Source organism: Pseudoliparis swirei, chromosome 4 (genome assembly GCF_029220125.1).
Source record: "Pseudoliparis swirei isolate HS2019 ecotype Mariana Trench chromosome 4, NWPU_hadal_v1, whole genome shotgun sequence".
Classification (NCBI taxonomy): Eukaryota; Metazoa; Chordata; class Actinopteri; order Perciformes; family Liparidae; genus Pseudoliparis; species Pseudoliparis swirei.
The window spans coordinates 29,020,718-29,597,433 of NC_079391.1; the positions used below are offsets into that span (position 1 = coordinate 29,020,718).

A 576,716-nucleotide genomic window follows, 5' to 3' on the forward strand; every position below is an offset into this window, starting at 1 on the left:
AAGAGGCTGTGAGAAGTTTGAAGATTTTTAAAAATGTTTTGACTTTTTTTTAAAAACCATCTATATTTGTTATAGTATTTTCTATACTGGAATCTTTTCGTCGATGAGCATGCAAAAATGCTCACATGTGAGTCTTTGGTTATCGTTTAAAGTTTAATATATTTGCCTTTTGGACTGCTGATGAGACAAATTAAGCAATTTCTAGATCACATTAAGATCTGGAAAACTGCGGAGAGCATTTTCACAGATTAATGGCAATTTATAGACTAAATTGAATAAATAAAACGGTCGTTGGTTGCATCAACCCGAGCAGCTCTCTTCAGTACATCACTTGCTGTTGCATTAAAACATTCACTGTGACCAGTCAGTTTCGGGTATTTTTAACTGCTCCTAATGCTGAGTGCATTAGCATAATGCAACATCGGCGACAGGGAGCGATTACGCCGGGGATGATTTTGTTGAGTGTAAATGTGAAATCTGATTATGCTCTCAGCTCGACAGAGGGAGGAGGAGGGCCTGAGAGGGAGGGAGGAATAGAGAGAGAGAGAGGCTGGCTGGAGGAGAGATTCAGAGAGGAGGGGTTAAGATAGCAAAGTGCTGAGCCAATGGCTTTTTGCACAGAGCAGCTGGCTGGCATCAGGGCAGGACAGGCCGCTCGGAGGAAGGATACCTCGAGGACGGCTCTTCTCTCCGCTCGCTGTAGGACGCCGAGCGTGGCGTCCAGGAGGCGTTCATGGGATGCACTATCTACGCAGCCAGCCCTAAGGCCCTGCCTGCCGACGAGGCCCCAGGCCAGGACCGCTACTACCAGCTCCCCCACTACCGCCACCCTCATGGAAACTGCAGTCAGAGGAAAGCAGCCGGCAGAGCCAGGTCAGTCAACAGCCACACAGGAAGTGCACCGAGCGTTCGGCACGCTCGTCCTCGGTGACGCCGACGAGGACAATCCAGGTAAAGGCAATTTATTCAGTCGGTCGGCCCCTCGTTCCATCTCGACCAATCACGGAGGAGATGTGGAGAATGAGAGGGATGCTTGAACGGAGCTGATGGATGGAGACGGAACTTGAACAGCAGGAAGACGTCCCTCGTGGTTTGTCGTTTAGAAAAACACACGTTCAAAAGAATATACAAACCTGTAAATTGAAATGTATAAGATATTTAACTCTGAATTCAGTTTCTCTGTAGTGAAATCTACAATTTGTTTACATTAGGTTTGCAATTGGAGTTTCTTTGCTGCTGGTTTTCTATCTTGGCTACAAGCATCCAGGGGGATACAACGCGAAAAACAAATGAAGAGCCACTTCGCAGATTAAAAAATGTCAACGGTCGATTGCCAGACAGCTGCATCTGTGGGTGTTGGAGCTTCGTTGTCAACAATAACAAAAAGAGACCAATACTATTTACAGATTTCTCTGTAATAATAATGTGGATCTTTGGGTTTTTCTTTTCTTCTGCTGCATTAGAACGGTGTCTACATTAGTGTTGTGTGATACACTAATTATCCTTATTTTACAGTGGTACTTTCACCAATAACTCTTGTTTGTATATTCAGAAATCACTCGTGCATATTGACTCCACTCTCAATAATATTTTTAACAAACGAATAAACAAACAAAACACCACAAAGAATCAGAATGTTCTTTATTGGCCAGCTATGTGCTAAAAACAAAGACATCAAAGATGAAGGTAATAATCAATATTTTATATGTACAGATTTTCAATATATATATTAAAATATATATATATTTATACAACTTAAATTGTCAATCCATAATGATAAAAATATATATATTTAGTATTTTCTTAATATATATTGAAAATCTGTACACTAGTCAAATGTTGATAATGACCTAAAACACAATAGGAAAATATAAAGGTGCAGAATGCAAAGCGGGCTGTAATATTTAATGTAACAGGTTGCTTTATATATCAGGATGTAGGTGGATATGAACAAGATTTACAGTCTGTGCAGTAGAAGAATCGTAAGATTTATATTTGACAGTGATTTCAATCTAGAATTCGGAGCATATCTGGTGGCGACGGCGGTTAACCGTGCTAACGATGCTAACAACGACAACAGTGCACAGAAGCTGGTATTACAACACATACTTCGTCACATAGACTCCATTCTCTGATCAAACGTTACGCCACTATATCTTTACGTATCAGATAGTTCACTGCTCTATTAATGCTTTAAAAAATAGTTTTTTAATTGTCAATCCTTAAGATGTCAGTCATTGTTGATTTTAACACATTTTCCTCAGTTTAGCATTATGTAAATCCATACTAACATGTTTTTTTTAATGTGTGTGCATAGTTGTAGTTAATGTGTGTGTACATAATGGGGGGGGGGGGAAACTGATTCATGCCACATACTGCAAACATGTAAATATGCAATGCTTTCATCAGCGGGCCATTGTCTCCCACCCTAGTGTTTCCCCCTTGTGTCCCAACAACTTATCTAAATGGAAATCTTTAAGATTGCCTCATTAAATCTGCCGCATCTTTTATGTAGCAGGTGCTTGTGACTGTAACGTAGACATATTTCCTCCTGGGGATCGATAAAGTATTTACGATTTGAATCTGATTTAATTAAGCTACAGTGGATCTTAGTGGTAGAGTTTAAAGTGTGTCAAGTATAACACATATATGCTGATAATTGGCTTTGCAGCAGTGCTTTAACTGTAAATAAGACTCCCAACCATTGATTCTCATTAAAGGGGATTTAATCTTTTAACCCGAGAGACTGAACTCTCTTTAACGTGACTGGTTGGAAAGTGGCTCCACATATTTATGAAGGCTTGCAGGTTTGAACCTGCTTCCTGAGCAAAGTACCGGCTGTAAACTAAAGTCATGTAAACAAATCCCACCCTTATTCAAAAGCTATAATACAATTAAATGATTAAAATAAGTCTTAGATAGACTTTAAGTAGGAGTGGAATGTAAGTACATTTCCTTTTGACACGAGTACTATGAATATTTTTATTGTGTGCTTCTTTATACTTTTATTTAGAGTGGAATGTACTTTGTATTCCACTATTCATTACTCTCACTTATGTTCTTACTTTTACTAAATACTATGCTGATATGACATGATCAAGCCCTCTACTAAGATAATATACTAGAGTAGTGTCTAACACTAAAATACATGTATTCAGGACTGACTGAGTATTACATAATGATAACAATACACTTTAAAAGGAGCCATTCTGCATACAAATAAGTAGCTGTAGCTTCCACATGCAATGGGAGTGATTTTATGCTATAGTACTAAAACTATATATATATTTATTTATTTATGCGAGCGCAGACGTGAGCTGCGGTCAGTGTGCAGTCGCCAGCGTGTAATCCTGCAGTGAGTCAACAGCCCGCAGTGGGCTGAAGGTAAACTCAGCCCTCCTCTCGCAGGACTCACTTCTGAGGAGGTCACGACTCCGTCGACACGACGCGCGCGCTCCTCCAGCCTCTCGCGGGCTTTTCGTGCCCCAAAAACCGGAGGGTTTATATTTAATTTCTTTTTGGTGTCGTACTTTGTTGTTGTTGCTCGTGGATTAAACGACGTGAAAATGATTTGACCGAGAAATGAAAGCGCAGACCGGGACGAGTTCCGCGGAGAGACGAGGCGACGACGACGACTACACGGCGGAAAAAGTAGAGGTGGCTTGTGGAGCTACAGGTAAGGGAGCCGCGAGGTCGACGTGAAGCTAGCGAGCGGAAGGGCGACGGCTATTTTCAAAATAAAAGCACCAGCCACCGACTCGTGATAGGATAGCAGAATAGGCATGACAAACACAGTTTTACTCGATGTGTAGTGATTTATTGTGATATATTCAAACCAAGTGTCGATTTGAGTTCATACTGAAAGTCAGAATCGAAGCCGGTTGCTGGTGAATATGTGTCAGCAATTTGTTATGATTTTATTTTGAAGATTTTTTTCACGCATTTTAACGTGGCTTCTGATAAACTTGACAGGTTTTTTTGTGTGCTTGATGATTAAAAAAATAAACAAGTGGTCTAGATGCACATACACTTCAGGAATAAAATGTATCTATAGTAATATTTTTACAGAGTAGTCATTTAGTGGTAAATGTCATTTTTCGAGGCCTATATCTTACTTCAGTCTGCAATTCTACCAACAGTGTTCAGGGGATCTGCCACTTTCCAATAGAAGTGGTGTTATATATAAACATCCCATAGATTACTTTGTTTGCTCTCTTAATAAGACGACACAAACACTTAACAAATTGTGTTTTTGCAAAAAGCTATTCCTCTCTGAAATCCCTTTTGATTTCCACATCTTTGGAGCCTTGTCTTCTCAAAAACACAAGTCTGCCATCAAAGGCTGTTTTGAGGCGCTTGCACAATGGAGAGGTTATTTCAGGAGGTCTCAAGCAGAGCGGAGTCCAAAGGCTCAGCCTCTGTTGCAGCTTCATAGACTGTCTGTGAAATACCAGAAGACCAAATAAATTTAGTGTACTACAAAGAAAGAAGAATCATAATCGTGACAAATAATGTGACGAAGCACTGGCAAAAAAGTTTTTTAAAAGTCTAGTTATCGTGTTTTATTGATTAGAACACTCTTTTGTGTAAGTCTGAACTCACACACATGAGAGAAACCAAGACGGCAGACAACTCACATTTCTTCTAACAATAAGGCAAACTCCCTTTTCATAAAACCTGTGACGGCACACCCACAATGAACAAAGAATACCACATTGCTTAGCCGTGTGCCTGCTGGTAATTCTGAGGACTCTCCTTAACAATAATGATAATACACTTTATTTATAGCATCGTTTCAACACAATGTGTACAAATCATAAAATATATCGTATAATAATATTCAGTCCTCTTCCAAAGTGATTTAAAAAATAACTTTCTGGCTTAGTTTTCCCATTAATGCATTTCATGAATCGGGACTACACAGTGGTGTCGTGGTCCCTGGAGAAGTGGGTATACTCTGAATTTTGCAATTTTTTTAAGCAGCCCATACAGCAAAGGATAAACGCCCTGTTTTATAAATAGTGACATACTCTATTTAGTTTACCCAAAAATTATTAACCAAGTATTATTTACACATTGCCACATGATTCCTGCTGCTTGACCTCAGGGAATAAGGATTATGAAATTATTGATCCAATACTGACCCACAGACTGGTAAGAGACAACTACATAATTATGCAATTTGAGTGAACTATTCCTTATCCTTACTCCATCCACACAAAATTGGACAACTATTCTCTCGCCTTGCAAAGTTGTCCATAGACCTTTCTTTCTTTTGTAAACTGTCTCTTGGAACAGCTAATTTACAAAACATAGTGTATAGGTCAGAGTGTGGTACTATTATAAAAATAACATGACTTGGAGCAGATATTACTGGTCCTACACAGGTGGTGTTATGCATGAGTATAACATATATTCAACATGAGGCAAACAGTTTTACAGTCAGAGATTTGTTTATTTTTTAACATTTATTTAAATAAATTACTTCAAAACTGAATTAGACCATGCATCCTTGTTCATGTTTCACTTTAAATTAAAAACACAAATCATCCTCTTCCACACATCAAAACCAATTAGATAAACTCAAAAGTGCAAAGTCCTAAAACTGAAAAAAATAAATGGTTTTCAACACCTGGTTATTAAACCACTTGTTTCAGCCCATTTCTCCTCTGTTAACATTATTGTTGGTCAGTTAGTTCATGTATTAGGGTTCTGTGATCATATTAATTCATGTGTTAGGGTTCTGATCATATTGGGATTTTAGGTTTATTTTTCTGTGCCTTAATTTCGGATGTGATTCGGTCCGTGTGCTTTGTCTCGAAGTGGGGCTTCACATCGCTGATTTTAATATCGCTGAACATGAGTCGTACTGCTCTTGAACTGATTGTGGGAATAATGAACATATAACAGTCTCTCCATTCCTGGTTAACGGCTCTGGTTAAGCGGTCCACATCTCTCTTTTTGGAGCGCCAAGTTAAATAACTTCTCTGATTCACGTACTTTTTTCAACTATCTGATCTCTATGGAGGACTCAAAATGACTTAAGTATAAATAAATAAATGCATGAATAAATATTGGAATAAAGAAATAAATGTATAAATAAATGCTTAAATAAATGTATAAATAAATACAGGAATGAATAAATATAAGTTATAAATCAACAGGACATCATTAAATAAATATATTTCTACATTTCTGTATTTCTTCATTCATTTATTTCTCTTTATGTGTCCACACGTATTTCTTCATTTATTTATGTGTGACATTTTCGTGTCCGTATATTCAAATGAGCTGGGCGGTCCGAACCTCTGTCTAAAGCATGATTGGTCACCGGAGTGTGATGCACCTGGTGTGTTGTGCTCTACTATTTTTGCCTGGCACATGATGCTGAAGTTGACTAGCTCAGCTCACCGTGAGCAGAAGTTAGCCTAGACAGCTTTTTGACTTCAGCCGTTTATCAATTCCAAGTGCACTGAGTACAGACTTGTGTTCTTTTGGAGTCTGGTCTTGGGAGTCTGATCTTTGGAGTCTGGTCTTGGTAGTCCAGACTCTCGAGGACGCAGGACGGTCTTTCTGGTCGTGTGACGTCACCACATCAACTGTTCATGTTCATGAATTTACTCCAATTATTCACTGTAAAATACTTTACAGTGGAGTAGAATGTGTTGCGGTGTTCACTGTCGTTTGGCGTATACTCCGCCCACAGTAGCCTGGTACTTGTTCCCGAATAAACGGTAATAACTATAAAACGTCTCGTAGCTTTCCATCCTGACCCAGGGTCGCTACAATATGAAGTTATGAATCTCAGTCAAATTGACGTAACGTTATCTTTTCATAAATAATAAACTCGTTGTGCTCTTTAGATCCTCCAAAACCTAATTATATATCATGTTTAGCCGCTACGGAGGCGTCATAGCCAGCGGAGCATTTCAAAAAGTCCTGCCGAGATCAGGCTTCTCTCGGCGGCCGCACAGCGCGCTGAGCGCCCGGAGCTCAGAGGTCCCGCGAGCAGGAGCTCAAATCTCCGTCGCATATCCTTATTAGGCTGAATCTCGATAAACCGACCACAGATTTGATGCTTAAACTACTAACTTCTCAACTGAAAACATCCTTAAATTACATTCCGTGACTCAACAACAGTAGTATTTAGAATGTACAGACAAGAATGCATAATACACGCTGTTCGTCTACAGGTCCAAGTGCTAGGGATCGATTACTTCTGTCTTGCTCCCTGATTTGACCAATCCTGTTCAACAATGAGGTTCGGACCGCCCCAGCTCATTTGAATATACGGACACGTAAATGTTACACATAAATAAATGAAGAAATACGTGTGGACACATAAATAGAGAAATAAATAAATGAAGAAATACAGAAATGAGAAATATATTTATTTAATGATGACCTGTTGATTTATAACTTATATCTATTCATTCCTGTATTTATTTATTTGTACATTTATTTAAGCATTTATTTATTTATTTATACATTTATTTATTCATTTATACATTTATTTAAGCATTTATTTATTTATACTTAAGTCATTTTGAGTCCTCCATACATCTCTCTCCCCGTCGCTCCGTGTGTGTGAATATGGCACAAGAGTCGAGGGCGGGGCTTAACGGAATACACACATGTGATTGGTCGAGTGTGTGAGAGGATTTACAAGGCGTGTGTTTCCTGGACCGCGGGACGACAGCCGCAAAGGCAGGAAAAGCTGTGGACCCGGACCGCGGTCCGCCTGTGAGTGACCCATGCACTACTAAATAATGCGCAGCCGGCACCAGCGGTGATTGAGAAGTGGGTATACGCAATGCTGACTGAAATATACCGGCGTATACCCTGGACTACACCACTGGGACTACAGATGAACAATAGCCTCTTGGCTAACACTGACACATTTACAGAAATGTTTTATGAATGTGCACTGTCCCTTATAAACCAAAGTAAAAAATGAAAACAATCCATGAAATATGAAAATGCAAAAACATAAATGCGCTTGATTCTCCTGAAACAGCAACACGTGTTGTTTTTTGTTGCGCGATGATTTGAATTCTTGAGCAGTAGCTCCTCCCCCACACAACTCACACGCGTCAGCGTTTCCACGATAACGGTTACTTTGATGTCTGTGACGTCACAGAACCAGAGTTCGTAATAGGAGGTGAACGCCACTAGTCGGTTGTAGATTCCTGGAGAGGTCGAGCCCATGGAGGGCCGCCACAATGTACGATTCCCGTCGACATGCTGGTGCCTCGTGTTCGCGTAGAGCTGGCGGGACTCGGTGGAGTTGGTGCACTGCTTCATGTCGATACTGATACTGATGGCGCCGCGGACGGCCGCCTCGGTGCGTTGGTGCGCGATGTTTTTTGTTGTTTTCGTCTTAAATACTGTTTTCTGCTGTGATTCCCGGAGCTCTTTCACCAGAGAAGAGCTCATGAACATCAGGGGAACAACTCCAGCGGATTTATTTCCACCGTTTTTAACTTCTGTGGAGTTACTGGACATTTTTGTAAAAGGTGTGCTCACCTTCCCACGCGTGAGACGCCGCGGAGAGGGAACGCTCAGGGCGCTTACGGCTACGGAAACGGGATCTCGTACAGCGCTGCCGGGCATATTTCTCCAACGTCCGCTCACTGTGCAACAAACTGGACGAACTCCAGCTGCTGGTGGGAGAGACAGAGACTTCTCCTCATCCTCTGTCCTGTGCTTTACGGAATCATGGCTAAGTGGATCGATACCAGATTCTGCGCTCCAGCTCGCTGGCTTCCAGCTGTTCCGAGCGGACCGGGTCACGGAGCTCTCCGGAAAAACAAAGGGTGGAGGAATCTGCTTTTACCTCAACAACGGCTGGTGCAACGACGTAACGGTGATTCTACAGCACTGTTCGCCGGACCTGGAATCTTTTATCATTCACTGCAAACCCTTCTACTCCCCACGTGAGTTCGCTTCATTCATCCTGGCCGGAGTTTACATGCCGCCGCAGGGAAACGTGCACGAGGCACAGCAGACCCTCGCTGAACAGATACGGTGTGTGGAGCGGACCTTCCCGGACTCTTTAGTTATTGTACTCAGGGATTTTAACAAAGGAAACCTCAGCCACGAACTCCTAAATATGGACAGTTAATTAAATGCCCTTCCAGAGAGAAGAGCATTCTGGACCACTGCTACACAACAATCAGCAGGGCCTATCACGCCGTCCTCGAGCTGCACTGGGAAACTCTGACCACATCATGGTTCATCTGATTCCTCATACAGGCAGAGACTAAAGCTCTGCAAACCTGTGGTGAGGAAGTTCAAGAAGTGGACCAGTGAGGCTCTGGAGGATCTACGGGCGTGCTTGGACTGTACTGACTGGGATGTCTTCAGGACTGCTACCAACAGCCTGGATGAGTACACAGAGGCTGTAACTTCCTACATCAGCTTCTGTGAGGACAGCTGTATTCCATCCAGCTCCAGGGTGAGTTATAACAACGACAAACCCTGGTTCACAGCGGAGCTCAGGAAGCTAAGACTGCAGAAGGACCAGGCATTCAGGAGTGGGGACAAGGACCTGTACACAGAGTCAAAATACAGGTTTAGCAAGGCGGTGAGAGATGCTAAACAACTGTACTCTGAGAAACTGCAACAGCAGCTCTCAGCAAACGACTCTGCTTCTGTCTGGAGAGGGCTCAGGCAGATCACCAACTACAAGCCCAAATCACCCCACTCCATGAACAATGTGCTTCTGGCAGACGAGCTCAATGAGTTCTACTGCCGCTTTGAAAGACAATGGAGCAGTCCTGAGACAATCCCCACAGCCCCATCAACAAGCCACAGACCATCAGCCCACCCTCCCCCAGCCCATCAGGGGCTCACACCTCTGGAGCACCCTCCATCAACTCAGCGACGACCCTCGTCATCCTGGAGAGACGTCAACAGGCTGTTCAAAAGCAGAACCCCGCAAAGCAGCGGGCCCGGACTCCGTCTCCCCTCCACCCTGAAGCACTGTGCTGACCAGCTGTCTCCGGTGTTCACCGACATCTTCAACACCTCCCTGGAGACATGCCACGTTCCAGCCTGCTTCAAGGCCTCCACCATCATCCCGTCCCAAAAAACCCAAGATCACAGGACTCAATGTCTACAGGCCCGTCGCCCTGACCTCTGTGGTCATGAAGTCCTTTGAACGCTTGGTCCTGTCACACCTCAAGATCATCACCGACCCACTCCTGGACCCCCTGCAGTTCGCCTACAGAGCCAACAGGTCTGTAGACGATGCAGTCAACATGGCCCTTCACTACATCCTCCAGCATCTGGACTCCCCAGGAACCTACGCCAGGATCCTGTTTGTGGACTTCAGCTCTGCTTTCAATTCCATCATCCCGTCCCTGCTGCAGGACAAGCTCTCCCAGCTGCACGTGCCCGACTCCACCTGCAGGTGGATCACAGACTTCCTGACCGACAGGAAGCAGCACGTGAGGCTGGGGAAACACGTCTCAGGCTCCCGGACCACCAGCACAGGTTCCCCAAGGCTGTGTTCTTTCCCTCTGCTGTTCTCCTGTACACCAACAGCTGCACCTCCAGTCACCAGTCCGTCAAGCTCCTAAAGTTCGCGGATGACACCACCCTCATTGGGCTCATCTCTGGTGGGGACGAGACCGCCTACAGGTGGGAGACTGACCACCTGGTGACCTGGTGCAGCCAGAACAACCTGGAGCTCAACGCTCTAAAGACAGTGGAGATGGTTGTGGATTTCAGGAGGAATGCAGCCCCACCCGCCCTCTCATCCTGTGTGACTCCCCCGTCGACGCTGTGGAGTCCTTCCGCTTCCTGGGCTCCATCATCACCCAGGACCTCAAGTGGGAGCTGAACATCGGCTCCATCACCAAGAAGGCCCAGCAGAGGATGTTCTTCCTGAGGCAGCTGAGGAAATTCAACCTGCCAGGGAAGATGATGGTACAATTCTACACGGCCATCGTTGAGTCCATCATCTGCTCCTCCATCACCGTCTGGCACCCTGCAGCCACGGCCAAAGACAAGTGCAGGCTGCAGAGCATCATCCGCTCGGCCGAGAGGGTTATCGGCTGCAATCTGCCTTCCCTCCAGGTCCTGTTCACTTCCAGGTCACTGAAGCGGGCCAGAAGGATTGTCGCTGACCCCTCCCACCCTGGACACTCCTGTTCGAGTCCCTCCTCGGGAGGAGGCTGCGTCTATCATGACAAAGACCACCCGCCACACCAAAGTTTTTCCGTCGGCAGTCGGGCTCATCAATGGAACCCGGACTGACTGACTGTCACCCCAGGACTACCACCTCTTCTTCCACCTTCCTCTCTCCTCCTTCTTCCCGCTCCTTCCTCTTCCTCCTCCTCCTCTTCCTCCCCTCCTCCCTCCTCCTTCTTCTTCCCTCCTCCACACGTCACTTTAACATGCACTTTAACTTGAGGCCTCCTCCACACACATGCCACTTTATTTGCATGCACTTTAACTTAAACACACGCCACGTGTAACATACACTTTTAACTAAAACACACCACTTGAAGCACACACCCAAACACTTTCACATTACTTGTTGTCTTTCTGTCGTGTTGATTGTTGTTTGTTTGTCATGTCCAAATGTTGCACCTTCCACCAAAAAAAATTCCTCGTTTGTGTAAACATTCCTGGCAATAAAACTGTTTGATTCTGATTGATTCTGATTGATCCACATTTCCGGTGGACGACGAGCCTCGGCAAAAGTGTGCGGGTTATTAGTTTCTCCTCCCTCCCCCTTAAGGGGGTGGAGGAGTTGAGTCGCCTGCACCTGACCCAAACCTATACGGCGATTCTCTAGTGTTTCGATTAGCAATAGAAATAGGAATAGAAATAGATTAGATTAGAAATAGAAATAGAAATAGATTAGAAATAGATTAGATTAGAAATAGATTAGAATAGAAATAGATTAGAAATAGATTAGAAATAGATTAGAATAGAAATAGATTAGATTAGAAATAGGTTAGAAATAGATTAGAATAGAAATAGGTTAGAAATAGATTAGAATAGAAATAGATTAGATTAGAAATAGATTAGATTAGAAATAGATTAGAAATAGAAATAGATTAGAATAGAAATAGATTAGAAATAGAAATAGATTAGATTAGAAATAGGTTAGAAATAGATTAGAATAGAAATAGATTAGAATTAGATTAGAAATAGAAATAGATTAGATTAGAAATAGATTAGATTAGAAATAGGTTAGAAATAGATTAGAATAGAAATAGATTAGATTAGAAATAGGTTAGAAATAGATTAGAAATAGATTAGATTATAATAGAAATAGATTAGATTAGAATATATTAGATTAGATTAGGTATTCTTTTATAAATCCCACAGTGGGGAATTTTCAAAATCACAGCAGCGGTGCACAGTGCATTCTATTAATGCTCTGATGAGCATTAATAAAAAAATATATATAAAACACAAAACACAATAACAATACTTTAGACTAAATATAGAGAGGAAAAATAAAGTGCTGCGTTTACTCGGATCTCCAGCGATCTGCTGCTGTTTGTTGTGCAGCCTGACAGCAGCGGGAAGGAAGGACTTGTGGTTCCTCTCCCTCAGACACAGTTGACAAAAAGAGTACAGAAGTCCTTTTAATGCTCTTATTTGGATCTGATATATAAGTCTTTATTTATATATATATATATATATATATATATATATATATATATACACACACACAGCATACCAGTAACATCACCAGATCAATAATACAATATGATGAGCTGTAAAGTATACCCTTTACAGTGAAATAACCTAAACATGTCAGGATACTTAAAATGCCACAAATAGTGTTTTGCAAGAACTCTTAAAACCTGAGTCATAATTTGTTTCCTTTCTTTTTCCTCATTTCAATGAGTAATTAAAAAATGTGTGTTTTGGTGACATCAGTAAGTACCCCACTCGTGAGTTTTGAATCTTAAGTGTCCTAAAAATAGCGTTCACGGCCAACACTAATCTTGGTTTAAAGCTGGTTTCCTGAAGTCATGTGACTGCGGTGTAGTTTGTTCATAGCTTTAGCTTTTTACTTCAGTTACAAGGTACTTTAAAGGGTCAAACAACCACAATAGAATCATAAAGGTATTTAATCCAAAAAACCGAGTAAGGACATGACAATTACAATTTAAAGAATTATAACGAGTGGTTCTGGGAAGGTAAAACATGAATATCACATGCATGCGAGGCTATGAAAGTGTGTTTTAAGAAGACTCTAGATAGCTTTAGCCCTCCTAATGTCCTCCGTAAGGTTGTTTGGCCCTGATGTCTAACGCTCTGTCGCCTTCAGGGGCACAGGCGTTACAATGTTATGCATAATATTGATTTGTGTTTGTTTTTAATCTAATTTATCCGTCTTGGTACTTTACAAATCTTGGGGAAAACCACTTCGATTGCTCAGGGCGACGTAGACATAAGTGACTGGAGAGAGAGAGAGAGAGAGAGATCCGTAAGCAACAACAAAAACCTTAACAAGATTACACTTTATTGGATTGGAGGACGTCTTGTGACAGAACGAAATGTGTGTCTCCTGAGACAGAAACAAAGAAAGGGTGGAGAGGTGAAGGCCTTTTAGTGAAGTCATGTTTTGAAGAAGAGGAAGAAGAACAACCCAGGTCATTAGGACTGTTTAGATGATGGTCTGGTCCTGCTGCTGGAAAACAGATGAACTAACATACTTCCTACTTTAGATACACGAAGACTCTTAAGTGTTCCACATGACTGCAAGGAGTGCTCCTTTAATCCTCCCAGTGACGGTTTAACCAGCATAACCATCGGCCATCTCTCGAGGCAGTGTCACCAACGGGCTGAGTGGGTAACTCCAGGTTTATTATATGACTTTTGGTCATTTGATTTACTGTCTAGAAACATTAAACACAACTAAACATCAACTGACCTGATGAGGGCGATACGGTGGGTCATTACCTATAATGATGTGAACTTGTGGTAAAATCTAGTTTGAAGACCTTCATTTTTGTGTTATTAATGTGTAATTTCAAGCTTTTATGTTTGGGGGCCCTGCTGCTTAGATATTGGAGAAAGGAATCCTTTAAAAATGATTGTCACTGAATATAATCCAAAGGTTTCGAGGTCTGATGACGGGATTTGGATCTCTAAACTCGAATGTCCACGCCCACATTTGTAGCGTTGGGCCAGAAGCACAATCAAGTAATTGTTCTATCTTTCTCATCATTAGTTTAATGCCACTTCCTGGAAACCTGAACAGACTAACTCTGAGCGAAGCCTGAAACATCGTCATGGCTAAAAAGAAAAAAAGTGTTTCCCCTCTCAGAAAGTGTTTATCCCAAAGCTGTTTGTGTCAAGAGCTGCGTGACCACAGCCGTGATGTGTTTCATAAGGTTTTTAGACTGTAAGCAAACACTTTAGTGAATGAGGTCGCCAAAAGCCATCCAAAGTCTGCTTCCTGTGCCGTAGACACAGTGGACACAGTGTGGTGTCAAAGCCCAGCGGTCAGGTTAAGGCTCATAAAGTTGTCCAACTGTTTATATGCTTGTTTATTCTTGTTTATATATGTACCAGGAGCTGGTGGGCAGGACTTTAGGCTCAAAACAGTTCTCTACAAATATTTGATATGCAGTTATATATATATATGTATATTTATATATGCATATTTATATATATATATATATATTTATATATGCACATTTATATATATATATATATTTATATATGTAAATATATATATGTATATATTTATATAATATATATGTATATAAAAGTATATTTATATATATATATATGTGTGTATATATACAGGACTGTCTCAGAAAATTAGAATATTGTGATGAAGTTCTTTATTTTCTGTAATGCAATTAAAAAAACAAAAGTGTCATGCATTCTGGATTCATTACAAATCAACTGAAATATTGCAAGCCTTTTATTCTGATTTATTGCTGATTATGGCTTACAGCTTAAGAAAACTCAAATATCCTATCTCTAAATATTAGAATATCATGAAAAAGTATACTAGTAGGGTATTAAACAAATCACTTGAATTGTCTAATTAACTCGAAACACCTGCAAGGGTTTCCTGAGCCTTGACAAACACTCAGCTGTTATAAATCTTTTTTTACTTGGTCTGAGGAAATATTAAAATTTTATGAGATAGGATTTTAGAGTTTTCTTAAGCTGTAAGCCATAATCAGCAATATTAAAAGAATAAAAGGCTTGCAATATTTCAGTTGATTTGTAATGAATCCAGAATGCATGACATTTTTGTTTTTTAAATTGCATTACAGAAAATAAAGAACTTTATCACAATATTCTAATTTTCTGAGACAGTCCTGTATATATATTTATATAATATTTTTATATATATGTATATACATATATATATATATACTGCATAGTGTGTAATGTGATAGTATTGTGTTTCATCTATAAAAGTAATTATAGTTCAATATTACCTTGTTTGTACACAGTATATTTTTTAAACTCGCAACGCTCGTCTAGTCATTGAGAAGTTATTAAGTCTGTCTCGGCAGACCTCGATTATATTGCACAAAACATTTCTGATTTAAACTCTGAGGAAATAATTTCATTACATTTAGGAAATGACTCATTTAAAAGAGAACATTTGACGAGGTAAATCCAACCCAGCTGTTAATAACAGCAGTTTCTATGTTGTTAGGGATGTTTTCATTTGCAGTAAAAACAAACTGTTGACCACGTTTACAGAATTACAAAAAAATATGTAAGAATGCATCTCAATGATTTTGTGGGAATTGGTTTCTGAGAGAAATCTTTGCTCACATACTCTCCATGCCCTCAGCTCCTGATTCTGAACATCTGATTAAAATCAACTCCTTGCAGAGGAAAGCGGAGTACAACCACAAGCAGCCCCTTTGAACATTGTTTTCTAAATGACGTTAAAAAAACGGCACAAGACGGCTCTGTGTTGCCCGGAGGCTCATCTGGGATCAGATACCTCTCCTAAGCCCCATAACCTCAGGCTTAAGGTGAAAAGGACCCCACCAACCTTTCCCGTATCCAACAATAGGGCCCGTCTCCTGCGACCCCCTCCCCCCCGCTGACCAGTCGGATGTAAAAACCTCCAGGAAGCCCTTGTTGTTTGAACAGGTCAGTGGCTGACGTGAGGCTTCTGCCCAATTAGAGATAATACGCTGGAAACTGCAGGCAAGAACCTCTTTCCATCAACACCTGTAATTATACCAGGGCAGGTGGCAGCGACTTCCCCAGAGGAAAACATGGCACAGGGCAGGTGGCTGTTGATGTGCATGCGAGAGGAAGAAACGTAGATCGGTTAAAAGGCTGCCGGTGTTGTATGCCGGCCAGCTTTTATCTCCCCAAACGGGTGCGTTGGTACGTCTACTGCAGGGGGAGATGAGTCCAATCCAGATGAAGAGACAATTAGGATTCTATTGAAGAAACATACATCCATGTATGTGTGTTCAGGGAGGAAATAGGATTGGCTGAGTCTTGGTTTATGAGCAATAACTAGGCTGAGAGTGCACAATACAAGAAACACAGATTAGTAACAGTTTGCTAAATAATGGATACAATGTTAAAACTAGAACGGGCACTCGGTAGAGCGCATACCTTCGCATATCACAAGATTGGGCATTGAATTATGAACATTTTGGCATTAGTTGCATGCCAATTGGATAGAAATTGACCGCGCTATGGTAAAAAGAAGATGTTGACCTTTTCTTGACCTTGACCTTTGACCCGATTGATCCCAAAATCTAATCAAATGGCCCCCGGATAATAACCAATCATCCCACCAAATTTAATGCGATTCGGTTTAATACTTTTTGAGTTATGCGAGTAACACGCATACAAATAAAGAAATAAAGAAATACACAGCGATCAAAACATAACCTTCCGCATTTTCAATGCAAAGGTAAAAAGACAATTGAATGTACTGGTTATTAATTAAAAAAATACAACGTTGACATAGTTGGCTAATCAATGTCTGAACAGATGGGCAGTCGGCTGCAAATACTAACCAATGGTGTAAATAATTAGCTTCCAGTTTAAAGATTGGACAACTAATTTAAATATAGGGAGTTAAAAGTAATAGATGAACAAGATAAAACAGTTTGCTCATAGAAATTATTAATTTGATTAGATTAATCTCGATTAATAGAGCAAACATGCGTTTAAAACAACGTCGGCTCACGGTAATGGCAGTTTAGATTTTATTTTTATTAAAAAGACATTCACAAACAAGGGAACTAGTCAGATACAAGTAACAGCAATGGATAAGAGTTGACATAATTATAATTAAATAACAGTGAACAGCTTCTTAGACGTCGTCCACTCAGTTGCTCAGACTGCGTTGGCCTCCTTGGACACGCTGACTGGAAGCCTCGTTTTCCACATGTTAGCCGCCATCTTGCTTTTTTGAAGTATGCAAAACAACTTAAACGAGCTATGAAAATGACCCGAGCCACACAATCCATCCAAGCAAACAGGAAGCTGGGATTTGGTTGCCTTCCTTTTTAATGTTAGTGGCAGCACATTAATCCAATACGTGATCGTTTCTTTATCGGGAGACATCTGGTGCCGAGCAGGCTTGGAGAGCATTTGTATAAAATGTTTGAGTCAGCGGCGGCGGCCATCTGCACAACCTCCGAGGTGCTCTCAGACATCTGAGAGGAGACGCTGACCCCGCTGACCCCGGCGCAAGAACACGGCTTCATTCTGCCGAGTGGACGTTATTAATGCGGCGCTGGATCCGACATCACAGCTGCGTTGGTTTCCAGAAGACGGGGTCCACTCGGTGGCCCTATAAACTGTTCTCTTTGAAGCCAAACACGGACGCCAAAAACAAACGCCAGTTTTTTTGGGTTTTCGGGGGTGGGGGGGGGGGGGGGTGATGTCTTTTTTGTGTGGGCCCAGTACAGTACATGCCGGTCCAGCCGAGAGGTGCCTGCTGTTGACATGCAGCGCTGTGTTTGTGTGTTCAGGGCCAGGAGCATGACCGAGCAGCAGGAGCAAAGCGAGGAGACGGGCCTGCTCCCAACACAGGACCTGGACCACTGCAAGGACGACGACGCACACGGCCACTTCAGGCAAAGCTCACGCACGCGCACACACACACACACACACACACACACCATCTGTATCCTGTGCATGGTCATCATGGGTTACAGCCACGGGAGATTTATTTTCACAGCCCTTATTATGTTGTGCTTTTATTTCAGCTGTAATTGATGTCAAACAATGGTGAAAACGTGCACGTACACGCAAAGAGACGGCAAACAAAGTATTCATATGGTGTGTGTGTGTGGGTGTGTGTGTGTGTGTTTGTGTGTTGTATAAGAAGGATTCGAGGCCGCAGCAGTGAAGTGTAATCCCGGGCAATCTGTTCTGGGATGAGATTTAGCGCTGAAGCATCCTGGTGGATTCAGAGAATGGGCGGGGCTTACTGCACCTGTCAGTCTGGATCTGACAGGTGCAGTAAGCCACGTGTGTGTGTGTGTGTCGGTTTATCCCCTCCCATTGCGTGACTCACCTCTGGAACTGCCTGCAGTCGTTCCGGGTGTAGATATTGGTTTACGCAAAGTATTTACAGGCTGACAAATACACAACCACCGCATATCAACAGGTTTATCAAATGGTTATGGCTCATTAAAAACATCCAGGACACACGAAGCAGTATAAATATTAGTTTTGAAACTTTAATTTTTAGCTTTATTTGGGTCTCAAGCAACTTTAAAATCAAACCAATGAGCTAAAGAAAGTGATGATACTTATTCCCTGTACTGTGTGATTACACAGAATCTATTGATTCAATATTTATTATAATAATAATACTCAGTCGCCTTAAACTTATATAAAACTTGGAATAAACTTATATCAAGAACCTGAATGAATGCTATTTATAGACTCACAGGTCACACAGAAAAGTATTGTACCTGAAACAATGTTTTGTATTCATAAAGCATTAATTATCCTGTGTGATGTTTGCAGGATATTTTGTTAATATTGATTATTTAAATGTCTTTACAATCGTCAATGTGTGCATTTAAGCATCTTACATTGATTCAAGTCATTGATTTAAGTCCTAAACAATTACAATAAACAGAACTCTGCTTTTTAAAGCTCCAAGAAAAGCCCTAAAGTATCCGTCACGTTCCTCTGAACAGCTCTTGCAACATAACCAAAAGTGTGCACCACAATTTTCCATAATTTCCTCATTGACAATGTCTGTCTCACTCAATAAGGAAATCAGCAGACATGTGGAAGTCTGGACTGAACCTTCAGCTAAACCACATCGTAATATTAGACTGTAAAACACTCGACACGATAACGCTTTGATAAGATACAGAGATAAACATGTTATTCTTTCGTTACGTGTGCCGCTGATTACGAGCACATGATTTCCTCAGAGGTTTAGCTACAGGTGCTCGCTCGGTGCAGCAAACAAAATACCGTTGACGTTTTGAAAAGTTCCTCCGCTTCCTTTCTTTTTATCCCCCCCCCCAGAGTGAGACTCACTTCTCTCAGTCTATTGACTGTGCCTCCACTCCTCCACCGGCCACCAATGGGAGGTGTTCGCTTTCTAATTTAGAATTCAATTTAGGATTCTTTGAGCTTGTAATTAGTTTCACTGCTCAGCCCTCCCTGCCAAGGGCACTGAGATACACTGGCACAGGCGCATGCGTAGCCACACACACACACACACACACACGCACATATGCAAAAACTGGTAGGCCTACTCTGGTTTAGTTTCATTTCCCAACCACAGCTTTTGAAATGGTGGTCAGCTTTTGGTTTATTACAGCTCGTCTGTGCTTGGACTCTGAAAGCTTCACTACGTGCTCACTATCCTGAGCCTGCAGCAGCTGCACAATACACAGTTGTGTTGCTGCTGGTGTGTGGAAACCCGACACCGTTCTGATTTAGAGATTTTTGAAATGTTTTTACTCCAGCGGGGGAATTCATTTCCAACCCTCTGAATAATGTCCGAAACAAACCGTAAGTGGCATTCCGGCGAAGCTTTTATCTTTCGCTGTCCATCATTTTTCACACATGTCGTATCCCAGCAGCACGACCTTGTTTATACCCTTCGTGAAAAAAAGATACAAAATAAATCCCCAAAGCTCTACCTCGCCTCGTTCGCGGCTCGGCTCCACATCGACGAGATGGGATTTGCCCGTGGCGTTTTATATATGTTTTAACTTCTGACACTCAGCGAGCATCTTGATGTCGCAGTGGTATTGATTAAGACCTGCGTCTTGTGTCGGAGCGAGAGACGGATGGAGAGCGAGGGCTGGAGAGCCGGTTAGTCCCCACAGAGCCGCCTGTTTTTAATAATCACTCTCTTCTCTCCACCTGGGTGTGCAGAGCCACTGTGTGCAGAGCCTGCGGAGCACACATGCACTATTGTTCATAACATGGTCACAAGATAATGGGCTGCCGTTTCCAGCGAGGGGGGGGGGGAGGGGATCACAAATTTGTACATCTAGGATAAGCTGCACTAAATAATGAAATGTTGGAAAGAAGGAGGATGGATATCCTGTTTCTAAATTGATTTAGAGATTGTTTAGGGAGTCCGACCAGCGGGAGTCTTGTCGTATTTTCTTCGAGTCGTTTTGAAGTTAATAATGAAGTGATGTAAAGTGACGGATGTATCACATGGAGTGTCTGTCGAGGTCCAGCAGATCCAGCTGGAGAGCAGCGCAGGGCTGTCACAGCTGTACTGCTCTGCAGTAAACAACGGCTTCATCCTGCTCTTACACACACACACACACACACACACACACATACATGCACACTCACACGCACACGCAGCAGGCAGCTTAGCATCATCCCCTCAGCTCTCACACTTTAACCCTACTTGGGACTTTTTCCAGCCTGAGTTGTGGATCATTGGTTTCACTTCAATTTCATAAAAAAATTCTTTATTGGCATGAAAGTAAAAAATAATAATATTAAAACAATGTTGCATCCGCATCCATGTCTGATTATCGTAATGAAGGAGAATATGATGTCAGAGTAGGAATAGAGACATAAAGAGACATAAAGACCCAACACTTGAAGACCTATTGAGTCAAGTAGTCTCTATATTTTTTTCCGGACCTTTCTATCCTGTCTCTCAGTCTCCACTCGACAACAGATGTATCACCATGACAACAGCGCAAACTCCAACTGCTGAATGTAATATTATGCCTTCATTTTTTTATTTGATAAACTAAACCGTGTAAATATAAAGTCTTTAAATGGGATTATAAACCTTTTGTTGTGGAGGACGATCCACGCATTAATGATCTTGTCTCTCCGCTCCACACGGTGCTGGTGTTTATGTGTTGTTGTTACGCCCACAACATTTCTCCCAACTGCTGCTCTCACCCTCATCTTTCCACCTTAAAAAAAAATGTCTCACTCCCTCCCATCGACTCTATTTATAATAGAAACGGTTGCCAGCTTGAATACCTCTCATTGGGTCATAAGCATGGGCTATTTTAGGTTGTCTTTCAATAAAGCAATCCAATTGGATTTATATAATTCTAGAAAGTGTCATAGCACAAAGACACAAAAAAATTATCTGGTAATAGTATTTAATAATAATTAAAACAATTAATATAATATAATTATAAAAATACAAATAATTCTTCCAATGTGAGGAAATTTAATTCCTTCCTTACATTGTTTTTATTTATTTTTAATTGGCCCTCCCATGGCCAGAGCAGAAATTATATTATATATATATATATATATATATATATATAGGGTAGTGTATGTAATGAAGGATTTAACTAGAGAATAATCTAATTTCTGCTGTTGTGAAGTTGTTTTATTGTTTGCTAATATACTCAATGGGTTGACTGTGCACTCAGACATAGCAATCAGTATTTCTCTGACATAATTGTCATGGTGACAGACGGTGCAGAGTTTACCTCCCTCACCTCCGCCGTGCTCCACCGTGAGAGGAGGAGCAGAGTCAGGGAGGCGTGTTCTGGGATGGAGGTCACGCTCTCTCCTTACCCGGAGGAAAGTCAGTGATGGGCATTTTAACACAATGGCCGCTCGCTGCTCCAGGAGAATGCAAATGTGGAGCTGTTATCGAGTGCATGCTGAGTCACAGGGCAGCCGTGGAGAGGAACAGATTGTCATGAAACATTCATCTGGATGCCCAAGTGAGGATGTAATAATGGAAATTATAATGTGTTTCTCTTTTAGATTTACACTGCATTAACATCAGCATAAATCAGGCCACTTAGCATTTCAAGCAGCAATGGTGGAAGAAGTAGCTGACTGATACTTTTACAATAAAAGGAGCAACACCACAATGTAAGCAAGACACATCAGTAATGATGAATAATTTCTTCATTGTTATATAGCATTATCATATCCACTCGCATGTGCATAAGCAGGGTTTAATGTCAGGGTAGAGCTGACTTGAACAGCTATATACATATATCCATATATGTATATGTATATATATATGTATATGTGTATATGTCTGTGTATATATATTTATGTATATTATATATGTATATATATATGTATATACAGTATATATACTGTATATATGTATATATATATACTGCATAGTGTGTAATGTGATAGTATTGTGTTTCATGTATAAAGGTAATTATACTCCAATATTACCTCAGAATTGTGTTCAAGTGCAGTAGCTCAGTGAAAGTCGTATTTCATAGCTCCAGTCCTCCGGTGATGATGAACACAACAAGTCGATAGGCTGCGAGTCTGAGGACCAATCAAAGTGTTTGTCAAATGTAACCTTTGTTGGTCACAGTCAGTGCGTTTACATGCAATCGAATTATTGGCTTAGTCGGACTGAAATCGAATTATCCGTTTCATGTAAACACCTTAGTCGGACTATGTGCGGTCCGACTTCGGTCCGATTAACACCCCTGGATAGCTCGGTCCGATCCAGTTGATAATTCGACTCTCGCGGCATGTAACTCTGAATTCGATTCGGAACTGGACTTTGCGTCTTTGCGCATGCTCGAGATCCCGCTGCCCTCCTCCCTCCCTCCCATGTCGTGACCCAGAAGTCGAAAGAGACGATAAATTGTCACTGCCGGCAACCTGGCCGGCAGAAAACAAACAAATAACCAGTCCCGCTGCTAACCATGTTGGTGCCCTAAGCATAACTCCTCATGATGCCCCCTGAGATCGGGTCTGTGTGCGCGGATGTGTCGGCGCGCATCACGGCAGAGCGATGCGACCCGAGAAGTGTTAACGGGGGTGCTGAGCGATTAAATATATCTCTTGTTCTGCCTGTTTTGTGATATACATGCCTAAAAGGCGCCTAATATTTCTAGACTGAAATAATATCGGCATTATAATTATTATAACTATGAGGATTTTATTAGTTGCCTATTTTGTGGAGCCCCCTCAGGACTTGGTGCCCTACGCGCAGCGCGTCGTGCGCGTTATGGGAGCGGCGGCGCTGCAAACAACGCTATGGAGAACACAAGAGCCACCACACATTTCTGGACCGAAGAGCAGACAGAATTTATGCTTAATGTATTGAAGGAGTTGAACATACTAAAGTTCATGGTTCTTTCTCGAAATGTTGATGTTGTTGTTGGTGGTGGTGAAGAGGTCAAGCGGAAATGGCTGTATCACCACGAGTTGTAATGAAAACAGCGCCACCTATCGTATCGGATATGACATGCTTTCGGCCAATGATTCGAATTACTCACTGCCATGTATATTGGGATAACAGCAGATCCCCCAAAAGATAGCATAGTCCGACTAAAGCAAGATTCGAATTATACCATCATGTAACCGCACTGATTGTTCCGGTGGGACTCTGGAGGGTGGGACATATAAAAGCCCCTCTTTCCTTTCCTCCCTTCATTTGATGCCTTTCGCCGTCGCACCGGATGAAAAATTGCTTCCATCAAAGTGAGATAATCCATCACGGTCAACACGAAGCTGCATCTTGGTTCGGGCCCCCGAGCTTCTGCTTTATCAGTACGGCTGCTCGAGCTGGAGTGTTTCTTGTATCAGCACTGCGTTACGTCGCGCTCTGCCGGCTGTCAATCACCTCGCACTCGCGGGGAGATACGGGAAGAAAGGGAAGTCTGTGTCGGAAAATATAATCCCTCAAAGATATCTGCCCTTTCAGAATGCGTTGTTGCATAAACGTGTCTTCTTCTTCTTCAAAGCGCCGTAACTGGGACAGCAGATTCTTTTAACGACGTCTTCCTTACAGGGCTGATTATATTATATTTTATCTCCTGGGTGGTTCTGTCTGCATTAGTAACAGATATAAGTATCACGCTGTTCTGACTGCTCCTCCTAAGGCGAGCTTGATGTGTGTTTGTGTGTGTGTGTTTGTGTGTGTGTGTGCATTCGTGTTCATGCATTCTGGCTATAAAAAGAACAACACGGATAATCTCCTGGCGTGGTCACTATTTGTGTTTAAAGAACTCAATGTTTATCTTTGATTACGTGGTTTTGTGACAGCCTTCGTCTCCCTGCAGTTATGCACACACCGATGATTAACTCGTCACGTGGAAAGCTTTGACCCAGCTGGGATTTTCACGCAATGTACACAAATACACACACAAATGCACACATACTGTCACACACACGCAAGCTAACAACCATTTGTCACGCTGTCTCCAGGCCAGATGAAGCCATCCATCTGCCTTCTAATGTGCGATGTATATGTAACGTATATATTTGTATCCACAGTGGCAGATTTAGAGAGATGGGTTGTTGACGTGTGATATATTTTACATATAGGAGAGTTATTATTCTTGAAATGTAGAATGGAGCCATTTTAATTCAAAGTGTATTTTTCTTGCATTCCAGGTTTCAGTTGATTGAAGACCTTTCCTATGAAGATGTGAAGAAATGTTACCGCGGCTCGGTGAGTCTTGTGTCTTCACTGTGTGATTGGAGTCCAACTTGACGTATTCATGTTCACCGACATGTTTAATGAAAGCGGCACTTTGTAATCCCTGGACTCAAAGGCTTTTCTCTCAGTTTCATACTGCAGTGTTAGTGCTAATTACAATCTGATGCATATTCTATTCATTCATTTATCTGAATCATTTATGATGACAGAGAATAACATGCTGCCATTATACACTTGTGAGAAATGGCCACACATTTCCAGATACTCTCTAACTAATGTCAGATTTTTCAAACTCATTTATTCTTGAACTTTTTTCGACTCTACGTTTAAAATCTGAACGGCCAACAAAGAAAGGATCATATGTTTATTGACAGTCTGGGTGGGGCTGTATAATCCTAAATTACTGTCACGGAGACCTGCCGCAGTCCTGGCCAGTGTCCTCCAGACAAAACGTGGCCTTGATATGAGTCACACAAGTATAACGACATAATCATCTAGTGGAAATAATACAGCCACCCCCACGCACCAATCACCTACCAATGAATTTAGTCGGCATATGATATGCAGTCACAGTTTACATTACAGTAACATACTGTAAGCACCATTTCGGTAATATACTGTGAATATCATTACCATAACATACTGTAAGCGTCAGTACTGTAATATACTGTGACCGTCATTTCGGTAACATACTGTGAGCGTCATTACGGTAACATACTGAAAGAATCATTACGGTAACATACTGTAAGCATCATTTCTGGTAACATACTGTAAGCACCATTACCGTAATATACTGTAAATATCATTACCGTAACATACTGTAAGTGTCAGTACTGTAATATACTGTGAGCGTCATTTCGGTAACATACTGTAAGCACCATTACCGTAATATACTGTAAATATCATTACCGTAACATACTGTAAACATCATTACCGTAATATACTGTAAGCGTCAGGACTGTAATATACTGTGAGCGTCATTACGGTAACATACTGTAAGAATCATTACGGTAACATACTGTAAGAATCATTACGGTAACATACTGTAAGCACCATTTCTGGGAACATACTGTGAGCGTCATTCTGTTAACATACTGTAAGTGCCATATTCCTGAGGACAGGCGCTGCTCTCCCGCGAGCTATTAATAGAAAGACAAAAAACAGGAGCCGCGTGACGACTGAGATAAACTGAGCCGATACGAGGCGAGGGGGGGGAAAAAGACGAGATGCAGGACAGGGCAGGAACATATTTGCCAGATATCTGGAGCGGGAGGGCGAGGGATGAATGAGACCTCTTGTGTGTTCAGACGGGGAGGAACATGTATGATTTTGTCCATGAAGTGAGGACTCTGAGGTGTCACTGACTGACGCTGCAGACAAGCTGACACATAGAGGGAAGTAAGAAAGAGAAGGGAGGAGTACCTGCGTTTGCGTATCTGTGTTTCCTTCTTCGGCTCAGAATGATGAAGGGCAGAGTGTGTGCGTGTGAGGGAAGGAGGCAGGAGGAGAGGGAGGGTGTCAGCCGGGTGCTTTTCAGTGGAGAGTCACTGGAGGTGTATCTGAGACGGAGAAAGGGAGCCTTTCAGTTTCAGAGAAAGAGCTCGGTGGCTGGAAACCGAGGCGTTGCTGCTGTAACTCTGTCGTAGTGAGTGAGTGTGTGTGTGTGTGTAGGTGTACACATTAGAGCCTTGTGCGTGTTCATAGGCTCACGTAGATTAGAGGTAGACAGTCTGCCATTCTCGTGCCCCCCCCCCCCCCCCGCCCGTACTGACCGGCGATAGGGGCACAGTGTGTGTCTTGCAGCGGCTTGCTCCAGGCCCTGGACGTGTGTGTGCGTGTACGGCGCCAACGTGCTGAGCTTGGTGCAGAGCTCGCGTCCTTTGAGGGAGAGAGTGCTGTCTGCGGCGAGCGGAGCCAAAGTGGCCGGCGGCGGTGGTGGTGGTGGTGGTGGTGGTGGTGGTGCTGTGCAGGCAGGCCGGTCCACCAAGGAGCTGCTCATGACTCTGCCCTGTCCCTCTGCACAGACTGTCAGCAAGTACAACTCGCAGTACCACAAACTGTTCCAGTGTGTGCCCAAGGATGAGATCCTTATGAAAGGTAACGGCCCTCTTTTCTTTTCTTTTCAGGACTCTGTTTTGTGCCGCAGCGTCGGTTTTGTTCATGTTCTTGGACATTGCTTCAGCTGAACATGATTGTGCCTGTTATGCATTTTCACTTGTAGTCGTACTCTGTTTCGCTTTTCTTGCAGGCTGCCAATGCAAAAAAACAACAATATTAGCTTGTTTATCAAATACCAGATATTGGCTCGAGATCATTAGGATAATTTACTGGGCAATAACCATAACAAATGCTAAACTTCCCATCTTGCAGCTTTTCCATTGTCGGTGTCGTGTATTCATATGTATGTTTGGGTTTTGAGCTGTTATTGTATTTTTAGACGTCCTCTTTGGATCGATAGAAATAGTCCTATTATAACTTTTTAATCAGAAATATGATCAATAACGAGTCATTAGTTGACATGATGGAAAGGAATATAAAAGATGATGTTTTTAGTAACATGAAAGCGAATGAAGCTGTCGTGTCTTTGACAAGTTTTTAAAAGGTGTCTGAATTCAGTTTGTTTGAGCTTTTACACCCAAACTAGTTGTGGTATGATATATGATATGATATTCCTTTATTCGTCCCACAGTTGGGAAATTTCAAAAATCACAGCAGCAGTGCACATCAGAGCATCAATGAAAATAAATATAAAACAAAAAACTAAATACTAATACTAAATATACAGGGGGAAAACAAAGTAAAGTGCTGAGTAAAGTAAAGTGCAGAGTTTGCCAGGATGGTCAAGACATGCTAGCTTATGCATGACATTATTTTAAAATCCTGTACCAAATACTAGCATCTTCAGGAGCCGCCTTTGTCAGTGCAGACCGAAAGCCCAATAGAACAAACACTGGGAACAGTTGAACTATAAAATCACTATTTATTTGTATCCGCCCTAAGTAGCCGTCGTCTTTTCTCGGCACTGATTGGCTTCAGTGTTTCTGCTCTGTGTTGCATCTCAGAAACACTTTCAGCGTCACCGACTTCTCAAGCACAGGATGAACTGCGTTACCATTTTTTTGTGATCAAATCTTATATTGGTTTTTGAGATATGCACATGCAAAGGAAAATATGTATTTTATTAGTAGTACCTTTGTTTACGTACAATGTGTAGAATGTGAAAGGTACTACGAATAAAATTAAATAATAAAAAATGTAAATAATAAAAGAATATAAATATAAATACGGGTAGAAATGCAAAAACCTGTTCACATATTAACATATGCACATATGCACATACCTGCATACCCTATTACATACACACATAGATACTGTTAATTTACCCTCCTCCCACTGTTGGCGACGCCCACCCCCCACCCCCCTAATACATCTCCAGATATTATATAAGGGACTGTATTATATGATGTTACAATTCTATATATTGTTGAATCTTGCTTAAAGCCGTTGACCGTGTTAAGATAGTTTTTTCTTTCGCACCATGTATTCTGGCTATTGAAAGTTAATAAGGTGCGTCTTTGTGTTTGTGATAAGTCCAGTGTGGAGAAATCATATAAAAGCAGCACAGCAGGAGCGCATGGAATTCCACAATCCAGTTGCTTTACCATTAACGTCAACGTGGAATCATTGTTTTAATCAAAATGCCGACGAGACAGTAGTCGGGCTCCAAAATGTCATGTCTCGACACGCCTGTGTGTTGTCCTTTAGCCCCCCCGTAACAACATAACAACACAATAATCTGTCTCTTCTCTTCTCAGTGTACTCCTGTGCTCTTCTCCGAGATATTCTTCTGCAAGGCCGGCTCTACATTTCCAGAAACTGGCTGTGTTTCTATGCCAACCTGTTCGGCAAGGACATCAAGGTACGAAGGGCCGACAGACGGCTTCATAAACTCCAACTGACTGACAGACATAACCCCCGTATCTCCCAGTCACCATCTGACAAGCTGCATAGATACGACTTGACAAATGACTTGACTGAAAGTCATTCAGGATTACCGGCTGACTTTGAGTGTCACCGGCTCAGTTCTCTCTCTCTCTCTCTCTCTCTCTCTCTCTCTCTCTCTCTCTGTCTGCTATGTGGCATTATGTATCAGGACGGGTAGACTTACTGAACCTTTCACCTCCACCAGATATGCAATTTTCTCTCTGATGTTGTGCACTGTTCCCTTTTTCCTCGAAACCAAACCTCTCCTGACATCTGAGTGACAATAAGCTCCTTATTGAGACTGCATTCCTCCCATTCTGACTGAAATGAGACACGTGTCATGTCCACGACTGATTTTTCTCTCCAGGGCTTTTCCTGAAGTGTATTTCAGTGTCTGCTTTCCCAGATCGCTTCCCTATCATTTTCTCCTCATTTTGATTTAAAAAAAAAGAAGTTTAACCCCCTCAAATCTGTGTGTCTCCTTCTCAACGCCCTTCCCCCGTCTTCAGGTGGCGATCCCTGTTGTTTCCGTGAGGCTGGTGAAGAAGCACAAAACCGCGGGCCTCGTGCCCAATGGCTTGGCTATCACCACAGACACCGGCCAGAAGGTGAACATTTCCGCCCCGGTCGTGGTGAATTCAAATACTTGTGTTGGTTCAGCGCAGCGTGGCGGTGTGTGTGTGTGTGTGTGTTCCGGGCGAAGGTGCGATGGAGAGAAAACAACAGCGTGCTATAGATAGAAGCCTGAGCGGAGGCCCAGCATGCTAGTGCCGGAGAGTCCGGGGTTTGTTTTCCACCGATAATATTCAGAGGAGCTTCTTAACATTCACACGTCAGCGCTGTCACCGAGCGGGGCTTTCAGAGGCATCGTGCACTTTTCACGTCGGGTTCAGGCACCCCGACGCCTCATCGATAACGATAGCCAGCAGGCTAATTTTAGCAGTGACTGAAAGGATCTGTCAGTATAGTTAAAAAAACAACCGAGAAAAACAAAAAATACGATTATTTCTCGGTCAGCAAATTGGAAAATGTAAAAGCAAGATTGGGCATTTAAGATCACACATGACCAGACGGAGGAAACACAAGATGTTTATTGAGAGCACAAGTGAGTCATTTAAGCCAGTGATTTATCCAAAACCCGTTTCCCGCCATGTTCGAGGCACATTAGGCTGTTTTGAACTAAATGCTAACGTCAGGATGCTAACATGCAGCTTCGCCATTACATTACATTACATGTCATTTAGCTGACGCTTTTATCCAAAGTGAATTCAACCAAGAGTACAAACGCAGAACAACAATAATCCAGAAAGTAACATTTCTTCAAGTAATACCATAACTAATACCATAACTAATACCATAAGAAATAACATGAGTAATACCATAACTAATACCATAACTAATACCATAACTAATACCATGAGTAATACCATAACTAATACCATAACCAATACCATAACTAATACCATAACCAATACCATAACTAATACCATAACTAATACCATAACTAATACCATAACCAATACCATAACTAATACCATAACTAATACCATGAGTAATACCATAACTAATACCATAACCAATACCATTACTAATACCATAACTAATACCATGAGTAATACCATAACTAATACCATAACAATAATATACACTTTTATTAATCCCCAAGGGGAAATTAGTTCTCTGCATTTAACCCATCCTTAGTTATTAAGGAGCAGTGGGCTGCGGTGAAGCGCCCGGGAAGCAGCTGGGGGTTCAGTGCCTTGCTCAAGGACACTTCGACTTGCAACTAATGGAGAGAGCCGGGATCGAACCCACAACCTTGCGGTTGCAGGACGGCCCTCTTACCCCACTGAGCTACAGCCACCAATAACCAATACCATAACTAATACCATAACCAATACCATAACTAATACCATGAGTAATACCATAACTAATACCATAACCAATACCATAACTAATACCATGAGTAATACCATAACTAATACCATAACTAATAACATGAGTAATACCATAACTAATACCATAACTAATACCATGAGTAATACCATAACTAATACCATAACTAATAACATGAGTAATACCATAACTAATACCCTAACTAATACCCTAACTAATACCATAACCAATACCATAACTAATACCATGAGTAATACCATAACTAATACCATAACTAATACCATAACTAATACCATAACTAATACCATAACTAATACCATGAGTAATACCATAACTAATACCATAACTAATACCATGGGTAATACCATAACTAATACCATAAGAAATTACATGAGTAATACCATAACTAATACCATGAGTTAACTAATACCATGAGTAATACCATGAGTAATGACATAACTAATACCATGAGTTAACTAATACCATGAGTAATACCATAACTAATGACATAACTAATACCATGAGTAATACCATAACTAATACCATAACTAATAACATGAGTAATACCATAACTAATACCATGAGTAATACCATAACTAATAACATAACTAATACCATGAGTAATACAATAAGTAATACCATAAGTAAGAGCCATTTAAGTGCCATTGTAGTGATAATCTCTTTTTTAATCCAGATATAGTGGTAAAGATGTGTTTGTAGTTTCCGGAGGAAGATGCGTGGGGAGTTCGTTCCACCAATGAGGAGCCAGGACAGCAAACAGTCTTGATTTTGTCGAGTGATGAGCTGGAAGTGAAGGAGTCTCAGTCTGGTGTGTTCACATGCGAACATTAGCACTGAATAAACCCATAGCTGAGGTTGATGGAAGGTTTTGCAAGTATTCCATTTCCCATGAAAGAGCTTATTTAACTTTTCTTCACTCAAAGTGAGCGCTCCTCGCCGCTCTGCACTCCGCATGGCGGCTACAGCTGATAAACACTTGAGTTCAGCGCTGGCATGTGTCAGATTTACCGTCCCTTTGCTCCCACGGCCTCTTCTCTTTTTACATTTATGGCGTTATGCCCCCTGTTGCTGATTGGCTGGAGTAGTGCCACGGCCAGTTCTTGTGTTTCCCATTGACAGAGGCTGGGCTGTGTTCAAGCACCAGGTGTTTTTCTTTCAACGTGCACACAGACCGCTGGTAATATAGATATTCACTCAATTTGACAGAAACGTGTATTGGATTAGAATCGCTATGTGCAACCCTGTTTTAAACAAAGTAGGCCCTGGATAGATCTCCACAAAGGACACACAGTTCTTTGGATTCCTGTCAAATATCAAACTGAAACTTTTCTCTTTTTTTTGTTGTTGATGTAATGTCAGACAGGATTTTGGAGCCGCTACAATCCTATGCTCGTCGGGAACGTTGGTAAAGTCGTTTTCTGCTTCCCCCGTTGATCTTGAAATAGATCACAGAATATGCCGCATGTTTCTCGTATCATGCAGGCTGTTTCCAAAGTACACACACACACACACACACACACACACACACACACACACACACACACACACACACACAGGAGAGCCGGCTACTCGAGAGATATGCCAGTCGTCACAAAGTTCAGAAATAGCACACGTTTTTTTAAAGTGCTCCGCAGACATCCACTTACTCCACTATGCGCTCGTATATACACTACCGTTCAAAAGTTTGGGGTCACCCAGACAATTTCGTGTCTTCCATGAAAAATCACACTTTTATTTATCAAATGAATATAAAATGTAGTCAAGACATTGACAAGGTTAGAAATAATGATTAATATTTGAAGTATTAATTTTGTTCTACAAACTTCAAGCTCAAAGGAAGGCCAGTTGTATAGTTTTTATCACCAGCATAACTGTTTTCAGCTGTGCTAACATAATTGCACAAGGGTTTTCTAATCAGATATTAGTCTTCTAAGGCGATGAGCAAACACAATGTACCATTAGAACACTGGAGTGATAGTTGATGGAAATGGACCTCTATACACCTCTGGAGATATTTCATTAGAAACCAGACGTTTCCACCTAGAATAGTCATTTACCACATTAACAATGTATAGTGTGTATTTTTGATTAATTTAATGTTATCTCTATTGAAAAAACAATGCTTTTCTTTGAAAAATAAAGACATTTCTAAGTGACCCCAAACTTTTGAACGGTAGTGTACATACACCACTGTACATGTGTACTGTACCTGTTCCATCATTTATTCATAACACACATCGTTAATTATTAATAAAGACAGTGACTGGGCAGATTTCTTTTTACCAGATGAATGCAGAAGTGTGAACATGGGATCAGCCCTGAAGTCCATTAGGGGTCCATTAGCTAACCAGATTATCGCAAAGTGCCTCACGCGTTGTCTTCAGGTCTGTCTTCACCTTCAAATGGTGACTAGCTTCCCATCTTCTCCTCTATTTAAAGCAACAGTGAGCCCAAGCACAAGCCAGCAGTGTAAAATAACTGTTCCCATTTTCCATTTGTGCAAAACACTTATTATCAAATTGGGTATATGGCTGAAAATGACCCCTTCAGAAGTGAAATATTACACACACACTGTTTATTCCAACTATAATCACGGGGAGTCTGATTGAGCAGCTCAGATTAAAGCAACAGCCTTCACTCTGACCATGCTGGACGTGTAGCATATATTATAAATATGTCTGCGTGATTATGCGTTACATGACCGCGTGAACATACATGGCTCTGTACAGTACAGGACCGCAAAGGAGGGCCGAGGTTGGCTCGTGTGTTTATGAGGTAAAAAGTTCACGGCTCGCGTCTGTAGCAACAAAGTCCAGGCTTGTTTGTAATTTTTCACGTGGCTCACCAACACGGCCGTGGCAGGAGAGATCCAGCAGGACGCACAGCAACACTCAGTGCTTCAAATGCTCGCGTTCAGAAGCGCTTTCTACCCGGCAGCGAGGTTTATCCAGGTCAGAGGGATATTTGGGTAAGCCGTCGCTGACCTGTCATTCTTCTTTTTTTTCCTCATGAAAGAATAGACCGGAGCGGAAAAAAATGCGATGAGAGAAATATCCTTTTTGTGTCCCAGATTATGAATCCCCGAAGGGTTGTTTGCCCCAAATTAGATCCGGAAAACATGGACTCTTTCCCAGTGCTTTGTATGGGCTGCAAACACCTTCATACATGCACTCGTGCACTGGTTGTATACTTACAGGAGCAGACTGAGATGTTGTTGTGTATTTTATTCAGTCAATCATTGCAATAAAATACAATATTATTCTATATAATATACAAAATAGAAAGACTGAAAAGGTATAGGTAGAAGCAAAAATGCTTATATATTCCTATCCTAAATTATTATAATCAAATATATCAGAAAATGTATATAAAATAAAGAAAAATAATAATAATATATATTATTTTTTAAATTTTTTTATTTACATACATCTTCCATATACATACGTTTCAATAACACAAACATTGTTTTGTAAATAATCCTTTTGAAAACCAGAAATGAGTTAACCATTCTTATATGTTCAACTCATTTTTGGTTTTGGGTGTAACAGAAAATCTTCTTCATCTATTTCTTTATTCAGTTTCCCCCACAGGGCTCGTCAAAGTTTAATATCATGTCCTTATTTTAGGATTCATAGCTTATTCATGTTGTTCAGCAGACTTTTGTTCCCATCTGTATCAATATACACTTGAGCTAATCACTCTGTTTGAAAGAGCTCAAATTGTCCATTATAATGTATGTTTGTGTGTATGGTTTGATTCAGAACATCACTGTTTCCCTTTTGTTATTTCCTCAGTATGTATTTGTGTCTCTGCTATCAAGAGACAGTGTATACGACGTCCTGCGCAGGATCTGCACTCACCTTCAGGTTGGAGGACTTGGATACCGCGGCACACACACTATTCATTTGCTCCGTGTGTTATGTGGTGTGCGTATCTAATCGTTAATTAGGTTATTTCCTCTCTCCCTCTTCAGGTCAATGGGAAGAGCCTGAGCTTGAAGCAGTTCCTGGAGGAGCCGACCTTATCGCTGGTCAGTCTGGTCCTATCGGACATAACCGCCATAAAATTATAGATTATGATCCTAGAGGGTGAAACGTCAACACGTTGTAATCCACAGGCGTGGAAGTAACCGGAATGATTCCTGGTTTTGTTCCTTGTTGGTCTGAAAGGCCTCCGACAACGCTCTCTTACACCCCCCCCCCCCCCCCCCTCGTCCTGAAGGCCGACTTACATTCTTACACAGAGAGCATCAATAGATCATTCTGTTGCAGCTGCATTCTTGCAGCGTGTGTGTGTGTGTGTGCGCGCGCTCGCCACAGAACTGCTTTTGTATTAAGTTATAATTAAGTTCTGTTAACATGCTTGTCCTCGATCACGCTGTAATCTAAACGGAAAGTATTCAATGAAGAAGAAAAAAAAGGGGGGGGATGTGTGTGTGTGGGGGCTTGTTCATAGTGCCAGCTGAGTCCAGAGAAGCTTTCCTGGAGCTTTGTTTCTCCAACACAGAACATGTTAGGATGCCTGATTTCTAGCAGTTGGTCATCAGAAGTATTATATGATATAAACAGATAGAAATATTACAACCTAAAGTGTTTTTTGTTGTCCTTGCCGACTATCTGTGTAGAGTGTGATAGATTGACCTTCAGCCTTTTAAAATGAAGCACCATTTATTAACGGTTATTTAATAATTGACTATCACTTGTAAGCCATTACCGGACTAAAGCAACATTTTGGGCTAAAGAGTTGTGTAAAAGCCGGATGATGATGATGTGTTTATTAGCAACTTATTAACACTCATAACTGCAGTTATTCATGCATCACCATTTTCAACTTTTTGTACCAAATAGCAACGATAGACACCAATCCAAGAGCTCACTCGTTCTCACGAATGCCTTGAACTGATTTATGGCATTGCTTTCAGTGTCAGTCCGGGGTCACAATATATGACGATGATTTAAGTCTTAAAAGAAAAACATGTTTTCGCTTTCATGTCTTCTGGCTTCTAAATCATTCAAATACACGAGAAGGAACTAAGGCAGCTCACGTACTCTGAGGTCGCTGAGGGTTTGTAATCGGTTCATTCGCCTGGCTTCTCTCACAAAGCAAGACTTTTAAACGCATGTTAAGAAGAAATAGTGAATTATGACTTGTTTCTTATCTCAGGGTCCGGGGATGAGCCGCTGGCTTTTGGACGGACTCCTTCAGTTTCGATCTCCGTCCGTTGCAGTTCGCTGACCATCTACATTCTCCACTTTCCACAGGACGAGTTCCCAGTTCCAGACGAGTTCCCAGTGGTCGACGAGTTCCCGTCAGTGTTAAAGTGGAGAGGAAACCCTCCGTGGCGTCGGTGTCGTCCTCCCTTCCGGACCTCCTGGGAAACTCCACCAGCAGCCTGAGCGCCGCAGACACACCCTTCATATCAGAGCAGCCGCTGGAAGGTGATACGAGCCTCCATGTTGGCACCGCAGGGGAACACCAACTGCACTGGTCTCAGGCCAGTGAGGCCAGTCATACACTGCGTGATAAGAAAACCCGACCGCAAAATATTGCAGCATTAAATCACTTATTTGTTGATACTTTCAGTTTTCAACTCATCCAGCGGGACTTTAATTAAAAGACAATTGAGAGAGATCCTTTGCCTGTTTGCAATTTAGGAATTTTATTAAGTTTATTTTGAGTGTGAAATTATGTGAATTCAAAAATATATATATATACACAGTTACCAAAGATGATTACAATGTAGAATATATCCATTTCTATTTCTTAATGGCTGAATTTAATGAATAATTAATAAATAATCAATTAAAGAAAGGTCTTAATTTTGTTTTCCACCTTCCATCTTCAAAATGTCACTTCCTCTAGACTAGAGGGAAACAACGTTGAACCCCTGCATGCGGATGTCTTTGTCTGTGTGTGTGTGTGTGTGTGTGTCTCTGTCTACTTTTTTATTTTGTACATGTGTGTGTGTGAGGAAGTAATAGAAATAGTAATCGCTTTTAGATGGCAGCATCTCTCTTACGTAACGACACATCGAGCTCCAAGTGGAGATTAAATAGTGCAGGGGGGGGGGGTTGTACTAAAAGATCTGGGCGGTTCAGATTATGGTGAGATTATCACAAACAATGTCTGACGTCAACGTTGTTTCAGGACAGTTTACCGGCCGCATGCTGACATTATTATTATTATTATTATACCCGATATTAATGCTGTTTCACACACACACACACACACACACACACACACAGAAACACACACATATATAATCGGCTTTAAAGTGTATTATTGTCACATCATTACTGTAAAAGGTGGGCCCATGTGAAACATGTAATACAGTGTGTGTGTGTGTGTTTTACAGAGCGAGCTCTGCAAACAGACAGGGGTCTTTTATCAGAGCCACTGGCAGAACTGGGCCAGATGGAGTACCAGCTGCTCAAGTTCTTCACCCTGCTGTGAGTATACAGAGCGACACACAGACACCAGCAACACCACCTTCACCTCCAACAGCTGACTCACAGCTACACACACACACACACACACACACACACTCTGCAAGCGTTAACACGGAGATATAAATAGTGGGCGATTGATTCCGTCAAACTGAACTCAAGGGGATCAGACCTCCTGTGAGACGAAACTGTAATTATTGAGATGCATTGCATCAAATAATGTGTCTAAGTGAGCGTCATGCTTCACCCAGAGGTCACGAAGCCTCGGTGGCCTTGAGAGAGCAGCGATTCCCCTTCTGCTCCTGAAGGTTTGTCATATAGCTGACGTTGACCTCTGACCCCTCTTTGTGGAGGGCTGTTATATCACAGATTATAATCCACATCAATTACAATGAAAACTACATTTATATTTAGGCTTAACATTGAGCACTAAATGCATCCATATTAAGTCACTCTTGAGCGATTTAAAAGATAAATAACTGTCACTCTTGCGTTATTCATTTTCATTGTTATGTTATTATTGTGCGGTAATACGGTGCAGGTTCATTTGAGATCACCTACACTTATATCTGTGACAACATGCAACGGTAATATACAGTACATGTAGGCTTTATTGTCTCTGCAGAGATGGCTGGAAACCAGCGGCTGCTTGGAAAGTGGACACGTTTCAGATTTTGAACCATTACATCGCTCCTGAGTATAAATGTTCAGCGGGAAAATGAAGTGCAACGTGATTTGCAAAACGTGTCCATAAAAAAACACTTGAAGTTCTTTAGGATTTCAACTGTTTGTTCAAGGACAGTGAAGCGCTGACGGAAAGTCAAACATCGCCTCCCGGTGTTCATGAGAAGACATTACAGCGTACTCCTCCACGTCACCGGAGGGATCGTCGTCCTCAAACTAATCCGTGTGCGTGTCGTGTTCTTTCGCCAGTATTATTCTCCTCATCCTGTCGTCCTGCTACCTGGCCTTCCGCGTGTGCAGCCTGGAGCAACAGCTGTCCTTCCTGAGTAACCCCAATCTGCCCCTGAGAGAGAGGTGAAGCTGCTTCAGAGGAATTTTTAAACAAATTTTTTTTTATTAAAAGACAAAAACACATTCATTTATCAGACACAAAGTACATTCGATGTCCGTGAAAGTTGAGATTCAGTTAAAGGAGACACAAATAACCTAGATGTGTGTTGATCTGCACTTCACACATTTCATTTATTTACACTACACACATACACACACATTTCATTTACACTACACACATACACACACTTTGCATTTTGCACACTGTCTATATTTAATATTTAATTTGTCATTAGTATTGTGTATTGTGTATGCATATATGTTGTATATATACATACATATATATTTTATTTTATATTTTACTTTGTATACTTCTATATCTTTCATCCCTGTTTTTTATGTTATATTTTATTTTTTATTCTTGTGTGTTTAGTTTATTGGTGCTGCTACTGTGACAACAAATTTCCCCTTGGGGATTAATAAAGTATATATCTATCTATCTATTATGTGGCACTATTATGTTATATTGTCTTGTATGACCTTGTTGTTTAACAGGAACAATACTGGTAAATAGAAGGACATCAAAATAAATAAATGTATTTCGATAAGTTTAAGTGAAACAAAAGAGGATTTGGGTCGAGGTAGTTAGATGTTCTGTTGGTGTGTGTGTGTGTGTGTGTGTGTGTGAGGATGACATAATAACAAAAAGAGCAGATATAGGAGGTTAATTTACCCTGAAGTGAATCCAGAGTGCACTAACCCGGCTGCTTTCTTCTCTCCCAGGTAACCACTGCTCTTGGCTGTTTCTCTCCCCGTGCTTTGAGCTGACGATGCCCTCCTGCACAGATCCAGGACCAGCATCAGAGCCCAGAGAAGATCCACCATCACCGTAGCAACATGAAAGGAACACCCCGAGCCCAGGCCTCTTGACAGACCTTTCCCCCTCCGTGAGAAGACTTCCTATCTAGTGATCACTTCCAGACTATGCAAACAGACTGTCTATTTATTTCTGAATTCAGAGTAGGTTTTTACTGTAGATTATGATTTTTCTCACTTCCGCCTTTCCTCTCGCGGACATGTCATCTTTCACCCCGTGACTCCGCAGCGGTTTGTGACGGCGGTGAGGTTTAGGAGTGGTGGTTGAGGCTCGAGGAGAGGTAGGAGGCAGGAGATAAGTCAACGAGTGAATCACTTGAAAAGATATTCGTGCTGTTAATTTCAAACGTTTTCTGGCTGACGAGTTGACGAAACCAAATGTGTGTTTGTCTTTCTGGTGAGATCTTGCCATTAGCCCTCAGTAGACGGCTAAAACAAACAACAAAATGCACTTTTAAAAGAAATATATGTCTACGTTATTTCAAATGTATGTAAGTGTTTTCAGAGTTTAGATCTATTTTATTCTTGATAATAGGTACTCAGTTGTCATTATTTTAGGAAGTTATGTAATGACCACAGATACTTGACTGATTGAAGTTACCTGTCATTTGACTGTAATATGCTGAAGCGATAACGCCCCTTGTTGGTGTGATCTATAATGTGAAGGAGATGGTTCAGGCATCATTTCTGTTTTAGCTGTAACAACCTGCTGTATGAAAGGAGTTCCCAGGATGTTTGTTTTTATTTTATACATTTCAATTCAAGTCACCAAAGATTTATAGAAAAAAGACAGTGAGGTTCATGTGATTATATTTTTGTCTCATTGTATATTCTATGATCTTGCAGACATGGGTGGAATGTGGTCCTAGACTAGTTTGTGGTCCTAGATTAGTTTGTGAAATCCTTATGAATTAAATTGGCAAGAAAATGTAGACAAACAGAAAAGGGGTTTGTGACTTCAATTTGTTTCGGTCCTTTCGGTGTCAAGAAACACACCGACCAATTACAGCGTTGTAAATCCTCACGTGATCCTACTCGGCCAATCACATATGTGTATTCCGTTAAGCCCCGCCCTCAACTCTTGTGCCATATTCACACAGAGCGACAGGAGAGAGACCCGATAAAGGGAAAAAGTACAAATAATTATACATATATAAATACATATACACATAAATATATATAGTTATAGTTATATAAATATACATATATAGATAAATAAATATGAATATATATAGACATAAATATATATAGATATATAAATAGATCTATATTTATAATATAAATATATATATATATACATACATATATACATATATATATAGATATATATGTAAACATATGAAGACCCTCTGCCACTGACATGTGTCCCTGCAGGTGGGCGTGGCCAAGGGTCATCAGAAGAGTTGAAACACCTGAGGTAATCAGCAGCACTGACAACACCTGGGCCGTGTGTGCCATTGCTCCTTTTAAAAGGCCCTCTGGTCTGTGGCACTCTCTTTTGCCGTAACCTCTCAATTGCCACGAGCTTCTTCCCCTCAATCTTCTTCCAGTTCCGTCTGCCGTTTCTCCTGAGAAAACTAATAATGCACTTATTGTAAGTCGCTTTGGATAAAAGCGTCTGCTAAATGACATGTAATGTAATGTAATAAAAGCCATTATTTTTGCTGCTCAAATGTAAGGCCCAAAGGAACTAAATGTCCTAGTATTGACTGACCAAGTCCCTTATCCAGCCATAGCCTTTACATTCTCCTTAAGACATTTATCCCCACCACCACGAAGATCAAGATTCAAGATCATACTCCTCTGACATTTTCCAGAGTTTATCTTTAGTGCAACAATCCTCCATCCAAAACTCATGTGAAGGAGAGAAAAAGTCTCTAAATGTGCCATAACAAAGGTCAAAGACCAATACAAAAACAGCAAGCAGTTGGCCTAGCTCAACTTGTGAACTGAAATGACAATGAAACAACCAAATAAATGTGGAAGTCCCTCTACCTAGAATGCCTATCAAAATAATCTACTGAACCCTAGTCTTAGCAGGAGGCTTTTTAAACACTGAAACCAGTAGTTTGGTTAGGCCACCAGCAAGCTGGTTACCCACCTGACTGCTCTGGCCGCACACCCCACAAACTACAAACCCAAAAGCACCCCCCCCCCCCCCAAAGAAAACGAGATCCAATGGGCCCCGTATCTTTTACCTGTCCAGGACACTCCACAAAAGCCCAAAGTAACACTAGAGGACAATGTATCCCACAGACACATCGTGTGTCAGACACAACCATAACTTAGATGCAACAACTAATGGCCTCAATCAACTTAAATTTGGACGGACGAGCCCCCACTGGCCGTGACAACAAGAAGGGGATACGCACAAACAGAAAGGGTTTTATTTAACTTAGGTAGCGTGAATAGAGTTTAGTAGAATAAAGGGTGGCCTGTAGAGTCTGTAGTTTCAGTGGTGGAGGTGAGTGTGTGGGAAGTGTGTGTTCTGTGTTGTCTAAACCATACTTTCCTACAGACAGCCAAACGGGGTCTCAGCTCCTGCGACCAGAGGGCCTGTTAAATGCAGCACACGGCCCAGGTGTTGTCAGTGCTGCTGATTACCTCAGGTGTTTCCACTCTTCTGATGACCCTTGGCCACGCCCACCTGCAGGGACATGAGCCAGTGGCGGAGGGGGTCGTCACACACATACACAACTTGATCAGCTTATAAAATCTGATGCATTTTTCTATATCAAACCAACCAATTTTATATAATGAGTACTTTCACTTTACTATGAGTATATTATTCCAGTAAAGCTTTCAGACTTCTACTTGAATCACATTTTATATATCATTTCTTTTGGTGCTATTTCTACTTTTACTTCCACACTTGATGCATGCCGTGTTTTTAAAACCATGCAGCTATAAACGTGCTGTAGAAACCCGTCCATTCTCATTATTAGCCCACGCAGCACCGAGTTTGTCGGTCTCATCTGAACAGCAAGGCTTCGAGAGACCTGAAGGAGTCCGAAGGCCAGAGGCCAACCACGTCACTCTTTGTGTGTGCGAGTCACTTTTAGCTGGAGGGTGCCGACGGCAGGTCGAAGCAGATGGTCGGACAAGCTGCGGCCTCATCCATACCTCCAGGGAGCCGTATTGTCTGTTGTGGAATGCTCTCCCGGTGACCTTTGACCTCTGGCGTGAAGGAGAATGCTGACTGTAACTTCGCGGTAATGGGCTGAATCACACACACGAGGAACACATTACCGCACCTGTAATGTGTCCGCTGTGTCCGCTGAGAGCACAATCCAGGTGCATTACAGTTATTCATTGTATGAAGTGAGAGGTGGTGTGTGTGTGCAGTGGTACATTGTGCAAATATTTCTTCTTGCGGGTTTTAAACCAACAATCCAGCGAGAACACAACTGCAAATGCATTTTTTTATAGAAAATATTCTACACTAAAGTCAATGAAATGATAGCTTTTCTTTTAACTATGTTTAACCCTCCTGTTACCTTAGGGTCAATTTGATCCCATTCAATGTTTAACCCTCCTGTTACCTCAATGTTTAATGTCGGTGTTCTTTCGGGTCAATTTGACCCCAGGCTGTTTTTCACTGTCAAACATATAAGAAATATCAACTTTTTTATATATTTAAAGGGCTATTTAGGTAGTCAACAAACAAACATAAAGTACCTCACACTTAAACTTGGAAAACAATATTAATTCTAATAATTTTCTGGAGGTTTTAATTGCTGGGGTCAAATTGACCCCAAGGGTAAAATATGTCAGTAAATATAAAGGTAACAGGAGGGTTAAACATTGAATGGGGTCAAATTGACCCTAAGGTAACAGGAGGGTTAAGTTATGTCAGTGCATGTTTGTGAAATCCCATGAAGAAAGATTGGAGAAAAAAAGGCTGATTTAATGTATGCATACTGGTTAATACTATGGTTTCACCAGGCAACCATAATAAATTGTATTGGAGATACATTTCTCTTCAATAGAGAGCTGGAGGGATGACGGATCATCTCCATGTAAAACATATTACATATTATGACATATTAGGTGGCTGCAATTGAGTTTGATCAGAGGGAGAATTTATCCTTTAAATAATGACTATTCCTATTCTTTAGTTTATTTCTCCCTCATCTGCACTTCATCGGCTCTTTGGATTTCTTCACTTTTCCTTCCAGCAACAACTAGTTCAACCCACTAAGTGAAAGTCTATCGGCACAGAGTCAGTGGTGTTGGTCACATTGTGTCCACGACGTATCAGAGAAAATTTGCTATTATGCTTTATTGCTGTGAAGAAGATTGATACTCTCTTGCTTGAATGGTAAATGTAAGTTTAAAGTAGGCAGTCGGTTATCTTAACATAGACAAAATACTGGAAATAGGAGAAACAGCTGTCACATGGTCACAAAATCCACCGACCAGCACCTCTAACTTAACGCATTATATATTGTATTCTGTAAAATGTACAAGAGCTGCAGTGTCAAAAGGGAAAATCTTGGTTTTGAGGTACTGAAAGGCAGATTTATTTTTAGCATTGTATAGAGCTAGGCTAGTTTCCCCCCCTCCTTCCAATATTTATGCTAAGCTAAGCTAACCAGCCACACGCTGTAGCCTTACATTTACTATACAGAGTTGAAAACGGTATCAATCCCATCAGCTAAGAAAGCATATTTCTCAAAATCTCAAGTTTTTGTCATAAATATCTGTCAGTTTAATAGGTTAATTATTTACTGGTGACGCAACTATTTATTTCCCCGATGCTAATCCTATCCACATGGGACTTATGGAGTTATTTATAGCCAATTTACACAGTATTTTAGAAGAGATATCGCTCCAATTCCCTGGTTGCCACTAGAGGTTGATAACAGTCCAGCATTACTTACGTCTGACTACCTGCTCACAGATTGGTCTGCTGTGTCTCTGTTGGGTTTAGGATGAGCATTTTCCCAACACTTTTCTGCAGGGACAGAAGTTCTCCTACATTGTCTGGCCTCCATAATTCCAGTTTAACCACCTGATCCAATGACATGGACAAGCCTGGCTGGCACGTCTTCATTTCCCCGGTACTGTGTGTGTGTGTGTAAACGATGGCAACACCTTATCTCGCGGGAATCGTGCTGCACATGCCTGATGTGATGGTGCGATACGGACTTGACCTACTTCCTCCTGAACAAGACATGTATAACCGTGGAAGCAGGCGGCGTCCACGATGCGAGAGCGTCGGGTTTTACTCAAACTTTTTAATCAGATTCTCACGCATCCTGCTGTAAATGAAGCTGTAAATGGTTCCGAAGTTGTTGTAGCTGGACGCAGATGTGTTGTGACGGGACATGATGTCATGTAGAACCAACACTCACAGAACAGATTTATTTCGAAATTTGGAGACAGCTCTGGGCTCAATGTGTGCTTTCTGTGTCTGTGTGTGTACTTGTGCTGCTCCAGGCCCCGTGGGGTTCAATCTGATGAGTAAATATGAACCACCTGGAGGGGGAAGCTTGGCTGCTGCTCCTGAAATCAATTACACACAACACTGATGAAGAACAGCGTGAGTGAGTTCCCTCAATGTTTGTTTATGTCTAAACTGAAGGGATATGTCTAGTCATTCAAAACCAAAATACATATTTCAATAGTTTCATCTATGGTAAATCTATGTTTGTTTTTTTAATGCGGGTAGAGCTCAAAACATCCCTAGACTCTCTTGCAGTGTTTGTCTAAGTCAAGTCCTAACAAGCAAATATTACAACATTTAAACATATTCCTTTCCAAGATGTGTTTACTGGCATCAATTTTTCTATTATTTTCTCTATTTCTACTGTCTATTTTTCTGGGATTAACCAATTACTTTCTTATTTTTCCACTTTATTTTTGGTGGTCGAGAGAGCCCTCTTGCCAATTTAAAGTAGGAACAAAAACATATGGTTATCGCAGTGTACACATTGGTTGTCCAATGCAAGTAAACAAATGTTTTATATTCGAAAAACAGAAGAAATGTGTGAATATCATATCATCAAGTTTAGGTTATTTTATGTTTTGGTGTAACTAAAATGATTGGATTAAAGTTACCCAAAAAATGTGTCCATTAGTTGACCCAATGTTAACACAAACTTGTGTATGGTCTTGTTTGTGTTGAGCTCTTTGATGCTTTTAGATTTTCCTGAAACACCAGTTCTGATGCTCTGGAGAAATCACACGCTCTCTTTGTTTAGTCAACAGGACCTCGGATGAAGTTCTTCAGCACTTTTTGGTGATGTTTCTCAAATTCTTGGGCATAAGCCAGAGTACTAGCACACGGCACAACACCTTCCCTTATATGGTGTTTAAGGGGGCGTTACCTATGCGATTTGATACAAACAATAGGCAGCAGGTGGGATTCAGCACCTCCTGGGTCAGAGCAGATTTGGATGGTTAAGAACTTTTGGTACATTTGGAGTTAACTTCTTTTTGTCCAGAAATTAAAGAGAACTTTCAGAAAATGTTGCTCCACGCGACCCAGTGTGTGTGTTTAATTAATTGTACAGTTCCTTTGATCCCTCGGTTGTCCACGGGTCTGATCGCTATCATCACACTTGTATTTAATTGCTCGCAGCAAAGACTTTAAAGCCCAACTGCTGTCTTTAACCTTCACTGAGTGTGTGTGTAGCTCACTGCACGGCTGTGCACCTGCATGCATGGCGACCAGCATGAGACTCAAACCAGGGTCCTGAAGGGGATCTATGGCCTTCCATGTTTTTCAGATTGCTTGATTTTGCTTTATGAAGCAGCAATATTACAAATCTTTTGAAAGATGTGGGTCGTTTGCCAAAAGAGCAAAAAGCAGGGCAGTATTTAGTAGGATTTGAGTTTCTCCCTCTCAGTTTAGGTTATAACAAGGTTCCCCTTTGTATGCTTTTGTAGATTATGACGCCAAACCGTGGTGCACTGCTGCACATTTGACCTTCCACGACCTCCTGAGATGACAATAGACAGAAAGTCTACTCCGTGGACTCGGTAAATTGGCCATTTAGAAGCAAATCGGTCTAAATGGCCGAGCCTGTCCTTGGGCTCTTTGTCTCACCGAGGCAGCGTAATGCCAGGGTGGTGGACGCCCCCGTCGAGTGGCATCTTATTAGGACAGTAGTCTGACCGGTCCCTCCAGAGGGTGGAAACGGCGTGGATTTAAGAGCACAGCGGGGAAAGCCAGATCAGGAGGCGGTTTCCCTAATTTACTGCAATACAATCACGGATGATTATTCCTGATTATTCCTGATTATACTCTGTGATGAATTGACTTCATGTAAAAAGATTGACACCCATCTTTATAATTTCGTGTCCGGTCTTTTTTCCTTTTTTTTTATCCCTTCAGTTACAGGTTGCTTTCGGTGAATATGAGTAATCTAATTGTGATATATTTATTAACTTTTAATCACATAGCTTTGGCTTTCTAGAGAGGTGGTGAAATAATCCAAGGCAGGGCGGAGATTGTTTATCCATTTCCTTTTCCTGAAATCACATTTAACATTTCTGTGAGTCTTTCTCTGCGTGAGGTCAGTTACTGTAGTTATACTGACTTATAAATATGTCAAAGGCCACAGTCCGACTCTGAATAGTAACTAAATAAAGAATAGTTTGACCTTCCTGTGTACTTTCTTAATTTAAAGTACAATGCTGGATGACAGCTTGTACCATTCTACTCACGGAAACTATGCATATTTTTGGCACTTAAAAATAAAATTAAAGCGGCAGATGAACGTAAACCTATTTTTAAAGAGTCTCCGTTTCAGTTTTTTGGTATAATTGCCACAGACGTCTTGCAGTCGCAACACAATGAAGTTCATACTTTGTTTAAGCTTTATTTAGCTGCGACCCATCAAGTTGTTCCATTCTTGGAAGTATGACTTTTTTTTAAAGCCCAAAAATAACATTTTATAACGGTAAGCTATTGCAATTTCAGTCCCGGCTGAATTGTTCATAGGAAGATTGAAAATAAGTTTGCTTTTTAATGCGTCATCAGACTTAATTCTAAGTCTAAGTTTAAATAACGTAATACGTTAACTTTACTGATTGAAAATAATGTTAAAAATGTCAAGATATTTACATGAAAAGGACTTATAATAAAAACCACAAGGCACATTTACAATTGTCCACAAAAATGTGACAAAGTTTATTAGATCGACAGACTATGAGATTGATGCTTTTTGTGAGAACACATCATACGTTCCACCTCTCAACGTCACCTTTTGACCTTTTAAATCGTCTCGAGACTAAAAGCTTGTCGTTGTGTTCAGACAGACGGAATGAACATGCGACACGAAGCAGGAGCCAAAAGTTAAGCTTCACGTTCTTATCGTCAATTCTAGTTCATTTTAAATGACCCTGAGCAATAATCTGTGTAAACATTTCGACATTGGCCCCAAACCAAAACAACGGAGGAACCCTGTGCATCCTTTTCTCCACCCTCGCTAAGTATGCACACGGGACATTTATTCTTGGCATGCTGACATCCAGGTTTCCATATTGTATGTTGCTTCGTAGATACAAGCCAGAACCATGACATCACCTTCTTAAAAGAATCAAATCAGATGATTTATCTTTTTTTAATCCTTTTTCTCTATTTAGGATAGTAATATAAATACATGTCAACAGTATGAGATGTACTGTTTTCAAGTAGTGCAATCGGATGCTCCAGCAGCCGCTCTGCATATGGCGAGGGGCGGTCAGCGTGCTAAGGCAAGGACAGCGCGCTGCAGAGGTTATTCTGAGCGAGAGTCTGGATCAGTCCGCACCACTCGGCCCTCTTCTGGGTAATGTAGGCCGGGGTGATGATCTGCACAGGGAGGCGCGGCGAGCCCTCCACCCTGGCCTCCTCACACAGGGCCTCCGCGATACAGATCACGTACATGCCGCAGTCGTAGCTGTTCTTCTGCGACGGGCAGGGCTCTTCCACAAACTGCGCTTTTCTCCCCGCGCCCAAGAAGGGATCCAGGCTGCCGGCGATGCGCCGCGCGTGCCGCGAATTGCCGCCCTTTTGAGAGTCGTAGTGCGCAAAGTGGTTGGAGTCGTGATGGTAGACCAACAGGCTCCAGTGGGAACCCCCGGCGCTCTGGTTGGAGTTGTCGTTGACGGCGAGGAAGACCCATCGGCGAGACGCGAGATCCAGGGGCTCCAGGAACAGGGCCAACTCGTTGGGGCAGGAGGCACACTTGATGAACTGGGTGACCTGTGGGCTGACGAAGGTGACGGTCTCCCCCAGGACGCTGAAGCGCTCTGCAGCAAAGTACTCAAAGGCAAAGCCGATGACTTGGTCGTTGAGCCAGTAAGGTCCTTCCAGTAAGGACACATCGGCAGTCCGCAACAGGCTGTCCTGGTAGCTCAGCACTATCGGGTCCATCGTCCCAACACCGAGAGTCCGTCTGAAACAAACAGAACATTTCAGGACAGCCAAGTCAATCAAGAATCATTTTGGTTAAATTTATATTAGTATTCTTTTAGCAAGTAAAACTAATAAATGCATCCAATTATTCATCTTCACTTGATGAACTGTCCATGAAGCTGTGTTCAAGGTACATAAACTCGTTAACTTCGATGGACACTGAACACTTAACAATCATATACAAGTTAAATAACTATACACATTTTCAGGCAGGCGGTGTCCAGTGACGTCACTGCTGAGCATCACGTCACTGCAGCTCGTTAAATCCACCGTTTGTTTTCCGGCAGGCAGTTAGCTGGCGTTAACTGGTGAAATCGTCATATAACTGGTAAAACGGTCTTACGTTAGGACCACTTTCGCCGTCACACGAAGCCAAACAACTCGGCTGTAAAGCGATGTAAGCCGGTAGAACATGAACGATACAAAGTCAAACTAAAACACACGCACTTGATTGAATGTCCATACCTGTAAAAGACACACTCAGGTTAAAACTACTAAGAAAACCGGGGTATTGTTTCTCATTGCAATGACTAACGTAAACCGCTACCGGAAAACGTTTTTTTTGCGACAGGGTACCTGCGCAGTACGTTTACTGAAAGGCTACCCGTCTGTTTTGTTACCTCCAGTGACTGAACAGTTATCTGTGCTTACATTTTACAGTTGTATAATCCAAAAGTGAGTAAAATATGTAAAAGAAAGAGCATATTACCTGTCATGGTAATCTTATATAAAGTCAAAACACACGCTAAAATATGTTTTAAACTTAATTTAAAATGATGTGGTGTGTGGTGTGTTTAGCGCTGCCGTGTTATGTCGTTCCCGTGCCTACTTCCTGTGTCTCGCTACGGAAGCCGGACTGGATCATATGGACTTGATAACTCGCTAAAAAATGGCGCCCCATTCATTCCTATGAGTATTGCCCAACGGGTGCACATGATAGTTATATGTATATGTCTCCGGCGTATATCCTCACACTTTAGCATGTTGGAGTCGATAGATCATGCTCGCTTGAGTCCTGCTTCAGCCGTTGGGGGTTCATAAAAATGTATGAATCGTTTTACAGCCACTAACGAGTGTGTTTGTGAAACAGTACTTATTTGGGGGGGGGGGCGTTCGGATGAATGCGGAAGTTGCAATATCTCGTGCGGCCACTAGATTACAATCTCCCGACAGCTCTGCTCCGGGGAGGCTCGGCTCCGTCACGCTCCTCCTTTTTTTCTTTCTCCCCGCCCAGCAGCAGCGTGACCGCGCACGGACGCGCGCCCCGAGAGCGGCGGCACTGATTAGCAAGGCAAAGTGTGGAGTTTTCAGCGACCGTCAGCGAGCTGCGAAGGACTGCTCTTTTAAATGACGTCCAACAGCGGCGAACACGCACGGATGATACAAACGAAACGAGAGCAACGCAAGTAGTCCGCGCGGACTTGAATTTCGAGGAGTTGTTCGGAGCCGAGCGGCGGGAGAGGGAGCAGGAACACCCCAATTAATTCAATGGGAATGCAGGGAATTAAATAGAGACGTAGGTATTTAGTGCGCCTGCGGGTGTTTGTGGCTCTGCAAACCCATCCTGAGCCCGGACGGAAAACTTGAGCCCCACTTACAATTGACTTCAGCGGTCACGTCTGGAGGTAAGAGTGTGATGTTTAGGATTGGGACACTGTGGGTGTGTGTGTGCGCGCGCGCGTGCCTGTGCGTGCGTGTGTGTGGCTGTCCCGCAGTGGGAAGAGAGGCTGCAAAGTAACCAGTGAATCAAGAACATGTCATGCGCTCATTTGCAAGATGGTTGTTCGTGGCTTTTCAGGTGTGTGTGTGTGTGTGTGTGTGTGTGTGTGTATTTGTGTGTGGAGAGGCTTTCTCCTTGAATGGATAGTCGCAAGAACCAGAAGTGTGTTTGTGTGTGTTCAGCTGCGTGTGGTGTGAAAAGTTTGATTTGCAGCTCGCTGTCAATGTGTCAATATTTACCACCCTGTGATCATATCAAAGATGATGATGATGATGTTCCTTTTTTGTTGATTTATTTAAAGATGTCATCGTGATGCTAGTGTGTCTGGTAGTTTGCCTCCGTCGTGCCAGTGCAGGTTGATGTTGTTGTGCGTTGGATGAAGGAAACGCAGCATCATAAACTCACGTGCCCATGCAGGATGATTCGGCATAAATATCAAAAGGACCCCCTTCCGGTGTTTCGTCATCATCTTGCTCTTCGGGTTCTGTGCTGGTTTGAGGGTTCGTCCGCAGTGAGCTGGGGTCAATGTTGACGTGTATTATGTGTGGAGCCACTAAAGACACCGGGAGGTCCGAAGCTGCTGAATCATGGGCACGCGCCTCTAGTCTGCCCAGTCGACTTCACACACTCCCAACACCATGACGTCATTATGTGCACCGTTTTACCACTTTTGTGTATCTCGTGGAGGTTTTGGTCTACGTTGTGTTGCTGAGGATCTTTTTTTTTAATGACAGAGATGTCAGTGTGGTGATGACAAGAGAATGAGGGCAGTGACATGTGACGTTGGTCCACCAGGTGTCTTCTGTCACTCTCCGTGTGAGCATTATATTTAATACCCATATCAGATTTAGAAGAGGTGTCATGTGACGATCAGGGCTAAACGTCTCCGTGCCACGGGTGTTTTTTCTTCACCCCGAGTTGCGTTTCTTCTCTTTTCATTCGTAGAACCGTTTGTCGTTGCTGCTTTAGATCAGTGTCCCTGTATCATTTTTAAAAAAAATCAGCAAAACGTACTTTAATTCAAGCAGCCACGATGACTCCCCTCCCCCAGGGCACGCCCTGGACCCGGATCAGCACAGGTGATGAGGGCGATGCCGATGAGGGTGAAGTGGGTCTGTCCTGCAGGAATGTGAGGCCTGAGAAGACCCAGCTGCCGTTAGCACGAGAGGCGGACCAGGCCGAGACTCCGGCAACTGGTCCCCGTCGACATCTGACACCCCGCAGGCCCCCTTCTGTCTGCTATTTCTAAAAAGACTGGCCTCGGGTTTGTATCACATCCCCCCCCTCCCTCCCCGTCTGTGTCGGCCGATATCACCGGCACCACCTGAGAGACCCGAGCTGGGGCCTGGGCGCTCGGAGTTTTTTTTTTTAAAGGTTTGCAGGACACTCTGTGAGTTGTATTCAACATATTGCAGTATTTAACTCGCAGGACAACCTGCTCTCCTGTGCATTGGAACACTCGGAAGAAGTTTAATAAGAAAGCGTAACTTGTTAATACAAACAATGCATCGCTTTATGAGTTTCATCTCTGCAGCGGCATCATTTGGGATTCAGGCAAACGATGAAGTGGCTTCCGGTTCTGTTGCGTTGTCCGCCGGTTAGTCGTGAGGTGCGGCCTCGCGCCGGAGTCCTGCTCCATGACTTCACCTCTAAAACAGATTCGCACATTGGGAGGAGGCGAAATATGATTTGAGTTGTTCCAACCATGTCACGTTTTTAACCTTTTGCACATGCAGGTTGTCATGGACGGTTTGAGTTATGTGTCCTTGAGATCATTTTGTGCAGAAGAAGAATCCTCCTCTGTGTCTTAGTGTGTCAAAAATAATCTGCAGCACATTTTAGATGCAGACCAGCTGATGGCAGAAAGAGAAAACCGCCGCCCTGCAGTTTTAAATCCTCCTGTCATAAGATATTTATCAGCAGTCTTTATATACATCCATACCCTCACATTCTTTTGACAGTGAAATGTGTCCGTGGTTTGAGAAAATACTTCTGCAGATATTGTACAGAGATCAAAATTAGGGGTGACACCCGCGGTGCTTTTCTCTTCCGAATAATAAGATCGTACGGATTTGAATGTCGCCTTTTGTCCAAAACTCAATCTTCAGTTTCCTGTCACGGAGGAGTAAACAAACCTATTTCTGCTGTTTTTTTTACAAACGATCGCAAACACAATATTCTATCATACATTTCTAGCTGAACCGGAGGTAAAAGGAAAGTATACAGGACTGTCTCAGAAAATTAGAATATTGTGATAAAGTTCTTTATTTTCTGTAATGCAATTAAAAAAACAAATGTCATGCATTCTGGATTCATTACAAATCAACTGAAATATTGCAAGCCTTTTATTCTTTTAATATTGCTGATTATGGCTTACAGCTTAAGAAAACTCAAATATCCTATTTCTAAATATTAGAATATCATGAAAAAGTATACTAGTAGGGTATTAAACAAATCACTTGAATCGTCTAATTAACTCGAAACACCTGGAAACACATTTTCAAATGTTTGATTTTGTTTTGCTGTTATAAATCTTTTTTTTAACTTGGTCTGAGGAAATATTCAAATTTTATGAGATAGGATTTTAGAGTTTTCTTAAGCTGTAAGCCATAATCAGCAATATTAAAAGAATAAAAGGCTTGCAATATTTCAGTTGATTTGTAATGAATCCAGAATGCATGACATTTATGTTTTTTTAATTGCATTACAGAAAATAAAGAACTTTATCACAATATTCTAATTTTCTGAGACAGTCCTGTATATTTGGCTGTGTACGTGACGAGAGCAGATTTACATTTTTCATTTCCTGCTTAAAGTTCACCACACAGAGCGTTAATGCAGACTGACTGTAACTGCGTGAATAGGCCTGTGTATGATATATTTATCACCGACGTGTCGCAGTTGCAGTTCCTGCAGCTTTGGTAAGAAGGCTACGCCCGTAATGGGGGGCCGACATCCTCGCGTTTGTTTTCTTTGTTCTCTAAAAACCGAAATACGGTGTTTTCAAAAGGTGCTTCAGCTCCTCAAATACAATGTTTTGTCCACTGATGGAACAAGCGTCTCCGTGGCTTCTTTCTTTTTCGCACGCCGTTTTCCGACATAATCTGAAAATAGGAACGGCGCCCCACCCCCACCCCTCCGCCGGCCCTTGAGGTGTCACCTGCCGAGCCGCGGGGCCCGTGTCTCGGGGATGTCCTGAAAAGTGGCTGCATGATGGGATTGTGATTGGCGTGCACATGAAGTCATTAAAGAGGAACCTGCTTGTGTTGCACTGAACAAAGCGCCCCTTTCTTTAGTCGCCCATTCTACGAGGGAGGCTCTGGCCTCAAAGGCTCAGCTTGCTCCGCGTTTTGCATTTCCCCTCATTAACCGACCGGTGCCGCTAACAGGAGCTGGACTGAGATTGAGAGAAGAAAGTGCATTGTGTTGGTCTTTGCCGGTTTTTCTTGAAGTGATAAGGAGCTTAACTCGTCCGTTTAAAACATTTTTTTATTTTATGAATCCCTCAAATTGGGAAATGGAGTGAACAAACAGCGGTGATCTGTGTGGAAGCTCAGTTTTGTGTTTCCCCTCAATGAAAGGTTTGTTTTGGACGGAGCAGCAAGTGTTCAAAGCCGTCTTTTTCTTTTCTTTCTTCTTCTCGGAACATAATTAAGTCGGAGCTTAGAAAATGTCATAAGAGGTGAATGTCGTGGAAAGAAAGCAATTTGCTGAGCTTTAAGTGCTCAGGTTAATTTTTTTGGAAGGGACGGTGCTGGTGAGGCGACGACGTCGGATGTGGATCCTCTGTTGCATGGAATAACAGGTTCAATGGCTTTTGCCTCCAGGTGCCAACGGCAACATTACTGCAGGGTTTTGGCAGCGGAGCACAGACTGCAAACTAAAGTTGTGATTTGCTGTGTGTGTTTTGTGACACAGCTGTGACAATAGCTCATGGCTGCCTCGTGGTGCAGACGGGACCGGGCCCACGGTTAATCCTCAGGCATGTGCTGGTGTGTAGTGCCGGTTCACCGTCCTGTCCATGTGCAGAGTCTCTCAACCGAGCAGTGAGATCGTTTACGTCAAAGAATCGGGACGTTTTAATGAGGATGTTAAACCGGCATGTGTTGTGTTTATGTTCCTTAACAGCGACTCAGTGTGACATGGAACATTCAAATCTGAAGGAAATCACTTTATGTGTTTTGTGTTATGTCTGGTCGACCGGAAAGGCAAGGAGATGGAAATAAAGCTACGTTTTTATTAGATTAACTTTATTAAAAAAAGGCTTTATGTACACTACCGTTCAAAAGTTTGGGGTCACTTAGAAATGTCTTTATTTTTCAAAGAAAAGCCCTGTTTTTTCAATAAAGGTAACATTAATCAAAAATACTCACTATACATTGTTAATGTGGTAAATGACTATTCTAGGTGGAAACGTCTGGTTTCTAATGAAATATCTCCATAGGTGTATAGAGGCCCATTTCCATCCACGATCACTCCAGTGTTCTAATGGTACATTGTGTTTGCTAATCGCCTTAGAAGACTAATATCTGATTAGAAACCCTTGTGCCATTATGTTAGCACAGCTGAAAACAGTTATGCTGGTGATATAAGCTATACAACTGGCCTTCCTTTGAGCTTGAAGTTTGAAGAACAAAATTAATACTTCAAATATTAATCATTATTTCTAACCTTGTCAATGTCTTGACTATTTTCTATTCAATTTTCAATTCATTTGATAAATAAAAGTGAGTTTTCATGGAAGACACAACATTGTCTGGATGACCCCAAACTTTTGAACGGTAGTGTACATATAAGATGTTCTAGAATGCAGTATTGGAGTGCAATGCGTGGACTCGCGTTTAATTAAACAAACAAAGTTACAAAGTAGTTATTCTGACATTTTCCCAATCCTTTGCCAATGTTTAAGGTCTCGCTGCTTTTTTGCCTTCCATGAAGTTCGGAGTAGATTCCCATCTGTCTCTCTGGAAGAGGAGGATGTTCGGAGTTGTCCTGAGGAGTTCTTGTTTTATGAACGGAAAAGCTTTTAGTGACCAAAGGTTCAGCTGCGCCTTCATCATCCAGTCAGAAGCCAAGAATGATGTCAACATTTGAAAATGTTGCGAAACCAAATGAGATTTGTATCCCAAAATGTTGTTTCCCCCCGTGGTCTTTCATTTCCATATCGCTGTTCTAAAGTTCTCCATAATAATAATATGAAGACGTTTCTCTTCCTGGGGTAAAATGCCATGGATCAGTTTGAAAGAAGTCACTTTCGGAGGAACGGGGTGTCGGATACAATTGGTACGGAACTTTCTAATGTCGATGTGGTGAATTTTGAGAGAATATCATTTTATTTTAACAGGCTGTGAAATAAATCTGATTTAAACAAACAAAAAAAACAGCTTTGAATGACTTGAATCGTGACGGTCATTTGAAGTTCTTAAACCACAGTCGCAAAGAGAGGGTGGAGGTGTGGAGCTACACGTGAAGGCTCATCCGCATCAGGAGCACAGCTGGAACTGCTTAAAAAAAAAAAAAAAAAGTCACATTTCCAAACGAGGTTCTCAAAAGGCCGAGTGTTGCGGATCGTCCTCGGCAGAAGGAAAGGCGGCGTGGCGTTGTGTCTGTAACGCTGCGCCGCCGCTCTTATCTGCGGAGGAATTCTGTCAGTTTACACTTACAGTAGTCTGCGCTCCGTCAGAATGAGGCAAGAGGGGAGGAAGAGAGGAGATAGTTGTGGTTAACTGACAACAAACAGGCGGAGATAAGCTGCATTTGAAATGCGGCTCGCTAACAGCTGGAATGCTCTAATCTATTATGGTTATCAGTGTAGTAGAGGAGCGGATGATACAGGCCACTCTAAAGTTATTATAAGGCTAACCATTAACTGTGGAAGTGCGGCGCCATAAAATCTGGTGCTCTTATTTCAGAAAAGGACCTAAAATAAGATGAGGCGAGTCAGAGATGCAGCTGCTCGGTCGCCGTCGCCGTGTCCTTCCCGTCTGTCGTCGGCAGATTACTTTTCTATTTGTTTTCAAGGTTACGTGATTCAAATGTCTCGCGTGAAGGATGACTCTCCCACATGTCGTGTTAAAAGTCAGAGAGTACGTTTTAGTCTTTTTTTGTGCCGTGAAATGATTCACGTCTTGGGTTTTTGGGCCACATTTTGTTTTTAGTTTTCCGTTTTCACCCCAGATTTCCATGAAATTTAGTGAAAAGTGAACACATTTGGTAGGTTTTTATCCATTTGCATCCAGATCCCTGGTATTTAAAGAAACCCTGTTCTTTTTCTGTGTATTTGAAAGGACTCGACGAGACGATCGTTCGGCCTTGGCGGCGGCGTTTTGTTTTTTCGCGACGAGAGACGAGACGCAATAAGAGATACGTGGCCTGGGAGAAGGAAGAGGGCTTTGCTGTGAGTGCAGTTTGACCGTCGAGCAGACGTCAACAAGACACGCCGTCTCTCTCGTAGAGGAGCGCTTTTGAAGGCGCACCGGTCTCCCGATTCTCTCCGTCTGAGCAAACGACCCGTTTAAAGGAGCCGTCTGAATCGTCGGTGTCGACTCGTGAAATCACGGCACAGCGACTCAAGCGAACCTCCCGGACCCTGCGGAGCCGCAGATGGTGGCGTTTGATGCCGCGTCCCTCGTACGTCGGCACCTGCACTCATCCTGGTTACTATCCATATATAGAGGGTGGAGGTGTGTCTATACCCCTGTATATTTACCTTCGCATTGATAATGCGGAAGGTTATGTTTTGATCGCCGTGTATTTATTTATTTGTATGCGTTTTATTCGCATAACTCAAAAAGTATTAAACCGAATCGCATGAAATTCGGTGGGATGATTGGTTATTATCCGAGGACCATTTGATTAGATTTTGGGATCAATCGGGTCAAAGGTCAAGGTCATGAAAAGGTCAAAATCTTCTTTTTACCATAGCGCGGTCAATTTCTATCCAATTGACATGCAACTAATGCCAAAATGTTCATAATTCAATGCCCAATCTGGTGATATGCGAAGGTATGCGCTCTACAGAGTGCCCATTCTAGTTAGTGTTAGTATTTAGTATTTAGTTTTATATTTATTTTCATTGATGCTCTGATGTGCACCGCTGCTGTGATTTTTATTTATTTTTAATTTCCCCACTGTGGGACGAATAAAGGAATATCATATCATATCACTGCGGTGACTCGGCGGTCTGGTTGACTCATTACAGTCCGGCACCCTGGACACGATTACAGGGTCTCTCTATTGTCCCGAGTGCTCCACTCAGAATGGAAGGAGCCCACTTCACAGTGCTCTACATGGTGTGCTGGATGCTCTATGTGAGGAGACTCCAAGCAGACTGTCATGAGTCCTCTTTGAGTCTGCAAACTACAATAAAGATGGAGGGTTGGACTGTTGTGACCTTCTCAACGGAGAGCATGCAGTATTGTTTAAATATAGCTTTTTTGATTTGTTCTTGATGCTAATTCTCTCTCTTGGTTTTAAATGGTGGATGTGTCTCTCTTCATTTGTGTTGAGAGAAACCCCCGAGTCCTTTTTAAAGGGAGAAGTTCACCACCTTTTTTCATTTTATTTTATTTTGGTGGATGTTCCGTGTTGATGGTAAATGTAGTCAAAGCAATACATTCCTCGGCGCGTGCGACATTGACCGAGAAAGCAGCTGCAAAATCTGTTGTTCTTCGCGACACCGAGCGCCGGAGCTTCAGGCGGGGAAGGAAGGAAGGAAGGACGGAGACGGGCCGAGGCTACGCGGCCGCAGTCGCCGTGCCAGCTGCAGCGAGCCACATAAATGATGGCGGGCACTTTTTTCCACTTTTTAATCCTCAGTCACTGCATTGAAATGACTCAATAAATATGGAAATGTGCTGCTTTTCTTTTGCTTTTATGTCATGCTGTGGTTTAGGGGTTTAAAGTGGATGAAGCGAGAAATCTGTGAAGTTGTGATTGGAACTTTCTACAATTTTCTAGCAAATAATAATACGCCTAAAAATAATGAATCGTCTCTCACGAGAGCCATTAGTGTTGGCTCTGAATCGACTATGGAGTTTGACTACAGGACCATTTACTTTCGGCAACCCAAAAGTTGGGCGACCAGAAGAATCTAAGATTGCACAGTGTTTTGGGTACCACAGAAGAAGAAACCCAGGTTGGAGGAGATATGGCTCTGTGGCCTCGGTAGACCAGAATGCAATGCAAGCGCCACGCATATTGTGTTTTGACCCAAAGGCTCGGCGCTCGGCCTTTCTTGTCCACAAACTCTCGGTGCTCGTTGTCAATCGCTAAGAGTGCACGAAACCCGACTGAATAAAACAAGACCGTGCACGTTGTCGGAGGGCATTCTGGGAAATGAAGGACATCTGAGAACGCAGGGAGACTTACCGGTCGAGACGTTTGAAGTGCCTCGCGGAATAACGCATGAAGATCACTCATTACCTTTGCATTGAAAATGCGGAAGGTTATGTTTTGATCGCCGTGTATTTATTTATTTATTTATTTGTATGACTGTTCCTCGCATAACAAAAACAGTTTTAAACCGAATCGCATGAAATTTGGTGGGATGATTGGTTATTATCCGGGGACCATTTGATTAGATTTTGGGATCAATCGTGTTAAAGGTCAATGTCTTGGAAAGGTCAAAATCTTCTTTTTACCATAGCGCGGTAAATTTTTATCCAATTGGCATGCAACTAATGCCAACATGTTCATAATTCAATGCCCAATCTTGTGATATGAGAAGGTATGCGCTCTACCGAGTGCCCATTCTAGTTTATAATGCAAAGGGATCCGAGAATGGAAGTTTTCCACGAGTGTCGTTCATTTGACACTTTACCAAAAGCGGCGCCGCACCATCCTCTGGGTGTGCAGGGAACCGCGAGGTCATAACATTTTTCGGAAGCCTCTCCACAAGATTCTCGCCATCGTCTCCTCGAGGCCTGAAAAACCAAAAATGCGTTATCATGCTGCAGCTCTTTCTCTCTCTCTCTCTCTCTCTCTCTCTCTCTCTCTCTCTCTCGACCGCGGCTCTGACTGCACCACCAGGCTCGGATTTCAAAAAAAGCCTGCGGTGTGCCGAAGGCAGAGAGGCAGCAGTCGTGCCCCCGTCGGCGGCGAGAGCCACCGTCACGCTGCCCTGTAATTACAGGTCATGTTTTTTTCCTAATACGCTAAACAGATGTGCTTAAAATGATGCTTAACATTCAGACCCCGAGTTCGACGTGATGACATGTCATTACTCCGAGCCGGCGGAGACGCACACGGATGCCGTCGTATCGGCGATTTTGGATTCGATCGTTTGGTGTGCGTCGCGTTCGTTCTCTAATAGAAATTATGGGATGGACACAAACAAAGGCTGTTGTAATCCAGAAAAACCAACACATTTTTTTTTTTACTTTTAAAATGAACAAAAATCAAGTTTTACAAATATATTTATGAAAACAATGACATGTACCATAAGTGAATGATAGATTTAATTTCTAGGTATCATTGCATGGATTATCTGACATGGAAACTAAATATCACACGGAAAGAAACATCATTTAATTTGTTGTCGTGAACATTTAATTCCGGGGGACTGTTTCTTTAAGTGCTTTTTTTTCTGTGTGCGTCTGTTTAACATGTGAAATGAAGTTTACCTTTCCCTTTTTGAAATGAACCAGCCAGGATTAGACGTCTGTATCGTACGAGGAGGTCAGATCCTGTGCTGGCTTTGTTTAAGTTGCCGTCACACACACACACACACACACACACCGACTCTCTTATGAATCACCAAAATGCATCGTAACCTTTTTCCTTTGATCCCCGGTGCCCACTCATGTGTTCCCGTGATTCTCAGCGATCCCTTTTTAATACGGCTCTCGGGGTAGGTGTCGAAAAGGCCCTCGAGGAGGAAATCTTCCCTCCTTACGCAACGCTCTACAAAAGAAACCCCTGGCGGCTAATTGGGTCAAATTCACTGCAGCCTAATTGGCCGTGGAGATGACGCGCCCGTGTATTGTTACGCGTGTCGGTGGGTCTGCTTGACCTTGTCGCAGGTATTCAAAATAAGAAACCGTGTGTGTGCGAGATGATTCCTCCTGGCGCTCGCCACCTCTCTGCGTCCGAGCGCTCTCGGCCGACCCGCCGAGTGTGTCGTGTGCGTCCCCGTCGCTGTCGTTCACGCCGCCTCGCGGCCGGCCGGCAACGGGTGTTCTACACGTTGAAGGCTTCAGAGGCCGCTGGATGGGACCGGGTCAACGATACCTTCTCTTCCCTCGCCGTCTTCCTTTTCCTCCTCTTCTTTCCTCTCCCCTCGCCGTCTTCCTCTTCATCCTCTTCTTTCCTCTCCCCTCGCCGTCTTCCTCTTCATCCTCTTCTTTCCTCTCCCCTCGCCGTCTTCCTATTCATCCTCTTCTTTCCTCTCCTCTTCTTTCCTCTTCTTCCTCTCCTTCTCCTCTTCTTCCCTCTCCGTCCTCCTCTTCTTTCCTCTCCCCTCTCCGTCCTCTTCTTTTCTCTCCCCTCCTCTTCTTCCTCTCCCTCTTTCCTCTTCCTCCTCCTCCTCTTCTTTCCTCTCCCCTCGCTGTCTTCCTCCTCCTCCTCTTCTTTCCTCTCCCCTCTCCGTCCTACTCTTCTTTCCTCTCTCCTCGCCGTCTTCTTCTTCCTCCTTCTTTCCTCTCCCCTCGCCGTCCTCCTCTTCTTTTCTCTCCCCTCGCCGTCCTCCTCTTCTTCCTCTCTCTCCGTCCTCCTCTTCTTTCCTCACCCCTCTCCGTCCTCCTCTTCTTTCCTCTCCCCTCTCCTCTTCTTTCCTCTGCTCTCTCCGTCCTCCTCTTCTTTCCTCTCCCCTCTCCTCTTCTTTCCTCTCCCCTCTCCGTCCTCCTCTTCTTTCCTCTCCCCTCTCCGTCCTCCTCTTCTTTCCTCTCCCCTCGCTGTCTTCCTCCTCCTCTTCTTTCCTCTCCCCTCTCCTCTTCTTTCCTCTCCCCTCTCCGTCCTACTCTTCTTTCCTCTCCCCTCTCCGTCCTCCTCTTCTTTCCTCTCCCCTCTCCGTCCTCCTCTTCTTTCCTCTCCCCTCTCCTCTTCTTTCCTCTCCCCTCTCCGTCCTCCTCTTCTTTCCTCGCCCCTCTGCCGCCGCTCCCTGATAACACCTCAACCTGCTTGTTTAGTTGCTCAGAACCTTTTTAATCATAGACTGATACTGAATGTTTGACGCTGATAAAGTTCTCAGTTCTCCTAAAACAGCGACTAAGACGTGGATCGGTAAGGACTTTGCACAGTTAGAAAAACAAATACCGACGTCTGCAATTAGCAATTTACTGCAGCGAATATCGTCGTCACTTGGACTCTATTCCTCTTCCGTAATAAGAGACCAGGTAGAAGTCTTTCTTGTGTCAGTCAGCATGTGAAACCTTTCTTTTTACATATGACAAATTCCGATGCTCCGATCCAGATATCGGGCCCCTGGTGACTCCGACCGCTGCATCGGGTGTCGATGACGATGGGGCCGATCGATTCTATTCTGCTCCCTGTTTGCGTCTCATCAATGCCGAGCTGAGGGCGCCAACAACGTGCCACTTTGAACGACTTCCACGGCTGTCTTCCGTCCAAAGTTAAATGTCTCCGGACTTTTTGTTTTACATGGTTATAAAGCAATGTTTAAGTCAAGCCTGATGTCACCGTAAAAACAATGATACCCGTCACTTCCACTCAGTGAGACGTACGGTTTATAAAAAAAGAAACCCCGCTGGTGATCGGGGCTCTGTACTCTTCAAATTTTTTCAGCACTGAAAACATGCTGTAAGGAAACACCCATATGGATTAAATGAATGTTTTTTTTTCGTTGCTATATCAAAGATTTCTGGAAATAACCTTAATTCAAAACGCTTAATGCCTTCTCAAACAGCTGCTGATGATGTGACTTGCTGGCCTTTATCTTATTTATTCTGTTATTTTATTGCGGGGCGGTGTACTTTTCCTATTCCACCGACTGCGCAGCGTCCCATTGATAATTCCAGAGTCCGAAAGAAAAAAAACGTATTTTTTTTCCACTCTTCTGAAACAATAAAGTGTAAATGTGAGGTCGGTTCCAGAGCAAAGGTCTTGTCTCAGTCAGCAGTCATACAGAATGTGGTATAGCCCATTTACTACAGTAGCTCTACTTGGATTGTAATTGGTATCGACTGAAGGGGAGGCATGTTGAGAAGACGGCCCTATATGTGTGAGTAGGTAGGAAAATGACATGGTTTTCCTTTTAATGCTCCTCATATTTAACTGTAATTTTTGCATGTAAGATGACGTAGTTTTATTACGTACCGAGGACTTTCATTGCAATGTGAAGCTGTGTCCTTGAACACTCAGTGCTTTGACTTAAACGGACCTCTCACACTCCCAGGTTGTGATCGTCTGCATGTAGACGCTCTCATTTGTAAAGAAATAAGAATGCTCACACGGTCGGATGTAGGGATGGGTATCCTTTGAGTTTTTTCCGATACCGGTACTTTTAAAACGATACCGGTGCCTGAACTGATACTTAAAAAAAAAAGAAGAAGCACAAAACGACGATTGACAACGACGCCATTAAAAACCTCTTCGGTCATATTCCGTGTAAAAGCCGTTCTCATGGCTGCACTGACAAAAAAAACGATATCAGACTGTCACGCTCGTAGCTAGCGTGAGCTATGAGCTAGCTTCAACATGTTTATGACGGCAAATTTATTATTTGTTGGCCTACTTTTATTTTTTTATTTTTTATTTTTCGTTTTTGGACAGCATCTTAATTTACAAAGTATGCATCAGCACAGGTGTAGTATTCAATACATACCATCCAGTCTTTCAAATTACATAACATTGAACATTTTTGGGAGAGTGTACATACAAACAGAGAAATACATCAGACAAGGGAGAGGGATAGAGGTCGGAGAGGTTTCCTAAACTAGAGCAGCGTTGCAGGGTCATTCATTCATTATCTCCACATGATTTGTCCGTATTGGTTTTGAATATCTCACCCACTTGTCCCAGAGTTGAATAAACATACTTCTCTGAAGGCGGAGGGAGAAGGTGATCCTTTCCATAACATAGATGTCATTTACTATGTCTATCCTACTTTTATGAAAACAATGCCATCGTGGCACCGGTTTTCGGTACCCAACCCTAGTCAGATGTCTAAAATGCTCTGACCTCCAAGATAATGTTAGCCCAACAAGAGAATTCAGTTCACATGTGGATAAGCTAGAGTAGAAGTTGGGTTTGATGGGTGGGGAAAGACAAAGCGTTGCAATGAAACCATCAGTGGAGAAACAGAAAGAGAAACAAAAGTCGTCAAACAAATTGCAGCCAGATAACCGTAACTGTTGTTCTTGTACGTTTGTGAAATATGTACTAATTGGGTTGAATTGCATTTGTGATTTCTAACGATGTGAAAAACAAGGTGTTGTCCACGCTCCGGAGCCTGCGACCTCGTCACGCTGTGTGACCGCCTGGGATTGTTTAAAATGTCACATGTCTGGTTGTGTCGCATTGCTGAAAATCGCTCTCCATTGAATGCTTATTGTTTTCCTTCTCCGCACCACGTGGTGCAGAACTGGCTCCGTCACTCTTTCACCACAGCCCATCTTTATTTAGTTATTTGGGTTTTGTTTCCTTGATGTGTTCATGTTTTTTAAGTGAGCGCGCCCGCATTGCAATGCGTACACATTTGGATGTGGCGCCGTCGTCCGCTGTGTTTCCCTTGCGGTTTCAGTTTGGCTCCAGAGCCGGCTGCATGTGAAGTCTCGAATGAACGTCATGGTTTATTACATGACTATTACTGTTTCTTATCACAAAGTTACCAAACAAAACCGCTTTTACCTCCTTTTAAAAATGTACTTTAAAGATCGAAAAAAGAAAAAGAAAAAAGCATCTTTGAAGAGGGTGAGATGGAAAAGTATTACCGACTTCATGATGGTGTTATGTTGAAGCCCCCTGTGCTACATTTCCTGTCTCACCCAAAGCTGCTGTCATTGTCCTGGGAGTGGACACAGGAAGTGGAACTCTCCATGGCGACAACAGAGGAGTGGTGCCGTTTACTCCCACCGTTTCTCCTGCTGGTTTTCACAGAAGCCCCCCCCCCCCCCCCCCCCCCAGTTGCAGTACATAGTCATCATTAACTCGAATGGTTATCCCACATTGAGTCACGAGTACATTGTTACTCGCGGTTTTTCCATCGAGGTCATTTACGAGCGACTTGACCTCGCGCTGTTTTATTGTTTTGTTTTTGTGTCTGAACGTAAAGTTACATTGAAGCTTTGACTGAAACCGGTTTGCCACAATGTTCTTCCTCCGGGAACGCGTGTCGCGTCAAAATACCGACTCGGTGAAAGTAGCGCACGCGAGATACAAGTGGTTGGTACAGAAGTTGCAGAGATATCGGAGCACACGGGAGCATGCAATCTCTTTATTCGTTTCTTTTCTACAATGTTGTCCTTGGAACTGCTCCTGTATTCCTGCATTAATTTCCTTCCTCTGCTCTCTCCCTCTAGTCCACCTCGGGCAAGAACAATAATGGGTCCCGCACAGCACGCTTTTAATTTAGCACGCACACAGCACTTCCTCCAGTGTCATATTTTCATGCGGGTGGAATGCAGAGCGAGTTGGTGTCGGCCCGGCGTTTCATTCAGAGTGACCGGCCACAGTTCTCCTCTGCCGTGTGCACTAAGAGGCCTTTAGTACTTTTTTGATTACGGCGTGGACAGCGAGTCCAGCGTGGACTTGTTCCAGCGCCGCCCCGGCCTCACTTTACTCGGGTGTCTTGGCCACACACGTCCTGTGAGCTGTAATGGCAGCAGTGTAAAGGCCAACACGTGGTCGTTGAGGTCCACTTTTTTTTTCACCGTGATGTTTTCCTGTTTCAGGCTGGTGAGCAGTGGTTTGTTTGTGTAGTGGATAAATACTTTGTCCCATGTCTAAAATGCCATTTTAAACCTCGACAATGAATTTGAACTGCAGTTTAAAAATGAAATTATCTGAATTTAATGGACCATCTCTGTGTTTTGGAAAGTTTTAGCTCCTTAGCTACAAATCCTGGATGTCTTGCATCTTTAAATGACATTTCCAAATGAAATCTGAATGGCTTTCTCATACATTCAGAGGCAGCCATGGATTTCAAAGTATTTGTGTTTGACAATCGATCAATAGACTCTCGTTAGTTCATCCTTTTTAATCATTCTTTTTCTACACAATAAACCTGCCTCATCAATGCTTTGTTTGCAATTATATATGAGATGAAAAAGACAAAATCAGCAAACCCTTACACTTTGAGAAGCTGGAAGCAGCTTTTTTTTCTTCAAAGATAACAACCGAATATCAAAACGTTATATAAGTATGAGCTTTATCCTTTAGCCAATCTATCCTCTATTACGTGTCACTTAAATGGTGGAATAGACCGTGTGTTGAAGTGCAGTAATGATACACAGTGGTGTGTCTGCATGCTGGAGCCAGGTTGGTTCTCAGTATTTCTCACTCTCGCTTTCACACAGATCACATTTCGGGAAACCAACATCCTCTCCTGTCTGTCCGTCTCGCCTTTCGTTTGCTCGACTCGGCTCTCACACTTTGCCGGCTCTCTGAATATTCCGGTCGGAGCTCATGTTCCACGACCCGGCCACCGCTTCCTACTCAAGAGAGACTCGAGTGAGCGCACAACGCGGAGGTAGTAATGTTTGTTTCAGGCCCCAGACCCACGTCACCGTGAAACAAAGACGAGTCTACCTTCTGGGCTTCAACTGACGAGGGAATTCAGTCGTGACTCTGTCTACTCCCTTCAGTTCATCTCGACTCATTCCTCTCTAATGGAGACGGCGGTAAATCTAGCTCAACTAGATATTAAGGCTTATGATGCGTTTATTGTCAGGTAATTCTGCTCCAATTGTTTTAGGCTCGTCTTCCCAAGCTTTAAAACAATATTTAAACTAGAACGGGCACTCGGTAGAGCGCATACCTTCGCATATCACAAGATTGGGCATTGAATTATGAACATTTTGGCATTAGTTGCATGCCAATTGGATAAAAATTGACCGCGCTATGGTAAAAAGAAGATTTTGACCTTTTCATGACCTTGACTTTGACCCGATCGATCCCAAAATCTAATCAAATGGTCCCCGGATAATAACCAATCATCCCACCAAATTTCATGCGATTCGGTTTAATACTTTTTGAGTTATGTGAGTAACACGCATACAAATAAATAAATACACTGCGATCAAAACATAACCTTCCGCATTTTCAATGCAAAGGTAATGATTCATTATGTGGCAAAACTGAAAAAGTCCACAGGAACCAGATACGTGTGAGCCCGATCACACTTAGGTTGTGGACATGAGTTGTGTACATTTTGACCATAGTGGTTCCAGCTTTTCAGATTAAGTTAAATGTGACAAGCTTTTAAAGCCACGAAGAGGTCACAGTTCACAAGGAAAATACCTCCGTGACACCCTCACTTTTATCTTTTGTCCTGGTTGACCTTTGACGAGGTTTAAGTTTTGTTAATTGATGTTTGAAGTTTCATTTGCCCCAAATCAGAGTAGTTATTGTACCTTTTGTGTTTGGGAATGTTGCATCAATTATTGTTGAAAGTAGTAGTAAAAAATCATCTGAATAATTAGAGCGGCTTTCAGTCACTTTGAGCATTTGTAAGCTGCGATGAGAAAACTATTTTCTGTGTTGGCAAGTGTACCGGTGCTGAAAAAAGTTCTGGAGCAGTGAGCACAGTCTACACATTTGAGCTTTGAGGAAACATTTGCATGTATTAACTGCAATTTTAACGAAACCACAAAACCCGCAACGTTAAAGACGCTGACGGCAGCGTTGGCATCCTGCGCTCCTCGTTTTCCACTGACCGAAATGAGCGTCAAACATGGTCATCCAGCAGTGAGTTAAATACAGGGAGCCGTTGCAGTGGGCTGCGGGGCCACATCCTCCACGTTACAGTCAATTTACCACCATGTCGAGAAACAAAGTTAACCTCTGTCAACCATTTACTTTGTAGATGTCGTCATCCTATAACGTGTTTTTACGCTTGAAGTGGTGTAACAAACTGTAAGTTAGGTACACATGCAGTCAGAGCTATACAATGAAACCCGACAATCATCTATGGCCTTTAACTTGTGCTATTTGTTTTTTTGTTGAGGCTTTATCGGGACTACTTGGAGGGCTAGTTGTTTAACTCCTGCAGACGAGCTAACTGCTAACCTGCTAGCTAGCTGGAACATGCTAAGGCTACTCGGTAGCAAAAGCTACCCAACTTTTTTTGATTTTTGTAATGTACCATTTTGTTTTCAGGATCAAAGTTTTGATGGAAGAACGCTCTCGCTTCCTGACCGGAAGCTGGAACCTGTATTTACTTTACACATTACATTAGGCTACATTTCATTTAGCTAACACTTTCATCCAAAGCGTCGTGTTACATTCACGCAGTGTTGCCAGGTCTGCGGTTTTCCCGCGGAATTGGGCTACTTTTGAAGTGCTGCCGCGGGTTGAATTTTTTTGTCCGCTGGTTCGGGTAGACCTATTTTGCATGCAAATTACATGAATATCTTAAAATAAAAATCCATATTTTAAATGACATTTATTTATACCCAAATCCTACCAAACTGACTCCAGATCAGCACGTACACACATGGCCATGGACTTTAAAAGCAGTGTATATGGTTTTGCATATTTTGAGTTCTGATATTGGGCTGGTTTTATTGGCCATTGGGCTGGTTTTGTCACACAGACCTGGCAACTCTGCATTCACGATCGTAGACACCGCTACAGGGAGCAATTCAGGGTTAAGTGTCTCGCTCAAGGACACATCGACTAGGACGTGGATTCATTCACGAACAGTCGGACTGCAGATTTCCGCGTCCACCGCTATCTTCGCGTCGCTCGACACGTCGTCCGAACGAGCCGACGAGGTCGAGGCGCTTCTCTGTGAGCGACAGCGTTGCCTCCAGGCCGAAGGTGGGACGCACCAGAGGCAGCGTTGTGTTACACATTGATACGTTTGGGAATGGTGACCTGTAATTATGTGTCTGTGTGCGTTTGTTGGACATGTCGACGCTCGCATGGCACCTCCACCGCCACTCATCAATCAGCTGACCTCTCCGTTCCTTTCATACAGCCGGGGCTTGTCCTCTTGAACTCTGAAGAAATGACCTATGTGGTGGATAGATCTGGCGTGCTGGTAACATGCGGAAAACAACAAGAGTAATACCAGAAAAATAAATAAAAATACCATGACAATCTAGAGTATTTGCTACCTATTTTATTTTATGATCACTTTTAGTAGTTGATATTTAAACATTTGTTTTTGCTGTTGATTTCTTTTGTTGCTGCTCCACCAATATGAAGTTGGTGGAAAACACAAGCATGAAGCTGGATGACCAGATCCATATTGTGAGATTTTCTTTTAAATTGGTATTCAAAACTATTGATTTAAAAGTTCATCTTTTAACCTGGCACACAGTTTTTCAGTGGAAGTTGCATACACATTAAATCACATATTTATGAGAAAGGCGTAACGATCTGGAGAACGTTTAGTTCTTCAGATATTCTTTTTCGTTATGTTTGCGAGAGTACATGTTACTACTAATACATTTCCCCCAAGCCCCAATGGAGACTCTCGGTTTAAACTTTTTGTATTAGTCTTCAACGTTGACTTCACACTCGATGATTTAATCGGCCAGAACCGATACCTTTTATTAAAACTAGATGTTCGTGTCCTCAACAGTGATGCCGAAAACATATAACGGCAGATCTACTTTGTGCAATTCTACTATGATTGTAAAAGTGGCACCAAAAAAAAAGTATATATGGATTCTCCAGGAAGTTCAGTTTTATTTCTCGACAGTCTCAGTCAAGACTACAGTTTGAGCAACATATAAAAGTACAACTCCAATGATGTTGAAACCAGTTCTTAGACTGCCAGCTTCAAACGCCTGCTCTAAACATGTCTTTCTTTACAACCTGTTTTTTTTCAAAAGTTCTTTATAGAAAATGCTGCGGGAGCGTTGGTTAATTTTCTTTTTAACACTTTCGGGGCAATCTTCCTTCAAAGGTTAGTCCCATTTTCAGCAGTTAAATCTCATTCCTCCTCTTTTTTTTTTTTTTACAGTGTTTTTATGACTTCTTGTACTGTATACGTTTTATGTCTGAAGAGCAATTTCTTCAGCCTGTAACGAGGGAGGAGGGGGGGTGGTTAGACCTGGCAGCGTGGCCCTATTAAAAGCAGCAAAATGAGTTCCCGCGTGGTATTTATACTGCATGACACAGTTCTGGCTTTGTGTGTCTTATCTGTGCTGTAATATTCTGCCATAATTAGCACCTTCTTTCACACATGTGATGATTCCCGTGGACACCAATAAACTAAACACACCTATTTTTATATATCACAAAGTACTTTGCAAATGAATATAAAAACATATTCAGGAAACGACTGAAGTCGGCAATTTAAATTATTATAAAGAAAGCCACACATCTTGTTTTTCAAAACATTAAATGGAGTCATTTTTCCATAATATTCTCTGCTGATGAAAGAGTCTTATATTATCCTTATATCTTATAGTCTCATATTATCCTGAGATGGACTGGCGACCTGTCCAGGGTGTACCCTGCCTTCGCCCAATGTCAGCGGGGATCGGCTCCGCGACCCTAAAGAATAAGCGGTTTGGATAATGGAATGGACATGTAAACATAGCGGCTGAATATGGCTCTGCGGCGCTCTCGGACCGGCAGGTGAAACCCGAATAAAACGGGTCAACGAAGAAGTGAGAGTTCACGATCCAGTGCCAACTCGGACACCTCCGTGTAGCGCATTCAAACTCCCAGTCGCCAAAGGCTCAAGAAAGAGCCACCGTGACATTATGAGCCTTGAAGACACAAGCTGAGCCCTGATCCCACACACACACACATGCACATACACACACACACACATGCGGCGTTTCAGAAGGATGATTTCACTTCGTGGAAAGCCGACCAAACTTGATCCTTGACTCCTCGGCAACAATGGCAGCCATTGAAGAGACGGACTCGCGTGGTCGAAGCGCTCCTCGGTTTCCCATCGGAGGGAATCGCAGAAAGAATGCAAACCATTATATTCTGTCAATAAATGATGTGTGTTTCGGGGAAGTGAGTCTTCCATGAAATGCCGTTCACTGACGATTCACTGGTTGACGATTCGACCGCACGATAATTCTGGATGCATCTCAATGTGTCGCATCCACTCTCTTCTATATTACTGCAAATGATTCTAAGATGCGTCTTTGAGAAATGTACCCACCTCGCCAAAATGCTCGACATGCAAAACCAATAACTATGCCACTGCTGTCGGTTGAAGAAAAAAAAGGACTTGTTTCGATGTCATAGTTTGAAAATCATTCCATCTGTTGGATGCTTTGAGTTGTCATAAATCTACCGCACTTAAAGTGAGGAAACCAACCCGACGGCTGATCCCAGTACAGATACGTCTCCACGTTAAGCTCAACTCTGAACTCGGATAACATCTGACCTGAGTTTTAAAGGGGACATATTATGAAAATTCCACTTTTTTAGTGCTTCTATACGTTAATTTGGGTATCTGGCATGTCTCCCAACACAAAAACGCTGGAAAAAAACAACTCACGCGGCTTGTTGTGGTTCCTCTGTCAGAAACGATATGCTTGAGTGCGTCAAATGGGATCACCACCAACGTCTACGTAGATTTTGAAGCACGCCCATGTAGGGAGTCTGGCTCCATGGCCTTGGACCGCCCCCCACCACCACTCGACCCATCCAGTTTCAAGACGGTTCGGTGACCTTAGCCAATGTACAAACAAAAAAAATGTAGAAGTGACAAAGTTAACTTACCATTCAGAAACGTCCTGTTGAGCCCTAACTTCTCGAACTTGTTCGGGAGCCTCTTCTTGTTCAGGGTCTGACTCTGGTTCAAAATGATATGGTTGCACGACGCTATCTTCATCTGCATTAGCCATATTTCTACAAAGGTAATGGCTAGCTGGGCAGGCAGCAGCTAGGCGAGCGCATCTCGTGGAGGAGGGGGGAGGCGAGAGCTGGCTCATTAGCATTCAAAGGAACAGGCACTCAAAACAGGTAAATCTGTGGGGAGGTGTTTTTGACAGTGTAAAAAGGGTGCTGTTTGAAATGATTCTTGTGGTATTTTGACCAAAATATGTTCCAAACATTTCATTAAGACCCCAAGGAACCATATCAACTTGTGGAAAAATGGGCATACGATGGGTCCTTTAACTCGAAGCAACAACATTTGTGTTTGTTTTACACGTGTGACATATTTGACGATCCATATCTTTGTTGAGCTTGGGTCAGTCCTGGTCCGCTGTCTCTTTGGCGGGAGAAAGTACCATCAGGCAGATTCCAGGCTCAGATTACTTGACTGCGAGTCCTACACCCTCCATTCAGGTGAAGTAACCAGATCTGTTGCTGGTTCAGTTGTTAGAGGAGGACATCAATGAAGAAGAGGCCACTGCAGGTTCCTTCCAGCTGTGCCCCCCCCCCTCCCTGCGTTGTCACTTCCTCCAGGGCACAAACCTCGAGCTTATCTACATCGAGCATTTTTCTTTCAAAGTTACAGTGCTCAGGTGAAAATGACATCACGCCTCAAACATTCTCTCTTCCTCCTCTTCTTCTGCGCTCGCTTGCCGCGTGGCGGTGCGCTCTCTCAGGTCGTCGCAGCACAATGTGTGGGAACGCGACACTTTGTTTCACAGTTCGCAAAACGGGCAACAATTGTGATCATGTGTGAAGGTTTTCAGTATCAGTCATTTGTCCTTGTGGTGGTCCGTGTAGGTCTGAAGAGTGACTAGTTTATCCGTTATCTCAGAAGTGATTTTACTCTGACACAAGCATGAACAAAAGAATGTTTTTTTGTGTATCACTTGGACAACTGAATTTGCGGGGGTGGTTTCAGGGATTCAGGGACCAGTTGAGTGCAGGGACAACACAGTTTGGATATTTCTTTTCATTATCTTTCTGACATTTTAGAGGTATATATATTTTAAGCCTTTTCTCTCCAGTTTGCCTCCTCCCCTCCCCGTTTGACTTCTTAACTCGTAGTTGGTTTGGATCTTTTCTGATTCAACTGACGTAAACAGTAACACCGGTTATCTAACCGGCTCCCTGGGTTTGTTTATTATTCCCTCCTTTGTAATATCCGTTTCAAAACCCTGTCTCCCAAATATTCATCAACAAGGATTACATTTAAAAAACAGCGAGGTCGTTGTTTGTCGGTTGTCAGACGGCCAGAGCGGCCCATTACATCTTTCTACCAGGTGATCTTTGTTTGTAGGCCGCTGCCCTTTGTCCCGTCTAATTTATGTCTAAAGCCTGAAAATGTGTCTAATTAATCACTATTTGTATTCTGCATGATAACAGGCGGATTGAGCAAAAGCAAATAAATGACTTTTTGTTGTTGGTGATTAGTTAATAATTCCAGTCTGTGGTTGATGCAGTTGTATAGGGGCCCGGAGCAGTGGAGATGGTTGTTACTGGGGAGATCTTTGGTGGTGGGTTGAGTTTTGCCGCCGTTTTCCTGAAACAGTCCATTAGTTGCTTTTCCTTGTGCGATTGTAAACGGAAGCAGCCAGCATGGCTACAACCCTAAATACCTCCTCCTTCCCTATCCTTTAAGCAGAGAGCTGACCATCTGTTCCAGGCACCGAGCCCTACCTCACACACACAGTTAATACCTGTTATTGGCTGCTTAATGCAGTCAGATTGAACGCTTTGTTCGAGGTTAAAGGTGACATGTTTGTGCGTGTGTATTTGGAAAAGAGGAGAGGTCCCGTGTGTGTGTGTGCCTCATGGTCACGCCAACGTCGCTGAGGAGAGACGGATGGCGGGAGAGGTTGGACAGGAAATGACCAGTGGTGCAGGAGCCCTTTGTGCTCCCCTCTGCGCACCAACTAAACGTGTCCCTGTTCCATTTCCTGTTTTCACTTTTTCTGCTCATGCAGTTCATGCAAAAATAGAAGAAAAAAAACGGACACATTTGTGATATACTTTTTTTGTTTCGCGTGTCCTTTTCCTCATTTATACCTGACCAGATGTAAACATCTCAAGAACAATTGAGATTTTCGTTAGAGCCGCAACACTAAACATTTCTTTGTCTGCATCTTGTCAAACACGACCATTTGAGCCTCTTCTTTGTCACATGAAAATGAAACTGAAAATGAACTGAATCTTTGGGTTTTGGACTGTTGGTCAGACAAAACAAACACTCCTGGCTGTAGAATTGACGACACACACGGCAACTTTACTTACTTTCGCCATTCCTTTCTCTACCCACTGGGAAAAAACGCCCAAGTTGAAGCTCCTTCGCCTGCTTTGAGAATCGGTTTCTGAAGGAGAAGTCGAGAGACGGGTTGAAGGAAAGCGGGCACAATAAAGACAAAGTGCAGCGCGTCACATGGTAACTCGTGGAATGCGTTGAACGTTGACGACGAGACACAAGACTGCGACGCTCTCTGGTTTGGATGAAAGAAGCAAAACAGCTGCTGTTGCAACGAAGGCTTCATCTGCGGTCGACAGACATGTACACAATAAAGGGCCTCTTTGTTTTAGCACTTGAAAGAATAACATGCGACACAAATTATGGTTTTATAGAAGATCTGCTGACAAAAAGCAGCTCAAGTCAACTCATATGTCTGGACTTGCTTTTGTTTAAGTTTTATTCGTGTCTTTTATGTTTTTAACTTTATATCCTTTTTTTTATGTTGTAAAAAAGAAATTGTGTTGTGGAGCACTTTGTGACATCCGCTCTTGAATGGTTTTCTTATGATATCATGATTGAAAGCATCATGATAGCTAGATATCATGCATACAGTCAAACACCCGCAGTGCTCCGTTTTTTAAGAGCAATCACGTATATATTTGGCTTATTTACTGTATTTGGAGTCTTGCAGACGCACAACCATCCCCATGCAATGCTGATTATATTGGTTATCCTTGATGGGAACATTTAGCTCCATTAGCTGGATGCTTGTGCGTATTGTGTGACGATTCCGGTTCAATTAACCATTTAAAAATAACTTTAATTGATTCATTCCGATGTGATTTATCAAAGGTTTTTGCTTCAGAACTCTCCACAACTTGATGGTGAAGAACTCGCAGCTGCTCGGTCACTTCTCTCTCTCTCTCTTTCTCCCCCCCCCCCTTCCCCCCGTGGCCTCTTCTCACCCCATGATGTCTGCTGTGTATTAATGAAGGAGCTTGTGAGGGGCGTGATTGTGTCTTCTTCAGTAAAGAGGTCGTCAGCTGTTGGTCTCGGCGAGAGTTTATGTGTGTGTGCTCGTGTGTGTGTTGATGGTAATCCCGTAGATCCAGATGACTTATCCGTCATCCTTTTTATGAGTGTGCATGTCGGGGCTCCGGCAAAAATAATGTGGCCCTTTTTCAGTTTACGTAATAGCGCATGAAGTCCGTGTGTCATAATCCGACACATTTCGTAATCTGTCTGACTGCCGAGGGCTTTGGTCTGGATTTGGATCAATTCAACCGTCGGTAGAAGCTTTTGTGGCAGTTTCACATCGTAGATATGCAGTGTCATTGGAGCTGTTTCGCTTGATGTGTAATCTGTGGCTTTTAAAACGGCGATATTTAGATTTTAAACCGATCCTTAAGTCTTCCCAGAGTATTGATGGATATTTGTGTCTCCCTCTTCTGCCCCACAGAGGTGATGTCTTGACTCGGCGGTCTCTCCAGCCCAGTAAAGACGTGCCACTGCCGGGGGCTGCTGCTCATGGGAACTCCTGCTCCGCCATGAGTGCTCGTGATGGCGTTGGTGGAATGGGCACCTTGGGCCGGCGGCCGCGCTTCGAGAACTCCGAGTTCACCCTGCGCATCTACCCAGGCGCCCTGGCCGAGGGCACCATCTACTGCCCGATCAGCGCCCGCAAGACCACCACCGCCGCCGAGGCCATCGAGCGCGCCATCGAGCGCCTGCAGCTGGACCGCACCAAGTGCTACATCCTGGCCGAGGTGAAGGAGTTCGGCGGGGAGGAATGGGTGCTGAACCCCTGCGACTGCCCCGTGCAGAGGATGATGCTCTGGCCCCGCGTGGCGTTGGAGCAGCGCACGCTGTTCGGCGGCGAGGATTACCGCTTCCTGCTCCGGCTGAAGAACCTGGACGGCTCGATCCACTACGGCGGCAGCCTCCAGATGTGGCTGCAGGTCACGGAGGAGCGGCGGCGCATGGTGGAGCGCGGACTGCTGCCGCAGCCCCATCCTCAGGGGGACCACGCCGACCTGTGCCACCTGCCGGAGCTCAACGAGCGCTCGCTGCTGGACAACCTGCGCTCGCGCTTCCGCCAGGAGAAGATCTACACGTACGTCGGAAGCATCCTCATCGTCATCAACCCGTTCAAGTTCCTGCCCATCTACAACCCCAAGTATGTGAAGCTGTACGACAATCACGCGCTGGGCAATTTGGAGCCGCACATTTACGCCGTGGCGGACGTGGCGTACCACGCCATGCTGCAGAGGGAGAGGAACCAGTGCATCGTTATATCGGGGGAGAGCGGCTCTGGGAAGACGCAAAGCACCAACTTCCTCATTCACCACCTGACCGCCCTCAGCCAGAAGGGGTTTGCCAGCGGAGTGGAGCAGATCATCTTGGGGGCCGGGCCGGTGCTAGAGGTAAGCGGGAAAGACTTCTGGGATTCAATAAATACACATTTGTCGTCTGCTGATGACAACTGTGCATTAGAGACGAGAGACTTGACCTTGAGGCAGACCACAGTTACAACTAGAACGGGCACTCGGTAGAGCGCATACCTTCACATATCACAAGATTGGGCATTGAATTATGAACATTTTGGCATTAGTTGCATGCCAATTGGATATAAATTGACAGTGCTATGGTAAAAAGAAGATGTTGACCTTTTCATGACCTTGACCTTTGACCCGATCAATCCCAAAATCTAATCAAATGGCCCCCGGATAATAACCAATCATCCCACCAAATTTCATGCGATTCGGTTTAATACTTTTTGACTTATGCGAATAACACGCATACACGCACACATACAAATAAATAAATCCGCGGCGATCAAAACATTACCTCCCGCATTTTCAATGCGACGGTAAAAATGACCACTTTGGACTCGACTGCAATGAGACGAGACTCTTGAAAGACTTGAGACTCGATGTGGATTTGCCTCAAAAGGTAGACAGTTCTCGCTTATAAGCCTTGACATACCGAACGATACCCGTCTTCTGGAGCTCTCCAAGTCATCCCAGTATGTGTGGGCTGATGTTTGGCTGCATAAATCATTGTGTCTTTTAACATCAGTTACACAACCGTCTCTGTGGTCAGCCCCGTGTCTCGCGTCGGCCCCCATGCAGAGGTTTCATTGCACTTCCATCTGTGTTGGGGATTACGTCGCACACACAGGGGAGCTCTCTATCTGCAGAGCGCCAATGGCCTGTCAGTAGTTATAGTAGTATTCTCTCCATGGTGGTTACTGCCATTTGTTGTCTGCTCTGGGGAAAGATTGTCTGACCGCGGACCTCGCAGAGGCCTCGGCCCAAAGTTTGCGAAGCAAACCGGTCGTTATCATATCTCTCGAAGACATTCCACTCGTATTCTTTGTCGTCTTCACCTGTCACGGTAACGCACGCCCAATAAGTCTGTTGACAGGTTCACAACCACACACTGTTTTGTTGTTTGTCTTCAACTGCATTTGTGACATTACATGGCACCTTATTACTGTGTGCACAATGCTGCCAGTCAGGAAGTCAAATTGTGGTTGTTTATTGACGAGGGTGTTGTGCTTGTTACGGGGTTGTATCGCCCGCTGTGACGTCACAAGGGCACTGCTCACAGGAATGCATCCATTGCCTTCTGGTATTTCTTCATCGAGGTAGAGTCGGCCGCGACGGTGCAAATAATTGACGGTACCTCGACTTTAAAGCCACTCTGTCGGAGGCGACGTCATTTTCGTTTCTTGTTGACGTCGCAGTCCAAATCATTCATTTCAGTTCCTCCCCATGTCACGACGCGATGAAGAGGATCCTGCCAGTGTCGCCAGTATTGAAGTCGAGTTGAAACCGGCAGCTCAGACGCCAGGTTCAAAGGCAACCGGCAGGACAACAATCTTTGCAACAAGCCGCTCCGCGCTGCGTTTCAATGCCCTCGGTTTAGCAAACACAGTTCCCCCAGGAATGCCATTCACTGGTGTGTCTCCGGGGTTAATGAGTAAGCGTATTGGGTTAATCCTCGACGCTGCAACACGAGTGAGTAGTTTTGAGTGCAGAGGAGCAGCCTTTAATTGTTTGCACAGTGAGATTGCGTATCTGCCCGCTGGTGAATGATGCCAAGACTGGAGCTACTGGAGAGAGAGAGAGAGAGCTAGAGAGAAGGAATGACCTCATAGTAAAACTTCATCTTCATTTCCTTGACACTCTTTATTCGTGGAAGTAGACGAGCAGCCCAGGAGGAGTTATTCATTTCTTTATGTTGCTTCATGGCCACCTATAATTGCGTGAATGTATATTTCATCACAGTATTTTGTCTAGAAGTGTTGATGTCCTGGTCACAGTAAAACAAGTGTTGACCTCTCCTTGAGTTCTTGTGCTTGAGTTTGAATTTGACCTTGACCTCTGGCGCTGCGCCATTGGGTTTAAAGAGCTGTGCCTCAGTTTGCAGGTGTTGATGGTCGGAGTCGTTGGCTCGTCGTTTGAAGCCCTCTGTGACGCCGGAGGGAGCTGCACACAGTCTGATAAATCTCCTCAAGTGATGTCACTTGAGTCAGTGTCGGTTGGGTCTGAGAATTGAACCCCAAAATGGGGTGAAGTAAAAGAGAAGTGAGCGTACCAGACTTCTGTGGACTGCCCCTCATTAGTTATTATTACCAGCAAAACACACAGTTGCATTGTGGGTAACGTAGGTGCATAAAAAACGATGTCAATAACTAAGTAGGAAGAAAGAAATGTCCAAAGGCTGCCAGGATTTTTTGGGTGACTTTTTTGATGATGCATTATGAAGGCAGAGCATTTTACAAGTGGTAAATAAGCATACATTTCCATCAAAGGTTGGAGGTTTAAAACTCACAATCCTTCTTGCTTCATGGCAGTGATAGACGGTCGTCTTTTAATGTGTTGTACGGCGACCTTATAAATAAAATGTATTATTATATTGGGTTTAGTATAGCTTGTTCCTTTTCTTCCCACCTCCTGCTATCCAAGACCAGGGCGGCGTTGAACCGGCAGTTCTTGAGCAAAGCAGACTGGTTGTCGGTTGCAGGCCGAACTCGCCCACAGGCCCGAAAGCGTATATTTTTTTCTCCCTTTTTAACCCTTGATGGAAGATATCACTTCCAAGAGCTGTTGGCCTTTTTTTATACAGATCCTGACGAGCCCCGTCGCTCTCGCGCTTCAATTAATACGACTCCGCCTCAAGGAGATGAAAACCTAGACCGTGTTGTCCTGGTAAGATAAACCCAGCCGGCGACGGCGTTTCGGTCCAACGCGGTTGTTATTGTAAATTAAGAACGCGAGAGATGTGACGGACGGGCTCCTCTTATGATGTAGTTCACAGAGGAATTGACTTGTTACCGACACGACCTTCAACACCTTGTGCCTTCGTTCCACGTGAAATATGACAAATAGTTCACCTGTTGTTGGTTTAGTGCTTATCTGAGGTCTGTCATTCCTCACGCTGTTTTCCTTCTTGCGCCAGATAGGACCGAAATTGACATTAAGCTTTAAATTCCTGTGACTACAGCACACTGGAATTTATTGTGTGAAATAGTTTGCGTCGTCTCCATCTCCTTTTGTTTCCACGTCAACATTGAACATGGTGTGTACCAATGCAGTAAGGTGTACAATAGAAGGGTCACAGCCTCTTCCCAATCCACAGCTTCGTGTGAGCACATTTTAAAGCTACGTAAACATGTTTTTCTGTGGATACGGACTGACATGTGAAGCTCAGGGTACCTGTGGATCCTTAATATGTATCAAAAAACACTGAATGAATAGATCTAAAAATAAGGCCTTAGTGGGTTTAAATGGTCTAAAATCAATCTCTCAAATGCTAAAACATGACGAGCAGGATGCTGGGAATATTTTTTGATCTGTTTGGTAACAGTAACCAGGCAATGTCTACGAGGCACAGTGTTTTTTATGCAGGGCATGTTTCAAACCTGGTATGATGGGAATCGAGCCGGTGGAATCTCCCGTGCAGAGTGAGAAACACAGAAATGTAGTCGGCCCTCCACCAGCAGAGACGGGCCGTAGACCGCATAGAAGAGGCGGACGCAGTCGCCGGGATGTCGCCTCCTGGTTTGTAGAATGCGGTTTTGAAGTTCTGCATTTTCACCGTCGCCAGCTTGGGGGTTTTTTGCAACCAGAAGGGACACGACGGGTCAGAACTAAATGATACTCGTCGGTGATTAAGACTTTTCTTTGGCACGCCAAAAAGGTTCCAATTAACTTCCATGAACAGAAAACGCACTGAGGGGGTCAACGCCGTAAGGTGAAAAACACGGACAATGCACAACTCCCAGACCAGACAATGGCGTGCCAGCAACCTGTCAATCACAAGGTAGCCACGCCCATAAGCATTCCCTGTTTTATGGTCTGTTTGACTCGAAATGGGACCATCGTTTACTTATGAACGAGCCGCTGTATTGAAGAAGACTTGAAACTAGCGATTCAGACCATAAGCTCACGTTCACAATGTTTTACTGGGGTAACAAAAAAATCAAGCAAGAAGTAGAATCATTTTCTCATAGACGAAATAACTTATTTTTGCAACTAGAAGAGTCATCCCCCCTGATAGCCGTAGAATGCACGTTTTAAGTCACTACTTTTCAGGACCTGGAGGTTGCCACAGGGGGCATTTCGCCATAAATTGTCCCGAACCCAAAGTAATTGTGTTGTTTTTTTCTTCTTTCTGTTCCAGTAAAGTTGATCTTTGAATGGCTTTCAAAGTCTTCCCTCTAACTTGCTGTAGAAACCCCGAAGCAATGGATGACAGACGGCGATGAAGGAAAGCTGTCAGTGCAGCTTCCCGATGAAACCCCATTTGCTGTGTGATCTCCATTTGTTCAACAGGGCTAATCATCGGTAACGACGGGTTCGTGCAGATGTCTCGTCTTTACATCACAGTTGACCTTTTCTCTCCCGTTTTAGCTCACATGACCATAACTGTACCCGCGTATCTGCGTATCTGTGTAGTTTTGGAGATGGATCCTCGGTGGACTTTAGGTAGTAAAAGAAAACTATGAATAAATAAATAGTCATCATCATGTGTTTAACTACCACCCGGGCCTTGGATCCAGATGTCAGCCTGTCGAGTCTGTGTTTAATGCACACTCTGGGAATGAATGTCCTAAGTAGGTATGAGAATGCAAGATGTGGTTTAAAAACGCGACAGGACGGGGTGTCATGGTAGCCGGATGGTGAACATAACTACTTCACACCCTGTAGTCTCTTCAGTGTCTGGCATCAGAGACGAAGGACAACCTGTAAAAAAAGAGTTCCACTGTGACCTCATTTCATATCCGTGTCTTTATGGAATATAACAAATTAGGTTTTAGATCCACGTCATTTTCTGGTCCCAATACAGGGCGATGTAATGCTTTACAATCCCCCCCCCCCCCCCCCCCCAAAAAGAAAAAGGAGCTGGTTGTGGTTCAACATTGACACTGATGGAAAAAAAAGAAGACTGCTCACTGGAAGCGCGGCCATTTGTTTTTACTTGCGAGTCCAAGTGAAGGCTTCATATGAGCTCAGCTGTCTTCTGCCCTCCCTCTGGGTCAAGTGGGGGAGTATGGGGTTACCTCACGCCGCTCACTCTGACGGAGCAGCATCACGATCTGCTTCCCAAGACCAGAGAGGAGGCGTCACAGGGCATTAGTGCAGGGGCACAGCTAGGTGTGTGTGTGTGTGTTTCAGGGACACTGACCTGCTATCAAAGGCTCGACCCACTTTCATGTGCACACACACACGATTTCACATGAGAAACGAATGCCCTCGTTCATTATATTTTATAGCGACGTGAACGCGGCCACGAGCCAAACGTATAAACTACTTCAGCCCACCGTCTTTAACTGGCATTAATCCACGGCAATTATACTATTGTGTTTTTTTAGGAGGTGGTTGACACCTAAACTGAGCTTTAGGTAATGTTGGACTTGCCTTCATGATGTATACACACACACACACACACACACACACACACGACGGCTGTGACAGATTGTTATTTATGTAACCGTGTGGCTAAAGAGATTGACAGCTTGAGGTTTGTTTTCTTTGGAACACAAAGACAACTTGTGTAGTTCTTTGTCAATGTGTTTCCGGTCTCACCTGCTAGTCGCATTTTTTACATTTTTTGTGTATTTTTTTAACTTGCAAGTCACGTGTCGTTTGCCTGTGCAGGACCTGCAGGCCTCACGCTCGAGCTCCCGTTGTGCTCCTCCGTCGTTCCCGGCCAACAGAAACACTCCCAGTGAGAGTCAACCCGGGTCAGCGGTCTCACCTCCCAGCATCTCCCTCGCTTCTCCTTCCTCGATGCACTCGGAGACACACACACATACACACACACATATACACACACACACACACTCAGGTCAAGGTGGTAAAGACCATTATAAAAGAGACGTGGAATGCCGGAGCGGCGTTCACGCGTCCTCTCGCTTGAGAGTACAGTTCCAGCGCCGCGTGTTTTTAGTGTAAAGGTAAGGCGCGGCTTGACGGAAGGTTGGTGTTGAGTAACCGTCGAGTGTGTCTGATGTGATCGGTGATCACACACATGCAGCGGCGAGTTGCATAAGCAGTTCACCACAGGGTTGTTTGTGCAGCATCTGGAGGTGTTGTAGAAGAACAGGGTTGCAATCGTCTCTTGAGCCGCTGCCCACCTCCCCATGGCGTGAGGATTATGTAACATCACGCCATATGTTTGGAGCCGTTTGCCGAGGGTTGACGCAGATGATCCAGAGAAGGCTGATCCGTCACGGCCACTGGGGCTCGAATCACGACCTCAATCGGTTTAACTATCGTTAGTTTAGTTTAAGTGTTTAGCTTAACTGTTGTTTCGGCCGAGAGACACGGGGAGAAATGAAATGTTGTCATATTTTGAGGAAATGCGTCAATATTGTGTCAATTTGGTTGACAAAATATTTCAACAATAGATTTTTTTTTATCCGTAAATAGGAATATAATATAACAAAGTATTACGATTGTTGTATAGTAATATATTTATACAGTATAACAATTATATAGAACTGTCTGATTCAAACACCTACGTCATGTTATTGTAATGCAGCCTTTAAAACCACAGGAAGACGACACGTATGTCATCATATGGTATCCAAAATCCAAGACGATGTCTAGTCCCATATTGCAATATTGATGTATGATTTCAATACATTTCCCATTCCTCGTATTGTCCTCCCACTTGTTAACACGCATGAAGCCAATCCGGAGCAGAAGTCCCATCCAGGACCGTGTCGGCTCCTCTAGCTTCTGTCCAAGCTCGCATGAAAACACAGCTGCTTACGGTGTCGTCGCACAGAGCCACACAATCCCTCAATCCCCCCAACTTTTTAGCTGTAATATCGCTTCGCCTCATTTACCCTCGCTGAAAGAAGCCGAATGCCAACAGCAACTCCAGCTGTTCCTTTTCACCGTGTGTGTTTATCTCGCCAACCCCCCGGTGCCAAGCTCTGCTTTTCCTCCTGAAACCGTATACGCATCCAGACCGGTTCCACTGGCCGGGGAAGAGGAGCACACGCTGTTCCTGCTCCTCCAGCGGTTGACAGAGCTTCTCCTCGCTCTGACTCTTAACAGCTTGAGGTCAGAGGTCACGGGGAGATCTGCCGGAGCCACGCCGGTCGAGCGCGTGTGGTGGAGCAGGTCAAAACAATCTTGAGTTAAACTTTCCTCCACTTGGACCCGTCGCACTCCGCAGGCGGCCACGGGAGTTTGCGTTAACTTGCACGTTGCATCCGTTGCCACAGTCGTCACGGCTACAGTTAAAACCGTAAACTATTTTAATATTAAATCATCGTTTCTGTGATTATTCAAGCAAGAAAATTTAAGGGGGAAGAAAAGGCTAAATTTTGTTAGATATGCTGCTTTTCGGTCGTACGGTCCTTTTTAAAAAAACTGATCTTCAGCTGTTGGGACTTTTTTGAGAACGCAACACTTGAAGTTTCATCCGCTGAACAATGAATCAATTTATCAATAATTAGAATAACCCCTTCGTTGCAGCCCTACATCTGTGTGGAACCATCTCCAGATGTGTCTGGACCGCGACAGTAACGCCTCTCACAGGATGTGAAGCCTCGTCTGTCGTGTCTTTCGTCGCAGTTTTCCGAGCCAACTCGTCGGTCGCCGGCCACAGATGTCGGCGGCAGCGCGACAATGTGCCCGTTTGTGTCCTCTCACAGGCCCTTTATTTATGCTGGGGTACGCCAGAGTTTGCAGGTGCCTCGTCAGCCACACACACACGCACACACACACCGTGGTCAGCACTTGCTGCCGGGCCAGCTGCCCTACTGCCCTGACTACACCTGCAGCAGTGTGTCACGTAGAAATGAGACGGACAGGAACGGCTTTATTCCGTCGACCCGCTTCCTTCGCTGTTCGTCTTCAAACTAAATTAATCTGCAGCACACACGACTCTGTGTTGTGGTCATTTGTGGCAACTGTTTGTTCCGATTATGTGTTCTTCGAGGGAAAGGTCCGACCAGTTTATCTTCATACACGTGGCGCTGAGACAAGTAGCCGATTGATTCATCGTTTGAGTCTTTTTTTTCACAACGGAAAAGCCACATTTCACAGGTTACAGCTGCGCAAATGACATTATATCCTCTGGTTCCTAAACCTGAAAATGTTTTGGTACAGATCATTTTGTTATTTTGGACATCTGCTTGACTTTGTGGGGATCATTGTGAAGGAAAAAAAAGTCCCAATTTTTTGGTTTTCATTTTGATTTTAAATCACAGAATGAATAGTTGCAGCCTGAGTTCTGTAAATAAATTGTAAAAGCAAAAAAAGAAAAAGGGTGAGGGTAAGGTTCACTTGAAATCATCTGACACACCGATGCTGAGATTCATGCACTGCCGTCACTTTGTTCGTCTTCAGCTGGCCAGATGTCGCCCCCCTCCCATCCCGTCGTTCCTTTGAAACCCTCCTCTGATTTTGTAAAGCAGCGGATGTTCTGGGCTTGTTTTAAAATCACTCCCCTCTGCTCTCCTGGAGGAGTGGCAACAACAGAAAGTCTTCTTTTGATGCTCTTTTATAGAAACGGTTCCTCTTTGCTGTATGAAATTCAATTTTTCTCTCTCGCCTTTTGATTATTTATATAAGGTCTCTTTCTTCTGAAAACCCAAATGGTGATGGAATACACCTCGAGACAACATTTTTGGGTCATCTTCCCCTCTATCCAGATGTGCTGCAATAAAACAGTGTGAAAAGAGCACATGTCTGGATGGGAGCAGAACACATGAGGGATGTCGCCCGCGCTCATGGAAAGTTCATCGCAGTGCTGCGCTGTATATTTTCCGCTAGTTTGTCATAAAGCTTTTAACAGCGGCGACCTCCAGACATCTCCGCTCCAATCATTAAAGAACACGTGTGGCTTCATTCCCCTTTGATGTTGTATACTCGGCCCACATGACTCTATTTTTCCTTTAAAATAATGTTGTGCTCTCTGGGGAACGTCACTTTGCTCGAGAAGCCCGATTGTTCTTTGAGGTTTGAGTTGGTCAAGTCGGTTATATTGACCAAGCCCAATGTCACAAATTTCCTTTTTCAATCCGTCAAACCTTCACGTTTACCCTCATCCTTTAACCTGGACGTAGAATGAACCTCGGGAAGATCCCTCCACCACAACGCACTGATGTGCAAAATAGGAACATTAGACCAGATGGACAATCAGGAAAACAACATTAGTAAAAGTTGGAATTGACAGAAAAAAAACAATGGACAACACGGGTTAGACACCCACCAGAGAACATATTAAGGCAGCAAAAAACAAACATTTGGTAGTTGGTACACACACACACGGTTGGCTTGCCCTCAAATAAATGTGTATATATAGCTAGTTCTAGAATACTTTATCTTGTATTTTGATCTGGATCCACATCTGGATTGAAGGTTGGCTGATACGTGTATTCCACCTGACGGTGATCTCTTTCATCGTCGGGCTGATTTTTACATTTTCTTCTTGTTGCGATCCGTCAACACCACAGATTATGAAATGGAGAAACGTGTATATGGTTTTTTTTCCCCCTTCCGTTTTTGACCACCAGTGCGGCCGTAGATCAATGGATCAATGTAGCTTCTAGCTCTTGTTCCTCCGGCATGTAGGAACAAGGAAGTGGTTTTCTGCTGGTTGCAAGCCAAACTGTTTTATTAGGAAGGAAGACGATTCAACATGTGTGTTGAGGCTCACTCCCGCTGAATGTAAACACTGTGGGGTACCGTCGGAGAACAACTCTGTCGCGAGCGCAGTGAGCTCATTCGCTGGCAGCTCATTTTGCTTTACATCAAAGTCCAAGAAATGGGGCATGGCAGCTTTTCAGATTAGATAACTAACCACATCAGTCCAGACAATGTGTTACATAGTCTCCCTGATCGGGTTGTGTGATGCTTTCAAGACAACACGCACACCCCTGTGTGTGTGTGTGTGTGTGTGTGTGGCTCGGCCCCGTTTCACGGCGGAGTTCGTCCGAAGGTGACGGATATTCTGGGACGGTCACGGGATCGGACCGAGGACCAACGTTTGTGACTCTCAGATGCAGCTAATAGGATTGACCTCCTTCCTGCTCCGACCACGTGGCTTATCTTTAGCGTATTGATTGTGCGCGGGAGATGTAAACATGAATGGCGTGCTGTAGCGGGGAGCTAGCGGTATAGAGTATAAACGCACGTCTCCTTCGACGTGGTGATACGATTAGCGCGTGTGTGTCGCTCCGCGGAAAGAAAATAGTTCACGCATAAAGCTGCTTAACTGATTATCTTGAGGCATCAGCTCAGGATTTCTGGCAGGAGAGTTTTTAGATGTTTGTTTAAATTATTATATTTGACAAAGGTCTATCTCCAACACGCAAGAACGCACACTAAAACTATCTAGATTAATAAATAGCACTATAGGTATGATCGTACTGTCCCTTTTTTAAATGCCACTAATACACCTTTTATTATCTAAAAAACACATGCTAATGATTCTTCACTTGAGGTTGTGTAGTTTTAATCAAAATGTTTACGATAACAATGTATGACATCACAATGTCAAACTTGTTCACTTAGAAAATTACAGAGAATAAAACAAATGACAAAAGTCAATAAATAAAATGTTGGCGTTGTGTGTTTCTGCTAAACATGGGATGCTTTTCTTATTGACCTTTTATCAAGTTTTCAGAAACCCCCCATTGTTAACGATTTGTAAGGTTTTGACAACAAAACCACTTGGTTGTGGTTAAAAAATAACCATATCGGACGTAGCGTCGCAGGTTTAAAGTTGACTTTTGGTTTCACACGGACACGACAGTCAACTGGGTGAAAATCCTGTGTTTGCTTTACAAGTCAATGCTATGTTCACAACTTGTTTGCGCTGCCCCCCCCGGTGGCCAAAAAGGAAGAAAAACAATTATCGCAGATTTTGGACATTTGACGCAGCGCAGCCCCCAATGACCCGCACGCAGCTGTGTTCAAAGAATTCCAGTTTTCTTCCAGCATCTGTCTCCTTCTGCAGCCTCGCAGCTGTTGCTCGCTGGTATTCCTCGATGAACAGATACATAAATTGATGATCTCCATTACCGAGTGCACAGGCAGCTGAAACTCAAACAGTGCTGACAGTGTCGGGTACACGGATCGGATTTATTGATAGAAAGTTCCGAGATGTACCGATACACGACTCGAAGCCCTCACAGTCCAGGCAAATATTTACAGACTTATCTTGACACGTTTAATGGTCGCCGTTGACCTCCCAAATAAATCAATCTCGGAGCTGTGATTAATATATTGTAATATGCAGTGACGTCATCTGGAATGTAGCGGATTATTCCGCTCGTGATTTGTAACTCGATAACCTCTCAGCCGTGGGAGATGTACTTTGCGTGATCAACAGGATCACAAATACCCTTTTAAAAACATCCCAAATATGTTTTTAAGTAACACTTTTTGTTTCTTCCCATAAAACTTCAGCCGGAGAGGTTCGACAACACGCAATCGATCCGTCTCGTGTTTTCTCCCCGCGCTGTAAACGTGGCGTTCAGCTCGCCGTGACAACTTGCGAGGGGAGGAAAGCTGAAGCCCGGCAGCGACAGATGTGTCGTAGCAATTAGCGGCCGGCTTTGCGCTGTTAGTTTGAGGACACTGTTGAGATTATCAACATTTGAAGAGAGCGAGTTTCATTTATCTTTGGCTGCTAATCCTCTCCGTCCCCGCAGTGTGACGCCTGAACGCAGCTTTTTTTTATTTTTACGCTCGGCATTTTCTTCCAAGGTTCAATGGTAACTCTTCATGACTCAGAGGGACATCAGGGTGGTGTCGCAGCCTGTAATCCAGTGTGAGGAAGGAAAACAAGTCTGTATATTTACCCACTTCAAGGATTACATTCAGCTGCACATCTGTGAAGCACTCATCTGGGTTGGGCTGTAACTAACAGCTACTTTCCTCCTCGAGTCATGTAGTCTCTGGAGCCTGAGCCATTGAATCGCCTGCTTCGCTCCAATATGTCAAAACCTAAGAATATTAAGTCAGCTGGGGAAACCATTCGTTGACTCATCTATCAATAGAATATTTGAAATGTATCAATTCTTTAACATTTGTCGTCACTTTTGGCCTTTTTGTCACAATTTGACCATTTGATAAATTAACGATTAATAAATAATGAATTTATTTGATCATATTACTTGACATGATGGAAAGCTGCATTAGTCGCCAACTATTATATTAAATGCCAAATATTTTAATAATTGATTAATTTTGTATGAGTCATTTCTTTCTGACATTGCTTCGAACAAGCTGCTAATCAATTAATCAAGAAAATAATCCACAGACTAATCGATATGAAAATGACAATTAGTTGCAGCCTAAACGTGATCAAACTTCTCATTTAGTTTCATAAATAAATATTGGATAGTGGTCTCAAACTGTAAACCGTGTTTTAATAGTGACAGTTTGTAAACTGATATTTTGCTTTTATTACTAAATATATTATTTCTACTGCACAAGGTTAACTACGGTGAACTCTGACCTCTGAGTATATAGGAGTCGGATGGAGATCGCACAAAACAGGAAACGATGCTGGAAACCGGCTACGAGCGAATATCCAGGGACTTGAAATTAAATGTGACTGTACCTTTAAGACAAAAGAAAAGTTAAACGAGGAAAGGGGAAATACTTAGCATTTCTATTTGCCGACTAATCATTTCAGTTCTACATTTGCCTCATTCACAAAAAAATAGAAGCGAGTCACGTAACTTTAAACACTGTAATTTGCACTCTGAATACTTTGACAACGTTATCGATAACCCGGTTCCAGTTGGTCTCGACACTTTTCAGGTTCTTGTTTCTTTCCCGACTTGCCTTCTGGACGAACACTCCATGGGGACGTGACTCCATGTTTCCAGCCCTCCTCCTCGCTCCCCCTCACTGTTACATTCCACTTCGGTGTATGGTGGCCAGATTCTGGGGAGCTTCTTTCCGCTCCTCCAGAATTTCCTCTCTTTCGGCTGAAGTCTGGACTGTTTGGCTCTTCTCGCTTCATAGTAAGCAGCTCTATTATTCTTTTTTTTTTTAGGGGGATGAGAGGAACTTTTACTCCCTTTCTCTTCTGCAGCTAAAACAGCAATGTTTCACTTAGGAGCTGGTGAAATACATCACTAGGTTGAATGTCCTTTGTACAGTTTTTAGAGGCTGACGATACTCTCGCCTCTGCCTTCGCTCCGTCTGGAGCTGCTGTAACCGCTGATGTACGGACATTCACATGAGCACAGTGAGAATGCAAAGAGTTGGGTTCAGGTTTTTCTTCTTCTTGCCCAGAAAGCTGTCAACGCTTCATAAATCCATCCCGTGAGCCCTCACGGCCGCACCTCCAAAACTATGTGCTCAGCTGGGCCTTTTCTCTCTCTCTCACTCCTCCTGCATTATAATGAGGATTGTTTATATTTTGTCACACGTGGAACAAAGAACATCGGACAGTTTCCTGAAGAAAAGAGCAGAGACATAGTGTCTGTATTGGTTCAGGGGATTGATCGGTCCTCTTGGTTATGATGACGTGTCAATTCAGCCCTGTCTCATAAAGCCCCCCCCCCCCCAAAAAAAAATGAAGAAAGAAAGCCACTCACAAGTACAGGACTTTGGAACAGGTGTCCGTATCCCGATGTTACGCGAGTGATGTTTGTGACGTGCTTCGGTACCAGTTTAAGCCCAACTGTTTTCCTAAACCAAACAAAGGGGTTTTGTTGCCTTAACCGAATTTTTCTTTTTTGCCATTCTTAAACCAAAGTGGTTTTCTTGTCTTACTTATTTTAAAGCACGACCAAGATCATTACCCCGAACCTAACTCGGTGGCTTTGTTGCCCGAGCCTGAAATTTGAACTCAATGTTGACCACATGATCAGTGGTCATTGAGTAGTGTGTTTAGAAAGTGGCGTCAAAGGGTCTGACGAAGTGTCGGTATGTGACGAGTTGGAAAGAGATCCAATGAGGTCCATGTACCTCGATTGGTGGCCGGGGGGAGCCCATCCCCAGATATGTATGCTTGCATCGTGTGTGTATATGTCGTTTCCCTGTATGCTGTACATGTTATTTCTCTGGATTCTCTGAAACTGCAGCCGGTTTATCCCAGTAGCCGGCTGGCACTGAGCAACAGCATATTGACACAGGCTTCTGCAGTGAGTGGGATTAGTGTTTGCTCTTAAAGATAGGCCTGTTTTCATAATGGCTGAGCACATTTACTCAGCGATTGTCAAACACATCCTATACAGCGGAGCAAATTGACTCGGGTCACTCCGTCATCGTCGAAGCACAGCGCTGACCGGGAATGCCACAAAATATGTGCCGACTATTTCAATTTTTCTCTGGTTTGAACAAAAGGGACGGTTTGTTAAGTGTAATTCGGTGCATCTCTGAAGCATTAGTGCTGGAGTTTATGTTTTTGTGAGACTTAAAAGGTTCATTTAACTTTAATTTCAGGGAGAAATAATGAACTCCAACTGCAGGGGGTAAAGGGTTTCAGTACATGTACAGTAGTAATCTTACAACATCTATAATTCAATGATTTAATATATGTAAACTATCAAGAATAACATAACTGCTTCAGCGTTCAAATACTTTGCAACGGATCAAGGATTTCAAATTTTTTTAGTCAGCTTTCCAGAATGAGTGATTCTACTCTTGATGTTTGACTACTTTATATTAATTTTTTTAATGTTTAAATGTCAGTTGCTTTGCCTTTTGTTAGTATCCATTATTTTGATTGCACCGATGTGAGGGAAAGAAGATGTCTAATGTGTACAGATTGTAAAACCCTTGGAGGCTGATGTGTGATTTTGTGAGATAAAACATTTAATTAATTGAGTAAAGGTTTGGACTATTTCCAAAAGCCATGTGCAGGCTTGTGTGCCTTCATGTCTTCATTTAAGGGCCAATTTTATTACAAATTCTATATGACGGTTTAGTCCGGAAAATATATATATTTAAAATACCTTTCACAGTCGTGCTTTTCGCCGCCCCATTGTCCAATATCTAAAGATATTCAATGGCAGCAAATCCATAAGATGCTTAATAATTGATGTAAAAGATTATCAAAGTCAGATAGTTTGATTCAACACTGTGCTTTTTAATTATTAGTGCTGTCATCGTATTGCTAGTGATTATCTTGACCAATATTACTGCGACTCACAATGATATTAGAGTTTAAAAACTCTTAAAATGGCACCAAAGCATAATGTGAGAACTTTACATTTTTGTGAAGAAAAATGTTTTCATTGCGTCAGATAAGACACATTTAAAGCCCTTTTTTAGTGAAATACAAACAACAGTAAATTAGTTTATCACAAATCCTCCTGTTTAAATGAAGGATAAAAAATTTTTTTTAAAAGAGTTTCTTACTTATATGATCATTCCGGTATTTCATTACATCAGACTCACCTTGTACTCCTAACGATATTCATGATTCACAGAGATCAACTTATTCTGAGTGTTTTTATTTTTTTTGCTGTGAGCTCTATTGTCCCATCCCTAATTGTAGCTCAGTGTATGAACTGGAAACACGTTGTTTCTTGAAAGATCAACCAGTGCCCAACTGGTTTTGGACTGAAGATGAAAAGCCCGGTCCTTCTCCAGCTCACCCTCTTGTACCTCAGGGACAATGTGTCCATTCGGATTAAAATCCCATTTCCCAGTTTTACATTTGATCTAATAATCAAACCGGGTGACCACTAACGAGCACCTGTGTGTAACTCACTCACTCTAACTGTGACTCAACCCTCCGTCTCCCACTTGAACCCGACGCAATCCCCACCCAGCCGGTAAAACAGACGCGTCGAGCGAGGAGGGCTTTTAAAGGTATTTCTCTGTAGAAGCTATGACATCACCAGAAGGCGAAGGCTCATAAACGTTGGTGCTGGACAATAAAACATTTGTTTTTAAAATATCAGATAGTCGTCATGGGAGTCGACACTGACGAGAAAGCTCGTCCTTCGCTTTTTTCTGTATTAAACATCAGCACGAACATCCTTTTTAATCTGAAAGCACACCAAGTTCTTGGATTTTGATAATTGCGTGTTATCTTTTAGGCAACAAATGCAAAGTATTATCTGGGTCAAGCTTTTCTTATGTCCTCTGCAGAGCTGCGTGTATGTTACATACAGTATGAAGGTCATCCGTCTTCCTCTGCTTCTTCAGCTGCCTCGATGACATCATTAACGCTCGTGTTTCTAACTGGATTTCTGTGACATTTGGACCGTATTCACGATGAAGCCGGTGCATGTGATTGAATATGTGAATATTCTCTTGCTGTTGTCAGTCAGGCATCGTAGTTACCGCTTCATATACTCTTCAGTGTCTTTGCAACGAAAAGCCTTTTGGTGAGGCCACACCCACATCTGCATTGCTGCAGAGAGCTGGCAGGGATTCAAGCAGAGGGCTCAGACTGTGCGAGTGTGTGTGTGTGTGTGTGTGTGGATCAATAAGAGTGTTGCTGGCCTGGTAGCCCAGTCTGCCCAGTCACTCTGTCAGCTCAGGTTATCTACTGGTTTATAGTTTGTTGATGCTGAAGAAACTGCAGCTAACTCCTGACAGCTGATTGGTTGATGAACACGTTGGTCAGTGTTTTTATTTTCTTTAAATTCATACACTGTTAATGTGACTCAGGTTCACTTGTGATTCATTTGTTTTCTTATCATATTAAGATAAGATTCACATATGTAATAAAAAGTAAATTGAATTGGAATGATTAGAATTATGTATCATAAACGCAAGAATAAAACTCAAATACAAAGTGCAATTAAACGCACAATATAAGAATACGAAAAGTGTGTTTACAGAACCCACGACTGGAGTTATACTGAAACTTTTAAACCATAAACCAGCAAATATTTCTGGAAAAAAAGTATCAAACTATGTAATCTTAAAGAAAATGGTTTCGTCCACAACAACAGTCCAAAACCCAAATGATATTTAATTCACTATCGTAAAGGATGAACGGAATCAGCAGAAACATTTAATAAGCTATTTGTTTGAGCTCCATTATTGGTTTCTTTATGCATTTCATCCCCCCCGATGGGGCTCCTTATTGTTGTGGGTGCGCTGGTCCGTTTGATATTTGACTCAACAATCAGCTCTTGTGTCTATTGGTCGGAGTGACTCACCGCGCTGTGGGCCGAGTGGAAGGAATGACATGACTATCAAACACAAGCTCCTCCCACTGTTTTAGTAAAAAATACAAAATACCGCGACATTGGTCCGATGAAGACGGACAGGACAGTCTTCTGTGTACTTCTGTGTAGGATTACGTTTCTTCTGTTGATCGCCAGACAGGGAGTTATGAATAAATTCATATATAAACAAACATTAGGGGTGTAAGAAAATATTGAGTTTTGTGATCTAAAAAAACCTAAAAAAAACATTCATCACCTTGCTCTCAGTAGCGCAATATATTGATTTATTGAATCATAACTCCCGCATCATGATGCGTATCGTATACGTGTTATTGTGGAAATGCTGCCCTTATAAACGGTGGGATTTAGCTTTCATAATTTGGTTTTATTGAACCAGCATTCCCGTTTTCTTGAAGGTACCAAATCGTATCAGACACTTAAAATACTGTGAGTTATGGTAATATATAATGAGCGACAATAATAGCTTCAGATCCATACCCTGTTGTGTGTTATTACCTTCGCATTCTGCGGAAGGTTATGTTTTGATCGCTGTGTACTTTGTATGTGTGTGTGTATTTATGTGTTATTTGCATAACTCAAAAAGTATTAAACTGAATCGCATGAAATATGGTGGGATGATTGGTGATTATCCGGGGACCATTTGATTAGATTTTGGGATCGATCGGGTCAAAGGTCAAGGTCATGGAAAGGTCAACATCTTCTTTTTTCCATAGCGCGGTCAATTTTTATCCAATTGGCATGCAACTAATGCCAACATGTTCACATGACATCAAGCTCCCCACACTCTCATGCCAAGTATGCTTATCAAACCGCTCACAGGCAGCGCAGATAAAAGTGTAATTGTCCGTAAGCGTGACGGCATCAAGGGAGCGAGCTCTCCTGCCTCCAGAGGGGAATGGAGACGGCGTAGATGGTGTTTGATGGCTTTTTTTGATGTGTTGTTTGAATGAAAGTGAAATGGTTTTTTTGCATTCTGTAATCGGGACGGCTGGAAATATCTGTTTGGTTCATGCCTGTTTTAAGATTTAGGGAATTCAAAACAACAACAAACTGAAGTTTACTGATATCTAAAGGTTTATATCCTTTTTTTATACAAATCACAGTCCTGGTAAGCTGCTGTTAAAATGTGAGTGTGACTGTGTGTTTGAGGAGAACTCAAAAGGCTCTAATTCTGTACCAGCTCCAGATATTGATGCCAAGTATAAAAAAATTTAAAGTATCAATCGGAATTTCTTCCTTCTGGTTGTTAATATTTTACCTGTTTTTAAAGATAAAATGAATGATGTGAACTGAAAAGCAGTAGAAGCCTTTCTCTCTCTCTATCTCTCTCTCGCATCTCGCTCTCTCTCCCACTCTCTCTGTCTTTCTCTCTCTCTCTCTCTCTCTTTCTCTGTCTCTCTCTTCTTTCCCTCTCTCTCTGTCTCTCTTCCTATCTCTCTCTCTCCCTCCCCCTCCCTCCCTCTCTCATTTCTTCCCTCCCTTTCTGTGCCTCTCGTTCCCCTCATCTCGTTACAACTTGGAAACACTGCACTATTGTCTTGTCTGAAAGCTGCAACGAGAAGACCCACAGGTCCCTGTCTGTTTACCGCCACACTTCCTTTTTCGTTTTTATCTTCATGTTTTGAGAACTGTGTGTCGGAAGTCTTCTTTCGGACCGCCTGACCTTCTGTCTCACACTTCAGGCACCGAGCGCTCTTACGCAACACGTGGGTCAAAAGTTCAGCCGAGGAAAAGGTTTTCCTTTTTTGAAATTGTCACATGGCAGAAAGAGGTGTGTGTGTGTGTGGACATCGCGTCAAAGGCATCTCCACAATGTTTGAAACGCATCTCGCGAGGCAGCTGCAGAAGAGGACGAGGCCTCGGCTACAAATAGTCTCCCCACACAGCCGAGGACCGTCGGATTTTGCGATGTGATCGCGAAAAATAATGAAACATTTTTTTTTTTGATCTGCACTCGGGCTGGGAGTTACTTCCCAGACAGGTTGCAGGTGTAGTAACTGGTGTCTCACCTGGACCTTAACTGCATTAAACCTAAACTAGTTTAGTTGTATTATTGTTTAGCATCGGTTTTATCTAAAGAAAACGGTATATCCCCACATTTGAGAGGTCAGAAAACAAGTGAAAATCTTGCACTTTTGATCGTAAATCTGTTTTTCTGTTTTTTTTTTCTTTTTGAATACATTGAAGATTTTTTAGTTTTTTTAATTTTTTGTCTTTCTTTTTTCTCTCTTTGTGTCATGCACACACACGTGTCTCTACCTTTTTGGACTACCTTTTGTAAAAAAACTGTCTGTGTTAGTTCAAAGTTGATGTGAAATGTACGTCCAGCTGACCACAGTCACGAGCCCAGTCATCACCATCTCTAATTTTAGCCATGTTTTACAGAACACACACACACACACACACACACACACACACACACACACACACACACACACACACACACACACACACAAGTACATCTGTTGTTGTCTGTGTGTGTGATGTTGTGTAGGCATAAGAGCAGAGATGTAGAGGATGTGAATGTCTCTTTTTATAATCGCCTCATACTAATTAAATAATTCTCTTAAATTGGAATTATATACAATTATATATCTTTTATTTTTTCTTTTTTTTTTATTTTTTTACCTTTTTTGATGCTGTTGCTGCTTGCTTGTGTACTTCTTTGTTCGTACTTTCTTCTTCATACAATCTATCAATATATTCTCACACTTTCAGAATCCTAGAAACATTGAGTTTAAGCAAACACATTGAGTTCATAATTTAGTCACTTTATCATGTTCAGGAACCAACAATATTGTGTGTATTTAAAATTTATATTTATTTTTGTTGTGATGTGTGTGTGTGTGTGTGTGTGTGTGTGTGTGTGTGTGTGTGTGTGTGTGTGTGTGTGTGTGTGTGTGTGTGTGTGTGTGTGTGTGTGTGTGTGTGTGTGTGTGTGTGTGTGTGTGTGTGTGTGTGTGTGTGTGTGTGTGTGTGTGTGTGTGTGTGTGTGTGTGTGTGTGTGTGTGTGTGTGTGTGTTGTGTGTGTGTGTGTGTGTGTGTTGTGTGTGTGTGTGTGTGTGTGTGTGTTTTAGTTAAAAAAATGTTGTTTCAACAACTAGCACAAAACATGTCCATGATGTTTTGTTTTGTTTCCTGTTTAGTTTTTTTTGTTTTATCAAGTTTTGTTTTTTGTTTCATGTTTTTGTGTTCATGTGAGAATCCTTTCAAACTGTGATAACGCAGTCTTCTCACTTTCTCATAGTTTTCTGTTTCCAGTTTAAAAAGTTCAGTAATAGTGTTTTGTTTTTTCATTTTTTTTGCTTTTATGTTTTCTCATTCTGTCCAAACAAGTTTAATTTAACAGTTTTTTAGTGTTCATTGAGACAATTTTCTGTGCTGGGATCACACCCTTGTAATTTGTTTCTAGTGTTCCTGGAATTATCACAAATGCCAACTTCTTTGCATGGAAAACTTTGTATATTTAATTTGTGTGCCATACAAGCGCTATCCGTGATCACGGAAATTCACTCAAGGAATTCTCATCCAAATATGGTCCAAATATTTACATCTCTATTTATTCTCCTCACTCTTCAGGGAAAATGAAGTTCCTTCGTTAAGTTCTCCCCAAGGTTATCGCTTATTTGAGGCTCTTTGAGACATGACAGTGAGGATTCTGAAGGGGGCTTTTTCGAAGGGAACAAATCCTTCAATTTGGTTTAGGTTTTGTTTCTTTAGTTTTTTTCATAATTTTCTTTTTTTTTTTTTTTGTGCGATTTGCTTTTGTCTGTTCTTTCCTTTTTTTCATTTTTCTTTTCTTTTTTCTTTCTTCCTTTCTTAGTAGATAGGACTTCTGGCTGAGGAGGAGATCATTATTATTATTATTTCTTCTGATCTGGTAGGTCTCCATCCCTCCTGCTTTATTATTTCTCTTCTTCCTGGCTTTCATCTCTTTCTTGAACCTCAACCAGCCATGTCGGCCTTTCCAACTCAGGAGGACTTTCTGAACCTCTAATTTCTAATTAGGTTCTTCACCGACACACACACTGGCCAGTCTTTTCCAGATACTTTTTCACATACATACTTGTTTGGCACTTTAAGGAAATGCGCTTATTTTCCTAACTTTGAGAAGAAATTGGAAGCCATCTCACATCCGTCTGTTAAATGTGAGGATACAGCTGCTTAGCTTAGCAGAAACACTGTAAAGCCTGGCTCTGTTCTCGGAAAGCAAAATGTTTTGGAGAGATCCTTTTACTAACTGTAGTGGCCATTTGTCTTTCGAAATTAAATACAACAATAAATCAAATTGCCACTGACGCACCGTGGGTTGACACATCCAAAAAGAAAGTAATGTCCATTTCCGTATGTCATTATTCTAATAATTTATTTCCTAAACAAACAAAACGACGACACTTCCTCTCTGTGCTGATGCTGGTAAAACATCGGCCACCCTGGTGCATGCTGGTTCTGTGCCTACCCACATCTACATAAAACCACAGGTGCCCAGTGTTACCCAATCAGTGAACCTAAAACTAAATATATTTAAACAATCATAATGTATTAAACTAAACTACAACTATCATAAGAAACAACTCTAACATATCAAAATATAACCTAAATAAGCAATAAATAATCAATATTACTTTACAATAAAACTAAATACAATTGTCACAATAAATAGCTCCAACAATAACTATTATAACTGTTATAGCTAAATAGTATTAAGTATTATGAGATGTGTTCTTGTTACCATATAACTGTTTAATTTGATTAAAGTTCGAACTAAATATCACCTCGTAATGTCCTAAAACCTTCTCTTTTTTTCACAAAATAAACACATGTCTTTAAATCAAACAACATTATCATTATGACATTATTGTCTAGATTTGGAAAATAATCTTCCGTACTTGTTAAAAATGGGGAAAAGATCCGGTGGATGCAGCGTGGCATTGGCTAGAAAAGTGTCTGGTTTCCATGGATTGGTTTAAGTTCCCTCATGAGATGATGGAATGTGTTTCCCAGAAGAAGCCTGTTTATTTACTTTTCCTCGGGGCTGTAGTGTGAGAAATGTCATCTCTGATATACAAGCTGCATGTTCTTGCGTCAGTGTGCATGCAGAACAATGCAGCATAAACAGAAGTGACTGCGCTTTTATGAAATAGAAGTTGAAACTGAAATTCTCTTGGACACGACGGTCGTCACACATCCTGAAAGGCCCGAGGTTTACGGCACTTTCTTCAAGCGTGACGCGTCTTGCCCGAGTTGCTCAACCTGTCAAGCTCTGGACCATCAGATCTGCTCCCGGGGGTGTTGGAGGCAGAGTGATGATGATGATGATAAGCGTACTGAGTATTATGAAAAGGGGCTTTTCCAACGACAGGATTAAGTGCACTGCTCCAACAACGTAGGTCTTCGTAGTCGTTGTGACGTCACCCATCGGTATTCCAGTTTTGTAGCCTGAAGTTCGGCTTTTTGGCCGTCGCCATCTTGGATTTTTGTGAACGGAAATGCTGGATCGTAGAAGAGATGTCATGGTAAAAATCTGTCTATCATAAGCCCCGAATATATACCTTGCTGTCTATTTTAGTTTAAATTGGACCATCATTTACTTATTAAATATCGTGCTGTTTTGAAGAAGACTTTAAACTAATGACTGAGACCATAAACTCATGTTTACGATGTTTAATGAGGTAATAAATCAAGTGATAAGTCGTGTCATCTCAAAGTTCCATGTCTTTTATTTACAACCAGAAGAGTCGCCCCCTGCTGCCCACTTGAAGGCTCTTCCACATTGGCTTCACTTCATAGAACCGGAGGTTTTCCGCCTGCTTACAACCAAACATTAGTCAAAAAGTTGGTTACAAGAATCCCAAAACAAAAGCTCACATGTTCACTCCTATTGCACTGAAAGAGAAAAAAAGCCTCTTAAATGCTTCAAAACCGACAGTTTAAACATCCGACCTCAACACCTCAAATATGGTTTTGACAGAAGCAGCCAGAGCCCTCAGCCCGCCGCGCTTTTACACGCTCGCCACGACCGCAGTCCACTCTGGTCAGCTCTGCCTCGGGTGTGACATTACAAGTGTGTGTGTGTGTGGGGGGGGGGGGGGGGGGGCACGGTCATGAATTGGCATCTGGGGAGCGTCGTCTGCCCACACGCTCCGTGACATAACCGTGATACAGGCATCACTGGCCCTTTCTCTCTTGCTGCTGACACCCTCACCGCATACCGGGCTGGACGAGTCACTCTGCTGACGGGCTCGGGGAAGGATGTGAATCTCCGCGGGTCAAATGAGCAACGGCTCTCTGAGTCACCGTCGAATCGCGTAGCTACCGTCGGTAAGGGGAAGGAATGCAAACAATTTGGTGACAATTCCCTCAACCAATTTGCAGTCGGAAGAATGCTGTTTTCATCCCGTGGCTCATTTCACTGAAGTGACTTTTGAAATTCAGACAAAGCCTTTCTCTGTGTCGTTTGGGGCCGCGTCGTCACACGACCTCTAAACACAACCCAGCGTGGAAATTCATTTGTAACCCCCCCGAGCAGTTGATGACTTACTGAAAGATAATCCCCTTTGTGAGTTAAATCAAGCGGCTTTTTGTCCGAGCACCTAGCGTGACCCCCCCCCCCCCCCCCCACCTCGCCAACGGGACAACGGTCTGTTTATCACTCTCCTCTGTCCTCCTCAAGAAGCTGCTAATGAAGTCATCCTCCTGTGATTTAAAAGCCACGTGTTTCCCCGCCACGCCGCATGAGTCGGAGGATGCAAAGGAGGACGAAGATGTAATAGAATAAAAGTGATTGCCCCCTGTTAGGGAAAATAATCCTCCACTTTATTTCTGATATTAATGATAGATATACCATATTCATGTTTGCAAGTCCAATATAGCGAGACCGTTCCGAGGTTAAAATCGACCATGACCGACATGTCCCGGGTTCATCTTCGTGGACACAAGCCAGACACGATCGATTCTACAGGCCCTCGAGTTGATGGGATGCGGAACGGCTTCGGTAATCATCTACCTCAGCGTGCCGAAGATCAGAACAGCTATTATTTCACAGAGCTTCTGCGAACATATAAAATATGCTGATGAGAGCTGAATCGGTGGCGATAACTCTGACGGCCGACTTGAAGGCTTTGAGTTATCCGCTCCATTCAGCTGAATGATTACATGACTTGTTGAACATGGCCGCTTACTTGTGACATTTTTATATAAATAAAGTGTTACAAGACGACCGTGCTTAAAGTACTTTTGATTTCTCACAAGGTAAAGAAAACAATCATTCCCCCCCCCATGTGTGTGAGGCGGCACTGGAAGTCTAATTGATTTCCTCGAAAAGAAACTTGTATATTTAGATTTTACCCTTCGAGATCTATGATCTTGTGTCATATATTCCTTCTTTTGGACAAAACTAGTCATGTACTAGAGTACAATTTTAGCATTCTTCTTAAAAAATTGTTTGCCGACTTTATGCAGTCATTCAACCTGTTCAGAGACATGTAAATGATGACTTGGTAGAATAAATAACTAAACAACCTCTCTGAACTACCAGTGCAGTAATTTTAAAACTACTGCACTGGTAGTTTTAAAATTGTAAAGGAAGAGCTGGATCATGGGATTAGTCGCCGCCCGGAGCTAAAGCACCAGAATGAGTTCCCACAAAATGAAAGTTGATTGAGTTTGAAAGCTTCATCTGAAAGCCATCTAATTTAAAAAGCTTTTCTCACGGCGACCAGAGTACTCAACGCGGCCGAAGAGTTGCAGAGACGAGGACCGACGGGGCGCTTAGCTTATGAAAACATCCCCTCGGCCTTGTGGCATCCTCCGGGTGGCTCTGGCCGGTGCCGGTGGACGCATTACAACCAGCACACACACACACACACACACACACACACACACACACACACACACACACACACACACATGGCACTGGTCTCCGGCTCGGGCTGTGGTCAGATGCCAAGAATAATGTTGTCGACCTGCCGGAGTGACTGAAGTGGTGAGAATCACTGTCTGTGCAAACAGTTCTAGTTCTGGTGTCCCTTTCAGTCTTTGTCATGATGAAAAAATCATGGGAAAAAAAGAAAAAAATCATGTTATATGTTAGAAACCGTCGTCCCACTAAACCTCAACTACATAATACTGGTACATTTGTGTTGTGGGTTGTTTGTGAACGTCTGAGTGAGTTTCTTCACGGCCTATTTGTGTTTTTAGGCAACGTTCTTCACCGGACTCGTGACTGTCTGTTTGATGTTTGTCTCTTTCCATGTTGCTTTTGATTGGTCTGTCGCTTTGCACCATGGGACTTTCTGATGTTGTGAGGACGGCGTGAGAGATAAATGGACCTGTACTTGTAGAGCGCTTTTCTAGTCTTCCGGCCACTCGACGCGCTTTAACACGACATGACATCATTCAGCCATTCACACACTGCTATGGAGGGGCTAAAGGTTCCACCTGCACATCAGGAGTCACTAACATTCACACACACACACACACACACACACTGTAGACATGGCTACGGGAGCAATTTTGTGGTTAAGTGTCTTAACTCCAAAGTCTCGTTAATTCCTTTTCATATTCTCGGAATTTGAAATGCTGGATTTATTTTGTTGATCGGGACTGATTCACTGACCTAATAATAACTTTATTTACAAAGCACCTTTAAAAACAGCGTTTACAAAAGTGCTCTACAGAGAATCGAGGCAAAACAATCATGACAGCAGAATTTTTCTGGTGATTTTATCTCTATTTATTTTGCATTGGGCTTTCATGTTTTCTTGCACGTTGCTAAGACATTCCGTTGGGAAATATCTTTGCGTTGCGTTGAATTGCCGTCGATATGGAGCTTGCCAAAGTTGAAAAAAGTATACAAACTGTCGTCTGTAAATGTGTCTATCGTCTGTCTTCTTTACACAGACCAGGTGGATGAATACTCGGTGCCTCCACATAAATCAGCTCTCAGTATTTTAGTTTTTCCACATCCTGCTTCCTGCTGGCACCGGCACAAAATGTTAAATGTCAAGCAAACACTGAAAGGTCTTATATCTGACTCGTCTGACCCGAGCGGGTCGTTGTTTTACGAGTGCCTGCTTCTTATTGGCTGTCCAATCGGGGAGTTCGTAGGGACGCCTTGGCTGATGGCGGTCTGTCCTCGTCTGACCTGTAGTTCCTGAACCAGGCATGTCAGCCAGTTCACAGACGGAGGGAGTGGTGAGCAGACCACCAGCTCCTCTGGAAATATCGAATGCATCAGGCCTCGCATTTTCAACCCACATGTCTGGATGTGAAATGATATCGTCAGTGTTTTGCAGTTTGACCTTTTGCGCTCCCTCTTTGTCCAGACAGCGGAGTGGAATCGCTCTTTCCACGGCGTCGGCCCATTTCAATGATTTGTTCAGCTCAGTGAGTCATAAATAAAAAGACGAGGTCATTGCTGGGATCCAGTTGTTTGAGTCGGGCTCTGCGTGAAGTCGAGAGAGGCCAAAGAATCCGTCGTCTTGGAACCCAAAAGCATCTTAAAGTGCAGAGAAACGGATCTCGGAGCGTCTTTAGCTCCTGTGCTGTGACGTCTTTCTCAGTGGAACAGAATATTCAAGCCGTGTCCAGTTACACGAGGGATTTAAATCGACTGACAAGATGATGACTTAAAGTGACTTTCCCTTTTAGTGCTGGATTATGAATACGAGCGTCTGTGGCTAAGTGGTTAGCAGGTCCGACCTTCAATCAAAGGATCTGCTGTTCCATCCCTGGCTCTTCCAGCCCATGTCGATGTGTCCTTGAGCAAGACACTTAACCCTGAATTGCTCCCATTAGCTGTGTCTACGGTGTGTAAATGTAAGTCGCTTTGGATAAAAGCGTCCGCTAAAAGAAAACACAAGTTGTTTAAATATGGCTTTAGGATTGCCCGACATGCCTTGGGGGCTCCCCTGATATGTTGTGACTTAAAGGCCTTGCGGGGTTGCGGCGTTGCTTTTCTTGTCGGATGGTCGTCGAATGGATTTGTACGTGGTTCAATAAAAGATTGCACCTGTGATGCTGCGGCCGGTTGTTTTTGCAGCTGAATATGAGAACTGCGTCCTAATTGTTTCTCCCACGTTGCGGCAGCGCTACTTGCCAATCATCCCCCACCCGGAAACAAAACATGAAACTTTTTCTTTTTTAACTCGAGTAAAATTCGGCAATGGTTGAAACTCGATCTCAGCTGCAAATGTGTGCAATCGGATGAGCCCGAAGCCCGACGACGAAGCCTACTAGCTTGCCATTAGCCTTCTCCCAGCGTGCCTGTATGTATGTCAGTGATTGGTTACCGCTGGGATCGGAGAGGGGTGTTTTCTCATTCCTCAGACGCAGGGCTCGGGGCAGCTCTGAGTGATTCGCTGAGGAATTTGTTTACTTGTGGCGGAGCCGCAAATAACTGCAGGGTTTATATAGGGCGAGAAACGACTTCCCCTCCAGGCAGCCGTACAACATAAACAGAGCAACGATTGGAAATACTGGAGCGTCTTATTAAAAGCACAACCACTACACATGTTCCACACGGTCACATGGATCCCATTACTCACTGAGGAGTTTATTATTTCGCCCCATCAAGCCCCGGCTCCTTCATCCCCACTCTGGTAATTTGTCCGTCTCTGATGCAAATCGATCCTAAAAGCATGTTATTAATCATCCGTCTCGGACTGACGCCGTTTGAAACCGTACGAGAGGAAAAGCTCGCTCGGCGTCCTCCAGGCCTTTCTAGACAATGTTTGGCACGATGCCAATGTCTCTGAGCTCGACCCACAAACAAACCGTCCGGCCCGCTCAGAACCTGACGTCCAAAGCTCTGTCAGTAACGTGTGTGTGTGTGTGTGTGTGTGTGTATGATGTGTGATATGTATTTTTCTCACAACGTTTTCATCTCTTTCCCCTTCAGGCATTTGGGAACGCAAAGACGGCCCACAATAACAACTCGAGTCGCTTTGGGAAGTTCATTCAGGTGAACTACCAGGAGAGCGGAACCGTGAGAGGGTGAGGAACCAGAGACGAATGCGCTTCATTTGCCTAAAAAAAATAACGTTAAGTTAACAATTTCATCTTCGTGTGGTGTTGTCTTTCAGAGCATATGTGGAGAAATACCTGCTGGAGAAGTCGAGGCTGGTGTATCAGGAGCACAATGAGCGGTGAGCACGATCATAATCATAGAAATAGAGGACACTGAGCAATGCCATGTAGTATATGATTACTAAAGTAAATACGAGTTGTGTTTAAGGCTTCAAATGTCATCAAACTAGTTTTCAGTCGCACAAACTTTGAATTTTTAATCCCACGTGACATTTGAATTGCCCTTTGCTTCAATCTTTATTGCCCGACTGAGAAAAAGATGAAGCTAGCAGCAAGTATGACAAAAATGCAGTTTGAATTTATCACAACGAAATAAAAAATGGGAGAGCGTGTAACTCGCGGCCGCCTGTTTATGTTGACCAAAGTGTGATTCATGAAGTGAGCCGAGCTGAAAGTGGAAGTGACACTAATGTGTTGGACCGGCTCGGCGGCGCGGTGAGGGTTAAACCTCACCATGGGGGGCTCGCAGTGGGCCCCCTCTTATTGAGATGGATTGCTGACTCCAGTGTGTGTGTCCAAGGGGACCCTGGTCGCACAGCTGCTGCACACTTTTGACCTTTAACCGTTACGAGAAAAAGCATACACACACACACACACACACACACACACACAGTCCTCCATACAAACACACAGATTTCGGCGCTTTCATGATTCTGTTTTCAGGTTTTTGTTTGAGCCACGCTAGCTTCGTGGTCGAAGGCCATTCAATTTAAAGTGCAACACATTGACGTTTCACTTAGTGCGCTCAATAGGATCAGCGTTTTTGTTCGTCCAGCACATCAGGGCTAGCTCTAAAAGCAAAGACGGTGACTACGTTGCCAGCGCTCTCTTTCTAGTCGATACGAGCTATTGGATACTAGCTAACACGCTGACATGAATTCACATTTGAAATGTTCATTTCTGTCCGTGCGGCATCTCATCTCAGTAATCCAGTCGGCATTCAGACACTTTTGGCTGCCCATTTAGCAGGATGCTATTTAGCGGGATGCTAAATGGGCATCCATCTTTAAGGGACCTCAAGATGAACAATCATCAACCATACGTATATATATATATATCATTGAGCATGATTAGCGACTTGGCTTGTCATTTATAAATGCTTTAAAATGTGTCTGCTGAGCTTTTTAAACTGAATGCTTGAGGAGTGATGACTCCGCCCCCTGCGGTGGGTAACGTCACACAGAGCCCACTCATAAAATACCCCAACATCAACAATATCAAATCTCACTCCAAACTGAATGTAACACTTGGCCGACCTGATTATCATTAGCTAACGACATCATTCGTAGTAGCATTTAAGAATACCAACGTTTGGTTTTGTGTTGCGTGTATATTTTTACTTCTACTGTTAATGTCCTTCGACTTTTGGAAAACAAGAGCTACTTCTGAGTCCCATATTTACATGATGTTATTGGGCAAAAACAAAACATTTGACACGTAAATCAACGGAAGTGCAAATGTTTTTCTTTCTTTCTTTTTTTTAGAAACTACCACGTGTTTTACTACCTGCTGGCAGGAGCGAGTGAAGAAGAGAGGGAAGCCTTTCATCTCATGAAGCCTGAAGAATACCATTACCTCAGACAGGTGGGCCGACGACGCACAATACGCTTTATTAGAAAAAATGAGATTAACAACTAATCTGTCCTGGTTTTTGTCTTACACTCGCTGTCACTTAGCGGTTTGTTTATGTCTTTGAGTCTTGTGTTGTCTAATGCGTTTGTCATAGTGTTAATTAATTTTCAGAGTTGTGTGTGTGTGTTGGTGTCATCAACCAGTCGTTAGACCCCAGCGAGCGGAAAGGGAAAAAGGAAACGCATTCCTCTGTTGGTGGCTTTCAACGCCTCCTGTGAAGTCCCTCTTTCTCCGTCACACACACCAACAACACAGGGAGCCGTCTGATCTCTGGAGACACGTTCCCTTTGGTCCAGAGTGTGTGTTCATTTGTGTTTTTTGTGGGCGTAGCTGTAACTCGCACGTGGGTTTTCTTTTTGCGTACACGTCGGTCTCCATTTACATTTTGACACAAGCCCGTCACACATCCTCACCCGCACACCGCATCTGTCCCTCCTCTCTGTTGCTTGTGTTCCCCACAGCGACACACACACACACACACACACACACACAGAACTTGTTTACATGCCGCTTATTATGGTTCTTCTATCGTCATTTTTACACTTTGGCCCTTAATTCTAACTCATTCTGTATTTTTGTGAGACCACGCCAACGTGGTGTTACATCTGTTGATCAGCCATGTACCACTAATGTACATTGAACGAAATATCCAAAGCAAGCCGTCGTTTTTTAAGATTGAGTTCCTCATTTTGTAGCAAGAATTGGATCTGATTAATTACAATTTGTAAATTTCATTTTTTTTTCTCCAAAGAAACATTATAAGAAAAACTCTTGAAGACGGTGCATTTAGGGACACCCTGACTGAGTCTTGCTGGCTGCTAAAAGGCTTTGCATTGAATCGATGGGACGCTAAAAAGAAGTTCAGAAAGGCGTTCATGTTTATCTGGTAATTTAAAACATTGTTTTAAACACCAGATTTGGATTTAAAATGTTCCAAACAGACCTAGAAAACTATTTAAAAACAGTTCCTGCTCACAAACTGGAACATCATGCAACGAAATAGTTCATTTTAACACAAGACGGAGGTTTGTACGCTGTGGTAGATTTCATATCGCAAGTAGGTTTCATGTGCAAGATGGATGGATATCCTTGAAGGTAGAAACTCGATCCTAAAAACTCACGGTATGAAAAGCCGCCACGCTGTGATCTAAAGTAAAGCCAATCATTCATTCTGAATCCTTTATTACAAATCTGCCGCTTTTCATTCCTCCTCTCTCTGCTTCTGTGACTCGATGCGTTCGATCATGACATCGTGTGCTTGTGGTTTCGTCTGCGTGAACACGATGTCTGTGCGTACGTCTCTCTTCCTCAGGGCCCGTGTGCTGTCGACTTGCATCCGACTGTGTTGACTTGGTATCTGTCCGTCTGCGTTTTAATGAGTAGAGCTGTGAAGTTCAGCCGCTGCTGGCGTCCTAACGGCACGTCCCTCCGTTGCCGTTGGTTGCAGACCGATCTGTGTTCAACGGAGCAGTGCGTGTCTTCAGTTGATTGCTGCTGTCTAACCGTCACCTCGCCCTCCTGTAAACTCTGCCTTAACATTTCCAGATGACAAAGTCTACCCGCCAACTGCACTGGGACAGTTACTGTGAGAGTGAAGCGGTCAGTATCTGTCTCTGTGTGTGTGTGTAACGTCATTGTGTGTGTGTGTGCGTGTTGGACAAACCTCAACCATGAGAGTTGTTTTTGGTCACCTGAGCACTTGCACCTCGAGCCACACTTTCCCTGCACAAGTTGCACACACCCTCCTCCTCCTCCTCCTCTTCCCCCCCGCCCCGCTCCCGCCCACGCTCATTTTGTTGCTTTTTCTGTCGGATGTCTCCTGGTTTGGTTTGGGTCGTGTTTATTTGTTTTTGTGCTGTCTGAGTTATGTTGGTATGTCTAGTCATATCCTGGCCACTGTACACGCCTTTGTTGCTGTAACCTGTGTGTGACCTTTTTGATCATCGACTGTGCAGCGTTAGTGAAATCACAAACAAACACAAACAAACTGGGGAATAATCAGTGAAGAGGATTTCAAGCCATTGACATTTATAAAGTATAAAACTCAAATTGAAGAATGTACGCAGGCCCAAAAGAAAGACAAGTCTCAGATTAACCCTCAGACTCTCAGACTAAGTACTACTAAACCCCCCCACTTGAGTCTAGTCTGTGTCATCCTGAGACTTGACTTGGACTAACCCCTACAGACCTGAGACTTGACTTGGACTAACTCCTACAGGCCTGAGACTTGACTTGGACTAACTCCTACAGGCCTGAGACTTGACTTGGACTAACTCCTACAGGCCTGAGACTTGACTTGGACTAACTCCTACAGGCCTGAGACTTGACTTGGACTAACCCCTACATACCTGAGACTTGGACTAATCCCTACACACCTGAGACTTGACTTGGTCCAAAATAGCTTTAAAGTACATTACCTTTAGCTATAAGTTCCCTAAATAGAAGTTTTGAGTTTGAGTAATGGGCTGAGCACTGGTCCCAGACTGGTCCCATTGTTCCCCAGCTGGTGGCTGAGCTGCAGTCTGTGTACACGCTCATTCCTCCATGTCGCCACAGGTTATTTGCCCAGGGACACACCCTCACCGCTCAGTCAGCGGAGCAGATTCAAATCACACTGCAGGAGAAACGCTTTGATTCAATAATGATGTCAATGATCAGAAAAGTCTTTTGGGATTTGTGTTGGGCTTTTTGGGGGTTTGGTGTTGTGGTGGTCATTCATGTTTGTGTTTATTATCTTGTTTATGTAACCATGCTCTTTGATTCCTGAGTTGCATTTGATTAATCCATTAATTTTCCACTCGTTCTATCTAGGTAAGTTAATTGTGTTTTTGAATATACATGATATTGTGAGATGCTTTGTGTAGTATAAATTCAGCATTTATGCATAGAAATGACTGTAAATCTGCAGGTGATTGGTCCATATCGGGAACAATACAAGAAGGAATTCCTTTATAACCCAGTTACCTTTATGAAGTTCACCTTATTATATATTATGAGATGTTGACAAAGGGTATTTTACTATGGTGATTTTGTAATGTTTTGTTTAATTTACAAAACATTTACATAGTCTAAAATCCACATCCATTTATTTGACTAAATGGACAGATTGTTTTTGAAGTTAAAGCAACTGTTTTATTTTGACATCAATGTAAATGTTCCTGCTCTAGAATCAGAGTCACAAACAGGTGAGTGAGTTTATAGCATGAGAGCAGGCGAGGCGGAGGCACGTTGGTGTGAGCGTGCGTCCCGTGTTCGGGGTGTTTGTCTTTCTGAGGCCTCGGTATGTGATAATTATGGCAGCCATAGTGGAATGGGCCCATAAAGCAGAGAGCAGAGCTCCCATTACGCAGTGAAGGACCGTGTGGGTATGTAGTTACATCGAAAACATGAGCTCCCGGTCTTCCTCTTGTCATAAACAACTAATCCAGGTCCAGATTTAGCCTTGAGTTTATTCTCCTGGCTGCTAAATAATCCTCCAGCGACCGTATTTCACACAAAGTATTTCAGGGCTATTTTTGAAAAATTGATTCCAGTCATTACACGCACGCACCTTGTAAGAATTGTGCATAACGAGCGCTTGCTTGCACACGTCACTGCCGACTCCGCGCCTTCAGCTCGGCGACCATCACTCAAACAGAGGAGCACTCGTGAGCCACCGCTCCTCTGGGCTCCTCTCGCCTCCTCTCGCCTCCTCTCGGCTCCTCTGGGCTCCTCTGGGCTCCTCTGGGCTCCTCTGGGCTCCTCTCGCCTCCTCTGGGCTCCTCTCTGCTCCTCTCGCCCCCTCTGGGCTCCTCTCGGTTCCTCTAAACCCGCTCGCCAATGTTCCGTGGACCGTGTGCAAGCAGAACCTCTGCATACGCTCTGCACACCGGACTGGAGGGTTTGAACCCCCGAGTTTCTTAATGACATCACTTTTTTTTTTAGCATGAGTCATTTGTTTCGTCTGCTTCAGGCCACTCTACTTATTTATTTATTTTTTGGCTGCCAAGTAAAGTAAAACACTATCGTAGGCACCTGTTGTTGGCCACTCTGTAAACGGTCTTTAGTAAGTCCTTCATGAACTATTTTGGCTTCCATGCGGCCGTGTCGTAAACTGCTCCTGTAAACGTGATGACACCCGGTTGTTGTTGTTGTTGTTTTCCTGCAGGACTGCTTCACAGTCGAGGGAGAAGACCTGAAGCATGACTTCGAGAGGCTGCAGCTGGCCATGGAGATGGTGGGCTTTCTTCCCTCCACACGCAAAAAGTGAGTGACACCTGTGGGAACTTTTATGGCTTCATTTACTTCCAGAACAGCTGAAAGTTGTGAAACCCATTACTTGTTCCCTGAAAAAGGCCTTTTGTAAAACTCTGTAATGTACATTATTTTTCAGTTTTTGGTAACCTAAACTTTTTTGTTTAACCTCTGGCAGTTTGCCGCTGACCTTTTGTACCATTTCAGGTTATTCTAAAACTTATATATATATATATGTGTGTATATATATATATGTGTATATATATGTGTGTGTGTATATATATGTGTGTGTGTGTATATATATATATATATGTGTGTGTATATACATATATATATGTGTATATATATATGCACACATAGTTAGGATTTCTTCATAAGTAACAATATATATTACATTGTGCTGCATTTTCTTCTATTTTAAATGTAAGATCTGTATATATGTTTAATGTGCGTGTAGCGTGAATGGGCTACAACTACATTGTGCAACCCTGTGTTAAATATATATATCAACAATTTGTGCCCAAAAGATATGAATAACTTTACTAAAGAAGTGCCTTAAAACTGTTTTATCGTGCCTAGAAGAACACGTTGTTACAGTCCACACACCTCAGTCTTCACCACCACCACGATGCATTTCAAATGTCCATATTTCAATAATATCTGCACTGATAAAATTCCACCTTTTGAGTATATCTGCAGTTACAGACAGTACTTTAACCAGTCTCCTGAACGTTTCCTGACCCGTTGTTTAGGATCTTCTGCCTGCTGTCGGCCATCCTTCACCTGGGCAACATCCGCTACAAGAGGAAGACGTACAGGGACGACTCCATCGACATTTGTAACCCCGAGGTGCTGCCCGTCGTCTCCGAACTGCTGGAGGTACGGCACAAATAACGCTTCGCATCCTCTAAATGTGCGTTTGTGTCAGAAAACTGAAATAGGCGGCGTCAGAGTCTCTCATCATATTCCTGCTCTGACTGATTATTTGTTGTTTGTTGTGCCAAAATGTGACATAAATGAAGAGGAAGACTCTGGTTTAAGAAGCGGGTGCCTGCTTTTGCTTCATTTTACATTTTTCAATTATCCATTCTGAATTATAGTATTCTTCTATTTGTTAAATAACCAAGTTCGCAGTGCATTTACTCGTCCACTGGGAATCTGTCGTTCCTTTCAAAGTGACTGAGCTTCGTCTCACAGTCGGCCATTAACGTCCATAACATCACGTACCTCGTTCTCTTTGTGTCACCGCGCTGCTCTCGAGCTAAACGTTTGACTTCAATTATCTTTGGAGCCTCAAGTACTTCATAAATACACATGAGGCCCTAATATTAACATTACAGGTGACGGTTTGAATGTGGTTTAACTTAGTGGATCATTGTCCTGATTAGATTCTCGTGGTATTCACCTTCTGTATTAGAAGCCTGTGCAGATCTGTCATGTCTCACCTTTTAACTCGTGTTAATTTATGAGGAGACCCGTTTCTGGTTGCTGCTGTAGATTTGTTCAAAGCACTTCTTCAAGGTGTCGACCTATACATGCCGGGGCTTTGATATCGGACACTTTTCACTGTCGACAAAAACAAGTGCCTGATATCAAAGCTGCGTGATGATCCAGGATTCTGTGGTCACAGCGCACACTTGTACTAATCCTTTGGATAAGAGGCTACACACAAACACATTTAATTAAATGGCGGGTTTATCGTCTTGTCCCTGGAGATTAAAACTCGCTTCTCTCCCTCTCTCGCGATCATCAGGTCAAAGAAGAGATGCTGTTCGAAGCTCTGACAACCCGGAAGACGGTGACCGTCGGAGAGAAGCTGATTGTTCCGTACAAACTTTCCGAGGTGAGACTCTCCGTCCCGTAGACCAGGGGTCACCAACCTGTTTGACACTTCAAGGGTACAAAATAATCCGAAGGGCTACTTGTTTAATTGGCATAAATGACCTTTTATTAATGAGCCGCCACACGACATCCACGTGGTTTGATGAAACCTGAAGCTTTTATAACTATAAGGTCTTTTGATTGTTCTGACCAACATTCTGATTAAGAACATAGATTGGGCCGAAGACACGTTCAGTAATACTGAAGATATTAAGAAGAATAGGTCCCCTGCACCACTGTCAGTGTTCAGGCCCTAATATTAACCCTTCTGTTACCTTAACATTTACTAACATATTTTACCCTCGGGTTCAATTTGACCCCAGCAATTAAAACCTCCAGAAAATTATTAGAATTAATATTGTTTCCCAAGTTTAAGTGTGAGGTACTTTATGTTTGTTTGTTGACTACCTAAATAGCCCTTTACATATATAAAAAAGTTGATATTTCTTATATGTTTGACACAGTGAAAAACAGCCTGGGGTCAAATTGACCCCAAGGAACACCGACATTAAACATTGAATGGGGTCAAATTGACCCTAAAGGTAACAGGAGGGTTAAGAAGAAGAGTGTTTATGTGGCTTTTTTTTAAGCCCTGGATATCCATTGTTCGAGACAGAATTTCAGGGTCATAGTGATAGTTTATGCTCATTTGGACTCTTATCTCTGAGATAAAGATGAACTAGTTCAGTGTCTAATATACCATTCAATGGAGAAAAATATTACACTCATTAACAACTACTGACATTCTGTAACTACCTGGACTTACTGTTCACTCCGTGCATCATTAACTCTGAGCTCACCTCGTTGGCTGTAGTCCCGACTCTCTTTGAGAGAGATGTTACTTGCAGAGTGAGGAAGCCAGCACAGCAGCCTCCCCAAGGTCCTAGTGCCCGGGCATTAAGGTCCTAGTGCCCGGGCATTATGGCCCTTTTTTTTCCTTTCAATGCTCAATGTTGACTATTTTTGGAACATGCCTTGCGGGCGACTCGCGGGGTCCCTGCGGGCGGCCAAGTGCCCGCGGGCACCGTGTTGGCTACCTCTGCCGTAGATGAACACCGGAGCACATGTCGAGCCATGTGACACGTGGGACACAGAAAACGCGGCAACATTTAAATGTCCCAGACAAGGGGAGACTTCACAGGTGATCTCTTTGGTAGAAGTAGACCGGGTAGTAAGTATTGCATCACTTCCTGTTAGTATAAAAGGGTTCACGTATACTCTGCTGAGCGTGGTATATCTTGTCGACTGTAGCATTGAATTAGAGTACTGACTGAGTTTGAAAAAAAAGTTTAAATAAAGCGTCCCCCTCAGCGACGAAAGGCATTTCTCCAGCTCGATAACGGCGCTGCAGCATCGCCTCCTTCGGCCTGACCCGGCCGTGTTTACAGGACGCCGTGCACCGGGACCGGATCTCCTCCTGCTCCCTCCAGCTCTCCATCTGTGGTCACACATGAACACACACACACACACACTTTACACACTTACACACACACATGCACAGAGTCCTTCAGTGTGTTTAGAGAGACGGTGGGGAAGGCATTCAGTCCCTCCACGGCTTCCTTTGAAAACAAACGCGCGGCCACGCTCTGCATGATGAGGACCACCTGAGGAGAGGCCACAACATGGATGCACACAGGAACACGCCAGTCATGTTGAACGGAGATGTTTTTACACACACGCACACACCAACTGTGTTCCATTTTTAAGTTCTCATGATGCCTTTTTAATATTTCATATTCCACTGATGCCAAATGTTAAATATTTACCGCACACATAGTTAAATATTTGTCTTTTTTATTCAATTCAGTTTATTTTGTATAGCCCAATATCACAAATTACAAATTTGCCTCGGAGCGCTTTACAATCTGTACACATACGACATCCCTGACCTTTGACCTCACATCGGATCAGGAAAAACTCCCATAAAATAGAGAAAAAAAACTCACGGGAAAAAAAGGGGAAGAAACCACACGCATACAGTTAAATATTTGTCTTTTTTTATATGTATACTATATACAAATCACTTACACTAGCTACCCAAATTTCATCAGTGTTTGACAACACTCTCCCAAAAGATATCGCACAACTTCATCATCCTGTTGCATATTTTGGAGGAATTTCAAATGAACAAACTGTGATTGTTTTGGTGGCTCGCCGGGTGGCCTCAGTGTAAATATTGCTCCGACAGTCACAACAATCTCATCTGTTGACTGAAGTCACACAACCGAAGAACCTCAAAGAAATCTGAGCTCCGGACAATGTGAGAGTTACGAAGCCGTTTCCGTCTTTTAGTCCAACTCCCTCTAAATAATAAAGAGCTCAAGCGGTCATATGCGGTTTAAAAGAAAAAAATATATCTGTCCCGACTCATGGAAGGCATATTTAGTTTGAGGTTAGCTAAAAATATCCCTGTTAATTATTTAGAACGAAAGGGATTTCAACTTTGAGTCACCACTTCGCGGTTTGTTTGGTTTCCGAACACTGCGGCTCACCTCCGCCGCAGAGAGGTCAAACATTTCCAGCGGATACGGGAATTAGAGTTTTTTTTAATCTCCCTGCTTATTAAAAAGAAGAAGAAGAAAAAACGGCAATGATCCAAAGCTCCATTATTTCTATATCTTCACTTTCCGCATATTTAGCGTTCGTCGTCTGACTCTCATGCCGGTTGTCCCAGCAGCAGAGCCGTTGGTGTATACAGTCTATGTTTAGCTTATTGAAGCTAATATTTCTATCGGGGCAATTCACACACACACACACACACACACTCGATGGGTTTTGGTGGTTCGACCCGATGTTGACGTTCATGGCGGTGCAGCGACGTCCGGCTGTGATCCGGCCCGTCTGGGCCTCCTGGGCCAAAGTTTCAAGAGACAATGTGAACGCCAGAGAGTTGTCCGGTTTCTCCTGATCCTCTACCCATCCCACGTTCCACTCGAACTCTAAATGTTTGGTCATAATGGAGAAATACAACTGTCTGCACATCTTCAAAATGCTGTGAAACGAGGCCGAGCGCTGATCGATAATACAGGTGTGTGGAGCATTGAGAGTGAGCAGGTGACTCTATATTGGCGCTGCGCTAATAAACGTCATAAACTTGGTCATTTGGGGAAATGACCCTCAAACAGCTAACTGTACTAATTAACATGTTGTATATTCTTCTTTAATCCAAGCGGTAAACAACATAATGACAATTGGCCACTTATGTTAGTTATGAGACAAATATCTCAATAAAACTGCTTTTTACTCTTCGGTTTGTGTATGTTATGAATGATAACGTGATAATAAGTGAGCTTTCAAGGTCCTACTGTTTTCCCTTTTGGGCTAAGCCCGACCAGATGAGAAGTTTCCCCCTGTTTTTAGGGAATGGGGATAAAAGATCTACTGATCAGGTGGTTCTGAGTATATGAATACATGTGCTGTGCACTAGAATAAAGCTCATTTGGGTTTAAAAAAAGAAAACAGTCTATGGAGTAGCTCCAGAATTTAACTTGATGATGTCCAGAAGTTTGAGGCACAGCTGCTTCTCTCGTTCCTGGTTCCTCGATTGAGTCGCTCATGTTCACAAGTATTGATTTCAATATCTGAAACGACAGAAATGCCGCATTTTCGTTCTTGATTTTGCTGGTTTCCTCTTCTTTTTTTAGGCAAATGTTGTCGGCTGAGATATAACCATCGCATTAACGCTACGCCGTCTGTGTTTCGATGAGCAGGCGGGCACGGTGCGAGACTCCATGGCCAAGTCCCTGTACAGTGCTCTGTTTGACTGGATCGTCTTCAGGATCAACCACGCCCTGCTCAACATCAAGGACCTGGAGGAGACCACCAAGGTGGGAGGGCTCGAACACACCCGCCTCAGAACATCTCAGAACCATAACTGTCACTGAAATGTATTTGAAGTGTTGCATGTGAACCGTAACTCAAGTAGTTAAAACCTGTACTGATTTTGAAATGATTATTGAATACCATACTTTTTTTCTCCGCCTGCCTCAGATCTTGTCCATCGGCGTGCTCGACATTTTCGGGTTCGAGGATTTCGAGAACAACAGCTTCGAGCAGTTCTGCATCAACTTTGCCAACGAGCGTCTCCAGCACTACTTCAACCAGCACATCTTCAAGCTCGAACAGGTGAGACGTCTCTTAAATATCCTTCGATTAATCGCCGGATTCCTTTATTTTGGGGCTTTTGACTGCTGAGCCGCTGAGCTGCTGTTTTAAGATCTTGAAGATCAGCCCAAATTCTTTGGCTGTTACCATTTCCAAAGTTAACCCTCATGCTTATCACACCGTGCAGTGCACTTACACTTTATCCAATCATGAAACAGGGTTGCCGACAGTCGTATGACTCCACTCTCCCTCCTTGTAAACCCCCCCACCCCCCTTCCCCTAAATATGTATGTTCCCTTAAGTGAGCCGATTCACTTCAAAAGGCCTTTCAAAGTGATGATCTGTAAGATTTGCGTATAACTTGTACCTCGTGTTTGCCTTGAGATGATTGACGAAATCAGCGGACCTGCCTTGACACGTCTGACACGAAGGACCTCCAGTCTTTCCCTTTTGGTACAAAGGCAATCCTGTATTGCCCTCATGTCATAAATATGTAAAGATATGGACTGCAGATTTACGTCACGACAAGAGACTTCAAAGGCTAAAGTGGAATTATTGGGCTCTACATTACGCACCTGTCAGATTTGCCTCGTTAGACGGTTTGTTCTTTCGAAGATCTGAAGGTTTTTGCGAGTAATGACTCACAGCTTAAACACTGAAAGTTTGTAAGCTTCCCAAAGCAAACAAGTTGTCAAGCTCCCATGTTGTAATGGAAAAGATGTGCACATGACATTGATGCTCACTTAATCCACATATCTTGTTTATATCATAAAAATTAAAATATAATATATAAAAATAATATATATAATATAAAAATATAATATATTATATTATAAATATATATAATATATAATATTATATTATGAATATTTATTATATATATGTATATGTATATATATATAATGTATAAAAATAATATATAAATGTTACTCTGGCTACTACTTTGTTTTCCCCCAAACATTTATTATAAGCATTTCTCACACACTTCCTTGTAGAAGGCTCGCACAACATGTTTGAAATCAGACCGAATGTCACGGGGCCAGTAAAGTCTTAAACTTTCATCTTCAGTGTCTGTAAGTAGTTTGTGGATGAAGTTGTGTTTATGATCTCAATCTTGTGTTATCGTACCTCCTTTTCTCGGGTGGCCCACTCTTAATCGATTAGTCGACTCATCCGTTGTTTTAGTTGAAGTCACTTTCGTAAATTCTCAGTTTTTTATGCTTTTTCATGCAACTTATTTCTAAGAAACTGGTAAACGCAAGATTAAAAGTGGTGCTTTAAGAAAAAATATTCTTAGAAAACTACTTTTAAAAATCTGTTAATTAAATCTACAAATCAATTAGTACATATGAGTGTTAGCTGACTCGGCATTTCTTTGATCGGGGTCAGTCCTATTCCTTTCACTAACTCTGAGCTTTCATCTGACAGTAGTTGTTGATATTTATTAGATTCCAACAGCACTTCATGTGCTAATAGTCTAACTCAAGTCAACAGAGCTTCAGCTTTAAGCTAAACAGTTGGCCACAGTAAATAGAGAGGCAGTGTGAGAGATATGAACAGTTATTTCTGTGGTTTTTTGGGGGGATTTCCATGGTCTTTCCTCTCTTTGGTTTCCTTTTCCGTAAGCCATCAGTTCCCCATTACTTACATTTATTAAGGACATGTGAAAATGTGGCTTTCAAAAAGTTGTATTCAAACCCGAAGGTTGAAGTTGTAACCAAAAAGTGTCGGTCCTTTACTTCTACTGGATTAGCTCCAATGTTGCTGTACTTTGAGTGTGTCTGCTCGTGCGTATTGTATCCTGAGGCTCACACACAGCATCTGTGTGTGCACTTAGAGCCGATTCCAGTTCACGTCCGCCCACATCGCTCATCGTCAATACACCGACCTCCACAAAAACACCCAGCAACTCTGCACGTGAGCCGTAAATGCGTGCTATTGATTTCTGATGTTTTCCATGAATCAAACTGCCACGACGTTCTCATCTTCTATCAGACATCCTGGATTTCTATCATGCAAGTGAGAGAATAAAATCTAAATGTTTTGCTAAAATCTCTGGAATCTGTAAACAGAATTAACGCGACTTGGTGGATTGATATTAAAACATTTGAACTGGACTGAATACTTGACCGGAGGAAACTGGAGCGCTCGTGCATTCCTAACGACCTACAATCTGTACTTTTGAAAGCATTAGTTGTGTGTGCGGAAAAATCGATGTGCACCACTGAGGCGGCCCGAAAGCCTCTGAAAACGATTCAACCAGGATAAGTGAGCCGAGAGCTGCCGTGCTTCATATTTCCAGCTTCACACCCTCGTCTACAGTTACATGCGTATATTTCCATGCATCTGTCGACCAGTAAGCCGCTCTGTTGGAAGCAGCCAGGGGCGGATTGGTTCGCCTGTGGGCCCGGCGATGGTCACTCTAAAGGAGAATAGTACTTATTTTCTTATTCTGGTCTATTTTCCGACCTTTTCAAACGACCTCTCCGCCAGCAATCGCATTGTTGAAAGCCATTAAATGGGAGAAGAGAATGTAAGTATGATAATATTTAGACTATAATTCTACAGTATACTCGAGAGCCGACTTCAGTTTAATGGCTTATCAACAACGTGATTATAGGGATGAGTTGATGACACACCATTCGCACAAACTGTAAACAAAATAAGAAGACGACCTTCAGAGCCGTCGCGCAGATGCTGATTCGGCTCGTTGTGGATACTCGCTGTCGTGGAGTCAAAATAAGAGTGAATCACAGCGGTTGTTAGATGATTTAAAGGCATGTTGAGGGGGCGGATACAGTATCCTGTGTAATATATAGCGATCCATAACAACACCCCCACAAACCCGCAGCGTGGTGATTACCCCAAACTTGAGTCAGCACCCGTCTGACACACAAATTGAATGTTATAAGGCTCCAATGTTTATTCCAGAGCTGTTGTATTGGATTATATTGCACAGGTGGTGCTTTTAAAGGTGTGTGTGTGTGTGTGTGTGTGTGTGTACTGAAAAGACACAGGAGTGAAAACCGGTCATTACGAAGTTACTCGGGTTGATATTGTGACGGGGATGAAGAGGCGGACCTGTTCTTCAGCTTATACTTTCTTTTGTTATCCAGGAGGACGTTTGGTTTGCAGCCAGACATCAAACTAAAAAGTCAACCGAGATGACGCTGAACAACAGAAAGCAGTTTTACTTTTAGTTATACCTTATTTTATTCCCTAGTTTCTCTAAAACCTACTTTTCAGACAGCAGAATATCAACACAGCAGCTGCAGAAGTCATACAGACTGTGTATCTTCTCTTCTACTCTATCATTTAGTTGTGTTTAATCAAATACTGAAGCACAGGTCATCTCCCATTATTCTTTTATGATTGTGATTGTCTTTTAGATGTGGAGTAAGCAACAGTAATGACCAGCCTTCGGACTCCACGGTAGCAAGAAATGAGATGAGAGAGAAAAAGGGGATTACAGTGCTTCTTTTATTAAACCTCCCCTGGATCACGCTCCTTATTGGTTCAATCTCTTTCCCAGGAACACTGGAAAATAACATGTGTGTGGAAGATTGAATGATGAATGCTCTGAATGCTTCTCTCATTATTAAACCAGCGAGATGGCAGAAGAGATGTGAGGAATGTTTTATTGGCTGGCGACATGGCATGAAAGCAGGCAGACGAACAACGTTGTTGCTTTGATTGGAACATTTTGAATCAGCCGTACAGGACCGTTTTATTGATTTGCACATTGATGATAATTAGTTCAGCTCAGGGCTGGCAACAAAAAGGGAGGTCACACACACGGATCGTTGATCCAACAACAGTTTATTCAAAGCTCCACAACTTCCAGTAGTAAACCAAGAATGAGGCCGGTGCCTCGCCGAGAGGGCGACACTCCCAGAAGTGCCGCCTTTAATGCCTTCTCGGAGGCTCCAATCAGCAGGTGGATGTCCTAGCTCCTCCCACCAGGAAGTCATCGTAGAGCAGGGTCACGGCCAGCCGAGTGGGAGGGTCGTCACAACATCGCACTGCACACCTTAATTTAGCACAAAAGCAATGTATTTTTGAATATATTGATGTGATGAAATAGTCCCCCCCAGCAGGATGCATGCAACCAAAAGCAAAATAAAAATTAGATGACAATGCTCGCAAGCAACGTGTTATTACTGACGCTGAGTGTTTGTGTGTTGTGTCCCTGCAGGAGGAGTACAGGGCGGAGGACATCAGCTGGCACAACATCGACTACATCGACAACACGGGCTGCATCAACCTGATCAGCAAGAAGCCCACGGCTCTGTTCCACCTCCTGGACGAAGAGTGCAAGTGAGTGTTTCAGCCCGCCGGGCTTCCTGTTGGACTCGTTTGTTTTTTTCCGTGGAAACTCGATTTCGTTTTCCAGGAAACTAAACAAACCGCCGAGTGCTTCCAACGGGCTGAAGCGAAGCTGTTGGCGAAGACGCCGCATTGTAATTGTGCCCGGTTTGATTGTAGCGAGCGGGGGACTTTGACTAATACCCATACGACCATGCTATTAGGAATGAAGAAAAAGATTTTCATCCCAAATACCAGGATGTCCAAATGCATCCGCTACCATTGTGCAGTTTTTTACTCTCAGCTGTTCGATTCAATTCAATTCAGTTTATTTAATATCGCCCAATATCAGAAATTACAAATTTGCCTCAGAGGGCTTTACAATCTGTACACATAGGACATCCCTGACCTTTGACCTCACATCGGATCAGGAAGAACTCCCAAAAAAATAGAAAAAAAAATGTCACAGGGAAAAAAGGGAAGAACCCTTCAGGAGAGCAACAGAGGAGGATCTCTCTCCAGGATGGACAGGTGCTGCATGCGGTTGCATATATTTTGATATTAAAACATAATAAAATGACTATTTGTAAAGCACCAACCCAACGTGTTGTCCCCCTGACAGCTTTTTAAGTTTCTTTGAGCTCCTTTATCCTACATTTTTGTATTTAAATGTTTAAAATCATGTCTTACACTATTGCTCCCGTGTTTATTGTCACGCAACAAATTGCTCGTACGTGCAAAACATAACAGAAGATGCATCGTTTCTGAATGTTTTGTTATTATGGCAGACAAACGAAGTGACGGGCTGGTGAAGAAAGATGAATATTTATCATCTATAGACCAAGATGGAGATGAGCAGAGATAAAGGGAGAATGCATTTCTGACTTCTATGCGTCAGGAGGGCCGGAAACACCACTTCAAGTGCTTCTGGTTTGCCGGAAATATGAGTTGACAGTTGTTTTCTTATTAACCTCATAGTGGCATTATGCCAGGCATGTGTCTGTCAGCTTGTTCTTCTGCCCCCTAGTGGCTCAAATAACAAGTGCATGAGCTGTCTCCATCGGAAGCTTTTAACCAGATGCAACTGTGTGATTGTCGAAGGTTGTAGGAAGTGATGCTACCTCGAGGAGGAGGATGCAGAGCTTTACATGTGACTCAGGAGACTTTCTAAAAGCTTTATGCAAGCTGCAAATAAAACATTATTTGTTTTAGTTTTTATCGCCGCTTTGTCAACACACAAAGAAGGCAAGAGACAAATCAGCGTGACCTACTGCGCACCCTGGAGATGCGACCAATGAGAATATTAAGTGTGTAGAATAATGGTTATGCACATAATATGAATGTTTTCACAATTAAAACAAAATTTCAAGTGCATTTTCATTGTGTTGAGTGTTTGTGTATTTCTGCTGATCCCAGTGACCGCAGTGTAACACGAAGCAGCCGAGAACACCGTCCCTCTAAAGTGCAGAACGCATTTAATTGTTTCGGGTTCAGGACTGTAACGTGACTATTTTGTACAGACAGTATTTCCTCCTTTTATTTCTCCGTTTTGGACACCGAATCAAATTCCTCCCACTTTGAAAAGCTGGCGAGCGCCGAGTCCTTGGCCGCTGCAGTCTTCACGGTTCAGGTTTCACTCCGTTCCAACAGCCATCGGTGTCTCATTCTTCCCCGCTTTGCTTCCTGTAAGCTGCGGATTCTCTGCACAATCGCTAGCTCTCTCCATATTAAAAGGACCGGGAGGGGGAGTCTGAGCCCAGAAGTGATAATCCCCCCCCCCAACCTGTGGTGTAAGAGGCTGAATTGTCAAAACTGGTTACAGGTCAGATAACTTGCCACGTTTCCCGTGGTCCACATTCAGCACTGTGGTTGTGACTGAGGGGGGGGGGGCGTAATGTCTTCAAATCATGACATTGTTCTGCAGATTTCCGTTCTTGATGCGTTTTCATATTCAAAACTCAAACTCCTCTGTCCTATTTTTAATTATTATTTCAGTTTCCCTCAAGCCACCAACCAGACTCTGTTGGATAAATTCAAGCGGCAGCACGAGGGGAACAGCTACATCGAGTTCCCCGCTGTCATGGAGCCCGCCTTCATTATCTGCCACTATGCTGGCAAGGTCAAGTACGGGGTCAAGGTCAGTGTAACCCCCCCCCCACTTACACACAGTCACTGATTAGATGGAAAAGGGAGGTTCAGCCAATCTCAGCTGTGGTTCTGTTCTTTCTTTTCGCGGGATGGAACCCGTACCATCAGAACATCATCACAGCCTCAGTAAAGCTTCAGTAATGATTCTTTATAGTTCCATACTGTTCTATTATTATTGATAATGGAACAGGATTACATGCCAGTTTGATTGTTTTCAGTTACACTAAGGGCTTCTGTGGACAGGCATAAATTACACTTAAAGTGCTTTAAATAAAAAATAAAAAAGTATTTAAATCCGACCGTATGACGGAGGGTTGTGTACGTAAATGTAGCTGTATTGTTTGTGCAGGTTCACCACACTCTGTTAATTTATTTTGTTTGTATTACAGTCATTTGAACCATGCATTGATATTACTGACTGTTATTTATTTGATCTTGTTTGCATTAAGATCAGCTGCTTTCATCAGTATGATGTTTTATTTGGACATCTCTGAACCCCACAGGGTTTACCAACGGCTGTGGCAGAAACTAACGGGGGGGACCCAATAAAATCCACAATCAATACCACCGACGAACATGACTTTTTCACTCGCAGGATTTCAGGGAGAAGAACACGGACCACATGCGTTCGGACGTCGTCGCTCTGCTGAAGAGCAGCAAGAACGCCTTCATCTGCGGGCTGATGGGCATCGACCCGTCGGCCACTTTCCGCTGGGCGGTACTCCGAGCCTACTTCAGGGCCCTGGTGGCTTTCAGAGAGGCCGGCAAGAGGCACACGCAGAAGAAGACCGGTGAGCTCCCACACACACACCAACGGAAACTCCCACCAACATGCACATGATAGCAGTGAGACAGAGTGCACTGTGGGAGATAATACCTCAGCTTAGAAAAACGTGTACATAGTTTTTTTTATTCTATTAAGGCATCTTCTTAAGTTCAGTTTGTTTTGCCTACGTTATTAATTCAGTGTGTTGCAGCTGCCAAATTTGTAGGTGATAGAGTAGAATAGATTGTTTTGTTGATTGCATGTATTAAAAGCTCATTAAAGAGACGACAAAGTGGGAATAGACGTTGTTTGTTTTGCTGAATGGCATGTGAGCATCACAGGTACTTCCTGGTTAAAATGACCTTTTAGAATAATGGTAAACTAGCCAACCTGAGGCTTTCAGTTTGTCGGCTGTCAGCAGGCCGAAGGAGAAGAGGTCAGATGAAGATGGAATCATTAAAAACAAGTGCTATGAGCTGACATGCCACGCAGTGACGATCTAGTCCTCTTCGGTCATCGTAGTTCCTCCTTCCTCTGCCGTGTGTTTCCGTAGTAACCGTAGTCTGTGTGCATAGCGCCGCCATGTAGTCACCGTAGCTTGTCCTCTTCGTCCCTCTCAGCTTCGTCTTTCGACGAACGCCTTCTTCCCCCCCCCCCCCCCCCCCCCCGTAGAGAGACGTTGACATGCAGTAGATCTCACCACCGGATGTCTTTTCTCGGCCCTCTGCACCCTCTCGACCCTTCCGACACATTAGACACGTAGATGCCGATTCTGTGAAATTAGACGCCGTGTTCCTTTTGATATCTTTGAGAAATCCTTCCAACCGAGCTCGAAAGACATCGGAACCTGTCACTTGTCTCCTCAAACAATCCTGTGTTTTTGACTGAAGGTTTTTTTTAAGATTTGAAAATAATTCTCATTATCATGGGCTAAGTTAAAAGATACATTTAAACACCTTTACGTTGTCTCAGAGGACAAGGATTTTGCAATCAGTTAAAAACCTTTTCGAAGATATTGTATGGAAGTGCCTGAGGGCAGCGAACACAGAAGTACAACGACAAACATCCTGCCGCTGCCACCGACTGCAGTTTTGAATGTCAATCATCTTCTCTCCCGAAGTCTTGCACAGGTATCTCTCCAGTAGACGACTGCATCTCTTGATCTCTTCTTCTTCGCTGTCTAATCTGTCATTTCTCTCTCTCTCTCTCTCTCTCTCTCTCTCTCTCTCTCTCTCTTCTCTGTCCTTGTGTATTTATTATTTCTCTCTCTCTCTCTCGTTTCTCTTTTTGTTTTGCTTCTCCAAGGGCATGATGACGCTGCTCCCTGTGCAGTTTTGAAAAGTGTGGATAGTTTTAGTTTTCTGCAGCACCCTGTGCATCAGAGAAGCTTAGAGATCCTGCAGAGATGCAAAGAGGAGAAGTACAGTAAGGCTGCCAATACAACAATAACTCCTCCTTCCTGTTAGACCACCACTTGGGGAAACTGTAGGGACGAGGCTGACCAACATCGACTTTACTGCACTGCGCTGCAGCCAAAAGAGATCAAAAAGATGATTTACAAACCCTTTATTCTCTATCAATAGACTAGATGCTTGTTGGTCTCCGCTCCCTCTCGTCTCCCTCTTCCCCCCCCCCCCTCCCTCTCTTATGCACCGGCATGCATTTGTTCTTAGTCTCGTCTCGCATGTTGTTCTTGTGCTTCGGCCTTTCTGACAAATGCATGACGGTCATCAGCTAATTTGGGTTTGGGGGAAACGACGCAGTAACACCTCTAGGTGTCCCATCACTTCCTGTTTGGTCCCACAGCTACACTTTCTTGTCTAGTCCTGTCTGTTTTGGAGGGGGGTCAGGCATTGGGTGTAGTTACTTGTCCACCACAGCACACGTCTAAAAATCAAACAACTTCACCCTTCACTAATACCACAAAGGCTGGTGACGGTGATAGAAACGCTCATGGGGGGGGGGGGGGGGGGCGTAATCAGACGTCACTAACTCTCAGGCCGCTTTGGTGGAGGACACGCGGCCGACCGTCTCACACTCACGCGGTCACTTTCCCCCTCCGCGGACATCTCCTGACACTCGGATGTGTGTTTGTGTCTTTTTGTTGTGTGCCACCCTGCAGCTCCCGAAGAGAGCGACAATGTTGCACTAAGTGATTAATCTGAAAATGGTACACGGCTAAGTCACCTGATTTTAAATGCTCTGAGATTGCTACTTTAAAAAAAATATATTTAAAAAAGTGAAGTCGGCTTAACCCTCACCGTAGAGTTCTCATCACTGTGATTGGCTGGTTTCCGAGCGGCTGCTGTAGCCTCACATGGCGGCCTTAATTAATCCCATTCTGCTTTGAGTTTGACTTTTTTCAAACTCTCTTTAGTCCGACCTAAGCGGTTATGGAACAAACATGTTTAAAATATCTGTATTTTAAATGACTAATCAAGGTTTGAACCAAACATACAGTCCAATAACTCTTCAGTATCGTCTTTTCATGATTCGACACTAACAAGAGAAACTCACTATTAACTTCACAGATCTTTTTTCCGATAAATCATCTGCAGTGGATTTTATTTCCAATAAAAAAAGGCACAAAACGCTCACTGCAATAACATGGTGTTTTTGTTTTTTTGCTTGGGAAGGGTTTGATTGTTTGTCTTGTGAGAGTGTGTGAGTGTGTGTGGTTTTGTGTTCTCTCCCACGATGCCAACCTGTTTGTTTGTGATCAGGTGTGACCAGAAAGAGTCCTCGTACGCCACTGTCGGACCTCCATGGAAGCAACACCATCAACGAGAAATCCCCACGGTAAGAGTCTGTGCTTTGAGGGTTGCTGTGTTTTCAGCCTCTTTTAAAAAGATTACCGTCGGGAGAGATATTTAGGAAATAAACGGAAACACGATGACATACAGAATAGAAATAATTACTATACAAATACGAAAAAAATGTTATTTAAACTATTTGTACATTTGAATTAATATGAAAGCTGAAAAGAGGAAAATTAAATTGAAAATTGTGAAATATATACAATGTATTGAATTTTATATATTGTGAACTTTTATATTAAAATCAATCAATTCAAAACCACTGCATTCAATAAACAACACTACAGATATGGCAGGGCTGGACTCACAGGAGCATCTACACACGTGTTATTTGATGACAAATTACTGTGTTGACACGCCTGACACACACACACACAATACACACAATACACACGCACACATACACGCACACACACACACAGTCCAGACTCCACAGTTACCATGTAGTTAATCCAATACCACACTCAACAACAGCGGAGTATGTCAGAACATTTGAATTAGAAAGACAATTTATACATTATATTTATGTATTTATTCATTTATACTTGTATGATATATTCACCCAGATTCAGTTGAGCACTACCGGGTAGAATAAAAAAAAAATGATCTGGGTTGTTTTGTCTTTTTTATTAGTCTTCTGTCAAAAGAGGAACTGAGGGGAGAGGGAAATGGGAACGACCTACAGCAAAGGTCCACGGTTGGACTTAAATTGAGGAGTTTGTGGTTAAATGTCGGAGTCTTCCAACATATTAACCACAACCTCCCGGGCGTCTCTTCATACATGACGAAGAGTGCTTCCAGAGCTCTTCGTCAACAAAGCCTCTTAATACTGTCTGGCCGGTGCTCTGACACACAACAAATATTATATATGTATGTATATACTGTATATACATAAAAAAACTAAAGGGTGCGTGCTGTGACCCTGAGCTCTCATCCCCCCTCACTGAGACCCCGGTCCAACACCTCCTCTAATTAGCTGCAGACTGTGAGATTAGTGGCCCACGACAGCGACTGGTGGCACAGAGCTGCTCGTACAAGACGGCTTTTGTTACACAGGAGCTCAGCCCCCCCCCCCCCCCCCCTTAATGTGATTTAGCAACCTTCTGCCCTCCCTCTCTGTCTCTTTCTCCCCTACGTTACACACTCATCCTCGACATGCACTAAAGCCCGTGCAGCTGCTTCCTCCGTGATGTAAAGTCACAGCTATGCACGGGGGCAGCAGTGTGCTCGCAGAGTGATGAACGCTCGGTCTCCGCAGGGCGCTCGTCTGCTGCACGGAGCGGTGCTTTATGGGACTCTGGGAGAGACCGCGGAGATAAACAGTCGCATGAAGCATGTAGTAGCATCGGCGTTCGACTGAGATCGACGATCAACAGGGGAGAAAGTCCCTCTATAAGGGTGGCCAGATGCGAACTGAGGGCTTGTGCTTTGGTGCACATCGGGCCGTCGAACATTATTATCCGATGAGGTCATTCTCAATGAGCCGTAAAGACAGAGCATGAATCCAGAAATGAATATATATGTCCAACGATTTTGATTTGCAGGAAAACACTGGCGCTTCGTGGTATTTCTGGCTCTTTTTTTTGTTTATAATATTGTAACGTATTGCAGGCTCGTGGCACAAATCATGTGACTGTACGACTCCGATGGGAAGGCGGGACTGAATGTGGACGAGTGGCTCGTCTGGGTCTCTTCTGCGGCCCAGAGGAGCTCTAATGAACAAGCCAGCCACACCTCTGTTGTGTATTTTTACACCTGGATTCTATTTGCGGCTTCAGTCCACGATTGTATTTCAAATGCAACAAACGGTATTCTAAAGGCGTTGCCGAAAAAGAAAACCTTTTGAAATCAAAATCGGCCTCAACGTCCAAGTGTGTTTAGGCGTGCCGGGACTTTCACTTTGGTTTCCAGTGGCCCTCTTTGAACTCGAGTCCAACGTTGACATGATGAAGCTCACAATCGGTCTCATTCATAAACAGAGCACATGCATACGGATGAGTGTATATTTTCGTGCTTTGATTTGTTCGTACCCTGTAGACACACTGAGCCTCAGACCACTTGATGAAGGCCCGGCCGGCTGTCTTAGAACATGTAAACACACATCTTTTAACTAAATGCATCGCATATGAACCTCAGCTCACCTCAATCAGAGGTCGTCGTCCTATTAAACCAAAGAATTTGATAAAAGACCATTTTTTGCTTTTTGGTGGCGCTCAAAGCAATCACCAATGTCAGGAGGATTCATCCTCTGGTGACCATGGATGTACAAAATGTCTTGGCAATCCGTCTAATAGTTGTCAAGGTACTTTATTCTAGACAAACATTGGCATCCAAAGAGGGGTCAAATAAAATATAATGTCCTCTTGGCACTTTTAAACATGTACAATAAAATGTGTTTGGGCTTTTGATGCACACAAGAAGCTGAACCCAATGAGCACACAGAGGGTTGTAGTTTATTATAATGCCAACACTGAACAGGAAGTTACACTAAAAGCATATTTAGTGTATTTCAGCAGTGGAAAATCCCTTTCAGCCCAAACGGCTCCCCCGGTACACAAAGCTCCACCTCCTCATCCGCCGCTCCGTATTTTGTGTTGACTTTTTAAATTTCACATTTAAAAACCTCTCCACATGCTCGCGTCCCACCTTGTTTTCTCTCTAGGAATGACTCCGCCTCCTGCTTTTGTGTGTGTGTGTGTGTGTGTGGGTGTGTGTGTGTGTGTGTGGGTGTGTCTCGGCAGGAGAGATTCTTGTAAATAAATTATAACACTGGAAAACAAACTTAAGTGCTCCCATGGATCTGAAGAGCTGCATCACTGATGGACCGCTACCGCCACAGAGATAGTGTGTGTGTTTACAGGGATGTTGGAGATCGTTGGTTCCTCCGTTTTCTCGTCCGCTCCTCTCGGCTGAAGTAGCTCGGCCCGGTCTCGGTGGTTTGAACCGTGACCTGACCGCTCGGGTTTTTTGTTTGTCTTCTCGGCAGGTGGTGAGGTTTCACCTCGAGCTCTGAGGTTTAAGTAATGTGCGAGGTGAAATCCACTAGAGAACCACATGGAAATGTTCTGCCCCCCCCCCCCCCCCCCTCCCGCTGGTGGCACGATACTAAATACAAGCTACTGGTTGACTCTTTTAAATTATACAAGATTACAGCGTATGGGAGAAGTGTGTTGAGCGTCATCGTGCTGGGGTTTGGTTTTTTTATTTTTTATTGATGAAACCAGAAAGCTACTTTTAATTTATCTGAGTTAGTTCACAAACTCTTAAATCCAAAAAGCTCATGCTTAATTGCTTTCTCATTGTTGCGAGAAAATGACTTATAATTATGCCAAGAGACGGGTAGGTAGTTATACTGGTGGAAAGACTAGTGTGTAGACTTGTGTGAAATGATTTCCTATAATATACTCTCTGATTGTGATCAAAAAGTCACACAAATAACAGTTGAAATCTTTTCATAGCTTTTCTCTAAAAAAACTTCTATAGCTCTGTTATTATATTTATCAAGTATATGAAGTTCGGTTTGCCTCAAGAATGTCTTGTAATGTAAAAACTCCTAGATTAAACAAAGTTTGGACTTTCTTATTAGATTTTTTAAACAAACACTTTCCTTGTTGGTCCCAAGGAGTTCTCCGGGCCTCGGCTGGAACGGGCGTGTGGGTCGACTGAGCCGCCTGTCGTGCGGCAGCGCCACCACAGATGAAGGCGGCATCTTCGTCAACTCTGCAAGCAGCAAACTCCTGGAGCGAGCCCACGACATCCTCATGTCAGTAACAACGGCACCGCAAGGCCTTAAACAACTCCTTCCACGCGCTCCTCCTGGTTCTAAAACATGACACTATCTTTAGCGTCATGTAATCCTACTTCTAATCATTCCGTACATCAGCAGCGTGGCCTCTAGAGACATTCCCGACAACTGAAAGACCAGAGTTCAAACTCTGTGTCAGGAAACATCTGCGCTGCCTTGTCTCCTTCAGTGATCACTACATTCCTCCCAGCTCCAAGGGTGCTGTTGTGCAGCTGACCCTGACCTCTGACCTCCCTCTGGAGAGGAGCCGTTCCCCCGCGGGGACGAATAAAGACCCACTTTATTGACAGGAATACTAGCCACTCGGGAAGAATTTCTGAAATTAATTCAGCGCTCTTGTTGGCCTTTTAACTCGACTGTCAAAATACAAGCAACATTTTCACATCTCGATTTTAAGAGCAACAGGATGGAATTTGTTGCACAAGTGCGACCAAAAAATGGTTTCAACTGCTGTTCTGACATTTCTTTTTTTCTTCTTTTTTTCAAATATAAACAGGAGGAACAAAAATTACAAATCCAAGCCGGTTCTACCGAAGGTACGGTCCAGGTTATCTTTCATGAAATCCTCTTAGATTCCGTTGTGTTGCTACATGATCAGCTGACTCTGACTTCACACCTGCAGCATCTGCTGAACGTCAAGTCCCTGAAGTACCTCAGCAACCTGACGCTCCACGACCGCATCACCAAGTCGCTGCTTCACCTCCACAAGAAGAAGAAACCACCCAGTATCAGCGCACAGTTCCAGGTCAGACACACACACAGTAGCACTCTGCAGAGCTCACTGATTAGCCATTCATTGCTCTCACCGTAAAAACAACCGGATTAGCCTGAGCTGCTCCGAGGAATCTCCCCCCAGCTGTGAATACGATAACAAGGCGTGTCCTCTCACGGCCGTCCCTCCGTTTCTCTGCTTGTATCCCCGTCTTTGTCCGTAATGTGTGTGAAGTTGAATACTTCGTCCACACACGCATCCAAAGGTCTTAAATGTAGGACATCTGGTTCTGGGAATTTAAGATTTTCTTAAAAAAATTAAAAAGACTTTTGATTTGGTGACAAAGACCTCTGACATACTTTTCCTCCCGAATGTTCCCGTACGAGGAGATGAGACCCGAGAACTATGACCGAGCCCATTCCCACCTTTCAAACGGCTCAAAACAAAGAGGAAAATTAGTTTTTAGCATTTTACAGCAGAGGATTTTCTTTGAATAGACTTTTTGAGATAAATTAGACCGACGACTCCACTGAGCATTCAGGATAATCTTTAGTTCATAAACGTCTCTCATATGCAGCCAGCTTGGAAAAAGAAATAAATAAGAAAAAACTGTATATTTTCTGTGATTTCTTTGAACGTGAACTCTGCGCTCCGGCCGCTGAGTGCCGAGGCCCCTCTGACAGGCGGCCCTGGCCTCAGTGGATGACTTCACTTCCCACATCCTGTGCTGCGCTGATTGCTTTAATCTCCCATGGAGGAGGAAGAAGAGGAAGAGGAGGAGGAGAAATTACTCCTGCCTGCCACTGAATCATCACACACACATGCTGCTGACACACATGTGCATTTGTTTACATGATTACACATGGAAGTACTCCATGTCTTTTCAATTATTTCCCCCTGCATTACCACATGCATGACGTGCACATATTGATTGTATTTATGATCCCACGCAGCAGCATTAATCTCGCAGCAAAGTGATTCGCTGGACCGACCTGCAGTCGTTCACGTCTGACTTTGACTTTGTTGAGCTAACGTTGTGTGTGTGTGTGTGTGTGTGTGTGTGTGTGTGTGTGTGTGTGTGTGTGTGTGTGTGTGTGTGTGTGTGTGTGTGTGTGTGTGTGTGTGTGTGTGTGTGTGTGTGTGTGTGTGTGTGTGTGTGTGTGTGTGTGTGTGTGTGTGTGTGTGTGTCGTTCTTCAGGCCTCCCTCTATAAGCTGATGGAGACTCTGGGTCAGTCTGAGCCGTATTTTGTCAAGTGCATCCGTTCCAATGCTGACAAGGTACCGGGTGCTCACTGACTGTTTTGGTTTAGTTTTCTAAGCATTTTTTTCATTTCCTGGTCGAAGGTTGAACATTTCCTAAAGCATGTTTATCATTCCCCCCCTCTTCTGCTCTGTGACCTCCTGACTTCTGTCGCTTCTCCCTTCTTTTTCTGTCATTTTCCCCTCTCTCCTCCCCTCCCCGGTTCTCTGTTTCCTCTTCCTCAGCTGCCTCTACGGTTTAATGACAACCTGGTGCTGAGGCAGCTGCGCTACACGGGGATGCTGGAGACCGTGCGCATCCGACAGTCGGGCTACAACATCAAGTACAGCTTCAAGGTAACGTGCACACGTGAACACCCTGCAGGCGTCCAGATGGGTTTGGTCTTTATATTTGATTACAGTAAATAAGAAAGAAATAAGGGCGTGTTGCCGTTTACCACGGACCAGTCATCAGTGGTAGAATGAAATCAGATTAACTCAAGTTATTATGAACAAGTGCTTTGAGATACATTACTTGTATTTAACTTGAGTACTTCCTTTTTATGCTGCGCACAACTTGTATTCCATTGGGGTTTAAGAGGAAATATTACTCTTTTTTTCCCCTCCATAAAATGTATTTAAGAGCTGTAATCCCTAGATCCATAATGCTGATGACGATATTACACACAAAACAGGGGATCTGTTGATGAGAGAATGACTCGACGGTATCTAAAGGAGTTCAAATGAGTTTGCATTCCCTCTACTGACCAGCAGGGGGCAACTGCCCTTGTTTCAAAAAGAAAAGTCTTAATGTGTGAAAGCCTGTGACTCTACTCCTCACTGCATTTATTACCTCAGTAAAAGATCTAAACATGAGTTTCTGGTCTCAATCACTGGTTTCAAGTCGTGAGGGTTAGGGTTAGTTTAGGGAGGGGAGGTTTCAGTGCCAGCAATGAATTCATCGGTGTTCGAGCCACGCGTCAGTGTCCCGATGTATTTATGTGGGACGTGAGGCGGCAGCCATCTCGTTAGAATGATGTCACGCCCGTGAGAAACGCTGCGTGACTAATGGAGCCCGTCGTGTTTTTGAACGCCGGTTGGGAGGAGAGTCTCTGGGCGCGGAGGGTTTGGGAGTGGCTCCAGTTTCTTCTTCCATTAGTCTCCATTTCGTTGTCTCGAATGTTCATTCTTCCCGGTCGCGTCACGTCAGGGTTTTTAGCCCGGGGCTACATCATCGCGCCGGTTTATTAAGGAGTTACAACGGATTCTCACATGAAACTCCATCAGCCGAATCCACTGTAGCTGTGGATCAATGATGAACGATGCAATAAACAACAACAAGCACCAGCAAGATGACAGCAGAGGGTTCAAATCTGTAAGAAAACAAGTTGTTGAAGTAAAAGTGAATACCAGTTTAAAAAGCAAGTTTTAAATTCTGTAATGGAGTCCAGTATCATTTGATACTTTACTGTTTTTGTTTTTTTACACTTCCACCACTATTGAATTTTTTTTCCCCACAAACATGTATTCATCTATGTGTGTGGACTGACCTTAAAGTGTAAAACTCATAAAACTGTAACTATTTTGACGAGCTCGCTCAGATGATTTTAACAGCAGACATCTTCGTTTATCAGACATCCCCCCCGCAAACACACTTAGTGCTGCGGTCAGCACTGATGAGGAATATCTTGGGTATGGTATCAGTCTGGAGGAGTCTGCTGTGTCCAGGCCCTCCAGAACAGAGCCGCTCCATTGTGCACGGGTCTCTGAAGCACTCCCCCATGCTTGTAATTGTATAAACAACGCATCTGTTTCCCTACCCCCCCCCCCCCCCCCCAGCAGCACAGAGTGTATTGAAATCAGACAATGGGCCTCAGTTTGAAGAGTGGGAGTTCAGCATATTTATGCCATGATGTTTGAACCCCTGCAAATATGGACTTTTTTTACCTGAAACCACATGTGCCTTCGACAGTTTCCTCTTCTTCTTTTTGTGGTTGTCGCACAAGAGATGCTGCAGGAGGCGGCCGGAACTTTAATTCCACATTCAGTGCCCCAGAGTTGAACATCCCCAACCAATCAACCGGGGGGAAGGGGAAATATTGGTCTCTGTGCCAGAAAGTTAAGAATTAAGTTGAAACTCCAGTTTAGTGACGTGCTTTTAATAAGAGATTCTGATGCCATTTGTGTCATTGGGTGAGGTTGCCGTTTATAACACAACTGTTTCTGTTGTTTGCAATAAAAACCGTGCGATCTCCCCGTCACCCATGCATCATTACCCGTGTCAGTTGCACCTGTGCCCCATATATCCATTACCTGCCACACTGCTCCACACTGCCACCCGTGGTCAACCTGAGATATGCCCACACTCAAACATATAATACAGACTTGACTAATGGCTCCTACATCCAGTGTCTAAACTCGGATGTGAAATTTACATAGTGTACTTTATTAGAAATATTATAGTCTGGTTTATTTTTATAAAATACAGCGGAAGTTGGCATGCTGCTCGTTTTTAAATGGCCGGTGGTGTAAGCATATTTCTAATAAATACCATAATAAAACTCCATAAATATTTGTGTACATCCTAGTTTTTAACACTAGCTGTCACCTTTATTTAGTGATATCAATTTAATGATTTAAACATTATCTCTAAACTACAGAAAACAACTTCATACCAGTTCTGCTGGCTATGAAGTTGGTTTATATCTTTACATTCACATTTGCATCAGAAACCTTAAGTGGGCCCTTAGGCTGTGAAAATAAACCAATATTTGCTCATTTCAGCCCATTATTTATTTGACTTATTTACGTATTTGAACACATCACTTATGCCATGCACTGTATAAGAGTTTGAACTTTTTAAATTAATTTAAATGCTTTTTGAAAAATGGGGCACACCAGTAAACGACTAATGTCAAATCTTTAAACTGTTTAGTCGTGTTGTGTAGTTATTTTGATAGAAAATACTTTTTCTTGTCTAGAAACACAGACTTAATTCTTATATACCTGGCTTTAAGCTCTGCATTCACTACTGTTTAGCTTGTGACTCCTGATATTTGTATATATATGGCCCACAATAAATATAGTTTTGCCACCCCTGCTGTGCAGCCACGTTTTATTCAACACATTAATGGACAGAAATCTTGCACATAACAGATGTAGCATGCTGAAGGATGATACACATATTCCTCATTAACACCTTTCCTTGTTTTTGCGATAGGATTTTGTCCACCACTTCAGCGTGCTGCTCCCGGAGGGCACCAGGGCCACCAGAGACAGCATCCAGCAGTGTCTGGACCAGCTAGACCTCCAACCAGATGGGTCCCAAGTGGGGAAGACGACGGTATTCACCCTGCGGTCCTTCTCCCTCTTTTCTTCTCTGCAGTTCTTTTTAAATCCATAGATAAACAAATACAGTTCAAAACATGAAGTGGCATCTGCTTTTAATGCGCCTCATTATCCGTGTCTGTTAAGCAGCCTCTGTTGTACGACAACAAATGTGTTCCTCGTTACAAATTAATGTTGCACAGGTTTGTTCAGCTCTCAGAAATTACATTTGGGTTTTATTGGTGGTCCCAAAGTTTCCGTCGATACCAACTCTACCATGCGGGTGACTAATTTTGTATAAACTGATATTATATTATGGTAGATCAAATTTACAGTGATCAAGTGGTATAACAGAAAGAAAAGAAAAAAATATATATATGTTTAAATGTGTATATGTATATGTATATATATATATGTTTGTATATATGTATGTGTGTATATATATATATATATACACACATATATATATATATTTTTATGTATATATATATATATACGATTGAAGATGTAAGACATGTTTTGGCAAAAAAATGTGTTTTAATCCTACTTAAGCAGACGGTTAAGTGGAATATCAGGGTTCAATAAATTAAAGTCACAATATATAATCCAGATGTAAATTGAAAAGTTAAAGCTACACAGTGTTTTAGTACTTGTCTATTTGGTGACGGTGGTGAAAACAGCATGTTTCGGCTTATTACCCTGTCTGTTGTTATTAGTTTTATGTTGTGCTATATTGCATGTTGAGGCATAGGAATCTGGAAATTGCCGGTCCAAAACCCCAAATTGATTTTACTCAAGATAATGTGGGGGTTTGAAATCACTCAAAAACTATGAATAGAGTCCTAGACCAATGGGAAAGGTGAGTGTTGAGGATGAACTCTTATTTCCTGAAAGCATCCTCCCTCTGGGGTAAAAGGATGTAATGAAGACGGTGGCCCATATTTGGTCTTGGTTGGTATGAATGAGTCATGTTGGAGGGGTCCTCGCCTTCGGGGGGATGTGTATATAATTAGAGGATCATACCTGACATACTTGTGACCATGTATCTGGCCAGCGATTTGAAAGAGAGAGAGAGAGAGAGTGTGTGTGTGTGTGTGTTACCCTGCACTCACTCCATCGTGGCCCCTCCCCTCAGGTGTTCTTCCGGGAGGCTGAGCGCCAGCGGCTGCAGGCCGTTCTCCACACCGAAGTTCTCAGACGCATCGTCGCGCTGCAGCGGCGCTTCAGAGCTCTACGGGAGAGAAAGCAGTTTGTCAGAATGAGAGAGGCAGCGCTCTGCATCCAGGTACTCTTCACTGCTTTGCCTCTTTATTGATTTGGTTTTCTTTCTCCCTCTTTGTGTTATTTTCTTATTTCAGTTCAAATGAAAAGAAGTTAAAATTATACTTTTTCAAAATACATTTTTAGAACGTACGTTTCCACGATATTAGATGACAACAAATTATTTATTCACATTTTTGTTTAAAGAGGTGAAAAGGTCTCATGATGTCATGCATAACTATGAAACAGTTCATTGCATCAATCATCATATTATTGTATATTTGCAATATTGTGATACTTATCATTATTGATGTCATGTCCTCATGTTCCTAAATCAGTGCAGCACTAAATTTTAAATTAAAGGACCAAAAGATGTCTTTTTTATATATCAAGGATGTTTTATTTTAGGTCCTAAACTGGAAATTATTATTATTAATTTGAAATCTGCGTGATCGTCCAACTTGAACAGCGATCAAATCAATGTGTCACTCACAGACATGCTCGTTCCAGTTGGAATATAATTAGTTTTTACATCCAATAAAAGACTATTAAGATTACCGATGGAGCAAAGATGCTTATAATTCTAATGGACTGACTTTACTCGGTGAACATGAACATGACTTTTTTGTGGGGGTGGAATCGGTTTGAGAAAAATAATCCATCATTATCATCATCATCTCCTCACAGAAATGGTGGCGTTTGTACCGGCCCATAGACGAGGAGGAGGAGGAGGAGGAGGAGGAGGAGGAGGAGGAGGAGGAGGAGGAGGACTATGCCCCTCGCGTCCAGGAGGGGGCGGCATTGTGTTTGCAGACGCACTGGCGAGGTCACAGGGAGCGTCAGCGGCTCAGGCTGTGGAGGACGGCCGCCGTGGTGCTGCAGAGGGCGTGGAGGTCATGGCTGTCCCGGCGCGGCACGGCGGCTCTGGTCGTCCAGACGGCGTGGCGCTGTCACCGAGCCAGAGACGCCTACTTGCGTCGGTACGGCGCTGCGGTGCGACTCCAGGCCGTGAGCAGAGGCTTCCTGGCCAGGCAGAGGTACGGGCGCCTTCTTTCACTTCATCAGAAACAAACGCTTTCACTTTTTTATAAAGCTGCCACATGAATAGCTTCCAAGTGTCGGCGACTGCGTGGTTTCTGCTCAGGCTTAATCTTTGCACACAGCTCCTGCCTGCAGTGTATTTGGTCATTGTTCAGCGTGCTTATTGGTCAAAAGCTGCTCCACAATCAGCTGAGTCACTGAGAAGACTCTTCTTTCTTTTTTTTAGCTTCGCTCAATAATAGTTTGTTCTGAACAAACTGTTCAAAGTGTATCTTGATTAATAGCAGGAGGAAGTAGTCTGACACCAAGTTGTAACCATAACTTCTTGATTGACAGCTTTAAAGAACTGAGAGATCAGAGATCGAGGGAGGAGGAGAAGGAGCAGCAGGAGAAGCTACAGAATGGCCAGGTGATTCTCTCGCCAGAAGAAGAAGAAGAGCAGCAGCCGCCTGAGAGGATCTTGGGGTTGGACCTCGGCACGTGGGAGGATCGCTCCTACGAGCAGCGAGAGAGGAGCCTCCAAATCCTCAGCAGCCACGAGGGAGCCGCCAAAGAGGAAGGAGAAGGACGAGAACACGCCGGGACACGAGACGGCCCCTCTAAGGCGCAGACCGACGCCTCGGACTCCATCCTGACGTCCACCGTGGTGGTGCGAGAGAGGTCCAGAACTTTAGATGAGCCCAGCCAGAAAACCACCCGGGCCAAGAGAGAGAGCCGGCGGATGAGAGAGCTGGAGCAGGCCAAGTTCAGCCTGGACCTCCTCAAGGTCCGGGCTACCTCCACCGGCGGCGGCGGCGGGGCCTCGTCCCCGTCCGAGGATCGGCGCTGGTCCGTGGAGCTGGTCCACCCGGCGACGCCGCCCCCTCGTTCCCCTCAGGGCACGCCCGACAGCCACAGCTCCAAAGGCAGCTTTGAGATTCTCATCGCGGACGACGAGGCGCCGGCGGCTGCGGAAGAGGTGGCGGACGGTGAGGACCGCTGCTCCTCTCTTCCTTCGGTAGCGCCTGAGCCCGGCGCGGAGGCTGGTTCCTCGAGCCCGAAGCCACTGGAGCCACACGGGACCGATGCCGCCGCCCGCCAAGACGGACAGCGCCGGACCAAAATGGACCCGGCGGCCCCCTCCGCCCCCACGCATCCGCCCAACATCGAGAGCTACCTCCCGACCTTTTACGTCCCTGCCGGCAAGGCCGGCGCAGACGCCTCCCGTCGTCCTGCCGAAGAGCCCAAACAAAACAAAGAGGCGGCCGTCTCCACCGGCACCGCGGTCACCAAGCTCCTCGTGGAGAGGCGGGAGTCGCCACGGCGGCCCGTGGTGGTGGTCATCAGCATGCAGAAAGAAGCGCCGCTGAGCCCAGAGCTGAGCGACATCGTCCGTCCCGCCGCAGAGGCGCGAGACGCTGGGGCGCTCGACCCGGCCCTCGTCTCTGCGTCCGTCCCGCGGGTCGACCAGGCCGTCATCGAGAAGCTGGTGCGGCTGAACGAGGAGAAGGAGGTGAGGCAGCGTCATCAGCAGCAGCAGAACGAGAAGGAGATGATGGAGCAGATCAGACAGCAGAAGGAGGCGCTGGGGCAGCAGCGGTCCTTCTTCGCTCGGTACGAGAAAGACATGTTCGAGAAGCAAAGAGGAGACGTGCTGCACAGGATACAGCAGAGTCGACACGCCGCGCCGCCCCGTCGGCCCAGCTCCCTGCTCATCGAGGGAACGGCGGCGGACGCTCCTCACGCCAGAACGCAGTCGGACTCCACGGCCCCGTCGGCGCACTCTCCTCCGGCCGCCGCCCCTCACGCTCACCTGCCCCCTCCGCCCGCCTCCATCACCAGAGAAAGACGCAAGGAGAGACGGCGTGACGCCGAGGGCTGGGCGCCCAAGCTCACGCTGGAGTCCAAAGATGGAGGAGCGAGAGCGTCGACGAGGGCGTCGACCAAGAAGACGCCGAGCGATCCAGGCAGCGCCACGAGTTTGACGGACACGCCAAACATCTTCTTCTCCCCAAAGGACAAAGTCACTTTTACCAAGTGAGTTGTGACTTGATTCCTTTTTCACCTTAACTTCATTTGGTTGTATTTCTTTATCAGAACTGGTTTTTTTCCAAGTAATCTCTTTTTAGGTGCATAAAAAAAGCACGAGAGATTTAAAATTACAAATAAAATAAAAACAAGTACAGAAAAAAATTATAAGCGCAATAAAATACAAAATATGAAAAATATATCAAAGGATGTAAATTATATCTAAATCACTTTTTGGGGAGGAATAATGACAATGACTGTTAGTCAAAAATCCAAGGGTAAAAGAAAACGTTTACCTTAAATAAATCGAGAAGTTTACATTCAAGCGGTTAATATAACAATTATACATTTCAAAATGAAATAGATGACTATGAATCGTGGTAACATGAAATACTCATGTGAAATAGTGAAGAATTTAAACTGTTTTTACCCGTCCTGTGGGTTTGACGCAGGGACACTGAGATGTATGAACGGAGAGACAGCACCAACTTTAATTGGGGTTGGCACATTTTCCGAAAACCAGAAATGATCCCGCGATACTAATTTGAAAAGATGCTCTAAAGACCCACATACACATCTTCTCACAGTAGATTTAAGTGTGCATTAATAAAAATGTTACCCGTATGCTCTATTTGGATCCGTTATATTCCATTGATATCATGTGTTTCCGCTGTTCCTCTGTTTGTCCAGCAGGTTTGACCGCGAAGCCGCCAGAGAGACGCCAGCAGCCGTCCCCAGAGCCCCGTCCCCCGTCTCCAAGCCCTCTAAAGGGGCGAAAACACGGGATGTAAGCAAACTCTCCTAAGTTTCCTTTTTTTATTTGAGAAGAGTGCATGTGTCTGCAGGAGTTCCCTCTTTGTGTTTGTGAATGAATGAACACATCTCGACGGCCCCGGATCTCACGCTTAAAGCGCCGCAGCTGACCTGCGTGAAGAACACGATGCACTGAGGCTCTTTCGCAGGTTATTAAAGGCTCCCTTTTTTTAATTTTTAAACATGCCGTTCTCACTTCCGATGAAACTCTAGGTCGGAAGAGTGGGCCAAAAAAAGAAAGCCAGAATGGCACGAACCCGCTCCGACTTCCTCACCCGAGCCCTCTCAGTCGGGGGCGATTCAGAAGAGGACGACTATGAAGGCGGCGACGGCGGCCCCCGCCATTACAGTCTGCCCATCTCCAAGCAGGGCGCCACGGACGCGGGCCTAACAAAGTCCTGTTTCAGTGACTCCGACATGGTAACGGGCGCCATCCGAGCCATCAGTGGCCGTCTATACGCTCTCTTTGACGTTCCTAACGCCCTCCTCAGGGAGAGCGTAGCGCTCCACCACGGGCTCAAACTGAGCTTCAACTAACTTCTCACTCGCATTTCTAATGTTTTTAACGCTAATCCTTCAATTTAGATGCTTTCCTAACCAGATTGACCTCTCTTTCTCTTACAGCTGTCACACTGGCTTTCCCTCTTCCTGGTTGATTAACGATGTCTGCATGTCACTCGGTTCTATTTCCTCTCCTAGCACTAGTCACGAGTCACACCTGGGGAACCCTTGAAAACGGTCGTCATTCACTCTTGATGGTCTTCATCATCTAACACACTCCTACTACCTATTAACTGCTCTTTTCCTAGGGATTCGCGTCATATATTTCATATATTAATTGTTGTTATTGCTTTCGTCATATCAGGATTGCAATAAACGGCATTTACTCTTTTACTCATCCTCCTGGTTTGTAATGCTGCCCTCTGGTGGCTTGAACCTGTTCTCACTTCATCGTATACAATGGGGCTGAATGTATATTCATATTAGAAACAGCTCTCTGGCTGTTTGCGATGTTTTTAACTTCTTCTTTTTTTCCCAACCTGGTGTTATTTCAGCCCGCGAGCTCCGAGGAGCAAAAGAAGTTACACAAAGCCATGTCGTCAGGAGATTTGGTCAAACAGGACTCCATACGCAAGACCTCTCAAGATGGAAGGTTCGTTTCTCCACTCTGCTGCCACGCGCTACGTCTCGGCCATCAACACACCCTCGCCGTTACCATCCTCGTACTCCCACCTCCACTCTGACTTTGTCAGACCGTTTTTACTGACATTTAAACTTCTTTTTTTAAGACATATATTCTCTTTTTACGGAGTCCTGTTTTTCTCCCGTGGTGCCTTGCATTGACGATAGTCCCTAATATTTATATATATATATAGAGAGAGAGAGATTCTGTTAGTTCTTTTTTTGTCCTCCAGAAAAGTATCTGTACTTTTTGTTTCACTTGATAGCATTTGTGAACTCCAGAGAAAACCAGAGAATGTATACTGTTAAAGTTACTATGAGGAACTTTTAACTGGTTATGAAACGGTCTCAATTTCATAATGACGCCTCTATGTGACCGAGATAAGTCAACGAGACAACCAGCAAAAAGATTGGTTATTTCTATCTCGTTATTCTCAATTCTTTGGAGACACGACCGCTTTTGTCCACAGTGACATTCCTAAATCTTCCTGAAAACACACAAAATGTTAAGTTCCTCGTATCGTTTTGTCACTTTTCACCCTTTGAATCTCAATTATTTGGACAGCGATCAAAGAATGTTTCCATTTTGTTTTTTAAAAGTCTGATCAGGGGTCGTAGGATACGTTTCTGGAGCAAGACAAAGTATGGGGAGAAGAAGACGTCCAGAGAGAAGCTGATCTGTGGGTCCGATTCCCTGGACGGAGACGATGGGGACACCGGGCCGCTGCTGGGAGACGGTGCGTTGTCCACCGAGCGAAACGAACGGGACTTTCCACTTTCGGGGCGTTTCGTTCGACTCAAATCCTTCATTCCCTTCCGTACCCGGCAGGTCAGGAGAACATGTCGCCGCCATGCAGCCCGGACCTGATGTCGGACCGCGTGTTCAGAGAGTTGAAGGAGAACAAAGAGCCGTCTCCCAAGGTGAAGCGGCGGCGCAGCGTGAAGATCAGCAGCGCGGCTCTGGAGCCCGCCCAGTGGCAGAACGACGCGCTGCAGATCCTCACCTGCACCAACGACTACAGGAGCATGAACGACTTCCTCATGAAGAAGGTACGGACGCACACACATGTCGACTCCACAGGGAGAGGGAACTCCACACGATGCACGCGTCTCAACCCTCTCCCTAACCTGAGCTACAGGAAGCTCATATTCACACTGAGGCGACTGTGGCGTTGCTCTCTTAGATCAACGACTTGGACACCGAGGACGGGAAGAAGGACACCATGGTGGACGTCGTGTTTAAAAAGGCGTTGAAGGAATTCCGGCTGAACATCTTCAACTCGTACTCCACGGCTCTGGCTGTAAGTGCTAACAACACTGTTTTCTCGATTGGCCACGCCCACTTATGATGCAGCATAAACAAATTTATAAACTGTTTATAGCTTGTATGATGACACTGATCCGATAATACATAGGAGCATAGGAGTGTTTACAATCGCTGTAAGGATGTATTATAATGTGATTATAAGTTATTCTAAGTCGACATTAGGTGCGTAAAGTAAAGTACAACATTTTGTATTCTTGCTTGGATTTATTTATATTTTTCTCACTTTATTTCAAGCAAACAATGAACACTGATAGTAATTTACAATCACATGATGAGCCTTATAACAGTGAATATATTGCATAATGAAAAGAGCATGATGCATTACGAAATATGGGAGCATAGTACACTTTATTCCTTTTAGGTTTATTTGCACAATTCAAGCAATACAATAAAAATAAATAAATAAACATAGAGGCAAAAAGCCAACTGGGCTTATTTGAACCCTCCACCTATATAATATTAAAATATTTAACAAAATTACAAACATAAAATAGACAACAGAAAAAAAGAGAAATTGTGAAAGTGTCACCTTATACTCAATCAGTGTTTTATGCTGTGTTTTGGTTGTTTTTGTGAAGCATTATGAATATTTCTGATAACGGACGAGATCTTCTGTGTTGGAATGTGGATGAAAGCTGCGCTCTTCTTCCCGTGACCTCGCCATCTTCCTGTCCAGATGGATGATGGGAAGAGTATTCGCTACAAAGACCTGTACGCTCTGTTTGAGGACATCTTGGAGAAGACCATGCGGCAGGAGCAGAGGGACTGGAGGGAGACTCCGGTCACGGTGTGGGTCAACACCTTCAAGGTCTTCCTGGATGAGTTCATGACGGAGTACAAACCTCTCGACAGCACACTCGGCAAGGTAGAGACACGTGTTCTGTTCTGGTCAAAGGAACACACAATGTAAGAAAAGGTTTTAAATGTCATTTCTAGAGCTGTTATCCTTGTTATATATTGTTTATGTTTACTAATAATCCATTTACATGCAGTGACAAAACTAAATCATTGTTCTATTTTGTCTGCAGCAGTTGCCTAAACCTGAAAGCAAAAAACGGAGGAAAAAGGACACTGACATTGTGAGTCTCCCTTTACCCCCCCATATTGGCTGTTTGGAATAACAATATACAAATACACCAGCCACCAGAATAGAAAACGCTCTTTAAAAAAAACATAGGAAAGGAAACCTGGGATGTAAATGTGAACTCCAAATGAACCTGTGCTCTGCTGCCCCCTGCAGGTGGAGGAACACAACGGCCACATCTTCAAGTCCACCCAGTACAGCATCCCCACGTACTGTGAATACTGCTCGTCACTCATCTGGATGATGGACCGCGCCTGTGTGTGCAAATGTGAGTGGGCATGTAAAATACCCTGAATTTCATACGGTGGAAATGTTTCTGTTCTTGATGAGCAGTTTCCAAAGGATGGAATAATTCATCTCGTCTACAATTTTAAAGAAGTAATTGTTATTTATCAAGTAAAATTCCCAATATTCTTTTCTTATCTTATGTTAGAGTTTTCAATTCCCCCACATCTCATTAACTAAACTACCAACCAGTTAATTGATGATGCAAATAATTGAAAGCCTAATATATGTGCAGTTGAACATTTTAAATTGCCACATTTATTTTTGGGTTTCTGCAACCAAAAGCTTATGACAACCAATTTTAAAAGTCAGCATGGAGCCCTGTGTCATTAAAAAAATGTCAGTGGGTGCTGGAACCGTGCCCCTCTCTCACACACACACACTCACACACACACTCATTCGCTCATGCAGCCGACATTGTCCTGATGTAACCGATACAAGAATATTAAATACATGTACTATCGCGCCATGTGTTTGGAGGGAAACGACTCCTCGTGCCACATCTTTGTGACCACGATTGGACACACAAACACGCTCTCCTCCACGCAGACATGCACTGACATTGGACCCGCACACACCAAGTCTTTGTCCTAGTTCTGCTCAGTCTGGCCTCGCAGAGCGAGCTCCACCCTTTCTCCCTCCTCCGCCTTAATCAGATTGTTTTCAACTGGACTCATGGGGTCTGGGGCGCCGTCTCTCCAGAGACTACAGTTTGTCCTTTATTCCCACGGGATGTTGTCCTCATGCTAGCCAATACTGTCTCGGTCTCTCCAGCGATAATATCTATTTATATATTATTTATTTTACTCTCTTGTTCCAACTTTTGCTGAATGATGAGGAGGCGCTGCCTTTCTGTGGATAGTGGAAATGACCTGTTTGATTTCTCTGGTTGTGTTCATCCAGTGTGCCGCTACGCCTGCCACAGAAAGTGCTGCCTGAAGACGACCACCAAATGCAGCAAGAAGGTGAGTCGACCGCATTGGGCAACAATGTCCCGAGACACAAATTGTTTTTTCTGTGAGTGTATTTTTGATTTTTTTAAATCCGTGAGCAAATTCCTCACGCGTCTCTGTGTCTCGTGTCTCGTGACAGTTTGATCCGGAGCTTTCCTCCAGACAGTTCTGCGTGGAGGTTTCTCGTCTGACGAACGACGAGAGGATGGTGCCCCTGGTGGTGGAGAAGCTCATCAACTACATTGAGATGCACGGCCTCTACACTGAAGGGATGTACAGAAAACCGGGCTCCACCAACAAGATCAAGGAACTCAAGCTGGGACTCGACACAGGTGAGCGATGCAAGTCGCCCTTTAAAATCACCGAGTTGAATATAAAAACCAAACCGACTGACGACGAGCACCGCCTTCGGTCAAATGACCACATGAATGTATTTCTGCGGCCTTCCCTCAGATGTTGATAACGTGAGTCTGGACGACTACAACATCCACGTTATCGCGAGCGTGTTCAAGCAGTGGCTGAGAGACCTGCCCAATCCCCTGATGACGTTTGAGCTGTACGAGGAGTTTATACGTGGCATGGGTGAGTGGTCGGCGTGAGGTCTCCGACTCCGGCATCGGAGACTCTTCTCTATTTATTATCGTGAAGAAGCCGCGTGCGTTTTGCCGTGACGGTAACGGGTGATCTGTCTTGTTGAAACGCCTCCCCAGCTTTGCAGGATAAAAAGGAAACGATCAGAGGGGTGTACGCCGTTATTGACCAGCTCAGCAGAACTCACCTCAGCACTCTTGAACGCCTCATATTTCATCTCGTCAGGTATAAAATCTGTTCTCGCAGTAATGTTAGATCTCAGATTTAATTCCTCCCTGATGGACTATTCTAATATTAAATGTATGCTTTTTTAGCATCGCCTTACAAGAGGACACAAACCGCATGTCGGCTAACGCCCTCGCTATAGTGTTTGCTCCCTGTATCCTGCGCTGCCCCGACACCATCGATCCACTGCAGAGCGTCCAGGACATCGGGAAGACGACTGCGTAAGAGCTCACTTACTGTTCATCTCAGGAATACTCTGTATGTGCCCAAGGCAGCGGTTCACAAAGTTTGGGATGGGAGGAGATCCTGAATTAATCCTGAGCCTGAATTAATCTGATTCACATGGGAGCAATTAATAAAAGTTACCTAGATTAGTCAAAAGCAAAATCGCAGATTTGGTTTATATATATATATTTATATATATAAATGTATATGTATATATTTATATATATGTATTTATATATATATTTATATATATATATACACACACATAAAATAGATAGATATGTGTGTAGAAGAATGACCTCATTTGTTTTAAAAAGCTCAACTCGATGGACCAAAAGAATACAATACTAATAAAAAGTGTCCTGTACAATAGGGTGTTTAAGGATCAGATGATTTATGATGTTGAAAGGTGTATGAGTTCATAACTTACGCCACGATATTATTATTTCAATAATATTGTTCTTTGCTTCGCTTTTTTTCGGTGCAGATTCCTTCAATAATGGTTGAGGAAAAAATGTCTCGGGATTTGTTTTTTGTTTCCAAAATAATACCGGGTTTGCTTTTTTGACAAACTAAATATATGTTACGCATTTGCAGTCCTTCTGAAGCGGTTTTGTTTCCCTCCGCAGGTGTGTAGAACTCATCATTTGTGAACAGATGAATAAGTACACAGTTCGGCTAAAGGACATCAGCAGCCTGGAGTTTGCAGAGAATAAGGCCAAGTGCAGACTGACCGCCCTTCGACAGTCGATGGTGAGATCAAATGATGTGACAAATATGACGCTATCATAACAAGTATCCGTTTGACTCCTCCTGACTGAGCCACCCTGAACTCCTACCCTGACGTCCGCCTTTGTAAGCGGCTTTTTCCTCCCTATTCTCCTCCTTAACCTGTCCTTTCCTTTACCTTTAGCCAGAAACCCGTACTAATAGCCGTTAGATTTAAGAGCATAGCGCGCACTATGGTATGTATACACGCACCATGGTGCAACTCCCCGAATTATCATCCAGTGGTGATGTTGTTGTGGTGCCGACCTCTGCATCGTCTCGTCTCATCAAGTATTAACGTCTGCCTTCTCCATGCCTGAAGCATGACTCATCACTTCTCTCGGTATCTGCTTCTGTTTTTTTTGTGACCGTCTCTTTTGGATGAAAGTCGTGATATCGTGCAATCGCTCGTCATTAGCTTTACATGATGCGCCTTGGAATATAGAGCATGAAAAGGGAAGAGATTTTAGCATATTCGGTGACTTAAAATTCATATTTTTTGCAGTTCTTGACTCGAGTCGCTGATATCGGTGTCTCACTCACAAAATCTAAAATAAGACATTTAAAATGTAATTACATTTGTGTCATTACTTTCTCTGAATAGATTGTGAACAGATTAAAGTTCTCATTATACGCCAGCAGAGTATCGTTGTACATTTTCCTACAATCCCCTGACAACATCTATTGAGTTGAGGAATGTTTTTAATTTTAAATAAGTGCGTTAGAAACGGTGTCGAATTAATTAAGCAAGCAGAGACACTGCAGACGATAACGATGTGAAATAAATGTTCATTTAAGTTCTGCCGTTTTGTCAGATTGATCAATTGTTGTATTTTACCAGATGCAAAAAATGAAATTAAACGTTATATATTGGCATCCGCCATTGAAATCCCTGTAGTAACGACCACTCGTCTTCATGGCATAACCGTGACGTTATGGTTACTATTCGCTTCCCGTCGAAGAACTGAGAAACGGTTGAGGTTGAGCTGAGCTCGTCATCTGCCACTCGGCTAGAAAGCAGATGAGTTGCTCCAGCTGACGTCTTTGATGCTGCACGTTTACGACCGACCTTTGTGAACCCGGCCTTTCTGACCCCGCTTCTCTCTGCTTCTCACTTTTTGCTGGAAGCAGACAAATGCAGCGAAAAAGGTCAAGTTTGTTCCCTGGTTTGTTCACTGCGTGTGCGAGTGAGTCGCCGCTTGCTCGACGTGGATGAAATGTACTCCGTGTGACGTTTTCATGTCGTGCTGCTCCGCTGCTTTTCCTTTTTACGGATGCGTGAATGTCGCATCCACGCGGTGAGAAAAAAACCCCCGTCTGCCTCGTTTCTCAGGGGAAAAGCCACGTGCATCGACTGAGCTACCACGCGCCCTCGCCGCCGGTCAGTCCGCGGCTGCCGTCCGTGGCCGAACCCGCGACGGAAAGGAGCGGCAGCGAAGACGGAGACGACTCGTTTGCCAAAATCTCGGAGCATGAGCAGGCGGCCATGCTGCAGGAGGAGAGGGTGCTGACGGAGCAGATCGAAAGCCTGCAGAAAGAGAAGTAAGCGCTCTCACAATGTCCTGAAAGCGACATAACTCCAGATTTTAAGAACTGTGCTTTAGAGACGAAATCGGAAATTCACAAGAATGACATTTCCAATGTGCTTGTGTCGTTACTGTTAGCCGTGTTGGCTCATTTGTTCGTCTGGATAATGTTTGCCCCCTGCAGAGAGGAGTTGACTTTTGAGATGTTGACTCTGGAGCCACGAGCATCGGACGATGAGACCCTCGAGTCGGAGGCTTCCATCGGTACAGCCGACAGCTCTGAAAACCTGAACGTGGACTCCGAGGGAACCATTTCTGACTTCTCTGGTGCGTCGCGATGCAGGAAATGCACAACTCGCCTTTCAGTTTGCTGTTTAAAAAAAAGTGTAATTAGAGAGAACCTTGTCTTCGCCTTTCATTGCAGAGAGAGGTCCCGTGCTGACTTCCCCCTGGCCGCGGAGGTCTGACATGACAGGCCCCCGACGCCGCGCGCTCCGCCGGCAGCCGGACTCTGTGGACTCTTGCTCCAGTGTTTCCTCCTACTCTTCATTATCACACTTCCACCCATCGTCCTCTTCCTCCTCCGCCAGCACCCGCCGTTTAAATTTCCACTCAAAGTCTTCCACGTCGGGCTCAAGTCTGGCCCAGGCCCCGCCTCTGAATGCACCGCAAGCCTCCCGATCCGACAGCACAGACAGTGGCCCCGCAGGAGATCAGGAGGGAGGGTACGACGAAAGGCCCCAGTTTACAAGCAGAGGCACCTTCAATCCGGAAAAGGGCAAACAGAAACTTAAAGGGGCCAAGCTTCCCGCCCAGAGGCACTCCAGAGAAGGCCGCGGGCCCGGCAGGGACCCTCCAGACATACCACAGCACCTGGTATTGTATGGCAGCAATGAATTCATGGTATGAAGGACTCTGGGACACCAACGCACTCCCTATCCGACTCCCTGGCAGACGTATTGGTTCCCACAGGGAAGTGACTGACCTCCACTCCTCAAAGCACTCCTGCTTAGCCTTTGTCTGAAAAAAATAAAATGTCAGAAAATGTCCCCAAGTGCCGTGTACAGTGTTTCCACCTCCGGGGGGGGGGGGGGGGGGGGAGGGGAGGGGATCAGGGGAAAGCATCCTCTTATGTGGACTAAACTGCCACCCCATGCTCTCACAGTGCCTCCGCAGCAGAGGACGTCGGAAACAGGCGTGGAGACCACCAAGCATCAGGGAACGCCACGGAGCTGGAAAGCAGCAGACATTCAGGACACGAGGAGAAAGCCGGCAAAACATCAGGCGTCACTGTGAACGCAAAGCTCACAATTATTAGCTGCTTTCTGAGTTTACAGTTCATAACAATCAGTGTAAGCAGTTGTTGATCTGTTACTTTATTTTCCCCCTTATTTAAATAATTTTAATGGCAAAGAAATTCTTTATGGCATAATATACAGGTATACATGCTGTACAAAGCCGGAACACCAGCCTCTGCTGGGTAGGGTAGTTGAAGTCAAATATTTATCTTTTTTTTCTTTTCTTGAGTATCTTGGACGGAGATGTACGGATTTGGGAGGTGGTTGATTTATGTTTGTTTATGTGTGTGTGTGTGCCGAGCGCTTATGCAGCTTGACTGTACGTGTGTGCGAGAAAGAGAACAAACACTTTGTGTGTTGTGAGTTTGTGCTGCTTTTTCCCCCCAACAAGGGAAATAACGCCATCAAAGGGACCAAGTCAGCTGGTGTTTGTTATTCCAGCCAAAGGGGATCCCAGCTCTGTGAAAATGTCGGATGTGTATAAAATCCATGCATTCACTGCTTAACAGCCATGCTACAATTGTACAGTAAAGTTCATATGTACAGTAGAGTGGACAAATGCCATTCTATTCTTGAAACCTATTGTTACCCCCCACCTCCTGTCTCCTGTAAAGTGTTTGCTCAATAGCAACCAAGAAAGAACATAAAATCAGTATGTCTTTTGTTTTTATTATTGAGAATGTCTTTGATTTTGTCGTTCGAGTGTATTTTTTATTATTTACACCTGTGCCTTTCGATACTGTGACGCGTCGAAATGTCGTCTGTGAAATACCGATCCAGTATCAATGATGCCACAAACGGATATGATGCATTCGGTGAAGCTGCAGATGAATTATATACTCATATGTTCTAATTTCACTCAAATCAGGCAAGATACGAGATGAAGAAAAGTCCCCTTGTTCGTTCAGGATGGGAGAGCTGTACTTTGCTACTGTGCCCTTTTCGAGTTGCTTTAGGAATGCGTTGCCTCCTTCAGGGCAATTAAATAATAATAATAATCAGGCTACTTCCTCATGGAAGAACAGGTAATGTACGGTTTGCTGTCCTTTTTCTACATTCGTTGATCCTATAGGTGCTGCTTCGGTCCCATATAGTAATTTACATTCACACGTGTTTTTAATCCTCACAAAAATGACAATCTATGCTTTGCGGGCCATATTCCTCCCCTGGTATAAACCTATTGAACTGCTCCTGAGATACGGCTACTGAGACTCAGCTAACCTCTTATAGCCCGAAGAGAGCAGACCGCTCTTAATTTAGTTTTCATTCAAATTTCGTAAGGTTAATTAGTTTCATGCCTTTTGGATATGAGTCAAAGGGTTCGGTTATAACAATACATAACAATAGCTCTGAGGCATTTGCAGCAGCTGAAAGTGGTACAATCAGGAAATGTAATGTTAACACAATGCAATAACTTGCCCAGCCTGTTTAAAGGTTACACCTGTATTTTAAACGAAAGAGAATACAGCATTTGGTTATTTATTATATGTTGAAAGTTTTTTAATGAAGACTTTTTACAAACCCAACTTGCTTGAGTGCGCTCAAGTCTTAAATAGTCTTAAATGTGATACAGCCTTATGTGTTGTTGTTATGGCTCTTATGTGTCGTGTTTTTATGTCATGTTTGCTTTCTAATTATGTATCGGCAGGCATTTTGGTATGTAAAACTCATCGTGTATTTTCGGAGCACTTTTCTAGCAAGAGACACAAAGTACATACAGAGATTCACACCTGAAGGTGCATTTGCTCATGTACTTCATTTTTATTTTTTTATTCTGAGATACTTGTACTGTCAAATATGTATTATTTCGAAATGAGACATAACATGGTTACTTTGACTTTTGATACTTAAAGTAGGCTATTATGTCTATACAATGCTTTTACTTGTAACAGTTTACACTGTAATATTGCTCATTTTAATTAAGTCTAAAATCGAAGTAGCCTACTTCCACCACTGACTAGAAGTTAACCACATGACATGAATTTGACAAACGTAACATTAATAAATTTGATTCGCATAAATGAAACGGGCATATCTATGATATTCACTTCACATTTTCCTGTGTAAAGTTACCTCCAACCCAGGTTTGTTTAATCGTTTACGTTTCCCAGAATTCCGACGGCACCTAAAGGCAACTTTAAAGGCTAAACGAACAGACTCGAGTTTTAAATGGAGCTCCTTTTCCCACGTTTACCACAACAGACCGGGTCACATTTTTAGACTCACGAGAACCACCTATTTTTTATAAACCATTTGTTTTTTTGGAAACAATTGTATTCATAAATAAAGGTTACGACACGTTAATCGATCATAAATAACTTTGGGGGCAGCCTCCTGATGACGCGGGCCACCTTTTCGAGCGACGCATGCGCAGAGTCCCGGCGTGTCACAAGAACCAGGAGCAGCCGCTGCCGGGGAGAACGGGAGCTGTCGTGTTGTTTATGCCCCGCAAGATAAACTTTGGTCCACAATGTCCGAATTCGACAACAACCCCTTCGTGGACCCGGTGGACCCGGTGGACATGAACCCCTTCCAGGTGAGGCTGGGGTTTCTTATTTCTCTGTGCGCCAAGTTTCAAAGACGTTGTCTTCGCGCAGACTGAAGCCCGAAAGAGATCCAGGCTGTAACAAAAAACCTGTTTGGTCGGTTGCTGGGTTCGGCCTCTGCGTTTCCTGAGTAAGAAACGTCACTATTATAAAGTATGAGACTTAAACTACCGACTACTAATTGAACATGTCTGTGAAACGGTGTGTTTACTCTACGTGGACATTTCGGCTCTCTCACCTGCGCAGGCGAGCAGACCCTCCGCGAACAGGTGCCTGCTGATATTTCGTCATCAAATGTGACCCTGTGACGTCATTAATGGTTGATTTTGTAAAACCGGATCCTCGAGATAAACTATACAATTTAACGGCGCGCTGTGTTTTATAAGAAGGTAATTATCGCATCCGGGTGTTTTCAGATATAATAGCTCGAGGGAGTAATGGTAATAGGTGAGCGTGTGTCTTTATGACTTATTTACTTAAAGAAAAAAGCACCCTTTTGCTTGTTCAAGCCTAAGAAGGTGTGTTTTACCTGTGACAGATGTGGTCCAGGGCCAAGAGTCTATTAATAGCTGGTGTGTGGGAGTCTGCTTACTTCACAATAAGGGAAGGGTCATGGCTTCACCAAAAGACACAATAACACCAAGTTACACTCTTTTTTTTCTTCTCAGGATGCATCAATCACACAAGCCACGGGCAGAGCGGCTGAAGGTGCTGGCGAGTACAACCCCTTCTCTGCAACTGAAATGGTTCGTTCCTCTGTTTTCAATACTACTAATTGATGGGATCTATAGTTTTTCCTCGTCGGTATTTTTTTTAAAAAGCAATATTGTTTCACAGGAAACACACGTCGACTCGACCATCCCCATCTCTGCTGCCTCCTCTCAACCCGCCGTTCTGCAGACCTCTGTGGAGCAGAGCACACAAGTGAGACACACACACACACACACACATGTTATACTCCGGCTAAGATCTACTTACAAGAGTGCATCTATCTTTGGTGGTTGATCGTGGCTTTAATTGTCCAAAACAATAGATGAGTACAATAATAATACGCTCATGTTTTGAGTGAATCGTGGACCTTGCCCAATAAGGGTTATTTGAGGCTGTCATAGCAATATTTGAAAGAGTATAAACACATAACAATGCATAGGCTGATACAGGTTTCTTTTTCCCTTGAACACATCATGTAAATGCAGTGGTGGAAGACCTACTCAGAGTATTCTACACTATGGTATTTCTACTTTTACTTAAGAAAATTATCTAAATAAGAGTCCTATATTCTAAGTGCTACTCAACCAAAAGTACAGAAGTATTATCAGTAAAATGGACTTAAAGTATTAAAGGTCTTCTTTAAAGTGTACTGTTATTATGAAATATATTTATCGCTTCTGAATACATGTAAGAGCAAATCAATGTTGTAGTCCAGTTGAACCCAATGTTGCTTACTTAGTCATATTGTCTATATTAATAGTATAGTACTGCATCATATCATATAAACATATATATTTTATTTTATGTAACTTGTAACAAGTGAAATGTATAATATTTTCCGTAAAAGTGTAGTAGATTCATAAAGTAGCATAGAATACTAATTATACTTCAGTACAGTACTTGAGTAATTGTAAATATACATACTGCCACTGCATAAGTGATATTTTAATAAGGATCATTGTAACAAAAATATATTTTACCCATCATACAGTTTTTAAAAAGTATTTACAATTCTCTCTGGTGCAACATCTCAACACATATTTGCCAACACAACATATCTGCAAGAAGCAAATATTGGTCTATAGTTTGTCCTCGGGCTAAAGCAGTGAGGCGGTGCTTCAGGATTACGTTTGGTCTCATGAGCTGTTGAGTCTCGGATGAATCAGGTGGGCAGTGTTGTGCTTCTGGGAACTTCACAAGCGGGTCAAAAGGCAGCGGGGAGTGGTGGTGGTGCAGTGACGGCGTTCTTCAATCTCCCGTCTAGGCGAACGTAGCCATCGGCCAGGCGAACCTGATGAAGCAGCAGGAGGAGCTGGAGAGGAAAGCGGCCGAGCTGGAGCGGAAGGAGCAGGAGCTCCAGAACAGCAGCGCAGGCCGAGCGGCGCTCAACACCGGCGGTAACTAGACCTTTGTGTTGTGTGTGTGTGTGTACACAAACGATACGGATCTACACCGCCCTCACGATGTTAACCTACTTTGTGTGTGTGTGTGTGTGTGTGTGTGTCAGATAAACAGAACAACTGGCCACCTCTTCCCTCGTTCTCCCCTGTGAAGCCGTGCTTCTATCAGGACTTTGAGGGGGAAATCCCCGAGGAGTACCGCGGGATCTGCAAGAGGATGTACTACCTCTGGATGTGTACGTACCCCTGCATGCAGTATTTACCTTCATACCTGCTCTTTGTAAAAAAAAAATGAAAGGGTCATTGATCCATAACAGATTTGATAACATGTCAACCACACTATCTCTTCTCTCTTTTTTTTTTTTAAAGACCCATCTCTGTAGCACACTAGCGTCGGGCTGGCAAATGTCAGCATCTTCCCATCATGATTTATTCATATTGTTCCTAGTATTCTGTACGATATTGATTCATCGATAGGCCATCTGACAACCCTGACAGCATGTTTAATATCCCAATTAGATGAATCCTAAGCATACAGTGGAGGCTTTTTAATTCTATAAGTTAACGCGGGGAGAGTAATTGACAAAAGTGTTAATTTTGGGTGTGAAGTCTTCTTATTTTTCAGGGTTTACTGAAAACATCACTCGCACCGATTAATTCCTCTAAGAGGGCACCGAAGATGGTTCACTATGAAAATATACACCACCGTTCAAAAGTTTGGGGTCACCCAGACAGTTTCGTGTTTTCCATGAAAACTCACACTTTTATTTATCAATTGAATAGAAAATATAGTAAAGACATTAACAAGGTGAGAAATAATGATTTTTATTTCAAAAATGTATTTTGTTCTTCTAACTTTAAGCTCAAAGGAAGGCTTATAGCTTCTCTCAGCAGCATAACTGTTTTCAGCTGTGCTAACATAATTGCACTCGGGTTTTCTACCCCTCCGTTAGTCTTCTAAGGCGATGAGCAAACACAATGTACCATTAGAACACTGGAGATGAGCCTCTATACACATATGTAGATATTTCTTTAAAAACCAGACGTTTCAACCGAGAATAGTCATTTACCACATTATCAATGTATGGAGTGTATTTCTGATTAATTTAATGTTATCTTCATTGCAAAGAAAATGTGACCCCAAACTTTTGAACGGTTTCGACTCTATTCGTTAACCGTCCGAGAGCCGAATGTGTCCTTGGGCTGCTGATGGTCGGCCGTGCAGCTCACTGGTTTGATGGTCGGCCGTGCAGCTCACTGGTTTGATGGTCGGCCGTGCAGCTCACTGGTTTGATGGTCGGCCGTGCAGCTCACTGGTTTGATGGTTGGCCGTGCAGCTCACTGGTTTCCCGCCTGTCTCCCCAGTCCACAGCGCCACCCTCTTACTCAACGTGCTGGCCTGCCTGGCTTACTTCACCGCCGGCTCTCAGTACGGCGTGGACTTCGGTCTGTCCATCCTCTGGTTCTTCCTCTTCACGCCCGTGTCCTTCATCTGCTGGTACCGGCCCGTCTACAAGGCCTTCAGGTGGGCACCGCATTCTTTGATTGGCGTGACTCGCAGGATGAAACTGTTCTGTTGTACGAAGCAGTAGAAACATCGGGACATGTGGAGATGAACTAGTTGGCAGGGTTTTGTTTTATTTATCTTTACGCAAACCTTGTGTACACCCTCATCCTCCAAGTCAGCCAGAGGCGTTATAGGAAGTACAATCGAGCCGCTCTGTACTCTATTAAAAATATTAAAAGATGCTACTATCACTTTGTCTTGCTTATAGCTTTACAGTGCTTAGTTTCTCAGCTAGTCTTGTACTGCTGGCTGAAAAGAAGCACTTACACCTTTTCTGGATTTTGGAGTAATATCTGCAAGATTTTGTTTACTTATTAATATGTTCTTGTACAACATAACATCGGGCAATTTGTTAAACAAAATAATAAATATAGGCAAGTGATAGCGTTGTAAAGCCCCCCCCACCCACAAAAAAAAAATAGATATATATAGAGAGAGAGAAAAATTAATTCATTTAGTGTATTTAAAAACAAACTAAACAAAATTGACAAATAAAAAAAATTGGTTGTGTGCGTGAAGAATGATTACTAAAAGTAAATATATTATTATATATTGGTAAAAGGTTTATTTAACGTTTTGGTTATTATCGTAATTTTTGTTGTATCTTTATTGAAGGCTACACATAGTTGTAGATGCTCTCTTGATTATTCTTGTGACTTATGCACTTAAATGTTTTAATTCAACTGCAACCTCCATTTGAAAGTCTGGAAACAAACAACAATTATCTTAAATGATAAACACCATTAATAACACTTCCTCGTGTTTCTGTTTTCCCTCTCCAGGTCCGACAACTCCTTCAGCTTCTTTTTCTTCTTCTTTATCTTTTTCTTCCAAGTGGCGGTGTACATCATCCAGACGGTCGGGATCCCCAAGTGGGGGAACAGGTCAGTGTGAACCTCCGTTAACCCCGTAACCCTCTGCATGTTGGGGGAATGACAGTTTGTCATCGCTAACAAGAGGTTTCTGACTTCATGAGCAAGAATGAGTGTGCTTTGGGTAGATTCATAGTAACTGTGAGTATGCATGGGTCCATGTTTCTTCATTCACGTCTTTCTGTGTGTGTGTGTGTGTGTGTGTGTGTGTTCTTGCCCTGTATCTCCTCTCTCGCATCTCTTTGACAGATTCCAGCTGCCTTAACTTGTCTGGGTCGCTTCTTTGTAAGTGTGTGGCCCTTTTCTCTCTTTTGGGTTCTATTTATATACCGTCTCATATTTTCAGCTTTTTCTCCGTTTTTCATCATTCACTTCTATAACCCTCGTGCTTTCCCATTGGCCATCGGGGGACTGTTAGGTGCACGCCTCATTTTGCTTTCAATTCGGGCCATTTTCATCATAATTAGTTTTAATGCCGGGATGTCGTGTTAGTATAACATGTGCAATGACACATGGGTATTTGTTGTCTCTGCTTTTGACAGTGGATGGATCGCAGCCATCAGCATGATTGGCACCAACCTGGCGGTGGCTGTGGTGATGATGGTGGTGGCCGGATTCTTCACTGTGAACGCGGTCCTGGCTGTGTTTCTACTCAAAGCGGTACGTGAAAGGAAAGACTTGACCCTCCACCAAAGGGAGTGCTGAACCATAGTACAGTTTGTACATTGCAGATTATCTGGTTAGTATTTTAATATTAACCGGTCAAATAGAATTGACCATGGCGAGGTTACAGTTGTTTGCAGTCAAATTTAAAGATGCCAGCGCCTTTTTATAATTATTAGGCTAAAATAGAAAGTCGAACATATACATGTGGGTATTCCCACTGTGGCTTTATATTGTTTGTTTTTCCTACAACTCAGTGCAGATCAAAGAGAGAAGCATAGCGAGGGAAAAGAAAAGAAAAAATGGTGGTGACAAACACTGGCAATGAAAGGGCAACAGATAATATGGAGAATTAGAAACTTTTATGAAGGTTCAGAAACAACACGTTTCCCAAAACATGCCATAGAGCAGATGGAGATGAAGACATTTGTTCACTCTAAACACAAAGTCTGCCATGATATGAAGACTTTTTCTAAATACTAAATCCTGAACTTTCTTCCAAATTTCCCTGACACTACTTTATTTTTGAGATATCCCATTAACTAATTAATACATGTGAATTGGTTGAAAGGATAGCCTCTTGAATTGTATAATCACATTTTTTAGGATGATCTATTTTGTCTGAATTTGTTTGTTTATTTATTTATTTATATATATATATATATTTATATATATGTATATAAAAATAAATAAATTAAATTAGTCGGTGTGTGTGTATATATATATATATATAATTCATACAGAAAGCTTGGATAGTAAATCAATTAAATCTGCATACAGTGCCATTGAAGCAGTTTGTCTTCAGTTTGATGAGAGAATATTAGGATGTCCTGACGCATTGTGAAGAGGTAAAGAGAGCGATTTAAAGAAACCTCTCTAACCCCCCCTCCCACTTGTCTCGTGTCCCCAGGTCCACTCTAAGTACAGGAGGACCGGTGCCAGCTTCACCAAGGCCCAGCAGGAGTTCTCCAGCGGCGTCCTGACCAACCGAACGGTCCAGACGGCTGCATCCAGTGCAGCCGCCTCCGCGGCCCAGGGAGCCTTTGGCAGGAATTAGACTCAGGCTCGTCACTTCTCTGACCAACATAGCCATGTTTCAACATACTTCATTGTGGTTAGGGTTTAATCTATTTATGAAAAAAGCAAAAAAAATACTAATAACACAACTTTTGAGAGAAATTGAGAGTGAGAGTGACGTGTGCGCTTTGTTCCTCTTGCTGCTTAAACATACAGAAAACAAGCGAGAGGTCTTACGCAAGAGCGTGTCATGACTTGCATACGTCTCCGTTGCCACTGAGCTCTTTACCGCCTTCATCAGTATGCAGCGCGACTCCTGCTATCAAAAATGTGTTCTGGGGAAAGCATGACGGAGACAGAAAACTGAAGTTGAACCGAAGGCGGCAGCGTGGGGTACGCCGAAAAATGAATTGGCAACCCCTCATCACAATATGACTAACTGCATTCAACGTGGTCGACTAAAGATGTACGGCGCACCACTGAACAGGGCTGCAGTTTAGTGATAAAGTACATTTATTTAAATCCCTTCACCGTTAAATAGTCTGGCGGGGAAGTATCGGGATGTTTCACTCAAACATACCGGGGCCTCATGAATAAACACTGGGAGGAGTCGGGATTATCTAAAAAGCACACTTGACACAAGAATGTTTCACCGTCATTGAATTATGTACCCACTTAACGTACAAATACATATTTGTGTCGTTCCGGCAGCATGTAGAGCGTTGCAGGTTATGTCATTCTGCCTTCATAAACTGGTTCAATACATACGGTCCACTCCATATTCCACCATCTGTAAAATGAGATGCATCTATCTTCCACTACTAATGAACACAGCTGCTGTTTGAATTTTTTTCCGCTCTAAATCTCGTGTGTTTTTCATGTGTACAGGATGATGAATAATGAAGGGGACGGGGATGAAGGTTTTTTCTTTCTACTGTTTTAATCAGTTTACTGATTTTTAGATGACGTGTGAAAAAAAAAAAATGAAGATACTGTTACACATTTTTTTATTCATGTTGAGTTGTGAAGAATATGTTTTCTGTCAGTGTTGCTGCGATTTATTAATGTAAAGTGAGTGACATGCAGAATGACAGAGTGTAGGTGTATTTGCAGTACTTAGAGAAGTGTATTAATGAGCAGAAAGAACACATCTATCCAATATTTTCCTTTGTAATTGTAAAGCAAACAAAAATGTGACTGAATAGACACAGATAGTTTGTATTTTCTCGCTGCTTTCTACCCACTTGTTGGGTATTTACATGTTTTGTGCTTGTGAATATATATATAGATGGTATATACTGTACATAGAAGTTGTTCTGATCTTTCCTTACAGGAACACTGGATCACATTGTTTGGGTGTAAACTAAGTGCCTTGAAGCAGATGTCACTCATTAATTCCAGCGTGGGGATTTAAGCACGAGGCTTCGTGTGTTGTTCGATTTTGTTCGTCGTGATAGAGAAATTAGTTTTTCTGAGGTTTCCCTTTGATGATCAGAATGTGTATTAAGGTGTTTTGTACATATTGGTTTAAAATATATATTGGAATGGGATTTGCTGGAAACTGTTTGTAAGTCTTACCATTGATTAAACTCATTTGTATGTTTCATTAGGTGTGAAGTGCATTTTCAAAACTGAATCCGTCTGCCCTGAGGCAATATTTGGAGTGGGGAAATTGTCTGAACTACTAAACAGCTGTGTTTATCTAATTTGCATTAGAGACGTCTGATTTGATACAGTACCTTAAAAAAGAAGACTCTTTAAAATATATATATATATATATACATTTTAATTAACAAACTAAATATTCCCATTTCGAAGGTGGAGTAAAAAAAAGGTAATCATTCATAAATCCCACCAGCTACTCCTCTGTGACGTCTCCATGGCAACGGCTTCGAGTGTCGATCATCCCAAGATGGCGGACGAGGAGATAAACACGGCGGTGAGTGAGAAGCCCCGAAGCTAGTTACCGTTTTTTTGTCCTCTGCTAAACACAAACACGCGTTACACACCTTCAGTAAACGTGACGTGTTTTTTTTGTCGGGACTCGGGAGTATAACCTTCGTAATAACGCCGGTCGTTTGAATGCTGGCTGCTTTTGGCTAACCGACTCCATAAGTCGCAGCTAAGTTGATTAAGCAGCTAACGGTGGTCCTCTATTTTTGTCCGAAGGGAAAGCGACAAGCTGAAATGTAATTTAACTGTAGCTGCGGCGAGGGGACTTGAACGCTACACGGTGCCCACGCGTTGTGCTTGTGTAAACTAATGTTATATAACGTCACTAACTCTCCAGCGCTGCATTCACGTCACTGAGGCTAGCTTTACGTCTTAACCCAGCTTCAGTTGCGTTATGGTTACAAAGTCCGGCGTTTGTGGGGCGGTGGGAGTGATGACGTGAGGAGGATATTAGCTATTAAACTAAACGTCGGTAGAAGAAACGATTGGGAGCTAAACACTCGGACTGAGCATGCGCGTGTTTACCTGCTCGCGAGGAAGCTGGATCCCCGCCTACTCATGAAATGTGAACGAGCTAATGTTTCTGATGATGACGTCATGCTTTAAGTGTCACCATTTCCTGCAAGTACTACACTGAAATACAATTCGGCAACCTCAAGTACTTGAATACTGCTTCTCGTCGCAGTTGCAAAAAGTACTCAGATATTGTACTTAAGTAAAAGTAGAAATACCAGAATGTAGAACTAGTTATAAGTAAAAGTATTGCATTAAAGTGCCAGCGAACGTGGGCGATATGATGGATGTGGGAGAAGGCTGATTTAAAACCATGACATTGTTATGAAGTTGGTGGGAAAATGTCAACATTACCAGCTGCATTATGTTTTCATAGCAGCGTCACAGCAGAGTCACTTTGTCATTTAGTTTCCAGGTCAGAAACATGTGTTCAGTATCAATGTGAGTACCATTTTGAATGCAGGATTTTATTTTTTTTACTATATCCTTAACTACTTCTTTAAATTAATTATTACTCGTACTTCTCCCACCGCTAGTATTCGTCCATTGACGCAGTTCCATAACCAATAATTGCAAAATGCCCCCAGTTGAGTTGCACATCTTTAAATGTGTGACCCTCGACTCTTTAGCAATGGGAACAAGCAGCTTCATTAAAGAGACGATCGTTCGTCGTAGATGGAGCGCCTTTGTTGAAGAGGGTTTGCATTAAACACTCAGATTAGACACCAACGTAACTTCTGGTGATAATTGAATAATTAGAATATCCAATATGTCCTAGTTGGCGAGTAATTCTGATTAGAAAAGCATCGACACTTCTAATCAATCTTTTTCGTGTAGACAGTTGACAGACGGCTTATGATGGGACTCTTCAGAGTTAACTGACAAACTAGAACAAAATACACATAAATGATGATTTTAAGTGTGTGGGAGTGGCTCTTGCACCAGTTAGAAACCACGTAAGTCAGTCCATTTAGTTCATCTTTTTGTGTGTGTTTTTAACCAAGGACCATATAAATGTTAAAGATATATAATAACGCAACATCCAACAGCAGATCGTATGGATTGTTACTTATCCGTTTGTGGTGTTTTTTTATATATATTTCAGCTCCCACTTGCCACTGAAGCCAAGAAACGTCGAGCACCTAAAGGTACAGCAAGACAGTTGACACGTGCAAGTCATCAAGGCAACACAATTCTGTTTATGACACGCATTATATTGATTTCATTGAGTCTGTAGCTGGTAAAAGGAAATGCCACTAAAGTGAGTTTGGAACTAATCGTCCTGCAGAGGTCACCCTCACCCTTCTAGCATCCGTCCCGACAAGGAAGAAGCTGTTTGAACAGCATGCAGATGAGCCATGTTCCAGATAGTTCTGTGTGTGTTGATCAGATATGATATCTGGATATTTGTCATAATTGTGGCTTAATGTCCCATTATGCTCTTGTTCACGATTACAAATCACTGCTGAGCATGCACGTCCTTTGAGAGCAATTTGGGACAATATGTTATTGTATGTGCAGGGACATTAGTAGTGCATTAGTATATGACAGAAATCATAACAGCAGAAAATAAATATGAGCTCTGAACTGGTTATTGTATTGGAATTGTATCGTGTTGTATCAGTGAAGGAAAAACCTCTATAACCAAGTCAAACTACCATTTTGTATTCTGTTAATAACTCTAACATGTTAATATTACAACAAAAATCAACCATGAAGAGCTTGATGTTTGGAAACAACACAAATTCAAATGCAAGTAAGAACTTAAATATAAAAGTGTACAAACCACACTGCACCACGTGTACATCAGAGGACAAGAATATGTACGCTGCACACATTGAAAAGCCACCTAAATCAAAATTGTTATTTTGTGCCTAAATGATCAAATTGTCTTCACCTGGCACAGCCATCAGACAAGGAAACTGGAACATACAGTAATACATCATGTTATACACATGGTAGGTTGCTATAAATACATATAATTAGTTATACAATTATGAAATAATTGCTTGCCTGAAGTTCATAATAGAAAACTGTGATTGGTTGAGGACATTTGGTCCAAAGTCTGCTGAATATGAGCAAGAAGGGAAAAATAATCAAATAAAAATCCACAAATCTCAGTTAAATTGTCTCCATAACCTACAGATGTCATACTAATTCTCTATAACCATCCTGAAGGGTTATATTGTGCACAATGCAATATGATCATGCACGAGTACATGATGTGCTCTTATGACATATGAGGCAATGCAGTTACTTCATTCTTTGATTGTAACTACATATGAGTCATACCAGCAACAAAACAAATACCAGTGGTGGAAGGTCACCAGTTTCCATTTTCCAGAATCAAGTGCTTGTGCTGCAATAGCCTGGCATTTCTGTCAAATTCCATGGAAGAAAAAAGTGTAGGCAGATGAAAATGAGAATAAATTACTTGACAGGACTGAAGGGTTTGTAAAAAAGTTCCCGTGGTATAACTTCCCCAAATGTAGAATTCAACGTATTTCCATTTCATTCTCCCCATGTGTCTTTTGATCTCAGCATGCCTCTCCTCTGCTCTTATCCCTCTTTAACAGATGCTCGGAGCGTATGTTGGAAGCCAAATGTCTTAGCATTAGCCAGATCACATTTTGAACAATGAGAAAATGCCTTCCGTGTTTGGGCCGAAGGTTTTTTTTCTTCTTCTACAGATTTATATTTAGGAGTCCTCCTGCTGCGCGCTCTTCTTCGCGCCTCCTTTCTCCCATCCTTCTTACACATTGTTACAGGAAATGCATGTCGCGCATGTCTCTCATTTCCTTCGGGACGCCCCCCCCCTCTCCCATCTGAAACACATAGACAAGAATATTATTGCCGTCTCAGCGGGAAGAAAGGGGATTAGGGTTGCTACAAATAGGGCCACTCCGAAATCTTGACGGGGCCAACGTGTGAAAGCCACGCAGTTTCACACTCGGCGTCGCAGAGGGTTTCTCTGAAGTTGTTGGAAGAGGCTCCCAGCTCTTGCGGCACATCAACATACTTGGTGTAATTCACACTATATTTGATTAAAACACTTTTTTACCCAGGCAGTTCATTAACGACCACCCCCCCCCCTCCCGGTGTCAGTGGTAGACTCCGAGCCCAGCACTTCTTCCCACATTGCATTGCGTCCTATATTTAGACTCAGAGGAAGGTAGCAGGTGTAAAATAACAGGATTACCAGAATCACAATTTGCATGAATTTGGAATTACGTTTGCCTCCACGTGAAATGAAATATGTTACTCCGGCGGGAGGGAGAGTCGGAGCATTGTGGCGGTGTTCTTGGGGGCTAGCTAACCCTTTGTAATGCTGGCTTTGTGTCGGGCTGCTCATTCCTCCAGGCTTTCAGCCCGTCTCCGTACCTTTTCTCTCTGTTCCGTCGCAAGCACCTGGCTCGCGAGATACATTGTTGCCCTGGCAACCGGGGAATATCGCAACTCGTCGAGACAAAAAAGCAGTAAAGTCAAATAAAATAAAAACCCATGTGCTTACAAGGTGACATTTACAGCACGGCTGGTGAATAGATTACACTTTGGCTTTTTTGGAGGGTTGACGTGTTAACGTCTCTGTTGCTGTCGGATCAAAGGGCCCGCCGGCGACTCCAGAGCGAGAAGGTGCGTTCACGAGTATTTATTCAACTGCCAAACTAGAGAAAAGACTCGATAAATAATGAATAGTCGAAAGAGACATTCACTTTTGTATATAGTCTGAGCTGTCGAACACAGTGCTCGGCGAATTGAGTTGAATTTAGCCCGTGGATTTAGGTTGACGTGTAACATCTGCATTGACTGTCGGATCAGAGGCCCACTAACGACTGCAAAAGGAGGGAGCGTTCAGGATTAATGATTCAGCTATCAACTAAATAAGAAATTAACTGAACAGCAAAGTGTAATGAGCTTTAAAAGTGTTCCTCTTTCTGTTCTGGCTTCCAGCTCCAGAGCTTCCCATTGTGGAGAGGATAAACTGGCTGATCCACCATCACTACATCCGTAAGGACTATGACACCTGCAAGGTAAAGTCCCACCAGTCCCCCAGTGGTTTGGTCTGTCACTCACTGTTGGATGTTTGTTCGGAGTTGATCTGATTGACCTTTAAAGAAAGCTAATGAATGCCTGGCATGTGCAGGGTTCTGTCTAACACTCGACTTTATTACGGGCTAATTCTCTGCATTGACCTGTGTATTCACACATGAAGCGGGCAGGTTATTAATAAAAGCTCTGGATAGAGGCCCGTACATACTTGTGAGGTAACTTCCTCCTCCTCACATTCTCTTTACAAGAGATGCACTCATCCCTCTCAAGGCCCTTTTTTAAAATTTGCGTCATTCTTTTTACCCGAGCGACTTCTTGGACCGCGTGGGCGTCTCGACGCACGCCTGCTATTGAGCTCCGTGCACGTGCAGCAGAGCTGGATGAGGTGCACATTGCGCAGTCGAAGCCACAGAAGAGACGTGGCCTCTTCAGGAAATCATATTGTCGCGACATCCATAGTTGAAGACATTGTCACCTGTTCTGTCTCCATGCAGGCGATGATCAAAGAACAGCTGCAGGAGACTAACGGAATGTGTGAATATGCCATATATGTTCAAGGTGAGCCGTTTCCATCGTATCGTTTCCCTTCTCACACACGTATGAATGGAATCGGCATCAAATGAAGGCTCGGTGGTTGTCGGCGCCCGAGCTCCTCAATGCATCATTTATTGTCCCCCAAAATCTGCTCCGTGGACCCCACGCTGTGCCCCTTTTGATGTTTTAATTTCTCGCCTCAGCATTAATCATGCGCCTCGAGGGCAAGATCCAACCGTCCCTGGAGCTGTTTCAGAGCTGTGTCATCCTGAATCCCAGCAGCGCTGACAACCTCAAGCAGGTGGCCAGATCGCTGTGAGTCTACAGCCCTTCTCCGTTATCTAACAAGACGGACATAAAGACATATCGGTGATAACGGCACAACTGCAGGCCAGAGAAATACGATATGGAAAAGTTAATCCACCCCACAGTGTTGCAGGGTCGTCAAGGATTGCGATTCAGCGTGCGGTGAATAAGGTTGATTAGTTTTTCACGTGGATTGTTGTTGTTTATTCTTTCCCGTAGATTTCTCCTGGGAAAGCACAAAGCAGCTATTGAGTTCTACCACGAAGCTGCGGGGCTCAACGAGAAAGACTGGGTAAAAGAAACGACACACTGTTTTTAAAGTGTGTGTGTTAAGTGGGACCTGGCATCTTTCACTCTAAATACACAGCATGACGTCCTCTCAACAAAATCTCCATACACTTAGAATGACTTGACATATTTTCTTGCAACAATTAAAAGAAGACGAAAAAAAGCGTCATGGTTGCACCTGCTGACCACTGTGAAGCTGGACCATCTAATACTACTGTGGAGTTCATATTCCACAGAGCCGTTGTCTCAAATAGGTTTCATATTTGTAAATTAAATGTATCCAAGTCCTCTTCAAACCCTGTATAATCTGACATTTTCTCACCCTAGGAGATCAGTCATAATCTGGGGTTGTGCTATTTCTTCATCAAAGACTTCAAGCGTGTGAGTATTCTGATTTTACAGACACTAAACGGGACACGCCGTTCTCCTTCCTGTGGTGATGCGATCGTTTAGATCTTCTGTCTCTCGTCAGGCTGAGGAGCATCTAAACATAGCTCTCCGGATTAATAAACACGACAAGACGTTTATGATGCTCGGGAAGGTTCATCTGCAGGCTGGAGAAACCGACAAGGCCATCGAAGTGTACAGGACGGCCGTGGAGTAAGTCAAGTGGACTGTTGAAAAGCACTGAGAAGACCTAAGCAAATAAATATTTAAAATAACCACTTATTCTAGGTATATGGTTTTATGGACTGTAAATACTGGCCTCTCTCTATATCTATCTATATATATTTATATATGTTTATATTTATATGAATTAATATATATATTAATATATATATATATTGTATATTTATATATAAATATACGTATATATGTTTTTATTTATTTATATATATATATGTTTTTGCGTATATATATATGTTTATGTATATATATATACATGTTTGTTTGTGTATATATATATGTTTGTGTTTGTATATATATATACACACAAATAATGTTAGATAAACATATACAGCAGTCAATTATAATTGTTTTCCAGAACAAAGTTTTTCATCCAACCTTTATAATATGAGAAGCTTTTATTAATGACAGTTATATTAACACATCCTTTAGCATGCCAGTTCACTTCATGACATCATTGTACTATTATAGAGATAAGAGCTATAAAACATGCCGTCTATGGGGTACCCTCTTGATCTATCTCTTTTAATCTCACACAAAGTTTCAGTTTTGCCTCATTGTAAGCCAATGCCCCTTAGCCATCCCTATTAATTCTAATCATTTCCATATCTATTCACATGTTGAATATTCAAACATTAAGTCATGGCGTAAATATGAAGATTACCTCGGTGTCTATAATAGCAGAGCTCATTATGGCTACCTCCTGTTGGGGTTAAATGAATTAATCAAGTGCCCCAATACTGATGTTGCTTTGATGAGACGTACCACTGTGAACTCTATTTTAATGCAGATCTGCCTCCATATCTTTCTTAGAGCCACATCATCCCCCCCACAGGTCATAATTTATAAAACAAAAATTATGCTGAATCAAACCCTGATTGAATCAGCACATTCCCTGAATGCCAACTATGTTATCTTAAGAATAAGTGCAGACATTAAATGTAATTACAGGCGTAGATCAAGTGACTTTCCTCTTCCGACTTGTCTCTTCCTCCATTTTCAGATTCTCTCCAGAGAATACTGAACTCTTGTCTACTCTCGGGCTGCTGTTTTTACAGGTAGGGAGTTTAAAAATCAATAAATGTATAACCGTTTCCAGTGAAACTGTCTGTCCACAAGAGACGACGGGCGCTACAAGATAACAGTGACGTGCTGAAGGTGTCGTAAACATTTTAAAAATGAGTTTGTGTATAATCTGTGTTCATGTTTTTTCGACAGCTTGGGAAATACCAAAAAGCATTTGAGCACCTTGGAAATGCCCTCACGTTTGACCCCAACAATTATAAGGTATGTGGGTATTCGAACACACGTTGTTCTTTGGTATAAACGCAGTTGGGCATTACCCGAGGACAGTGCATCACACTTCTCTTAAACAAAAGGTCAGTCTCGGGCAGGTGGGCCCAGTCAGTCTATCGTCATAAGTGCCCTCATCCTCCTCTAATGTCTTTATAATCATTGTTTTTTAATTCCCAGGCCATCCTGGCTGCGGGCAGCATGATGCAGACCCACGGCGACTTTGATGTGGCCATGAACAAGTACAGAGTGGCGGCCTGCGCCGTGCCAGAGAGCCCGCCCCTCTGGAACAACATCGGCATGTGTTTCTTCGGGAAAAAGAAGTATGTGGCGGTGAGTAACACTGTTCCATTCTCCGTCGTTATTCAGTATTCCAAAAAAAGAAAAAGGTCACCGCGAGTTCATTCCACCGTTCAGTTTGGGCTGTTTTACGCTCCATTGAAGATGTTCTATGTAATACCGGAGTATTATAAAAAGCACCATTGCTCAGAAGCCACGGTTTCTTCTCGGCTCCTCTTGGGATCACATGTCATTGAATTCCCTCCTCTCTGTCTACCTCCTCCCCCCCCCCCCCCCCCCCCCGCAGGCCATCAGCTGCCTGAAGCGAGCCCACTACATGTCTCCCTTTGACTGGAAGGTGTTGTACAACCTGGGTCTGGTTCACCTGACCATGCAGCAGTACGCCTCTGCCTTCCACTTCCTCAACGCCGCCATCAGCCTCAACCCACGGATGGGGGAACTCTACATGTTACTGGCAGGTAGCGTGAAGCAAATAATGAGGAGACCGATGATTCCAGGCCGAGGAATAGTGCCGACGGTCTGTGGGCATCAAGCAGTTTACGGCTGTACATTAATTGTATATTCACAAAAGTGACATCCTACTCCTTTTGAAAAGTGCACACCACATACAAATAATTGATACAGGAGAACATTCCCGATAAAGGAGAACATTCCCGATACAGGAGAACACTCCAGATACAGGAGAACATTCCCGATACAGGAGAACATTCCCGATACAGGAGAACATTCCAGATACAGGCGAACATTCCAGATACAGGAGAACATTCCCGATACAGGAGAACATTCCCGATACAGGAGAACATTCCAGATACAGGAGAACATTCCCGATACAGGAGAACATTCCCGATACAGGAGAACATTCCCGATATAGGAGAACATTCCAGATACAGGAGAACATTCCCGATACAGGAGAATATTCCCGATACAGGAGAACATTCCCGATACAGGAGAACATTCCAGATACAGGAGAACATTCCCGATATAGGAGAACATTCCAGATACAGGAGAACATTCCCGATACAGGAGAACATTCCCAATACAGGAGAATATTCCCGATACAGGAGAACATTCCCGATACAGGAGTACATTCCAGATACAGGAGTACATTCCCGATACAGGAGAACATTCCTGCCCACTGCTATCAGACTTTATAATAAATCACCTCTGGTCAAATCCTCCTCAAACTAATCATCTATCACTTTATGCTTTAGAGACACTGTATTCACTTTCACAATTATTAAATGTAATATGTCCTGCTATTATATTTTATTGTATTGTATATTTCTAGAAAATGTTTTGCTGCTGCGTCAAATGTCTCCCCTGAGGATGAATAAAGTAATATCTAATCTACTGAACATGCTGAATGCACATTTCTGAGCAGCTGTCTGCTCCTTTTATTTGGCGCGTTTGAACTGAAACACCGTCTCACGCTCTGTCACCAGTGGCTCTGACCAACCTGGAGGACGTAGACAACGCCACCAGAGCGTATGAGCAGGCTGCCATCATTGACGAGTGAGTCTGTCTTACTAACTTAAATGTCTGAGTCCTTAAATTGAATCATTTAATATAATTTGTGCTTGGTGATGAATAACCTGCAGGTCCAACCCTCTGGTCAACCTGAACTTTGCCATCTTCCTCTACAACCATGGCGATAAGAAGGCCACTCTGGACCAGTATCAGGAGATGGAGAGGAAAGTCAACCTGCTTCGAGACAACAACAGCAACTTTGAATTTGATACTGAGGTACACAAAGGGGCAGAGGGGAGGTTCTGCAGTGTGTTTGTGCCCCCAGTTTGGAGGAATGGACTACAGAAGCTAATTGATTAAAAGTCATGATCCGTTAGCTCGTTCACGGTATTGTGTGCGTTTGGTGTTCATGCCCTCGAGGTCCTGTTGACGTCTCAAAGGTCAGTTGTTGAAGTCTCTCCTTCCAGTGTTTCTATGTCTACTTTCCCCTCGCAGCTCATGGACATGGCTCAGAAGATGGGAGCTGCTCTGCAGGTGACGGAGGGTCTGGTGTGGACTAAACCAGGCAAGGACTCCAAATCCAAAGCAAACTCTGCGGCGGCCGCCAAAGCCCTCGGTACCAACCAAGCTCTGGGCCAAGCCATGTCTTCTGCCGCCAGCTACAACAAGAACCTCCAGCTGCCAACGGGTACGACTGGCCAATACGAGGCCGTAGAAAGTGTCAGTTAGCACTCCGTCGCCTCGGCGTAGCGTCTCGGTTTTTGACGTCGTGACGGAGCCACTCTGTCGACTGTCAGAGCTGAGGCGAGGCTCGAAATGAGGTCCGGCTGTGAGTCCGGAGGTGATGAGGCCGCGCGCCGCTGAGCGCCTCTTAAGTTTGTTCTGAGCTCAAACTCTAAAATGAGGTGAGCGCACACAAAAAAGTATTTTTCCTCAGAAGAGTCCAGTGTTACGCCCTCAGCGCCGACGGCGACGCATTTCACAGCCTCCACCTCCCGTCATTAAACCAAAAGCCCAATTTATTTTTCTTCCTTTTTTAAAGGAAACTTAGAAGAAAAAAAATTTCTCTCTCTTCCCCGTGTGTTTTTTTTATTCACAGCTTCTTGCCTGCCGCACGACTGGAGCAGATTGAATTCACGAGCTGAGGCTAAATGGAATATGTTCAAAATAAATAAATAAAAGAAGCTAACCTCTAAGCCAGGAAATATATTCTTGGCACCAAAAAAAAAAAGAAAGAAGAAAGTCAGCAGTGAGAAAAAGAAAAAAAAGACACGCAGTTAAGATAATAAATTCAAGGCTACTCTGAAATGATCGTCACGGCTGGCGGCTCTCGGATGTCAGTGGACTGGAGAGAAAAGCCTGTTTGCTTTCTGCTTCTTTTTGTTCTGCTGTTAACAAATAACAGCGGAACAATGCGTCCGTGTTCGGTGTCGCACCTTTTACTTAATTACACAGCTCTGGCAATCGATCTGCTCTCTGACGCTGAACCGCCTGTTGTGAATGTACAGTTGGTTAATGTTGAGCAGTACACCATCATTACCAAGATGAAGATGATCAATTTACCTCTGAAAACTTAGTTTGAGGTTTGTTAAGAAATCTGTCACACAATGCAGCGTGGGGGGGTTGAAGTTATTTGTAATGCTGTTCATTCCCAGCGAGTCCATCCAACACTTACTTCCCCAGATTATTATTTTTTTATTAAGTTCCTTTTCAAATAAATAGAGTTTTGTAAATGTAATATATTTTTGGACTTTAGGATTTTACGCTTAGATGACTTAACAATGACTCTTGGCCTCACCTCTGGCTCCAAGGAACATTCTGTTTCACAGGCATTCAGGGGAGGGGGGGGTGATTGTGTAACTGTTGGGTCATGGGACAAACTTTGTTGTTCAAGTTATAAATAGCCTGTGAAAGCATCAGGCTGATACACCTTAATGATTCACCGCCTTCTAAATGTGCGGAAATTTCACCGTTTAAAAAAGAAAAAAAAGAAGCCAATCTGGAGTTGCCCGTCTGGAATGTGACAACTGGAACATCTAGTCACGCGCTTACCGTTGGAAAAGCCCGGTCACGATTGCCCTGCACTCGGCCTCGCGACGCGACGCGCTGTTCCCGTGCGAGTAATGAACAAATACTTCCCAGAACCCATCGCGAGGCTACAGTTTGTCGTGCGGTCACGTGACGTTGTGAGAAACGAGGTGTTTGCTCACGAGAGACGGAGCCGTGACCCTCGACCAACACGGTGCTCCGGGGTTTCCTTTGGCCTCCATTGGCGCACATTCGCTCTCTTAAAGCTCTGACCTGCGGAGCACCGATGAGAATCAGGTTCTGTTCTGCTGAATGTGGCAAAGACATGTGACAGTGGGGACAGGAAGCCAATCGCATGTCACGGTCCAGTGTGTAGGATTTAGTGGCGTCTAGTGGTGAGGTTGCAGATTGCAACCAGCTGAAACATGGTGGACCCTCCCACTTCCTGTGTAGATACAAACAGTGATTCTCAAGTGACGAAAACATTCTTCGTTGCACACTGAAGAAACCCTACTTATTAATATGATATACCTTTGCTGCCAATAGATCCCCTTAAATCCTACAAAATGTACAGATTTCATTGAGAACTTCAAGGCATTTTTTCTGTGCAATCTTGGCGTCACCTCTCATGTTTTTGTTGTTCTCAGGTGGTTCCATGCCCCTGGAGCCGGAACCGGATGTGGAGACGGCCCCCAGCCCGCCCACGGATCCTCCGGGCTCCCCAGAACCTGCAGAGTCCAAAAACCCCAGACCCAGAACCTCCAAGAGGAAATCTAAGGTGGAGGAATGAGTTTGCTTGGTTGCCACTATCTGAATGGGAATCTTTGTCAATATTATGTAGAGGAAGCAAATGACGGTAGTTTGACTTGAAAATATTTTGGTTTAGGCGCCTGCTGCACAGACGATTCACGTCCTGTACAATAATGTACTCGACACCAATAAGGTCAATCGCGATGTGCACTTTGGTTATACGGGAATATCGAATGTCCGAAGACCAACTCACATTTCTTCACCAAAATTCCAAGTTGATCGAGTGTTTCTCATAAATCCATGTCGACGTGGCAGATGTCGAAACCAATTCCAATTGGATGTTTCAGTTTGAGGTTGTTCTATTGGACAATACGCTAACGTGCAGTTCCAAGTAATATTTGGATGAGCTTAGCAATAAGGTCAAGTCATGAATTTCCAGAGAGGATGTCAGTCCTGAAACGTATGAAATGCTGCGACAATCACTGGTAAAATCATAAAGACGTGACGGGATGTTTATGAATAGTTACAGGACATTGCTGGTTTGTATGATAGGGCTCTTTTTTTAAGGGTCGAGTGTAAATAGTGATACATTCTTTTATATGTGGATAAATGTTATGTTTAGAGTCATGTATCTGATATTAATAAGAGACTTTAAAAGAAAATATCTGCGTCGCTTATTTTAATAAAAATCTAGTTTCAATTTTGTTTTACTGTGTTTTCTAATGTTACGGTCATTCAGTTATAAAGACACAGATAGAGTTTTTAAAGATCTTTCAAAGTCATTTAAATCAAATAGAATAACTTACAACTCACGCACACATTTATTCTCATACATAAGTACAGTTTGTACATATTAACCAAAAATATTCATGATAAATATCGCCTGACAAAGTCTACATACACAGGGATATGATTATTTATGTTCCGTTGGTGTTTTGTTTTAGTCGTTTAGAGACTGAGGGACAAAAGAAAGCATCCGTATGCACATTTAGTACAAATATTTATACCCAAGCACTGACGACTAGAGCGGACCCTTAAATACGACGTTTATTTATAAGAGAATAAATGCAGTCCTGTTTGTTAGTCCGTCCTCTCCGAGGCCTCGAGCAGCGAGCAGCCCGACTCAGCATTTCCATTTTGTTTCCCTTCCCAGTGCCGAGAGTAAATATGTATTTGTTATGCGGCCCCGGACCGGGTGTCGGGTCAACAAGCTGCTTGTCAGTCGCTGTGAGTGGACAGAAAGTGATAGTGCTGGGAGGCCATGCGATGATTTTAAACAGCTGTGTCTTTTTTAGTTTTTTCTATATTAGAGTCAATTGAGTAAAGCGGGAAACTCTGGGCCACACAAGAGGAGTTGCTTCAGTATTTTTCCACAGTAAAATAACCACTCTGCTTAGACTTCAAAATATTTGTCCCTTATTATTATGGATTTATTCATGAAAATAAATTCCCCCCCCCCCCCCCCCCCCAAGAATCCCACCTGCACCGATCTGGAGTTTTGCATCAATAATGTGTCGGCGTGTGTTTAAAAAAAAGAAAAAGATGGATTTATTTGTAGAAACTTGCTTAACTTTGACCTTTGTAATTATTGTTGATGACCTTTGACCTTACCAGCTGAACTGCACATTTTAAATTACATCTCTTCCCACAGCATTGATTTCCTCAAAATACTATGATATGACAAATGTTCCGTTTGGCTAACTTTGTTAAATTGCTCACAGGAAATGGGAAATATAACGGTGTGTGTGTGTGTGTGTATATATATATATATATATATACCCAACTTTATATTTAATATATTTTCATATTTATATATATATAAACACACCGTTATATTTCATATATTTTCATATTTATATATATATTTATATACATATATACACACACACCGTTATATTTCATATTTCATATTTATATGTATATATTATTTATTATTTGTCATCGTGTTTTACTTGCGATTGAGAGTTATGGATGAGTCTGTTTCGATGTGCCTGCAATGCTTCAACAAATACATTTCCCATGTGGGAGAGTGAAGACTAAACTGAACAATTTAAAAGTAGGTGTATTGGTACCATTTATCTCCTCACACTGAATCCCACAATTTCAGACTCAAAGATTTCCAGCGAGGAGAAATCATTCTTGGAGTCAAGTTATTAAGCCCAGCGGAATATAAAATGAATAAAACAAAATTTAAAACACACACACATCATAAATGAAAAATGATATGAAAATGATGTAAGTTTTAAGGCTGACATCTTGCAGAATTTCTATATTTTTCAAGTTCAGATTCCACTGAGCCTAAATTAATGCCGTACGCCTATCAAACAAACAGAAGAGTATATAAGTGCTAAAAAATGTTTTGCTAATGATTGAACCCCTCATAATACGGCCTTGTTCTCTTTCTCCTTCTCTTCTTCAAACCCAATTTGACCCTGAAGATGCGTCATGCGGTCATCGATCGGCCTCCGTATGACGGACAATAGAATCTACACGTGTTGCTATTTTTGCCAAAAGCAGTCGTTTTTTCACGAGTTTCTAGTTAAACTGTGCATGCGTGAATTGCCCGTGCTCGTAACTTTTACAGGCCGGCTGACGGCTGTAATTTACTGCTCCTGCTGCACTTATTTTCCAGTGCAGCTTTGGAAGATTGCTTTTCCATTTCTCGTCCTTCTTACAATTCAAATCGCCCTTGGAGGCGTCTCAGTCGGCGACCTCGTGGAGGTTTCTTTGAAAGCTCTCCGACTCCAGGGAACACGAGGTTGAAACCGACTCTTTACACAGTTGTAACTTCTATCAACCTAAATACATACAATAGTTCCTCCTGTTGAAGGTGTACTGTAAAGAACAATGTACGGACCCCTCTCCATCGCCACTTCTCACCCGCTAGAAGTGTGCAGAGTTGTCTGCCCTCTGCCTGTATTTTCTGATTGTCTTCTTATTTTTATGTTTTTTCGGGACGTCCCTGGGAGTCGACCTCTGGATACTCGCTGTGTGGCGTCCAAGAGGAAGCTCCTAAAATGCCAACAGGATAAAGTTTGTTCCACAGCGAGAGTGAGTCTGGGGTTGCGTATGCTGGGCTCTTCTTCTGGTAACAGCTGTGAGGGGGCGTGTGCTTCGGGTTTGGAGGAGGGGCCAACTTTGAATGTTGTGTTTACAAAAAAAATAAACAAGTTTATATCTCGTTCGGTTGCAACTCAGAACCGACGGAAGCTTGTGGAAACAGGAGGAGATATTTTGATCTCCTTTTTCGTCTTTTTTCGTCTTTCTTATTTGATTTATGGTGACATTGATATTTGAGGATCCTGGCAGTCTGGATCTTAGATAAGCCTTGCTGTTGACCTTTGACCTCCTTTTCCCCACAGCTTTTAGCTTGTACATCACATAAAGCAGGCTATAATTCTCTCCATGCACCTCCCCCAGATAATCACGAGGTCTCAAGTATCAAGCTCGGGACCGGCCACCCGGTGAGGCTGAAGGTATTCAACCACAAACACTTCTCTTCCTCCCGTTTTGTCCTTTTGCTCTTCAGTTACCTCGGTTACAGTACATGTCCAGTTTCCTCTGAACTTTCTCCCACAAGCTGTGTCCTATTTTCATAATAGATATTAGTTGAATATAATATACTTTATATGTTTTTCCGTTCGCTTATTATACAAGAAATACACAAGAGTTAAATACTACCAGATGATTAATATGCGCACCGTACAAATACAATCAAACTTCCACTTTAGATCCACTGAGCTTAACAAGAGAGACATTGAAATAAATGACAAAAGTGTTATTATATTTTTGTTTTTTCTGAGGTGTTATTTTAGCTCTTTCACCAAAATCCACATTTAGAATTTTTCCAGCTGTGAGCAATTCTTTCATTTCTTTTGTGCATTGCTTTTTGGGGAAATAGAGTATGTCAACAGTGCACTAAAAAATCTAATGTTTTTCTGTTATGACTACTGTCTGTTTAGCTCGCTGGCAGCGTGGGCTATTGATAAATCCACCACTTTGATCCAGATCAAGGTTTTTAATTTACAGAGACTTTTTAATGCAAGCTTGAACCTGGAACCTGGAAGATAGAACCTGGAACCTGGTAGCTGGAACCTGGAAGATGGAACCCGGAAGATGGAAGATGGAACCCGGAAGATGGAACCCGGAACCTGGAAGATGGAACCTGGAAGATGGATCCCGGAAGCTTGAACCTGGAAGATGGAATCCGGAAGATGGAACCCGGAAGATGGAACCCGGAAGATGGAAGATGGAACCTGGAAGATGGATCCCGGAAGCTTGAAGATGGAACCCTGGAACCTGGAAGATGGAAGATGGAACCTGGAAGATGGAAGATTCAACCTGGAACCTGGAAGATGGAACCCAGAAGATGGAACCCAGAAGCTGGAAGATGAAACCTGGAAGATGGAACCCGGAAGCTTGAAGATGGAACCCTGGAACCTGGAAGATGGAACCTGGAAGATGGAAGATTCAACCTGGAACCTGGAAGATGGAACCCAGAAGATGGAACCCAGAAGCTGGAAGATGAAACCTGGAAGATGGAACCCGGAACCTGGAAGATGGAACCCAGAAGCTGGAAGATGGAACCTGAAAGCTGGAAGATGGAACCCAGAAGCTGGAAGATGGAACCCGGAACCTTGAAGATGGAAGATGGAACCTGGAAGATGGAACCCAGAAGCTGGAAGATGGAACCTGAAAGCTGGAAGATGGAACCTGAAAGCTGGAAGCTGGAAGATAGAACCTGGAACCCGAAAGCTAGAAGCTGGTTGTAAGTTCATGCCTCTCTTCATTAAACCACTGAGCTCTCCCTGTCTGCCTAGACTCGCTGCACGTGGCTCCTTCCCCTGCTGCCTCTCCTGCCATCTAAACCACACACTGTGGCTTATTGTTTTTTATCACATGGCATCTAAAATTAAACGGCCTTCAAGTTCTGAAAAATGCTGCTTGTTATCAGACGGAGGCCCCAACACACGTGCAGTAACCTGATGTTGATGCTTCCCGATTATTTCAGCAACGTCAGATGATGGATGAGGCTGGGAAGAAAAAGAGGAGTTCTCAGTGCACAGTGAAGGTCACATGGTTCCTGCTCCTCCATCAACGTAAGCATCTCTGATATCTTTTCAGGTCACTCTCTAAGTGAGTCTATCCGCCTGTTGGACTGAACGCAAAATGTTTGATCAATATCTCACTCTGAGTTTTCTAATTGTACATCCTGAATTCGGCTGAAATTGTGTGCAAGAATTACTGGAACCCTTCATAATCTGATGACTTTTTAAACGGTATCTTAAGATCCGTTTAGAGTACAGACTTATGAAATTAGTCTACCTGTCTTCATATAAACCGTTGTAATCAAGCATTGCTCCCGTGTCAATTTTCCCATTTCCACGCGGCACCACTCTAACGTCGTAGAAATCGAGGGTTCAGTCACGAGCCCCTAGATCCTATTTAAAAGATTGCACTTGTTTTGTAGAGTAAAACTAGCCGAATTAACATGTGAGGGCAACATATTTATGCAGCCCGCATGCAGCTCACCACGGGGGTGGGGGTTCACATGCAACCCTCAGCACAGCAAGCGAGTAATGTGGACCTGGTCTAGAACTGATCGTCAAGTTGATGTTTTACAGAATCTTTATTTCCTGAACAACGTGGTCAAATAAAATCTACTGCGGCGGCTTTTCTTTCGAATGAAGCCGCTGAATTGAAACATTTCCGCTTTCGTAGGTTGACGAGCGTTAAGGCCGCGTCGCGTGACCTCGATGTGATGGAGGCCGAGTGAAAAACTGACCAACCAAGAGCGAGAAGGAAGACTCACACTTTCACACAGCCGAGAACTGGAAGAAAAGTGCACGTGAAGGTCGACTGTAGCCCCGATCCCACATCGGAAAGGTAGGAAGCCAGTTGAGAAGCTACAGGAAGGTCACACTAGTTATGCTGATAAGGTCGTCTTTAGTCCGGGGATGGTTCCAAAACCATCAATGACTTGACCCTATTGATATATAACAAGTGCTGTCTGTGCATTTAAAGGCAGATGTATCTAATCCGTATTAAACGGGGGGGTACATGATCTTTCATTACCAAGAACATTCAACAGTCAAATCCTGCTGTCACATAGAAATGAACGCCCACCAAATATGTATTATTTCACTGAACAAATGCACCGTCGACTCCTGTTTGAGTAACACATGCTCATAAACTACAACGCACGGCTGGTTTAGTCAATATTTATCATTTCATTAAAAAAAAATTATGTATATTTATGTTTTTAGGACATTTTATAAGCTTGGACACGGACAACTCGGCAAGATGGACGAACGCATTTTTTAGGGTTTTGGTCTTTGTCGGATTTATTGTCAGTACTATAAATATATATAACCGGTGTTATTCTGAAAGCTACCATGTGCAGGGCTTTCTGGGATGAAGGAAAAACATGTATGACAAACTCATGATATCGGTCCAGCCTGAAAAGAGTAAATCCTATTTGGGCTTTTCATCAGCATGTAAGATATCTGGCATTTCTGTCTTTGTGGTTATTACATATATAAAAATCCATTTGCTGGTTTTTATGGGGGAAAATCCGAGAAACATTCAGGCCCTCTGCAGAAAATGTAGGCAGTAACCAATAAATGTGACGTATATATCGTTAGATATTGTCTGAAACCCTATCTGAGGCGTCCTTGGGCAGAAATCTAACCTCCAATAGACACAGTGCGCAGTTATTAGAGATTAATAAGGCATGGCTTTAAACACAAGGCACCCCCGCTGTCATGACTTATGATGGATCGAAAGGCACTGAAGGAGGAAGCGCCGCTTCATGACGGTATTTATGAAACGGGAAGATGAAGCAAAACGAACCACTTGTTTTCCTGGCCTTTCTTTCCTTTCTGTTCCCAGGCTGCACTCGTAATCAATACGTGTATATGAACAGTGTGTAACACTTCAGCGTGAACGGGGGCGCTCGTACTGATGGATCACGCTGAGAAATGCCACTGTTGGCTCTGCGGAGTATTTAAGTGTCGTTTTGGTTTTAATAAACCAAACTGGACGGCTCTCGCACCTCTTGTCTCCTGGAGCAGGCAGCTGACGGGCAACGTTAGCTACCAACGTTCAGGGCTACTAGCAGAGCTAAGAGAGCGAACATGTGCACTGTACATTACCCTTAAACTCTATGAAACCAGAATACGTCACATATATGTGACTGTCCAGCTTGTTCTGAATGCAGCTTTTAAGTGTGGTTTACATCCAGAAATGTAGCATTAGCGGATTAGAGCATTGTGTGTGTGGACCCTTAACTTCCGATAGCAACATGTTTCGTCGCGTACGGTCTCTCTCTCTGCCGCCCTGCCCCATGGACCATGTCCGAGGTCCAGAAACTAAAGGCTGCTTTATGAATTCATGGCCGCTCGCCGTAACCTTCTTCTTCTTTCACGGTAACTCTGGGTTTGTGCCTTTTTTTTAGTGAAGACTTCAAAGCAGCAGGGGACACACGTCTGTTCGTATCTACGATTGTAATCGTAACCCGTTAGCAAATCAAGACTATTAGTTACAACCCACTTCAGCTCTGCAACTGTGTGATCAATAGATGATTGAACCCGCTGAGTGGGACTTCCTGACTGGCTTCCATCTTGAGGTGGTTGTTATTCCTTCCAACGAGACTCCTCTGGGTGTTTGCATCAAATCTGATCAGGGACAACAAACAGTTGCAGGAAGAAAACGAATTCCCGGGAGAGAGTTTGTTCTCGTCTCAGCGGTGCTGGAGGAGATCTGTCAGGCTGCAAAGAACCAGGAGGATTCTGAGCCAACGAGTGAAATAATACTTGAGTAACAATGCATTGTTTACAGTCCTGCTGTGTGGCAGGATGTTCCTATTTCTGTGCGATACCGTGTGGTGGGGTTGTACTTCGACTTGTGCGAGCGCAGCCTGGAGATCTGACCTCATTTCACTGTCAACGGCTTCAAAGGGAAAGGATCAGACCACACGGTAAGTCGGTCTGATCTGCATGTGTTTCATGCATTTCAGTTAAAAGCAGTGTCGGCGGCCTGAGAAGCCTCCACTTCAACTCCATTTAGCTGTATTCCTAGTTTGACATTTTGGGATATTTAATGTGGTTTCTGAGTGAGAGAGAGATGAGAAGATGATGCCACTCTCATATCTAGACTAACACTGCATTTGACTGGCTTACAGACTTCTCTTCCCCAATCTAAGTTTCACGAACAGAGACCACGCCAATAGTGATATGAGTTTACAGCTGGTTTATCGTGAATAAATGAATGAAGCGGCTGTTATGGGCCGGAACGAGAAAGGTAGAAGGGTCGTGAAGAGCGGGTTGGAGGGGTGCGATTGGAGACTGCAGGCGTCTTGTGGTTAGAGGGAACGGCGGAGGTGGAGACTCGTGGGTGGGGGCCGTCTCTTCTGAGTCCCCCATTGTTCCTGTAGTCCTGGAGGAGAGAAATGGAAAGTCAAGAGGGAGGGAGGGAGGGAGGGAGGGATGTCGGAGCTGAGACGAAGAGGGAGTGAACAGGTTCGACGTGTTTTAGGACTGAGGGGGATGATTGGCTAAGTACGGGGCGTGGCCTATGTTTATAAAACACCATTAATGGGGAAAGTCTTTTTGGGGCCCAATGGTGTCACGTGACTCACCCGAAAAATTGAAGTTCCGCGATTTGGCCACGCTGTAAAATGTTCTTCAAATAACAAAAAAAGTTGTTCACGTCGACATTGCTCCACTGTATCTTCACCAAGCAAATAGCCTCACGCTGATTACCTTCTTCGATGGTTGATCGTGGAATTATTATAGAGAGCGTTTTATCTTTTGAATTTGAATTTTGAAATGACTCAGAATAATTCCACTTGACATTGTCTAACTACTTTTCCTCCAATGGTTGCCCTTTTTATAATTCACTGGTTTGACACACACCGTTGTGTGTTTGGCATTTGGAGGAGGAGGAGGGAGAGAGAGGGAGAGAGAGAGAGAGAGAGAGAGAATAATTAATCTGCCGAGCTTTCGCTACACTGCCATATTTCCCGATGACACTAATAATGCCTAATTATATGATGTTGTAAAATCCTCGTTGGTGTTTAAACATATAATTCCGGTAAATGGTGCAGCTGATGTGTTTTTGCTTTTAATCACTGGGTTTGGTCGTGGAGGAGTTGAAGGAGTGAGGCTTTGCATTTCAATAAAGCCACTTGATCTAGCTTGTTTTTCTCCAGCAGATACTGTTTACTCTCAGCTCTGCTTCCCGAAACTACCCCCCCCCCCCCCCTTGCTGGAGACAACTCAAAGACCCCCTGCTGGCAGCTCAGTGGAGCAGCTTTATCTGGGTTCTCCGCTCTCCCGTCTCCACAAGCCTCGTCTCAACGTGTCACCCCGATGTGTCAACCGCAGGCTGCAAGCCGCAGACTGCATCTCGGAGGATGAGAGTCATTAGAGCATCCCCCCCCCCCCCCCCCCCAACAGAGGTTCACTGTTTCACCTCCCATCGCTCCATATGCATGTCAATTAATACAACTAAAGCGGAAAAGTAAAATATTATGTTTAGGTTTCGGGGATTTATTAAGTTATCTCTTCAAAGAGATATACTCTTACACGTACAACGTGTGTATTATATAGTACACTGTGTCCAGTTATAAACTTGTGGTTTCAATGTCACCTTCGCTTTAAATGTTCAGATAATGGAGGTTTATTTCTTTGTTTCCAACATGAATGCAGATTCCATGTCCCTGTTGGTTATTTTAGAGTGAATGTTTTTTCTTTGATAAGATTACGATGCCTTAACAAAGGCTGCTGAGTCCAGGGGACCCGATCACAGGCGGAGTGGGGGGGCAGCCATTTAAACAACGACTTTATTTACACGCTCGTGAACTATTAATTAGACTTAGCTGATGTCAGACCTAAAGACAGAATGTGTTTTGAACAAGCTAATCCTTCAGTCAGCTCTCTGGAAAAAACAACTTCTTCAAGAGTTTTACACAATAATTACAAATGCATGAATGTTACGTTATCTTATCGTTAGATCTCTACTTAATAAACCGGCACTGCATCGACTCGGAGAGAGATTTCACAGAATTTCTGATACTTTTGGAGCAAGCGAGTTTTTTTCCCAGTCGATTTTTCTTTTTGCTTGAGCACGTAGCCAAAAACAAACCAACAGTAAGGAAACATTCTTTATAAGGGGAATGGAATAGTGGGGGATTTATCTTCTTTTTTTGGTGTGTGTGTGTGTGTGTGTGTGTGTGTGCAACTTTAATTTTTTGGAATATATGAAATGTGAGCAAAGTCCCTGGTCAGTTTTTCCACATTATATTAGACTATAATGAGATTTTTCCACTCGAACAAACTGAACAAGACCCCATTTCAAAAGTAGACATGAAAGCTTTCTGTTGAATTATGAGCTCACTGGATGAACCCGACCATCTAAATTATATTTTAATGCCAATTTTTATATAAAAAGAGATGAAAATATATCACCAGCTTTCTTCTCCAACCTCCATCCCAATTCTGTCCGTGTGTTTCCCCAGAATTTTATGAGATGTGATATCGCCCTCCAAAAGCACACTCCCACTTTATTGTTTTAACATCTCTCTCTCGCTCTCTCTCGCTCTCTCTCGCTCGCAGCCTGGGAGAGTTAATTTTTACTCATAGAAGCAAAATACTGTCACTGCAGTAATCCGGTAAGAGAGACTATTTGTTTCCCTCCTCTCTGGCAGTATTGATCTGTGGAGCTGCCTGAGTCCTGTGGTGAGATTGTATTCCACGCAGAGTCCACGCAGGCAGGTAGGCAGGACGACTGCAGCGAGAAACAACATGTCAGCCATCCTGTCATCCAATAAAGCCCGCTCCTCTTCTGTAAGCACATTTAAAATAGATTTAAACAAAACACTTCACGGATGTCTCACTGCTGAATTGGATAACTGGGTTGAAGATTGAACATCGAACTCTGGTATTCTCACCTGGGGGGGGGGGGGGCAGATAGTCAGTGTTGGCTGATTGAGTGTGTTTACATGGGAGGAAGGAGGGATTCTATTGGTCAGGCAGGACAGTGACAGTGATGGCTACTTCTAAATCAGTGGACCAAACCAGTGCCGACAGGCTGACTGGGTGGACAAAAGGTTGCACTTGAACACACCGGCAAAGACCACGGCTAGCTAGCGCTACGTCAGAGGAATGTCATGTGCGTAGCACTAGGTGGCGCTCTGAGTCGGTCATTCAAAAAGGTCACCTTGAAGGCCTCGGACTAGGCTATGCTAACCAGAGCTAACGGAACAGAATTTGCCACCAATTTTCACACCAGATGATCAGATGGAAAAGAGCCTTCTGTGCGTGACCTCTTGACTTCACTTATTTGCTTACTTCCCTCAAAACAGGCCATGTCTCTCACCAACGGGCTTCGGGGCAGGATTGATTCAAAGGACTGGACCCAAATCCCGATTTGCCCGTGATGAACACATCTTCTTTTTCAAAAAACAATCAGGGACGGGGCAGACGATCACAGGGACAGGAAGCGCAGGGAAACGGGGACTAGAAAATAGGAAACTAGAACGGGCACTCGGTAGAGCGCATACCTTCGCATATCACAAGATTAGGCATTAAATTATGAACATTTTGGCATTAGTTTCATACCAATTGGATAAAAATTGGCCGCCCTATGGTAAAAATAAGATTTTGACCTTTTCATGACCTTGACTTCTTCTTTGACCCGATCGATCCCAAAATATAATCAAATGGTCCCCGGATAATAACCAATCATCCCACCAAATTTCATGAGATTCAAAGAAGATTTTGACCTTTTCATGACCTTGACCTTTGACCCGATCGATCCCGAAATCTAATCAAATGGTCCCCGGATAATAACCAATCATCCCATCAAATTTCATGCGATTTGGTTTAATACTTTTTTACTTATGCGAATAACACGCACGCACGCTTACAAATACACGGCGATCAAAACATAACCTTCCGCATTTTCAATGCGAAGGTAACTAGAAACAAAACCCCAAGACTGACACCAAGAGCCGCCGCCGAGGGCGGTCGAGTGCCAACGATGCGACCCCCCCGCTGCATAAACTCGGTCAACAGACACTCAGCGAAAGGCCCGGCAAGCGTGTCGTGGTCTTTGGGCACCGGGGTGCTTTAAGCTAACCGCCAACACGCTGCCGTTTACCAACGTTCACCACCAGATTAGTTTATTGTGGTAGCATGTTAACTTTTGCTGGAATGTCAAGAATTGTTTGAATTAATTGACACAAAAAATGTTTTAAAGTTCTATATATCTGCACGTTATATATTATATTAAGAGCAGCGTGCGGCCAATACAAACATTTTAGTTAACTCACTTTATATAACTTGCTTTGAGTGATGACTCAAAGTTGCAGCTCTATGATTGACCACTGGTCATCCCAGAAAAGTCTGTGATCAGAAACAAAATGACCTCAACTGCAAAAGCCGTGAGCCTTGAACTTGAAGTGAAGGTCAAATCAAAGTGGCTTCATACACAACAAAAATGAAGGCACACAAAACTCTGCAGTTCTGTTAAAATGACCTGCGATGACGGCTCCTCACAACAGGAGACGCCATCTCAAAGGGTAAAGCCACATTCGGTTTGGAGAGCGACAGATAGCGCATCAAAACAACATTCTGTGGCTTCTTTAGATGCTTCGATGATTTTTTTCACCTGAGCACATCAACGTAAGATAATTCACTCATGGACACAGGAGGAAGGCCTCCTCCACGGCCATCAGTCTTGGGAAAGCACATAAACAGAGCTTGTAATCAGGAGGCTCAGATGGAAGTGTTCACAGCCTCGTCCCAGTCGAAGTGAAGAGTCACACAGTCAGAAACCTTTGAAAACGGCAAGATATGAAGCATCAGGGGCGAACATGTTTTTCCTCGCTGATATCATGGGGGAAGCAGAGCGATGAGTCTGCACAGTGAAATTATTATCTAACCCTTTGAAAGCACGATTTAAAGAAGCGACAAACAAAGCAGACCGGTAGCCGGTCGGCGTGCAGCGAACATGTGCTGTGGGCCGGATGCATCGATAGCCTCAGTGATGATGATCTTAATGTGCTTGTATAACAAGCCTCAGCACATCTGGTTTCAGGCTTTTCCGCAGGATCCTGGAACCCGGCTGCGTTGAGCCAGACGGGCATTAGTGAGGTGGAGCGCCGATGTCGGATTGGGGTTTAGAGCAGAGCTCTGTGCAGGCCGGTCCAGTTGTTCCTGAAAACCATTATTTTAACTTTCTGGACCTGGCTTTGTGCACCGGGGAGGCTTCAACTAACCGTCGTCTCGAGCATCACTGCTCGCTGTGGCGTTAAAGATGCTTATGGCATCAAACAGCTATTCTTGCCCACCCCCCCGGTAATCATAAACAGCGTTTCCTCTGTCAGCGCCGCTTTGCACACCGTCGACATGTTGAGAGACAACCCGTGTTCTGAATTTTGAATTTGTGTTCACGGATACAGCGATTTGATTTATTTAGAGAGCGGCAGTAGAGCAGTCGAACGGCCTCCGGCCAAAGGCGAGGGTCGCTCTGTTGTTGCTCGAGTCCTGGGTGGCGTGACACGGGTCCCCTTTTTTGGGGATGAAGATCGTGGCAGCTGTGTATCGCCGTGTGACGGTGACATAACTGTTCTCAAATCTGTCAAACAATACTGGCATGCCTGCGGATACGTGTTGTGTTTGCTGTAATAACTCAAAACACACACTCTGCTGGGTCTGACACTGAGAAAAGACTAAATATCTAACTGCCGGTTGTCAACGACTTACTTACCCTTAACCTTAAAAGCTGAAGTTCGGTGAGTCGCTTAGCGCCCGTTAGTGTTCATAGTTGTCTTGCATATCTATTTAAATAATTATCACCATCAGTTTTGTATTTATTTATGCTACTGTTAAGTTGTAATAGTTTATTTTGACATAAGGCTCCTGTCTTATGCTTTAAATGAATACATATAGAAAGATATTATAATAGGGAATATTAGGGAGAATATTATTCTGACTGTGTTATGAATTTATTGTGAAGCATTAGGGAAAGACACCGTTTACTGTGTTGACTGTATGTGTTAAAATGTAAATGGCAAGAGGTAATGTTTATATGTATGTTGCATGGGAATAAATGTTAGTTAATATTTCAGAAATGTCGAAGCCGGTTGATCCTCGTGGCGTTACGCTAATCCGGAGAATAACGTACTGGACTTTTATTGTGAAAATACTTTTTTTTCGTAGTTTGCCCGGAAGTGACGTTGTGACCCGGGGTCGTGACATTTGACCCCTCCATTTTGAAGGTGTTGCAGGACTGAATAACAATGGACTACCTTTTGAGAGTAGGTGATTGGCTGGTTGACGACATACTTCTTTGCGCTGGGAGGAATCTCTTTCGTCTTGACCCGGGTTAGACAGCAACACTCGCTTCCTTTAGCTCGTACCTGTGGAGCCTGGATCACCACGAACCCACGATCGTGCGCTTTGATTGTTTGTTAAACTTTTGGTTAAACTTCTTGCCATTAAATATCGTTAAACTTAATTCACCGCTTCCGGAGCCTGATTTCCATCATCTGCGAAGTGCCCAGCTTCTGATCCTTTATACTACTTAAAATAAGCATACATTGAAAAAGACATACACTTGGCATCAACGTGAGTTAAAGCTATATGATTTCATAAGTTATCATCTTTATTTAAAGTAACATTATGCAACAATTGTACCTTAAAATAACAGCTTGAAAAAAATTGTGCCGCTACAATGACTTTTAATATGGCGATTTGCGCCTCCGCTATTGCCATCGGGGGTCTGTGGGGAAATAACTCCGCTATGTAGGATTCTGGAGCCGCCCGATCCGGGGCGGATGTACTTCGACCTGCTTTCTGGCAGTGATTACGCAATGTCATCGTGCCAGTCCACGCTCACAGCTCCAGTATAAGGGTAGCTTTTTGGTGTTGTCAACAATATTGTATTCGATCACACGTACTCCACATTCAAACATTTAGAAAACAACGTATATAGGCTGAAAACGCGATCGGTATTTCATCTAAACTAAATGTTGTCATTCTTTTGGTTATGTTAGCATTCATCTCCGATATCACAATGAATAAAACTATGCAGTCATATTTATGTAAAATCTTTGAATATTCTTACCTCATTTCTTGGTTTCTGACTTCGTCTGGTCATCAATACAAGTGGATGCGAGGCTGCATCTATCGTAACTGGGTATTTACGACACTGAAGTAAACGTTAAATACCTCCAAAACTGAAGGGGGCGCTAAAAGGGGAAAACTCCATTGTGGGGCTTTAACTCGCGGCTTAATACTTTGGATTTTCAAATTGGTTTTCTTGGTCTGAAAGTTGCGCCTGCATGACCTCGTACTTGAAATACACATAAAGGTTTGATACATCACATGTTTGAAGCCGCTCCCTCTAGTGCCAAAGTCTTTCTCTAATTTAGCTTTCACCGCAACAACAACAAAAGACTCTCCGCTCCCGTTGGGAACCACCAAGAGGGAGCTCGGTATGAATTAACATTGTGACTTTGCAAGATGCCCACTTCATTTGACTAATTTACTTTGCCGAAGCCTTTCATTAGCGTCAGCCGAGCTGCATAAACAAAGGACCGTGGAGCGCGTCCCCCATCTCTTACAATTACGCTCTTAATCGCGACCACGGAGAAGAAGAGGAACAACCACAGCGACCGTGAACTCTCTCCATGTCCGTCGAGGCTGCATGGGAGTGTTGCATTGAGATGGACGTGAACAAGAAAAGAACCCATCCTTCAACAATAAATGCCTCCAGCAAGTCGGTGTTTACGAGCAGATCCCCTTAAGGATTAAATGGCCTTGGTAAACATCAGTAATCTTCCCGTATTGTTGTGTGCGTGTGCTTGCAGACGTACAAATATGCACCGACAACTGAGTTTGTCATGTCATTGGAATGGGTTGTGAATCAGGCCTGACCCGGGTTTAATTGCCCCCTGAGCAGCCGTTTCATTGTTTTTAAATGCCTCTCCTCGATGCCTCCACGGCAGCTCAATAACTTCCTGCTGCTGCAAGTTTTTTAAGACAACCCGGTAACAAATGCCGCCGGCGGGGCTGGAATTGCTTTCCTGAGACACGCTGAACCACCAGGCATAGCATTATGCTCCTTCACGGAATCGATCCCCCCGGAAAGGATGTCGCTTGAATTAGGCCGATGGACTGTTTCTGAGCACGGAAATGGTCCGATGTTTATTCATTGGCCTCGGCTGTTTATCTGGGGGATGGGAATCAATGCGTGAGACAGAACGGGTTCATTTGAAAGAATACTCTTGATTTCTTTAATTTGCGTATCTACTCAAGCAAATTCGAAAGAAATCAACAAATCCTTTTAACCTATTATTTCATCCTCATACCTCATTTACTCCTCATTAGACCTCAGGAAATATTGACTCACAAACTCCTTCTTCTCTTTATACAAATAAAACCATTTTACATTTGAACATATTTATTTGTCTATAGCCTCCAGCTGCATCTACCACACTGTGACTTCTATTGTAAATACATTAACACGATTACATCAAGTGACACAGAATAAATACAAATAAATATATATGTCTGTTTTTCAGTTCGCAACTTCACTCTCAGTGTCCTTCTCATATCGTCATTTTCATCTAATATGTTTTGAAGGAAAAAGTCAAAGTTGCTCATCAAACTAAACATTTTTTAAATGTTGGTACTGAAGTGATCTATAAATGTTCACTTACTATCATTTATTTATTTTTCCACTCTTTGACTTGGACTTGAACCAACATGCTTGCAGTACATTCAAATTAAACCACAATCTTTCCCTTCTGTCTAAGTGCTTTCTTTGCTTACAACCAACACGCCTTACACATTCTCACTGAACATAACAAAAAAACAACGTAAGATGTCATCTGGTAAAACAAATAAGTAGTATTTTAAACATAATTCCGAGGCGGTATCATTGGTGCGTTCCCATTTGGTTTCTATCATCCCCCCTAAGTGCCGAAATAACGGCTCACGCGGGTTTAAAATGTTGCTTTTCTTCAAAGCGCTTCAACAGTGACATTCTAAACACCACCAGAGTTTGGTGATTAACTGGAAAGCGGGCACATATTTTCATTACCGATGTTTCAAGCAAGCGCGAGCAGCCCGAAATGAACCCAGATATTTCTGGTTGAAGTGCTGCAGCGAGTTTCCAAAGCCAGAGACCCCCCGGTGTGCGTTTTCTCTCTGCCAGCCTCCAGCAGCTCGCAGAGATGAGCTGTCTGGGAAGAGAGGCCAATGCGGCGCTGCTCGTCTCATCTCCTCCTAATCCACCACCACCTCCCCACCCCGCTCAGTGACACTTAGCACCGGACAGTCCTCCCAATATATTCCACATCCTATTTCACCTCCGTCTAATTGGAAACCTGCACTCTGTTTTTTCACGATTTCCCTTCTTCTTTTCGTCTTTTTTTCTTTTTTTTACATTTCCTTTGTTCTTCCTGTCGCCTCAGAGTCTACCATTTCTCTTTTTTCCCTCCCCTCTATCATCTCACTTTGACAGACAGACAGACAGTAAAGTAACCCCTCAGTCGTCGGCGTAGCAGGGAACTGAGAGCGTAACCCGTGAAACGGAGCGCGCCCTTTATATTGGTTCATCTGCATGCAGGAGGGGGGCCGAGAGACTGGAGGCTTCATTGGAACAGATGACCTCGGCTTTATGTTTCATACATCATTATCACAAAGGCAATCTCACTCTGCCTTTTTTAAATGCGCGGGCCTGCACGCGCGCGCACACACACACACACACACACTTTATCTCAATCTCCATTCCCCCCTCCCTGCCTCGTCTTTTTCACACACACACACACACACAGTGGAGGTTGGACAATGTGCCATAAGGGTTTCAGACTGCATGGGGACTGTTGGTGGTGCACTTAGACTAACAGCAATTACCTGATGTGTAGCAGAGACCATGCGGAGAGTCCTGGGGAAATCCATCGAGATGCAGTAAACCCAGTGGGCCTGTAATGAACTGCTCCTCTTCCAGCCGCTGTGCTGCACATCACATCAGTGTCGCGCACCGTGTATTAGTCATGACAAATGAAGGCCGATGCCCGGCCGGTGTGTATATTTTAAGAGTCGGTAGAGGTTTCTCTTTCTACGTCGCGGTCCGTTGCTCCTCTGAATGTACTTCAAAGAACCTTTCACGGTTTAAGATCTCTTTTTAACAGAGTCTTTCATGGAAAGATATTTGCGTTTCAATTATTTATTATAAAATGAGCCTGAGTTCAACCACTGCATAATGCAAACCCCCAAAAAATGAGCAAAAGGGGCCGAGAGATGACGCTAAGCTCGTATTACGAAAAGCCTCGACGCAGCGTAAACTGACGTTAGCTAGGCAAACGGCTACATTAGCACTGACATTTATGCATTTACTGCAGTGCAATGTTTACTGTGTCCAGTTCCACCTTTACTGTGTCCAGTTCCACCTTTACTGTGTCCAGTTTCACCTTTACTGTGTCTAGTTCCACCTTTACTGTGTCCAGTTCCACATTTACTGTGTCTAGTTCCACCTTTACTGTGTCCAGTTCCACCTTTACTGTGTCCAGTTCCACCTTTACTGTGTCTAGTTCCACCTTTACTGTGTCCAGTTTCACCTTTACTGTGTCTAGTTCCACCTTTACTGTGTCCAGTTCCACCTTTACTGTGTCCAGTTCCACCTTTACTGTGTCCAGTTCCACCTTTCCTGTGTCCAGTGCCACCTTTACTGTGTCTAGTTCCACCTTTACTGTGTCCAGTTTCACCTTTACTGTGTCTAGTTCCACCTTTACTGTGTCCAGTTTCACCTTTACTGTGTCTAGTTCCACCTTTACTGTGTCCAGTTTCACCTTTACTGTGTCTAGTTCCACCTTTACTGTGTCCAGTTTCACCTTTACTGTGTCTAGTTCCACCTTTACTGTGTCCAGTTCCACCTTTACTGTGTCTAGTTCCACCTTTACTGTGTCGAGTTCCACCTTTCCTGTGTCCAGTTCCACCTTTACTGTGTCTAGTTCCACCTTTACTGTGTCCAGTTTCACCTTTACTGTGTCTAGTTCCACCTTTACTGTATCCAGTTCCACCTTTACTGTGTCTAGTTCCACCTTTACTGTGTCCAGTTTCACCTTTACTGTGTCTAGTTCCACCTTTACTGTGTCCAGTTCCACCTTTACTGTGTCTAGTTCCACCTTTACTGTGTCCAGTTCCACCTTTACTGTGTCTAGTTCCACCTTTACTGTGTCCAGTTCCACCTTTCCTGTGTCCAGTTCCACCTTTACTGTGTCTAGTTCCACCTTTACTGTGTCCAGTTTCACCTTTACTGTGTCTAGTTCCACCTTTACTGTGTCCAGTTTCACCTTTACTGTGTCTAGTTCCACCTTTACTGTGTCCAGTTTCACCTTTACTGTGTCCAGTTCCACCTTTACTGTGTCTAGTTCCACCTTTACTGTGTCCAGTTCCACCTTTCCTGTGTCCAGTGCCATTACTGTGTCTAGTTCCACCTTTACTGTGTCCAGTTTCACCTTTCCTGTGTCCAGTGCCACCTTTACTGTGTCTAGTTCCACCTTTACTGTGTCTAGTTCCACCTTTACTGTGTATAGTTGCACCTTTACTGTGTCCAGTTCCACCTTTACTGTATCCAGTTCCACCTTTACTGTGTCTAGTTCCACCTTTACTGTGTCCAGTTTCACCTTTACTGTGTCTAGTTCCACCTTTACTGTGTCCAGTTCCACCTTTACTGTGTCTAGTTCCACCTTTACTGTGTCTAGTTCCACCTTTACTGTGTCCAGTTTCACCTTTACTGTGTCTAGTTCCACCTTTACTGTGTCCAGTTCCACCTTTACTGTGTCCAGTTCCACCTTTACTGTATCCAGTTCCACCTTTACTGTGTCTAGTTCCACCTTTACTGTGTCCAGTTCCACCTTTACTGTGTCTAGTTCCACCTTTACTGTGTCCAGTTCCACCTTTACTGTGTCCAGTGCCACCTTTACTGTGTATAGTTGCACCTTTACTGTGTATAGTTGCACCTTTACTGTATCCAGTTCCACCTTTACTGTCTAGTTCCACCTTTACTGTGTCCAGTTTCACCTTTACTGTGTCTAGTTCCACCTTTACTGTGTCCAGTTCCACCTTTCCTGTGTCCAGTGCCACCTTTACTGTGTCTAGTTCCACCTTTACTGTATCCAGTACCACCTTTACTGTGTATAGTTGCACCTTTACTGTGTCCAGTTCCACCTTTACTGTATCCAGTTCCACCTTTACTGTGTCTAGTTCCACCTTTACTGTGTCCAGTTTCACCTTTACTGTGTCTAGTTCCACCTTTACTGTGTCCAGTTCCACCTTTCCTGTGTCCAGTGCCACCTTTACTGTGTCTAGTTCCACCTTTACTGTATCCAGTACCACCTTTACTGTGTATAGTTGCACCTTTACTGTGTCCAGTTCCACCTTTACTGTATCCAGTTCCACCTTTACTGTGTCTAGTTCCACCTTTACTGTGTCCAGTTTCACCTTTACTGTGTCTAGTTCTACCTTTACTGTATCCAGTTCCACCTTTACTGTGTCCAGTGCCACCTTTACTGTGTCCAGTTGCACCTTTACTGTATCCAGTACCACCTTTACTGTATAGTTGCACCTTTACTGTGTCCAGTTCCACCTTTAGTGTGTCCAGTTCCACCTTTACTGTGTCTAGTTCCACCTTTCCTGTGTCCAGTTCCACCTTTACTGTGTCCAGTGCCACCTTTACTGTGTCCAGTTGCACCTTTACTGTATCCAGTACCACCTTTACTGTGTCTAGTTCCACCTTTACTGTGTCCAGTTTCACCTTTACTGTGTCTAGTTCCACCTTTACTGTGTCCAGTTTCACCTTTACTGTGTCTAGTTCCACCTTTACTGTGTCCAGTTCCACCTTTACTGTGTCCAGTTCCACCTTTACTGTGTATAGTTGCACCTTTACTGTGTCTAGTTCCACCTTTACTGTGTCCAGTTTCACCTTTACTGTGTCTAGTTCCACCTTTACTGTGTCCAGTTTCACCTTTACTGTGTCTAGTTCCACCTTTACTGTGTCCAGTTTCACCTTTACTGTGTCTAGTTCCACCTTTACTGTATCCAGTTCCACCTTTACTGTGTCTAGTTCCACCTTTACTGTGTCCAGTTTCACCTTTACTGTGTCTAGTTCCACCTTTACTGTGTCCAGTTCCACCTTTACTGTGTCTAGTTCCACCTTTACTGTGTCCAGTTCTGTGTCCAGTTCCACCTTTACTGTGTCTAGTTCCACCTTTACTGTGTCCAGTTTCACCTTTACTGTGTCTAGTTCCACCTTTACTGTATCCAGTTCCACCTTTACTGTGTCTAGTTCCACCTTTACTGTGTCCAGTTTCACCTTTACTGTGTCTAGTTCCACCTTTACTGTGTCCAGTTCCACCTTTACTGTGTCTAGTTCCACCTTTACTGTGTCCAGTTCCACCTTTCCTGTGTCCAGTTGCACCTTTACTGTGTCTAGTTCCACCTTTACTGTGTCCAGTTTCACCTTTACTGTGTCTAGTTCCACCTTTACTGTGTCCAGTTCCACCTTTACTGTGTCTAGTTCCACCTTTACTGTGTCCAGTTTCACCTTTACTGTGTCTAGTTCCACCTTTACTGTATCCAGTTCCACCTTTACTGTGTCTAGTTCCACCTTTACTGTGTCCAGTTTCACCTTTACTGTGTCTAGTTCCACCTTTACTGTGTCCAGTTCCACCTTTACTGTGTCTAGTTCCACCTTTACTGTGTCCAGTTCCACCTTTCCTGTGTCCAGTTCCACCTTTACTGTGTCTAGTTCCACCTTTACTGTGTCCAGTTTCACCTTTACTGTGTCTAGTTCCACCTTTACTGTGTCCAGTTTCACCTTTACTGTGTCTAGTTCCACCTTTACTGTGTCCAGTTTCACCTTTACTGTGTCCAGTTCCACCTTTACTGTGTCTAGTTCCACCTTTACTGTGTCCAGTTCCACCTTTCCTGTGTCCAGTGCCACCTTTACTGTGTATAGTTGCATAGTTGCACCTTTACTGTGTCTAGTTCCACCTTTACTGTGTCCAGTTTCACCTTTCCTGTGTCCAGTGCCACCTTTACTGTGTCTAGTTCCACCTTTACTGTGTCTAGTTCCACCTTTACTGTGTATAGTTGCACCTTTACTGTGTCCAGTTCCACCTTTACTGTATCCAGTTCCACCTTTACTGTGTCTAGTTCCACCTTTACTGTGTCCAGTTTCACCTTTACTGTGTCTAGTTCCACCTTTACTGTGTCCAGTTCCACCTTTACTGTGTCTAGTTCCACCTTTACTGTGTCTAGTTCCACCTTTACTGTGTCCAGTTTCACCTTTACTGTGTCTAGTTCCACCTTTACTGTGTCCAGTTCCACCTTTACTGTGTCCAGTTCCACCTTTACTGTATCCAGTTCCACCTTTACTGTGTCTAGTTCCACCTTTACTGTGTCCAGTTCCACCTTTACTGTGTCTAGTTCCACCTTTACTGTGTCCAGTTCCACCTTTACTGTGTCCAGTGCCACCTTTACTGTGTATAGTTGCACCTTTACTGTGTATAGTTGCACCTTTACTGTATCCAGTTCCACCTTTACTGTCTAGTTCCACCTTTACTGTGTCCAGTTTCACCTTTACTGTGTCTAGTTCCACCTTTACTGTGTCCAGTTCCACCTTTCCTGTGTCCAGTGCCACCTTTACTGTGTCTAGTTCCACCTTTACTGTATCCAGTACCACCTTTACTGTGTATAGTTGCACCTTTACTGTGTCCAGTTCCACCTTTACTGTATCCAGTTCCACCTTTACTGTGTCTAGTTCCACCTTTACTGTGTCCAGTTTCACCTTTACTGTGTCTAGTTCCACCTTTACTGTGTCCAGTTCCACCTTTCCTGTGTCCAGTGCCACCTTTACTGTGTCTAGTTCCACCTTTACTGTATCCAGTACCACCTTTACTGTGTATAGTTGCACCTTTACTGTGTCCAGTTCCACCTTTACTGTATCCAGTTCCACCTTTACTGTGTCTAGTTCCACCTTTACTGTGTCCAGTTTCACCTTTACTGTGTCTAGTTCTACCTTTACTGTATCCAGTTCCACCTTTACTGTGTCCAGTGCCACCTTTACTGTGTCCAGTTGCACCTTTACTGTATCCAGTACCACCTTTACTGTGTATAGTTGCACCTTTACTGTGTCCAGTTCCACCTTTAGTGTGTCCAGTTCCACCTTTACTGTGTCTAGTTCCACCTTTCCTGTGTCCAGTTCCACCTTTACTGTGTCCAGTGCCACCTTTACTGTGTCCAGTTGCACCTTTACTGTATCCAGTACCACCTTTACTGTGTCTAGTTCCACCTTTACTGTGTCCAGTTTCACCTTTACTGTGTCTAGTTCCACCTTTACTGTGTCCAGTTTCACCTTTACTGTGTCTAGTTCCACCTTTACTGTGTCCAGTTCCACCTTTACTGTGTCCAGTTCCACCTTTACTGTGTATAGTTGCACCTTTACTGTGTCTAGTTCCACCTTTACTGTGTCCAGTTTCACCTTTACTGTGTCTAGTTCCACCTTTACTGTGTCCAGTTTCACCTTTACTGTGTCCAGTTCCACCTTTACTGTGTCCAGTTTCACCTTTACTGTGTCTAGTTCCACCTTTACTGTGTCCAGTTTCACCTTTACTGTGTCCAGTTCCACCTTTACTGTGTCCAGTTTCACCTTTACTGTGTCTAGTTCCACCTTTACTGTGTCCAGTTCCACCTTTCCTGTGTCCAGTGCCACCTTTACTGTGTATAGTTGCACCTTTACTGTGTATAGTTGCACCTTTACTGTGTCTAGTTCCACCTTTACTGTGTCCAGTTTCACCTTTCCTGTGTCTAGTTCCACCTTTACTGTGTCTAGTTCCACCTTTACTGTGTATAGTTGCACCTTTCCTGTGTCCAGTTCCACCTTTACTGTGTCTAGTTCCACCTTTACTGTGTCCAGTTTCACCTTTACTGTGTCTAGTTCCACCTTTACTGTGTCCAGTTCCACCTTTACTGTGTCTAGTTCCACCTTTACTGTGTCTAGTTCCACCTTTACTGTGTCCAGTTTCACCTTTACTGTGTCTAGTTCCACCTTTACTGTGTCCAGTTCCACCTTTACTGTGTCTAGTTCCACCTTTACTGTGTCCAGTTCCACCTTTACTGTGTCTAGTTCCACCTTTACTGTGTCCAGTTCCACCTTTACTGTGTCCAGTGCCACCTTTACTGTGTATAGTTCCACCTTTACTGTGTATAGTTGCACCTTTACTGTATCCAGTTCCACCTTTACTGTCTAGTTCCACCTTTACTGTGTCCAGTTTCACCTTTACTGTGTCTAGTTCCACCTTTACTGTGTCCAGTTCCACCTTTCCTGTGTCCAGTGCCACCTTTACTGTGTCTAGTTCCACCTTTACTGTATCCAGTACCACCTTTACTGTGTATAGTTGCACCTTTACTGTGTCCAGTTCCACCTTTACTGTATCCAGTTCCACCTTTACTGTGTCTAGTTCCACCTTTACTGTGTCCAGTTTCACCTTTACTGTGTCTAGTTCCACCTTTACTGTATCCAGTTCCACCTTTACTGTGTCCAGTTGCACCTTTACTGTATCCAGTACCACCTTTACTGTGTATAGTTGCACCTTTACTGTGTCCAGTTCCACCTTTACTGTGTCCAGTTCCACCTTTACTGTGTCTAGTTCCACCTTTCCTGTGTCCAGTTCCACCTTTACTGTGTCCAGTGCCACCTTTACTGTGTCCAGTTGCACCTTTACTGTATCCAGTACCACCTTTACTGTGTATAGTTGCACCTTTACTGTGTCCAGTTCCACCTTTACTGTGTCCAGTGCCACCTTTACTGTGTCCAGTTCCACCTTTACTGTGTCCAGTGCCACCTTTACTGTGTCCAGTTGCACCTTTACTGTATCCAGTACCACCTTTACTGTGTATAGTTGCACCTTTACTGTGTCCAGTTCCACCTTTACTGTATCCAGTTCCACCTTTACTGTGTATAGTTGCACCTTTACTGTGTCCAGTTCCACCTTTACTGTGTCCGGTGCTAGCGAGAGAAAACTTGATAGCCTACTTCATCTGCACAATTGTTGTCCCAGTGTAGTAAAGCGCATAGCTCATCAACACTGATTCACCAGATTTGTGAGTACAGTTTTAAATGAAAACAGTCGTATTATTGAAAGATCGACTACCGATGTTTAATAAAGGCGATCCACACAGAGTTCAGAGCATATCTATGATTGAGAGATTGCCTTCTGCTGTGAGCGCAGTGCAGAGTGGCAGCCATTTATCTTACTGTCATGGTTTTCAATTATTATAAATTATTCAATATAAAGGTCAAACTCGACTCTAAAACCGTCAACTTGAGGGGAAAGCATTTGATTCATCCTCTCCCATAACCACAACATGGAGCGTGTCCATTTAGTGTTGTTATATGTCTTTTTTACCGTGATTTAGTTTTAACTGTATGAACAAATAATAAATAAGCAGACAGCATCTCCCTCGTGGCTCGACCTCTTTTTATTTTTACTGTCAGTTTGGGGTTAAACTGGTGAGAGAAGGAAGCGGGTTTAAAAAAATCAGATTTTGAATACAGCTGCGCTCCAGCCACATGTGTTTATTCATGTGTCTCTCAGTGTTGTGCATTGAGATGCAGGTCACCTCTGGATCACAGTCACCCTTTTGACATCGGCATTGGTTCAGCAGGAAGTTCTGCGGATTATTTCCTCTTGGTGACATCCCATTTTGGGATTTCCTGGGGTATTGTGTTGCCGTGGACAAGTAGCCTCCTTCACTAATCTGTCACCAGGCTTTAATAGATTTCTATTTGGGATATAATCATCTGTTTAAGCTGTCAGTCAAAATCCTGTCAGACATTCGGATGCCCTGAAGGGAAGAAAACTCAATATTCTCTCAACAAAACTGTGAAGAATCACAAATGAAATTGAGCTCGCTGGAAACGCATTTCAGCTGCTGTTGGAAAAATAACAAAAATGAGGGAGCGGACCTATTTCTGCACATTTTCAATTGGAGCCGGATGTTGAAACTCTGCATATGCAAAACCCCAAAAAGCCTCCGTTTTTTTAAGCCAAAAAGAAAAAAGAAATCCTAATGGAGAAGAAAAACTCTCACCTTTAAACATCATCGACATGCCGGATATTTTAAATAATCACTTGTGTGTGGCGATATGAGCTAATGATGATTAATTAGTCCAGTCAAAAGCATTATGTGTAAATGAAGGAAGGAAGCGACAACCCATTCTGCTAAAACTTTAATAAACCTTTATCTTTACGCAATCTTCACTTTGTGTTTCCATATGCTTCAAAATGTTTTAGAATCACCCAAGCTCATTAAAACATTATAACGTCTGCTTTGCATATCACTTAATTTTTTTCTTTTTATTTAATAATTTATACTTCTTCATTTAATATGGCCGCCTATGCTCCCAGATTAAACGGGAATAAATCATCCAACGCAGATTTTCAAAGTCTGACACTTTAAAACTACATTTGCTGTTAGCATTTCCTGACAAATCCCAGCTCCTTATAAGTCGGTTTATTGACAACGAATATAATGAGAACCTCAGTCACACTTAATGTAGAAATATTCATATCATGTATTCGTTGAGCATTCGTCAATGCAAACTTCTGCTCTAATATTAAACCACATATAATACACACAGACCTCCGAGCTCATCACTGCTTCTCCGCTCCCTCTCCAGTGTCACCGATCGGCCTAATTGGCATCTTCCGGTAGCACGGAGGTTGGGTAGGTGCAAAACCTATATGTACATGCGCCTTATTAGCATTCATACTTTTATTTTGTTAGACACTACAGCTGCGTTACTGCACACCTCAATAAAGAAACTCTCCTTGTTTGTAGCTAGTTTCTCTGTTTACCTGCTGTATGTTTGAGGTTGATGTCATGGACATGTGGCCTGCAAGCTAACGCAGAAGAGAAACATGCAAGCTAACGCAGAAGGGAAACATGTGTGCCATATTTTTACTCAACAAGACTCAGAGTCCACAGACATGTTTGCTTAGAGACGATGTTAACATGTTTCAGTGGGTGTAATCTTTACAATCTTTGAATTGGAGTGTCAGCATGCTAACATTTGATATTTATTGAGTGCTGTGCACAAAGTACACCTGAGGTGTGGTAATGTCAGCGTTTTTTTTAATCATGAACCAGCGCATTGGACAAATACTAATTTTGACCCACTGTGGATGTTGGAGGAAAAGTCAGGAGATCATCAAAATCCATTTGATTCATCCACTGGGGACCGTGAATGTAAATTTCATGGCAATCCATCCAGTGGTTGAGAGTTCAGTTGCGATCCTTGAAGTCACGGCTGCCTGTCAAAAAAAACATGTCCTCCATTTACTGAAAACGTATTACCAGTCTAACTATGTTCCAATTACATGTGAATCTGACGGGAATTTAGATAATAAGCGTAATCCCACGTTTCTGTGACAGGCGAAGCAAATGAATTCCTGAAAGTGAAGCACATCAAACTTATGAAGAGGAGTCAAATGTAACAGCCCTTCATTTTTTAATTCACACTCTGAAACTGGCATTCGATTTTAGACTCCTAATTTAAATTGCCGCTGGCCGAAGTGAGGCCACGAAGCGTGGCGATTCATTGTCGAATGGACACATGGCCAAAACCGCATGAGTCCAGGATCCTCGGGTACCTGCGGGGTGTTCGTGCTGGACAGGGGCGGGGGAGGGGCTGCGCATGCAGGATGCTAGATGGAAAGGTGATGACACTTGGCTGCAGTAAGCAGGGATCCAACGGCTGCTGCCACCACACACACACACACACACACACACACACATACATACACACACATACAGGGCTTGGTGGAGGGGGAAGGCAGATGGAGGGGGGGGGGGAGACTTGACCGCCGTCTACAGCTGCGTCCGTCTCCCCTCCTCACCGCCTCACACCTGTTACACATCATGTCCGCAACAACGCACACAGCATCTTGGGTGAACCCCGGCACGCCGCCGCACGCTCCGAGGATCAACAAACACAACCTCAAACACACACACACACACACATATTTATGCAAATAAAATAAATGTCCAATGTCCAGAAGTCCAATGATTCTTAATTATTCTCATTTGTTATTTTCTTTTTAATACAAAGGCTTTGTCGCAGCTTTAAATACATTTCTAGCGTGACGTTTATTTATCAGTGAGTGTGAATAAGGATTACTGGAACATTATCAGGACATTAATTAAAAGCACAGAATTACTTCAATGAACTGAAATGACACATTCAGTTCATTGAGTGCTTCATCCAGACAGCTTTTTTTATTTTTTATCTCTGTGTGAATTCCATTTTTTTATGAGTAATTTCTGGCTCTGTCCAATATTCTTTATCTCTTTGTGTCTTCAAATTAATTCATAAAAGAGAAAACGAAGTGACAGTTGTGTTTGTTCTCGCCATATATCCCCCACATTGGTATTATATTAGTATAGTGTGCAACAAAGTGTCAGTCAGTGGATTATTCTATTAAACTGAAGTTAAATTGACCCCTTCGCTAAGCCGCCCCCGCAAAAGCCGACCGGTCCAACATGGCGCAGCATCGGCCAGTCTCCACCCATCCGTCTGTGCTCCATATCATCACATTTCAATCCTTTCAAATTGTCTGTTTTCCAACTGGTTTGGTTGATTTGGAGCAAGTCACGGTGACACCTGTGTACCAGTGATACTGGTGTGAGAAGGAGATGTACGTTCGGGTTTAGGAAACCACATTCTGGTTCAGGATAGAAAAAACATCGTGGTGTGTGTTAAAATAATAAAGTTACGAACGGAAAATAAATAACTGCCTTGATGAAATTTCTCATAACGTTACATGACAAGTGTGGAACAGAGGTCTCCTGGGTGAACGTCCTGTTTGTTTTACTTAAATCCCCCACAGAATTTAACTAACTAATGACTAGCGGTCACTTTGTTTACTGTGTCACTTGCTTCATTACACGGCCTGCTCTTGACAAATGCAAAAACATTGACTTTCAACATTTCAAACAAACATTGCCAATGTTTTTTTCCTGGTATGTGGCCTTTTTACCACTCCTTATGCTAAACTAGGCTAACGTGCACGACATTTGGACTCTACGAATATGAGCGTGGGATGGACTTTCTCATACAACTCTTGACAGGAAAACAAATAATCATATTCCCTAAAACGTTGACTTATTCCTTTTAAAATGTAAAACGTCTTTATTGTTTCCGACATATTTCGTAAAGATATTTATGCTGTTTACCAAAAAGAGGGGGGGGGGATCTCTAATTGCTGTGCATTGATGGAAGGAAAGCAGTTCACCCCTGAAAATCTGCCCTTCATTAGTCTTTAGGAGACCGGTGTAAACACAAGTCAGGAAGCCAAGCACTAAAGGCTAGAGGTCAACGAGAGGTCGAGTCAGAGAGAGGAGAGAGGTCAAATGAGAGAAGGCGTCATGGCTTACTCCAAAGTGTTTTTCTTTTTCCATCTTACAGTTTAGTGCACACTATGAAAGCAATTACCTTCTTTTAAAGATTTAGAAGCCTGAAAAGATTAAAGACCTCAACGTCTCATCAACCAGAGCAAAAAAAAAGAAGAAAGGAGGGAAAAAAAGGTATGCCAAGAATCGATTATAACGTGGCCGACTCTGTACAGCTCCCATCTCTTTGCTTCTGTTTTCCCTTTTATCGCCTTTTAAAAGATTCATCTTCCACAGCCCATGACTTTGAGCTGCGGGCCCAAACAGACGAGCACGCGGGCCTTGTTGCCGTAATGGTGTCGGCAGTTTAACCGTGTTTCCATTACCGAACATAGTGCTGCAGAGGAAGTCCGATTCCTTTTCCCCCCTCTGCTGTCCAGAGATCGGGTAAGTCCAAAAGGAGGCCGCAGAGAGTTGTAAATTATAGAGGGGTTCGAAAAGTTATTTCCATAAAACATTACGTCGATGGCAATTCATTTGGAATTTGGTCCCGGGCGCTTGAAATATTTACAGCCTTTGTGAATAGAAGTGGTTTCTTCTGTCTTCTTTTTCATCAAGGAAAGACAGTTTCTGTATTTGTACAAGAGAAACGATGTTGTCTTCAGGAGCACACCGATGCAGAGGACGTGTTGCAGTGTAGGAAAGGTGTGGATCATGAAGGGAGTGATGATGGCTGAGGACCATTTTAATTCAGTTTATTTTGTATAGCCAATTCTCACAAATTACAAATTTGCCTCAGAGGGCTTTACAAACCGTACATATATACATCCCTGTCCCAGGACCTCACATCGGATCAGGAAAAACTCCCAAACAACCCTTCACGGGGAAAAAGGGAAGAACAGAGGAGGATCCCTCTCCAGGATGGACAGGTGCAATAGATGTCATGTGACCAGAAGGACAGATTAGAGTTACAGCACATTCAATGAGTATGACAGAGTGTATGAATAGTTGGTAGTAGGCATGGACCACGATCCAGACCTCCATGATCCATCAGGCAGATGGAGGTAGAGGAGGAGTGGGCGGAGTCTCAACAGGGCCTGGTTGCCTGGTTGTGTGGATGTAGTGGCACCGTTTGCTTTGAAAAGTCAAGATGTCTGCTGAAAAGGTCTGTGGAGGCGTATCACTCGATATTTCAGAAGAAAGATGAAGATGTTCCATTTTATGTTTTCTTGTCAACAAATCCAGTGAAAAGACCAAAATCAACAATGAATTGATCCGACTAAAATAATGTTGTCTCTGTTTCCAAAGTCTGATAGATGTGTTGTATTATCGAGCTATTTATAAGAGCACATACACTACCGTTCAAAAGTTTGGGGTCATCCAGACAATTTCGTGTCTTCCATGAAAACTCACTTTTATTTATCAAATGAATTGAAAATTGAAGAGAAAATATAGTCAAGACATTGACAAGGTTAGAAATAATGATTAATATTTGAAGTATTAATTTTGTTCTTCAAACTTCAAGCTCAAAGGAAGGCCAGTTGTATAGCTTATGTCACCAGCATAACTGTTTTCAGCTGTGCTAGCATAATTGCACAAGGGTTTTCTAATCAGATATTAGTCTTCTAAGGCGATTAGCAAACACAATGTACCATTAGAACACTGGAGTGATAGTTGATGGAAATGGGCCTCTATACACCTATGGAGATATTTCATTAGAAACCAGACGTTTCCACCTAGAATAGTCATTTACCACATTAACAATGTATAGTGTGTATTTTTGATTGTTATCTTTATTGAAAAAACAGTGCTTTTCTTTGAAAAATAAAGACATTTCTAAGTGACCCCAAACTTTTGAACGGTAGTGTATATACATAAAACATAAAAATATGCAATATCGCAATTTTTTTTCTCTGATTTAAATAAAATAGTGACCCGAGAGAAGCAGTTAGTCATGTTCATTTTCTTGACATTAACTTATTTCTTAATAATAATCATGGCTATAGTCAAAAATAGCATAGATGGACTAACGTGTAAAGTCCAGAGGGCTCCCTCCCAAGAAGATGTTTTTTTTTCTTCTTCTGTTTCTTTCATGTACTTGTTAGTTGTGCTTTCAACCAGTAAAAGAACATAGATACAGCTTCAACTGTTAAATGTGTGAAAATATGAAACTTCACACTCTCCCCTGTGTGTGGAGTGTTGTCCACTCTCTCTCTCTCTCTCTCTCTCTCTCTGGCCACTTGACCCCACAACAGAGGAACATTTACTTTGATTCACACCTTTTTTCTACTTTTCTCGCCGCTCACTGGAAAACACAAACACAACATTTGTGATCCGATGAGACAACGTTGTAAACTAGGTGTTGACTACCAACACACACAAGAGTAGTCCTTAAATATTAAAGCAATATTCAATGTTGAGATCAAGAAATAATGATTGTATTTTCCAGCCTTGTCCTCTCTGGGAGTGGGGAGCAGATGCACTTAAGCGAAAAATAGACAACAATCAAGATATATGTAATTATGCTGAATTCTGTACTGCAATGATGAGAAAGCTGTTGGTTCTGGGAACTCATTATAACCCTAAATCAGGAATAATTGTGCCTAGTGTGTCTCTCTCTATATATAAATGTGTATTTCTGCTGCTGCTGGACCCTTCACGAGTCGTACCTTTCCTTTAATCGCCGTGTCCAACTGATTCCCCGGCAGAGGGCAGGAAGATGAATCTCCAGTTAACGTTGCCAGCTGACCCGAGGCCAGTTCATCCTGAGAGGAGAGGGATGCACCTGTACAACATTAAGCTGGGATTGCTATGCTCAAGCTCACTAAGTCTCTGTCCACTCAACAGGTATTAAACCCCGAGCAGTGAAGCGTCGTACGGGGGGAGCGCGAGCATCTCCTCCTCCCCGCTGACGAGCCTTCGCTTCTACGCCTCGCGTCCCAGTGTTGTCAAAAGAAAACTGGCGGCGCAGCTCGTCGGCCTGCGAATGATTGCGAGGTCAGCCCGTATCCGAGTTGTCGACGCTTCGCGTCTCTCAACGTCTCGGGTTTTTCCGTCCCGCGTAAATCAACCGAGCATGTTTTTGTGTGTGTGTGAAACTCCTTCCCCCTCACTTGTAAACATCCCTTTGTTTATACGAGTGGAGCAGTTGTTTTTTTTCGGTGTGATTGCAAATGACCGAGCTAAGTCCATCCACGAGAGGATAATGTGTACCCTGCACACCGAATGGTTTCTATTATAAAACAATCTGGGACTCACATTGCATGGTTCATGGCGAAAGCCTGAAAACATCCTTCCATATATACAGGACTGTCTCAGAAAATTAGAATATTGTGATAAAGTTCTTTATTTTCTGTAATGCAATTAAAAAAACAAAAATGTCATGCATTCTGGATTCATTACAAATCAACTGAAATATTGCAAGCCTTTTATTCTTTTAATATTGCTGATTATGGCTTACAGCTTAAGAAAACTCTAAAATCCTATCTCATAAAATTTTAATATTTCCTCAGACCAAGTAAAAAAAAAGATTTATAACTGCTGAGTGTTTGTCAAGGCTCAGGAAACCCTTGCAGGTGTTTCGAGTTAATTAGACAATTCAAGTGATTTGTTTAATACCCTACTAGTATACTTTTTCATGATATTCTAATATTTAGAGATAGGATATTTGAGTTTTCTTAAGCTGTAAGCCATAATCAGCAATATTAAAAGAATAAAAGGCTTGCAATATTTCAGTTGATTTGTAATGAATCCAGAATGCATGACATTTTTGTTTTTTTAATTGCATTACAGAAAATAAAGAACTTCATCACAATATTCTAATTTTCTGAGACAGTCCTGTATATTAATTTATTTATATATATTTATATATATATATATATATCAAATAACCCTCCTAGTAAGCTCGGCCAGTCAATCGCTCTCTCATCCTGTTTATCTGGAAATGCACCTCTCCTTTACTCTGGTGGCTAAATTATAGGCATGCACATATGTTTATATCACCAGGCTGTGATTGATTATTTTTTTAAAGCGCTTTTTGTCCCCGAGGCAATTTTGGGAATATGGAAACGTTGTACGAAATGCAGCTATTTTTTGTCCTTATTATAAAACCTTTTTACGTTTTAAATATCTCACCACAAGCTTGATTTAAGAAGAAAATAGTGTCAAAACAATCCCACTGCAGATGTCCTCTCTCCGTCCTTTGTGTTGGCGCTGAACCTTTCATCAGGGGAGGAACCGTGTTTAGCTTGTTAGCGGATAGTGATTGATGGTGTGTTTTGGTCATGATGAAAGGAGGTCAAAGCAACAAGGGTCACGCTTTCTTCTCCTGTTATCTGTGTCTCTTTATCTCAATTCACCGTTCCTCCCACACACACGCACATACACACACACATTTATTTACTTGTCACTCTTATGGCCTTGACAGTTCTTCACGCCTCAACAAGACAGGAAATTGAAGTTGTGTCTGTTTTTTTTCCCGATGGAGTCATCTATTGACTGTAAATACAGTTTGCGCACCCAAAATAATGATGTGGATACTTCGCCCAGATTAGATAAGAGATTAGAAGATAAAAGAAAGAATGTAGAAAGTAATTGCTCGATGGAAACTGGCTCTTTTTTTTAAGAATCCAGAAATCTCTACAGACAAATCTGTTCCCATATTTCTGAGCACACGAAAAACCTCACAAAGGTTGAGATGGGAGCGGAGCAGTGTGGCCATTCTCATGCACGTCACATCTGGATGGACTGCTGCTGCCCTCGCTGCAGCTCATTACAGCAAATACAGGGAACGGGTTTGCAGAGGCAGCCGGCAGCACTACCTCCCATGTAGCGTCATGAGGGGCATTTCCCTTTCAACGGTAAAGGCTTTGTAATCTGAGCTCGGCAGGTACGTCGATGGAGCTGTGTGTGTGTGTGTGTGTGTCTGAGGGTGTATGCTGCTTAGCAACACTGGGGGGGGGGAAAGGAATGGGAGGTGAAATCTAAGAAAGCGGGAGGGCAGAGCAGGAGGCATACCTGGATTTGACGAATGTTTGCACGTGTGCATTAATTGACCTCGTCGGTATGAGATTCACAGGATATGATGTGAGCTGCTGAGAATATGCTCACACACTGCAGCATATGGCGCGTGGAAAATCAAGAGATTAAAGTTGGGACATATGAGAGAAAAGCGGGGACACATTTGCATGCAGCATACAAGCACACTCTAATGTGGTTACAAGCAGATAACAATATTTGTGTATGTTTATAAGTATAAACATGAAAAATACTACTTATAAATGTTCAACATGGCTTTAAAGTGTTATTGATCCCCAGGATGGACATTTAGCAGAAACAGGCCTGAGAGGTATGAAGAAACACCATAAAGATAAATAACAAAAATACAGTTATTTAATCAATAATGCAGTTACAATATTTTATGATACAGTAACATAGTAGAAAGTGTATATTTAGAATGTATTTTTTTCATCAATAGTTATTAAATCAAGCATAATGTACAAGAGATAATATGGAAAATGTGTAATTATATATGTTATACATGTTTGTTTCATGTATGTTAATACAAAAACAGATGTAGTAGCATAACACAAAAACAACTATATGACAATGGAGATCTTTTTGATGGTCGTTGTGCAAGCCTTATTGATCCAACAGACGTAAAAACAGGCATTTGACGATCAAGAGATCGCCTGCTGATGAAGGTGATAAATTGCTTATTTTTGAGATGGCAGCAGGAGTAAAGTCGGTGAAGATGAGGCGCTGTAATAATTACCTGATGAGCGATGACAGAGCAAATAGAGTCACAGAGGGGTGTTGATACAGCGGAGCGCTCACTGCTGTTAACAGGAGAGGGCCACATGCCTGATATCTTGCATTAGTGGTTAGAAGACATCCATCTATTCGAACCAGCCACCTGTTAACCGTCGAGCTCAAAGAGGGAGGCCAGCGTCTCGATACGGCGAAGGAATTTGGACCGTTTTTCTTTTGCAGACTTTCCCGTGCCACATTTAGACTTCTCATTAATCATTTTTTCCCGCCCTATCACACAGATGCTTCTGCCGGTGCATTCCACGGCTCGCACGGCTCCACAGGTCGCTGTCATTGTGTCGTCGGGGAAGCAGTAAAGTCCAGAGGAACGGCGGAAGATCGAGCGGATCCAAAAATAACCCGCCAGAAATTAGGAGGGAAGCCGTACCGCGTGAATGATGGATGGAGGTAGATAATGCGCGTCTAACGACCAGATTTTCATGAGCCGGTTGAGTTTTGTTCTCTCAAACTCAAATGGCCTCAGTTGGGTAAACAAAATGAAAAACAAGCCATTCAAGACGTTTTCATCCTCGACTACTTTCACATGAGAGAGCAACCGAAAGGCACTCTTTAATGCGCTTGACTGTGACTCTTTTATCAGTTTAAAGCAGACGGCCCGGCGCCGCTTACAGGAGCTGCATTTCATGATGTGGATGTGTCAATCGTATCATTGATTGGGAGCCGGGTAATCCATCGGACGTGGAGATTATTGGATCCGTGCAGCACCTGCTCCCGGCTGATTCCCACATATGAGATGTGTTAATCCGTATACAGGTGGAAGCAGTCCTTCAGGCGGAAGCAAAGGACAGGGAGCGCCGCGGCCGAGGAGAAAAGGCTGCCTGAGCTGGAGCCGCTTCCCCATTTTGCTCATATTGGAGTTTTGTTTGTTTGTTGAGGAACTGTTGGGTTTGGAAGCAAAGGGATAAAAAGAGCGGGGGGGGCTGTGTGGCTTTCAGTCAGTCATTCAGGGTAATTCAAGCCAGATTTAGGTGAGCTGTCGTCAAGGTCACGGCAAATGGAGTCAGTAACGTAAGCCTGGGAACGGAAGTCATTGTGGCAAAATTCACCGAAGGAGCCACACAACAGCTTCAGTATGTTGCTCTTGACGTTTTTTGAGCGGCATGGTGAAAAGTGCACGCTGTTATGACTAGTTTCAAGATATAAAGTAACCACGAGGGACAGCGGTTAAGTGTTTGCTTTACCACTTTACAGCTAGAATAAACACCGGCGTTCATTAGTGCGTGGCCATTACTTCCTGCTGTGTCGTTCAGGAGATCCGGAGTCAAATCTCTCAGGTTACTCTGCGACTGTCAAATGTCATGCTTTACAACCGCTGGGTTTTATTACGGTGCCCAGCGGCTCCTATACAAATGGGCCTCACGGAGGAATGCGCCATAACACCCTCCCTCCGCGCTTCATGTATGCGCGCACTCATATGCAGCCATGGTGACACGTTGTGTAATGGAGACACTTATCTCAGGGGCAATTCTCTTTGGCAGCACGGACATGCCACTCCCGAGTGTCTGTTGTTATGGGAAGAAGCGGGAGAGCCGAGCGGGGTCACGGCCGCCGCGTAGCACCTCATCAGTCAGCGCAACAGCCCAGAGGAGGGATTGTTTAAATGTGGCTCGGTGCCTCGTCTTGAGTCGCGTCCAGATGGCCGACGGAGAAGTCGAGCGACGGTTGCTCGGTCGAGCGTTTTAGGCCAATCGGGCCTTCGATTGCTTAACCCTCCTGTTGCCTTAGCGTCAATTTGACCCCATTCAATGTTTAACCATCCTGTTACCTTTATATTTACTGACATGTTTTACCCTTGGGGTCAATTTGACCCCAGCAATTAAAACCTCCAGAAAATTATTACAATTAATATTGTTTTCCAAGTTTAAGTGTGAGGTACTTTATGTTTGTTTGTTGACTACCTAAATAGCCCTTTAAATATATAAAAAAGTTGATATTTCTTATATGTCTGACACAGTGAAAAACAGCCTGGGGTCAAATTGACCCGAAAGAACACCGACATTAAACATTGAATGGGGTCAAATTGACCCTAAGGTAACAGGAGGGTTAAAAAAAACAGGGGAAGCCATTTCGAGTGACATCCCATGAAGCTTGTCCTTAAGAGAAAAGAAAACGGAAGAACAAACCCGCCTGCTGCCCACGCTCATCCATTCAATGTATAATCTGGAGTTCACTGCACCGAGGTCACGGAAAAATGTGCTCTGGCTTATTTCATCCAAAAAAGCGGCACCTTCCAGATGGCCTTCCACGCCACACGGGAAGTGGTTTCACCTGCTCGGCAATCAGACGTTGGCTCCATGTGTCATCGAAACCCATCTGACATGTTGCTGGACATGTGTTATTTCACCAAACATACGCTGAACGTTTCCATATGCTTCATGTTTAGAGTCCTGCATGTTTTTTCTATTTGGCGCTCACGAATGATGTGCTCATCTGTGGAGTTTGGTCAAAACAAAATATGTATGTGTATATATATATATATATACATATATATAGCCACATGTCACAATGTGCCTCATGGGGCGTTACAATATGTACAGCATACAACACCCTCTGGATTTAGATCCATCATTCATATAAGGCCCGCCTCCACATTTGGCCCGGCCCCCTGAACAATACCAGAGACGCATAATGATTTATTTTTCAGTCTGGCCACGCAAATCCAAGACTAGCCCCTGTCAAATAGAATGGAATTAGTTATTTGGTTATTATTTATTTCATATATAGTGTTATTTATTTCCCAACTTTTTTTTCTGTGAAGATCCCAGAAAGGGTTATTAGTATTTGGTCACACTGTTTCTATTACAAACTGACCCCGGCCCCCATCAGAGAAGGAAAAAGTTATGTGGCCCTCACAGGAAAAAGTTTGTGGACCCCTGGTCTAGTGGTTTCATCGACACGGACTGGCATGACACATTGAAACTGGGATGGACTGGGATGGACCTGCCAGGAGGATAATGGTGACGGTCCACGGCCTGAAGTGGTCGAAGAACAAGCAACGCACTGAGAAAGTTAAGATGAGTCTTAAGTTTGTATTTAAATCCTTTGATGAAGTCAGTCTGATGTCCGCAGGGAGGACACGTAAAGATACGTATCGTTAAGGTGTCACGCTTCAACATATTGTGATTTTACCTTTTGGTTTGCAATGTTTTCCCTCCTGTGTTTTATCCAGCGACTATTTTTACCAATTGATAGGCCGAGCAAGTTCCCAGTTGTTCACGAGAGTCCACACAGCACACAGGCATCGTGTTCAGCGATGGACGTCATTAACAGGACTTTTGGATGTGTTTTGTTTCTAAATATGTATTTATGGTCTTATAATTCAACAGTTTTACAAAAAAATGCAACTTTCCCAATGTGCGAGATTGTCAAACTGGATCTCGTCGTGGACAACCACACATATATTTTTTCTGAATCAAGGTGACATGGCGGTCCTCCTGGAAGGGGCGGGACCTCGGCTCTCTGTAGACCCCACATGGCAGGCCATTGGCTAATCTAAGTCTTCATCCGGTGAGTCAGATGAGTACATTGCTGCTAAAGAAAGTCATTTTCTCAGTTCTTGAAGAGGGATTGTGTTGAAAGGAGAGTTAACATTCGTACATGTACACTATAAATATTAGATTAGATTAGATTATTCCTTTAGTCGTCCCACAGTGGGGACATTTCAGAATCACAGCAGCGGGTGCACATTAGAGCATTAATAAGATATCAAAATAAAACACAATAACAATACTAAATACTAAAATACTAAATATACAGAGGAAACTAAATATATACACAAGGCAGTGAAAATGAGAGATAATAATAATAATAAAATATGCAGCCGTTTGCATGTGTTTTTAGTTGATAAAAGCCGTTAGCGGAGAGATGACATGAAAAGAGAGACGTGCAGAGAAATTGCAACCACGGTCCCTCTCCAGATTCCAACAGAGGATGTTGGCGGTTCACGACCCCTTGACCCCTAATGCGTGAGCGTGACCTGCTGAATAACTTAATAGGGTGATAATGTGTGTAATGTGTGTGTTTTTCAGCCCTCAAGGAGTCGAGACATAAAGCAGCTGTAAGAAAATACGCCAGTCGCTTCTATCGGCGAAAGTTGCATTCAGTTTAAGTATTTTCCGTTTGTTTTTCTGTTTTATACGTTGATGGACTCTCATTCTTCTTTTGGGAGGTGGGTTATTGCCCATGTTATATTTGTTCCTTCTCTTAATCTCTGTGGTAAGAGCAGAGGGCCTCACAGCCATCTGACACAGTGAGCAGTGCATGCTGGGATGGAGGTCAAGGAGCCTCCAGGGTGCAGCAGGTGGTCGGGGGAGTCCTGGGGGAAGCAGATAACAATGATGATGAGGGTGATAATGGTTTTGGATGATGATGAGAGGTAAGAGTGTGACCTGAAGAGAGGAAATGCTCGGGGAGAGACAGAATGGGGAAACAAGACAGGTGGCGGGTAAGATGATGAGGAGTGAGACGGATTGAAACCGATCCGAGGAGAAACGGAGGCGGTCGAGGAGAGACGCTCGACAGGCTTCTGGAAGCCGGTGTTCACATCGTATTTGATACCACATGAGTAATATGATGTGGGAGTTGCTGTAATCACAACACTGTTTCACAAACGAAGAGGAACATTTAAATTGTGGTTTTTTTCTCCTGCGTATAGGATTCTAAATGATTGTTCTATTGTTTCAGTGTCTGAGTTACAGAAGTTAAATATAAGAAGTCTTTGCGTGGGTAAACCGTGTTCCTCTTTTAAAATGGACTTTATTGAGGTCGGTTGGAAAAGAGAGGTCACTAGTTCTGATCCTAACTATGAAATAATGTTTCTTCTTCAAAGGCGAACAAACTGAAGTCAGAAGTCTCTTCCATCCATCCGAGTTGCATTTGGATTCATGTCCATCAGGGCACGTATACGGCATGAATACCTGTTGGTAGAGACTATATTTATACACTATCAATATTAAGTCTTTGGGCAGAAGTCGGATGTTGGAATTTCCCAATGTTGAAAAGAAGAAGAAAACACATCAGAAGTCTGGGTTGATGGAGTTCACTAGTCGGCATTGCATTGTATTTTTTCTACTCGGAGGTCGGAAATCTGGCACGACCATATTTAAAGCAAACATCTAACTGTACAAAAATACAAATATTAAACTTGCTATAAATAAATAGAAAACAAGTTTTGCTGCCTTGTCGTTTCTGAGACAGACATTGTCTTCCTATATTTAGAGGCTTTATTTAGTCTTTGTGCACATTGGATTACAGTTTATTTTCATAAAATCCAACCAACTTTATTGCAGAAATAGCAATCTGAAAACTCTTTTCAGCCAAACCGTTGAACCGATTTGAATATTACTTCAGATTTGTGCGGTGGCCAATACAATATTTGGAAGTTGTGCTGTGACATATTATTACAGCATTACAGTCCATTCAGTTTGTGGTATGAAACGGGGACACGGCATGCTTGAATGTCTCCACGAGTGTCTGAAACCAGAAAATGAGGCTGACTATCATACACCCAGGGGCCCATAATCATTAACTCTCCTGCAGACTAGTACATCATGAAAATAGCACGAGAGCTGCACCCCCTCCATTCAAACAGTGACGAGATATTTATCTGGTCCCACAGAGTCCCATTCATCATCATGTCCGTCTTCAGAGAACATGGAGAACGTCCCCTGAGAGGAACATCCTCCACCGGCTCGCTCTCGTTGCAGCTCCCTCCGCCGATGGCTCTGTTGGGTTTCAGCTGGTGCATTGGGATTAATGCCGATGGCCGGTGTGATGTGATCATACATAGATTAGAAAAGCGTCGCCGCTCCCACTTCTATTTTTCACAAGTAATCCACACAAAGTGATCCGCATTCTTTGAAATATGTAAATCGTGTCAAGGTTCAAGGTTCAAGGTTTTTTATTTGCCATCTGTGCCTAGACCAGCAGTTCAGACACATCGGAATTATTTTTGCAGGGTTCTCCGAGTCAACAGAGGTACAAAACAAACACACTATAATAATAATAATAGTAACCGTAATAATAATAGAAATATGAAACATATTTTAAAAAACACTGTACAAAAAACACACTGTACATAGTGTGGTAAAGTGTATGCAATATTTACAGTTTTAACAGTAATAAGTAGGTCAGTAGGCTAGTGCTGTACCTAGCTTGTCAACTTCCCTGCACTCGTGTGTGTTTACCACGACCACATATTTCATGTTAATGACGGCGGCACACAAACGTCTAAAGAGATTTTTTCTTTTCTTTTTTCTTCTTCTTCTTGAAGAGTGCATCTCAAAAAAAAAAAAAGTCTTTTGTTGTAATCCATGTGTTCGGGCTTCAGCAGCATGTAATCTGGCCACAGTGGAAGAAAATGGCGGGAAGCAGAGTAAATGCAGATCAGCCAGTGTTGTGTTGTTTGGTTGAATATTGCTCCTATTGTTGTGAGTCTGAATAATACCCTGCCAGAAAAGAAAATCCATTAATAGGTCCTATATGGTGTAACATGAGCTCTTAAATACACTTCATACAAAAAAGAAAAAGGATTATATACATGTTTGTACATGTCAATTTATAATTAGAACAAGGGCTGGGTGATATGGCCAAATTATGTCACTATATTTCTATATGTGTATTTGTGTGTGTGTGTGTGTGTGTGTGTGTGTATATATAAATATAATAACAATAAAAATAAATAACAATATTATATATATATTATTGCTATTTCTTTTTTAATTTGTGTATTATATATAAATACTATATATATTTAAACAAATTAAAAGGACAGTGGATAGTATATTGTCAATTAATTTGAAAATTTAGAACATGTGTATAGTATGTGCTTGTTAATATAAATTTAGATCTAATCGTGTTTCACAATATCTCAATATATGATTTAATCTCAATATTATTCCCTTTAAAGAGGATACATTAGCATATTTACTTATATCCCAGCTCTCTTCATGATCCTATAATATATATTTTATCTCATAATCTACCTTTCGTGTACATTTCATGCTTTTGAATGACGATTATTATGGCGATTATTATTATGGCAATTATTGTAAGTATCTTGATTCAACTGAGACATTTACCCGCGACTCGGATATCAGAGATCCAAACTGTACTCGGCTCTAAACTGGATTGGTAGAATTATCACAGCAGGTGAAAGAGCCGAAGACGACGGAAATCTGCTGCTGCTTTTCTACGTGTTGGGAGAGAAGCAACCATCACATCCAAACTGTTTCTATTTCTACAAGATTTTACAGATTGTTCAACCATCGTTTTCTCCCCAGGAGCCTGATTGCTGCTCAGCTCGTCACTAACGAGATGTGAAAGCATCCCACGATCCAGAACGACGGGCTGAAACGCTCGAGGCGTTGATCCACCAATGATATCTCACTTGTGGAGCCACCGAGTTTTTATTTATAATCGGTGGGAAAGCACGTTGTGAATGGGAAACCGGGGCTGAGCCCTCTCGTCAGGTTCGGTTTCCCAAATATTAGCAAAAGTAACGTCATACAAACTCAGTTAGTTCAGACAGAAGGACAAACGTGAAATATGGGATGGAGAGACTTCTGGAATCCATTGTTAATGTGGACAGACCTCGGGAAGCACACACCGTCACGTGACGCTCGTATTCTTCGTCTGTCTGACAATTAATTGTTTTTCTTGTCAATTAGATGAGCTAATCGGATTAGTGTCGGGATATATATTTTATTTGTGTTTTTTAATTTTTTAATTTTGTTGTTATTTATTTTGTATGTATTTTTTGTGTGCATGTATTTTATCTTTATTTTATTCGTATTGTGTATGTATAGTCATTTGATTGGTTGACGAAAATGTGACTTTATAAAAAAAAATTAATGTAAAAGCCACATACACATTTTTTATAATATTAATTATTGTCATTGTTGCTATGTATACAGGACAAAAGAGTATACATAAAGTGTGGTTGCCACAATAATCAAAGCAAACTAGGACAAATAGTTCCAATTCAATGGGTCACTATGGCAACAAAGCCATTGGTGCAGAGGTGATGTATCAACAGGGGGCACCATACCACTGTCATGCATTGGGCCTGTGACAGAAGCCTTAATTAGCATGTGATTGGATTAGTGGGCATGATCACTCTTAAACAAACCAATTTTCAGTCGCAGTTAAAAGAAATAATTGAGGTCAACAGAGGCGACTGATTTGTGATCACAGAGCGGCTCGGGCTGATTGATGGACGCCGGAGACGTCGGCTCCTCGGGACCCGGGCTTAGCTCTGAGCTTGACCTTTCCTCTTCCTCTCAATACTCGTAATGATCGGCCGTCCTCGCGCATGCCGATGAGCGAAAGTAACGCCGACCGGTCGATGAGCGAGAGTCTGTGACATCTTATATTTTGGAGCTCGGGGATGCGGCGTCTTTAAGTTCTGAGGTGATTAATTATGATGACTGAGCACTTATTTAACTTCGAGATTGACGAGCTGAAAACATAGTTTCATATTCTGCATGATGAGATCACTATGAATATTGTGTGTGTCTGTGTGTGAGTGTGAGTGTGTGTGTGAATGAGTGTGAGTGTGTGTCATCTGAACCAGCTGTCTGTACTGTGAGCACCATTTTCACAGGGGGCTTCGTTCCACTGATCACTGCTGGCCCGTTTGTGTTGCCTGTGCGTCTGCTGTGTGTGTGTGTGTTCGTTCGTCTCTGTGACGACTGTGTCCCGCAAGAGGACAGACGCACACCGATGCCACTCTGAGGGCCCAGGGCCTCTCCCTCCCCCTCCTTCCACCGCCCCCTTACCCATCCCCATCCCCATCCCACCTGGCATCGCCGTCAGAGCCATGGCTCGGTGCCTTGGCGGGCGGCGTGCCAGCTCCCTGGCACTTGGTGTGGTTGCGGGACTGAGGGATGGGACGGTGCCAACCGGGGGCTCCTCCGATCACGGTGGCTGTCCCCTCTCCGGCTGCCCAGAGAGAGAGGGGGGGCTTTTCCACCTGTTCAATGGGGACCTGAAGTGCAACCACCAGTGGCCTCCATGTGTCACCCAGATTCACGCCATCGCCGCCGCACTGTCTGCCGGTGAGTCTTTATTAGCAGCCGTGCTAGAATTCAAATAAAGAACGCCAGGGAAATACCGTGCTGATTTTTAATATTGAGCCATTTTGTCCACCAAAATTGTTTTCATGTACCATGAGTTGACTGCCAGGCCTTTTTCACAGCGGACACTTTGGCTCATGGTAGTAGGAATATTCTAGTAACATTCGTGACGCCATCATTGTGTTCAAATGACCCGGTAAGCCGTGAGGTTTGCTCAACACAAGAAACTGGAGCGATTCAGCCGGTGTTCATTGAATTATTTACACCTGAATTTTTGCCACTCTGAAAAATGGTTTTAAAAAAAGGCTTCTGCAAACATTCGCATTGTTATTGTGCTGTCATATATTCAGAAACTACAACAAATGTATGACGCATAATGTTTTTTTTATAGCATTGTTGCAGGTGTGCAGTAAAATGTCTTAAACTACATATATGAACACAAATATGTTTTTTTTTTCATTAATAACCGGTTCTATGTGACAAACCCTTAATCAATCCACCATATTTATTTAAACATGCCATACAAATGGAGATAGCAGCAATGTATTGATTTAAAAAAACATTTTTATATTTAAATGATTCACCTAATAATCCTGTTTACATCAAGAAATATTGGTGAAGATTTCCTTTTTTAAAAATTGATCTCTGAAAGCTTTGCCACTGTTAGCGCTATTTCAATCCTGTGAGGAAGTGTTTACTTACAGCCTCTGTCATTAAATAATCATTTTACAATACAAAAATGGTTGCAATATTAAAGAGGAATCATTTCCAAAAGTAAGGAATTCAAATTTAAACTATCGCTTTTGCTTTGCAAATTGGAGCAAGGCTCCCTATTTGGCGATTCAGTTTGATTTAGATTTCTCAGCCTCCCCTTGACATATTAAATAATGTGCAGCTTTCAAGCAGTGCACCAACAATTTTGGCTCCAGACGCTCCGGACCCTCTCTCATGTAGCTTTGAAAGCTCAAATAGCATAACTCGGATTGCCAGAACTTAAAAAACCTCTCTTTTTTTCATAGCTGACACATGCAGAACACATTTGATTATCACAGACGTGACATTCATCGCATTTATGTTCATGCTTTGACTGCACTATGAATTTCAAGAAATATGAATCATATAATATCTCATTTAGGTGATCTTGCACGTGCATGGTGTATCTTTACTATGATATCACTCCAGATACTGTCTATTAGAATTGAATAGCAAACCTCAAAATGCAGGAACTAAGTTGTCCTCCCCTCCATCAATCCACACTTTAATGACATCGTCGGGTCGTAGCTGTCAGAGCTTTGCCACCTTTTGACAGATTCAACACCATCATACATTTTTCAACGCGGCTCCACGACATTTAAAAAAAAAGCAGACTGGCACGCTGAAATATTCTCTTTGTGCTTCACATTAATGTCTGAACTGAACAACCATCAGCTCTCTCTCGTGATGTTTATGACTATCATTGAAAGTCACTTCAATAAGCCAACATTTCCACAGCATGAATTAGCAAACCCTGATCTTAAAAATACATGTGCTTTTGATAACGGCTCTCCTTTTAGCCGCTGGAGGGAATACCGATCGCATTAATATGGAACAGAAGGAATCGTAGTGGCTCCAAACAGACCTCGATACATCTGAGAAATGGGTTTTCCTGCGAGTGACTCCACCCCCCCCCCCCCCCCCCCCATCTTTATAAGCCAAGCACATTGTCTCGGGGTTATGAATGGCTTAATTGGCAGGAGCGCCGCAAGTGTCACATGAAATGTCAGCGCATGGGAGAGAGGCTACCGGAACAAACTCTCCAGTGCAGTCGCAGTGTCAAGAGTGAATCTCTGTGAGTTCAGAGAACAGTCCTGGTTGATTTCCTGTCATCGCGTGCACGTAATTACTTCCAGATCATCACGTCGTTGTGGAAAAAGAACCCAGAGTCGCTGCGTGCTGGAAGAAGGATTTAGATATTTGGTTTAGGGGAGATACGAGAGTAGAAATGGTTCATGGTATTCATCCGATGTTTTCAATAGAATATCATTTTCCTGAAACTGAGAATCGCTGTGTTTTCATGAGCGTAGAATGAGTTATGCAGTCAGTCTACAGTCAGCTTAGGGTCAGTCTACAGTCAGTCTACAGTCAGCCTACAGATAGTCAACAGTGAGTCTCCAGTCACCCTACAGTCAGCCTAGGGTCAGTCTACAATATGCTTAGGGTCAGACTACAGTCAGCCTCGGGTCAGTCTACGGTCAGCCTACAGTCAGCCTACAGTCAGTCTACAGTCAGCCTACAGTCAGTCTACAGTCAGCCTACAGTCAGTCTACAGTCAGTCTACAGTCAGTCTACGGTCAGCCTACAGTCAGCCTACAGTCAGCCTACAGTCAGCCTACAGTCAGCCTACAGTCAGTCTACAGTCAGCCTACAGTCAGCCTACAGTCAGCCTACAGTCAGTCTACAGTCAGTCTACAGTCAGCCTACAGTCAGCCTACAGATAGTCAACAGTGAGTCTCCAGTCACCCTACAGTCAGCCTAGGGTCAGTCTACAATATGCTTAGGGTCAAACTACAGTCAGCCTCGGGTCAGTCTACGGTCAGCCTACAGTCAGTCTACAGTCAGTCTACGGTCTGTCTACAGTCAGCCTACAGTCAGTCTACAGTCAGTCTACAGTCAGCCTACAGTCAGCCTACAGTCAGCCTACAGTCAGTCTACAGTCAGCCTACAGTCAGTCTACAGTCAGCCTACAGTCAGTCTACAGTCAGTCTACAGTCAGTCTAAAGTCAGTCTATGGTCAGCCTACAGTCAGCCTACAGTCAGCCTACAGTCAGTCTACAGTCAGTCTACAGTCAGCCTACAGTCAGTCTACAGTCAGCCTACAGTCAGTCTAAAGTCAGTCTACGGTCAGTCTACAGTCAGTCTACAGTCAGTCTACAGTAACCCAGAAGTGACAAACTGAACACTGGCTCTTAAGAGAGCCTTTTGGGTGTTTATATTTCCTGAAGGCCACCGTAGTTGTGAATCTACATCTGACTTCTTCTTGTGTTATGTGGTGGGGAGGGCCTTTGTGCTATGCAGACCCCGTTACCATGGTTTTGCACTCGGCGGCTCACGTTACCGCAGTCTTTGAAGGGAAAAGGAGTGAAAGGTGGGACCGCCGAATCCAACACACTGTTCCTTAACTAACGGCGGAAATAATACTTGTCATGCTCAGGGTGAATGAAACAACACCACTTCGGAAAAACATCCATGTTTGACCGAGTAAAACGTGAACAACGCATCATACTTCAAAATAACTCAACAACACTAATACCAGTAGCACACCAGTTCTGGGTTTATTGAACCCACTCCCATTGGTATACATTGTAGTCACATGAAAGCGTGCGTCTCATACAGACGCTGAAGGGAGTCCTGATGGGGAGACAAAGCGTTGGAATCGGACCCCCTGGTTCCCAGACTGATGCTGGAGGACTCATAGTTTGAAGCGCTGGGCCACTGACCCGGCTGCAGTACTCAACCCTGTAAGTGAGACCGGGTTTCTCCAGAACAGCAACTAAAACACTCTCAAATCCTTGAAATATTTGTTATCAACTGCTCGTTCCTATTTGAAGTGAACTACATTTATTGATTGATTTAATTATTCATGTTTCTTGTGGCTGGAGCCAACGCGTCGGGCGCTGAGCAGAATGCAACCCGGAAAAGGTTACCAGTCTATCACAAGGTCGACACATAGAGACGGACAGCCGTGCTCATGTTTATCCCATTACCAGTCTGTTTTTACCCAAATCTGCATGTCTTTAGACCGGTCTCCATGTAGAACCAAAATGTAACCTCGTACGTGGCAATTATATATAACACCGGGTAGCTAAATCATTAACAACGGACTTTATTCTCGATACGATGATATGAAACTCGGGAGTATCTTGTGTTGTAGAAGCTCACAGTGGAAATACTCAAGTTATGTACTAGTTTTCTTCTGTCAGTGTGTTTGGCTTTTCATTGTTGCAAAGTCTCTCTACGCTTGAGGCGCTAGTAATTTGATCTCCCATCCGGTCCTGTTTATCCCTCATATTCCTCACGTAATCTTCATCTATCCCGGTGAAGCCGACTAGGAGCTGCCCACGGCCTCGTGTGGTACTACTGCTACTTCATTTGAAGAAGTTGGCCGTTTCTACACGCGTACGTCGACTGGCCTTGTTTTCTTTTGGGGAGGGGGTGTTCGTGTTTTCCTCCTGAATTAAAGTCGCTGATTTCATTTCGTATTCCTGTGCCGTCCAATTGGGCCGGGGACTTAAAATTCTTTTAACACAGCTTCAAGTGTGAATATATTTCTGCTGTATTTTCGCCTTCAAAGCCCGCGAAACCAGCTCAATCTCCTGGGAGCGTTTGTCACACCGCGCCGCACAAAGTCCACGATTTATACAGCAGCTGGCGCAGTAAATGTGCTGTAATTGCATTGCACAGTCACACATGGATCGGGGTGTGTTCGTCGCATCACACCGAATCTATTCATCTGCAGTCCATGTGATAATGATGCTCGCCACCACCTCCCTGTCTCACGCATGATATTTGAGGGTATTGTTTTAATGCCCGCCTGTGAGCATCTGTCCCCCCCACACCCCCCTTCGATTGGAGGGAAATGCTTTTTTCGTGTTGTGATCCGATTGGGCATCGGCAGCATTCCACGCGGCGATGACCCGGGAGCAGATTTCGGAGGCGCTATCCCGTTAACAAGGAGCCTGCTGAGACAAGCGACAAGCTGGAGACGTGAGATATCAAGCGAGGCCTGCCTGTGCCAGACAGTTGGTGATCTGCATGACATTTTTCTTTTCTTTTTTATTGTTCTTGAATATGCCAGTGAAGGACAGTGACAGTTGATAGCTGAGGGGAAATGCAAGAAAAGGTTGTTTTTCTCGAGGACCTTTTTTTCCACAAACATTTTTCTTTCGAATGTCAAACATTAGACAACACGGACAAACAGAGTGAATTGTTTGCTTTTAAGACGACACACAGTGCGGTCAGTTTTGCTGTATTCTATCTCACTTTTTCTTTTGCATCTGGGAGCTTAACACACGCCGACTCCTCCATTATCCTCAGTGATTTCTCCGTCTACATATGATTTAACCCTCGTATCCTCGACATCTCCGATTATAATCTCCACAAGTGCAGTATGAATAGCAGCCGTGTCATTTAGCCCTGTGAAACACATCATTTTGTTTACAGACCAGCCACCCCTCTCCTGGCTTTTAGGATAACAATCATGCTCGGTGCAGAATGAATTTAAAAGGCGAGATCCTCAGTAATCCAGGACCGTGAATTGCTCACACCACTAATTCCTCTAATTCAAATAAGGTCAAAGTGTTTCTGTGGTGAAATGCCACAAGGTTGTGGAGCCATTTTAGCAACTGTTTAGTGGCTAAAGCGTCCAAGTCAGAGTTAATCCGATTCGGCCTCGAGCCGCCGGTCTTTATGGACGGCAATGCCGCGCGGCACGTCGGTCCACCACTTTTCCCTGACTTAAATATCTCATCAACTATTTGACATTTTGTGCAGTCATTCGTGGGGTGAATCCAACTGTTTTTTCTCCTGCGCTAACCTGCCTGTGCATTTACTTTCTTCAAGTAAAAGTCTTTTGGATGGATTGCCATAATATTTGTGGCACACGTTCATGCCTGTCAGGAGAATGATTTACGACAACTTTTGTGGAAAAGTAACTTTTCATCCAGCGCCGTCATTAGGTAAAAAATGACTGGTAGCTGGTGACAATGAAAATATTATCCACGTTAGACGTCAGCCTGTCAGCATTGTCATTGTTAGCCTGTTAGCCTGTCCGCATTGTCATTGTTAGCCTGTCAGCATTGTCATTGTTAGCCTGTTAGCCTGTCAGCATTGTCATAGTTAGCCTATTAGCATTGTCATTGTTAACCTGTTAGCCTGTCAGCATTGTCATTGTTAGCCTGTTAGCATTGTCATTGTTAGCCTGTTAGCATTGTCATTATTAGCCTGTTAGCATTGTCATTATTAGCCTGTTAGTCTGTCAGCATTGTCATTGTTAGCCTGTTAGCATGCTGAAGTGAGAATTTAGTTTAAAGCACAGCTTTGTATACAGCCTCACAGAGGAAGCACATATTGTGGCTGTAGACACACCATTTTGAAATTAAATGATGGCTTAAAAAACATTATTCCAAATCCATGTAGGCCTATAGTTGCACCCTTTAAAACTACTGTGCATGCCATACTTTCGCATATATTTCTGTAGCATGCATTTAATACACATACATTTGGAGTGCAACGCTGCAAAAACACATTTTTGATACGTCAGACGAGTCACGTGGGTGTCGGCAAACCATGCAGCTCCACACCGATCAACTCCGGGCAACAGTGGAACATTTTGTGACATAAACTACACCCGCTGTGTAAACCTAGCCACACGCAAACGACCTTGCCTAAGTTGCATGACTGATACGTGAATGGAGAAAAAAAAGCCAACATTATTTCCAAAGGAGAACAATGGAGGAACTATCCATCATTGCTGGAAGAAAGGGGGAAAAACCTGGCCACACCCCTGTGCTCCCTAGGCTACATGCAGAGTAATTCTCGAGGGGATGTATTCCAGACATAATGAGAAAGAAACATCGGGGTAAACAAATCAACTTTTTTTCCGTTCCTTTTTTTCTTTTTTTGCATGCTGGCCTAATTACAGGGTAGGAATAAATAACTATCGGAGAGGAGACAGGCACGCCAGTGTGAGGCATTGTAACGGGCCACGGGGAGCTTATGCGTCATTTTTCCTGCCTCACATGTTGACATGTTTGGTCCACAGTGAGGTTCTCTGATCATACAGATGTTTAGTTGCGGTGGCGATTGGGCAACTTTAAAAAAATATGTTTTTGTGCATATTTTTCAAATGTGCCAAAGATTTACTGCAATGGTCATTTTGGTCTAATATTGAATGTAAATGTGTGCTTTAGTTATGAGGGCAGAACACAGAGGGTAATCAGGTTTTACATTAGTTTGGCTTTTCTTCAAATGGAATATGTGACTGAATTATGGGCTGGATCAAGATGTCCTTGGACACCCTTAGGTGGGGATCACACAGAGATGCCTCCCTTTCGATGAATCTGCTTTATAAATACCATGGCTGTGTAAAATGTCTGGGTGAGCCCAAGGCTGTCTGGCGCATGTGCAACCGTTGAAAATATTTTTCACTTTTATGCATTTCTGGGGCGGGGGGGGGGGGGGGATGTGTGGAAAGCATGTCATGGGAGATGGGAGCATCCCAGGCGCGTTGTATCATCACGGGGGTTTTCAGGTCCAGTGTATTCTGTGAGTTTCTCTTTTTAGCCTCCCTGCAGAACCTCATACCGCCTCTTCTACTTCTGCTTTGACTATATCTTTCCCAGAAGGCCTTTCAACATCTAGTGCGGGGACCCAGACTTGCATGTCCGACCAATATGAGATCAAAGATCAGACATATGAAGAGAGAGCTGCAGGCTGAATGTCGGATCACATGGTATATGGTGTATTGATGTTCTGCCTATGTGTTTGTTTTTTGTATTTTTTACACCACAAATACTAAAACTAACCATCCCTTCTTCTTATAATAATTCATATAAGAATCTTTCAAAGTCATAATAACAGCAGATACAAAAAAAGTATTTAAACAGTAAACACATTGACAAAAAGTAGGAAAAGAAATATCAAATCTATTTTTTTTAAACGGCAAAATATAAATTGAATATACCAAACAGGATCAGGTTCATTGTTGTAACAAATAACAAAACACTGATATCCATAATTGGGCTAATTCTACTGTGGCTCCATTGAACAAGAACTTTCTCAACTAACTGTCATTGAAACAGAAACACACATTTATATTTGTTTTTTTAATGCCATTCGCTCTCAGTGGATGGAGCTGCTCTGTTGTCATGGAGATGGTTTGTTGTACAGGTGATCTCACCTTTTTCTTTCATCACTTTTCTGATGACCAAAACTCAATTGCTCAAGTAGCCTTTTACTTTTCTGTGTTGAGATGTTCTGAGCTGATATTTTCTAGATGGTAATCTTATAATCGGTCCCGGCCATCTTCACACATATAATTCATAAAACCAAGAATGATCCAAGATGCTATAAACATCAAGACTTGATTTGGCAGTGACTCTGTCTCTCTCTCTCTCTCTCTCTGTGTCTCTCTCTCTATCTCTCTCTGTCTCTCTCTCGCTCTCTCTCTGTCTCTCTCTCTCTGTGTCTCTCTGTCTCACTCTCTCTGTGTCTCTCGCTCAATCTCTCTCTGTGTCTCTCGCTCTATCTCTCTCTGTCTCTCTCTGTCTCTCTGTGTGTCTCTCTGTCTCTCTCTCTCTGTCCCCCTCTCCCGCTCTCCCTGGTGAGAGCATTCATGCACTTCATGACAGATGAGACGAAGTTTATAGATGATGAGGGGGGAGGGGGCAAAAAAAGAAAAATCCTAAAACTGAATATTCCCCTCACTGTAATAGTTCCAATATGTTCTGGCAAAACAGATTGCGGTATTTTGCTTCCCTGTCGGAGTGCTGAATATACCTCCTCCCTCCTCCCTCCTCCCTCTCTTGTTTCCCCTCTCCCCTTTTCCCATTATTGCACGATGGCACTCTCCATTTCATTGTCAGTCTGGGCAGCGCTGCTGTAGCATAGACTCGTTACATCGAGCCTACAGCCCACTGACCACCTCCCTTGTGCAGCCTTACGACCGTCCATCACGGATAAAATATTACACTGCACCTCCGTGGCCACTAGCTCCTGCTTAGGCTGGAAATGGGACGATAAGCACAGCAAATATGCCAGTAAAATGGGCCACCTTCTATCAAAATGAAACACTTAGAGGAAACCTCTACCCTATTTGTCAGGTTCCAATTGAATACGTTGGTTATTTTTTTCTGGAATGAGAGAGTGTGGAGCATGCGAGATGAGCTGCTGCTTCTTGTTTTGTATTTTTCCAGTGATCCCCGGGACCCATTTAGGGGAGTCGCAGTCCCTGTTGATTGAGAGAGCCCCTTTAAGTGGCCGTGGCAATTTCCAAACAACAATAACAGTCGACCTCCTCTGGCAGGAAGAAGGCCCTTAACCACGAGAGCCGGGGTCTGGAGGGAGGGGAGGGGGGCGGGGGAGGTGGGAGGTGAGCCAGGGGGGGTTGGGGAGGCAGCTTGCGGTCGTACATCTTGGGAAGGCTGCATGTGTTGCCCAGACAGCCCCTTAAGTGACTTCACCTCATCTCAATGGTGCTCATTACGAGCGATAGAAAGCCATCCATTCAGGGCACCGAACAAACCAGCTCCATCTGGAGAGGACGAGAGGGTGTCAACACGGGCTCGCAGCAATTGATTGGGTCCCGTACAGTACGGTGAGGTTGTGTGTGTGTGTGTGTGTGTTTCTCATTGTGTATTACACACTTCACTCCTCACAATTACCGGGGGCATATTTACAAATGTCAAACGTCTATCCACAGGGTTCCCACAAACTCTAAATATTTACTCGTAAATACCGAGGAGGAGGAAAAAAAGCAGAATAAATTCAAGTGTCTTCCACCAGTTGCCGTGTTTTAAACACATTTCAATGGCTATCACTCCAAGCGGAGCCCACGCGGCGTCCAGTGTTTACGCCGCTCTGGTGTTTTGGGTAGTCTGGCGTCTCCGGGCAGCCGGATCCTGCCGGGACGTGAAAGGGAGGCTCCGCCTTTTACATTGTCTGTCAGTTAGCTGACGCTTTTATCCAAAGCGACTGACAATCATGTTACATTCATACACCGTAGACACAGATACAGGGAGCAATTCAGGGTTAAGTGTCTTGCTCGAGGACACGTGGACTAGGGCAAATATTGAGCCGCCAACCCCCTGATTGAACATATCTATTGAATTCATTCTGTACACATTATATCTATTACACCTGTCCATCCTGGAGAGGGATCCTCCTCTGTTGCTCTCCTGAAGGTTTCTTCCCTTTTTTTCCCGGTGAAGGGTTGTTTGGGAGTTTTTCCTGATCCGATGTGAGGTTCTGGGACAGGGATATCTATGTGTACAGATTGTAAAGCACTCTGAGACAAATTTGTAATTTGTGAAAATGGGCTATACAAATAAACTGAATTGAATTGAATTGAAAGACGGACCTGCTAACTCTGTCATGTGAAGGCTATCAGTCGCCGTCACATGACAGTCTAAACGAGAAGGAGGGGGAAATGGACGGTGAAGCTCTCGAGACTGCGTTATCTTACCGCCGTGGAATTTAGTTTGAAAACTGCCATGTTTTTGGACAAATTACGCCTTCCATCAGCTTAATATCTATATTTTTTTCAAGTCTTAGGCTGGAAGTTACATTTGGACTGTCCACGTTTAGCAAATGAAACAGGAGGGGGGTGGGGGGGGGGGGTGAAATCACTCAAGTGATGGATCCCACCAAGAGCTGGTGGGCGTAATAATGAGTGTGATTTGAACTTTTATTCTTTTCATTAGAAAACCATTGACATTTCAAGCACACCTGTTCGCTATTGTCAACGATTAACCTTTAAAAAAAAAAGAAAAAAGAAGAGTGACGAAGAGACAAAAGCCCAGAAACAAATGCGGTCACGTGCGTTTTTCTCTCCTTCAGCCTGCTTTACAATCCGCTCTTGTTTTTAAAAGCAAATTCAACCGAACTAATGGGAGATAAGGGACATCACAAAAGAAAAGCAGGGGAGGGAGAGGAAAAAAAGAACATAATTGAACTTAATTGAAGGGTTTATTCAAGGGTTGGCGTGTGCTTGTGGACACGCACGCACTCGGGTATGTCGGACGCTTCAAAGCAGCGTCGTGCCTTTGCAACGCCGGAGAGTTTTTATACACGCTGCATAATAAATGTGGCTCTTATGGGTAAAATAGACCCTTATTGAAAGCCAACTGACTGTCCCTCTTGACACATGAAATCATTTGTGCCTTTTTTTTTCCACAGATGCACCTGCAGTTTGACGCCACAGGATTTTTATCCCCTTTGGAGCTTGTGCTGCTTTGAAAAGTTGAATATATAAAAGTGATGATTGCCAGATCTCGAAACAGAGCTGCACTTAACTTCGTATGACCTTCCTTTGGTTCGATTTGTGATTAAGTTACCCGAGTGTTTATGTACCTTATTTGTCCCTCTCCCACATGGGGAACACATTTCAAATTTTGACCTTATAAAAAGATATGTTTCAGTGAAGCAGATAAAGGAAGTACACACACACACACACACTCACTCGCTGCTTTCTTGGTTCCAATTCTGTTATTTTATGTAATTATATCGACAACATTTTGACATCTTGTTTGCATACTTGCTGGCCAGCGCCTGCAAACTATTTGTGGTTGTATTAAGGTATCCCTGGTTGGAATGATACAACTACATCAGTAGGGATTTAATCTCTACTCCTCATATTTCATCATTTACAAAAATCTGTATTCACATTCCGGCCCACATCTCCATGTTTCATTTTGATCAATATTTGATTTCCCATTTTCCATATTCCCTTTTTTATTACCGACTTAGATTCTGTTAACGCATCATGCACACTGTTGGTTTTTGGTCTTTGTTTGACTTTTATCCATCTAATTTAATCTTTTATTCCTCCTTTTGTCGTTATTTTGTTTGTTTTTATTTTCTTTTTTCCACAGTTTTCACTCATTGGGTATGTGATGACGAGATCTTTGGATCATTAAAGAATCTGGGTTAAGGTCAAGAGAGGATAAGAAAATCTGCTACGCAGACAGCAGAGCTGTGTTGATCAACATGATTCCATCTCCTGATTCACTCAATTCATAGAAGTCCAACACTTAAGATCATTTGGCATTATATATCTTGGATTTGGAATTTAAAAAAAGGAAAGAAAGTGCTGACATGTGTGAGCCGGGCTGTGCCATGCTTTTGAAAATGTGCCCAGGCAAGCACATGTATGCTGGGGGTGGGGGTGGGGTTTGGGTGGGGGGGGTTGGGGGCGGGGGTGTCTCAGTGCACGCCGGCTGCTTCCTGCTGAAGCAAGGTGTGTGCTGTGCAGTGACAGGCAAGAGCGCTCCGTGAGGCCCGGTGCTGCTGCCATCATCAGCCTAGGGTTTGGACCAGGTACACACAGCAGCTGGTTAACTAATCGCCACACAAATATACACACACACACACACACACACACACACAGAGAGAGATCCATGCGTATCGGTCAAATGTGACAGATAAGACGAAATATCACCGCTGTCTCAGGATTCAAATGTCATCCTTTTTTCTTGGGGCTAATATGATTTAAACTAGTGTTGCATTTGTATACACAGACATAGACACAGACACACACACACACACACACACACACACACACACACATACCCTCTATAGCCACCACCATGCGTTGACCATATGTGTGTAATTAATTACAATGATTGGTCCGTTAATTCGATTGCGTTGTGATGTAAGCATTGGACCTGTGTTGCGTGCATGAGGTGATAATTCATACAGAGTGTGAATAATCCCGAGGACACCAAATGCCACGCAAAGGACTGTTCATCCGGCTCTGCTGCCAGTTGAACCGTGTGCCTCTTAATCTGGATCTAAATAAGATCAGGATCATGATGGGATCACATCCAACTCAATGCCAGTATTGGTAATCCACTCCAATAATTTAAACTGAATAGCTAATTCTGTGACATTTTGGTATATTTTTAATGGTCGATATTTAAGCGGGGTGTGTTTAAAATGAAATAATATGGCATCTAATTCTGAATTACATGTAAAAGTGATCATAGATGTACTGTTGTGTGCCCCTCCACACACTAAACTAATAACAGCAGTGGCCCTTTGAAAAATACACACATCTATGCAGCTTAATGGTGCCTGAATGTGTTATAATATACATATGGTTGCTGCTTTTAACAAGAGTTCAACATATTTTTAGCGTTTGAAACATTACGCTAAACAGCTGCTTCAAGTGCAAGTTAATCCACCGTCCTCTCGGCGCACTAATCTAATGGCCTTTTCCTCCACTGCATGGTTGCCATTACTTGATTCACGATGTGAATATGGCTTTAATGTTGGAGATTTGAGATCTGATATGACCTTGTTCTTTAATCTGCCAGAAATGCGTTCTCGGAACGCAGAGCAACGGGCCGTGGGAAGCACACAAAAAAGGAAAGAAAAGCCCACAGTTAACGAATTAGAAGTGGGTTTGAGCCCAGCTGCGTGCATGCACATAATATAATTGGCCCGTGGATGTGAGTTGACTTTAACAGGCGGGTCTGCCGTGGAATATACTGCTTCATTATAAAGAGCAGAGCATATTGTAAAACGCTGTGGTTGGGTTTCATGTAGTGTTGGAATAAATGTTGTGCTTTTGTTTCTGCGGACTGGGGATGTGTCTTACAGGGGTACAAATGGTGGCCATTACGTTATAATGGAGGGTCACGTAAAGCGAGCCACAAGCAACAACCCAACAAAAAAAACATGACCATCTGTCAGCCAGTCTTTTACTGTGTGTTTTAAAATGCACCATGAGCGTGATGTCATACATTTATGCAACATGTCTGGCAGAGAGACTCTTCTCCGTGTGCACTCTTGCAGTGTAACGACATTTGCAGATTGAAGTGTGAACGACATTGCTGCTATTTGGTTAGGAATCAGTAGATATATGTTGCAAAAGGATTGGGTGAGACAACAACACATTATTGGTTAGTCTTTGCATTATGAATCACTCTGTAACCTTTGCCACACAAATACTACGATTTTTTTTGGCATGATGAATTTCAGGAGACCAAGACATATCCTTGATGTGTAAATCATATGTATGAAAAGCACATTTTATCTTAGCTTTGATTCTTAAAACATTGGCAACTAGAACGGGCACTCTGTAGAGCGCATACCTTCGCATATCACAAGATTGGGCATTGAATTATGAACATTTTGGCATTAGTTACATGACAATTGGATAACAATTTACCGTGCTATGGTAAAAAGAAGATTTTGACATTTTCATGACCTTGACCCGATCGATCCCAAAATCTAATCAAATGGTCCCCGGATAATAACCAATCATCCCACCAAATTTCATGCGATTCGGTTTACAACTTTTTTTGTTACGCGAATAACACGCATACAAATAAATAAATAAATAAATACACGGCGATCAAAACATAACCTTCCGCATTTTCAATGCGAAGGTAACAAGGGTAGAAAAACTAAAACAGATATCATATTGGTCACTGCCTTGTGTATATATTTTGTTTCCTCTGTATATTTAGTCTTTTAATATTAGTATTTAGTATTGTTATTGTGTTTTGTGTTTTAATTTTTATTAATGCTCTAATGTGCTGTGATCCTGAAATTTCCCCACTGTGGGACTAATAAAGGAATATCTTATCTTATCTTATATCATATTGCCTTGATTATTGAGTTATTGGTGCATTATAAGACATCTGCCACAATCTGACCAGCTCCTCAAAATTCATATTCCATTCTGCTGTTTTTGCAGTCCTATTATTAGTGTGACATCATGAATAAATGACCGCTACATATTTCCACAGATGCAGCCAGTAGTGTGGTGTGTTGCTCAGTGTTTAACCTGTGGATCCAAAAGGTTTCTCACTTACATTGATGATCATTTTCTTAAAAGCACCAGATTTATTGTACATTCTCTCCCACTCATTAATCTGCCCCCTACTGCCCACTTGGAAGCATGACAGTATTTACAGACACATTAAATCACTGTTGTTTATCCTCTGCAGTCCTACTGAACTGTGCAATGCTGTGTGTCCTAGTTTCCTTGAGATGTGTTCAGGGCCCATAACGAGGACACCATGATTGTATCAACTGGGTTATTAAAAGGATTTTTCTCAGTCATCCAGACGGTGACATCAACTTCAAACAAGGTCAAATAAATTCAAATAATCACAATTCACTGAAAAGAGGTAGTTTTCCGCAAAGGGAGGTGGCTATATGTGTAACATAAATGAAAAGACCTGATGAATAGCATGACAAAGGTATAAAGTAGAAGAAGGAAAATAAATGGCTGGCCCAAGAGGTGAGCCTTGAGGCACGCCATGCAATCAGTGAAGCCTGAAAGAACGTGTCATTAGTTTCACAGAGAAAATGTTTGACAGTTGAAATGAGAACCGGTCCAGGGCCGCGACAGAGACGCCCAAACAAAACGAGGCTCTGTGGTGCCCATGGGGGGGGAAGGTGGATGATTAATACGTCATGCATTACTCAAACCAGTGGGGGGAGCTGTTCCACGGGTCTGCGTGTTTTATTGGGTGATACAGCAGTGTTGGGATATCATCACTCGTTTCCTAACAGGCTTCCCTTCTCCCCTTCTCCCTAAAGCCTCGTCACACGCTGGAGGAGGAATACAAGCGCCTCTTGTCTTTGCCGTCATAATTCTGCTCCTTTTTTTTTTTTTTTAAAAGCTACAAACAAACTGTCACCGTTTTGTAGCCTAAACCAACAAATACAGAGCCTGCTTACAAATAATAATAAAAAATGGAGAGCGATGCAAATGTCTTTTTCACTTTGGTATCCATAACAAACGAGGATATTTAATTCATCCCGTCCTTCATCCCCTGTCCTAACACACACACACACACACACACACACACACACACACACACACACACGCAGGATTATTTTAAGCAACTTGATCTGAAATTTAAGGGATTTAATCCTATTTTTTGATTTCCAGCCACCGTGTCACATCTTTAAAAAAAGTCAAGATACAGATGTTGACCTCTGCGCGTGGCGCTCTGGTTTTCTGTGAGTTCAATTACAAACGGTAACAAATTCGGCCATTATTTTGGGCAGTGTATAAACTACTCCCGGGGGCAGCTGCAGTGGGCATGGTGGATCACTGCTTGCTCTGCTGTGAATCACAGGATTAGGCTTTAAGAGACTGTGGCTCACCAGATTCACTGCTACTGAACTCACGACTACTGGATATACAGGACTCTTGTGGCATGAATTAAAGATTATGTTTTACTGCTTTTCAGCTGAAGCTCAACTGATGTCCTCTTGAGGAACATGACTCGATTGCGGTGGAGGGTAAAGCTACCTAAATTCAGTTCATCCACATTTGTCTGTGATCAACTTTTATGGCTCCGTTTTACAACATAAACTGTATAAACAAAATCAAAATAAACATTTCAGGAGTGAAGTTCATAATTCACTGTTTTTCTGATAGTTTCGGCAGCTTATTCATCTCACATATATTGACAGAACATTTTGAGTCAGCACGCCATCTGATTCATTTAATGTACAAATAGGACAGACTTCAGTCTGGTGAGTTGTCTGAAATGAAAGCCCATGGTTTCCAGGCAACTGTGTCAAGAATATAAACCAAATTAAGCATCGTCCGACCATCTCCGGCGGTAATACTTTGGCATTAGCTCGTCAAATTGTCATCAATAATCTGAAGCAGACAATAATCCTCTTACAGATCCAGGAGAAATAGTGACATCGACAGACACACCTTGCAGTATTTCTTCACAGCTCAACTTGCTACTGTTTTGCTGGGCAGATAGCCAAAAGTTAAGTCACATGAGTTGAGTTTTTAACTGCATCAATTACTCCGTAAAGATAAATAGGCCCGCTATGAGCTAAATGCTTTATTATTATTTTTTATTATAAATAAATGTGTTTTATTTCAACCAGACAAAGAATGTATGCATGTCCTTGTCCTGGTGCTCTACAAAATGTTGATTTATTATGTCAATTTATTTATATTAGTACTGTTTTATATGTTGTGCATTACTAATGTATTGCATTATTCTCTAAGGAGATATGCCACTTATGACCGCCATCTTTGCTTGGGTTAAGAAAAGAAGAGCTGCATCAAGTTTGAGTGTAAATCTAATTTATTATGAAAAGTCAGAATATTTGTGTTTTGAGAATATGGATACAAACAAATTTAAAAGAAGGGGAAGTGTTGCCAAATTATGTTGAGGTTAATAACTTTAATCACCTTTAATTAAGTTGTATAAGTTTTAAATGGAAAAATGTTGAACATATTCAGTGAGTCACATATAAAACATATTAAGATGAGTCAGAAAAACGTCGACTAAACTCAACAATAGATTTTTTTTAACGACATAATGTCAGACTCGTTGTTCTCATTGGGTTTGGCGCTAATTGGCGACCTCATTAACTCTATTCATGTGAAACATCGAGAAGCTGAACCTTTAATTGCACAGACCACAACAGGTGTGTTGTCGAGCTCAAGTTAGCGTTAACTTGTTAATAATGCATTAATAATAATAATAACAATATATTCGTAATGTGCGCCATATCGGAGCACACCTGCGCTGTCGTGAAGAAGAGGAGGTCGCCTCTTCCTCGCTGATTTTTCGATCCCACGCCACATCTTCGCTGCCGCCGTCGGAGGATCCCAAACCTGCGCGAGACTCCGCGCCCTTGTTTTCCGGGGAGCCGGTGAAGAGCCAGCCCTTCACACGCGCTGCTGCTCCTCTTACGGCCCGTCCGTGGTGAGCAGAGAGCTGGCCGCGGCGGAGATTTCTCCTTCTGGTCGGGGTCTTTATCTTTTTTTTCTCCTCTCTCTCTCTCTCTCTCTCTCCACCGACTGAACTCCCCCTCCCTTTTTATTTTTTTTTAAAGATATTGTTTTCCGCGCTTTGACGCACACCGGAGGAGTTAAAGTCGAGCGCGCTGGTGCTCAGTCGCCCGCAACAATCTGTTCGTCCTTTGCGCGGCGCCTCCGTGGCAATGGATTGATTTCAGTGAGGGATTTTTTCTTCTTCTTCTTTTTTTCTTCTCTCTCTCTGCTTCGACCAAGTTGAGGACACCGTCTCACTAACCCGCGGCTCTCTCTTTCCCCACAGCTACATGTTCCACCCGGACGGTTTGAAAAGTACCTGGCTGCGGATGTTTCTGCACATTTTTTAGGACTTTGAACTTTTTTTTCTCTCTCTCGCTCTCTCGCTCTCTCTCTCTGTCTCTCTATACCTCTCTTTCTCTCCGCTTGTGTATTTTGCAGGAGGTGGCCGGGGGGGATTTTAAGGATTTCCCCGTTTTTTTCCTTCTTCTTTGGTGAAGCTACTCCGGGGTTCCTGAAGCCTGCAACGATTTATTTGTGAAAAGTGATGGCCGAGCGAGGAGCTCTGCCGCTCCTCTCTCTCCTCTGTCTCACCTTTCTCTCCACGGAGACCGCCGCGGCAAAGCATGTCGACAAAGGTAACGCAAAACCCAAATGACCCTCTTTACGCCTGTTTTGCCACATATTTCTGCTTCTCTGCGCATCGAATGGACACATTAACTGACATTGTATCACGACTTGTTATTATTATTCTTTTTTTTAAAGGAGAAGAGGGGGGGGGGGGGACAAATAGAAAGGGGCACACGGGGAATGCAAGCTGTTGGCTCTGGAAGTCAGACATGGAGCTATAGGGAGCTAATTGTGCTGCGTTTAGGGGGAGCTACTCCTCCACCATTTACGCAACTTTAAAAGTACAGACCCGCTATTTACTCCCGGACCAGTCCTGTTTAAAGCAGTAAAGCCCCCCCACACCCCCACCACACACCCCGGTCCTTTTGTCTGCATGGAGGCTCATTGAGGCAGAATGCTGAGAGGTGTCTCTTTCACATGATTCCTAGATATGCGCCGTGCAATTAGTTGTTTCACACATTTTCTTTTTTATGTTGGTCTTTTGGGGTTCTGCTCTTTTTTTGTATTTTGTTGTTGTTGTAGTTTCTTTGAAATAACATTTTTTGGAGACTTGATATCATCCATCTGCATGTATTGGAACCAGCTATGTGGTGGCCATGGGCATGCTTAAGGATCATGGCAGGTTCTTGCATTTAATAATTAATAAAAATAATAATAATACACAGTCATCAGTGCTCACTGTGGGGAAATAATAAGCCAGCATCATCAGTCCACCAGACATCTCATTACCCGGACGTCAATACATGCTTAGCTGATGGATAAACAGACCCTAATTCATTTGCTTCTGGTAATTGTTTTGAAGTGAGGGGGGGGGGGGGGCTCTTATTCCAACTGGTGGCATTGTGTGACGAGGAGGATCTTTCACTGATATTCAGTAGGATTTCTTCAAATTGGAGGTATTGATTCTAGTCCATGTTTTTTTTTTTTTAGCATAACACACAAATTGGGAAGCCATGCGGGGATACACATGTCCAGCAGTCACTGGGGAGCACAGCTCCGACCCAGATCACAAACTCCATCGTGACATTCACATCTTTATGATTTTAGGCTGCTAGATGCTATCAAACACAGCAGCATGTGGTGTGGAACACTGTAAATACAACTACTCTTGCGCAACATAGCCCAGTCCCCCCCCCCCCCCATCATTCTTGTGATATGCAAAGTGTGAGCTTTTTGTTTAAAAAATAAATACAAACAGGCAGTCCATGTGCCTTTTGAAACATTGTTTTTTATTTGAAAAAGAACGGATGTGCATAGAAGACGGGCCCTAGAGTGTCAGGCCTGTGCTAGCTGTTGGTCTCTCTTGTGTGTGTGTGTGTGTGTGTAGCCTGATGAAAGACCCTCTCCTGCATGAAAAGCGCTCTGCAGTGGTGGAAGGGAAGATAGAGAGGGAGAGAGAGAGAAAAAATAAAGCGCCCCTCCTTGGCTTTGCTGGAGATCAGTACAAAAGGGAAAGATGGGGGTAGGGTGAAACAGGCCCACTGTCTGGAAAGTAATAAAACCAGGAGATTAAGGGGACATGGGAGTTCCTTTGGGAGCTCTGATTGATTCCAGAGAATTGGACTGAGACCCACACGCAGAGAGATTCTCAAATTACTAATTGTGGGGTCCCCTTCTCTGAAAATATCTGTTTATTCAAAACACATTGGCTGTGGCCAGAGCCTATCTCTCTCTCTCTCTCTCAAAGTTTCCATTTAAAAGTTTCAGTCTCACTTGGTTTGGGGGCGGGGCATATAGAATAAATGGACAGTCTCACTTTTTTTGCGTCTTCTTATTTAAAATAAACTGGAAAACTTCAGCTGAACTTTTTCCATTTGTACCACTTCCTCCTCTGAGGCTTTTTAAAGGAGAAAAAAAAGTCTCAAAAGAAGTTTTGCTTTTGCAGATAAGTCCCTGATAGAGGAGCGTAAAATCCATTTGGGCTCTCTATCTTATCTCTGTAATCCTGCCGGGAGGGAATAGTGGGCTGATTGTCCTCCCGGCGGACAATGCAAATAACTCGCTGCCATGTGTAAACATTTCAAACCTCTCTGCTCTGACGGACCTCTCGCCAGGGTGTTATCCTCGCGGACCACCTCCGATGTGAGACTTGATAAACAACCGGCGTTTTCTTTGGCGCATTCAAGGTCTTCCCTGTGGACTCTGCTGCTAAGAACATCATTTACCACCTTTCTTTGTGCTGTTGTGTATGGAAAAAACCCCGGTGGTCCTAAATCCCAGATTGTGTGTGTGGGGTGGGGGGGGGGGGGGGATTAAAGTCGGATTGAATTCATCCTGAATTTCAAGAATCTTCCAATCACCGCCTTCATTTCAGAGTCATCTGAATGCAAAGTGAACTAAAAAGGGTTTCGCCTCTCGCCATTTGCACAAATATAGATATATATTTACAACTTCATCGCCGGCTCGAAATGGAAGCGTCTTTTCCACATCGTCTCGTGGCGAGTCGAGAGGGGGGGGGGGGGGGGTCGTGCAGAGTCACCTGTTGCCTCTGCCACATAAGCATATGCTGTTGTACTGATCAATTATTTATGAGTTCCAATCCCCCATAAAGTCCTAATGACCTCCATCCACGAGAGACGGATAATCACACACTTGGCCGAGTGTGTGATTCATCTGAATCCCTGCCCCTTCAAATCAGAAGCTGCTGGTCTGGCGTGCTGACGTCAGCAGTTTGGGAACACGGTTGGTCAAATAACAACTCGTCTGTGGAGGCGGCGATTATTGAAATAATTCGCCCTGGCTGTCGCAGCAGTTTGTCACGCGTAATTGGCAAGGCGGAAAGGTAGATCAATATCCTCTGAAATGGATTTCATCGCGTCTGTTGATGCATCTTTTTTGATGAGGGTCATCGTCCGCTTCTCGTTTGCCCGCGACCATTGTGTGAAACCAAAAGGACGGGTGGCTGTTGTTTCATCCAACGGGGCCCCGCTGCACTTTGTTGATCTGCTCGTATATTGCTGTTATATAAATCTGGTTGAAATGATAATTGGGTACCAAGTCGATGCCAAAATGTTGAAAGCATGACAGGACTAGCTTTTCTACATTACTGCAGGTATGGGGGGGGGGGGGGGAGGGGGGGGATCAGGGCTCATGACTCAAGTTTCTTCCTGTTAACTCGCGAGCTTCTGTGATATTCTATCTTTTGTCCTCAAGCCTTTCCGGATCAGTGCGTCTTACCAAATACTACTAATAATGAGCATCATACTGTATACTGAGATATTTTAAGAGATGGTAATGGTACTTTGAAAATCTCGTGCCATTGCCACCCTAATTGTTGTAATAATCGTCTCGTAAAGTAAGCAGATGCTCTTTTTTTTGCGAGGGTGAATTATCGTGATGTGTTAATGTCATCGTGAATTAGTTTTTGGCCGAGAAACTTCAGGAATTGGGGGATTATGTGTAAACGGGATTTCTGCGTCGACGTTGTGCAAAACGATCCACGAGGTCCGATCCCAGTCCTCAACGCATCCCACCGCCATGCAGCAGCTGCTTCTCTGAAGGTGCAACGCCTGCACACCAGATTGAATCAACATGAATTCTCTCTCTACACTCCATACATTTTACTCCGGTATTTCTCCGCGTGTTTATTGATTGCCGTTGTGCACGTGGGTTTTCAAACGGCTTCTCTTCCCAGCGTTGCCGGCCCTCTGTGTATTTCGAGACGCGGCCCAGCCGCTTGCTTGTGATGGTGTGCAGAGGAAGTGCTGTTTTTGAGTTTGACAGAAGCCGAGGGGGGTCACGGTCTAAAAACCCAGAGCGGATGACGGCCAAGTCCGCGGTTTCTGCTGCCTTCCACCAAAGAAGAAGAAAATGCCTCCAATCTGAGCCGTTTCTGGGCAAAGAAATAGGATTGAAGTCTGCTCCTCCTGTCTCTCCAACGAAGTCTTTCTGCCAGCTGCTGGCTCCGAGACCGTTCTGTGGCTTTGAAAGACTTTCTGAGGCCTCTGTGACGTTTCAACCACATTCAGTTATTTATATTTTCTTTTTTGTTCATTGTTCTTTGCACTGAAAATAAGTTTCTTATTTGATTTTGCAAAAAAATGTCCAATACATTCGGATATAGGAAAATATATCAGAATTTTAATTTCAACGGTATTGCACATGTATGTATGCATGTTCTATACACGCTCCTCTGTGTTTTACACTCTCTGGGGTTGGGGTACGACAGGTGGCGTGGGCTGAATGTGCTGACATCGGCGTAAAACACACAGAAAACTATTTGGGAATGCTGGAAGAAAATTCCTCAGTTCACTAGCAATGCTAGTTTACTATTTTTAAAGTTCCTCCTTCATAGCAGCAGCTCCTGGTCCACCAAAATCCATCAATTCTACCTGGACATTGTATAAAGGCTTTTATATATATATAAAACACTTGCAACTTCCACTAATCGATTTCCTGGGAGAACTCTGCTCCCCGGATGCAGGAGAAGAAAAAGAAAAACTTTGAGCGTGTTGCAAATGGGGTACGGGTGTTGTCCAGAGCCATCCAGTTTTCCTCTGTACTTTTGAAAGCCGGCCTATTAGGTGTTTTATGATTGGTCGGTTCCCCTTTTTTTAAAAAGCCAAACTTCTTTTGACCCTCGGTAGTGTCCCTGCTGTGACGGACGCAGCAGCACCTTTTCCAGTCCGGCTGCTCTGCGTCTCCTTTGTGTCTGACGGCCCTTTCATGTTCCAAAAAATATATATAAAAAAATTCCCGGGAATTTTAATATTACCGAGAATAAAGCTGAATCCTTGGAGGCTTTACGGGAACCTGAGGGACGCTACTTCAACAATAGTGTAATCTTTTTTTCTTCTTCTTTTTTTTACTCTGACATGGCTGTAGATCTGTTTGCCTCACGGATCCTTTCAAGTTCTCTTTTTTTTCCCCTCCTCCTGCTGTTCAGGCTGCCCTGTTCCGCTGTGATTGAATGATGCTCGGGCTTAATGACCACTGAGGGGAGCAGGCTCTTTGCCGTTTCCATGGAGCCGACGCACATTAGCAGCAGTGCGAGCAAAGCACACAAAGAAGACGCCGAAACTCTTGTCTACGTGTCAGCAGGAGTCTAGTTTGCTGCTTTTTAAAAATCTTTATTCAGCAATAAGGCGACCTCTGACGGGCTCCGCAGTTACACAAACGCACCGCCGTGTTGAGGATTTGTGGCAGAATGTCGATGAGACTTTGTCTTGGACATTTTTTTTCTATTTTATTTAGCATCTGATTGGGGTTAGATAAGAATCTTATCAAACGCTCACACTAAAACATCTCCGCACGCATTCCTTTCGGCCCGGCATCGTTTTCACACTGCAAGCGGGCTCGCCGTTGCACATGGAGGGTTATGTCGAACCCCAACAAACAAACAAACGACGTACCGTTATGACACGCAAATACTAGAGCGCCGCTGTTTACTGAAGCTTCAGTATGGCCCCGGAAAGACTCGTCCAGTGAAGGTTGTACGAGGAGCCAGTAGGAGTTCTTCGGGACAGTGCGGCGTTGTCCCGTCCTCTTTTCCCCCCCCCCCTTTTTGTTTTTTTTTACTGCATGCGGACAAACTGCAGCAGTCGAGCTCCCCGAGTTTCACTGCAAGTCCCGTTCCAACTGCAGTGTGATGGCAGCGAGGGGTATTGATGTTGGATTTGAAGTAGTGCACTGCAAGCGAGGAAGCATTTAACCCCCCCCCCTCCCACCCGGCCCGGCAATTTCAAGCAAAAGCCCCGAGGCGACGGGGGCTCCACGGCATCGTTTCCAAAAGGGATCGTTGCGTAAGGGGAGCGGGACGGGGTGCGACTTTTTTTTTCTTTTTTCCTCCAAACTTTTGCTATTTTGGTTCTGCCGAGCTCCTGTCGCGGTGTCTCCTGTCGGTAGCGGCAGCTGCACCGGATTATGACACATGCAAGCTGTGCTTGTCAGATGAGCCCGGACTAATGAGTGCAAGGCTCTGTGATACACTGAACTGCTTTTACAGCCCCGGGGGATGGGGGGGGGGGGCATATTACGAACTCTCGCCATTAGAATACAATTGAGCCTTTTCAAGAAAACAAAAGAACCTTCTTGTTTTTCAAATCACTGACTTTTGAGTGATTTCTAACCACTTCAAGGACGAGGCTGGGTTTGTTTTTGTGTTTTCTTTTCATTTCAAGTTCTCGTTGTTGGCCTGGTTGACGTCCTTTAAATCAAATCTCGATATTCCAGCACAGACGCATAAAGCATGTTTGTGCTGACTGCGTGAAATACGACGTGGGATGTTTACGTATCCACAAAGAGATTCTCTCCCCGCTGGCATTATCTGCCGATGGCATCTCGTAAACTTGTAAGAATGACAAACTACTGTCGCATAAAGACGAAAATCATTCAAACACTTTTAAGTGTAATGACTCAAACGGGAAGCCGGAGCACTTTAGAGGGACACGTGTGCAGCTCAGGCTTTCTATAATTAGCCCCAACAAAACATATGGATGGTTGACCTTACGTTATCCCACAACGCATTGATCTTTGCAACTCTTTACCCTCAAGAACTTCGAATATAATCAGTGCGGTGTATATTTTCTGTAATTATCAGACGGCTGATTTCATTCCTGGCAGCCGGCCCACGGCATAAATGAAGAGCGACGTGTATTCTTCTTCTTCGTGAGACTGATTTTCCTCCGTTTCGGTTGCGCCGCCTCTACCCGCTGCAGTTCAAACATCCTGCGTCTCTCCAGATGAGAATTCCTTCTCTGCCGTCTTATTGGACGACGTCCAGCTCGCGATGGATTAACACGAGTCTTCTCCGCGGTGCAGTGCAGTCGTTGAGTAGCTCGCGCTTCAAAGATGATGCATGCCGGCAAGAATCAATGCAACCTTCCAATATAAGGATTTGTGTACATTATACATAGTGCAGCTTGACTCTCGGTATTCCCTGGGCTTGTTTTTCATATTTGTATGGACCCCGTGGCCTTCAGATCGCTGACGGAACCATTTCATGCACATTAACTTTAGTTGTTTCTGACCTCCAAACGTTTTCCTCGTCACGTCACTGCCGCTGGGGTCCCCTCGGTGTGTGTGTGTGTGTGGGGGAGAGATCTTACACCCGCTCATAAAGTATCATTCCCCCACGAACACACAGAGCCTCTCAGCCTGCGTTGGCTCAAAGGGGCTCTTCATGTGCTGAGGGCGTGGGGGCACAGAGAGAGGATTGTGAGCGCGGCCCAGTGGAGCTGGCGGCCATCATCTTGTGCCGGGCCTGTGGCTCTTGGCCGCTTTGGACATGGTGGGATGTTTGTTTGTGTGTGTGTGTGTGTGTTTGGATGGGTGTTTGTATGGGCGTATGCCACCCATCTGGGGTTGAACAGCTGTTTTACCAACGAGGTTCAGAGAGTTCCCTGGCTTTAAATCACTTTCTGGAATAAAAAAAAAAGAAGGTGTTTACCTACTTTCACTGAGAAGAAATTAAATCATTTTGATTGAGCCGCGAGTTTATTCTGTATAGCGGCTACTTAGTAAACGGTCATTGATTCAGTATTATGCGGTTAGCACTTATTTTGAGGAACAAAAAAAACCAAAACAGGCGGGGTCGGAAAAGCATGCATTTAATTGCCTCGCCGCTTTTATTACTGCAGGCAAAACTGTCATTGTACAGATCTTTATTTAGATAATGACAAAATTATAACTTTCCACACAAAGAGCTCGACTGGGTTGTGGCTGTCAAAAAAATATCTGCTCATGAAAAGATTTTGTAAGATTTGCATGAATCAAAACCTGATGTCTCCCATTGGATGATACACATTCAATACCATTGGCATGTTCACTACCACTGCTCAACCCCTCCCACTATGTCTAATTATGGTTCTTTCTTTTTAAAATAGAAACTTGAACTTCAAGCCAAAACGATTCAGTTTCAGTGTTTTCTCCATTGTTTTCATGGCAAAAGCTCCCGTGTCCCGTTTCTACAGTGGGAATGCATAGAAACCACTTCACCTTCAAGCATGGTCGGAGTGGTATGTTTTTTTAAGGCCTCGGCGAGAACAGAAGGCGTCATCTCTCATTTATTTATGTTCTTTGGTCCCACGCCGTACTTTTCCACGGCTGTCTCGGCAGCAGCGTTCCGGATTGTTGAGTTCCGTTCAAACAGTTTAGAGTTGAGGCCGGTGGAGGCTCGCTCCCAGTCACGTACACATCAACACGTGTGCCAGTTCCTCTCGGAGCCTCTCCGGTCAACCTCCCAGGTTTCTCTGTTGATCTCACCTGCTGCTGTGGTGACCCCCCCCCCCCCCTTCAGCCCCCACACCACCTGGAAAAAAAACCCCGTCTCCCTCTGTAACGGATCCCCATGTATCATTTGGCGTGAGACTTACTGCTGGTGAACTTCTTTATTTTCTTTCTTTCGGTGTATACAATTGAACCAAAACTCTTTCTTAAATACCTCCTTGTCACCACCGTAAGAGCATTAGCCTCATACGGGACCATTCAAACTATTAAAACTTGACATGAAATGCGCATCCGTCCGTAACATTTAGCCGTACCGTCAAGTTTTTATTTTTACTTAAAATAAATGTGCGCTTCCTTTTAACATTTCAAAATAAAAGTCTGATTTAGCTCAAAGAGGAAGTAGATTAAAACATATACAACATCATTAAAACAATACAATATAAAAAGGCAAACATCAAAACCAATAAAGCAGATACAAAAGAAGGCAATCAACACGAAACAATAAACCTTTTAAGGGGTTATTTACACCCTCTATTAGCCGATGTTCCTGCTGCTCAATCCGAGCTGCAGTCTCTTTTTTGAAAAGCTCAGCCTTGGATAGAGGCTCTCTTTGTGGCTCCACTCACGGCAGCGACTCCTGACCATGTTATTGGAGCCGGTTTCCCTCCTCAACTCTTGAGCTCATCTGAAACTAACGGAGGTCAAGAGAGGCAGCGGAAATGGGAGAAATTACCGCTGTCAGCCCTTTTAATACACACTGCCATGATGTAATGGAATTGGCCGTCTCTTTTGATTCTGCTTTCCTGGCCCTTCACAGCTCAATGTGTCCCTCAGCAGCACTCACTTGAAATGTGATGGCCCTTTTTTTTTCTTTGCTTCAATATAAATATTAAACGCCTTCAGAAAATGCTAATTGCTCCTTGAGATTTGATTTACTGTATTGTGGTGTTGAAAAAATTCTCTTTTTATACTGTTGATGAAAATGTCATGGGCTGTTTAGAATTACAATATCATCAACGAAAGCTTCCGGATGGGTCTTTGCTTGTGATTCCGACAATAGTGATGCACTGAGGAGTGTGGATGCTTTTTAGTGGCACTTGAACGTCACCTCCTTATGGTATTTCTGTAATTTGGCTTTCTTGAAGAAACGTTACTTTCTTGATTCTTGTGAGTTTGTCCCCGCAGTAGAATGCACTTATTGTAAGTCTCTTTTGATGTGGAGTCAGCTAAATGACATGTAATGTGGATTCCGACCCACGGGCCTGTCTGGGGAACATGATCATCTCGGCTCGTGTCTGTTTTTATGGAGTCTGATAAAAGACGAGGGTCGGCTGTGATATGAAACTCAAGACGGTGAGAAACGGGTCGCCGACACGACGCGGAGGGAGATTGCACGATTGTCACATTGTGAGCGCGCGTCCTCGGCAGCGCTTCGCTCCCTTTCGATGACATTCTCGGGGGCGGCTGCGAGCGCGGAGACCAATCGCGTTCACGTTCTTGGGCGCCGTGCCAGGATTACACGCGGCGAGCGCAGCCGAGTGGAAACCCGAGAGCCGCATCTGGGACGCCGCGGTCTCCTCGAGCCGTGTCTAAATACAGACGCGACCTTCCTCCCGTCTGATGAGGAGGAGGATGAGGAGGATGAGCAGATGAAGGCACGGCCGTAAGCTTCTCGAGGTGAGGATGCTTGAAGTGTGCACGAAGGGCAGCGATGGAAAGCAGCTGCATGAATTCCCTCTGATTCCATAACCAATGTCCCCTGAACCTCGACTCTACCCCTCCCACCCCGCCCCCACCTCTCAGCCTGTGACAGGTCACTCTGTCACGCAGCACCAGCATGGATGGCGGCCAGCAGAGAGCACCTGCAGAGGGGTAGCAGGCAGGCGGGCGGCATTCCTTCACAGGACCCCGAGACACAGATGTCACACGAGACACGGGGGACGTGTTCGCGGTGGGGGAGGGGCCAGGGTGGGCCAACGGCAGGGGTTTTGGCATGGTGGGGCCAGTAATGGGGTGGGATAGCAGGCCAGCTGCTGCCAGCTGATTCTTAATGAGGTGTCCCATCAAGAACACGGGGAGATGAACATTAATGAGGACAACTCGTCCGTTCCTTTATTCCCTCCATATGGGCACACAGGAATTGGGTTTTTTGTCCAGGCCTGATTGAGAATTTCTTTCCTTATTGCTTTATCTATTATTTTTTGGGGGGATTGGTTGATTCATTGTTTGGTCGGTAAAGTCAGAATTTCCTAGAATCCAAGACTCAAGGAAAGGCTAAAGATATTAAATGTCCTATGGTTGTATGATATTTTATGACCGAGAAAAGCAGCAAATTGTTACAACCGGTATATTTTTTGCATTTGCTTATTTTTCCTTGATAAATCGACTCCTAAGTAATCGATTCTATGAATTGTTGACGAATTGTAGTCTGTAAGCAAGTGGGGGAAGGCAGAGCCCTTGAGGGGGTTGACGGGTGGTGCAGTGTGCAATGCGTGGTTGTTCTAATCGCATTGTTTGGATGTAGATAATTAAATAAATGCATATGTTGAATTACCGGCCAGTATAACGATCACGTGGATGCAGCGTGACTAAGGATTCAGCAGAAGTGTTCAGTTCCTCAATGAAACGTGACACGGCGCTCTTCAAATGTGAGCTTTTCCACATGAACATGTAATGACCATGAGGTAGAACCATTGAGAACGTGAATGTGAAGGACAGTACGCTCTTCAATAACCTATTTTTTTCCTTCTTTCCTGCAACAAACAGTCAAAGTGCTCAATTTACCAGTTTTGGAAAGAGCAAAAATGCCTTTTCTGCTATCCTACTTCATTTACCTGGAGGGCCTAAATTAGTCCTGAGTGCATAAGCATATCATTCAAGCTCTCAGGACACCTGCTGAACAAATTCAATCAAAGAACGTACGTCTGTTTGTGCCATATGCCGTGTAGTATTGCAGTGACGTGAAGCAAGTCTAAATGAAAATTCACCCAACGTTATCTAATTAAGCAGGTGTGAAAGCAGCTTAATTCAAGTCGGCTTTCGGCGCTTCTCGTCGCTCCGTGTGAAGCAACGGTCCATTCAGCCGGCAGACGGGAATACTTTCAGGAATACTTTCCTCCTCTGAAAGAAGATGTCAGAAGTGGTCTTGAGTTATAAAGGCCGGCTTGTTGGGGGGGCTTTTTGTTGCGGAGTGACGGGGGGGGGGGGGGACTTAATAATGAAGCTCTCTAACCCAATGAGCCCCTCTTCCCCTTCTTTGTCCCTCTCCCCCCACAGTGCCACTGCATTCCCAGCTTGGCGGGGCAGTGTCTCTGGGCCAGGGCCATGTCACGCACCCCTCCTGGCCCCAAGTGACCATAGCGGTGGGGGGGGGGCATGGGTTCAAATGGGGCGGTGCACGGGACTCGGTTCCCCCCCACACCGGCTACGTCGGTAATTAATTTCTTCGGAGAAATAAATTGGCCGCCCTCGCGGTAGCGGGCCTCTTTGGCTCTGGCTCGTGATTACTGCCCCGGTCCCCTGTCGGCCCGTCCCCCTCACAGACTTCAAAGAGGAGGCGAGGATAGCCCCTCCTGGCTCAGCGCCGATAGCGAAGCGCTCGGAGGACATTCCTCGCGTGCTAGACGGGGAGAGGGGGGGGGGGGGCTGTGTTTCTGCCAGTCGCACACATACCTGCGGTTCACGTGTACGCCGTGGAAGGTTTACCGTGTTAACCCGTTCTCATATTTGAGAAGATGACATGAGATGCAGCTGGTGGTCCTGAAGATGGGTTCTATGGCGCTTCTTTCCCGCGAACAATTCTGTATTTCCCTTTTTCTGTTAAGGACATTTTACACGCGTTCAAAAGGTTGTTTTGTTCCATTATCATCCTGCGCTTATGGGTCGGCTCTGATTTACTGTGCCATTCAAATGTACTTAAAGGAACACATGCATGTCGCGCTACCAAGAGTTTGACTTTAAATATTTCGATCTCTGGGCTTTTAATGTTGAGATGGCACTTTGTTGTATTTAACGAAGCTTCTCTCGGAGGCTAGAAGTAAGAGGGAAACGGTTAGTCTCGCCCCAAAAGCCAGCAACTGGTTTTTTTCCCAGGGCAAAGTTTATTTTTTCGCAACGAAAGCTAGCGCCCCAAAGAGTCTACTGGAGTTGGTTCAAAGGCCCCATGAAATGACTTCTGGGCCCAGTTGTTGAGCAAAAGTGACCTCCAGCTCGTCGGCTAACTGCTCTTTTATATTCAATCGTGATTTAAATACACACACACACACATCCTGTGAATGCAACAGGAGTTGTAGTGTACCGTTTGATGTAGGTGGCTGGCTTGTAGTCGGTGTTAAGTTTGAATGGGAGCATCACTTTTTTTGTTAGTTTCTCTGACAAACTTTTCCACAGCTACTTAATTAAAGCGCGGTGTGTTGTGTTTTTTTTTTGGGGTTGTGTTTTTAGTTTAACGCGGCAGCGGTCCGTATCGATGAGATTTCCTGAGGGGAAACACTTGTGTGAAATGCAGGAAGCCATTAGGAAGCCGGGGACTCGTGTCTCTCCCCGCTGAGTAAATAGTGTCTGGGCCGCTCCCCATTTCATCCACTTTTGAATGAGCACTTGTAACAATAATAGCAGGAAATGAACTGTGCTCGCACGGGAGCGTGCAGGATGCTCATTGTGCCCCTAATTGACCAAACTAGGTTGGTTGAAAAAAACAACAACAAAAACTTCCATCTTTGTTGGTTTCTAAAATAGCTCGACAGTAGCGCTCAGTAGGTGCGGCCCTTGTATGAAATGTTGTTGGGCTGTTTCAACCGCGTCTTAACTGACCCAGTTTGTGCCTAATGCCGGTTGCATCGCTGCCATCCAGTGGATAACACTGTGGTGGTGGGGGGGGCGAGAGGAGAAGAGAAGAGTTGCTATATGAGAAAACAAACCCGTCACCCATTGTTGTCATGCCGCGTGCACTTTGTGAATCCATTCGCAGTCCTCGGGGTCAACCCGTTCACTGGCTGCAACATCCTCATTGCTCTCTGTGGAATGCAGGTGTGTGTGTGTGTGTGTGTGTATGTGGCGCGTCGCCAGACGGCGTCGCTTAAGCCGTCACCTGAGAAGCCCTGCAGGGGAAAGTTGTTTTGCCCTTGAGTGCAAGAGCGTCTTTGAGCTGACCTGCATTCAGAAGATTGGTAATGTTGTTGGGGTTTAGATTACTATGACCGATCCTAATACTCACGAGGCAACATTCATATGTGTGTGTGTGTGTGTGTGTGCAGCAGTCGTGCCCACTTTCTCTCCATTAGCTGTCTTTTTTTCTTCTTCTTCCATGAGCGTCTGCGAAGCTTTAATGTAATATGTGGCAATTATACACCAAGAATCCAATGAACCGGCTTCCAGATTGCCATTCTGGTTTAATTGTTGGGTGAGGGGGGATCAGCGGGTATCTGGCCCACATTTCGTGCTTCGTGTAATTGATATTTGGTTTACCCCCTAAGCAGGTTAGCATTGCGGCTTTTCCCAGATTAATTCCAGGGGTCCAATCCGAGCGGGGCTGACCACTCGCCGCGCATCATCCCAACGGTCTGCTTTACCTGGGATTTACGAGCATGTGAAAAGGAAATGAGATCAGAGGTGGCGATAAATCCTGCGGCTTAAGCTTCCCTCCGAGAAAATGAGATGCACACATGGCATCGTCAGCCACCAGACGCTCATGTCCTCATTTCCGACGGATTGATTTTGGGCGCTCGTGCGACGAGAGGCGCGGCGGTCCTTCCCAGCGGAGCTCCGTCCACTGATGTCCGTTGGGGCGACGCTATTGTCACATGATGCGGGTTTGCAGGGACTTCTCTGCATCGGGGCCATCTTCCCTATTTTTATTTTGTATTTATTTGTCGCTGTAGTCCATTTAGCCTGCGGGGTGGACGCGTGAGGCTTTGCCCCACGCTCGGTCCCCGAGTCCCAGCAGATTCGCCAGCAACTAATTTAAGGGTTGTTAAGTGATTTAGCGTCTGTTTTTTATTTATTTTTATGGGACCCTAGCGAGCCACAACTCCTCCTCCCTCCGCCCGTCACTATCCGTGCCCGTGGCGTCGAGGCTCGCGCTTTTGAATTTCAATCAGCCCCTGGATTCATTGTTGTGTTTTATTTGCAGTGGGTGGGGGGTGGATGGGTTGGATCGGGTGTTGGCGGAAGCTACTGGTTGTGTGCGCGTGTCAATCAAATATTCAGTGTGACCAATGGGCCGCTCATTGGAGGCGAGTTTGCCGTGTTCTCAAGGGGCACACGGCTTTAACTGCTGCCCGCGAGGCGAACCCTTCCCTCGGTTCTTCACACATCCCCCCCCAGCCCCTCGTCATCCTCCTCGCACCGAGAACACAGGCAGCACAATCAATAACCGCCTCCCCCTCCTCCCTTTCCCCACTCCTCTCTCCTCCGACTCCTCCTCTGGTCAGCCGCTCTGTGCTTTCCATTTATCAACCGTGCGTTTGATGTTGCTTCATCATTCTCTGTCCCCCCCCCCCCAACACCTCCATGTGTGTAATTGCATTAGATTGGTCACGGCGGTGCAGTTATATGGCCCCGCCCCAGCTGGTGTCGGGCCAGAGGGCTTCTTTCCATGTACCTGCAACACCAGACATTAGCTTTAAGTGTCTCTACCGCATGGTGTTGTGGTTCAGTGGCTCCTCCATTGTGTCTTTTATTTATTAAAGATGGTTTTCCCCTTTCCTGATTTCCATTGTTCCCGCCACCCTTCTCACCAGGCACTGAGGCTGACGTGTTGAGCTTTTATTCAAAATCAAACCTCACCAGGTCTGTTGTAAAGGATGAGTGGAAATGAGGGGGGAAATAATCCGGTGCGTGCACATGCTCTCGGACGAAAATATTCGTCTGGAAAAATGCATTGGGCATTTATTTTTTGTTATCGTGTGAACGGGGGACGAGTCGAATGGCTAAAATGTATATCTAGTCAAGTAGGCTGCGTTTCACTTGGTGGTTGAACGTGGACATCAACAACAAACCAGAGGCGGAGTCGCACACTGGAATCTGAGCTTTATTGGCAACAGTACCAATGAAGCTCAAACCCCATTTTGGTGTCATCACATCCCGTCATCGACTCACGAGCAACTTGTTGTGTTGAGGATAATCTGTTAAATGCAAGTGTTGTGTTTGAGGAAAGCTGTGTGTGTGTGTGGGATGTACTGGGAGAGGACTGTGGATATAGTGTGCAGAGGAGCACGGGGAATGAGAGCGTCTTAAGTGAGAGGATCTGTCGTTGTCGATTACACACGCACTGCAACCTTGGCGGCCACATTAGATCTCTTTCTCCGTACACCAAACCACCATTAATAATGGATACGGCTCTCTAGCTCCCTTTGCCCTCCTCCTCCTGAAGGCGTCTACATCCCCACCGCCCTCTTCCCTACCTCCATCCTGCTCCGGCCTTCCCTTCCCTTTGCCCCTCCCCCACACACACACACACTGTTTCAGCGGTGCGAGCCTGGAGCCGTGGCAGGTGTGCATACATCATCGTGGCGCTGGCCACACACCCTGCAGCACCCAAACAGTCATCATCCGACAGACACAGCCACCTTTTCTTCTTTTCTTTTTTTTGCAGCCGCCGGGTATGACCGGGTTTTTTTCTTCCGATGAGGACGTTTTTTGTTTGTTTCTCTGGACGGAAACCTGCAGACAACAAACGAATGACAAATAAGATATTGCAGAGTTACTGAATGAAAGGGGAGGGAAGTGCATACAGGCTATTGTTGACACGTCTGCGTGCACAGGCTTGTTTTATTCATATTAATTTTGATTGTCGCTTTACTCGTGCGTCTGTCATTTGATCCCAGATAGCGCTCCCTAAACGCCAGCTTCTCAAGCTTTTTTTAATGTTCTGCTTTTCTCTGCTGTAAAGACGCAATACACAGTTCATCGGGTTCTTTTTAATCGTTGTCTGAATGCCGAGGAATCCTCACAAAGGGAAAAGGACGGCACAATTTCACAGCAGTCACACGTCAACTGAATTGTTTGTGCTGTCCATCGATGCGACTTTAGCAAGCGCACACCGATTAGTTAAATACGGCCTGTGTTACTTTATCACGTTTTCACCTGCGACGCGGGAATGCAGAGGTTTATTTTGGAATGCAGGAACATGACATCCCCCCCTCCCTCACACCCTTCGGCAGGGCAAACAAGATGGAGGAAAGGAGATTTATATACCTCGAAGAACGACATAATCCGGTTTAATTTTCTATTTGCGGAAAAGTCAGAAGACCCGTCGTGTGGATTTAGAGCCATAGATGGCACAACAGTTGACACGTGTGTGTGTGTGTGTGGCTTTTGAAAGGCCCTAATGCCACGCTAATCCTCTCACCGTGATGCATTAAAGGTACACGTGTAGAACACGGGCCTCGTCCTCTGCAGTACTTTTAATCTGACTGAAGTCGCTACTCCAACTAGGAAGGTGCGGCTATTATTCATGAGCCGCGAATCCTATCTGAATATTATTTTGACGCGGCCCCAAACCGATCGGTCCTCTGCCTTCTGAATGTGCAAAGGAAGTCACGTGTGTGTGTGTGTGTGTGGCTGAGTGGGTAGTCTATTTCCTTTCAGCAACGCCTCCCAACGCATCAGACTCCGGTCTTGGTTGGATCCCCCTGTCATAGATTGTCACGCTCAAACCGGAGTACAACACACGCAAAACAAAATCGATAACAAAGGGCAGAGGAGGGCGGCAAGACTCTCGGCTAACGGGCGCTCAAAGAGGGGAAATCGTATCCGCCGGCCGCTTCTGTGGGATTATCCTCATGGGCTGTAGCGGCGAAACGCCACTCCCCACCCGAGTGATCACTCGCGTGGCCGTAATGCCGTTTAGCTTCAGCTGGAGGTCTCGCCCTCTGCTGACCACGTGATCAAAACAAGCGTGCTTTGAACAAACACTTTCTCAATTGCTATCGAGTAGCTGCTGGGCTTTTAATTTTTTTTTTTTTTTTAATGGGCTTTACAGTTAAAGCGGTGGAGGCGGAGCCTCCGCGTGCATGTGAGATAAACAGATGCCTGCGAAGAATTCTCAAGTGAGTTAACACCCCGCAGAGGATGCTGGGAGGACGGTGCGTAGCAGGTGGAGGAGCAAGGGGGGGGGGGTTTCAGGCTCGGGAGCGTCGCCCATCGGAATTTGTTTTCCCATTTCCTCACGGGAGCGTCCTCCCCTCTCCACCCGGGGCAATCTGTCTTCCTGTCATCCTATTGATCCCCTCCGGCGCTCATTAATATTGGTAAAAGACCATTGAGCTCGAGACGGGGAGGCCAGCGGTTGCCGTTTGGGGTGTACACGGAATGAGTTGAACGATTCATCTCGCCCCCCCCCGAGAATTATACGTAGAATTCCTCGTAGACCGGCTCGGAGGGGAGAGCGAGCTTTTTGTTTGGAAAGAAGCTTCGCCGCCGTGGGCGACGGCGCCGTGCCAATGCACCGGCGGAATATCCTCTGCGCGGCCGGCTGCGGAGGTGCGCCGGAGACGTTTGACCGTGTGCACGCGGAGGACAGAACCCTGTGAGGAGGAGACTACATGGAAACAAGGGATTCTAATCTCCCAGCATCAAGTGGCCTTGCTAAAATCAAACCGGCTTAAAATCACTCTGCTGAATGTCAGCTTGCTATCTGGCGGCAGACGCTCCCCCCTCTGCAGTTTGCTTACAAAAACGGGAGTGGGCGGCGGCTTCAGAGGCATTTTGAATTGTTTCTCGTCGGCTGGAAATTAGACGCGTCTCAAATCCACTCGGAAAACTACATGAGCGTCCCCCCCCCACCCATCTGATACCGTATTTTGATTTGAGTTTCATTTACATTCATATTGAATTTGTTGTGTGCCATATGCTCCCCGTCGTTGTCATGGGATACAGGCCGTTTTTGTTGGGGAGGCAGCTGAGCACATTTATTTGTATTTGTTTTAAGTGATGAGATCAGACCCCCCCCCCCCCCTCCCTATCCCCCAAGACGGGGGGGGGGGGGGTACATGTTAGATAAAGCCAATATGTCCCCTGGCTTCCAAGCGGCTCCAACAGGTTCTCGCTCGGCGTCACATGGCGAATGAAACGGCAACTGAAGCTACTCCAGGGCCCTTTTCACCGCGTCAGTAAATCTCTATGTGCGTTCGCTATGGGTGAGAAGTGACTGTGATGGACGCAGATGTCACCGGAGACTCCGTCCGAGGCACTTGCCAGGCGGCGGCGGCGCCACTATATTAGTGTATTATATACTCCGGCGCAGTAATTGACGGCGGCGTTTACTCGACGCGGCCCCAAAACACACTTACGCCTTTCGCCACCTGAGATGGTCTGTCAGGATCCGTCCAGTCGGGCCCTCCTGAACTAGTTAGTAAATCAGGGCCTTTGTGAGGGGCCAGAGGAATTGTCCATTAATAAGCACTATGCCTAGTCAAGTGGCACAGGAAGCGCAGGGGTCAGGCCCGCCTTCCAATCATTATACCTCATCCACTTCCTAGTAAAAGGCCCCTAGCCACTCAGCCACAGGTCGCCATGGAGACCCCGAGACGGGGGGGAGCGCGCGGTGGGGGTCGGGAGTAGGAGAGCGGCGCAGACGACCATTAGCGGGCCCATTCCGCGGTAATTAATGATCATCCCACTGGCTCGAAAAATCAGGGCCGGGGGAAAAACAGACGCGCTCTCTCGGAGCAAATGTCACCGTGGCACGAAATGTGTCTGCGGACTGGAGAGGGGAGCGGAGGTGGGTTTTTTGTTATGGTTGGAATAAAACGGTGACAGGTTGCCGGGAAAATATTAAATGTTGGATGGTTGGTGGTGGGGAGGCGGCGGGGGGGGGGGGGGTGATTGATGTGAAAGTGATTCATGGTTTGGGAAGGATGGGAGGGATTGTGTGCACGGGAATAATAGTTTCACATTTGCATGAACATCCGTCGGCACATCGGTCCGTCTTCTGTGATCCAAGGACAACAACTTGCAAAGCCCGCTTTTTTTTCTTCAAACATTATCATTATTATTTTGTACCCGTGCGATGGCGAATGCGACCCCTTTGACTGGCGTCCGTCTCGCTGAGGTGATCGCTGGTCTGATGGAGCTGCGAGCGCTCTTCACGTTGCCAATGCGTAGCGCGCGTTATTAGGGTTGTAATCAAATCTGGGGTCTGCGCGCCCCTCGGGGGGGGATTTTCAGGCAGCCAATCAGCCAGCCACAGGCGGCTTTGAAGTGCCCGGCAGACCAAACTACCCATCCCCCGCCTTTCTCCCCCCCTTTCTTTCTCCCAGAGCAGATAGCTCTTTTCCCCCAAATGTGCATACACTCAGACACAAAAGCAATTCTGTGGGCAAATAACGGATGCAAACAAATTGCCACACAGATGCCCGTGTTTGAACATGCTGACGGACACACACACACACACACACACACACACACACAGCAGAACAATCTGTGGCACGCAAACAAAGGCTGTTGCCACACCATTCAGTGAGGACCGGTGCTGCTCATCCTGATGAGCATGTTGTGTGTGTGTGTGTGTGTGTTCCCACTCATGTTGGCCTCACAACCCACACACACACACACACATCACTGGCGCCACACCTTTATCTCGCAGACACACTGGGCAGATTAAAATGTGTCCTGCCAGTCTGATACGCGGGCCAGGCTCGGGATGTGATTAAAATGTATAATTGCTTGTTTTTTGCCGATTTCCACGAGGTGTGGCGTTTGAAGGCAACATGTTTATTGTCACCTGACACGTAACACCCTCACAGCTCTGTGGCGCATTTGTTTGGCTTGTTTTTGGGGTATTTCGTGCTCATCCAGAGCACATTGTGATGAGCTGTGGCTCGGCGGTCGCTTTAATTTCGGTCATTATTATCGTCTGGTATTTTCAGCCCTGGTACGATTTATACGATTGCGAATGGATTCAATCTTGAAGCTACTCTTTTATATATTATCACCTGTATTTGTAGCTAAAGTTGCCGTCTGAAAGGAAGATGAAATGATACAACTGCCCCCTTTAATCAGTCGATTAAGAAGACTTATTTTTATGAGCACATCTGATTTTTATGAGCACAAAGATTGTCCCTTATTCTTTGTGTAGAAACTCGGCAACACTTGCAATAATGTTCCTAGTTTCTAATTCTGAAAATATGAAAGAAGAAAAACAAGGTTCCACTGAACATCTGTCAGCCTCTCATTGATTGGAGTATATTTAATATAACACTGAAAGGGCATTAAATTCAACATATTAGACGCATACACTACGATGTGTACATTAACCGAGCTGACGTGGGTGGAGGCCTCGCTCGCGGTGCGTTGCTGACGTACAGTCGGTCCAGTTAGTGATACAGGCAGTGGTTCTGGTTCTGGTTGTTGTTCTAGTTCTAGACATACCTGCTGAGGTTTGCATTATTCTCTGTTGCACGGCAGCAAATTCGAGCATCACGCCTGTCACCCGTCGACTCGTCCCCCAGGCGCTATCAGTGCTCAGCCTCTCTCAGGCATGTATGTACACACTGAGTCCCACTCGCCTAATCCCTCCCTCTCTCTCTCCCTCTCTCGCTCTCTATCTCTCTCCTGGCTGCACCTCTTATTTATCTATATTTCGCTCCCTTTGCTTTACCTCCCCCTCCCCCCCTCATTCCCTCTCTCTTCTCCGCCTTCCACGCTATCGAAGCCAGTGGAGAGTATTATCACTGAGGAACCATACTCTCCTTGGCTAGGCTAATGCAGAGCACACACACACACACACACACAAACTAAATACAGTGTATACACACACAGAGAGAGAGCAGCCTTATCAGCACCGGCTGCTGTCAGACCCTCAATTAATTTTGTCATTAACCGAATCCCATTACCCCCACTGCAGTCGCAATGCCATGGCGTCTCAACCTCACACGGGGAAGACACGCTTGGATTGTGCACTCTCACACACACACACACACACACACACACACACACACACACACACACACACACACACACACACACACACACACACACACACAGGTGCCAATTCCATCCTTTCTCACTGGCATCCATTTACATCCTAATGATGGCAGTGAATCCCCCAGTGCGATCACGCGACCTTTCACCCCCTCCCCGTGAGTCACTGTGAGCATGTTCAGGTCCGCGCAGCCAATCTGCCACCAGATAGTGAGGGAGGAGGAGGAGGGGTGATGGATGGGGGGATGCAGACGAGCATGGTGAGGAAGAGCAGGGGAGGGAATGAGGAAAAAGGAACCCAGGGGGTTATTAAGTGATAAGAAGGCGCATGTCACGCAGAGGCGAGGTGGGAGAAATGGAGCCGCAATCCTCCACACGTCGCCATTTGTTGTATTTTTATATTTATATATGTTTTTTGACCTCCTCACCAGCTGATGTGTTGCTGCAGCCCCTGGGCGTCATAGGGACCAGTGGGGAAGCTGTTTACTAGACTCACCCGCTCATTTCCTTTCAAAGGGCCCAGCTCGTGCCTGATGCAGACCCCCCCCCCCCCCCGCCGCCAACTCCATTTTGAAAGCCAAGTGTTCTCCTTCGGACGTTGTGACTGGTGGAGATGGTGATCTTGGCCTTCGGGGGGCACACGCGTCCTTTTTTGGGGGGAATTCAAACTTTCCGAGTTTGACTTCCAAAAAGTGCTGATTTCTTGTTATTGTAACTTGAGTGACTGTTGGTGATCCACTGCATATCCCCCCCCCCCACCCCCGTGCCTTGGTTAGTTGGTTCTGCCCGCCTTGCATACTGTTTCTGTTTTTCTTTCCTCCTCTCTGTTCCCTTGCAAATACAATTTTTGCTTGTGGTGCATTCTGGGGTTTTGAGTGAGCTGTTGGGTGCTCTGTAGTCTGGTGTGCCCGTGGTTTATGGGTTAGAGTCGGGTTCACTGCTTACGAGGCTGTTTTAGATTATCCCCGCATCACACTGGAGATGACACAATGCCGCGGCGTCTCGCTGCTGCATTTGGCTCCACCGTCTTCATATTCCCTGAAGCCCCCGGTGTGTGTGTGTGTGTGTGAATTAAACCCCGGACGTCTGTCGCACCTCTCTTCCCCCGCCCCCTCCCCCCTCTGTCTTCCACTCGTCTGTTTGTTGCATTGACGACTGCCTTTTAGGAACGTGCGATTTAGTTTGTAATTAGTGTCACAATATTTGGATGAAAGCAAACTGTAATTAAGACGAGTACGGCCCCAAAACATTCCCCTCTGAGAAACGCTCATATTTGACCTGTGGGCTCTAACTGGCGTCCCATAATCCATGCTGACTCATATGGGTCTAACATGTATAATATCGCGGGGTGCTGGCCTGTTCCCCCATCATCACACTTCATAGCCAACAGTTGCTTTTTGACAGATATCTCTACGGTTTCTTTTTCCCCCTCTCCTCCGAACAACTCGAGCGTTCTGCTGCAGGATCCTCCCCCTTCTATGTGCTACTTATATATACATACATGTGTGTTTTTTGTCCCTTCAGCCTTTCTTCCCGAACCCTAATTCTATCTCTCCTCTGTCCTCCCCACTCTTGCCCAGGGGGCTCCATAAATATCATTTCATCCCGCGGAGCTGCTGACACGCTGCACAGGGCCTATGATAAATAATTTACTCCCCTGGTGCAGGGCAGGCAGACTCCCCTGCTTAGGAATTCAGCCCGTGTGTGTGAGGGTAGAGGTGGTGGTGAGGAGCTGTGTGGTGGCAATAATACACACAGACCGACAGCGTCCACTTCCACGACATACGAGCGCACAATTCATTGTTTATGAAGAATTGAGACGCTCTGGGTTTGTCCTCCAACGTCGAGCTCCCCTCACGAGAGAAGTGGTCTAAACGGGTCTCTTTCTCACGCGTGCCTTCTCAACCCGTGTCCTCTCATTCACACGGCATTTATTCCAACGTCCCGTCATCCAGCTCTTTCTCCATCCTCGGCCTTTCGCTGCTCTCCCTCCCGCGTCGCTCACAGCATGCTGAATTGGGTTGATCTGGGGATGTACACGGCCCATCACCTGCCCCCTTAAGGTACCGGTTGCCTGATTTATTGATGATCCTCAGGATTATTAATGCCAATCGCCTCCCCTCGGCTAACTGAGCCGCCAAACCCTCCCAGTTGTCCCATGGGCCGAGGAGACGAGGAGTGTGCTCCTGTGGAAGCTCTGACTCGAGAGTCAACACCAGTCGACGTCACACTGGTGTAAATTGGCAAACACCGACGGGCTCTTTTCTTTTTAATAGTTGGATCCTTTGTTATTTTTAGCTTTTGTTAAGGCGTGTGTGTGTGTGTGTGTGTGTGTGTGTGTGTGTGGTTAAGAGAAGATGTGTGACAAATGGGGAAGGAATGTAGGCAGTGAAAACTTTATTTTTCCTTTAAATTTTTTCGGACGGTCTATTCGTGTGCGTCCTCACGCCTCTTCGTGTCCCTTGGGACTTTTTGTTTGCACCCATAGCAGCATCAGTACACCGTCTTAATAAATGTCCCTCCTTGTCGTAATGACTGAATGACATCCTTCTGACTCCGAGTCACTTAAAACCTCATTTTTTTGTCCTTTATTAGAGCTAATGACATCGTTTTCTACGAGACGTGACGTGTTCTTGCCGATGAAGCATTGCGACAGCCGCGCAATTTAATCAACCGGGGCGTCGCGAAGCCCGGCTACCAGTGCGCCCACTTAAAGGGATGATTTACGCCGGCTTTCTGTCCCCGAGCCGGCAATCTCAGGTTTTTTTCCGATTCTGTTCCGGCGGTCCTCGTTTGCTGTAGATCCTCAGCCCTCTCTCTCCCAGCTCTTTGGCCATACAACAGTGTTTTCAGAGTATAAATGAGTGCTAGCACACACACACACACACGCAGTGCAGACCCACTCGCGCCACAGAGCTGCAGTAAACAAACCTGGCGGGCGGAAGAGCAGCCGCGCACTGTGGCTGCAGGAAGGCAGAGGCCACTAATGTTTGGAGTCTCGTCTTCACCCACGGCCCCTCCGCCCCGTTCTAATGGATGCCAAGGAAGGGAAGGGAGTCTTAGATTTGATTAGCCTCAAGCTTGCAGCGTCTAATTGCCCCTTCGACCAAAGCCATATTGAAATGATTTATTCATCATCAAGCCCCCGAAACAGTCCCCCTGTAATAGGCTGCCAGAAAATAGGATGCTCGATCTTTTGCTCCCCGCCCGTGCACTATTGTCTCCGTTATAGGAGAGCGGATAATGGGCGGGATGTTTCCATGGCCAGCAGCCTGTAGGTTTGATGTTTACAGCGGTAATAATGGAGGACATTACTGTTGTTGAGCATTGGGTGTGCGAGAGAGAAGGCGAGTGGGGGGATACTGCCCTGTGCTGCTGCTGCTGCATTGTGGAACGCCCATGAGAGATTTACAGCGTCACTCTCGATTACCTCATGAACAACGGTTCATATTTGTGTTCGCCCACGTGTAATTTGCATGGGGAATGTGCTTATCCTGGCCAACCCTCGGGGGTCAATTTAAAGCCAAATTACACACAAACGGCCATACATTTTCAGCCACCACTCTGGTCAACCCCCTCTTTTTGATCTCCAAGCGAAGTCGCAGTCTGTTTGAAGGCTTTCATTTGAAAAATGTCCTGGAAACTTTGAATCTTGCACTTTTCTGCCGCCACCCTTCTCGTCCCGTATCCCAGGCGCTCACCAGCGTAAACAGAAGAGCCTCTTGCGTGCTGAATTATGCCCTTTTTAAAAGAATAACCCTTTCAGCTTATCTTTTAATGTTCAACCGTGAGCGTGGCTGTGGTGTTAATTATGGTTTATTGGTGGTGGACAGTGGGAGGTTTGACTGGCCTCATGAAACGGACGCGCCACGTTTATTTCTCTCTCAACCGAGCCTTTCGCCAACGCCCCTCCCACCCCACCCGATCACCCGATCAGTTCAACGCCTAAGCAAATCGGCTTTCAACAGTTATATTAATATGTCATTGCCCGCCGGCTGGCAGCAGGTTAAATATAGGATGCCTGGCCGCGTGCGCCTATCGAGGTGACCCTGTTACTATTCAAAGGGAAACGAGAACCCCAGCAAGTTGGCTCAGGTTGACTCGCTTGGGCCGGTCGCGTGTCCTGTTGTGTCTGAAGACCGTGTGCAGGGTCACCGGGTCGGATGGAGTTCAGAGAAAGGCCATCGGGTTCGGCCTTCGTTTCTCCGTGGCCCCGCTCGATCCGTCTGCGGCGCGGCCGCTCCTGTGGCCCAGATTAACGCTTTTCCACAGGCCTCGACTTAATCCTCAAAGGATTGTTCTAAACCCTGACGAGGTAATACGGGCTAAACAGATTGCGCAGAGTTACTGTAATGTGACGCTACAAATCTGGGTATTCTTGCATTAGCACATTAACCTGGTAACCTTCATGGGCTTCGTTTTCTTTCTTTGTTCTGTTACTCTGGTTACTATTCTGTTTCAGGGAATAAAAAAACTCGAACTGTCTTTTCAATATTTAAAGGGCTCTTTTAGCCCTTCAGTGAATGGGCTGCGAAGGAGCAGAGGATAGAGGGGTGATGAATGCGTGTGAAATTGTAAGTGTCTCCCAGCATCACATTGCTGCCTGGAGAGGCTCCATCATCACCGTCTGAGCTGCCACGTTTTTAAAAACGCTTAGAGAGGAGCGAGTGACCGCTCGAGGGCGGTGGCAGGAGATGGTGTCCTTTACCTTGGGATAATGAATTGTGCGTGTCCTTTTTCTTTTCTTTTTTTACACCTAGTATGGCATTTATGTGAATATACGCGTGTGTCCGATCTCCCGGATCAGCGAGACCACGCGAGACGTACAAGAAGCGGTGTTGAAAGTAGTCCTGTTGATACCGGTTCTTGGTGATGAAAGGGAGGGGGGGTGGGAATCCCAGAAATCAAGTAAAAAGGCCCACTGCGACGTTCACGCGGCGCACGGGAGTTATTCAGGTGTGACGAGCGTGAGGTTTCTTCTTTGTCGTCTTAATTTCTCTGGAGAGTGGGAGGAGCAACTGATAATGGCTCGGGAAATGAGAAAATGAACGGTTTGACACAGACCATGAAACGTCCACTTAATGCATGCCATTTATTTACGTGTGATTAGTGTCAGTGTTATTATTTTCTTTTTTTACATTCTGGATTCATGTGGCACAGAGATGGGGGTCCAAATTGATTTTGAGCGAGACATATCGGCTGGTTAATGAATCTGGTTAATTGACTGCAAGGGGGGGGGGGGGTGCTGTAGAACACAGGCGGTGAAGAGCAGCAGCGTCGTCTCGTCCGTGAGGACGCCGCTCTGCCGTTATTGATTGGGGTCTTCTCTCGGTGGCACGACACCATCAAAATGATTGGAAGCGGAAGAGGATTATGACGACCATCATGGCAGTCATTACTGCTCCATCACGGTCTTGACATTCTAGTAAAAGTGATTAGCCTCTCCGCAGAGAGTGTAGAAGTGTCCCGTGGGGGGGGGGGGGGGGGGGCTCCTTTCCCCCTCAGGGACCTGAGGAAGAAGTGACAGCTGTACGTGACGAGCGGACACAAATAAACGTCAATAAAAAAGAGAGTGCTGGGCTGCTTCTCCTGGGAGATTCTGCAGTGCCTCCCTCGTTCCCTTCCTTACAGGTGAGGGGCAGACGAGTATTCGAGGAGCTTGTGGTTCTCTCCTCCGCAGCGACAAAGCAATCCACGGTCCCTGTTCTTAAAGCACACACGCGCCCACTCGCACACAGTCGGCTTGGACAAACGGTGTCGGAGGCATCCGCCTCTCCGGGAGCCGCCTCCTCCTCCTCCTCCTCCTCCTCACAACCTCCTCCTTTTAGCTCATCGCCGCCTCACGGTGGAGATTTTATTGCCCACGTGGTTTCTCCGGCGTCTCCAAACCACCCTCTCTCCCTAATCGTCTTTTGTTTGTCTGCGTCTGAATTAATTCCGCTTGCCGTTCCGCGCTACCTTTTTTTTCTTCTTTCTGCTGCTCTCCTCGTTCCTTCTTCACACAGTCCCCTCCCGCCTCGCTCGCTCCAGCTCAATAAGCAAACAAACCCACTTCCTCCTGACACTCGGCTCCGTCGCAGTGATTTGCTGTGCTTGTCGGGTCGAATATTGAGCGACATTGTGGCCCCTTGTCAACAAAAGAAAGGCCCCGGAAGCTGGAGGGGCGTCCATATTTGTGCACAGGGTGGATTACCACCTCCCCCCCCCATCCCTCTCATACACACACACACACACACACGGCATTCTGCCTTTCCCCCCCCATTGTCTGGTGTGCAGCGTGCCGATGCCAGGATGGCTCCCTTGTGGCATCCGCAGTGCAGAATGCCTGCCATGTTTCACCCGACTCACACGTGCATTATCTTGGGCACGTTTTGCCTTTTTGTTTGAAAGTGTAGAGAGTGATGTGGTGGGGGGGGGGTTATGACATGCATTAAAGGCCCCACACCTGGCATTCTGCCTTCCCTGGTACCCTTGTGTCAATGGGTGCGGAGGGAGAAGGCAGGAGGGCGTCCCTGGAAACGTCGTGTGTGGTGACCGTGTTGGCCGGTACTGTCAAAGATGTAAAGCCTCTGAACACTTGTTCCTTCGTTTCAGAGCCCCCTCACCCCTTCATCCCTTCACCCCCAAGCTCCTCACTCTTTCTTGCGTGGTGTGCACTCGGCCCGTGCGCGTCTGTCTGCCCGTGTTCTGAAGTCGGCACACGTATGTTTGTATGTCTGAACGCCTGCGTGTCTGTGTTTGCATGCATAATGCCGCCTCTCAACACACACCCAGGTGAGAGACGGATCTTGAAATGGAGATGGGGGGGGGGGCGAGGAAAGGCCATCGTCCGCCCCGCTGAGCGACAGTTGGACATTGTAATCAATGGCGCAGCAGGTGCTTTAACCCGCATTGACACAGGTAGAGTTGCCTGCGCACGCACACAGACACACACACACACACACACACACACAGCACTACGCCATTTGCTCTTCGACGAGACGCCTTCAGACACGGATATCAGACGTGTGCACACCGTACACACTGCCGCCATGCACTGTTTGTTTTACGGCGGGTAATGAGATGCAAATTATCTTGCATGGGGAATTGGGGACCCCGAGCCACAAGAGAAGATGTGTGTGTGTGTGTGTGTGTGTGTGTGGGGGATGTGTCACACGTGCTGCTGGCGCTGTTGGACATTCTTAGCCGGTAAAGCCAGCAGACAAACAGCTTTCACGGCCCGGTGCAGCGCGGCATGTCAAAGGTGTCGTGCCGAAAATGGGATATTACACCGGTCCACTGGTGGAGGAGGGGGGAGGGGAAAGTGACACCGGGCGCTTTCCGCGCCGTGCAGCGGTGGACGCGGATTCCCTGGTGGCAAAGAACCAGGAAGAGCTTTGGGGGTCGACGTCCGGGCAAAGGAGGAGGCTCGTCACCTCCTGTCCTCTGCAGGCTTGTTCCAAGGAGGATATCGGCTCCTGTGCTCGTTCCTCCTTATGAGGAGAGGGGGAGGGGGAGTGCTGCTGCTGCTGCTGCAAGCAAAGCACAACACCAGAGAACCAAATGGTTCGAGCATGAATGAACACGTAACGTATGGAAGTGCCAAGGGTACGTGCCAAAAAAGAGTCAGGAAGCAGTCCAGTACGGGCCTGATCAGAGCCACCTCAATCAAAAACAACCGACTGTGTTGCTATGATTATTTTTAGTTCAGATGACTGCATTGGTTTTTGTACCTGTCCATTATTATCACACTCAATTTGGAAACTGAGAAGAAGTTTCCTTTTTTTTTCAAATTGCATACAGACATTTCAGCATTCCCACGCGATGACTGACTCCAGTCGAGCGGATAGGTTTCATAACTTTGCATATAAACGCGGAAGTTTGACTGACCTCTTGACGGCGGCATCAGTGGATCGTCAACTAAATTGAAAAGTGCTGCGTATTTCTTCTTTTTTCGTGGACAGATTTCTAGATTAAATTAGTATATTGCAAAATCTCTAAAAGCAACAGCAGTTTGAATGTATCGTCTTCACACTGTATTCATTTTAATCCGTTATCTCCTTGCTCAACTTAAATAACCAATTCCTAATTATTTTTGACGTATAGCTACTCCCAAGGCATATCGTATAATACACACAATCCCTCAGCAACTCCCCTCCCAACATTATGTTGATCTATTATTTTCCGCTTACATGAGATTTATGTTTTCCCCTCTCATTATCGCTGCCTTTCCATATCGACCTTAACACCAGTCTCATATCAGTCACGTTTACACGCATAATGTATCGGTGGGCACGCGCAATAGTGGAAATCGTATTTAAAATAAAACACCCCCGCACTGGGACGTCGAGGGTAATTGAAAATTTAACAGACTCCCACCGTTCCGCTGTCGTTCGGCAATAAATCGCGGGGACGCTAAATTGCACCGTAGGGCTATTTGTTATTCATCTGGCAGCCTTTATTTGAGGGCGAATGCCGCACGGGGGAGTCTGTCGCGTTTGTCTTGATCACCGGCCGCGTCGCACGGAATGACGAGTGTTTTGGTTTGCTTCCGTAGAGGGAATCTAAATTAGATCCATCTCGCCGTCTCATGCTCATTTATCATCGTGCCTGTTTTTCATAATCGTGTGTGTGTGTGTAAACACTGTCAATTGGTCATTATCGGGTGAACGTGTGAGACGAGCTCAGCCTCTGAACCCAAATACGAAACCCTCCTTTAAATGTTTTGGGTACGCTTACCGCTCGCGTTCCATCTGTTGTGTTGCTTCTGTTCGCCGCACGTGAGAAATGTTTTCCAGCCGCCGTGTACGTGCGCCGCTGTCTTTCTGCGAGCTTTGGCTTGTTGCGTGTTTTTGAAGGGAAAAGTGAAAGAGACGTGGAGACTGGGAAAAGAGTTGCTCAGTCTCGACTCCAACCACCTCCCCTCCAATTTATAGCTCCTGGAGAGAGATCTGACAACGGGCCTGTAATTAAAGTTGAGAAGGAGAAGAAGAAGAAAAAACGCCCTCTTCAAATGCCCTCGAGTTTCTTTTTTTCTTCGTCCTTTACTTCTTTTTTTTGGAGGGGAAGGAAAAGCTTTTCCGTCTCATTGTCGCCCTCCTCCTCCTCCTCCTCCTCCGCCATTGAACAACCCCCACGACATCAGACTTTACCCCCAGAGACCGTTTTCAGTGCATATTAAACACGGCGAACGAGACTGCTTTAAAAGCGTGATGCTGTTCAACACAAGAAATCAGTTAACTGTCATTTTAATTTTAATCATTTGTTCTTCTTCCTACTATTTCACTGACTGCACCCTGAGGCGTCTTCAACGCCCACCTGGCGGTACGCCGCCATCTCCGTGCGTTGGCCACGTACAACGACACGTTCACGGACTGACTTTGAGCCCTGTTGATTGATTTGAAAGTATGGTGTAACTGCCCCTTTACATTCTAAATTTGACAGCTAATCAATGCCTCCATCAATAAGCTCTCTGTACAAAAGACCCTGCGGCTCCCGAGCTACAGCATGCAGGTCTTTGAGTTCAGTCATAAATCCGGTCCGTTGACACCGGCCACGTTCCCCAGAATTGTGTCACGAGTTGATTTGCTGACAACCGGAGTGACGTTTCGGAGGCTTGTTCAAACCCGGCGTTTTGCCTTTTGTCAACATCGTCACGCTTTCAGTGTGTTTACGATCATTTATCTGGCAGAAATTCTGAAAAAAAATCCAACAGACTGATAATGGAGCATAATATCGTTATTTTTATTATGTTCTTTTTTTTCTGCTGAGAACTTTTGCCAAATCATTATCCCCGTTGGCTCGAGCATCGACGACTTTTTTTAAATCTCAGAAGTGACTATTAGATGATCGCGCTCGCACGACAGCTTGCAGCACACGTCCTTAAAATGACACGAGAAGTGTGCAATTCGAGATTTTGAAAAAACATTTTCATACCGCTTGTTGGCGGAGTCGAACGTGCGTCTCTGTCCTCGCCGACGCACGGAGGAGGTCTGCCGGGGTTCACTGCACCTCTGACATCCTGATTTCATGAACTTGTGGGTTTCTTTTGACATTTACAATCGACCCTTCCACATATTGCCATGGTTAAAAAAAAAAAAAAAAGCTTATTATACTTGCTTAAAAAAAAATCTGTGCAGCTTCCACAAAGTAAAATAGAAAGCGGCGTTCTGCTCCCCGGCTAATCAGTGACCCGTTTCACCATTCCTACGTTCTCCCTTGCTGAGCGTCGGCCTCCTTATTTGAACTGACCTGACTTTGAGAACAAAGGACCATTGACGAGTTCTCTCGGGCAGTCTGGTGAATCAAAAAGGGCCCAGCGGGACTCCTCGGGGGGGGGGGGGGGGGCATGGAAGGCGACCCCAGGTAACCAGCCGGAGCACAAGTCTGCGAGGAAACGCTTCACAGTTGGAAGGAATTCCACTGTGGCTACGGCGCGCATGTAGATTGAGGATCATTTCCAAAAGCAACACGCGCGCTTTTTCATTCACACGTGTTGAGAGATTGTTTTAACACCGTCGACGTGGGATTTCCCTTTTTGTAATTCTGACCCGAGCGTGAAACGGACCTGAGAGTCCGGCCCAGATGGAAATTCAAGGGTTAAAAAAAGTCCGCAATGCCAGTCGGCTGAAGCGGGACCGGCCCGGCGACCGGGCCGAGCTGGCCGGCTGCCAGGGGCGCCTCACTCTGCAGACAATACCCACCTGTGTTAGGCAGAGCAGGGGGTTGGTGTGTGTGTGTGTGTGTGTTCAAACGGTCCTGAGTGTGGCTCCTCCCCCTCCTGCTCTCCAAATGTCCATCAACAGGCTGCAGCTCCTGCTTTGGCTCGTCGTGTTGCACACGGTTGCTTTTGAAGGCGAACTCGGAGATGAAGATTGAGGTTTTTAAGGTTTTCGAGGGGTCCGTCCGATAGTTGCCTGTTCTGTCCGAGGGACGCAACAGACCCCCCCCCCGCCACAAACGTGCTGGAGGCGAGAGGGGTGAGGGGAGGGAGGTGAAGTGGGGTCTCTGGGGGTCTCTACTCTCTGGTTACTGCAAAGAGGCTGCTGCTGCTGCTGCTGCCGCCGCCAGTAGGTCGCCATGGCAACGCTATTTGATTCCTACAACAATGCCAGAGCACCACCTCCCCCACCATCCCCTTCTGAGCCTCACACACACACACACACACACGCACAAACGGGGGCCGTGTGATTACATTGGGGATTGCGGCAAAGTGGGCTCCGTAGTTGATTTTAAAAGAGGCCCATGCAAATTACAAGCTAATCTATGTGCAATTATAATGTTGGTTGTAAATTAATTAGAATCTCATAATTAATAGCATTATATTATCAATCCTGATCTTAATTCATGTAACGCATTCCCCCGTCATTGAATTAAAATAAACAAAGATGCACAAAGCTCAGACCACGTATGGATTCTCTTGTCTTTTCTCTGCCAAATAAGAATTTATTATGAATTCTTTACTAAATTAAATGTAAATAAATATGATACGTTGAATAGAGGGAGAGTGAGAGGGAGAGAGGGAGAGAGAGAGAGGGGGAGAGAGAGACTCTCTCTGCGACTGGTGTGCCAGACTCTTCACAGCCTCTCCACTCACGGTCTAACGCTTCCTGGTGGATCGTGCCGCTCGAAAAGGGAGGAAACAAAAAAAAGAAAGATGTCAAGACATGGAGTCTGCATTTCACGAGGCCAGTGAGCGCGCCTCACGTTGAGTAAAGAGGAGACGTTGCTGCTTGATTGCCTCACAGCATGTGTACGTTACATGGCCGACGGCAATAGTTTCCCACCATGTGTGTGTGTGTGCTTGGATTTGCATGCTCCACTGTTAAGGGACATGCTTGTGCTGCTGAGGGATTAACACCAGTGTGCCTGTGCGCCCTACAGTAGTATTCCTGATCGACGGCCCCGGTACCCAATGTTGACATAATTCAGTATTTTGCGCGACGCCCATTTTCACAGTTTGTCTTATTGTACGGTTTCAGTTCTCAAACAGCTGATGAAGCAGCGTTTGTGATGTCTAAATCCCATCCAGGTGTGAACATTCGTTGCGTCTACTAACTACTCGTATCCAGCCTGTGGGCAGCACGGTGGCTCAGTGGAAGGCCCTGGCCACCATCATAAAGACAGGATGTGAATGGCGCTGATGTCTGCCCCAGGGCAGCTGTGGCTACTGATGTAGCTACCACCACCGTGTGTGTGTGTGTGTAAAGCGACTTCGTTATTATTATTATTATGTCTTCTCCTCCCCCTGCGTGAGCTGATGAAACATAATTGCCAGCGCTAATTTGCTCCGAAGAAAAAGTGGGACGAACCGCTAATTTGTGAGATTTGTTTGACTGCTGTGAAAATCGATAGGAAAAGCCAGACGCACGCGGAACAGATGCCGTCTGCCCGCAACGCAGCCGGCTCTGCGCAGGCAGGAAATGGCACATTGGTGTGGGGGATCATCATCGGTAGGGCACCCCGGGGTCTCAGACTCGCCTCGCTCTCTCGTCTCCGGCCCCCTTTTGTCCTCCTGACACGACGAGCTGCGCACTTCTAAACAACTCGCTTGAACCTTTTCATTAAGCCGTTCACCTTCTTTGGAGAGGGGGGGGCGGGGGGTCGACTGCGACAGATTCCCCTTTGATTCAAAGACTAAACGCCGGGAGGTAAACCAGGCAGATGATGTCAGACGTGAACACAATACACCCGTGGGCATCGTGGACCTTACAAGCAGCCGAGAGCCAGAATAGAGGCCGCTTGTCCTAACCGCAGCCAATGAGAGGGCCGGCTTGTTGCTCCTCACCTCGCGGCCATTCAGACTGAAGCCGAGGACCGTTCCCGATATCCAGGCCGCAGCTGGACGGCCCTCCCTGGCCAAGCAGGGTCCCTTTAAAAGAAATGTGATTAGGACAGGAATATGCCGTTGTGTGAACATCAAAAGAGCCGAGCCAATTATCACCCCTGCCTTTCAACGCGACAGCCGCTGCTCCTCCTCCTCCTCCTCCTCCTCCTCCTCCTCCTCCTCCTCAAACCTGAGCGTCTCTCAGCGCTCCAGAAGCCCAGTGCTAATGGACGGGTTCGTCATTCAGTCGGGCCTTCTTCACGTACAGTGCGGAGCAGCGGCGGCGGCGCAGTCGCTTTGGCTAGACCCCGAAAATAGATTGAACGTCGGAGCTAATTGCCGCGCTCCCAGAGGCGTGCACGAACGGGTTGGTACGACGAGAGAATGCTGCGAGGAGAGCGGGAAGCCGAGCGCAACAACTCTGTGCCTCCAGGTGACGGTTTGACAACAGTGCTCTTCACTTCTTACTTTTTTTGTTTTTTTGGTCTTTCTTCAAATTTTTCTCCGAACGCCGTTGTAATCCAGAGTGAGTGGCGCGTGAGAGCAGTGACTGTTGACTCTGCTCCGTTTTAGGCGACGATTACCATAATCCCCCCCCCCCTCCCCCGTCAGAGCCGGGCTTCTTTTTGCCCTTTGTGCCGTCTGTGCTCATGACAAGAAACCAAATGGATGTGGGTAAAACTACCCCCCATCCCCCCATCTTATCACACACACAGGCTGCCTTTGCCAACTCACTCTCGTAGTTTCACTTTTCTCCAAAGTGCCAGAGCGTGAGCGCTTGAACAAAGGCCCCCCCCCCCCCTGGATCTCCCACCAGCCATCAAAGGCAGGGTTGGAGTCGATCCAGAGTCCTTTCAGGAGTCAAATAAAGCCATTTACAATCCTCCCCCCTTTCCAGCGCTTTGACATTCTCTTATTTATTTATTTTGTGTGTGCGAGTCGCCTGCACAAAGCAGGCGGCGCTAAACACTTGTCACGTTTTATTGGAACAGGATCCATATATTGTAATTTTCTTTGTAGTAGTTGTGTGGCCTGTGTCATCGCCATAGGAGTGTGTGTGTGTGTGTGTGTGTGTGTCAATAAAATGCTGTAAAAACCTCTTTACCTCTATTTCTAGAAGTAGTAGATATAGTTTTCTTGGGTCTCTTGCCCGTATATATATCTGTTCTACTGAGTCTAGTATGACACAGGCTCCACAATTACTACAAAGAAAAACGGGGAATTCCAATATGTAGATAATGGATACGTCTCTTTCTGCTCCGCGTAGCAACAGCAACGGAGAGGTTAATAAAGTTGTACCGGGGCGGTGGACAGCTCTGCGAGCCGTGGCCGTGCATTTACTAATCCACTTGGGTATTGAGTTTTTATATATATATATATATATATTCAGGAGACGCATGTATATTAAATGCGTCGGGCACGCAAGTAAATCCAAAGGAGCCGCGTCGGCCCGTCTGGACATCACTGCGGGGCGATTAGCAGGCGCACACTCGATCACAATCCCCCACAAGCATGTAAACAAGGCCTGAAGTGGCCTCTGCGCTCCACATACTGCCGGCCTGCCTTTGGGCTAACCTGCAGCCGGAGAAGGGGCGGCATTAATAATGTAACCAAACACTCAGCCGTGATGGAGCGGCAGAGGGAGCCCAGTGAGAAGCACTCTGGTCGAGGGAGAGAGAGGCTATTAAACACAAGAAACTATTTGTGGTGACAAATAGTATTTTTGTTTTCCAAGAGCTTAAAGTCTCCACGCGCACACACACACACACACACACAGTCACACACACTCCCTCCCCCAAGGCTGCGAAGACGGTAAATTGTTTGATCAGGAAAGATGAGGCTGGAAGTGACTGCCGTCTGGATGTAAATGGACTCCCTCTCTGTTTGCTCTTACCGTGTCGTCCGCGAGGCTCCATCGGCGCCACGTGAACTTCACCCTAAATTAAACGTCGCCGTGTTTACACTTCTTATATTTCGAACGGGTTCTTTCTCCGCGCTAGTCGCTGTTGCTAACAAACGGGCCTCAGCAGATGTGTTCTCCAGTTAACCTCCAGTCAGCCTTGAATACACACACACACACACACACACACACACACACAAAGCTGACTAGGGACAGCAGCTACTTGTATATTTATACATTCATGGGGTGCTGCTTCATGAGACACACACACACACACTCACTCTCTCTCACAGGGGCCTTATTCTTGTGTCGGGGATTAGGGTTCAGGGCCAGCCTGCCCCTCTGGTTGCAGCTCTCGCCTTGGCCCTGGTGTTTAGGGAGGGTGGGGGGCATGAAACCCTCGAGGGGGGAGAGAGAGAGAGAGAGAGAGACGGCACTGCACACAAATCATTACTGCTCATCAGCTGCTGCCACTCAGCCACTTATTTACTCAACAGCTTAGCTCGCCTGAGACGTGGACACACGGACAGAAGGACGGACACGCCCTCACTCATGGAGAATACGCCTCATTGTACATCTGGATCATGAAGAAGCAACCATTGAGGAACACTGTTGTTCGGGTGGGTCAATACCCCGAGCCGGAGAAACCATTATTCATGTCTGCTTCATAGTCGTCTCTCAATAATACCGCTTTTAAATTTTTTATTTATCCTTCACGGCTGATATCGATGTACAATTTTCCTCCGGGAGAGAAGCGGGCTTGTCAACCGAGCCTCGGCATGACAGAAAAGTGTTGCTTCAGCGATACGCGGGGCTCCTCTCTAATACCTTTCCTGTGAATTATTTATGGCCGCTGTACCCGCGTAAGCTATATGTAGCATATTAAATACATAATCCTCTCATCTTTTATTGATGCTCCTCTTGATACGAGCCTCGCTGATGAGTTTGATAAGAGAGCTTAATGTGGAGACCAGTGAGCAGGTTTGACTGCACCATTTGAGCCAATGGTGACGACGGGGTTGGGGGGGGGGGGGGGGGGGACCAGATTGCTCTGGATGTGATTTCCCCTGTTTTTAGGATCTGCCGTAAACACTGTTTACACACCGTGGCTGTTGCACGAGGGGGTATTTCAGCTGCGCTCTGATCAAATCTTCTACAGGACAAGCCTGTGTCAAGTGCTTCTGGTCTCTGTGAGGGACGGATACATATGGACAGAAAGATGGAGGGAGGTGGTGGTGGGGGGCCGGGGGTCTTTTTGATGGGCTACACCTCTTGCTTTGTGGCAAACGCACACGGACAGTAATCGCATCACACGGTGGGGCTGCGATGCGATCTATCGGTGTACAGGAAACGGGACTCATCCATCTAACTCGATGACGCTGAGACGCAGTTGCACAGATAGCGGTGTTTTGTCAGCGGAGCGCTGCCAAATTGATGCCGATAATATGGTGTAATTGCTGCAGGCAAATGAGCCACCGCCGAGGAGAGCGAGTGATGTCGCTCTGTCGCTTTTACTCCTCAAACGCTAACGCGCGGCTGCAACATAAACTGCAATATACACTATTCCTGTGTTTGGTAAATGAGCTGATGTATGGCGTTGCATCAGAAATTGGTGCATACCCGATCCAGAGGCTGTAAAAGTTCCAGGTGGTTTGTGATTGGACGGTGAGGAACGATACCCATTGGGACCGAGTCACGCCGTCCTTTTTGTGACGGCTCCGTTTCCATCTGGCTCTTACCGAAGCCAGACTGATTGAGGCCACATCGCTGTCGTTCTCTTTGTAAACAAATGAGTCTCGCTCTCTTTTTTGTCCACTTCACCACACCTACAACTAGAATGGGCACTCGGTAGAGCGCATACCTTCACATATCACAAGATTGGGCATTGAATTATGAACATTTTGGCATTAGTTGCATGCCAATTGGATAACAATTGACCGTGCTATGGTAAAAAGAAGATTTTGACCTTTTCATGACCTTTGACCTGATCAATCTCCAAAATCTAATCAAATGGTCCCCGGATAATAACCAATCATCCCACCAAATTTCATGCGATTCAAGAAGTTTTTGACCTTTTCATGACCTTGACCTTTGACCAGATCGATCCCAAAATCTAATCAAATAGTCCCCGGATAATAAGCAATCATCCCACCAATTCTCATGCGATTCAGTTTAATACTTTTTGAGTTATGCGAGTAACACGCATACAGATAAATAAATAAATACACGGCGATCAAAACATAACCTTCTGCATTTTCAATGCAAAGGTAATAAGATCCACGCGAGCATCCACAGCGTCCCGAGAGCGGAGATGAGCTCACTGGGTAATGAGTGTTCGGCCTCCGTTGGGACTGGGGGAAATCGTAAAGCGCGGTTATCAACACGGGCCGCCGGCACATAATTACGTCGGAAATCGTCCCGCCGCGACCGAGAATGCAGATTCGGAGACGATGCGGTTCGCCGACATGAGCGGCGTCCTCCACCTCCCCTCACGTTGCCACCGGCGCCACTACATCCTCCCGAGCTCTGTTTGTTGTTGTTTTTGCGCCCGTTGAGACGGGCAGAGGCCTCCTCGCACTCTCGAGGACGCCGTGGAACAAAAAGGTGCAAACGAAGCGGTCAAAGGGGGGTTGCGGTCGAACGGGCTCCGACACGGAGACCTGCTGGATGAATTTTTTTCGGCCACTTTTCCTATCTGGGCAACCTACGTTTTAGTTTTCCAGTAATTATTTGTGGTTTCAAAGACATTTCTGCTCTGAAACATCTGTGGAACAAAATAAAGATTACGTTGTGACTTCAAAGGGAGCGTGAAGGTCTTGCACACTAATGATATCTAAGAGACCTCCTTTTCTGCCTCACACCGCCTCTTCATTTTGTAATCTTAACTTTGCCCCTGGTGCAAACACTTAAGCCCGGGAGCCACGCTTTAACTGCTCCATTATTACTGTTCTGTCCTCAGATAGCGGCCCCTCCTGGGCTCCTGCTTGGCCCCTGCTTCTCCGGGTCGCCCTGGATATTTGTGTCCAAAGTTATTTTGAGTCCATTTCTCTTTTTTTCTTTTCTCTTTGAGCGGTAACATCCGCTTACAAGTAAAACAGTAATTGCGCCTCTCTCCCCAGTGTTGGCTGGGAGGCTTTGATCTCTCCCGTGCTCCCGTGTTAAATGGTTTTCCTCCAAATCGCTGCGAACATGCCGCGACTCGCTGCTCTTTTATCAGCGGTCCGCTAACGGCCGCTTTGATGCCACACACAACTGGCTGTGAAGAGAGCAAAGCACGGAAAGTCCTGCATTTGTATATCTATATATACCATATACTGGTTATGTAAGTCTGTTTCAGAGCAGAATGGCAGTGCTACTGTGCAAAAAGAAGAAGGAAACACTTATTGAGTGTGAAAACACAAACCGGAGACCATGTCCAAAACCTTATGGATTTCTTTTTTTTTTAGAACCTTTCCCCCAGAAAACGAATTAAATAATTTCCGTTAATACGACAATAATTGGTCAGCATCATAGTCTGTTAATGTAATTGTTAAGGGGATTGCCTCTGCTTTGTCGTTGTAATTAGCAGAACTTGCAAGCGGATGCTTATCTTAAAAAGCGGGGGGGGGGGGGGGGAACTGAGAGTTTTAAAATGTTTTCGTGTGTGCGTCTGGGTAATTTGGCAGCGAGCTTATCTGAGGCAGATTGGCCACACTTGACCGCTCAAAGGAGACGGTGATCAAGCGAGCGGCTGGATGTGACCTCTAGTGTACTGTATGCGGGGGACCGCCCCCTTTCCATTCTCCTCTCTTTGGCGATTAACAAAATGACAGTCGAGGAGGAAATGGGCCAAAGATCCAGACTTTAAATATCCAAAACGCTGATAAATTGCCGGGTGTTTGCCTTTGCGAGACGTGCCGGATTATATTGATTTCCTCTCCTCTCGCTCCTCTCTGTGTGTGTTTGTGTGAGCGAGTGTGATGGCAAGAAGAAGAAGAAGAAAAAAGGAAATAAAACCAGGGGCAAGAGAATGCAATATTGTGTTTCATTAAAAAAATCTATAGGGTATCTGATTACAGCCACATGCTGTTCTTTAGGATCGGGGCTGATTGGTGGGGGGGTGGAGCCTGTGGGCGGCGAGATGAATGTGCCTTCCTGTCTCCGATGGCGATCTCATCTGCTGTTCATGGAGAACAGGAACTGGGCTCAATCTGCCCAGTGTGTCGGCTACTTCCTGCCCATGGTTGCCCACTCGGGCGCTGATTTTGATTTAAATTTTTTTTTTTAACGACCGTGTCGGGTAACCTCACGCGCGGCGGCGGGACTCACTCGAGCCGAGCACTGCGGTTTCCCGGCAGTGTTTTTGTTAAGTGCGTAGTTTGTCTCGCCACGTGACGGCTTTCCTGCCAATTTCGACTTAAAGAGCATCTCACTCCAAAAAACAACCCCCTGTCAGATAATGGCGTCTGCCACCACAGTGAGACTTTTAGTGGGCTTTCTCTAACAACTAGAAAAGGTTAGCCCAATCCTCAAATCCTGACATTAAGTGATGGTTTTAACCTTTCGCCTGACTGCTCTGTGGGGTACCTATTTAGCCCGGGAAATATGTTGTTTCTCGCTGTTTTGCTTCCCAATTATTTACTGCGAGGACGGTGCTTCTGACGTTCCCGCGCACCGGCTCGAAACCCCCCCCCGTCTCAGTGGGCTAATCCTTCAACGCTGGGCCCGTGAGGAGGCTGATAAGAGAGGGAATTTGAGCCTCAATCAGTGCTGGTTAATTATCACGAGCAGGGGAGGTGAGCGAGGTTTCCCCGTCTACTCGGTCCCTCCTGGATCTGTCTCCAAGGGATAATCAGCCATCCTCAAATATATATATATATATATATATATATGTGTGTATATATATGTGTATATATATATATATATTCATATATATGTGTATATATATATAATATATATTCGTATTTATATGTATACATATATATATATATGTATATATATATATAATATATATTCGTATTTATATGTATACATATATATATATGTGTATATATATATAATATATATTCGTATTTATATGTATACATATATATATATATGTGTATATATATATAATATATATTCGTATTTATATGTATACATATATATATATATATATGTGTATATATATATATTCGTATATATATTCCTCCTACCACAATGTGTTATTTATTTCTTCTGTATGCATCAGTTTATTTCTCCTACAATAGGAGGGGTGCTTCAGTAGACTTTTTTTAATTCATACATTTAAACGTACGTTCATGGTGGCATTTTTCCAGCGGTTCACCCCAGCATCCGAAGCCGGGCTTAGCCCAATTACACTGTGTCACCGGGATCAAGTTTAATTAAGAGGTTTGAGTTCGTAAAGTCACTCATTCCCTAATTAACACCCATTCTGATTCCACGTATATTGCGTAGATGGACTCGGTGTCTCAGAAGCCGAGCCCAGTGACACTGGAGCCTTGTTCTGATTTAGTGCTTGTTCGACGATGCTTTAAGCTATCAGTTTTCCAATTTCATCCATAAAATGCATGAACCAAATACAAAATACTGATCACACACTTTCAGATTGCTTTTTCTCACCGTTTTGTTGAAGTGGTTTGAGGTGGAACTGTGGCAGGAGCTGCGGCCAGCGCCACGTCTCCGAGGTGGTCGTGGATTAAGCTGCAGCTAAACGCCCGAAAACCGCGAAACAGGAAACGCGGGTCAGTGTGTGTGTGTGTGTGTGTGTGTGTGAGAGGCTGTTTGTAGGGAGGGGATTAGGCTCTCATTAATTCCGGTTATACAATTGCATGGCACACTCACTTAAATGGCAAGAGTGCCTTGCCCCTCTCATCGAGCCAGAATGAAAACGCATGGCAAATGGTTGTTTTTTTCAAATTTTTATATCTTTCCCGGAGAATTTGCTAATCCTGTTAACCGGCAACTCGTTCGAGTCGGATCCATTTGTTCTTGAGATTAAAGAGAGATGGACGTTTCTATTGAAATGTCAGTATTCAGTAAAAATCCGAGCTGACGGCGTCGCGGTGGTCCGGTCGCACTTCTTCCAGACCTCGTACGAGGGCAGCGATCGGGCGGGATAACAATTTTTGTTATCTTCCCCCCTCTTTTTAGTTTTTTAATCCGTCGGCGCAGGACAGCCAGTGTGCGCTCGCCACCCCAATCATTTTGTCTTTCCCTTTTTTTTTATTTTTACGGCTTGGCCTCAACCCCCTCATTTCATCAACCGCTCTGGGGAATGCTGAGAATACCAGATTCAGCGGGTTGTGGGTTCCTCCCCTCCCCTCCTTTCCCCCCATACCTCCCCTTTACTTCTAGTTTGTCAAAGTGACTATTTTCCATTTAATTTGCCTCCTAAGGTTTATCCTTCCTCTGCGGGATTGTGTCACTTCCCGAGACTAGTTTTAAGAGATGAATGTCTTTCACACCATTGGAAAGACTAATCGGTCTTAATGAGTGCCCCCAACTCCCCCACCCCTCCTTTATTTTCCATTACCTGGGAATGAAACTGGTTTCTCCACTCGGGTCTTCACCTCCTTTCTGATTCATTTCAAGTCAAGTTTTACCGAATTGAAATGAAAGAAAGGCCGCCGCCGCCGCCTCAACCTGCAGCCGCTCTATTACAGAATCTTTCGAGCGTGGATTAGGGAAAAAAAAGGGACACGTTTTCCTTTTTTAGCTGCAGCTCGTTCTCTTGATCTATTAAAGACGCCTCGTCCCCTCACACTTGGTCTCGAGATCATTGTTATTCCCCCTGAGGGGTTTCTTGACGGTGAGATGGGAAGATGAAGGTTTTTTTTCTTTCTGCAGAGAAACAGACACTGAGTTGAGGCATAAAGATGAAGGCGGTGTATGAGGTGTGTGGGGGGAAGAAGGGGGGGGAGAAGTGTGGGAGGGAGCCAGAGACAACCATTTCCATTAGTGTCATTTATAGCGACCCTGACGCCGAGGGTGGAAGGACAAACAGTGGAGGGATGGAAATAACGGAGCGGCTCGGTGAATGAAGTGATCCCCCCCCCCGCCTCCATCTTTACCTGCGTGGAAAGTTTCCATTCATCCTTTGATGTGCCGTTATTACGGATTCTCTGCTCGTCGCGATGAAGGCTCAAATGACCGGAATACAAAGCGCCGAGCGATTTGTGTCGGTGTGTGTGTGTGTATATGCAAAAAAGTGTGGAAATATTCTAGCTTTACTTTGCATTGGGTTTAATGTCCCCGAGTCCGAGCCACAGAAGGGCCTCTGTGTGCTGAACATGCGACTGTTTTTTCTTCTTTCTTCTTCTTCCCGTGAGAGGTCTGCTCTGTCTCAAGAGCGGCTCAATAAGGAGGCGAGTCGATAAGGCTGCTCAATGAGGGAGGAGGAGGTGGAAGAGGAGGAGGTGGAGGCTTCCTGCTGAGTGAAGGGTAGAATGGAGGAGAACAGGGGGTCTTTGTGTGGAATGCAGACCCTCACCGGCTCCTCGCTATTATTTCTTCGAGGCATTACGCCCCGCGTTGAGAGACTGGCGGTGCATTCTTCTGCAGGAGCTGCTCACGGCATCGCGGACATGCGTCCATCCACCGCTCAGACTACGTGGAGCGGAGTTATCCACAGTTTCTGTGCAGGACGTGACAGAGTTGTTCCAAACCCTCCAGCAAAAACGTCACACAGTGTACACACACACTCACACACACACACACACACACACACACACTCCTCTTGACAGGGAGCCATGTAACATCTACAAATGCTTCTTAGCTCTGAGGGATGGGGAAACGCAGCACATACTCCATTCTGTCCATTTCAGGGCACCGCCTTAAACTGGGCTCCCAAACCTTTCATGGCAAAGTGGGTTAGGGGCAAAGGTCACGGCCCACACTTATCAAGTAGATAACCTCATTTTCGAGCCCCTCGCTCGGCCTTCGTTCTTTGTTCCCCCCGACTAGATTAGTAGAAGTGGTTTCTGACGCCACCTTCCTTCCTTTAACGCCGCAGCTGCGTTGTTAAAAAAGTCCTCGTCGCGGTTCAGCGCTAATTAATTCTGCCGTAAAAAGATGCGCCGCGTTCTCCGTTGGAAACGCGAGGACCGTTTCAAGAATTCCAGTTTCACTTTTTCTTCCCTCGTGTTCCGCTTCAGCTCGAGTTGGATGTCTTCGCTGCACTTTAATGATGCATGGGAACATGCGCTCCGTTCAGTTCTCTTTCAATCAGCGCTCCAGAACACGGCTCTCGTTCCGGCGCTGTTTTTTCAAAATGTTTTTTTTTTTTTTACCGCCAACCTTGTTATATTTGACAAAATTGAACTTTTCCGTGGCCTCGAAGTTGAAGTGCTTTGAAATACTGTGAAGGTGACATTTTGTTTTTGTCTTTTTCTAATGAGCTTGTATTCAATTAAGTGTTGCCGGTCGAGATCCTTGGATCCCAGAGACGTTGGCCTTATCCTGCTCACACGCGACACCCAGTTTGGGCTCGTTGACCTTTTTCATATTAACCACTGATGTGAATGTCCCGCCTCTTCCTTTTGGTGGAACTTGTCTGAGGGAAGTTCTGAAGCCTGCATTGATGTGTTGGGCTTCGTTGTTATTCCTAAAACACCAAATAAACGCAAGTTTAATTTGAGACGGATTTGAAATGAATGAAATAATCCTTTTTTTGTTGTTGCCATAAAGGAGAGGATGAGGATAAGCGTCATGGCTAAATCCATTCTCTGAAGCTTAGTCTTCTAAAGTCTCCGCAGTCCACAAAGAACAGACATGCGAGAGGTTTCCTCGACGTTTTGGAATGAAATGAAAGCTTTTTATTTCTGCCGGCCGATCATCGTCAACATATTTCTTCAGCGTGTGCGGCCTTGGTTCCGCTGTCCCGCCTCCCCACGCCGCTGGAGTTTGGACTTTGTTGTTTGCGTTCTCGGCCGTCGCCGTGTGTGTTTTCGTCTGCCTTGAAGTTCGACTGGCACCGATGGTCTTTTTTTTTTCGGGGAAGGAAATAATTTCACGTGGTCGTCCTATCATATCGCGTGTAGTGGCGCACGGACCAGCGCCGCAGCCCCTCAACCCCACACACAGCCGCTCTGCTGATGGTGGATGTTGTGTCTGCTGTGTCTGCGACTGAAAAACAGATGTTGGCCATTTTGTTTGACTGTAGCGCCGAAGCTAAGCGCCCCCTTACTGATCCTACGACGGGGATAAAAAGCTGCTAAAGGCGTCTGTTTGGCCTCCGATAGGATGCCACAGGACCTCCAAGCCCATTCAGTGTTCTCCTCGGAGAGCAGCTGAAGATGAAGCCTGGATGCTCTGGCCAACCCCCCCCACACACACACACACAATACTGCTCCTCCACTCTGGGTCTCTCTCCATCTATGCATGTACAACATCAGTAGAATAAAAACATTTTCCGCCGTCGTCACATCCTGCCCAATATGGACCGACATCTCGATTCACGGAAATCGTGCCGCTGGCTTCAGGCGAGTTGGAGCCCCGCTCGCTCACTGCCAAGAGTTACTGATGAAGGACGTGGCGTTTCCTGCTGCTTGAACCTCACAGCCACTGCTGCCTGAAGGCATCTTTACAAATGAAATACTGTGTGTGTGTGTGTGTGTGCTGTCTTTGCATCAGAGGCTCTAATACACTTTGATGTAATGTTGCATTACTGGCATCTGTAGCTGCACATTGCTTGCAGTGAAATGTGATTTGAAATGTTTTTTTGGGGGGAGGTGGGTGAGAATCGATCCGCCCTTGACTCGTCAGAGTGCCGAAGGCCCAACGTTGCCCATTGGGACGAGCTGAGGCCACCGCCCCCCCCCCCCCTTCTCGTCTCATCCGTCATCAAGAGAGATGATGGCGTTGTCTTCCCCCTATTCCCTCACGTCAAAGTGGGAAGAAAATGTCTATTCAATTCAGTCATTTTCTGCAGCGTCCTGGCTGTAATTGTTTGTGCTTTCAAGAGAACTGAGTGCCCCCCCCCCCCCCCCCCCGGGACAAGTGCTATTTCCTTGGAAGTGATCCGGCATATTTTAAACCGCATTTAACATTCTGCCACTTATTTCACTCCACTCGCTGCTTTATTAAAAAATACCTTCATACCCTCTTAATTATCCTTTTTTCTTCTTCTTTGCTCTCCTCGATCGCCGCAGAACTGATAATTTGTGTTATTTATCTAAACAATACCGCGGTGTGACTCATCGGGGTTGTGTGTGTGTGTGTGGGGGGGGGGGGTGCTTGAATAATGGATGAGGACAGATGCAAAGCAATCGCGCCGCGCTCTGACTTTGGCAGCGTCCATGTCGGCGCGATCGTTTACGCTCGAGGAAAAAGTGGAAAACGCCAACCGCGTTCCAGAAATGTTTACTCCTTTTGGCCGCGCTCTCCACTTATAATAAAGCAAGACGTGACATTTAACTTGCCAGGGAGGCTAGACTGGGTTACATTTGTCAGCTCCTCGCGTCCAATTCCAGCGGGGCTTGTGGTTTCATAATGAAAAGCCTCTCGGAGGCGCCGGGACAGAGCAGTGGCTGAAAGGGCAGAATGAACAAAAAGGAGGCTTTCGCCTTTTCTTTTTAAAGAAGCATTTCATCGAAGGGTTTGGGTCACTGGGAGGTCCTGCGGGGTCCTTTTCATTTGGTGTGAATGGGGCTTTTGAAACGTTGCATTAAGGTAGCGGGCGTCCTCGGAGATGTGATTTTTTTAAATCTCCGACACGTTGCGTTCGCACCTCCAAAAAGCAGCTTCAGTCCAACTCGTCCCTGTATCTAAATCTGGTAAAAAGCTCTTTGCCGCTCAAACTTCGTCCTGCTAATGCCCCCCTCTCCCCCCTCTCCCCCCACTCTCCTCCTCCAGGTTCAGCAGCGCAGCCCTTCAACCCCTTCTGGTTCACGGTGGAGCCTCGGGACACGCTGGCGGTCCGGGGCAACGCGGCGCTGCTCAACTGCTCGGCGCACAGCGGCGCGGCGACGCCGGCGCGCGTCGAGTGGAAGAAGGACGGCACCTTCATGAGCCTGGACTCGGACGAGAGGCGGAGCGTGCTCGCCGACGGCTCGCTGCTCTTCGCCCACGTGGTCCACTCCAAGCACAACAAGCCCGACGAGGGCACCTACCAGTGCGTCGCCACCATCGACAACGTCGGGTCCATCTCCAGCCGGACGGCGCGTCTCTCCGTGGCGGGTAAGAGCCGATGTGTTTTTCACATACTCCCTCAACACCATGGAGAGAACTACAGCTGTAGTTCGTGGTGGATCATGGGTGGAGTTGAGAGGAGGGACTTTAACAGCTCTTGTAAAGGAAGATTTTTATATTTTACCATTACACAAAAAGGCTTCACACACCAGGAGTGTTTTCTCTCTTCTTAACCCTTGTGTTGCCTTCGGGTCAATTTGACCCGATTCAATGTTTCACCCTCCTGTCGCCTTCGGGTCAATATGACCCGATTCAATGTTTAACCCTCCTGTTACCTTTATATTTACTAACATATTTTACCCTTGAGGTCAATATGACCCCAGCTATTAAAATCTCCAGAAAATTATTAGAATTAATATTGTTTTCCAAGTTTAAGTGTGAGGTACTTTATGTTTGTTTGTTGACTCCCGAAAGAACACCGACATTAAACATTGAATCGGGTCAAATTGACCCGAAGGCGGCAGGAGGGTTAAATATTGAATCGGGTCAAAATGACCCGAAGGCAACACAAGGGTTAAGAGAACTCGACACATCTCGTTCAATCTTTGCTCCTTTTAGTGACCTCACATTTTGTGTTTTTTAGGTTTTATTTAACGGTAAGTTTCACATTTACACATTAAAAACCCTGTTGAGAAATCCCACCTGTCATCCTCTGTGATGGTTTTCTAACTGGAGAACGGCTCATCTTATTGAACCAACTAATTATTGCGTAATGGTAGTGGACGACATTTTTTTTGGGTGTATTTCCTTCTGCAGATTTTCTTGAATCCGGGTCGGATTCGTGATGCATTTGAATGAGAACATGGCTAGTGTAGATTATGTTGTGTCATTTAATAGATTTCTCTCCTCAACCATTTCGCTCACAGCTCCGCCGCACGGTAGGTGTGAGGCGAACGGTTGCTTTCCCCATCGCAAAACAAGAAATCCTTCACCTTGCCGGAGCCTGAATGCATCGCTTGTAAAACGCTCTGCTTCTTTCCTCTCCGCTTCTCGTCCCACAATGTGACCGTGTTCAGTTTGGGACCCGGAGAGCGACGTGGGATTATCAGGTGTTTTTTGGAGTAGAGTCGTGCCCCGAAATTCAATTTGCAGCCGAGAGGAGCCGCGGGACGCGTCGGCTGTGTGCTTTGAGCTCCGCGGTCGCTCTGCCAGGTTTGAAGTCGCTCGTGATAGACCTCTTGTTGACGATGGGATGGAGTTCAGTCTATAAGCCTCTCCGGGACCACGTGCCCGTGTGGAATTCTTGGTTTCCTTTCGTAGATTCTATGAGTTACAAGTTGATGAGGCAGCATATACGTTTAGAAATACACACCATTGGGAGTTTTTTTTTTACCTGCCTCACTGAAAGAGTTGTTGTCTCGCTGCATGTGCATTGTGATGTCACACTCTATTTATCCTAACCCTATTAGCATAGAAATAATGACCAAATGATGATGATGCATTTTTAGCGTAAATTTTTTTTTATTTGTAAGCCCCCTCAGACTTGGATTTTTTTAGATTATATGCAGGTTTTTTTCCTGCCGCTGCCTCAGTGTCGCTGATCCAACAGCAACACAAAGGGGACATGCGCTCGGTGGCATATACACACATTATCCTTGGCATTAAAGCTTTTTTTTCGCCGTTTTCAGCTGTGTGTGTGTGTGTGTGCAATAGCTTTGCCTTAGTCTGAAAAACAGATTATCCGTGCACACTAAAAGAAATACACGACAACTGTTTTGTGTGTTTTATGTATTTGTGGATGTGAAATGATGGAATCTCTAGCCGGTCATACCTGTGGCTGCATCGATGTGAGATACGGGAGGAGGAGGAGGGGGGGGGGGGGGGGGACTTGTTTAGAGCCAAGACGAGTTCTGCTCCCGGACAACCTCGCCGCCGTTGGGAGCCGCCGGGGTCGACCGTGATGGGGTGTTAGATTCAATCAATTTCCACTTGAAGAGCGGAGCAGGTGAAATCTCTCCGCTGTTACCGGCGCTGACGCTCTTCTCTCACGGAAAATTCATCGGCATAAAAGCTTCAACCGGCCAAGTGTTGGAACCCATTAACACTAGTGCATTCATGGTTCCACTTGCACACACATACGCACACACACACACACACACACACGCATAGGCACACCAACACCGATGCATCTCCAGCCGGCTGGCAGGTGGCCAATAAAAAGGTTAATTGCAGTGTAGTGAGTGCAGGCCATTAGGCCGCCATCAGACCCGGGAATGACCCCGCGGCTCGTTCTTCTGAAAGCAACGCCGCCGCCGCTTCCGCACTTCGCCGATTTTTGCTCCTCGGCTTCACCTCCTGACATCGGCGGGCTCGCAATGCTTTCATTTTTACGCGTTACATTTCTATGAGACGCAGCGAGCGGGTAAACGCGACACCTCCCGTCGTCGCCGGCGTCTCGCTTCTCCTCGGCGGTGGAAGACGGACACGTGAGAAATGTTCACGTCGTATTACATTTGGACGCCAGAAAATACAAAGACGTGTCCGTCTCGCTACATGCGGATTACAATAAATACTCGAACAAACAAATCGCTCCACGAACGCCGTCGATTGCACCGCTGTCGTGAACGATAACCGCGAGAACGACGTTACGTCGTGATCTGTTGAGCGATGAATGCCCGTTGCAGCCGCTGGAAGCAACCCCCCCCAAAAGTCTTTTGACATTATATATGAATATTGAACCCCCTGTGGTAAATATAGATATAAAAAACCAGGGTATTCTGGTTGTTAGGACGGTTCTTATTCCCCACGATGCCTTTTGAAGTCTCTCTCTTGCTCCTGGCGTTTCCTCGTTGCTCTTGCTTTGTCATCCACTGTCTCGCCGTGTGTTTCCTCCTGTGTGTGACAGTCAGATACCGTGGAGACGCAAGCAGACTCGGAAGGAGGAGAGAGAGGGGGGGGGGGGTGGAGCTCAAGCTTATGTATTCAGTTTGAGTCTCTGACAGAGAAAAGGAGGGGGGGGGGGAAAGAATTGTAGGGCAAGAGAGCAAGCGGTACACAACAGTGATGGCCGGGACACAGAGCGAGTAATGAGAAATCCCATTTTAACCGCCTCCTCCTCCTCCTCTTTAAGAATTGCGTGAGGTGAGCCCCCAGATGATAAAATGAATTAATTTAGCCCTTTCTCTCTCTCTCCTTCCCCCTATCTTGCGGCCTCTTTGTTTTCCTCCCTGACCTCTCGGTATGCAGATGAGACGGATCTCTCGTTTGAATATAATCAGCTTATTTTTGTTTTTCGGTGCGGCCGCCCCGTCGGCTCCCCTCTTGTTTTTAGAGCATTTCCCCTCTCTCTTTCTCCCTCACTTCAAGACGACGGCGGTGTATCGAGATAACCAAAAGCCACTTATCGCTCTGCTTTGATATCAGGTTTCACTGGATGGAGGAGGAGGAGGAGGAGGAGGAGGAGGAGGAGGATATTTAAGCGTGCTCCTCCTTTGATAGGGTCGGACGCCCTTTGAAGGATTTAGGGAGGGGGTGTCGGCACATTCTTTAATCCTTTTTTGATGTATTTTGATCTGTTTTGTGTGTGTGTGTGTGTGTGTGGGGGGGGGGGGGCGGGGCTTCACCCCCCCCCCAAGGACATGGCAGCTTGCAAACATGAAAAGGGATAATTGCGGCGCTATTGCGCGCGTAGCCCTTTGTGGTTATTGTGGGAGACGCTTTGTAGGACACGCAGTCGGTTAATTAAGTTGGCATCCGAACATATCGAGAATAATCAAACTTCATTTGTGTTTCCACAACAAATAATTTGAATGTCAAGCCGAGACGGAGGAAAGACACTCGGTTGGGATGAAACATCACAGTAAACAAGCGTTTAGTTGGATAATATGTGAATAAACTCGGTGAGATTATACCGCCAAGGACCTTTAAATAAATATATATATATTCTGCTCCTTGTGTGCGTTACTGTGTCGAGAGGTTGTGTCGTTGTTGGTGCCGTTCATTTGTGGCGTTTTTAACTGGGTTTCTCATGTTTCGTCGACCCGCTGGTGTCACACACCGTCCCCCCCCCCTTTTGGTTTATCGGTTTCCTTCCCTTCTTTCGAGCCCTTGGTCCCTCCACACTTTAAGGGCCCTGCAGCCTCCTGCTCGTATATCCGGTGGCGTCGTATCGGCCACATTGACCTGCACTTAAGCAACCTTTTACCTTCTTTACTGCTGACGCATTGTGTAAACAGGAAGCCGGCTTGTCCTTATCTGGTTATGCAACTTAGTGCAACATGGTCAACACAGCTGCAGATGAGTTTCTGATGAGGCTTCAATGCAGGGCAGGACGTTTACATGTTTTTTTTAGGGTGCAATGTTTACCCCCAGGGACTGAAACCCATTTTAAAAGAAATTGGGGGCACTTTTTAAAACTTATGAAATAACATTTAACCGTTGTTCAAAATAATAAATATAGTTATTTAGGCTTACAGTATATGAGCAATTGTCATCAAATGGCAATAAAAAGACTATTAGAGGAAATTATGGGGCCCCCCTCGGCCAAATTTATATTTCTTGGGGGCAGATTTGCCCTCATGTATTTGAGGCTGCTTCAATATTACGGGCGGCACGGTGGGGAGAAATATCCCATGTCGCTGTGACTTTTGCTTCCTCAATAGATTAATCCAAAATTAAACTGAAACAGAAATGAGGGGGGAAAAAAAGTATTTCTGCAGCTAAAGGTCACATTTAGAAGAAAAAAAGAAAACTAACATAATAATAATAACAACATAATTTTACTGCGCTGGTGTCAGTCAGAATGGAACATTACCTTTTGCTAAATCTGCTAAACTCGGCATCCGTCAGTTCACACACATACACACACATACACACACAGAAGGGCAAACTACAAAACTGCCGCATCTCAGAGTCTGATCTGTACCAACAGAGATAAAGCCCAATCAGATGATGTCGGACCGCTCACTGAGCGCTATTCATTCATCCTCCTCTTCACACGACCCAGAAAGAACACTCCTGCTACACTCTTTCACTGCTCACTCTTCATCCTTTCTCTCTGAATCAACCTCCTATCCTTTCTTCTTTTTTTTCTCCACCTTCTTTACTACCTCTCTCGACCCCTATATTTTGTCTTTATTATCCTTTCAGCCCTCTACCACACACACACATACACACACACACACACACACACACACCATTTTGCAGTTCCACAGTGGCTGCACCCAAGTTATAAAGTGCCAATAAACGGTAATAAATCTAAAAAAAACAAACGCTCACAAAAAAAACACCTCATCTCTCCCCAGTCTCAAAGTAACCCTCCTCGCCCCCTCCCCCCACCAGCAAAAAATACATCAACCATGTCATTGTTTTCCTCTTGTTTGTTAATGTGCACATGGGTCGTGTTGGTTCACAGCAAGATCGCTAAATAAAAATAAAAAACGTACAAAATCTTCTCAAGTCCCACTAAAAGTCAAGCCTTCAAACGCCCCAAAACGATGCTATGATAACGCGTCCTTTTGATCTAAGTAGGGTTGAAGTTTGGCCGCGGTGAACATGTCTAAAGCGATGTCACGTGTCTTCTCATGCACACGTTAAAGAACTGCTAATATCTCAAAACAAGAGATGTAAAGTTGAAGATCGAGGTGGAGTGACGGCCGCTGTCCTGATTTCCATCCGTCTCCGGTACGATCCCAAAGCGCCGCGGAAGAGGCCGCCGATGACGCAAGCGGCCGAGGCGCATTAATCCCACGTTGAGCCGAGAATGAAAACGTTCGGTTTCCCTCGCTGCGCGAGAAATGAAAAAGGAAAATGAGCGAAACTGCTGTGGAGAAAAAAAAAGGGGAAGAAGAATTGGGCGCCGCTGTAGCCGAGACTGGAGCCGAGACTGAGAAAATACGATGTGGGAAATGTCGGTTGAGGTGGGAGCTGTGGGGAGAGATCCATCTCTGGGGGGCCGTGTTGGCAGAGCGTCTGCTGGGCTGGAGGGAGACGACAGCTCCATGTTCCGTGGATTCACTGACTGATTAGGTCCTCTGGGTAGGTGGAGCGGCTGATGGAGACGGCCCCTTTCTCCACTCTCCAGACACCGCGGTGCCTGGTGTGTGTGTGTGTGTGTGGGGGGGGGGGGAATGTACGCCCATGTGCTTAACTGTCTGTACGTTTTTTCTCTCTTCATCGTTCCACACGAACTTTATTACGATTTAGTAAATTCAAAGTGCTCCGTTGTTTCTTCACACTTTACCCGTTTCTACTCAAGCTGGCCGTTCCGAAGTTTCTTCCTTTCTTGCCGACTAATGCTCCTACGAGGCTGAAACGCAACCTTTTTAAAATACGGGATACTTTTAAAACGGGCTCTGCTTTGCTGGGGGTTTTTTTACGCCGGTGATTCATCACGGCGAAGCTTTTCTAACTTGAAAGAATTCCATTTATTTTCTCGGGGTCCCAGAATGAAAAGTTAATGCAGCATTTCTTTTAACCCTCGTGATCACGTGCCGTCACTTTACCGTTGAACTAGTCGAACGTCCGGCCAAGATGGACCGAAAACAGTTGACCGTCGTCAGCCTGTAACGGCAAAGCCAAGCGGCATCAGAACCAAGATGCTCGAAATAATAGAAAAGAGGTCAATCCTGTGGTTGAACGTCCGGTCAACCGGCCCAAATGAAATGATGGACGGCCTACCTGCTCCTCACGGGAGTCTAGCACCAGCCCGTTGACCGCTGTGAGGACGAGCAGTAGCCACGGTCATGGTTTCCTTATCATAATGACAATATTTAGGGGGGAGGAGGGGGGGCGTTTGGGGGAGGCCTCAAGGGGACATGGGGTTTGTGTCGCGGGTGGCTTGATGGCCTTTTTTGCAAAATTTAGTGACATTTTGAGCTCGAGCTGCGAGCTCCAGTCATTGGAAAAAGTGTTTGCGACCCCTTGCTGGGTTTTTCCACTCGGATATATTCGAAATAAATAAATAAATAAAGGTCTAGCAGAATCCTGCTGAATGTGGACACAGACAGGACGCGTACTAATTACTCATTAAGCAAAGTCTTAATCAGCATTAACTGCAACAAAAATGCCGTAAGAGTTTTTTATTTTTTAGATCATGTGCCACAAGATGTACCGGCGAGGGCTGACATATATAAATAATTAAAAGGCCGACGTTCTCTTCGGCACGACGAAGCTGCATTTAGAGTTTCTAATTATAAAGTGCGCTGTCCAATTGAATTCCCCTTTACCGAGGCTTTCTGCCACCGCGCCTTCGCCGCTGCAATTACTGCCTCCTAATGAGTGATAATTGACTGCTGCAGTCGGCAGGAGATGAACTCGGGCAGAATGACGTCCCCCTCCCCCAACTCGCTGCACCTCCACCCCCTACCTGGACCCATGTTTTCAGCCCCCCCCCGATTGTGTTTCGGGCATCGTCTGCATGTCGAGGCATTCGCCGCCTCGAGAGACGTTTCCCTCCTAAACGCTCTCGTTCTCCCTCCGGACCCCGAGGGACGGAGTCGGTAGGAATCCAGTTAATCGGCTCGAGTGTTTTGTCTTCCGTAGACTCCTTTACTGCCATCTGCTCCACACATTTGTATGTGCTTGTATGCGAGTATCGTAGGATTTTACTTCAAATATGTCAACGCCTCCCGAGCCCCAGTGTGACACGGATGTTCTCGGATGTTTGTGGCGTTGATCATTTTAAATGGATCTCCGTGATACCAAAGGAATGAACCGTGAGGACGTTAAACCTGCATTTAAAATGAGTCGATTCTTGTTCTCCCCGTTGGTGAGCACAGCGACGCCGCTCGGGTTCTTGTGTTTTGGCCGAGGAATGTGATGTTCCCTCAATGAGGAGCTCTGCTTTAACAGAAAAGAACACGAGTCTGGAACCGATGAACTTGAGGAAAGAAGTTTCCGCTGCGCCAGGCAGATCTTCCCGACCATTTTGACTCATTTGAAATCTAGGTTTTTTGGTTTGTGTGTGTGTGTCGTTCTGGTGTGCCAACAATGTCTCTACAGGAGACGTGACTCTGTGTTTCCAGTCGTATTTACGCATCTAGTTTCGGTCCCTTGGTGTATTTGTCTGATGAAGGCTGACCCACGAAGTTCTGTCCCACATGCAGCCTCCATCACCACAGAGTCCCGCTGCAGGTGGAGCGCGTGGCACACAAAATATCGACATGGTTACTTTTCCGATGGATTCCTTCCCCTCCCACCGCGAGCATCGGGGGGAGGGGAATAAGAAAGATGGCGCTGCGCTTCCTAGAACCACCGAGGCCGAGCAGGCACGATGACAAACGGGAGAATTGAACGTGGTACAAAGATGAATTGTAAGTTTCCTTTATCAATGATATTTAAAAGAAACGATTTAAATATATATTAAATAGGGCTGTGAAACGATTAACATTTTTAATCAGGTTAATCAGAGGTTTCTGTGGATTAATCATGATTAATCACATATATACATTTATACACAGGGGTGCACATAACTTGCTCACCAGTGCGCGCGCCAGCATCGGAGCTCTGCCGCGCGCGAGCCGAAAAGAGTTGTTGACGGGGGTGGAGGTTCTGGGAAGGGTTCCGCGAGCACGTCGATTTATAGGCAACAATCTTTTTAATTCCACAAGCCGAGGTGTTATTACTCAGTCCCGCCCGGAGGATACGAGGTGGATTATGACACCAAAAAAATAGCTGCTTTGTGCCGGGAGTTTTACCACCTGGGGGAGGGCCTCTGTCGAAGCAGCGGAAAGTTTCTTTTCTGTTTCTGGAGCTTACAATCCGTCATTCTTGCAGTTTCTCTGAATCTGCACTCGAGAGCTTTTCTGTATTCCCCCCCCCCCCCCCCCCCCTCATTGACATTTACTGTCCGTGGCCTCCTGGCTTGCGGTTCTGCAGATAAAGATACCGACGCCGCCGCGGACCGCCGTGCTCATCTGCATCGGCCTTTCATCTCCCGGGGCCCCATCCGAGGGAGCAGGAAGGCAGTTTCGCGGGGGGTTGCGTATAAAAACGTCCCCGTGTTTCAAAGTCAAATTGGGCTTCATGGATCTTTTTAAACCCCCGCGAGAGACTTTTATTTAATTTTTTGGCATAATCTTTTCAAACACACCGCACATGGGCATAAAAAATAAGTGAGACTGAAAGTTTGTCTTCCGAGTTGATTCGCCGAACCTAGCCTCGGGTTTTGATATATTTATCTTTGCTTGTCTTGACACACGCTCTTTACATTTCTTTTTAGTTTCTTTCCAGAGAATAGCTTCAGCCACAATCATTCCGATATCACCGTATCTCGTGAGCCCCTTTACCTGTAGCTCCTCCCATTTTCACCACTAGAGGATGACAGTCATGGCGTATTCCTTTTTATTCCTTTTTATTCAGCACTCTCTCTCGAAAGATGTTCTGTGAGCGAAACGTGTGATTTCAGGGTGACGGAACAGGGATTTCATTTTGCTACTCTACAGGTAAATAAAATATGTTTTGTAATGGCATATTTTACTCGTGCTGAGGATGCACAAAAAATATGCAGCGACCGTGAGCCTTCATTGCATATTCGGCACTGAGAGAACGCCTCGCCCTGGGCACGGATGGAGAGTGTTGCGAAGAAACCGAAGTGCCAAGTGCTCAGTTGGTGAGCATCTTGGTTTTTATTATGCTTCGGAGACCTACGTTATTTATGGATTTACTTTATTTTTTCTCTCGGGACTGCATCCGAGTAGCTTTCCGTGAGCATTGAGAGGCGGGGCTTTAACTGAAAGGTGTGAGAGGTGACACCTCGGAAATCGATTCTCGCCGCTCCCTCTCGGCTCTTATCCCACGCTCAGTCGGCTGGAAGACAGAGAGTGCTTCTTGATGGCGGTGGAAAAATAAGTACCTCCCCCCCCCCCCCCCCCATCAGTACCCCTTTTACAATAACTATGGTACATTCCCTGATGTTTCTTCTTTCGTGGAAGTCTGCATTTTGTTGCTTTAAAGCTAAAGACAGACGGCCCACATTCCCCACTCACTGAGAGCCAATGGGAGGGGGGGAGGGGAGTTTGAGGGTGCAGGATGGACGGGCGGCGCTTGCCAAGTGTCTTCCTCCGCATTCTAATTCTGCAGAGCGGCGGGAGTGAAAATAAAAGCTGGGGGATGAATGGGGCGGCGTACGTGTTCTTCATCTGATTTAAAGAGGGTTTTCTTTTCTTTCGGGGGGGGGGGGGGGGGGGGGAGCTGCTGGAGCCTGTTAAGGCCTGCTCCGACGCAGACGCTCGTCTTGACGCGCCGGGGCCGCGACATGCGGGACGCAGGAGAGACGTGTGTGAGCATGAGCAGAGTGTGAGAAAGGAGGGAGAGAAGGAGAGAGATAAACGAAGGAGGTGAAGAGCAGGAAACAAACTCCAAAGGTGGGTGTGTGGGGGGGGGGGGGGGGATCATGATTTGCACGTGTGTGTGATTTCAGCGGCGTGTGGAGGCGTTTGACTCGCCGAGTTGAGTGTGATGAGGCTTGATTGATGATTCAAAAAAAACAAAAACGAGATAAATGCTTGTAGTTGTCGAGGCCCCCCTCCCCCGCTGTTCGTGTTGATGTGATGCAACCCATTGCATCCTGCTGCACCACACGGTTCAGCGTCTCTGAGGGGAAATTTGGCGACGAATCGACAGTAAATAATCCCCCAAAAAGTGCTCAAATCAATACGATTCGCACAAATACACACGTCCACGTCAACGTCGTGTGTTCCACCACCGGGATGGTTCCCACGAGTTTGTGTACTTTCAGTTAAAAGCAGCGACCTGTTCGAGGGCCGGTTGCCGAGCTTTCGGGGATACGTCGCCCCTCAAAGACCATTTACACATCCATCACTCGCCCTGACCTCGAATTCTTGAAGGAAACCGTTCCGTTTTTTTTCTCGCTTTCTCCCGCCGCATAATCATCTCGTGCCAGCTCGACTTTGTAAACGGATGCTCTGATACTATTTTTGCTTTCACATGGGACCGCCTGTTCACTTCACTTCAGTCGAGACTCAGTTTTTTGATACTTGGTTCACAGCGGAGGAATGGGAACAAAGTTTTCTTCAATAATTCGAAGTACCACGGGGGGGGGGGGGGTACATTTGATGTACAAGAAGACAAATGTTCCCTTTGAAGTCAAAGTTGTTTTGGGAGGGGCGCTCGCATGTACCGCGTGTAGATGTATATCAATTCATGCAAATATAGACTCACCAGAGGTTTGATTCTGTTGCGAGGCGTCGGACGCAGCATCTGCTCCGCCTTTGAGAGGCTGCAGATGGAGTAATTGCTCACGCCACTCCGCCCGACCGTCCAGGTGTTCCCGCAGATCTGTTGCATCCTTTCCCATTAGGGCCGGCTGATTGATTTAGATTGGCCTTCATCGGTACTTTGTCTTCTTCACCCGTCTCCCCCCCCCTGTATGAACGTTTCAAAACCTCTCTGCTTGGTGCTGTTTGTTTTGCCCTGGTGAAATAGATCAACGGATAAACAATCGGGGCCACCTGTGAATGTCGTCGTGCGATTCTCAAGTCGAATATGAACGTCGGCCTGTTTAATATGTGCGGCGGGCGTTTGTGTGTTTGCCGCCGCGGTGTTTAATCAGCGTCGCGCGTGTCGTCTGCATGTCACCAGACGGGGCTAATGAACTTTGAAAGTGTGTTCATGTTTTCTGTCTTCGCGGAGAGATCGGCGTTCTCGTCGTGTCGGATCCCGACCGCGGCGTCGTCGAGGAAGATGTTTACATGAGTTTTGGAAAAAGAGAGGAGGAGAAAACAAACATAATTTTTGATCCTTTAAAAAAAAAAATTTGATAGGCGCATGCAATCAGCTGTATTCACCGTTGGAATAAAGCGTATACACTTCTAATCATCCCACCGATGCAGCGTTTCCACCTTTCCATTCTTTTGTGGAGCGCTCTCGACTCCTCTTGATGAAACTCGACATTCTGTCGATCATCTCTCGAAGCCAATTTTCCATTTTTCGCAATTAAACTTCAACCTGTCACCGGGATGTCGATCCTAAATTTGAAAACTCTCGTCGGCGGCACACACAGAGTAAACTTTCCTATCTTGGCTTTGGATTTTAAATGAGCGCAACAGATGATGTGTTTGAAAAAAAAAAAAAAAAAAAAAGGAGAAGACGATTAATGTGGATGTGGCTCTGCTCATGTGCCTCAACGTCACGCCTCCCGATGAGGCAAACGATGACGAATGCCCTCGGCCACGTTGAGTGACATCGCGACACCATCGCCCTGCACTGCATCCGTGACTTCAGAAGCATCTGCTGCCACTCCGCGCACAGTCTGCTCCTCCGGTAAGAAGAGGCGCTCGTAGAGAAACCCATCCGTCTCACGATGGGCCGTCAGCAGCCGTTTTGCCCGCCTCTTTTTTATTTTATTTTTATTTTTGAAAGACAATTCCCCTCGAGCTGATGCTTTGTGTGACATGGTTGACTGCTTGCCTCATTATGTCTGCACAGCGCAGTTCATTATCAACGGCACCACGAGAAGAAAACCCCCCCCCAAGTTGATATTTCCCACATGGCAGCTGCAGAAACGGACCCTCTGTGAATATGTGCCACGATGCTCTTTAAACACATGGACATGTTTTCATGTCATAATTTTGGGTTCTGCCTTTTCGAAGCACACACCCACACACTGTTTTTTAAAAGATGAGTGCTAAATGCCAAATAAGACGTCGGCTGAGGGCTCGTGTGCACATTTGCATTTAGTTCCCATCTGTCGGATGCAAACGAGGAAAGTTCTGTGGGAAAGTGGTCTGCCCTTTCGTCGGTGTGCTGTGATGACACACTGCAGGTCAGCCTTTTAAAAATGTATAGATTTTTAGGATCTGTATGAGAAGCTGGTTTGCTGAAGTACATTACGGGTGGGATCCCCACTGCATGCCGTGGTTCTACCGTCTCTCTGGACATCTCCAGGTCTCCGTTTCACCCCCCCCCCCTCCTTACTTCATCATTCCTGCTCAGGAAGATCCTCCATTTTTTTTTCTTCCCTTCCTCCCTCGTCCTCCATCCATCTCATTTCTCTGCTAGTTGGAGCTTAGACAGAGCAACAGGGCCAGCCGATAGCATCTACAGATGTGCCGCCAACATCCCCCCCCCGAGATAAGAACCCGGCAGCAGCAAACAAAAGAGCTCCCACGTGAAGGTGGAGGGCAAAGAGAGAGAGGGGGGGGGGGGGGGAAACTGGATGCATGTGTGGTGGAGAGGCTGGAAAGAGATTGTAAGGGAGGGCTCGGACGGTGCTGCATGGAGGGAGGGGTGGAGAGGTTATCCCTTCAGCTCGTATCTGTGTGTCCATCAACAGCGGGACAGCGGTGTGTTTGTCTCCTTTATCTGGACGGCCTGTTGAGCTGTCGGGCCCTTCATTCCAGGGGGGCGGGGGGCCACTTGATGAAGGATGCGAGGGCGGGCCGGCGATGGCTGCTCTTCTTCCGCGGCGCCTTCTGTCGGCTTCGACGGACGCCTCCCTCGTCATGCCGCACGTGACTCCTCTGTCGAGCTCCTCTCCGCGTCCTCCTCTTACCTCTCACCTCCTCCTCCTCTCCGGGTGGGGGGGGGGAGGGTGCGAGTACGCTCGTAGTACCAACACATTTATCCGCGGTCGGGTAATGGGAGCAGGCGCTGCCGCGGTCTCCCGTGGCAACGACCTCTGCAGAAGGTCAGCCCCTCCGAAATGGGCCAAGAGTGAGCCGAGTTCCCCGTGATACAATAAGACACCTTTAACGTGATTACGGGCCCTAATGGAATCAGTATTGTTTCGGCTGCAACTCAATTACCTGTAATGAAAAAGGGCTCGCTTCTCCCAGATTACCGCGAACATGTGATACACGGGAAGGCAAAGATTAAATGCTGACCTGCTGACCTGCAGGTGCTGCATTAGTCCAACATGGACACACACGGTCGCATCCCCCCCCCCTCCCGATGTAAGAGTGATGGGACGTGTTTTGTGGTCAAAGCAGCGTCTGTAAGTCGCTTGGCGAACACCTCGTCTCCCTGCAGTATTGGTAGACGTGTTTTTTTTTTTATGTCAGCCGACGGAGAGCCCCGCTCGATCTGTGACGAGCACACGCTCCGATAAATTATTCACCATTTTAAAGTCCCCCGTTATTTAGTTCATTTAAAAGCTTTTTCATTTGAAGCAGCAAAGTGCGTATATGTTGGCTTCCCGCCAGCAGGGACTCAGGACTCCGACAGCCGGGCTCCAGTCCCGGGTGTCCTCCTCTCCTTCCTGTGTCCGTAGTGTGCCCAGTCCGATCAATCCCCTCGTTGAGATCCGGACTCGAAGTGAGCCAAGCTACCCCGGCATGTGGTCCGGCCGATGGGATCCGATCCCGGAGCGTACGGACTCGACGGTGAACGCGTCGCGGCGTGATCGGATGACCAAAGGCACGTTGAGAAACGGAATTGCCTGGTGCCATCTTCTCAAATGAGGATTCGCTGCCTTTAAAAACTTTTTTTTGTCTGACGTGTAGATAAGTGGAATATTTTTAAGGACTTCTTCACCTCTTTTAACATTGGAACAAATAAATGAATCTACCAATGAAGAGAATATTTTGCAGATTAGTCTGAAACGAAAATAGTTGCAGCCTTATGTCCCAGTTTCTTATTATATATATATTTTTTTTATTAAAAGAAGCAACAATTAATCCCCCTAAATAGCGGACATAAGCGTGGAAAGAAAATCATCACATTTGTATCTCAGGTTTGTTGGTTTTACTCGTTATAGCTTGCACAAATATATACATAATCGTTGTAGTTCAATTAAAGCTCCTTAGTAAAAAAATAAGCATTGGGAGATGTATACCGTGACTGTCACTTGATTTGTCAGATATTTAATTTTATGTCTGGTTATTTGTATCCTAGAGCAGTTTCTCAGCTAGTTTACCTCATGATGACGCACAGTATAAGTATGAAAAATATATTACATACCGGAGCTGTATGCTTGTGACTTGACTTGAGGCTTGAAGGCAAAAAGCTGAGGAGACTTGATTTTAGTCTCATAAATATTGAAAACTAGTATATTGTATGTGTTTTTTCTTCTTTTGGAGCACTGCTAAACTGTGATGAATAATTAATACCGTAACCAGGAAGTGCGTAACATCTCCATAACTTAATGCAAACTCTCGGATGTAGCTGCGCCCCGCAGTAAAAAAATAGAGAAATTTGCCTTTTTTATCAAGAAATTAGTAGATCCATGAGTATATAAATTTGTTCCCATCTTTTCCAACATATAGCATATTTATCTTTCTGCATATTTATCTTTATCTTTCCAAGGCAAAAATAATTCTGACCCTCAAATTACTTTTTTACGTACTTCTTTTAGTTATCAAAAGAGCTCCAAATATTTGTTCAAACATTAAAGATTATGTTTTCATGTGTCTCTTTGTTTCGTATTAATTAATCAACATTTCTTATACTTTAACAAATTGTATTTATTTTATTTTATTTATTTTGTATTTTATTAAAAATATATTTTTAAAGCTCAATGATGAATCATATCAACTTAGACTTGAAAGTCACCTTCCTGCAACCTGTGTGTAATCCATCACATACTGTATGTTGAGTTGCCAATTTTTTCTTATGGATCTACAGCCTACTTCCTCTTTGAACTGGAAATCTGGCTTGAACGTTCCCATGGCAACAGCCTGACCCTGCCTTCATGTGTCCTTCTCCATCCGTCAGCGTGGAGCCGCTCCTCTCGCCCGCTTGCCCCAACGGGCGACCCGGAGCTGTCAGAGCGCCGACTGCGCTTCATCCCCACGTATCATTTCCCGCAACGACGCAGCTGATCGAGTGTTTATTTCATTGGAGGTTCTCTTTTCTTTTACACTATCCAGCAATCAGAATGCGCGACTTGTCACCCGTACAATGGAGAGGCGGCGTGGCGTTCAGAGCCGGCGCTCGTTGTCTTTTCCCCCAGGAAGACGTTAGCAGGACAACGTGCACGTCTTCATGGGGGAAAAGAAACAAAACAAAGGGAGGAATTGCTTCTGCAAAGAGTGAGACGTGTTGTGATCGGGCTGCCGGTGACTCTAGACAGCAGCTGCGCCCCGATAGTCATAAATGTTCAGAAGGGCAACATCTGGTCGCCACCCGGAGTGGTTTAGCAGCTAAAGAGATCCCCCCCCCCCCGCCCCCGGCTCAGAGCGATCAGAGAGGTTGAGCCCTGCATCGTTAGCGTAACACACTTTAAAGGTGTCTGAGGGCTGTGGATCAATGCCCCCCCACCCTACCTTCTCTCCCCACCCACTCACCGAACACACACACACAAGTTCCCATCTGCGTATTTTTCGTTCTTCCACAATGACATGATGCGTGTGTCTCTCCAGGTTGTCACGTTGGGAAATTGTACCAATCGTTGTGACACCAGTTTTTTTCTTAACCTGAGACGGTGACTGGTTAAAGGTCAGGATGTGACCCTGATGTCATCGCCCGAAACCCCAGAGGGACATTTCTTTAACAGCCCGTGCAGAAAAAAGCGAGAGCCGCCGCCGTCCGCGCCGTTATGTGCCTTGTTTTTTGTTGTTGCTCTGAACACATTTGGTGGCGTTCAGAAGCTCTGATGCACATGTTGCTCCAGTGTGCCTGAGGGTTATTTTGGGAGCAAGCCATTTTCTGTTTCGTTGTTGTTGTTTTTAGCTCCGTCGTAAACCGGTTTATCTGAACAGACAGCTGTTTGGATCAGATGGAAACTGAACGTATTTGATGAATGAACATTTTGACTAGTTTTATGGTCAAGGCATCCCCCCCCCCCCCCGTATCCGTGTCCCCCTAGGTAGACGAACACGTTTCATCACCTCCTCGCCGCGTCAGGCCTGTCAGGCTTCATCCATGATGCAGTGCCTCTGTGACTCCTTTATTAGATTCCAACACACACAGTCATTAATTAATCCTGTTTTCATTCTATTACGGATGCGGTTCTCCTTTTTAACTGTCGGGTGGGAGGGGGGGGGTGGAGAACATCGTCAGACATATCTCTTACGAGCTGACGGGACCCTCACAGTTCCTGTTGGGCTCCTCTAGACCAGGGGTCCCCAACCCCCGGTCCGCGGCTTGGTTGGAACCGGGCCGTGGAAAAAAAGTGAATAAATAAAGTTTTTTTTTTTTTTTTTAAATCAGTCTGAAAAATATCTTCTTTTGAAAAAGGACCGGATACATCCGTGTGTACGTCTGAGCCGCGTTCAGGAGTCTTAAAGTTCGGGTTTATCGCTGCAGGCGGCACAGTGACAAAGAATCTTAAAACAGATTCAACCTGCTCAATGAATTCTGTCACTTCGAAATGACAACTGTTTTCAAGTTGCCGATAAAGTCGCTGCTGTGTGGGCGGCGAACAATGAATATTCTACATGTTTCAGGCGTTGACGACGGTGGAAGAGGCTTTTAAAAGAGTTTGAGCGTACTCCAACCACAAAAGACCCGACTGCAAAAGAATAGACCTGCAACCCATTTGTAAACAAAAAAAATGTGTTCGAGATGCAAATGACGGTGGCCTGGACATTTCACACAACAACTCTGTGTTCTAATGACAGCGACCAGAACTCTGTTCGAGCAGCGGGACAAACACGCCGCCTGTGTCGCGCCGTATTAGCGTGTTGCTGTGGCTGGTCAACAAGCGCCACACACTAATTCGAATGATGAGTTGTAGTTTTGGCACTTTATGCCCTTCGTATAATTTATATGGTCATATTTATTATGTCATTTATATTGCCGGTCCGTGAAAATAATTTCTGACACGGAACCGGTCCGTGGCTCAAAAAAGGTTGGGGACCGCTGCTCTAGACCATGTCTGGCATTGAAGCTCTCAGTTTATCATGCAACTCTGAACGTTAAAAATAGTTTTATATATATATATATATATAAAACAATTTTTATTTTTATATATATTTTTATATATATATTTTATTTTTATATATATATATATATATATATATATATATATATATGCGTATATGTATTTTTCGATGAACACCCAAAGTCTTTATCATAAATTCCTGGCTCTGCATTTCTGATATCTACAACTATCATGCCACGCAAAGTTTGTATTTAAACACTGAGGTTTTCTTTGTGAAACGCATATATTGTGTATTAAAGTAAAACTCCCTCTCGGCGGCGGATTTAAAGAAGTCATGCTGTGGTTTCCCTGCAACGTGCGGCGCGGAGCCCCGTTGGATCACCGCCGAAGCGCCACCCGCCAAAGCTGAACTCCACCATCGTCGAGGCTGCACTCGAGAGATGGAGTAATCTTTTCTTCTCTCGGTGCAATTAGCCCTGAAGTGCCTTTTTATTTATTATTTAGAGCGATATCGAGTGAACAATGTTGTCTTCGTGTTTTGGAGAGAATGCGTTTGACCGAGTTTCGCAACGCAATTAAAGTTTGATAGCAGAAATCTCAGCATCTGTCTCTTATGTTGTTGTTGATGGTTGTTTACTGCATCCCCGCTCGCATCGGCGTCTTCCTAATCGCACACGCTTTACCAGCGGGGGAGATTTATTTCCTCCCGTTAAAAACCCTCTGAACATTTTGGGTCCAGCCGAGCTTTCGCAGAAGCCCGGAAGGAATCGCACCACCGGCATTTTTCATCCAATCATAAGGAGTGAAAAACGTAAACCCTGACATCGGATGGATGAATCTCAAATAAGTGAAATATCTCGTTTTTTCTTTATTTCTCATGACTGGTACAGAAGCGTCTACATCGAAACACTTTCTCCTTTTTTAAATTGTTTTTATATCTCACTCGTTTACCAATTCATAACGTGCGAGCTAACAACCCCACAATGCAGTGCGGTTTGTACTATTGTAATATTCAGCGCTTGTCGACACTGTCCGGGGTGTTGATGCAACTCCTATTTATTTGTATATTGATATCTTGATGCAATGAATAATTCACACACGTACAGAATGCAAGACTTTCCATACCAACGGCAACTTTTTACCACTAATTAAAAGTTAAAACTTTACGCTTTCTGAATGCGATGTGCTGCCGTGGTAAATATTTGATGATATTAGCAGGTCTACCAAAATACCGATGACTCGGTGGAGTTTTGTTTGAATTGTAAGTTTCCAAAAAATCCTCTGGAAATCCAAACTGTCAATAAGACGCGAGCGCTCTCCGGTTTTCACCGCGAGACTGGAACCCCGGGCACGCCGGCTGAGTGGCACGGTTTCCTGTAATGGAGGAATATTCTTCTCCCCCGCAGCTCTGAAACCTTCAATTAGGGAATTAATAATCACTTAGGCTGCAGCTGGCCTGAAAGGCAGCAGGAACAGAGGGAGCGGCCCTGGACTGAATAAAGCACGCATTGTACATAGTGGACGGGGAGATTTCTACAGCAGGGAAAATACATTTAGAGCGCGGCTAAGCACACACTCTCCTCAAAGCCAATGCGTCTCATAGACATTATTGTCTTTCTGGGGGGAGGGGCTGCTTAATTAAACCCCCCCCTCCTCCCCCATTCTCCATTCCAAGTCTCACATTCTCATCGCCGTTGATGGGAAGTCTTCACGCCGTAATGTCCTCTTGGATCCAACACCTCACTGGCTGGAATTGTTTGTTTTTTTGGGCTCGGCAAACTCGATTTGGCTCCGTCTATTGAAATTCAGAGAAGCGCTAACAATAGGGTGGTGGTCGTCGTTCTGTCCGTGTGGGCGGGCGGGCGGGGGGGTGCAAAACTGTAGTAGACGTGGTGATAAGGAAAAGACAATGTTGACGTGGAAATCGGCGGAGCAACTTTTCTGGAGGAGGGATTAATGCGCTTTGAGGGAACGCTCGACTCCCTTCAGACGGCCGTACGCTGACAAATATCAATTTGTAACAGTCGGTGCATTCTAGGAATTATTCTGACCTGAAGGGCTTCAATCTACTTTCTTAGTGTACCCACTTTTCCTCCGGCGTGTCCTGTGTGTGTGCTTCAATTTCAGGTATTGATTTCCCCACATATCCCAGAATGACTTTTTCCCGCCAACCCCCCCAGAGAATGGCCGTGCACTTGTTGGAGAGGGAGAGGAAAGAGAGGGAGAGAGAAAATGATGGCGCGATCACAGCGAGGGTCCCGGTTGTGGCCGTGTTGCATTCTGCTCGACTGACTCCGCTATCGCTGGAGAAATTGGGATCCCGTGCTCTCGTGTGATGTATTTCTTCCTGCTGATTGTTCACGATTGGAAAATGTCAGCTCCGGAGAGAATGCCCTGCTCTTTGACTGTCAGGCAGTAACGCCATAACCAAACATTTACTGCCGTGTGTTCTCCCAATCGTTCCGCCTCCGAGCTTTTATTGTCGATGTGCCGGATGAAATCTCTCTCTTATTCTCTTTCTCGCCTGCTCTTTATGTTCTCGGTGTTGCGTTCAAGTACAGCTGTATTTCAAAACCACTGTTGGCTGTGCCAGCAGGGGGCATCAGCCGCAGCAGGAAAACCGCACCAGTGACTGGTCGGTCCAATCCACAGGATGCAACGTGGGTGGTTTTGGGTGGTATCCCATAATGCCTTTGGGCAGGACTCGTGCAGCACAGGCTCAGCGTGTTCGTCTTTGTTACCGAGATCGACTTTTGACGACATTAGCAAGAAGTTTGATGTATTTTGGAGTTTGCGTTGCCAAATTGTTCCAGTAGATAAAACCAAAGGTTGTGCGATGCAGTTTTTTGTGTCGGTTGACACGTTCATATTTGTGCGTTTGAAGAATTACCATATAGACTGCTCCTATAGGCCTCCAGCATTTAATTTAGTGAATGCGGTTGTTGTGTCAGATAAATGTGAGCTACATTATGTTAAACATGGATTTTTATTATCATGCCTCTAAATCATAAACTATTCAGTTTGTTGATGTCACAATAAATACTTTTATAATTGTGTTAAACCCTGCTGCTGGTAGCACTGTTTATATAACTCTACCGGTATTATTGGCCCTGATTAGTCACTTGGGGTCATTCCTGAAACGCTTGAGCAGCTGTCTCCGCTCCGACGTCCTCCAGTTAGATCTTATCGGTCGGGTATAAACAGTTCCAGGCTCGACGGAAAATATGAGCACGCTCGGGTGCATCATTTTATTGCTTGATTTATTTTATTTTTTTACCGTTCTAAATTTTCACAGTGGAAAAAAAGTGTTATTTTATGTCTCCAGTCCAAACGCGGCGCTCTGTCAGTGTGGCACCATATAAGGAGGTCCAGCCCTCTGGGCGGCGCCGACATGTAAGCCAGTTTCACTTTTTTCCCCCTAATTACTTAAACCGACCGCTTGAAGAATCCGTAACGTCGAGCGCCGTTGTACTTTTGAGCCGAGCGGAGCGGCAGCCGGTTACTAATTCATTTGAATCTGCAGGGAGATCCTGAAAGCCGTCTGCATGTTCCGTTTAAGCTGCTCATTGTTATTCTACACCTGATTTTAATTAAGACTCGTAGAAACCCAACTGTGTGATTTTTAAAGCGTGTGTGCGGCGGCGAGAGACGGTCGTTACGCCGCCGCTCTCTCCAGCTTCACTTCGTTTCTGGCGAATATTCATGTGGTGATGGACGCGAGTGAAATTGGCTTTCGGAGAATCATAAGCTCTGCCGGCGAAAGCCACACAAGACGATGTCGGGCTCGGTGGCAATCCGCTTTATTTTTTTCCGAGAACGCCGTTGTTTTGGAGACGCAGTGAGATCCGCTGTTACATTACAGAAATACATTCAAACAAATCTAATTTATGCCATTTGAAATGAGCAGAGAAACTGCTTTCCGTCAGCGCTTCACTCCATTATTGTGTTTCTGACCACTGATTATTGCTCTCCTGAAACCGCCCGGCGCGCGATGAGGCCGGGAGGAGGAGTCGGCGTTGAGTAGTCGGTGCTGAGCGGTCGATTCCAGTGGAGGATTGTGATTAATTGCAATCGATAGTGCTGGCATCGACACTCGCCGGTTCCCCATCTACGGCGCGACCGCCCTGACGCACACACGTACACACACACACACACACGCACACGCACACTCAGTCACTACACGTTTAGCTGGTTCACATAGCACGTGTACACACAAACACACACACTCACTTACACACGCTCGTGGATACGAGACATCTAACTTGAAGCATCCACTTCATTAACATCGGCCACATCTTGTCCCTGCCCGTGTGAGCTGGGACACACACACACACACACACACACACACACAGACAGACACACTGACCCACACACACATCACACACACACAGATAAGATGTGATGACGGCAGGGGAACAAAGGATTAGTCCATTCGAGAGCTGAGAAGAACCGCTCGGATCTGAACTGAACTTGTTAAAGGGGGTCTCCTCTTCGGGGGGGGGGGGGGGTTATTGTCCTTTTTCTTATTAAATATCAGATCTCGTCTCGTCCACTTGAACTGACGTTTAATGACGCGTCACCCCCCCAACGCGCAAACAACGTCAGGCCGGAGGAGAACAAACACGAGGCCGAGGTGACGCACAAGCACTGAAGGAACATGAAACGCGTAAAATGCAGTGCAAAGCTTCACAGAGAGAATAATGCACACATTCAAAGCGTTAAGATGATGACATATGGCGGCATAACTGGACAGATGAAGGACCACCTGTGAGCATAAATCAGCTCATAATTATGGTGTAAAAGAACTTGACATTTAGATTCAGTTCCTTCGCCACCATAAAGTAGCTGCTGTTACATCCTCCTGACCGGATAACCTGCGGTGTGTATATATATATATATATATATATATATATATATATATATAATATATATATATATAATATATATATTTATATATAATATATAAAATAATCTCCCAGAATCCCCCTCATGTTGGCGTGACTGATTACCCAGACTGCACTACGGTTGCTAATCATGAATCGTATCCGATTCAGCGGGGCGCTCCGGTGACTCTAATCTAAACGAGCCGGCGGAGGCTTTTCTTCTCCCCTGGCGTGATTGTACTGTAGGTTGATTGGCAGCTTCGACACAAAAATATCAGCGCTGGAATCGGCTGAGCCCGTATTAGCTGAACCATTGTGCTCAGAGATATGGACGCTGGGAAGCCGTGTGCGCGTTGGCCCGGACCAGACGGGAATCTGTAGCTGTTGGGGGGCCTTATCTTAAAGTGTGATTTGCCCCGGAGACATTCCTGGCAGGAGATTTGAAGAGCTGTCAGTAGGTGAAAGAGGCCGGGGACGGCGAGTCGTCACTCAGCGAGCAGTCGGCATCACTTCCTGTGGAGAAACACAAAAAGATGCATTAATAAACAGATAACACGAAAACGAGCCTCTTTTTTTATCATTAGGTTTCACATTGTATTACACACACACACACACACACACACACACACACACACAGAGGAGATAACCAGAACTCAAGAAGCCCTCCATGGAAATACCACAACATGAAATCATTTCTTTCTACTCCAGAAGGAGGGGCCTTTTTCAACGTCTTCCTCCTTCTCTAATAAACCTCAGAATACCATTTGCGGTTCACACACATTGTAAGTTGTTTTCCATTGAAGCCGTTGTCTGCGATTGTTCTTCGGAGCGCGGCCCCGCCAGTGACGGTTTCAGATCAACGGTTTCAGATCAACGGTTTCCAAACGCTGGGAAATAATTATTTAGCGTCGAGTTGATCGCCGGGGTGCGGCAGCACAAACAGCCTGTGGATCCAGACCTTTCTTAATTAGTGCTGTGTGTCTGCTGCTCTGCGTGGCAAATTAACATCCGCCATCATAAGTGATTGTACTACACCACTGTGTGTGTGTGTGTGTGCGTGTGTGTGTGTGTGTGTGTGGTCGGGGGGAGGTTGCATTTTTTGGGTCTTTTTTTCCCGCTTCTGAGAATCTATCCCGACGATGGATTGCGGTGTTCTGTTAGGTTTTCCAGCTCTGAAAGTTAACACTAAATACACATCTGGTCATAGTTTGAAACGGATACTTTTGGTAGTTTGTGCAAATTCCCGAGCTGATTTGTTAAAGGTCCAAAGATCTGTTTGTTTTTGCAGCCTGGCTCACGAAAAGAACGGATTTCAAACGAAGCCCTGAAGGCATCACATCAGTAGCTATTTTCTGGGCCAGAATCCCACCGCTCATCCCAAGAAGGGGGAGCGTTCAAATGTTTTAACGGACGAGAATAGAAGACCGTGTGAATTCATTATTTCTTCCCACTTCTGAAATGTAATAAATCGTATTTATTCTGTTGACGCTGGCAGCGAGTGTTGTTTGATCGATATGTTTTTTTTTTTAACACCCGTGTCTTGTCTATTATCTTTCAGGGATGCCGAGGTTCGCCAGCCAGCCGTCGCCGGCCGCCGTGCGCCTCGGGGACAACCAGGCGATGGCGTGCGAGGTCAACTCGGACCTGGTGCCCTTCGCCCGGTGGGAGAAAGACCGCCTGCCGCTGGAGCCGAGCGCCCGGCTGGTCCGGCTGCCCAGCGGCGCCCTGGTCATCGCCAACGCCACAGAGGCCGACGCCGGCCTCTACCGCTGCCTGGTGGAGAACGCGGGGTCGTCCAAGGCCAGCGACGAGGCCCAGCTCCAAGTGCTGCCAGGTAGTCTGTTCTCCAGTGAGGGTGGCGTGCTGCGGGAATCCCAACACCTGGAAGTGACACGCTTGTTGGTTGACACAGACGGCGTATTAATTTTTACATTTACGTTAAGAAAGCAATGATGTTGCCTCGCACGTAAAACAGTTTATAATTGAACACTGACTGATGGGTTTCTGTGAAGCTTTTCGTGTCGGTTGCCGGCTAAATTGAGACTATAAAAACGAGTGCGCGTCCGCGGCCTCGTTGTGTACGACTCCGCGGGATAATTTTCGTTTAGCTTTTCTACTCCTGCTAATTATATTTACTTTAAAAAAAGAAAGAAAGCGGCGCTCATTTGTGACGGTTGCCTTCGTGTTCGGTGTCGGAGCTCGTTTTCTGAAATGATCTCAAATCCAGTGGGAAGGATCCGATTGGCTCTCGGCCAGCCAACCGGTGTGATGCTGACATCGGGGTCGGCCTACATTTGTCTCGTTTATCTCGCAGTAAAATCGTCTTTCCCCCCCCCCCCCCCGGCTCGCCCTCACTGGACCCCTTCAATCAAAACGTTGTCACACCTCTGATTACTCTGCAATTATGTCGGCGCTTCGATTGTTGAACCACTTGTGCAGTAAATTAAAATGTAAAATGTAGTCCCCGTGCCTCATTTTGATTAAAGTGGCCCTCGCCGTCGCCTTTGGGGCCGCTGGCCGCTCCACGGTCAAATGCCAGAGGCGAGGCGTGGGAGGTTATCGGCGATGCTGCGGTGACTCAGCTGTTGCTCAAACGGCGGCTGGATTCCATTGTGGCACAAGTTTTATTTACTGAGTTGTTAAACACCGGGCTCCTGGAAGCACAGAAAAGATATTAGAGGTCGTAAATCAGCCTTCAACAAGACACCCAGTGGGTCTTAATCTCTGTGTGTCTCCTCCAAGGATGTGTTTAGCTAAAGGCTGGATGCATACACAAGGAAAACTGATAAAGGTGTGTGAGGAAATTGCAAGAAATTTAGTTTGTACGCGTCCAGATGTTGAAACGACAGAAATACAATTTGGTTTCTTTAGAAGTGGCAACAGTAGAATTTTAATCAAAGATTAACTGTGTGTGTGTGTGTGTGTCTGTTTGTGTGTGTGTGTGTGGCCAGTTAGTTGCAGCTGGAATTCTATGGCATCCCTTTGAACTCCTCGAGAGTTGAGAGCTCTGCTGTCCCAGACGTCAACATGGACATTATTCATCCCACCGTTCTTGTTGTGGGGAAGACGTTCGTCCTTTAAAAAAAAAATGTTTAAGACGGGATGACACCCGTTATTGTAAAAAGTTGCTGCTCTGCTTCACTTACTCACCCCGGCCTTAACCCTGACCCCTTTGTCTTTTCTTGTGTCTTCTTCTTCTTCTTTCTCTCCCGTCCCAAGAAACCGGAGAAGACAGGAAGTTGGAGTTCCTGGTGCAGCCGACGTCGGTGACCAAGGCGGTGGGCGCCGGCGTGCTGCTGCCCTGCCTGGTCAGCGGGTTCCCCGTGCCGCACGTTCGCTGGATGTTCGGTGACAAGCTGCTCCAAGAAAGGTACGAGTCTGAACCCCGACTGCAGCTGCGGCTCGCCGTGGTGATGCCGCAGCTCATTCAAAACCAGCCTCCACCGGCTAAAAGTTGGCGGCGGTTGCTCTGGAGCCAGACGGCGCCGTGCTCCGCGCGCCCCGGTTCTCACACACCGAGAGCATTGTGTACTTGCCCCCCCCTTCCCTTTTTTACGTGGTGCCTTTGGGCTCCAAAAGCGAACACAAGACATAATCTCGGCGCCTGCTTCCCGAGGCGTCGATGCCTTTCTGCCGCTGCGGCCCGGGCACGGCGGATCCCTGGACGTGTCATGGAGCCGCTTCCAGCTCGCAGAGAGAGAGAGAGAGATTGTCTAGGTGTCTTTATTTTTCATTCAGGCTTTAGTTACATTGTTCATCCAAAAAACTAACAAAACTAAATCATCCAAATACAAACAAACAAAACCAAGAAAACATTAGTAAAGAAACAAGTCATAAGTTCAGCAACAGAGCGTCTCCTCTGACTCAACACAGGACGTCCTTTAGCGCCCACACATTCACTAACGTCAGTCTGTAACATAGACATGCCTGTCTGATGCCTCTCTGGACAGCTCAGCCCCCCCCCCCCCCCTCCACCAGGCAGGAAGCTCCCTGCACATCAAACCCCAAAGTGACACAAAACCCTCCACCAAAACCAAAAGCCCTTAAAGTGGAAAAAAAGAAAACCCTGATCAACACGATTAAAGGCCTTTTCTTGATCAAATGATATTACACACACATCAATATCATACAGTTTATAAATAATTAATAAATCTCTCATGAGAAACCAGTTGTCCATGATGGATCTGTCTGTGGATTATCGTCTCTAGAAGCTTCTTCAGACGGTTGGCGAGCAGCCTACACAGAAGTGTCTGTCTGTCTGACCAGCCCGTCCGCAGTGTTCAGGTCCCTTGTTTGGGGAGCAGAGCTGCATGTCGACATGTCGTGGGCAGCGGGCCTGTCCCTGAACGCCCCGCAGCTCCTCCCACAGGTCGGCTCCCAAACACCTTCAAGTTTCAAGTTTCAAGTTTTTATTGTCACATCCCCTTTTATACAAGTATAATCGGTTCGTGAAATTCTTATGTGCAAAACACCCGACAGCAGTAGCAGACTAAAAAAAGAATAAGAATGAGAATAAACTATACAATATCCACACAAAAAAAAAAAAAAAAAGAAGAAAGTATTAACAATATATATATAAAACAATGTAATAGAATATACATCATGACAATATATATATATAAAACAATGTAATAAAATATACACTTTTTTGAGACAATATATATATATATATGTATATACATACAATATATATATACAATATATATATATATAAAACAATGTAAGAAAATATACACCATGGCCATAGATATTCACAGAATATGTTCTGGTGTATAGTTTTAATGAGGGTCTCAGTCCTTGTTCAGCAGCCTGATGGCCTGACTGAAGAAGCTGTCCCTCAGGAAGTGCTCACAGAAATCTGCAGGCACGTCCAGTCCAGGAGCTCCATCAGCAGCCCTCTGACCCCCAGCAGCGGTCAGCTCCTCCAAGGTGACGCTGGCGTCCAGCGCCGCTCTCTCCTCGGGGCCCAGCTGAGGGTCTCCAAGCAGCTCGTCAACGCTCTCATTCCTGAAGATGGCGCCGCAGAAGCTCACGGCCTGCCGTCTCACTTCAACTGGGTCAGTCGTCATCTCAAGCGGAGAGAAACCATTTGTTTGGTCCGATAGACGGACCTCTCCAGACTGAAGGAGGAGGAAGGAGGAGCCACCATGTCCCCAACACCAGGGAACCTCCCCCTGACCACAGCTTGTTCTCGTGAAGATGAACCGAGTTGTTCTTTGTTCCCGTTGAAGCCGATGCCCAAAGACCCAACCCTCACCTTGTGCACCGAAACATGAAAAGGAAACGTGAAGTAGAAAATCAACAGTATCAGAAAAAAACTAAAGTGCAGCACATTCATGACAGTTTCACTTAGTTCTCCTCTTTTTGGAGCCTTTCTTCGGCTTCAACTGCTTCCTGATAGCAGTCATGTATTTTTTAAGACGGTAGCGCTTCTTCTCATCTAAAGTCTCCACACCAACCTTCTTCTGTATTGATAAGACACTTTTCATGAATTTGTGTGCATCTGGAAAATGCTCTAGAACATCTACCGATTGCCCAAAGTTCTCATCCAGAAAGCTATTTATGTCCTCCAGCTTGTAGAGATCTCCAACGTAAGCCTGGGACCCGGTGGCAGAGGCAGAGTCAGAGTCTGAGTCTGTCTCATCCTCCATCTCCTCCTCCACATCACAGGCCTCTCCACTCTCCTCCATCTCCTCCTTCACCACACAGGCCTCTCCTCCCTCCTCCGGGCCAGCAGCCTGGCTCTGGTCGTGTTCAGCTGTCGGCTCGTTGCTGCTGCCTGCTACACTTTGCTTCCTCTCTTCCTCTTCTCCTCTCAGTGCTACCTTCACCTTTTTTCCTTTTGTTGGTCCCCTTCCTTTCCTCCCTTCCTTTGCTCCTGTCAGTACTTCCTCCACCTTTTTTCCTTCCGTTTCTCCACTTTCCTTCCTCACTTCCTCTGCTCCTGTCAGTAAATCCTCCACCTGTTTTCCCTCTCCTGTTGTATTCTGAACAGCTGAAATCTCCTCGTTGATATTTTCTTCAGCTGAAACAGCACTCTGTTCCCCGACCTGACTGTCGCTCTGCCCCTCCTCCGCCCCAGTCCCCCACACCTAAAGCACTTCATGCTACCCGTGCTAGCATACAGCATGTAGTGCTGAGCCTTGTGCTTCACTCTGAAGGAGATCTCCAGCGTCTGAGACGGACAATTAAGAAACATTAACACCTGCCTCCGGAAGGACTTTACGTGTTTCAGTTTAGCGTGTCTGCACCCCAGACCGATCGTTTTGAAGCCGCTCGCGAGCTTCCCGAAGCTCTGCAGCTCGCGCTCCAACACGGAGTGGAGTATGAACGGCGGGACCCCGGACACGGTGACCCGGGTGGTGGGCACCGTCAGCGGGGACACCTGCAGGTACACGCCGTTCAGCGTGACGCCGCTCGATATCAGCGCGGACACACACCGCTCCTCCGTAAAAAACACCAGCAGCCCTCGGTTCAACCTGGAGGCGTCGGAGATGTTCTCGTGCCCGACAACATCTCCCACCGCCAGGAGAACCTCCTCTACCGGGGTACCTGCGTCGGACTCGATCCGGACGCCAAGACCCGGAGACGGCGTCTCAGAGGACGCCATCTCACACCAGAAACACGGTTATCTCCACAAAACACCAAAAAACCCCAAAATAAACCAACAATCAGACACTAGAAACACAACAACTCAATCACACAGTGAAATATGAAAGACAAAATGTGAAAAATTTGAGAAAGATCACCAAACATTTGCCCTCACCACGCTCTCGATCGTGAGCAGCTCCCTAGAGAGAGAGAGAGAGAGAGAGAGAGAGAGAGAGAGAGAGAGAGAGAGAGAGAGAGAGAGAGAGAGAGAGAGAGAGAGAGAGAGAGAGAGAGAGAGAGAGAGAGAGAGAGAGAGAGAGAGAGAGAGAGAGAGAGAGAGAGAGAGAGAGAGAGAGAGAGAGAGAGAGAGAGAGAGAGAGAGAGAGAGAGCTTGCTCTCATTAGCTCGGCCCCAGAGCAAATCCCCTCTGAGAGAATCCCAGTGGAGACGTGGAGTTTGATTCTCACCAATTACCACAAGAGAGCACTTTGTCGGCTTAACCCGCCGCGTGCACCGGTGCTGCAGAATAATAACGGTGCAACTTTTGTGGGTCAACAGCAAAAAGCTGGAATGGGGATCATTCATCTAAAGCCCAGAGTGGGATTTATTTTTTAATTTCTTCTTCTACCGTCGGTGGAATTAATTGTAAGGTCATCAAGGCCGCCGGTGTGGTGTGGAGCTAGAATATAATTAGACCCGGCAACCTTAGGTTCCAAGCATGATGCCATGTCTCACGGTAAAACGGCGTTAACACCTTTGGAGTCCTTTGGACCAATGGGAGCCCCGGATTAAAAAGGTACTTGTTAATCTGCATTTTATTCCTGGGAAAAACGCTCTCCCGCGTGAAACCCTCCTCCCCTCCCCCCCCCCCCCCAAGTGTGCATCCACAGGTAATTAGCAAGCGTACCCTGAACAACCGGGGGAGTCTTGAAGTGGACGTCCACGCCGCACAGACGCAACGTGTGGCGAATACGTTACCGAAACTTTTCTTTTGATTTTAATACGACATTGACGATTTAAAAATGAAAAGCAGCGTAACTCTGTGTGTTCTTTCTCCTTGAGAGCGTCCCGTCCCTCTCAGGCATAACATGAGAGCCGGAAGAGCTGCTGTCAATTCAGAATCAGCGTGTCACACAGTCCAAAGGGGGGGGGGATCTGCAAAGAGTGTCTAATTGGTCTTTGGTGCTCGGCACAAACGGAGCTCTGAAAGCGGCGTCGCCGAAGCTGTAGCCACGAGATGAACGTTTCTAAAGACGTGTCAAAGCCACCGACTGAAGGCAGGGAGACTCACCGACAGCCGGGATGATCACGCTCAGCTTCGACTTGGTCGCGTCTCCTGTTTCTCTCTCTCTCTCTCTCTCTCTCTCTCTCTCTCTGTCTGCATTCATCGTAGCACAGAGGAAGGTGACTCGAATGAAAGTTCGGCATAAATCAAGGTGCTTTTTTCCCCCCCCTTCTTCCGACAACAAAGGCGCTCGGATTTCTAATTGTTCGCTCGTCGTTCGGCTGACTGGCTCCTCAGAAGTACTTGAGAATACTTTTAAAGGCACAGTGGAATCCTTTAAATGTCTCTTTTCTTCTTCTTCTTCTTAAAAAAAAAGTGCCACGGAACGGATTTTCGTTAAGTGGGATTTTCTGTCTCGGGGCTTTGAAGAGTCTCATTAGGATGTTTTTTTCCCCACAACCTTCCAGGAGACAGACATCGCTGTATCACCTGTCCATATAATGCCATGTAGGACTTACAGGCTGCTCTGAAACTCTTTGATGTCTGCGATGACGGGCGGGGGGGGGGGGGGGGAGAACTGGAACAGGGTTAGGGTTGATAGTGTCTGATCACGGTATTTGAATTATTAATAATCTGAGGTCCTATGATTTCAAATGACATCATTGAATATATTTTCATAGAGATTAGATTGCTGCTTTTCTTAATAGACCCCTTTTTGTTACAGCCAACATCATCAATGTGTCTGTGGGTGTGTGTCTGTGTGTGTGTGTGTGTACATCTGGCCATGTGCCATCACGTCCTACGCTCTCACTAACACGACAAGCGGTGGCACTGTCCCCGTACTTCTGTCACCACATTTACGCCCATGAACTGTAAGAATTGTCCATACCTGTTTCTTTTTAATGCGCACACATCATTTCCCCCCCCCCCAGACGCGTCGGGGATGCTAACGCGGACCATCTGTTGCGCTTTCTCTCGTGAAATTATTCATCTCGAGCATATATCCACAATCTCAAATGAACGATTGTTATTGCCGTGTTGATTACGGCGCGTTGTGCCGCGGCGCGCCGCTTGTGTATTCACCAGATCCGAGCCTCAGATTCCTTTAGGCGCGGAGAAAAGTCCAGGACGCCGAATAGTTTATTCTGATTCAAAGCTCGGCAGCACCGCGACCAAAGATGAAACTCTCGAAGCTGTTCAGTCAACAATGTTGGCAATAAAATGCGCCGATGGAGGGCGCCGCGACAAGGGTTTCATCACACACACACACACACACACACACAGCGGTCCTGATAAAACTCATGAAAAGGGGCCGTCATCTTTTGTTCTTGGGAGTATCACTCCATCACCTAATGGAATTCTCCAGCAGTCAATAAAAAACGGATGAATTATGTATATCCCACGAGCAACAGGGAATTGACAGAGAATGTAAATGACCCCCCCCCACACTCCTCTCCCACCCCCACCAGCCAAAGCCTCCAAGCCATCCGTCTCCTCGCCTCCTTGTCTTCTCGCCTTCATTTCAATATGATGTTGTATATTGCATTTCTTTGTGTACAGAGAGCGAGGGAAGCACGGCGGGGGAAATTTGTTTGCAATTGGACTATTATTGAACTGCAGTGTCACACTCTTTCCCATATGACACACACACACTACATTATTCACTCGCTTGCTGTTTTCTGGGTGAGAGAATAGAAAGTAATAGAAACGCACACGTCACATACGAATGCATAGGCACACGTCGGTCCATGGGGAGTCTTGAAATGAAAAGGGGCTTTTAACCGTATTGTCCAGGCCGCCATATGTTTCACAATAAGAGCTCAACAATGTTACTGTTGGAGGTTTAAATCCAAATCCTGCTAGTCCTCGCATGGCCCAGCTCATCCTCAATCCTCCAGATGCAATCCTCCATCAGGCATGAGAATCCCTCACCTTTCGGCGAAATTCGCCGTTTTGAAACCAAAATAGGTGACTTACGTGAATCGTGTAGATCCGAAGAGTGTTTGTTTTGGGGTAGGGGGGCCAATTGGCCGGCCGGCGTTTATGAGATTGGAGTGGGACGCGGAGAAAGTGTGAAGTGTTGCTCTTCGCAATAAAACATCTTTGATGGGACGTGTCGCGTCTCGGCCAATCAGCGTCAAGATGTCTTCAGCGATTGGTGGTTTAGGTTAGCTTGAATGTTAGACGCTACTTCTGCTGCTGTCGCGCTGCACGGTGGAGCGATGCTAACAAAGTACCCGTACGTTAAGAGCGATGTGATTTAGCATATTTTTTGTCTCAATACTTCATTAAAGGAGCGATCAGAGCGCACGCGCTGCTCCGTGTCAAGCTGTTTGCACACGCAGCGCAGCGCTCAAGGGGCGTTAAGTGGCGGAATTTTCGGCTTTAAAATTAAAATAAAAAAAAGATGCCAGAAGTGAAATGTTTAAGTTCAGTCTGTAAAGTTCTGTAACTCTACAGCTGCTCTTCCTGATGAACTCTGTATCCTCTGGTCAGAGACTAACGGCCTCATAGTGTATCATCATTGATCAATGCTATGATGGCTCCATGTAGTTTCATTAATATCTTGCTGTATTAATACTAATATTACTGCTATTTGTTAAGTGTTGAAAAAGTTGGTAAAAAGTGAACCATACAGATATTTTATTTATTACTATTATAGATAAATATACCAGTATCGTATTTATGGTATACTGTTTTTATGGTATTGTATCATGATATTTATGGCAGGTATGGTATAGAACAGACTTACTCAACATAAAAACTGTGTTCATCAGGTGCATGTCAGCGAATATAATTAGCCAACCAAAATCGTGTGAAAATTAGGTAGTAATAAATACAGTGAATAAAATGGTACAAATATATGTTAATAATAATTTGTGGCCCTTTGCACCTGTTGTGGTTTAAATGTGGCCCTCTTGGCCTCCGAAGTTGAGTACCCCTGGTATAGAAGATCGTGACAACCAGGTAGAGGCAGAACAGACTCGAGGAACAGACTCATGGCTCAGCAGAGCACAAGACTTGAAGACTTGTTCACGCCAACAACAAAAAGGAAGTTGGTTCATGAATGACCATATTATACACAATATTACTATTATTATAGTATTATAGGGCCCGATCACTGACTTGGTGTCAGAATGGAGGACCTATAGATTATCATACAACGTCCAACATCGATGTTCGTGGAAGTCACCACCAGCACACACCCCCGCGTGCCTATCCTCCTCACCTTTTTCACCCCTGACCCGTTTTCATGCCTGTCCATAATTGTCTGTATTTTTGAGTGAAGTCTTTCTTCTCTCAAAGAATGTTAGAAGACGATGTTCAAACGTGATCATTCATTGATTTTAGTGGCATTTTGACTTTGACATAAACAGAGAATTGCTTTAATTTCCTTCTTTGCCCCACATTCTTTCTAACAGACACATATTAGAAATAATTTAGTTTAGTTGTCTGTTTTTTTCCATTTTATTTTTTATTTTAATATATGCTTTTAAATGTAATATTGGTTTCTTGCTATTCCACTTGTTTTGCTTTGACTCTCTGTGGAGCACTTTGTAAACATTGTTTTTAAAGGTGCTATATAAATAAAGTTATTATTATTATTATTATATTTGCATCAGAGTGAGGCTGGTTACATTCCTGCCAACTAACACACATTTGCACTAAAATTGGACTTTAAAGTGAGCTTCCAGAACTAGTAATCATCAATATAGTGTGGTACTGCTCTGGCCTGCAGCATTAAGGGGAGGTTTTCATAGGCTGAAGCTTTAGGGGTTGCACACAATCCTCCAAAAGTAAAGCCAAAACATCTCGGTCATTTATGGAGGAAGCGTAGCCAAAAGCGGTGCTTATGATTTAATAGAGGTTTTAATTGTGCAGCCCTGTACTCAGAACTTTAACCTGCTTTATTCCCTACGTCCTCTTTTAAGTCCAGTTGGGTTGTTAACACAGTCAGCTGCTGTCATTGATCTTTTTAATTCCCACCTTTTTCTGTGGGGGGGGTCCCGCTCCTGCAGCAAAGAGCCCGGCGGGTGCAGCGGAACCCGTTCATCCCGCCGGAGAGGCAACCTCTCGGTGTTAATGGCCTCACGAGCTTCACTCGCTTCTCTCCTCGGAGTGACGATTAGCGAGGGGATAATGGCGATTGTCCGCCTGGTGCCGAACCCCCGCTCTCCTCCTGCACACGGCGGCAGTACTTAGTGCAGTTTCAGATGTCCTCAGGGAGCTGATGAATACCTCGGAGCACAAAGACTTCCACCTGAGGTGGAATATCGGAGGATTGTGATTTTTTTTTCTTTTCATCTAAATGTCAGAATGTGCGAGTATGGAAGCACTCTCCCCGGCACACTTTATCAAAATCAAATGTATTCCTGTACAACAGTTCTGCACATATTATTCCTCTCATGAAGCTCGACTTGAGGTAGCCATGTACTGGACCGAATTATATTTGAAATGCGTTTCTGATATCGTTGCCCCCCTCAAACCCCAGAAACATCTCTTTATATAGTCCAGTACAAGCTCACAATCAACTTAAGGCATCTCAAAAACAAGCATTATAATTTTTTCTTTTAATGTCGGAGTTTTTGCATTAACATTGCATCATATTTTACAGGTGACCAGTATAAAGTGTGCATTAAAAGTGGCGTTCAAGAAAGGGTTAAGATCCATGTGAATAGAAACTCTCCTCCTCCTCCTCCGCGTGTTCCCCCTCATCGAGGGAGCGTGGCATGTGGCGGTACCGGAGGAGTCCAGGCCTACCTGTGCATCCTTTCAGATGGACGGTGGCCCACAGGGTCCGAGTTGTGCGGAGGAACTCCCCGTTTCTTCTGGTGACATGATGGATGAGTGGGTTTACGGTAATGGAGTGGTTCTGTCAGCGTGTGGGCCGAGGAAACGAGACAAGCAACACGCTGTTCTGGCAGTGGAGCGCGGGTACGCCTTCTTTTTTATAAGATGTCTCTCAAACACTCACACACACACACACACACACACACACAGCACCATTAGTTCAGGTAGACCTGACAGTATGGGCCTTTATTCACAGACGTATGTCATTTACAGGCAGAAACGACTCGCCTGCAGGCTTCACCGGAGCTCTTCCCCAGACATTATGCGGGTATATATATATAAAGATATGTCCTATTAATACGCTTCATAATCCGAGGGCGTGCTGGAGGTTTGGCGTGGATCCACACGGGACACACACGGGGTTCACGTGGCGTCAAGAGCCCCCATCGGCCCACCAGAGCCCTGTGAAAGCATACCGTGCGAGTTATGGACGGCAGGCTTCATCGTAATATGCACAAATCATCCGATATCGTGTCAGGGAGGCGAGAGACGTTTTAGTCTCGAGGGCCGTTGCCGTTGCCGCTCTCCATTACGAGCCAGGGAAACAAACCCATTTTCACGGCCGAGTCACTCGAGAAGCCTCGGCCTTAATTCCCAAAACTCAATCATGTATTTCCTTCGACTGTCTGATTTATTTTGTCTCTCGTTGGTCTCCCCCCCCCCGTTCTCCTGAAGCTCACGTCCGAACAGTTACGGTTAATCACAATGTTGTGTTTTTGAAGCGGGGCAGTGGAGGGGGGGGTGGATGGACGGGGGATGGACAACAACAAAATAATCAGTCCAAATCATCTATCGGCCCTCGTCGGCTGTGAAAATTAAATCCCGCACCTTGAACTTCATGCAAATTTATGGAGCCGTTTTGATTATGTTTTGGTCCACTGGGAGAGGGGTTAGGGGTCGTAGACCAAGAGCGTAGGGAGGGAAAAGTGAAAGGGAGCAAAGTAATGAGGAAGAAATACGGCAAACAAAGACAAGTTTAGAGATTGCAAAAATATTTGTTTATATGCAGCGGATAGCACGACCCCCCCCCCCCCACCCTGGCACAGCACCGCTGGTAGTTCTGTGCCCGTTCCTCCCCTCGCCCGGTTGTACTGACCTTGCTGCCACTCTGTTACGGAAGGCCGAGTCACCACTCGTGTGTGTGTGTGTGTGTGTGTGGCCTCTCTCTGAAGTCTCGCCGCCACCGCCCCCGAAAGCCAAACGGCAGTGCAGGCGACAAGATTGTGTTGGAGACCTCTTTCATGTTGACAGGACATTGTCAACACCTTTTTTTCTCTTCCTCTTCTTCTTTCTTCCGGAGCCGTTTACACACATGAGGGAGGAGGAGGAGGAGGAGGATGATGATGCTGTAGACTTAACAGCCACGTCGTATGTCCTCTTCTGGCACCGCACAACACTGTGGAAAGTCGTCGCTGCTGGAAGAGGAAGTTATTAGAAACGAGGCCAATTAGCGTCAGCGCGCCTCGCCTGCCCAACGCGCTCTCCCCCCCCCCCCCCCCCTTCACGGTGCGTTCGGCGTTGTGGCAACGAGACAGAAAGCGTCGGTGGCATCGGTGAGATCATTTAGCAGCTCTTTTGGAGGTGAATTGCAGATCATGTGTTTTTTTTAATTAGGGCCCCACTTAGCGCCGTGTGTGTCACCGAGGACCTGCAGCTACGGCCTTCTGGCAGGTCTGTATTGTTAAACGGCCACAAAAACGCTCCCTCGCAAGTTAGCGCAAGGTGTCCTCAGCCACGGTCTCTCTCTCTCTTGAAGAAGTAACTAGTTTTTTGTTCCCCGGAGCACTTTAGCCGTGAGATTGACTCTGGCTGCGAACGGGAATGAGAAAGCTCACCGGTGGGTTTGATGTGTGCCGTGTGTTCCTCCTTTGAAGTACAAGAGAAAAGGCGTCAAGGCGTCCCCCCCCACCCCCGACAGGCGCATGCGGCACTAAAGGCCGAGAGTGTGAATAGTTGTCCTGGTGAGGCTGCACTATAAGTGCAACAGCGGCGTCTTTCAGGGACATTTCTCATGCAGCGGGGCCTTTCTCTGCGGCGTGCTGAATGCCCAGCATGGCGGTTCCCGTGGCTCTGTGTGTAACGCGTAAGACTTATGTTGCCGATGTATGTTTTTTGAACACTTAAGAAGGGGGAACATACTCTGTCGGACTTCCTGCTGAGTACTTCTTCATTATACAATCTCCAGAAACGGCCGAGGTTGCTGTTCTATAGTTCTTTTAGACTTCAAAGCGATCTGGGTTTCCTGTTACTAGCTTGGTGGTTTTGCCCTGCTCACTGTCTGCAGGTCAAACGACAGGTCTCAGATGGGTCATTAATGGGCGAACACCGGCTGACGGTAATTACAGGTTTGCTGTAGAGTGCAAGTTTTTGCATTACAGCAGATTTTGTCGTTGGTGTGTTTGTTGAAATTCTCTTTACATCCCGACGGCAAACAAAAAGAAGAGAGGAACATATAATAAAGGTGTATATGCACGCACAAGCTGCCAGATTGACAGGGAACGGAGTACTAACATAATATAGCCACGTTCAATGTTCAAATTATAATTTTGGAGGTAGTCCTGCTGCCAGTGTTGTCGACTTGGCATCTTTCTCGTTACATTCAGTGACTTTTGGAGCTTCTTTCGATGGGACAGAGTTGGCGGGGATGGAACGGGGGCCTGGTTGTTTGTTTTGTTCATTTTTTATTTATTTATTTAAACCTTTATTTAACCAGGTGAATCGCATTGAGATTAAAAATCTCTTTTTCGAGGGTGACCTGGACCAGACGGGCAGCAACATAAGAAACGCATAGTTACAAACAAAAAACACCAAACAAGACGAGTTAATAGAGACGACAAGTTAAGAGACTTAACTGTTAAATTAAGAAACATTGACATTTCTGCCTCCATTTCTTTCATCTTATATTTAAATGTAGTGATGACAATGGAAGTACAGTTTCTACAAAAGCTGCGATCTCACCCGACGTGGGAAGCGTCGGCTCGGCCGTTAAGCGTTCGCGTGGCCGTGAGTTCATGCCCCAAGTCGAGTTCATCCCAACGATTCAAGCGAAGCGGCGGGGGGTGGGGGGGGGGGGATGCTGGCGACAGCAGGTCGAGTGCCACTCGAACGCTTCACTCCACTCCGGCGCAGACAGACGGGCAGATGGTCTCGAAGGCCGGCGCTGCCAAACCCCCCCGAGCCAGTCGGAGGAGAGAGGAGGCGGAGCTCGTCGGCGGTCTGTTTTAAAGCTAAATCAACCTGCAGCGCCGAGTCGTTTTCCTCCAGTGCACTCTGTCTTTACCTCGGCATGCATCCTGCGCAAAACCCCCATAATGCACTGCACTTGCTGTCCTCAGTAGCATCTCACTCGCTGTGCCCCCTCCCCCCCTCCACCCCTCCTTTTGAATCTTTATCTTCCCCAGCCGACCTGCTGCTGCGTCTCGGTTTCTTTCTTTCTGAATGCAGAGTTCCCAGTGAGCTATTATTGATTTGTGTTTTCTTCCCTCTCCTCCTCCTCCGCCTCCTCCTCCTCCCATGCTCCAGTGGTTGTTGATTCAAGCCGGGGCCACAGACGACTTCCTACCCCCCCAAGGGCTGTTAGGAGAGGAGGGGGGGGGGGGGTGGTAAATCAAAGTCAGGGCGGTTTCAAAATGGAGGCGGGTCACCGGTGGTTCTATTTTTGGATTGGGCATGACGAGAAATTAGAGTGATGAATATTTTTGAGGCGCCGGGTGGAAAGCGTGACTCTGATGTTGCACTCAACACGCCGCCGCCGTGTTGTTGCAGTTGATCTTTTATACGGGAAAAGATGCCTCCTCGTGATGATTAACTGAGGGGACAAACTTAGTGAACAGTATTTGCGGAGGGTGCACGAGAGGAGAAGAAAAACACTCCACATTTTGAGTTCTTGCAGTGCGAGTAATCGCATCTCCTCGATGTCAGATCGCTGTGTCGTTGCTCTGATGGACAGAACGGACACACGTGTTCGGGCGATGAAACAACGACCGAGCCCAGCGCAGGCCCCAGCTGTAGCTTAAATACTGACTGAGAGTTCAAGCCCACCGCCCACCTCTGCCCAGCATCCTTCTTGCTAACGTCCAGTCTCTGGAAAATAAGATGGATGATGTCAGGGCAAGGATCAGATTCCAACGGGACATGAGGGACTGTAATATCTTTTGTCTGACGGAAGCGTGTGACGGAAACGTGGGGACCCCGCTGGCCGGATCGAGTCATATGCCCAACCGAGTCCTTCTCTGTTTTCCGTGCAGACAGAACGGAAGAGTCTGGTAAATCTAAGGGTGGAGGGGTTTGCTTCGATGACGACAACATGTGGTGCGCCCCAAGAGCATTAAGACTCTTTCTCCTCGTCTCGCTCCGAACCTGGAACATCTGACGATCTCATGCCGTCCATTCTACCTTCCCCGGAGTTCAGCTCGGTCATCACCACAGCCGCTCATACCACCACAAGCGGACACCGACGTAGCACTATCGGACCTACACGATGTGTTATGTCGGCATCAGAACAAGTATCCGGCCGGGCTGTGGTGGTGGCTGGGGACGCTAACCTAAAAAGTCATGCCGAACTTTCACCAGCACATTACGTGTGCTACCAGAGGGAAAGAACGTTGGACCACTGCTATACGCCATTCAAGAGAGGCTACAAGGCTGTCTCTCTCCTCCGTTCGAAAATCAGACCATGCCGCCATTTTTCTGCTTCCGGATAAAAGATCGCTGGAAGCGTGTAGACGAGAGGAACGGCGGTGGTCTGACCAATCAGAGGCTGAGCTACAGGGGCTTACAGGCGCCTGCGCCGTCGACTGGGACATGATCCAATCCAGTTCCAGTGGCGCCAGCGAAGTTTGGAAGTAGCAATGAGCCTCATAGCAACGCTTAACGGACCTTCCCCACGGTAAAAGTTAGGGTCTTTCCTAACCAAAAGCCGTGGGTTGATAGATCCATCCGTGAAGCTGTGAACGCCTGCATTGCTGCCTATACCGGTCTTGTATCCGCAACATGGACGAGTACAAGGCAGCGGTCTATGGACTGAGGAGGGCGGTGAAGGAAGCCAAGACAGAGTGGAATCACAGATGGAGCAGCGCGACACCAGGCGCCTATGGCAGGGGCTACGGACTATCACAAACTACCAGAGCAGACCCAGCGCTATGGTGAGTGCCGACGCATCCCTAGCGGACGACCTGAACTCATTTTATGCACGGTTTGAGGCTAGCAACAACAACACCGTTAGCTCGCCGCTAACAACAACGGCAGGAAGCGAACACCTGGTGAGTTCTACTAGGGATGAGGCTCTGTGACCGAGCACAGTGTGAGGAGGTTGAGGAGGGTGAACACAAGAAGCTGCAGGTCCAGATGGCATATCTGGGCGAGTACTGAAGACCTGTGCTAACCAGCTAGCTCCAGTGTTCACCACAATATTCAACCTCTCCTGGCTGAGTCCGTGGTCCCCGCCTGCTTCAAGAGATCCACTATTGTCCCTGTGCCCAAGAATGCTTCTCCAGCATGTATGAATGACTACCGACCGGTGGCCCTCACCTCGGTGGTCATGAAATGCTTTGAGAGGCTGATAAAGGACTACATCTGCGCCTTCCTCCCTTCCTCCATGGACCCGCTGCAGTTTGCTTATCGCCCAAACAGATCCACGGATGATGCTGTCTCCCAGGTACTGCACACCACACTCTCTCATCTGGACAGCCAGAGGGGGGGCTATGTGAGACTGCTGTTCATTGATTATAGTTCAGCTTTCAACACCATAATAATAATAATAATAATAAATTTAATTTATAACGCACTTTACATCCAACGAAGGATCTCAAAGTGCTACATTGCACAAAAAGGGGAAAAACTAAAAACAAACAAAGGAGAAGAATTAAAATAAATAAAACCAAACATAAATGACTTTAGAGTTTAAAAAGTAGTCAATCAAACGCTTTTCTAAAAAGATAGGTTTTCAGGCCTTTTTTAAAAGAATCCACAGTCTGCGGTGCCCTTAAATGGTCGGGGAGAGCATTCCACAGACTGGGAGCAGCTGTACAGAAGGCGCGGTCCCATGGTTGAGCCTTGTCCTCCGAGGCTGGAGGAGGTTGGCCAGTCCAGAGCGGAGATGGCGGGGAGGATTGGGGTGGAATGAGTTCTTTAAGGTAGAGAGGGACAGTGCCATGGAGGCACTGGTGGGTCAGCAGGGAGACTTTGAATTTAATCCTGTACTGGACCGGTAGCCAGTGGAGGGATTTGAGGGCTGTGGTCGCATGTCGTGCGCACCCTCATCAGGATCCTAGGAGCACAGTTCTGGATGTGCAGCTGCTGGATGTTCGATCCCGATGAGGAGTGCGTTGCAGTAATCCAGCCTGGAGGAGACAAAGGCATGGACAAGTTTTTCGCATCAGAGAGAGTGAGTGTGTTTTGCAATGTTCCTGAGGTGGAAAAAGGAGGTCTTGCAAAGATGTTTGATATGGGCCTCATAGGTCAGGTGAGGGTCCATTCTGACACCGAGGTTAGTGACTGAGGATGAAAGGTGGATGTCGTGGCCGGAGTTGATGCTGGTGATAGTGGATGACCGGGTCTGGTGTGGGGTGCCAATGAGAATGGCTTCCGTTTGAACTGTTAAGTTGCAGAAAGTTAGTCATCCATGCCTTTATCTCCTCCAGGCAGGTGGAGAGTGTGGATAGGGCTGCAGAGGTTGGGTTGGTTTTGATGTAGAGGTGTCATCAGCGTAACAGTGGAAAAATATTCCATGCCGGACTGGACACGCGACCAGGGGCATGTACAGAGTGAAGAGGATGGGGCCAAGGACTGATCCTTGAGGGACACCACAGCTGACAGGGTGCATTTCTGACTTAGCACCTCCGAGGGACACATACTCCGTTCTGTCCGTGAGATATGATGTGAACCAGGCCAAGGTAGAGTCAGAGAGTCCGATGGAGGAGTGGAGGCGGTGTAGAAGAATGCAGTGGTCCACGGTGTCAAATGCTGCGGTGAGGTCAAGAAGGATAAGTAGTCCCCTCCAGACTGGCCGGCAAGCTGATTGAGCTGGGACTGAACACCCCCCTGTGTGCTTGGATCCTGGACTTCCTGACCGCCAGGCCACAGGTGGTCAGGGTGGGCAGACACACCTCCAAATCCCTCACCCTGAACACAGGATCCCCCCAGGGTTGCGTCCTCAGCCCCCTACTGTACTCCCTGTACACACATGACTGTGTGGCCAGGTTCAGCTCCAACACCATCATCAAGTTTGCGGATGACACAGTGGTGGTGGGCCTGATCTCCGACAACGACGAGAAGGCCTACCTGGAGGAAGTTGCTGATCTGTCACTCTGGTGCCAGGACAACAGCCTCATCATGAATGTCACCAAAACTAAGGAGCTGATTGTGGACTTTAGGAGGGTACAACAACAGAGGACGTACTCACCACTGGGGATTAACGGGACTACTGTGGAGAGGGTGAGCGGTATAAATACCTGGGAGTCCACATCACCGAGGATCTGACATGGTCAACAAACACAGACACTCTGGTGAGAAAGGCAACCACCTCAGGCAGCTGAGGAAATTTAAAGAGGATCCTTCAGTCCTTCTACTCTGGAGCTGTCTGACAGGAAGCATCACAGCCTGGTTCGGCAACTGCTCCGCCCAGGACAGGAAGGCTCTGCAGAGAGTAGTGCGTTCGGCTGAACACTCTGAACTACACTCTCCCCACCCTGCAGGACTTGTACACCAGGAGGTGCAGAACCAGAGCCGGCAGGATCATGAAGGATCCTCACCACCCCAACAACAGACTGTTTCAGCTGCTGCGGTCAGGCAGGCGCCTCCGTAGTCACGCTGCAAGAACAGAGAGTCTGAGACGGAGTTTCTTTCCTCAGGCCATCAGGACTGTGAACTCCGACCTCACCAGGACCCCCACATAGACCCACACAACTGCCTCTTAGGCACACACGCACACACACACACACACACACTTACTGTAAATATTGTGTTGTTTTTTATTGTAAATAGTGTGTATGCACATTCCTGCTGAGCATTGCCACTTTCATTTCACTGCACACCCTGTGTGTGTATGTGACAAATAAAACATCTTGAATCTTGAATCTTGAATCTTGAAATATGACGTAGTCCACTATATGCACTCTCTAGAAGGTCACAAGTTTACCAAATTCTCCAGCTGTCCATAAATCCCCATTAAGATGAATTGTAAATGTGCCTTTTTTTTCTCTCTCCACATCTTTTTCCCATTTTCTTTTATTCAAAGGGTTGGTAAACGGTGACAGATGTGGAGTCTCCCTCCGGCTAGGAGGTGAACCTTGACCCCTCGGTTACAAGTGGCTCGTAATTACTTACATTTCATGTCTGGATAAAACATTTCGTCAAAAGATGTTGAGCCCTGAGGTCTTCTGCGTCGTGTTGTGGAAAAGCCCTTAAAGGTCATTTATCCTGTTTTATAAACACTTATTTTCTCCCTTTCTTCCCCACAACTTTGTCTCTCTCCAGCGAGGGTCGAGTGGAGCTGCTGGGAGGAGGCAGCGTCCTGATCTCCAACCTCACGGAGGAGGACGCCGGCGTCTACACCTGCGTGGCGGAGGCCGCCAACGCAAGCCTCGAAGCCCAGGCCCAACTCTCCATACAAGGTACCCTCGGATAACGCACGCCGTCCGCTTTCCCGTTGAGGGACCCGAGGCCCGGAATCCGAACGGCGCCAGAAGCACCGAAAATCCTCAAACACATTTTAATGGGGTATGACTCAGGAACTGTTGGACTGTCGGGGCTGAAATTAAAGCCCAACCTGGAGATTAGGGAGGCAGCGTTGGCAAGTGATGCGTTGCTTACTTCTGAGAGTGCGGAAAACGGTCTCATTCCATCTGATTTATGTTTGGGAATGAGCTCATTAAATGTCATTTAGGAGGCAGACCAGGAACAAAAAGCCCTGAAGGATCGAGTCAGCAGTGAAATGAACACGTCGGGTTTCCTGCATGCAAACCAGGCGACTCGGCCCCATTGAGGTGCACTGCACGCCACCAAAAATGATATGTTTTTGCTAGATATAGAGGCGGTGTTGACGCTGAGTGATTTATTCGGTATGAGTAGGGACGTGTGGCATATGGAGTGTGTGTGTGTGTGTGTGTGTCTACCTCGTCTTCACACGGGAACAACAGACAGATTTGAGCTGCTCGCACCGCCGGCAGCTGAAAGACGAGAACTAGAATTAGAAGAGACTTTTTATAGATACCAGGTGACATCGCACATGCAGGTCACACCTGCAACAGAAGCGCCGTACAGGGTCTCTTCCCAAATGCATTCCGTTAGAGGAATCACAAATATGAAGGAAAGATTCTGCCTTTGCTATTTGAGGTGTTTTCAACAACAAATTATGATGAAGGTGTTCGTTCTGCATCTAATTTGTGGTAAATTCTGTGGAGACGCCAGACTGCTGATTCTCTGCTTTTTATCACTCAAATTTCGGATTTGATGAGCAATTAAAATAAATTGGAGACGTATTCATTTAGATTTTTTTTATCCGCTTTAATTATCACACTTCCACACGCAACAGCTGCTATTTCCCAAGTGAGTGCCGACTACTCGTCACTTTCAAAGGCTTACCTTGAAAGTCGGAGGCTAATTTGTGCACGACTGGTGTAAAGTAAATACGCAAGTCGGTACTTGTGCCATGGTGGGTTTCTCTAACTGGTCTTTGATGACGTCTTTGTTCCAAAAGCACGAAATTATCACCTAATTATTTCGGATTTAATAACCTCCACCGAAAGTGTGAATTAACAAATGCAAGTGGCGTTATTGAGTCGCTCAATCTCAGCGTCTACTATGGTTTCTATACAGGTACGCTTTAATTTAAATATGGCAAACTTCATGTCGATGGTACATCGTACGAATTAAACTGCTCTATTGCAACACTTTTTTTACTGCGCCATCCAATCACAAAGAAGAGGAGGCGGGGCAGATACATGTGCGCTACAGGTGCAGAACAACAGCAATGACAACTTTTAAATCACACTGAAGCATCATACCGAGTGATCCTAACTTACATAGCACTAAGATAGGGATGGATAAGCGATAATATTGCGCTGTTAAGCCAACAATGTGGAACAGTCTCATCCCTTAACTCTAATAATGCAAAAATAATGTGCAGCTATATCAAAGTATTTGTCAGATATCCACTGGATATTCCATAAATAACATCCATGCATTAAAACATGCTGAGAAACATACCACCAATTCACATAAAACCCCCGCAACACACCTTTTTGTCGACACACCCGCAGTAATTGTGTCGTAATTACTGTTGTAGGACTTTGTGCCGGTGGGAAAAGCACACAGGCGCACGTCATGTGTGCTTTTCCCAGGTGCAGCAACAGGATTCGGTGTGAAATCACTGGAGAATGGAGGGGGGGGAACACCCCGAGGCTCATTCCCCGCTACACTGCGTTTCACACGCGGCCGCATCCTGCGATGACTCCATCTCTTTCCTTCCCCCAAATCCCTCCATCAGCCCTCCGCCACACGGTGATGGAAAATCGGATCAGCTCACATGTGGACATCTGATTTCACTCGGTTTAAAAAAAAAAATCTATCCAACAGTCTCTCTCCCCCTCCCCCTCCCCTCCCCGCCGGGCCCTCACCTCCAATGTGACAAGACTGTCGAGGTTTGATTGACCGGCGATGTTGTCGAAAGGCATCCGTCATTGTAACGCGATAGAAGCGTTTGATTGAATCCCACGCCGGAGACACACGGGCCTAATTGCATTTGCTTCATCCAGATTCGTGAAGAAACCGGATTGTGACATTGATTCGCTCACTTTACAACAGAAGTGACACTTGAAAGGTCAATTTAATCCCCCCCCCCCCCCCCCCGAGAAGTGGTTGCACTCGTAAAAAAGACCCTCCGTAGAAATCAGTGTGGTGTGAATCCATACCATCATCAGAAGAGGGTTCCCTACGATTGACTACCTCTGAAAACACCTCGGGGATCTTTCTCGCCGCAGTAACGAGGAGAAATTGTGCGTTCACGGTGAGTGGCTCTTCATAAACACTGGGCAGTTTATGTGCGCCGGAAAAAGATGCACAGAGTCAGCCGGGGATGTGATGCGGAAAAACATTGTTAGGGTTTCGCCCGGAGATAGCTCGGGGGTTTCACGATGCAGCTGGTGCTCATCTGTGGAGGGGAGACGCGCGCGCACACACACACACACACGCACACACACGTGCACCCACAACCATGCATATATATTGAGGCCTCACAAGGTCAAATATGCACTCCGTCTATACACCTGTATGCATTCCCTACACGTGCACGGTCTCACCATTATTCAAACGGTGAACCTGCCTCATCGGAGCTTCAATTAACTAGAGTCTCCTCGTTTGCTACCCACCTAGAATATGTGGATACTTTTTTATCTTTAAATGAATACGGTTTGGTAACTTGTGTGTGTGTATATAGATATAGATATTTTCTATTAAAATAAATTATATATATATATATATATATTTTTTTTAAAGTAGTAAGTAAGTAAATATCCGTTTATAAATATTAAATATATATATATATACATATTTTTTTATTTAGATAATATGTATTTATATATATCTTTTTAAAACAATTTATATATATATATATACATATTTCTTATTTATATATATTTGAGATATGTTTATAAATATTATATATATTTATAAACATTATATATATTTAATATTTTTTAATATTTATATATATTATATTTTTATATGTATGTGTGTATATATATATATATACATATAGATATATATTTATACGCTCTTAGAAAATGGGGGGATAACTGGATAAACAGGAAGGCATCCCAGTCACTCAAAAATAATAAGATCAAGTACCAACGAAGAAGGAATTATTGAAAAGGCCCGTATTGCTCAGTCATTAAAGAAAAGCCAACATGTCCGTCTTCTTCCAGTTCATAATGTAAACCGTTTGTTGGAACAAAGTTTGTTATTGAACCAATAGATTCACACATGTGATGTCAAACTCCCAGTGTTCCGCAGACGTTTCTCTGAAAAGAATGGGATCGGTATCGGTTGTAATGGTCTCTAAATGCACCTTCAAAGCTCCTCCCTCAGCTCGCACCACTTATCATGGCAGGGGTGGTTTCTGGGTCTTTCTCCAGCCCCCCGGCAGCCAACAACAGAAGAGGCTCAAGTGACCCAACTCGTTACGATCAAAACGGTCCGAACGAGTGAAGGAAACACAAAGGCCTCTTCACAACGGGAAGATAATGTCAGCGGCTGTCGGGACATAAGCTGTCGGCATTCCAGGGCAGTGTGTGCCATATCTTAAAAAAAAAAATAGAACATTAAATATAAGCAAAGTGCCAGTGCGATAAAGAGGATTAGAGAGCCTCTAAATGCAGAGACACAAACACAGATCCGGCATTGTAGTGAAGCTGAACTACGGGAGAACGTCTAACAAGAAAGTTTATTGTGTGTGTGTGTGTGTGTGTGTGCTCTTTAGTATGACTGCTGTGACGTCTCACCCTCTATTAGAGCTGGCAGAAGGATAAATGAGGCCATAGGAGGCAGCAGCTTTTGATTATGGTCCTGCATGACAGGGGCACCACCCAGACCTGTACTTTGTGTGTGTGTGTGTGTGTGTGTGTGTGCGCGCGTGTGTTTGCAGGACCGAAATAGTCTCTCCACAAACATGCATGTTTCCCGTTTTATGGGGCTCGGCGTCATTGGCCCTCATCCATCAAGGCCTCATGCTGTCATGTCATCAACTTAATTGTTCTTTCCACGTGTAGCGCTGACATGCAGGAAGCCCCTCCCCCCACACACACGCACACCCCTTGTAAAAGTTCCATGTCTATTCCTATATGGGCTGAGGATGTCTAACCACAGACAGGAGGAGTGTTTTCTCCTTGTTATGGAAATGGCTCGAAATAGACGGAAAACATAAAACAACAAAAAACTCGACGTGCTGAATTTCAGCTCTGTTCCAACTTCTTCTTCTTTAACTCTTTTGTAGCGAGAGAAAAGAAGCACGTTGATTTGGTATCACAGCCACACGCCATAGGCCACTTGCATCGTTCCACCAGTAACGTAACAAGAGCGCGAGCGTGTGTGTGTGTGTGTGTGTGTGGCGTCTATTAACATATATTTCTGATCTGTGCTCAAAGTTTTATTTCCCAGCTCGTGACGGGAATAGTTGTTTTTTAAAATGGCGCAAGGAAGAATTAGAGATCCGATAAAGATCTGGTGGATATTTTGGTCTGCGTTTAGTTTAGCAGCGACACCCTGGCCCAAAGATAACGGAACCTTTCCATCGCGCTGATAAAAGGAAGCTCACACACACACACACACACACACACATCAATACAATACACTAGTATGCGATGCAGGTGAATGGTCACGTTATTTTTTCTTCATGTTTTTCCGTACACTTCCAATAGAAGGTTGAGTTGTTAGGATCCGTTTTCCAGCTCAGAGGAAGCACCACGAACGTCCAGCGAGCTTCGCTTCAGCGTTTCTTGAGCAACCTCCGGTCCTCTGCTTTCACTCGACGCCTGTAACTCGAGAACCATCGAGAGTGAGTCGATGAAAAAACCCGCCCGTAGAGCGAGCGGAGCTTCCCTCTCTGAGACTCCGCCTCTCTCTCAACGCTGTGCGCTCTGCAAACACCCGGCATCTCTTGTTTTGGCCGGGGATTAAGATTACGGCTGTTATCTTGGGAAGAGCGGGACGGCGTGATTAGCCCAGTCCGAGTTCCACTCGCCCTCAGAGTTTAAACCCTGGCTAACGGGGAAGGAGAACGTCTCCTTGTATCCCTCGCCGTTCTTTACTCTCGGCCTCAACGGATGACGGCCGTGCTCTCGATGTTGGAGAATTTATGTCTCAAGCGTTGGAAAGTACTCCAACTGATGCCGCTGCTTCCTTCAGCTTTCTGACTTTGATATTTCACTTCTTTTAACGGGTTGGAGACTGGCATTTTCAAACTATTTTCTCTCTCTCCTGGCTGCTCGTGGAGCTTAAAGGAGAGCCTTCTACCCAGAATCCCTTTAGAAATCCAACTGGGTTTTGTTTTAACAAGCTCTCAGTGAAACACCCTCTCTGACCTTTTGGTGGCCCTCTCTTAGTCGTCCACTGGAGTCAGCGCAGGTCTGCATTCAAGCTTCTTTTACTCATCTACAGGCTAGAGACATAATACCGACGGCTCTCCTTCTTTTTTTCACATTTGTCTTGACGTTTATTTTATTTAGCGTATCCGCCTTTCTTTTGTCGTGTCGTTCCGTCTGTGTTCGATTTCCCTTTCATTAGAAAGCTCTATCTGTTATCGATCTATGCTCCGTTGCACGTCGGCCTGTTTGGACACAACCCAGCTGGGGAAGTATACGCTCGCGGAGGGACGCGCACATTTTTTAAGTCCCGCATTTGGATTCATCGCTTGGTTTCTCACCGTCTCCGTCCGTCACTGGATCCGGGGAATCGGCGAGCTGATGACGAGAAAACCTGTTAGCAGCAGCCACAGCGTAGCGGCGCGCGGTCGGACGAGACACCTGTCAATCAAGCGAAGCTCGCTGTATAAATGCGTCCTCCTTCCTAAACCAGCACCGGTACCGACGGTGCTCTGGTTTACGAATTGCATGCTATTGGGAAGGAAGTGTTGGAAAAACATCCCAACAGCTGGCGTCGGTCGCTCTTCGTCTTCGTCTTCGCTTCCTTATGTAAATGCGACTATTTGCTCCTGCATGTGTCATGCTGGAAACATCCAATTAAAGAAAGTCATCTGACATATTGCACGGAGAGTTGCCCCTCCACACGCTCACGCACGCACGTACACGTACGCATACACCACCCTCTGTTGAGTCCTGAGAGCTTCCTCCACCCCACCGCCCAAGCAACACCGGTGCACTCATTGCTCAGTCCAATGGGTTCAGAATGTCTGAACTGCTTTTAGATATATCGTGCCTGTCTGCTCGCAGGGGGAGGCTGAAGATGGAGAGATAAACAGAGTTATGGGAAGATTAAGAGTCGGGTGGAAGGAGTGAGTGAGAGGGAGGGAGAGAGAGAGAGAGGGATAAAGAGAGCCACAGGGTACCAGTCACCATCAAATCCTGTCACCGGCAAATCTCACTTGGGGGCCCTGCACACTCTCATGCTCTCACACACAGACACACACACACACAGACACACAGACACACACACACATAGTACATACAAAGGCATTGCGATGCAAAAGCCCATATGACTATCATGAACTTGCACGGATTGAGACGGCATGGACGTACAGAAACATATGTTCGCATGCATAAGCAGGCCACTTACACACACACACACACACTTGTATTACAAACAGCAAAAAGTAATACAAATCTACTCTGGCACATTGAGCCTGCAGGGATGGAAGCAAATACAATTCAGTGCAGCATATTGCACCAGTAATGATGGAACGAAACAAGTATGCAGACACATAAAATGATTCATATTCACACATAGCTCGACACACACAGACGCACACGCACGCACGCACACACTCACTCACTCCTACTCACAGACTCGTGTCTTAACGGCGTCTGCCTGACACACCAAAGTAAACCAAGGATTCTACCTGCCTCTGCTGCACAGCGACTAGAGGCAACCATCCAGGAGAAACCACTGGGAGACACATTATTCACAGTTCATGAATCCTGCTCCGGGGAACACAAACACACACACACACACACACACACAGAGCAGGGTGACGGCTGTCTTGACGATCATTCAGCCATCCCGTCCACAGGCATCACCGTCCTCGTTTCCGTCTCGTCGGCAGTGTTCTCCGCAGCTCGCAGGATGGTCTCGACGCTCATTAAGCGAAGGGAAGGCTTCAGCATTCGGCGGCTCCATCCAGCCGCTTTGTGTCGGTCTTCTCCTGCTGCATTGTGGGAGTGGAAGACTGACTGACTGGTCACAGAAAGAAACAAAAGTTCCTGCCGAGCGGCTTTGCTTCGGTTTTTACATTTTGTATTTAGCATCAAACCTGAAGAGGAACTCAAAACGGGATTACTGTGACACCCTTTAATGTGTTTGATTTTGGATATCTTTTAAAGATTTGTATTTTCATTTTTGACATTCTGAGTGACGGGCATGAATTTATAGGCGTCATTAAAAAGTTGAGCAACGAGAAAGTTGAACCGCAAAATAAAATGTAAAGCTAGAAAGACTACTTAATGGGAACAGTGGGTGACAAGCCGTCACCAGCACGAAGCCGTCACAAAGAAATACTCTCAAGACACACAGTTTCAAACATGTTGAACAATTTTTTATATTTCTAGCAAAGTCTATCACTTTAACATCTCATTGTGTGAGTAAACTGTGTGTACTGCACAGGTTATAGCATCTGGAGCAGTTTAATTATAACCAACTATAATAATAAATAAATAACTTTAATAAAGGCCCCCGTCTCCCAGCAGAACGAACGCTAATCTGTTCGCGAGCAATTTTCTCATTGCGGTAAATTAGCCGCAGCTACAACAAGTATATGAGGGTGTGTGTGTGTGTGTGTGTGGGGGGGGGTCTTGACCTCACAATCCGCTGTTCATGCTGAATAAAGCCAGAGAAGTAGACGATCCACCCACTGCTGCTAATATCCAATCAACGCGATGGGAAATGCCACAAAATAGATGTGAATAACGAGCCATCACAGAGCCCAGGGATCTGGTGGCGAAGCTCCACACACCAACAACACATTTAAACTGGTCAGCGAGGTTGCTGCTTATCAGAGGAAGCACAGAGGCAGCAAATGACACACACACACACATCTCTCCTCACATACACATGCAGTCCAATTATAGAGAGGACGAGGCCTGGGCCCTGCGCTCCCAGTGACCTTGTTCTGGGACGGATTGATGAGGCGCTGCATCATCCCAGTAGATCAAATAACTCCTTCCTGGCCCTCATTAAAGGGACTCTGGGATCGGCAAGTGCCCAGTTCGTCTCGTGCGGTGCGCCAGCGCACGGCACTGGTACATACATGACTGCTGTTGGACACGAAAGGACAGCGGGAGTCGAACCTCTTTAATATCCAATGTGCTGGAGGGGTCGCAGCAGTGGAAAGGGTCCAGACGCGTAAGGGGTCAACTGGTTGTTGGATAGATGGCGTTTGTTGTTCTCTCACAACCCTCCCTGATCTGGACATGTGGCAGTTGGAGGGGAGGCATGGCGTCGTTTGGACTTGTTCGTTTCCTGCCACGTGGCGTTGTGGATGCGCCTGGTTAGTTTTTTGACAAATTGGATTCTCCGACAATATTTCCCCACCGGGTCATCTGTCACTCGCGGCTTTGCTTCAACCGGTCAGCCGATTCCCCTGGACCTTTCCCCTCCATAAATGTGATGTATTATTTTATTCTGACTTCCCCTTTCCCCCCCCGTCTGTTTTCCACAGTTCCTCCCCAGTTTGTCAAGCGGCCGGACAACGTTTACGCCCACGAGTCCATGGACATCGTCTTTGAGTGCGAGGTGTCGGGGTCACCGGCTCCCACCGTCAAGTGGGTCAAGAACGGAGACGCCGTCATCCCCAGCGACTACTTCAAGATCATCGTGAGTTCATTTGGAGCTAAAGTCTTGACTTTTCTCCCCGGTCGGTCTGCGTTGACGACGTTGTTGTTATTTAGGAGTCGACGGCCGGTGAGTAATTGCGTGCCTGACGACGTTAACGGCTCGTCCCTGTGTTCCCTTCCGGTTGTGTAGAAGGAGCACAACCTGCAGGTTCTGGGTCTGGTCAAGTCGGATGAGGGCTTCTATCAGTGCCTCGCGGAGAACGACGCAGGCAACATCCAGTCCAGCGCCCAGCTCATCATCTTAGATCACGGTACGCCTCTCACCAAGAAAATAACAAAACAAATGGATAACGATTCTTGAGCGATGAAATAATTAATGCAAAAAAAAAAGAATGGTGTCTGATCAGTAGGACGACGACTAACAAATCTGTTGATTTACTACTTTTATTAATCATCAGTCCTCCACAAGCTGCTAACTAAACATCTGTGAGTACTAATGATATCAGGGTTTGGTGTTTACGTTTATTATGATCATGTTGGGGGAGGGGCTTAACAGTCAGTGTTGCCGACTTGGTGTTTCCTCCCTAGAAGTTTTGCAACTCTTGAAGCTAGTGCTGCTCCCTCCTATCATGAGGGTTAGGGTACAAAAAACATGTGTTTTAATTATTTCATACAAGCGCACTTTTTCCTTGTCGTAAATTGACATTGTTGATGCAGCCATGCGCTGAGAATAAAAGGGACGTTTAACAAACACGGGTTGATCAGATATTTCCATAAAGTTATAACGTTGCGCCAGTGTCTCTTTGTCCTGCCTTTAGCTAATTAGATTCACAAAATGATAGAGAGAGAAACCAGACGTCAGTTTCGCACTTCACCCGCTGGATCGCAAATCTTTTTTCCCCAATGTTTACTCCGGGGACAAAAATATTCGGTGTTCCTGTAACTCATCACGTGAGCCGCACACGGCGCGTCATTGGCTGTCGTGCTGCCTCAGGAAACCCGAGGGGGCGTTGCCAAAGGGCGTGCCATCCGTCCTGACATCCAGCCAACTAATCGGGGATGAATGTTGTTGCTTACCGTTTACTCATGATTGATTTTAATCTAATAGTTGCTGCTGCCCTACTGATCCGTTTTTCTCAGAACGTTTTAAATGCAAGCCTCTGTTCACAGCCATTTCAACAACAACAACAACAACAACAGCAGTCTGACCACAATGATAAGATTATTTCTTAGCTTTTCAAAGCCACACATCCAAAGAATCAGTGAGGGCACCTGGAGTTCCTAAACGCTCCCAAAATAATCATTATTTAAGCTTTTTATCCCTCTAAATACCGATACAGAACTCTCAAAACAAAGTCTTGTAAACCACTTTAGTAAGAGGACGGGTCTTCTGCTCTCCCTTGTTATTATAAACGCCTCGAAGGCTGTGCACATCCGTGAAGGTGTGAGAGTGAGTAGTGACCGGTGAAATGAACCTCCTGGGACCTTGTTACACCGGAGGTGACTGAGGGAGCGGACGTGTACCCGGAGCAGGCCACGCTTGCTTTGCTCTCGGTCCATTCCACATCTAGAGATACAGAAAGGTGGTGGGGAGAGCGGCTTCCCACAATGCCTTGCTCTGGCGCAGCGTGCTCAGACTTGTTGGACCTTATTAACGTGGTAGCGTTGGAGCGTCTGCGTACAGCAGCACGAGCCTCTGATGTCGTACAGTTTCCCTTCAAAGCCAAACGGAGACGATTGAACGCTCAGAGAACAACAAAAGCAGGCAGCGCCGAACGACCGGAAAACCACTTGAGTGCTCCGAAAATATGCGGGGAAATATTTTGAGTGCCCTCTGGTTCTGGAGGTAGTTTTAGTTTCATTGCGTCTCATCATTGGGGAAAATGTAATACGACTTCAATTTGAGATCATTCGCTCAGTCATAACGACCGTCGTCGTCTTACCCACGGGGCGAGTCCAAGCCCCCCTCCCCCTCCCCACAAGAAAACAACGAGGAATTTAAGATGATAACGGAGGCACAGTATCACGGAAATAAGGTGGCAAATGGAGGAACAAATCAGTTGGTACTGTTGACTCAGTCTCAGACCCAGTTTGGGGAGGTAGATGAAATGTATTCGAGCGTGAGCCCCCCCCCCCCCACACACACACACACACACCGCAAGCAGTTGCCTAATGGATTAGCGTAGCAGTGTCCAACTGGTGGCCCCCCAGCTGTGTCGCCCCTTCTGGGTGACAGCGAGTCAGAACTAATGATAACCTGCAGCTCATTGTGCGTTTGCGTTGGTCGCCATGGACGAGGGTTCGGCCACTTTACACGGCCCCGGGTCCTTTCTTTTATTCTTTTATAGTTGTTGTTTGAGTTGAAGATAAAAGGAGATGAATTACTGCAGCAGCTGCCCTTGAAAGCGGGTGTGAGCAGGGGGGGGGGCTTTGACGAAATTAATCTGTTTACAACACGAATATCACACAGTGTGTGTGTGTGTGCGTGCCTCTGTTCTTCGTCGCTCAATCCTAACACACTTACCACCAGAAGGTTTTCCAGCTTCCCCGTTTGTTCATCAGCTTTTTAAAATTATTATTATCCACGATGTCGCCATCCCAGTCTCGGGAGGATGGCGATCTGGAGGGCGAGCGAAGTCGCGGCGACGCCGTTTATTCTCCCCGTGAAGCGTCGACGTCCACGTGCTCGCGCCCAGACGTCATCCACTGCGGCGCCGTCCACCAACGTCAAAGTAGTTTCCCATCGCGGAGGTGCAGCGGCCAATCAATGAGAGCGGGTTTGAGAGCATCTCCTTCAAGGGGGTCTGTGGGCTCGGCTCCGTGACGTGAAGCTCCGAGTTCATGTGCAGTGCGCTCTGTGTACATATTATTCTACAGCCACTTAGCTTTGCACAAAGACTGGGATCGAAGGGGGAAACTGCTGGCCGGGCTCCGTCCGACCAGATCTAATGTGCGTTTAGCTCCGCTTGCTGTCTTTTTGCTGAGCCGAACTGACCGACTGTTGGCAACGGTCTCATATTTCGCGGACCGAGTCTCCCCTCTGTTGTATTCTTCTCTCTTTCCTCCTGGACACATTCGATCCCACAGCCATCTGCCACCTTTCTCCCCACTTCCTCTCTTTTTCTCTTTCTCTCTCTCCCTCCCTCCCTCCTCGTCTTTCACAGCCACCTGCTCTCTGTGATCATCCAACACACTGGGCTTTGTGGTAATTGCGCTGGCTTGAATATTATCCCCGTGCGGCGACCCCGCTCACACAGCTGGACATCTTTGTCCTCGCCCCGCTCGCCCACTCTCGGACGCGGAGCGCTCCTCCTGCTCTCTGCCGCCGTGCGTTTCGCCTCGGTCGGGCATCCGAGTCGCCTTGAAGCGAGTGTCCCTCGCCGCCAGGGGAGATAAGCCAGGCACTTGCCACGGGGATAAAGTTGTCTTCGCCCAACAGGGGAATCAATGGGGGGTGAACTGCATCTAAGCACCCAGCGGCTGCAAGTTGGCTAATCTTCATTAGTCGTCCTAATCTTTGGATCTCGACACTGCCAGCTGCAGTTAATCGCGGCTCCGCTGACGATTCGCTTCTCGTGGGTGTGTGGAACTGGAGAAAGGGTCAGCTGTCGGCCGTTAGCATATGTACAGCGTATTGACGGTTATTAATAGCGGTGTGTGTGCTTTGCATCAACGTCGTGACTTTGATCTGCGGGGGTGCAGTCGACCGCGATGGACGACGCATTGGACAAAATGTCTGCCCAAGGGAAAAGAACGCTTATTTTATTCGGCTTTCGGGCAATCTTGAATCCTATCCTGGGGGGTGGAGGTCAAAAATAGGACTGCAGATTTCCGTCTCGAGCTATTTTCCTGGACATTCCACAAACGTGCAATATGGGTCAGCTAGTTGCAAACAGATGTGGGTAAATGGGAACACGGATGCCAAAAGTGGACCGAATTAAGCTGATTGCTGCGGGCCACGTGAGCGCCTCTTAAGGTCCCTTGTAAAACCGCCACTTTCACTGGAGGTTTGTGTAGTTTTAGAGGGACGAGTTCTAGTTTCTGTCAAGTCATTACATTACGCCACAGACAAGGAAAGTGGTTATTTTAATATTGGTATGACTTTTCACACCAACAAAGTCAATTTTCACATAAAATACATTAAAATAATCAAAGTTAAAATGTACTTTAAGTTACGACGTGTGTTTTTTAATTGGTTAGGACATTTTCGAGCCACGATATGACCTCCTTAAGAAAACGAGAATACCAGCAAGAAGAGTGGCTGTTTCTTAATAGATATATTCTCATGAGCTTAATCTTAAATCGGTGATCACGGAAACGCGACCGCTGTTGTCCACGGGGGCCGCCAAAATCATCACAAACGGAACGTCTACTTGTAGCTGCTTTGAATTAATTGTGTTAAATCCAGGCCGTTGGAATGGATAAAGAAGAATATAAACGACGCTTTACGTTTGAGGCTCTCGGAAATTCTCAGCACAATTGCCAATGTTTTCTCGACTATTAATACAACCGCTTCAAGCCGTCGAGACGATTCCCCGCACGCAGCGGCGACGTCTGGGGTCGCATACCTTGTTGTCAGAATAATCACGAGGGAGGTTAGTCGGAGACGGAGGGTTTGCTATTTTAGGGATTAGAGTCACGTGCACAGACGGAGCGCAGCAACAGTTGCCGGCCTCTTCCAGGCACAAGATTATCCGAAGCGTTTATGCATGATAGGCGTCGATTACAGAGAGGAAACGGGTCGCGTGTCTTTTGGCTTCCAGGTTCTGCACGCCGAGACAAAGTAAAAAGAGCTGCTCATGATTGTCGTCCCGCCACATGCAGGACAAAGAGCCGGACCGTGTCTGAAGTTTGAGACGGTGGCAAACTGACATGTATGCTGCATGCTATTTTTACTGAAACAATTCTTTGAATCTGAGGATGACTGGCATTCTAGAAGTGGACCGCTGCATCAAGCTTTTACATTAAAAAAAAACAATCTAGAAAAGAAAAGCCACTGCATATTTTCCAGCGTTGTGCATTGTTCTTCAACAGCCCAATCACAAACCCACCAGCCTGGGAACTCTGAGCAGAAGCCCACTTGTAATACAATGGAAAGTTACAGGTTTCAAGCACCTCCATTTAATATCCGAATATGAAAAAAAAAGTCCCACAGATCTGCATTTTAACATTTGCAAACACAAGAAGGAAGTGGATGCGCTCGCTTTGCCGTTTGCCCTTAAGTGCATGTTATTTAGCGTCGTCGTGTTTTGCATAAATTGAGGAGATGCACTTCCATTTACATCTGAATGCTTTATTTCTTTTTGCTCCTTCCATATGCTTCAAAAAAATGTGGAACTACTCCCGTGTCTGGGTTTGTCTGTTCATCCTCCGTCTCTCCTCTTCTTCTCCTCCTGCGCTCCGACTCGAATGACGTTTTGACATTTCTGTGCCTCGTCGTGCCCGGGGGCCAAGTACTTCACTGGAGAGCCTTGAACGCTTGTTTGGATGTGCGAGCCGCTGTGCCGCTTTAGCCCCCCCCCCCCCACCTCCCCTGTCTGCTGAGAGTCCAGCTGCATTGAGACGAATGAGAAAGGGAGGCATTTCACTTCAGGTGGAAGATAAACATCAGGCGGTGCTCGGTGGTGTGCAACACTTCTTTATCCTGTCGGGTGGCGTTGCTACGGTTTTTATTCAGGTCGGCTTTATTTAAGCCGTTTGTTGAATCCAAAGTGTCCTCGATCCCGCCATCTCTCGCTTCTTCTGTTCTGCTTCCCTTTTTTTTCCTCTTTTTTCTTTCACCTCTTTCCTTTCTCTCCCTTCTCCCTTTATCTAGCCACGCTGCCATTAGTCTCCCCCGCCCTCCCCCCACCCTTCCTAGACCTGTGGCAGCAAACAGAAGAGTCCTGTCCTCCCCTCCCATCAGAGGCACTAGACCCCCACTGAGAGATGGAGATGCCTCATCGCTGCCCGAGTGCTCCCTCCATCACTCGGTGCCACCAGCGGCTCCTGGCATGATGACACCGACATGTGTGCCGTGCTCAAAGCTGCAGCTCGACAGATACCGGAAAGGGGGAGGGGATTTCCAGAGTTGCACACACACACCGTAACTTCATTAGCGAATCAATTAACCGCGGCGGTCCTGAGCCGCCAGACCTCCCAGTGAAATGACACGGGCACCAGCCGTCTCTTCCAGTGTCATGCGCGTGACTCGGCGCCGCCGAAAATACAAATAAATACAAGCACCGGCTTTGATGGTTAAGGATTAGAACCCAGAAAGGATCCAGAAGGAAAGACGGACAACCCACACACGTTTTATTGAGATGGCATGGAGCCGAATGAAGTGGAGGTTTAATGTCGCCTGCGAGGACTAATTAGAGGCAACGTGGACTGTTGGTAAACTGTAAAGCTTCCATTAAAAGCCCCGCCCCTTTTTTAACTCGCCGGGTGCGGCTCCATGTTTTGACGAATAAACGCAGGTCTGAGTTAGACGTCCGCTAACTTTCCTCCATAAGGACACGTGTACGTCGTAGGATTCAGTTCAGATTGTTCAGTTCATTCTACGCACCAGAGGTTCATTAATTCAGAATTAACGGCATTGTAAACAAGAAAAAAATAAGTGGTGTCTTCCGACCTCCGACGTCAGAATATGTATCCATTCCTTCATTATGCATATTCCTTTGGTCCTTAATGGTCTGCCGATGAAAATAATCAGAATTTTGTTTTTCAAAAAACGCCCACTAGCTGCCAACTTGCACTTTAAAGTGACTCAAACTATATTTACTCCTCGTCCTGCACCGTGTTGCTGGGTGCGCTTCATTTTCTCACCTCGACTGTCATCAACTTTCCCTGTTGCGACTTCACACCTTCTCCTTTTAATAACACATTAATGAAGCCAAATGAGATTCAGTTGTTTAGAGCCACAAAAAAATCAGACATAAAAATATGCCCGCAACAACGTGAAAAATACAGATAACTAAAGGGCGGCCATTACAGCCTAAATAGATGTTGTGGACCCGGTTACCAGAAGCGGTTCCGCTCCCACTGAGCAACCAAAAGAAGAGAGAGCTTTAAACTCTTCCAACTAATGTTTCAAACATTGCACCAAGCCTCAGGAGAGATGCATTTTCCACACAGAACTGATATCTGAAGCCAATTTATAATGCAAACAGACACCCAGATATTGATACCGCTCCGTTTCCACGAGCACCAGAGAGACGGGAACATGGCGGCCTTAATCCATTGTTGTGGTTGTGTGCCATCGGGATGGGTTTTTATATAAAAATATGTCTTGATGGATTCCTCTTTGAAGTATTTGAGTTGATATTGTATTGCAAGTAAAGGGAAGACACTTAAAAGCCGCTCTCTGCCGTCACTGTGATGTACCGTAGTCGCGCCTCTCGCGAGTGTTGGGGAAGTAAAGTCCCGTTCCTTCTGAATCCGTGTCCTATAAAATGTAACTAGATCATGATTAAATGACAAAGAAACCGTTTCAGTCAAGTTTCCAGTCTGCACAAAAATAAAATCAGCCCACCGCCGGGGAACCCTCGCCCTCCAGCCAGACTCTATCCGCTCTGACTGAAAACAAAAGCCCACTTCAGGGAATCCGGTGCGCTCCACCATCCGCTAGCGGGGTCACGGCCGGGCCGGCGGGAGCGCTCGGTTTAACGGAGCGCCGCCGTGTTGTCTGTTGGCTCGTCTGAGGGCGTTCCCTTTTTTCAGGAACATTGCCACGTTTGATTTCTGGTTGATTCGACCCATCTGTGATTTCTGAGGCCGCAGTTCCATTTTTGTTAATTTGAATTTCCAAAAGTCAACATTACGTGTGTGTCATGAGCGCCGCATCGGCCGGAGCAGAGGCGAGGCCCCTGAGAGGCGGAGAGGAGTCGGTAAGCACCAGCAAATAAAGTGCAACTGGGGGATAAAATCTCCTCCAAAAGAAAGTAGTTTCATCCTTTTTCCATAAAAGAAAAACATGAATGAGCGCCAGCTGTACCTGCTGTTCCCTCCGTGTAGCTGCAGGTTCCCTTCTCCACTATTATAATAATGATATCTATAATATTGAGCACCGTATCGCTACTTGCAGTCTTGAGAAGTATTTGCTGTTGGCGGGATGTTGTTGATTAAACAAACATGATAATATTGTTGTTTTATTTAGACCATTGTCGGTTAGTTGTAATTAATTTCTTATAAACGCTTGTGATCACGAGAAGGGAATCTACGATCAGGGCATTTGGTGGGGAATAATAATAACAATATGTAAATGTGAATATAGTCCTGCCTCGTAGCCAAATGCATTGAAATTCAAATTAGGCCGATAAAGCCCTAAAATGTGCACACAGTGACTTAACTGAAACACACACACACACACACACACACACACGGCATGTTAGTGATGGTGATTAGTGAACGCGTTCCCCCACTGGGAAGCTGATCGGAGGGATTTTAGCCTAAATTGATTGTGAGGAGTTGAAATCAGCATCCACCAAATTGCTGTTTATTTGTGCGCTGATGGTGAAGTAAGTGTTTGTGTTGTGGCTCTGTCTCTCAGGGATGGTGATGACTGTGTGTGTATGTGTGTGTGTGTGTGTGTGTACAAGCTGAGGTTCTCACAGCTTTTCTATTGGCTGTATTTACTCTACCGTGGTGGAAGGCTTTGCCTCCTTTATAAATGGTCTGTCGCCTCACTGCCAAATGTTATGGGTGTCTATTTTGCTCTTGTTTTGTACAGGAAAACAAAAGTGTGTGTGTGTGTGTGTGTGTGTGTGATCTGACGGCCCGTTTTCCACACGTGCCCTTCTTTCTTCACAACATAACACCTCCGACACGCACTCATCCAGGATGTCGATGTGATGCTTTTGGACGCGGCCGGTCCTCTGGGTGCAGTAATTGAAAGTACCACACGGCACAAAAACATCACTTTCCTTCCCCCCCCCCCCCTTTTCTCTCCACCGCGCCCTCCCAGTTTCCACAAGCCAAAAGTAGAATAGCGAGTACCATCACCGCTGGACGTGGGCGTCCCGCGATAGCCACATCGCAGGGGGTCCAACCCAGGGAGGCCGCTCCATCGCTACAGTTGGAGTCTGATTAGCTGCCTGTTTGTTAGTGTGTGTGTGGGGGGGGGGGGGGGGGGCTGCAGCCGCTCCCACTTCTGAAAACATCCTATTTGACCTTTTCCCGCCCTTTCCTGGTTGTTCAGCACCACTCACTTTATACATAAAACGTTGCATGTATCTATACACACACACACACACACACACACACATACACATAGCCACACATGGAGCTTTCTCTGAAATCAATTACTCCATCCCTGGCTCGCTCTGTTCCCCTGGAAAGGTTGAATTGTATTTGTGTACCGCCGAGGTAATAAGATACAAAGGCTGTGTGTGTGTGTGTGTCTGTTTGTGTGTGTGAAGGGGGGAGGGGCAGCGTGTCTCGGGCATCGCCGGCAAAATGCTCTGAAGACGGGCGGCCTTGCCGTCCTCTCCCAGCCATCATGTGATGCTCGTGATGCCGATTTGTCAAAGTAGGGAGGGAGGGGTTGGGGGGGGGGGGTCACATTTACGTTGTATAGCGTAGTCGCACATCCTCATTTGCATACATAGTCTGAGCAAGCAGCTGTTAGACGTGTGTGTGTGTGTGCGTGTGTGTTGAAGCGAGGCGTTCGCAGGAACAAAGTAATCACACCCAAATTAACTCACCAGTGGCTCCCGGATCACGGGGGTACACGTGTTTGATGGTGAGGGGCTGCTGTATGTACACACTGGATGATTAATTATTGATGCACCCCGACCCCATTCAATTACTGGCGTCGCTTAAAAAAATAAGGCTTTTAGTTTTCCCCGGCGTGCTGCCATCGTGCCACGGTAGAACGTACACGACATTTTGCACATTCCCACGCGCACTTTATTCATTTTTCAAATGAAAACTAAATTGCCAGAACCCTCCCTGCATGAGTTTTGAATTTTTGGATGTGAAAAGTGAGACGAGTATGAACATTGAAATAAACTCCAGAACCCTTTAAGAGGAAACGGCTGCCGGCTTCTCAAAGCGGTCACGTCTCCAGCTGATAAACAAGAAGGCACAAAGAACCTTCTCAATCTTAAGCGCTCGATGCATCTCCGCATGGCGTCCGGGAGGCCCGTGGATCTCTCAGATGGCTCCTCCCACACCCCCCACCTCTGTCACAGGAGGGTGGAGACGTAAATACATCTGTGACCCACTTCAAAACCTTTCATATCAGCGTTTCAGGCTCTGAGCTCATTGAGGTCTTCTCACGTTTGTTGATCTCCACTTTCTCTGCGTTGTGATGCACGCGGCATCCAGAAGGATCCGCTGGTGCAGGAGTCTCGTTTTTCAATATTCCGTATGAAGTTATTTCCCCCTTAATTTGCCTAACGTTGACGTGTCCCCTCTGGCCGCCCCGTCATCACGCTCCTCCTCTCAAAGATTATTTATTGCAGGCGAAAGAAATAATTTGAACCACTCAAGACTCATTTGTGGAGCTCGCCGCGTCTTCATTTTTAATTAATTGGAAAACGTACTTCTCTCCCGAGGATCGCGCCACATTTCAAACATTTTAGGATCACCGGGCCCTAGAAAGGGGGGACGGGGGGGACTACCTCGTCTCTTTAAGCCTTTGAGCTTCCCTTTAATCTCGGATGTCTCAGATGTCATCCAAAGGCAGTGTGTGCCGACAAACCCCCACCGCCCCCCCTGATACTGCGTCTGTCGGCCACCGATGAAGCACACAGGGGAGCGGGGGCGGCGGCGAGTCAAAACTCGCAGGGATTTAATTGTTTTCCCCTTTTATTGCTTTTCATTTATTGCTGCGTTGGTTGGGAAAGCGTTTTGTAAGAAATTGAGTACAACATTGAGTTCATTATCGTTCTCGAAAAGTTAGTCGAGAGGAAACGGAGAGCAACGACGCAAAAGAGAAAAACCTGCTCGGTCGGCCCTTTTTTGCCCCTCGCCCCCCCCTCCCCCCCTCCCTCTCTCTCTCCTCACCTCTCACTTTGTCTTCACTCCGTCGTTTCTGACTTTTGTCCCCTCGAATGTCGGGAGCTGTCGGGAGGGGGGCGGCTCATCTTTCAAGCCTTATCTCTAAAAGGGAGCAGGAGGAACAATATAGTGTGGGGGGGGGTGGGGAGGGGGGAGAGAGAGAGAGAGAGAGAGAGAGAGAGAGGAAGGTCGCCTTATGTCAGCAGACTACATTTACTTAAGAACCCCACAGAGGTGTTGATGCGTTCTGTCGTCGTTGCTTTTACATGTATCTGTATTTCAGAAAGGTATCATCCCCACGCGCCTCAACCACAGCTCCGGACCCCCCTCCCCCCCTCCCTCCTGCCTCCCCCCAGAGTACTTTGATTCACGCGCCGCTCATTGTACTACGGCAGATAAAAGGTAGTGGCTCAGTAATGGACTTTGTGCTGGATCTGTCTCTCGTGCGGCACATTAGACACAGAGGCCAGTTCTGAGAGAAATCCATTCCACTCAGAACCCGGCCTGCGAAAGGCTATTGGCTGGTTCCAGAGCGCCGGGCGCTGCATCGGGCAGATTGATGCTCTCCTGGTGGAGGCGAGGGGGGGCCTCCTCTTATCTCTGTGCTCAGACCAGACGATGAAGCGACTGCTCGCCGCAACTTTCCAGCTCCACTCGGCGCGGGACGACGCCGTTAGCGCCGCACGATGAAAGTTACGAGGCTTCCATCCGAACTTTAACGCTACTCCAATTATTTATCGCCTCCCGTTGAATATCGAGACGAATGCCGTGCGCCGCGTTTCTTTGTCCCGACTGTTTTGCGTATTGGATCCCCAGATTTATTATGCAGATCCAGAGTAACCTTCCTCATGAAGCCTTAATGCCAGCCATTCATTACCCCTGGCACAGAGACTAATGGCACGATTAATCAGCTCTGAATAGAGCCTGGCAGCGGCAGCGGGAGGCTGTCACCTCCCTTACACTACTAGTTTTAGCCATGCACGTACAAGACAGATTGTCAGAAGGACACAGAACACTTGCGCAGCATGTCTATTACAAGGTGTATAAAGATGGAAACTACATCTGATGGTCGTTTCTGCTAATCCCAGAATGCATTTCTGGCCGGGCGTCACAGTCTCCTCCTGACAGCATGGCGTTCCTGATTTGTGTTTTAAACGTCTATAGTCTTAAAAACTCAGTTTCACAGATCCAAGACGGTCCTAATTGAAAATGGATTATTTCCAACATTTGTCAAACATCTGTTAGTCTAACGAGCCTTCATACCCCCCCCCCCCCCCGTGTATGTTTTATCTAATGAAGGTACTTCATGCGTTTAACATTGTCTCCAACATCAATCCGTGACGGTGTCCGCTGTGTATCCGACATGTCATCCTCCATGTTCCTTGGATTGTGGCGACGTTTTAAAAGTGCAGGAGGGGCAGGAGGGGCAGGAGGTGCTTCCTCCTTAACGGGCTTCAAGCGCCCTCGTGATGGATGTGAGACACCAGAGCGATGTGCTTTTCTACTCTGCTCATTGTGTGTCTTTATTCATGAGGATGATTGTTGGGCTTGTGGTGATTCACGCTGCACTCTGAGTTTTATTCCTGGAGCGACGGTACGCATGTTTCCCTTTTGGGTTTTTCTCTTTTTTTGGCTCCATCCCAGAAAATTGGATTTGAAATGAAGCGGCGGCTTTGAGGTTAAAGTGTTGACTCCCAGCTGAACGGTTGTTTGAGGTTGTCGACATCCAAATCGGTTGAACTGAGGAGTTCTAGCACTCTTTGTATATTAGTCCCCCCCCCCTGCTAAACATACAGACAACGCAACCAATGTTTTTTAAGACTCTTTGGTCACATGACCTCAATCCAAGTCTTACGTGCTCTGAAATAAGCAAGAAGTGAAAACATCGAGCGTCTGCTAATCTCTGAGCTGTAGCTTCAGCCAGACATCGATGTTCGGAACCAAACCGTGTGTATGAGGAATTGATGTTTTGCTCTCTTTCTTCTTTTTTTTTTAGGTTTGTGTCAAATATTCCGAAATGAAAGATTACAATCAGCACTTTAACCTCATAAATCATTGTTTCATTTCAAATCCGAGGCGCTGAGCACAGAGCAAACACAACCTTCTGAAGACGGATGCGTGTATTTGGTGTTCACACACACACACACACACACACACACACACACACGCACAGATACGAGAACATCCTGTTCATGTAAACACCGTCACATTAATTTCTAGCCACTCCTTGAGATGTCTGTGCGGATGCACGTGGATCACAGTGGGTGTGTGAGTTTGGAAGTGTGTGTGTGTGTGGACCAGATAGCAGAAGATCTCTCACACACACACACACACGGTGTGAACAAATATAGAAAGCCGTGTCCGTGGTGAGCCCACGTGCCCCGACAGACAAACACGCCAGCGGCCGCTTTGCATTTCAGAACTATTTCTTCCTCCCAAACAAAATATGTTAAAAAAAAAAACGGCAACCACCAAATGAAATCACATTTCTGTGGCTCGACTCTGGAATGTGAAGTATTTAAAAACAACTTCTTCTTTTTTAGTTGAGAGAATCTATCTAGACTTTCTGTGGGTCGAGTTGGTCTTTTGTTAACATTTTACTGCGATGTATAAAACACCGTTTGACTCCCTGATCACATAGGCTTCCTTTTCGTGTTGAGTTAATTTAAAATGTCAATCACTTTTTAATCACAAATGATTGTGTGGGAAGGCCGCCTCGACGCCATGTTCTGCTCTGCCACCAGCCTGCCATTAGAGAGCCGTGTGTAGACCTGCATGTGTAGTCCCCCCCTGTATTGTGCTTTTTACGTGTAGTAGAAAGTGTTTAATTTCTGTGGTTCCTTGTCACGCCGAAAGGCCTTTTTTTGTTACGTTGTTGTTATTTGTTGTTTTCTTCTTTTTTTGTTTTTGTTTCCTTCCTTTCTTTCGTTTCACTGTCATTTCCATTTCACCTCTCCCCGACCCCTTTCCCTTTCGGACCCTTCTCCCTGCGTGAGGGCTCCCTCATCCCCCCCCTCCTCTCCCTCCCTCCCTGTCTCGCTGCATCCATCCCTCCCTCCTCTCCTCCCGACCCACAGATGTAGCCCTGCCCTCTCTCCTTCCCCCCTCACTGACTCCTAACACTACTGACCATGTAACGCCAGGCTCCGGAGGTGTAGCCGGTCCGGCGGGGCCCACGCCCTCCGGCCCCCGGGATGTCGTAGCTTCCCTGGTGTCCACCCGCTTCATCAAGCTGACCTGGCGCTCGCCGGCCGAACCCCACGGAAACGAGTTGACCTACTCTGTGTTCTACAGCCAGGAGGGAACCAGCAGGTAGCACACACAGTCCGCTGGAGTACCGGCGGGAGGGTACTTATACACGCGTTACTGCTGGAGTCAGCAGAGTACTAATATACATAGGTTCCAGCGCAGGAGTCTCGGACCACTCCGAACATGTCCAATTAAAGCAGTTGAAGCACTTATCGTGGCAGTAAGTGTTAATTAATTAAAAACAAACTTCCTCCCTCGAAGGATTACCTATCCAAGTCTCAACAAAAACAATTTGGTTTAAAACACTTTATTAAAATGGCTCTGTGATAATTCTCCCCCCCCCTCCCACCCACCAAGCTTCACGTGGAGAGGGTTTGCTGTGAATCTCTGAGAAAATCATTTCCAAAGCATTTCTCATCAGCATTTTGGCTATTTAAATTTTTCATTTATTTTTTATGTTTTCTCTGTAAAATAGCTGCAAGTCATTTTTCATAAGTGGCCTCATGCAAGAGCTTGAGATGCAAATTAATACATAACTGTCTAATACATAAGCGTACCAATACTATTTGCACAGAGCAGTGTGGCCGCCTCAAACTAACTGAAGGACAGAAGATAAGTCTTTGAGGTAATTTTCCAAATATTGAATGTGAATATTTTTGCTATATTCAAGTTGATCTCGATGTTGATAGAGGGGTGCTAACACAGCTTTATGGACTAAATACTATATCTGTTAATTGAAAAAGAAATAGAAAGATTTATCGGTCAATAACGACAGTAACACATGCATGAGGCAGCAAATATGCACATTTACAACTATTACAAGGACAATACACAATTATATACAACTAAACGGTGTACGGTACCAGGCATTATGAAGACATTGAATCATCAGTTCATTCAGTAGCCAGACTTATTATCCACTGAACCTTTTACGTATTTTCTCAAATGCTTTAAAGACAAGTTATTAAATGCTCTGCTCCTCTGTGTTTGTGTGTGTGTGTGTGTGTGTGTGTGTGTGCACACATCAGGGAGCGAGTAGTGAATACCAGCCGTCCAGGGGAGATGCAGGTCACCATCCAGAACCTCATGCCAGACACCAAATATCGCTTCAGGGTCGTGGCCCACAACGGCAACGGCCAGGGAGAGAGCTCTGCAGCGCTCAAAGTGGCCACCCAGGCTGAAGGTAGAGACACACACACACACACACACACACACACACACACACACACAGCGCGTTCTTTTATATGTGCTCAGTACACAGGACACATAAACATAAAGCTGAACTCCGGCCCGGTTAGTTGGAAACATGCTGGCGCACACCGATGCAAACAGGATGCACTCGGAGTGGAACGCGCAAACACACGTTCACACAAACAAATATTAACTCACAAACAGCAAACACGCTCCCTTCAAACAGAGACGCCGGCGCACACACAGAGGAGGCTGTTCGGTGCTGTGCGTTAGGGCGGACCACCCAACAGCAAGCGTTTTCTTGTTTATGCCCCAACATTTACTGTATAATCCCTCTATGTGTGTGTGTGTGTGTGTGTGTGTTGCTTTAAACCATACCGACCTGAGTAAGGAATGTTTAGAAATTGGTATTCCAGGATCCAACGTCTCCCTCATCCCGTCTGCACAGAGATGCTTTACAGAAGCTCACGAGGATGCTTTGAGAACACGTGAGAATCACGGAGGGGACAAAAGGGGGTTCTCTTCTCCTTCTGTTCTCTTTGTGTCGGGGTGTGTAACCAACGCACTCCGTCTCACCCCCATTTCAAAAGCGCTGCGACGGGGATTTCCCTGCACGCAGTCGGGGTGGACGTCCCGCACCTCCTGGCTCAGCGACAGCTCGGTCTCTGTCACTTTGTAGGTCAGCCCCCCCCCCCCCCCCCGCGTCCTTGGTGGAGGGCGGACCGATCGGAACACACACACACACACACACTACACGTTAATACCTGCGAGCAGGAGCCTAGACACCCGTGGGGATAGCAGTGAGGGCGATGTGTGTGTGTATCTGTGTGTGTGTGTGTGTGTGTGTGCGTGTACTTTTAGTGTAAGAACATACTACGAATCGGAGCTTACACTTTTGACCTGCGCCTTAGTGCCAGGCATGTGCACACAACGCTGCACCATATTACCTCTCCGCGGAGACTGGGTCGACACACACACACACACACACACACATACATACTCACTCTGTTATCCGTGCACGATGACAAATGGGAGCTCCTCTCTTCTGTCAGGAACACCTGCAGCAAATACAAGATATATATACCGCGCGGACATAAATCTGTGTCTGACAGTCGCCACTTTAACCTCATACTCACCGTTTCATTTTGAATCCGATGTTCCGCGGCGAGGAGACAACGAGAACTGTCCCTCTCCATATGCTACCTGACACATTAGGGCAGTGACACGCATGTGATGTGAGCTCTGTTCTGCAGCCCACTGGCTATGGAATGAAATATTTACTTGGAGACTAACATGAAGATGTAAAGGAAGCGCCTTTTACATTTGCATCGGATTTGAAATACCGCCTCTATTTATCTACAGCCCCACAATCCTCCAGGGATGTAAAGTAATCTCGTAAATGTATACGTGCGTGTTTTTACAATATAACCGATTCGACTTGAAGCTTAAAAGATTTAATCTTCACGACGTGTAAAGGGACGACGTCTTATGTTTGTGTTGGCATTTAATTTATGATGGCGTGACCACTTTTCTAAACATTGGACATGGACATTCCTGTCCTTCCCTCTCTAACAAAAAGTAGAGCTCACACACGGGCGCATTGTGATAGATTCTCCGTCTAATCCCGCCTCGTATCTCCACTAACCAGACCGCAGTAAGATAAACTGTGTACCGCACTGAATATAAGCTGGAGGCCCGATGTTGATGGGATGCGAGAGATGCACACTGGATGTTTGTTTGTGGCGGGAACACCTTCAGTTTTGTTTGTAGCATGGGAGTAACAAGAAAATCTACCTGTCTGGCGGCCCAGTCCGGAGCCGACGAGATCGGACTGAGCCGTCTCGTGAGGGAAATGGGCTTTTAAGAAGCTGAAAATATATATATTTATATGTTTTTGGCAGCCATAGCTGGAAAATTGCATTCCTGTCTTCCAGATGTCACGAAATGCATCAAAGATGGAGAGGCGTTGAAAGAAAATGTGTCATGTTTGATGTTTTTTTTCTTCTAATTTCTGCTCTCCTGCTTCAGTGCAAGTGTCCGGTCCCGCTCCCAACCTGCAGGCGGTGTCCAACGCGCCGACCTCCGTCTCTCTGAGCTGGGACAAACCGCTCATGGGCAACGGGGAGATGCTCACCTACAAGCTGTACTACACCGACAAAAGCTACGGCGACGAACAGGTAGGGGTGGGGCTCTCGCTCGCGTCCAAATAAAACATCTGCAGGTTTTGGTCCACTTTATTCCAAGAGTATATTACGAGTCGGGCGGAAACGTGCAGTTCGTGTCGTCATCCCACGACTTCCCACTTGTAAGACCTCGTAAGCGGAGAGGCGGCGTGTGTAGCTGACACTTGCTTTAGCACGGTTCATTAGAGAGAAAGAATATGACTGCATAGCCTCAGTAAAATTGTGATGAGGTCAGGAGTTGCTAATCCTACACGAAGCGACGCTTTGCTCCGCCGTTTGGGCCCCGCTCTTCAATTGTAGCGTCTCTGCACAAAAAAACTTGTATTGTGCAGAGAATAAAACGGCGGATATGAATCACAGAGTTGTTCTCTGCAGGTCCAACGCCGTCGCCGGAGTGGAATTCAGCCGGTTAGATATTGAGTCAGTAGCACTGTGCGAGCCAGCGAGGCATTAAAAAGCCTTTAATATGATAATGGATGAAACGTCAGCCAGCGCAGCGAGTAATGATGCCTCAGCTCCCCGGAGAAGAGAGCCAGAGATGAGGTGAAAAGGGCAAGAGACGTGTAGAGGGATGAAAAGAAAGAGAGAGAGGGACGGACGGACGGAGCAGACATGAAGTTGGAAAGACGCAGTGCTCAAAAGGTCATGAAATATTAAAGGGCTATGGGGAGGTGGGGAAAGTCAGGGGCAGCCTGTGATGCATCCTTCAAGGCTGAAGCAGTCGCGGGCGATCATCGGGTCGCCCCGGAAGTGAGATTAGATTTCCCCGCAGAAAAAAACCAGAATGTCACAAGCAGAGAGCTGAATGCAAATTAGCGTGAAGCAATGTGGCCCAATTTGTAAATATCGCAGACGGGATAATTTCCTTCTTGGTGGGCGATGGAAACGTTGGCGCTGCCCAATGTGAGAGATGGGTTTGGGTTGCAAGTTGCATAAAAGTTTGTTTCATTTACAATTGGCTGGAAATTGAAAACAACATTCGGCAAACATCAACGAGATGTCAGAGATAAACTTTAGTTTAGTCTTTTTCAAGAAATACATGTTCCTTCTTTCATTTTAGCTCTCCATCATTTGTTAAAATGTCTTTCATCTTTTCATATCGAGTTGTCAGTGAGCACATTCACATCTGCAACTCTTTCTGCTGGCTTTGGTGAGATGGAAATAACAGCTTCTGCTCCTCATGGGAAAGAGCTGCCCGCCAACACGGGAAACCTGAGGCCGAGTCTAAATATAGCGTGCACGTAGTAAACTCAGGCTTTTTTTTAAGGTCTCTCAAAAACCGCTTTGCTTCTGTCCGCTCTTATAAAGTGGCGGTAATACACTAACTTTATATAAGTACCACTTCAAAACATCAGAACTAACGACGAAAACATTCGCATTTGGGGTCGCACTATTCTGTGTTTAGATATGTTGTGTTGTTGAAGAAACTGACCGGGGTTTTGTCTCCCTCCGGTTCAGGACGTTGACGTCGACATTCAGTCCTACACCATGACCGGGCTGAAGAAGAACAACGAGTACAGTTTCCGCGTGGTGGCCAACAACAAGCACGGTCCGGGCGTCTCCACCGATGACATCACCGTTCGCACGTTGTCCGACGGTCAGTATTCATTTTTAACGCCGCTGTACTTGTGAAACACGTCGTGGCTTCATGGAGAAGAGTGTCTACGATGCGGGGATCTCACTGTATGAATGTTTCTTCGCTGTCGTTAAACGCAGCGATAAACTCGTGTTTTCATCAGCGATCAACCTGCTGATTATCTTCTCCACGGACCGATTCATCTATTGGTCGGTAAAATATCAGAAATATAGAATATCTCAATTTCCTAGAGCCCGAACAGATGAAATCAAAGTGCTTGATTTTTCAGACCAACACTCAGAAAACCTAAAGTTTTCATAATTATGTTAACAGCTAATTTGTGTGTGTGTGTGTTTGTGTTGTTTAACAAGTAATGGTTTTCTTTTCTTTCACAGTACCAAGTGCTCCTCCTCAAAACCTCACCCTGGAGGTCCAGAACTCAAAGGTAAGACCGTTTGCAGGACCTGTGCCTGGTCGAGTTGTTCCACACCGGCTGTAACCGGTTTGACCCGTTTCAGCCCAGTTCATGTGTGAAAGCTGCCAATCGGCTGCCTGCCCGATGAGGCGGGCCTTGGTCCGCTTCTGAAACGCACTCCGGTGCAATTTGTTTGTGCTGTAAAAGCAAACAACCGCAGGATGTGATGATGGCCGACTTTCAGCGCGGTTTCTAAAGTGTCAACGCTATGAAATCCATCTGCTGACCTTAGTCTATTAACTGGATCCCCATTGGCTGACGCCTAAGCGGCCGCGAATGAGAATCCTATCGTTGACCTCCCTACTTCCGGAATTTTATTTTCCACACATGCGGTCCTGATGGTGGAGGATGGAACCCAACCCCACCCCAGAAAAAAACCTAGATCATGAGTTAACAGTCAGTCTTCTCTACAGTCATGTTTACTCCTCCTCCCACAGACGCAACATACAAGTGAGCAGTGCACCTGACCTGTTTGGTACACACACACACACACACACACACACACACACAGTTGAACAAATGCAGTGCGTGGCCCGCAGCCCGGCTGGTTAAGCCGGTGTGTGCACCCTCATCGATCCTCTCGTCGGCAGCACACTGGCCTGTCGGGGGGGTTTATCTCCCGTATCGCTCTCCGTCTGCAAAGAAACCGTCTCAATCCAAAAGGATCCGTCGCAATTATTTGGAGAAATGTAATACTCAACCCAATGAACCCAGTTAACGCGTATCGGTGCCTTTTGACCTTTACGTTGACAAATCGGTGTTTGTCGAGATGCTATGTGCGAAGCTACGGAGCCATTTCACCTGTTGGTCATTTATATCGAATACATTCACACGAGACTCGTGCGAAGGTGAGATTTAGATTTATCTAGTCGGATCAAATTACTCTCAGACGGAGCCGACAAATCCCAGTGTTCCCACCCCGGTGTCACTATTAAATGAGATCTATTGTAGTTAAACACACTGTAGTTGTGATTAGATAATCCTGCTGCAGGCGTCACAGCGGGCTCCCGACTCAAACAGGAAGCTGCTCTCGGCTGCCTCTCTCTTTTTAGCCATTTGATCTTCAAACGGAGAGCTGAAGGCCTGTTTACCGTATGCTTCCATCCGGCTGATGGATTCAATTTAACCCCCCCCCCCAGCAAAGAGAAGAAGATGGAGGGGGGGGGGGGGGACCTCGGGGTGGTTGCATTGACTATAGAAGCCTTTTGCTGGTCGATGCCGATCCCAAGTGAGAGAGAGAACTGTCAAAGGAGGGGGGGGGGGGCAATCCTTTCACACACTCCCAGCTGGAGTGAGAACTGGCCGCCCATGCTGAGGGACAGTCGCGCTGATCAGAAATCAGAATCAGAATCAGAATCAGAAACAGTTTTATTGCCAGGAATGTTTACACGAACGAGGAATTTTTTTTGGTGGAAGGTGCAACATTTGGACATGACAAACAAACAACAATCAAGTGTTTGGGTGTGTGCTTCAAGTGGTGTGTTTAGTTAAATGTGTTACGTTGTGTGTATTGTGTGTTAAAGAAGTGCATGCGTCAGTCCGGTTCCATTGATGAGCCCGACTGCCGAGCAGTCAGTTCCATTGATGAGCCGACTTGCCGTGGAACTTTTGGGAGGAAAACGAAGAGACGCTGCTCTGTGGACAGGACCCCCCCCCCCCCCATGACACCCAGACAGACCCCCATTTGAAGCTGCGTTAGAGTTATTAGAGTTAGAGTTATTGAAATGCGTCATCTTATTTGTTGTCCTTGCGTTTTAATTCTGAAAGTAAACGATCATGACGTCAGTAACTGTGGTTCAAGTATATACTGGAGGTATAAAGCATTTATACAATACGCTGTTGGCAACGCCGGGACAAATGGAAACAGTGGGGGGTGGGAGGAGTCTAATTAACATGCGCTGCTCATTCTCCTCCTCGGGCCCTGTCGAGCAGAACCGCACGCAACGCAGCCGCAACGCCATGTTTCCGTGATCTTATTTGCCTCCTTCTTTTCCCCACTTTTGGCATCTTTTCGCTGTCATTTTCCAAAAGTCAATTAAACAGGTTTTCGTGATTAGAGGGAAGAAGAGAGAAATAACGAGTCGGGGGCCCGATAGCGTAATAAGACAAATTGAATAATTGAACACACTTAACACACATTTTATTTGCGCAATTCCCTCGACTTGGCTGGGGAGGAAGCCGTGCGTGTGTGTGTGCGCGCCTGTGTGTGTGTGTATGTGCGCACGCACACGCCACCTTCATGTATTCAGGCTTTTGTGCATCAGTGTGACAGTGGGGAGGCGTTAATTAACTCTTCTCTCACGCTGGGCTACCCACCCACATATTTCTTTAAACACACACACACACATACACACACACATGCATGAATCCCACAACGGTGCAGCGTGGGGCCCGCCGGCAAAAATGTCTGCACTCATCAATCGTCATGCCTCAGTCTCCGCAGAGTTCACCTGACAATGTGCACACCCCACTGGTCGAGATGACTCCTTCCGTTATTCATGTGCCTTATTTCCTCCAAGTGCGTCAATCTGCTCGGCGGGTTCGGGGAGGGGAGGGGAGGGGCAGGTGGGACGTGTTCGATCTGGCCGGCGGTGACCCTGCAAAGTGACGTGAACACAAACACGAGGCGCGTGGGAAGATGTGAGGACGACTCCTCAGCCTCCAGGTCACCTTCACAGCTGCAGGGCCAGAGAAAGCAGACGGTGCCACATGTGCCGACCATAGTTCCTTTTGTTTACTCCGCCCCTCGTGATCGTCATTGTTGTTTTGTTACCCTCCCTCAGGGCATCATGCTCCGGTGGCAGCCCCCACCCCTCAACGGCCAGAACGGTGAGATCACCGGCTACAAGATCCGATACCGGAAAGGGTCCCGGAGGAGTGAAGCAGCCGAGACCACCGGAGGCACCCAGCTCCTCAAGCTCATCGACGGTAAAACACGCAACAGTTTTCTTGTCCTCTATTGCAGTTTTTATTTTTTCATAAATACTTCCATTTTAGTTCATTTTGTACAGCCCAAAATCACAAATTACAAATTTGCCTCAGCGGGCTTTACAATCTGTACACATATGACATCCCTGACCTTTGACCTCACATCGGATCAGGAACAACTCCCAAGAATCAGAAAAAACCCTTTCACAGGGAAACAAGTGAAGAAACCTTCAGGAGGGCAACAGAGGAGGATCCCTCTCCAGGATGGACAGAAGCAATAGATGTCATGTGACCAGAAGGAAGCATTACAGAGTTACAAAAACACATTAAGCTAGAATGGGCACTCGGTAGAGCGCATACCTTCGCATATCACAAGATTGGGCATTGAATTATGAACATTTTGCCATTAGTTGCAAGCCAATTGGATAACAATTGACCATGCTATGGTAAAAAGAAGATGTTGACCTTTCCTTGACCATGACCTTTGACCCGATTGATCCCGAAATCTAATCAAATGGTCCCCGGATAATAACCAATCATCCCACCAAATTTCATGCGATTCAAGAAGATTTTGACCTTTTCATGACTTTGACCCGATCGATCCTAAAATCTAATCAAATGGTCCCCGGATAATAACCAATCATCCCACCAAATTTCATGCGATTCGGTTTAAAACTTTTTTTGTTATGCGAGGAACACACATACAAATAAATAAATAAATAAATACACGGCGATCAAAACATAACTTTCCGCATTTTCAATGCGAAGGTAATAAATATGACAGAGTGTATGAATAATTAGTCGTAGGCTTTGATTGCTGCATGTGTAAGTGGAGGAGAGGCGACCGACTCGGCTCAGACCCCTTCACTTCCAGTGTGCAGCATCCATGAACTACATTTGAGCTGCGGTGGTCAAAGGTCACTCCGCTGCTCCATGTTTATGTTGTATCTACGCTCCACTCTGTGTTGTGATGCTAAGTGTAGGCGGGGCCATCAGATTAACGCTATCGCTGTGAGTGACTCGCGCCCTTGGCTGACGCGCTACGATCTCTATCATCTCGATCTCGCAACTGAAGACGACGTGTCGGAGTTGCCGTTTGCCGTCTGCTCGCGACTTAGTCTCGTCCCTCAACATCTGCATCTCAGGATTTGCGATCCTTGAGAAAGTGGTCGCAAATCAGTTGTGCGACTTTCTACATCATAATAGTTTATTTGAGAAATTTCAATCAGGATTTAGAAAACACCACAGCATAATGGCAGCAGATAAAGGACTCCTCTCTGTCCTGGTCTTGTTAGACCTTAGTGCTGCGACCATGACATCCTGTTACAGAGACTGGAGCAGTCGACTAATTTGGTTTAAATCCTATTTATCAGATCGATCTCAGTTTGTATTTGTGATAACCACCAACGTTAATCACGGAGTTCCACAAGGTTCTGTGCTTGGACCAATTTTATTTACCTTATACATGCTTCCTTTGGGCAATATTATCAGGAAACACTCCATAAACTTTCATTGTTATGCAGATGACACTCAACTATATTTATCGATAAAACCAGAGGAGAGCAACCAACTCTGTAAAATTCAAGCATGTCTTAAAGACATAAAAACATGGATGACCTGCAACTGATGTTAAACTCAGACGAGATCAATTATCTGGTGATGTGGATTCTCTGGCATCCAACACCACTGTAAAGAATCTTGGCGTTATCTTTGATCGACTTGTCCTTTAACTCCCACGTAAAGCAAATCTCAAGGACTGCATTCTTTCATCTACGTAATATTTCAAAATCAGGCACATCTTGTCTCAAAAGATGCAGAAAAATTGGTTCACGGCGTTGTACTTCCGAGACTGGATTACTGCAACTCCTTATTAGCAGGCTGCTCTAATAAAAAAGAGATCACATCACTCCTGCACTAGCTGCTCTGCACTGGCTCCCAGTAAAATCAAGAATCACTTTTAAAATTCTTCTCTTAACCTACAAAGCCTTGATTGGTGATGCTCCATCATATCTTAAGGGGACTACTTGTAGTTCCTAGAGTCTTAAAAAGTAGAATGGGAGCCAGAGCCTTTGGTTATCAAGCTCCTCTTTTATGGAACCAGCTCAGTCCGGGAGGCAGACACAGTCACCTAGACTTAAGACCTTCCTCTTTGACAGAGCTTATAGTTAGGGCTGAATCAGGTTTGCCCTGGTCCAGCCCCTTGATATGCTGCTATAGGCTTATAGCTGCCGGGGACGTTTTAGGATGCACTGAGTACCTATCTCCTCTTTTTCTCTCCTTAAGGATGAATTTTCATCTCTCAATCACACGTTACTAACTCTGCTTTCTCCCAGATCCTATCTGCCTGATGGATCGTCTGATTCCTGCTCATGACTACGCCACTGTCCTGTTGAGACTCCGCCCACTCCTCCTCCCCACCGCCATCTGCCTGATGGGATTCCATCGTGGAATATGCCTACTATGAACTATTCATACACTCTGTCATATTCATTGAATGTATTTTAACTCTAAATCTGTCCTTCTGTACACATTACATCTATTGCATCTGTCCATCCTAGGAGAGGATCCTCCTCTGTTGCTCTCCTCCAGGTTTCTTCCTTTTTTCCCCTGAAGGGTTATTTGGGAGTGAATTGAATCTGAACATGTCCCACTGTAAACCCACCGCCGCCGACTAAACGCGCACAGTGTCGCCAGAGACGCGCGGCAACAGTGATTTAAATATTGGATGTTGTCGCGACAACTTTCAAGCGGGCCCGGCCTCACGCTGTGCTCCCCATCAAAGAGAATATGCACTTAGAAGTCGATTTTGAAGAATATTCCGGGGAGTGGAACAGAGCGGGGGGTGTTTGTTGGTTCAAAAAGCGTTTAGAGCGAGATGTTGTAGCCCGGGAGGCACGGGGTAGTTAGGCAGTCTTCAGAAGAGCCCCCCCCCCCTACAGGATTAGCGCGTAGTGTGCAAATGGGACAATGTGACGATGATGAACAAATGTTGCTGCAAATTAATACAGCAACACATCATTTGTCAGCGGGGGGCGTTTCCCCTCCCCCTCCCCCTCTTTTGTGAAAAGCACAAAATTCCACCTTGAAAATACGAAGAATAATTCTTGTGCTTTCTTTAGCTGCTTATTCTTTTCGCGCACGCTTTTCTTTAAGGGAATAGAAGAAAAAAGAGTTGCTCGCCGAGTTGTCTCAAGCCGAAGGGCGGGAAAACAAACCTCAATGCCGTCCGTGATGTAGAGCGGAAAAAGAAAGTTTGTTGCATCGCAGGAACCTTGACTTGATTCTTCCCTCCGGCAGGCTGATAGAGATCTCCTCCGTTAGTGTCGGGCATCTGCTTAATACATCTGTGCTTTCAGAATATTCATTGCGTCTGCAACTGGAAACCCCGAATGAGCGGCCAGTAAACAAAGTGACGGGGAGCCGCTTTCTAGAAAGAGAGCGACGTGATGTTTTCTCGCCGCTTGAATAAAATAACCCCGAGCTCCGAGTTCTGACGCGCACGCCTCGCCTGTCCAGGTCTGGAGCGCGGCACCGAGTACTCCTTCCGGGTGTCGGCCATGACGGTGAACGGCACCGGACCGGCCACCGAGTGGACCGCCACGGAGACCTTCGAGAGCGACCTGGATGGTAAACACATGCTGTTGTCGTGTGTCTTATCCTTTTATGTTTATTATGGTCTGTCAAGTGACTACATGCGCAAATGTAGGTTTTAAATTAAGATAAGACATATAAAGTCAGCATTTAATTAACTGAATGTAAGAGCTCTGCTTGAAGTTTTCTCGTCCCCGCCCCCTTCCAGAATCTCGCGTGCCGGACCAGCCCAGCTCCCTCCATGTCCGGCCGCTGGTCAACAGCATCGTGGTGAGCTGGACGCCGCCGGAGAACCAGGACATCGTGGTGCGCGGCTACACCATCGGCTACGGCATCGGCAGTCCGCACGCTCGGACCATCAAGGTGGACTACAAGCAGCGCTACTACACCATCGAGAACCTCGGTAGGAACCGGGGCCGCGGGCGTTCGCTCTGCGTCGCTCTGCATTGTCCTCACTGCGAGGGGGTTATTGATTCGATAATAACTGCGTAATGACGCCGGAGAATCGAAGCTGATTTGTCTAAATGCACTTCTGGTATCGATGAGCCGGCGGGGACAATGAGTCTCGGGCCAGAAATGTCAACGTTTGAAACATTACTGTGATCGTCCAAGAAATATAACTGACTGGTTCGTTGACATTTTAATTAGGAATGAGCAAACACACACACACACACAAACACACACACACACACACACACACGCGCGCAGTAAGAAGCAATTCATGTGAGTAGTTGCAGAATTAATGAGATCTTCTCCGCCGCACACCAGAGCCGCTAATTATACAGATTGGCCTAATGGGGACACAATAATTAAAGGTCAAAACTGTTTTAAATACAACAAACTTGCTTTGGTGGTTCTAAACGCCGCCGTCGAAGCCACGGGAACGTCACGCCGACGCTCCGCTGGGTCCGACTGTTCCACGAGGAGGATCGGGAGAACTCTTTGAGACCGCGAGCCGCCGACTTCATCCGTTTTAGATTAAACAATTCCTTAATAAAACTCTAATTCCCCGTGGTGACGGATCGCGGTTCAGTAATAAGCGGCGGTTCGAACAAGCGAGACGCACGTTTTCTGTCCCGTCGGCACATTGCACATGTAGGTCGTGCGCTGTTGCTGGGGGTTTTTTTCCCTCCAAAATTAATTGTTATATTTTTCCCCCGACGTTAATACTCCAGCAATCAAAGAGGGCGAGACGCGGAGAATGAGTTGAAACGATAATCTTGGGAAACGGAAGGAAATTTGGAGGTGAAATTGTGGCAAAGTATCTTTATATGCATAATTGAAGCCTCCGTTCAAATCACACCGAGAGGAATCGTTGTATTCGAATGTTCATTCTGGCCAATATTGCAATTATGAGTCAAGAGTCTCGAGAGTTTTGACTTGATTAGATGGTTGGTTAGCTAATTTATCTCGCTCTGACTTTACCCCCCCCCCCCCCCCCCCTCTCTCTCTCTCTCAGACCCCAGCTCCCACTATGTGATCACCCTGAAGGCCTTCAACAACGTGGGCGAGGGGATTCCCGTGTACGAGAGCGCCATCACCAGGCCGCAGTCCGGTAGGAGCCACACACGTCCGCATTTGTCTTGGCGCTCGCTCTCTGACCTGAAATCGCGATGAAGGCAGAACGGGCCTCGACCGTCGGCTTCAAATTACCAAAGCGATAACCGGTCACCGGGGTGTCTCGCCACTCTCATCAAGTCTCTCCTTAATGGCTCCCGGCATGCTGGAGTCTCTCTTTTTTTTAATCAAATGTTCAAAACCCTCCTATTTTGCCCTGAGATAACCAGTCGCGCAGATGGAACAGATCTCCAACCAGGGAGAGCGGACATAAATGTTATTGGAGAACCTTCTGCAGACAGAAGAGTCTCTTTGTGTTTAGGGCGTGTGTGAAAGGAGAATACAGACTTTTCTGCAGCTAGGCCTCGAACAATCAAATCAACGGAGGTGTTTATTCTACGCAAAACAAACTGGTGATTAAGGCCCTTTAAAATACTAAATAAAGCAGTTTTACATCCAAAAAATTCAGATAAAAACCTAAAGGGACTCAGAGTTGAGCTGCAAATGGCTCAAAGTCTTTTATACGGTTAAAAAATAACCAAGATCTCAATAGTTGTTTTTTCTAAATTATGCAATGACCCTTCAGCTTGATTCCAATTTTAATGCGTAATAGATACATATTAATAATAATAATAATAACTTTATTTATATAGCACCTTTAAAAACAAAGTTTACAAAGTGCTCTACAGAGAATCAAGGCAAAGCAAAGTAGAATGGTGAGATACAAATATCAAATAAAAAACAGACAAACTAAACAAGGGGAACCAAAGAACTGCATAAAAGGACGACATCACTTAAAAGCTGTTCTATAAAAATGGGTTTTAAGAAGTGATTTAAACGAAGTTACTGATTCACACATAGTGGGCGCTGTGAGAGATATTATACCTTTTGATTATTCTGAACAGGAGACAGTTTAACTCAATATTGTGTACGTACTTTGTAGTAGAGCCCCTCCAGAGAGACCGAAGTTTATGTTAATTATAAAATTTCTGGCTCGATGCAGATCTTGGTCACAATGCCTTCATAACCGAATTGATGAGAATATTTTTCTTTTCCCCCCCGATACCAGTTTTGTGGGTAGAAATGCGGTCGCACTGCCGCTCTGTGATTTGTATCTTTGCATATCTGCATCACAGTGAAGCAGCTGGTGGTTGACAACCTGTAGTTCCTTGAGCCTCAGATCACATCTCTGTGAACAATTAGAGGCCGGGGTATCCGGCGTGTTTGACAAATGATCTGAAAGTGCGAAAACACGCTGCCGGTGGAGACGGCGCACTGGCGGATTTCACGCGGTTTATGTGACGGCGTCGGAAGACAGCCGTCCCGTGCACCCTGGGGTGCCCCGGGAATGTGGTCCTCAACCGCCTCCTCTCCCATCCAGCCTCCCACCTCCGCGCTCAGCCTTGATCGCTCCACTTGAGAGAGGTGGGGGGATGCTGGATGACTTCAAGCACATGAAGCTTCGAGGGGGGGGAGTTGCAGTCTTAGTACACACACACACACACACACACAGACGCAGACCTCCCGTGGTGTTCTGGGCAACCCGTCTTCAGATCCAAACGTTTCCTCTCAAAGCCGAACCAAAGCCCACCACAGTCGTCTGCTGCTGAATCCTCAGCGGCGCGTTCCCTTCCTGCCAGTTTGTTCAAGTTGGAATTAAAAAGACGAGCTGACCTACATAGCACTTTTAGAGAGAGAGAGAGAGAGAAAAAAAACTTGGTGAACTTGGGTTGAGCGAGCGCTCGGCTGAACGTTGCGATAATGGCGCGACGTCTTAAACTGAAGAGCGAGAAATGATGGATCGCTCCCGCGGCGTCTGGAACGGGATGTTACGCGGGCCAGTCGGCCTCTCGGCCCCACTCCAAAGCCCTCAGAGCCTCTCCACAACCACAGGAATGCACACACACACACACACACACACACTATCTCTCTCTGACTCACCATGAGGGTGAATGCATCAACCAAAGAGGTGTCAACTGGAGCGAGGTGGAGAGAAGAGGAGGCGGCCCACCTAGTGGTCGAGGTGGAGTGTCATCGAGGGGTGCGGAGCAAAGCCGAGGGTGGACAAAGCGGTTAAACCAGCGGCCGGGAGGCCATCTTGAAACGTCTCATCCATCAGTATGCAGACCTTATGTTTGAGACCCTCCTCTCCCACACACACACACACACATGATCACTGGTTGTATGGGGTGCAATGGGCAGGCACCACACACACACGGACACGGCTCATTATACATACAACAGGGGTGTCGTTATGCAACATACTAAATACCATTCGTCATATTTAAATACTGGACTGCACTTTGTTTCACTATTTCAAAATTAATTCAGGACTTGCTGAATAGATGGATATAATGATATATAGTCAAAATAGGTGTTTGTCAACCATCAGCTTGTTTTAGCAATGGATTTACAAAATGTTCACTTGTGTTTAATGTGTTTTTTACTAGCTTTTCTTTTTCTTGTCACACATAGACACCCTGAACAATAATATAGAGATGCAGTTTAAACGAGCAGAGCGATAATCGGAACAAAAATAACACAAATGTGAGGAAAGAAATCATCCGGGACACTATAATGCTACATTTCTGGGTCCTAATTAAAACATGTAAACAATAACACAGAGATGTTATCGACCCAACGAGATAGGGTTAGAGTTGTGACGCACTTTGTGAGGATGATATTTCCCACAATAGGGTTCTAGAAGCGATTCAAGGAAGAACCTTTCACCGCAAGCTTGTCATCGAACGCCTTTGAGCCCGTTAACGGAAGCAGTACACACACACACACACACCCACACACACCACTTGTCCGTGACCCTCTCCCCTGCCTGCAGGCTTACACAAAGCCTGTGGATTTCCTTTTCTTTCCCTATAGCATTCAAGGACATAATGCCGCTTTTTTGACGTTCTACTCTGCATAGAAGGGGAACGTTCCGGTGCATTCAGTGTCCTTCTGTTTATCCACTTTGCGTTGAAGTGTTTGTGAAAAGCTCCGCGATGTAAACCAAACGCGTTTCGGTGTTGCCGCTCTCTGAGAAGAGTTGGCTGTTGGATTGTGGGTATCTGCTTTCAGCCCAGCTTTACATTGACTGTAATCTTTTTCTTATGAATAGAGTCTCTCTCTCGCTCTCTCTGTCTCTCTCTCTCTCTGTAGTGCCACATTATCTATTGATAGAATGCCACGTACTGTACACTTCTATATATCAGCCACGTCTGTAGATGTGTCTTGTTGTAGAGGTCTCTGTGTTTCTAATAGAATCTTCTCTCTCTTTCTCTTCACCTTTCCCATCCCATCCCCTGCCTCCCCATTTTTATTCATTAACCTTATTTTGCTCCCGTTCGTGCCTCCCTGCATCCTTGTTTCCGATCCGTCTCGCTTCTCCTCCATGTTTTACATTTTTAATTCATGCATGCAACGCGGGTCTCCTTGCCTGACGCGCAGACCCCGCAGACCCCGATGTTGACCTGTACGAACTCTTCCATGCTCCGTACACCTCAGTACCAGACCCCTCCCCAATGATGCCACCCGTGGGCGTTCAGTCCTCGGTGCTGAGCCACGACACCATCAAGGTGACCTGGGCCGACAACTCGCTGCCCAAGAACCAAAAGATCACCGATAACCGCTTCTACACGGTGCGCTGGAAGACCAACATCCCCGCCAACACCAAGATGAAGGTAAGAGACTCTCCCCTTCCCGGGTTCATGCCGTTTCATGTGGGGTTGAATGGATGACGGCAGATGTGCACTGGGTCGTTCTCACGTCGGACGCCATTTGTAGGGTCTTTCTTTCACGATCCATAGCGGGATTGTAATCCTCACTCATGAGGCGGCAGGTTACCATGACGACCGGCCCGCGAAAAGGAATCCGTCGTCCTCGGGTTTCCTGAGCGGACGGCGGCGCAGACCAGATTTAACTCTGCGTGCATCGTACCCCAAAGATGCGGCGCTAAAGGACGCCTTTTGATTTTCTGCGTTTGTTCAATTCAACGATTTTCAAAAATGCTTTCTTTAATTTGTTGGATTCAAACGGTCCTTTTTTCTGAAATTCTGGCTGTTAATTTCATTTGAGGAGGATTTATACAAGAAAAGATGCTCCAGTTAAACCCCCTCTCCTTTTTATTCTGGTACTATTAAGCTTATAAAAACTAGTTGGAATAATTCACGTAAGTATGATTGCAGTCTGATTTAAACTTTGGTCATTTGGCCTTTATTTAAATGGGTTTCTGTGCATTCCAGTGCTTTGGGACTCTGTGCTTCCCTTCACGCCGCCCACACTCACCAGACATGCGTTTAGATGTGCTGAGCATGAAAAAAAGTAATGTTATCGATAATATTTAATAAAGTATTCCCACAGCAGCTCCTAAGCACAGGGCAGCATAATGTTTTCGTTTCTACAAAAGCAATAATCAATTTTTATATCCAACTTTTCAAAGCACTACAAAGAAAAGCAGTCTTAGTCTTCCTGGTTTTAGGTCGAGTTCACAGACTCAAGTGAACGGAGCTTAATCTAATTATTCTATTTACAAGATATTAACATGACTTGTGTTGTAGCCACACTCATCTGTAGATATAGTGGTTTAATTAAACTTTTTTAAGGCCTCGCTATCTTCTCTTATGTTAAACCTTCCTTTAAGTGACTAGTAGTGTCACTAAAAGGAAGTGTCGGTATTGTTTTTTATTGTCTATTAAAGTTCCTTAAGATTTCTTTCCCGGTTACCCGGTAACGCTGGTTTAATACCGAAGTAAACTCTTTTTAAACAGCTACTTTGTCGGAAATCCAACAGAAGAGGAGCATCTTGTTGCTCGTTGTTTTCCTGATTTCACGCCGCGTAGTCTTTGACTAGTTTATTATAACCTGATTATCGCTATTTTAGTCATTACCTGGTAGATCTATCTTTGTGAGGAGCAATTTGAGTTTTAGACCTTCAGAGTGGGGACGTGTTTGGCCTGTTTTTAGGGTTCAGACTTTATTTTTCGGATCAGGTTGAGTTACGGTAATGCATTATGTCAATGAGTGTCCTCACAATGATAGAAGTACAAGAATGTGTGTGTGTGTTTGTATGTTTTGAGCAGAACCTGTGACCGAGCAGAGCTCCGATAAAGGCCGACGTAACATTTGCTAATACATTATTCAGCAAGGACAAGATGAACTGAGAGTCTGTAGATATGCATTCTCCAAGAGAGAGAGACACACACACACACACACACACTTGTACTTCTATCTTTGTGAGTCAAGTATTGCTTCTTGATGCTCAAATTAGTTTAGATTCTCTCTCTGTGACGGTAATTAAAGAGTTCCACAGGCTCATTATGTTTCTGTCACATTAACCAAATTCAATACGTTAACGGGTCTATTAGGCCCCCCCCCCCCAAACATCCTGTCCATGTTAGCAGGCAAATCTTGGTACCGGTCTCACCAGCAGCGATGCCTTCCCCTTAAACCCCCCCACCCCCCACTCTCGGAGCGAGGCTGGTCCATTATTGAAGAGACGACTGCTCTAGGAACCGAGTGTTTTCTCTTCCTACCCCACTGCCCTCTGTTTGACAGCCCCCACCGGGGAGCCGCACTACAGACACACAACGTTACAGATACACAGCTGTCGGAGCCCGGCCAGCAGGTATCGAGATAAATGGTTATGAAACTCTGCATTCATTTTTCTAATAATTCCAGAGAGATCTTTGCATCCTGCGTAACTATTCGTGGTGGTTGTCAGGACAACCAACGTGTGTGTCTTTGTAACAAGCTTCAAACAACGACCGAAAGGTAAAAGGTTCCGGTTCCGCTCGGTGGTCGGTGTGTGTAATGCATCCTGAACTCTGCTGTGGGCCTGACGACGGGTACGCTGCTCCGTACGCTTCTGAACAATTTAACGTCTAGATCGTTATCGGAAGAGTTCCCAGAATGCATGTCAGCCTCATTTACTCTCTGCCCTGCATTCAGCCAACGCCGGCAGCGTGATTAGTCACCACTCCTCTGACTGTGAACGGAGACCAGAACCAACATCGTGTCCCGTTGCCTTCATGTTTTTTTGTTGAGTTATTGATCCACCTATACGGCAATTTAGAGAGAAATGTACCAATTGTTTTAGTAAAGAAATGACCCCGATCCACTAAGGGTGTCAAACAATCACTCATGAGGATTTACTGCTTTTTATTTATCTATCTGATAGTAAGCTTGATGTTTTGCATATTCAGAAAGACATTTGATCAACTAAGGAAATTAATCAAATAATCAAGAAAACAATGAGCAGAATTATTGATTGTGAGAACAATCTTTTGTTTATAGTCTATTCTTGCACCGAGCTAAATACTTCTGACTCCCCGGAGGATTCATCATTGTCTCCGCCCACAAATAAACTGGATTGTTCTTCTGCCCGTCCCTCCCCAGATGGCCAACACCACCAGCCTGAGCCACGTGGTGATTGGTCTGAAGCCCAACACGCTCTACGAGTTCTCCGTCATGGTGACCAAAGGGCGGCGCACCAGCACGTGGAGCATGACTGCACAGGGCACCACCTATGAGACCAGTAGGCGCACACGCACGGCGCACACACACACACACACACACCAACCAACGTGTCCAGTGTAACGAGCCCCTGTCTGGCTAGGAGTAACATGTTACTTTTTGCAGCCCTTGTGGAAGAAGAGGACACGCCTGTGGACAATCGAACTCTCACTGCCCTTTATGATTTTTAACTATAGAATAAGAAAGGTATCTATTCATCAGTAGATCTCAAACTAACTGCAAGTGAAATTGAGAGGAAACGTGCAGCAAATCTGGTAATTGGCGAATATAATTTGAACGCTGAGAGCGGCTTGCACTAACCCCGCTTCCACGCAGAATACAAGAATGGACAAATCGTGAATCGATAATAATCATAAGTATCAAATTACAGTTTTGAGTTGACGCAAATTATTTTAACATGTTTCTCTTGATTTGCAGACCCTTGGCCGGGTGTCTCGGCCTGAGGAGCAAGCCGAGGGCTCATTCTGTTCTGGGTTCAAACTCATGAGGCTAAATACATGTTGTTATGGTTCCTTCTTCTTTCCCTGATTTATTATTCCATTACCGTTGCCTTTTTGCGTGGCTACAAGAGGGATGACGGTGAATGATAGTCCGCTGCTTTTAAGTTGCATAAATTGAGCGCGTTGCTGTTAAAATGACTCGGAGTGCTTTTAAATCCATCGGCCATTCCGTATTGAAATTACACTCTTCAATCCCCCGAGGATTGGTATGGATTCGGGCAGCGAACTAATGCTGCAGATACTAAAGTGCCGGAGCCCATACTTCATTGTAAGGTGTAACTGCTGAGCTAAAAGGAGCTTGACAATAAACTGTGCGTTAAAAACAAAACCCTATTTTCTTTGAAACGGCCTCTTTATATTCAAGATTTATTAGAGAAAAATACTCAAATGAAGTGGAGCTTTTAGTTGGGTTTTTTTATAAGAGGAGAGGAGAACAGATCATTTTTTTCTTTTTCTTCTACCCAGCCAGGGGTTTGTTTCACAAGTGGATTTTATTTAAGTTATCATAAGTTTTGAGGGAAGGAGAAATATACACGACATGTAGATGCATAAAATGCACGTACAGTATAACAAGAGACGTGCGACACTACAGGTGCAAAAACACACACAGTACAACATTTCTTTCCATCTTTTATCTGAACTTGAGCGGCTCGACAAATGTCCCGTCTCGATCCCCTCCCTCCTCCCACAGTTCCCAGCTCCTCCCCGAAAGACGTGACCGTGGTGAGCAAAGAGAACAAGCCTCGCACCATCATCGTCAACTGGCAGCCTCCCTCGGAGGCCAACGGCAAGATCACCGGTGAGTCCGAGAGCCTCTCGTGTGTCTGTGTGTGTGTGTGTGTGACGTATATCACAGATACATTAAGATTCATGTGCAACCTCTATTTTCCTCTTAATAACAAAATCTGTTTTTTTCTGGAGTGGGGAAAAGGTCTCTTCTGACCCGTTTACCACCGTTTCATTTCATAACATCCACAACACATGGATTTATTAGATCACTCTTGTGTGGAGAAGTGATTTAAGCAAAACAATTCACTATTTAAAATGTACGAAGAAAAAGCTTAGTCCTTTCGTTTGTCAAACGTTTGATGGAAGAGGAATTTAGAGAGAATCTTAAAATGTTTGCATTGAATTATATTAATAATGCGATACATTCCTTTGATTGTGCAGTTTGACTTTGAACACACAAATATTGTAGTTGATATTTTTTTGTACTCTCCTCTCTTAATTGTTTATGTCCCCTCTTACCTGTAGTGCTACGTATCATTCTCTACTGTTTGCGGTCTGTTGGCCATATCAGCTGTAGAGATATCGGCCCTTTCTTCAATATTATGGGATGTATGATACTCAGCTTTGCTCAAAGCAGCAAAAAAATATCTACATTTTAAAAAACTCAACAGGAATGTTTCCTTCCATAAATCATCTGGATATTATCCACAGAGCTGGTTGTGAGACGGTTCATGTAGGAGCTGTGGTTGTAAGGAAATGGTTTGTGGTGTACTGTCCCTTTAACATATCTGCCTCTCTCTTTCAAACGGTAGGCTACATCATCTACTACAGCACGGACGTAAACGCCGAGGTCCACGACTGGGTCATCGAACCCGTGGTGGGCAACCGCCTGACCCACCAGATCCAGGAGCTGACGCTGGACACCACCTACTACTTCAAGATCCAGGCCCGAAACTCCAAGGGCATGGGCCCCATGTCTGAGGCCGTTCACTTCCGCACCCCAAAGAGTAAGTTTTGGAAAACAAGCGGTCCAGTGAAACAGCAATCACCGTAATTTTTTTAATTTTATCCTGAAAAGTCTAAAAATCCCACCGAGAAGTTGGAGAGATGAGAGCTTTCTCGGGTGTTTCCTAAAACATCAGGAACCAATTCACAGGAGGCTTTATCTCTAAATCCCGAGAGGGGAGAGAATGTGTGTGGAAATTAACCTTATATTGTATCCACTAGGTAAACCACGACTATAGTACGCTCAATACTTTTAAAGGATTGGATTAAAAGAGTTAAAAGGCTCTTTTCATTCCTCAAATGTACGCCAGCCTTTCACGTTCGATTCAACGTTAGCGGGAAGCGCCGGTCGTCATAACAACACCAACGTTCAGGCTCCCGTTGTGTGCCTCAGAGGCGAATTGCAGATATACAAGACAAAGGAAGAAATTCTGCTGATGTCTTTGGCGGCCTTAATAAAGTCTCCAGTCTGTTCTGATTGGTTTAGGGTTCAAGGCGCCGGCGAGGTCTCCAAATGCAACTGGAGCACCAGATTAATGTGTTTCCGGGGTTTCGTCAAGCGCCCCAAAGAGTTATCACGGCTGCAACTATTTCATCCGTCTTCACGAGGTGCAAATACGAGCTTCACGTGACAAAGTACCAGATATTTTGCGATGAAATACTTTCTCGAGGCCAAATCTGCTGACGGAGTTGCCGCGACCGTCTCTTTCGGTTCATCCAGCTCTAAATGTGCAAAGAAAATCCATTATTCAGGTTCTGCATACGCCTTGTTTTTCTTTTTCATATGAAGGTTTTATGACAAGGCTGCAGCCGTTTTGGGCCCGTTTTGACCCGTGGGCTGTTTAGCAAAGTGTTCTGCTGAAAACCAGGATGCGTCATGTGTGTGTAGATGCTTTTTGCTCCGAATGTCTGTGGCTCTTTTCATTCCTCTAGTTTCGCCTCTCTCCTCACAAATCCCCCTCCGCTTCATTGCTGTCGCCCACGCGGCTCTTTTCAGCTAACCTGTTTTTTGCTTTTTATTGTCTCTCTCTCTCTCTCTCTCTCTCTCTCTCCCTCTCCCTGCTCTCCTTTGGCCTGTTAAGCTGAGTCCTCTGACAAAATGGCTAATGACCAAGGTAAAATCCCCCTCTACACTTTCTTTCAATTGCCGACTCAGCAGTTTTGCCATCTTCCGGGCCAAGGAAAAACTCAAATCGTATCCGTGCTTGTAGTAAAATGTTCAGATCGTCGTGTGTTATTAGTAACTAATTCGCTTAAATGTGACTGTGGAAAAAAGAACTTTTCAGTAAAACATTTTTTTCCCATTTTGAATCAGCCTCAAATCTCCCACCGAAGCAGGGGCCTTCGGGCAACCAGCATCCACACGACCCCAGAACTGCAGTTGGTAAAATTTTCCGTCTCTTTTCTCCTAACGGTTCAGACATTTCCTAATTTTATTTCCTTTGCTGTCGTTGAATGTGGCACGTTCCCCTGCCAGTGTCTAATCAAAGTCCTTCTCCTCTCGAGGTACATCAGGCGTGGGAGGCAACAGCGAAGGTCACATCCTGGTCATTGTCATCATCATCTCGGTGGGAGCCTTCACCATCATCGTGGTGGTGGTCGGGGCCTTCCTGTGCACGCGGCGCACCACCTCCCACCAGAAAAAGTAAGGAGGCTCCGTCGCACTTTCCCAGTTCTCGTCCCTCTGATTTGTACTACAGCCGCTTCTCTCTGAGGGGAGGTCAGTCGTTCACCTTTGACCTCATGGCGTTCCCTCCCGCAGAAAGCGAGCCGCCTCGAAGTCCTCGAACGGCTCCCACAAATACAAGGGGAACTCCAAAGACCTGAAGCCCCCCGATCTGTGGATTCACCACGAGAGGCTGGAGCTGAAGCCCATGGACAAGTCGCCGGATCCCAACCCGGTCATGACGGAAACGCCCATCCCCCGCACCTCGCAGGACATCACGCCAGCCGACGGCGGCCTGGACAGCAACCCCCACCTGCAGCAGCGGCGCAACTCCTACCGCGGTCAGTCTCGCCCGCCGGCCGGACGACTTCCAGTTTAATGTCAGGGGAAAGAGATCAAAGTAATACATAAGATGTCACCCCCGCTGCTGGTGCTCACATGAATAATAACGCGGAGCAAATGTCCCGAGTTTCGCTGGCAGACAGGAAAAGTACATCTTGGGAGTTTGACTAAAAACATACCTTTTTTAAATTCAGACAGGAAATGTGTTAATGCCTTCAGGTTTGCTTCTAGGCCGATGGCTGCAGAGGTGCCGCAGAGATTTGGGTGGTGTTTTTGTTTCACTTGTGTTTGTTGTTGTTGTTGTTGTTTTGCTTCTGTGTTTATCATGCAAAACACATTACATGCTTTTCATACATAACGTCTATCACTGATGTCATCGTGGCGGTGCTGCCAATACTGCAACTCTACCCAATTTAATTAGGTCGTGGCTAAAGAAGGCCGAGTGCGACGACGATGATAATGATATTTAGAAAATTTTTTTTTTTTAAACCAAATGACGTAAAAAACGAATGAACGGATGATTCACGCAGAACAACAGAGTAGAAGCTCTCTCTGATTGGCTGGTTTCCACCGTACCCTTTTTAGGGCACGAGTCAGAGGACAGCATGTCGACACTAGCAGGCCGACGAGGGATGAGGCCTAAAATGATGATGCCTTTTGACGCTCAGCCTCCTCAGCGTAAGTGTGTGTGTGTGTGTGTGATAACTAAGTCATAATCAGATAACAGACAGCGAGCAGTCGGTTTGGAACGTTTTTACATAAAATATGTTAATTGGAGCACAGCGATCTCTCTTTTTTTTTTATAACAAATTACCAATTTCCAAATACTTGTCGTGCTGCTGTTTGTCTAACTGAGTGAACAAGTATTCATTTGTCTCTGACAGACGGAGAATATTCAAGTGTGTTTATTCCAGTAAACTGCATGTGTGTTTCATCAGCATTACTTCCACGTCCTTCATCCTTATTCCAGCTGGTTAAACATCGTCGTGTGTTTGTGTGTGTGTATCCATTTCCATTCACAGCTGTGATTAGTGCTCACCCCATCCATTCCCTTGATAACCATCACCACCATTATCACATGGGCAGCCTGGCGTCGCCGACGCGCAGCTACCTCTACCACCAGGGCGGCGGGCACTCCCGCCCGCACGCCTGCGCCTCCTCCATCTCCCATCTAGACAGGGTGGACTCCACAGGTGAGACTCTTCTGCCCCCTGCTGGACAGCAGGAGAGACGCGCCGGAGGAGGCTCGTCGTGTTCATCCTTCGGTTTATCAGCCACTCATTCGTTCACATGCGGCTGCCATCTTGCTGGTTCATGTTTTCATTGTTTCCAAAGTGTCACTAACCACTCCTCTCTGGCCTCCCTGCCTTCTGATTGGCTCTCTTCTTCTCACCTCCACTTGGACCGACGTAAAGCAAACGTTACCAGCAGAAACGCAGTTTGCAGCCTGTTGTTGAACTTTTAAATGTTCAGTTGACAAAAGATATTTGTTATTATTTTGATTGTTGCCAAAATATTTTTTTCTTCTTTTAAAGTAAGCAAGTCAAAATAGTTGAGGTGTGTGTGTGTGTGTATGTGTGTGTGTGTGTATGTATATATATATATACACACAATTTTAGCTTTTTTCAATTGAGTTTTATTACATATTTTACCTGTGTTTGTGTAGTTATTAAACAAGGTATGGAGTTTTAATTATATAAGTTAAAGATATTTGTGAATCTTTAACATCTTACGGACGTTTTTTAAAATCTTTTTATTGTTGACGATAAGAAATAAAGTCTTTAGCAGATCGGAAAAGGACTTTGCATGTCCTAAATACTAAATGGAGGAAAGAATAACCAGTAAGATAATGGTTATTCATTTCTGCTTGGCTAGTTTGATGGGCCAGAAAGGTAAAATCATATTATCAATCATCAATATATATAGTATCGGTGCATTGCAGGGCTGCAACTAATGAATATTTTGATCACAAGATCTGCCGTGTTCTTCTTCAGTCAATCGTTCGGCCCGTCGGCTCAAGCATCGGATGTATTGAAATTGTCCAAAACTCAAAAGATATTCAGTTAACTGTCACGGAAGACGAGTAGAACCCACTTCACGTATTACAACGTTAATATTGGAAGCGAGTCGAGAGTTGTGAACCCGTCTGCTCATCCCCTCCCCCGCCCACTCCAGAGTCTGTGAGGAACACCCCTTGTTCGGAGCCCCTCCCTCCGGCCGCCGCCTCCTCCCAGGCGTCCTGCCCCTCGGAGATCATGGCCGACCCCGAGGGCAGCTACCACGGCTCCACCACCACCGAGGAGGAGGGCAGCTACTCCAGCAACCTGCCCCCCCACCGCTCGGCCCACCCGCACGCCCACGCCCACCCACTCAAGAGCTTCGGCGTGCCCACCATCCCGACCACCGGCCACCCGACGTTCGAGTCGCCGGCGCTGCCCAGCACCCCCCTGCTCGCTCAGACCGGTGAGCAGAATCACCACCGAGTTTCACTAAAAATACATCTTGGCATCCGCATCGCAGCCATCAAGAATGTTACTCGCTTCAGTTGATTTGTAATCGTCTATTGATCGAGATATTTCAATTTAAAAACAGACCTAATTAACTACGTTTCACGTTAAGCAACTTTTGCCTCCACTTCATTCTCCCTTAAAGGGCCAGTGTAAAGATACATTTTTATATTGTCCGCACAAAACAGTCTCTGAATTCTTCCAGACTCCTCCAGTCTCTCACTCAGCTCGAAGCCCATTGGTTAGTTTGATGTTTTAGGCAAACGTCACTCAATCAGAAGTGAATAACATTTCACGCTGTAGATTAATACATATCTGATGTTCTCGTGGGTTACTTACTGGGACTGAGTCCAAACAAACATGTCAGACATTGAATGCACATACACATGCATCATTTTCATCGCTCCTTTTGTTTTCTTAACGGGATTTGGTTAATAAAACTTGTGGGAACAAAGCTGATCTAAATCCGTATTCACATTACGGGACAATGTGACGAATGAATGTGGCTGATCTCACGCGGCAGACCCGGTTCACGTATTCGCTCTCCATTTCACTGTCATGCGGTGCCTTCACTGACTGTTGTTTGTCACGTTCAGGGCCTCCCACTCACCCCCATGTTGTTAAAACAGCCTCTAGCGGAACACTAGGGAGGACTTGGAACCCGATGGTCGTCACGGTGCCCAACGCCTCCGATGTGCCCGAGACCAGCAAGATGCTGGAAGACGTCGACAGCGTGAGTACGGCGCCCCCCGCTGGCCGCTCGTAGCAATGCAGTCTGTTTACGACACAATTCTTTATATATTTATATATATATATGTCTTTTTGGAATCACACAATCACACTCCGTCCAAATCCATGTTTTCTTTGGGCACTGGGTTATACGGTTACTTTCCACTGGACAATGGTTTTAACCACATTTTCTGTATGTTCTCTCTCTCTCTTTTTTTATTATTCTGTCCAACTTCAATCTCCCCATTTTTATTTCTTGTCGGCTGGCTTCTGATCAACTCATTTAACTTCCAACGCCTGATCTTAAAACAACCCATAACCGGAATGTTTTGTTTCTTTTCTCCTAATCCTCGGCTGGCTGTTGACAATCTGTTGGCTTCTCTTTTGGATGTCTTGCATTTTGCTGCATATCTTTTTTTGCTTTTGTATTCTTGCTCCGCTTCAGTCCCGTTGACACCCCCACCCCAGCTCGCCTCACCCCACCCATACAACTCCCCAATCCTCTATGAAAGATCCCTGACTGATCCCTGACTGATCTCCTTTCCTTTCTTCTCCTCCCTCCCTTCCTTCCTCCTTCCAGGTGCTTGCCTCCCTCCTCCCCTGCCCCTCCCCCGCCCCTCGCAGTAACCCTGTTCCTCTCCCTCAGAGCTACGAGCCCGACGAGCTGACAGAGGAGATGGCCCACCTCGAGGGCCTCATGAAGGACCTGAACGCCATCACCACAGCGCCATGAGCATGCACACACACACCTACACACACACACACACACACACATACACACTCTCTCACTGGCATCCACACGTACACACAGAAAGATGCAAACAAACACGGCCAAACATGAACCGTGGGAGACTGGTGGACACAAAATGGCGTCTTGTGCCTGAGGAAAAACTCTCACATGTCCCCCTGCAGAGAAAAAAAAACAGAACAAACTCCAGACCGGAACTTCGGGAAGCTTTTTTTTCCGGGGCTTCCCTCGCTCGGTCTCAGGAAGGAGATCGGCCATGAGAGGGAAGAAAAAAGTGACGCGCTTCGTCTTTTTATGAAGAATCGTTTCTCAGAGACGATGAACTTTAAAACATTTTGGGGGGGGTCACGTTCAAACAGGAAGATTGTGAATTCTCTCCTCGGCTAGAACTCGCGGTGCGACGCGTCGCCGGACGGTTTCAGTGTCGGAAAAGGAGAAAGTCCAAAAAAATCTGCTGGTTTTGATGTTGGCGCTTGTCCGGCGCCGTCTACTCAGCGTTTGTTTTGATTAATGTTTCCTTTGTGCATTGTGTATATCTATTGGGCCGTTTCAGTGAAGTGAACATTGGACATCAGCCGCCCCGTCCCCCCCTCCCCCACCCCTCCTTCTACAAGCCTACGTTATTCATAAACGTTGTTTTTACCCCTCTCGTGTCTTATATTGTGCCATGACTTTTTATTATTTGTTGTTATGTTATTGTATTATTTTTGTACACACATATCCTTATAAACATGTACATATGTTGTATGTGTGCTTTTTATTTTATTTTTTAAACTGCCTCATTTTTTAAAAATGTTTCCCATTTGTTATCGTTTTTTGGGAGGGGGGGGGGATTGAAAGTGGGATTCCAATCGAGTCCTGAAGCTCAGTTTTCATATAAAAAAAAAAAGGGGGAGAGAGAGAAGCCTGATGTGTTTTCCTGTACATTCTTCTCTGGCTTCGAGTCGCCCGCCTTTGTACATTCAGTCATCTTCTCGCTGTCGTGGGAGCTCCGTTTCAAAAAGCTTCGTATGCGGGAAACATCCAACTTCCAGCTTCTCTGTGGCCGCCTCCCCTCACAGGTCAGGGGGCACCTAAAGGACTCAGGGCGCTGACACTCACCTGGCACCCAGTCAGTCAATCAATCAATCAGTCAATCACCTGCAACAGACGAGTTATCTTTTATACGAGAAGTTCGATCGAATGTGTGTGCGTGTCGTTTCCAAAAACCAATATTTGGTTTCAGACGTGCGTACCGCAGAACCACGCGTGTGCATTTTTCTCCACAAGCGGCGCGTGTTTGCCGTTTCTCATTTGCGTTTCCCCCTCTGCTGTTCGCCATCTGGTTCTCTTACAAAAGATGGCCGTTTAAATGAGACTCAGATCTTTTTTTTCTTCCTTTTTTTTTTTTTCATGGGAGTCTTTGTATGAAAAAAAGAAAAGAAAAAGAAGAAGCTTGTTGTAAACACAAATCCGATGTAAAAATAAAAAAAAAGTTCATCTAAGAAACTAGTTTTTCATCACACTCTTACCCAAAGAAATTTGTCATTTGCAATCATAGTAATTTGCTCTACTTTTGTGAATACCATGTTTCTCATAAATGTACATCGTCATGAATGTCAATATAACTGTAAGAGATTTTAAACTATGGATTCAAACGAGGAACAAGTTTCGGGGGGGAGGGGAACATGATAGAAAACAAAAAGGGGGGAAGGGGAGGAAAAGGACCGGACTCCATTTGGGAAATAATCTATTGAGTTGTAAACAGTTGAACCTGTATTGCACTTTTTCACAATTTTTTGAAAAGTACATTTCTTACATATCTTGTGTTTTAAATATCAAACGCTGTTTGTGTAACGTAGTGTCCTAGGTAAGCAGCAGGCAGCTGGTCTTGTTTTTTTATGTTCATTATTTTATTTTTTATTTTTTGGGAGCTACAGAAATGAAAAGGATTTGAGCAGCCGAGTTGTTTATTTTGCAGCTCACGATGAGGAATGATGTCGTTGCTTATTATGTACAGAGCTTTCTCTGCTTTCTGTAGGAAAAAAAATCTGTGGCTTTTTTAAAAAATGTTGGAAAAAAAAAAGTTGTGAAAAAAATATGTTTTTTTATTGGTGCTCCTATACATTGTGTATACAAACTATTATGAATACTAACAAAGTAAATGTTTCTGCTCGTCTTCTTTTCATCCAACATGATCAGGACAGTCGAGCAGTGGTGGAATGTAACTAAGTACATTTACTCAACTAGTACTGTTTTATGGTACCTGTACTTTACTGTCGTTAATTTGCAGATACAGATTATTTATAGAATAAATATTAATCAACTAGTAGATTATGATGTATGATTAAGTAACCTGACAGTTTCTAAAGTAGTTTAAATGTGCTCTGTCTTATAGCTCCAACATTCTGCGTACACATTAAGGCAGCATTATTATTATCCAGACATATTATATACTGATTCTGAAATGCAGGTCACACTGTGGTGCTACACTGCTGCTGAAGCGTAGAGAAACGAGTTGTTCATAGTAATGCACAACATCTACATAGTATTCTGCATTTAGACAACAGTATTTAAATGTATTATTGGAAGGCTTATGAATACTGAGAGGAAATATTACATTGACTCGTCGATCAACAAAACTATTCAGAAGCAATACTGAAAATAGATATACGTTTTCTGTTTTTCCTCAGTTATTGTTTATATTAAACTGAATATTTTATGGGTGTGGGTTGGTAAACAAGTAATTTAAATATCGATATAATACAATTTTTTTTTAAATCAAGCAGTTCAAGCTATTTATTGATTTAAGAAATTATTGCCAGATTATTTAATAATGAAAATAATTGGCAGTCGAGCCTTTAGTTTAAAGTGTATTTTGTCTGAGTTTGACCTTAAAAGGACAGCTGTTATATTTCAGCTTTTTAGCCTCATATTTAAATAATGAAAGCTGCTTTTATTACAGACTATTTAGTTAATGAGATCGTCTTTGTTCAGTAAGAAAATGTTCCAAAAAAATATTTCATTTGCAGAATTTAAAACTGAAGCACTTGATTCTTCATTATTTATTTTTTCTTTGTTTTTCTAGACTTCTCTCACATGGTTTGAGGTTTATCTGCACTGCAGATTATTATAAAGTTGAGGTTTTGGCAACCGGTCGTTTGATCACATTTCTAGCTCGATTCTTAGAAAACGTGATGACGTGAGACTGAATAAAAAATAAAATATAAAGGCTTTCTGCCTGAGTAGGTGACAGAAATGACTCACTCAGCATTTGGCTGATTGATCGTGTTAGTTTCAAGTTGATGCAACTGGAATAAAATAAAGTGTGGCGGGATATTAAAATAAACACATTTGAATAAACAAACATTTAAATAACGCTGACATGGACAACGGAGAAGTAAGCGGATTTCTGGAAAATGCTGCAATGATCAACTGACGGTAAATAGAAATAGTTCAATTTACAAAAATCATTCCTTCTTTCACTCTGTGGATAAATGGGACATCCTATTGTATCATGTGACTGTTTTAGAGGTTACCAAAGGGCCTTTCACCCGGACAGTCTTGACCCCATTTTAACTTCCTAGTCTGTGTAAATTATTATCTAATCAATAATAAGCGCCATGTTTTGTAGATTCAGATATTTAGTCACTTCAGGTAAGTTGCAGAGAAACACTTCTGCTTGATTTATGCAAGGAAATTAGAAATACTGTATCCTTATCAAAACAGCGTATAAATTCTTCCTCTGATTTGCAGCATCTGAACATGTTTATCAAAAAGTATCAACCTCAATTTTCATTCATACATCAAGATGTTTTAACACAAACACGAATGTGGCTACCTCAGCCCAACAATAATGACTATCCAAACTTTTACTGAGAGATATTTGTGAATATAGGAAAATGCTTTGTTTGATATTCAGGTAGATACATGTGTTACATCAGCAGTAGAAAATGAACAGATAAAACAAAGATTTCAGCAGAGTAAATAGGGAAAAAATGTGAAACTACATGAAGAAAAAAATATCAAACTTAAGATTTTTTCTTAATGTAGTTTTACATATTTTGTGTTCTATTTGACATTCTTATATCCGTATTTTTTTCCTCCATAAATATTATTGCCCTATTTTGAATGTTCTTTCTTTATATTTGTAGTAAAGGTTGTCCGCTTTAAATATCAATAAATAGACATAAAAAAAAATAGAAAAGTGAAACTATAAAGCAAGTTGTCAGGCGACCAGCAGGTGTCGCTGCAGCCGTTTCCTCTTCTTATTCGACTTCCGCCCGCGTCATCACTCCCCTCTCACAACACGGAATATGGCGGCCAGCACGGACCGAATTCCTCCTCCTTTCCCCGACACGGAGGAGCCGAGAGCCGCGCCGTATGACATGGCAGATGGAGACAGCGACGAGGGAGCGGACAGCTTCATTAATAACGTGTGTTTACAGCTCATTCTTATGCATTTCAGGGGATTATATCTGCTTTCTAAGGGAACGGGGCTGGAGTCAGCCTCTTTATCTGATCTGACCTGCATTCATGGCAGCCAACACGACTGACTGAGGGAGGCGAGGTACGAGCTCAGGCTTCGTGGAGAAAAGAAAACGGCTGGGATTCAGGAAGTTTGCCCAAATTCGTTTGAGCACTGCGCATCTTGTGCAGTGTTTAGCCGCAACTAACAGCTAGCTACTAACATTGTGCGTTGACGTTGGCCTCCTGTTCGTGGCCTGCCTGCCTAAAATAAAATTATTCGAATTCCGGTTAACGGCTCCATATTTGTCATTTAAGTTTAGTATCAGTGTCGCTTCGATAATGTCCACCCGTTTTCTTATTCGAGCCGTTATACCGCCCACGAGACACCCGGTAACTAACGGTAACTGTCACTTTAAATGCCCCCCCTTGTGTTGGTGTATATTCTGTATCATGTCACCTCTCGTGTTTGTGTATCTGGTGAGGGAAGAAGTATTCATATACTTTACTTGTACAATCTACTTAAGATGTCAAAAGTAAAAAATAACGTGACTCTTTACGCAGGATGGCACCTTTCTACAGTTTATTATTATTATTATTACTAGGAGTATTATTATACAATATTATTGTTTGTATCACCAACCAAATATTGTAAGATAATTTTAACGTTTTATTTTAGTTACATTGTTTACTCTGGAGTAGTCAAATGGTGTTTTTTAATGTAAAAAGTAATAATACGTGTCAAATAGATTTAGTGGAGTATAAAGTGTGACAAAAAGAATAGACTCAAGTTTACACACGCACCATAGATTACTAATCAACGTTCCGCCTCTGGTATTTAACCGTGTGCTTACTGTCTGCAGAGCAACCCTGTGGCTGTGAGTCGAGGAGTCTCTCAGCCTCCAGATCTGTTTGGTGAAGAGGAGGAAGAGGAGGAGGAAGAAGAAGAGGCAGAGGCCAGCAGCACCGCTGCCAAGGCCAACGGAGTTCACTCTGATGATAACGACCTGTTTGCTGGTTAGGAGACATTTTTCTGTCCATTTCGATCCCACTTTCTTTGTATTCGCGGCGCTTCGTTCATGTGAGATGATTTATTACGTGTCTAGGTCGTGCTCAACTATTTTAATTCCCATCTTAAAGGGATTCAACTCACTGATCAATTATTGGAGTGATCGTTTTAGCAGTCGCTTGGAGACGGCAAATGTGTGACAGTGAGACTGCGTTCCGAACTTTGAGTGTATAGTTTTAAAGATGTGGGTGTTTACTCGGCAGGAGAAATCTAATATAAGATGTTTGAGTTGCATTATGAGAAATGGAGGATCCAGTGTTTTTTTAACTTGACCCCCATACTCAGAACATAAAGTCAGGATGCTTCTGCCGCTTCAGTTTTACTGTAATTCTGTGCAATATGAACACACTCGGCTGACTAACTCAGCAAATCTAAACGTTCTTCAATAAATGAGAACATACTCGGTACCATTTTATTCTTTTCATTTGTCTCACTCAAGACTATACAATATCATGCGTTTATTTTTCTATTCATTTTTTAATTGAAATGACTGATATCTGATAATGCTTGTTTTCATCATTTAAATTATCTGCTGTGAATAAATATTGTTCTCATGATGCGTTCAACAACCTGTATGAGTTTATCATAAATGACACCGAGTCATTGAACATAAAACAACTCTCACTCACTTTTCGGTTGAAATACAGTTTTGTGAAATGCCTCTGCATGTATAAAGCTCTTTCTTTTTCTTTCTGAATAACTCACACAATACTAAAAAGGTCTTCTCCTCCCCCAGAGGCCCACGTGAAGCTGAGCGCAGACACGCCCGGCAGCTCAGGCCGAAAGGAGCTCTCCACCTCCTCCGGCCCTCCTCCTCTTCCTCCATCATCCTCCTTCACCCAGAGCCCAGCAGCCATGCAGCCCACCTCCCTGGAGCAGGTACGACAGCCGAGCCCTGCTTCCTTTAAAAAAAAAAAAGCAGTTCCTTTCATGCACGTTTTTCCCGCGATGGCTACTAGTTGTGTTTTTCTCCTGGTTTACAGTTGGAGGAGGAAGAGGACAGTTTTGATGTTGATGTTGCCGTCACCAACCCTGAGAAAGTCGGTCAGTCTCTTTTTTTCTTTGTGTTTGTTGAAACGTTAACACAGCTATCTGTAATTCCCAGTTTAATCAGATGTGATGTAGTTGACGATTTATAGCAGTGTAGAGTTTAAACTTGTATTGTTATGTCTTATTTTTCGCAACCTCGATAATTTAAATGCACTGACGCATTAGTTTCAGATGGATTTCTCATTCATTCTCATCTTTAATTTATTTCCAATGTTTCTGTCCCACTAGGAGATGGCATGAATGCATATGTGGCCTTCAAAGTCTCCACCAGGGTCTGTAGAAAAGCTAATTATCCTCCTTATATCGTGTCTTTATTTTTGTACATGGCTCTTAAATCGGTAAACATTTTGCCTGCTGTCGTACATTTTTTGTTTTTAAAGTCCTGTGTCCCCGTCTGTGCTCTCAGAGCTCCTTGGCCATGTTCAGGAGCAAAGCCTTCTCTGTGAGGAGGCGCTACAGTGACTTCCTGGGTCTTTACGAGAAGCTGTCGGTCAAGCAGTCGCTCCACGGCTGCATCATCCCACCGCCACCAGAGAAAAGTGTCGTCGGTGAGTCTTAAAGTGTGCGCCGTGCTTGTTTGTGTGTATATATATTGTTTGTACATCTCTTTTGGTGACTGTCACGTGGAACCAACAGGAATGACCAAAATGAAGGTGGGAATGGACGACCCGTCCTCGGTAGAGTTTGTGGAGAGAAGACGAGCAGCTCTGGAGAGGCAAGGATCCAAATCCCTGTTCCACACAGTGATGTTATTAATGAGACGATAACTAACGTTCATATTTCTACACATGCCCATGCTTTTGTGTGCATGTTTTATGTGTTTGGCCACTATTACTTCTTACTCATTGTTTCCTGCTTTTGTGGTTTCCTGTAGGTATCTTCAGAGAGTCGTGTCTCACCCATCGTTACTCCAAGATCCTGACGTCCGTGACTTCTTGGAGAGAGAGGAGGTGGGTTTTTAAGGACGTGAAAAGATGGATAATAACTTAGGATTGTTGGGAATGACTATTGAACTGTGTGTGTTGTGTGTTTTCAGCTTCCCAGAGCAGTGAGCACCCAGGCGCTGAGTGGAGCCGGCTTCCTCAAAATGATCAATAAGGCATCCGATGCGGTCAACAAGATGACCGTCAAGATGAACGAGACAGACACTGTGAGGGGAATTCAGAGCAAGTGTTTTCAGGAGCCCGTTGTGCATGTGGACATACATTAAATCATGATGTCATCGAATTGGACATGTCCACTGTTGGATAGACTATGAAGAATCATTGGAGGCACCAGAATATTTACACCACGATGCGATGAGTATCCAAAAGTCTTGTAAGGAGAGGCGATGAAGGACATTTTAGCAGTTTGAATTATGCTAAGTATTCAAGATTTGGGAGTTATCATTTTATTTTTCATATACACATGTGAGTAATCCTAAACTCCCAAGCAATGCACACTGCAAGTACAAGCAATTATGAATAGCTGAGTAAAACACAATATCAGTTTAAAATACTGTATATATCATAAAAATATATATTTAATGAGCAAAATATAGATGCTGGTAAACATGTGAAAAAGTCTAAGTGTATCCAAGATGGTAAACATCTGAAAGTGAGGCGAACAGTGTCTGTAATGTGAGTGCAGTATTTAAATGGTACTATTGTAGGTATGCATAAACATCGTATTGTATGCCTGTTTTTCTAGGACAAACAAACCATTGTAGAGATGATGAGGTTGCTTTGGTGTATTTGTTTTTTCCCCTGCTCATTTCACTCTGTCGGTCTCAGTGGTTCGAGGACAAGTTCCAGGAGGTGGAGATCGAGGAGCAGCAGTTGAGGAAGCTTCAGGCGGTGGTCGACTCCCTCGTCAACCACAGGAAGGGTGAGCTGCACATCTCCTTTTGTTGTTGTTGAGGAAAACGGACGATTGGCGCGCAGCTCCCGTGGTCTTTCAGGGCGAAACCAGTCGACTGAATGCGCCTCCTGTTTCCCAGAGCTGTGTGGGTGCACGGCGGTGTTCGCCAAAAGCATGGCCATGTTGGGCAACTCCGAGGACAACACGGCCCTGTCACGGGCCCTGTCCCAGCTGGCGGAGGTGGAGGAAAAGATGGAGCAGCTGCATCGGGAGCAGGCCGCCAGCGACTTCTTTGTCTTCGCAGAGCTGCTGTCCGACTACATCCGCCTGCTGGGCGCCGTGCGCGTAAGCGCCCCCGAACAAAGCTCGAGTTGGAATCCTGCATTTTGTCAGAAGCGACACAATGGCGGGCGGCGGAGTCGTCTCTTAGTTCAGGCTTCTCTGTTTGACGAGTGTCGGGTGTCCACAGGGGTGTTTTGACCAGCGCGTGCGGGCGTGGCAGCGATGGCAGGATGCTCAGAGCACGCTGCAGAAGAAGAGGGAGGCCGAGGCCAAGCTGCTGTGGGCCAACAAGCCGGACAAACTGCAGCAGGCCAAAGACGAGATCACCGAGGTAACGGACGCCGTGATCCGGTGGCCATCTTAAAAGAACAGTGAACCAGACAGCCAATGGCTCACGTGGAGCTGTGCTGGTCATTTGGTTCTGGAGGGAGTGCGAGACCTTTTTATTTGTATTCCTGCCCAGGAGACTTCTCAGGACAACATTATCTAGCTCTCGTCAAAGGAGCCGATTTCAATGTTTTCTATTGGTTTGTTTAGTATTTGCAGCCAAATCTTCAGTGAAGAGAACAGAGAATAGTAATCATTTACTAATTGATTAATCGTTCGAGTTAAATTGTCCATTTGCTTGTTCCGGCTTCTCAAATGTGAGGATTTGCAGCGTTTCAATGTTTCTCTAAGACTGAATTTTATATATATATTCTTAGACAAACCATGGGCTTTGTGACATTCCCTTTTTACTGTTTTCTGATATTTTATATATTTAACAATCAATTGATTAGTCAAGAAATATTGTATAGATGTATTGAAAAATATCTGATATGAATCCATTTCCGACATGCCTCTTGTAGTGTTTTGTGCCATCAGTTCTTTATTTTCTATAAAAGTGTTTCCCATTTCTTTACAGATGTTTTCAGATTGGATCCATTACTGTATTTGTAGATTCGGACATCCTGTGTGACCAAAACAGAAGCTCATTGTTTTTAGTTAAAGGAATATTAAGTGTCATGTTCTTATATCACACACTGGAAAATATCAGGACATGAATGTTTTCGTGATTGTTTTTGTTTTCCTCCTCACATTTGTGCTCAGTGGGAGGCGAGGGTGACTCGGCACGAGAGAGATTTCGACAGGATCGGCACGACTGTACGCAAGGAGGTTCTCAGGTTTGAGGTATGTGTATGTTTCTAGAATTATTCTAAAAGGTGAAAAGTTTGTCGGTGGATCAAAAGAAAAGAAAAAATCTAGTTTGATCCAAAATTGTAATATGACGATAACACTTAAACAAGTGCCCTGAAAAAAAAAAGGATGCGATCTGAGCACATGGATATGATATGAGCTTTTATAATAATAATTATTTTATTTATTTTAATTATTAATTATGTACGAGTGTTTTGACATAAAACATGCATGAAGACGGATTGATGTCATTTTTCCAGATGCAAAAATTAAACAATTCTTCTGAGGTGTCTCTTAGCCTTTTAATTTCTGCTCACTGGTAGAATTTTCTTTTGGGTGAGATGAAATCTGATATATATATATTTTTTATCTTTAAAATGTGTATTTATACTTCCTACAATGACACTGATGAGTGGCACACTATTCCTATTAGACCATCAGACTATTTCCCCTCTCCCCGTGCACTTTTAAAAGTAGATCCACGTTTTGTATTTTCAGAAAGAGAAAGCCAAGGACTTCAGGACCCAGCTGGTCAAATACCTGGATGCAATGCTGCAGTCTAAACAACGGGTAAACGCTCACGTACACTTTACTTTATTCATGCCTCCCAAAGTGTTCCCATAAGCGAAACCTATGAATTACTTTTTTTTGTGATTGCGACACATTTTAACCGTCTTTTCCCTCCTATGGTTCTGATTCTATTCCAGCTTGTAAAGTTCTGGGAGGCGTTCCTGCCAGAGGCAAAGGCAATAGCTTAATGGAGAGGGAGACACCCCACTGGGTCTTTTTTTTTTAAGACCCCCCCCAACTGCCTTTTTTCGAACACTTTACCTCTTGACCGTAAACTGAGAGGACAATTTTGAAACAAACAAGAAACTTTCATCCATTTGTTTTTCTTTCTCTCTTTGGAATCGTAGTGTATTCTCTTATCTTGTACAGTTCTTTGATATGATAAGATGCCGCGTTGACGACACATTTCTTTGGCGGAATTCCTTGTGTTGATGTTCACTGAAAGAGGGTATAAAGCAGGAGATTAACCTGGCTGTAATATTTGTGAAAATGTATTTATGTTTCTCGCTTAAACCAGTATATCAAGGTGTTAACACTAAGGTACGGCCCTCGGGTAACACCTTACTATCCATAGTTTACGTTAGAAGATAGACGTTTGTAAATCATTCCAGCCTCTAACAGCTTATGTTGATGAATGCTTGTCAGATGATGTTTTGATGCTCGGAAATGCATTGTACAGTTGGAAATGTTGTTTTTGTGTTTTTTTATTTTTTTTATTTACCAGAACACCACTACTGAGGACTGAGGTAATGTACAAGGAGTATTGGCACAATATTAGGTCATAGAAATCATGTGAAAACTCAAAGATGTGACAGGGTTTCAGTCGGGGTCAGAGTTGTTACAAAGATGATGAAAGAAACGTACAGGTTGAACAAATGCAATCTCCCAATTGTTGGTGTTTTCTACGATGATGTATTTGCTCAAATTGTGTTTATTATATGATTAGATTTTGTTTGTTTTCCACAACAGTTTCAAGTTCTTAAGTCCAGAACTTGTAACTTGTCTGCCCGGAAAAGACTTTTGACATGTATGTACAGCAACTACTGTCCGATATTATTAGTAACCACACGTTTTTTTGATAAATTGGTTAAACTATGACGGAGAAGCGCAGACATTCACTTATTTTCATATTCAGCATTTGTAGGTGTAGTTCTGTCATGTCATCTTTATGTGAGAATGTGCTCTTATTTTTGTAACCACTTTTCATTGGCACACACATTTTCCTGGAAATGCAAAACAGGTAGATGTACAAAATAAATATGATCGTTTAAGCTTCGGGGACTGGTTTAGTGTTTTCTTGCTTGTTGTCCTGTTTCAGTTTGTTATCATGGTGGGATTTTCGTGATGCCGATCATTTATGAATTTTTCAGAACAATTTTTTTATGTTAATGTCTTTTTTTCTTATGGATTCAACGCTTATCAATTGACCATTGTGTTCTCTCCTTCAGTGATAAATCGAAAACTTAACAGACATTTAGTTAAATTTTTTGAGGGCTGTAATTGGCATAACTACGACTGGAGCACAGTACTTTGTTCATGCCTTCGATAGGTCCACATACTCTCAGACACTCAAGTCAAGTCTTTTATTGTCAGATACACAGGGTCAGACTGGGCACTGAAATTCTTAGGACAAGGCACCACACAACAACTACCATAGCATAACATAACATGACATACACACTGTACAAGAACTCTGAACATAGTACTAACATATATACATATAATACACATAATAACTAGACTACAGACAAATGGGAGTAGCAGGAAGTGAAAGCAGGTAGTGCAATAGAAAGTGTAAGTGTAAGTACAAGGCTGAAAGTGACAGTGTATGTAAAGTGACGAGTGTAAAGTGTCGAGTGCAAAAGTGTCGATCGTGTGTCAGTGTCCATTGAGCAGCCTGATGGCTCTCGGGAAGAAACTGTTCTCCAGTCTCTGTGTGCGAGACCGGATACTACGGTACCGCCTTCCAGAAGGCAGCGGGGTGAACAGGCTGAAGGCTGGATGATGGCAGTCCTTTAGGATCCTGCCAGTCTTCCTGAGGCATCGTGTGGTATGTGTCCTGCAGGGCTGGGAGCTCCCTACCGATGATGAACTCCGCAGTCCTGACCACACTACGTAGGGCCTTGCGGTCCTTGGCTGTGCAGCTCCCATACCACACTGTGATGCACCCAGTCAGGATGCTTTCTATTGTGCATCTGTAGAAATTGGTGAGGATGACTGAATCCATGCCAAACTTCTTCAGTCTCCTCAGGAAGAAGAGGCGCTTCCGGGCCGCTTTGACCACCTTGTCTGTGTGAGCAGACCAGGTGAGGTCGTTGCTGATGTTGACCCCGAGGAACCTGAAGCAGCTGACCATTTCCACTGCAGAACCGTTGATACACTCTCAATAATAGTGTATGGCTAATGCTGCGTTCACACCAAAAGCTTTTGTGAATGCTGCTTTAAGGTATATTTTGTTAAAGCAGAACTATTCTGGGGTCAAATATTTATTTGTCATAAAAAAAGGGGCTTGCTTCCACATAAAAACCTACTTAGGAAAAAGTATTAATTATAGCAATTCCATTACTACAACAACTAATCAGGTCCACGTGATATGATCGAAAGCTACAATAAAGCTGGAAGTGGACTTTGACTTTAGATTGTTCTGTCAGCTGTTGTTTCCAAGGTCAAGAATTAACTTTTGAGGCTCTATTTAAATTGCGTTGCTTGTCTTGTAAATATTAGCAGAATATTAAAGGACTCATAGGTATCGGAAGCAAAAAGACAAATGTGATCAGGACATTCTATATATTTATGTTAGTTATCTGCAACATTATGAAATCACCTTGGCAATACATTGATTTGATAAAGCTAAATCTTTCTTTTAAGTTATTAGACTTTCCAACAATATGTATGTATATATATACATATATATGTGTATATGTATGCATATATATACATATGTATGTATATATCATCAGTAGTAGGCTCGAAGCAAACCTCACGTAAGCATATTAATAACCTAATAAAAGACTAATCAAATAACCAAAGGTTCTCTTCGACTAACTCTTTACAAAATGTTATTCTTCTTTTCATGTAGTTCATATAAAGCAGATATACAAATCTATAATATTTGTTTGATATTTCGTTTTCTTATTCTCCAATATGATTACAAAAATAAAATATAAATTAAAAAATGTAAAAAATGTATATAGTTCTAGACAATCACATCATAAAGACAAATAAATGATCAGCTTTCTATTCTTTATCACATAATTACTTAAGCTTTCCCCCCAGGGGAACGTGTGCACAGCCCTCCCTGACGTAACATCAGGCGTGATGGGACAATAATGAATGCATCCCGTATCAGTCCTGACCCGGACGTGTGCGTCGGGAAGCGGGCGGTGCCGGGTTTTTTTTTTTTTTTTACTACATCCGGTATGTTTCGAACCTTTTCAACGAGAGCAGCGAAGAATGGAGCGAGCCGCTAACGCTCCGCTGATAGCGTAAAAACATCAGCCACAACAAGTGACAACCGCAAAACAACCAACAAAAAACCTTCACGTGAAGCCGCCCGCCCCACGCCGACGCCCCCACCCTTCACGCGGGGGGATAATCGTTGTACGTTTCGGACGTGACAAAAAACAACCCCCGGGAGCCGAGTCCCGGTCGTCTGGATATTTAAATCACAGAGCAGGTGAGCCGCGGTGTTTGGTTTGAACATTCCGCTGTGAGCCGTTGCTCGTTCAGCTAATATCTCCGTTGCTATCGGAGCTAATTTCCTTGTTGCTCCCCGTCCAGCTGTCACCTAGCCGTCAGTTGGTGTCGGCTAAGGCGTTAACACCCAGCAGTGGGGCGGACCGCTTTATCGGCCGTCTCTTAACTAAACGTATATATTAAAAACTAAAACGTCTGTGTCGCAATGAGTGTGATAATATGTGTGAAACTGGGAGCAGCTCAGCGACGTTCAGCCGAGCTCCATAGCTCCGTGGCTCCGGTTCTTCAGGGTTCCCGATGAGCTAACTCGGCTAGCGGTTAGTTAATCGATGTGTGACCGTCACTAGTGTTGGGCTTTGTCCGCCAACCGCCCGCTCGCTTCCTTGTTTTGATTTGTACCGGAGCAAGGGAGGTGGGGGGGCCTCTGTCGGATCCATCATTCTCTTATATACTAGCCTCTGTTGCCTCTCTGAAACACCTCCCTAGCGCACAGACTGTTGTCTCTGGTAACGGATGCAGAAGACGGGATATGAAGTGAATTCGTGTTTACGTGCAGACCCTCTTTTCCTCTCGGACACATAGTTCTATTGCAGAGAACTGCTGCAAGTTATTGTGAGTATTATTTAAATGTTTGTATTGTCCTTGTCCTCGCTAAGCTGCATAGATGGCTTATTATTGAAGCAATAGAGTGATCGGTTACCTCTTTTATCTGGTAAACTAATTGGTTTGGGGTAATTTCCCACAGTGCAAACCCACTTCTGAAGTCATCTTTAGTGAATTATTACTTGCTGGGCACTTACCCAAATTAAGACCATGTGGATCCATGGTAAATTATTGTTGTCTTCTTTTTTTTTAAAGAGTCAAACTTCTCTGAATGGGAGCTTGAGCAAACCTCACTGTTCACAGCCTTGAATTGAGGAAAATCCAGAAAAACGAGTGTAAATGCATTTTACTTGTATATACATACGTATATTCAGAACATTTTTGCATCATTGCAGATTTTGCAGGTAACTGTTTACATGCCAAACGTGGTGACTGCTCCGTCCTTTTACCATGCGTGCAGTTCATTACTGGGAGCATAAAGTTGTCTTCCCAAAACAAAAAACACATACTTTTGCTGATTATGCAATAAATGTACGATTTGTTTTTGTAGATCAAACTCTTGGGTGGAGTTAGGATGTGGTTGCACAGCTATGTGCGCTTTTTTATTGTTCTCTGTGAAATCAATGGAGAAGGAAGACTGAGTAATCCAAATCCCCCCCAGTAGTTCATGAGAGCTGGCTTTAAGGAGAGAGAGGCAGCTGTTTGCTGGCACTGCCAGTCGGAGTCTGCACTCTTGGCAGACCCCCCTCTCGGCTGATCTTTACGCTGAAGGTTAATCACTCCACTCAGTCTTTATGTTTCAGTAAAAATGAAAAGATGTCAACAGATAAATCACTTTTTTAATAGATGCTAATCAGCTGGAAGCCTCTCCGGTTTCTCCATTTATTCTGACGGGTACATTTATGGACTAATCAAGGTTTTTAAATACATTTTTCAATGCTGCCGAAGGGAAATAAACCAGTGAATGGTGCTGGGTTTGAAAACCAGCTATTAACCAATTGCATCAAGTTTCTCGAACTCTTGAGAAATGTTTAGTTTCTGATTACCGACAACGTTGGAAACCCCCTTTTTGTCAGTCAGGCTTACCGTTGGGCGTCGTGCCAGCGATCAGACAGGAAACGGTGTGTGAAATCCCTGCTTCATAATCTCCAGTGAGGCTAGGACATTAAATATATGCTGACTCATGTTTCCAGCCGAGAGAATAGTGGTGATGAGATCAGCAGAATGTGTCGTCATGGCCTCTGGATCTATAGAGTCTCGTCACTCATGTGACACATTTCATTCAAAGGCGTGAAGCGGCTCGACTTGAACGGTGTGTTTACTGTTAATTATACCCGGTGGTATTATTGCATTATTTTTGTTTTATGGCCACTGGTACGCGGTGAGGTTAGCTCATCAATTAAATTGCGAGTGCAGTTTTTTTTTCAGGAAGTAAAATGAGTGAAGTTTGCGTTCAATGTAAAACGGGTGTATTGATCAATGCACTTAATTGTTACTATTAGTTGCGCAGCCGTGAAGGCCAAGCCCGAGTAATGAAATGCCTCAATGCAAATGAGTACCGTTTCAAACCTCTTACATCTTTACCATCAAACAGGTAGCCACGGTTACCGGCTAACTACTCAAGTCCAGGGTGAAACCTGACGAAAGGTTCCCCTTTGAAACGCGACGATGACGCTCGGAGCAACAACCGAACCTGAACCCGACCTCTCGGCTTTTCTCCAACCGACCAAGTTTTGCTCGTTCTCTCCCGTGGAGACGGAGGAGGACGTGAATCAATTCTGGATCGTCTGATTCCCGGTCCTCATGCCGCTCTGTCAATATCTATTCCCTTTTATTAGTGCCTGCATATCGCTGACATCAGGGTGTTTCGATGTGATATCTTAATCATATTAGAAAGGAACTTTTATTTTTATTTGCATGGATGAAAAATGCTATAATCGCCCAAACAATGCCACGCCTGGCCAAACCCAAAATGTACGACATATTGGGATTTGTTAACAAATGCATGCCGTCCAAAAATAATAATTGCTGAACAAATTGGAACGGAAAGTGTTAATGGGATCCGTATTGATAATAATCCTTTCATGTTCACTCTTTTGTGAGAAGCAAAAAGTACTTTAATAGGATGCCAGAAGGCGTGTATCCTCAAACACATCCTCTTTTTTTATCAGGAGACGTGGCGCCTCTGCAGGGATTAAGGCCGGGGGGATTCCCTACGTTGCAACCAAACCGAAGAAGCCATTTGTAGAGACCACAGGACGTTTAACTGTCCGGCGGGTTGCTGCTTGTTCTTTATTAATTAGGCAGTCGACTGCATTTAAACAGACCTTACCCGTGACATGTCATCTGTAAGTCCACTTTAACAAATCAACACGAGCATCCTCTAAAATAATGCAATCCACCACAACGCTGCCACGTAATGTCCTATAATAATGCAGTTTCATCTGAAATGTAATATATATATATTTTTTAATGCATTGGTTTTATTGCGAGGCTATAATAGTGGATTGCATTACATTTGAATAATAATCAGCACATGTGTGCGTTAATAAAACCAAGCGGCTCATTGCAGCATGTAGTGTGATACGCCTTTTGTAATGAATGGTTATGGAGGTTTTGCTGCAGTATGAATTAAATTTGTGTCCCTCCTGTAATGTTTATTTCCCCATCCTGCTCCTCCAGCAAGGCATGTCTGGGCATGTTTAAATTGCAATGTGGCTGTGCTAATCTTACTCCTCAGAAACACTTTTTTTGCAGTAGGAGTTTGGATATAATTTGCTCCAAATGAACTGGACTAAAACTAGCCCTGGGTCAGCCTTGTGTGTCGCCTTATCATCCATAACAATAAACGTGTGTCTCAAAAAAAATAGATATTAATAAACCTTAGCGCCACTATTGTAGAAATCTATAATGTTTTTAAACATTTGATCGGCCTTGATTTACACGGTAACAAATGTCAATGTGACCAGTTGGAATCGATCACTCACCCCTTAAAAAACAAATGCGCCCCTCTCAAATAACGTGAAACATTACATAACCTGACTGAATCTTATTATTGTCGTAAACCTCTTTGAAAATGTGTGTGTGTGTCTGTCATCCTGCGGCCACCGTGGCGTTTGTGTGTGCAGATGGTCTTCAATCAGGAGAAACACCTCGCTGGGCTAATCTAAACACTGCTGCGCCCGGGATCGGCGCGGCCTACAGGATGATTATGTGCACAATGGAAACTGTTGCAGCTCGCCGTTTGTCGTTTGCCGCAAACCTGTTTTATAGCCCTGTTGTTCCCCTCGTGCTTTTATGTAAGCGCAACAGTGCACAGTTGCCCTTGAGAGCGAACTCGCCGTCTTTGATGGTGAGATCTGTGCAGGCAATACTGAGCATGAGTCATCCGGAAGCCCACACACAAATGCTTTTCAGCAGCAGCCTTTTCCATGCTCAGGAATCACAGCGTTGTCATGAAAACATTACTGGCTGTTGTTTTATTTCATTTTATTGAAAGCAGAAAAAGTTCCTTTAAAAAAAAAAAAGGGAAACGGTACTTTTTTCTTTTTTTTATGCGTTTCATGTCTATGTAATTAGTTTAACTGGATATCTGCCCGATTTACCGGCAATGTTTTTTCAGCTGCTTGTTTCAGAGTTACAGAATAGGAAGTAGCCAGAGAGGTCTGGAACTGATAGACATCAGATCAAGACATCTGGAGTGATATCATGTCATTCACCTACTTCCTTAATGCTTTACCTGTGTAATCCTTGCCCGTGATGGAAGGAGATCCGTCCGTGAACTCGACGAGATCCAACCCGCGTCCGTAAAGTGAAGCCTTCTGCTCGCAGACGTAGCTTTTATATAACCGTTTACATAATACTCCCCGCTGACATTGTCTGCCAGGCTTTAGCTGTGGGTGGTGGAGACCCTTCGATGCCTTGTGTGATCACAAACTACGACTTTGAGGTTTGTGTTGATGCTCCAACTATTTACTGGTGCTTTCTGTGACCACCGTGACTGGGGGACGTATCTCTGGAGCTCAGCAGACGCTGTTTCCAGTAAGCCGGGCCCGTCCTCGCTTAGCGAGCGTCTCGCTGACTCGTTACCTTCCAATGTGCAGGGTTCGTACGGTCATGGAAAACCTGGAAAAGTCAGGGAATTTTAAAATGGTCATTTCCAGGCCTGGAAAAGTCATGGAAAAAACTTAAATTCTAAAAGTTTTGGAAAAGTCATGGAAATTTGGTATAATTACATGTTCATTTACGCAGAGTTTGAAATAATTAATAGTTTTTTTTAACCCTCCTGTTACCTTTAGGGTCAATTTGACCCCATTCAATGTTTAATGTCGGTGTTCTTTGGGGTCAATTTGACCCCAGGCTGTTTTTCACTGTGTCAAACATATCAGAAATATCAACTTTTTTATATTTTTAAAGGGCTATTTAGGTAGTCAACAAACAAACATAAAGTACCTCACACTTAAACTTGGGAAACAATATTAATTCTAATAATTTTCTGGAGGTTTTAATTGCTGGGGTCAAATTGACCCCGAGGGTAAAATATGTTAGTAAATGTTAAGGGAACAGGAAGACGCTCAAAATATAAGCCGTCGTACGCTCTCAATACGCAACATTTTCTACATTTTTTATGTTTATACCGAGATGTCAGTTTGGTCATGGACATTTGGTTTAAAGTCATGGAAAAGTCCTGGAAATCCATTGGTCAAAATGTGTAAGAACCCTGAATCTGGGTTAAACTCTCAATCTCACGTTAAAGTGAAATCTTTGATTGATTCATTTGATTTTAGTGTTAAAATGCCATTAAATGTGCTCAAGTGTTTACTGGTGACTTCTCACGTCGTGGTCCTGTTGATTAATTTTGTAAAAGTTTTGTAAAAGCCTTTTTCTCAATTCTTAAAATGAAATGTCCAGCCAATGTAGCTGCCCCGCCATGGCTCTCTGTGCATGGTCTGTGATGTGGAGCTCTTTTATTCAGCTCTTACTGCATTGTTCCCCACATCATATTGACAGTGAAAAGATAAATGAAAGAATATATGCCTCACTCCCACCTCGAGTTTATTGTGTGACAGCGTTCCTCCACTTCTTGAAGCAGAGAGGCATGTTTTTTAAGTAAACCGTCTCAATGTGGAATTACTTTTGAATTGACGGTGTTTTTAATGTGCTAGTGTTTGGAATGAAGTGTTATTACCTTCGCATTGAAAATGCGGGAGGTTATGTTTTGATCGCCGTGTATTTGTATGCGTGCGTGTTATTCGCATAAGTCAAAAAGTATTAAACCAAATCGCATGAAATTTGGTGGGATGATTGGTTATTATCCGGGGACCATTTGATTAGATTTTGGGATTGATCGGGTCAAAGGTCAAGGTCATGAAAAGGTCCAAATCTTCTTTTTACCATAGCACGGTCAATTTTTATGTTCATAATTCAATGCCCAATCTTGTGATATGCGAAGGTATGCGCTCTACCGAGTGCCCATTCTAGTTTTAACCCTCCTGTCGCCTTCGGGTCAATTTGACCCGATTCAATGTTTAATGTCGGTGTTCTTTTGGGAGTCAACAAACAAACATAAAGTACCTCACACTTAAACTTGGAAAACAATATTAATTCTAATAATTTTCTGGAGATTTTAATAGCTGGGGTCAAATTGACCTCAAGGGTAAAATATGTTAGTAAATATAAAGGTAACAGGAGGGTTAAACATTGAATCGGGTCATATTGACCCGAAGGCGACAGGAGGGTTAAGTGTGTTTATGCCTACAAGACATTCACACAGTAACTTTTTGTTGAAAGAAGAATCTGACTGGAAAGGATCAGCCCACATCTTGTCGTTGTGAGACAACTTCTTCCACGCCGCAATGTTCCACGCGATGCTCTCTGTGGAAAGTCAATGTCTTTTCTCTTTGTGTTTGTTCCAGGTCTCCCTCCTTCTCCTTCCTGTGACAGATGTGGAGGCCAGAGATCCGCCTGTCCAACAACTGTTAGAGGGCGACGGGCTGAGGACCGGTGGGGAGAGGAGTGCCGGTTAGCTCTGCCGGGTGCCGTCTCATGAGAGTGACCGTGCCATCCAGGCACTGCCAGTGACCAGGGCTGTGGCTGCGGTGGGCCCGGCCCAGGAGGCCTTTTTGTACATCACTCCGGGCTCCCGCTGACCTGTGCTGCTCACGCCATGGATCAACCGAGGGATAAATACGGCGAGCGGCCCGCCAGGACCACGAAAGTTTCCCAGGGCAGCCGCAGCGGACACTCCTCCCGACCGTCCGGCTCCTCCGGCTCCTCCGGGGTTCTCATGGTGGGGCCGAACTTCCGCGTGGGCAAGAAGATCGGCTGTGGAAACTTTGGTGAATTGAAGCTCGGTAAGTTTGAATCTCGTGTGAATTGGTTCAACGCGTACAACGGAATTACCGAGTGAATTTGGAAGAATTTAAAGAATCATTTGAAGAATCACTTTTTAAAATTGCCGACTGAAGTTTAGTCACGACTGCAACCATGACTAGGTCCACCTAACCGAAACTAATGCGACGTAATACAATCGGAAAAAGTTGTTCAGGTTTGTTCACAGCTGTATTGCATTACACTGAGATGTTTCAAAGACTAAAACCTCACTATAATTTTCATGACAAGACCGCTGTATTAGAATACATTATATTTAGTAAGGTGTACATAGAAACTAAGTATATATTCAAGGAGAGCTGAAAAAAATAAAGAACACGATTGAATAATTTTCTGCTCCAGAATTTTTTTATGTGAATCTTCCAAAATTTAAAACATTTAAATAAAATACAAACTTCACTCAATCCGACACAATCACTCGAAAGTGTTTCCTTTTCCCCGGTGAACCTTTTGTAAAGTCTTAAGTGGTGTATTTACTTTTAAAAAGCCTTCTTTTCTGTCCTATTCCAGGTAAAAATCTCTACACCAACGAGTATGTAGCTATTAAACTGGTAAGTGCACACGTTCTCTCTCTGCCTGATTCCTCACCTCTGCTTATATAATTATCTCCTGCAAAATGCTGCATTAAACGCATTTACGTAACTGCATAATGAAGGACTCGGAGTACTTTTTTTTCAGTGATCCGTCTAAAACGTTACTGAAATGATATCATTTCAATGCTGCGTTGTGTTATTAAGTACACACACACATTGTATGTTGTTTATTGCCACATGCAGTTGATATGACTCCGGCGCTGTGCTCGGGTGTCACAGTGAGGAGGTTGGCAAGGTGTGTCTTTCCAGAGGCTGCTTGACTGGAAATTATGAATCCTGACTCATGCTTTTATTGTTGTTTCACTGGAAAGTAGTAGAGGCCAAATTACAGTCCTCAAGTATTAAGTTTGCTAAAGCAAATAGTTCTCAGAAGCTCATAATACTATACGGTTTATTTACACCAGGTTTTATACAATTGAGACATTTTTGAGTTTCCAAAACATCAACGAACTGGGGGGAAATTTCAGTCTTTGGGTGCATTATTAAGCATGTATTTTTATGTTCCATTGTCCCTTTTTGATGAGATTATTTAACAATTGTTATGTTCCTACACTATAAATTGAGAAGTTTGGGTAGAGAGTCACTTTGGGGAAAGACCAGAAGTAGCTTGGACAAAAACCTGCAAAATGGAGACTGATTGTTTTAGGTTGACTCAGATAATGGAGGAGTCTTTGGAGGTTGACGGACACACTTTTTAATATTTTTTGACGACATTTCCACGTGTTTGAGATTTTGGTAGAAGAAAGAGCTGCTGGCGATGTTTGTGCAAAACTGACACCCACATCCATCCACTCCTCTGATGGTGTTTTTGCTCGTTTGGTAGACGAGAGGCTTTTCCTGGTTCATCTCGAATTCTGTATTCACATTTAATTGCATAGCATGTTTGAATATGTCTTTATTTCATTTTGTGAGGTTCTGATCATTAACCGAGTGCTCCCTACAGGAACCAGTGAAGTCGAGGGCACCGCAGTTGCATTTAGAGTACCGGTTCTACAAGACACTGGGAACCACAGGTAAGGTCACAGATGGCATTTTTATTCATCTTTTTCATTTTGGGGCTGCGTGACAATGATTTGACTGTTTTGGAAGATTAGCGCAGCAGAGTGAGTCATTTCCACAACACGCGATTACTCCACTCGGGTTGCGTATTGATCTCAAGGTGGGTCAGCAACTCTTTTTTTTAACTTTTAATTTCCAGGACTCTGCTGTGTACGTGACTGCGAGTACGATTACGCACATAGAGAGCGCAATGACCTTGCTTTGTAACGTTTTAATGTGGAAGGCGTGTTGGCATAGTGCTTCTTATACGCCCACAAAACAGATGCAGCAGCTGATGGTTTGGTTTTCTTTCTGATCCGATGAAAAGACTTCTTCGCCACGAGTGAGGCAGACTACGCAGGAAGAGATGTAACTTCTGTTTGTAAATCAGCGGAAAGAGATGTAACTTCTGTTTGTAAATCAGCGGAAAGAGATGTAACTTCTCTTTGTAAATCAGCGGTGTCGCGTCTGCAATCGACTCCACACGCGTGTGTCCAATGTCCAGGTCAGATTAACCCAACGATACCCGTCCAGTGGGTCACGGTGACCAAGTGTGGGTCTGCATGGGTCTAGTCTGGGTGTGTCTATGTACACGGTGAACACATGTGGCTTTTCAAACATATAGGCCTTTTTTAATTTCTTTTAAACCTGCAAATCTGGGTGGAAAGAAGCTGTGAACACAACACTGACATATTGTCACCTTTTTATTTAGTTAAAATGGCAAACTACTGAGCAAACATTTGTTCGCTTACACATCCAGCAGTTGCGGAACAGCATTATCATTCATTTGGAGGTGTGTTTCTCGACACCTGGTGAATGGCGGCGTTCAATAGTCACTACTTTTGTAGCGCTGTAGTTTTGGTCTCCGACAACTCGTGAGTGATGCGTCTCGAACTGAATGCTCCGCTGTGTTCACCAGCTTGGTTTTTTATTGACCAAAAGAATCTTGAGACTGTGAGGAACTAATCACAGGAAGTAAACGAGGAACTAAAGTCCCTCTTCCTATTTACGTTGCTACCATGTGCAGGTAGCAGACAACGAGCCTTTTCATTGAAAGCAGCTGCCCGGGAGGAGAGAGCAAACACAAATAATACAATTGTGTGCCGCAAAATAAACAACGAAAGGCTAAAAAACTATTATAATTCTTTTTTTTCCCTGCATGACTTTTCATTTAAACCCGGAAGTTCTGCACAGTTGCAGTTAATAATATTATACTATTTGTAGAATTCGGTCCCTGTGTCGTATAAGATAGATGTTTATCATTAACGCCACGGTAGGTATGCACCTGTATTAATGAGGCGCTCTAGCATTGAGCTAACGGCACCATAAATTACTTTTTAAGTTACATTCTGTTTACTTTGTGCGCTGAGGTAATAACAAAATATGATGACAGACATTCAAAACTTCCTTAACCCTCCTGTTACCTTCAAATGTACGACATCTTTTACCCTTGGGTTCAAGTTGACCCCAGCAATTTAAAATCTCCAGAAAATGATTAGAATTAATATTGTTTCCCAAGTTAAAGTGTGAGGTACTTTATGTTTGTTTGTTGACTACCTAAATAGCCCTTTAAATAAATAAAAATTGATATTTCTTTTATGTTTTACACAGTGAGAATTGACCCCAAAGAACACCGATGCATACAAGTTGTGTTCAGGACAGTGAAAACATATCATCATGTGAATTTTATGTTTTCCCAGTTGTCCCCAATAAATAAGGAAAATTCATGAAATATGAAGCAAAAAAAATGATGTCAATCATTTATTTAGAGACGTTAAACATTGAATGGGGTCAAATTGACCCCAAAGGTAACAGGAGGGTTAAAGAAATTCAATAGAGTCTTCGAATGTAAAACAAAGGACATGCGCTACAGTCCTGATGCATCGTCACCGTGCGGCTGCGTGTGGAGAGGGAACTCCCTTCACCGGCGAGCTCTCTGTTGTCTTGTTAAAACGTTCCGGAGCCCTGGACCAAAGCTACTCATTGCACCAGGTCATGTGGTCCAAAGTTAGCACTGATGCACATCACCAGATAGTCTTTAAGTATATTGTACATTAGTATGGAGGCTATAGAATGTTGTCGATGACCGATAACGTCCTGATCACTTGTATCTTTCAAGATGTGACCTCGCGTCCGCCCCATTCTCGTGAAAGCGATACCTCAGAAATACTTTGAGGGACATTCTCCAAATGTGGCACACACGTCCAGTAGAATTGGGGGGGAAAGAAAGAGTGGTTAGGGTGTGGTGGTCAACAGTCAAAAGGTCTTTGTGACCTTGCAAAACAGTTTTATATAACTAGAGAAGGAAAATGCTAATTAAGACAATTTCGCACAAATGTCTAAAATTACGATGTGGTGACATTTTAGAGAGGCGTGGATGTAAACCGCAACATGATGGATCGGCGAAGGCGGAGAAGCGCAAGTCGTTAATTATGGATTTTATTATGCCTTTTTGCACACTTTATAGCCAATAGTAACACTTTCTCCTCTACGCTGTCTGCTTCGTGGTGTTGAATAGCGATGCCAGCACTAACCTAACAAACACTGACATGGCTCTGTTGGTCTTTATCCAGATCCTCTTATTCTTTTTGTTGTTTCTAGAACCGTGCCCATGACACTTTTATTTATTTACGCCGTGTTCAGAATGAAAGACGACACAATAAGGGACCACTTTTCCTGAAACTCTGCTCCCCTGGTAGTTTGTCATAAGAGAGAAGTCGAGGTCTGCTGACTCATCCCTGTTTTAGCAACAACTGACAAGAATGATTATCAGAGCAACGGAGAAATAAATGAAGGGCAAACTTCTTCTTTTTGTCTTGGCACAAGAGGAAATGGGTGGGAACGCTAGAAACAGTGGAACAATAGGAAAACCTTTTTACCGTCGCATTGAAAATCCGGAAGGTTATGTTTTGATGCCGTGTATTTATTTATTTGTGCGTTTGCGTGTTATTCGCATAAGACAAAAAGTATTAAACCGAATCGCATGAAATTTGGTAGGATGATTGGTTATTATCCGGGGACCATTTGATTAGATTTTGGGATCGATTGGGTCAAAGGTCAAGGTCAAGTTCATGAAAAGGTCAACATCTTCTTTTATCATAGCACGGTCAATTTTTATCCAATTGGCATGCAACTAATGCAAAATGTTCATAATTCAATGCCCAATCTTGTGACATGCGAAGGTATGAGCTCTACCGAGTGCCCGTTCTAGTTATAATAGTAGTTTGTTGCTCTTCTGGTGGAATGGTTGAAATAATAATAACTACGCTGCACTGGTGGTCACATAAACACACTTAAACTAGAGCTAGTGATTGGTGGAAAATAATTCTGATCATGTTTGTCAATTCATGAATTAAGGTCTTTAAACCGTTCAGTGTTACAGATGAGGGGTGGTCTCAGGCACTAGTTTGGCACGGAAGATAAAAGCCACGTTTCTGTGAGGTATGAGGTCCGACTCATTGATGAGCTCGAAATGCAGACATGATAACCAGACTGGGAATATAAAGCCTATTGTTTTGCAGAGGCAAGGGCTGGAAAAGGCCAACTGCGCGGAAACTCATTAAATATTTAGAGAGTGGTTTGCCTCTCCTCGTTCTAACCTGCCTCTGTCCTCTCCTCCAGATGGGATAACGTGACCTCATTTCTTCTTGGCTGTGTGCGGTGCCACATTCCTCTCGGCCAATGTGGTTGTCACGGCGTGTCTGTGCGACCGTCTTTATGAATTAATGTGGTTTGGCTCAGATGCTCAATCAGGTGTCGTATCTGGTGCATAACCAACTGTCACTGGATATTTACGAGGTTGATTAGATTAGCCATGAAGCACCTCCATGCACATATTATGTGAGAATAGCTATCGGAGCGGATAACAATGGTCCCGTTGCTGCTTTTGGGTTTACAAGCCGGCGGACTGAGGCGTTAGTGTTCTGTGGACGGGACGGTTTTGAAGATCAAGCGGATTTGTTCAAGGACGCTATTGATGCTCTCGAAGGCATTGGCAGTCAGACCGCGTCGTGAAACACGACACCGGCTCTGTGACCGTTGCGATCCCAAGGAGTCAACATTTCCCACAGTGACACCGCTTACTCGATTTAACAAACGCGTAGAGGAAAGGCCGGAGGTCTTACCCTGGATGTCTGTTCCCACTCATGCGAACACATGGATCATTGTCGGGGCAAGCGTTTCTCTCGGAGGTCCTGTTTTTGGTCGAGCAGTATTTTAGAACTGGGGTTCGCAACTTTTTTGTAGCTTAATGCCCACTTGATGGTGTCCGGGAAAAAACTGGGTTCTAAATGTGTTTTATTACTTTAATAACCAAAGGAAATCAAACCAAGCCAGCCGATATGTCTGCCAGAAACTTAATTGTGCAGGCATTGCGTGGTCGAAAGTGGATCAGCACAGTGCACACGACTGGATGACAGAAGCCGCCTGTGTTCAACAAGAGGCGTAAAGCGCCAATGAAAAACCAACGTTAGCTGCCCGTCTCTCTTTCTTCTACGTCACCACTTCCAACGCACCATTTTTTGCACACGCCCATCGTACAATTCACAATGCAAATATCATCCATCCCCCAATCTGTAAAGTGCTTATCCTGCCGACACACCGTGGGTGAAGAGTGAGGTACACCCTGGACAGCTGACCAGTGTATTACTTTAATAACCAAAGTATTAAAGTAATACACTGTTTATCATTACTGTGTCTGTATGTATGTATAATCATTACTGTGTATGTATGCATGTATGTGTGTGTGTGTATATATATATATAGTTTTATATATGTTTATATATAGTAATATATGTTTATATATATATATTGTAATATATATGTATATACATACATACACAGTAATGATAAACATTGTATTAATTCGTATTATTTAGTTATATATAACTGTATAACACTATATATATATATGTGTGTATATTTATATATGTATGTGTGTATATATATATGTATAAAACTATATTTATAGTTATAAAATCACACTCACACCTACAGTATAATTCAGTCACGAATTCAGTTAACTACATTTCTTTGGACTGTGGGAGGAAACCCACACAGGCACGAGGAGAACATTGCAAACTCCACACAGTAATTCCCAACATCATTACTGTGATGTTTTCTTCCATAATTTAAAAAATACGACGATAGATGTTGCCGACGCACACATGGAAAATGGCGTTTTTCATCTTTTCCGTGACATTACCATTTTTGTTAAGCATAGACGTTGTGAGGTGGCATGCTGTCGCCCTGGCATTAAGCACCCGGTAAAACACTGCTACGAGATAAAATAGTGTTGGTTTAAAAATAGATTTTGAATAGAAGTTTCCACAACCCACTCTGACACAATGACATATTTAAGCAATAACCTTATTGCTTTTATAATACGGTTTGCGGGCGACATTATAAATCGTAAGTAAATAGTAAGCTGCCTTTCAGCACAAAATAGTTGTCGCCACCAAACGTTGTGTATCGCATTTCAGTCGCCGTGTGTTTGTCTGTTGCTACGTTGTATTAGTTATTTAGACTCGCTTCAGACACAAGTAACACAACAACAACAACATCCCACTTCACTCGCTCTGCCAACCCCAAGTACGCTCATGTGTCCCACCCACTCCCATAGGTAGCTCGGATGATTGACAGCTTCCACCGCTACACAGAGGTCATGAGACCTTCACTGACCTCCTGAACTCTGTAATTGCCAAAATTAATGTTCTCTAGAACACTTCTTCCTGTAAACACAATAACACTTATAAAAGGTTAAGATTAGTCCGTTACAGTAGCATAACGTCCACCTGAAGTATTCTCTTCAGCTAACCACCCATTCCACCCAAAATATCAAAGTTCACACGAAACATGTTTGTAACTGTCGAGCGTCCAAAATCTACCGTTATTTTTATGTTGAGTGCGCACTGATCTGGAACGCTCAGATATATGTAAACGTCTCTAGGAAATTATGGCTGAATAAAGTACACCTCGTAACTCAACCAATCAGAATGCTTGATTTCATCTACCCGTATTATATCGTGTATTAATAACAGAACGGCTACTAACAGATGGTCACAATAAAATACCTACGCTCAGGACTGGCCTCATCACGGAGTCCAGAGAAAGAACAGGTCTGTGACAGCTGGTTGAGAAATTGCACTCACAGAAAGTCGTGCGGGGACATTTGGGCGAGTGCCTTTCAGTCGGGTGTAGAACCAGTTGTATTCATTCATCACACATCCATCAAATTCATCTTGTTCTACTTTTTTAATTTAAAATGACTGCCGACAGCCCCTCTATTAGATATCAGTAATCCACATGAAAAAAAATTATTTTTGTTCTTCTATACAATCGGGGTTCGTACGGTCATGGAAAACCTGGAAAAGTCATGGATTTTTAAAATGGTAATTTTCAGGCCTGGAAAAGTCATGGAAAAAACTTAAATCACAAAAGTTTTGGAAAAGTCATGGAAATTTGTTATAATCACATGTTCATTTACGCCGAGTTTCAAATATTAAATATGTTTTAGAAAGAAAGACTCAAAATATAAGTCGGCGTACTGGCGGCGCAATTAACTGGAAAGTTCGTTGGCCATAGCTCGGGAAGCAAGTGTTTAATCTTTTAATCAAAATATTGTCTCTTATTCATTTGTTTCATTTAATGTATACTGTATGCTTTGGAATTCACATTGTTGAAATACTAAATGTTCTCACTTTGATGTATACACCAAGATTTCAGTTTGGTCATGGAAATTTGGTTTAAAGTCATGGAAAAGTCATGGAAATCCATTGGTCAAATTGTGTAAGAACCCTGTACAATACAAAGTGTTTATTATTATTCAGGAGCTGACAGAACTGATACATTTGTGAAGGTCTGAAAAGACTTTAGTTGTGATTCGTATGCCGTTGTTTTATTATTTTCAGAGCACAGACCTGTTCCTCTCAGTGTATTTTATTACTTGATACAACGGCAAATGATTAACTTGTGAAGGATATCAAGTCCATTACATTAGTTAAGCCAACTCCTTTTAAATATTGTCATGACTGAGAATGGACGGTCAGTCTGTAACGTTCAAACATACATCGTCCCCGGCATGAACTAAATTAGATTTTTCTTTTAAAACGACGCATTCTGTGGTCGGACTAGATCAGGGGTCAGGAACCTTTTGGACTGGGAGAGCCATAAAAGCCAAATATTTCTAAATATTTTTCATTGTGAGCCATATAGTATTTTTAACGTATAATAAATTAAACATGTCTTGCTTTTAATGTGACTTCTGGTGCTGCATGATGCTACGGGGGGTGGGGGGGGGGTGCAGGTGACTTTTTCTTTGCTCCGATGCGTGCACACGCCGGCATCGGAGCTCTGCGGCGTGCGAGACGGAGAGCCGAGAAGTGTTAACGCGACACGTCGAGACAGAATGACATGCTGCTATGTAGAGACGATCAATAACAGATGGCTGTTTAGTTTTAAAAAAGAACAAAGACGTCTTTAAGAAAAGGACCTTAAATTACTTCTGCTGTAATCTGGCGCGATAGAGAAAATTACAGGGGGGCGGGCGGAGATTTAATTTTTTTTCAACTCAAAATTGTCTGGGAGCCATATGCCGTCACCGGAAGAGCCATATATGGCTCGCGAGCCACAGGTTCCCGACCCCTGGACTAGATATATTGTTGCATCGGCCATCTTTGTTCGTCCAGGCCACGTGCCGCTCACTCGCTCGCAGCGTTGTAGAAACCGTCTCGAAGGCCGAGTCAGAACTCCACCCACGGAGCGCTCTCATTATGTTTAAGAAAATTGGATGAGAGAAGTCAACAGCGGTGCCTCCAAAAGTGGTAGCTTCCATCAATGTTTGCGTCTCCCTGTACAATTAGAGTCCACTTTGCAGAACAGCACACACGGATTCTCTTCTGAGGACCGTTTTTGCTGTGGGTAATGATGGCTCTGTGATCCCCGGGTTCCCCTTTGTTGGTTAAAAAAAAAAAAGCTCGACTAACCTTGTTTTGAATTCAACAACCGTTTAACCACTTATTTACAGCACATCTCCAATCCGACACATTCTTAGGCCTCCCACAGGCACCCGGGGTTTCAAGGCACTCATTCCTACGGTACAATTAGCAACCCACAGAACTGCATCATGGCGTCCAGAAACACAAGACGGAGCACAGCGTGCCTCCCACACGCCCGTATGCTGGCCGACGGCATTCACGCCACCTTTCAAGCTGCAGTGCATTTCTCATTACCGAGCGCGTGAGTCAAATGTCTGCACAGGCATTCCTCTGTAGAAATTAATACTCAGGATTAATATTTAGCTTTTTTGATTAGCGGTTTCTCTCCACTCGAGGCAAAATCAATATGTTTTTGATGGCACCTTGGTCCCGTCGCTACACTCGATTGTGCCAACTCATTTCTGAGATCTGGCTCCTTCGTCACAAGACATATGGATGAACTGAGCATACAATAATATCGTTGGTCGCTGGCAGCCTGTCGATCATTTTCTCCTGTCTGTGTGCAGAAGTGGAAAAACATCGTCTTAGGGCTTTTATATAGGCCGAGATACATTCAAGGTGTTATGGTCAGAAGCAAAATGTACCAGCTGTCGTCTCTGGAGGTACTAAAAGTACTAATTACAATGATCAATACTTTTATGTCAACAACCGATCAAGTGATTACACGTTTCCCGTAGTGACGGTTCAGTTCCCCAGTCGTAACGTCTCAAACGTCTGCTTCTTGTTTGTTTTACTGCCGGCAGCTTAACGGTTCTCGTTCACTCTCGCACCCTAGAAAGATGGAAACTATTGCTCTATGCTTTCGAATGCCACTCTGTGTTGCAGGATGTTTAAAGCACCGGCCAAGCAGGGTTGCCAGGTCTGTGTGACACAACCAGCCCAAAAACCAGCCCAATATCAGAACTCAAAATATGCCCGTGCCAAACCATATACACTGCTTTTAAAGTCCAACAGCATTGCTATCATTGCCAAATGTATTGTAATATCTACAAAGTAACACCAAATGGTTAGTATGCCAGCATTAAAAGCAGTTTTCCCGAAACAGTTATTTCACATAGGTCCTAAAATGGCCTTGTGTAATTAGATACAGTATATTATCATAAATAAAATGTGTGTACGTGCTGATCTGGAGTCAGTTTGGTAGGATTTGGGTATAAATAAATTATTTCATTTAAAATATGGATTTTTATTTAAAGATATTCATGTAATTTGCATGCAAAATAGGTCTACCCGAACCAGCGGACAAAAAATTCAACCCGCGGCAACACTTCAAAAGTAGCCCAATTCCGCGGGAAAATCGCGGACCTGGCAACACTGCGGCCAAGCAACTGTTTGCTAACATGTTCATATCTACTTCATAACGTGATAACAAGTGATTGTTGTGTTCTTTGGCGCCCGAGTATGTTTTGCTAGGGGGAAGCAAACTCGGAAAGATGCGTAATCGACTTATCTCAATACACCTCACCTCTTGGATGAACTTCCCGCAACATCCTAAATAATAAAATCAACGGGGCTAATGCAAAGTAGCAGAAGCCATGTTTACCCCCGTTATAAACAAAATTAGAAAATGTTATTTCTTGAATCGGTTCAGCGTTTCAACAACCGTTCAATACATTTTATAGCTCATTTATAATGAGATTACATCAACAAAAACAATATCCAAATCATTGAAGCAAACAATATAAACAAGGGTCATTCAACATACGCTAGCCTATCTTTGGTCCATGATCACAGCTGATTAGGCTAAATTGCTTCATGTTGCTCGGCTTTGTAAACTCGTGTGTCGGTTGACAGACAAAACCCGCTGTGGCAAACAATCCGCACCGGTTTCGACAGAACCACCAAAAACCTTTTTTCCTTTGTTAAAAATTGTAAAATGATCATTAATGATTCAATATAACCACCGTGTTGATGTTGATATGTTTATTTTCTTAGAAGACAAAGGTCTGGTAGCAAAACTATAACTTTTCTCCCGCTAATCTCCCAAAGACTTCAGATAAAGTGTCGGCTGTAAGATCGGGGAAATGAGAAGCAATCGGGACGCGCCCACTTCTTTTAACGATCATGCAATTATAATATTTCCAAGGACTGAGCACAGCTGAAGCAGCCTGATAAAGGAATCAGTCCGTATGATTGCAGCGTCAGCATTTCTTTGAAGTTTCTTGAGGGGACCTTTTTTTAATAGCACTGGCCAGCAGTCAGCAAACTTTGATACATACGACCCCTGAAGGCAATTAACAGTTTGACCTGATTTCTTCTTCTTTGAAAATTAAGTTCAGAAGGAGGTCAACAAATAATTCCAATTAAAAATAATAATTACAATCAATAGAAGTAGTATGTGCCTGAAACTTGAACTCCTGCAAAACATGAGATTAGATGAATTAGAATTTCATAAATTATGTGCAGGTTGGTGAGGCTTTTTTTAAAGTAATTTAGAAATTCCCTGTGTGTGCTTATTACAGTTACCTGCCGCAATAAAGGAAACGTTTCAACCGTTCACACCATGTCGTCCCGTTTCATTGCGGTTTTAGGCTTTAAGCTCATGCAGGCTGTCCCCTGTGGAGAAAACTGATTGGCTCAAAAGCACAATGGGATTAAAAAAATAAAAAAAATTCCAATTACATTTTGTTTATCCAGATTTTAGTGCCTTTTCATTAATACGCTTTATTGTTAGGCTTTTGTTGGGTATATTGTTGCTTTCAAAATGACAAAACATTACACAATTTTAAAAAACAAATTAACTTGTTTGTTGTTAAATGAAGAACTCAGAAGGGCAATAAATCAAAGCTTTAGCTGTGACGCTTGTACCAAAAGTTTTACCCTAAAAACTCCCACGCATTCAACGGAGCCATGTGTCGCTTTGATGAATGAAAAAAATGAAAAAACGTGAACATGGCGGTCGTGGCGGTCGCTTGCCATCTCCTGGCGTTGGCCGGTCAATAGGTATTGCTGTATTGCAGATTAGTGCGACAGCCATACAAGGACTTTTAATTCCCAGATTGCCACGTTATAAGGGTCAGAGCGCCGGCCGTGCCGTTATTACTGTCGCATTGGACCGACCACAATAAGAGCCGAGGTGACAGATGGAGTGGATTTGAGAGCAATTAGTGCGTCTAGCAGAGAGGATATGATTCAGATGGGAGGATGTGATATGAGCCAGTGAAAAGACTCCCTTTTTCCCCAGCCTGCAGTAGAGGAGGGGCACTGTTTTATTTGCAAGCACTGCGTTGTGTTTTACTCCCGGGTTAATGTTTACCTTGCAGCTTTCTCCCTTCACTGTCCTCCGTGACCTTGCGGTGCCCCTCCTCCCATCAGACCAGTTTGAGGCCTCTTACGGTTCACCTTGGACCCAGCTTGGAAATATCATTAATCAAGGGAGACGAGAATAATAAACACGTTTGCCGCACGAACTCTCTGGATTCCCACAAGTGTATTTGGAATTAAACAAACCCTGATAGGCATGTTCTATATTTCCTTTTACTATCAAAGCTATTCAAAATGATCTAGAATACTTTCGATGTACTTGCAAATGCATTAAACAATAAAGACTTGGGACGACTAAGGCGAGAGCGAGGACATGTACAGCGGTGTCCACTGGGACGTTTGTCCCCTGTAGGTCTAATTTCTTTTCTGCTTGCGTTTCAGCTGAAGGCGTCCCCCAGGTGTTTTACTTTGGGCCCTGTGGGAAATACAATGCCATGGTTCTGGAGCTGCTGGGCCCGAGTCTAGAGGACCTCTTTGACCTTTGTGACCGGACCTTTTCACTGAAGACTGTCTTGATGATAGCTATTCAGCTGGTGAGTTCAAAACATTATACGATCCATTTAAGTTGCTTTTTAAAATGGCTTCCGCTACTAACTTCTTCTGAGTGTGAGAGTGAACACTTCCTGCATACGTTTCATAATAAAGGCCTTTCAGGGTTTTGAAGGGGTTTTGTAAATACGTTTTCTTTTATAGCTCTTTGAAGGTGATCAGCCCGACTCATTACACATTACTTCACTCGCACAATGTCCTGCCCACAAAGGTCCGTGGAGCAGGTGGAGTGCCCAGTGCAAAGTCTGCAAATTAGCAGTCTGTCAGTGCACACGCACTGTTGGTCATGTCGTCGTGTGGGCTGTCAAAAAGAGCAGAGCCATCACTGAGTCTCATTAGGCTTGAGCAGCTCAGATGTTGGTCTTTTAGCTTTTAGTCGCCTCAGACGTCTCGACAATTTCTAGCATTTCATTTCGTCAGCACAAAATCTGCAGTGCTCTTGTAATGCAAGATAACCCCGGCACATTCATAAGGGAAACCGACGAAACAGCACAACATAAGCGCGATGTTGCAGAACCGAGAGTTGCCAAAGCCTGCACCTTTTTTGTTTTTAGATCTCTCCCCTGTATGTATGACGTCGGTCTTCTTCTTTTGTCTTTTGGCACAAGTGAGTGTTCCACAATAAATGCTGTGAGCGTGACCTCCTACACAAGCTCCGTTTTTTTTTAAGGATCCCTCATGATTTAACCCAAGAAGCTGATCCTCTAACTCGCACCATTATCTTCCAAAAGGAGATTTGTAAGAACAGCTCACACACAATGGGAATGCTGAGCTCTTGGTTAAGATCTGCATTCACAAACACATTGTTGTTCCGATCCTTCAGAGTCCGAACTCCCAGCAGGGCGGTTTTGCTTCTCGGTTTGTGGCTTGAAATTGTGGCTCGACATCAACAGACGCTGTTGTTGTGTGACCGTAATGGATCATTGTGGTAGCTGCAAATAGTGAATTAATCATTGAGGGATCAGCTTAAATTATAATGTTGCTATTTACTAAGTAATATTACTATTTTATAAATTGTTTCTCACTTAACGGGTACACATTTCTTCTCAAGACACGACTTCGGGTGTCTTGAGAAGCGCTATATAAAATAAATTATTATTATTATTTCTTAAGTTGCAGCTTGACCTAACCCTCAACGTTTGAGACATTTTAAAGAATAATGGGTTATAATAAAACTAATTATTAGTTGTAGCTCTAAAATATTATTTCGACACAGATTTTATTGAACTATGTCATTGTTGTTTCTTGGTTGTATGATCACGATGTCTTTAAAGGACGACTCTGACGTTCAAGTTTTGCACCTCCACAAGGTTGGGGGACTTGCAAGAGACGAATTACAGACCTTCCCCGACAAGTATGAAACCTTAAAAATATATATATATTACTTGAGTCATTTGCTCAGCCTTGAGACGTCCCCTTCCAGAGCCGGAGGACATTATATGTGGTAAATCGGTGCAGTGCCCCTTTAATGTGTACAAATGCTTTATCACAATGCTCTTGAAAAGTCTGTCACATTGCAGCAGTCAACTTTCATTAAAAAATGTCAGTTTTGACTACATTTTGACATCTTGACTACACCATGCTTACTTTCAGACCTGTATGTATTGTTGTGTTTTTTGCTGACTCCGCTGTATTCTTCCTCGTCAGATTTCGCGATTGGAGTTTGTGCACTCTAAAAACCTCATCTACAGAGACGTGAAACCGGAAAACTTTCTCATCGGACGGCAAGGAAATAAAAAGGAACCCATCATACACATCATCGACTTTGGTCTGGCCAAAGAGTACATCGACCCCGAGACCAAAAAACACATTCCATACAGGGAGCATAAGAGCTTGACGGGCACTGCCCGATATATGTCCATTAATACACATTTAGGAAAAGGTGAGTTTACATTCATAGCTTTGTTTTTGTTTTGTCCTGACACAAATGCAATGTGGATCGCTGCTTTATTCTTGAAGTTTTCTCAGTGAAATGTTATCAAATCTATTAATATAGAGCAAAGCCGGCGAGATGACCTGGAGGCCTTAGGCCACATGCTCATGTATTTCCTTCGTGGGAGTCTACCATGGCAAGGTCTAAAGGTAGGCAAGTGCACGAAAGTGTTGCATCAGTTCTGTCTATATATAGAAAAACATGCATCAATAATGAAATAACTGAGAGCTGACATGATGCAATGTAATCTTGAGATCAGATAATCAGATCAGTATTATTGTTTTATATTTTATTATGGACACTTTGAGAATGTATTGAAAGTCTGATTTGTCTAAATTCAGTATTTCATGTGCTAGAATTTTAATACAAATACTTTAGTCACCAGTGTTTTCTTTGCTACAACTAAAGATAAATAAGCAGTGATGGAATTAATGACACATTAAACAATTGTTCTTTGCATAGTCCATTACAGCTTAACCATGTTATGAACGAGTCTTGATATATCGCTGATCGGACGTCAGAATCGGGTCATATCTCTTTCCGTTTCCAATTCTCCTGCAGGCCGACACGTTGAAGGAACGATACCAGAAGATCGGAGACACGAAACGAAACACTCCCATCGAGGTCCTTTGTGAGAACTTCCCAGGTACGCTGATGGAGGCTGTAATGTCCTTTTAAGATTCACGCTGTCGAGCTTGAAATGCATCTCATCGAGATGAGCTGTGGGTATTGTGACGTCATCCCCACCAGATGGTTCGAATTATAGTATCCATATTCATGTTTTTTTAAAATATGTGTTTAATTCAGAGGAGATGGCCACCTACCTGCGATATGTGAGACGGTTGGACTTCTTTGAAAAGCCAGACTACGAATATCTGCGGACTCTGTTCACTGAACTGTTTGAGCGAAAAGGATACACCTTCGACTACATTTACGACTGGGTTGGCCGGCAGATAGTAAGTAGCCCACGGAAACTACTCGCATACATTTTAAGTCGGTCAACAATTCAGTTTTTTGTTGATTTTTAATGACCAGCTTGACCGTCCACAATTTAAATTGTTATTATTCCCCTCAGCCCACGCCAGTGGGGTCTGTCCACATAGACTCTGCAGCGTCTGCTGTGACGAGAGAGAGCCATCCTCACAGAGACCGCCCCTCACAGCACCCACCAATCAGAAATCAGGTACGCCAGGTCTTGGTTTTTGCAGTGCATTACAACCTGAACTGTATATGTTTTGAGGTACACACCCGTTCCCCTGCCTGTCCATAAAATCATAGGGTGACCTTTGACCCCGGACTCTGAATGAAAGAAACTAACACAAGATCTTGAACAATAACAGATTCTGCACTTATCAGGACTAATGTGCAACGCTTCTCTACAAACTATTCTGATGAGATGTGTTGTATTTAAAAATAAAAAAGAGGGATAATTACAATAATTTGAATGAATTGGCACCTATCTGTCAAAACAGCATAAATCCAAATTATCTCTATCATCCTGCTTGACTGAGTATTTCAGACCAGAATGTATTGCTCTGATTGACAGCAGCCCAAATAGATGAAGATAACTGAGATAATGCTTTGTAATCATTCACATACTGGACTAGATTGACATTAGGGCCGGGCGATAATAATACTAGAATTGTATAGTCTTTCAGTGGAATATTATTGTAATTAAATCACATCAAGATATGATACACAATTGTGTCATCTAAATTGTTTGTATTTAATCACACAGGTGTTTACAAAATTGGCTTTACCATGTGGTTATTTCAAATACACTTTTAATTTGTTTATCTACCAGAAAAACTATATATATATATATAGCTATATATCATTATCGACATTTGAAATGACCTACATTGTGATGGAAGACTTTTGACATGTCGCCCAACCTGAAATGAAATGAGAGAGTGAAGGATGTGTTTTCTCCACCAGATGGGATGGACCCGGTGAGACCATTAGAAACTGTGCTCAGGTTGTCAGCGCAGGTGTGTTTGATTAATAGTATTTCTGGCCAGTATTTTTCGGGGGACTGCAGTTCCTCCTCGCACGTGTTTTAGTTCGTCTCGCTCCATTTATGGTTCGGGGAGAATACAACATTTCTGCCAGAGAATTTCATCTTTTCGGTTATTATTGTTAATAGCTGGTACGAAGACAACCCGTCAAACCATAATAATAATTTCTGTTTTAATTTGTGTGTTATGTAAATGTGATGAGGTTGAGGCCAAAGTTTGAGATTAAGATTAAGTAAGAGTTTACCTCCATTTGGCTTCAGGCTCATTTTTTTGCTATTTCAGTTCTTTGGCTGCTTTTGATTTTGATTCACTCTTTTATTTTGTTGTATTTTTTTTCTCCATTTCTCATGCTGCTTTGCATGGTACGTGGCCACGTGCACCCAAATATCCATCACTCCTAACGTGATTATCCCATCACCACCCGCCACCCTCTCCCATCGCACCCACCTATCCCACTTCCCCTCCTATCGCCGACGCCCCCCCACCCCGACTCCTGAGCAGACAGCGGTCTCAGATCGACGAGGAGCATGGGAGGTGCCGCCCACACGCCAAGCAAACTCCTCCTATCTGACCTCCCAACTGGCAGCGGACAGGCACGGGGGCTCAGTGCAGGTATACACCCCTCACCTGATCAACCACACACCCCACCCAATCTCTATGGAGCCAGATCTGTCTCATAGGAGCTAACTCAGAATAATACTTATTCAAATTTAACAATCTAACAATACTTGAGTGAATCATTATAATATTGTGGAAATTGGGCATTTAAAAATGGTGATTCAGCATTTTTTTATTTAAGTTTTGGTTGCTTTCAGACACTGTTAAAACCCTATAAACAAGTTGTTTTTGTTGTTTTTTTATCACCTGAAAACAAAATTCAATTACAGCTCACAATTTTAAAAAAGAATAGTATTTCATGAATGAAATACAGGATTCTAATTTCCGTTTCAATAGTCGATACTCAAACATTTCACAAGCTTTATTTCGTATGTTGCCCTGTACGTGAGACAGATCTACAACCATGTACCTCCCCCACCCCTTTACCCCCCTGGTTGGGAAATGTTATTGTTTCTGCACCGCCATATGCATGTCATCTGGTGCCACCCACCCCAGACGGTGAAAATGTGATGTAGCTTTACAAACGGCAGCCGTGGTTGTGGCATTGTTTTGATCTCGGGGTACTGCATTTCCTCATGGCGCTTGGACATTCCTCACAAGACCAAGGAGCCTCTTGCATGGCAGAGTTGCGTTGCTCAGCCGGGTAAGTGCACGCTCTTTGGTCGTAAAGGGTCATTATGCTTAAAGGAACATCCTGGTATGATTTGTCTTCTTGCCATTACCAAGATTGTCCCGGTCTGTAACCGGCTCAGTTTGCATAGGTGTGTACAGTGCAGGCTTTATCAGATAATACATTTGGTAGAATATAGAATTCATGGTGAAACCGTGTGGAAGCTTGTAGTTCATCGAGGTAAAAACTATTGAATGTTCACTTAATGCGTCTCCTGGTAGTTTTCCATTGGCAGACAGATCTGTCTCTCCAGCTAAAGGGAGAGAAACTGCGCCAGACACGATCAGCGGAGGTCCGAGAGCTTAGTGTCTGTATACAGTAGAATGGTTATTGAACTTTTTATGGATATAAATTAAAACACATGGTATCTATCTTTTTAAAACTACACAGTCACTGTTATACTCTCCCATAATTATCTAAGAAATTATTTAATTACCTATTAATTTTGTTTAATTTAACAACAGTTACAAGTCTTGTACCCATCACAGAAAAGAAAACAAATATTCGAGATGTGTGGGGTCACCCAGAAAGAAAGGAAAAAAAGTACACTTGCAGAATATCTTGTAGGGAAATTGATGACAGAGTTTTTTTCCACACTGTTGCACCATGAATGGAGTTGAATGGTGGCTGATGTTAACAAAGGTGTTCACTCTATAAACCTATGCACACAGAAATCACATCCTTACAATAAGTAGTCTGCCATTTCCTCTACAGGTGAATGGGACAAACATCAGTCGCTTTTCTTTGCGTACCGTAATTTGTCTGTCGGTGGCAGTTTGTGTTCTGAATGTTCTCGTCTGTGTTTTTATTTTCATTTTGAAGTTGTCTTCCTTTCCGGAAGACGGGCTGGAAAGTGAATTTAAAAATAGAACGTGACATTATTTTTGGATCCGTATAGATCGACAGTCCTCGCGGCGCCCGCCGACGTCCACTCTTTAAAGCGTACTGTTTACGAGTGCCGTCGCCGCCACACGAGAATGTGCCTTTTGTGTCGTTTGTGTGTTCTTCTGTGTTTCCACAGAGGAGGCAATGAAAGTGAAGTGGGCTAAATTGGTAGAGCGGCAACCGGAAATGAAAACAACAACTCCCCCGCCACAGCGGGAGCGGCTCCTCGCGTTGATTCTGGCCACCGTCTGAACCGTTCTGTTGAAGTAACGCCCGTCTGTGCCGCAGGTGGTCAGCTCGACCAACGGGGAGCTGAACGCAGACGATCCGCTGGCCGTTCATTCCAACGCTCCCATTACCGCTCAGGCAGAGGTGGAAGTGGTCGACGAGGCCAAGTACGTGTCAAACACCCACCGCAGCTCTCCTCCAAGTCTATCTGTCGCTTCCTCTCCTCCCCCTCTCTCTCTCCACTTTTTGCTATACTGTTGGTTTGTGACTGTCCCCCCCTCCCCCCAGGGGAAACCCTCTTAACCTCATCGGCGCGTCTTTTAACAGTATCTGCAACGATCAATGCAAAGTTGATTCTGTCTGTTGTGGTCACGCCAGATGGTCCATGTGGTCAGTTAGTCACATGTATAAAGATTGTGTCATCGTATCAGTCACTTCTTTCCCTCACTGGAAGACACACATGGAGGTTTGAGGGTGGGGGGGAGAACCCATGGGAAGCACGATCATTAACATTGTTTTTTCATTGGGTTTCTCTTAACCCTTGTGTTGCCTTAGGGTCATTTTGACCCGAATCAATATTACACCCTCCCCCCGCCTTAGGATTAATTTGACCCCATTCAATGTTTAATGTCGGTGTTCTTTCGGTAGTCAACAAACAAACATAAAGTGCCTCACACATAAACTTGGAAAACAATATTAATTATAATAATTTTCTGGAGGTTTTAATTGCTGGCGTCAAATTGAACCCAAAGGGTAAAATATGTTAGTAAATATAAAGGTAACAGGAGGGTGAAACATTGAATCGGGTCAAAATGACCCAAAGGCAACACAAGGGTTCACCCTCCTGTTGCCTTAGGGTCAATTTGACCCCATTCAATGTTTAACCCTCCTGTTACCTTTATATTTACTGACATATTTTACCCTCGGGGTCAATTTGACCCCAGCAATTAAAACCTCCAGAAAATTATTAGAATTAATATTGTTTTCCAAGTTGAAGTGTGAGGTACTTTATGTTTGTTTGTTGACTACCTAAATAGCCCTTTAAATATATAAAAAAGTTGATATTTCTTATATGTTTGACACAGTGAAAAACAGCCTGGGGTCAAATTGACCCGAAAGAACACCGACATTAAACATTGAATGGGGTCAAATTGACCCTAAAGGTAACAGGAGGGTTAAGAGCTGGTAGCACCAGCTAACCAGCAGCTGCATGGCCGGATGTCACGAGGCACAACTCACAACCAATATTGATGTTAATAATAAGCGTTTTGCATTTGGGATTAGAGGCCAGAGGATATTATAGCAAACAATATGTTTGTTAAATACGAGAACAAACTAAAAAAACTTGATTACAAATTAGAGAGATTTTAGTTCAAAGGTACACCTGCGGAGGCGTTTGGAAATGGCCTCCATCACGGCCGCGCTCATGTTGAGCCAATTATTTAATCCTAAAACTGGGCTTTCTTTCAGGGAGGTGACAGTCCTGATCAATATGTCGTCTTTTCTTTCTTCTTTTTTCAATGCTGAATAAGTAGTTTATGGAGAAAATACTGTTTTTGGATAATACAGCCCAATACATCTTGACATAGAATATGTATTTGGTTTCAGTCCAGTTCGGGTCATTTTTCATCTTACTGTCAATTATATTGCAGGGATTTTATATCCCATCAGAGTCCATCAAAGCCCAAATCCGCTCTAGTTTCTATTTCCCCGATGACGGGCGGGCCGGCCTCCTGTCCTCCCCATTCACACAATATTGTTTGATATGATGATTGCCGCGTTTACTGCCAGTCTCTTTGATACCTCGTCACACAAGTCCATGTTTGATAGGAGAACATGAGGTAATAGATGCAAATCTCGAGACAGTTTAATCAATGTTTAGCTTTTTTCCCCATGGTGAATGAATGCCACGTATTCAGTCGGCTCTTGCATCTTTTAATTAACAATCATCAAATTAGCGTCGGATTGTGGAACGCAAATAATACTCAGTGTGCTGGATCAGGTCTGAATTAATCTGGATTTTCATCAGTGTTTATAAAAATGTACAAATCAAAATGGCAACAGTACAACGAATATACCTATTGGTTTACCCAACATTACAAAACATACTCTTAAACTAAATAATAATAATAATACATCAAATTTCTATAGCGCTTTTCATAATACTCAAAGACGCTTTACAACACATAATTTAAAAATTCCTAAAAGCTATGCATTAAAAATTACAATAAAAACAAACGATAAAAGCAAATAAGAACGTTCAGAGCACACAATCACACATTAAAAGCAGTTTTGAACAGGTGGGTTTTGATTAGTGATTTAAATGATGAAAGTTCGGTGCAGTCACGGATGATTTTGGGGAGAGAGTTCCAGAGGGAGGGGGCAGAAATGGAGAAGGCTCTGTCACCCCATGTCCGGTGCTTGGTCCTGTGAGGAATGGAGAGGAGGTTGGCATCAGAGGAGCGGAGCCGACGTAAATAACAAATATTGGCATATTCACATATTTTTAAACTGCAGGAGTACATGGGGCATAGATGGATATTGAGATATCTAAAAACGCTCTATCTCAATATAATATATAATGTTTACTGTAAAGTCTGTTTTGTATACTAATGTGTGAATTAGATACTTGAAGTATTGAGTATTTTCTCATTTCATTAAGAACTTGATGAACAAAATGATCAGATTTACCTTAAAATTTGATTTAATATGTACTTGTTATGAGCAATATAGGCAACGTAACTGTATCACAATATCAAAATTCATGAATCAATGACCATGCGATTTTATTGAAAATTAATAACTTATTATATCTAATTATCACCCAGCTGTAGGAGTGCTCTGTGTGTTTGTGTGCCCAGTCCCATCATCTTGGTCTTTCTGTATTAATCTATCTTTCTTTTCTCTTTGCACTCTTTCCTCTCTCTTCTTCTGTAGCTGCGTGAAAATGCTCAACTTGTGGTGAGTCGCTCTCCGCTCGCCCACATCAGACTCACGGGACAGGGTCCCAGTGCAGCTCTTATTTACATTTATTATTTATTTTTAATTGGACTCTTTCTGGTGCAAAAGTGCCATAAACTCCCGAGAACAGTGTAATCGGTGTACTGTCCAGTCACCGTCGCCTGATGGGTGAAGCATATTATCAGCAGGCACACCCACTTAAAACTGTTGAATCAGAGCAGGAAGAATAAATAAATAAGTGCTTTGATACAAGCCCCTGTAATGTTTGGCTTCGGATTAAAGGGCTTTAAACTCCTGTTGCATGGCGCGCCATTATTAGTTATTAATGAATTACTCCGAGTACCCAGTCAATGTCCGATGTCTCCATCCACAGCCTCTTTTTTTTCTTGTCCTTGTATGTTTTCTCTTGACCGTTCGGCCTCACCGTGTCTCGTGCTCCGTGTGCACCGCTCCATTTATTTACTTGTTTTTTGTTTGCATCGGAGAAATATCGCCCCGTGTCATTTTGTAATAAAGTCCCCTCTGTCATTTGTTTCTGTGGGAGGTGAATACGCATGCAAACACCTGGTGGAGGGCACCTCGTCCATCTCGTCCTTGATGCTCACGTTTTACTCGTCGAGCCCGTCGCCAGCTGCAGTTCCCGCTAACGTGATCCCCCCAAACACATGCATCGGTCCAGATTTGAAACTCAAATTCAGCTATTTAACAAAAATAAATACAAAATTCAAGCAGCGCACTCGTCGTTTTCTCTTTTCCGTTCGTTGTTGTTTATCCGGAGCCCTGTTGGTCTAACTCGTCGTGTCTCTGTCCGCAGGTGCTGCTGCTTCTTCAAGCGAAAACGGAAGAAGAACACGCCGAGGCACAAATGATCGTCCGCCACCGGCCTGCAGTCGATTGTGATTTCAGAAATCAATAAGGTCCCTTTTCAGAATAAATTCGGGAGATTCTTGATTGAATTGCTCTCTGGAGGGAAACATGGTTTGTTGAGATGTACAAGACGCTTGTGTCTTTTGACGGGAGTAATTTTTCTTTCTTTTTTCGCACGCCAGTCGTCCGAATCGGCAACAATTTTTTTGGGGCGGGGGGGGGGGAATTTGCAGAGGATAATCCTTTTTTTGTTTTTCCTCCCCCAAGACACACACCGCATCTGTATTTCAATTTATTTTCCACTGGTTTTTGGCTTTTCTTCTTTTTTTCTGTGGTGTTGCAAAAGGAAGAGACGGATCTTCCTGTGGAATCTCGCCACCGCCGGCCTGTTGCATACTATGATTTCTTTGTTTGACTCTCATGAATCCTGTTTTGGGTTTTCCCCTCCTTGTCAAGTCCCCCCCTCCCCCGCCCTCGTGAAGTTTGCCCACTCATTTGGACACAATGCCCTTTTTTGGTCGTTCCTGGCGTGGGACTGAATGTAAACGTGAACACGCGAGGAAGCCCGGAGTGTAACTGCCCGTCACCCGGCACAAAGACCATCCGTCGGCCATTTTTGGCCCCCTGCACTTTTCTTTCTTTTTTTTGTTCTTCCTCCAAAAAGGTCGGCCCTGGCACCGGGACCCGAGGATGATTTTCTGCACACGCCGCCCGGTTAAAGCGCTCCCCTTAACGGCGCCGCCGTCGGCCGACACACTACAGGCCCGTTTGACTCGCATGCAGTTTCTCTCCCGTCGGCTTTGTGGCGACCGTTAACGTCTACGTGGGGCTGGGGAGGAAAAAATATATATTTATGCTATTTATGTCTTGGTTGCCACCAGTTTTCTTACTTCTTCTAAAACATACACACTGAATGTATGGACAGACGTGTCACTTACTGTGCAGCATTTCTGTAATCTGTCATGCGCATGGAAATTGCAGTTTAGGAGTTAAGACCAATGTTTAAAAAGAACGGGGGACACAAAAAGTGAGACCAAAACTAAGTGGATTAAACGGTGGGAGGGTCTTAAAAGTTCTCGCTCTTAACGATGTGACGGTTATTTAATGGACTCTTCACCAGTCGACACCGGGGGATGTTGCTTTGGAGGGATACTGGCGTGGTGTTGCTACTGTCCGATGCCTTAACCCCCGACCCACCGACCAGTCGACCACCACACACACACACACACCACCATCACCAGTTGGATAAACAAGTTGGCAGCATGATGGTTGTCAGGTGTTTTTTGGGGGGTCACCTGTATGATACGGCCCTAACGTTGCAGACTGTTTCCCCAGCTCGTATCGGAGCAGTTGATGACTTTCCTCCCAGGAGAGGTTCGGTGTGCTCCAGTCGGTGGCGGGACGTCCCGGCCCCTGCGTCTCCAGTCTGAAGACCCCTGATGCTGTTTGAAGTTTGGACGCCTCCGTTGAGCCCCCCCCCCCCCCCCAACCGGTCGCTCGCCTCGACGGCGCCGAGAAAGGAGCGAAGGCGGATGAGTGAACGATGTTCCTACCATTTTTATTTTGGATTTAGTGTCATGGAGGACTGCCTTGAAACAATATCCTCGATATGTCACCTTGCCTATCCTCCTAACAGAGAATTACCGTACATAGGTGTTTTATTTTTTTATGTTCTATCTTGCTAATGTGAATTTTTTGAATGAAATTATTATCAATTGTGAGTTTTTTTGGTGGTTTTTTTTCATTCCAAATAGCCATGGTTTTATGGGGAAAGAGAGGGTAACAAACAAACAAAAGCTTGAGACCATGACTGCACTACATTGGTTGACCCCGGCTTTCCCTGAGGAGACCCTGCCTTCTTAATACTGTACTTTAATCGTGCTTATTACTTTAATTGTAGCTGCCTCGTGTGCTCGGCCTTCCCTATCGGGTGCAGGGAATACACTTTGAATGGACTTATCCCCTGCCTACCCCTTTTTCGTTTCGTGCCATTAAGCCCTCCTTTTTCTCAACACACACACACACACACACTGGAGTTGACGCTTTGTGGACCTCCTCCATCATCTTTTAGAATTACAATGTGTTGGATGTTGCAAACTCTCGATTACTCCGTATGTAAACCTGCTTGTTGCGTGTATTTACACTGTATAGCTTTCGGTTTATTCTCAACCCCCCCCCCACACACACACACACACACACGTCAGTTGCTCCGGGGTCTTAAGTTATTGTGTTATTGAAAGTACTAGAATATTTTTTTTAAATCAACGGGACCTTTTTTTGTTTTTGTTTGTTTGTTGGTTATTATCATAGTCGTTCCACACATAGGATTGGAAGGGGCATGAATGGCGGGAGAGAACGAGCTATTTGAATGACACGTGTTCATTTCTTTGAGACGTCTTAGTGCCTCTTAAGTATGTCGGCCCCCCATGGAGCCCCGTTGCTTGCTGGTGTTAATGAGAGCAAGGTGCCGTTTAGTCGGCGACGATGACGTTAGAATCATGTTTGGTGGTTGTTCTCTCTGTGAAAGGGTCCGGGTTGGTCACCGTCATGTATTTTTGGATCGGTGTTCACCGAGTTGAAAGTATTTCATGTCTAGTGAGATGGATATCCAGACTATTTACCCCCCCTACACCCCCACCACCTCCACGAGTTCTCTGAGTGCCATTCCCGAGACGACAACTATACTACTACTAGCCCCTTGCCTTCCACCTGTGCCAGGACTATGAAGTTGAATGTGTTTCTGAGCATCATACTCCACCTTTGACATGTTGACTGTCGTTTTTTTGGGGGGGGGGAGGGGACTCGCAAAAGCAGCGTGGCCCAATTCAGTACCAGGAAAGTGTTTGTCAAGGGTCACATCCGGTGGGTTTCTTTCTATTATTGTTGAAACCGACGCCAATGTATATCGACCAGGTCTTATTATTCCATCGTCTGATTTTGTGGCCGGTTGTCTTTCGCAAAAACAAACAAAAAAACATCTGCTTCTTCCTCTCTTTTTTTTCTTTTTTTTAAAAACTGCGGGTCGTCTGGCTGAAATGGTAGATATGGATATATTACTCTGACGTATTTACTTTGTGCTCTCCGGGCCTCCTATAGGAGGACTCTGTGTGGTTTCGTATCTGCATGGCTTCTCCGGAGACCACGTCTGTCGGGTCGGTGAGACGTGACGTCACGGCTTCCAGTCCTCGTGTAAGAAATAAATTTAAATATACGTCTTCTCCCAGCACATTCCAGTAAAGTTGCCATTGTCTCTGACGTGTGTTCGCGGCTTTGCGTTGCGTGTCAAAGCCGTGTCAATGAAAGCATGGCTTCGGTCTTTATGGGTTCTCTGGCACTTTTTCCATGTTGCTGTACTGTAGAAATTGTCTTGGATTTACTGTATTGTTTTTCTTTGAGGGGGAGGTTTAGGGTGACATTTACTGCAATATTGTGATGATTATTTGTAAATTGTACAGAGTTCACAATTATACTCTTTGTTCTTTCTGTTGGAATTCCATATCAAATATGTATTATCTGATATTTTGGTTTTGTTTTCTCCTACAGCTCCAAGAGTTTATCCTCCCCTCAGCATTGGTTCTTTTCTGTCAGAGCTATGATTAAGAGAAATCTTAAAACTGTAAATATATATTATTGTGTTAAAATATGAATGTCACTTCAAACATGTATTTGAATGAGGTAGTCGAAGGACCCAAATTTCTTCTTTTTATGGTTTCATATTTTTTTATTTACAGAAAGGTAAAGGTCCTTTTTTTTTTTTTATCTGAAATGCCTGGATTTTTTTTTTTCCTCCTTGGATATAATACAATGTGTCACACACGAACCTTAGAAAATCACTTTTTATTCCCTCCACACCTAAAGGGAAACTCCAGTTTGCACCCTTTTTTATGTAAAATAAAAGATCTCTCCACCTTGTGGGAACGTCTTGTGTGAACTGATTTTGTACGAATCGCTGTTTCACGTTAACCGCTGAGGAATCTGGACAGTTTATGCAGATTTCAGAGTTAATTGATGCTGTCGGGATTATTTATTATTATTTTAATTGTGTGGGTATTTACATTTGGGATGGGGTTTCTTTGTTTTTGCCTTATTGTTCTCAGGTTTTTCTAATGTTAGGAACGTAACATCCTCTCGACAGTCAACATCAACGTGTAGGCTGAATGTTTAAAAATATCTTTCACTTTAGATGACAAAGGAAACCATTTTCTGAATAAGTTTGTGTTGGAGGAAATCTTGACAGGAACGGGGCAACTTGTGCTCTGAAGTTAGTCACATTTGGTGGTGAGATTGCACATGCCTCTAAATTAAAGCAATGCCCCATTGTTACAAGTTATTTGTAATATTTATTGTCATTTCATCTGAGAACCCATGCAGGCTAAAATATACTGCTGATGCAAGAATAAATGAATTTAATGACCTAAAATCACTGGGCCTTGTTTCCCAAGTGCTTTATATTTTTGAATTAACAATGTAAACACTAACAGAAATGCAGCTAAGAACTTAACTTGGTTATTTGAAAAGTGTGAATAGCAAATTAACTGAAGCTAACAAGCCAGCTGTACAGATGCAGTCCGCGGTTGCACTTCTCACCTCCCGCCGCTAGTCGTCGCTGTCGGCCGCGCGTATGTGACGGCGGTTGTAAACTATAAACTTCCGGTTTGAACTTCCGGCACCTCTTTTCCACCGGTCCGAGTCAACATGGTGGGTAACGCAGCGATCCCTTCGCCACTCCGGCCCTCTCAATCCTGATCAATCCTCACTGTTCGTCAGTGCACCAAGCGGTCACGCGCATCACTTTACACACAAACGGCTCAGAGATTTATTAACGCTGGGATCGGGTGCACTTAGGTGGCGTTAAATGTACGTAAACACGGGCTAAATGTTTCTGTGTTACACGCTAACTGGTAACCAAACTGTCAAATACGTCACCGGAACGTAACCGGAAGACGAGTAAGCTCGGCAACTGCTAGTTCAGTATACCGATTTGGTCCCGTTTTTTAGTCTCTGCTCTTTACTTGTTGCTGTTGGTCAAATAAGTTCTGCCTCTAACCACTTTAACCGTCTTGAGGACTAAATATGTAAAACATTATACAACTATTTCCGCTTTTCAGAGACTTGTTTTATTGGAAAGCTAATTAGGCTATTAGCTTTGACAGCATTCAAATTGCATTAATGAAACGTAAACCCGGCGTTTTATTTTGAAAGTCGTGTCTAATTTGTGCCATGGTTTTGTAGTCGCACACATTTCTTTTGAAAATGTAAAGTCCAACAAGTGGGACTTTTCCAATATTTAGTAAATTGCACTAAATGTGCATTTTTTTTGCTTTCAAAAATATTAAACTTGCATGCACCCCCAGTAGCAGGACTACAGAAACATTTTCTTTTAATTACTGTTATTTCATGTGAGAAAATTCATTTTGATTGGTCAGTACAATAGAAATGTGCCGCTTAGATTTCAGATATTATTTGATATTAACTGAAGAAATGGTGGCACACTCTACTTCATGAGAGTTTAGCTGTGTCTGTAAAATATCAACAGTTGTAGCCGTCAAGTATAATAAACTAGGCAACTTAATGTGGTGTTCACGTCTCTTATGGGACTCGTTATATTTATTTTCAGTTGCGTGAACACTGAAGCTCCTGTTTCTCTTTCAGGGTCGAGTCAGGACCAAGACCGTCAAGAAGGCCTCCAGGGTCATCATCGAGAAATACTACATGCGTCTGGGCAGCGACTTCCACACCAACAAGAGGGTGTGCGAGGAGATCGCCATAATCCCCAGCAAGCCTCTGCGGAACAAAATTGCAGGGTGAGTGGAACGTGCAGCTATGTGTGTGTGTGCAGGGTTCGTACGGCCATGGAAAACCTGGAAAAGTCATGGAATTTTAAAATGGTCATTTCCAGGCCTGGCAAAGTCCTGGAAAAAACGTAAATCATAAAAGTTTTGGAAAAGTCATGGAAATGTGTTATCATCACATGTTCATTTATGCGGCGTTTAAAATATTGAATATGTTTTTTAAAGGAAGACGCTTAAAATATAAGCCGGCGTCCGCAAAATGTTCTAAATTGTTAATGTTTATACCGAGATTTCAGTTTGGTCATGGACATTTGGTTTAAAGTCATGGAAATCGCGCGAGCGTGAATATGCTGGTTTGGTTGGTTAGTTACAGCCTGTCCTCCCTCAGTTTCAGGTCCACAGGAACAATGGCGTGATGGGATATCTGTTGTTTCTTTAGCTCAGAGAATGCAAAGAAATTGACACGGGCTGCGTTTAGGGCTGCAACTAACGATTATTTTGATAATCGATTAATCGGTTGATTATTTTATCGATTAATCGATTAATCGGATAAAAAAACAAAAGAACTTTAATTTTCAACCCTTTATTCAAAACAGGGTCCGTAGGGTCATGGAAAACCTGGAAAAGTCATGGAGTTTTTAAATGGCTATTAGCAGGCCTAGAAAAGTAATTGAAAAAAATAAAATCCCAAAATATTTGGAAAAGTAATGAAAATGTGTTTTATTCACATTTTAATTGACACGGTATATATACGGTATGCTTTGGAATTCTCATTGTTAGTTTAAATACTACATCTTCTCACTTTGTCACGTATAGACAGAGTTTTCACAAAATGTTTAATCATGGAAATTTGGTTTAAAGTCATGGAAAGGTCCTGGAGACCCACTGGTCACCATGGTGATGAACCCTGTTCACTGGTCACCATGGTGATGAACCGTCACAAACAGACTGACAGCTTTCCTCTCCTGAGCAGTGGTCCCCATGTGGCCCCGCCCCCTGAACAATATCAGAGACGCGTTCCGATTTATTATTTTTTTCACCTGACCCGCTGCCGTTGAGATTGCAGTGAGACGTGGTAAAAATGTGAAGTGGTGCTCTTCACAATAAAACATCTTTGATGGGACGTGTCGCGTCTCGGCCAATCAGCGTTCAGATGTCCACAGCGTTTGGGAAGTTAGGTTAGCTTGAATGTTAGCCCGCTACATCTGCTGCTGTCACGCTGCACGGTGTAGCGATACTAACAAAGTACCCGTACATTAAAAACGATGTGATTTAGCATATTTTTAGTATCGATACTTCATTAAAAGTGCGATCAGAGCGCACGCGCTGCTCCGCTCCGTTAAATGCTGTCTGCACGCGCAGCGCTCACAGCGTCGTGGCTTATCTCCGTTGCCTTTCTCCGTGGAAAAATATTTTCTGCTATCCGCCACGGAATAAATAACCACGTTTTATACGTTATCCTCTTGTGGAAATGCCACACACGTCGTGACATGTAGCGCCCTGGTGTCTGGGTTCATAACGTCACCCGGAGGCGCACACAGCTCCGTGAATGTCTCCGACGACCTGAATGACTTCCGCATCCAGCGCCACGTGAGCAGCAGCAGCCAATTAGATTCATCAACAGCGGAGCAGCTCAGCGCTGATTGGCTCTCACAACGCAGCGTCCTGTCCTCTCGCTCCGCTCGTGTTTCTCCTGCGCCGCTCTGCACTCAACTCAACTTTGTTTATACTCCGTGACTTATTGAGCGCCGTAATAATCGCGCGACACAACGAATCGATAATGAAATTCGTTGCCAACTATTTTAATAATCGATTTTTATCGATTCGTTGTTGCAGCCCTAGCTGCGTTCTTTATTTCTTTTTACCGTTAGCCGTACTGCAGTGGCCCTTGTAAAATACGCACCGCTGCATGCGAGATGCAGTCGATGCATATGACATGCATCTATAACGTGCCACTACGACGTCGTCGGTCTGTTCTCGCTCGTGGACTCGGTCGATGTGATTCACGTCCTGCTCTGCAGAGACTTGCTGGTATTTTAGGGATTCTGTACCAGGACAAACAAAAACATTTATAGCTCACTGCAGTTTTATGGGATTTTGACTTGTGTGAGTGAGGTTTGTGTGTATTGTTGTTTTTAGATTTGCACTTTTCTTCTACTTTTTATGGCGATTGCTGCAGAGATCGTATTTCCCTCAGGATAAATTAAGTTAAGCTGGATGTCGAACTAATAATATTTGTCTTTTTAAAAAGACCCCGTTTACTTCCCTCGCAGTAGCGCGAATTATTAAAGAAAATATCTTCCTGGTTTCACACTTTAATAAGAGAATAAGAGTCTTCGGTTCCCCCAGGTCTTCATCGCTTCATTAGGTGTCCAGTTTGGGAGCGCCATCTAGTGGTCAGTCTTCAGAGTGAACCAGTAGGAGCTCTAACTGGCCCCGCAGCTCGAGCCATTAAGGCAAGAACAGTGTTGGCGTCGTGTTCTCTGAATGGACCTGGTGGTTTAGGACCAGCTGAACGTTGCCGTCCTGCAGAGACCCTGCATGTTCTCACAGGCGGCGGTTCTTGTGTGTCAGGCGTCAAAACGTAACGCGGCCGATGTTCTCTCTGCCGGAGCCTTCGGGGTTGAGGCTAAAATGCCGAGTCACAATCCTCTGGATGTGAGTGTTGAGACCTGTCAGTCCGTCAGCGGGCAGTTTGATGCCGCTCATCTAAATTAAACATTTCACCCTACTTTAATAGGTATCCTTTAAAATAGAAGCTTTTATTGAGAAACTCTATTTAATTGGTGCTGGTGCTGCAGGGCGTGAGGGGCTGGCCTTCTGGGGTTTGCTGTGTTGCAGTTATTTGATTGCAGTGTTCGGGAAGCTTTCACACTTTTTGAGTGATGTGCACAATCAGCGGATATTAAATGCAGAGGAGCTGTACTAAGAATACAAAAAATCAACTGAGCAACTTCAAGTTAGATGCTTTTTATTGATGTCGAATAGTGTCCTGATCAATAACGTTACTAACTGAAAGTTGTCCCATCATCTGGGTTTGTAATACACAGATTACTCCAACAATAAATATTGTGACCCACTTTCCCAAACTATTCAGTTTCGTAAACCAATAATAGACTCCCAGCTGCTAATAGTGTCTTTTAATTGCTAATCCAACGAAGTAATAATGATATGACCGTTGTGTGTTGTCGACTTGTGGCTCATCCGAGTGATGACCATGCGCTCCTGTCGCTCCTGTCGCCTCCTCAGGTACGTCACACACCTGATGAAGCGCATCCAGCGCGGCCCGGTCCGAGGAATCTCCATCAAGCTGCAGGAGGAGGAGCGAGAGAGGAGAGACAACTACGTCCCAGAGGTGTGTTGCTCCTCTGTGTTCAACATGAGCGACGTAGAGGAGACGCAGGTCAGACGGCTGATTTGAGTTTTTGTGTCTTCTTCAGATTTCTGCTCTGGACCAGGAGCTCATCGAAGTGGACCCCGACACAAAGGAAATGCTCAAGATGCTGGTGAGTGGGAAACACGCTGCCGCTTTCTTTGTGACACGTGACGCACTTTTTAAAATGTAAGATTCCTTCGGAGAAACCGGCGTCAGCGTGTCGCAGACATTGTGACTTGTAAACCAAGTCCTAAAAACATGAAGATAGTGTAAGAATCAATCACAACAGGTGTTTAACTTCTCACATTAATGATTTCTGGTTTAAGTTTGACATTAATATTCTGAGTTTAACCAAACAAAACATTTCCTGTCAAAAGCTTATGAACATGAAGGTGGTTTAAAAATATATATATATTCTGAATTGCAGAACTAACTTGAGACATTCCTGCATACGTGTGTCATTAAGGTCCTTCAGGCTTTTTGTTAATAGCAGAATTTATTAAAGAATCTTGCCCACATAGAAATGTTAGGAATGACGTCTCTAAATCATGAGGATTTCCAGTTTACCATAAATAAATAAATGATGGACTCCTTTTACATTCAAAGACTTTTAGACGTTTGCTCAGCCGCTGCCTGTTCCCATAGAATGTTTTATTTTAATTATTTTTAATGACCATACGTTCCAGTTTAGTATTCAGGCACCATTGTAACCAAGAGGGTGGAACTTAATATCTATAAAAAGTGTAAACTACTAACGGTCATATTGACTTGATAACAATGCAGGATGTATTTATATTATCATAGAAAGTTAACAAATACCCTCTGACTAATTCCTGTGTTTTTCTTGTAGAATTTCGGTGGTCTTGCCAATCTTCAAGTCACTCAACCGACAATTGGAATGAACTTCAAAATGCCACGAGGACTTTAAACCGTGTGCCATGATCTAATAAAGACACATAAGTAAGAAGCATTGTTTGTTTTTAACAGTGGTTTAGCGAGTAATAATAACTTAAGTCAGTTCTGATTGTTGTTCCTCATAATCCAGATGTTAATGAGCGTCACATACCCAACACACAGATCCCGATCACTGTAAAAAAAATATTTTATTGCATCATGGAATCTTTATTGTAAATACTGATAGTTTTCCATCAATAATACATGTTTTGCATCCACTTCAATCCAACAGTTTACAACAGGACACCTCGCTTTATTTTCTCACATCTAAAGACGGTCCGACAACCACCACGGCATGTTGACAATATGAAATATTTGTTCACACACACACACACTCCTACACTGAACACAACAGTTTGGTTGGATATAGAAAATACTGAACATATAAAAACTGAAGTTCCATCCTGTGTTGGTGCTGCACAACGAATGAAACGTTACTCCTGTAATGTCATTTATCTGTTTAAAGTCTCCTCACGGGTCAAAATAGATTTAGACTGCGGTTAAATTTTTTTTTAGATAATTGTGCCGTCACATCCGGCAGCTGCAGTGAGACTAACACTCACATTTTAGCAATCATATCTCACATTATGTTAAACATCTCACTGAATGTGTGATGTACCCAGAGAAATTTCCCCTCAAATGTCAACCATCAGCAAACCTGTTTAGGAGCTGCTTTCTGATTCTTTTATTATAAGGATGTTATTAACTTGTTTCTAAATAAATATACTGGTAGTATATCCTAATTTATCACATGTTTTGTGGCTTATAGATAATGTTGCTAGACAAAATATTTCACATGTTCTGACACTGGTCATCACTGACAGATGTAACTTTGCAATTGTCTCTAAAAAAAGCTGAAGATCATTTAAAGTGAATAAATTAAATGAATTTAGACCCAAATCACAAATGTGCCTCAGAGGGCTGGACTCAACGACGTTGAGGGGGGGACTTCTTCTTCAAATGTGTTTACTACCGCGGTTTGACGTCCGGTGTGGATCCCCGTCAGATGGACACGGGGCAGACGAGGACGCGATACTCCAGCATCACGCTGAGCACGAGGAACACGAAGTACAGGACGAACATGGTGAGGCCCAACTTTCGGCTCATCCTCCAGCGGCAGACGGCGATGGAGATGATGACGAAGAGGAGCATGAGGAAGAGCAGCACGATGGCGCAGAACAGGCCGTTGGACTTGACGGTCACCGGCTCGCCGTCGTGCAGCAGAGTGTATATGAGCCACGGGACGGGCAGGCTGCAACCACAGGGGGGGGGGGGGGGGGTCAAACTATAGAGGTACTTGTACTTTAAGCCAAGGTCGGTGTAAACCGTCAAAATAAGAAACGTTATCCTTTGTTTGTCATCTTTAGACAATTAAAATGATTCTGAAATAAATTCTTGTCTTTTAAATTTAAATACTTGCTTTGATTAAAACAGATCTTGGCGTTAGTAGATTTGTTATGTAATAAGCAGTTATAAAGTTAAGCAGTTCATAAATCCTCTCGAATATTATATATTTTTTCTTATACTGCTGTGAAACCATCTCCTCAAACACTATTCATCCAAAAGTTTTACAAGATTACATTTGAACACATCATGAAAGGAAGAGAAACAGAGGAGCCTGAATGCATCATAATGCAACTCAACTGTCTCTCTGACTTCAGTAGGATTTTGTATGAAGTCTTACTTGTTTAGAGTATTTATTTGTTTCCAGTGTTGTATTGAAGGAACCGAGAGCTTCTTCCAGCTGGTACTCACCCGACGGTGATGTCGAAGATATTACTGCCCACCGAGCTGGACACGGCCATGTCCCCCAGGCCTTTACGGGCCACGATCACACTGGTGATGAGGTCGGGGATCGACGTCCCGGCAGCCAGGATGGTCAGACCCATGATCTCCTCTGAGATGCCGATGGTCTCCCCCACCTGGAACACAAGAAGATTACACAGAAACAAGCCAGGAATCCTTTGGAGTTTATTTTGATCCTTATGCCACAAATAAACTAAAAACAGTCGGGACTCCAGAAAGTCCTTTATTAAACTAAAACCTATAATTAAAAAATAATAATAATTTGAACAGATTAAACCAAGCAAGAACTTTCACAAGGACATTCCTGCCCACTGGATGAATAGATCCTTTTCAAATTGAACATCAATAAACCGTGCACTGCTTCACTTTATACTCTAAACCAGGGGTGTCAGACTCATTTTCACCGTGGGCCTCATGGCTGCCCTCAAAGGGCCGGTTGTCACTAACACGGTATAATTCTAACTACTCCAGAACATATTGTTAAATAACTGTCTTTGCATTTGTTTATTGTTTATTTAGGTAGACTTATATAAATGTATAACTATATATGCAAATGTATTTAATATTATACACTAAATCTATTTATTTTAACCCACATTACTTTATCAAAGATCAAACAAACATTATTAAATTAACTTTGATAAAAGCTTTGAGACAGGTGGTTCTCTACTGGTCTGGGGCTCTGGCTTTGGGACGCACTATAACCCCTGAATGACAAGCTATGACCTAAATCGAGGGACATTTTTAACTTCTCAAATGTATTTAATGAAAAGATGGTGCAGTTTGAACCTGAGAGTTCAGAATATCACAGTATGCGCAACAAAACTATTTAGTAATATTCCCTTTTACAGTCAATTATGAACCAACAAGTGAATCTTAAGGACACAAGGTAATGCAACATACATTACTACTCAGTAACTTCAGACTTTAAAACATGTCTAAACAGTCCTGTCATGCATATCCATGAAATAATAAAGTTTGACATATTTTGGCATACTATACTATGACTTTTATTTGTGACATATTTTGGCATACTATACTATGACTTTAATTTTGACATATTTTGGCATACTATATTTTGACTTTTATTTGTGACATATTTTGGCATACTATACTGTGACTTTTATTTGTGACATATTTTGGCATACTATACTATGACTTTTATTTGTGACATATTTTGGCATACTATACTATGACTTTTATTTTGGCATACTATACTATGACTTTTATTTGTGACATATTTTGGCATACTATACTATGACCTTTATTTTGGCATACTAAACTATGACTTTAATTTTGACATATTTTGGCATACTATATTTTGACCTTTATTTTGGCATACTATACTATGACCTTTATTTTGTCATACTAAACTATGACTTTAATTGTGACATATTTTGGCATACTATACTATGACTTTTATTTTTGGCATACTATGACTTATTTTGGCATACTATACTATGACTTATTTTGGCATACTACTATGACTTTTATTTTGACATATTTTGGCATACTATACTATGACTTTTATTTTGACATATTTTGGCATACTATACTATGACTTTTATTTTGGCATACTATACTATGACCTTTATTTTTGACATATTTTGGCATACTATATGACTTTTATTTTGGCATACTATACTTTGACTTTTATTTTGACATATTTTGGCATACTATATGACTTATTTTGGCATACTATACTTTGACTTATTTTGACATATTTTGGCATACTATACTATGACTTTTATTGTGACATATTTTGGCATACTATACTATGACTTTTATTTTTGACATTTTGGCATACTATACTATGACTTTAATTTTGACATATTTTGGCATACTATACTATGACTTTTATTTTGACATACTATACAAAGACTTTTATTTTGGCATACTATGACTTTTATTTTGACATACTATACTATGGCTTTTATTTTGGCATACTATACTATGACTTTTATTTTGGCATACTATACTATGACTTTTATTTTGACATACTATACTATGACTTTTATTTTGACATACTATGACTTTTATTTTGACATATTTTGGCATACTATACTATGACTTTTATTTTGACATACTATACTATGACTTTTATTTTGACATATTTTGGCATACTACACAGTCTAAACCTAATATTTTACTTGATTTTTACATTTTCCTTAATTATGTAAATTCATAAATGTAATATTCTCTGCTATTTTTATTTTATTGTATATGTGTAAACATGTTTGCTGCTGCTTTAAGAAACAAAGTAAAATCTAATCTAAAAAGTACTATTTCCACACATGTCAGTGAACGCGTCTCGCCTGGGGGGGGGGGGGGGGGGGGGGTGACCGACCTGATGAGCCCACCACACCATCATGTAGGAGAACACCCCGATCCACAGGATGGAGCCGACGAACGAACACGCAAAATACTGTCGGGACTCCTGTAGAACAACAACCATGAAATATAAATAATTTAAATGATCAATTTATCAAAGAATTCACCGCCTATGAATATTTTTTCGGGGACATTTTCTTTTTTCCACTCACCGGGTTGCGGACGTCCGGCAGCGTGAGCCACAGCGGGAACACGATGGGCAGCAGGAACAGGTAGGTGGCCTGCTTGCGTCTGGTTTCAGGCCACTTTAAAGACAACGGTTCATCCTCCTCCTCCCCACCTTCCTCCTCCTTGTTTCCTTCATCACAACTAGAACCACCACTACGACCACCGGCGCTCCCGCTCTCGACGGACTTGCCGCTCTCGTCGTCCGAGCTCTCCGAGCCCCCCGCCGCCGCCTGCAGGAGGAAGCCCACCGGCACGTTGACATTTCAGTGGACCGAACAATCCGAATCCTGACGGCGGCCGGGACCTTTTCCCACATGAAACACGTTTGACTCTTCACAAGCTTGAAAAGCACAATTAGAACTAAATAACAATCATTTCTCACGACCAGGAATGAATGCAGTTATTAATAATTACACTCGTTTGAAAAGTCACACCAGTCTGCTGCAGAATGTAAATACATGTACTTCACCGTCTGTATGAGGTCATTGTACTTGTGGCTCAGGGCTTATGGAGGTAGGATGACGATGCGTCTGCCGTCAACCTTCACATCAGCGGGCGGAAGTTACAACATTTACAACATTCGACTTTCTTAAAAGGCTTAATGCTCCCGGTTATACCGATGATAAGAGTTAATAGTTCACACGCTCATCACTCCCTCCCGTTTCCCAGCTGTCCCAAGTTTCAATGAACCTAAATAAACATGGAGTTTGCCGGGAGGGTATAGAGATTGTTCTTCATCTCAGGGAACGTCACCTGGACGTGGTCGTTCGTGTTTTACAGGGAACAGAAGAGGGCGTGGACGTAGATCTTTAATAGTCTTATAGTTAGTGCTGAGTCAGCTGGACTAGAGGTGCTGCTGGGGGACGTTTTAGGATACACTGAGCACCTATTTGTGATATCGGGCTGGATCAAATAAACTGAATTGAAAAGACACGACTGAGTAATTGGAGGATGGAAACCATTTTCAAAATCTCCATTTAAGATCTGATCCGTGTGAATAACGGTGTGGAGTCTGTGGACCTTGGAGGCGTCCGGCTGGTCGGCCGTCTTCTCGCTCTTCTCTTCCGTCTTTTGAGGCTGGGAGGTGGACGGCTCGGCGGCGGCTGGCTCAGTCGGCACTGGGTCATCATCTGGAGAAAGAGGAACAACACACACACACACACACACACACAGTTCATACACAGCCATGGCCCTGCTGATGCCCCGCCCACTCCTCCCCTCTACCTCCATCTGCCTGATGGACCACGGAGGTCTGGATCGTGGTCCATGCCTACTACCAACTGTTCATACACTCATTGAACGTGTTTATGTAACTCTGTAATGATTCCTTCTGGTCACATGACATCTTTTCTTCTGTCCATCCTGGAGAGGGATCCTCCTCTGTTGCTCTCCTGAAGGTTTCTTCACTTTTTTTCCTTCTATTTCTTGGGAGTTTGTCCTGATCCGATGTGAGGTCAAAGGTCAGGGATGTCGTATGTGTACAGATTGTAAAAAGCCTCTGAGGAAAATTTAGAATTTGTGATATGGGGCGATACAAAATAAACTGAATACACAGATTAGACAACACAACAGCAGATATACTTCATATATTTCTCTCACACATACACAGGTTGAGTTGTTGAGGACTCTCCAGACTCCCTGCAGCCCCCCACTTTCTAAGGACCTCATTACGCCGTACTGTGACGCACAAACACCGAGCGAGAGGCTCCGCTGATTGTGGCCAACGACCTCCTTCAACCCGTAAAACCTTCTCTGGTGACCGATAGGGAACCGACATCCTAAATAAACTGAGAAGAGACCAGCAACGAGTCACACAATCAAATATTTACTACTGTATACGGATGGTTTTAGCAGGTTACCATGGAAACTACGTGCATGTTAACAAGTGAAAATTAGCCGTGGAATTGTGCTGCTTCAGCTAAATTTAGAAGAATCAAACATCAGATTTGAGCTGATTTTTTGTAATTTTTCTACCAGTGTAAATGTCAGTAATATAGAAAACAACTAAAGATGGAGTCTGACCTGCTGCTGCAAAGAACAAACAGCTCTTTATTTACAACACGTCTTTAACTCTCAGAGCAAACTTTGTATATTTTTGCACACGTCTTCTGAAATTGATACAACTATTGGTTTCTGACTACGTCGGCCGCCAGATTGTTTTTAACACAATTTGAACACACAACTCACCTTCCGACTGGCGGGGACTCGACTTGCTCTGTAATTTGCCCGAAACCGGGACGATCAGAGTGTGACGTTGGTTTGCTGCAATCGAGAGAATCATCCAGAGAGTCATCCAGAGAATCATCTTGAGAATCATCTAGAGAATCATCGCTCATACACGAGTTATTCCTTTAAATATATCGGTGAAAGAGAAACTTCAGAACAAGCCTTTGACCACACATACACACACACACACACGCATACGTTGTTGTGTACATTGTGTATTGTACACATGTTGTGTATTGTAAACACATACATTTTGTATTGTGCACACATTGTGTATTATACATGCATTGTGTATTGTACACACATTGTGTATTGTACACACCTTGTGTATTGTACACACCTTGTGTATTGTACACACCTTGTGTATTGTACACACAGATGTGGGACTGTGTATATCTCCTCACACCCTTGACTTTTAGATATTTCTAGGCTGCCAAATTACTATCATGGTATTTACAAAAAAAAATGTTTTCCAAAGACGCATTAATGAAGACTTTGCTCACACTCAATGGACACAGGTCATCATTACTAATATTATGATATAGTTTATATATTAGTTTTCTAAACAACACAAACAACCGAATGAAAACAATCAATCATGCAACTACTCAACTTAGACAAAAAATGAGCACCACCAAAACCACAACAACAACCACCACCACCACCTCCACAAACAGGTCTTACCGTGCCTCTCCCCTCTGACATCACCATTAAAGGATGTCTCTGATTGGCAGACACACATCAGACAAAATGTTGAATATCTTCAGTCTCTTAAATCACGCGTAACTATTTATACTTAAATAAATATAACTATAAATAAATAAAAATATATACACACATATATATAAATAATTATATGCACCTATATAAATATATACACATATATATGCACACATATATATAAATATGTACACATATATATAAATATATACATATAAAAATACATATATAAATACAGAATATACACATATATAAATATATGTATAATATATATTTAATCACGAGCATTTATATACAAATATATATATGAATATATATATAAATATATACAGTCTATAAATAATATAATATAAAATATAAATATAGTATAATCTGACAACAATTTTACAATATAAAATGTTAAACAAGATGAATAGTTTATTATTATAACGTAATAGTGTGTACGTTGTAATAACATGGAAGACACTGTTCATGTCACAACATGAAGTGTCATGAAGTGTGATGCGTTCACTGTTCACTGTTCATCAACTACAACCACAACAAAACACTTGACAAGGAGACGACGGCGAGGCGACGACACGCTGCCGCTCTTACCTCCTCTGGCTTTCCTCTGGCCGGACGCTTTCCCTGGGCCTTTAACCGCGGCCTCTAGGGACGGAAAACCCACAGCAACCACATCAACTTCTTGGCCATCGGAGAATCACTTATTTTGTACGCGACTGCACGCTGCATCCACTCAAAATATCTGCATGTGATGTGACTTTGTGTGACCGGCTATCCACAGCCGTGGTCCTCCAACGGGGGTACGTGTTCAAACACAAACTATTTTTCCCAACGAGTTTTCCACGTTTTGTTTAGCTGTTCTTTGGTGATAAACGCAGAAGAGAAAACCGTTTAGATATCGGACTAAGAAAAGGGATCCGCCCACAATCCGTACATGTTGCTGTTCTTTAAACATTTTTAACCTGAACCATATTGCCTATGTTTTTTTTTACTAATGTGACTAATGATTAAATCTTTGTTGCAGACTACAGCTGCTAAAGTGCTTGTACTTGTGGCCTGTCGTTTTGTTATGGAAGTGACCCCTCAGAGGAATAAAAGGTGTTCCTTTACGTTTCGCTTGATGCGGTACACGTGTTGTTCTCGGAGACGGCCAACCACAACAAAACAGCCTGGATCAAGCGAAAAGGTGAAGAAAAACATTTTAGTTGTGAGTCGGGTTTCTTTCCATATGTTCCATAATGCCGTGAGACGCTTAGAAGAACAATCGGAGCCGGTCGGTTGCAAAAACGAGCAGCTTTAGTGATCGGTTACATCATTGCTGATTATAGGCTGTTTATAGGCTGCAAATAAAATAAGTGAATTACATGATCAGAAAAAACATGAGATAATATAGGGTCCAGGTTTAAAAATACCAAAAATGACCCTTTAAGTATTTTCCTAGGAGCATCTTTCCTTTAGTGGTACTTTTACTAAAGTAAATAATCTAAATACTTCCTCTACGGCTGTATGTATGGAACTAAAGCAGAAAATAGACAGACACAGAGAGCTGGCGTCGTTGTCAGGAAGCTAAACCTCCTCCGGGTCACGTTCCCCGGCCTCGGCTCCGGCCCCACCGCCGCCGGCCGCATGGATGTAAAGCGCTCGGTCCGTTAGCACGCCGGCTCTTATCCAGCTTTTATTAGCCGGTATTGAAAAGCTGATTAAGGATCAGTGGTGGCCGAGTGCCACGAGAGCGAGGGAACATCGGCACAGGGAGTTCAGGGGCGGGCTGAAGGTCGCGGTGGTTCACCACTGACTTACAGGAAGGGACGGACACAGCTGAGTCACCGGAAATTAATCTAGAGTTTCAGTCACTTTTCGTAGTTCACTAGCTCCAGCTCCTCACTGCATTGATGGCATACATGATATTTGATATAAAGCAGAATTACGGACAATGATAACAGAATCATCGGCTGCACGGCGTGCACTGGGATATTATTACAGCGTGGGGCGGGAATAACACGACAGTATCAAGTTGAGGCGTACAGAAAGGCGTCGCCATATTTAAAAAGTAATATAACGATTGTTGTGATCAAATAATATCCAAATGCTGTCTAAAAGTTGAGAATGATATTTCTTTGCAGACATTTTTCTTCACGTCATAATTTTTCGGGTGATTTATGACAGAATACTACATCTGATGAAGTGAGAAAGTGTTCACACAGCATTTGGTTCTCTTGAATGTACATTTTATTCTTGGTTTATTAGTTTGTTGTCGAAGCCACCGCAGAGTGACGAAAATCTATAAAACCTAATTAAAATACCCTCGGTCGCCCGTATACATAAGACTGATAATTTGAATATTCTTTTAAGGATCAAATGGAAATAAAAAAAGATCAGAAAAGGGGTTCATATAAACTCCTTTAAAGCTCCTCAACCACCAGGCTGCAAATGTGGCCTCGTTACAGACTGGTTACCTTCTCCCAGAGGGTCCAGCGTGTGGATCATCAGCTGGAAGATGGTGCTCCTCAGCGAGGTGTTGTGGAGGGAGGCGGTGCTGCCGCCCCGCTGCAGCGGGGGGCGCAGCTGCAGGCAGAAACCACACGGGGTCAATAACTTCACGGCAGAATTGTATATTGTGTAGTATTTTAATATCGTATTTAACCCTCCAGTGACTTCAGAGTAGTGCACACCTATTGGAGCAACTTGTTTACCAAAATCCCCCCATTATTTGAAAACTGCATAATAACACTAGTAGTACTATTTCGGTGCTTTTGTGTTCGGTATCGGATTCTGAAATAATTTGTGGGCCAGAACCTGAAAACCTTTTTATTATTGTTGTTATTATTTTTAATTGTGACCGCTCCGTGTTCAACGGATATCTTTTTGTCTGGGATGGAGACGGTGGTCGTGTTTGACCCCGCTGTGACCCCGCTGTGTGGTAGCAGGTGTCTTCCTGTTCGCATTGAGCCATAGTCATGGAGCACAACAACAACAACATCATCATCATCATCTTGCATTCAGCCGGCGCTGAATTGCAAATTCAAAACTGCTTTCACAAGGTTCTCATTCTAATACGAGTTGTTCTAATGAGCTCGGTTGCGATTTCAAATCGTGTAAAAACAGCTGCAGGATGAAATGAGGAGAAGCTTTTCATCACGTCTGAAATCAGAGCCGTTGATTAAAACATGTATTAGTCGGGTTGGTAAAGCTGCCAGCGTTAACGATTAGTTACATTTTACACGCTAACATGAAGCATTTAACTGTACAGAAGACCTTTAGCAGCCTTGAAAACAACATTACAGATATTAATTTCTGCCTTAACACGAGACATTAAATCATAACTGACTTATTCACTTAAAGTCAAAATATCCAAAGATATTAAAAAGCAATACATTGGGAACTCTAGAATATAGAGCGATTTAATAAACTACCAAAATGAAGAATGTCCTCCCAACAAAGTACAAAATAAAATAAAAATACATTTTGCTTTTAATACCTTGAGTCTCGCTTCCTCATCGTGTGGCTCTGACGGCGGTTTGCTGCACTGAAGGGCGCTCGGGGGTGGTTCAGGTTCTCGTTTGGATTCGTCTTTAGCCTTTGGTGCAGCAACAGCAGCAGGAGGTGGAGCTTCACTCTCCTGTAAATTCAGTGACAACTTAAATCAGTGAGCAGCACCTCAGTAAGTCAGTTGACCTGTAAACAGACACACAGATGTGTTTGTTTCATCACGAAGGATTCTGCATCACACATGCAGTTGTTCAAATGTCCTTTTCCAAACAATTTTATTTAAAAAAGGTACTAAATAATAGAAATTCACATTAAAGCACATTAGGAACCTTAAGCCCTGAAGTTGATCCTGCTTCATTACTTCAGCCCGAGGGCCCGACGGCCCGCGAGTCCGACCGCGGTCACAAGCCTTTCAGGATGACTGCTGATAGCGCGCATGTTGCGTAATATGTGGCGTGGTTTTCCAGCCCAGGCCCGTGTAATATACTACATATAGTGCAAAGAAAAAGGGGCGGGGCCTGCAGGCCTGTTGACTTGGAATAAATCCAGGAAGTCAGATTCACCAAAAGTCTCTTTACTGATGATGAACATCTCCTGGTCAGCTCTGCTCGTGGGAAAATCTAAAATAATATATATTTATTTTATACAAAAGGACTTGAACGCATCACCGCAGCCGTCACAAGCAGGTCTGACATGCAGTTAAATGCTGAGGAGGGGATGGACGTGCTCCATGACGGGAGACAATGGGATCATGTTATTGATTACAGAAGATATGCGTTGCTTCTGGATAATAACGCCCATAAGGAGCCCCGAGGGAGTGACAACTAATAATATTCAAGCCAAATAAAAGCTGCTCCCAGTAAATTGGCAAATCATAACGCACATCACATTGTCGCGGCGGACGGCATATTGATTTGACGTTATTCTTTCTATTATTATTATTAGGTTGTTATTCAGCTGACAAAATACAATCTTTAAAATCACTGCTTCCTGTTAATTAATCTGATCTTAAGTGGTTTCTCTGGCCTTAATGCCCCGTGGCCTACATTCAACAGGTATCCTTCTCCGAACCGATTAAAGAGACGCGACTGTAAAAACATATACTGGAATCCGTGGAAGAGGACATCTTAGATTCCAGTAATTCTGACCCATTAATGTGGCGGCACGCGTCATCGCAGACGTGCTTCAGGCTAATTGAAGAATGTGCCGGCGCTACTTGAAATACTGAATCGCTGCTCCGCATGTTAATTACGGGGCTGAGACATTTAGTCTTCAGGCTTTCTGCAGGAAAATGTAATAAATAAAGAGAGGAAACACATTATTCCTTTGTTGGTCGGTCTGTTGGACATGAAATGACACGTCTGCATTCTGGCGTACGGGGTGACGTCTCCATCACTTCATTACGGTGTGACACCTGGGGTCCTTTCTGTTCAGCAGCATCAAAGGATTGGACACAAACACAGAGAGTCGCCCGCTCTGACCCACAACATCACAACACCACTGTCCCTCTTTCATGGCATCCGAGCTCCAACTGTGAGGAGATGAAAGGAGGAGGACATGCAACGTGTTCAGGAGGAAGTTGATCTGGAAAGTGCTCTGCAGAGACATCTGTGTCGTCTGCATTGTTTGTTATTATATCAGCTTTCTGTTTTTTGGTTTTGTTTTATTCCTTTTTTATTTTGGTGATGTTGCACAACGGCAAAATAGTTTTAAATCGACACCTTCAGATTGCAATGCAAAAAGCTAAAATAATTTGTTATTTATCTTTTGTTTTAAATAACTTTTACTGGAACGAACAGAAACGACTTGCACTGACCGTCAAGTGGACAATGCATTGGAGTTTTGCAGGATTTGCCATGTTGTGGTATTAAAATATAACCAGCAAGGTATTCTGTGCGATAGATGAAAAGGGCAACAGACAAATATTTTGGTCTATAAAAATGCTAAGAAAAGACAAGTTTACATCTTCAAATTGCTGGTTTTATCCAACTAACCATCAAAAACCCAAAGATATTCAGTTTGATGTCAAATATGACCCTTAAAAAAAAGCTAGGAGAGGATTTTGCCTAGTATTTCGGTTTTTTAAATGATTTAAATAATAAAAGTATAACGTGTTGTTGATTGCCGTTTGTTTCAGCTGATTGGCTAATCAAGACTTTCAACTGAATCGCACCACAAAGTCATTCCTGCTCTCGAATATCGGAAACTACAATCACATTGCCATTCTCGCTGGATTCAGTGCATCATGAATGAAGATGTATTCGAGGATGCAAATGATGGAGCCAGATTGCCGCTGTAATCAGTTATTTCGCGCTGCCGACGTTGAATGGAGAGCTGATTGGACACACACACACGAGTCAATCTGCATTTCATTATTAAATCAGCTTCGATGGACCGACTGGTGTGAACACAGATTATATTGATGTTATTTAAGATCCTCTTCCCACGGCCGACTGACCTTCTCCGGCTCCTCCGCGGTCCACACCTTGACGATGCTCATGTGCCTGTTGATCTGGGTCTTGACCACGCGCTCGATCTGGCTGTTGAACTTCATGAAGCTCACGTAGCTGACGTAGCCCAGCAGCAGCATCAAGCTCTCCCACCACAGGATGGTGTTGTCCAGGAAGAAGACGATGAGCATGACGAGGTCCAGGACGTAGAAGGTCACGTCTCTGAAGAGCGGCCACCAGGTCAGGTGCAGTATCTCCCGGGAGAAGATGGCGCACATGCCGATCACAAACAGGATGTTGAAGACGGCCGAGCCCACGATGGTGCCGATGCCCACGTTGCTGTGGGAGATGAAGACTCCGATCAGGGAGGTGAAGAGCTCCGGGGCGGAGCCTCCGGCCGCCATGAAGGTGGCCCCGGCCACGTCGTCGGAGATCGCCAGCTTGGCGGTGATGACCTCCAGCCCGGGGACGAAGAACTCGTCACAGACGATGGCCAGGGCGACGAACATGTAGATCATGCCTAAGAGGTGCAGGGTCACCCAGCCCTGCTGTCGCTGCTCCACCGAGAAGAGGTCCTCGGGGTAATCGCCCTTCCTGTGAGGGGGTTGAGCGGTGGCCGTCGTGGTGGGCGGCGGCGGAGTGGGCGGAGGTTTGAGAGGTTGAGGTTCTACGTACATACACTGTTCTATATCGGTCCTGTTGACGATCATCACCGGAGGAGGTTCGGTGCCGCCGGGCGAGGCGACCGCCTTCGTCTCATTGGACGCCATCACCTCCCGAACGTGGACTTCCACGACGTCATCGGCGAGGGCGCCATCCGCCCGCAGCTCCGACAGCCTGGCCTTCAGAGTCAGCGTGTAGACGAAGCACAGCAGCACACCGGAGAGGAGGAAGAGGACGCGACCGCGCTGGAGTCTCCTCCTCGGAGGCGAGTGGCCCTTCATCGCCCTCGTGGTCTCCACTCCAAAACGGGGACGCTATGCCGAGTGCGTCGCCGTTCCCCCGACGGCTCCGTCTCCGTTACGTGGCGAGAAGAAGACGCCGCTGGCAGGCAGGGGAGACGCACGCGGACGCAGGGCGCGTTTCATCTTTTCACAGCGGGCCGCGTCAACCTGTGGAGGAGACTGGAGACGGATGCACAACACGTCATCGCGCACATGTGAACATGTGTAATGTCATGGAATTTGCATAGCTGCAGAGGAAGATCTACTGAAGTGTGTGTGATTGGAGGAGGGGAGGGGGGTCAGGGTGATGGGGGATGCAGACAGCCACCTGTTACTATGGCTACACAAGCAGACAAGCTTCTAACAAAACAGGAGTGCATTGAAGAGGATAACACGGTAAGACATAAACCCCGGATCTTGTCTCACAATCAAGCAATTAAATCCAAAATAGCCTGATTTAATTTAGCGTGCGCAGTCAAGCAGGCGCGCGCGCACGCGGTGATGACGTAACGCAATTCGCGCTTGCAGAAATAGATCATTTAGGAAACCTACATTAACCGTATAGTCCTCTGTACGTGATGGTCTCCGTGTTAATGAAACCATCACATATGTGATCAGAACGAGGCGTAATGAGGGTTAGGTGAAACCGGCGCAGATAATAGATAATCCTTCACAGTCCCAAAAAACAAAAACAAAAACAACAACAAAGACGCACCACCGAGTGAGCGGCGGTGCGCGGTGAGAGGCGGCGCGGGGGTCTCCTACCTGTCGCGCCGGCTGCTCGGCCCCTCGCCGCTGCGGTCGGTCCCTCCAGCTGTGCGTAACGCAGAGACGCTGACTCCGGATTTTGGGGAGTTACAAGGGCGCACTGCATGTCGGGGCTGGGACGAAGCTCAGCATAATGCTGCTAAAAGGATTAGGAGCCGAACACCGTCGCACCTTCCCTTTCACGCACGACGCGCGTATCAATACGCCAACATTAAACGCGCTGGCGGCGGCGGCCGGTCCGGGGCGGAACCTCGTGGGCGGCTCCGAGCGCGCGCCTGATGGAGGTGGACTACCCGGAGCGTAACAGGGGTGTGGGAGTGTCTGGGGGTAGGTGTACCGCGTTATGTTTGGGTGTGTCTCCTCGTTTTGGGGGCCTTGGAGAATATATATATTTTTTAATGACAAAAAGTTTCAAAAATAAAAACATGCACGTGGAAAATAAGAGCTTTTTTTTCTTTTTTCGCTGGAGTTATTTGCTTCAGTGATGATTTCCAGTGTTTGAAAACGTAAAACAAAAATGTGTCCAAAACACACATCGTTTATGACAGTGGTCACCAACCTTGTTGAGCCCTAGATCCCTGACCTGGCGTACACAACCTCTTGAGCGACAATCACACGGGCTAAAAAGTCCCACGTTACACTATTTTACAAATCAAGTAACTTCCTGAATTTCCCTTTAACTACTATACACAGTTAATAACTAACAAAATATATCACCACCAAAGCGAGCGAACATAACATTAATATATATATATACACTACCGTTCAAAAGTTTGGGATCACCCAGACAATTTCGTGTTTTCCATGAAAACTCACTTTTATTTATCAAATGAGTTGCAAAATGTATAGAAAATATAGTCAAGACATTGACAAGGTTAGAAATAATGATTTGTATTTGAAGTATTAATTTTTTTCTTCAAACTTTGCTTTCGTCAAAGAATGCTCCTTTTGCAGCAATTACAGCATTGCAGACCTTTGGCATTCTAGCTGTTAATTTGTTGAGGTAATCTGTTGAAATGTCACCCCACGCTTCCTGAAGCACCACAAATTGGATTGGCTTGATGGGCACTTCTTGCGGACCATACGGTTAAGCTGCTCCCACAACAGCTCAATGGGGTTGAGATCTGGTGACTGTGCTGGCCACTCCATTACAGACAGCATACCAGCTGCCTGCTTCTTCCCTAAATAGTTCTTGCACAATGTGGAGGTGTGCTTTGGGTCATTGTCCTGTTGGAGGAGGAAATTGGCTCCAATCAAGCGCTGCCCACAGGGTATGGCATGGTGTTGCAAAATGGAGTGATAGCCTTCCTTATTTAAAATCCCTTTTACCTGGTACAAATCTCCCACTTTACCAGCACCAAAGCAGCCCCAGACCATCACATGACCTCCACCATGCTTGACAGATGGTGTCAGGCACTCTTCCAGCATCTTTTCACCTGTTCTGCGTCTCACAAATGTTCTTCTGTGTGATCCAAACACCTCAAACTTGGATTCATCTGTCCAGAACACCTTTTTCCAATCTTCCTCTGTCCAATGCCTGTGTTCTTTTGCCCATACCAATCTTTTCTTTTATTGGCCAGTCTCAGATATGGCTTTTCTTTGCCTCTCTGCCTAGAAGGCCAGCGTCCCGTATTCGCCTCTTCCCTGTCGACGTTGACACTGGCGTTTTGCGGGTACCATTTAAAGAAGCTGCCAGTTGAGGACCTGTGAGGCGTCTATTTCTCAAACTAGAGACTCTAATGTACTTCTCTTCTTGCTGAGTTGTGCACCGGGGCCTCCCACTTCTCTTTCTGCTCTGGTTAGAGCCCGTTTGTGCTGTTCTCTGAAGGGAGTAGTACACACCGCTGTAGGAAATTTTCAGTTTCTTTGCAATTTCTCACATGGAATAGCCTTCATTTCTAAGAACAAGAATAGACTGGCGAGTTTCACAGGAAACTTCTTTTTTTCTGGCCATTTTGAGAGTCTTATCAAACCCACAAATGTGATGCTCCAGATAATCAACTAGCTCAAAGGAAGGCCAATTTTATAGCTTCTCTCATCAGCAAAACAGTTTTCAGCTGTGCTAACATAATTGCACAAGGGTTTTCAAGGGTTTTCTAATCATCCATTAGTCTTCTAAGGCGATTAGCAAACACAATGTACCATTAGAACACTGGAGTGATAGTTGATGGAAATGGGCCGCTATACACCTGGAGATATTTCATTAGAAACCAGACGTTTCCACCTAGAATAGTCATTTACCACATTAACAATGTATAGAGTGTATTTCTGATTGATTTGATGTTATCTTCATTGAAAAAAACAATGCTTTTCATTGAAAAATAAGGACATTTCTAAGTGATCCCAAACTTTTGAACGGTAGTGTATATAATCATTTAAATTAGGAAAAATGGAAAAGCAGCACATCTTCAAATTTAAGAAGCTGGAACCATAACATGTTTTCTTTAATTATTTAAAGTGAAATTATTATCAAAATATTCTTTTACATTCGTTTCTCTTAAGCAACTAGTTGATTAATCTAATAATAATAATTTTTAGCTGAACTTTGGTAGTTTTACAACAAAATGTATGAAGTAGAAATATTTTTTATCAGTGTAGTATTGTGTAGGACCTACACAATACGAGCCGCTACTCCTTCGCGTCGAACGAGTCAGCCGACGTGGTTCAGGCATCAAATTCGGAGGCCTCCTGGACACCTCCCATTTCCAGGCACGTCCAACTGGGAGGAGACCCCAGGGAAGACACAGGACACGCCTCTGGATCCCCCAGAGTGAGCTGGAAAGTGTCGCTGTTGAAAGGGAGGTCTGGGTCAGCCTGCTGGGTTTGCTGCCTCTGCGACCCGATCCCGGTGTAAGCGGATGAGAATGGATGAGAATGGATGAATTGATGGGGCTGAAAGAGACTGGAGGATACTACAGGTATGTTTAGACACAGTATGAGAAAAGTAAGGTTTTTTTGAATATCAAATATCATTGTTTAAGTATGAAGATGGAAATGAGGATGGCATGTCCCCTTTAAAAAAACAAAGGTCCCATATGATTCAGAATTAAGTTTTACTAAAATACTGACGGCAAAACGTTCCTAATGATGTTTTGAAGACAAAACCTACCCATCTAGCTCAAGAATAGGTGTGCATGTTCCCTTTTCTACTCACCAACTCCAGAGGCTGCATCTAGTTTGTTCCTGAGGACTTTTTCATGTTATATCAGTATCCTACCACCATGTTTCCATTCTGCAGTTACACTCAATATCTAATAAAAAGGCAAAATACCAACAACTTTACAGTTTTAACATTTCCCAAATAATTAAAATAAATGGACCCCACCTCCAAAATAGGAACTCTGATGTTTATTTTGTCAGGAAACCCTAAGTGTGACACACAATCAAGTTTGAATTTGGGTTTAAAACGTCTAAATCAAGCTGCATGTCCATTACACATCAATCCCATACTTACTTAGAAATCTGAAACAAATGAATCAAAAACTTCAGTCAAGACAAATAAATATAAAACAAACAAGAAGGCTCAAAAGGTGAACAGCTTGGAATAGACAAAGAAAACAAAACGTTTGGGCCAAGTGGGCTTCACATGGAACTAACCATCAAATCAAAAGATTCTTTATAAAACTAACATTTACTGCTAAAATCAAGTTACATCTGTCCATTTAGCCACGAGAGTTCCCTGTAATGTTAAGACGTTTTAAGAAGCTGCTGCTCCTTGAAAACTACATTTAAAAATATATGTACCAAACCAATACCGGATGTTATGACGTCGATACAGATATCAATATTTGAGGGTAAAGAAATACAAATTATCCCCTAAATTAGGTTTATTACCTTCGCATTGAAAATGCGCAAGGTAATGTTCAATGCGCAAGGTAATGTTTTGATCGCCGTGTATTTATTTATTTGTATGCGTGTTACTCGCATAACACAAAAAGTATTAAACCGAATCGCATGAAATTTTGTGGGATGATTGGTTATTATCCGGGGACCATTTGATTAGATTTTGGGATCAATCGGGTCAAAGGTCAAGGTCATAAAAAGGTCAATATCTTCTTTTTACCATAGCACGGTCAATTTGTATCCAATTGGCATGCAACTAATGCCAACATGTTCATAATTCAATGCCCAATCTTGTGATATGCGAAGGTATGCGCTCTACTGAGTGCCCATTCTAGTTAAATATAAATCGAGCCCAAGATATTCATTGAACAGTGTATTTGCATTTTTACCAACAATAAGTAGAATATTTCTGATGGTTTAGTAAGATTATGTTTCATAGAAAGAATCGAGAAGTGTTTGCATCAGGTATCGAATGTCTGAACCTCAACTCACTCGTCTTTTTCCCGTCTGCTGTAAACATCTCAGACTAATGATCTCAAATAATTTAACTTAATTCAGTTTTTAACAATCAGTTATATTTTTTGAAGTTTTTAACATGACAGTACTAACTTCACATCATGAGGTATAAGCATCACCGCGTGTCGCAGGTTACCAACAGAGAGTTATGTGTGAGTTGTGTCAGGAACATAAATAAATGTATATTTACGTCTCCAGTAATTTGCACAGTTTACTAAAATTCACAGAAGTTAAATAAATGACCGCTTCATCCAAGTGGCAGTGTTCGGAATAAAAACGGGTTGTAGTGAAGAGACGGTGTTTTCATGCAAAAAGGCCTCTGAAATAATATCTGTCGATTCTGGAACCATAAAAGTCGTGTTCGCTTCACAACTCGACATCGCCGGAGACGGATTCTTACAAAAATCCACAAGTTCCAAATCGCTTCGCTTGATCGTTGCGTCTGCATGCAGTCGGGAGCAGGAACCATTTTTAAACTCAAGGCGATTTTAAATACAGTACGTTCTCAAGATAAACACGTTGTTTACGGGCCGTTTTTCACACAACAAATCCCTGAAGAAAACAAGCAAACACCTCAGATCACCTGGATTTGCTCGTTTCTTGCATTCTAAACAAAAGCAGTGTACTCCAAATTCACAGATAGAGGAGCATCATTTTTCAGTCCATCAGACTTCAACATGGAGGACAGTCCATCAGACTTCATCATGGAGGAAAGTCCATCAGACTTCATCATGGAGGAAAGTCCATCAGACTTCATCATGGAGGAAAGTCCATCAGACTTCAACATGGAGGAAAGTCCATCAGACTTCAACATGGAGGACAGTCCATCAGAATTCAACATGCGGTTACGGGTTTGTTTCCAAACAAAACTGTGTTGATGGGTTTAGGAAAAGAACCAGGGCTTGGGTTCAAGTAAGTATGTCTGTTGCTTAAGTTACATAACTTAAGTTACGTGAAGTAAATCATGTCACGCACGTTAAAAGAAGCCTACACAAACACAAACAGCGGTCTCCTGGGTTAAAGTCCTGTGTTAGCTTGACTCATCCATCCACCCCGACCTGCTCCCTATGTGGACTTGCTTGGTCGAGTGTCATTTCTCTCCACTCCCGTCATAACTCCTCCGGCCACGAGACCGTTTTTGAGGAGTCGTGAGTGAGAACAGGTTGCGAAAATAACCTGAACTCATGTGAACAATCTAAATAAAGTGGAAATGGCAGATCTGTTGCGGCGTGTTTGTTCACAGATATCGTTTCCTTAATCTACGACTCTAAAACTAATTACTCCTGGATGTTCATTAAGAGAGCACTCTTGCATTTAAAGGAACAAGTAAATCAACAGAATAAAAAACAATTATATAAATAGAATTATATAATATCAAAAAGTTGATAAATACGAACATTGATAATAGAATAAACGTGGTGAGAGTAAAGCACTGGATCAACCGGCAGTGTTTTCAGGTGACCTCCGTTCAGTAGGATTTACAGGGTTTGGACTGGAGAAGTTCACCCAGTGGAGGAATGAGGGGAACAGTACTCCAACAGCAGGTCAATGTGTGTGTGTGTGTAGGAAGTTAAGGAAAGGCAAGGAAAAAGGAAAATAAACAGCAGCTTAATCTTGAAGGGGACGGCACGTCAGAGTGTGTTCGAAAACAAACTGACGATTTACTGGACTTTCGGTTTCCTCGTGCGGTATCGTCTCCTCCTCTGCTTGTACAGGTGGCGGCAATTGGTGAAAAGCCCTGTGGAGGAGAAGAAAGTGTCTCCGTCAGTATTAGGATCATGGGAGAGGTGTCATTCTTCTGTAACGGAACACCAACGCACAAAAAGCTCCGTTTGCGCAGCACAAAATCCAATTAAAATCACAGTATCCCAAATACAGTCAGATTTAAATATAACATAATATCTCTATGATTTGACAAAATAACAGTTAAATAGCATACCCTTGTTATAGGAGAATTACAAAAAAATAAAAACAAACTACATTTTCCAAAGCTGATTTTCAGTCTTCTATTTAATTAATTACACCGTGACAATCAATGAGCAAACAATCTGAGCGTGCTTGAGTTTGGTAATCCATCAGTCACCGTCATGTCTCCGTTTATCTGCGTGCACTAAAACAAGATTAAATCCCTTTGCGGTCCATCCCTGAAATATTCAGGAACATTTCTTTTGCATGGGCCCAGGTGTGAATGGGAGCAAGGGAAATCAGAGAAATCTCTACGTCCCACTTGAGCGACAATCACACGGGTTAAAAAAAGTCCCACTTTACACTATTTTACAAATCAAGTAACATCCTGAATTTTGTCAGTGAAGATGACAAACTTATTTGATAAATAGGTTATACTGAAGCAAAACAAATAAAATCTCGTCATTATTCTTTCTGATTTTTACCCCTAAACAAAGAGGGTTGTGTTAAAGGAGGTCTCACCCAGGAACATGAGGACCAGGTAGACACGCAGAGTGTAGGAGAAGCTTAAAGAGTGTCCCAGGAGCGCGGGGAGGGGCAAGCTGAACAGACGCGTCTCATCGAAGATGGGCAGGGACTGGATCACGGCCACGGCTGGAAACAACGACACAACAACAACACACTGTCAACAACAACTAACACGTGTCACGCGATCACTTCACGAGACTTTTGTTTGATCCTCGTAAATCTCCAGGGACATTTTTGGCTTTGAAAATGTTCAATCATTTTAGCTTAGGTACAACTTATGGGGGTGGGTGCGTTTTGTTTTTCCTTTCTTCAAATCTCAGAAGTTCAACCTGAGCTCATACAATGCGTCTATGATAAATTGTGTAGCCAAAATATAGACACCCAGACCCTTAGGGATACAAATGCTTTCCTACAACTGCGACATAATATTGTTTTAAAATATGTTTTACATTTTTAAATGCCAGTTTGTTGAGATAATACACACATTTTTAAACATTAATTAAAAAAATCTGAATTATTTTCTGTATTTATGTTCAGGGCAATATTTTTGTATACAGTCAATATAGCAATAATTACAAACACTGATGTTGATGCTTTTTGTGTGTGCAGGAAAATAGCATGTTAAATATCATGTATTAACGTGGTTTACTGCTGCTACAAATAAAGGTCCCCCTGGGGATGAGCAAAGTACATATCCATCCATTTGCCAAAAAATGGCTCAATCTGGTGAAACATAGCTAAAAACTAAAATTTTGAAGCTAGGACTCTAAATCGAAAGCTTGATATAATATATTGTAATGCATGGCACTGGTTTACAACAAAAAAAGCATCATAATTGAACAAAAAAGTAGTTTAAATTCTGAAAATGAATGACTATGTAGGAGCTAGGATGTTGGCAGTGAAAGTTGAAAATAACATTAATACACTCATTTATGGTCGTTTTTGACGCAGGCGCATTTGTCACCTCGGACACCAGAGCAGCTTGCTTTAAAGTGAGGCTCACGGGTTAAACCAACACTTTGTTAGTGAACTAGTCCCTTACCTTCAGCCACACCTCCCAGCGGGTAGAGCGGGATCCAGAGATTGTACCTCAGCCACGTTAACAGCTTCCACTCAGTGCTGATGCAGGCCAGCATGTAGAAAGGGTACCTGAAGAGGAGAAGCAGGAGCTGATGTTACCGCAGGCAACAACGCAACCGGAGGAGGGAGGGGGGAAGGGCATGCGAGCGCACCTGAAGATCTCAATGGTACTCCACAGGTAGAACACGAAGAAAACCACGGGTTTGTTCTGCATATCCTCCAGACTGCCAAAGACAACAAACAGAATGACGTTCCTCCCGGCCACCTGCGACGACACAAAGTAAACAAGAGCTCAAACGATGTCAAATCTTACTGCGACAGCATGATATGACATGATATTCCTTTATACGTCCCAAAGTGGGGACATTTCAAAAATACGGTGGCGTTTTAGACAATATGGATCTTCCAACTTTGCGGGATGTAAATAAACATTAATTTCCACTTTCACAGAGTTTCATTTCTTAATCAACAGAACTGACGATAGATACTAAATATTCATTAAAAAATATAAACAACAAAGATTAATTTTTCCGAATACTAAATGCTAGGGGATGATTTCTTTCTGTTTGGGATACGTCAATACTTTGCAATACATTTTTTGTATCAATTACAACTTCCACTGTTTATTTTAGGATTTATTTCCTTTTTTTTATAAATGGGGAAGGTACAAAAATACCACAGAATTTGCCAAAGGAGTCCACAAGCTATTGGCCATGCACTGCGTGTGTGAATATTCCTTTTTTCATATTTTTACTATTTACAATAAATACTCTTTTTTTGACAACTTCAAGGTTTACGGATGGAATTTCAGCATCACGATTGAAATCACAAGACGAGAAGCGACCGACTCCCCTGCATTACCTGTAACATAGCAGGAAAAAAGCCGCTCTTAACCAGACCCAACAAGGGGTTGATGACCTCGAGCACGGCCAACATCTGACAGAAATACATCATGTCGGCCGTGGTGTGGAAGGTATCGTAGAACGAGTCTGAGGACGAGCCAGAGAAACAAACGGGACATAATTAAACAGCACACCGCATGAGCCACTATCCATAATCCTCATCATTTACAAAACAAATCCCTTCTGTGAGCCGTGTTCCCGTTTCAATTCAAATGAGCTCATCTGTGAATAGCTCCTCACAAACAAAAACACACACACACACACCTCTCCTCTGGGTTCTCTGGACCTCCTGTTCTTTTTATTTTACTGAACAGAGGAGCCAATTAGGTTCGTCCGTTTCTGTATTCCATAAGCACTCACACAGAAATTGCTAATTATTTTTTATAATGAATTATTGTGTCCATAAAATTCAAAAGCCATGAGGGACCGCGTTAATAATCTATATTTAGCCCTCTAAAGTCTGCAGAATCTGCTCTGACTAACTATTTCACAGAGATCCCTGAATCCCTGTGATGGACTGAAACAAACGACAAGAACAACTGACATTAGGATGACTAAAAATAAACTGATAGATTCAAGCCGGTTTCATGTCTTTGCAAGCAGCCGTCTATGGCATCCTGAATGGACCGGAAAGTACTAGTAGCTGCCTTGAAAAGGTGGGGAATCGGTCCTAGAACGTACAGTTACATGTAACCGTTTGGCAGGAATGTTATGTATACATGATTTGAAAGACTAACAACACACAAATGGCCCTTTATAGAAAGCTGGTGTCGTGAGAGGTCTTCTACGGAAGTATAAAAAGAAAGAGAGAGAGTGGAATGTGTTGCCTAACAATACATATAGAGTTGCAAATTCATGATAGTTTTTCATCTGTTCATTTTAATACAACATGTTAAAAATAGAATAAATAAAAGACGCTACACTATAACTAGAAAAAGAAGAAAAAAGATCATTATTGGCCAACACTGCTCCCATTGATCGATGATGGGCCCCAACGAATACTGATAATAACACTCATTGAAAAAAGCATTTCATTTCTTCTCTTGCACAACATAATCTTTAACCTCGCAGGTTGACCTCACTCACGACACTTTGGTTTCGGCAGTAGAAGAACTGTTTGCACGTTCAAGACCAAATCCAAAGATAAGTAATGTAGATACTGTGTGTTTTAGAGCAAACATGGAGAGGCTCGGGGGTCTGAAGGTGGTCGCACACACTTTAATAAACCGTTGACATGACAGTGTTTGCTTTTTACAAACCTTGACCCAGAATGAAGAGTCGAACCGTCATGTTGACAAAGATCCAGGAAAACCCCAAGAACTGCACCAGGTTGTACATGAACAGGTATCCTTTCTTCAGCCCGAGGTAGGCTGAGGAAACAGAATGCAAATAACTCAAATTAACTGGTTTAAGGTGCAAAAAAACACGTCGACTAAATAATGAAATTTCTATGAGTGTTTTATTGTTTGCAGGTGAAGAGCTCAGTGTGACTTACGGTCTTTACGGACTCTTGACTCGACACTTATCTTGTTGATCTTCTCCTCCTGAAAGAAAATCACACCATGAGAATTTTATTCTGCAATTATCAACATGATTTAAAGGTTTGCGTTACATTTACTGGCATCATCACTTGAATACATACATATTCATGTATAGCAATTATGGGTAATGATGACACTGACTAAAGTATACATTTGTTAGGATTTTGTGAGTACTTTTACAAATAAAAGATATATTCAAAATTCATACATGTGTATTTTCAAGCTACTGAAATGTTCACAACAATATTAGATAACTCCGCTATGTGAATAGATACAAAGTGTTTATTTGACAACTAACTTGAAATATGGCAAGATAATCAAAGGTTTGAAGCTTCATTCATAACTTTGACATTCATTCTTAATACATTTGGAAGCGGCAAAGCTTTTTGGTTTTTAAACGCAGTTTTTCTGCACAGCTGCAGGTAACAAACTAAGGTTATTATTATTACGCTATTTGTAGAATTATATTCCAGTTTCCTCTTGTGATCCAAACATTTTCAATAACTCTCGTCCAAAAGGAAGAATCGATTGGAAACAAATAGATGTCATCATTTCTAAAATTTCCAACGATTATATATAATTCAATTCAATTTATTTTGTTTATAACATGCAATGCTTCAATCTGTATAAGTTAGCGTTTAGCCTTCAAAAACAACATGTTCACTGTTGTCAAAAACTGGTTGTCCTCACGTGTGTTATATTCATTACAGTTGATTTAATTCAAGAAGACCAACTCATTTATTCTGAATAACAACTTCTGTAAATTGAGGATAACATATTTTTAGGAATCAGTACAGCCCTAACTATTTATTATTAAAATAATGATGCAAAAAAGAAGAAAAGATACTTGAAATTATCAATGCAGAAAGTAGCATTGCTAAGCGAACCATTCACAAAGATATACAGTGTGGATTAGATGAGGAAATTACTCCCCGACTTTTAATGTTGCTCTTCTCACTTTTATTTTACTCAACATTGATTTAATTGAACAAACTTACATAGAATTTTAGAATAGTTTGGTATTTCACTAAAAGAAATTGTGAAAGCCCAGCTGGAGTTGGCTAAATCGACTCGTGTGTAGAAGGAGTTCAGATTCACATGAGGAAGAGAACAGTCATGCAGCTTATTTGAATTTATACCTTCCCGATGTTAAGTTTAGACAGACCATAATGAGCGATGTAAATTTGCACGTGGTTTGGCTTTGCACGAGGAGTTGAGCTGAGGCTAAAAAAAGATTTACCTTGGCCCCCGTTTTATTTTTCTCTTGGTTGCACCAACCTCACTGAGACTTAAAATTAAATTAATTCCTAAAACACAAACATATATATATATATATGTATATGTGTGTGCTTTAGGAATTCATTTTATATATATAAAGTAATTTCCCTTCACGACAGACTCATGCCACGTTTGCATTAGCAGCCAGAAACCCTTTCCATGGTAGACCACAGGTTACTCTCTCCTCAAAGTGGACTTATTCTTATTCATCTGCTTCTCTAAGTTCTTACCTTAGCTTGAAGCTCCATCTCTGCGTCAGACTCGTCCAGCCAGCGGTCGAAGTCCGGGGTCAGAAACAGAGGCTTCTTCCCCTGCAGGGTCAGCCGGTTCCACCAGCGGTCCTCCTGCTTCTTGATCTTGATGTCCACCTGACGCTGGGTGGACTTATGCTTGATCTGAAAACACAGTATTGGATCATTTATATGAGTTTTCTTAACCGAGACACACAGAAGGCAACGACAAGAGAGAAACTGTTCAACAGTCGGTTCACGTGTATCCGAGAAGGGGAGAAAGAAAACACAAAGACGGAGACTCCCACTTGATGTACATTTTATGGATGATTAATAACCTTGGATGGTTAAAGGGGCAGTTAACTGTGGGATAAATGATTGAAAACTCTGCAGCTCAGTCTCAGAATAAATTAATTAAAAATAAATAGAAAATTCCAGGCTGTGGTTTATCAGCCAAGCCTCTCCAGCAAGAAGGCTTTTTAATATTTGAGTTCATCTCAACTTTATAGCTGTTATTTCTAGCTGGTGCACTTCAATCAGCGGCATGACCCATTATCACGTAGTCGTTCATGTACAGTATTACAGTTGTGATAAACTGGATTATTTTTCATCTGAACTGCAAGAGAAAATTTGATGGAATGTGCTTTTGTATTGGCAGAAAATGCTGACTGGATAAATATTCTTGTAGGTCCGAATTGCATTTTCTTGTGTTCCTGCGATTATTTAGTTTTGTATTATTTATTTCCAGTGATCTATAAGTAATGCTGTAAGGTGTGGGATGACCCCACACACACACGTTTACATTTACACCCATCGTACCAAGTGACACACCGCTAAAGATTGTCTTGGAAAGAGAACGCAATAAGAGACAAGGGAAAGGGCAACTACAAATAGGCCAAATAGTTAATACAAGACCCTGAAGGAAAATAAATTGAATCAATAACTGTCCTTCTAAACTCCAGTGTTTAATCTAAATCATATTTCAATGATGAAATAATAATACATTTCAACATCATAGATGTACATGGATAAAAGATCAATACCTCAGGTCTAACAGGCTCCAAGAACTCCAAACTGAACTTGTATTCATTAACTCCTTTAGCTCCATGGCCCTGTGCTGTGGAAGAAGATGAATATGTTCATATTAGAACAGCATTAGGCTTTACAATGCGTTTCATATAGAAATTGCTATCATAACAGACATCATAAATAAAGATCAAATCTGTGGAGTATTTTACAATATTTCCACTTCAAAAATGTCATCATGAATTTTCTCTTGAATTGTTCGCAGCATATTTTTCCTCTTGACATGCACCAATGAAAAATACCAACCTCTGAACTGGAGCGTGTTGTTTTCTTGCAAGCTGATTTCGAGATTCTGAAAAACAGAAATCAGGCATCACAACCAACCAGACACCCAACAAAATGAAAATGAAAGGACAAGTCTGGTTAATGTGCCATTGTATTCTATATTATAACAAGCCATGCATGAGTCTCTCACGACTTATAGACTTCCCTACGGTGCCTACTGCACACAACGCTCACATAGGTTCCTGCCATAGACATACACCTTTAAAAACAGGTCACAAGTAAAATAGTTTAATTCATTAAACAAGCTGAATGGTTATCTAAAACAGCTGCAGATGATATCTATATTGTGAAAGCTTAAAGACAGTGCATGTAGGTTTTTGGACAATGATGGAGCTATATGGCGAATAAAATCAGGCTTTGGCTTGTGGGATCAATGTATTGTTGGTTTTGGTTTAGTTTGAGTATTACTAAAGCTATTAGCCTTTAAAAAATGAATACAAAGTGCATAGTGCTGTATTATATTCTGAGTTTAGGATACATTACAGAACTATCTAATGCACTTTGTACATATGTTTTTAAGGTGTTGCGTACACTTTACGGGCATTTTTAAGACTTAAAAACGTGGTGCTACTAAATTGTGTTGCATTATACTGACATGTGTTTTTAGTCTTTCCTCGTTGACAAATAGACCCACAATGTGAAACACGGAGTGGGTTCCTGTCAGCCTGCTTCGGGTATCGTTAAGCCATTCTGCTGGGAGGCTGAACAGGATCCTGGACCACCATTAAAAGCTTTGCATCTTTTATAAGACATTTGTCGGACAGATGCAGGACGATGATCGGAGGAGGAGCAGGAGGAAAAACCTTTATTCCGTGTTACAAATGCCAACGAACTAATACAATGAAGACCATACATTAATCATAGTTGTATGACCGCGATGACGACAGACAATATGCACACCGTTATCAACACTCGTTAAATAGTGTTATTTCAGCGGCAAAGACAGAAATATATACTTTTTCTGAACACGAACAAACGTGTATTATTATTATTGGCTGAACGTTACTTCGAGGCATCACGAATTAACCGTTAGTCGTCAACCGTTTCGCCACAAGGGTTTAGTTTTAGCTCACACTCGCGACAGCTGAGAAGATTTACGTTAGGCTATTAATTATGCTAGTTAAGCTAGCTAGCGAGCGTCACACGCACAGCGTTTAGCTAGCTGTGTAATAAAGTTGAGATGCATTTAAACGCATTACTTGAGCAGCAGACGACAGGTCTGAGTGGGTTAAAAGCTGAAGGACGCAGGACTCGTCTTACCTTCGCGTCGCTCAGGTCCACCCGGAGATAAATCTCTCCGTGCCGCTGAGACCAGTAGACATGAGGGGTGAGGATCTGCATGGTAAAACTTTGTGTCTTCTGAGAGTTACATGCCAAACAAACTAGGGGAATGTTACTCAAAACGGATGAACTGAAAGCCTTCCGTCAGTCTGACAACCCCCAACACACGCAGACAACAGCGGGGGATGGAGCGCCAGCTGATGGGAGCTCGCTTCCGGGAAGAGGAGGTCGCTCGCGGACTTCAAGATAAGAAACCTAAAGCGCTAAATTTTAAGTTTCAAAATAAGAGTCTTCAAACTGTGGTTTATTTATAGTTTCCACAATAAATGTTTTAAGAAATTCGAATGTGAAGTTATGTTTTTCAACACAATACTAATAATAAAAAATACAGGATTACAAATATTTCTTATTTTAGTCATACTTTTTTCCCAATAGATTTATTTGTAATGCTATATATTTTAAAAGTTGTAATAGCTATACAAAACATGAAAAAAATCCTTTAAGATTTTAGATCAACCGAAAGCGACTCCAACGCAAATGTTGTCTCGGATACTTTCTCATTGCAGGGGGAGGTAAAATTGTAAAACAATAAAAGCATTTTCTATATTGGTTTTCATAGGACTGCACTTGAGGGGTCCTGACCCTCAGGTCGGGAGCCACTGCTCAAAAGCATTGATATTATGAGTGTGGGTCATGTCAGCTGTGTTCATCAACATGATTGAAGCAAAGTTAATATGTCATACCGTCTCCAATTTCACCTTGCTCCTCTTTCATGGTAATCCTCCGCCCATATCTTCTAAATTCCCACACCAAACCAAAGCCATTTGTAGTGACCTCGTTGCCTCTCAAAAAAGGTCACTATGGTTGCTTGGAGGTTTAGTTTCGAGGCGTGCAATAAACAGATGGCAAGTCCAGTGTGTAATGTGACAGGATATTCATTTCTAGAGTTGTATGGCTTCCAACACAAACTAAAATATGCATTCCTTGTCCAAACACACTTGTCTGCTCCGAAAAAATGAAAGAAATCAAAACGCATTGCCACCTGTTCTCCCACGCTCAAAAAACGGTGTGCTCCTGCCAATCTATCAACACCTGGCCTTAGTGATTACCCTGATTATATTGGCCTCGGTTTTTATTGACAGTGGCCCTACGCCCCCTGCCGGTGGTAGGTTCAACAAAACAAAGGAATAAATTGAATCTTACACCATATTTAATTTTAAAAGTAGGAAAACGACCACATTTAATAAGGACATCGTTATTTATGTTTCTGAATTTTACAATGCGACTTTATTCTTAGAAATGTAAACACGATAAAAGTATCCAATTACTCCAAACATCCTTTGATCCCCAGCAATTATGCAATTCCAAGTCCTTGGGTCCAGAAGTAGTTCATGCATATTGGAACATATTGGAAGTGATCTCAGATGATTCGACCACAAGAGGGCGGTCAGAGCCTGTGAAAACTGACCCAGTGATATTTTCCACTTGAGTCATCCCTTAATTAACTTAAAATAGTACCCAGGTTAGAATCACACACAGAACACACCTACTTACAGTAATTGCTCTTGTGACATCCACTACTTTAGCAAAAATGCAGTTTGTCATGTAAATAATAGTCCAATAATTGCACCCATGACAATTGTACACTGTCAAGGGCCACTGAGCGGCACATGGAGTACTTTAGACTTGTTTTGAAATCATAGCATAGTTGCAAAACAATTATGTTGCATATAATAGGATAGGAACTTGTTGAGATAGGCAGACAAAATAGCATGAGACTGATATGCCGCACAACGTTTAACCTTCAACTCTGCCACACAGCGTGATTAAAATGTACAGCTTTACATCATAGAACCACAATATATAAAATACAATGCAATAAAATACAAACCACACAATACAGTGATACACGCACACACCAATTTACCATATATTTTACATTTTGGACATATAAGCAATGATAAGAAAATCAAAGTGGAACAACTAATTAAATATAAAGCCTTTTAGAAAAAAGATACAGTAAATTCTCGATTTATAATATAAATCAATAAATATTACATGCCCGATACGGAGGGTGAAGAGGTACTTGAGTCGGAAGAAGTATATCCTTCACCCACAAACATTAAAATGAGCGATAATCATGCAAAGTACGATTTAAGTGGGAGCTTTTGAATGCATCACTGTAAAAACAAATAACAACTTCCACCTCGTCGGTGGGATCTTGTTAAAGAGACGTTTACGTGCAGGGATGAACATATACTATTTCTAGCTGCAGCCCTGAAGGTGTGCCGGCTCATACAGTGTGAGGTCCAGCTGTTCCGGTGAACAATGCAATCAAAAAATGTTCCGTTAACGTTTTACTGATGTGTAACTAAGTAACTAGTCGGTAACATCTGCTCCCGTAACGCCTCCATGTCAAATCGCTTTTTGGCTCCAAAGTACAACTATAACATCAGGTGAGTTCGGTAATGTGAGAATTCACCGGCTCAAATACTGTTTCACCGGACTATTGTCACCGTGATCCTTTGATTTTTTGTAGACGGACATTAATGTTACTGTATAGATTGAGATTTCTGCAAGAAGCAACATGAGTGGAAGAGTAGAAGCAACCGGGGAACCGTCTCCCGGGGCTTCTCCTCCCGCCCAGGAGAACGCGACAGAACAACGGAAGAGGACGAAAATCATTTTCGTGGTTTACGTCATCGTTGCTTTGGATGTAACATGGATGTTTTTACAGTTTTCCGTCACCCCTGTGAGTATTTCTGTTATGTGCCTCGAATGAAGCTGAGATTTCCGAGCCGACCCTGAATGTGAAAACGCTTCAGGAAATGCTGTATATTATTTATTTTACGCCTCGGACGTTGTGATGAGTCACGATGACACATTGCCTGTAGTATTTATTCTGAGTGATGATTACGTGTATTATGGTACGTAAACAGTAGTTTTTTTTTCTACTGTTGCATTAATTGATTCATTAATTAATGAACTGCACCGCCCGCCATCCCTCGTGATAAACAGGTAGATTATGCAAAAATACTTTAAAGTAAAAGCCCTCCATTCATAAATCTGCAGATAGATTGGCTGAATACATTGTTATATATCTTACGGTATATGTTATATAAAGCTCTTCAGTGGCGGAAGAAGTATTCAGATCCTTGAGGTAAAAGTACTCATAAACTGTGTACATACTATACTTAAGCAGTGGAAAGTAACAAAGTACATTTACTCAAGTACTGTACTTCATTTAAGTTTTTCCATGTTCTGCTACTTTATCTACTCCACTACATTTACTACCTTTTAAAGGCAAATCGTATACGTATTATTTATTTTTATTTATAAGCCGACACGTTTTGTTAACTGTAATTAAAAAGAAAATTTGATTAATAATACTAAATCGAATCAACTAATACATTATGACGCTTTGTTATGTATAAGGATAAGACCTATTAATACCTTGGTTAAATTGTCCCAGAAGTAGCCTATATGGTATAACACAGACAAAAACACTGGAGCAACATAGCCTACATATTGATGCATCAAGAATTATAATTCAATACAATTAGAAAATATTTTAGAAATTGGCAATTTATAGAAATGTATACTCTTATTATATTCTGAAGTTAAAATACTCAATTTACTTTTGAAATGTAAAAAAAAGGAAGAGTTGCCTTAAAAACAGACTTTTGTGCCCCGCAGTAAAATAGTCACAAGATGCAAAATTAAAGTCACAATTTGGATGTGTTGATTAGTAGTCGTTCTAATTTCAAAAGAATAGCTACTCTAAGCATGTAAACCTCACCACGTACTTTTGTGTTAATTTGAAGATGGTTTTCTTTCTGTAGTATTTGGCAAAGAAACTTGGCCTCGACACCTTGTGGTTTGGTTATTTACAAACCACAGTCGGTGTAATCCAGCTGCTTGGGGGTCCTATATTTGGAAGGTAAGACAATTTTGACAAATACAAAAAAAGTTCCCGCTGCTTTTACAGTTGTGCATGAAGGTTATTCGACTTTCCGAGGCTGCTGTTCTCATAACAGCGACCGGAACCGTTTTTGTCCAGTCGAAAAAGTTGTGGTTGTTGTTGTTCGCAGGTTTGCAGATGTCTTCGGAGCACGAGCAGCTTTGTCTCTGTCGTGTTCCTCCACTGTCGTTTTCTTTCTGCTGCTGGCCATAGCAGAGAATCCTGCCATGCTGTTCATCCACAAACTCCCCACTGTCTTCATGCACGTTTTAACTGGTAAGTGCCACTCATCTAGAATCCCGTCCAATCAGTTTAACATTTTAAACCTCAAACCAAGATTATTATTTCATCTAGATTAATTATTTGTGGTTATATAGTCATTATTCATTCCTCTCACACTTTTATGACTTTGTAGCTAAACTAAGTGTGCAATTCCGAGTATGAGGGCCAGTGTTGAGGACAGAAACACCTGAAGTCATACCATTCCCAGAAAAAAAGCATCAAAGTAATTGTAGGAATTATTTAAAAAATATTGTTGATTATTTTTCTCCAACGATTTTCTTTATTCTCAAAATCTCATTTTTCATTTTGCGAACAATCCTTTAAAACTGTGTTGTAAAAAATACACATTCAAATGAAAGAACTACTGTGATTAGTGGAATTGCATGAAACCAAAAAGCCATCTTTCACACGAAGAAATAAAAGATAACAAAGAAAAACTTTCAATTTTTATTGTATCATGTTATCCTGTAATGTAAGAAAGTATTGATGGGGATTTGGTATCAGTAGATAATCAGTAATAAGGACAACTGATTACACCATTTCACATCACTATCATATCCATATTCTGTGGTTAAATTTAGTGAAACATTAAAATAGGGCATTATAAACACCACTGACCTAAACTCTCCATCAAATACCTCTCCATCCTTTTATTTCCTCATCTCCTCTCTGCAGCGTCTCAGATGGTCGTCGCAGACCTTTCGGCGCCTGAGAAACGGGCCGATGCTTTATCCAAACTCGGTCTGTGTTTTGGCATCGGCATGATAACTGGCTCCACGTTGGGCGGCCATCTTAGCACACGCTATGGGTGAGTTTAACTCTGTGTGTGTGTTGCTGGTTATTCTCAAGCAAGTAGTTCGTCAATGTTGTGTTTCCAGCTTTAACTAAATGTGGAAATGCAACGGGAATTCTGATGACATGAATGTGTGTAAGATTGTAAATGCACTGTATATATTACAGCTACAGTACACCTTACATGGCAAATGCATGTGTGCAGCTAAAACTGCTTTTAATTCCCAGGGAGACATTCACTGCATGTTTTGGCGCTGTGGGGAGCGCCTTCAGTTTACTGTTGGTTTTAAAGTTTATCCCCAAAACGACCAAATCTCAAGCTTCAAGAACCCACAAACACAGTAAGACACACTTCCTTCCGTCTGCTTGTTCTCAGCTGTTTGGGAATCTCTATTGATGTTGATATTTTCAGGCCTATGGCACACAGGCGGTATTAGGAAGGAGGGGAAAAGCAGGCCATCTCTTTTTGCAGTCAAAATAATGTCATTTTAAATGAATTTCCTCTCATAGAAATCAGGAATACACAACATAGGATGTACGGATACACTACAAAGCCGTACTAGAGGTTAAGAGAAGTTGAGAAGTGAATGCAGTCGAAGCGAGAGAGGGAGAGCGGGACATCTCGTGGCTGAAAGGCATCAATGTTATCACTCAACATCCCTCTTGGCATCGCATCCTGGTGGAATGTTATGATATGATCAGAGGATTCTTCTTCCGATCCCATGGTGACAAGAAAGTCGAAACCTTTACGTTTAAAACCTGTCCGTAGTCAGACTGTAGAAATCGACTGAAAACATGGAGATCTCTGAGGAACGTGACGAGTATTTTCACGAGGCAGAGCCCACGACGGCCCATCGTCGTCGTGTCGTGTCATCAAACCCTCCCGATGCCCAGCTGGAGCGTCTCCTCGCGGAGAAGAAAGACAATGCCCTTGAGATGGAAAACAAGGTCCTCAAGAGGAAAGTGGAGCTTTTGATGACCGAGGTCGAGCGCTTCAAAGCAGACAAGGCGATCAGAAACGGAGACCACCAGAAGAACCAACTCTTACACTGCAGGCATGAGTTGTCGGTGCTGGTGAAGAAGATGGGCCTCCAGGGGAAGGAGCTGAGGAGGGCGAGCAGCCTGAACGAGGCCCTCAGAGAGGAGCTGGAGTCGGCGAAGAAGAAGCTGCAGTCGGCGAAGCAGCGTGCCGTCGGCCAAAGGGCGGAGCAGCACCACCTGAAGGAACGTCTGGACCAGGCGGTCCGAGAGAGAGACGGCCTGAACGTCACGCTGCTGCACTGCAGGAAAGGATGCTCGGAGTTGCGCGACACGATCAGCGAGCGGCAGTCGAGCGCGAACAAGAAGGACGGCCACTGCAAAAGGCAGACGAAGGAGATCCATCTCCTCAAGCTGGAGAACCAGCAACTGGAGAGGGAGAGGGGCATGGCGGGTGGAGACGCCGAGGGCTGGAGGCGGGAGCTCCGAAAGTGCGAGGAAGAGCTCCACGCGCTGAAGGAGAAGCTCGAAGAGAGCAGGAAGGTTCGCGCCATCGGGGATGACATGGGGAAGGAAATACTGATAGTTCAGCAAAGATCTCACGGGGTCAGACGTCCCGGCCAGGAGGCGCCTCCTCGGCAGCTCGAGTCCGTCCGGAAGGAGTTGCTCGACCGCACCGAGGAGCTGAGGAAAGCGCGGGAGCTGTGCGAGGAGCTGAAGGAGAAACTGACGGAGGTGGCGGCGCGGTGCCAGCTGAGCCAGGCGGCAGCCAGAGACCTGAGAGAGAAGATCAAGTCGGTTACGGCGCAGAGGAACATGTACAGAGGCCTGACGGAGAAACTGGGGGTGGAATTAGAAGATTTCAAAAAGGGGCAGCGCAAAACGAGGAGGACCAAAATGACCAAGAGGTCATCTGGAGACATATCCAGCTAGTCTCACCTCTCGCCTCCATCCCGAAAAACACCCGCTGAGGCCTGGATCCTGGCCGGAGACATTTATTATACAAATAAACCGACGTAACATGATACTGGATCCAGTTCTTTGTGTGTGATTTGTTGTTAGTTTGTGGTGCAGTGGAAATGACAACGGTTACCGGTAAGCTAAATGCCGGATGAACTTGAAGACAATTTTCCATATTTTTGTTCAACTACTGCTCTTTTAAAATGTTACAAACACCCGCTGTACACGTCCAAGGCTTGTGTTTCTTAAATGATTGTAGTGTTCTTGAATTCGCCGCAGGTGAGAACAAAAGTAAGTCCATATTCAACGTGGGAGAGATCACCCGGCTGCTGAAGTTTCCCGGTGTGAAGCGGACGTTTCTCGTGAAGATAGTTGCCGGTTTGCCGACAGGTGAGAGGGTCGACGTGAGGAGAGGGTTCGTCTTCACACTGCGATGTATTCACACTACAATGTATTCCCATGCTCACTTTCAATGTAAATGAACACATTGTGTCAATACTACATCTTGCTTTGCAGCAGAAAACACAGACTCTGTGTGAATTATCTGTCCAGTTTACTCATCATTTTTCTATTGCGCAATATAGGCAATCAGTAATCAATACAGCTGTTTATAACGGCCTGATGTGTGATGTGTGGCCTCCAGCTCAATTTACTTTTATGGACAATGGATTATCTGTTAAAAGGCCTCTTTTAAAGTCTACGCTGCATTGACTGTGGGTCCGTCTTTCAATCGGGGGGGTCGGTGGTTCAATCCCCGCCCTAGTCGATGTGTCCTTGAGCAAGACACTTAAGGTTTTAAGCACCAAGCTATTTTTAGGCCTCTGCTCTGAAAATTGCATACCCAAACTAAAAAGGCTGCATCTCTGCAACCGCTAGGGCTATTACATTATTTTTTTATTACATTTTTACCTTTTTACATTTTTTTTCTTTTGTTCAGATGTGTACATATCAGTCTATATGTTACTTGGTAAGAGGTAATGAAGATGTCACACAGAAAAAGAAAAAAAAATGTTAGGTCCGAATTGAAAAAAAGCACGTCCGGGATGATTATATGTTTGGAATGAGGCAGTTGAAAGGTTTACAACTCTCACAAATCATATTAAAATATGTTGTGAATTACTCCCTGTAGACAGGGTATATGAATGTAATTTAATTTTTAAGTCGCTTTGAATAAAAGTGTCATCTAAATGAAATGTAATAATAATGTAATAGCATGTAAGAAGAACAATAAGATGTAATAACGCTGTGGGTTCAGTAGAGTTACATTTAAACAAACTCCAAATCAAACCGAAGACGTGCTTTTCTCCGCCCGCAGGCATTTTTCAGGTGATGTTCTCCGTCATTACGTTGGACTTCTTCAAGCTGAGACCTGAGCAGAATGGCTATCTGATGGCATACTTTGGCGTGGCCTCAATGGTGAGCGCCGCCGCCGCGCAGATTGAAACACGAGACGAGCTGATTTGATTCTGATTCTGGACCGAGTGAAACCAGGATGTGTGTGCAGGTGGTCCAGGGAGGAGTGGTCGGTCGGCTTACAGCGAGGTACTCGGAGAACTCGCTGCTGCTTCTGGCCATCGGAGTTTCCTCTTTGGTGGGATTGGCTCAGGTACACACACAGAAACACAGAGTCTCTCATACATATCATTGGCTTATTTCTATTTTACTTCCTACCTTCTTCTTTCATGTTGTGTTTATTTTCCGACTGTTCAGTAGTTGGTGAAATCATTTGACTGTGAGAACTTACTGATGGCGCCAGAGTAAAAGACAGGAAATCACCACATAGTCGTTGGCCTCCGACATCTGGGGAACATGAATGTGTGTGAAAACGTAGATAGATAGATGGATGGATGGTTGGATAGATTGATAGATATGGATGGAAGGTAGGTAGGTAGATAGATAGATAGAAGATGGATGGATGGATAGATAGGTAGGAAGATAGATAGATAGATATAGAGTGATGAAAGATAGATAGGTAGATAGAAAGATAGATATACCTGGATGGATGGAAGATAGATAGATAGATATAGATGGATGGATGGATGGATGGATAGATAGATAGATTGATAGATATGGATGGAAGATAGATAGGTAGATAGATAGATAGATATAGAGTGATGAAAGATAGATAGGTAGATAGAAAGATAGATATACCTGGATGGATGGAAGATAGATAGATAGATATAGATGGATGGATGGATGGATGGATGGATAGATAGATAGATTGATAGATATGGATGGAAGATAGATAGGTAGATAGATAGATAGATATAGAGTGATGGAAGATAGATAGGTAGATAGAAAGATAGATATACATGGATGGATGGAAGATAGATAGATAGATAGATGGATGGATAGATAGATAGATCGATATGGATGGAAGATAGATCGGTATTTTCATTGCAAATACACATTGACATCGACAATAAGTCTCTCTCTCGGCTCAGGTGTGCTCATTTGTTCACGATGAATATATTCCTCAGCTGCTCAGATATGTGAACACAGTATGTGTGTTTATTCCTGCAGGCGTACATGCAGGACGTGTTCCAGTTCTGCCTCATCGTCTTCCCCATGATGTTTTCTCTCAGTTTGTTTAACGTCATCACAGACACCATGCTCACCAAGAGCGTGCCGTCCTCCGACACAGGTGACGGCCTCCTGCCTTTCTACTCGCACAACATTCACAAACCACCACACGACCACCACCGTCACATTAAAGCTGCATTTTGGTCACGTTTAAAGCCTCTGATTAAAGGAGGGAAAGAAGTGTAACTTTACTTTACTGTTTGTTATTGCTTTATGTTTGTTATGGTCTGTCAAGGGACTACAGATGCAAATTAGCTATAGCTACAATCTGGTACAGTGCATCAAATGATTTTTTTTAAAAACACCCCAAACTACAGGCTCAATTTATACTAGATACTGAGAATGACTTTGCTCTTTACAGGCACGATGATGGGACTGTGTGCATCCGTCCAATCTCTGCTCCGCACAGTCGGGCCGACTGTTGGCGGCTTCTTGTACGTGAACTACGGAATTTCCTCTATCGGCTTAATCCAGTTTGTCGTGAACGTCGGCGTGTTTGGGCTCCTGCTGCAGCGTCATCTCACGAGGACTGCCGAGCATCAGGAATGAAATATTGATTTGATAATAATGTTTGATTTTTGGAACAATCCCTGTGTAACCCGCTGATATATTGAATGTATTGAAGTCATCCAGTGATTTACATGATGAGATATGGTCAAGAATTTGTTGCTGTTTAATAATCTGTGGTGGAGATTCAGAGTTGAACCACTAGATGGCAGCAGATCCTCTCTTCTACCAGGTGATACTTATATTTTCCAGGGTGTAGTTTGCCGCTATTGAGATTTCATGAAAACATCATTGCACGTGATTCAATATTAGACCAATCAACATCCCTGCTAATTGAAAATAGAGCAATGTATAATGAAAGTTTATTTTCTTATTAAAATTATTATTATTCTTTAAAAAAATGATTTGTGCATTAATTCATATAAAGGCCATGAAGTAATACAGACTTCTCTTCGCATTGAATAGTATTAATCTGTGGCATAAATATCTGTATTTGATCCAGTATATAAATATAATGAAGATCGAATTAATATTTCAGGCCCGTCTTCGTTCCTCCCCCATTAGTCATCTCATGTCCCTTCAGGTTTATGCGCTGACTCTTTGGAGGGGCCCAACCCCCAGATTTGGAACCGTTGAACTGAATATTACCTGCAAAGTGGATTAACTACCTCCACCGTCTGAAATGCCACTCACGCATTAATGCAGATTAATCTAATAATGCAATCTATAATGATTTATCAGCTGCAGAGGGTATTTTTAGATTGTTATATTCATACTTTTACTGGAATAAAGGATATAATTAGAGTAACAGCGCCAATATTTATTAATGAATATATTGAATCACCAGTGCAGAAAAACAAATGACGTACTGTGTGGAGGACAAACAAATCCTGTAGTGGTAATCACAGCCTCAGTTGTTCTCTGTCATATTTATTTAAAGTTCTCGGCCTCTAAGCTGCAGCGTGTTGAAGTGATGTCACAGAATCTGCGGCAGGTGGTTTCATTGTTTCTACAAAGTACTTTGTGTTTTTGAAATATTACGACCAGCAATCCGGGATCACAGTTGGGGGTGAGCGGTGTTATAGAATTATTATGGGTCAGGCAACACCTTCAACAGATGTCACTGGTGTGATTTCTATGCCAGTTTGTTGAGCCGATGAAAGCAGCCACACAAAAAGAGGCCACACTGTGCCTTTCAGATTACATCTAAAAATAAGTAAACACACAAACATGTTCAGATTATTTTCTGTGTTTTCTTCATGATCGTTAGGAGGGATTTTGAAACACAGATATATCAGATAGATGTGTACGTTTTTAAATCAAGGTATTGCATACAACATTAAAATGTCTCTAGAACATTTTACTATCAATTATTAAGGCCTAATTGTGAAAAATATTTTTTGTTTTAATAGAATTTAAGAAAGAAGTAAATATAACCATTAGAAATCAGCTAAAAAATGTATTTGTCTTGCGGTAAGCAAACTTATTTCAAGCTTTGAATCATCTTAAACATGTTTCTTTGCATTCAATTGAAGAGGAACAATCTTATTTAACTTTACATATTTCATTTGTGCACAGTCTTCAAATGTCAAGTTCCTTTTATTCCCAAAGATTTCAAAGCGATCAAACCTGAAGGTTATTTTTAGGAACTTCTTAGCTGGCAGAGCGTGACAGTCTGTTTATGCAGACTGCACCTTTAATGTGATCAGCCGGGTCAGTGGCAATCCCATCATCTGAGCCTGATCTCACACACACACACTCACACACCTACACACACACACACACACCTACACACACACACTCACACACCTACACCTTTACAGTCACACAACTCACACACATCACACAACTACACTTACACTCACACACCTTAACACCTACACTCACACACCTACACTCACACACCTATACCCACACTCACACACCTACACACTTACACTCACACGCCTATACCCACACTCACACAGCTACACTCACACACCTATACACCTACACTCACACACCTACACACCTACACTCACACACCTATACACCTACACTCACACACTGACACACCTACACTCACACACCTATACACCTACACTCACACACTGACACACCTACACTCAAACACCTACACACCTACACTCACACGCCTATACCCACACTCACACAGCTACACTCACACACCTACACTCACACACCTATACCCACACTCACACACCTACACTCACACACCTATCCTCACACTCACACACCTACACACTTACACTCACACGCCTATACCCACACTCACACACCTACACTCACACACCTATACCCACACTCACACACCTATCCTCACACTCACACACCTACACACTTACACTCACACGCCTATACCCACACTCACACAGCTACACTCACACACCTACACACCTACACTCACACACCTACACTCACACACCGTAACACCTACACACCTACACTCACACACCTACACTCACACACCGTAACACCTACACTCACACACCCACACTCACACATTTCTCCCCGTAGTCGAACAGGCGATGCAGCTCCGCTGACTTTTTACACTTTGTAAAAATTTAAATAAGCCCCTCGCTCTTGAACCGTTCTACTTCCGTCTCTCTAACCGACTCACGCGAGACTCAACGGAGCCGCAGATGGATTTGAAAGGTGTCACTGTATCTGTGGACCCATGGGGGGTGTGGGTGGGGGCGGGCGGCCCCGACCACGGGAGGGGGTGCCCTGTTACACTTGGCCCTTTGAGTCAGGGGGAGCCGGGACAATGCTGCTGTTAACACTCCTGACGGGGACCTTTGGGTCCTCTGAAAGTTTAATGTGACTCCGCGAGCGACCTGCGCTCACCGAGGTCAGAGATGAGCGCGGCCCGGCGTCAGTCCAAGGTCGACCCGTGCTGGCGCAAAAGGAAACTGAACGCCGGCGCGGGGGGTTGGTGCATCGGGTCCTGGGCTTGTTTTGTCCTCCCGTGGCATGGATAATGAGGCATCTGTCTCCACCCGCCGCATAGAGAGACGAGGCTCACTGTCTCACTTAAAAAGAGCACAGGTTACCTATCTGATTTGTCCAAGGCAGGCCGGGGGACATGATCTGAAGCAGAGGAGCCTTCCGCCCTAAATGTTTTATACCGCGGCTTTCTCATTTCTGTGCGTGCTGCACCACGTAAAGCTGCTCATCGGGAACACGTCGTCTTGTTCATCACATCTCGAACGTTAAGATCCTGAACCACCAAACACGAGTCACCCAAAGGTTATTATTCATCCCCAAGAAAGTGGGACTTCTTGTATCGATAGCATAAACATAAAGAACTAGAATGGGCACTCGGTAGAGCGCACACCTTCACAAGATTGGGCATTGAATTATGAACATTTTGGCATTAGTTGCATGCCAATCGGATAAAAATTGACCGTGCTATGGTAAAAAGAAGATTTTGACCTTTCCATGACCTTGACCTTTGACCCATCGATCCAAAAATCTAATCAAATAGTTCCCGGATAATAACTAATCATCCCACCAAATTTCATGCGATTCAAGAATATTTTTACCTTTTCATGACCTTGACCTTGACCTTTGACCCGATCGATCCCAAAATCTAATCAAATGGTCCCCGGATAATAAACAATCATCCCACCAAATTTCATGCGATTCGGTTTAAAACTTTTTTTGTTATGCGAGGAACACGCATACAAATAAATAAATTAATAAATACACGGCGATCAAAACATAACCTTCCTCATTTTCAATGCGAAGGTAAATATTCCCTGAATTGAGAAGATAGGCCTTTGTGCTGATTCTTGCTCGGAAATAATGTACACCTGACGCGCGTGTGACAGCAGCTCACCGTGGCCCGCAACCCCCCGTCGTCCTCTCCTGCGGACCTCGTGGAGCTCGTGGGGTTGGCCACAGGGACGAAAGGTGATCTCAGGGGGGTTTTGTCTTGGTGTAATCAGACAGCGACATCATCAATCATGAGAGGGTGAATTACAGCGGGTTACAATGGGAGATAAGATAATGAGCGGGGCCTCAGCGACCTGGTGAGGGACAGCTCGAGTTCCCGTCCAGATTACATGGCAGTGGCTGCAAAACCTCTCAGAGAGCGCTGCTGGCTGCACAAATCCAAGATGGAGAGAAAACACACTCTTTGTATAACTCCAGGACAGCGGAAATACTAAAAGGAGAGCATGCAGGCGAAATGAGCTCCCCTGTATTTCACGCTCATTTCCATGGTTTGTAAAATCAACAGTGGGATGTCAAACCTGTAGCTTTTCTTGAAGCCTTTCAGGAAGTGTTTGCATTAAAGCGATCAAAGACTACATATTCATGCTTCACTTATTCTACCTTGATCTCCTTCACTGTTGTATTGCACCTTTTAAACTACGACAACTTACAATGATCCTTCTCTTGGGAGCACTGGGTTTGATGATCTACACCAGGGGGGTCAAACTCATTTTCACCGTGGGCCACATCAGTATCATGGCTGCCTCTTAAAGGGCCGGTGTAACTGTATAAACTACTCAAACATATTGTTAAATAACTCTCTTTGCATTTGATTATTGTTTATTTGAGTGTACAAATATGGTACATTAGAAAATGTCTCTAATATTATAACATACATCCATTTAATTTGAAACCTTCAAAATAAAAGCACAGGATATATTTCATTAATTTCTTTAAGAAAAGGGGATGATGTGTCTTTCAAGCCGTCAGGGGCCACATAAAATGATGTGACAGGCCTGATACGGCCCGCGGGCCGTGTGTTTGACACCTGTGATCTACACAGTGTCGCTCCCACAAAAGGTCTACAAAGCAACTGATAGACAGGGCTCCTCCTTTGAGGAGCTTCAATGTGAAACTTTTAAATTTGATATGTATTCTGCAGTAGAAAAATAGGCATAATTCATTCGAATTCATGTCCTGGGCTCCAAGAATGTCCCTGTTCACTAAAATCTGTCCATCTCTTTCCAAGTTTCCAAGACTTTTAAAATATATTTGTGCATTTGATTGTGTTAGAAGACAATAGACAGTAGAGAAGTGACAGAATATGACACTGTATCATCTACACACGCTGCCGAGTGAATCCAGCCAGATGCTTCATGTAAGTAACACACGAGTTGTAACATGGCCTTTGTACACAGCTGTAATGATTAAAGAAGAAGCTTATCTTTAACCAGATGTTCAGTAGAAATAGTGCTGGAGTGCTTTTCTACCAGGATGCACAAACAGGGAAAAAGTAAAGATATAGCAGATCATGGAGAATTTGTTCATTTAGAGTTTGGACCGACTAATTGGCTTACTAACATACTTACTTACATCACCATCGAATTACCAATATTTTTGAACATATAATGACACCATATGTGTACGATTGGGCTGCATGGAGACTAAAAGTACAAGAAGACCCAAAATGACTGCATGAAAGGGCGAAACAACTACAAAGATAGACAAAATGAGCACAAAGAGACAGAAAACAACCACAAAGATTCACAAAGCAACAACAAAAAGATAACAAAATAAAGATACAAAAATAGGCACAAACCACAACAGGCAAAACATTATTTAAAAATGTAAAAAGCAATTTCGAAGTGACACAAAACCATGACGAATAAGGGGAAAAACAAGACAAAAGATAGCGACCAAAACGACGAGAGAAATACACAAAATGAGCACAAAGAGACAGAAACCAACCACAAAGACACACAAAACAACTACGAAGAGACAAACATGCCGACAAAAATGGGCAAACATCACAACAGGCAAAACATTCTGACATAAAAAAAAAAAGCAATTACAAAGTGACACAAGCCACGATGAATAAGAGGAAAAACAAGACAAAAGATAGCGACCAAAACAACGAGAGAAATACATAAAATGAGCACAAAGAGACAGAAAACAACCACAAAGACACACGAAACAACTACAAAGAGACACAAACGTGGCTACAAAAATGGGCAAACATCACAACAGGCAAAACATTCTGACATAAAAAAAAAAAGCAATTACAAAGTGACACAAGCCACGATGAATAAGAGGAAAAACAAGACAAAAGATAACGACCAAAACAACGAGAGAAATACACACAATGAGCACAAAGAGACATACAACAAAAAGAGGCGATGCATCTATAGAGTCTGAGTGTCTTGCTCCTCTGTGCAGTAGAAGAGGTTTTGGGGCCCTTAAGCATGTCTAAGTTTAGGGGCCCATTGTCTCATCATCCACCCATGGCAGGTGAGGCCGCACGTGTGGAGAAACCACCGGCCGTGTGTGAGTCCCCGGCCATCTCGACGGGACGCGTGTCAGCGGCACTGAGCTCCGTGACGCCCCGTCTAGCCTCACACTCTCACTCCCTGACATGTGCCACGGCTGGCTAATCCTCCGCTGACGCTCCTCTGTGCAGCATCACACTCAATGAATGACCACTGCGCTGACCTCAGAGGGCAACTGGCTGCGTAAGAAGGGATCTTCCACCCCCTCCCCCCACCCCTGCCTCGTTTCAGGGCCATATTGGTTCTTTATGCAATTTGAATGAATAGACAGGCGCTGCTGCATGTTAGCCGATTATCTGACAGCATACCGGGGAACAGAGAGGAGGCTCCTCTATATTATTGTGTACATAATGCTCCACGGAAATTAATTGTTTTCCGTGGGATTAAAACAGTCGGAGATTAGAATATATTCGAAGATAATATTGAAAAGGGAGGAAGTGGATATCATTTTAATTATGGCTGAGCAGATTAGACAACAATATGATGTATTAGTAAAAGGCGGGAAAAAGGTGTGTGCCAGGGGAGGCATCTGCTTGAATTAGTAAGCTCTGAATGTTATTTGCATGACTCATATGGAGCGGCATCTGTGTTCTTCAAAATAATAAATCTGACCATTATTGGTCATACTGGTTTCACATGGGCCCGTCTAGTTACAGCCAGTTATCTATCAAGCTCTGGGGCACCTGAGGAGTTTAGTTTGAGGTGTTGCATTTCAAAGCTTTGATATCGTCAAATTAAACTTCATAATGTTAACTTTATTAAACGCTAAATACCCAAAGTATTAATTAAAAACTGCACACAAAAAATTCATAAATATCTCATGAAACCGATTTAGATTTAAAACATTTGTGAGAGAACACTTTTTAATCTTAATGCTTCTGGTACACGGTGAGATAACTCGACATCCTGACCCAATGTGCAGGAATGAGTTGATTTGTATTAAATTAGTATTATTTAAGGAACTATACTATTTGGAAACACCACTTTTCTGTGTGTATGTGTGTGTGTGTGTGTGTGTGTGTGTGTGTGTGTGTGTGTGTGCGCGCGTGCAGGTGTGTTTCATCGCCAACCAAAAAAAAAGAAGAAAAAAAAGCAATGCCCTGGGATTTGTGTTGTTTATGTGAAATGTGTTTGTATCAAATCCTTGAAATTGTGACACTCAAAGTATAAAAAGCAACATCGTCCACATGGAAGAGGTCGAAAACAGTTATTCATGCCGCGTGTGGAACCAGAGTTGACTTGTTACTGAACTGTAAATATTATAATATATAAAGCTATTCCTTCTTGTTACATTGTGCATTTGCATTTCAAAAGGCTGAGCTCTCTTCTTACACCTCGATCTCTTTACGAGTTGTTTGCTGCTTTATTAATGATCTGAATGTCGTACATTAACTCCTTTGACAATTGTTTTACTTCAGAAACCTTTCTCTCATGTTCATCAGCATATTTAATAACAGTTGTTCTTTGTTCTTTGGCCATTTAAAGGAGGATTATACTTTCACAAACTCCTCCTTTTAGGTTTTAATCATCTTCAAATTACCAAACTCTGAAGACCTTCGAGATGAAAAGTTATCAAAAGATTGAGGCTTCATGCAACGATGTGGACGTGGTGTGGCGGCCATCTTACCTGGTTCACCATCATCTTTCAAGCTGTTGTAACTATTCTATAAATAATATATATATATATATATATATGGATATATATATATACTGTATATATATATATTATATTCTTATTAAAAGGGTTTGTGGGCACACCACCAAAAAAAATGACTTCTCTGATCTAAATATGTGCAAAGTGAGATGTTTGGAGAGTAATGATCTTTAAATCGAGCTTGTACATGTAGTTTTCATTAATAATACAGTCAATTGTTTTTGTTTGTTTTAGAGCCAGACTGCAACGGAAAGTAATTTAATTATTTTTGTGCTCAAATGCTTCTAACAGTCACCGTTTCGCCTTCTACTCTTGGTTTTTTATTCTGTGTGGGTTTATCCGTGCTCTTTATTCTTTGTCTGTGCCTGTGTGTGTGTGTTTGTGTGTGTGTGTCTGTGTGTGTGTGTGTGTGTGTGTTGCCTCCTCCAGCTTCATATAAGCACAGAAATGAGAGTTCCCCCATAGCGTCTCGCTGCAGAGCTCCAGGGTGTGTTTATCACATACAATAAAAATCATCCATAAATAACATTTACATGTCACTGTAATATATTGCGCGGTGTATTTTTCCTATCGCGCTTACCGTTAATTAATATTCTGCTGAGCGTATATATTTAAATAATACATTGTATCACGTCCATACCACAGGGCCTCCACTCATAGCAAAAAAAGGTAAACGAAACAACTTTAAAATGGTATCATAACTGAAACTGGCTTTGAATAAAGGAGAGGATACGACTAAAGAGATGAGTCTCAAAGTTGTATTCACCCTCTTAGATCTTACGTACCTCGATGATATTTTTACTCAGGCAATTGATTTCATCAGTCCGATTAATATTTGAATGGCAGATGGTGGGTCGGTGGTAATCCCAGCTGCCCATTGGCTTGACCCCTTGCACTCCACCCCCCGAAATCTTAACGAACCCACTTAGCCGCGCGGCCAAAGAGCTGCTTTAAACTGGTGAGTAATGGCTATGTCAGCAGTCAGTAGATGAGCCAGGGGGTGAGGGGTGTGGACGGGTGAGGGGATGAGGGGATGAGTTGGGTATTAGAGCCTCATTAAAGCTGGGTTCCATGTACTGTACACCCTGTTACTGTATATTACCGAGCCCCACAAAGAAAATATTCACAATGTATTTATATGTGTTTATCATGAGAAAAACAAAGTGTATTTAAAAAGTATTGTTTGTTGTTTTTCTCTTCCAATGTGACTGTAAACTTAAAATACAACTTTATATGTTGTTTTTAAACTTTCCAGTACAATTGAAGCAAATTGGAAAACAACAAAAAACGCACAAATTGTCATTAATAATAATTTATTTTTTAAATCAACTGATGATTGATTTCAATCAATTGCTCAATTTCCCAAATTTCCTCCAAATATCTCCGAGAGTCCACAAGACCACGAAATGAACAATTTTCGTGAAGTTTGAGGATAACACGACGCCTCGCTCCATCTGTCACTTTATAAAATCAGTTAAAAACAAAAGCGGTGATACTGTATTAAATATGTTCAAACAAAGAAGTGACCCCGTATCTTACAGAAATGTAACAATGGTCATTTTAGTTACCTCATTTGCTGTAATCTTCTTGCTTCCTCTGCGTTTCCACAGAGGCCATATAATCTAATCTAAAGTCATGTGAACTAATCCAGCGCAGCAGCAGCAGCAGCAGCGGTCGAGGTTTAGGCCTTTGACTGAAAGCCATCTGCCAGACACGTGTCTAATTAGTTTGTTTTACACAACTTGTGCAAAATATGACACACAGAAAGGTGAGAAGTGGACGTTGAGTGAGAGGCTGAATCTAAAGGGTGAAAAATCCCTTTTTATCTTCTTCCTCCAAGATTTGTAAAAACTACAAAAAAAACCTTTATTGAATAATCATTAAATCATTAAAATGAATTATCTGGAGTTTAAAACGTTTTGTTTTACAATGTGAGCACTGACAGTAATTTCCTGCATATTAAAAAACGGATTCACATATTTAAAATATTCCAAAAATATGAATGGTATTTTTGCAATAGGAAGTGAATTGGGTATTCAAATTAAGTAAAGTTTTTTAAATGCATTCCCCGAATGGTTGCATTATTTGGTGCAGTTATACTTGGAAAGATAACCTACTCTTTGATGACGGTTGACATTGAAGAGGATTATATAAATCTTCTTAAGATGGTTCACAGTTGTCATAATCATAAATTGCCCCTCACGACAGCAAGTTGAAGCTGCATAAAACTAGAACATTGTTAAATATTTTGTATTAAAAATGATCAAGTATACATATTTACAACGTGGGAGGGACGAAAAGGTGAAAGGAGTGGAAAACAATATTCACACATTATCGCAGCCTTCATGATGAATAAATGGCGACACACATGAACGTCAGTGTTAAATGTCTTATTTGTAACTATTTTTTAGACAACTACACACAACCATCCATCTCACATATACACACAACCATCCATATCACATAGACAACTACACACAACCATCCATATCACATAGACACACAATCATCCATATCAACATAGACGACACACAACCATCCATATCAACATAGACACCTACACACAACCATCCATATCACATATACACACAATCATCCATATCACATATACACACAACCATCCATATCCACATATACACACAACCATCCATATCACATATACACACAACCATCCATATCACATATACACACAACCATCCATATCCACATATACACACAACCATCCATATCACATATACACACAACCATCCATATCACATATACACACAACCATCCATATGCACATTTACACACAACCATCCATATCACATATACACACAACCATCCATATCACATATACACACAACCATCCATATCACATATACACACAACCATCCATATCCACATATACACACAACCATCCATATCACATATACACACAACCATCCATATCACATATACACACAACCATCCATATGCACATTTACACACAACCATCCATATCACATATACACACAACCATCCATACCACATATACACACAACCATCCATATCACATATACACACAACCATCCATATCCACACAACCATCCATATGCACATAGACACACAATCATCCATACCACATAGACTACACACAACCATCCATATCACATATACACACAACCATCCATACCACATATACACACAACCATCCATATCCACATAGACACCAACACACAACCATCCATATCACATATACACACAACCATCCATATCACATATACACACAACCATCCATATCCACATATACACACAACCATCCATATCCACATATACACACAACCATCCATATCCACATATACACACAACCATCCATATCCACATATACACACAACCATCCATATGCACATAGACACACAATCATCCATACCACATAGACTACACACAACCATCCATATCACATATACACACAACCATCCATATCCACATATACACACAACCATCCATATCCACATAGACACCAACACACAACCATCCATATCACATATACACACAACCATCCATATCCACATAGACAACTACACACAACCATCCATATGCACAGAGACAACTACACACAACCATCCATATGCACATAAACAACTACACACAATCATCAATATCCACATAGACAACTACACACAACCATCCATATCCACATATACACACAACCATCCATATTCACATAGACACCCGCACAGCATTCCCACCCACCCTCTGCTACACAAGGAGGGCCCAACGAGGAGGGACGGACGGACCGAACAGCCAAACTGAGTACAACCAAATGATATCAGCAGTAAATACAAAGTATATTGGCTTCTTTGAACACAGTTCTGAAGGGAGCCGGGTGGATCAGCGGATATCTTCCCAGCATGCTCTCCGGCGTCATGCTGAACACTCACAGGCAGCTGTTCCTGGTCTGTGAGCCGCCTTTATCTGTTGTACTATGCGGCCTAGTCTTTGTTTGATGTGGGCAGATGATGCTGTGTGATGGACAGCCAATACTGTACGCCTCATGTGCTATTATCACATTAGAAACAAGAGACCTTTCATATAACTTAAAGTTAAAAAAGTACTGCATCCTTTAAGGGGAATCCATTAGAGGGAAGGATTTCTTCATTTAGGCCAAAAATGCTTGACTGTGTTGAAAAAATGGGATCAAGTTGTATTCATGCCAAAATAACCAGATCAGAAAATGCAACATTCTGGTACAAACAATGTATTTTATAATTGACTTTGGAGGACTTGTTGAATATTGTACTGAAATGTACTGAAAACACACACTGGGAGTTTCTTTCATCACTATGCGTGGAAAAACAGGACGGCCATTGTTTGATTTTGCACAATGTCGGAACACGTTCTGGATTTGACCTCATTAAAATACGTGTCTCCTGCTTTAATGAGGACGTGATTTCAAAGACCACTTCATAGACTCCCCACCTTCAGTGTTTTACCGTTTTAGTGCGAGTGGAATGCTGTACACAAGGCCTTATTGTACGCCCTGAATGCACGCAGTGTTAATGGGAACAAAGCCAGCAGCGGCGGCGGCGGCGGCAGCAGTTGGCTGCTAAGTGTCTGTGGATCTCCTAAACAAACCGCGGGGCCCTGAGCTGCATCAAGAGGCTCAGCCGAGGTCCAATCTGACATTTATCTCTCTGGGCCGTTCTGCTGATGGCAGCGCGACGTCGCTTTAGGAAGCAGCTGTTTACTGTCAGAGATCTAGGTCAGGACAGAGAGAGCTGGCTGCACTGCTGCCAACAGTTTACACCCAGACTGCTCCACCATCCAGAGGGGCGCTGCTGGCACGGCTGATATTCAAGAGTCAATATCTTACTACGACAACGTGAGGGCAAGAAACCTCGGCGCAGAGCGAGAGACATTCAGCAGAGGACACACGAGAGTGAGAGAGTCAAACAATGCAGAAGCTTGTTTTATTTGTTTATTTGTTTATTTGTTTATTTATTGGATCCCCATTAGCTGACGCCTTAGCGACCGCTAATCTTCCTGGGGTCCACAGAAAGGACAAAATACAATACATACAAAAACATACAAAACATATCGTGAATCCAACAGTTAAAAATAGTACAACAAAGTAAAAGAAAAAGAAAAAATAGTGCAGTCAGATGCTCAGTACAGTTAAAGGATAAGATATATGTTATGTTGTGCAGATCAACTTAAGTCATACAAAGAATAAGAAAAGGAAAATCAGATGACTAAAAAGCAATAGAATACGTCAAGTGGTGAATGTTCTTAGGTGCGCCTTTAATTGTTTTTTACTCATGTGAGTTAAACGAGGAGGCAGTAGGTTCCAAGCGGTAATTGCACGATAGATCACAGTACATTTGAGGAGGTTAGTTCTTGGGGTTGGCGGTATCAATTGACCTAAACTAGCATTCCTAGTGTTATGTTTATGTCTGTTAAATGTGTATTGTAACTGATTGAAGAAATATACCGGTGTCTGATTAAATACTACTTTCCTGAAAAACACGAGAAGACAAAAGTGAAGTTGAGTTTCAACTGAGAACCATGACAGGCGAGAGTGCATATATGCAGTATTAGTTCTAATTGAACACTGGAGTGCTAATCTGGCAGCTCTGTTTTGAACCATTTGTAGTTTGTGTATGTCCTTCTTAGCAGCCACTGCCCATATGAATGGACAGTACATCAGATGACAAAAGACCAGTGAGTGTAACACCTGACAAACAACAGCTTGTTGTGTAGAAAAGGGAAAATAGAATAAAACCAGCGATACAATAAAAAGAAAAAAAACACCCTAAAACAACTATGACGTGTGGTCCAGTCACCGGGAAAAAAATTATATGTTTCTGTAAGCCGCAGATACGTTGAAAGTTTTTTGCATTTGTAATCCTGCATTTAATTATCACTTAAATATTGTATTCGTTTAGACATACTAACATAAAAGAAATAAAAAAATGTCAGACATAAACATAAATATATATATTTACATATACACACACACATAAAACAGGACACAGTGATACATATATATACATATACACATACATTTTTATATATACTGTATATATACACATATACACATATATACATATATACATATATTATACATATATACATATACAGTACATACATACATAGCCAAAAACAACCAAAAAAACAAAAAGAAAAGCAACCCCGGCACCCCCTTAATTATCTTTTACTTGTACATTTGTAAACACCGCCCTGCATCTATATTTGCATTTCCCTGAAAACACAAATCCGGCCCCTGAGTATTTGACCCCTCCTCTAATTTTTAATAAAAGCCATCAGACTTTTCCGTGCTTTCTATTCTGCATTTAATTAAATTCTTCATTGAACAGCTGTGAGCAACAAACTAAACTGCCTGTTAAACGTCTGTTAAAAGTTTTTCGCAAATAAACCTGCGTTGTATTATTGGTTGTTGGTGAGTCTCAGGTAAAGAGTGGATGGGAACGAGTGGAACCGGGACTCAGGGATTAGCGATTGAAAATGGAAAGTGTGCGTGTTGACGGACCGGTTCATCTCCACGGAGACGAGTGATGTGGAAGATGAAGAACTGCTGCCAGGGCTTTCCACCTGACACACAGGTAAGAGGCTCAGAGGCCACAATCAGATCCCAAAGGCAGCTTTATCACACGGTTATATAACACGCACACACACACACACACACACACACACACACACACACACACACACACTGATGCAGGGCTGATGTGAGCACACGGCCACACTGCCGTCGTCAGCACTGGCTAGATCAGATTTAACAGTCCCCCCCCCCCTGCCCTCATCTCCACCCTCCTCCTCATCTCCACCCTCCTCCTTGAGTTCCCTTCATGATCCATGGTAACACTCTGTGTGTATGTGTGTGTGTGTGTGTCTGTGTCTGTGTGTGTGTGTTATTTTATCCTCTTTCATATGTATAGCCTCCTCAGACTGGCGAGGTCAGGGATGTAATCAGGTGTGTTGTCAGGTGTGAACAACAGGTGAGAGCGTGTGCTACATAAACATGGCCGACACGTTGAAGTCAAATCACATTGTTTAGTCGCCCAATAATAGAAACAAAGATTTAGTCTGATACGTGGAAATATATGATAGTTGTTGGAGTAATACCTTCTAAATAGTTATTGTTGCTGTACAGTGTAAACAATTCATGTTTCGGATTTTTTATTCTTACGGGTTGCAAAAAGTTTCTTTTTTTCCCCACTTTTATTTTGATCACAGAACTTTTCCTGTGAACGTGTCACAATTTAAAATTTGTATTAAGGTTCAATATATAGTTTGGAAATCAATGACAAATATGGATTAAACTGCTTATAATTTTGTGTTCACTAAACGATTGATTGTTTGGTTTGTAGAAATTCAGAACATATAAAGAAATGCCATCACAATTACCCAAAGTGAAACCTTTGTTTTCTCCAAAGAATAATGCAAAAATGTATATACAAATAAAAATAAAATGGAATAATTACAACGATTATAATAATACAAGTAAATAAAATTAGTTTGGGTTCAGGAAATATCTTATAGTGTGGAGATTCGGGGAGAAATACGGGAATTTGAAGTCAGAAAATCAAAACGTAAAGAAATCTAAAGAGGCTGCAGCGTTATCAGACGTAGACCTGTTGATGGATGTTTCAAAGGCTCTTATGAAGCATTAATTCATATGGCATTACCATCATTACATAACACGGCTCCTCTAATCATCCTTTGAATCCTAATATAAGACTGTTCCCTTGCTAATCTATATCTTGGTATAATCTATGGCCTGCTCATGTAAGCTCGTCTTGTCCTAAAACTGGACGGTGTCACGGTGTCCTGAAGCTTATAGCTGTTATTATTATTATTATTAGTATGCAAACTGTCATAATGCTGCGATTGGCCCTGGCCAGCAGCAGCAAAGTCATCTTCTAAACATAGAGATCTGATCTGCAGCTCATCAGCGTAACGTTTATACTACACAGGTCGCTTTAACGGTGTTAGTAAAGCAAGCAAGAAAAAAGATGAACAGATATAGATGTAACATTACAAGATATGGAACTTGTTCTCTAGTGAACTGCTACCCCGCTGTGCGCCTCATGATTCTTTATGAGTATTTTAATGCATATTTCAAGACCAGGATGCAGATTAACAGACAGGTTTGTTAGTGGACAGGTGACACACAAGATGTATGCAGATGATGCAATCATAAATGCGTTTGAAAGAACAGAAGCACAAACAGTGATACTCTGCATGTGATGCATTATATGCATATTTATGATGTGCTGTAATCTGCCTGTAACGCTATAACTAGATAGACATTTTATTTTATTTAGCAAAGTCATAGTGTTAAGGTATTTTTGTAATCACTGATATAACATTATCGCACTATAATGTGATTATAATTCACTATAATCATTATTTGCAAAGTGAAACACTTTTTATTAAATCAAGAATGCAACACATAGCATAGTAAAATAAGTTTTTACTTCATTAAAGCAAACTTATAATCACATTATAATGAGTTATAAAATGATGAATCTCTCACAAGAATGGGTATTATGATACATATGAACAAGTAATTATGAAGAATTATGATGCTTGTCCTTATATAGATTTAGAATGTGTCATGATTATGGTTATATAGCATTACGAATGTTTTATGAAAGCTAACTATATATTTATACAGGGCTATAAGCAGATTAGATCATATTACAAATGTGCTTACAAAGCATTATAGACGTGCACCATATAGAAAGTGTGACGGCTCAAACTAAAGAATATCCACAAATATGTATGTAAATGTGAAAAATTAATAATTATTTATATATATCACATAGTTTTAGGGGAATAATTGTATTGATGTAAATGTTTGTATGTGATTGAATTGAATATTTGTTGTATTTTAAACTTGTATTCACATTAATTGCACACGTTGTATAGTTGTATAAATATCACAGTCTAATAATGAATCGTGTGACTTTATTACAGACAGAGAGAGAGAGAGAGAGAGAGAGCTTCCGGTAAATAAGTTATTTGTGTTATAATAATAAACATTGTTTGCAAGACAAGCAGTACAAGTCTGAAGACTTGAAGTAAAAGAAAAAAGAGCTGCTGCATGAATGTGAATAACAAATATTCCAACATGTTCATATCACCCCCCCCCCACCACCCACCCACCCTCCTTCTTTCTTCATTTATTAGATTTTTTTTCTTTGTAATTCCAACCAACGTTTACATTTGAGGGTTTGCCTGATCCTGTTTGCATACCTCACGTCATTTGAGAGGATAATACATGTGATTTCAATAAATAATAAAGCAATAATGCTTTCACTCGTGAGGTCATTTTGCTCATAAGATATTTAAAAGGCACCACCAGCACATTATAGGTGAATTAAAGCTGCATAATACATGAAGCGCAGACGAGTCAGACGCTCGTCAGCTATAGGTGGCTCTGCTCTTAATGCTGTTTCTGAGGTGTTTCTACTAGTTGACGGTCTGGTGGTCTGTTTAATTGTGTGTAATATATTGTCATCATAAGCACATAGTGAAAACACACACTATAGAACACACGTCTTTTTAACATTAAAGTAAAAGTTTGAGAACAAATAAGGTTGAAGCTGAAATACAGTTTCCTCAGGAACCAGGTATCGAACAATTATTATTATAAAATCATAGTAAATAGTAAATTCATGGGTGCATTTAAAACGTGCATACAAACAGTATAATAATAATAATAGGGCGTACAAAATGTTATGCAAAAACTATAATATATTATAACTAATACAATGGGACAGGGATGTTGTATGTGTACAGATTGTAAAGCCCCCTGAAGCAATTTTTTTATTTGTGATCTTGGGCGAAATAAAATAAACTGAATTGAATTGAAGATAATGAGTCACATATCAAACAATGTGAATGTGTAGTTTTCAACTGGTTAAAGTGCAAGAAAATTAAAAAAAATTGCCTTTTATTTATGGTTTGGGCTTGACTCATTGTCTGTGTAAGTATTATAGTATAACTATTATTGTTATAGTTTATGCAGCCGCCTCACTGTGCAGTTGTTCAGACTTAAACATCTCAGTGTAATCTGCCAGACTTCACGGTGTTTCTTCAGAATCAGTTTTTAACCCTTGTGTTGCCTTAGGGTCATTTTGACCCGAATCAATATTACACCCTCCCCCCGCCTTAGAATTAATTTGACCCCATTCAATGTTTAATGTCGGTGTTCTTTCGGTTGTCAACAAACAAACATAAAGTGCCTCACACTTAAACTTGGAAAATAATACTAATTCTAATAATTTTCTGGAGGTTTTAATTGCTGGCGTCAAATTGAACCCAAAGGGTAAAATATGTTAGTAAATATAAAGGTAACAGGAGGGTGAAACATTGAATCGGGTCAAAATGACCCAAAGGCGGGGGGAGGGTGTAATATTGATTCGGGTCAAAATGACCCTAAGGCAACACAAGGGTTAAAGCATTCAGGTGGACTTTGTGGTGATTTAAGAGACCATCAGTGCCCCTCCTGTTATTCTCATGTCATTCACAGGGTTTCTTTGTGCTGGATTAAAATGGATTAAAATTTAACAGGCCGGACATGTTTGCTTTTTAAAGTTTTTTATGATAGCATCCCCTCAGGATTTTAGTTTATTCATAAAAACAATGCACTTTTATTTTTTCTTCATTAAATCTTTCCTTTAGAGATAATAATGTCATTATTTCAGAGAAAAAAAACAGGGCTAATATATATTTATCAAGTGAATGCGTCACGCTTCTGTAGGTTGTAAGCACTTTTTTAAGTACTTTTTTTTTTGCACATTATAAAATGCATTCAATCTAATGGATGGAAACCGAGCATGTTTCCTGGCTTTTTTGGGGTTGGGGAACAGGAATGCCCTCCGTAACCATCAGTAATAATCAGTGTGTAATCGGGTGACTCCAGTCTGCAGAAACACTGATCTCACAAGACTAATTAACCGGTAAATCTTACAAAGGTCAACAGTGTGTTGGCCCAGGATGAAGAGAGTAGCCAAAGATGCCCACAAGAAGTGTGTCTTCACTGCTCTTTTAATCTTTTGAGCTAATTGTGTCCCCCCCCCCCCCCTTCCCCCTGTCTTCTGGTGACTGCGGCTGGGGCCCAGGCACACAAAATGTGGTAAAACTCTAATCTACTTTTTTTCCAATTATGGCCTTGTTATTCTGGAGCTGCAAGTCGCTGACGTCGACATTCATTTTGCACATCGGAGCACATCTTCTCCTCACAGTTTAGCGGCCACGAAACGGTTACACTGTGATTTATTCGTTCAAATACACAGATGATTACAAAATAAACTGGTTTTATCAGTATTTTAAAGAAAAAAAGTCAAAAGAAAAAAAACTGACAATATCTTAGTATTTAATTACCTTTTTTCTATGTCATAAAGTTACATTTAATATGAATGCGTTTGTAAGAAAAGGGTCTAATTGTGTGATTGGTGGCCCTGCTCAAATGAGAAGGAGTTTTCCTTGAACCAGAAATCTTCACTTCAGGAACTCTCACATGCACCAGGCTCTTTAATTCCTATCTATATTGTGAGGAAAAAAATGGCTAATAGGATTTTGTTGTGGCTGATGAAAGTGTACTCTGATATATGGAGTGATGAAAGGGGATATCTAAAATATCCTCGGTAAAAACCTTGGACTTTGACTCAAATATGTCAACAGAATGAAGAATTTAAACTCATTGTAGTTTTCTAGTTTTGGCCAACACTTTGAATTCACACAAAATTTGCTTGGCTAGGTCTAGTAAAACATCCCGATTTGGGTTAAAATAAGTTTTTAAAATTAAATTTACACACGTCAGTTAAGTAGCCAACGTGAATAAGTAAATTGTTGACTTTTGGTTTGACATGAACGGCGCCCTATTGGGTGAAAGTCATGTGTTTGATCGCCCATCCACTCGTACCAACGTGGACTTTCTCTCTTTTCTTCTATTTCCGTGCCGTGAAACAAGAGTTAATTATCAACCGCACAGCTCCACTGAGCTTTTTCTTTCTTTCTTTTTTTGTCGTTAGCTCATTGTGTTGCTTTTCTGACCCGCAAACTGGCAGCTTGTTTTCAGCAAAACACTGTTCACCACCTGCCAGGCACCGAACGGCACACAGATGCAGTCGTTGCCGGTCTGGGGAGAAGAAAGTGGAACATTTAGCTGCATAAAAAAGCAAAGTTTGCGCAAAAAAACAGGAGTTAATATGATGACTTGGGAGGTAAAAAACATAAACGTTGCCGCGTGTCTGATGGAAGCAGCTTAATAAGCCAAGTGATATGTCAGATGTTGTGGTTTGAGCTTGCTCCTCTGGTGAAAACTCAATTAAGGCGGCTTAAAAGCATCCACACGTCTAACATGAGATCAGTTGTCAGCGAATAACAAGCACACAACAAACAGCAAACGGACAAACAAACAACGGGACAGATGCCAGCGCACAGATGTCAGGAACGCGGCAGCTTGTGCGGAGAAACAAAAAACGGGCAGGAAGCGGAGTGAGACGACGATACTGTCATCAACAACAGGAGCGTTGTTTGACACCTGCTTTGAATGAATCAACTGAAACATTTGATTTAAAAAAAAAAAATTTTAAGTACTTTTCTCGTTTCCCCCCCCGCCCTTTCTCGTCTTTAATCGCAGCAATATCGTACAGCGCCTTTTCTTTTTGGCCCCAAACTTTCTGGCCTTCTGGTAATAGGCAAGTCAATTGCATTTAAAGATGATTGCGAGGCTGCATGTTTCATATTCTCTGGTTGGTTGTTGGCGGCTTTGGTTCTCCACTCGCTCGTCAAGTAAATAGTCACTAGCTAGTTCTATGAATATTTAGTCACTAGCTAGTTCTATGAATATTTAGTCACTAGCTAGTTTTATGAATATTTAGTCACTAGCTAGTTTTATTAATATTTAGTCACTAGCTAGTTCTATGAATATTTAGTCACTAGCCAGTTTTATGAATATTTAGTCACTAGCTAGTTTTATGAATATTTAGTCACTAGCTAGTTCTATGAATATTTAGTCACTAGCCAGTTTTATGAATATTTAGTCACTAGCTAGTTTTATGAATATTTAGTCACTAGCTAGTTTTATGAATATTTAGTCACTAGCTAGTTTTATGAATATTTAGTCACTAGCTAGTTCTATGAATATTTAGTCACTAGCTAGTTTTATGAATATTTAGTCACTAGCCAGTTTTATGAATATTTAGTCACTAACTAGTTCTATGAATATTAGTCACTAGCCAGTTTTATGAATATTTAGTCACTAGCTAGTTCTATGAATATTTAGTCACTAGCCAGTTTTATGAATATTTAGTCACTAGCCAGTTTTATGAATATTTAGTCACTAGCTAGTTCTATGAATATTTAGTCACTAGCTAGTTTTATGAATATTTAGTCACTAGCCAGTTTTATGAATATTTAGTCACTAGCTAGTTCTATGAATATTTAGTCACTAGCCAGTTTTATGAATATTTAGTCACTAGCTAGTTTTATGAATATTTAGTCACTAGCTAGTTTTATGAATATTTAGTCACTAGCTAGTTCTATGAATATTTAGTCACTAACTAGTTCTATGAATATTTAGTCACTAGCTAGTTTTATGAATATTTAGTCACTAGCTAGTTCTATGAATATTTAGTCACTAGCTAGTTCTATAACTATTTAGTCACTAGCTAGTTTTATGAATATTTAGTCACTAGCTAGTTCTATGAATATTTAGTCACTAGCTAGTTCTATGAATATTTAGTCACTAGCTAGTTCTATAACTATTTAGTCACTAGCTAGTTTTATGAATATTTAGTCACTAGCTAGTTCTATGAATATTTAGTCACTAGCTAGTTCTATGAATATTTAGTCACTAACTAGTTCTATGAATATTTAGTCACGAGCTAGTTCTATGAATATTTAGTCACTAGCTAGTTCTATGAATATTTAGTCACTAACTAGTTTTATGAATATTTAGTCACTAGCTAGTTCTATGAATATTTAGTCACTAACTAGTTTTATGAATATTTAGTCACTAGCTAGTTCTATGAATATTTAGTCACTAGCTAGTTTTATGAATATTTAGTCACTAGCTAGTTCTATGAATATTTAGTGACTAGCTAGTTCTATGAATATTTAGTCACTAACTAGTTTTATGAATATTTAGTCACTAGCTAGTTCTATGAATATTTAGTCACTAGCTAGTTCTATGAATATTTAGTCACTAACTAGTTCTATGAATATTTAGTCACTAACTAGTTCTATGAATATTTAGTCACTAGCTAGTTCTATGAATATTTAGTCACTAGCTAGTTCTATGAATATTTAGTCACTAACTAGTTCTATGAATATTTAGTCACTAGCTAGTTTTATGAATATTTAGTCACTAGCTAGTTCTATGAATATTTAGTCACTAACTAGTTCTATGAATATTTAGTCACTAGCTAGTTCTATGAATATTTAGTCACTAGCTAGTTCTATGAATATTTAGTCACTAGCTAGTTCTATGAATATTTAGTCACTAACTAGTTTTATGAATATTTAGTCATTAGCTAGTTCTATGAATATTTAGTCACGAGCTAGTTCTATGAATATTTAGTCACTAGCTAGTTCTATGAATATTTAGTCACTAGCTAGTTCTATGAATATTTAGTCACTAACTAGTTCTATGAATATTTAGTCACTAACTAGTTCTATGAATATTTAGTCACGAGCTAGTTCTATGAATATTTAGTCACTAGCTAGTTCTATGAATATTTAGTCACTAACTAGTTCTATGAATATTTAGTCACTAGCTAGTTCTATGAATATTTAGTCACTAACTAGTTCGATGAATATTTAGTCACTAGCTAGTTCTATGAATATTTAGTCACTAACTAGTTCGATGAATATTTAGTCACTAGCTAGTTCTATGAATATTTAGTCACTAGCTAGTTCTATGAATATTTAGTCACTAGCTAGTTCTATGAATATTTAGTCACTAGCTAGTTCTATGAATATTGTTGACTGCAGCTTAACACTGCTGCCTGTGTAAATGCCACATGTATGATGATGATTCTATCTTCTTAATAATTCATGGGAGACCATGTCGAATGAGCTAAATTAGCGTCGGCTAAAACATCAGCCATTCAAAACTCTATTATTCCCTCTGTGACCTTTTTTTTCTTCGTCTGGCAGCCGGAGGGAAGCGGATGATCTCTCGTTTGTCCAAAAAAAAGAGTGAAATGGGAGTTAATAAGCAGCTCCTCTGCAAACACTGGGGGTCATTATGAATTGGAGGCAATCACACAGATCAAATATACAGCGGGCGGAAATGGAGCCGGAATTTTGGAGGGGGAAATACAACAAATTGAAGAGGTCTGGTAAATATAATAATGCGCGCCTCGTGTAATCGTCCCTTTTAAATGCAGATACCGAAGAGGAGTGTTGACTGACGGATGCCCTCGTGGACAGAGGAGACACGAGGAGACGGAGCCGCATGGGAACCGGTCTAAAGTTACAACTCGTCCAGCAGAGAGACTTTTTAGGAGCTTTTCTACTCCAGTTTTTTTCGTCTTCCCCGTTCGCAGGAGACTCGAGTCCGAGCGGGACCGATGTTCCGCCAATGTGACCGATTGATCCAGTAGATGAACGGTAAAGATTAAGAGAGGATGACAAATAGGCATGCTGCTTACACAGCGCGTGGGGCTAATCCTCTCCCTCCACCGCCACCTCCACCCCCACCCGCCTCCCCCCTGGGCTCCCTTTTGAGGCGCTGCCACCGAGGGAGCACCCACAGACAGTGACGGACCCCCGACGGCAACCTGTTGATCTGCCACACGTCGGGACCTCGGCCCATCTGCAGCTCCCCATCAGAGGAACCATCTGCCCACTGGGGACCGCTGGAGGCCGGCAGCAGCGACATAATTCATATTTTTTTCTTTCTCCACTACAAAACCCAGAAGGAACTTGAACTTTTTTAGATTCCCGGACATTGTTATCTCGATATTTACTCCAAACTTTAGAGAAGAGGACTAATAGTTTCTTATCTCCAGTTGGCATCACTCTAGGTGACGTTTTTTGTTGTTGTAAAGGACAAATAATGATGGAGGATCACCTGTTGAAGATCCCCATGGTGCCGTCCTCTTCCCTCAGTGAGTCCTCTGGGAGCGGCGGGATGGACGACAGCAGAGGAGGTAAGAGTTTCACACGAGCAACAGGTGTCCCTGGAGGCTGAACGGACACAAACCTGGCCTGGAAGTAGACGTATGGAGGTTTTAAATACTCATCATCTTGGTTTTTTTCTTCTTTTTCATTTGAGTTTCTCAGATTTGACGTCTCAGATGCCAAAACTGTGTTGTTCCTTCCATCTGTTTGAATGTTTGACTTAAAAAAACAGCCAAATTGACCAAAAATGTCTTGAACACACGAGTTGATGTCTCCAAGGATTTCTTAAACACAAATACATTTGATTAGACCAAAATAAATATGAACAGTACCATCCAACCGCAAGCTATCTGAATGTATGTATAATTAATGGGTTTATTTGGATTAAGATCAGTATCTCGGCATCGTTTTGTGTGAGCTGTTATTCTGCCCGCGGTCATTTATAGTTTTAATTTCATAATCACGCACACCAAATGAGCTTTTCAGGCCTAAACGGCTGTCGCGGTAGACTGAGCTGCCAGTGCAGATGGCAGCAGCCACACGTGTGGAACAATACCGGACCACATGAATGGCACAAACCAACTGGCCCCTGTGTGTGTGTGTGTGTGTGTGTGTGTGTGTTTTGACCCACAGCCAAGAGTCCGTCCCCGGGCAAAGCTCTGAGCCCGGCTCTGGTGTGCAAAGTGTGCGGAGACACCAGCAGCGGCAAACACTACAGCATCTACGCCTGCAACGGCTGCAGCGGCTTCTTCAAGCGCAGCGTGAGGAGGAGGCTCATCTACAGGTGAGAGAGAGGAACTCAAGAGATTTTATAACTTAAACGAACCAATTAGTAGAAGAGGTGTGCTATGGGAGGGAAAGCATCCTTTTCAAGGCCATTACATGGGGTTTCATCTCTGATTAAAACACACGTGATGTAAAATATTGTACGAGGATGTCTTTTAGAACCAAAGATGAAAAATTTCCATTTTTGTAACAACAATTTATTTTACAAAAGTTACGTTTTTAAATTGGCAGTTTGATATTTTGTTGAAATTTATGTTTAAAAGTGTGTTTTTAAATTAAGGTTAGGATTAAAGTATCGGTTATGGTTTCATTTTCCGTACAGAAAGGAGTATGACGATACATTTCCCCACAAATTTGTAATTTTTAAAATTATGATCTAAATGCTCTGATGGTTTTGATTGGACTCTCCCTCTTCAAAGTCTTGGTTTTGGATTATAACAGGTGCCAGGCCGGTACCGGCATGTGTCCAGTGGACAAAGCTCACCGGAACCAGTGTCAGGCGTGCCGGCTGAAGAAGTGCCTGCAGGCGGGCATGAACAAGGACGGTCAGTGTGCTTCCCACGAGACTCACGTGTGACCCCGCTCAACACCACAGATGTATCTCATGGTTATCTCCTCCTCTCTCCTCCTCTCTCCTCCTCTCTCCTGTCCCTTTCCCTCTCTGCAGCAGTACAGAACGAGCGGCAGCCTCGCAGCACAGCTCAGGTCCGCCTGGACTGCATCGACGTGGACCCCGACAAGGAACATCTGGCCACCACGCGGGAGCCCGCCTCCTCTTCCTCCTCCTCTACTTCCTCCTCTTCCTCCGCCTCCTCCTCCTCAGTCATCACGTGGCCCCACATCACCTCCTCCGTGTCCATCTCCTCCTCGGCGGCCCCCCAGCGCTGCGTCAGTCCCCAGAACAACCACCGCTTCATGGCCAGCCTCATGACGGCCGAGACCTGCGCCAAGCTGGAACCCGAGGACGGTGAGGAGGGTTTTGGGGATCCGGGATCAGATTAGACAGAAGCTTTAATTCAAGGTGCACTTTCACCAAGTGGTCTATACTACAGTTTGGGTACTCAAAACTCTGTTATTGATACATTAAAGCCACAGGGAAACAGCATTTTAAGAGCTTGTTGTCCCCATAGATTTAAATATTTGTGGATGAAAGTGGGGATATTTGTTGGTCCAAAATAATGTTTATATACAATTTTATATTAAATGTCTTAAAATCAACATTTGAATTTACATTTAGAATATGTACACATTAATTCCTTTAGGATGCTGATAGGATGCTAATTTCTCTCTGGGTCAACAAAATTATTGCTATTGTGTTTTAGAGTGGATTTTTATTGTCTTTAGTGTGTCTGAGTGTTCTGATAAAAAATCGATTATCCAATTGATGATCAAACACAATAAATACAATAATAATATACAACAATATTCAAAAATCTATTTAGCATGTGTGACATTTAGCATGTATCAAGACAGCGTGAGCATGCTCACGAGCTAAAAAGGACCAACGTTAAAATGTTTACGTGCATAATTAAACTAGCTTAAGTGCTGCAGCCTGACATCGTCTTCTCTGATTTCAGTTGACGAAAACATTGACGTGACGAGCAACGAGCCGGAGCGCGAGTCCTCGGAGTACCACATGGCTCTGTACCCGTCCAGCTCCGAGAACGTGTACGAGACCTCGGCCCGGCTGCTCTTCATGTCGGTGAAATGGGCCAAGAACCTGCCGGTGTTTTCCAACCTGCCCTTCAGAGACCAGGTGAGTCGTACTACTATATATATATATATATATATATATATATATAAAATGTATTATAAATATAATGATTTATATATATATGTATATATGTATATATATACATATACTGTATATATTATATATACATATATATATTATATTTATATATATATACATATATATATGTTCATATAAACATATATATGGTATATATATTTATATATATAGCTATATATATATATATATACATAGGCTATTGGAGAATTTATTACATTTTCACTTTCTGAGTTTATTTTCCCCCGCGACCCTAAGGAAAGATAAGCAGTATGGATAATGGAATGGAGTCTATTTAGATTTTTCCAGTAAAAATAAGAGAAAGCATTTAAAGATAAATGCTAAGATTGATGTTATTTCCACCACATCATTTATTTTTTAATTCGACAATCTTTTTTTTTCAAATGTCACTTTTTTAATTTTTTGCATTTGCACTGGTTGACAAAACATTTTTATTCATTTGTTAAGATTCAAATGTGAAACTTGATGAAAAGAATCAATTGAAACAGATGTTGTTATTATAATAAATTCAATTAAAAGGTTTTAGATGACTTAATTGAATAGAATTGACTTTAAAAAAAAATTAATGAATATTTTGAAATACTTTTTTCTTGAAGATAAGCCAATAAATATAAGCCAATATTAATTCATACTGTCGTGTTACTGCTTAAGAATTATACATATTAAAAATGCTTTATTATCATTTATCAACAAGTTAGGGGCTTTCATATAGCCCTCTTTGTACCTACTGTTGCTAAGCAGCTTTATTGGTGCTCCGCCAGGTGATCCTGCTGGAGGAGGCGTGGAGCGAGCTCTTCCTGCTCTGTGCCATCCAGTGGTCTCTGCCTCTGGACAGCTGCCCGCTGCTCTCTCTGCCCGACCTCTGCCCAGGCATGCAGGGCAAGACCAGCTACACCAGCCTGGACCTGCGCCTCCTGCAGGAGGTCTTCAGCCGCTTCAAGGCCCTCGCCGTCGATCCCACTGAGTTCGCCTGCCTCAAGGCCATCGTGCTCTTCAAGCCAGGTGAGGACGACAGGACTGTGAGAGGTCGGCGCTCTATTGGTACAACAATCTCACTCTTCTCATGCACTTTGTTCGCATACAACTATGGCTATGACTATAGCTAACCCATGTGATCAATTATGTATGTAATCCACATAATCACGTGCAAAAGTGTCATAGTGCAAAGAGCGATAAAGTCTGTAAAGTGAGGAGGTCGAGGTTAACGAAAACCCAGGAGACGGTTGTTCTTGTCCCAAGTTGACGTATAGTTATTGTAACCCAAACGTTATTTATTTAATTATTACGTTTAATTTTTACGGAATTGTTACGTAACTTCCATACTTGAGTCATGCAACTTCTGCAGTTATTTCAACCCAAATCAATATATTTTCCATTACCTAAAACCATTTAGTTGCGTTGACTGACCGCCTCAGGGACTCGTGTCGCGGGACATGAAAAATAACCTCATAACTTTTTGTAAGACATCATATAAAATAATTGTGTGAGGATATATTGAATATTCCAATTTGGTTGAGACCAATAAATCTGACCGCTCGGCAGATTAACTTTCGGATCCTAATGATTTCAGTTACCCCCGACCTTTCCTCTAAAACAGGGGTGTCACACTCATTTTCACCGCGGGCCACACCAGCATCATGCCTGTCCCAAAGTGCCGGTTGTAACTGTAACACTGTATAAACTACTCAAACATATTGTTAAATAACTCTCTTTGCATTTGATTATTCTTTATTTGATTGTAGAAATATTGTACATCAGACAATTTCTCTAATATTATAACATAAATCCATTTCATTTGAAACCTTCAAAATAAAAGCACAGGATATTTGTCTTAAATTTCTTTAAGAAAAGGTAATCAAATGTCTTTCAAGCCGTCAGGGGCCACATACAATTATGTGGCGGGCCTTGTGTTTGACACCTTTCCTCTATAGTGTCACTGTAATTATATAAATATACAGTTGGAAGCGATTACTCAGCTGTTACATATTAGATGGTCTCTTAAAAAATAAAACATAACCTAAAAATCCACCATTTATGCAGGTTGTTTGCTCTACTGGTGATAAACTGTTTAATTCACTGTTAGATATAAATAATTCAGCTCTAAATTGGTGTAGTTATGTTTTAGAGAGTGACACCAGCTCATATTACACAGATATCCTGTCAGTATCTGTCTCACAGTATTCATCTGACTTGCTGTTTGCTCTCCTCTCCAGAGACTCGTGGGTTGAAAGACCCAGAACAAGTGGAGAACCTGCAGGATCAGTCTCAGGTGATGCTGGGACAACACATCCGCTCACACTACCCCAGTCAACCAGCCAGGTGGGTTCCCAGTCCACGCTCCCAGTCTGATGACATCACCGACACAGTGCATGCATGGAAACTTTAAAGAAAACTTTCATTACTTTGAATCTTATTCTGATTGTTGTCTTTTCTTTGTTACTGGAGTTAGTTTGTGATTGGAAATTAACTTTTAGGTAAATAATCTATCTGTTCACCCGTTTTCAAGCTCCTGTGTTAACTCTTCTAAGAGAGTAGTTGAAAGGGTTCATTTTTTAAATTCAAAATTCCAAGCAGATTTCATGTCAATGTTTTCTATTCAGAATAAAAAATGCAATTAAAATTTGATTCGGGAGAACTTTAGCAAAATCATGAAGCGTAACTTTTAATTTTTAAATTGTAGTTAATTACGTAAATGTGCTTGTTGCAAAAATTTATAAAAACATGTCTTACAGGGGAAATAATAAATAGATATAATTATACAAAAAATAATGAAATAAGTATCTAATAACTAAGATTTCCAGCTATTTCAACCATTACTGGTAAACTTTAAGACCTGAAAGACAAGCATGTAGACTGGCACTTTGCACGCCGGCACGTGTTTCTGAAGTGGAGACTATTATTATTATTAGCAACAAATCATGAATGCACGCTTCACTACTTCCTGCTGTACACAGACGTTGATTATATCTTTTGTTTTCTTTTGTGTATTCAGGTTTGGAAAGCTGCTTCTTCTTCTTCCCTCTCTGCGTTTCGTGAACTCGGAGCGCATCGAGCTGCTGTTCTTCCACCGGACCATCGGAAACACTCCCATGGAGAAGCTGTTGTGTGACATGTTCAAGAACTAACAGACCAGAGCAGTCATCAACAACCTCCGTGTTTGGAGGGATGAGACATTCGACAGATATTTGCTTTGTATTCCTACATATCAGAGATTCTGCGTGCTGTTATTGTTTCTTAAAGGCCACTTTATTATTCGTTTGTTTGTTTCCACATCAGGTCGTCCTGAAAATGCAATCCAGTCCTCGTCATCATGCTCGCTGTCTATTTGTATCATATTTACATTTTGATTTATGTCCGAAGTGACTCACGATCACATTTCATCCTCGTTCGGTTATTATAATTTTTTCGGTGATATTTACAATGCAGATCTTTATTTGTTTAGTGGTAGCCTGTATATCCCTGCTGTCAATAACGCGACTGTTATATTCATGTTTTCATGCATTGATAAAGTTAAAAATAAAAATAAATGTTTGAAAATGATTTTTTCAGTGTCACATATTACAAGAGATGGTTGAGCCTTTAGCCATTCACCAACAACAGGAAATAGTTCCTTACGCATGAATAAATAAACAAATCTATAAAGAAAGGAAACATTAATGGGATATGATGTGTGTCAGCTACATCACATATAGTCTGAAGCAGCACAGCTGTATATTGTGCAACATCTGGAGGGGATGGGTGGTACATTTTTACATCAAGAATATTTTGATGAAGATTTGAGGCAAATTTGTAATTTGTGATATTGGGCTCTATAAAATAAACTGAATTGAATTGATTTGAATTTGGAGAAATGTCCTTCAATTGATTTGACACGTTCTCCAAATGTATTGAAACATTCAGAAATTCAAATAAAACACAAAAAAAGGTAGACAAATTTGACTTTTAATGACAGAAATAAAAGTTTAAAAATACCAAAGAAATAAACAATGAGAATTGTAGTCCTCTAGCATCAGAACTTAAGTGAACACAAGTCCACCAATGTAAACTTATATTTTATTTTGCATGTCAAAATGCACATTTATGACTTAAAATCAAACTCACAGTGCTCCATGTTTGACAGGCTGGACAGGTATAGGATTATGGGATGTATGTATTTGTCTTCATATTATTTCATAGTATATATCCACATTTTTAGTGTGTAAATATCCATCTGTAAAATAAATTGTACTGCTCTTTGGGTGTCCGGAGGAAAAATACAATTTAAAAACTATAGTTTCTGTATTTAACGTGCAAACAGAAAACCCCTCCTGAGGATTTCTTAGTGTCCTCATAAGTCATCATAGTTCAATCACAAGGAATCAGGATGGACAGGAGAAGAGGATGAACTGCAGCGTAACAGCGCCCTCTGTGTATCAAACCCAACCACACACACAGACACACACACACGCACACTTCAGTTGCTTTTGGTATATTCCAATTACTTTACGGAACAGACATGTTGAGTTTAAGGGCCTGTTAAATGTTCTTATTGGAGACAAACAGGAGTTTTGTCTTGGGTGTTCAACTCGTCCAAAGAGGCTCTTGTAGAGACGGATTAGATCCAGTGAAGTGATTGATTTGATATACCGTAGAGCAGGGGCGGCCCTAGCACATTTGGCGCCCTAGGCGAGCTTCACTCGAATCTGCCCCAAACTTCTCGTGCTCGTTACAAGTCACGGCCCGAGTCAAGTCCGACCGGCGTGCCTGCGTCCTCGGTCCTCGCTCATCTGCGCCGGCATCGCGTCTCGCCGGCATCGCGTCTCGCTGGCGTCCCCGGCCGGCGCAGATGAGCGAGGACCCGTTCGACGCTGCTTGCAGCTTTAATGTTTTTTTTGTTTTCTGGTTGGAGATATAGATGGGGGCGCAAAAAAAAACTGCCCAGCAAAAAGGCGCATTTTTTTGCGCCCCCCTCTGAATGGCGCCCTAGGCGGCCGCCTTCCTGTAGGAAAAACCGCCCCTGTATGTATACATTCTATTGTATATATTCCATTCATTATACTCTACTGTATTTTTGCATATTATAGTATGTTATATTATACAGTGTATTGAATGTTATACTGTATGTATATACATATATATACTAGTGCTGTGAAAAATAACGCGTTAACTCAGTTAATTAAATTACAGGTTTAACTTCGTTATTTTTTTTAACGCATTTAACGCATGCGCAGAATGAGCTTCCAATCCGTCTGTTGTTGGTCGTCTCGAACCAGCAGCATGTCATTCTGCCTCTACGTGTCACGTTAACACGACTCCGATCCCCGTCTCGCCGGATGCCGGCGTGTGTGCGCACATCGGGACGAAAAAAAGTCACTTGCACCAATGTTTTAATGCAGGGGTGCTCAATATGTCGATCGCGGTTGCCGCAGAGTTCAGATGCCGGTCTTCGCGCATGAAAAGTCACGAGCACCCCCCTAACTGTTACTCATGAAATGTAGTCAAACAAAAACGGAGCAAATCACCGTGTTCATGGCCCGGGCAAAGACAGCGCGGTCTCCTGGCTTCAACACGTTACTGTCAGGAAGACACAGCGCACCAAAAAAGTGTTTTTGTAAAACTTTTTACCTTTTCTGATTCCGCTAGCTCTTTGCTAACTTCCGCTAGTACTTCCGCTAATACCTCCGCTAATACATCTACTTAGAAAGTGTATTCTGTACGTTTTCTCCGTCGAAATGTTGCAAGACCCGACTTGCTGCATTGATCGCGACTTTAGACATTGTGTGTTAGGGCTCCTCTTGTGAAAAATTATTACGAAATAAAAGAAAATGTATATGTTCTTTGCAAAGATGAGGATATGTTGAATGCTGGGATACCAAACATGCCCATGTTTATTGACGTGGTCTGCGTGAGCAAGCCGTTTAAAGGGGAGGGGAGGGTCTTAAGGACGCCGGCGTCCTCAGTGGAGTGGAAGAGGTTAACCCTCCTTTACATTTACTAACATATTTGACCCTCGGGGTCAATTTGACCCCAGCAATTAAAACCTACAGAAAATTATTAGAATTAATATTGCTTCCCAAGTTTAAGTGTGAGGTACTTTATGTTTGTTTGTTGACTACCTAAATAGCCCTTTAAATATATAAAAATATATTTCTTATAAGTTTGACACAGTGAAAAACAGCCTGGGGTCAAATTGACCCCAAAGAACACCGACATTAAACATTGAATGGGGTCAAATTGACCCGAAAGGTAACAGGAGGGTTAAACATTCTGTTTAGGATGAAGATGTATTAATGTTCCATATGGAAGAAAACTGCTAAATAACTGCTGAGTTGCAGCACCATTGTATAGAAGAATGTATAAATGTATATATCCGTCTTTTGTCATAAATCTCTATGTTCTCACAAAATATACCGAGAATATCGGTAATATGTGATTAATCATGATTAATCCACAGAAACCTGTGATTAACCCGATTAAAATTTTTAATCGTTTCACAGCCCTAATATATACACATATATACATAGATATATACATATATGTATACATATACATAAATATATATATGTGTACAGAATACATATACACAAATATATATATATATGCATATACATATATATATGTATATACATATTCACAAATATATATATATACACGTAAATATATGTGTATATGCATATATACACACATACAGGACTGTCTCAGAAAATTAGAATATTGTGATAAAGTTCTTTATTTTCTGTAATGCAATTAAAAAAACAAAAATGTCATGCATTCTGGATTCATTACAAATCAACTGAAATATTGCAAGCCTTTTATTCTTTTAATATTGCTGATTATGGTTTACAGCTTAAGAAAACTCTAAAATCCTATCTCATAAAATTTGAATATTTCCTCAGACCAAGTAAAAAAAAAGATTTGAAAATGTGTTTCCAGGTGTTTCGAGTTAATTAGACGATTCAAGTGATTTGTTTAATACCCTACTAGTATACTTTTTCATGATATTCTAATATTTAGAGATAGGATATTTGAGTTTTCTTAAGCTGTAAGCCATAATCAGCAATATTAAAAGAATAAAAGGCTTGCAATATTTCAGTTGATTTGTAATGAATCCAGAATGCATGACATTTTTGTTTTTTTAATTGCATTACAGAAAATAAAGAACTTTATCACAATATTCTAATTTTCTGAGACAGTCCTGTATATATACATATACACATAGGTTTGTATGCAGTACCTCGGTGACAACAGATGTGTGTCTATATATATACATATATATATATACACACATATATATATATATATATCTATATACACATATCTGTTGTTACCGAGGTTACCTGCATACAAACCTACAATACAACTGAAATCCTCAACAAACCCGAATCCGAAGGCTTTAAAGACCATTTTAAAGAGACGTCTCTGTTCCTTCACAATTTCATATCCTTCGGCCTACTAAAAAGATAACCTTTAACAAAACCTTGTTCATGGTGTGTTCATGGTCAACGGAGAAGGATTTCAAGACGGCGACTGACCAATAGTAGAGAGCGCTGGGTCCCAGCAACAGGCAGCCAGAGACGGGCAGCCTCTTCTCCTCCTTGGCTTTGGTGAAGCAGCCGGTGAAGTAGAGGAACAGAATCACGAAGAACGGAATATACCTTCAATAACACAAAAGGCAGAACGTGTATTGTCAGTGGTCCCAGTAGGCTTAAAGTATTTCTTTGTGAAGGGATGACGCAAAATCTGACAGGGTTTAGTGAAAAGAGCGATTTCACTTTTAATCAGAAAAAAAAAGTCGTAAGGGATTTTTTCCTCAAATTTAATATCTGGAAGACTAAATAAATATCGTACAACGGCTGTAGAGAATGGTCTGGAAGGTTTCTGTTCAAATCCTCATTCCAGGACACTGCGTACAAACAAACTTTTTAATACCGGACTTATTGAAAAACAGAATCAACCAACTAAAGCTAAAATGAAGGAAAAAAATCTGAGATTATTTTCAAAATTAAATGATTGTTTCAGATCGATAGGTTGTCAAAAATAATGCAGCTAGAACTCGTACACACACACACACCTGCTAGTCAGGTAACTGTAGAATATGAAGTACCTATGTTGGTCACAATTTAGAAGAGAAAGACACATTCAAAGGGATCCTTATCGTGTAGAAATAAATAAAAAGAGTTTAAGGTGCCGACAGTAAACAAAACATCCTCGGATCACATGACGTTCCTAATCTCTCACCAGGGTCGGGCAATATATCAATACCATATTGGGATATGAAAATACATATCTAAATAGCGGTGCTGAATGTATCATCATCTTATATTCAGCTGATTGAGCCATGAAGCTTAAAAAGGTCCAACCCTTTGAGTCCACCATCAATTCTGTCTGACATCAGGCAAATGGGCGATGCAGAGTTCATAGAGGAGAGATGAACCTCCTCCTCCTGCTTCTAATGTCCCCCACAGTTGCTCCGACTCCGCCCCTCTTATCCTGCACAACAGAGCTGCTCAGTCTAAAATATGTTTTATATATTTCCAATGACCGCAGATTCCAGCGCACACCGATGACATCATCAGACAGATGTGTGAGTCTCTCCATCGGTTTCAAAAGACACGACTGAACGTACCACATCAGGTGTCCCAGGTGTTCGTCGTAATAATACAGCAGCTCAAAGGAGTCGATCTGTGGACAGAGACACATGAAATCCTCTCATTACAAGATTGACAGGTGTGTTTTAATGGCACTGGATGTGGTTCTGCGTCTTTGTCCAATGCCACAGTGCCACCTACTGTTCTGGTACCAGTTACTTTATTAGGGCTATTAACCCTCCTGTTACCTTAGGGTCAATTTGACCCCATTCAATGTTTAACCCTCCTGTTACCTTTATATTTACTGACATATTTTACCCGTGGGGTCAATTTGACCCCAGCAATTAAAACCTCCAGAAAATTATTAGAATTAATATTGTTTTCCAAGTTTAAGTGTGAGGTACTTTATGTGTTTTTGTTGACCACCTAAATAGCCCTTTAAATATATAAAAAAGTTGATATTTCTTATATGTTTGACACAGTGAAAAACAGCCTGGGGTCAAATTGACCCCAAAGAACAGCGACATTAAACATTGAATGGGGTCAAATTGACCCTAAGGTAACAGGAGGGTTAAACATTGAATGGGGTCAAATTGACCCTAAGGTAACAGGAGGGTCAAGAAATAAAAATCCACAGACGAGGAAGAGAGGGGGAAAGGCCTGAATAGATGAGGAAGAGAAACATAACAAATGTAGAATGTGAATCTACCTCGAATGGTTTAAGTATAAATATGATGTGAATCATGTGATATGGCCTTCACGGTAACCAGATCTCAAGCCCAGGTAGACGGTGCTCTCCACAACAATCAGCACAACAAACCAATGTAGGAATCTCTCATGCGAGGGCAGTTGAAGACAGTTTCCTAGTTAGTTTCCTTTAATGTGTCTCCCACCTGTAGTTAAATACATACCCACTTGACCCATCTGGAATATATTGATCGTCTCATTTTTCTGTTCACTATCTTATTAAAATTATTATTATTTTTTAAATGCCGTGTTCTTCATTCTACAGTATTAGAAAAAGTGATTAATAACACAGTATAAAATGACACTTCTCGTATTAATAGAAAAGAATGAGAATGAATTTTATGATTTGTACACATTGTGTTGAAACGATGCTATAAATAAAGTGTATTATCATTATTGTTAAGGAGAGTCCTCGGCATTACCAGCAGGCACACGGCTAAGCAATGTGGTATTCTTTGTTCATTGTGGGTGTGCCGTCACAGGTTTTATGAAAAGGGAGTTTGCCTTATTGTTTGAAGAAATGTAAGTTGTCTGCCGTCTTGGTTTCTCTCATGTGTGTGAGTTCAGACTTACACAAAAGAGTGTTCTAATCAATAAAACACGATAATTACACTTTAAAAAAACTTTTTTTGCCAGTGCTTCGTCACATCATTTGTCACGATTATGATCCCTGATGAGGACTTTATTTTTCCTCTCTATATTTAGTATTAAGTATTGTTATTGTGTTTTATGTTTTATATTTATTTTTCTATTAATGCTCATCAGAGCATTAATAGAATGCACTGTGCACCGCTGCTGTGATTTTGAAAATTCCCCACTGTGGGACTAATAAAGGAATACCTAATCTAATATATTCTAATCTATTTCTATTCTAATCTATTTCTATTTCTAATCTATTTCTATTATATTCTAATCTAATCTATTTCTAATCTAATTCTATTATAATATAATCTATTTATAATCTAATCTATTTCTATTCTAATCTATTTCTAATATATTTATATTTCTAATCTATTTCTAATCTAATCTATTTCTATTCTAATCTATTTCTATTCTAATCTATTTATAATCTATTTCTATTCTAATCTATTTCTAATCTAATCTATTTCTATTTCTAATCTAATCTATTTCTATTGCTAATCGAAACACTAGAGAATCGCCGTATAGGTTTGGGTCAGGTGCAGGCGACTCAACTCCTCCACCCCCTTAAGGGGGAGGGAGGAGAAACTAATAACCCGCACACTTTTGCCGAGGCTCGTCGTCCACCGGAAATGTGGATCGACATGAAGCAGTGCACCAACTCCACCGAGTCCCGCCAGCTCTACGCGAACACGAGGCACCAGCATGTCGACGGGAATCGTACATACTGGCGGCCCTCCGTGGTCTCTACCTCTCCAGGACAGTGGCGTGTCCAGACCTTTTTGACTGGGGTGGCCCAAGTGGGGAACTGACTTATGTAGGGGTGGCATGAAGTACGAGTGCACATCGGGGCGGGGGGCACGGAATAGCATTAATTTACCATTTTTGTCTCTACTATCCATATCTACTTTAATTACTTTATAGTGTCTTACATTCCTGTGTTTAAAGTTTAATTTAAAAGATAAACAGACCTACCAATCTCAACAGAGTGACACCATACAAATGTAATATAAAACTTCCATACTTTATTCTTTAACAACTTGTACAGTACTGTATATACAAAAGAAAATGCACATTCTCAGAGTAAGTGCCAACAAACTTAAAATAAAGTAATAATGCCAACAATATTGAAAACGGTCACAGTATAAAGTAAAGTGCCAATAAAATAAATACAATTAAAAACTGTCACAGTATAAAGTAAAGTGCCAACAAAAAAAACAGCCCAGATACATTTAAAACAGTTGAATTCTCCTGTTCTTGTGTTGGCTTGCAAACAGTTTTATAAAGTCATCCATGTTCAATGCCTTAGCTCTTCTTGACTCAATGCTTAGCACACCTAAATGGCTTAGCCTGCTATCTACCATTGTTGTCCTCAAATGGTTTTTAATTAGCTTTAGAGCAGAAAAGCTCCGCTCACAGGCAGCACTGCTGACTGGAAGGGCTACAGCTATTTTGCACAGCCTGAAGAGCTCATGAAACACCTCTTGGTACGGTTCTAAAAACACAGTCAAGTCTAGAATGCTTGCCAACTCTCTTGCCCCACTCTCAGCCTTCCTTTTCAAAATTCTCCTAGCCTGGTGAAGCTCATGAGTAAGATCTTCTTGATCACAACCATACATTTCACCCAAGCCAAATACTTGGTTGTCTTGAAGGAATGTACTGCTTTTAGGGTTTAGGGCCTGTAAACCCTTCATTATTAAACAGTTAGGTTTTGAGAACCTTCTTTCCAATTCACCAATCATGGAGTCAAGGATGGGGTAGAGTAGTCTCTGTCTGAATGTATCTTTGTCATCATTACCCTTCCAGGCCTATAGTACATGTCACATAAGACCCACCAAGTTTGGAGCTAACTTTTGTGATCTCTTCTTCTCACTATTCTCAACAGCTATATTACACTGTTTGGCTGTCTCTACTATGTCATGCCACAGTTGATCACAAAATGTCTCAGTCCTGTACTCCTGAAGTGTATCGTGAAGTGACTCCACCATGTCTACTGCCATAGCTAAATCAACTGAGGGTGACTGTAGCAGGTCAGAAAGCAGCTTTGTGTTTCGAACAGTTTTCGGAAGGTTGCAAGGAGGATATGAATGTGAGGTCAATCTGTGCAAGCAAACCTCGAGCATCAGTGGATCTGTCTCTATGATTTTCTTCGCTTATATTTTGAAGGACACACAACACAGCTGGTAACCTATCCATGAAGTTCCTGCAAGCCAATGCTCTACATGCCCATCTTGTGTCACTAAGTTTTGTAACTCCTAGGCTGGCCCCATACATCTCCTTTTGAACATCCAGCCATTTCTGGTGCACATAAGATCCTGACATGTACACATAGAGCTTCTCAAGCAGTGAGAAGAAGCAATCAGCCTCTGGAACTGACTTCACAGTGTCAACTAAGACCAGGTTCAGACAGTGCGCATTACAGTGGACATAAAACGCATGTTTAGCCTCTGTCTTAATTCTGGCTGCCACACCTGTGTGTTTGCCACTCATCACTGAGGCCCCATCATAACCTTGTCCAACAAGATTTTCTTTGTACTGAAGGCCATATCTTTCTAAACACTGGATGATCATTTCGCTGAGCCCCTTAGCATCTAGATGTTGGGCATGTTGGAAATCAAGAAAGCTTTCATGCACAGCCCCGTTGTAGTAATACCTAACTACTAATGACAGCTGCTCCTTCTTTTCAGATCTTTGGTTTCATCAGCAATGACAGAGAATACCACACTCTCCTTCACTTCCTTCACAATCTCATCACGCACCATACTTGCTAAGCACTGCAGAATTTCATTCTGTATGGTATTGCTTGTGTATTTTGCATTGCGTTGTCCCTTCATTTTTTGGGCTACCATAGGATTGTGTTTAGCGATCATTTCTAGAATTCCTAAGAAATTCCCTTTGTTGTCATATTCTTCCGATTCACGGTGACCTCTTTGTGCTATATTCTGTGTTGCTGTCAAAAGCAGTACATCTGCAACTGTTTTAATGTAACTGCGATTCTCTTCAACTTTCTTTTGTACTCTTTGTTAATCATATCTAAGATAGAAGAATCTGTAAGCAATAGCCTCTTGTGCTCATTCCAAGCAAACATGGCATTAATGTGAGACTCAGATTTCTCATGCAACTTAAAGCCAGCATCTTTGTACGTTGCTTTTCCCAGTGTGAAAAGCCTGATTCTGAGGAGAAAACAGATTCTGACGCCAGGCAGGAGAAGTGTCTGCATGCGTAACAGTAGGCTGAATCTTTGCTTTGTGAGTATTCAAGCCAGGGTGTGGTTAAACCACACTGGATTGAACGCCCTCCTCTTCTCACCTTGGAGGGTTCTTGGAAAAACCTTTAAACGAGGCTGAGAGGGACCTGCTGCTCTTGACTGTGAAATATCTGAAAGTGACAAAAGCATGAGAATTGGATCAGTGTCATGTACTTGTTGGGACAGAAGTGCTCATTGGGGCATTAGTACAGATGAAAGAATTGAATTAAGTACAATATATTTCATATGAAATATTAAGGCATACCATGAGGTCCAGGTGGGGCCACAAGGGCTGCTGCATCACCATCCCCACGTGTCACTGCATGGCCTGCAGGTACTGCTGGATGGTTCTCAGTGTCAGTGTCATTGTCAGAGAGTGGCTGACTTGACACACCTGAAGTAATATAGGGATTTTAACAGTTGTATCAATTTATTTGTATGTCAAATTAGTCATATTTAGCTTTTTCACACCTGTATTGTTAAAAATAGGGCTTTGCCCTGAATCTCAGTATAAGCCACTATAAGTATAGCAAAAGTGAAACATCTCAAGTCATAGCAGATAGTTTTATAAAGATGCATACATTACATACCCTGATGTGCAAGTGAAGATGAAGGGCCTTCATCACCAGTATCCTTGTCTGAGTCTACAAAAACACATACGTTGTCATCAGAATGATAATAAAATCAGCCTTTTTGTAAGTAGGCTAAGTGGTATGTTCAGATGACTAAAATGAAATAATGACTATTGCACTTCTACACTAATTGAGAAGTTAGTGTCAACTTTAGTTTCAATGTCTGGCAATTAACCACAATGTCATTGATATTATCAAGGCAATCAAATAAGTGCTTACTAAAGAGAAATCTGGAACTATCAGGATTTTACATACCCATGTGTACAGCTGAAGCTGGAGGCTCCTGCTGTACATCCCTAGCAGAGTCAAGCTGGCTCTCATCCTCAGACTGACTAGCACTGCTGGCTTCTGCTGCTCTGTCCTGCTCTGTTGTTTTGGATTTCTTTCTTTTGAAGAATCCCTGAATGTTCTGATTTCTTTTCATACTGTAATAGTCACATGTCATGATGCATGTCACTATATCTTGCACAATACATTTAGCCTAATTATGAATGCATGAATGAATGTGACATGCAAAACTTACTCAGGTCTAATGTTACAAAGTTAGAAGAGATACAAGACAGATTTACATACTGTAACGTTAAGTTAGCTAGCGTTAGCATCAGCGTTAGCATTAGCGTTAGCATTAGCGTTAGCGTTAGCATCGTTGACAATAACCAAACAATGATGACGACAGGTTTGCTAGTAAGCTGAGTCAGGAAATAATAAAATAAGATGGGAAAACGTTTTAGCTTTTAAACCATTCACACATGTGTATCAATAAGTCTACTCACATCTTTCAGGAGCTAAGAATCCCTGGACAGGTTTGCTGGGCAGCAAGCTGAGTCAGTCGACACTGTCGACAGTCGCGATGATGACAGACCTGCACCACATATCGTGAAAATCAAAAACGTTTTAGCTTATTACAGTTCAAACTTTTAAACCACTGACTCATTATGTGTAACTGTTATCAATAATTCTAGCTACTCACATCTTTCAGGAGCGAGTAGCCGCAATCTCTTGATGTCTTCTTGATGTCTTCTTGTCGGTTGAAAATGAAAGTTCGGTAGTCACACAATTCAAACGTTCCCGCCTCCGTGGGCAGATAGCCAATCATAGTTTAGCATATGGGGTGGCACCTGGGGTGGCCAATCAGATTCCAGGGGTAGCACGTGCCACCCCTGGCCACCCCCTAGACACGCCCCTGCTCCAGGAATCTACAACCGACTAGTGGCGTTCACCTCCTATTACGAACTCTGGTTCTGCGCTCCGTGACGTCACATGACGTCACATACATCAAAGTAACCGTTACCGTGGAAACGCTGACGCGTGTGAGTTGTGTGGGGGAGGAGCTACTGCTCAAGAATTCAAATCATCGCGCAACAAAAAACAACACGGTGTTGCTGTTTCAGGAGAATCAAGCGCATTTATGTTTTTGCATTTTCATATTTCATGTATTGTTTTCATTTTGTTTTGTTTTTTACTTTGGTTTATAAGGGACAGTGCACATTCATAACACATTTCTGTAAATGTGTCAGTTAGCCAAGAGGCTATTGTTCATCTGTAGTCCCGATTAATGAAATGCATTAATGGGAAAACTAAGCCAGAAAGTAGAGCCATAAATTTTTCCCAAATTGTATTGCGATGCCTTGATACTATATGACCCCATAATACTAAACCATGCTGTTCAATATTTAATATTCTATTCTACGGCGTAGAGGTGGACTGACTATCTAAAAATACTGAGCTGTGGAAGAAATGTCGCAAACAGTCAGTCTGACAAGAGTCACTCAGTATTACTTTACCTTCTGATTCAAACACATGAAACACATCAGAGGAGCAGAGCTGGACCCCTAGTGGACACATCAAACACTTCTTTTAGTTTCTTAGAATTTAGCTTTTAGAGCAGTCATTTAGTGTTTGAAGTGCATGAAGAGCATTTTTAGTACTTTCGTCTTTACATTATTTACATTTTTTTGGTGGCTTTTTTAAATGTTGAAATAGAAGCAGTAAAGCACCAAGGGTCCTCTGTGAGGCCGTAATTTGAGAAAATCCTGATCAGCTGGCCCTCGACGTCCTCTGTCATATGAGCGAGCTCACACATCAGGATTAAGAAACTTCTAACTCCCAAAGGAGATTCGTCTGAATTCACAAAAAAGAAAGAAAATAATTATGTCCGAGGCTTTAAATATTCTTTGTGATGCACAAAATGAACAGGAGAACATTTAACTGGATCAACGAGTCCATCTTCATGCCCAGTTTGCTCAAGTTGAAGGTGTATGATCCACTTATTATATTTCCTGCAGTTCTTATTTTAATAATGAAAGAAATAAAAAAGTGTGATCTTAAACTGAGGCGTGTCACGTGTCAAATGATCCACATTCTCATTTTGGCCTTTCCTAAGCTCTTTTCACACAAAGGTCGTCCTTGTTTAAAAAGAGAGATTTTCATCTTATTATAAGATTAGTCTCTTAAGTAACAGGCAGCGGGAGGCAAGCAGGTCCGACAAAGTGCTTCCATTTCTGTGGGAATACACATGAGACTTTGACAACATCATTATTATTTATGACATTTGTGCACAAATACAACTATTTGGTGAAAACTGTTTGATATAAGGCGGTATCGACTCATTAGTATCATTATGGAAGAATCTGCGGATTATTTGCCAGAGAAATTGATTGTTATAACATCATTCTTTTTAAATACTTGCAATGAAGAAGCAATAAATCAGCACGAAACCACAAAAAGTGTGGCATTTTTGCATATTTTTTTTTACCAACAACTACTACTTTAGTAAATGTACTTAGTTACGTCCACCACTTATAAAATAACCACTGACTGAAATGCCTAAATGAAAGTTGAATGACGAAACCAGGTTTAGAAGTTTAAGTTCCACATCAAAGATACATTATATCCGTTAAAGTAGCAGCAGAGGTCACTTAAAGTCATTTTCTTCTTTCACCTCCCTCCATCCCTCCATCCCTCCCTCCCTCCCTCTCTCCCTCTGTGCTGGTGCTAATCTTCTGTGTTGAGCTCCCAGTTGAACTGGAATGTGTTTGGGCCAAACGGTCCCGACCCGGTACAGCACTAGCAGGTCCCTGAGCCCGGTTACTCGACTCGAAGGAGGCAGATCCGGAGTCCTCTGATCGTCCCTCCTCGTCCCGTTGGACTCGACTGAACCGCTGAGATGAATCAGAGCAAGACCGAACCTGAGCCTTTCGAATATTCCTCCTACGATTATTCAGACTGGTACTCGAACAACGCAGAGCCAACCGACCCACCCAAAGAGTGAGTAGGAAACTTCATCGTGAGAACAAAAAGGTGTCGGGGGGGGGGGGGGATTATTGATTATGTATTCATTATATGTAGAAGTTCAGTTGTGAATGAATTAAAGATATCTGGTGATCCAGGGAGGGATTCCTGGAAGGTGGTGATTGTATTTGAACAATCTCAGAGATGAAAGCAGTTCTGGTTCAAAGCTAAGTGTAAACGTAACTTAAGCATCTAAAAACCTTGATATGCATATTAATACAAAGAACCAATCCAATCGCTTGGATCATGAAGTAGTGTTATCAGCTGTGCAGATCATGGAATTGGTGCAAAATATTTGCAGTAGCCAATTCTCAAAAACTATTACAACAACATGTCTTCGTCATTTATTCTTTGACAGCATTATTTTTTGTCTTCTAACTTTTGCAAAAGAACTTAGCTTTTGTTTATTTAAATATGTGTCGTCTTTTTGTCACAGGGTCATTTTGCCATGTGACCCCACAGCGGACGACAGGGTCTTCCACGTATGCATGCTGTCGATATCTGTAAGTATACACACGTTTAAAGAAAGAAGTAAAAGGGACTGTGCATCGTAGGGTGTTGATGTAGATTAGAGCGCAGGTACTTGTTTAAGGGATGAAAATAAAAATATTTAAATGAGGAAGTCTACGGAAGAATTGGTGGGTTGCTAAATTGTGGCATATCAGGAAGGACAAACCAGTGAAACATGGAGAGAAAAGTATTAGTTTGCCTAAACTTTTAATAACAAATCGTAGTTAAATAAACATCTTTGAGAATAGTAAGAGTAAGAGTAAACAGATAATATTCCAACAAGGGCATCTGAAAGTCGATAGCCGATGTCTTCGTGTTTATCGGAGTCACTGATTGGATGAAATGGCGGACAGACCAAACCGAGGCCGACGTCCTAGTGGCCACATTGTGAAATTACAACTTGCGGGTTTGAAGTTAGACGTTGACCTTGAAAGGTCGACGTCAGGAAGGTCGTTGGGCAGCGAGTCTTGGAAGAGTTTTAGATGTTTTTTTTTGCAAATCTAGGATTTACCAATGAAATATGTAAAGACGAGCCATATCTGGCCACTGTTTTGGGTTATTGATCCACTTGGACGAAGGAGAACTGAAGGGGTATGGATGATCGATCCACCAATCAAATAATCATCCTGAACGCTCAGGTTGAGGAAATGTTGCACAAATAATTATTTAACATGCCTATAAACCTGTGAAACTGTTAATGTCATATTAAAATCAATTCAGGGTTCCAGATTATTACTATACACATATATATGTACCCCAAACACAACGGTAACACTACAACTAAACCATGAGTGGAACAAACAACCAGCGTAGATGTTGTTCTGAAGATTTTTCATCCTTTTAATGCTTCTTCTATGAAACTCACGATGTTAGCCTTCATTTGATTTCCACCCAATTACCAGCGAGGGTCAGAACTCTTCATACGGTCCTGCTCAGTAAATAATGTGGAATAAACTGGGACAGCTGGGTCACCGCAGCAGGTCAGAAATAACAAGATGTTGTGGTCTGAAGAATGTTCTCATTAAATTTATGTTGCCACGCTCAGCTCACGACTGATTGGTCGCTCTATCCCAATTTACAACTGCATCTGCAAATCTGTTCGGCTTTGTTATTTCATGAAGTTGTTTCGTTTTAATGTCATACGGTGGCTGGCAAACGCTACGAATAGCATTCATTTGACATATTGTGCAATGATGAGGTACGGTATTGTATTTTCTTTAGCACGTGTTTTGTTTGGTGCGAATTTTATTCAAAAAATGACAAAAAACTAACATTTAATTTGAGGATTTCTTTCTGACGCTTGATCCCGCAGCTTCAAACCACGTCGCAGTCTGTCCTTGTTACCAAAGGAACAAATGGAAGCAGATGAACCCTACAAAAAGGAGAAAGCATTGATATATTTAGTTCATGTTCCGGTCCAATATGTGCACAGTTATAACCCCAATGTGGTGTTCAAGAAGTCCTGATTAATCCTCATCTTCCATTGTAGCTGGTGGTGGTGTTAATCCTGGCAGTTCTCACCAGGAAAAACAAACTCTGCCAAGGATTCACAAGAGGATCCTCCAGTGTCTTCAGGTGGGAAGTCGATAGATGCATAAATAAGATTGATTGATTGTCGGTTTGATGCATATTATATAACGTTTCTGTTCGTGATCTCGCAGTCCAGCCAACTTCCTGGACCAGACTCAGAAAAAAGGCCTCGTCATGGCTGTCTTTGGTCTGGTGTTCAGCAAACTGGCAATGCTGGTGATCACCCCAGACCCTCTGCCGTTCTCCAGAGATACTCCAGCGAACCTTAAAGGTGAACATTTACACGCTCTGTTTCTAATGTCGACTGGAGCTGCATCCACAAGACTGTCTAGGTTTGCTGTTGAGATTTGTTTGAGCTTAAGTGATTTTAGAGCTTAAATGATCCAGGAAGATGGGGAGAAACCTTCTATGTGCACTTTGTCTATTTTGTATTTTTTTGGACTTTTGCACGATGCATTTGGTATCTGTAAAAAAGTATAATTAAGCAAAAAAACACTTTTTATTTTTTATTCTCAAAAAAGTGAATTTCTCAGATAGGAGGATTTGCTCTTGGAGCCCCCATTGTTAAAAAAAAGACACTGTTTGGAGCTCTAATCAGACACAAATTAATTCAGGGATTTAAAGGACCCTGAATAAAGGAAATTTTTCTCAAGAATTCCGAAAATATTCATGATACATGAGTAAGTCAGTAGATCCCTTAAACACACTCAACACTTTAACACTTTAACCTGCTGACAACACACTTTAATCACTATCTTGTGTCTATAAATATATATTATTCCTCTTTATATTTAATATTGTTATTATATTTTGTATTTTATTTGGTATTCTTTTACAATTGCTCTAATGTGTACCCGCTGCTGTGTAATATCTAATCTAAGTTAGCTTGGAAATAGTGAATAACTTCAGCTGCCTCTTGTTGTTCGTCTTCTAAAAATTCCCATTCAAAGAAACTGCATTGCCAGGGATGTTTTGAGGAAAACCAAATATTCTCCTGAATTACACTCGTATGTTTTGTTTCACAAATACCTTGAATGGCCTTGCAGGAGACCGAACACAGTGAAAACAAAAGTAATGTACCTTTTTTCAAACCCCAAATATGACCTTTTATTAAATCATTCCAATTAGTGTTGTAGCCCGAACCTCAACGCAAAGGAGAATGCAGTTTGAAATGGAGAAAAAGACGATAAAACACGACAATATTGATCTACATAGGTAGAAATGTAAAATATGAAACACATTTGGGTTGCAGAAGTGTCACAATTCAATGTATCCATGTCCAATGTGAGGTCACACATCAGGGACTGATGCGCTCGTTTCTTTCGTCCCTTGTTTTTCAGAGTACATGAAGATAATTGCCATCTTCTACTACCCCGTGCTGTACTACCCTCTGTTGCTGTGTTGCACTCTGCAGCACAAAGCGGGCTACGTGCTCGGGACGCTGCTCTCCTTCGGTCACTTCGCCGTCCTGGTGTGGCAGAAGTTCGACTGTCCAAAGACTCCAGAGGTGAGGTAATGTTTTCATCACGGTATACTGTCATGATCCGGAGTTTTTGTGTCATGTTTTGTGTCTTATTTTGAAGTTTTGTGTCTTATTTTGCATTTCCTGTCCCTGTGATTGTTTGCCCTGTTCCTGATTGTTTCCTCCTGTGTGATTGCTAGCCCCGCCCTCATTGTGTCCACCTGTGTCTCGTTCCCCGGTGTCCAATCACCTGCACCTTCCCTGTGTTGTTGGCATTTGGGTCCAATCTCTCTCTGGCTACGACATCCTGACATAAACGTAGTTTTTTATACATTACAATATTGACAAATAGAATTGACCTGTGGCTTAGCTCCGCCCCCTTCTGCTTCCCCATCAAGCTGTCAGGGCTGCCAAGGGGCCCACACTGTCACCAACTGCACACCAGACATTTCAGAGAGAAGCAGACCGAAAGTCTCTATGCATCCTTCAAACTAGTTTGGTTGGAAACAAACAGATAAAGAGATAACAGAAAGAAAGCCTACAGACCTGGTCGATGGAGATAGAAGACAATGAACTAAAACTTTGGGATGAAATAATGAAAACTGATGATCCAGACATCACCTCTCGTGAACACTCTAAATACAACATTTGATTTGCCTCAACTGAGACGCATGAAACCACATATCTCAAAATATGTTCATGTTATTGTTTTTTTTTACCAGCTATGAGTTGAATTCCTCCTTAAAACATATTGTTCTTGACATCCCCCCCCCCACCCCCCCTCCCTCACAGATCTATATGTACTACGCTCTGCTTGCCAGTCTGCCTCAGCTGGGCTGCCTCGCGTATCTCTGTGTGCAGTTTCCTTTGCTGTTTGTGAAAGGACCGAGTACTGACGAGGTGAGAGAAGTCAGAGGACGGACGTTGACATTATTACCATACGTCCACTCATATTTCTGCCTTATGATGTGTGTAAATACCAACATTGCAACTAATCCTTAACGGCGGTCCGTGCTGCAACTGAAGTAAGAAACATGTATTTCAACTATGTCCAACGTAACCATGATTACTGTAAGCAGCTTGTGCAGAACAGAGTGGGTTTATCTCAGCGTCCTCAAGCAGATTATGACCGGGGAGGTGATATCTTTTCCCCCTTTCAACAACGCATTAATACAACAGAGTTTTTGTTTTAACAGTGGGTTTAATCTGTCTTTGCTAATGACTTAGAGGAGAAATCTTTGTGGGGAGCAGGTACAAAAACCTCACTTTCGCTCATTAATCCTTTACTTTTACTTTTTTTCTTGTATTTTTTATTTATTCTTGTTAATTATTCAAACTCATCCACTAAGAATTATGGTTTTCTTTTTATTTCATGATGTTTTCAACCAAACAAATCAATTGATGCTCACAGGAATTTGAATAACTCAGAATATATTCTAAAACTTTTCCACTGTTAATTACGAAGGAAATCAAACCCATGACCTTCTACATGTAACTTTCTCAATGGTGACTCTTCTTTATAAAAATGATATATATATATATACAGTATATATATATATATATATAGATTTTATAAATCAACAAGACAGGGCTTTAAGGATACAAAACAAAAGGGAAAGGAGAAATAAAAGGGTGAACAACAACAAAAAACAGACCAAAAAATAGATACAAAATAATTTGAAAAACCACAACAAATAACACACTCGCACATCACCAGTCTGACATAAGTACATCTTTAAGGTTATGGTGACTCTTCTATTGCTCTTTTAGGACCTTGACAGCAGCTACTACACCAACTATGTGAAGTTGCTTCTCAAGAAAAAGTCCTCGGCCGCCAGGTGAGTGGAGATAAGGCAGTGAAAGTATGTTGTTTTTACAGGTGTGGCTGACATTTGATCTCCATGTTCTACTGTAGCTCTCCATCTACAGACAAACCAACGCTGGCACAGAGGATGCTGGAGGTGCCTAAGAGTTATATTTATATACCAGAAAAAGGTGCGTTCAGTCTTTTCCCCCCCAAAAGCTGCAATTTTGTATTTGTGTCACATTCAGTGGACATCTGCCAAAAAAAAAGAACAAATAGAATCTTTTGAAGGGATGCAGGTATGTTGAGTCCCAAATTGCCGTGACTGAAATAAGCTCCACTGTGAGAGAAGTGACCGTGAGTTATTTTGCCTTGCAGTGTTTCGTTTCCCACTAAAACTGGCTGTGTCAGCGTTTGTTGCCCTGGTGGCGATATATCATGTAAGTCCTCCTCTTAAATCAGACCGAGTAAAGTTACTCCGTGTTCTCCATGCGTGGAAAGCTTGTGAGATGTGATTCACAGACGGCGTTGCTGCTCGTCGTCCTGGTGGTCCCCACCCTCCACATTGTCCGTGACGGTATCGATGAAAACATCGCCTTCCTGTTGCTGGGGTTCGGGATCGTCCTGTCAGACGACAGGATGGAGGTCGTCCAAATTGTGACCTTCTATACTTGGTTGGTGGAGGGTACGTGGGGTTACTCTTTGACACGTCCGACACCGCTGCTAGAAAGAAGTTGTGAAAATTTAGCGAAATCTGGAAATGTATCATGCATGACTCATTTGTTTGTTCTTCTTTTCCGCCATGTTGTTTCTCAGTGTGCTACATCTGTGCTATGACCCTGTCTTGTTTGGTGAGTCTCATCATGCTCATGAGGTCCATGGTACTTCACAGGTAAGTGCATAACACCTTGGGGTTGATCCTCAAGCTATTCAAACTGTTTGACGAATATGCCAGACTTTTGTTTTTAGTGCAATTCTTTTAAACCTAAAGAGCCAGCAAAGCAGCGGAGTCCATCACATTTTGTTATGTGGCCTATTGTATGTGAGGGGACAATTTGTCTTTCTATTGAGGAATTAAAGAATAAAGTAAGGAAGCTTAATCTTAGATTTGTACAGTGCCATTTGTATGTTGCGTTGTGATTGGTGGGTGTTTTTACTTCCTGCAAACCCAGTTAAAAAGTCTGGGTAAAAGAAAAAAACTTATTTCCTGAAGCAATTATATTTTTTGGCCACTGAGGGGCAGTGTAACACGCTATAAAAACACTATTGACATATTACCACCTTATGAAGACCGTATTTCCTATTTACAAATCCTTTAGATCAAGGATATCTCAACTTTTTCCCTTGGAGTCACAAATTAAACTTAATGGTAGGCGATTTATATTATTATATTATTTATTATTTATAGCCAGAAAAGCATGCTGCCTTACATATTGCAAATAGCGATTAAATGCAGTAACACTTTGCCAAACACTGTATTAGGACATCGTAAATAGCATGGTAGAATGGGTATGAAGGTACTCAGTATTTCATGGTTTGTACTGATTAGTTTCATGTCCGTCAACAGCCAGTTATACCTCACTTCTTCCTTTTTTTTACACCTTATATAAACCTTTGGACTACTCTGTGTTGCTTTGTTCCGCTTGAGATTAGATTCCTACGTCTTCCGGTTTGAAACGAGGCTCGATGCATCTCTGTTTTTGTTCCAGGTCAAACCTGAAAGGATTGTATAAAGGAGACGTTTACAGCATTTATAACAGCCAGAAGACCATCCGTCCATCTAAACCTGGGATTGTCTGTTGGATGGGTTTGACAGGATACCAAGCTGCCATCGTCTGTCTCGGTAAAGATCAAATACTCCAGAAAACTGTCACCGATTTGTACTTTATTGAAGGAAAATGATGCATATATTTCATGTTTATCTTATCTTATTCCTGATAGCAAGTGTTGTTAAGAGGATTAATCAAAAGGAAACTGTACAGCTCAATTAGAAGGTATTCAGACTTCTTCACCTTTATTTCAGCCTGATGGTAAAAAATAAATGTTCAACTCAGTGATGACAAAGCAACCTTAAAAAGACCTCATGGCTCGTTCCCCGCTCTCAGTTCTTACATAGACTAGTGTGTGTGCCTCTTCAAATCAATCACTTGTATTTACCGAAGGTGGACTCCAATCAAGGGGAGATTCTCAAAGAGGATCAAGATTAATGGGAGGCGCCTGAGATGGGCTAATGATTGTAGATATAAGGAAACATAGGAAATGAGAATACTCTCTGAATGCACTATTCTGATAGCGTTGTCCATTTTAGTCCAATAACTATTTAAAACACATCAATGAGCCACACTCGAGTGACGTGTTGCATTATTACCACAAACACACACACTGTAGTTTCTCTAAACGTGATTCCACACACTGCCACCAAAACCCACTGGAGAACCAAATGCATATTCATTGCATCTGAAATGTTATTTCATATCTCTTACTGATGTAGTTCAACGGTGTCTATTTCTTATTATTTGTGTTTAAGGTCATTCATGTTTTGTGCACATACTAACTGTGAAGGGAGGAATGTGCTCGTTGTTCCGTTGGAAAAGAGCGCTGTCTCTTTAAGAAGGGGGCGTGTGTAAAGCAGGTGCGGGAAGCCGGCTGAAGAAAACAGTGTATGCTTGCTTTAATTGGGAATGTGTATAATAAATGTTGCTCAGAAGAAGAACAAAGTTTTATTAAAGAGTTCATGTCAAGGGTGTAACACCACTAATACCCACTGGAGTACCAAATGCATATTAATCCGCCGCCGCAAATAGTCCTCCAACAAATGCACGACTTCCCCCTGTGTGTGTCATGTGACCACATTTAACAATATTTATGATTTTTGTTTTGTTTATGTTAATCGTCAAGAAGTAATTAATTCAGGGTTGAATCCAAGACAGGGATAATTAATAAGACAGTATGCAGATACAATTTATATATATATACAATATTTCTATATTTAAAGAGTAAAGAAGAAGATTTCATGGATTTTAATTGCTTATCTTTTTGTAAAAGATTTCTTTGAAGAAAACTTATGTGTTTTTCTCAATGTGTTTTAAAATGTTCTGCCTGTTTCTGTGTCGTGTTTGCAGGAATGGGAATCCAGACCGTTGTGTTTTACATCTGCTTCTTGTTCCTGGTGTTTTTGATCATCATACCCGTGTTCTACGGTCGTAACCTCATCGCCTTCACGATCGCGGGGAAGGCGTGGTGAGTTGGCAAGCTAGCGCGTAGATTAGCTCTTCATTCCATTTTGTGATCAACAGATCGGAACAGAGGTCATATTGCATTGTTTGTGTGTCTCAGGCCGGTCTGGGTCACGCTGACCTTGGCTACGGCGCTTCAACATGTGACCGCTGAGTTTGCTTTCATTAAAAAGGAAGGCGGTACGAGAGACTTGAACAACAGGTTTGTGAAGCTCATTTATTGGAATGGAGGAGGATGCCGTATGTGTACTGTGTTGATTAGGTATTTTGATTGTTGATCATGGGTGTTTATTTATTTTTTATTTAAACTTGTTTAACCAGGAAAAGCCTCATTGAGGTTAAAAAAATCCTTTACAAGAGTTTCCTGGCCAAGAGAGCAGCAGTAGCACATTACACAAAGTTTCAGGCATACAACATAAAACAGTGACAGCCAATGTAAAATGAGACTTTACACAGCATGAGTAAACCAAAACTTAGACTCAAGTCATCATAACCCAGTTCACACAGGTGCACATACCTCAGTCAAAGAAAACATCGACAAGTAGATTAAGATTCCTCCAACTCTTTCAATCTATTTAAAAAACACACCAAATAGAACCGGTTCCCGTAGACCCAGATCAGTCTGCAGCAAATTCCAAACCTAAAACCCATTTTCCCATTTCTATACAGATGTTAGGGACGGATAGCAAGAGGAGGCCTTGTGCATATAGAGCGAAGACGGTAGCTTCCAGGATAAATTAACTTACATAGATAAGATGGAAGCACGTTAAGAATTGCCTTATAAATAAGGACATGCCAATGATTTAGTCTACGGATGGACAAAGCAGTTGCATGGGGTTGTGCAACATCTACTGTATTATTCCTCTGCTAACATTGGGTGAATTTCATTTCACAATGAAAAAAACTCAAGAATTTCATTCTTGGCAGTTTGTGGGATATTTAAAAACAACCTCTTTTGGGAAATATAAAATACAGATCTCAACTTAAACAGTTAAAGAGGTACCATACTGCAGTTTTTTTTTAAGTTGGGGAACTCACAAGGGACTGATTAAAATACAAATGTAAGCCACAGTGGCCACGGTAGCTTGACTTTTAGTCCCTGGAGGCTCGAGCTCCAAAAATACTACATAATGCAACTGGAAACCTTCTTTTATCTGATCCCCTCTGTATGGTAAATACCCACCTTTTCCACTTATATCAGCTGGAAAGCTACACGAACACATTTGTGCTGCTATTATATAATATATATATTGTATTTGTTTGCATTCGACTGCTCACATTACCACAGTGTTCAACTGTGTCATCTGTGGTGTGATGAGGTTGATCCAATAGGAAAATAAACGATGGGGTTCCTTCACATAAACATATATATTTTTTAGTGCTGTGAAAAATAACGCGTTAACTCAGTTAATTAAATTACAGGTTTAACTTCGTTTTTTTTTAACGCATTTAACGCATGCGCAGAATGAGCTTCCAATCCGTCTGTTGTTGGTCGTCTCGAACCAGCAGCATGTCATTCTGTCTCTACGTGTCACGTTAACACGACTCCGATCCCCGTCTCGCCGGATGCCGGCGTGTGTGCGCACATCGGGACGAAAAAAAGTCACTTGCACCAATGTTTTAATGCAGGGGTGCTCAATGTGTCGATCGCGGTTGCCGCAGAGTTCAGATGCCGGTCTTCGCGCATGAAAAGTCACAAGCACCCCCCTAACTGTTACTCATAAAATGTAGTCAAACAAAAACGGAGCAAATCACCGTGTTCATGGCCCGGGCAAAGACAGCGCGGTCTCCTGGCTTCAACACGTTACTGTCAGGGAAGACACAGCGCACCAAAAAAAAGTTTTTTTGTAAAACTTTTTACCTTTTCTGATTCCGCTAGCTCTTTGCTAACTTCCGCTAGTACTTCCGCTAATACCTCCGCTATGGGGCCCTGAGCTCATGGGTCCCCTGAGCTCATGGGCCCCTGGTGCCGGTAGGCTCGTTCGGTAATCCATCCCTCAGTAGGACTATTGGGGCCCTGTTACTGACATGAATGACTTAAGCCCAGCATATACCGGCTACGGCGCATCGTGTCATATCATCATATTCATATCAATACAATGTTAATCACAGCGACGTCACGTGTGGAGGCTCAGGCCCAGGGGCCCCCTGAGCTCATGGGCCCCTGGGCCTGGGCCCGGTAGGCCCGTTGGTTAATCCATCCCTGGTTCTTTGCAAAGATGAGGATATGTTGAATGCTGGGATACCAAACATGCCCATGTTTATTGACGTGGTCTGCGTGAGCAAGCCGTTTAAAGGGAAGGGGAGGGGCTTAAGGACGCCGGCGTCCTCAGTGGAGTGGAAGAGGTAAACCCTCCTGTTACCTTTACATTTACTAACATATTTGACCCCAGCAATTAAAACCTCCAGAAAATTATTAGAATTAACATTGTTTCCCAAGTTTAAGTGTGAGGTACTTTATGTTTGTTTGTTGACTACCTAAATAGCCCTTTAAATATATAAAAAAGTTGATATTTCTTAGAAGTTTGACACAGTGAAAAACAGCCTGGGGTCAAATTGACCCCAAAGAACACCAACATTAAACATTGAATGGGGTCAAATTGACCCGAAAGGTAACAGGAGGGTTAAACATTCTGTTTAGGATGAAGATGTATTAATGTTCCATATGGAAGAAAACTGCTAAATAACTGCTGAGTTGCAGCACCATTGTATAGAAGAATGTATAAATGTATATATCCGTCTTTTGTCATAAATCTCTGTTCTCACAAAATATACCGAGAATATCGGTAATATGTGATTAATCATGATTAATCCACAGAAACCTGTGATTAACCCGATTAAAAATTTTAATCGTTTCACAGCCCTAATTTTTTTGTGACTTTAATCACATAGATGTGTTTTTCTCTCAATCTCCGTAATTATTATTTCATTTTTCACATACAATGATCCTAATACGCACTTGTAGAAAGCGAGGATTCAGTAAAAAAAAGAAAGAGCCACAAAAGACCCAATGCAATTTCTTGTACGACCACGCCAAGTAAACTGATCCGAGGCATGTTCCTTTACCTAAATTAGAAAACTATGACAACCATCCTAATTTCTTTCTGAAATGTTTCCTGCTGTTTTCCAGAGAGAGTCTGTTCCTCCTGACCTACCTGCTGTTCCTGATTAACATCGTCGTGGGACTGGTAGTCGCAATATGGAGAATGTTGATAACGGCTCTGTACAACATCGTCCATCTTGGTCGTATTGACGTCAGTCTGCTGCACCGCAGCGCAGAGTCCTACGACCCAGGTAATACCTTTTAGAGATTTTAGACACCAAAGGCAAAGCTTTGAGGAATAATAAATACATATATATATATATTTGTTTGTATACGTATATATTTATATATATGTATATTTATATATAAATATGTATATATGTATGTATATATGTATATACTGTATACAGGACTGTCTCAGAAAATTAGAATATTGTGATGAATTTCTTTATTTTCTGTCATGCGATTAAAAGAACAAAAATGTCATGCATTCTGGATTCATTACAAATCAACTGAAATATTGCAAGCCTTTTATTCTTTCAATATTGCTGATTATGGCTTACAGCTTAAGAAAACTCAAATATCCTATCTCTAAATATTAGAATATCATGAAAAAGTATACTAGTAGGGTATTAAACAAATCACTTGAATTGTCTAATTAACTCGAAACACCTGCAAGGGTTTCCTGAGCCTTGACAAACACTCAGCTGTTATAAATCTTTTTTTTTACTTGGTCTGAGGAAATATTAAAATTTTATGAGATAGGATTTTAGAGTTTTCTTAAGCTGTAAGCCATAATCAGCAATATTAAAAGAATAAAAGGCTTGCAATATTTCAGTTGATTTGTAATGAATCCAGAATGCATGACATTTTTGTTTTTTAAATTGCATTCCAGAAAATAAAGAACTTTATCACAATATTCTAATTTTCTGAGACAGTCCTGTATATATACATATACATATATGTATATATATATACACACATATATATATATAGAGAGAGAGAAAGAGATATCAAGCGTTAGGTATGCAGATAATACTTGTAAGTGACTTATTTAGAATCTTTACTTTGATGATAATACACATATTGAATAACTCTAACAGCACCTGAAGACATTTAAAGTACATTTCTCATGCTCTGTGACCTTTGACCCCTTCCAGCCTACCGATACTACGCCCACTCCCTGAAGGTGGAGGTCAGCCAGTCCCACCCGGTGATGAAGGCTTTCTGTGGGCTGCTGCTGGACATGATGATCGAGGGCGGCGGAGCGGCGCGGAAAATAAGAGATGCAGAGGAAGGTAAAGACTCTCAGCTGCATGTGATATGGAACAAGTAACGTGTGACATGCGATACGTATCCTCACATACGTGGAGCCCAGCCTCACATGTGACATGTCCTTTATAGAGTTCATGAAAATGTATTGAATTCCAGTCGTGAATATAGAAATCTAGAGCTGCTGTAATGTAAAGAAAAGAATATTGTCACTGAGAAAGACTTAGGAAGTATTGGAGAAATTAAAATATAGACCAGATGATGGCACTAGATAAAAAAAACATAGGGCAGTATTAAATATACATGGATTGATAGTTAGTTGGTTGGTATCAAGTTTTCAGTGAAAATATGTACATCGTTTTGGGGTTTTACATCGGACACAAACACCGGTCTCCTGGCTGAAGGTCAACCTCATCAAACTCCTCCCGATGCAGACATTTGCCAACTTTGATTAGATCCATACGTCGAGAACAAACTTGATCCTGTCTCGGATATTTCTCAGAAAACAATTTTACCTCCTAGTGGCACAAGAGGAAAAGTCAGAGGATCACTTAAGTTCATCAGGGTTCATCCACTGGGCAGCATAAATATCTTTACCAAATTCCAAGGCAATCGATTCAACAGATATTGAGATGTTGAAACCTCATCGCCTGCATTTTCAATTACGTTCAGGCAACAAAACTCCTTGAAGTGTGTGAACATCCAACATATGAATCATTATTTAGAGGAACAATGAAACAGTGGAAATGAAAAATATATATATGAGATGCATCTTTAATCCTCCACAGGGTTTTTTCTGGGTTTTCCAAGTATCAAAACATGGAGACCCGCAGTGTTTCCATTCATGCCTCTGTTCGGTGTCTCTGGTGTGACGGCCCGCTCCTCCGTGTTTTCAGGGATTCAGGAGAACCGGCCGAACAAGGCGGCCGCCCGCCGGAGGGTTGTCTCTCGCTGGCAGCTGCTGTACACGCTGGTCAACAACCCGTCGCTGCTGGGCTCTAGGAAGCACTTCCAGATACAGCAGACCTCGAGAACCGCCCCCAACGGGACCCCCAACAGGCCACCCAACGAGACCCCCACCGAGCCACCCAACAAGACCCCCAACCGCTGCTCCAAGAGAGGCAGCGAGACGGAGGCCGTCGAGCCTGCAGCCGAGCCAGTCCGACCCAGCGAGACCCCCACAAACCAAGATAAAACTGATTGACATCCCTAATATACTGTTTTTATTCGGTTTGTTTAAATCTAATGCCAATGGTTTTTTTTATAATTCAGAGGTTTTTTTTGCAGCATCTGCACATGGCAACTATTCCTCATGGTCCAGGTCATAGATGACACATAACAACACAGTTAAAGGTCCAGTGTGTAGGATTAAGGGGGAGGAAAAACTGTTTTCTTAATAGTATAATCACTTTGTTATCTTACAACAAGCCTTATATTTAAGGGTGGAGCTGGTCCTCTTCGTGGAGGCGGACATGTTGTTCCGCCATGTTTCTACAGCACGGCCCAGGAAGGACAAACAAACACCGGATTTTTTTTGCATCGACCACCGTAGTTGTCTCACACGCTCGGCACGCTCGGAGAAGTTTCAGTTGGTTGCAATCTGCAACCTCACCACTAGATGTCACTAAATCCTACACGGTGGACGATGAATTGAAAGTATGGTTAGAAGTAGGCAACTAAAACGTTTGGTCAAATGAGGAAGAGATGGTGATGATAGTTACTGAATATAAAATATCCACAGTGCAGGTGAGCCAGATGCCTCGTGGCTTCTGATCCACAAAGGTGCCAAAAAAACTAAACACATAGACGCGAACAGCGGCACAACTTTCAAAAACACATCTTGAGGAAATGTTCCCGTATATGAATTGGCGTTAAACTTACTGCTGAGCGCCGCGGAGCATGTCGGGGCGAAATTCCCACAATAACTCAAATAAATGCCCCGTCGGATATCAAATCACATTTGGGGGGAGTTTATGACAGAGAGTAACTTTTATTCTTAAATACTGATGAATGAAAAAAAAGTGTCTCCAGCAAAAAGGGCACTTTTCTCATCCAGGGCAAAAGGGCTCTATCTGTGCACGTGCCTGCATATATATATGTATTTAATAATAAATGCATACATATATATATGTATATATTTGCATACATACAGGACTGTCTCAGAAAATTAGAATATTGTGATGAAGTTCTTGATTTTCTGTAATGCAATTAAAAAAACAAAAATGTCATGCATTCTGGATTCATTACAAATCAACTGAAATATTGCAAGCCTTTTATTCTTTTAATATTGCTGATTATGGCTTACAGCTTAAGAAAACTCAAATATCCTATCTCTAAATATTAGAATATCATGAAAAAGTATACTAGTAGGGTATTAAACAAATCACTTGAATTGTCTAATTAACTCGAAACACCTGCAAGGGTTTCCTGAGCCTTGACAAACACTCAGCTGTTATAAATCTTTTTTTTTACTTGGTCTGAGGAAATATTAAAATTTTATGAGATAGGATTTTAGAGTTTTCTTAAGTTGCAAGCCATAATCAGCAATATCAAAATAATAAAAGGCTTGCAATATTTCAGTTGATTTGTAATGAATCCAGAATGCATGACATTTTTGTTTTTTTAATTGCATTACAGAAAATAAAGAACTTTATCACAATATTCTAATTTTCTGAGACAGTCCTGTATATACTGTATATGTATAAATATATATATATATATATATATATATACACTCCTGGGAACTGATAGAACATAGTGTATTTTAACTTCTTATTTTGTGATTTCCTTCTTATTTAGAGTTAAATAAACATTTTACAATTGAAACATTATTTTGACTTTAAATTGTTGAGCATGTGGACCACAGGACTGTTTTCGTGTGAGTGTTTAGTGTGTTTGTAAAAAATAATCCAATAATACATTCAATTTAAAAACCAAATGACTGATATGCTTACCTCCGATTATCAGCCATCCCGCCTGATGCTGTTGGAGTGTGTTGGTGAACGCCCGCTGTGTGGGAGAAACTACCCGCCGCTACTGCCACCAGGGTTAACAGTAAAAACACTGGACTGTTTGAGAGGTCTCAATATCAAAAGAAGATGGAAACAAGTTCAGGACATCTCCAACCTCTTCTGGAAGCTCTGGCTAAAAGAATACTTGCCTTTGCTAAAGGAGCGGTAAAGGTGGAGGATGGAAAGAAAGTCTCGTTCATGGAGACATTGGACTTGTTGTAAATGCTCCAGCGTCACAAAGTTCCTGGTTACTAGGAAGAGTCCTCAAGACCTTTCTAGAAGGACTGGTGAGATCTGCACATGTGCAAACTAAGTCTATCACGCCGGGCAGAGCAGTGAGCAAACGTCTTCTCAAAGAAGCGGACACATACGCAACTTCTTATCCTTGGGTTTTGGGCTTGTGAGCGCCGCGGAGCATGTCGGGCGATATTCTCACAAGAACTCAAATAAATTCCCCGTCAGATATCAAAACACATTTGGCGGGAATTGATGACAGAGAGAGTAACTTTTATTCTTAAATACTTATGAATGAAGAAACAATGTGTCTCCAGCAGAAAGGGCACTGTCCTCATCCAGGGAAAAAGGGGAGGAGCTTGAGCACCACTAGGGGTCTACCTGTATGTATTGAATTGTTTTTGTCCTCCTGACATTAACATTCGGGGGCCGGTGTGTTGGAGCCTAAAGGTAGTTCTGTTGTTTTCTGCTATCTTTGAGGGAAACACCGGGTGAACTGGGACATGAAGTTCCTACATTTGAACACAGGATGACGCGGTCACATTAAAAAGGCCTTCAGGTAATTTCTCTGATGAGAACAGGTGTGGATGGGAGGCCTACCGCTTTGGACCGTGGCCGTGTTGACGTGGTCGACAGGATCCTGTGTTGTGTGTAATGTTTTGCAATTGTATTCAACGCGCGACCCAACATGTTCTCCCGTGCGCCCCCTGTGGCTTCAATATTTAAATGAGTAAAGTGTTCTCCAGTCTACCGGTTGAATTGGACGACGTCAGTTGGTCGTTGAGATATGAATCCATTCTAGAATTCTTGCTCCTTCACATTATCTCCATGGACTCAAAACACCTCTCGGGACCCAAGAGACCAGTCGACCTTCAAGAAACTCTCGTACTCCAGGAACTCGAGATGAGCGACCAGGCCGAATCTTCACCCAGGCGCTCCGTGTTCAACGACCTCCGTCTGGGGGGACAGTTTTGCGACGCGGTCATCAACGTGGAGGACGTGGCGTTTGACGTCCACAGGGTCATCCTGTGTGACTGCAGCGAATACTTCATGTGAGTTGTATCTGAAGCTTGTGAACGTCTAATCAACAATAATTATTAACCTCCATGAAGTGTTGTATGCTACATTGATTGCAGAGTGCAGTTATTTATGATTATTGTTGTATTATTATTATTTGAATGCTACAGTGCTCCCTCAGTTCCATAGCAACTAGATTTGCAGATCAACACAGTAGCATTGAGGATTTTGTGTGTTCAGAAAAGTGACCAGATTACTTTAATGCAACTTGAGATGCTCGACTCAACGCACAACGGAGAAGCTGCACAACACGGAGATGAATTGAGATCACAAAACAAAATTAAATACAAAATGTAACATGAAATATTTGAGACATTCTTACTGCGAGTTACACTCTGATGTCCGGTGGTGAACGTGTTGTATAATTCCCCTTTAATACTAAACGGGGTCGTGTGTCGATTTTATTGGAGGGAAATTCATCTAGCTGTCGATGTTTTATATGACGGAGGTATGTGCTCCTGTGTACGCTGGGTTGTGTTGACTTGAGTCTTAGTTTTGCTTTTATTCATGCTGTGATTTTGTTTTTCGTTTTTTTTTATATTGTCTGTCACTGTTTTATGTTGTATTGTATGGAACTTTGTGTGACGTGCTGCTGCTGCTGTCTTGGCCAGGACACTCTTGTAAAGGAGATTTTTAATCTCAATGAAGCATTTCCTGGTTAAATACATTTAAAATAAAATAAAATAAAAAATTCAAAGATCTGAAGTCTGTTTCCAACTCTTTGCTTCTATGTTTCACCCTCAGTGCTCTCTTCGGACGCTGGTGCCCAGCAGACAAGAAGGTCTTCGTCATACCGGGAGTGTCTCCCGACGCCATGCGGCTCATCATTGAGTTTGCGTACACCGGCTCCGTTTCAGTGACTGAAGAAAACGTGCAGGAGCTGCTGCTGGCGGCCGACCAGCTCAACGTGATGGCCGTCGTGCAGACTTGCTGCGACTTCCTCGGGGAGCAGCTCAGCGCGAACAACTGCATCGGCATCTTTGAGTTCACCGACGTCGTCTTCTGCCACGGACTGCAGCGCAGGGCCCACCGCTACGTGGTGGAGCACTTCGAGGAGGTGGCCCGCCACGAAGAGTTCCTGCAGCTGCCCCTGCAGCGACTCATCGACATCCTCGAAAGAGACGACCTCAACGTGAGGAACGAGAGCGTCGCCTTCGAGGCCGTCCTTCGCTGGATCGACCACGCGCCCGAAACACGGAAAGCACACGTAGCGGTGCTCTTTTCAAAGGTATGATAACCTTCGGTCACTTCGTTTGGACTTGCACCTTCAGCATTTGGCTGATGGTGTTGACCAGATTCAATTCAACACTCCTGTCCCTTTCTCTCTGCGTAGGTGCGACTGGCCTTGACGAGTTTGAACTACATGCGGCTCAAGGTTCTGTCCAATGAGCTGGTGAGCACCAGCACGGAGTGCCTGTCAATGGCCCAGGGTGTCCTCGAGGCCATCGGTCACATCAGGACCAGCAGGCCTTCTGTCGCTCAGCTCAGCAACCCTCTCCTCCGCCCTCGCCTCCCGAACGCCGTCCTGCTGGCCATCGGAGGCTGGAGCGGCGGCAATCCAACCAACGGCATCGAGGCGTACGACTTCCGCGCCGACCACTGGATGAACATGACAGACAATTGCGAGCGTCCCCGCGCCTACCACGGCACCGCCGTCCTCAACGGGAGCCTCTACTGCATCGGCGGCTTCGACCGGGCGGAGCATTTCAACAGCGTGCGCAGGTTCGACCTGAGGACGCGCGTCTGGCACGAGGCCGCCCCCATGTGCCACCGCCGCTGCTACGTGAGCGTCACCGCGCTGGACGGATGCATCTACGCCATGGGAGGCTTCGACGGGGGCACGCGGCTCTGCACCGCCGAGCGCTACAGGCCCGAGGCCAACCAGTGGAGTCTCATCGCGCCGATGCACGAGCGCCGGAGCGACGCCAGCAGCACGACGCTGCACAACAAGGTGGTGTGGAAAAGTGTCTGGGAGTTATTTAAGGGCAACAGAGTAAATGTGTACCTGTTGGTTACCTTGTTTCCATGGGACCTGATGCAGTTGTCTTGAGGTGCATTGAGTAATTGGCCAGAGGGAAGTGTGTCAGACTGCAGGTCTTCAGAGACCGATGGGCTCTCTAGAGAATCTGTGACGTTGTGTGCATGGAAGTGAAAAGAGGTGCATGTGTGAGTTAGTGTGTGTGTGTGTGTCACTATTGCACACTGTGGTTAATTTGTATGTGGATGGTCAAGTAGAAAGAAAACATGTCAACACTTATGATCTGGATGGCACTGACATAAACAAGAATCCCCTTTCTTTTTTAGACAGTTTGTTTATAGCTTGTCTCAGGTTTGTAATCATGATTGAAAGAAACTTTAGAAAGATGATGCAACGTATTAGATATTAGAGACCAACACCAATCGTTGGACGATGGGAATCATCCTGCTAGAGTAGAAAGATCTCGGAATAATTTATAAGGAGTTGAAGCCAGAAGAAGTGATTCTTTACTTAACCCCTCCTGTTCTCCCCAGCTTTACATCTGCGGGGGCTTCAATGGGACGGAGTGCCTGCAGACGGCTGAGTGCTACCTCCCGGGGGCCGACCAGTGGACGATGATCGCCCCCATGGGCAGCCCGCGCAGCGGACCTGGCACCGCTGCATATGCAGGTCTCGTGTATGCAGTAAGTTCACATGAAACTCGTGTGACGTTCAGTCAACAGATGAATCAGAAGGAGTTGAGTGTGAGTTTCTGTTCTTTCACCATATATGTCACTTGCTGTCCCAAAGGTTGGCGGCTTTGATGGCAACAACCGTCTGAACACTGCAGAGGCGTACGACCCCGTGCACAACAGCTGGCAGGAAGTGACGCCCATGGTGACGCCCCGCAGCAACTTTGGCATCGAAGTGCTGGACGATCGTCTCTTTGTTGTCGGGGGCTACAACGGCATCACCACCTGCTACAACGTGGAGAGCTACGACGAGCTGACCGCTGAGTGGACGGAGGCTTGTGACATGGACATTTTCCGCAGCGCCCTGAGCTGCTGCGTGGTGTCCGGGCTCCCCAACATGGCCGACTACGCTGTTCCCCGGGACGCCCTGCCGCTGTTATACGAGGATGCAGACTCGGACGAACACTCCTGAACCGTACCATCATCCACACGGTTTTAGGACCTAAAACTACAAAAGAGAAATAAAATGTCTTTGTGCGTTAATCTGCTGTCACTCCAGATAACCCGGCTGCTAGCTGCCGGCAAATACAAAGAATACACACATCCAGAGGTGTTGGCTCATTTCAGACCTCTAACCCCCCTTCCTCTCTCAGGTCCTTGAGGAAGTGCTCTCACACCAGTTGTGTGACTTTCTACATCATATTAGTTCATTTGAGGAGTTTCAGTCAGGATTTAGAAAACTGCAACTCTTTATTATCAGGCTGCTCTAAAAAGTAGAGACAGAAGGTCGTCGTTTCTCAATATGCGTAGTTGTGCGTACTTTCCTCTACTTGTGTCCTCGTGGACTTGTGAAACGTCATCAGTCTCAGCCCGAGTACATGTTCCAATTCAAAGTTCGCTTCTCGCAAAGCACGGTCAAAATGCCCGGATGTGACTTGATCCTCCCACTTTCCGGAGGATGCATCAGAGGAGACTTGATGACTTTTTATAAATACTATACTGTTGAGTCACGGAATGTAATTTTAGGATGTTTTCAGGCGAGAAGTTAGTAGTTTAAAAATCAAATCTGTGATCGGTTTGTTATGATTCAGCCCAATAAAGATCTGCGCCGTAGATTTGAGGATCTGCTCTGCAGCGCCGGGCGGTCAGCGCGCTGTGTGGCCGCCGACAGCAGCCTGATCTCGGCAGGACTTTTTTAAATGCTTCGCCGGCTCTGACGTCTCCGGAGCGGTTAAACATGAGATATAATTTGGTCTGGAGGATCTAACGAGCACAAAGAGTTTATTATTTATTCACAGATAACGTTACATCAGTTTGACTGAGGGTTAAGATTCATAACTTAATATTTTAATTAAACTTTAACGTTGAACTATCGTGCTGTCTTTTTCTTTTAGACCGAATTGTTTGCAATTACATGTGTAATATAACTCTATATACATACAAATATATATATATATGCAGGCACGTGCACAGACATTTTGGGGGGCAGGTGCTCAAACCAAAAAAAAGGGCACCCAATGTCAAAAAAAAATTCTGACAGAGTTGAAGCATAAGCAGCAATACACTGATGATGCTGTCCTCAACCTGCGTTTCCTCTGGCAGCATCAGACCACTAGCTTACATTTTCTTTATGAATAAAGATGAATTATTATATAGCAACAACAGTACAAGCATTCTGATTGGCTAATGGGCGTCATGCCAGCCACGTATTGCCCTCCTCGCTAGTCTGATACGGATCAGTATTGCCCTCTTACGTCATTTTCAAAATGAGCGATATTGATAGACATCAACAGCCAAGAGCAGTGGTCCTCAAACTAAGGCCCGCGGGCCAGATACGGCCCGCCTCCACATTTGGCCCGGCCCTCTGAACAAGAGAGGCCTTATGATTTTTTTTCAGTCTGGCCACGCAAATCCTAGACTAGCCCCTGTTGAATAGAACGGAATAAGAATTCTCTCTCTCTCTCTCTCTCTCTCTCTCTCTCTCTCTCTCTTTTCTCTTTCTTTCTCTCTCCTCTCTCTTCTCTCTCTCCCTCTCTCTCTCTTTTCTCTTGAATTCTCTCTCTCTCTCTCTCTTCTCTTCTCTTCTCTCTCTCCCTCTCTCTATTCTCTAAACATAACTAACGTCAGTAAACAGCTGGACGAGGCTTTGAAATCACGGAGTTTTTGTTTGTTTATTTGTTTAGGAACCGTCGGACCAGTGACGTCATGTTTTCAGCAGCGCTAATGTTGTGGTTGATTTATCACAAAACAACGTCAGGGGACAAACACCGTCATGACCTGTTGGTCTGATGCTGCGGGTCAGAGGAGAAGGAGGTGCAGCCGTTCGGTGGCGCGAGGAGACCTGCGCGGAGGAGGAAGTGGAGGAGGAGGAGGGAGGGCGCGGCGGGGGGGGGCTCGTGGGCGCCGCGGAGCGGGTCTAGGCGAAATTCTCACAAGAACTCAAATAAATGCCCCGTCGGATATTAAAACACATTTGGGGGGACTTGATGACAGAGAGAGAGTAACGTTTATTCTTAAATACGGATGAATAAAAAAAATGTGTTTCCAGCAAAAAGGGCACTTTACTCATCCAGGGCAAAGGGGCTGGTGCTTGAGCACCACTAGGGCTCTATCTGTGCACGTGCCTGGAGCTTGTGTACGTTTCTCACCTGTAAACACCAAGACAGACTCACTCACATTAATAGCTGCGTCACCGTCTGTGAAATGCTGGTCTAACTTGTTTGTTTAATACAAAAATTACGGCGCCAGTCATGGCAAAACTCGCTACTGCCACCTAGTGGCGAACACATGTATCGCCCTGCAGCTACTTCAGGTGAAAGCAGGTGAACACAAAGCATTTAAAATAATAATAACAAGAAAATAAGGATGATGGGGGCAAGGTACTAACACACGACAATACAATAACAATCATGACAACAATATTTGCCCTTAAAATGACCAGGTTGTCACATATGTATATATGACTGTACTTATGTGTGTGCATATATATGTATGTATGAATGTATATATATATATATATATGAATATATATACATACACATACATATATGTATATACATAATATGTATATATACGAAATATTAACAGTATAATATACTGTTAATATTTCCTCTCTGTTTCTGATATAAGACATTTTTCTAGCTTCTTATTAATTTCTTAGACTGTTAAATAAGTCACACACAGTTGTCTCCAGGAGAAATGCTGAGACTGTTGGTGAAGCAGCATGTCGGCGAGGTCGTTGACGAGGCTTTTGAGCAGTTGGACACATTGGCAGCAGCTTATAAGGACATCGTTTCTCGTTTAGGAGAACATGAGCTACACACATCAGGTTGGTGCTGCTTCACGATTGTTCCCGGTCTTCATGCTCGTTTTACGGCTCCAAGTCACATTTAGTCCGTTGCCAGCTCGTCAACTGGAGTGAGCGAGACTTTTGGTGGATCTGTTTCGTTTCCAGCTCTCCTCTAATCTCATTCATCAGGGAGGAACTTTAAACACCTCACGGTCCTCTAGTCAAACTGGTTACGGGATCTGCACGTGGAGATCTCTTGGGACGGTCTTCAAAACGGCGGCCAGAACAACTTCTGGAGGCGGCCGTAAAGTGTTCCAACTGCTGTAAAGTGATCAAACTCCCGTAAAGTGATCAAACTGCCGTAAAACAAAATAACTGCCGTAAAGTGATCAAACTGCTGCAGTGTTTGCCCTACAATTATAACATGGTGGCGCCCCGCCACCCTGAAATCTCCGCCTGCCACACTGTAATTTTCTATATTGATCGTCTACCTACGATTGAAGTCACCTCCCCCCCTTACTCATGGAATGACTCATGGTATTACTCGTGGTGTTACTCATGGTATGACTCATCATGGTATTACTCATGGTATGACTCATCATGGTATTACTCATCATGGTATTACTCATGATGGTATTACTCATGGTATTACTCATCATGGTGTTACTCATGGTATTACTCATCATGGTATTACTCATCATGGTATTACTCATAGTGTTACTTATGTTTTTTTTGTAGTTTGGCTTCTTGAAGAAATGTTACTTTCTTGATCCTATTAGTTCTGAGTTTGTACTCGTGGTTGAATTCACTTATTGTAAGTCGCTCTGGATAAAAGCGTCTGCTAAATGACATGTGATGTAACAGTTATGTATTAATAGAGCCCATTCTTCTAGATTTATATTAGTGTTTAGTTACATAATGAATTATGTAAAAAGGGGGATAGATAATTAGAGATGCACCGATCAGGTTTTTGGTGCCGATCACCGATCACTGAAATCAGTATCTGCCGATCCGATAATACCGATCACCGATCACGGTGTCGATTGAAGCATTCTATTTATTGTGTAGCATTATTGCCGAGGACTATGAGCACCTCAAACATAAAAGCACCTCAAACATTAAAGAAATTACCGATTTCTTGAAACATTTAGGACTTTTACTTTGAAAAATGTCCTAATTGATACATTAAAATTGATTGATTGCTATTGTAGGGGATTTCAGATATGTATGGAACACATCTGCATTATTCATTTCCTGGAACTCTTGGGGAAATCTATTTACAGAACTTTTTTTAACATACAAAAGTCTGACTTATTTTTAGAAACTCTTCCTTGGTACAGTAAAAATGTTTTAATGTTAGCATAATTTAAGCTAAATCTCAGAAACGATCTATAAAGATACAAAATCAGTTCATTGTTTACTTTTATATGCTCGTGTATGATTTGTCGACATCTTATTTTGAAAAACGGATGTTGTTTCACGTGGTTCTTTCCGCTAACTTTTCAAAACCGGATGTTGACACTTAAATCCTTCCGCTAACTTTATCAAAACCCTCGCGCGCTCCGGATCGAATGCGTTTACCGTGAGCATCAGTCTCTAGGGGCAGACATGTGAGAGTCGGCTGAGTCGACCCAGAGATTCAACTCGGGGGACGGGGACGCCGCTCGGTGGTGAGGATCCCCTCGTTGACCTCTCACTCTGCGGCCCTCGCCGGGCGCATCGTCTCCGTTGCGATGCGCGGCGATTGAAACTTCTCTGATAGTTTTTCTCGCAGATTTGATGTCATCTGATTGGCCAAGTTTGATCAAAACCGATAATGGGAATATCGGCCGATATGGATCGGCGCCGATCAGATCGGTGCATCCCTATTGAGAACATATTTGCTGACATGCACGTGATGAACACAGTTTTTTTTTTCCATCGCAGACTTTTTTTTGCCTTAGGCGCTCGGGATTTGTCATAGGCGTTCGGGAAAACGACTTAGGCGCGCGCCCACATTTTCTCTATGCAGGAAAAACCCTGCATGTACGTTTTACTGTACGACACCTCAGAGGTACATATTGTACTTTCAGATGATTTCACTTCCGATTTTTTCATGTTCTCCCTCAAAACCCTGACCTCATTCATTAATAAACCTATTGAATATTAGAGTTCAATATGAGATTCTTAAGATGTATAAATGTATTTTATTATTCTCCACAGACGTCCAGCGGCTGTTGGTGATGAAACAAGAGGTTCCCCCTGAAGAGCAGGACTGGAGCTCCAGTCTGGACCAGGAGGACCCAGAGGAAGAGGAAGAGGAAGAGACACCGAAGAGACACTCTGGAGCCAAAACAGGAGTGAAACCAATCAGTTGTTCAGTTTGTGGTAAAACATTCAGACATGCAAGCAGTCTAAAACGACACTCAACTGTTCATACAGGGGAGAAACTATGCAGTTGTTCAGTTTGTGGTAAAACATTCAGAAAAGCACGCAATCTGAAACGACACTCAGCTGTTCATACTGGAAAAACAAATTAGCGTTCAGTTTTCTATCAAATATTCCCTCTTCTCCATGATTTAAAAAAATCACAATTGCATTGATGAGATCATTAGAAATAAATGAGACATTGTTGTTGTTGATGTTAGCAGAGTTGTTGTTCATGATAAGGTTGAAGAAGTGTTCTTGCTTGGGTTGCTGCAAGTCTTGAACCTATATGATATATATATATTTATATATATATATATATAAATATTAGTGCTGTGAAAAATAACGCGTTAACTCAGTTAATTCAATTACAGGTTTAACTAGTTATTTATTTTTAACGCATTTAACGCATGCGCAGAATGAGCTTCCAATCCGTCTGTTGTTGGTCGTCGGGACGAAAAAAAAGTCACTTGCAAAATGAGCTTCCAATACACCACTTCAATCTGAACTCTGTCCGCTCTCATGCAGACGGTCTGTTCATCGGTAATGATCCTTCCGCAGGTTCACCTCCGGAAACCTTGTTACGACTTTTACTTCCTGTAGATCAGGGTCTCAACACGTCGATCGCGACCTGCCAGTCGATCGCGGCGTAGTGTCGGTAGATCGCATGACATTAAAAGATTGGCCCGCCCCTGACATGTTCTCTATAGCACGTCTTTGTTCTTTTATTAAACTAAACGTCTGTTGTTGATCGTATCTCCACAGCAGCATGTCATTTCTGTCTCTTCGCGTTGCGTTAACACTTATCGATCTCCGTCTGGCGCGCCACAGAGCTCCGTGCGCGCATCGACCGAGCAAAAAAGAAGTCACTTGTCAATCTGTCCCCGTGTCCGGGCCAGTGAGGTTTCAGCTTTGCAGCGGTGTCCCCGCCGTCCCTTTCATCACGGCCCAGTTCATGAAGAAAACCCACACAGTCAGTTTGCCTCAGCAGCTGCTAGAGGAAGACTAGAGGCCTTTAGATTGTGTCATGGTGGAGTAAATGGTTGACAAACAAGAGAAAAATGTTCTGTTTAACCCTCCTGTTACCTTTACATTTATTAACATATTTTACCCTCGGGGTCAATTTGACCCCAGCAATTAAAACCTCCAGAAAATTATTAGAATTAATATTGCTTCCCAAGTTTAAGTGTGAGGTACTTTATGTTTGTTTGTTGACTACCTAAATAGCCCTTTAAAAAAATAAAAAAGTTGATATTTCTTATATGTTTGACACAGTGAAAAACAGCCTGGGGTCAAATTGACCCCAAAGAACACCGACATTAAACATTGAATGGGGTCAAATTGACCCGAAAGGTAACAGGAGGGTTAAACATTCTGTTTAGGATGAAGATGTATTAATGTTCCATATGGAAGAAAACTGCTAAATAACTGCTGAGTTGCAGCACCATTGTATAGAAGAATGTATAAATGTATATATCCGTCTTTTGTCATAAATCTCTATGTTCTCACAAAATATACCGAGAATATCGGTAATATGTGATTAATCATGATTAATCCACAAAAACCTGTGATTAACCCGATTAAAAATTTTAATCGTTTCACAGCCCTAATAAATATATATATTTCTTTAGATAAACCTATATTTTTATTTATTAACACAGACATCCCTGACCTTTGACCTCACATCGGATCAGGAAAAACTCCCAAAAAACCCTTTCATAGGAAAAAAAGGGAAGAAACCTTCTGGAGAGCAACAGAGGAGGATCCCTCTCCAGGATGGACAGAAGCAGTAGATGTCATATGACCATAAGGAATCATGTGTGTCAATCAAATGTGTATTTTGTGATAATGGGCTATATAAAATAAACTGAATTTAATTAAAATCCTATGTGAAAACCTTTTGATACACGCTGATTTCGGTAAACAATTTCCTGGGAGAGTTAGATTCAACAAATATGAATGTTAATGGTTGAGACTTCCTGTCTGCTTAAGATTCTTAATGTGAACAATGAAACACTGGCTAAACCACCTGTTTAGGGAAGGACAGTGAGTGGTGATTGATTCTTGAGATAAGGGACAAAACTACTTTTGAAATCTAAAAAACTAAAATGAGCAGCACATTCATTTGGAATTGATTTTCTCATAAACACACATCTGACCTAACAAACCCTGTAAAGGAACACGTTTTTTATTAAATCACTTTTTATAAAAAATGACATTGATCCAATTTGTGTGTTGACATTTGTCAACTCTGTCTGATGCATTAGAAATCATTTTATTTTAATTTAAATGATTCAGTGACACTTTTAAGTATTTAAATATTTAATAGTGTGCCTACTCCTAGTTAAGTGATAAAAAAAACCATTGTATTCCCTTTTTTATTATTTTACACAGTTGAGGAAAAACGCCGTTGGAATTTTTAAAAATGTAACATATTTACTAGGGCTGTCAGCGTTAACGCGTTAATCTATGCGATTAATTTGGCCGCGTTAACGCACTAAAATATTTTAACGCAATTAACGCAATTCTTTTCTTTCTTTTCTTTTTTTTAAAACCGCGGCAGTACGGTTTGACACTGTTTCCGTTTTAAAAACAATTATTTCTCCGCGAAAATAAGGAGCAGAAATCAGTTTAAACTCGTGGATGAATCAGTCGGGTTTCCTCCTGCTCCTCCTTCCTCCCGTCTCCCCCTCTGATACACAGAGGAACCGAGAGGCACGTGTCGGGTGACGCGGCACGGAAAGAACTCGTCACACGAAATCTTCAACGTGATTGGTCAATCCGTTTGTCTGTCAACATTTCGGGAAAAAAACAACCAATGAACACTCAGTAAATCACAAAGGACCTCCCACCTCACAGGTCAGGCTCATTTAGCAGCCTGTCAGTCGGAGAACCAGAGAACACGGCGCGAGGACAATGAGCCTCATTTCAGAGCTGAGATTGTTCTGGAATGTTTGATGTATAACACATGGGGGTGTGTCACATGCAAAAGACTTTATACGGTGAATTTAATTTATTTTGTAAAATGTATAAAATGCCCCCAGCCTCCAGAGGGTTAACGTGACATATTTGAATGTCAGTCAGTTACCAAGGCCACTGGTTCTGCTGCTGTTCAGTGTAAAAGATGACAGGACCAATGGGGTCTCAATATACTCTCAATATACTTCTTTTTTTAAACTAATCTGATGTTTCACTGAAGAAACAATTTATCATCCACGATATTAAATACCTCGCTGGCACTGTATATGTAGGAGCCTCTTTGAAAAGACAGCTCTGTGTGAAGTTTTGTCTTTAAAAAGAAGGAAAACACTTTTAAGCTCGATTAATCGCGATTTCAAAATGTGCGATTAATTAGTTAATTTTTTTAAATCGATTGACAGCCCTAATATTTACACAAAACTGACGGTGTTGACGGACTGATGTAACATCACAGCAAACAAGGTCTGTTAACAAGGCCGTAAAGCACACATGAGACATTCATGTGTTTTCAGTCCCTCTATGCTTGGATTATAAATGCATTTATCTGGGCAAACTTTAAACTTATTTGCAAAGTCAATGAACTACGCAGGATCCAGAATCCTCTGTGTTACGAGACCATCAATTTAGAGAAATGGCACACATAACATAAACAGGCCAAGAAAATGGGGACAGTGAAAGGTAAAGATCTTTAATGACCAAGAATTAACTCAATACACCACCAGCTCTATTCTATAAACGAAGTAAAAGTTTAACTTTAAGCTAAACACATCCTGGTTCGGTTGAGCACGTCTACTGGAAGTTGGCTCCTGCATACTCTGCTCTACTGGACTATCTGGAGGGGTGTCTACTTCCTGTCTTGACCTTCTTGACCTTTTCTGAGCTTTCCTCCAATACTTCCTGCAGTGCCTCTGTTCCCTTGGTCCTAATTCTCCTATTTTGGACCCTGTTCTTCCACCTTGTCTCTCCTTCTCTAGATTGTCCCTTCTGCTGTCTGGATCACTGTCTATTCTCTGTCTTCTTTTTCTTTGCTCCTCCACTGAGTTTGCATCTAGCCATGTCTGCCTACAGTACAGATAAAAGCAATAAATATACATTAACATTTGTATTGAACATTTCCCCCCTGTATGACAGTGACAAACAATGACATTTAAATTAGCCAAGAGTTCTATCAAGTGTCAATTAACTATATTATTTATTGTTAGATCGGTATAACTATTCATTTTCTAGTCACAGAAATGAAATAAAAACTTTAAAGGATTTTCACAATTGAATAGATAAAACTATGTTGGAAGTCAGTGCTTTAAATAGCGTGTGGCCCTTAAAAGGACCTTTGGTTTTGGTTGCCAGTCAGAGTTTAACCCCCGAATCCGTAGAGGGTGCGTCCCTGTCTCTTCAGAGCATACACCACATCCATGGCGGTCACCGTCTTCCTCTTGGCGTGCTCGGTGTAGGTGACCGCATCACGGATCACGTTCTCCAGGAACACCTTCAGCACTCCGCGGGTCTCCTCGTAGATCAGACCGGAGATACGCTTCACTCCACCGCGGCGAGCCAGACGGCGGATAGCGGGCTTGGTGATTCCCTGGATGTTATCACGGAGGACTTTACGGTGACGCTTAGCGCCTCCTTTACCGAGTCCTTTTCCTCCTTTCCCTCTTCCGCTCATCTTCACTGTCAAAGTCTTTCAACAAGGTGACCAGCGACCAGCCGTTCACACGTATCTATATCATGTCTGAGGACGTGATAGAAGACACGAAGCGAGCTGTTCTTCTTCTTCGTTGGTTAACATAAAGGTTGATGAGACTCTTTGGTGCTTTAGCGCCACCCGCTGATCACCATCATGAATCAGCAATGTGTCTCTATGACTTGTTGCATATAAACAAGCGAGTGAAACGTTTGGGAGGCAATATTGTACTTAAAATGTAACTAAAGTACAGTTTCATGATGTAGACAAGAAGACACTATTTATATATTATTGTTTACTATACTAGTCTCTCTCTCAATTCAATTGGCTTTATTGGCTTTATAGAGATCTAAGAGCCGAGTCGGTCTAACCATGTTGGTTTCTGTATATCTATCACATTTGAGGAGGAAGTCCATCTCTGTCTCCACCTCACCTGTCAAACACTGACCACATATTCTGTTTTCTTTTGGTTGCCAAGATTTCTTCTGTTGGCCTTTTTCGATTGCTAATTGGTGGTCAGGGTCTGTCTCTGACCCCTGACAGAAAAGAGATATTCTGCCAGTTCATAATCTCTGTTAACATTGTTATCTCTTTTGACTTGCAGTCTTTTTTCCAATGTTCCATATATGTTTATTTGCTTTTCTTTGTAATTCGTTGACTCTAACTGTTTTTTGTAGAGCTGGGTGGGTGTGAGAACTCAGGAGACTCTTTTCTGAGTCCAGCTCTTGGCTTCAGAGGCTTCAACATGGTCTTGTGAATTTGTTTGAACTTGATTCCAAAAATGTAGTGCTCGTTTGTAGATGTATATTATAAGTGGGGATCTGCCTAATTCTGTCTTACATGCATTTGTTGATGTCTTTCTTTGGACGCTGACTTAATTGTAAAATGAGGCCTAGACTGACAAACTGTCATCCTGGTCTGAAGTCTGTTAGAAGTCCAGAAGCACAATGGATCAGAAATGAGTATTTTCTGTTCATAAACTAGTCTTTGTAGCCGAGCTAGCAGTCATGATATATATGTATACACACACAATTCAGTTGTTAACTTACATACATTTTATTGAATATTTATTTTAATAACTATTTTTAAAAGATTGTTTTGTTGACGTTTCTTTCGTTTGTGAAACTCAAACAGGACACATTCATTGTTATCTCTGTAGGAGCAGATGCTGACATATTTACTCATTCACATTAAAGCTGCTTCACTGAATGAAGGTCTGACAGGAACCATCTCTCCAGAATCAGCCTCTACAACAGGTTCGCACATGCCTGATGGATCGTGGAGGTCTCCATCGTGGAATAAGCCTACTATGAACTATTTATACACTCTGTCATATTCATTGAATGTATTTAAACTCTAAATCTGTCCTTCTGTACACATTACATCTATTAAACCTGTCCATCCTGGAGAGGGATCCTCCTCTGTTGCTCTCCTGAAGGTTTCTTCCCTTTTTTTTCCCCCTGAAGGGTTATTTGGGAGTTCTTCCTGGTCCGATGTGAGGTTTTGGGGCAGGGATGTCTATGTGTACAGATTGTAAAGCACTCTGAGACAAATTTGTAATTTGTGAAATTGGGTTATACAAATAAACTGAATTGAAAAACTGAAAGTTAGTGACCTCAAGGCCTCATATTTAAATATCAAGGCACAATTTATAGAATTACTTTAAATTTTTAGTTGCAGAACTAGTCCAGGTTCACATGTTTGTTTTCACCAAAAGGATATGGTACTTTTGACTAAACTCCAGTGAGCTCCATTCACATCTGCTGCTCAGTTTATTAGATTCAACTGAACACACACACATATACCAAATAAATAAACATATAAATATGATTGAGACCAGGGACTCAGTTCAGAGCTTTTCATTTATTTCTTGCTTTAACAAGTCAGGTTTTATATACGGTGAAGATCATGGGGAGAGTAAAATATCGTGTTTAGTTTCATATTCTGTGCACATTAGAAATTGATCTTAAGAAGAGGTGGGTGGCTCTTAAAAGAGCCGTTGAGGTGGTGGTCTCCTGCAGGTTTACTTGGAGCTGGTGTACTTGGTCACCGCCTTGGTTCCCTCAGACACCGCGTGCTTCGCCAGCTCGCCGGGCAGCAGCAGGCGGACAGCGGTCTGGATTTCCCTGGAAGTGATGGTGGAGCGCTTGTTGTAGTGAGCCAGACGAGAGGCCTCACCGGCGATGCGCTCAAAGATGTCGCTCACGAAGCAGTTCATGATGCCCATGGCCTTGGAGGAGATGCCGGTATCGGGGTGGACCTGCTTCATCACCTTGTACACGTAGATGGCGTAGCTCTCCTTCCTGGACTTGCGCCTCTTCTTGCCGGTCTTGGTGACTACCTTAGAGACGGCTTTCTTGGAGCCCTTCTTGGGCGCTTTGACGGTGGATTCAGGCATGATTGACTGATTCTTCGGAGTGGGAAAGTATCTACTGACGCTCAAGGCGGGGAATATATATCAGCTCGATGCAACCAAGGCTGTGCTGTTGCTTGCGTCGGATTGGCTGCTAAGCGGAGCATGCGCAGAACAAGTCACTGTTGTTGTGAGCGGATGTATTTAGTGAGCTAGTGGAGTGAAGCACGTGGATGATTCACAGTATAGTTGTGATAAAATAACAAAATCCATCTCATATTAAAGTATAGGAGATATTCAAATATAGAATACAAGATTTCTTTAAAATCAGATGTAGAGAACTAAATAATGCAAAAATAAACAAATTTAGATTAATTAATAAAGTAATGCATTAGCCTGAAACCAAATAAACTAAAATGTATAGAATATGGAATGAAATGTTTCTTCAAATTGATTAATCAATAAAGCGATACATTAGCCTGAACCCAAACTATGACGTGTATAGAAAATAATTAAAAAACAGCCAGCCTTGAATCATGAATTAATAAATAATTACACTTAGTTTAGAAAATCAAATTAATTATGTTAAATCAAGACAAATACTAATTAAAGAATAAAATCGTAATGGTGATACTGTTACGAAATGATAGTGATCAGACATGTGTGTATTGATGCATACAGGGAAATAGATACAGATATCTAGAATTTATATAGCTATATCAATGTTGCTAATATTAGTGGTGAGATACAAAAGAGGAGGTGATGGAGGCCGCCCAACAACCTTTTTAACACGTCCTGGTCCTGGAGTTATTTTTCCATTTGATTGCATTATCCAAACTGCTTATCCTATGTTAGGGTCACAGGGCCGAGCTGACATTGTACACCCTAGCTGGTTTATCAGATAGAGACAGACTCACAGATCCAGTCTCCAGTTTCTCAAAACTGAGAATGTAGATGTGGAATGATAAATATTACATTATCATGAACCATTGGAGTTTCTCCAATGTCTCTAATGTGCTGAATATAGATAATACCGACATACGTGGTACAACTGGAAAGCCGCGGATGTCCTCTTGAGAGTACAGCAAGACTTGAGAGGATACCTCAAATTAGTCAAAGAGATGCAAAAACCAAGACATCCACCACAGAGGACACACATGGATGGACTGGGTCTCAGGATATTATCATGAGCCATATTACTTTGTCAAATGTCTCTAATGTGCTGGATATAGAAATAGGCTTGTTGTGGAACTGGAAAACGAATGAAGTGCTAGTATGAGCTGTATGTGTTCAGGCATATTTATTCCATTATGTTGCAAATAAATATATCTTGGTTATTAAATATACCCCCCCTCATTTCATATTACTCTGTAAAATAAATGTCCTGTTGTGTTTTTCAGGCTCTTGAACAGTACAAAAATGAACGGGACTCATGATTATAACATATACAATAAAATGGGAAGAAAAAGCTCTTAGACGGTGTGGGTGGCTCTTAAAAGAGCCTTTTATAGGAGCGTTGTTGTCCAGCCTGAGAGCAGCTCACTTCTTCTTGGGTGCTGCTTTCTTGGCTTTGGGCTTCACAGCCTTCTTGACGGGGGTCTTCCTGGCTGTGGGGGGCTTCCTCGCCACCTTCTTGGGGCTCTTGGTGGGCTTTTGGGGGCTCTTTGGGCTCTTGGCCACTGCGGGCTTCTTGGACGCTGCGGGTTTCTTCGCCTTCTTCGGGGACTTCTTTGCGGCTACAGGTTTCTTGGCTGCCGCTGCTTTGGGCTTCTTGGCCGCTGCGGGTTTCTTCGCTGCGGGCTTCTTGGTTGCGGGAGCGACTTTCTCCTGCTTGCTGATCTTGAAGGAGCCGGAGGCCCCGGTCCCCTTGGTCTGGACCAGCGTCCCCTTGGTCACCAGGTTCTTGATGGCGGCCTTGACGCGGGACTTGTTCTTGTCCACATCGTATCCTCCGGCGGTCAGAGCCTTCTTGACGGCGGCAGCAGACACGCCGCTCCGCTCCTTGGAAGCGGCCACAGCTTTGACGATGAGCTCCGCCACGCTGGGACCAACCTTCTTCGGCTTGGACACCACCTTCTTCTTGGCTGCTGCTTTGGCCGGCGCGGCGGCTTGAGCTGGAGCTGATTCTGCCATTTTGTTCCGTTGATGCTCAGAAAACACGAGAGTGAGACTGACTGGTGAAGAGCTGCGAGCAGGGGGCGGTACTTAAAGCCTCCATGAGAACCGTGGAGACTCAACCCAGCCCGGGACTCCTCTGAGCGCTCTGAAAGACGACTCACTTGTGTTTTCTCTTCGCTGATAAAAGACTAAAACTACACGTGGAACAAGTACTGAAGGCTGACGGCGAAGGGAGCCGAAAGAGGACTTGTTTCTCTCCATCTTGAAGTCATGTAGAGCTCCGATGATGTCTGTATTGTGTCTGAGGAGCCTCCAAACCTCACCTACTCACCGCCGTGGAGAGCGCTGATCGGAGCGTTTTCCGACTCATTTATGTCTTTAAATGATTTTAAATATTTCAGATCTCCTTCAAAACCCGTTTTCCAACTAGTCAACAAGTTTGTTTCGGGTCTCGATGTAAAAACAATCATCTCATGTTGATCAGTTCGGAATAAACTGAGGTTATTCTGGGAGCAGCAAACACACTGATGGTGGTCGAGGCTCATGGTGCAGACTTCCTATCAGAACTGCTTGATGTGAACATGTCATGAGCTGATGACTACTTTTCATATCAATAATCAATATTCTAACTATTAAAGATCAAATACACTGAAAAAACAAAGGCCTGTTTGGTCCAGGGAAGTATGCATTAACAGGTAGTTTAATATACAGGTATACATACAGTATACAGGACTGTCTCAGAAAATTAGAATATTGTGATAAAGTTCTTTATTTTCTGTAATGCAATTAAAAAAACAAAAATGTCATGCATTCTGGATTCATTACAAATCAACTGAAATATTGCAAGCCTTTTATTCTTTTAATATTGCTGATTATGGCTTACAGCTTAAGAAAACTCTAAAATCCTATCTCATAAAATTTGAATATTTCCTCAGACCAAGTTAAAAAAAAAGATTTATAACAGCAAAACAAAATCAAACATTTGAAAATGTCCATTAATGCACTCAGTACTTGGTTGGGAATCCTTTTGCACGGATTACTGCATCAATGCGGCGTGGCATGGAGGCAATCAGCCTGTGGCATTGCTGAGGGTTTATGGATGCCCAGGATGCTTCAATAGTGGCCTTTAGCTCATTTGCATTGTTGGGTCTGGTGTCTTTCAGCTTCTTCTTCATAATACCCCACAAATTCTCTATGGGGTTCAGGTCAGGGGAATTGGCAGGCCAATCGAGGACAGTAATGCCATGGTCAGTACACCAGTTACTGGTGGTTTTGGCACTGTGGGCAGGTGCCAGATCATGCTGGAAAATGAAATCCTCATCTCCATAGAGCTTTTCAGCAGACGGAAGCATGTAGTGCTCTAAAATCTCTTGGTACACAGCTGCATTTACTCTGGACTTGATGAAACACAGTGGACCAACACCAGCAGCTGACATGGCTCCCCAAACCATCACTGACTGTGGGAACTTCACACTGGATTTCAAGCAACTTGGATTTTGCGCCTCTCTTTTTGTGTCTTACCCTCCTGATGGAGGGTGTCAATGATGGTCCTCTGGACAGCAGTCAGATCAGCAGTCTTCCCCATACTTGTGATTTAGTTTACTGAACCAAGCTGAGTGTTTTTCAAGGCTCAGGAAACCCTTGCAGGTGTTTCGAGTCAATTAGACGATTCAAGTGATTTGTTTAATACCCTACTAGTATACTTTTTCATGATATTCTAATATTTAGAGATAGGATATTTGAGTTTTCTTAAGCTGTAAGCCATAATCAGCAATATTAAAAAAATAAAAGGCTTGCAATATTTCAGTTGATTTGTAATGAATCCAGAATGCATGACATTTTTGTTTTTTTAATTGCATTACAGAAAATAAAGAACTTTATCACAATATTCTAATTTTCTGAGACAGTCCTGTATATGTATATATACATATATATGTACTTGTGTGTGCATATATATGTATGTATGAATGTATATATATATGTATATATATACATATATGTGTATATATACATACATATATATGTATATATATATGTATGTATACATACATACATATATATATATACTTATATGTGTGTGTAGATATGTATGTATGTGTTATAGGTGGTGTTACCTGTGTGTAATCCAGGGATGGATTAACCAACGGGCCTACCGGGCCCAGGCCCAGGGGCCCATGAGCTCAGGGGGCCCCTGGGCCTGAGCCTCCTCGCGTGACGTCGCTGTTATTAACATTGTATTGATATGAATATGATGATATGACACGATGCGCCGTAGCCAGTATATGCTAGGCTAAGTCATTCATGTCAGTAACAGGGCCCCAATAGTCCTACTCAGGGATGTATTATCGTTGTTCCATACGGACTGTTTTGTTAGCTATGTTTAAAAATCTTTTTTTATTTATTATTTTATTTTTTACATTTTGGTTTCTTAATCCGTCCATGCATACAACCACAAGGTGGTTATTCTAGTTTTATCAATGAATTGGGTCAAATTAAAAATGTTAAAAGTACATTTGTTACCAGAAAAAAAGTATTGTTGTATTTGTGACGTTACATGACGGTGATACTACATCTACACAACCAACTATTCTAAATCTAAAGGTGAGAAAACAGAAAAACGAGATAGATGAGCAATCATTCAGTATCAGTTTGTCAAAACTTTATTGAGGCACATACAGGATAAGGAGAGTTAGTCAGGATATTTAAACACTTTGGTAAAGACCTACCGCTTCCTTTAATACAGGGGTATAAAACAGAAAATATTTTACTTTTTAAGTCAAGAGTATTTACAGGAGACACGTTTACAGTCAGCATGCAGGTCTTCTAACACAGCACTCTGGGGACGGACACATGACCCAGATACACCGAGGCAGTAACTCCGAGGAGCTTGTCCTGTTACACACAGTATGCAGTATAGACTCTGTGGATAATACTGAGCTAACAGTTTTAACTGGCGAGAAATAGTGTAGTGTATAGTCTTATATGTTTTGTCTCTTTGAAACAACACAGTTATTTCTAAACATTTAAACTCGTTTGAGAGGATTACGTTTCAGTAGTTTCAAGCTACTGCACTTCTAATACAATGGCACAATTATAGTATGTTTGAGTCCCATCTAGTTGTCATAATTTGACACAAGCTTTGTTACATTTGGTTTTACGCGTCCTTTTGTTGTTGTAAAACCTCGGCAGTCCTGATCCGTACGCCGGTTAGCAGAACTCAGGGACATGTTGTGTTTGCTCTTCTTTTCACTCATTGGCTTCTTATTAGGAACAAGATTTTAACAAATATGCTCTTAATAAATAGACATAGGCAATATGTGTGCAGTGATACTTTTTGTATGTTTTTTTTCTTTCTTGTATGAAAAAATAAACAATAAAGAAACAAATGTATTGTTTATCTCAGTTTTCAATAAATTCATGCCAGCAAATAATTTGTTGCATCTATAAGATCAATAACTCACTGACCAACTTTACTAGCTAAAATGAACAAAAAAGCCTTCATGTTTGCTGATTTTCAAGTCCCCTTGTATCTGTTTTTTAAATTTAATTATTATAATGTTTTCAGGTTTGGAAGGGTTACTTCAAATATGTATTTCAATACAATTACTATACAACCAAATCCAAGTATCACAATGTTTGAGTCTCTTGATGACATTACTTTTGGATTACCTCAACACGAAAGACAAGAGCAAAGTTAAATATGTAGTTTTGCAATTATCTTTGTATTTAAAACAGAACAGGGGAACAACATCACAATAAAGTGCAAGTTATTCCTTTCAGCTGTGACAGTCATCTTGTTTTGGACTTGAATCATTTGCCATATTAGTACCCCCAGATTTTAACTTCGAGCAATAGCATCCATAAAACTAACATTTTATTAACCTGGTTTGTCCTGTTTTATATGAGCCGACCAGAGATTTGAAGTGTTTTCACGCTAGGAGTCCTCTCATTAAAAATAATAATCTTGATGAACTGGAAAGTGTGCAGACAGACCTGCTTTGCAATAACTTGCACTGCCACTGTTATGTCGTTGCCCTTTTCTGCTTTAAATACAAAGATAAAGGCCAAATTTCCACCCAGTGAAAGTATTTTTTTGCTCGAGGCTTCTTAGTGAGACTCATTTCGTAGCAACATGGGCATATGAGCAATGTAACGCCGTTAGCTGTATTTTAGATTTATTTTGTCTGGATATTTTAAAGTTTACTGACATTCTACAGACAGCTGGACCAAAATAACATAACCAGGAGATTTCTTAATATTGTATCTGGTTCATGCATCCCACGATTGTCTATCACTAGCCTATGTGTAATTTGTTGCAGATCTGAATCCAGGTGCACTTTTAAAATTCTTTGAATCTTCTATTATATATTATATAATCTTCTATCCTGAAATTTCCCGACTGTGGGACTAATAAAGGATTATCTTATCTTATCTTATTATTAAAATAAAAAACAAGTGCAAAGTTGCAGTGTCTATGTGCTTTTTAGAAAGCCAATAACGCTGTTAGCAAGCTAGCTGTTTACCCCTGTTCCTAGTCTTTGTGCTAAACTAAGCTAACTGGATGTAGCAGCATATTTACTTGACACGCGTAGGAGTTGCATTTATACTCTCATCTAACTCTATGTTTCAAAGCAAATAAGCTTTGTTTCCTTAATCTTTAAACTATTTGTTTAAACATGACTCATGCTCTGAGGAAGGCCTGAAACGCATCACCAAAGGACATCTTAACATTAATTTGACGTACTTGCACAGACATTGAATGTACTGATGTTGTGCCAGCTGTTTCTACTCTGATAACCAGATGGTGGCAGCGGGGTGTGTTTAGGCTTGGCTGCAGAGTGGGTGGAGCGGGGGTGTGGTTCAGGGAACGGTGTCTGATTGTCATCAGCTGGACCGATTGGTAAATCGGTCCAGCTGATGAAAATCTGTGTTTGTGTATCTGTGAGGCTTTGCTCTTTAAAGGAGCTGGACGGACTGAAGACGAGAGAGCAGGGAGCAGAGACACAGTCTGCGGTCCTAACATTGGAATAAAACGTGTTACCAATTATCCCTCTGGTTGCGCATTCCTTGGTGCTTAGGGGGGGAAACCGACTGGTGACGGCTACAATCCTGTCACACAGATGTAGCTTCTCTCTCTGGAACACAAGCGGGTCGTATTTGTGCATTCTAGTGTTGTTTATGGAAGTGGATGAATGCATTCCATTGTCTATTTTGTAAGGAAAGAAACAAGCTGTGATACTTCCAGTGTAACAAGGTTAACGTGGACAGGCCTGCAGCTTTCTCTGAAACGTTTCTCTGGTAAACATCCCCTGACAATCGATACAGCCTAGCTGCCGGTAGCCTGTCCAGTGACTGAATAATGCAGCTCTGCAAGAGAACAAAGTCAGTGTATTTTGAGTCTGATAAAGGTCTAACAAAGCAATATGTCTGGGCTGCCTTCGGAAGAGAACCTCAACCTAAAATTGTGTTTCACCCGTCGACTGTTCAAAAGAGATGGAAGTGGCCTCTGAGTCTGAAGAGAGTGAAGCCAATAGATAAGAGCCTTCAATTTGCATTCTTTCAAATGACCACCAGGGGGCGCTTCCTCTGGTTGCAAAAATATGTCAGATTGTATAGAAGTCTGAGAGAATGACTCATTAACTCAGAAAACATTGCAAATATGAGTTTCTGATTGTGACAAGACTTCTTCAAAACAGCATGATGTTAATTTAGTAAATGATGGTCCCATTTAGAGTAGAATAGACAACAAAGGCTTAAGGAGGTGGCTAACCTGTGATTGATAAGTCGCTTCCCGGAGAACTGACAAACATAGGACTTCAAAACCACACGCAGAAAGTAAGCAGCAAATGATGTCAACAATTACTTATTTGGATATTTGTAGTTGCTTGTAATATTTACTGCTTCAGCTCCCAAAGATAACCTATCACTATACTCTGACCCAACCTCACAGTTGTCTAAATTCCCCCGGCACTGAGACAGAGAAAAGGACTCAGTCATGATACTCTCTTCTGTATCCGCCTCTCTCTCTCCGTCCCCGCTCTCCGTCTCCCCGTCCTCCAGCTGCCTGCCGTTAATCTTCCTCCGGGACTCGGCGTGAGGTGCGCGGATGTTAAAGTTGGCGGTGAGATTCCTCTCCATGTGGTACTGGCCCTTGGCCTTCAGGATCAGCTTGTAGGTCTTGCTGCGGTATTTGTACACCAGGTGGAAGCACATAGCGCCGAGGAGAGGCACAGTGGACACGGTGAGGAGGCAGATGCTGACGGAGACGATGATGAGCAGGTTCGGTACCCTCCTCCTGGTGGTGAACAGCACCTGGACCTCGCAGTCCTCCCCTCTGTAGGTCAGACACAGGGAGTAGTTGGTGCTGGGGCGCAAACCGCTGAACAGGTACGTGGTGACCCCCTCTTCGATCCTCGACCACTGCACCGCAGAGTGTTTGCGGTCGCCGGTGACGCACAGATACAAGCCATTTGAATTTTCTGAAAGGCCGTCACGCTCTTCACTGTCAATGTAGGAGCGCTCGTCCGATGTGGCGTCGTTGGCGACGGCCTGATTGGCGCCTGTGTGTCTGGGTATGAGGAAAGGATTCAGCCGGACTGTTGCCTCTGTTTCTGACACCACTAATGCAATTACGCCAAAGTCAAATGTGTACTGCTTGATGTCATCCAAACTCCCGTTAAAGATGTGGCTAGAAATGTATCTGGTGTTAGCCGTCAAGCCACATGTACGAGCTTGTGATAGATACACGTTCACCTCCTCGGAAGACTTGATCTCCGCAGTTGGCGGGAAAGTGGGTCCAAGGGAATCCAAAATAGATGTCCGGTGTGTTGTTCGGTGTACAGATGGGTGTGTTTTTGTGAAAGTGGGTGTTGTGGTCTTTATTTTGGTGGGTGTAGGTGTCGTTGAAGCCACCACCTTCACGGACACCAAATCCTCTGCTCTTCCGATCTCATTTGTGGCCGAGCAGCTGTAGTTGCCGCCGTCTTCCTTCCTGAGGTGTGGAATGATGAGAGTCCCATTATTAAAGACTTTGATTGGATTATAAGACGGTAGGGAGTCCTCGTTTGATTCTGACGCGTCAACGAAGGACAAAACCAGGTCTTGCTTCTGACTTTTGCTGCGAATACTCCACATTACCAGAGGGTTTGGGTTTCCTGTGAATTCACAGGTCAAGACCAATGCGCTCCCTTCATGGAAAGTCGTGTTGTGAATATCTGGCTCGGTTCGTATCATCACATTCGCGCTCGTGCACTTTGACTTTGGCAATTTCACGATCGCTTCCCCTCTCAGTTTCTGTGGAGTTGCACACTTGATTAGAGTCCGCTCAGGGACTGAGATATCCGTTGTTGAAATCCAGTCTCGGAGCCAGTCGAGGGAGCAGGTGCACGCAAACGGATTTTTATAAATCTGCAAGTGGGACAAAGACACCAAACTGTCAAACGTCCCTTCAGTTATAGTTATGAATTTGTTATTGTTGAGTTGAAGGGACCTCAGTTCTATGAGGTTGGCGAAGGCGTCCTTTGGCAGGTGGACCATCTCGTTGTGGTTCATCTTCAACAGCTGCAGGCTGGTGAGGTTCTGCAGTTCCTCCCAAGGGAAATCGACGATTACGTTGTGGCTGATGTCAAAGTTCCGTAGACGAACCAAAGGCGCGAGGGTCCCTTCTTCGATGGAGGCGATCTCGTTGTGGGCCATCCACAGCGACGTCACCCGGGTGACATTGTCGAAGCTCCCCGTCGGTATCAACGTGATCTTGTTCGCAGAGAGACTCACAGTCGTCACATTTGGAGCCAAACTGTCCGGGATTTCCACGAATTCTTTGTAGGAGCAGTCAGCAAAATGGAGTCCGTACCTATCTAAGCAGGTGCAGAGCTCCGGGCATCCGAGTCCCATGGCGAAGACTGAGGTGAGCCACACAGTGAAGCAGAGGATGTCTGCGGCTGCCATTTTCTGCTCCTGTAAAAACACAGTCACAATCCAGCAACCAATTAGTGGATTAAACCAAATGCAAAAAGAACAGTAAAATAATTGCTCGAGCATCAGCCAGAGATTATATATATATATATTTAATTTCTTTGAGCCCAGGAAACCTAAATACATTCCCTTCCACCACACTGAGAAATCTCAGAAAACACAAGATACCTAGAAGCAAAACTATCTGAATGGTGTTGGGGGAAATCATATAACCTAGGTAGAACTCCTTAGAGTTAGCAGCATAAACAATGATGTACCTTGCTATGATACTTGGGTATCTAACAGATGTTTCCTGAAAGCGGACTATGGTCCCATGTTATCTACTGCGGTTGGGTAACGGTCACCTTGATCCAACCGGAGTAAATCATGTGCCATGTTCTCCAACAATTGATCTGATTGGTTAAAAGGTCTGATGGCAGGGCTAAATTTACACGACAAATATGTGCTAAATATTCTCGAAAGACGGATTTGTTCAACTTGTTGAATGTTGCCTTGTGCTCATTAAAACACTTCCTGCTTGGGTTGCTTCGCCAATCAATGTTTCTCTGCTCTTCATTTTTAGCCACAATGGCAAGTGGGAAATGCTAATTTTTTAAAAACACCTTTGTCCACTTGATCTTTTCTCTGCATGATTGGACCGACCTACTTACTGAAGAATAACGAAAGCAGTCAAAGTGAAGAATCTAGAAGCCCCATTGTGATAAATTGAACAGCTTTTCACCTGTTTGACATCTCCCAAGATCCACATCATATATGTTTGCATCGATCTACATTATACATAGATCGCAGAGATCCTGACAAACTCTGCACTTTACTTTACTCAGCACTTTACTTTGTTTCCCCCCTGTATATTTAGTATTAGTATTGGTATTTAGTTTTTAGTATTTAGTTTTGTGTTTTATATTTATTTTCATTGATGCTCTGATGTGCACCGCTGCTGTGATTTTTGAAATGTCCCCACTGTGGGACGAATAAAGGAATATCATATCATATCATATATTATATTATCATTCTGATTGCCTTACTGTCATTTGTTCCTATTTTGGACCATCTGCCCTGAAAGATAGATAATTCCTCTGATGCTCTTCTTGATGTATTTGTATTTATTTTTTAGTTTAAAGATATACAATGTTACATTCTGCACATATTGTGAAGCCATTATAAGGCAATTTGGGGATTTCTGGGCCACATCATTAAAGGACTGACTCATATGTAATAGCTCATCCTCACACCATGCAATTATTCTGTTGACATGTTGATGTGATTCTCATTCTGTCAAGTGACAGCAAGTGCTGTCAGACAGAAGAATACACCCCCCTGCGGTGTCTGGGGAGAACAGGGAGAACACTGGCGCATAGATTACGCTTTGAGTTCAGCTGAAGCTCTGACGAAGCCCTCGGTGGATGCATTAATATAAGTGCGTGTTTGATTTAGATATGTATGTGGTGTCATTGTGGAGAAGCTTCTGGCATCAGACTACGCAGCTGCCTCCGGTGCTGAACGCAGCCGCATGTCGGCTCTGTTTGTTTACAGTCTGCTGCGTGGCAGGCAAACCGCTGCAAGCCACTCTTCATATCCATCTCCACCGAACAAAACATCATAACTGTCAATGTTATCTGACGCGATGAGCCCCACAACAACAACAAAAAAGACCTCGGCGCAGGGTCGCGCGTAAATAATTGATAGAGAAAGGAAAGAAGATCTCTCACCTCCGCGTCAGGAGAAAGCTGGGTGACATGCTTACCTGCATATGTATTTATATCTTCTTTTAAAAAAAAAATCTCTGCAGAAAATACGTCAGTCGGTGTTTCCAGTGTGCTGCAGCTCGGGATACATGCTGCTCTCAAGTTTGAAGATGCGGTCCGTGGTCCTGCGTGTCTGTAGTCAGCCGCCGCTACATGGCGAGCAGATGTGCGCGCGCTGCGGAGTTTCTGCTGTCGGTGATTGTTTGTCTTGCTGAGTTTTCTCCCCTCCTCATCCTCCCCTCATCACAGCGCTGGACAGAACAACGTTTCCCCCAAAAAATTAAAGGGGAAACGACATTAAAGGTGTTTACAGGGCAGATTGTTGCCTACTAATAATAACAACAACAATCAACAAACAAACAACATTGAACAGAAATATAACTAATACAAATAACTACTGTTAAGTCTTTAACGACTAAAACGTTTTCTAATTATCAACAGTAGGCTACCACAGATTACAAACTATATGAGACATTATCAATATGTTTACATTAAAGGGATAATACAGTGATTCAGTATTCAACAAACAATTTAAAATGCTGGCAGATATGGAACATTTATAAATTTGTTATATATAAGAGCATAGCTGCATGTCTTAAAGGAAACATGTAATGAAGAACTTGCTTGTGGACATGTATATATTTGGGGTTCTGGAGGACCGATCAACCCATACACTGTGAAATGAGACCCCACGACTTGGGAACTTTACCTTTGCAAAGGTGCGGCATATTTTTTTCCCTCACAAACTAATCAGAGCAGACTGAGCTGACTGAGGTGGGGAGCTTAAAGAGACAGGTGCTAAAACAGTTAGATAGACATAAATGAGTTGGCTTTTAAACAATAAAGCATGTAAACATATAGTAGAAACCCAAAATACAAATATGAACCTGAAAATCAGCATCACGTGTCTCCTTTAATGCTAGATGTTGACACTGAATCATACAATTCTTTCTCTGTCTGCAGTACAAGAGGTTAAACCGTCCTTTGAGCTGAAGTAAGATGCTATAGTGATACATAAAACGATCAACACTGGTCAAGAGAAGGTTGGATAAATAAAATGTGATTGTAATATGAAGATTGGACATAGACGTGTGAATCTATCTTAGTCGCCGATTGCCAAACATCTTTTCAGTGCAATAAAACGGTTGCTAATCCGTTCATTTGTGTTGCATTTGAATGAAAGCGATATGACAATGTTTAATTAAAATGCAGTGTTTTTAATTATCATCCGAGATTCACCCAGTGAGGTTACCAGACCTTATTTCAGTAGCAGGAGCTTTCATTTATTAATATTCTATGAAGACTCACACTGCGCAGAGCAACACGGTTATCTCTTTGCTGTCCACGTGGGGGTATTGATTATAACGTATGATAAATTAACTTTCCATGCCTTGGAACGTTGTTCGGCTTGATGGACTAACTTTTTCTGCACCGGCAGGCTGTTTGACTAGTGATGATGAATTACACCATTATTATTTGTATATAAGTATCTTTTTGCTAGTAGGCGTGGAGGCTCTCGAAGCTTGAGACGTCGTTAAAGGTTGACTGTGCCCGTTGGCAAATGAGATTATAAAACTCTCTTTGTGTGTGAGCTCTTTATTGCCTCAAAAAGGGTCTATTTAAAGCCTCTATAACTCTGCAGATGCTGTGCTTCAGTTGTGTATATTCCCCCAAACAAATGTAATTGTTGTGCTAAAATGTAAAGCTGGAGTTTTGGGGCCCTGAAGTTCTGGGGCCCCGCTTGCTGTTGTTCACACTGGCTCTTCGTCTGAGAACAGGGTGCACATGAAAAGCTTAAAGATAAGACTGAGTGCAGGCCTGTTTGCATTTATATTACATTTAGAAGGTGTTCACGTTATTGTGTCCTCGCCCTGTGCAGCAGTTTGACCAACGATCTTCATTTTCTGCAAACCGACAAAAGGAAAACGAGTTTATCAAAGAGAGAGAGAGTTCTGCAGGGCCGCATACGGGCCAGAAGAAACAAACAGGAAACAAATGCATTTAGCCTTATGAGGCCTGTGTTTGTGTGTGTGTGTGTGTGTGTCATGCAGTACTCGATTAGATAAGTGAGTCCTCTGTAGAAATATTGATCCATTTAGTTCAGATCTAATCTCTGCCTCATCATCCTGCCTTGTCACAAAATAAAGCGTTCTCCTCCTCTTTACGCCATGCTGCATGTTTCTACAGAGGCCCAGAAAGGACTAACTCTGTTGATGTATGCGTAGACATCGGGGCAGCAAGTGACCAGTGAGCTCTAGAGAGAATTGTGAAATACGTAGAATAACAAAAAGCAACATTCAGAGTTATATTGGCGGCTAAAATAGTGCACCTCTTTATATGAACTTGCAGCCTGTTTACTGAACCAGTTTGCTCCATCATGCCGAATATGTAACACGGGGAGTAAAGTTTAATGGTGGAGTCAGACTTTGTAATCATTCGGGGCTCAGTCAAAACCATGAGGGTCCGGGGGTCATCCTCCCCAAGATATATATATATTTTAAACCTTTTTACTGCAATTATATGGGCCATTTTCTCAAGCCATTTAAGATAATAGAACACCTCAACATCTCAAAATCAGAATCAGAATCAGAAACAGTTTTATTGCCAGGAATGTTTACACAAACGAGGAATTTTTTTTGGCGGAAGGTGCAACATTTGGACATGACAAACAAACAACAATCAACACGACAGAAAGACAACAAATAATGTGAAAGTGTTTGGGTGTGTGCTTCAAGTGGTGTGTTTTAGTTAAAAGTGTATGTTACACGTGGCGTGTGTTTAAGTGTTTAAGTTAAAGTGCATGTAAATAAAGTGGCATGTGTGTGGAGGAGGCCTCAAGTTAAAGTGCATGTTAAAGTGACGTGTGGAGGAGGCCTCCAGGAGGGAAGAAGAAGGAGGAGGGAGGAGGAGTAGGAGGAAGAAGGAGGAGGAGGAAGAGGAAGGAGCGGGAAGAAGGAGGAGAGAGGAAGGTGGAAGAAGAGGTGGTAGTCCTGGGGGTGACAGTCAGTCAGTGGGGGACCCGGGCTCCATAGATGAGCCCGACTGCCGACGGAAAAACTTTTGGTGTGGCGGGAGGTCTTTGTCCTGATGGACTGCAGCCTCCTCCCAGAGGGGAGGGACTCGAACAGGGAGTGTCCAGGGTGGGAGGGGTCAGCGACAATCTTTCTGGCCCGCTTCAGTGACCTAGAAGTGAACAGGACCTGGAGGGAAGGCAGATTGCAGCCAATAACCGTCTCGGCCGAGCGGATGATGCTCTGCAGCCTGCACTTGTCTTTGGCTGTGGCTGCAGGGTGCCAGACGGTGATGGAGGAGCAGATGATGGACTCAACGATGGCCGTGTAGAATTGTACCATCATTCTCCCTGGCAGGTTGAATTTCCTCAGCTGCCTCAGGAAGAACATCCTCTGCTGGGCCTTCTTGGTGATGGAGCCGATGTTCAGCTCCCACTTGAGGTCCTGGGTGATGATGGAGCCCAGGAAGCGGAAGGACTCCACAGCGTCGACGGGGGAGTCCCACAGGATGAGAGGGGGGGTGGGGCTGCATTCCTCCTGAAATCCACAACCATCTCCACTGTCTTTAGAGCGTTGAGCTCCAGGTTGTTCTGGCTGCACCAGGTCACCAGGTGGTCAGTCTCCCACCTGTAGGCGGTCTCGTCCCCACCAGAGATGAGCCCAATGAGGGTGGTGTCATCCGCGAACTTTAGGAGCTTGACGGACTGGTGACTGGAGGTGCAGCTGTTGGTGTACAGGGAGAACAGCAGAGGGGAAAGAACACAGCCTTGAGGGGAACCTGTGCTGGTGGTCCGGGAGCCTGAGACGTGTTTCCCCAGCCTCACGTGCTGCTTCCTGTCGGTCAGGAAGTCTGTGATCCACCTGCAGGTGGAGTCGGGCACGTGCAGCTGGGAGAGCTTGTCCTGCAGCAGGGACGGGATGATTGTATTGAAAGCAGAGCTGAAGTCCACAAACAGGATCCTGGCGTAGGTTCCTGGGGAGTCCAGATGCTGGAGGATGTAATGGAGGGCCATGTTGACTGTGTCGTCTGCAGACCTGTTGGCTCTGTAGGCGAACTGCAGGGGGTCCAGGAGTGGGTCGGTGATGGTCTTGAGGTGTGACAGGACCAAGCGTTCAAAGGACTTCATGACCACAGAGGTCAGGGCGACGGGCCTGTAGTCATTGAGTCCTGTGATCTTGGGTTTTTTGGGGACGGGGATGATGGTGGAGGCCTTGAAGCAGGCTGGAACGTGGCATGTCTCCAGGGAGGTGTTGAAGATGTCGGTGAACACCGGAGACAGCTGGTCAGCACAGTGCTTCAGGGTGGAGGGGGAGACGGAGTCCGGGCCCGCTGCTTTGCGGGGTTCTGCTTTTTAAACAGCCTGTTGACGTCTCTCTCCAGGATGACGAGGGTCGTCGCTGAGGAGATGGAGGGTGCTCCAGAGGTGTGAGCCCCTGATGGGCTGGGGGAGGGTGGGCTGATGGTCTGTGGCTTGTTGATGGGGCTGTGGGGGATTGTCTCAGGACTGCTCCATTGTCTTTCAAAGCGGCAGTAGAACTCATTGAGCTCGTCTGCCAGAAGCGCATCTGTACATCATGTTGTCAACACCCCAGGTATTTCTGGAGGCAGAGACCCAGGAATGTGAGGGTCTGACTGTCAGACCCCGCAGCAGTAAAACAAGAGATCTTCCAAAGGACACGGAGACACTTCATCATCCACAAGAACTAAGAATTACTTTAAGTTACTTAACTCATGTGTGAGGTCAAAAAAACATGACCAATCTTCAATAGGTATACTTTTCTTTTACTCTGCTGATTTATGTTTCGTTAACAGATCTGTTTCATTTCAATTAAAACGCCATCTAATACTAATCTAATTACAAATCAAGCATCTCATTTGCTAAACAGAGAGGCCGGCTGTGCAAATCTGACGTGGCGCCCGAAATCAATGCGGAGGCATGTTGTCAATCAGCAGTCTGGATCAGGAGGATCATCGGACCCTCGATCAGACCCGTTGATGTAAAACATTGCATTAAACAGTGTTTAATTTATAGTGATATGGTGTAGTTTACCTGAACCACTGTGGCTGATATGAGGTATAATAAATTCTCCACATAATACATTAATGCCGTTTTTCTTTTTTATGTCACTCCAAATTGACTCAGGTCAATATTATTGAATTAATGTTATGATAAATAATTAATAAATATACATCGAATAGCATGGTAATGTATGTACATGTAGTAAAAACAAACTGCTCTGCCCCATTTACATCTTTTAATTTCAAGCCGCTACGTTTTGACATACTGGAATTAATGGGAATCAATGGCTGCCTAAAGGATGGAAACAAAATGGCGTTCTCTAAAAATAGTTGGCAGTCATGCAAACATCTGTAACAAGGAAGGGAAAAATAAAATACCCCTCGTATGGTTCTTAAAGCAACTTAATCTGCCGCCTATGTAATAAACCTGATATTCCAGAAGATGGCGATACGATCCTTGAAGAAACATGGAGGCCTGAGGCATCGCTGTTAAATATCATCCAATCCTATACTACACTGTAACATCACTAACATTCACTTGCCCCTCGACTTGCTGTTATGCATTCTAATATAATATAATAAGATAGTTCAAGTAATGGAAAAAATACCTCACGGTAAAAAAAAACAATATGTATAATGTGTTTGTAGAGAGAAGTTGGGACTTTTTAATTCACATGTTTCTGTAGAGGTCATTATTAGCTTGAAGGACGTTGTATCAACAAGAGGTTCGATGACAGAGGTGACGACATGGGATTAAAGGGTGAAGTGATTTCCCTGCTGAGATCAGACCCATTCTTGTCAGCTCTGAGATAGATATCTGTTGTCGTAGCTCTTGTGTTGTGCATTTAAACCTCTTCTTGACCCACCAGGGGTCAGTCTCTGCAAACCCAGATGAACCTTGTAAGGATACACAGAACTTTACTCCTGAATTCTTGCCCAAATCTAAAAGTTTTCAATATCCCCCTGCTAGAAAAACCAGCATAGACCAGAAAAACTGGTGACCAGCTAAACCAGCATCGAACTAGCATTAACCAGCATTGACCAGCATAGAAAGCGTGCTGCTCTATGCTGGTTTAGCTGGTCACCAGTTTAGCTGGTCCATGCTGGTTTAGCTGGTCACCAGTTTGCTGGTCTATGCTGGTTTTTCTAGCAGGGCCAATACGCATATATACATGTATATGATACATTTGTTATTTATACATCCAGCAGATACGTAAACATTCGTTTTGATTTGTGTTTTGTGTCCACCTGATGAATATGAATGATATATGTTTGACTTTGTTCATGAGTTAGCTTCGTCGTTAGCTTCGTCGTTAGCTTCGTCGTTAGCTTCGTCGTTAGCTTCGCCTGCTGCTCAGTGCCGGGCAGTTTAATGTACAGTTCAGTAAATTCATCAGAGCTAAGTGAGACCATTCATATATATTCTATATATATATATACGCTATTCAAACCCCTGACCTCCACATCCTGACAGGAGTTCAGCCTCTCCAGTATTCACAATAAAAAATGGCATTGGACGTAAATCAAGAGCAGTGGAATCGTTTAACATGAGTCTATGGGCTCGGCTGCATTAAATCGGATTTAAAATATGTGATTGTTTGTACTGTAGAGCGCTGGCCATATTGTTTGCTTTGATAAAAGCTGGTTTCCATCTACACTCTAAAAAAAAAAAAATTTGAGTCAACTTAAAAAAGTGAGGCAACCAGCTGCAAAGCCTTTTTGAGTTCACTCAACTAAGGGCTAATGTGTTGTGTCAACTTATGATAAGAAGTTCAATCAAAGTGATATCTCAAGTTTGTCAAACGTAACATTACTATTCAGACATACTTATGTATTTAAGTTAACACTACTTAAAATATTGCATTTGATAGTTACATCTACTCATGTACTTAAGTTCAGAACACTTAAAATATTAAATTGGAGAAACTTTAAATTGTGTGTTCTTGTAGATTAAAAACATACATCAACAGCACTTAACATTTTTTGTTGAGAAATCTTTTGTTGAGAGAACTTACTTTTAACTTAAAATGTGTTGTTACTAAATTTCACTGCCCATTATTTGAGTACACTCTACATTCTTTGCAACGTTGCCTTCATTTAAATTAATTAAAAATGTACACCGTTTTCTTTGGAAAAGTCAACAGTTAAAGAAAACAAACTTCTTCAAACACAAAATGTTTATTAACAATAACTAAACATTTGTTTGCATAACTATATGAATTCCAGGTGTCAACACTTGAACATAGACAGCAGAGGGTCAACATCCTTAAAAATCATAATGGCTGCATAAAGAAAAATAAAGAAAAAATTCTGTTTTGTGAATCCAAAATCAAGGCCTTGAAACAAGCTTTGGAACACGGTTGTGACACGTGTGTAGTCGTCACGAGTAGGTTCCCCCCCTAAAGCACCAATAAGCAACAAGTAGCCAGAGGGATATTCGGTAATAAGGTTTATTCCGACAGCAGACTGTGTCTCTGCTCTCCACGCTCCTCTCATCTCCTGTCTGTCCAGCTCCTTTATGGAGACAGACTCAGATAACCAACACAGATCGTCATCAGCTGGACTGATTACCAATCTGATTACCAATCAGTCCAGCTGATGACAATCAGACACCTTTCCCTGAACCACACCCCCGCTCCACCCACTCTGCAGTATTCCCAGTTCAACTCCTTTCACGTAAGATTCCTCCGGGTATTCTACACAAAAACAAGCATACAGAGACTATAATAAATATTCACCGCCTCTTTTAAATTTTCATTTTTTTTCTTCCCATTCTGTAACAATACGATTTAAAAGTCAAAAGACATTTTTATGCAGATTTTAAAAACTAAAATATACCACTTTCATACAAGAGTCACCTCCTACACATTCGTATTATAGTATTTCAATCTTCATAGTCTGTTAAATTAATAAATAAATTGAGCAAAATACAGGGAAACATTTGCTCTCACGGTACAGGCTCCCTTTAATTCAATAAGTGACAAAAACCTGAACTGGAGCAAATCTGCCATTAAACAATGGACAATATCCTTCCAAATCTAATCCATATCTAAATATAATAAACAAACAATGGTATCAAAAACCAATGTATTTTAAACAGGGGCTAAAGAAAATATTTTTATATTATTTTATTATTTAAAATATAAGATTAAAGTAGTATATATATGTATTTACATATATATATGTATTTATATATGTATTTGTATATATATATATATATATATATGTGTGTGTGTTTACTGACATACATGCGCAGTGGCCTTAGTTACCTCAGCAGATGCCCAAACCACTATATTAAGTTTTCTCAACTTAACATTTTAAGTGGATTCCACTCTTTATGAATGAAATTGACATTTTGAGTTCGTTCAACTTTTTTCAAAGGCATTTTGTTGACTCAACTTAAAAAAATGTGTTAGGACAACAAATTTGAAGTTGGGCTTTTTAGAGTGTAGAGACGACGGTTCATGGATTAAAAAACGATGGTTGGTGCATGACGCGTTAACATCGCACTGTCGGGGCACATCCGACATTTTCTACCTCCGCAGATGCAAATTGTGAGAAAATTAAGAATGTTGAGAAGCGTTGAGCATGTCGTGAAGAGAAACCTCCACGATGTGTCAGAGATCTAAACGTTCCATCGTCAGCTAAATGTTGACGTCAGCATGCTAACATGAACTGGAATCCCAATAACATTGCTAACATGCTAATACTTATAGTTAAGGGTGTGTGCTAATTGGAAGTAAACACAATGTACAGCCGTGGCTGAGGGGAATTACTTACCGTGTGACAAATAAATGACAAAACTATTAAAACTATTCGTACCAGCAACAATTTAACAACACTTTTTTCAAAATAGATTTTCCGTGGCAAGAGGACCAACGACCAGGATATAGGCTATAGACACAGAGCGGCGTCTGGCAGTCCGTCTGAGGTAAGTTGTTGTGCTGTGAGCTATTGTATTGAGTTTCCTTCTAGCAAAAGGCAACAAGTGAATTTGAGTTCCCTCTGGTAAACAATTACGCAGTGTATTCGTCTAGGTCTTTTATTGTGAAGGGCAAGAACAAGATGAGGGTCTCCAATTATCCCAGCTTTGATGTTGTTATAAGGAGAAATATAATGTGCTGTCTTCTGTGGACCATGAAACAATGGAGTAAAAAAAAAAGCGAATTATTAGCCCAAAAAAACCCGCCCCTCAGTGTTTAAGGGCCTTGAGAAGGGAAGCAAAAGTATTATAATTCATACTGAGCGGAAAGGGAATTGGTGAAACACATTTCATGACAAATCCATCAAATAGTTGTGAAAAACATTTCACTGAAAACCACAAAAGTGCCACTGTAGGAAAAGCCTTGAGATCACCACAGTCAGTAAGAGCCATCCTCTGGGGAGCACGACAGCTGTCCAAAATGTCTCGGCAGTAGCTGTTAAGATATTTCACTCTGGGCCGAGGTGATGGACAGGCGCCATTACGCCACAAAAGTCTCCCTCTCGTCGCCGAGAGCCACAGATTGATGCCGTGAAACCGTGTCGAAGGGTCCGGAGGAGCTTTTCTTCCTTTGACACACTTGAACTTACAGACGCACCAGGCGAGCGTTCACGGCCAGTCGGGCTGCGGCGCGCCGCTCTGCATCGGCATCCCGCCGAGGCCGAATTTAATCAAGTCACCTTCCATATTTCTCACAGCCAGAAAATTAAAAAGAGATCGCAGGTGTCAAAGAAAACCATCGAGAGGCGCCTCACCGCTAGCACTCGTGTAACTCACACCCCTCAGTGGCAATGTGATTTTGTCAGTAATGTGTTTCTATTGCTCTCCCTGAGATACCCCGCCGCATGGAGAGCTCCGAGGGCTTTGGAGAGCCTCATTTACCGCCATAATCTTTCACAGTCGTCGACGCCCGCTCGTGCACGCGCGACGGAGAGGTACGAACAAGCCGAAACGCGGTCCGAGTCCGTGGCTGAGTTGAGGGGCGAATTACCATAGTGAAGACGCTGCATTATGCAAATGCAAGTGGTTCCTCTCTGACAGTGCTGGTAAATTGGATGATGTTTTATGATGATGCAAGAGTGAGTTAAGGCACGACGGATCGGTGCGTTTAAATACCTCTTTGATATGAGAATTCCTCCCCGAGCAAGGCCCCCCCGATCCCTCACTCGTCCCGCTCCGAGATGGGGCCTAATTCGCCCGGCTTGTCTTCGTGACGCCTCCCACAACTTGTTATGATTCTTGCCGTTTCCGGGGCTCAGAGAGTCAATAAGACAATAACACAGTGTTGGATTATGGGTGGAGGGAGGGGGGGGTGAAGGTAGGAGCTGAGAGTGTTACTGAGAGTGTTAAACCTCACTAAAGGGGATAAAAGGATTGCAGATGTGTTTTGGTTGCCAAGCGGCTCACACGGCAGTTGTTTTATTTAGTGGAGAAGAAAAAGGAAAAGGAATGGCCTTTTTTGAGGGGTTTGCAGTTATGAGGAGAAGAAAGGGATAAAGGGATCATCAGGAAGGTCAGACGCTTGGAAATAAACACGAATTAATCCGGTTACAGCAACTAAGGCTGGGGGAAATAAGGAAGTCAGCGTATTGCAGTAACACACACACACACACACACACACAGGGCGGCGGCCTTGGCTTTGTTCTGCAGCTCTTAGCCGTTTGTCTGGTGTTACACAGGCTCCATTTACTTCTGATTGCCTGTGACTGATGACCTCTGAACCCAATCCACACAGGTGCTGCAGGACGAACCATCAATACTGGCAGCAGGTTGTTTTTGCCTCTGGGCTGCTGGATAAATGATGCCCTTGCTGGACACACACTCAATTCAAAAGAGAAACACACTCACGTAACCTCGTACGTAGACCAATCAGGAGATTCACCGAAACCGCGGTCGTGCATTTGTTTTAGTGCATTTGCTCCAAATTAAGCGAGCTGCCGTGTTTCAGTCATTTAGATTCTATTTTCAAGAATCCAGTAATTTTTTGAATTTGCCAAAATCCCTTCACAGACTTTTCAAAAATTCAATCAGCACTTAGGCATTATTATCTACGAACGCAAACTTCATGTTCAATCGAGCTTCAACAGTTCAGTTATTCAGAGGCTCCCCAACCAGGAGGAAGTGACCTCACCAAAACGAAGGTCACTTCCTGAAAGGCTTTCAGATGATTTAGAATCAAATTTACAAAATATTGTTGTTTTATTTTCTGACTTTTCTTTAAATTGTTTCTTTGGTGGAACTACTCGTAATACATTGACGTGTGTATAAATGCTTAATCATTTTGTAAAGTTTATGAAGTAATAAAAAACAAAACATGAATGGAAACCAATGGGTGGGGAAACTTGTGAGAATGACAACACTCAAAAAGATTGCTTTCAAATGTTATTATTATAGTATTGCAGCGAATTCAAAACGTTCTAAATATTCCCAGGCTCCCTGAATGACTCACTAAACGGTGTTGCACTTGTTTCACATTTGCCTAAAATCATGACCGGAAACCAATGGCTGGGGGCACTGGTGAGAATGTAAACACTCCAAAAAATTGCTTTCAAATGTTATTATTATAGTATTTTATCTGTAATTTCAGGTTCAATTAATTGTATTCAGTTTATTTTGTATAGCCCAATATAAAAAATTACAATTGTGCCTCAATCTGTACACATACGACATCCCTGACCTTTGACCTCACATCGGATCAGGAAAAACTCCTAAGAAAGGATCCCTCTAAATAATAGATGTCATGTGACAAGAAGGAGTCATTACAGAGTTACATAAACACATTCAATGAGTATGACAGAGTGTATGAATACAAGGTATAAAACTAAAGTGTTTGACCCTTGTGTTGCCTTAGGGTCATTTTGACCCAAATCAATATTACACCCTCCCCCCGCTTTAGGATTAATTTGACCCCATTCAATGTTTAATGTCGGTGTTCTTTCGGTAGTCAACAAACAAACATAAAGTGCCTCACACTTAAACTTGGAAAACAAGATTAATTCTAATAATTTTCTGGAGGTTTTAATTGCTGGCGTCAAATTGAACCCAACGGGTAAAATATGTTAGTAAATATAAAGGTAACAGGAGGGTGAAACATTGAATCGGGTCAAAATGACCCAAAGGCGGGGGGAGGGTGTAATATTGATTTGGGTCAAAATGACCCTAAGGCAACACAAGGGTTAAAGGTTAAACACTTCAAGCAACATACTGGCCGCTCTGCATGTTTTAATGCTGAACAATTTCAAAGCAGTCAGCCATCGTTGATTTGAATTCATTTCCTGGTGATTGCAAAGCAATGGCGCCGTTAACTGTTTCGAATACTTCAAGAAACCTTTGAAACATTTCATAATGCAGGAGTGAACACTGTCGTCTCATTATTGTTCCTTCAGTTTCAGTTTGTTTCATGTATGCAGCACTTTTCAAACCAAGCACGTTTGAAGTGCTTCACAGAAATGCATATAGAAGCTTCCACAGAGCAGCTCTGAGACATGTATATGCATGGATATACATGTATATACATTAATACAAATATAATTGTGTTTAAACACAATTTAAACCCAGGGAAAAGGATAAAAAAGTTTTCCTTTATTGTTTTTGTTCCACAAGCACATCAGTGTGCGTTGCCTTCAGAGTGTCATTGAATGCACCTTTCAGGTGAAATGCCCCTTGATCACAACTTCCAATTCTCCGCTTTACGACTTTAATTGGCCGCTAAAATAAATGGACACACATCTGGTACGTGTTTAAAAATGACGCGCGGAAATATTAAGTATATGCATCTTTTTAATTAACGGGCAAAATGCTAATAAAAACATTAATATAATCAGGCTTCTTTTTTCAGGTCAGCTCGTTTTCCACCTTCACAGGAAGACATCTGCTGTTTTTCAATTTTGTTTATTATTTTTTTATACCTTCCGCAGAGAAATATAACTGTTTAAAAATGTCAACATGACTGTTATTTCTCTTTTTTTCATTTTACAGCTGCTTCTCCATATCCAGAAAACATGACTCGTTACAAAAGTTCTGATCACATCTTTATTCTTTAAGACTTTTTTTTAAGTGTTCTAGTTTATTTCTAGTTTTTAGCTCTTAGAAATGATAAATCAGGACAAAAATGTACTTACTGTTACTGTGTGTGTGCAGAAAACAGAGAAATGCAAACGAGATGCGGACAGACTGTGAAGGACAGTGGCGCCCACGCACACACACACACACACACACATATCATCCAGTATCAGGCCTTGGGGAAAAGAAAAGACGATGCACATTAAATATATATATATATATATATATATATACACGCCCAATCTCTCCCTTCTTCCATCCTCCTCCCCCTTCTATCCACCTCTCTCCTCCCCACTGTCTGAAGCCCTTGTTACAGATACAGCAGATTTAGTGAGGGTGTGTGTGTGTGTGTGTGGGGGGGGGGGGGGCTGACACCCAGGGACAGCACACATACTGCCCATTCCCCCCCGACCCCCGACCCGGCCTCCCATCACACAGGGAGTAAATGTATTCATCTCATCCTCCTCCGGCCAGAGAGGTCACAGCCTTATCGCGCCCTCTGCTGTAGCGCTGTCAGACAACCAGCCACAAACTATAACTTCTAACGGCGAGCCGGAGCGCCGTGCGGTCGGAGGGCCGGCGGGGAAGACACGGAGGGGTGGAGGGGGTGGAGACGAACAAAGAGAAGGAAGGACAGGGAAGAAAAGTAGGAGAGAGGAGAGGAAAAGAGAGATGGAGAGGGGTGTGTCGAAGGTGAAAAGGATGGAGCATGAAAAATGAAAAGCGGCCATAAAAGACTAATTAAAGGAAGCAGGAACGTTTTAAGACAACACTGGAAGAAAGAAAATCATTCAAGCAGCTATTTAGACTATTATTGAGACCATAAAGAATCTAATATATCAATCAATAATCTTCTGAACGTCACGTGGGGTTTTATCCTCGTTCTGGCTCACGTCAGGGAACAATGAGCAGTATTTTAATATCATTGAGGTCTATTGAAACGCTGTGTAGACACTTTCAGGGTTGCAGAGAATTCAAAACTTTCTAAACATTCCCAGGCTCCCTGAACTACTCACTGAACGATTTTGCACTTGTTCCACATTTGCCTAGAATCTTATTGATGCACAATTGTGATTTTAGTAGTTTGGCTGGTAAAGAACCTCTTTTATCTTTTAAGTCAGCAGGAAGCTTCGGGGTAAACACGATGAGTTTGAAGAAGATATCCGAGGAACGAGGAACAAACAATGAATTTGGTTGGGAAACAAAATAGAGGTTAGTGCGAGATGGCGTTTCCTCTAGAAGCCACTAGACGTTACCAAAGAGCCACGCTGAGGTTTAGAGTCGCTGACATTTCTAGAAAATTCCTTGAACCAGAAGAATTGAAGCGCGTGGAGTAATCCGGTTAGGGTTTTTTTCTTCTTCTTTGAATTAAGAGTCTTGAAGTCTTTTGGACTTGTTAAGACGGCGTGCGAATTTAAAGAAAAAAACGAGGACTGTGTGAAGAGGGAGCGAGGGGGAAGGGAGCCAGAGGGGGGGGGGGGGTGCCGGTGGTCTGTGGCGGTATTTCGACAGGAAGTGTTTTACAATGCAGCCGTCAGATGTAGAGGAAGCCACTTCTACCAGAGTCCAGTTAATTAACCACATCAGTTTCTTAATGTGATCCGTTTTAATTAAAAAGTAATTTAATCGGGAGTGGTAACAGGAGGGAAGCGGCGGTGACAGTCGGTGGGGGGGGGGGGGGGGGGTGAGGAGGTTACGCCACACTAGGCAGGTAGCTTAAATGTGTGCATGCATGTGTGTGTGTGTGTGTGTGTGTGTGTGTGTGTGTGTGTGTGTGTGTGTGTGTGTGTGTGTGTGTGTGTGTGTGTGTGTGTGTGTGTGTGTGTGTGTGTGTGTGTGTGTGTGTGGCGCTGCACCAGCCTCGCTTTCCCTCACTTCAGATTTGTGGGCGTCTAATTAATATGGATGGAGCATTAAGCCTTTTGGACTCTGGTGCCTCTCATTTCATGACTATTAATGATTTTAATGAACTGGGCTAATAAGGCCGTTTTTCTCCGCCGAGCTCTGGAAGGGCTATCCGACACATGAGGACGGGCTCCCCCCCACACCCCCCACACCCCCACATGGGAAATTAAAAGCAAGCGCTCTCGAACCCCATTAACGCTACACAGCGAGCGTGCGTTCATCAGACGCTCAAACACTGGGGGCGCCGTGTGAAACTCTGTTTATCGCGGAGGAGGACGGAGGAGGCCAATCACGCGGCGGCGCCGTGCGGAATAGGAATGAGCGGCGGACGACACCGAAGGTCTTTTTCTGGATGTGGAATACACCGGCTGTGTCTGTTTGAGTTGAGACGCGACACGCAAACACGCGTCCTCATAAAATGACTTCTTTGGGACGGTCGGTCATGAATAATAACGCCTCCTTTGCAAATATTAATAATGTCCTGATGACCTCTCCACTGCAGTAGCACTCGCATACACCAAACTATATTTTATATATTCTGAAGGTGCTCACTGAGGGGTTTGTTCATATATCTTTCATAAGCGGTATTATACAACATTCCTAAAAGAATGGATATTTCTTTGATTTATGGAGTGATACAAAAAGAGATAATTAAATAAATACAAATTATTTGAACCGCATTATGATTTTTCTCTTGGAAATGTTCGCAATCAATAAGAAGATGCTTCATTGGCGTATTCAAAATCACATCGGAAAATGTTTAAGACAAAAACAACGATATAGAAACCAGCTGGGAAAGTTTCATGGTGATATCTATTATATATATATTTGACTCTATTGACCCGAGCGTCCCCTTCAGCTGTCTGTGTGCATATTCAACCTCGAGATGCTTCCACATGAATACATTCAGACTTGTGCTGAAGTTGAAAGTGTTATGGAAATTTTACTTGGTCAGACCGACATGGATTTTTAAAAGATTTTTAATTTCAAGACAGGCTTTCACATTAAAGTTACTTTTCCAGCTGTGAGACGAACAAGTAAAACTGAAGGCAAATTCATTAAGTCGAAAAAAGCCTCCACTTCAAACATGCAATAAACTCCAGATAGAAATACAATCTGATTTGATCTAATAACGACAAGCCAAAGAAACCTTTCCTTTTTACTTCTTCTTCTTTTTCTTCAGCTAAATTTCTTCATTCATGTCTGCAATCGCGACGCCGACTCACATCATCAACTTCGAGGTCCGGGGGGGTTAAAAAGGCACCGTGGCTCGTTTTATTCCCGATGCGTGAAAGCTTGTGACCTTTTGCCGCCATTTCACACTCAACGCCATCATCCTTCACCGCCGCTCTTTACAACTCTTCCCCCCCCCCCCCTTTAATTACCTGCAACAAACAACGCCGTTCAAACGGAGCCCACCAATCACGGCTCGGGAGCATGCTCATCCTTGACTTCGCCCTCCTCGTCCGCCGCCACATGAAGGGTTGCCGGCCTTGCGTTTGGAAGTGAATTTACAGCCGGATGCGACCATCTGTTATGTAGCGGCCGCGTGACGCTGGAGCTCCTTCACCTTTCCGGAACGCTCCGCTTTACATTGTAAAATGTGCCATTAGCATTCATGAAGGTATTTACATGCATTCACGAGCCACGCTGCAGGTATTTATACCACACGTCGGACACGCCAGAAGTTATGGCCTTCCTCCCAAGTTATGGTGGCTCTCCTTAAAGGGACAGTGCACCAAATAAGCTCCATGTGAGGACAAGGAGGAGCAGCGGTGAAAAGTAAGGAAGTGCATTTACTCCAGTGTTCTATTTCTTTAACATTTTTCTGATACTTGAGTATTTCTAATGTGTGTTACTTCCCAATTCTACCCATTAGTCACCTAAACAGATACCGTCGT

General features: G+C 43.6%; 19 protein-coding genes and 2 long non-coding RNA genes across 53 annotated transcripts; 13 read left to right on the plus strand and 8 right to left on the minus strand.

Moving 5' to 3' along the window:
• The first annotated feature begins 616 nt into the window (after positions 1-616).
• LOC130193175 (GRAM domain-containing protein 2A-like) lies at positions 617-40,026 on the plus strand. Of its 4 annotated transcripts, XM_056413584.1 has the most exons (14): positions 3,417-3,676; positions 13,701-13,821; positions 17,964-18,068; positions 24,799-24,856; positions 26,869-26,941; positions 28,660-28,763; positions 29,338-29,436; positions 32,105-32,150; positions 34,540-34,611; positions 34,719-34,775; positions 36,007-36,183; positions 37,101-37,194; positions 38,125-38,229; positions 38,989-40,026. In XM_056413584.1, the coding sequence occupies exons 1-14, from the start codon at positions 3,583-3,585 to the stop codon at positions 38,990-38,992; spliced, it is 1,209 nt and encodes a 402-aa protein (XP_056269559.1). In that variant the 5' UTR covers positions 3,417-3,582; the 3' UTR covers positions 38,993-40,026. The 4 variants fall into 4 exon arrangements, with proteins under 4 accessions (XP_056269560.1, XP_056269562.1, XP_056269559.1 ...); XM_056413585.1 differs by lacking the exons at positions 3,417-3,676; positions 13,701-13,821 and adding an exon at positions 617-873; XM_056413586.1 differs by lacking the exons at positions 3,417-3,676; positions 13,701-13,821 and adding an exon at positions 15,950-16,110.
• A 7,164-nt stretch (positions 40,027-47,190) lies between these two features.
• On the minus strand, positions 47,191-48,992 carry senp8 (SUMO peptidase family member, NEDD8 specific). Of its 3 annotated transcripts, none has more exons than XM_056412978.1 (2): positions 48,956-48,992; positions 47,191-48,470 (listed from the first exon to the last, which is right to left on the minus strand). In XM_056412978.1, the coding sequence occupies exon 2, from the start codon at positions 48,446-48,448 to the stop codon at positions 47,783-47,785; it is 666 nt and encodes a 221-aa protein (XP_056268953.1). In that variant the 5' UTR covers positions 48,449-48,470; positions 48,956-48,992; the 3' UTR covers positions 47,191-47,782. The 3 variants fall into 3 exon arrangements, with proteins under 3 accessions (XP_056268953.1, XP_056268952.1, XP_056268954.1); XM_056412977.1 differs by having other exon boundaries at positions 48,834-48,977; XM_056412979.1 differs by having other exon boundaries at positions 48,938-48,960.
• A 766-nt stretch (positions 48,993-49,758) lies between these two features.
• Positions 49,759-150,370, plus strand: myo9aa (myosin IXAa). Of its 5 annotated transcripts, none has more exons than XM_056412273.1 (43): positions 49,759-50,115; positions 74,870-75,833; positions 103,959-104,053; positions 104,143-104,205; positions 105,631-105,730; positions 107,324-107,377; positions 109,926-110,023; positions 110,764-110,890; positions 111,765-111,854; positions 115,603-115,719; positions 115,883-116,017; positions 120,192-120,313; positions 122,297-122,438; positions 123,045-123,240; positions 124,521-124,640; positions 125,939-126,014; positions 129,654-129,794; positions 130,333-130,372; positions 130,459-130,581; positions 131,747-131,827; positions 132,035-132,145; positions 135,009-135,131; positions 136,251-136,400; positions 137,063-137,412; positions 137,753-139,432; positions 140,114-140,210; positions 140,450-140,656; positions 141,292-141,389; positions 142,019-142,155; positions 142,248-142,468; positions 142,603-142,719; positions 143,422-143,610; positions 143,774-143,824; positions 143,986-144,097; positions 145,018-145,079; positions 145,207-145,399; positions 145,521-145,649; positions 145,778-145,883; positions 145,973-146,104; positions 146,738-146,861; positions 148,210-148,418; positions 148,587-148,729; positions 148,827-150,370. In XM_056412273.1, exons 2-43 carry the CDS (start codon positions 74,958-74,960, stop codon positions 149,309-149,311), a joined length of 8,022 nt encoding a protein of 2,673 aa, XP_056268248.1. In that variant the 5' UTR covers positions 49,759-50,115; positions 74,870-74,957; the 3' UTR covers positions 149,312-150,370. The 5 variants fall into 5 exon arrangements, with proteins under 5 accessions (XP_056268248.1, XP_056268249.1, XP_056268252.1 ...); XM_056412274.1 differs by having other exon boundaries at positions 140,117-140,210; XM_056412277.1 differs by lacking the exon at positions 140,450-140,656.
• A 1,740-nt stretch (positions 150,371-152,110) lies between these two features.
• On the plus strand, positions 152,111-160,082 carry scamp2l (secretory carrier membrane protein 2, like). Its single transcript, XM_056413562.1, has 9 exons — positions 152,111-152,236; positions 152,915-152,992; positions 153,084-153,170; positions 154,222-154,354; positions 154,465-154,593; positions 155,723-155,882; positions 156,707-156,808; positions 157,339-157,456; positions 158,370-160,082. Exons 1-9 carry the CDS (start codon positions 152,171-152,173, stop codon positions 158,514-158,516), a joined length of 1,020 nt encoding a protein of 339 aa, XP_056269537.1. The 5' UTR covers positions 152,111-152,170; the 3' UTR covers positions 158,517-160,082.
• Positions 160,083-160,355: 273 nt separating this feature from the next.
• On the plus strand, positions 160,356-173,285 carry bbs4 (Bardet-Biedl syndrome 4). Of its 2 annotated transcripts, XM_056413106.1 has the most exons (16): positions 160,356-160,415; positions 162,048-162,090; positions 164,894-164,973; positions 165,487-165,550; positions 165,730-165,841; positions 166,052-166,124; positions 166,448-166,501; positions 166,593-166,720; positions 167,751-167,805; positions 167,966-168,034; positions 168,221-168,373; positions 168,627-168,798; positions 169,783-169,852; positions 169,939-170,083; positions 170,303-170,495; positions 172,483-173,285. In XM_056413106.1, exons 1-16 carry the CDS (start codon positions 160,356-160,358, stop codon positions 172,623-172,625), a joined length of 1,614 nt encoding a protein of 537 aa, XP_056269081.1. In that variant the 3' UTR covers positions 172,626-173,285. The 2 variants fall into 2 exon arrangements, with proteins under 2 accessions (XP_056269081.1, XP_056269082.1); XM_056413107.1 differs by lacking the exons at positions 160,356-160,415; positions 162,048-162,090 and adding an exon at positions 164,076-164,575.
• Positions 173,286-177,212: 3,927 nt separating this feature from the next.
• LOC130192238 (uncharacterized) lies at positions 177,213-178,435 on the plus strand. The gene is made up of 3 exons (XR_008831354.1): positions 177,213-177,353; positions 177,597-177,684; positions 178,307-178,435. It is a non-coding gene; the product is annotated as an uncharacterized LOC130192238 (long non-coding RNA).
• Positions 178,436-234,379: 55,944 nt separating this feature from the next.
• On the plus strand, positions 234,380-379,482 carry neo1a (neogenin 1a). Of its 9 annotated transcripts, XM_056412129.1 has the most exons (31): positions 234,380-234,455; positions 234,546-234,667; positions 234,770-235,121; positions 281,742-282,065; positions 306,241-306,516; positions 307,902-308,052; positions 325,825-325,961; positions 334,733-334,887; positions 335,038-335,158; positions 348,908-349,142; positions 350,108-350,262; positions 352,299-352,447; positions 353,912-354,050; positions 354,425-354,474; positions 357,288-357,432; positions 360,949-361,059; positions 361,232-361,426; positions 362,483-362,578; positions 366,025-366,257; positions 368,971-369,109; positions 370,300-370,407; positions 371,150-371,344; positions 372,425-372,457; positions 372,658-372,726; positions 372,858-372,987; positions 373,105-373,349; positions 373,936-374,028; positions 374,373-374,543; positions 375,526-375,813; positions 376,454-376,590; positions 377,167-379,482. In XM_056412129.1, the coding sequence occupies exons 3-31, from the start codon at positions 235,031-235,033 to the stop codon at positions 377,317-377,319; spliced, it is 4,524 nt and encodes a 1,507-aa protein (XP_056268104.1). In that variant the 5' UTR covers positions 234,380-234,455; positions 234,546-234,667; positions 234,770-235,030; the 3' UTR covers positions 377,320-379,482. The 9 variants fall into 9 exon arrangements, with proteins under 9 accessions (XP_056268104.1, XP_056268108.1, XP_056268106.1 ...); XM_056412133.1 differs by having other exon boundaries at positions 234,439-234,667; positions 377,233-379,482; XM_056412131.1 differs by having other exon boundaries at positions 234,439-234,667; positions 376,487-376,590.
• Positions 379,483-381,629: 2,147 nt separating this feature from the next.
• On the plus strand, positions 381,630-389,042 carry LOC130192298 (sorting nexin-1-like). Its single transcript, XM_056412146.1, has 15 exons — positions 381,630-381,749; positions 382,644-382,797; positions 383,586-383,728; positions 383,833-383,893; positions 384,128-384,171; positions 384,306-384,447; positions 384,536-384,614; positions 384,774-384,849; positions 384,936-385,049; positions 385,672-385,765; positions 385,878-386,083; positions 386,208-386,351; positions 387,110-387,190; positions 387,695-387,766; positions 387,904-389,042. Exons 1-15 carry the CDS (start codon positions 381,630-381,632, stop codon positions 387,952-387,954), a joined length of 1,581 nt encoding a protein of 526 aa, XP_056268121.1. The 3' UTR covers positions 387,955-389,042.
• Positions 389,043-391,235: 2,193 nt separating this feature from the next.
• On the plus strand, positions 391,236-425,985 carry csnk1g1 (casein kinase 1, gamma 1). 6 transcript variants are annotated; one of them, XM_056412148.1, is made up of 14 exons: positions 391,236-391,442; positions 397,981-398,418; positions 398,966-399,006; positions 399,992-400,061; positions 411,726-411,877; positions 413,541-413,775; positions 413,890-413,975; positions 414,388-414,472; positions 414,634-414,782; positions 414,902-415,009; positions 416,346-416,456; positions 418,306-418,412; positions 421,183-421,206; positions 422,021-425,985. In XM_056412148.1, exons 2-14 carry the CDS (start codon positions 398,232-398,234, stop codon positions 422,073-422,075), a joined length of 1,410 nt encoding a protein of 469 aa, XP_056268123.1. In that variant the 5' UTR covers positions 391,236-391,442; positions 397,981-398,231; the 3' UTR covers positions 422,076-425,985. The 6 variants fall into 6 exon arrangements, with proteins under 6 accessions (XP_056268123.1, XP_056268124.1, XP_056268125.1 ...); XM_056412149.1 differs by lacking the exon at positions 421,183-421,206; XM_056412150.1 differs by lacking the exon at positions 416,346-416,456.
• A 742-nt stretch (positions 425,986-426,727) lies between these two features.
• Positions 426,728-433,292, plus strand: LOC130192304 (40S ribosomal protein S17-like). 2 transcript variants are annotated; one of them, XM_056412163.1, is made up of 6 exons: positions 426,728-426,771; positions 427,726-427,877; positions 431,115-431,220; positions 431,306-431,371; positions 432,092-432,201; positions 433,202-433,292. In XM_056412163.1, exons 1-5 carry the CDS (start codon positions 426,769-426,771, stop codon positions 432,167-432,169), a joined length of 405 nt encoding a protein of 134 aa, XP_056268138.1. In that variant the 5' UTR covers positions 426,728-426,768; the 3' UTR covers positions 432,170-432,201; positions 433,202-433,292. The 2 variants fall into 2 exon arrangements, with proteins under 2 accessions (XP_056268138.1, XP_056268137.1); XM_056412162.1 differs by lacking the exon at positions 433,202-433,292 and having other exon boundaries at positions 426,729-426,771; positions 432,092-432,208.
• On the minus strand, positions 432,326-447,294 carry LOC130192295 (sodium/potassium/calcium exchanger 1-like). Of its 3 annotated transcripts, XM_056412139.1 has the most exons (12): positions 447,158-447,294; positions 445,457-446,572; positions 442,988-443,128; positions 441,966-442,074; positions 440,101-440,154; positions 439,471-439,509; positions 438,748-438,822; positions 437,581-437,690; positions 436,545-436,790; positions 436,349-436,438; positions 433,951-434,117; positions 432,326-433,447 (listed from the first exon to the last, which is right to left on the minus strand). In XM_056412139.1, the coding sequence occupies exons 2-12, from the start codon at positions 446,390-446,392 to the stop codon at positions 433,198-433,200; spliced, it is 2,217 nt and encodes a 738-aa protein (XP_056268114.1). In that variant the 5' UTR covers positions 446,393-446,572; positions 447,158-447,294; the 3' UTR covers positions 432,326-433,197. The 3 variants fall into 3 exon arrangements, with proteins under 3 accessions (XP_056268114.1, XP_056268115.1, XP_056268116.1); XM_056412140.1 differs by lacking the exon at positions 439,471-439,509 and having other exon boundaries at positions 447,158-447,293; XM_056412141.1 differs by lacking the exons at positions 439,471-439,509; positions 440,101-440,154 and having other exon boundaries at positions 447,158-447,292.
• Positions 447,295-450,493: 3,199 nt separating this feature from the next.
• Positions 450,494-461,934, minus strand: LOC130192303 (very-long-chain (3R)-3-hydroxyacyl-CoA dehydratase-like). Of its 2 annotated transcripts, none has more exons than XM_056412160.1 (11): positions 461,615-461,934; positions 460,316-460,361; positions 460,027-460,100; positions 458,984-459,148; positions 457,430-457,475; positions 457,194-457,304; positions 455,894-456,021; positions 455,185-455,297; positions 454,995-455,101; positions 453,947-454,078; positions 450,494-453,257 (listed from the first exon to the last, which is right to left on the minus strand). In XM_056412160.1, the coding sequence occupies exons 1-11, from the start codon at positions 461,693-461,695 to the stop codon at positions 453,181-453,183; spliced, it is 1,080 nt and encodes a 359-aa protein (XP_056268135.1). In that variant the 5' UTR covers positions 461,696-461,934; the 3' UTR covers positions 450,494-453,180. The 2 variants fall into 2 exon arrangements, with proteins under 2 accessions (XP_056268135.1, XP_056268134.1); XM_056412159.1 differs by having other exon boundaries at positions 457,430-457,478; positions 461,615-461,933.
• A 1,897-nt stretch (positions 461,935-463,831) lies between these two features.
• On the plus strand, positions 463,832-473,058 carry slc22a18 (solute carrier family 22 member 18). 4 transcript variants are annotated; one of them, XM_056412156.1, is made up of 11 exons: positions 463,832-464,091; positions 464,175-464,387; positions 465,478-465,575; positions 465,727-465,872; positions 466,554-466,686; positions 466,899-467,011; positions 468,888-468,998; positions 469,924-470,024; positions 470,113-470,214; positions 471,132-471,252; positions 471,553-473,058. In XM_056412156.1, the coding sequence occupies exons 2-11, from the start codon at positions 464,223-464,225 to the stop codon at positions 471,738-471,740; spliced, it is 1,278 nt and encodes a 425-aa protein (XP_056268131.1). In that variant the 5' UTR covers positions 463,832-464,091; positions 464,175-464,222; the 3' UTR covers positions 471,741-473,058. The 4 variants fall into 4 exon arrangements, with proteins under 4 accessions (XP_056268131.1, XP_056268132.1, XP_056268130.1 ...); XM_056412157.1 differs by having other exon boundaries at positions 464,199-464,387; XM_056412155.1 differs by having other exon boundaries at positions 463,832-464,387.
• Positions 473,059-495,362: 22,304 nt separating this feature from the next.
• LOC130192300 (photoreceptor-specific nuclear receptor-like) lies at positions 495,363-501,876 on the plus strand. Its single transcript, XM_056412154.1, has 8 exons — positions 495,363-495,769; positions 496,374-496,524; positions 496,968-497,071; positions 497,194-497,493; positions 498,104-498,282; positions 499,098-499,338; positions 500,550-500,655; positions 501,329-501,876. The coding sequence occupies exons 1-8, from the start codon at positions 495,676-495,678 to the stop codon at positions 501,459-501,461; spliced, it is 1,308 nt and encodes a 435-aa protein (XP_056268129.1). The 5' UTR covers positions 495,363-495,675; the 3' UTR covers positions 501,462-501,876.
• Positions 501,877-511,562: 9,686 nt separating this feature from the next.
• Positions 511,563-512,978, minus strand: LOC130192306 (uncharacterized). The gene is made up of 5 exons (XR_008831364.1): positions 512,942-512,978; positions 512,424-512,593; positions 512,127-512,180; positions 511,802-511,930; positions 511,563-511,667 (listed from the first exon to the last, which is right to left on the minus strand). It is a non-coding gene; the product is annotated as an uncharacterized LOC130192306 (long non-coding RNA).
• Positions 512,979-515,215: 2,237 nt separating this feature from the next.
• LOC130192296 (receptor for retinol uptake stra6-like) lies at positions 515,216-530,544 on the plus strand. 3 transcript variants are annotated; one of them, XM_056412142.1, is made up of 17 exons: positions 515,216-515,435; positions 515,896-515,962; positions 517,459-517,544; positions 517,631-517,770; positions 518,840-519,006; positions 519,754-519,861; positions 520,732-520,799; positions 520,877-520,956; positions 521,144-521,205; positions 521,288-521,450; positions 521,582-521,657; positions 522,475-522,608; positions 523,888-524,005; positions 524,102-524,203; positions 527,132-527,295; positions 528,205-528,342; positions 529,213-530,544. In XM_056412142.1, the coding sequence occupies exons 1-17, from the start codon at positions 515,335-515,337 to the stop codon at positions 529,518-529,520; spliced, it is 2,082 nt and encodes a 693-aa protein (XP_056268117.1). In that variant the 5' UTR covers positions 515,216-515,334; the 3' UTR covers positions 529,521-530,544. The 3 variants fall into 3 exon arrangements, with proteins under 3 accessions (XP_056268117.1, XP_056268118.1, XP_056268119.1); XM_056412143.1 differs by having other exon boundaries at positions 515,414-515,435; positions 517,282-517,544; XM_056412144.1 differs by having other exon boundaries at positions 515,414-515,435; positions 517,282-517,544; positions 517,636-517,770.
• Positions 530,545-530,637: 93 nt separating this feature from the next.
• Positions 530,638-535,891, plus strand: LOC130192297 (kelch-like protein 10). The gene is made up of 5 exons (XM_056412145.1): positions 530,638-532,613; positions 533,383-533,866; positions 533,972-534,589; positions 535,150-535,299; positions 535,406-535,891. The coding sequence occupies exons 1-5, from the start codon at positions 532,288-532,290 to the stop codon at positions 535,757-535,759; spliced, it is 1,932 nt and encodes a 643-aa protein (XP_056268120.1). The 5' UTR covers positions 530,638-532,287; the 3' UTR covers positions 535,760-535,891.
• An 8,744-nt stretch (positions 535,892-544,635) lies between these two features.
• Positions 544,636-545,679, minus strand: LOC130192305 (histone H4). The gene has a single exon (XM_056412164.1). It carries the CDS (start codon positions 545,625-545,627, stop codon positions 545,316-545,318), a length of 312 nt encoding a protein of 103 aa, XP_056268139.1. The 5' UTR covers positions 545,628-545,679; the 3' UTR covers positions 544,636-545,315.
• Positions 545,680-547,489: 1,810 nt separating this feature from the next.
• LOC130192541 (histone H2B 1.2-like) lies at positions 547,490-548,170 on the minus strand. The gene has a single exon (XM_056412601.1). It carries the CDS (start codon positions 548,041-548,043, stop codon positions 547,669-547,671), a length of 375 nt encoding a protein of 124 aa, XP_056268576.1. The 5' UTR covers positions 548,044-548,170; the 3' UTR covers positions 547,490-547,668.
• Positions 548,171-549,209: 1,039 nt separating this feature from the next.
• LOC130192540 (histone H1-like) lies at positions 549,210-550,134 on the minus strand. The gene has a single exon (XM_056412600.1). It carries the CDS (start codon positions 550,129-550,131, stop codon positions 549,538-549,540), a length of 594 nt encoding a protein of 197 aa, XP_056268575.1. The 5' UTR covers positions 550,132-550,134; the 3' UTR covers positions 549,210-549,537.
• Positions 550,135-552,753: 2,619 nt separating this feature from the next.
• LOC130192746 (immunoglobulin superfamily containing leucine-rich repeat protein 2-like) lies at positions 552,754-559,923 on the minus strand. The gene is made up of 2 exons (XM_056412881.1): positions 559,835-559,923; positions 552,754-558,072 (listed from the first exon to the last, which is right to left on the minus strand). Exons 1-2 carry the CDS (start codon positions 559,838-559,840, stop codon positions 555,976-555,978), a joined length of 2,103 nt encoding a protein of 700 aa, XP_056268856.1. The 5' UTR covers positions 559,841-559,923; the 3' UTR covers positions 552,754-555,975.
• Positions 559,924-576,716: the final 16,793 nt, after the last annotated feature.

Coding starts and splice junctions, on each gene's coding strand:
- LOC130193175 (XM_056413584.1), top strand. CDS start 3,583: ATGAAAGCGCAGACCGGGACGAGTTCCGCGGAGAGACGAGGCGACGAC. Junction 29,437..32,104: donor CCACAGACACCGGCCAGAAG/GTGAACATTTCC, acceptor ATGTAATGTCAG/ACAGGATTTTGGAGCCGCTA. Junction 34,776..36,006: donor AGGAGCCGACCTTATCGCTG/GTCAGTCTGGTC, acceptor CACTTTCCACAG/GACGAGTTCCCAGTTCCAGA.
- senp8 (XM_056412977.1), bottom strand. CDS start 48,904: ATGTTCTACCGGCTTACATCGCTTTACAGCCGAGTTGTTTGGCTTCGT. Junction 48,471..48,833: donor ACGGCGAAAGTGGTCCTAAC/GTAAGACCGTTT, acceptor TGTTTGTTTCAG/ACGGACTCTCGGTGTTGGGA.
- myo9aa (XM_056412273.1), top strand. CDS start 74,958: ATGAGTGCTCGTGATGGCGTTGGTGGAATGGGCACCTTGGGCCGGCGG. Junction 111,855..115,602: donor TTCCGTACAAACTTTCCGAG/GTGAGACTCTCC, acceptor TTCGATGAGCAG/GCGGGCACGGTGCGAGACTC. Junction 145,884..145,972: donor CTCATATTTCATCTCGTCAG/GTATAAAATCTG, acceptor ATGCTTTTTTAG/CATCGCCTTACAAGAGGACA.
- scamp2l (XM_056413562.1), top strand. CDS start 152,171: ATGTCCGAATTCGACAACAACCCCTTCGTGGACCCGGTGGACCCGGTG. Junction 155,883..156,706: donor CCCGTCTACAAGGCCTTCAG/GTGGGCACCGCA, acceptor TTCCCTCTCCAG/GTCCGACAACTCCTTCAGCT. Junction 156,809..157,338: donor ATCCCCAAGTGGGGGAACAG/GTCAGTGTGAAC, acceptor TGCTTTTGACAG/TGGATGGATCGCAGCCATCA.
- bbs4 (XM_056413106.1), top strand. CDS start 160,356: ATGGCAACGGCTTCGAGTGTCGATCATCCCAAGATGGCGGACGAGGAG. Junction 165,842..166,051: donor AAGCAGGTGGCCAGATCGCT/GTGAGTCTACAG, acceptor TCTTTCCCGTAG/ATTTCTCCTGGGAAAGCACA. Junction 170,496..172,482: donor GAACCTCCAGCTGCCAACGG/GTACGACTGGCC, acceptor TGTTGTTCTCAG/GTGGTTCCATGCCCCTGGAG.
- neo1a (XM_056412129.1), top strand. CDS start 235,031: ATGGCCGAGCGAGGAGCTCTGCCGCTCCTCTCTCTCCTCTGTCTCACC. Junction 349,143..350,107: donor AGCCAGGAGGGAACCAGCAG/GTAGCACACACA, acceptor TGCACACATCAG/GGAGCGAGTAGTGAATACCA. Junction 354,475..357,287: donor TGGAGGTCCAGAACTCAAAG/GTAAGACCGTTT, acceptor ACCCTCCCTCAG/GGCATCATGCTCCGGTGGCA.
- LOC130192298 (XM_056412146.1), top strand. CDS start 381,630: ATGGCGGCCAGCACGGACCGAATTCCTCCTCCTTTCCCCGACACGGAG. Junction 382,798..383,585: donor TGATAACGACCTGTTTGCTG/GTTAGGAGACAT, acceptor CTCCTCCCCCAG/AGGCCCACGTGAAGCTGAGC. Junction 384,850..384,935: donor ACTTCTTGGAGAGAGAGGAG/GTGGGTTTTTAA, acceptor GTGTGTTTTCAG/CTTCCCAGAGCAGTGAGCAC.
- csnk1g1 (XM_056412148.1), top strand. CDS start 398,232: ATGGATCAACCGAGGGATAAATACGGCGAGCGGCCCGCCAGGACCACG. Junction 399,007..399,991: donor AGTATGTAGCTATTAAACTG/GTAAGTGCACAC, acceptor TGCTCCCTACAG/GAACCAGTGAAGTCGAGGGC. Junction 413,776..413,889: donor TAATACACATTTAGGAAAAG/GTGAGTTTACAT, acceptor CTATTAATATAG/AGCAAAGCCGGCGAGATGAC.
- LOC130192304 (XM_056412163.1), top strand. Junction 427,878..431,114: donor CTGCGGAACAAAATTGCAGG/GTGAGTGGAACG, acceptor TCGCCTCCTCAG/GTACGTCACACACCTGATGA. Junction 431,372..432,091: donor AGGAAATGCTCAAGATGCTG/GTGAGTGGGAAA, acceptor TTTTTCTTGTAG/AATTTCGGTGGTCTTGCCAA.
- LOC130192295 (XM_056412139.1), bottom strand. CDS start 446,392: ATGAAGGGCCACTCGCCTCCGAGGAGGAGACTCCAGCGCGGTCGCGTC. Junction 442,075..442,987: donor ATGAGGAAGCGAGACTCAAG/GTATTAAAAGCA, acceptor TTCTGCCTGCAG/CTGCGCCCCCCGCTGCAGCG. Junction 436,439..436,544: donor TGCCGGACGTCCGCAACCCG/GTGAGTGGAAAA, acceptor GTTGTTCTACAG/GAGTCCCGACAGTATTTTGC.
- LOC130192303 (XM_056412159.1), bottom strand. CDS start 461,695: ATGCAGATCCTCACCCCTCATGTCTACTGGTCTCAGCGGCACGGAGAG. Junction 460,101..460,315: donor CAACACGCTCCAGTTCAGAG/GTTGGTATTTTT, acceptor CTTCTTCCACAG/CACAGGGCCATGGAGCTAAA. Junction 455,102..455,184: donor AGTACCATTGAGATCTTCAG/GTGCGCTCGCAT, acceptor TCTCCTCTTCAG/GTACCCTTTCTACATGCTGG.
- slc22a18 (XM_056412155.1), top strand. CDS start 464,223: ATGAGTGGAAGAGTAGAAGCAACCGGGGAACCGTCTCCCGGGGCTTCT. Junction 468,999..469,923: donor AGTTGCCGGTTTGCCGACAG/GTGAGAGGGTCG, acceptor CTCCGCCCGCAG/GCATTTTTCAGGTGATGTTC. Junction 470,025..470,112: donor ACTTTGGCGTGGCCTCAATG/GTGAGCGCCGCC, acceptor ATGTGTGTGCAG/GTGGTCCAGGGAGGAGTGGT.
- LOC130192300 (XM_056412154.1), top strand. CDS start 495,676: ATGATGGAGGATCACCTGTTGAAGATCCCCATGGTGCCGTCCTCTTCC. Junction 495,770..496,373: donor GATGGACGACAGCAGAGGAG/GTAAGAGTTTCA, acceptor TTTGACCCACAG/CCAAGAGTCCGTCCCCGGGC. Junction 500,656..501,328: donor TACCCCAGTCAACCAGCCAG/GTGGGTTCCCAG, acceptor TTGTGTATTCAG/GTTTGGAAAGCTGCTTCTTC.
- LOC130192296 (XM_056412142.1), top strand. CDS start 515,335: ATGAATCAGAGCAAGACCGAACCTGAGCCTTTCGAATATTCCTCCTAC. Junction 521,206..521,287: donor CCCTGGTGGCGATATATCAT/GTAAGTCCTCCT, acceptor TGTGATTCACAG/ACGGCGTTGCTGCTCGTCGT. Junction 528,343..529,212: donor AATAAGAGATGCAGAGGAAG/GTAAAGACTCTC, acceptor CCGTGTTTTCAG/GGATTCAGGAGAACCGGCCG.
- LOC130192297 (XM_056412145.1), top strand. CDS start 532,288: ATGAGTAAAGTGTTCTCCAGTCTACCGGTTGAATTGGACGACGTCAGT. Junction 533,867..533,971: donor TAGCGGTGCTCTTTTCAAAG/GTATGATAACCT, acceptor CTCTCTGCGTAG/GTGCGACTGGCCTTGACGAG. Junction 535,300..535,405: donor ATGCAGGTCTCGTGTATGCA/GTAAGTTCACAT, acceptor GCTGTCCCAAAG/GTTGGCGGCTTTGATGGCAA.
- LOC130192305 (XM_056412164.1), bottom strand. CDS start 545,627: ATGAGCGGAAGAGGGAAAGGAGGAAAAGGACTCGGTAAAGGAGGCGCT.
- LOC130192541 (XM_056412601.1), bottom strand. CDS start 548,043: ATGCCTGAATCCACCGTCAAAGCGCCCAAGAAGGGCTCCAAGAAAGCC.
- LOC130192540 (XM_056412600.1), bottom strand. CDS start 550,131: ATGGCAGAATCAGCTCCAGCTCAAGCCGCCGCGCCGGCCAAAGCAGCA.